Genomic DNA, 576,716 nt, shown 5'->3' on the forward strand with positions numbered 1-576,716 from the left:
TGAGAAATGGTATTTAGATATGACAGTCTTTGTACTTGTGGTGCTCATTGCTGATGAGTTACTGAGTATCTCCCTGGATGTAACTTTCTCCCAGGGAAATTGAACAGTTACAGATCTTTTCCAATAAGATTTCACATTCGAAGGACAATATGGTCTAATATCCATAGATGTTAATGTAATAAAATAATGTTTTCATTTTATTACATTTCCATTCAGAAACTTAAGGCTCCTGAATGTGTACAAGAAAAAGTTAAAACTCTAGCTTTGGATATTCTCCTTAATATGGACCCAACATATATTTTTAGCAATATTTTTTCCCAGAATTTCCTATATAAAACCTTTCTGATCCAGACAAATTGGCCTATACACTGCACTGACCTAGGGTATCTCTTGCCCTTTCCTACCTCACTGCTTGTGCTCATTCCACTTTTCCTACCTTAAATGCTTTCCTTTTTCCAAATCCTACCCACTTCTTAAAGCCCAGGTCAAGTACTGCTTAATTGGATCTTCATTACTGTCCATAGAATTATAGGTTTGCCACTAGTATCTCCCCGCTCTTACCACTTCATTGTGTGCTGGCCCTTTTTCCAAATGCCAGCATCTATATCTCTTTGCCTGAGGGTTTTTTTCTTTTCACAAAAGGACTTTGCCCTCCAGCTCAGCAGATCAGCAAAGCCAAATAATTAATACCTCTTGGGGCATGACAGGAATTGATATATAAATACCTCAGCCTTTCTCACCCTCTTACTCAGAGGCACATGTTCTACACCAGCTGCCAGCTTTCCCCAAGGGGATCAAGTTCTCCTTATCTAGCGTGGACACTTGATTAAGGACCACCTCTCTTTATTGGCTGCCTTTCCTTCCCTGTTTCCCTGCCATTCCTCATTTCTTCACTTCTCTACCATTTTTTTCTTCCTAGATAACCAATTTCATGTGAATCCCTTTCCCAGGATCTGCTTCTTGGAAAACCTAAACTAAAACAAGGAAATTTTCCCTCCTTTCAATTCATACTCTCGATTATGTGGTGATTTGCCTCCCCTGCATAGCTTGGGGAGAATCATTAACCCAGTGATTAAGTAAATATATCCCTATTATCAGTTATTCTAGAACACACATCCTTTTGTCTTTATCAGAACAGTGTTGTTACAAATCAGTGCATGAAATTTTGATTGTCCTTTAGATGAATAATTTGGAGTTCAAATTTTAAACCACTTTTTTTTTTCTTGCCTATAGTGTCAGTTTACAAAATGGCTTATCCTTCACTATTACTAGCCCTCTAAGACCACATGGACCTCTTATTATTTAGTTTTAGCTGCTTTGGAAAGTTACTTGGTTTCTTTTTTGGGTGCCCTGCAAAGGAACGCATAGACTATTAAGGCAGAAGTATGTTAAATGTATTCTTCAAATTTAGTAAAATCCAGTCATTTTTCTCTAAACCAGTAGAAACTTGACATTATGGGCAACATATAAATATGAGTTTACGTAATTTTACTTAGTAATTAACCTTATGCTATCTGGAGATGTCTTATTCTTGCCACACATTGCTTTTTATTTTTTATATTAATACTTCATGTATTTTTGCCTTTTTCTCTAATAGCTTGTAGTTTCTTTAAACATAAAGAGTCTTACTTTTTAAAAAAAATTCTCCAGTAATAGCTGCATTTGTCTCATTAGCTAAGGCACTTGATAAAAGTTGGTGGATGGTAGTGATGAGAACTGTGCTTTATATTTAGAGGTGAATTCAATAAAAGTGAAGATCTCTTCAGTTTTACATAAGGGCCTTGATATTAGATAGTTTCATATGTGACTAAAGATAGAAGAGTTTCTAATTTATATACATTATATACACATTCTGCATTCTTTTTTTTTTTTTCTTTTTTTTTTGAGGCAGAATCTCACTCTATCTCCCAGGCTGGAGTGCAGTGGCACTATCTCAGCTCACTGTAACCTCCGCCTCCCAGGTTCAAGTGATTCTCTTGTCTCAGCCTCCTGAGTAGCTGGGACTATAGGCGTGCGCCACCATGCCCAGCTAATTTTTATATTTTTTGTAGAGAAAGGGTTTCACCATGTTGACCAGGCTGGTGTCGAACTCCTGGCCTCAAGCGATCCGCCAACATTGGGCTCCCAAAATGCCAGGATTACAGGCATGAGCCACCAAACCCAGCCTCTATTCTACATTCTTAAAAACACTAAGTTTGCTCTGGACTTAGTGCCTTCATGCTAGCTGTTTCCTCTTTTTTGCAGTACGCTTTTCCTAGATTTGCTACTTACAGACTCCTTCTTGCATCCATGTGTCAGCTCAAACGTCATATTTTTAGAGGGCTCCCATGATCACTCAGTTTACAGTGTTTCTCCTACTGATACTTTCTTATTTCTGGCATTCTTATTTTTGAAATTTCTTGTTTCTAATGTTTATTTATTGTGTTTCCTTATTAGAATGTAAACGACTACATAAGAAAGTCCTCATTTATCTCACACGACTGTTTTCCCAGGATCTGGGATTTTGATTCAGCATGTAAGAAATATTCAGTGAATATTTGTTGATGTTAAACAAGTGTTTGTTTTCATATTTATTAAGTCAAATATATTTTTGATGTTGCTATAATACCTTGGTAATTAGAACTTTTCAAATAACATTAAGCAAGAACATATCTGACTTTCTGTGTGGTTGTGTTTACTTGTATGTTTATGGAATTTAGGCACATCTGGTTGCCTCTCTCAAGGAGTTTCTTGTCTAATGAAGTAAAGCAGATGGTAAACAATTACATGCACCATGATAGAGTGAAGACAAAGTGGAGAGCACATTCAGGGCACCCGCTGTAGACTTGCAGGGCAGGATCAGAAAGGGTATAGTGGAGACTTGAAGTGCTTACCCATGTCTTTTTTCTTCTCTCCATCTGGATCTTCTGGGAAAACGATATAGCCTAGGTTCCTTGCAGCTAGACATGAACTTGTTACTAGTTCTAGCCAATGCACTGTGGACAGAAGTGGTGGTCTTTTGGGTCAACGGAGAAAGAGACAGGATTTTATAGCCCTTCAGATTCTTATTACCGTGTTTTGGCGATGTTGGAAGTGCATGTTAAAATGACAAAGTCGGCCGGGCGCAATGGCTCACTCCTGTAATCCTGGCACTTTGGGGGGCCGAGGCGGGCGGATCAACTGAGATTGGGAGTTTGCAACCAGCCTGACCAACATAGAGAAACCCCGTCTCTACTAAAAATACAAAATTAGCCGGGTGTGCTGGTGCATGACTGTAATCCCAGCTACTCGCGAGGCTGAGGCAGGAGAATTGTTTGAACCCAGGAGGTGGAGGTTGTGGTGAGCTGAGATAGCGCCATTGTACTCCAGCCTGGGCAACAAGAGCAAAACTCCGTCTCAAAACAAACAAACAAACAAACAAAAAATGACAGTGTCACTAGGAGACAGGACTGGCATTTACTCTTGGGAGAGAGCTGCCATATCTGCCATGGACTTTGAGTGAGAAATCAACCTTTGTGGTATAAACCACTGAGATTTGAGGGTTAGGTTGCCACCTCACCATAGCATAGTCTATTCTAGTATAGAGTACAGTGAGGAGATGAACTCTGAACTAAGTTTTGGAGGGCCAGGAGCAAAGACTGGACAAAGTCTACATGTTAGAGGCTCTCCTTTCCATCTTGCCAAGATAGAACCTGGTCCCTTAAAAGAGTAGGGGCAAGTTTAGAGATAAAAGTAGGTTAATATTCCAGATGCTAAAGAGGTAGCAGAGTCTACTAAGTGTCAGATATGTCAGAAAAACACACCATAAAATCCTGATATCCAAGGGCCCTGGTAGGCCAAGCGCTGACGGCGCTGTCAGCAATCCACAGCTTGTCTGATTTAAGGCCCATTGTGCTCACTCTGTTTTTGCAAATACATTTCCCCGTACTGAAAATGACAGCATGTAATAGCAGTTGGCAGAGGTGACCAGAATAAAACACTTTACCCTTTGCAATGTGTACATCCCGAAATGCCTTTAATCTTTAAATGCACTCATTTATGATTTTTGTGGGTAACAAGCCACTTTTGCTGAGTTTAATGGTCATTTCATCTGTCTTATGATTTTCAAAAACAACTTTTAGAGTATTTTTACTCTTGGAAGCATACAGAAATGACTGTATTTTCCATGCAAACATCAATTTAGTTTATGCATTTTAGAAAGAATTCCCAAACAGTGGTTTATTCTTATTTACAATCATTTCTCCCCCTTTGCTGTATGAGTTGTGTTTTATGAAGCAGCAACCATGATGTGAGGAGGAGTCTGTCTGATCAGAGGGAGAATTAACATTGCTTGAAAGAGCAGCATTCTTTCTGTGTACTCAAGTTAATTGGTGCAGTAATTTAATCATTGAGCCTCTGTTCACATTTCATGTGTAAGTCACTTAAACTTTTTTTTTTTTGCTTTTTTAGAATGTCTAGGTTGATGAGCATTTAAATAAATTTGTAGCATTTAAAAATGTCCTCAAAACTGATTGCAGCATGACATCCCTCAGATTTTGTATTCAGTTTTAGTTTAGTTACTTTGAAGCTTTCAGATGAAAAAAACACCTAAATTTAATATTCTGCAACAGGTTTTTCCATCACTATGCTGAAGCCCAGAGGAACGCAGTGTATTTTTTGAGTTTTAGTCTTCAATTTTTTCCTTAGGGTATTTTTGACCCCAGATACTTTTTCCTTTAAATTTGACTGAGCTGTGATCATGACTCTGACCTCTAGCCTTGAAAGAAGAGGAGTTATACCTCTCAGGAGCGATGCCTCAGGCACTTTGCAAGTCGGCTGGCAGGGATTATTTCCTAGGCTGTGAAGTGATGACCTTCTATGGAGAGTGAAAGTCTGCAATGCAGGTAAATTCCTTCAGCCAGGATTGAGAGCCTTAGGTTTGCTACCTGCTCTATGAATCAGAGTTTTCCTTCTCTATGGAGGACATGTAATTTAGCAGTATATTTAAAGCCACATGTTATGTGCTCACATGTTGGTTAATTTACTGTTGGAGGTGAATATATTCTGATTTTGAGTTCCATAAAGGATTGGTTCAGAAGGAAATCTGGAAATTTGGACTAAAAAGCAAGGATGACTTTACTGTGATTAAAGGACACCTTACCTGTTATTTCTAAACAAAGTGCCCTGACAGTGCTCTCTCAGCTGTTCCCAACTTGTCTGATTTCAGTATCCCAGAGAGGATTTCTGTTGCTTCCTAAGCTATCATTACAGCAATAATATAATGCTGATTGCTACGATATTTTCAGAATACATTAAAAGGAGGAATGAAATTTAGAATGATTAATAAACACTTTTAGAATTTGTGGGATGGCATTTTGTTTTTATTCTCTGAATAGAACTGTCAGTCTGAATGCAGTAAATTTCTAGAGTTTTGAAAAATAAGAATATTCATCTATTTTTTTTGAGGAACATAGTCATTTCAAAAGGCATGTGTATATTTTTAAGACAAAAACTGATTTTAAACATTATGTGATGATTTTTAACACTGATGTTAAAAATGATTTATATATTTTAAGTCCTTCTGAAAAATCCTTGAGAATCCACTTATTGCCACTATCCTGTTTAGCAAATTCTAATATAAATCTAACTGACAGAATTGTGGGAAAGGCAGAGTAATATAAGAGAGTAGCTGTGTCACTGAAGGCCATGTGAAATACTTGGAAAGCCAGGATAAGGAACTATTACCAGACACAAAATGTCACTACAGATATCTTATAAAATATTCCATTTTGTTCTACTTAAAAAGTTATCTGCAATGGGTGAAAACATTTCCAATTTAAATCACACACAATTTTTCTGGTAATAGGACCATCAATGTGGTACTTCTTGTGTAGGACTAGGCCCTTTGGTCTAGAATAAAATTTCAACAGTGATTCATTCATTCATCTATTCTTTCAAAAATGGATAAGGGCTTCTTAAAGTGTTGGTAAATAATACTGGAAGGTACAACTTAGTCAAATTCTATTGTTAAATATTTCTGTTTTGCAGAGTTGAAACAAAATGGAGAAAGTTTCTCAAAATATAACTAATTGTCCTAAATTCAACTGTTTAAGATCCAGTAGATAAAGCATAATCTACCTATGTTATGTCTCACTATTCTCTTTCGCTTGGCTTCTTTGTTTTTTGTTTTGTTTTGTTTTTTAGCAAAGGAAATCTGTGATATATTTGGATGCAGATTTATTTAAAAGGCCCTGGCCCATTGAATCTGGTAAAACAGAGATAGAAAGCAGAGACATACTACCTTTGTTCTATCACCAATATGATGGCATGGGACAATTGGATACTGGCCGTAGCATTGTGCTAGCTGGTACCCTTCACCTTCACCTTTGCCTTCCTCTCTCTCCCTCCCAGTCTCCCATCCCGTTTTCTATGATCAAGATTTTAATTTCGCTTACATGAGAACAACTAGAGTGATGTAGCCAGGATAGTGATTACATTTCTTTTAAAAAATTGGTCCTAGTCATGAAATCAGAATATAATTAAATCATTGAGTTTTAATGACCTCAAATAGGATAATGGTATATTATAACTTGATTTGTAGTCCTACTTTTGGAAGGATATATAAATTATCTTTGTGGAATTGTATAGGCCCAGAATGTAATGAATGATGTAAATCAACATGATTTATAGTTTAAAATATTTTTCCCTTATAGGCAGCTTCTGCCACCTGCTTGGTATTTCCACTGTGCCACCAGCATCATTTAAGTTCTTACCAGGATTACTGAAGTGGCTTCATAGCTGCTTTATTTGTCTTGGATCTCATCTTTAAATTTACCTCCCAGAATATAACCAGAGTGGATCTTTTAAAAGCTAATTGTTCTTCATTTTTAAAAATTCTTTATTACTATACATCACCTTCAGGAGAATATAGAATATGAGGTCCTTTCTTTTTCTTTAATTGCAATACTATGAATTAAAATTTTTTGAGGACATATACTATATATGTGTGTGTGTGTATGTATAAAGTCTTGTAGATGTACATATATAAAATATTAGATACATTATATACTATGCACAGGAGCAGAATTTTAAAAAGGATGTGGTAAGAATAATTATAAAAATAAGCTGCAATCTTTTCTTCTCATGTATTTGCCTTGTGTACCTTTTGGTGTGTGCACCCAACTTTGGAGAGCTCCGTCACTCCCCTGTTTGCTTCCTGCCCTAAAGCCACAACTACATAATTACCAAGGCTGTGGCATGTTCACTCCTCCTATTTTTTCTGTTAGAAATACCTACCTCACTCCACCCACTCACCCATAGACCCTCTTGTTGAGTAATTTTTACATAATTTTCCAGACTAAGTTCATGTGCCACCATCTCAGGGAAAAAAATTATATCCCCTTGTCTGCTTCCAAAGCATTATAAATTAACGTTTTTCATAATATTTTAGAGTATAGATAGTTATTTTTTCTAACACTCCAAAGATTAGGAGCTTCTTTGAGGAGCAACTATCTTCTTAATCTTTACATCATTATAGGCAGACACAATGCCCAGCATGTGTTATACCTTCAATATAATTTAAACGAATTCATGCATGAATCAGGAATGAAGAAAGGAAGGGAGGAAGGAAGGAAGGAGGGAGGAAGAGAGGGAAGGAGGGAGGGAGGGAGGGAGGGGATAGAGGGAGAAGTTAATGGATGTGTTCAAGATAAAACAACCAGTCATGGTAAAAGGAGGATTTTTAATCCGTGTCTCCATGGTTCTCTGATGGTCGATGGTAAATATGTAAGGAAGGTAATTTTGCATTATTTTGGTGAGAAATTCTGTATATTACATATCAGTATCAAACATAAATATTGTTATGTAAATATTCTCTGTTTTTCTCTAGGTTTTAAATACTTACCTGGTAACCTAATCCTATTAAAAGTTTTGTCTTTTTAAAAAAATATTTTCTTCTGTTTTATGTAATGCCATAGGACTAGCACAAATACCTAAAATACTGACGAGCTTAAAGTTCCTTTTGAAATGAGCATAGGATAGAGTGAATCACAGGAAGCAGGTTATGGATAAGGATAATGTATTTTGATGATATTCAAATTTATTCAGCAAAGACCAAATAAGTCAGAGCAGATTTGCTGGTTCATCAGTTGTGCTGCTTCTGCATTCTTATTAGTAAACTGTAACACATTTTACAAAGACTCAATCTTTTCCCACAGGGCACAGCTCTAGGTTAAGCCTAAAAAGCAACTTTCATTATAGATCGTTTATTGAAAGTAGAGTGAAGCAATTACAGTATCTCTCTGAAGAGGTATATTGGCCAAACACTCTACTTTGGAATAGTGCTTTATGCCGGATTAGTTATTTAATACTTTGGCTATTATTGAAACTTAGAAATGTGTATAGATGCCCCTTAGGGCTTATTGATACTGTGAGAAAAGCAACAGATATATTCTAGAAAAAAAATATGATCCTCATCAAGCCTTTTTTAAAGTTCAAGTGTAGACATTTGCCAATCATTGTTTTAGTTTTTTAGTTTGAAGTACCAGTGAAAGTTGTTTTGAGGATTTATGGAAACTAATATTTATCCATTTGACTCACTGTGGTAATTATTTTGTGGTGTGTTGATATAGTCAAATTTCCATTCTTTTGATTACGTGTTTTGTGCAAATTTTGATATAAAGATATAAGGGCTCTTCTTTTATATTTAGTATCTGAATTTTCTCATTTGACAAATTAGAATTAAATATATGAGATCTATATTTTTATAATGGGCCAATCATAAAATCTAGGCTTATTTTAGACAAACTAGTGTTCCTAAGAAGTCAAATAGTTTCCTTAGAAATAGTTGACTCTTTTCTCTTGAAAATTATGGATTTTTGTCACCTTCATCTTATATTAGGGCTAGGATACTTTGTTTTTTATTTCTTTAAATTTAAAAGCTCCAAGTTTTTGAATATGTCAAATTTATTTAAATGAAACTGAATCTTGTGATTCTTTCTTGACATTTTCAAATATGATTCAAATTTGGGAAAATTTTTTTTGCCAGCTAGTAAATGATTGCTGAAATCATGAATTGAAATTTCTCTATTTAAATGGAATGCCATATTTATAAAAGTAATAGCTTGCAAGAGATTGTCAGTGGCATTCAAATCAGAATCTAAAATATATTTCTTTCATTAAATATTTGCACAAAGTTGTTATATATTTATATAGGTCATTCCCTGGGACGTTTTATACATTGTCATTTAAAAATATTCATTCTTAAAGAGATACAATAGAAACATGCTTTATGTATACATTCCAGGTGCATGCTTGTATAGTACTGTGCTGTATCCATTATCTGCTTTTGAGGCTGTAGCTGTTATTTATAGTGTTACAGTTACTGTACATTAATTTGTTCTTGATTTTAGCTTTTCCAACTGTCCATTTTCATTATCAAGGAGAGAATCTGGCTCACAGATAAAATTTCTCACCCCCATAAGTAAAATAAAAATGAACTCTCCAAAGTTAAAGTAACAATGAAAGAAACAAATTGTAGCAATGGAAGTAATGGATTTAGATGAACAATGTTTGTATTAGTTGATGGCCTTCACAAGATTTTTACCAATATGAAAGTTCAATAATTCAAGTGAATGGAATTACTTAAAAGATATACTTGATGTGCACTAATGAAATAATATTTTCTTTTCTTTTGTTTTCCTGGCATAACTGTGTTTTATTTCTTCCCCAAATTCTTTTTTGCTTCAACCATATAGGTGTAATAATATTTGGTTGAAGTGGAGTTTCAATACTGCTTGCCTAGGTTCAAAACCTGGCCTTGCTACTTATAAGTTGTTGTTTAGGGGCACTTAATCTGTCCCTCAGTTTCTGTTTTTAAAATCAGAATAATAGAATAATTAATAACTTTCTCATAGAATTGTTATGAAGATTAAATAAGTAAACACATGCAAAAAGCTTATTACCATATGTAATTTAAACAACACTGGAGTTATTTTCTAATCTCTTTATTGTTATGGACATTAATGTATTTTTGTTGTTGAAATGGGAGAGTGTTACAAAAAAAAGTTAGCTGGGTGTGGTGGCACGCGCTTGTAATCCCAGCTACTTGGAAGGCTGAGGCAGGAGAATCACTTGAACCTGGGAGGCAGAGGTTGAAGTGAGCGGAGATCGCCCCACTGCACTCCAGCCTGGGTGACAGAGTGAGAGTCCATCTCAAAAAAAAAAAAAAAAAAGAGAGAAAAAAGAGATGGGATAGTGTTTATTCAGTGAGCACCTAGAATTAAAAAGTGAATTGCGTGAATAAATTCTCTCATTAACATGGTTTATTGTGGTTGTAATGGTGGGGTTAGTAAAGAAGTAGAGATAGTCTCCTAGTCTCCAAAATGACTTGGCACTTGAACAGTTTAAAGTACATACTAAAGTTTGTAGAAATTGTATGCAACCATCACTGCTGCCTCTGTTGTGATCATGTGGCCCTTCTTTTAGATAAGGAGTTATAGCAATACATTATATAGCATTGGATTTTGACCTTTGATATATAAATTCTGGTCATCTCAAGGTATCTTGTAGGGTTAATACAGTTGTAAGTAATAATAATTATAATACATTTAAGAGATTACAACATACATTGTGTTATCTGGTTCCTTCATTATGCAGTAGGTACAGTTAATTATCTTCATTTTTCTGATGAAGGCTCACTGGCTTAGAGAAGTAAAATGCCTTACCTGAGGTCACACAGTTAATCATAGTGGCAGGATGTATAGAATTGGCCTCATGTCTAATTTATATTTATTTATTAACTATTTCTAGTTACCAAAACTCTATTAAAAATGACATTGTCTTAAGAAAAAGGTACTTACACAAAAGTAGAGTTAATATCTAGATTGTATAAGAACTTAAAGTCACTGGTGTTATAAAATAACAAAGAAAGTAGGATAAGTATTAACAATTGCTTTAGTTTATACTATTTGAAAGACTCAGAATCCTTGGCATCAGGTTGTTTTCATAATAAGTAAGGACCATATAAAATGTGTCAAGACCTTTTTCTCAATTGATATGTTTTAATAAGTTTTATAACATTCAGTTTTTAGTACAGTCTATATACTAAAATTGGAAAATTAGAACTTAGTATAGTCTATATACAAAAATTAGTATGTATAGTCTATCTACTAAAATTAGTATAGTCTATCTACTAAAATTAGTAGATATAGTCTATATACTAAAATTAGTAGATATAGTCTATCTACTAAAATTAGTAGATATAGTCTATCTACTAAAATTAGTAGATATAGTCTATCTACTAAAATTAGTAGATATAGTCTATCTACTAAAATTAGTAGATATAGTCTATCTACTAAAATTAGTAGATATAGTCTATATACTAAAATTAGTAGATATAGTCTATATACTAAAATTAGTAGATATAGTCTATATACTAAAATTAGTAGATATAGTCTATATACTAAAATTAGAATGTTTTTGAAATATGTTTTAAGAAGAAATATGTATTTTTGATAACTGTATTGGCAATTCTTAAAAACGTGGAGGAAGTGATAAATATATCATTTGGTAATTAATTTGTGTAAAGACCCCTAAAATCATTAACAGCAGGATACCTTGAAAATTAAAAGAGCTTATTTAAAATATAAGCTTATTAGCAATAACAAATGGACTTCAAAATGAAATATTTACTTTCTTACCCATTAGCATTTTAATAATGAGAATATTTTAGACATGTACCAGTTTTTACCAGGTTATACTGCAGTGACAATCGACCTCTAAATTTCAGTGACAACAAAATAGATTGATTTCATGTTATATGTCTATTGCAGATTGACATGTAACACAGTCTCACATTATTGTAACACAACCTTACATTGTTGTTCTTTCTTGTATGGTCTAGGGAAAGGAAAGCCAAGGTGGCATTAAGGTTCCTGCTTGGCAATGCCACAAGTCACTTGGGCTTATTTTGGACTGACCAAAGCAAGTCATGAGAAGCAGTTAATATTTTGAAATAATATCACAATCTACTACAAACACCATTATAATTCCTAGGCATGGACCCTGCTTAAGATAAATATTTCAGTTTTGTGTGTGTGTGTGTGTGTGTGTGTGTGTGCATGTGTGCACGTGCATGCACACTTATATCTAAAATTGTATCTCATGGGTAATAGCTACATTTTTCAGCTTTTTTTATTGTTGGCTGGGATTCTAATTTTTTTTGTATCAAAATTTTCCCTGTATTTTTGTAATGTTAACATCTTATTGGAGTCAAGATTTTTGGCTTCAAGAAATAACATCCCACAGCAATCTAGTGTATTACAATGGAGAAGGGTTTATATGGATACAGGGGAATGTTGTAGAACCTACGGGTAGAAGTACTGCTGTGTTCATGTGGAACTAGAAAGTTGTCAGGCATTACTATTACTCTCTGTCTCTTTCTGGATTTTCTTCTTTCCTTATTTCTATGTGTGTGTTTCCTTCTTTGCTCTTTTCAAATGGTCATTTTTCCCTGCTTTTTCATTCATTTGGTACTCAGTGACAGCACCATAGCCCCTGAGTTTACCTGTCTCAACTTTAGAAAACATCAAAGACTCGACCATCCTTTCTGAATCCCAATTCTGATTTCCCAAAAGACAGAAGCACCAGCTGGTAGGCTGTAAGTGACCCACTATGTAATTTAAATCACAGAATTTTAATCTCTATGGATTAGGGGAGGTAGGAGGAGAAATTTGTAGAAAGAAGATTGGACAGACAATCCAAAAGCTGTCTATTATTCAAAGGTTAAATTTCTTATTAAAATAAGAAACTTTAGAATTTTTTAAAAAATAATTATTTTCATGAATATGTTTCAAAGAAGTTTTCAGTTATTTTTTTTTTCTTACTGTTGATAGGGAAATCTGATAAGCACACTGATAAAGCTTTAAAGTTAATGAACAGGGAGTTCTGAAGCCGTTAAACTGTAAAAGAAACAGCTATTGGATATAGTCATGTTCTTTTATACACTTTGTTCTTTCCTTAACCCAGAGGCAGTGTTAGGTCAATGCTCCAACTACACAACTAGCCATCTCCCGTAAGACCCAAGGCAACTGTTTCTCTAGAATAAGGGAGAAAAAGAAAGAAATCCTCACAATTCTTTAAAAAAAGTATTTCAATTTTTCTCAAACATTAAATTGTGCATTAAGCTTGTCTAATATAATTTCAATGTTCTTTTAAATTCCATGAAGTTTAGCTGCACTGGTAAAGCGGATTTAATATATCAGAACATTATACTTTTTTCTCCATCTTTTTATTTAGAAAGTTTGTAAACCTAAGAAAGGTAGAAGGGCTAAAACAGTGATTTCCCATATATCCTTCAACTGGATTCACCAATTTTTGCCACATTTGCTTATATCTTCCTACATGTATACTTCTATCTCCCTACATACATTGAACATGGTTTACTCAACTAAAAGAAGACCAGTTAATTCCCTCTGGAAGAACTTTATTGCCTTCACTTTATTTTGTACTGCATCTCCTGCTTTTTTGTCACATGGAAAATGCTCTTGTAAAAAATATATCTCAATCTAATGTGAATAACCAAAATGGCTCAGGGGCCTTTTCAGTCACCTATTAAGCCCCTCTCTTATGAGAAGAGATGTATTACAGCATAGGTATAACTTTGCCTGTTGTCATTGGTTTGCACACAAAAATGTCTTTAAATTTTGTGTGGATGCTTATTTTCTTGACCACTTTGCCGGAGCTATTCCATTTATTTTATACATGCTGGAAAATGATTTAGAGTCAACAGCAGGTGGCAGTGCTAGCAAACTTTGTGCTTTTGGTACGTAATCAGCTCAGAAAGTGATGTCTTTCAGTAGTACCACAGGAGCAATACAATTAGTAAGGAGTCCTTAAATACCTATGCTTATCTCCAATTTATTTTGAGAATTATTTTTGAAATCAGTTGAAAATTATGGATAAATGTATTTAGAAATACTAGTTTAGAGACTGAATTTTGTTATCATTGTGAGATCAAATAACTGAGAAAAATAGGTTTGTTTTATCCTTGTTTCTGGTTTATTCCATAACCAGAAAAAAAAATGTGAATACTTAAAATTAGAAAGATAAGGTAGTTTGAATCCTGTTAAAATTTGCTGGAAAAATGTCACAGCAACATTTATTTCTATTGATGAAAAGGTAGTTATGTATTTTGAAATTTTGTGGCAAACTTTAAGAAAGCTCTTATAAAGCAAAACTACTCTGATTCACCAGGGTAACAAATTTTAGAAAGCTTAAATTGCTCTTGACATTTATGGAAATAATTTCAAAAATGCTCTTTAGTTATAATTTGTTTCAGAGACCGTAATTTGTTGCAATTCTCTTCTTTCATTTCATAGAAAAGGAAACTGGACAAGCAAGGAATTTTTGTTTTCATTGAGGTATTTGATTTTTCACAACTTTTGTGTCATTTTACCAGAAACAATAAAGACTTTTTAGGAAGTCATATCAACAACTGTTTTATGTTCTTGGATTTTAATAGTTCTTCTGTACATGTGTTTCAATAACTTACATATGGCTTATTTAAATATTTGTATATTTATAGGTTCATATATCATCTAGATATCAGATAATAGCAGAGTAGTTGATTTCTTTTACTAATATGATTATTTAACATTAAGAACTCAGAACACTTAAAGTTAGCATAGAATTGAAAGCTTATGTAGTTTAATGAGATCATTGCTCCAATGGAGAAACTGAGGCCCAGGAAGGATTTCAGTGAAGGAGACTTAATGGTATAGAAAGATCCTGTTACATTCTCTCTTGATTCTCAGGCTGTCTCAGGAACAACTCAGTTGCAAATTATTATTTTATTTACTTATACTCTCAGGACTCCTGCATTCACTAGGTTCTGTATTTTACTATGAAGAAAATTACTGATAAAAATTCTGTCCTCCCCAAGAAGCATGCATTTTAGCCATTTCTCTAATTAACTGGTTGGCCTCATACCCCCATTTCCTAGATGTGTAATTAAAATTCAATGAGTCTTCCTGAACTATAGTTTCAGTGCTTTTGAGAACTATGTAGCAGCAGCTATTATTATTCCTACCTTTTAAGACTGACCAGTGAAAAAAAAATGATAAAATGTTTAAGTTATATTAAGATAAAACAGCAAGTCATCAAAAGGTGTGAGGAGGACAATAGAACTCTGAGGCATAATTACCGATTCCCCAAGGAGCAGCCTTTCCCACGAAAAACAAACAAGACAGAATGGAATCTTAAAATTTTCTTCAAGGATTACATTAAAATTAGGAAATGAAATGGAAACATTCTATGCATTATATGTGGAATAAATCATTTTGAAATAGAAGCACACTGCCTGTTCTCAATAAGATATCAATGATTTATTGAAGTTATTAGTTAACTGAAACACACAATTTTTGGCATACTATTGAAATTTAACTTTGATTACATTTTAATTATTACTCCATTAAAACCTATTATTTACATACAATAGCTTTTTATAAGGTTAGGCAAATCACTGTTTCTTGAAAATTCTCAGGTCATGTGTGCAGCCAAGTGACAGTGCCTTAGAAAGAGAACTTTAGTTTGGCCTGTGGTAATCTATGTTTTAAATTACAGCACAACTCATTCCAAATCAATATAATGAATTGATTTGTAAACGTTTGAGGCAGGACTGCTTTCTTTGGATTTTGTCTATTGAATGTGCACTGCAGTTAAAGCATCCTTTTTCTGCATAATTAAGTCTATGTTCTTGGCTTTTCACTGAGTTTAAACTGGTTTTAAAAGGCAGAAATGTATGTTAAGGCAAAATTATGCACATCCATTATTCTTAGTCTTATAAATATTGAAGCATTTTTTTCCCTTTTAGTGAGAAATGGAAGAGAAAATAAAGCTGAATGCCCTGAACTTTAGTTCCCCTTTCTGAGGATATTTTAAACTATTTTAATTCTGGGAAGCATTGAACATACTTCCCTCAAATGCCTAAATTGCCTGAATACACAGTAACATTCTTTATTCTTACAGTGAGGGCAATGTTTAAATTATGGTATATGAGAATGAGTGAACAAGAACAAGATGGTGATTTGAATTCTGAGAATTCTGAAAAGATTTTGAGCTAATATATAAATAGAAAGAGCTATTGTAAAAAATCAATTCAACCAACATTTATTGAGCACATGTAATAGTGCCTTATATATAGCAGACATTGGGTTAGTCACTTCATAAATATCTTCCAATTTCACAACAATCCTGCAGATTGTTTTATTCCACGTCTACATATGAGAAACTAGAAAGTCAAGCTATTGAAACTAGGACTAAAACATGAATCTCCATCATGATCTTTTGGCTGCGAAAGCAACATGTTGCTTTGCCACCTACCAGTTGTCACGTGCTAGAGATATAAAAATGAATAAACTCAGTTCCTGCCTTCAAGAAATTCATAAGGGTGGTCTATTGGGAAAGAATGCCATTCAAACAGTTTACATTATCATGTGATAAATCGCAGTACCTAATGATGTACTATGGTAAGGAGGGAATTATTTCTGATAATGGGAGCTAAATGCATAATCATTGAGATATGAGAAGGTTATAGTGCGGAAGAAGTTAAAAGTAGTGTTGCATGGCGGATTTTGAAGGGCCTGGAAATTTATGCTCAATAGCTTGGGACTCCTGGGTTACTCGGCTTTCAAACAACCCTCATGACTAGTTTCCTAAATGGTTGTTGGTGCTAGTGGATTTAATATTTAATGTCTTTGAATATACATTTGAATGCTTTGAAACTCCAAATTATTGAAAATTAGTAATTATCTAAGTTTTATTCCCCCAAACTTTTGTAGCTCAGGATACATTTTAACAGGAGTTATTTGCTATTCTCATTAACAAAGCATATTGTTTTATATTTTAAATTTACTCACACTTACACAGTAGATTTCAGTTGTCAATAATCATTATTGTAAAAGAATCCATACAAGATGAAGTACTGGTAGTATTCACTTGGCAACTTTATATCACATTTTCCAGGGTTTATGAAATATAAACGGGATTTTAGACAGTGTACATGGCTGCATTATAAGAGAGATGAATTTTAGGAGTTTAGATTTTTTAAAAATATAATTGTAGACAAAGAATATTTTTGGAGCTGTTAATAACCTTAATGTTTTTAAGTATATATTTGCTGTCATTTCATCTGACACATTGATTGAATTACGCATAAGCAACCCCTACAAATGGCTACCTTGCAGGGATTGGAGATGTTGGTAGGTTCTATATTGTCTTCTGTTAGAGATAATTATATTTCAAAGTGGACACTCAAAATTTTATTTTTAAATTTCTTTTGTAATTTGGGAATTGATAGAAACTTTAAATACTTGGAGCGTCATCCTATATATTATCTTATTTCAGCTTGGAGATATTGTATTTTCCATGTCCTCAATGGATAACATCTCCTATAATGTTATCCAGTTATATGAGATTTATTGCACTGTTGGTTAATGCTTTTTTGTGGACTTAATATCAGTAGTTTTATTTTGAAACAAAAGTTGTTGCTTTATGGATATATGTATAAGTTCTGAAATACTTTTCTGACAAAAATATGGATATAACATATATTAGGAACTTCAAACTGTTAGAGGGCTCAAGTTATACTTTTCTTCAAGATAAAAATATTTTAAAATGTGTAGCGTCACCCTGGAAAGAAACAATTGTATAGAAATGCAACTATTCTCATAAGCACTGATACTAGCTCCTCCCACATCTGTATGGTTTGATCTGTTGTTTCTCTTCACCACAAAGCAGGATTCCTTATCACTCTCAACAGCATGAAATCAGACATCAAGCTTGCCATTAAAACTTTTCACATTTTTCCTAAATGTTTTCTAAACATGAAACTATAATAGAAAGAAGGAGATTTGACATCAAGAAAGGAATAAGCAATTTTTATTATGGATGTCAAATATAATAGAAAGGTAACAATTGATCATTAGATTTTTTTTTTTTAAAGATCTCTGGGTTAAAGGTGTTCAATATTCCTGAGACGATATATGAGTCAGTTGACTATAGTTTCTGTATATGTATACATGTGTGTGTTTAATCTTGTTATTGCTACTTCTTAATAAAAGAGAACCTCATTTCTGAGGTTCTTTGTAGGATATTGTACTGGGTTAGAATTCATTTTTATGCCTTGTATATACAAACAGGCCCAGACGGATTTTATGTTGACTTCATCATGGCAGTATTAGGAAATAACTGTGATGCCAAGTGATGGCCTTACTATAGAATTCATTTTTGCCTAGGAGGCAAAAATCTTAAATTCTTACTAGCTTGTTAATATGTCAGGATATATTTGGAAAGTATGAAGTGTTTCCTAATTTTTATCCTAGTAACTCCAACTCTATGTACTTTCTTTTTTTTAACAATATAAAGAGGTGTGAGCTTCAATTAATATTTGGGATTACAAAATAACAGATTTAAAGGTATAAAGTGTGTAAACATCATTATTCTAATAAAAATTCAGATTTATAAGATGAAACCTCTGCATAGCCTTGAATAAATTGCTCCCAGTAAAGAAAATCCTAAAATGACCATTAGAGGGTGCAAAGACATTGCAGAAATGAACAAACTTTCCTAGAATGAGAAATAACTGAGAGAAGTGTATCTTTGTGACCATGAAATGCTTAACATTTCAGAAAACATTCAAAGCTTCCAGAGCATTTCGTTGAACATGAGATAAGTGTATGTTCATCTGAGTATAATCCTACTTTTCTTATTTGATTTCTTCTGAATGAGCAAGTTGTCACTCTGTTGGTTCTTGAAAAGCTTAAATAAGATCAAATCAGTAAAGCAGTGTTAAAAGGGGGAATGTCATTATAGTTGCTACAATTGAAAAACTGAATCCGGTTTTTTTTTTAGGTCATAAATTATCATTTTAGAGAAATTTAGATTATAAGTTTTACTCTTTGTAAAGACAAACTTTTGATTGGGGAGAGATAATCAATTCTTGAAAAAAAGAAGCTTTGGGAAAGTTTGAGAAAGAAAGACAAATGCTATAAATATCTTCTAATTCAATACATAATGCAAAATTTCTATTTATTTATTAATGTTGAGTGTTAAGATTATTTTCTATGCCAGATGATACAATTTTGTGGCACATGTCTATTGATTGACCTTAATAGGTCCTTTGGTTTTTTGAAAATTTTGAGATAACAAACCCAAACTAAGCAAGACAACAAATCTAACATTAACTGTAAATATTAATAGATTATTTGACAGAAGGAACGTGCAAGTTGATTCTGATACAGCAGTTGTTTTAATAAGTTTTTATCGCATGGTCCTAGTTGGACAGAAAGGTGAGATTAAATTTTTTAAAAAATATTTTTTGTTTTGAGATAAGATTAGAAGAAATTGAAAACTGCATCTACTGTTATTTATAAGTGAGAGAAATAAAAAATGAATATTAAACATTTAGTTTTAAGGCAATATCTGAAAGAACTGCTTTAGACATAATCTCTGTGATGATTTTATATCAGGTTTTAAAAATAAAATCAACTTTTGAAGTGAAATCTCATAGGAGATGTTAAGTCAATAAAAACATTTTATTTTGTTGTTGTGGGTTGTCATCTACTAAGAGATGCCCCAAAGCTCCCAGCATTCCTCATTTTTACACCATCAGGACCTTAGAACCACAGGAAGCACCTAAAAATTATCGTCTTTATTTATTTTATTTATTTTGTGGTGACTATCCTCCTTACGGAGGAGCTGAATTAAGGGAAGATCTAGTGTAAAGAGCAGTAACTAGTCATCTCAAAAAGTCCAGAGGAATAAATAATTTAGCTCTAGTCAATGTATTCAATATTCAGTTACCATATGTCAGGCATTGGTCAACCTGTTGTATTTTTTTTTTTTTTTTTTTTTTGAGACGGAGTCTCGCTCTGTCGCCCAGGCTGGAGTGCAGTGGCGCGATCTCGGCTCACTGCAAGCTCCGCCTCCCGGGTTCACGCCACTCTCCTGCCTCAGCCTCCCGAGTAGCTGGGATTACAGGCGCCCGCCACTACGCCTGGCTAATTTTTTTGTATTTTTAGTAGAGACGGGGTTTCACCATGTTAGCCAGGATGGTCTCGATCTCCTGACCTCGTGATCCGCCCACCTCGGCCTCCCAAAGTGCTGGGATTGCAGGCATGAGCCACCGCACGCGGCCAACCTGTTGTATTTTAAGATCAATCAGTACTTACTACTTAGAGTTTTAGGAAGCTGAACTTATTGTTCCTTTAGATTCTACATCTACTCAGGAAATGTAAGGTATCTTAGTACCTTTAACAAATATTCCAATCACTCCAGTAATTTCTGGATGCTACAGAATTGGGTATAACTGAGTTATGCAAGGCAGTGGCATTTTCTAATTTAGCGTTGATATGGGCCTTCTGTGGCTCATTATGCTACATTGATACTCACCATAGTAGTCAATTAATTTTGTACCTCAATTGCACAGATTTGGTACTATTTTGACATCTAATGCCAGGGAGGGCAGAGAGTTCCACATTGGGGAAAAAAAAAGTTAGTGTTTAAAAGGAGTTATGTTATATTGTGAGTGTACCTATTTTTTTTCACTCATAAGTCAGTGGGAACAGCCAAAGGTTATTTAATTCATTCCTCAACCTGTCCTAAGGACTCCATGCCATCCTGCAAAGACAGATTGATATTTATCTTCTTTAAATGTCTCAAGGGAAGGAAAAATCTATAAGCTACCTTGGTGACCCATCTTAGTGTGGAATAACCCTCATACATTTATACAAGAAAGAATGAAGAAAATTCTAGTTTGACATAAAAGTCATCATTTATGATGAGTCACTCTGAGAATGAGGGGGCGACTGCACATTTCTTCTATTCCCTTACGGAGAAGATGAATGACCTCTTACAGCCTTAACTTTCCCCTTGAGTTCTGCTTGAAATAATCGTGATCCTGTGAATGTTAACTGAAAGAAAATCAAGAACAGCTCTCAGGCAACATATATAATTTTGGGAAAATAAGAGGTTGAGGAAACCCCTGAATATCTTCCTCTTCAACTTTTTTTTTTCGTAATTCATAGCTTGCTTTCTGACTTTCCTCTGCTCACATCTATTTCTCCCAGCTCATTTTCTCCCAAACTCCTGTCAGTGAACACAAGCTTGAGTCTTGACAAATCATGGCACTCAAGTGCAGAACTCTCTAAGGCACTGTCACAGAAAGGAGGCAATTAAAGAAGAGGAGGAGGAGGAGGAGGAAGGGAAGAAGGTGGAGGAGCCGACTTAAGTGAATGAGGTTAGACAGCTCTAAAATCTGGAATGCTCATCTCAGCCCTAACTCGGAAGTTGATGCCCCAGGAGTAGGGTGGATGGATGGTGGGTAAGGGGAATATATTTCCAAGAAGAAGTATGGGAAATAGACGGGCCCTCAATGTAACATTAATACACTGTTCTGTTAGGTCTCAGGGATAACCTATGTTTCCCTGGCCACACATATTGCTTTGGAAATTTGAAGAAAACAAGATATAAAAAGCAACCAAAGCAGGAGTTATATTTGAATAAGATGATAATTTCAGAATAATGTCTCTGGAGATGGTCTATTCAAGAGTTTTGTGGATATGATGCTATTTTAATGAAACCAATATGCGAAATGTGTCATATTGCCACCTAATCAAGCTGTGATAATGTTTCCATTGGATATTACATCAGTGTTCTGTTCTGATTCCAGATGAAATTTAAGGCGTTGACTACCAACTATAAAGTCCAAAATTATCTGGATTATGGTTACTTTCTTCCCTCCTGATGTTATATGTTGTGAATTTAGACTTCTGGGGCATTCTCGCCACTAGTTTTTAGATTACATTGATGAGAATTATAGAATAAAACTTGTTTTCATGCATTCTTGCTTAGGGAATACTGGCTAGCTTTCTTGGGGGGGGGCAGGAAGAAGAATATCTAAGCATGTAAATAGCGTCTATTGATATTGGACTTTCTTTGAAAAAGTTTTATTTCAAAATTTTAAGTATTTAAACTAAAGTAACTGGGTCTTTGAAGTTTCAAATATTGTTCTGTATGTATAACCTTATGCTTAAGTTTTATAGATTTAAATTTATGTTCTAAATAATGCAATTCTGGCTTAGGGATAGAGGATGGGAATGTAAAATGATTCCAAAATGTGAAAATGTTACTTTTTAACCTTCCTTTATAAAATATATTACTGAAACTTCTAGATATTTTAATAAATCCCTTGTTGTAATGGACCCATCCTGGTTATCTCCTAATTAGAACCCTACTTCAACTCTGTCTCTACTCTAATTCATTCAGTTTGTTTTATTCATAGTGGCCAGCATTATCTGTTTTTAATTAATAGACTTATTTTTAAAGCAGTTAGGTTTATAGAGCAATTGAGAAGAAAATACAGAGAGTTCCTATATACCTCTCCAACCTCCCACAGTTTCCCTTATTACTAATCTGTTGCCACATTTGTTATCGATGAGCCAATACAGGTACCTTATTATTAACTAAAATCCATAGTGGACATCATCATTTACTCTTTGTATTAAATAGCCTGTAGTTTTTGACAAATATAAAATGACATGTATCCACCATTACAATATCATACAGAATAGTTTTACTATCCTAAAAGTTACTTGTGTTTTACCTGGTCATCTCTCCCTATCTCCCACGGATCACTGGCAACCGTTTTATTTTTTTAACTTTTCCTGTGCTTTGCCTTTTATGAAATGTCATTTATTTGGAATCGTTTAGTATTTAGCCTTTTCAGATTAGTTTATTTGACTTAACAATATGTGTTTAAGTTTCCTCTACGTCTTTTGTGTAACTTTTATTGCTGAATAAGGTTCCACCGTGTGGATATGCCACAGTTTATTTATCCATTCACCTATTGAGTGCAACGTCTTGGTTGCTTTCACGTTTTGGAAATTATGAATAAAGCTGCTATAAACATTTATGTGCAGGTTTTTGTGTGGGCATGCATTTTAAGTTCCTTTGGGTAAATACCAAGGAGGCCTACTGCTGGATCCTCTCTTAAGAGTATAGGTAGTTTTGTAAGAAACTGCCAGACTATCTTCCAAAGTGGCTGTACCATTTTGCATTCCCATTAGCAATAAGTGAGAGTTCCCATTTGTATATATCCAGGCCAGTATTTCATATGGTCAGTGTTTTGAATTTTAGACATTCTAATACCAACAGATGTATAGTAGTATCTCACTGTTGTTTCAATATGCTATCCCTTAATGGTCATTGTTTTGAATTTTAGACATTCTAATACTAACAGATGTATAGTAGTATTTCACTGTTGTTTCAATATGCTATCCCTTAATGTATGTTTAGCATCTTTTTATATGTCCAGTTATCATGTGTGTGTCTTCTTTGGTGAGATGTCTTTTCAGATCTTTTGCGCATTTTAAAATTGGGTTGTTTTCTTTTCTTTTCTTTTTTTCTTTCTTTCTTTTTTTTTTTTATTCTAAGAGTTGTTTGTACATTTCAGATACCGGCAAAGATTCTCTCCTAACATGTGGCTTGTCTTTCATTTTCTTAACACTCTGTTTCATAAAGGTTTACAATGTTAATGAAGTCCAGCATCTCAATTTTTTCTTTCATGGATCATGATTTTGGTGTTGTACCTAAGAAATCATTGCCAAATCCAATTTCATATAGGTTTTCCTATATGTTATTTTCTAGAAGTTTTATAGTTTGTGTTTTACATTTAGGTCTTTGATCTATTTTGAGTTAATTTTTGTGAAGTGTGTAAAGCCTGTGCTAGATTCTTCTTGTTTTTTACATGTGCATGTCCAGTACTTCCAACACCATTTGTAGAAAACCCCATGTTTTCTCCTTTTATTTGCCTTTCCTCCTTTCTAAAAAATCAATTGATTATATTTGTGTGGGTTTATTTCTGGGATACCTACTCTGTTTCATTTATCTATTTGTGTGTTCTTTTGACAATACAGTCCTAATTACTGTAATTTTATAGTAAGTTTTAAAGTTGAGTAGTGTCAGTCCTCCAACTTTGTTCTTCTTTAATACTGTGCTGACTATTCCGGATCTTTTGCCTTTCCATGAGAACTTTAAACTCTGTCAATATTCACAAAATAACTTGCTGGGATTTTGATTAAGACTGCATTGAATTTATATATCAAGTTTATATTCCTGGATTTCATCAAGGCCTCCCAGCTCTGTGAGTTCCTGAACTTTAAACTCAGTTTGTCAATATTCACAAAATAACTTGCTGGGATTTTGATTAAGACTGCATTGAATTTGTACATCAAGTTGGGAAGAATTCTCTCAACAATTTGAAGTCTTTCTATCAATGAACATGGAATATATCTCCATTTATTTAGCTCTCTTTCATGAAAGTTTTCCTCAGATAGACCTTATACTTATTTTGTTAGGTTCATACACAAATATCTCATTTTTAGGGTGCTACACTGTAGTTTTAATTTCAAATTCTACTTGTTCATTGCTGGTATACAGGAAAGCACTTGACTTTTGTATATTAATTTTGTATCCTGCAATCCTGCTATAATTGCTTAGTAGTTCTAGGAAGGTTTTTTTTTATGATTCTTTGGAATTTTCTACATAGATAATTATACCATCTGTGAACAAGGAGAGTTTTATTTCCTTCTTCCCAATCTTTTGAGAAGAATATACATATATTACTCTATATATATTAAATAATATAGGCCGGGCGTGGTGGCTCACGCCTGTAATCCTAGCACTTTGGGAGGCCGAGGCGGGTGGATCACCTGAGGTCAGGAGTTCGAGACCAGCCTGGCCAACATGGCAAAACCTTGTCTCTACTAAAAATACAAAAATTAGCTGGGTGTGGTGGCACATGCCTGTAATCCCAGCTACTCAGGAGGCTGAGGCAGGAGAATTGCTTGAACCCAGAGGTGGAGGTTGCAGTGAGCTGAGATCGCACCACTTCACTTGAGCCTGGGCATAGGAGCAAAACTCCATCTAAAAACAAAAAAAAGAATATATATATATATATAAAACTATATACATAAAAAGATTATAACCTTTTGTTATATAGTAATATTTATTGTTAAGATACTTGAGTTTATGGGAATAGTAGGACTGCAGACATAAGAAAACCTTTATATGATAAGGTTAATTTCTGTTGCTTATCTCTCTTTTTACTATGACCCAACATGCTTCACAGGCGCTTGGTGAGAGGTTCACAGTTTCACCTCCCTTCCCACAGCCATGACCCCCTCTCTGAAATCATCATAGGAGGCCTGGGGGCCTCTTGGGATCCTGGATTTCATCAACGCCTCCCAGCTCTGTGAGTTTCTGATGTGTCCAACCCCCTAAGACAGGCTTAAAAGAAGCCCAGAATGCACTTGCTTTTTGCTGACAAAATAATCAGTGTTCATTGACCTCAAAACTACAACTATTCAAGGAACAATCCTCAAAAAATGCTGCATTCAGAACTGCTTACCCTTCTTAAAAAGTGTCATGACAAATTTCATCATGCTTTACACCCTTGTTTACCTAAGTCACTTTTGGAAGCCCAAGAATCTCAGTTCATACATTATCACCTGGGCTCATGTCCCATAAACCTTGAATATCCCCTAATATGACCACAGCATTCACTCCCACCCCATATTCCAAACTCTTTCACTGTGCTCTGTTTATCATCAAAATCTAACCTCTCTGGTATCTTCAACTGTCTTCTCATCATTCCCTTCACCTTTTTTCTTTAACTGAAATCTGGTCATCCTTGAAAACACTGATTACTTTCTAGTTCTTTCCATTAATGGCTATTTTTATTAACCCTCTTTCGGTTTCATTGTTCCTTCAGACAACCGTATCTCCCTGTCCCCCACAAAAGACAAGATCCTCTGAAGTCCATCGTCCTTTCTTGGGAATCTACCAGCCTCCCCCTCATTCACTGAAGAGTTGAGCATCTAGATCACTCTTCATTTTTGGAGACTTCAATATCCATGAGGATGACCACGCCTGAGACCACTGAGCTCCTAGACCTCACTTTTCCTGGCCCCACTTTAGTCCATGTCATACCACAGACTTTGAATTACTAACAGTTATACCACCTTCAAGATAAGGACTTCAGGCATTACACTCTTTTACCAACTGTTAGTTTCCTATTGCTGCTGTTATAAACTTAGTGGCTTAGACAACGCCAATTTTTTAATCTTATGATTTTGGGCTAAGATATCCAAAATGGGTCTCACAGGCTAAAATCAAGGTGTAAGCAGAGCTGCCTTCCTTCTAGAGGCTCTATAAAGAATGTATTTTATTGCCTTTTTCAGCTTCTAGAGGCCACCTGCTTTCCTTGCCTTGCAACTGTGTCCTCCTCCTTCAAAGCTAGCAGCATACAGTCTTCAACTCTCTCTGAATTTGACCCCATTTCTTTCATTACATCTCCTTTGTCTGATCCTCATGTCTCTGATCCCCATATCTCCCTCTTATAAGGACCATTTTGATTATATTGGGCTGACCCAGGTAATTCAGGAAACTCTCCCATTTTCAAGACCCTTAATCACATCTGCAAATTCCCTTTTGCCATGTAAGGTAACATATTCACAGATTTGGGGATTCAGATGTGGGCATCTTTTGTAGGCCATTATTTTCTCTACTAGATGAGCTATCTTATATTTCTAGGTCACTTAGTGATTCCCTGTCTCCAACAATTATTTGATTACCTTTGGATCTAATCCATTTACTGTACCACTTATTCGTCGTCTGTTATTGTCTTAATGGACTTACTTTTCTTCTTATCCAATTTACATTCTATGGTCCTTTACTACAATTACTCCCTAGCAGATACTTTCAACACCTCTCTCCCTCACCCTGAACCCTCTCCTGACTTCTGTAATACTCATCAGGCTGTATCCCTAGTTAAGTCCAACCAACTCTCTGCCTACCTACTTTGTCCCTGCCCCTGCACCTGAGTAGCAGAATGTGACTAGGAAAAAACCCACAGGTTCAGGAGTAATCTTTCTTATCCCCCTCCTCTTGTTTCCTTGGATGCCGAGGGACGTAAATAACGTACCTCTCCTGTCTCTAGCCTCTCATTCACTCTGCACTGAATGGGGAGCTGTGACTTTATTTACTTGGGCGATTAAAACGAGGAATTAGAGCCTCTCCCTCCTTGTCCTTGGGATCTGGCTGCTTGCAGAAGTATGAGGTCCCCTCTGTTCTGTGCTGTGCTGCTTTGAGAGGGCACTGATCCTATGGGGAGTTTTCAGTTTTCCAGCACTGACAATAACTGTGTTGGTGAACCTATCTAATTTTGGGGCTTTAATATTAGGAAGTTCACTTGCCCACAGATATCAGATACATTTTTCAAAATCAGGATGAAATAAAAGTAATATTTGGTTTCCTATTTGCATTTTTCTCACCTTTTTTTCTCAGTTGAGATAAAACTCAATTGAGTCCCTTGAAACTCTCACCACTCTATCTAAAGTAGCCCTCTTTCACTCTCAATTGCTTTGTCCGGATTGATTCTTCTTTGTAATGCTTGACCTATGTATTTATTTGTCTGCTGTCTGTTTCCTTTGCTAAATATAAGACACATGAGTGAGGGTAGGATGTTTGTTTTAGTCTATTCCTAGTGCCTGGAACAGTTCTTGGCTCATAGCAGGTTCTGAATGTATATTTCTTGATGATTATTGAAGGAAAGAATGTGAGGACATTTTCAGTATCTGAAGGTTCAATTTTGACTCTTGTAATTGTATTTTGTTTTATTACAAATATGTCAACTCTCAATTTTCTAGGGTAGAGTTAATGATTTGGAGATTAAGCTTGGTAAAATTTAATAATATTTCATGTGTTAAAAGTTAACTATATATTAGCTAAAAATTCTGCATAGTAATTTTCCATGAAAGTTTGTAATAACTGACATATGAAATTGTGTTTGCTTTAACCTGGGGACGTTCTTTTCTTTGTCAATCAGAAGTATAGAATAGTAATTTAAATGTTGGAATTCAAGCAAAAAAGCTGAGAGATTAATATTTTTAAAACCTCTTAAAATTAGAAAAAAAGGGGCAGGGCGTGGTGGCTCACGCCTGTAATCCCAGCACTTTGTGGGGGCTGAAGCGGGCAGATCACAAAGTCAGGAGATCAAGACCATCCTGGCTAACACGGTGAAAACCCGTCTCTACTAAAAATAGAAAAAAAAAAAAAATTAGCTGGGGGTGGTGGCTGGCACCTGTAGTCCTAGCTACTCGGGAGGCTGAGGCAGGAGAATGGCATGAACCTGGGAGGTGAACTGAGATCGGGCCATTGGACTCCAGCCTGGGCAACAGAGTGAGACTCTGTCGCAGAAAAAAAAAAAAAAAAAAGGAAAAGATAAGATTACGTCTTAAAAGCATGGTATGAAGAACAAGTTGGCCAGGCGCGGTGGCTCACACCTGTAATCCCAGCACTTTGGGAGGCCGAGGCGGGAGGATCACCTGAGGTCAGGAGTTAGAGACCAGCCTGGCCAACATGGTAAAACTCCATCTCTACTAAAAATACAAAAATTAGCTGGGCATGGTGGTAGGCACCTGTAATCCCAGCTACTTGGGAGGCTGAGGCAGGAGAATTGCTTAAACCCAGTAGGCGGAGGTTTCAGTGAGCCAAGATCTTGCCATTGCACCCCAGCCTGGGTGACAGAGGGAGACTGTGTCTCAAAAAATTTAAAAAAAAATTTAAAAAAAAAAGTTATTTTTGCCCTCTCTCTGAGTTCAACTGGATTGAAAAAATACAGGTCTAATAAGTTGTCCTCTTTTGAAAGCTGTAATGAAGTGTAGCTTCATTAGCAATGGTTAGAGAAATGCTGCTAGACAAGACAACAGTTTATTCCAAGTGTCAGACTGAAAGATGTAACAGACATCTACTGTTCTTTTCTGGTAATAGACCCAGGTTTTCCTTCTGGGAGTTTTCCTTCTCCCATTTGCAGTCCATGTGATTCACATGGCCTGATTGCTCTCCTAGGTCCAGAGGGGGTCATGAGGATCAAGCTTGAGTGCTCACCAGATTCCATGTCTCTGGCCACATTTACTGGTGAACATTCACTATGGACTCATGATCCAAGCTCTCCTGATGAATATGAATGCCAGGACTTCTGTTGGAGCTCTTGGGAACAAAGTATGCATTTTAGATGGAGTTGATCTGCTTAGCAGAACATAAGATTATAAAAAAATGTTTTTTAAAAAGAAAAATACTGTGGCTGCCAGTAGCTGTCTTGCTGGAGGCAGGCCAACTCACTGAAAATCCATTCTCCAAAAACGAATTATCTGAAATTAAATTTTCCTAATGAAAATTTGTTATATGGAAAATATAACAATTTACCAAAACCTTATTTAACAACTTGTAAAGATTACCACAATTTATACTGGGTGCTATGCTTTTAAAAGCTTATGAAGATTACTAGTTTTTATTTTTCTTCCTATAAGCAGTTTAAATAATGTTCTAGTTTATGAATTCTAAAGATTATAGGGTGACTTATTTTTCTTAAATATCTATATTTAACATTTACAAAGCAGTATTTCGTCACCAATAATCAATAGCAGTTCATGTGAATTTTTTCCAATATCTGTTTACTTCAAATATTTTTAATGTCTTTTTTAATATTATTAGCATTTAGCATTGTTCAGATCCCTCTGCCAATTTTCCATGTGACATTTAAACCTTAGTTTATTTCTAAAACATCGTAGCAAAATGTAATATTTGGGGTGACTTTTCCTCTCACCTTCTAGTTAATTTTATGCTTTAGACATATCTTCTTCTTTTAAGGATTTTTAGCCAATTAATTTTGATCCTTCAAATTCTTGTATTTTTGTGTCACATATGTCAAATCTGACATAGTAATCATACAGTACATTATAGTAATAATTGTAATTGCTTCTGGACATTCTAATTTCCTAAACACTGCTTTGAATAATTTTACCTTTTTACATCAAACCTCTTAGTTATTTCCAAGTTCATATACCCAATTATTTATTGTGAGAAATTAGAATAACTGTTCATTTCTTATGGATGGTTTTTATGCTATATTTTCTCCAGTTTTAGGCATGTTTAATTTTATTTCGTCAATTCCTCAAATGGCATATCAGCCTACTTTATATCTACCCATTGTTAACCAAAATTTCTGAAAAGAGTTGACATTAGACAAATTTATATTCATGAATTTGCCTTTGGAAAATAAATTTTGGTAAAATCTAATACCATTTCTATCACAAAGGAGAACTTTGCTAATTATGAATTTAATGCAGAACTGAGAGATAGAGACAGATTGCTGACAATCTAATTTGAACACCTGGATCCTGCTGTTCTTGAAGACAGAGATTGCAGATTGGATTCCCAGGAATGCAAACTGTAAGCTGGAAATTGGGCTCATAACATAGAGAGTATATTAAGAGGTGCTCTTGGGACTAACACCTGCAGAAGGGAAGTGAAAGAGGCCGAGTTGGGCTGAGAAAGAAGTTGGCCTGTGATGCAGTATCACCAAGGCCCACAGACAATCCCACCCTTTCTGGTGACTGCATCATGTTGACTTTGATCTAGCTCAACTCTTTTCCTAGCATCATGGGACCAGGGACACTGAATTATAATCAGAAGCTTACGTGAGAAACATGGAATGAGATGGGGAAATTGGAGACTTTTTTTGGCTCATGGTAAAACCTCAAGAATCTTGCACAGTGGAGGATTTCTCTCTGGTGACTGTTTATGTCTTCTAGATGTGAGGTCTCTTTTCCATGGAATGTGTTGGAAGGAATCACAATGCCAATTCTACCTCCAAAATCCTCATTTTCCGGTTTCATTATTCACCATCAACATTTTTATGACAAAATTTAATTTTCCTTGTTTTCTAGTTCTGGAAAATCCTCATCAGAACTTCTATCAGTTATAGCTCCTGTGTAAATCCTCTTGCCTTTGACTATTACTACTAAATATATTGTTTCATAAAGATAAATGGGCACATAAATACTTTCATTACATAGGAATTATACTATTCATGGAGGGGGCATCTCTAACTAGGACTTGCACTTACAGTCTATATAAAGGGGGGCCTGTTTTCTTTGAAACCCAACACTGCATGGTCAGAAACCATGGCACTTCGATCTGTCTCTGAATGCTTTGAAGAATATAGGCCTTCATATTAGGTTTCTTAGAAGAATACACAGAAATTGTATATAGTGCATCACAGAGCAAATTTCTAAAAATTCTCTGAGCACCTTTATCCCTCTACCAAACCTGGGGAAACAGAAGTAACCAAAATGGAAAAATTTCTTAAATATTTGGAGTTTACTAGCATAGTGGGAGAAAAGAGGCAGTAAATAAATAAACAAGATAAATAAACAAGATCATTTAAAATAGTGATAAGTACTATATAGAAAATATAACAGGGTAATGGATAGAGAGTGGAACAGGGGAGCCACTTCAGAGAGTATAATTAGAAAAGATTTTGATGGGGTGACACTTTGGCTGAAAACCGTATGGAGAGACAGTTGACTATATAAAGGTCATGGGCAGGAGAATTCCAGCCAAAGTAAATAAATAGATGAGGGTGGAGGCATAGGCAGGAGCCAAATCATACATGGCCTTATAGACAAAAATAAGACACTGATTTTTGTTCTGATTGCAATAGGACTCCAATGGAGACTTTTAAGTAAGAGAGCAATATAATCTGATTCACAATTTAAAATGATCACTCTAGATTGTGGGGACATAAGATTGTCAGGGAGACACCTATTATAGTAATCCGGGAGAGAGGTGATGGTGGCTTGGATTTGTGGGGTGTCAGAGAAGATAGTGAAAAGTGGTAAAATTATGATATGTGTTGGAGAGAAAAATCATAAGACTGGCTAATGATTGAAATAATGGTAGGGAAGTTGGTAGTGAGGCAAACAGAGGAATCAAGGGAAACTTTCCTGTTTCTTTCTTTCTGCAAGCAGTTTCCTCATAAGGTGGTATTCTTCCTTTACCACCTCCATGTCCGCCACATACCATGTTAGTGATGGACTCCCTTCCAGGTGCTCTCTTCAGAGACAGCCTCTGGGAAGTCGGGTTCATTGTTTGCTCTGGCTGCCTTGTTTTGGAGAAGCAGGACTACTGGAATTCTGATGACTGCATGTTTCTCTCTTGATAACATCATGTTATAGTCACCTAGCTTTGTTCTTCCCATTACCTCTGTCTTAAATTGTTTGACCTCTGTGACCTCCTCCAACCCTCTCTTGCCTCTAGAAAGACATTTTTATCCTTTAAATATTAACTCCTCTCTTTAGTTCTCCCCTCTTTGCCAGTGGAATAGATGACTCTGTGCTTCCATATCTTTTTGTACCTATCTCTAATATTTTATGCCACATCATATCTTCATTGTTTAACTTTTTGTCTATCCCATGAAAATGTGAACTGTTCATAGGTAAGGAAAATGTCTTTTTTAAAAAAAAAAAATCTATGTACTCCCAGCACAGAGCCTGGCACATTATAGGCTCTGAGGAAATGTTGGTTCAGTTAAAGGCACTGAATTACTTCATGTTCTATTTCAATGAGTTTTGTTTGGTAACCACTTACTTAAATAATCAAAAATATTTATGAAAAACACCTACATGCTGTTTCTTACCAAAACAGTTATTTTAGGTGCTTATTGTTAATTTAAAGGAGTATTTAAAAATTTTGCATTATATATTTGCAGTCTCTAATTTCTTTCCTTCACTGGAACCAGCAGATGGCACAGAAAGTTAAACTTTATGTGTTTACCATGGAAAAAAAGGTGAATGTTCATTGACCTCTAGCCTTTTCTCCTGGACATAGTAATATCCATTCTTAACAGCTTCAGCTCTATGCTGCTTGATAGACTTGTCACCAGTTCCTCGCAAAGTTGCCACATAAACTCTACTTAAGGGTGGAAGGCGTGGAACCACTAGCCTTTTTCTGAGGAGCATCTTGCTTCTAAAAAGCCACCGTAGAGATGCTGATGGTGAGAGTGATGTCGTGTGTGTAGATACAGATTCATCTTCTGAAGACATACATTTCTTTTAATTTAGGAAGATATAGTTTTTTAGGCAAAAGGACTGGAGGAGAGGAACAATTTGATGATTCAAATTAAAAAGGGAAAGACACTACTGTGTGTCATATTTTGGCAGGCCGGGACAGAGGGATCAATGCACCTTTCACATTTTTCCAAGGTGAGAATTGTACTAACTTTAAGGTAAACTGGGAGAAAGTATTAGTTGATACAATATGTTTTTAGAGTAACAAGTTTTTTAGCAGGGTTGAATAAGCATCTTTCTATGTTAATCATTGAAGGGAAACCAAAATAATTATATTTTTGACTAAGAATAGAACTGCAAATTGTGCCACTATCACCAGCATCTAAAGAAATATATAAATTAAAGTAAGTCCGTGATTATATTTGAGTCTCAAACATCTTACTGTTAAAACCTATGGGAAACAACCTGGTATTACCTCATCAAAGAAAAAAAAAACCCTATTTCTTAACAAAACTTCCATTCCAGCCTGGTTTCTCTGCTTCTTTTTACAGCAAAAGTCCATGAAAGAGTTATCTACACTTCCAGTCCCCAAATCCTCTCTTTGTATCTCTCTTATATGCACTCTTCTCAGGATTTTGCCACCCCACATCCCACCAAAGTTGCTCTTATCAAGGTCAACAAAGACCCTCTGGCGCTAAATTAAATTCTCAGTACTCATCTTACTTGACCTATTAGCAGCATTTTACACAGTTGATAATTCCTATTTCCTGAAAATGCTTTCTTCACTTAACTCCCAGGACACCACACTTTCCTGGATTTCTTTCTGTATTACTTCATGTCTTGTCTGTCTCCACTTTTTTAGTTTGTCTTACTTATCCTGTCCTCTTAATGTTGCTTTGGCAACTCAGACTTTGGACAGCCCTCTCTCTATCCTTCCTACTTTGCTGATCTCCTGTGCCTCATGGCTTAAATATTATCCAGTGGTGACAATTGCCAAATTTGTATCTTTGGCTCAGACCTCTCCCATGATTTCAGGACCATATATCCAGCTGACTATTTGAAAAATCTATTCAGATGTCCAATAGATATTTCAAAATTAACATATCCACAAATGGATTCTTACTTTTGTCCTCCCCACAAATTTGCTTCACTCATAGTCTTCCCCATATCGGTGAAGGGCAACTTCAACTTTCTACTTGCTCAGGCCAAAAATCTTGGGGTCATGTTTGCCTGCTTTCATTCTCTTAGTTTATATCCAATCTATCAGAATATACCTTGCCTCGACCTTCAAAATATATGCAGAGTTTTGCCACTTCTCAAAATCTCTGCTACTCCTTGGATCTAACCTACTGATATCCCTCGTTGGGATTGTTGTAATAGTTTCCTAACTGGTCTCTAATTTTTATACCTGTTCCTCTCCAGTGTATTCTCAAATAGCATTCTGAGTTGTCTTGTTAAAATGTAACCCAGAGCAGTTCATTCTTCAAGTAAAAATGCAAGGGCTTTCTATTTTTTTCAGAATCAAGTCCTTACAATGACTTTTACAACTCTACTGGGCCCCTTTACTTCTCCGATATCCTCTGCAACACTTTACTGTAATCACATTGGCCTTCTCATTTTTCCTTGAACCTACCAGGTACTATCCCACATCAGGACCTTTGAACTGGCTTTTTGCTTTTCCTGAAATGAATTCCTCCAGATAACATGTATGGTTCTACCTATATTGCTCTTCAAGCCTTTCCTCACTTGTCACCTCTTCAATCAGGCCTATTCCAAGCAAGTCATTTAAATTTGCAACCTCTTTCCCTGTGTACTCCAAAGGTACCTTAGTCTTGGTCAATTTTCTTTTCTGCAGCATTTTTTACCTTTTAATATTTTTTATATGTGGCAGAAATAATGGTTTGTACCACTCAGTAGATTGCTAGGCTATCGTCGTAGGCCTCTTGCATTTGGGTGGGGCATGTAACTCATTCTTGCCAATGGAATGTATGGGGAAGTGAAGTATATCATCTCCAGGCCAAGATATGTAAGTGCAGGTATTCCTTCTCCATATTCATTTTTTCTTTCTTCATCTCTTGGCTAGATGCAGATGATTAGTGGGAGCCTCGCCTAACTTTCTGAATCACAGTGCAGAAGGATGTCCATAGAACACCTAGTTGGAGTGTGATATGAGGAAGAAAGCAATCTATATTGTGGCCCAGAGTATTCTGATTAGTTAGTGCCTGTGCTGATGTAGAACACTTCAATATCACTCATAGGCATACAAATGGATAGTGTATTCACTTCAAACAGTGGGCTAGGTGATAGCTATTAATGGAGGGGAGTAGAAATAAATAAAACAATACGGATATTGTAGGCATGGTAAACAATTTTGACAGTTTCCTTAAATGAATTCAATAAAGATCATATGCCTTCAAGATCATTAAGAATTGACTACAATTTTGGCTAGTTTGTCTGAAAATTTATATCTTACAACTTTGAAGAAATTCAAAGACGTTTTCTTTTTTAATATTGTAGATGTTTATAAGCAGGCATTTAACTTAAACAGTTATTCTTGACAACATAAGTTTAAACAAAACCCTAATGAATACATGCCTTGTTTTCTTAGCCATGGCAATTTTCATAGTCATGACATGCATGCTAACATGTGATCTATACCCTGCAGATTAACAGAAATGAATCTTAGTTGGGAACAGATTATGTCAGATAGGATATGGCAGAGACAGAAAAAGAGAAGGTTCTACATTCCTGAACAGATGGAGTAGTATATCTTAGGGGCAGGCATGAAGCTGAATTCCAGGTGAGGCAGAAATCTTAGATAATGAGATAAATAGAACAAGAGAAAAAGATCTCTGACCCTACTATAGATGTCTGAGCCAAAAATTGGGAGCCAATTATTATATTTAGGGTTCCAGAAACTAAGTAGATTTTCAGGTAAAAAGAGAAGAGTGCAGATGCTACTGAAGTTTTGAGTGATGGTGGCAGGAATATAGCAGACATTTTCACCATTACTACCCAATAAGTGCCACCAAAATGCTGTATTAAAAAAAGAAAGGGTTGAATAAGCAGTCAAGTTTAATTTATGGATATAAAAATGGCTAACAATCTTCAGTTGTTTAATGTGTTAAAATATGTTTGATTATACCTTGGTGGTAATCTGAACATAAATTTTATTTTCATAATTTCAACTTGCTCTTGTTTATGTGAGCCAATTTTGGAAAATGAACGGTACATATAATGACATCTTGGGATAAAAAGTAAATATATTATTTGTGCTAAAGCCACTTAATTAACAGTAATTTAAAATAATCAGTTTTTAAAAAGGGACAACATTATTTTAAGAGACATGTGCATTATCCCTTTGTGCCCAGAACTACCAACACTTAGTGTGCATAAAAGTGACCATGAGTGTCAATATTTTCAAAGTCCACGGGATGAGCGTGTTTCTTCAAAATGCAGAGAATTGAAATTTTCATATGCAATCCCATATGCTTGACTTCCTAGGACAGGAAAGTAGGGTTTGCTTCGAAATTGAACAGTTAGGAAAAATCTGGATTATATACCTGCTCATTTTGTGTGGAAACAGACATTTGTTTCAAGAAAAACCCATTGTCCACAGCCTCTGTGATTAGGATTCAATGCCCAAGTGTATGGCACTTTATTAGTAGGAATGAGGGATGAGCAAAGTTGTACTTACTCACTTTTGCTCTGTTGGATCCGGTTGTGTTCTGGTGGTAGCATGGGGGCAGTGTTGACCCTTACCTTGCTTGCTGAAGATAACGGTGGCTGGTGTTACTGGCCTTTTATCAGGTTTCTCCATATTGTCACCATATTACCCTCTCACAGTCCATAGGCAGGATGTGAGTGTTTTGATGAATAGTTCAGAGGTTGTTCACTTTTGATCTTATGTTATAAAGTGAGTCAAAGAAAGTATCTTAAGGAGATCACACTCTAGTTACTACACCAGTTAGTGCACGTTTGGTCACACTACGTGAAAGGATAATGTTTTGAGAATTTTGTTTTTTAAAAATATTTCTCTCCCCATGTATTCTCTCTCTTTTTTTTTTTTAAATGCTGGTAAAACATTAGCTGTTTCCTTTCCTCAGAAAAGTTTATGGGAGAGCATAAATATAATAATAATAGCTAAACTTTATTGAACACCTTCTACATGCCAGGGACTTTACTAAGCATTTACAAATGGAACACTTAATTCTCACAGCATCCCCTGAGGTAGGTACCATTGTAATTCCCATTGTTCAGATGAGAGTATAAAGCTGCAGCAGCTACATTATGATTCTGCAAAGCAGAAATTGATGTCCAGCACTTTCCTTTCTAGTGAGGTGTATTAGTCCATCCTTGCATTGCTATAAAGAAATACCTAAGACTGGGTAATTTATAAAGAAAAGAGGTTTAATTGGCTCATGGTTCTGCAGGCTATACCAGAAGCATGGCACCATCTCCTTCTGGGGAGGCCTCAGGGAATTACAATCATGGCGGAAGGGAAACCCATTCATGAGAACTCCACCCCCATGATCCAATCACCTCCTACAGGTCCCACCTCCAAATTAGGGATTACAATTCATTGAGATTTAGGTGGAGACACACATCCAAACCATATCATGAGGTTTCCAAAAGCCAAAGTCCCTTGAGAAGATTAAAATTGATGTCCTGGAAATAGAGAAGAATGAAAGCTCTAAGAGAAAAACAAGATAGAGGAGGATTTTTTTTTTCTTTTTTTTTTGTGGCTAAAGGGAGACTGGGAAAAGGAGAGAGGTTTGTGGATCTCAGAAGCAGCAATAACGTGCCCTTTGCTTCCTGAGCAGGAATTAATATACTATGGCAGAGTTGGAAAATATATACAGCCTGTAGGCCAAGCCCAGTTGGTTGACTGTTTTTATAAATAAATTTTGTTGGAACACAGCTATGCCCTTTTGTTTACATATTGTATATAGCTGCTTTCACCCTACAATGGCAGAGTTGAGAAACTGCCATAGAGGCCATATGGCTTGCCCAAAGCCTGAAATATTTACTATCTTGACCTTTAGAAAAAATGGTTGCCGACCTCCGTTCTATGGTGTGGCTGTCATCATATCTATTTTAGGTGAGGCTACTTTACATCAATCTGATACTCACAAATTATTTTCCTGTTTTGGATGACCCTATTAAAACTCATGCAGTATTCTAAGAGCTGTGGGTTAAGCTAATTCTTGAACAGACTTCTGTGGTTTAATATCATTTTTAAAAAATTAAACTTTATTTTGATTTCTAGACATATGTATTTCATTTACTAGAAGTAAACAAAATTAAAATAATTTTTCTAAGTACATGTACTTAATAATGGTTTATTTTTAATGCCTATTTTGGACGTGTAACTGTTTTTTTAGTATTGTCTCTTGCATACCTCTTCTTTTCTAACAAGCAATTATTACTTTTTTCCCCTGACCCCAGTTTCACTGATTCGCCCTCCCTTGCAGCAATTTAAAATAGTGCCAAGGGAAGTTGCTTGTTCCTGTCTTGAATCTGTCAAGCTGTTAACTAGTTTCTTCTCAGGTGACTGCTGAAGATAAAGCAGGTTTTCAACAACTGTTTCAGGGACTATTTGGTGAGTTTTTCATCATCATTTTCAGCTGCAAGAGGGTCCTGACCAAGAAGAGGTAATACTTTTGTTCCTTGTGCTCTAAATATTTTGCCAAATTGCCATCTTCATATAGATGAGTAACTCTACATTTATTTGGTACAAGCAACAGGGCCCACAGAATAATTTATGATCTAAGTGCAGCTTGAAATAGCAGAATTGCTGTTGGTGCTTAGAAATTAATTGAGAAATCACTGTCTGTAATGTAATGATTTACCATTGTTTTTGAACCATGTTGTGGAACCTAAGAATGTTAATTAAGAATTATGGCATAGTCCAAATAGAATCTGGCAAAGTTTCATGTTGAAGCAAAACAATAAGCTATTAAATTATTTTGCATATAATAGACATTTTCATATTTACAGATTAAGTTGTGATTGATACTATTTAATGTCTGAGGACTTGAATCACACTAATACCACATATTATTCTGTAATTTATGTTGTCTAAGAGATGAGTATGTACCCCTTTTATGAATTTTTTAAAAATTAAAAAGAAAAATGTACCAAGTTAGAAGCACTTGAATGGATTGGAATTGAAGTAAGCTTTAAAGAGGATAATTTTATAAATCAGAAAAAGAGTGGTGCTTTTTAAGGGTTGGACTGATTTGAAAAAGTATCAAGTAAACAAAAATTAATCACGGTGAAAAAGTGAAGATTCATGGGCTGTTTAAAAAATGTGGTCTGTCTCAGAAGCAGTGTATCCCTGAAGCAAAGCTCAAAAACTTTTCTTCTAGGCAGCTACCTGAAAATCCCTACTAGAAGCAGTGATGGTTATGATAATGGCCATTAGTATTTTACAGCATTTTTCAGTCTATGATGCCTTTTCTCAAAATGAAGCTCATTTGATTTTCATGGTATCTCTGTAAGGTATCTTGATTTTCCTAATTTCTTTAATTATACTTGCCTCTGCTTCTATCGGTGGTACTTACCATGGATGTATGTCTGTGTCAGCTGGGATTCCAGTTCAGTACTCAGGAAGTACATCTGAGATTTAGTCGCCTCCCCTTTTTAAATATTCCTAGGTGATTCTAATGCATACTATCAGGATCAACTTGTATAACAATTGAAAATGTTGCCTTGCTTATATTTGTTTTCAAGTTTGATTTTTCTAACTAGGCAGCAATTATTCAATGAATTATAAGGTTATCCAAAACAAAACATATTTATAAAATAAGAGTTCTTTATTTTACACATATGGAAGCATATCACTTAGAAATTAAAACTTGACAGTAAAATTTTTAAAAAATCTCATTTGTCAAGAATTTAATTCAATCCAGTTAATTTAACAACTCTTTAAAAGTAGTAGGTAGACAGCATTGTGTTAGCTGATGCAAAGCCTTCCAAGCTGAGTAAAACACGATCCTTGCCCTCAAAGAGCTCGCAATGCAAAAAGTGAGATAAAACAAAGCAGAATATTATTACAACAAGACATTCTCCAGTTAAACGAGAATTATTACAGTTACCGTAATGAGGCTGTCAATGGTCAAAGAAATTAGAATGCAGCATAACCCACCTGATACCCAAAATCCATTGCATGATTGGCAACATTCTTTTGAAGGCTGTTGAAGAGGTATGAACTCTCCCTCTCTAATGTGTTGGAAACCAGGAGAGTCTGTCTTTAGTGGGAGAGAAGCAGATACACAAAAAATTGAAAAATACAATGGTGTGTAAGGAAAATGCAGATTACAGATGAAGGGAGGGTCTGAGGCAAGTTTAAGTAGACAAATGAGAGTTAAAAGACTAGAAGAACAAGTTAATTGAAAATGGGACAACATTTGGTACTAAATGTGGATATTAGGGTCGTGTGGCTTTGTCCAGGTTTCTGTGTGCTCCCAGAAAATGTTTGCAGCCAGTAGCCTGGGTGCATTTAAAAGGGTTGTGACAGGAGGCAACTTAGAAAGACATACCAAAATATTAATAATATATGGTTAGTTGGATAATGATAAATAAAAGTTATTTTGTATATAGGTAAGGAAATCCTTGAAGTGCAAATTGTACAACAGTCTCAAAAATTGCACTCTCTCTAGTAATTAATTCAGGAGGGGTACTTTACAGCTATGCCTCATGCTGGATCACTATCACGATGATGTTGTCTATTTTTACCATCTAACAAAAGCTTGTCCTGCATTTTTTTTTTTCCTAGCGAAGAAATCTCTGCCAGCTTTGCTAAAACATAGATTTACTGTCTGACATTGTTTTTTCAGGCTTTCACTTTATGAGACTGCATGTGGTTTTGATCCTAATGGAACCTGTTTTTGTTACTATCTTTCTGGATAAGTGGCACCCTATTTTCACTATGGCCTGAGGTGGACTGAGCCAAAGGCAGTACCACATTGTTAGATTTGTGGGTTTTTTTTTTGAGGAAAATACAACTTGTAAAGGAAGGTAGAATCATACCTTGATGAAAGCCTAGGAAGGCAGTATGCTTTTGTAAGTGCTTAGCCTTTCCACTATGTATATTGGGTATCTGGATTTACTTTTTCAATTAGTAATTATTAAGTCTTATTATAGGCCAGGCAATTTTTTTTTCTTTTTTTTTTTTTTTTTTGAGACAGAGTCTTGCTCTGTCGCCCAGGCTGGAGTGCAGTGGCAAGATCTTGGCTCACTGCAAGCTCCGCCTCCCAGGTTCTCGCCATTCTCCTGTCTCAGCCTCCCGAGTAGCGGAGACTACAGGTGCCTGCCACCACACCAGGCGAATTTTTTGTATTTTTAGTAGAGACGGGGTTTCACCGTTTTAGCCAGGATGGGCTCGATCTCCTGACCTCATGATCTGCCCACCTCGGCCTCCCAAAGTGCTGAGATTACAGGCGTGAGCCACCGCGCCCAATATTCTTGACATTAACAGAACATTGGTGAATAAACCAGGCAATAATCCCAAGCTGATATGGTTCAAATCTTTGTCCCCACCCAACTCTCATGTTGAATTATAAGCCCTAATGTTGGAGGTGGGCCCTGGTGTGAGGTGACTGGATCATGGGTGTGAGTTTCTCATGAATGGTTTAGCATCATCCACTTGAAGCTGTCCTTGCCATAGTGCATGAGTCCTCATGAAATCTGATTGTTTAAAAGTGTGTAGTGGCCAGGCGCCGTGGCTCATGCCTGTAATCCCACCACCTTGGGAGGCCGAAGCGGGTGGATCACGAGGTCAGGAGATCGAGACCATCCTGGCTAACACTTTGAAACCCCATCTCTACTAAAAAAATAGAAAAAATTATCCGGGTGTGGTGGCACTCGCCTGTAGTCCCAGCTACTCAGGAGGCTGAGGCAGGAGAATTGCTTGAACCTGGGAGGTGGAGATTGCAGTGAGCTGAGATCACACCACTGTACTCCAGCCTGGGAGACAGAGTGAGACTCCATCTCAAAAAAAAAACAACAAAAAACGGTGTAGTATCTCCTCCTTATCTCTTTCTTACTCCTGCTCTTGCCATGTAAGTTGCCTGCTCCTGCTTTGCCTTTTACCGTGAGTAAAACCTCCGTGAGCTCTCCCCAGAAGCAAAGGCTGACATGCTTGCTCTACAGCCTGTGGAACCATGAGCCAATTAAACCTCTTTTCTGATAAATTATCCAATCTCAGGTATTTCTTTATGGTAATGCAAAAACGGACTAGTACACAAGCTAATCATATTTATTAATCAAGGAAACAAGTACATGAACAACATAATAATTGCTAAAAGAAAACAAAACAAAGGGATGGGACAAAAAGTAATGTGGCATATAAAGAAGCTCTCGGGGTCTGAGTTTTTTAAGCAGTGTGAACCACATCACAGAAAATCAACAGCTGGATAGAAGAACAAGGCTATGTGTGGGAAGACCTGTCAGACAATTCCCAATGTTGACTCTGCAGAAATGTTCATGTGAGCCATCTTTAAGAAACGTCCATGAACCATTAAACAAATATTATCACTTGACAGTTCTACAACGACCTTTCTAAAAACAAGGGCAATTTCTCAACTGTAAAAGCCAAATAATTGATATTGTTCTTACATTTAGTTCCTTTCTATTTTCTGGGGGGAAAAAGGAATTCAGCGGCAAGTGAGGACATTGCATAGAAAATCTTTTAAATCTCTAATTTCCATAATACCCCAAGGAAGGAATACAGACCACTGCTAATTGGGTACTTTCTAGGAGTTGGAGTCAACCTGAAAATTAAGAATCCTAGTAGCAGTTGTTTTATTTACAATTTTTTTTGCACTATTTGGAATTTAGCTTTGGACAAAAATATCTTATCCCATGTAGATTCTTAGCATGCCATTATAGAAGAGAGTCTTAAGTTAAAAATATCTAGACCTAGGTATCATAGCTTATATAGATAAAATTGAAGGTACTGAGCACTAACCACGAACTTAACTGCTGCATAGAAATATTTTATTAATCCATTCTTAATTGTAAATTCTTGATCTAAAAACATATAGATTTATGGGGTTATTATTGGAAACACCTTGCCAGATTTATATACATATATGTGTATAATTTTAAATATATATAATTTCACATACACGCACACACACACACACACTGCACATATTGTTTTTGCTTAGTTCATTCACTCTTTTGAGACAGAGTGTCCCTCTGTCGCCCAGGCTGGAGTGCAGTGGCGCGATCTCAGCTCGCTCAAGCTCTGCCTCCCGGGTTCACGCCATTCTCCTGCCTCAGCCTCCTGAGTAGCTGGGACTACAGGCGCCTGCCACCACGCCTGGCTAATTTTTTGTATTTTTAGTAGAGACGGGGTTTCACCGCGTTAGCCAGGATGGTCTCGATCTCCTGACCTCATAATCCGCCCGTCTCGGCCTCCCAAAGTGCTGGGATTACAGGTGTGAGCCACTGTGCGCGGCCAGCTCATTCACTTTTCAAAGCAGTATTACCCCAGTTTGGCAGATGAGGAAACTGAAGCTCAAACCTCTCAAGTGTCTTGAACATGTTTACAGCCAAACTAGGCTTTTAACACAACGATTTCTGATCCCATAGTCCATCCTTTTTCACTCTGCCATACTGAATTTGGAAATGTTGATGAAAAATAAAGTCTTTTATTGTTTTGTTTCCTGCTTTTGGTAATCAGATGAAAAGTATAAATAAGTTTGCAAGGGAGAAAATTTATTTAATCTACATACACAACAAACAACCTTTTAGACTCTGGAAATGTCTAGTCACAAAAAATTGGCACCCAGAAAGCAAAATGGTTTTATATAATTTATTGAAGCAGAATTTCCAAATAGTTATTGGAAATGTTTTGTTAATCTTGTATAATTATTGTGTGATATGAAGTTAATGAACATGAGCACCCAGGATATTTCAGGATGCACTGCAGGAACCACTGTCTAGCAGTTATTGCCTTTATTCCTGTCCCATTTCACAGACAAAGAACCTGAGGTGCAAAGAATTTAAGTAATTTATGCAAATAAAAAGCTGGGCTTGACTGGCTCCTAAGTCTCAGCCAGCTGTGCTGCTCTAACCTCTAGCTCTTTTGCAGTTAGAAAATATTCACGTTCTTTATAGATGAACAGAATAGTTATTCACTCTTTCAGATGAGACTACTTCTCACCTGGTTCTAATAGTGAGGTTTATCCTGAATGTGGTGAAATCTAGATTCTTCTTTTATAGATGTAAACTTAAATAAATGTTATATATCATTTTTTAAATCCTTTCCCAGGAAATTTTGGAATATTTCAGGCCATTGGAATCATTTAGTTAACTGAAACTTATTATGTGGAAACCTTAAAGATTAAATGCCTTTCTCATTATTTATCACCCAACCTACTATTATACTGGAACAAGATATTAGCAGTTGGGGAAAATAAAACCACTGGCTGTTTGACAAAGACAAATTCCTATACAAGGACTTGTAGGTCAGAATGAACTTCATCCCTAATCTCACTTCTAATTGATTCATAAGTGGGATGGGCTTTTTATTCATATTGCAGTGTAACAACTCTGATAGGGATGATGGCAGCCAGAGCTTTGAAACATTGTGCTATAGTTCATCACTCTGATTTCAACTTTCCAAAATTATTTCCCTTTCTACTACTGGAAATGTTTTACTTTAAACAAAAACTTTGAGTTCCCGGCAGGTTTCATACACATTGATTTGGTAATCCATACAATGAGTGCATGATTTTAAATTGTGTTCATTACTGCAGCCTGTATTCTCAGCAACTAGATAGGTGGTCGCCAAGAAAGCTAGCCACTAAAAGTGGCTGACTCAGAACAACTCAAATTGCATATCACTTTGAGATACTGGTAGCACGTTAAAAAGCATTGTTCTTATCAGTTCCTACGAGCTAAAAAATCTATGTGTTTTTTGTTTGTTTGTTTGTTTGGGGTATATTTTTTAAATGAGAAAGTATTTGGAAAAAGAAATGAAACCACAGAGATCAACCCTGGTTTTCTTTAAGTAAAATGAATGTCCTGTTATAGAGAAGGAATATTTCAATCTTGTTGAAGAGGTAAATGAGAAACGATGTTTCACTGTCAAGGTGTATCTTGCACATTTGATGGAAAATTACTGAAGAGAAGCAGTTACATTTCAGCATCTCAAACCCGTTAGGAAGTGAGAGCAGTTTCTCTCTGTGGAATTGTTACTGTGAGAAACAGGCTAGCTTGTAACACTGGGGTGCTTGATTTCAAGCCCAAGTTTATATTGGGCCTTCAACAAGGTGTGGAACTGTAATAGGATGTGGTGGTTTGATATAAGGTAGTTTATAAGTCTGATCCTTAAAAGCTCATGACATTCTGCTGAGAATTTTCTGCTCTGATTTTTCTCAGGTAAAAAATGTAAGGGGGTCATTGTCAGACACTCCAAGTTGTTAAACAAATATGAAGCAATTACTACTTTATGGGCACATTTTCTGAGTGTCTCTGCTATGGTATATCTTTGGCAAGCTTCAATTGCTGGAAAAAAAATCATAGATATACTGATACCCATGATAACTTCAGAATAGTATAAACCATCTTTAATTATCTTAGAGTACAGCTGTCCTACTCATGTTGTTTTCAGAAATGAGATAGGAATAAGACCAATTATAATAAGACCCAAGGCTCCTGGGATTTTCTTTTCACTGGGTAAGATTTCTGGAAAATCCTAATTTATCTGATTTAATGTCTGTGAGAAAGTAATTTCCAGCCTACAACTAGTTCTCATACAGATATTTTTGTTGCCTTACAAAATTCTGTGTTTCACAGTCTCTAATTACTGTTTTACTGACATGCAAATAAAGATCTATAGTGATCACATTTGTCCCAGGCATGCTTGCTTTGGCAGACCCCACTTATCATATTAAACAGATTCTAATTCTAATGCAAATATTTGAATCATCACATTAAATATATTTTTGATAAAAAATTTTAAGATAATTTTACTTTAATGGAATTAGTTATTTCTTTTGCCCTGGAGATTTAAATTTTATTATGTTTGTATGTGAATTGAGTCACAGGTGACATAACATTTTTGCAGCTATTACTCAAATATCTCATTAATTTTTAAATTTTGTAGCCACTGATATATAATTATTTTCAGGCCCTTGGAAAGCTCAAAGAGTCTCTTGTCTGTGTCTGTAATACCTAATGTAAAAAATGATCCTAGTTGTGCAAAGCTAGTCTAAACTATTGATATTCTATGCAAAGATGTAAGACAGCCACTGCAATGGTAGTTTCATGGTTCTTATAGAAAAATTGATAAGTGTTTGCTTCCACTTTTGTCAGAAGTAATGTTGAAATCCTTAGGCCACTTGAGACAAAATGTTGTCACCTTGAGGATAGTGTAACTGACAGGATCAGTGTTGAAAATCCTATGTGAAATTGCTACTTAATATGGAACAAGTATCATTTTGATACCAGCTTTCAATCTAATAGATAAAATGATCATTGGTTAATCATGCACACACACACATTGTTTAATCACACACACACACACACACACACACACTTATGTATATATAACCTATTCAAGCTAATTATATTATATACCCCTTTATAAACAGGAGACAGAAGGCTTTGTTATCCCCACCTTACCACACCGTAGACACAGCAGATTAAAAAAAGAAAATAAAAGGTTAAACCTTGTGGATCAAAGATGAGGCAGGCGATATAAAATGGATTAAAGTTAAAATGAAGATAAATTGCTGAAAGCAAACAAAGACATGAGAAAATGCAAAAAGCTTTCAAGGTTAAATAGAGTGATAATCTCAAAAGCCAAATGAATTTAAAAGTTCTTTTCGGTTTTATCACAAACTTTCACAAATAAGACCTTAAAGAGATACCTGGGTAAATATGATGAGCTGCTGCAATAGTTCACCACAGGAATACCATATCTATCATCTAATTACTTTTTTCTTGCAATTTTTCCTCTATTTAAAACAAAAAAAAAGATCCCTCAGTTCGAGACCATTTTAATGAATTATTGATATTTGGGTCATGTCAATACAATGCATATTTAATTTTAATTTTAATCATTGGCTGTATCAAATGTAGATGCCATTTATTAATTTGAGAAAGAATAAGTTGTCTAAAAGTGGCTAACACCCTAGTATAGAGTTCTGTGCAAATATGGCTGGGTTTTGTGTTTAATGTCTACATAGAACTACTAGTTTTCTTGTGGCATTAGCTAGAAATTTTCTCCTTTACCTGTTATTTTGTACAGTTTCTGATGGCTTTTGGGTGACTCGTGGCTTGGTCCCTCAGTGGCTTACCAGCCAGCAGTCCTTTGTTTTGTATCTTAGATTATTTGATGGATTATCAAGGTAGTGCCCAACTGTATTAGAAAGAAGAGCTATAAGCAAAATTATGGTGAGCCTCTTAAAACCCATAAAATGAGTGAAAAGACTTTTGATCACATGTAATATTTAGGAAATATCCTGGTAAAATTTTAGTTGTGTAAGAAATGACAAGTGCATATACTACATCAAGCCTTGGCTACTGACTCATATTTTATGTTGGTGTTGAGTATTTCTGGTTTTCAACAATGCTGAATTTGATTTTTTTAAAAATAGGATAATTGGGAAGGGGATTATAATAAAACTTAATTTAACTACTAAAACTTTGAAAGGTCACAAAGCTCTTCCTGTGGTTTCAAAGAGAAAGTATGAATTGTGCTGGCATTATTTGATTTTTTAATAGAAAAATTACTATGGGAATTTTATAGTTTAATGATATTGTGGATTAGAAAAATATTGTAACCCAAATTAGAGTTTGTGGAAACCAGAATGAATAATTTAGTTATTCTGGAGCTGAGAACATGAATCTTGTTTCCAAATGGAATGTGGAGTTACTAACATGGAGAATAAAGGAAAATAATTCATGTTAAAATGATTGTTAAAGTTCAGGACAGTAGATGTTCAAGAAAGACAGGCCTTTTTAGTCATCTCTTTATTTGTGAGAAATGACTAAACTCTTTTACCTAATTAAGGTAAAAACTCAAATCTAAAAGAGATATGAATATATATGGGGCCACCCATTTTTTAAAATATGGGAATTAGGCCAGAAAGTTGTTAGGTAATAGTGACTGCTAGCCTGTGGTGGAGCTGGGAAACAATTTCTAGACAATCAGACTAGTCCTGCTCTGAGAAAAAACACAATATAGATTTAGCATGGGTGATGTGGGGAAAGGGAATGATCAGAGAAGGTTGTAGATGATAAGAGTGATACTGAACTCTTATTCTGGATCAGTTAGAAGTGGCAGGGTTTGCATTTAGGAAATTTCAGATAATTTAGAACAGTCTTTCAAAGTGTGCTACTTGGCTCCTTGGAGTATTTAATATGAAATTAGAAGGTAAATGGGCACAGCATTAAATAACACTGAGCCACACAGAAAGAGAAGCACCCTGTTTGCAATTTTTTCTTCTAATTAGTGTGCAGAAAAAAACAAGTCAATGTGGTGCTAATATGTACTTAAGAGCTCTCTAGCACGTGTTGATCTCTCTATTTAATAATTAGAGAGCTGGCCTTGGCAAGCAACTGCATCTAGCTAGTTGTTTTGACACATTTTATGACACATGATATTGATTTTTCCCTTACAATAGTGATAGGGAGTTTTTATCTTAAAATAAATTTATTTAAGTAAAAATAGTGATTCCATTTAAACTAAAATATTAAGTACATAAGCATCTAGACTTTAAAGACACAAGTCATGACAGCAGTATGCAAATGAAGGGAGTTTGACCAACATTGATCTACGAAAGATACTTCAAGCCTTCTTTTATTTCTGAGAGATTCTGGAGGAGTTTGGTCAAGCACTACATGCCAAGAACTCTTTGGTTGTACCTCACCTTTTTAATGATAGGAACTCTATTTACTGGGAAGGGATGTAAAACTCCCCTTGTCCAGTACTAGAAAAAACAATTTAAAAAAAATGGCAGCTTGGATAGACCATGGATTTGTGAAGACAAATGGACCACTCCTAAAATGAAAAAGAAACTTAATACTATCTTCACCACCAGACACTTAACACTTAGTGATTGTACAAATTAGTTTGCAATAGTAACATTTATAGTATGAAAATGAAAAAAGCAATGGTTTCTCCATTGACTTTTTTACATACACAGTTCTTATACAGCTTGGGCATTTGAAAACAAACTATATTTGATTAAGTGTAGTTGCAGAAAAAAATAGCTAAAATGCGAGACCTTAAACAACAACCATAGACATATTCCCTGATCTTTAGTAAATGGTAACATAAGCATATATAAAGCATGTTGCCCTGAGAAGGCAGTGATTCTTGAATAGTCTGGAATGTATTTGGCAGGAGTTAACTTCCCTCCTCTGACTCTTGTTTGCACTTTTCTTACCAGACCAGGGTCATCTAAGAAATTAATACTCAGCAAGTTTTATGACTTTTCAGCAACTCATAAATTTAGAGGTTGCTGCTTAAGTGGACAGTGAATGTGAATGGATTATTTTATGAAGACTTTGAGGCCTCTAATAACTTTCTGTAAAGATGATTTGATATATTAAGAGAGCTTTCGCACAGCTGATTTATTTATTGAATATTTTTTACCATCTGCACCATAGGCATTAAAAAAATTATTTGAGTCCTAAACATAGAAGTAGCGCCCAGGCGTGGTGGCTCACACCTGTAATCCCAGCACTTTGGGAGGCTGAGGTGGGCGGATCACTTGAGGTCAGGAGTTCAATACCAGCCTGGCCAATATGGTGAAACCCCGTCTCTACTAAAAATACAAAAATTAGCCGGGCATAGTGGCTGCTGCCTGTAATTCAAGCTACTCGGGAGGCTGAGGCAGGAGAATCGCTTAAATCCAGGAAGTGGAAGTTGCAGTGAGCTGAGTTCACGCCACTGCACTCTGGCCTGGGGGCAACAGAGCAAGACTCCGTCTCAAAAGGAAAAAAAAAAAAGAAATAGCTGTGTTGTGTATGGTATTAAAAAAAAGCTGAATTGGATACACATATATAAGACTACCAAAAGGAAATATTTCTATATCTATTGGGCTTTTATGGTAAAAGACTGGTCCAAAGAAGATTTTCAATAGGTTATAAGGTAGAATTGGCCATTTTTATGTTCTTGCTCACTCCTGGCTCCTGAAATTCCTTTCTCTTCTGTGCACTTTACTTTTTTTCTGTTTTAACTTTACCCTTTACCCATTTTTTTGGTATTACAATTAGTAATGTACACATCTGTCTTTTTGTAGGTCTTGAAGCTCTGTATCATACATATCTTATTCAACTCCCAAGACAGTATCTTATCCATAACAGCCTTTCAATGAATACTTTTTGAATTGAATTTTGAGAAATGCTTAGCCTACATCAAGAAATAAGCAGGCTGCCTTGAGCCTGGGAAGTTATTCCAGTTTTGTCATTTGCTACCTGAGTGTCCTTGGAAAGGTTATGCAATGTCTCTGTTTCAGTTTCTCCAGCTATAAAATGGGGTATTAATAGTACTTACATCTTAGAATGGTTATGAAGATTGAGTGAAATCATTTATGTAAAGACTTGGCACAATGTCTACAGCCACATATAGGAAGGGATCAAAACCTTTAGATATTTAATTTTGGTAGTAATATCCCAGTACTTTTTTCAAGGAATACACAGAAGAATTATAGATTGCCATAATGAAAAGAAAACCAGAAATCCAGGACTCTAGATTTGCCTCTTGTTTCTGTCAATGTTTGTGTAAAGTTAGCTGATCAAGAAGATTTCCTGCGCTACGATTTCCTCATTTATAAATGAACTTGTTTGAACTTGATGTCTCTAGAACTTCCAGTTTAAAAGTTCTGTGACTATGATGTTTTCTGTCAATGGAAGGACATTTTAAAAATACAAGTTAATGTGTTAATATTTAGGAGATTGCATAATCTGCATATGATATACTGGGTTTACAGTTCAATATTAAGGTCTTATTGAGATCACTATAATTAAATGATCTTTCAATCTGTACAAATCTCATTTAAATGAGCAAAAGTAAGATGCATACTCATTATATAGAGTTAATTTTGTATCTACTTAAGCAAAAGTTGAAGCTGAACAGATGATTTATCAAATTAGGTTATCTGATGAGACCAGATACTAGTACAACTGAATAAGATGCCACACAGATGTAATGCATTAGCCGTGTTTTCAGAAAAAAGTTTAGATAATGCTTTGGTAACTTCTTTCTGTAAACTAATGTGTTATAATGCTTTTATGTGGATGTTTGCTGAATACTTATACATTATTATTCTGAAATTCTCTCCCTGACCCAGGTTTCAAGGAAAATTGACATTTAAATCTTAGTGACTGGAAAGTGGAACTGACCCATTCCACTGGGTTGTTCCTAAAGCTTGGGATTAAAAGAGATTACCATGGATCCTTCCTGGTTGTGAATCACATCACAACACATGAATGATTCAATCTTCTCTTTACTCCAAATACCTAGCTGGTACAACCCTTTTCTTTCCCCTCTGTTGAGTTTGACAGGTAACATTAGTGCTATCTCTCATTCCTTCTTTCACTGTCCATCCTTCAAACCATTGCAATCTGATTTCTCCCTTCCCACTTCATTGAAAGTGCTTTGGCAAAGGATGATGACTTCAAAATTGTTAAGTCCAACGAGATACTTTTATCCTTTTTTTTCACTCTGCTGCTTTAGACAACATTGCTGCATTCTCCTTCTTTAAACTTTTAAACCAGTAAACATACTTCTTCCCTGTCAATATTCTTACCTTGTTCTTTTTCTTTCTTATGGTTTGGTTCTTCTTTTTTGAGACTTCTCATTATCTTTTGCACCTTAATTTCATCTGTTCTTACACACTCAAGCAGAAAATCTTTTAGCTCTATTTTCAAAATGTACCCAGGGTCCTACCATTTTTTTACCACTCTAAACTACCATCATTCCTTCCTTAATTAATAGGGTAGCTTCCTAATTCATTTCTGTGTTTTTTTTCCCTTGCCCAATAAGTAGGTTCTGCAGATAGCCAGAGTAGGTCTTTTACAACTTAAATCATATTACTTTTCCAATCTAAACTTCTAATGGTTTCTAATCTTATTCAGAGTGAAAGCTGAAGTTCATACAATGGCCATTAAGGCTCTACTTGATTTGGTCCCTTGTTGTGTCCCTGATATCACTTCCTTCCACTCTCCTTCTTAATATTCTTCATTCATATTGGTTCCTTATTGTTCTTCAAATATATCAAGTAGACTCTTTACCTCGGGGCTTTGGAATTTGCTGTTTCTTCTGAACAAAAAACTATTTCCTAAGACATTCATATGATTCACCTTCTCACTTACTAAAATCTCTACTCAAAAAAAAATCTTAAAATTGCAGAACTTCCAGGCCACTCTCTATAAAATAACAACGTTCCCCACTTCCTCCTTATCTTATTTGATTTTTCTTCATCTTATACTATTGATGACTGCCAAATACTTAATTTTGACTTTCCTTTTAAGCTTCTTGATAAACATTTACACTTAATTGTCCCACAGGCACCATGAATGCACATGTCCAAAACTGAAGCTCATTGTAAGTGCTGGAAATACCCAGCTGCTTGTAACCTGAACAAAACCTGTGGCTTCATGTTTCTATGCAATTACTCATATTAATTTTTCACCTGTAACACTCTTATTCACCTCCTAATTTGTACTCATGCTACAAGATCAGATTTCATTTCTTCTTGTAGCCTTTTATTAACATAATTCCCACCCACAGAGTGGTGAGTTGTTCCTCCTCTCTGCTTCCATAACACTTTAAGCTTATCTTTAACCACTGTATGTATTGAATTATAGTGATATGTTTCCTTTAATTATCTCTCTTCTCTAATAAACTGTAATCTTAAGGATAAAGACTGTGCTGTAGATATCTTTCTATTCTTAGCGCCTCAGTATTGGCAGCATGGAAGGAACTCTAGGAATGTTTGTTAGACTGATCAGAGTTAATGTTCCTTAAAGAATGACAGAATGTAGAGGAGCCTATTAGCCAAAGAGAAAAGAAGAGAGGAGAAATAGTAAGAAAGGAACTTTGTGAATGACTCTGACTCATTATCAGGGCTAATCTTTATACAACTCCAAAAAATTGAGGGTTTAGATACTGGAGGTGGGATTAGGGGTGGAATAGGGTTGGCAGGGCAGTTCTGCCATTGGCTATGGATATTTTGGAAGAGAGGAAAGATAATAGAGGTAGCGAAACAGAGCTTTATTCTTTTAGCAGCTTCACAACACAGTACCAGTTGTCTGGCCCAGCTTTAGCTGTCCTGTTGGGTAGTGGTGGAAGGATAAATCACACAACAGTAAATTTTCAGGAGACCCAGAGGCATCTTGTTAACAGAAGGAAAGTAGAGAGAAACATTGTGTTTTAGAGAAACACCATGAATAAACACTTTAAAGAACAACCCTTGGTATATTTTCAATATACAGATAATTGAACAATAGGTTTCATTCAGTGCATGGCTGTTTTCTTATCCTTTTCTGACTAATGGCATTTAAGATGTTGAATTGAAGTATAGAGTAGATAATTCAGTGGTTGTTTCCATGGCTAGTAATTACAGACTCAGAATAGAAATCTACTTCTGATTCCAAATATTTGCTTTTAAATTTCTTGTTTCTTTAGAAAGAAATGAGTTGAAAGACATGTATTAAAGTGCTGGCTTCTTTCCCTACTATCAGTCAGACAAATTTTTTTTTGGATTCAGTTTCTTGATCTTTAAAATGAGAGTAGTAATATTTGTTCTACCTAGCTCCAAGGTTGTCATGAAGCTCCAGTGAAAGCTACAAATGGAAGAGTTACTGTTTTTAAGATAATCATAAAAACAGGAGGCCATCTTATGGGTATATATTAAATCAGTTTCACTTAAATTCTATTATTTGATGTGTGGTGTCTTAAAATGACAAACAATATTTAATTTATGCAAGTCAATGTCATTTTGCTATTGTTACTTCCAAAATGACTAATATACTGGATAAATTGATTATGACTGAATCAGAGCTGTCTCTGAAACAGTGTCTGCATGGCCACACTCAAAAGCCAGTTAGTTATAGAAGAGCACATGATCTCTTGTTTCTGCTCGTGGCTTATGCTTCCTGAATGAATTCCAAGAAGAAATCATGCTATATTGATTTCCTCTCTATAGTAGGTTGTGGTATAGCCAGCTTGGAAGGTATACATGATAGTACCAATTAGTAATATTTGTTAGAGGAAGCAGAATATCTTTATAATAAGTACTTTGCAACATTTTTTTTTCAGGAAATAAATGCTGTGAAAATCCTAATTGGCAATATTAACAGAATATTTAATGTGGCCCTCCAGTAGATCATTGGTAGTGAGGCAAAGTAGAGTCACTCCTGCTTCCACCATTGATTCCCAATCTCTTGTATTCTTCATATGGGAAGACCATGTGGGGTCTCTGATTTAATACATACGCTGTATTCTGAAGAATGGCATCCTTTTCTTGTAGGATATTGCCTTTAAGGTGGTGCTTCAGCTTTATCTTCAGTAGGATGTCCCAGTATTCTATGAGGCCTGATGTTTCTGGATGGCATACCTCTTTCTCTTGAAAGCTCATACGTTAGTCAGATGCTACATGTATGGAATTCCATGCTTGCAGAATGAAAAATCTATAACTCTTCAAATAGTGGTACTGGCTAAAGCACTGTGAGAAGAACTGGCTGGCCTCTGCTCTGTAAAGTAATGAAAACTTTATCTGGTATATATATTTATCCCTATGAGGATTAACTATTGGTGCTTCCAGTATGAAGAGACCCATTATGGCCAGCTGGCCAAGAGTGTCCGGTTGGTTTCCTCAAAGACTAGTGTCATATCATGAAATCAACATTTGCTTTTGTTGCTGGCGGATTGGATATTCAAAATCAGTGACCACTCCCTTCATGTGTACATAATGCTATTTCTGGGATGATCAATGATGAATGCTAGTTAACATAAACTGACTGAGTTATTTTCTCTATTTACTTGTTTAGTCCCTCTTCTATGGTGGGTGCTTTCAGTGAGTGTTATTAATTTTAGTAGTTCCCCCTTATCCACAAAGGATAAGTTCTAGGGCCCCAGTTGATACCTCAAACTGTGGATAGTACTAAACCCTATATATACCATGTATTTTTCATATATATATACACCTCTGATAAAGTTTAACTTCCAAGTTAGGTATGGGAAGAGTTTAGCAACACTAATAATAAAATAGAAGAATTATAACAATATGCCAGCATGTCTTCCCTTGTGCTTTGGGGCCATTATTAAATAAAACAAGGGTTACTTAAATACAAGCACTGTGGTACCGTGCAATCCGATAACCTAGAAAGCTGCAAAGTGACTATTGGGGAGGTGGCATAGAAAATACAGACCTGCTGCACAAAGGGATGATTCACCTCCTGGGTGAGACTAAGCAGGACAGTGAGGGATTTAATCATGCAATTTAAACTTGTGAATTGTTGAGTTCTAGATTTTTCTATTTAAGATTCTCAAACTGCTGTTGACCATGAGTAACTGAAACCATGGAAAGTGAAACTATGGATAAGGGGGGAGTACTGTTGCCAAGAAAGATTGCCAAATCCTCTCCTTAAAAAAACAAACAACTGTAAAGCTGGATGAACTTACAAAAACAACCCTTTCCACTCTGAACATTGAGCAACAGAATGCAACAATCTGAGAAACATTTGTGCTTGAAAAATTGATGAAATATGGGTAAGAGGTCTCAAGGTCTATTCACATTATGACAAAGGGTGACAGAGTTAATATAGCTCTGGGGCAAAACTATAAATGAATATCATTGTTTGTCCCGCATGAATGCCATACTGCCTCTGATTTTCTTACATGTTTAGTATAGGAAAACAATGCATTTATGAACTCAATAACTGTATACTAGATATTTGAGGACCCCTAACTTTTGTTGCCACCCTCATATCTTATCCTTTTGCATGGCACCATTACAGCTTGGTAACTACCAGCCAGCTTTGCTATTCTTGTGGGCGTTGGCACCTCTCATCACTTCCTCCCCACCCATCTTTCAAATGTCTGAAGTGTTGCGTTGGAAAGGGCTTTGTTCTCTGCTGGGACATTTTCTCAGATAATCAGCAGCAAAATCTTCAACAATTTAGCCTCCATCTTGTGCAAGGGGCTATCCATGTGCCGTATTCTACTCAGGATAGGGCCTTCCTTGCCAGCAGGGAGGTGAGTGAGTCATTCTGCAAACTATTTTTTTTTTTTTTTTACAGGGAGTCTCACTCTATCACCAGGCTGGAGTGTGAAGTGGCCTCATCTTGGCTCACAGCAACCTCTGCCTCCCAGGTTCAAGTGATTCTCCCGCCTCAGCCTCCCGAATACCTGGGACTACAGGCACGCCACCACGGCCGGCTAATTTTTGTATTTTTATTAGAGACAGGTTTCATTATGTTGGCCAGGATGGTCTCAATCTCTTGACCTCCTGATCTGCCCGCCTTGGCCTCCCAAAGTGCTGGGATTACAGGCGTGAGCCACCGTGCCCAGCAACTCTTTCTCTCAGATCACTATTGGTACCACCTATGTCAGTTCAGATCCTCCGAGAAGCAGACATCAAGACAGTATTATATGTGCAAGAGATTTATTGGGTAAGACGCCCATTAAAGATATAGGGGAGGTGGAGGAGGGAGAAAAAGTATGAGAGGTAGGGAGAAACCTTAGACCATAATGCAGCCATGACACCTGTAAAAAATAGAAAGAAGTAAGGAGGATGAGAGAGGAAAAGAGGTAGACTAAAGTTCGGAGAGTGTTCTGTCTTGGCTGATAGGGAGTCTTAGAGCAAAGATTGCCTATTAGAAGAGTCCTCTGTGAGAGAGAAATGGCCAGAACCTAGTACCTTCTCATTGGTTAGGGGCAGTTGTTGACTGAGATCAGCCTGAGGGAAGCATGGCCTTGGCCTGCTGTGGAAGCCGTCAGCCAATTATGCTCCTTAAGCAGGTTCTCTAGAAGTAAAATCTGTGGCCACTTCCATGGCCATCAGACTTATCTCAGGGGGCTAGGAAGAGAAAGGGGTAAAGAAGAAATCTATACATTGTTGAATTGTTTTACTTGATATTAAAATAGTGTATTCCTTTTGTGACACAAAAATTAATCATGACAATTTAAAAGGATTAAAAACAGAAGTAAGTGTCAATAGATGGGTATGCTTTGTCTCCTTCTAGGTTTAGAGAAAATATAGTTTAAAAAGGAATAAATCCACAATAGCTCTGGAATACAAGAGGTGAGACAAGAAGAAGAACAGAAAATTTGAGGAATTTCTGATATTCTCATATTCATAGGAAACTATACATCAAAAGTCACTTGAGATAGCCAAAAATGGTTTTGGGGAGGGCTCCACATTCCTAGTATGTAGATGTGAAGCAGCAGGGTCTCTGGGGTCCCCATAGGTCAATGGTATTTGATGCTGAGTGCAGAGTCAAGAGCTCATTTTTTGGCTGCAGCACTTTCTCTCTATACAGGGTGGCACCAGCCATCCAGGCACTACTGCGCACTTTCAGCCCATGTTCCCATTCATCCCATGTCCTTGATCCTGCTCCAGAAGCAAATTCCTTCATCCACTGCTGAACACAGATTTTGTAGCGGGTGTGGCATGGGCAGAAATTACATTGCCTGGATGAGAGAATATGGCCACATCCAAAAGATGGGTCTTGGACACTACACTCAGCAGCAAGCAGTCCTTGCTTCCACCTCACGCCCCCAATCACTGGAGATAGTTATGTTTTTTTTTAAAAAAAGCACCACAGACATCTGAATAATGAGATGTTTAAAAGCAAAACTAGATCAGCAGGCAAAAAAATACTTCCAAACATTTAGTGATAACCAAATCCATGAAAATTAGTGGATAACACCAGAACAAACAAATTAAAGAAAAATAGGATTTTAAGGAAGTATAAATAATATTCTTAAAGGGATAAAATATCCTTAAAGGGATAAAATTGATGTGACAAACAATAAAAGACTATTAAAAATAACAAGAATTCATAAAAATAAACTCCACAGGGGCCGGGCATGGTGGCTCACACCTGTAATCCCAACATTTTGGGAGGCCGAGGCGGGAGGATTGCTTGAGCCCAGGTGTTCAAGACCAGCCTGGGCAATATGGTGAAACTTTGTCTCTACTAAAAATACAAAAGTTAACCAGGCATGGTGGACCATGCATGTTATCCCAGCTACTTGGGAAGCTGAAGCAGGAGAATCACATGAGCCCTGGAATTCAAGGCTGCAGTGAGCCGTGATCACACCACTGTACCCCAGTAGTGGAAGGAAGAGTGACAGCAGCAGAGGAAGAGTGAGACCATATCTCAAAAAAAAGAAAAGAAATCATAGATGAATATTTTTAATCAGTAATTAAGAAGACTGAACAAAAAATTTAACCTAGAATTCAGCATAAAAAGATAAAAAGAATAATTTATGTAGCTTCAAAAATAGCTGTATCTGTCAACAAAGATTTCCACAAGGAGAGAACATTGTATGACGGTACAATGTTCTTATACTCTCAATAAGAAAATGTTCAATTTTCTTATACTCTCACATATTGGTTATTCATTAAAATATATTTTGCAAATCCAATAGGTTAAAAATTGTAAATGGTGTTTAATTTGCATTTATATGACAACTAGTGAGGTTCAGCATCATTTTTATATATGGATATATGTGTGTATAATATGTGTATATATACACATACATATTTTTGTGTGTGTGCATTACCTATTCATGACCTTGACTATTTTTTTATTAAATTATTGTTTTTTTTTGTTCTGATGTATTGTATTGACATATACCTTCTTTGTATGTAAAGGCTAATAGTCTCCTGCCAGTCATATAAACTATAAATATATTATCTTAGTTTGTAATTTTAAAAACTAGCTATGAATGTTTGTCTTTCATAAGACTTTAAAAAAATTTATTCAAATACGTTGATGTTTTCCTTTGTGTTTTCTGGGCCTTTTGACTTTCTTAAGTATTCACTTTCATCTAACTCCCCAGTCTAAGCTACTTTTTATTTAACTCCTTTATAGCTATCTTTTTCTATTTTAGATCTTAAATTTAATTTAATTTTAAATTAAATTTAAATGTATGTTTAATTACATATGAATTAAATATTGAATTTTTTTCTCATACAAGGAGGGGTGTGTGTGTGTGTGCGTGTGCGTGAATATAAAAATGCACATTCTCTTTTTGGTTTTATTGATCACTTTACTAATTTCTCTCCTAGTATCATGTTTTAGTTACCAAAGTTTTATATTTATAACTTATTGAGAACATGATCCCATATTGTCCTCTTCCAAATTGATTTCTGCTATTACATGTTTATGTTCTCTAGAAAACCTTTTGAACGTATATGTCAGGTTTCTATATGACTTACGCCTTTTAGTTTTAAAATAAAACACATATACATAAAACCACAAACACAACACATATATGTAACTTAATAAATTAATATAATATGAACACTCTTGTAACCATGACCTGAGTTAAGAAATGGAATTTTGGGCTGGGCGCGGTGGCTCACGCCTGTAATCCCAGCACTTTGGGAGGCTGAGGTGGGTGGATCACGAGGTCAGGAGATCGAGGCCATCCTGGCTAACACGGTGAAACCCCGTCTCTACCAAAAATACAAAAAATTAGCCGAGAGTGGTGGCGGGTGTCTGTAGTCCCAGCTACTTGGGAGGCTGAGGCAGGAGAATGGTGTGAACCCAGGAGGCGGAGCTTGCAGTGACCCAAGATCACACCACTGCACTCCAGCCTGGGCGACAGAGCAAGACTCCGTCTCAAAAAAAAAAAAGAAATGGAATTTTGCTTGCCATCCTAGAATCCATCCATGTGCCCTATCCCAATCCAAATTTCCCCAATGGTTACCACTATCTTGATTTTGTACTAATTACTTCCTTGAGTTTCTTTACAGGTTTATCAGTTAAGTGTGAATCCTAAGCTACAGTCTTACAGATTAGTTGCATATTGGCTATGACTTTTATATCTTTTAATATACAGGCTCTTTTTTATTTTTTCTTTGGAATTCATTTGTTGAGGAACCTAGATCATTTGGCCTACTGATTATCTAGTCCGGATTTTGGCAGTTTCATACTTACAGTGCTGTACTGTTCAACACATTCCTCTGCCCTCTGATTTCCTGCAGAGTGACAGGTGGATCCAGAGGCTTGATGGGCTAAGGTTTGATTCCTTTAGCAAACCTATTGGTGGTCATTTTTTTTCTTTTTCATCAGAAGGCACAGAATGGCTGGTTTCTCTCAATTTCTGTCTCTCTCTTTTATTATAATGCTAGCAATTATGAATGTTAATGTCTTGAATAATCAATTTATTAAAGGTTGCAGAATGATGATAGTATAATTCTAGTATTTTATTTTCATTTATTAGCTAGGATAATTTTATGAAGAGTTGCTTTTCCTCATCTACTATGTAGTTACCCAGTGGTACAATTCATATAAGGAAGACAATATAGATGCAAAATTATTACCCTTAATTTATCACTTTTCAAGATATTGCCAGTCATCTTCTGGAAACCTATTGGTCTTTTTTCCCTACCATTATGAACTCATAGATGTGTTTTAATCTATTGGCATTATTATCTTGTTGAAGCTCAAATTGTCACATCTTTGGCCAGTGGAACCCTCTTCCAATTGGTTCATGAGTGTTTTTGACATGACCTAAGTCATTTTTGGTCGCTTCCTTTCTATTTGGTTTGACAAGGTACTTCAGGATTATTTTATGCATTTCCTATCTCAGTTCTAGGATCAGGCTTTCTCCAAGAAATCAAAATCAGGTTTACTTTAGCAGAAAATTGGGCTTCAAGATTAAAATCTGAATGTTGGAACAATTATTTATTTTGGGATAGTCATTGTTTATAGGCATTTTAATGGAATTAAATATATAGAAAGAGCTGGGAAACACACTTCCCCACAAAAATATACATTTAAATATACATATTTACAGAGAATATGCTTCACAAGTTTATGTTGATATTTTTAATTCAGGATCAGTACTATAAGGTTTTAACTTAACCTTCCTTAAACACATAGATGATTGAAATATTTTATAATTTCTTATTTTCTTTATTCTGCATTACAAATGTAACAGTTTCAGAATAACAATACCAATATGACCACTCTCAGTATGATTATGGAGCACAATTATGTGATTTTTGCATATGCTATCCTCTTTTCTTGCTCATATTTTAGTAGTTGAGCTATAGCTACAAGGTCTGAGCATACAACAATTATATACTATATTCTTTTCCTTTTTAAAACTTCTCATTTATTTTTAGTTCTAAATGTAATTATAATTAAAATGCTCACCATCAATGCTTTTGGAGATATTTCTCTAGACATATTGATTGTTAGACTCCTTTAATAGATTCATCAGAAAGTGTTTATAAGGACACTCTGAATTCTTGAGTGTTGATAATGGTTTGTCTTATGCTCTTTATATTTGAAAGCCAGTTTTGCTAGACATAAAGTCCTTGATATACATATTCTGTCACTCAGATTGCCAAATATATTGTTCCATTTTCTTCTGGCAGAAAGCATTGCTGCCAAAGTTTAATGACAATCTAACTTTCTTTACCTTATAAGACAAATGCTGTTTTAAAAAATGCCCAAAGAATTTTTTTCCTTTAGAATCCGGGAGTTTTACCATAGTGTACCTTAGTGACAGTAGTTCAGAGACCAAATTGTCAGGTATATATGTGTTTTTTTACTATGCAATTTCAAATCTTTACTTCAAGAAAGTTTTTTTTTTGAATAATAGTTTTTAGTATTTATTCTATGCCCTTGCTTTGATTTTTATTTCAGGGACTCCTGCGATCTATATCTTGGATTGTTTTTCCAAGACAATGTCTTCAACATTTTCTCTCTTTGATATTTGTCACTCCCTTCTAATCCATTTTTGTCCTTTTGTTTTCAAAAATTTTTGAAGTACAATTTACATTAAGTAAAGTTCATCTTACTGTTACTTCAAGAAATGCATAAAGGCTTGTAATCACCACCAAAATTAAGATATGGAGCAAATACAACAACTCTCAAAATTTCTGTGTGTCTTTGTAGTTGAGAATTTCCTCCACCCAATCCCTGGCAATCTTTTGTCTCTACAGTTTTGCATTTACAAGAATGTCAAATAAATAGCATCATACAGTGTGCAGATTTTTGAGTCCCTTTTCTTTTACTTGGTGGCATGCATTTAAGAGACAGCCATATTGTTGCATTTATTATGGTTTATTATTTTATCGCCAAATAATATTCTACTATGTAGATATACCGCAGTTTGCTTCTTCATTCCACAGAAGAGGGATATTGGGTTGTTTCCAGTTTGCAGAAATTATGAGTAAGCCTGCTATTATAATTCATGTAAATGGTTTTGTGTAAATTAAATTTTTATTTCACTTAAGGAAATATGTAGGAGTTGAATTGCTGGTTGATAAAGTATATGTTGAGAAAGGTATTCTTCAACTAGATAGAATGATGCTAATGTGAGGAAAGAGGAGAAATTCAGCATCCAGGGTAGTGACCGAATGGTGTTAAGTTCCCAGTCTCAATTTTTTGCAAGGTCCAGTTGCTTCTTTGTTTGTCCCTTAACTTGGTTGTCCAATTATTCCTTGGATTTCATGAAATAAACTAATGTCCCCTGGATAATTTCTTTTTGTTCCTCCAGGCAGTTCTAAATAGATTTCTGTCACATGCAAACAAGTGAGACTTGTATCATAGGAACATTTGATTGGGCCCTTAGAGGTAACTAGCCATTGTGCTAAACTCTTAACATGTATTTTACAATTTGTGCACTAGGATTAATAAGCCTTGTCCATTGGTTGCAATAAAAATTTAATTCATTTTATAAAAAGAAAAAATCAAAAGTAAATAACTGCATATGGAACTGATGTGTTTACTAAAGATTATAAACATACTGTCAAGCATCGTCAATGCATTTCTTGTTTCTAAGAAATACACTTTTCATTACAAATGACTTCATGGTTTAGTACAGGCATTTCAATGTTGACAAATTAAGTACAACTCTACTTTGCACAAAAGAACAAGCCACATTGCTTTGAATTCACAAATACATATGTAGATTAATTCTTTGGTGTATATATTAATAAATAACATATTTATAAACTGAGTTCTTAAAATGAAAGATTTAACATCATGATGGCTAAAGCACTTTGCTATTTCCATTGGTTCTAACAATATTCTGCTTTCTGGTTCCCTTGGGAACAGATTTTCAAAATACAAATGATATAAAAGGTCCCTAAATATGGCCATAATCTTTATTGAATAATTTAAGATATTTTGATATCCCTTCTGTTTTGGAATGAATATTCTTTTCCTTGAATCATTTTATAAGGATTCATATCATAGTTGCTATATGAGTGGTCCAGATGCTATGTGCTGTTACAGTTGAAAAGAAGCAGAGTATACTTTCTGGGTCGGAAGGCTCAGGGAAGGCTTCATGAAGAAGACGGCACTGGGACAGGTCCTTGGAAATTATTAGTGTCCAGAGACCATTGACAGCAATAGGAATGCCTCTTTTAAAATATTATGTATGTAATATACTAAACTGGGGTTCAGATAAAAAGAAATAATTAAATTTCTTTTTCACAGTAATTTGAACATTCCATTGAAATCAACAAATCCATACAGCTGGATTCTTGGCTAATTAAAAAAACATCATGCCCTTCTGATCCTACCATCTGCTGTTGAAATTAGAGAAGGCAACTTCTAGAATAAAATTATATTATTATCTAATTTGCAATGGAGTATTTTTGTTGTGTTTAGCATGGTTCTATATTGTACCTTTATTTGTAGATGACTGTCATAAGTTGCAGCAAGAGATGTTTTACAATTTCCATGATCTCTTGGAAAAATAATAGGTCATTAAAAACAAACATTATTTATTCATCAGAGATCAAAGCATCAGTGTGGTCATTCAGTAAAATATGCTTTTAGACTTAAAAATGACTCAAATGGTTTTCTCAAGTAATAAAACAATCTCAAATGCAATAAGAGCACACTTTAAAAAAGAAAAAATTATGGCATTTAGAAGCAGTAGAAAAAATAATATATAGCCTATTTGTAATTGATTAAAACAGGACCTCTGACATATCTGTGTACTAAGGGGCTTGTTCATGGAGCCATTGCTAAGCAGGAAAGTGTCACTAATTATTTATGAAACATTTAAAAAATCATGGCTCATACTTGGCATAAATTCTAAATTAATTCCTTGAGGACTTGTATTGTATGTAGCATTAGCAGCCTGATTTGCTGACCCACACAGATCAGAGACCATTGTAGAAACTTGTGAGCAGAACTTTTCTAAATGTTTGCAAGACGTTGAAAGACTTGAAATATATTCTTCTATCCCCAAGATTGCTTTAATAAGCAAGAAACCACAGACATTGTCTAACAATATTTGTGTATGCTTTAGTAAATGTGATGTTACGTATGTGGTACCACATTAAGTAGCAGATGAATGAGTTTCATCCACTATGTGAATTGTATTTAGTAATGCAATAGATCACATGCTTTGAAATGATTGTCTCTGTGCCACCATTGATTGATTCCCTCAGTTTTCAAGTACATTAGTGAGATGTGGGGTGGTCTGAGACTCTGGGTGCATCAGCCTCATCCATTTTAGCCAGCACACGATATAAGTTCCAATCTCTAAATATGCTCTGCCAATAAAAGGTTGGGAAACACTGAAAACAGCATTTATTGAGCAATGGTTATGTAGAAGATATTGCCCTATGGATTAAAAATGTTTTAAAAACAAACAACAGTATATTGTATGCTTTTAAAAGTGTTTAAAACTGAATGTAAGAGAGATAGGTAATGAATAAAAACAGTCACAAACTCAAGTTTCTAATTGCGGCTTAAATGAATTTATCATGTATCCAAAGCCCCCATTTCCACTATAATGGAAAACAATTTTGCCAAGGAAACTTCCAGTTTATATCTGTATCTTCTGTATAAACTCAGGTGACTTCAAGGCTCTTCTCCTGTTCCTCTTCCCCGGGATAATCTTGGATCCTGGTACTTCCATATCTTTTTGACATTGGATGGAGTGGGAAGGGTCTGAGGCTCCTATCTGTGGCGTTCACTGCAGGTGCAACGTGCCATCTGTCCTCTGTGTCAGCAAAGTGCAGTGATTGCTCTGGGAAGCTCGTTCTGCTCTGTAGGTCCCTCACTGCTCATCCTCTTACCCTTCAGGGATGCCATATCTTTATTTTTGCCTAACCTCTGTGCCTCATTGGGTAGGAGAATCTTTTTGGATTTTCTCCATATCTCTAGGATTCCAGGAAGGATGGTGGAATGAGCATTAATCTCAAGGCACTTCTCTGCCTAGATCTGCTCTGCTGTGATTCATACCCCAGAGCAGTGGCTCTATATTGGCAAGTATCATGCTGCTAGGCTGCCTCTTTCCAGAAATCCAGAAAAGAAGTGAAGCTTTTCTTCCTTCATATTCTCAACATATTTCGCTATTTCTATGCACCCCACTTCTCTTGGTTTCAGGCCTTCAGTGGAAGAACGAAGGACGGAGGCACAACAGATGCATGTAGCTTCCCTCTCCCAATCCTCTCCAAGCTCTTTTTCCCACTCCACATATGCACGTCCAAAGTTCTGGACAACTGGTCTTACACAAGCGTATTTCTTCCTCCCATTCACTGTAGTTTATAATCTAAATAAGTGTTGTTTTAAAATGTTTTAATAAAAACCTTCTGTAAGAAATACATTTTTGTATCAACCCCAGAAATCACATACTGAATTTACTTTTACTGATTGCAATGCATTCTATTGTATTTCATTTGAAAAAAATAATACTGATCTGGTCTTAGTAAATTGATTTCACGACCTACTTGTGGGCCTTGACCAACAGTTTGAAAAGCAATGCTATAAACCTTTACTCTGAGTTCCTACTTGCTCCTGAGAAGCAGAACCAGGATTTTAGAAACTCAGTAGGTATCTTCTACACTTGGGTGGCTGGATCATGCAAATGGAAAGAGCTTTGACCTTCAGAACAAAATCTATGCTGTGTGCTTAAAAAAGTCCATTCAAAAATCCATTTGAATTATTTCTTTGTTCTATATTCCACTCTACATCTTCAACAATGAATATCTCTGGGTATTTGAGCAGAGAACAGTAAGAAAAATGAGAGAAAGCATCTACAGATTTTATCCTGCTACATAGAAATCAGGACTGAGTACCACAGAATTTTTAAATGTCACAGGAATCTAGAGAGATTAATTTTCCTAACTGAGCAGTTCACAAAGGACACTGAGATTCAGAGTGGTTGTCTAACTTGCCCAATGCCACAGAGCTTGTTAGAGCCCAAATTCAGACTTTTCACTTTGGCTGTCATGTCACCATTCTTTCCACTTGATACTATTTCAGTCTCTTCTTAAAATTAGAAAATTCTGCAAATGACATATAATGTACTAACATGGGGTGGGGATGATTTGCATGATGTTTTTAATAATTGTTAGCTCCTTTTTTCTTCCTGATCTTAAAGGATTTGTGGTTGAAGTATTTATTACATCAGATGCAGTTCCTAATTTTCTACGTTTCCATTCTCTCCTTTTTTCTTCCTTCCTTCAAATTTAGGGTGCTGAGAGAAGAGCACCCTGTTTTCTGCTCACATACCCAGGGTATACTACCTATGTACTTTTGTAGAGTCATTATTAAGCTTTGGTCTTAAGGAGTCTGACACTCATCTTCCATAAAACAAACTTTTGAGGATTAAACTGGTCATCACCTGGCTCTTTGGCTGATTTACTCAGTAATATGAAACCATCCTCTATTTCAACTCTGTTTAGAGAAAACGTATGTTATACACTGATGTAAAAATATCTGGACAGTTCTGATGATTTACATCAGGGATGAGCAAAAAGAACTTTATTTGAAAAAAATATGTATTTAAGAAAAAGCACTTAGCCCTTTTAGAAAGTGATTTATCAACACACGTCAAGGATTTCTGAAATACATATTAGTATTTATCTCAGTTATGATTAAAGCAAAATATTATACTGTATACAACTTAAATATAAGCAGTAGTAAGATGATTAAGTAGATTATGACACTTGTCCAGAATAAATTATTATGTAACCCTGAAATGTGATATTGATAATCAGTGCCTATGAGTATGGGGAATGCTCGTGTTTTAAAGTTTTTATAATGGACGTATTAAACTACATCCTCAGAATGAGATTAACTGTGCAAAAACAATTGCATAGAAAACTATTAGAAGAAATAGATCAAGATATAATAATGATTATCTTTGAGAGATGGACTTATAGTGGTCATATTTCTTTTTTCCTTCTGAATCTTAGCTTTTTCTTCAATTATCATGCATTATACTTACTCAGAAAAATAAAATAATTTGAAAAAGGCATTTAAAATATGTAATATCAGTTTTAAAGTTGAAATTGAGGAAAAATTTCAGGCTTTAAGCTTTTAAAATATTTACGTTGTGTTTGATTACAATGTTCCCAAAAGCTTTGTGAGTTGGGGCATTAGTGCAGTTTTTCAGATGAAATACCCTGTGATGTAACACCGGTGAATGACAGCCACTGTTAATAATGTGAATTATGCAACACTATGTTGAACACAAAGAACATCAACTTTAAACAACAGGTGGAGTTATTATTTAGCATTTTGGATGGGGCATGCTATTTGTCTTCTGTTGCTATTTATAATTTAGGACTGTCATTTGATTCAGAACAGAGGAACTAGTTGAAAAAAGAAGTGAATAGGCACCCCCCAACTTTCTCCTCTGTGAGGATGGTACCTGCAATCAATCCTGCTAGAATGCGCAGCAGCTACAAATGGGTCTGCTTTGTTGAATTCACTGGCTGTACCCACAGTCCACACTGTAGTAGCTGAAGCAATCTTCCTTTCAAAATATTGATTTCCTATGGAATTGTCACTTAAAATGATGGATCTGTAGTTGGGTTGGGACCTGGAGGAAAGATGGTTGTGTTTGTGTTGCAGGCATGAATCTTGATAGGCTTTGTCCTCCACACAAAGGACAAAAGGAAAGGAAAGAAATTATTAGAGTTGAGAGAAAGATTAAGGAAAATACTTTAATCATCTTCCAATTTTACAGGCCAATTTCTAACACTTAGAGCAAGGTTATTTATGAGCCCATCATTTCACAGTAGAATTTTTTTTATTGTTCCTAAAGCCAAAGTAGTCAGAGTTATGGTTATGTACTTTTCAACAGAAATGCAGGAAGTTTTACTTTGTTGGCTATTTATTGGTAGTAATTTTCTGTTTCTCAGAGGAGGTCTGAAGGCTGATCTTTGGGTCATAGTGATAACAGTCCTTTCATCATAAGTCAGATTTCCCAGAACCCTGCAAGTTTCCATTTAAGAAGGGCCTGATTCCTAGTTCCTTCCTTCCATCCTGAAATACTAGACCTTACTCCCTTCTTCCCACTCTCTCTTCTCTTGACTTCTTTTACATAATATAAATTTCATCCAAGAATGGATCTTCTTTTTCTGTAATTTGTCATTGCTTTTTTTCTGCCATATGAGGCCAATTATTTCATCCTTTCTTTTCTTATCTTTTTTTTTCTTTTATTCTCTGGTTTTTACTTCAGAAACAGCCCAACTTCATTGGTTTGGGGTTCATTAATCAGACTAGTTATTCACCTGACACAGACCCTTATTCTATTATTCCAGATAGGCACAAAGCTATTAATATATCTTTTTGTTTTCTTAGTTTTAACAAATAGCCTGTGATGCAAAGCATATGCCTGAGATTGCATATGCTCATGTATTTAAGTATGTGATATACAAACACATTAGGTTCATACAGCAATTAATGTATGACTATCATCAGTTAATGCAATATTATTCGTAAATTTTGTAATAGCAAAATTTTGGCTTTATTATCAGACAATAATCTTTAACCATTTTCTACAGTTTTTTTTTAAAAGTCACTAATTTCTCTGCCTACACCAAATATAATAAACCAAATTAAACCATTTGTAGATGATGAAACATTATCAGTGGATACCATATAACAAGTCTCTTAGGGATTTTTGAGTCACTGGGTTATTGTTTCCTCAGGCTAAATGACCACTGTGATTCTTTGTTATTGTTTTATGTGTGTATATGTGTGTGTATATATCCTTTTTGTCTACAGTCAGCTGACTTTTCTATCTTCAACGTGTGCTTTCCACCTTCTCTAATTTTCTTTTAATCTACTATGGCCTAAAAGAATCATATCTAAACTTAGCAGAATTCTGTCCACAGTAGAAATATTCACTGAGTGATATCTAAAAACTAAAAAATTTTAAATGTAAAGAGAGATTTAGTACACATTTTTGACCTCTATTTTTGATTAATTGTGGTCTGTAATACCTTATTCCCTAATTCTTTTTTCTCTCTCTCTCTTTTATTTATTTTTTCTTTTTTAGATTGTGTCTCACTCTGTCACCCAGGCTGGAGTGCAATGGTACGATTTGGGCTCACTGCAACCTTCATTTTCCGGGTTCAAGTGATTCTGGTGCCTCAGCCTCTTGAGTAGCTGGGACTACATATGGCTGCCACAAGGCCCTGCTTATTTTGTATTTTTAGTAGAGATGGGGTTTTGCCATGTTGGCCAGGCTGGTCTCAAACTCCTGGCCTTAAGTGATCCACCCACCTCAACCTCCCAAAGTGCTGAGATTACAGGTGTGAACCAGTGAGCCCGGCATAGTTCTTGATTCTTACTAGGATAGCAGAAACATAAAATTGTTGGGCAAGTATGATATAGAAATATATGACTATTTATAAGCAGTATTCATAATAAATAGATCAACTATCAAAATGTTGTGAGGATTAAATATATCCTATATGCAAGTATTTAGTACATTAAAGTCACCCAGTAGGAAAAGAAGAGAAAGAGCTAGACAGAGGGAGAGCCACAGACTGTTCTCTCAGGGAAGAATTGGCTAAAAAGGCCTGGCTTAGGACTTGTTTGGTAGCCATCTCTAGCATTTTTTACTGAATCACAATTTTTGACACCATTGTCAGACATACAGCAATCTGACCTTCATCTTTGTTTTGTTTAGGACACATTCCATACATTTCTTTATTTAGAGAATATATTTAGTTTGGATGATGGACTAGGATGTGTGTTATGTGGATGAATGTAAGGTGAAATGGAGCATAAAAACATCAATTTAGAGCAGTGATTCTGGTTTTAGCAGTCAATTGCATTTCAAGAACACTGAAAAAAGTAGAATTAATTTGGCATATGGTTGCTGATGATAACCTAACATCATGGCAGTATCTTATTATTGAATAATTAAAACAACACTATCAAACAGCAGTAACCCTCACAATATAAGCATAAACACATAGTAGGATTCAGGTGCCCTATTTTAGATTCTAGTTGGTAAAATGCTGATTAATCAGAAATCTTTACATTAGGAGAATAAATCAAGTTTCAACAGTGAAATAATTTCTACTCTAAAATAATAAAATAAACCAGCCTAATATTTCTGAAAAATTCTTCAGTAAGTTAAAATTTAAAAAAATGTTTTCTAGGAAACTCAGATAGCCAGGGTTCATCCTTTTATTGCTGGTGTAACATTGTTATTTAAAGTTTTATTGTAGTGGTATTTTTAAAGGAGACATCTCTCCTCTTTCAACATAGTAGGCCTGTATGAATCCTTTAAGTTATCTTACAAATCCTGATTAGATATGCTTATAGAATTGTGTCTGATATGCATTTTCTATATAAACATTTTATATTAGTCTTTTTTGTACAAGTACATGCATTATTAATGAGAAATCAACGTCATTTAGAAAACCATTTTACATAGATCATCACATTAATTTTAACCAAGATTTCTATTTTGCGTTGAGTAAATAGGCTGTTTTTTGCTTGATATTTTTGGTAAATATATGCCATTTATTACTCATCTTTGTTTAGATGAACATGCATTTCTGACATTTATCTATCTTATTTACCAGTCACTGCTATTTATATTAGTAGGCAGTGCTATTTCCTATTTAACTTTGGTATGATCATTATGCAAGCATAATTTTGAGCTTAGCCACCTGTTTGCACATCTGTTAAGTCACAAACAAAACCATTTCTAGTGAAACTATTTCAAAGGAGAGAGGTGATAGTATGAGTAAGACATTTGTCAAGCTTAACCCTAAAGCAGTTTTGAATTAGATTTTTTCATACTATTAGTATGCATAAATTCCTGAGGATGCTTCTTGGTAGGCAGTATAATTGAGATGCTAGTGAGTATGAATGAAGTAGCAGGGCTATTATTGATAACTCTTGGATCTAAGCCCTTAGCTTATAAATATTGAAGATGTGTTAACATGTATTGATGTTTGGTCATGAACTCTGGGGCAGTGAGATACATAAAGAAGGCACTGAATACATAATAAATGAAGAAGCCAAGACTCTGCTGTTACAGTGATGATGTACTTTCATAGGAATTTTTTTTTTCCACATGGAGAATATTCTTAAGTGTCAAATTTTTGGAAAGGAGTAGTATGGACTCTTCTAGTGCACAGGTTTGCCAAACTTCAAGAATTTACACACAAAACAAATCTCATAGGAAGCTTCTCAGAGAATGTGGTGTATTAGGTATTCTAAAGATAAAAGTTTGGTCTTATTACCTGTGTTCTTTTCCATCTTAACACTAGTAATCCATTTTGGAAACCAATTTCTACACACTATTAGGTGAATATCATCTCATTGAGTTATCAAAAACTGAATGAGCACACTCCACCCCAGTCAAACATTTTGTCTTGTATACGGCAATGAAAGATATATGAAATGAATGGTTGCCTTTGAGAAAATGAAATACTTAAAGTTGTAGATTTTGCTATTAAATATGGAGTCATCTTTTCCTGATTTAGGAGAAATCTGAAGCTATAAAGAGAATCTTCACGAGCAAAAGTAATTAAAATATATATGTCAATGAAAAACTTACATTTATTTCATAGACTTTTTTTTTTTGGAGGATTGAGGGAAAAGCTATTAGATCAAGCTTTTGATGGTGGAAAGAAAGTTTTGACCGAGGATTTTGTCTTCCTTTCCTTGAGAAGTTTTCTGAATATGAGTTTTAACAATACGGGTAATCAGAAATTTGGAAAAGAAAAGAAAAGGCTAGTCTTGCAGGATGTCACGAAAGGGCATGAGCAAGCATTAGACAAAAAGAACACACACAGAAAAGACCCCTAAAGGGATGAATACCCAGCTTGTCACAAAAATGCTTAATGATGGAGTAAAGATAAATTTGTCAGTTCCTCATATGTTGAATATTCATTATATAGTCTATGCAGCTGTATCTTAGAATGCTGTTTCCTTTTTTTAAAAAAATTTAAAGCAGATTACTGATTTATTCTTAGGAATGTTATTGTGTAACTTACATGCCAAAGTGAGCTATTATGAGACAGCTCTTTAAATGATTATTTTGCTATCCTCAGTAATTTTTTTTCTTATTATATGATCAGATTTATGGTATACATTTTGTTTTGGAAATATGCAAAGATTATATGAAAATGAACATTTCTCTACCTTATACTCAAGGCATTCTGATTGGTATTTCCAGTGTTAAACTAGTGCCATGTTTAAAGAATATATGCACATATATGTTCAGGTATGAACATTGTTCCTGATTGCTTATAAATAAGAGATATTAATTATTTCTCTAGGAAATTTCACAGATTAATGCAAAGTCCAATCATATGGTCTTAGATTCAACAACGTGATTCAAATTTTACAGAGCTTGGGAGTAACATTAATAATATCTTATTGGAGTTTGTAACTTGGAAGTAACATTAATAATATCTCATCGGAGTTTGTAATTCTATATTCCAAACTGATTTAAATTACCATTTTAAACTTTTAAAGTAATTCTTAAAGATAAATATTTGTCCTCATATCTGTCTAATCTATCTGTCTATCCCTCCATCCATTCATCTGTGGGAAGTATAATACCTGATTGCAGAAGTGGATTTGAGATGAAGCTTTCTCATGCTTAAGCTTCAGGGCCCCCAACTTGCTCAGGCCCCTTCCAAAGCTCAGTTTATTTTCCTCCAGGGATGCAGAGAGGAAGCCTGGGGATCATGCTGCACATGGTGGCCCTGGCCTGTGGGTGGTTCTGGGTTACCAGCATCTCCACATCTATTGCAGCCCCAGGTGAAAACCTGACCCTGCTAGATCTCATTGTTCCTCCAGCTCCTATCAGATTCTCTTTAACTCCCAGGGAGAAGGTTTTGAAAAATGCTATTCTCTCCTTGCTTGGAATGGGGGGCTCTAAAGGCCCTGGTTTGTGGCCACTTGTCCTCTCTCTCCACCGGGGCCAGCTCACAAGAGGCAAGAAGGATCTAGTCAAGTCAATTGGGTGAGCCATGTCTTGTGAGATCAAAGTGCTGAGATCCTCCAAGAACTTGCCCACAGGGAGTATAAAATACCATAAAACCATGGTTTTAGAGTAAACATAAAACAACATTTAAAAAAAAGTAAGGCCGGGCGCGGTGGCTCACGCCTGTAATCCCAGCAGTTTGGGAGGCCGAGGAGGTGGGGATCACGAGGTCAGGAGATCAAGACCATCCTGGCTAACGCGGTGAAACTCCGTCTCTACTAAAAAATACAAAAAAATTAGCCAGGCGTGGTGGCGGGCGCCTGTAGTCCCAGCTACTTTGGAGGCTGAGGCAGGGGAATGGCGGGAACCTGGGAGGCGGAGCTTGCAGTGAGCCGAGATCCCGCCACTGCACTCCAGCCTGGGCGGCAGAGCGAGACTCCGTCTCAAAAAAAAAAAAAAAAAAAAAAAAAAGAAGTAAAACTCTGTGCTAAAGCTGGAAAAAACTTTCTAAGCTATCAGTAGCACCAAATGAATTTCCACCAACCATCCTAGGGGAAAGACTGAATTATCTTTTTATTAAAATGATATTCAAACTGTTGCGTAAAGAGGCAACCAAAGAGAATAAATCCAAACATGTAGGGGAAAAAGTATTATTGAGGAATTATGGAAATGGCTAATTATTAATAATAATGAAATGTTATTTTCGTGGATTTCATTATGTTCATGGATTTGTCTGCTTTTAAAAACTTCATGATTTGTTATGAGTCCTTTCCTTGTTCTAACTATAGACTCACATTCAGACCTACTTTTGTATTCATAATTTTATATTATTTTTTGAAAAATAGGGGCCAGGCTACACAAAACCTGGATTCCTCTTCTGCCCAGCACATAGTAGCTGTTTTATTCCCCCTCTCGATCCATTAAATTTGCATTGACTACATAAGTGATAATGATTCTATGTACTAAAATTTATCATATATGAATATATATTTTCTATTATTTTACACTTACTTATCATGCTATTTGTAGTAGGTTAAATGGTGGCCCCAGAAGATATGTCTATGTCCTAATACCCTGAATTGTAAATGTTATCTTATTTAGGAAAAGTTAACAAAATCTTACTTGGAGAAGTCTTTGAATCTATAATTATTAATAATCTTGAGATAAGAAAGTCATCCTTGATTTCCCAGGTAGGCCCTAAATCCAATGATGAGCGACATAGCAGACAGACAAAAGAGGAAGAGGCAACGTGAGCGTGGAGGCACCATTGGGGTGGTGTGTACACAAGTCAAGGGATGTCAAAAACCACCAGTGGCTGTTAAGAAGCAAATAATGCAATCTCCCTTGGAGCCCCCCTAGAGACAGTGCAGCCCTTATGCACCTCAATCATTTTCTGATTTCTGGCCTCCAGAAATGTAAGAGAATACATTTCTGTTGTTTTAAGTCATCATTCAGTTTATGGTAATTTGTTACAACAGCCACAGGAAACTAGTACACATCTAATTTTATCAGAAATATTTTCTTATGTTATCATTGATGCACATTTTAGTGTAGCAAAAGCAAACGACTAGAAATTAAGTAAAGGAGGTGGCAATATGGACAAAGAGGGAGAAACGCATGGAAGATTTGTGAAGACAGAGCAAAATCAGAAATTTATATTCATAGAACAGAAAATTCAAACAAGTTTTTTTCCTCTTCTTTTTCAATTTTTTTTTTGTGATATTGCAGTTTATTATTTTCTATTTGTATGGGACAAGGGCTTGGTTAAAGAACAGAACCTTTCTGGCCAGGCATGGTGGCTCAGGCCTGTAATCACAGCACTTTGGGAGGCAGAGGTGGGTGGATTACCTGAGGTCAGGAATTCGAGACCAGCCTGGCCAACATGGTGAAAACCCCATCTCTACTAAAAACACAGAAATTAGCTGGGTGTGGTGGCAGGTGCCTGTAATCCCAGCTACTCGGGCGGCTGAGGCAGGAAGAATCGCTTGAACCCCCAGGAGGTGGAGGTTGCAGTGAGCCGAGATTGTGCCATTGCACTGCAGCCTTGGCAGAGTGAGACTCTGTCTCAAAAAAAAAAAAAAAAAAAAAAAAAAATTAGACCCTTTCTTTACACTTTGGTTGTGATTTGGGAAACAGCCAAGGATCATTAAGGCAGTTCTGGGACCAGAGTCACATGAGGAGTTAAGAGATAGACACAAACATTCTGAAACAATAACTTTACAAAGAGGCAAACTATTTTAGCTATATGAACAATCACCTAAAATGCATCTTTTAAAAAAATATACGGGTTAAAAATATATCATCACAACAGGAGATTTTGAATTTTCTTATTTGTCCTAGGTTCAATCTATTAATGCTTCTGTTTACTTGAGTATATAAAAATCTTAGGTTTTTTTACAATTATTTTTGTTTACTATTCACTTAAGTAAACCTACTTAAGCATTTTTTTCCTTAGGTGTACAAATGTTTTCATGTAAATATATATAAGATATAATCACATAATAATAGATGAACAACTTTTCTTCATTACACAAAGACAATGCTCACTTAGGAATTAAAGCGACGTGACTATTAGAAAATAAGATTTCTGCCAGCTGCGGTGGCTCATGCCTATAATCCCAGCACTTTGGGAGGCAGAAGCAGGCAGATCACGAGGTCAGGAGTTCAAGACCACCTTGGCTAATATGGTGAAATCCTGTTTCCACTAAAAATACAAAAATTAGGCGGGCGTGGTGGCATGAACCTGTAGTCCCAGCTACTTGGGAGGCTGAGGCAGGAGAATTGCTTGAACCTGGGAGGCGGAGTTTGCAGTGAGCCGAGATCACACCACTGCACTCCAGGCTGGTAGAGGAAGATTCTGTCTCAAAAAAAAAAAAAAAGATTTCAATCATATAAATATATCTTAGAGAGAATGCTGAACTAACATATATAGAAATATTATTTTAATTTTATCCAAGAAAGTAATTAAACTATTTATATTTAACAATGGCTTCCTATTTTGGTGTTTCTGTATATTAAATTGTCATATATCATCTTTGGAAGATGTAGTCATTTTTCTTAAAAATTGATGAAATTACGAGTTATAGCCATTGAGAACCAGACTTACTGTGCTTTGTAAGAATAAAGATTATGGCCAATGTTATATTTTAAAAATCAGATTAAGAAGGACTGGTTTCTCTATCTTGTTTTGTACAAGAGGAAATTGTTTTTTCCTAAGGGGAATACAATGGATTTTTATCAATATTGGCCTAGATTCTGAGGGTTGCTAGCCTCTGTCCATTAGCAAGACAAGTGGAAGATAATAGGTTCTATTATTTTAATCTCCCCTTTTCCCCATCCCGAACTATCCTCTGAATCCAATTTTATTTATAAATAGTATAAATTGCTTCTCATTGTCCTCAAGTTAAGTGTAAGGTGTTTAACATTCATGAATAAGCCCTTTTGAGTTAAGTGATTCTATCTCCTGTTACTGCCTCCCCTCCCCATCATGCTCAGCCGTCAATCATTTTATATTCTAATTATACTGAATTATTGAACCATGCTATTCTACATCTCTGCACAACGTTACAAGTATGGAAAGGGTTCTAGAGGAGATGCAAACATGATGTAATTTGCAAAACTGGTGGGGTTGGCCTTTTTTCTGTGTATTGAGACATCTTTTAGAAGAAGTTGTCCTGAGGAAAAATGAAGAATGAGTGTGTTATAGCATAACCAATCTCAACATGTTGTCAATCATTTGTCCACCTCCTTCTTGAGCTCATGTCTGAATCCTATGGAGGCTAAGTCAGAAAAGACTGTAAAAACAAGTCATCAAGCAGTTTCCTTAAAAATCTTTGTAAAACATTAGGACTCCAGAGGCATTGTTTTGTAAATCTTCTCCCTGAATGGAACAAAATACAGCTCCCGGGACATTTGATTATATGAAGGCTACACTGGCAGCCCCCAGGGAATTGTGGTTCCATGTTGTATGATGACACTCTGAATCTATTGATATCAAAGAGGTGCCCTTGGGAACATACTTTTTCTCCTAAGGCCATATAAGGCACTACATGGGATCTCATAAATATCTGATGGTAATGATGGTGGAATTGGTAAGGACTGGGCATTCCGAATTAGTGGACAGAGAAAAGATATCAGGAAATTGGGACCACTGGTTTTAATTTATTACCTCTTTTAAAGGCTTCAGACATCTCAGATCACTTTAAAGTTCCAGTATCTTTCCTGTCCATACACACTCCCTTTTACCTGTGTCAACAATGAGCTTCTGAAGCACTTGTGGTCAGTAGAAGATCGGTTCCAAAGCAGCCTTCTTTTAGAGCGAGTCTTGAAAGGCTCTTAATTGGTCATGGGTTTTTGTTTATTTTTTAAATTACCCATATAAAATGTCACTTTTTTCAGAAAACCCTTTTTCCAACAACCTCACTGAAGCTCCACAGCAATTTGGCTATAACCTCCTTTGGGCCACCTCTGCATTTTGCATATGCTTCTGTTCCTGCAGTTGCACATTTTATGTATACTGTCTCCCCATTAAGAGTTTCTCATTCTTGCTGGTTTCTAAGTGTCTAACACAGTGTCTTGGCACATATTAGGAACTTAATAAATTGTCAAATAAATGAATGGACTGAATGCTACTTTTAGGCCAAGACTATTTCTTTAGACATTACCAACATCAGAAAGTAGATATTTCCTCATGCCCCTTCAGTATCCATTATGCTTTAGCTCTTATTTCCCTTCTTAGGTATACAAACCTTCATCTCCCCTTCACAGTAGGCAACCCTATTCTGGTAGTTTGTTTGTTTGTTTTGCCTCCCTCCTTCTCTGTCTTTCCAAACTTAATTATTCAGTGTTCTAGTCAATGGAACCTTGCTAAGTGACTGCATCTTTTCTGATTTACTCATTTATGTTGCTATATTAATTATTAGAAGTGGCTAAAATGTGTTCCTTTAATTACTATTTAAATATTGTCAAACGGAAAGTGTCCTCACAGGGTTAACAAGGATCATATGCCAGGTTCTGGGCAGAAATATAGTTATAATTAAGAATTGACCAGGCTGCACTTTGGCCCCCTTCCTTGTAATTTGATGTCACCTAGCACTAGATGGTAGCTATTTGCATTCCCATTGTTCTTATAGATAGGATTTCTGACCTTAGACTCATAAGGCTTTTGTTTAAGAGTTGATTTGCATCCCCATTGTTCCTATAGATAGGACCACTGACATTAGAATCATAAGGCTTTTGGTTTAAGAATTACTTAAGATCTTCTTCAGGTCCTGAATTCCAGCAGAACAGCTGACAGTAATCAGTTTAAAGACTCGCCTCGTGCCCCCCCCCAATACCTAGCCGCTTCACGCCACAGAGGAACTGAAGCAGCCTGAGAATGTGGTTTTTTCTTCTCCTCATCCCATGACTTCATCCTGCACTATTCAGCCAATCAGCAATCCCCCACACCTCAGCCCACTCCAAATCATCCCTTAAAATCCCTCGTCCTAAACTCCTCAAGGAGGTATATTTGAGGTTTCCTCCCATCTTCTTGTTCGGCTGTCCTATGGGTAGTAAACATTTTCTCTGCACCAATTCCTGATGTGTCAGTATATTGACTTGCTGTGCATTGGGCAAATGAACCTATTACAAAACTATAAAATTTCACTGGAAAGGAAGCCCTTTAACTTAACTCTATTATGGTGAGATTTTGGTCTCTGTGGCAGGTGTGCAGATGAGATTTTTGATGAGAGGGTATTTTTCAGGCATCCTTGCCATACTTTTTGACTTCCTATAATGTTAGTCCACTTCCTCCAAAATGAGTAAATTGCTCTGGGCTGTAAGGGTACTCCAAGATAACTGAAGGCTCACTGAGGAGCGGGTGAGATGTTCCATTTTTGTTTCCTAACTGACTTTACTACTCCCTTCTACATATGAGGAGCCTCACATTTATCATGGAATATCACTGAGCCGGATAAGACCAATAGTAACAGTTACTAGAAATGTCAGTTCAATGTGATCATCAAGATAGATCTGGTCTTTACGTTCTTTCTTGTTTGGCTTTATGATAACCCACAAATAAGGTTGAGCTGAAGTGAGGAAAGAATCTTTGCATAATAACATTGTAAGCTAAGAGCTACTGGTCTCATGCAGAACTCAGCTTTGAGCACCAAAAAAAGTAATAGATCCAGGAGAACCCTAGAGGCCGGAAGCAGTTGTTGCATCCCATTATACACCAATACAGTTAAAAAGCTTATTAGTTGGTGGCTCAATAAAACTGCAAATACAAATATGTGTCTATAAAACTACAAAGCTTTCACATCATTACTCTATTATTTTTACTAACTCTGAATTCTACCAATGCTTGTAACTGTAAATGCAATCTTTTTATTCTTCCATTTACCAGTAATGATCCTGGTTAGAGAAATGGGGGCATCCCAGGCAAGTAGCAGTGCCATATTGGGACAAAAGTTCTTATGATTCTTTCACCCCCATTTGCTGAAGAAAACGAAATGGTCTTAGAAATTGCCTCATATAATCTTATAACAATGCACATGAAGAAATTGGAGAAGTTAATTGGCTTTCTGTTTACGCAGGTTGCAAAAACCAGAAGCCAGGTTTTGACTGAGCGGATCAGAGCCAGAACATTTGTCTGCTTCTCAGTCCGTTTATCCTTTCATCATATCATGCATTTTAGGACTTAAATCCAGAGTGTGGCTCCTGTGGTATCTGAGAATGCAAAAATGGCTGAGGTGCTCTTGGAAGTTTTTAGAGTTTACTTCCCTGACAAAGGGAAAAAATTGAAGCTTACTTTTATGGCTTATTTTAAGTATTTACTAAATGAATTCTTGATTTTAGGCATTGAAAAATCTAAAACCACAATGAAGACCATACTAAAAAACATGGACTATATAATAACTATTATATAATTATTTTTAAAGAAGAAATTACTTATAAAACATATAATAACTATGTTTACTTAACTGTAATTTGGAAGGGGTACTAAAATTTGAGAGCATTCTTTTTTCCCCTAATAAGTATTAAACAGGAATATTTTCCTATAAAGTTCTTATAAAGTGCCAGGCCCCATGGGAAGTGCTTAGTGTGCAATGAAAATAGTATAGGCATGACTCCTGTCTTCACTGGGCTTATTATCTAATGGGGGATATAGGTAAGTAAACGAGTAAGACATACTGTGAAAAATTACCATTGTAGGGAAAGTACAAAGTATTGTGTGAGTATTTAGTAAGGGTACCTTATCCAGATGTAGGAAGTGTGAGAAGTTTTGCCAGGAGAAGTGCTATTTAAGCCATGAAGTCAATGGTGAAGAGAAGTTAACCTGGTGAAAATAGAAGTTGTCTACAGATGAGCAAGTGTTACAGATAGAGGGAGCAGCAAGTGGAAGGGCTGCAAATTAAAAGAGGAAATAATTTTCTAGGAACTGAGAGAAACTCAGGATTGCTGAAATATGCCTCCCATAATTTTTCTGTGGCTATTGCAGTTGTAAGCACACAAGGTTATTTTTTCTCAGGGCACACATTGTTTATCAAATGAGTACCTTTTCTAGACCTGGACATTTAGGGAACAATTTTTATTCCTTTTTATTTTCTAAAGAAGGAGCTGAATACTAATCTCCAAACACACTGGTTGTTTATTATCTCCACCGGAGGTGGAGGTATGTGACTGGCTGTGGTAATGTTGCTCCGAGGAGGAAATACCATGTTTTTACATGACTTAAAGCCTGTGAATCATGAAAAATAGATACCTTCTGTTGCCTGAATTGTGGCTGTTATCACTTGCAACTTAGAATGCAGGCATTGTGCTCAAAAGCCTTGTGCAACTTGTCATATACCATTGTAAATGTGTTTCCAACTTCTAGCTGTCCTAAACTTTATTTTATATATTTTATACGTTTCTTGGTTATGTACAGCACCTCAAAATCCTATGTTAAGGCTTGGAAGTTTCTGAGAATTCTGCCAAACTAGAAAATTATACTGGACAACTAAAAGGAAAAAGACATGAAGAAAATTATTGTAACCAATAATGCCTATTCATAGCAAACTGGTGATAAAGAATTGTCCTGTTTATATTTCCCCACATTGAGCCATCTTGTTCTCTTCTGCAACAGCTGGTACTTATATATTAAGTTGTGCCTTATTAAAGTGATTATGAAGATTTCTAAAGTACAAATATTTTCTATTATTATGTTATAATTATCAATCATCATCATCAATATTACTAACATTTGTGTCATGTAACTATATGTCAAACACTGTGCTAAGTGTTTCTATGCATTATTTCATTTAATCTATGTATCATCCTTATGAAATAAGCTCTATTATTTTCTCTACCACATAGTTAAAGAAACTGAGGCATAGAAAGGTTATATACTTTGTCCAAAGTCACAGATCTCATACATAGGTAGGAGAAATTTGAATCTAGGCTGAGTTCAAAGCTCATTTGTGTATCAGATAGACTCTATTCCTGAAGACAGTGGCATCCTAAAAGATTGCAAGAAGAGTAAACTAGCAGCATGCTCAAGAAACCAAGTAGAGTATGTCAAGTAGAGTGTAATATTAATTTAAAAAAATGTTTCTTTGGTATGATGAACTATCTTCTTATGGGTATTTTCAGTATATTTTTTAGGTTAAAATTAACTTTCAGTTCTTGTGGATGCTAATAAGCTGCCCTGTTTACCTTTAAGCTGAACTTTACAAATTGTATTGTGCCTTTATAACCTTGACATTTATTAGGGTTTGAAAAGTGCTGTTCACCATTCACTCCTTTAGAAAAGAGAGTAAACGTACTCCTACTTAGAGTGCAATGAAAAAAAAATTTGTGCTATATGTGCTAAGTGTTTGAGTGTTTCTTTATGGCATATGAAGCACTTTTGCATTATGTCATTTTATTCTTACAGCTCTCCAAGAGAGATGGGATGGGTATTATTGCCCCCATTGTGCTGAAAAAGAAACTGATGCTTGGTGAGTGAAGGATGAACCAGAATTAGAAAATGGAACTCTAATGATCTTCCCTATATGCTGCTTCTCCTTATACAACTCAGAAGAAATACAGATTTTAGAAATTTTATAGGGAATAATATATGAGGAGATAAAGTCAGCTCTCCATTGAGTAAGCTAGAACATGACACTGTTCTTTGACTTGCTTAACATTACTAAATATGACTTGGCTGATGATATCACCCCAAACTGAAATTCCCCATTATCACAGCTCATAATGGTGCATGGTGTTTTGTTGGTCCTTAATTTGTGTCAGTGGAAGACGGCACTTCGCAGACTTCAGTTTTCCTCTTTACCTTATACTAAAGCCACCACGAAGGGAGGAGAGATACCTATAAGGAGATGCATGATAAACCCCCAGGAAAACTTGGGAAGTTCCTGTATTTTTTATAGAGAAAACTAATTCCCTTGTATGGCTAGGGTTTAAAAAGAATTTGTCTTTTTAACAAATAAAGCCACAGTAACTTTATTTTTAGAGCCCATTGTAATTAGAAGAAAACTCTCTTTCACAAACTTGCCACAGTATTTTTTGCTAAAATTTGTATTCAAAGAATCTGTGCTGTGTTTTAGAAAATTCAACTCTTGGCCAAAATTTTCCATGATTTTGTTATAGAAATAAGAATGAGGCAAGTGGCAAAATGATTGAGTTGAAAGTATAGATTTTGGTAAATAATGGGCAAGCACTGGAAGCAGACATGTTGAATAAGATTTTAGTAATAGCACCAATAAACCAACAGTATTAGCCGAAAGCAAATACCTGAAATGTTTAGTGTGCATAGAAGACATATGAGGGCAAGTAGGGTCAAATTTAAAAAGGCAAAAAATCCATGTGTATTAGTCAATTAGATGCCAACTTGATAATATATTTTAGGTTAAAGTAGTGTTAGTAATTTTACAATAATCACATACGATGGGATCTTTGTAGTCTCCAATATTGTGATTTTAAAAATTTCCTTTGATTGAAGAAATACTTTATTGTCAGATAACTACATGGAGTCGGGATCTTGGGTAGAAAAGTTGCCCATTGTCTTGGCCAAAACATCTGATGCTAACATAGAAGGCAGCAACTTGAAGAAAGTAAAATGACACAAGGGCTGATGGGCTGATTTAAGGCTCTTTTAGAAAGAGAGACTGAGGGCTACCCCGGGGCAAACACTGCATGACTCTGGCAGTAGATCCAGTCTCTCTGCTTCAGACATGGGCCTTAATCAAATTTGTTGTAACTGGGGTTAGCACAACTCTAGTTTATGTAATTACCCTTAGCAATATCTATCATGGGTATGCCACAGACTAGCCCTGTGACCTTGAACTAATACTTAATCTCACTTGGTCTTTCTCTATGGCACAATCAATACACTTTCTGTTCTTTTTTGGTCTTAACAGGGAATGCCTGTGAACAAATAACATAGTAAATGTGAAGTTGTTTTGAGTTTCTGAGGAAAAACACATTATCTACTAAAAATCATTGCTATTATTAAAGTTAATAATTATTATTAGCAGTACATTGGAAGAAACAATCCTGCCAGTCAGGATTTGAGTAGCTTTTAGTTAAAAATCAACAGAGTTTAACTTAAACCTTATGATGGTTCTACTGAAGTAGATACAAGGTTTAGGTATAATAAAACAATTTTTTTTTCTAGGAAGGGCATTGGACCATAGGTTGATTTAGGACCCCAAAAACATTTTCTTAGATTTTTTTAAAAATCGGAATTGGAAGGTGCTCCAGTATCAGACAAAACCTGCTCTGTTAGATGAGATTTCTTCAATTCAGTGACGGCTGACTGTCTAGTTTTTGATTCTGTTCCTTCCATACATGCACCTTCCTTCTGCACTCCTCCATACACAACTGTGAAATAATTGTAAAAGCTGCATACTGAACAGTGTCAGCTCAGCAACATACAAACACCTAGTGTTCAATTCTTTCCAATATCCTATCAGCATTATTTTTTGTTTCTGTACCCATGATATTGGCATCACAGTAAATACTTATTACAGTCAATGTCTGTTTTTAGTAGAGGTGCATTTTCTTTCGCCTGTGCTTGCTGAAGTCTGGGGTATATAGGTAAGGTCTGGCTGCTCAAATGAGAGATTGCATGTTCTTTGTGTGGAATTTAGGGCACTTCTATGGTTGGTCATTGCGTCTTCTCCATCTAACACTGGTTGCTTGGTAAAACTTGGTGCAGCTGATCTCTAGTCTCCAAATGATGGCTCCCTGGTGTGAAACTTGAGATGTGCTTTGGTGCCTAGAGGGTATTCTCTCTGCAGCCTCCTAGCTTCAAAAATTCTATCTTCCTCTTACTTCTCACAACCCCTAATGGGTGGTCTCTGTGTGGGTTGCTGGAGTGACCACCTTCCTCTGCCTGAAATGACTTCTGCAGCCTGATCTAGACCCTTAGAAAACCCCAGAGCCCTACCCTGGAGACTCAGCTTAGAGAGAAGTTGAGGAGAACAATCTTTTCCCTATTCTCAGTTATTTGCAGGTCCTGGTGCTCAGCAAACAGCCAGCTGTATAATGAGATGACCGAAAGATGTTTACCTGCTTTCACAAAGGAAAGCAGGAGGGAAAGGAGAAAATGCCAGTGCTTTACAAATTCTCTCCTTTGATTTATACTTCATGGATGACCCTCTCTTCTCTAATAGGCTCTTTATATATTTTTTGGTGGTAATATTTTGGTGTCATTGGAAATTCCTAATGACATATAAGGGGCAGAGAGATTCCTTTTCCACTTTATCTCTCTACATTATCCTTCAGTGGATGTGGATCATTTAGAAATGTGCTTTAAAGAGTGATTTTTTCCATCCTCTTTAGGCAAAACAACACATATATATGTTATGATAAATGAAATCTATCCTATTATAAGATGCCAAGGAAAGATGACAGGAGAGAAAAAAATCTAGGCTAATCAAATAGAAACAATGGCTACAAATTTTTGAATGCCTATTAGATTTAATATATGTAATATATTATATAAATATTCCATCCCACAACCCAGAAATGAAGTCATTGTTTTGCCTATTTAACTGATGTGGAAACCAAATCTTTTTGAATCTTTTTAAGCCTATTTGAATTTGAATTTTAATCTTTTTAAGCCTATTTTTTTCCATCTTTTATTTATGTTTTCTGGGTTTAGGACCCATAGAGTTTACCAGAGAGCTAGGTTGTTAGTATTATTATTGAATATGTTTTGTGAATGATTGTCTATTATTTCCTTAAAAACTAGTGTGACTTTTAGAACATAAAGAATATCATCACTGCAACTTACCCGGAAATATGCAAGAGCATAAACGATTTTCCCTGTAATGTAGCAGGCACAGCCTTTGGAATTTGTGAAAAGAGAAGCAAAATAAGCATCTCAAGTAATTACTTTTATGAAGTGGTGCTCTTCAGTTGCCATCTGCCTAGCAACACCTGCTCAGTTCAAGGGTTAACGCACATGAAGCATTTCTTACTCTTTTCAGTCCTTCATTGCTTTGTAACTGACCAATCTCTCCTTTGACTTTACCTTTCCATTCTCATCACTTTATTTCAGCCTTGTTTTTGTTTTGTTAAGCTTACTCCTAACACACACATACACAGGTGCTAGATTCAATGGCTCCTCCAGGGCAGATACAGGGTCTCATTTGCATTTTTCTCTCCAAAGTCAAGCCCAGTTCCTGGCACGAAGTAGACAATCACTGAATATTTATTTGAAGAGAATAATGAGTACTTTAGATTGTGATGTGGTTAATTTCTCCCAAACTTCACCTTCGTTCAAGTCAAATATTCAGGACAGGTTTCTCTTTGTGATTTATATAATTCCTCATTAAGCTTTGGTGATTGACTTGGCATCTTCCAAAACCCCAAGTTTCTAAATTCCTTCCTTTACACATTTTCTCCCACCCCCAAACCCTTTCATATAAATCCACATATAATTCATGTGCCCTACACAACCAGCTGGCAAAGGATCTATGACTATTGTTTTAAACTTTAAAATCCCCTCTGAAAAACCTTGATGTTAATATCAGCATGTTTTAAACGGTTCCATACTTTTACTTTTCCTGTTCCCATTCCGCTGCAGCTACTTTGAACCCATTAAGACTTGGAAGAAAGTTTTTGGTTGCTTCATGACAGATGGTTTGTGTTGGTTATGTTCAACATTTTAAATATAATTTGAGGAAGAGAGAAGTTTAGATTGGACGTAGACATGCCTTTAACTTTATATGCTTACAGGCTACCTTCCAAAGTTCTGAGGTACAGTCATTATCCTAGTCTATAGTGTAAAACTATTTGTGTTATCGGTCTCAGAATTCTGAATTTCATGCTGTGAAATATGGGGGTTCCATTTTGTAACACTCCCTTTCTAGAACCTACTCTTTATTTTCAAAGAGAACAAGGGTTGTAGCGGAAGAAAAGAATGAGGATAATAATGGCTCCATTTTTACAAGCACCCTGTCAGGTTTTTGTGATGTAACCTCTGTAAATTTAAGTAAAGGCAGGTGAGAAAGACCCAGGGGCTCCAGCCACACAAGGCTGCCCTACATGTACCTACTGTTCTATCTAACCCTAACTCTCTCCTAGTCTTTTAAAGGAGAAAAGAAAAGGACATGAATAGTTCCTGTCTGTTGTACTGCAGACTGGATAGAATATATCAAAGAGGAAATTATACGTCTGGGATTTGGAAAACATTCATTATAGCTGATCATAGAACAAATTGACATGGATTGGTGCAATGTGCTGGCCTTACGGTAGATGTAAATATATAGAACAAAGACAAGGACAAGCAGTAGCGTGACCTTGATTTCCAGTCAATTTCTTTAAATATCCTTTTAAGATTTTTACATTTCAGGCTTAAAAAAAAAAAAGATACTCACTGAGCTCCTTCTTGAAAAAGAAACTATGTTAAAGGTTACATTGTATAAAAAGGTACCTTAAAGGCATTTACAGTTTATTGGGGGAGGAGGTGTCAAAGAAATGTACCAAATTATAATACAATGTAACATTTAATAACAACCATCCTATATTGAGTAATTGCCCTGTGCTTCAAATGATTATGATTACTTTATTAATAGGACCACCTTTGACCTTCATAACCACCCTATTATTATCTGCATTTTACAAATAAGGAAACTGAGGTATGGGGAGGTTAGGCAACTTGCCCAAGACCACACAGCTAGTGAATAGTGGAGTAAAATTCATACCCAGACAGTTTGGCTGCTGAGCATATATGCTACACAATCCTGCTTTTTACACAATAATAAGAGAAGATGTAAGGTGGTATGTGTTAAATGAATGCACATTCCAGAAATAGAAAAATGATGGATTGGGATAAATCTGTTGCTTAGGGGTTTAGACCACTCCCTGCTTGCCTTCATATTGTTTATAAAAGCTGCTTTTTTGTTGTTGTTTTAATTTTTATTAGTTGCCAGTACTTAAAAACTGAGAGATTTTTACATTAACATCCAGATTTGTGCTTCAATTGACAATTCAGATTTGGATATCCTTTGCCCACATTCTTAGGAGAAAACACTGTCTACAGCTGAGTAGATTCTGTTCACTTTAGAATTGGCATAGCTTTTCTGTTTGCCACAGTCCCCACCACTCCCTCTTGTTTCCCACACAAGCATTGAGTGTCAGCTGCCATTTATCATACTGCTTCCCTAGTTTTTTTCTCTTGTGGTAGCGGTAGGGAGAAAAATGATCTCTTATACTCATGTCTATATCAAGTGTGAGAAAAATGAGAAATATATGTAGATACTAGGCATTTACACTTACTCATATTTTCTGCCAGGTTTGTAAACATGAGGTTGTATACAATGCAGGCTGTAGCACAAGCACACTTGGACAGGAAACCTCTGCTGAAAAATTAATTTTCTTGGGTTTCAGAGAGCAGATGGATTTTGTAGGCAGGAAGAGGCAGGGTGAGGTATTTTAGGGAAGGTAGGAAGGTTAAATGGGAAAAAATCCAACTGCAGTTTTTACAGATAATAGGTTCAGTAGCAAAAGAAGCATTACCAGTTTTCAACAAGAGTAATTTGTGATGGTTTTGGTAACTTCTGAGGTTGAAATGCAAAGAATGCTCAAACAAGTCTAAGAATATTTTAATGGAAGGACCAATCATGTCTTCTTTTTCTTCTCTGTCCCTTGTCTTCAAGACAGACACAAAAATGCATACAGATGCACACAGACATACTGAGAAATACACACCAACACACATGAACAGCCACATACACAGTTTTCTTTTTTCTTTGAATTGTTTAATGGATTTAGGGGACAGGGTGAGATGTAAGATTGATACAATTACAACCGTAACTGAATTGCCAGACCATAATTATATCAGAAGATTTGGGTAATAGCATTAGAGAGCTTATTTTCCTTCAAGTAGACACTTATGGATCCACTGGGTCACAGATGCAATAAGGATTAACGGATGGGCCAGTGATGGCTTAAAGATAGAATGGACAGATGACCACATCCATGTGATTGCCAGCCATTTAATGGTTTGGCTTTCCAAATCCCAGGCAAGGCCTTCTGTTGTCCTTTTATCTCTACTAGCCTTGAGTGCAGCCTCCTCTAACCCTTTCTCCGGATGGAAAAAGTAATGCATTAAAAATGTAGTTTTAAATAGGTTATTAAGTTGGTATCTTTCAGAATAATAGAGAACTGTTTCAGAACTGTGCTTGAATGCATTTGACCACATCATCTTCATATCCAATGAGCCTCACTGAGTACCAGTTTGCTACACTTCACTGTGCTAAAGGTAGTTCTCAATGCAGTAGTCCATTCCAATTTATCTTATTCCAGGAAAATGAGTATTTTCTAAACCCCAGAGGCACAACTTCCTTTCTTATATATTCAGTCTTGAAAACATCACATTTAAACAAAAAACAAACCTTTAAGTACCCTCCTGATTCTTCCATATGCCTATATTTAAAAGATTACATATCCGAGTAAAATAATTCATGGTAACTGTGCAAATTCTTAAGTTGTAGCCTGGCTAAGTGACTTCTGTTCAACATAAAATATTTCTTAATAAACTGCTTGAGGCAAAATAGAAATTTCACAGGTGTTAAGTCTGTTTTCCTCTCTTCTGATATAACTGTTGATTTCAAACATGTAGATTTGGGATCCATGCACAATGAAATTACTGTCCTGCAGGTGCATAGTAACAAATAAACATAAAAGATGGAAAGTATATGCAAGGGATATGTGAAACCAAGTGTTAACCAGCCTTTAGAACTGAGAAAAGACTCCCTAGTATTTGGTGCAGTAGAAAGGATCTAGATATTTTGGGGTTTTATCCCGCAGCTGCTAATTTTAGTCCGTGAGGTACTCTCTCCTCTCCTTTCCTCTCTCTCTCCCTCCATCCCACCTTCCTTTCTTCCTTTAGTCTACCCTGTCCTTCCTTTGTAAATTGAGTGCCTACTGTGTGCCAGTTACTATACAAGCTGCTGCGAATATGAACACCCTTACATTGGTTTGTTAGGGCTGCTATCATAAAATACCACAGAATGGGGCTTCAACAGAAATTTATTTCTCACAATACTGGAGGCTAGAAGTTAAGATCTAGATGTCAGCAGATTTAGTTGCTCCTGAGGCCTCTCTCCTTCACCTGCAGGTGACTGCGTTCTCCATGTGTGCTCACATGGCCTTTCCTTTGTACACAGACATCCCTGGTATCTCTTATGAGGACACCAGTCATATTGGATTAGGGCCTACCCTTATGACCTTATATAAGCTTAATTACCACTTTAAAGGTTCTATCTCTCAGTAGTCACATTATAAGCTATTGGGAGTTAGAACTTCAACATATTTTTTTCAGGGATGGGGGACACAATTCAGTCCATAATACACACTAAGATAAGGCACCTGTCTGAGAGGCTTATGATGTAATCAGGAGGAGGACAGAGAAGTAAACAAAAGTATGAATCACTTTATCAAAAAATGTCACTTTACCTCTCAATTTCTCAGCATTTTTTGTTTGTTTGCTTTTGCTTTTGTTTCCCTTACAAATGGGAGATTGGGTGAATAATATATAGGCTTCCTTACAGCTTTGATAGTCTATGATTCCATGTCTGTGTCTGAAGTTAGGCCTAAAACACAAAGTGAAATAAATACAGAGAATGGGAGGGGAGCCTGCCTGGGCAGCAGGGAGAGCAGCAACAGGAAGGTAACTGTTGTCTCCCCAAGGGGCGCACCGCTTGACCTCGATTAATGTTCTTCAATTTTCTAAGAATGCTTTTCAGTCCATCATGTGTTTTAGGGGGTTGGTGATTTTTATCAACCAATCACCTACGAACTGTACATTCTGTAAGAATGAACCAAAATTTAACAGATTCTCCAAAAATACCCACCCCTAAACAAAACACCTCTTCTTGGAATTGGGCAGACATCATGTTGTCTGAATTTAGGAACTGTTTCCTTGAAAGAATTCCAAAAATATGTACCACCACATCGACGACATAACCCCTGGCCCACATAATATTAAAGGAATACAAAGAAAACCCTTAGTGTTGCATATTCAGTAACAGATATATAGGGCTTATTTTCATAAATTGGGATTCTTCTTTCTGAAAGTGAAATTCCCTTTTTTCTTTTACCTTTTATCCAGTGTGAAGTAATTTAAAAATCCATTAACACATATTGCCATGTTAATTGGATGATATTCTTCAAGGTCAAGAAACTATCAATAGATATTGAATAGTGTCTATAAATAAACTCATCACAGTAATTAGATTTGTCAATTAAAATTGGGAACAGCTAACTCTTTATGACTGGATTAAAGGTGGATCACTTTGGAAAAATAATTTTGCTCAAACATAATAGATGAAGATTAGATGATGATCTCAAATACAAGTTTGATCCCATGAATGAAATAAGCTTCTGTTTTTTATATCAACAGATTAAGAAAATCCTGGAAATATGGATACTAATGAATTTTCTCTAAAAATGCAAAAAAAATTAAAACAAGTAAAACTCTAATGTAATATGTATCGAAGAGTAATAAGATCTAATACTTGTTAAAAACTTGGTCTATACTGGGCTGTATACTAAAACTTGAAGTGCATTATCTATTTTATTTCTTGTAAAAATTGCGTGAGGTATATAATTATCTTCTCTTTGCAGGTGAAACTTTTCCAAGGTCGCTCTTACTAATAAGTGCTGGAGCTAGATTAAAATTTAGGTCCATCTGACTCCAAGCCTGATGCTCTCTGCACCTTTCCACATGTGCATGACTAGATAAATATTTTAATTAGTATTACTTTGTTCATTATTCTCTCCGTGTGATAAGGATTCTGGTGAAGAAAAATGGAACCCTTGTTTCAGTTTTTGTAAATTTGGAAAAGCTATTCTGAAAACCTGACAACATATTTATTGTATATTTCTCCATTTTTAACTTGGAAATTGTACAATATGTAGATGTGTGTGGACACTGTTTGTACTCGTTTTTGTTGGTGACACAGAGCTATATATTCTTCCACATGTTTGTGTTCTCTCTTTTTAAGGGGTCCAAATTGCGAAGCAATTTTAACATCACTGGTCAGGAAATGCCAGGTGTTTGTTGCATGGAAGCGAGGTGTGATGATCAACTCTTGAAGGTGCCAATCTGATAGATTCACTCAGCAAATAATTATTAAGTGCCTATCATATGCCAAGGCCTGGTCTAGGTGCTAGCCACATAGCAGCAGAATCAAAAGACAAAAATCTCTGAACTTAAAGGGGTTATATTCTGGGAGTAGAAAGACAAAATCAGAACATGGTCTCAGATCTGTCTGACTTCAAAGTGCACACTTTACCATTAAACTGTTCTGCCTTCTCATATCAGCTGAGTCACTTTTTTTTTTTTTTAACACAACAAAAAACTGCTCTTGGTGGTGGTTGTAGGGGTTGAGGGGGGCATAGAAGGTATGGTTGATAGCTGGAGTGTAACACTAAGGTTTGCCTTAGTTTATGGAAGTGTCATACCACCTGCTGACACGACATCTGAGAACATGATACACTAGGGAGGGCTCCACACTTTTTGATTGTTGCAGGAAAATGCTTGGAGTATGTGGTATGCCAAATCTCCAAAGGAACTAGCCCCAGAAACTTCTGTCATGAGTGAACCGTTACTGTAAAGAGTAGCTATCAATACTGAAAACCAACTTGAATGCCACCTTTTAATTTAGTCAAATGAATATTTTTATTGAACAATCACTATGTCTTAGGCTCCAAACAATAGATATAAAAGATGAAAAAGAATCTTATCCTCAAATAGTCAAAGTTTAGTGGGAGAAATCACTATAAAATAATTGTAACTCTACTGATAAATACTAGTAGATGTATATATATATATGTATTATATATACACACATACATATATATATGTTAATGTACATTACCATGTTAGTATGCACATATATAAACCACTATATAATAAACATAGAGTGAGGATTCCTTATATCTGGGGAGGTCAAGGGAATATTCATAGAGAGAGGTGATATTTGGGCTAAATGATAAAGGATTACTTGTAGTTTTTCAGGAAAAGAATGAGGGTGGGTGGGTGAGGGCTTTCCAGTAAATTAAATGCAAAGCAAAGATTTGGCGACATGACACAATGGGACATCTATAACAAATATTAAATATTTTGACATTGATCGAATATTGACTATAAGGGTAACTGAAAATAAGACTGAAGAGAATACAATGTGTGCTGTGCTGGATCTGAGGGTAAGGAGTGTGAACTTGGCTTTTAATCTGATGGTGAGGAATGTGAACTTCTTTCCATGCTCCTCTAATTGAGAAACAGATACTTCAGGGAATATGTGGTTGTCGCTAAGTGGTACAGAGGTCAATATATAAACCCAGCACCTCTCTGTAATACCAACTTTTTCTTGATTACCTTGAAGAAAAAAAGAACACCTGATTTAAAAATAATAACCATGGAGCCGGAAGTGGTGGCTCACACCTGTAATCCCAGCACTTTGGGAGGCCGAGGTGGGAGGATCACAAAGTCAGGAGTTCAAGACCAGCCTGACCAAGATGGTGAAACCCCGACTCTACTAAAAATACAAAAATTAGCCTGGCGTGGTGGCAGGTGCCTGTAATCCCAGCTACTCAGGAAGCTGAGGCAGAGAATTGCTTGAACCCGGGAGATGGAGGTTGCAGTGAGCCGATATCGTGCCACCGCACTCCAGCCCGGGTGACACAGCGAGACTCCGTTTCAACAAAACAAACAACAACAACAAAAAAAACACTAACCATGGATAAATTATGAACAAGAATGCAAAATCCATATGCACTTTTAACTTTCACATCTATTTATTGAAGTGCAATGTACAGAGAGAAAAAAATCAGTGTAGAGATGGTGAATTTATGCTGATGGCAACCAATACTCCATCAAGAAATAGAATATTAACAACACCCCTGAAAACCCCCAGTGTACCTTTCCAGTCTTTCTCTACCTCCTTTCACCAAGAGGAAGCCCTGTCTTGACTTCTAACAGGAGAGGTTAGTTTTGCCTGTTTCTGAACTTTACAGATATGAGTATTCTTTTGTGGCTGGCTTCTGTCACACAACATGTGTGGGAGATTTAACAATACTTTTGTGTATGATTGTAAACTGTTCATTGTCATGGCTACGTAATGTTCATTGTGTGAATATACCACATTTTGTTTATTCCTTCTGCTCTTGCTTAGCATTTCGGTAGTTTGCAGTTTTTGACTATTGCAAATAGATGTGATATGACATAAAACTCTGTCTTTTCATGAACATATGTCTAAGATCAAAGTTGCTGTAGGTTTGCATATGTTTACCTTTAAAAGATATAATTTTCCAAAGTGGTTGTGTGATTTCCACATACACTAGCAGTGTACAGTATTAGAAGTTTGGTTGCTCTACATTGTTGACAAAATTTTCCATCTTTTTGATTTTAGTCATTCTGATTACGATTTTAATTCGCATTTGCCTGGGGAATAATTTTCATAATGTTTGTGTATTAGTCTGTTTTCACACGCTATAAATAACTTCCCTGAGACTGGGTAATTTATAAAGGAAAAGAAGTTTCGTTGACTCACAGTTCTGCATGGCTGGGGAGGCCTCAGAAAACTTACAATCATGGCAGAAGGAGAAGCAGGCAACTTCTTCACAAGGCGGCAGGAGAGAGAGCAGAGCAGGGGAAATCACCACTTATAAAACCATCGGACCTTGTGAGAACCCACTCACTATCATGAGAGCAGCATGGGGGAACTGCCTCCATGATCCAATCAACTCCCACCTGGTCCCTCCCTTGACATGTAGGGATTACAATTTGAGCTGAGATTTGGGTGGGGACACAGCCAAACCATATCATTTTTGTTATTTAGATATCCTCTTTGGTTATGTTTATTCATCTTGGGTCCATCTTTTTATTGGGTTTTTTTACTTTTGTTTTTTCTTATTGATTTGTAGTAATTTGTTATATATTCTAGATACTAGTTCTTTGCCAAATACCTATATTGCCTATCGGGGGAACCTGCCCCCGATAATTCAGTGTACGTTCTTTTCTATTTCCCTAAGTGTCGACCGGTCTGAGAAATAAAGGGAAAGAGTACAAAAGAGAGAAATTTTAAAGCTGGGTGTGTGGGGGAGACATCACATGTCGGCAGTTTCCGTGATGCCCCTCAAGCCCCAAAACCAGCAAGTTTTTATTAGTGATTTTCAAAGGGGAGGGAGTGTACAAATAAGGTATGGGTCACAGAGATCACATGCTTCACAAGGCAATAAAATATCACAAGGCAAATTGGGGCAGAGCACCGGGGCAAAATTAAAATTGCCAATGAAGTTTCAGGCACACAATGTCATTGATAACATCTTATCAGGAGACAGGGTTTGAGAGCAGACAACCAGTCTGACTAAAATTTACTAGGCAGGAATTTCCTCGTCCTAATAGGCCTGGGAGTGCTACGGGAGACCAGGGCTTATTTCATCCCTTATCTGCAACCGTATAAGACAGACATTCCCAGAGCGGCCATTTCAGAGGCCTCCCCCGGGAACTCATTCTCTTTTTCAGGGCTGTTCCTTGCTGAGAAAAAGAATTCAGCGCTATTTCTCCAATTCACTTTTGTAAGAAGAGAAATATAGCTCTGTTCTGCCTGGCTCTCAGGCAATTAGACCTAATGGTTACCTCCCTTGTTCCCTGAACATCGCTGTTATCCTGTTCTTTTTTCAGGGTGTCCAGATTTCATATTGTTCAAACACACATGCTTTACAAACAATTTGTGCAGTTAACGCAATCACCATAGGGTCCTGAGGTGGCATACATCCTCAGCTTACGAAGATGATGGGATTAAGAGATTAAAGTAAAGACAGGCGTAGGAAGTCACAAGAGTATTGATTGGGGAAGTGATAAATGTCCATGAAATCTTCACAACTTATATTCAGGGATTGCAGTAAAGACAGGCATAAGAAATTATAAAAGTATTAACTTGGGGAACTAATAAATGTCCATGAAATCTTCACAATTTATGTTCTTCTGCCATGGCTTCAGCCGGTCCCTCTGTTCGGGGTCCCTGACTTCCTGCAACAATTGCCAATTTCTTCTTGCAGACCATGTTGATGTATACATGTTTTTAGCTAATATTTATACTTGAATAAAATTTTGTTCACTTTGATCACTTTGGGTTATGCCCAAGTCAAAAGATGAAATCTCACACATATGTTTGTCCACTATCACTTAAATATCCAGGTTCCACATTCCCCAACCCTGTCCTGGCCTGGAATTCCCTATCCTGATGTTATAAGCAGGAAGATTTGAGAAGCAAGGAACAAGCCTACATCCATAGTATTTGCTAACATATTCCATGGGCTCAGGAATATTATAGAATTTAGGACATAGTGTTATATTTAATAGATATAAGGAGACTAAATTTGTATCTGTAAGAGTCGAGTTGTATGTATAAGTGAAATAAATGCCATATTGTAGGAGAGTTAGGTAGTTCTTATTAACAGGAAAAAGTGGTTTTTAGAAAAATGTGCCCTTTTTATCACTAGGTTCAAGTTATGTTTTTAATTCTGTAGTGACAACATAAATACTGTTATGCTGAGCCTCCCCTTGATGGTCATGTAATGCTTTGGTACACACCTTCTGATTGTATACACTTTCTTTCTGTTATACTTTCTCACTCTTCTTTATCTTACAGAATGCTGCTATTAATAACAGTTCAAACTCTGGGGGGCTGATTGGTATCATGAAACAAGAAGTTCAGGGGCAAGGATTCCAGAGCTGCTTGGGCAGCTCAAGGAGGTCATCAGGGACCGAGTTTCTTTCCATCTTCCCGCTCTGGTATCTTTAATGTGTAGGTTTTTGTCCTCATGCTTATTGGATCAGAGTCACAGGATGGCTGCTGAACCTGTACAAAAGAATCCTGTATGTTTTCCAGGCAGGGAAATGCAAGAGAGAAAAGCCTTTTTCTTAGTAGGCTTTGCGTTTATATTGAAAATCTCTAGGGACTTCTGCCTACTCCTTATGACCCGAACTCTGACATCTGGCCACAACCAGCTTCAAAGGAAGCTGGAAATTGGGATGTTTTTGTTTCTAACTGCTACAGTAGGGAGGGCAAAGACCAAAAGGGCTGTGAAAGGGTTTTGGGGATATAGGCCACAGTGCCTTTACCTTTCTTCCTTTTAAAAAATTTTTTTATAACTTTTAAAAATGTTTCTTATATTTGTAAAAATGTAAAAGGTTTGTTAAAGAATATTTTAAAATAGCAAAGAATAGCAAATTGTCCACACTTTTAACAACCTAAACAGTCACTATAAATATTTTAGTATGAATTCTTCTAGTCACTTCATAAAACACTATCTAGGTATAGGTGCATGCATTGGTTTGGGGGGTATAACTGCCCTCAGGGTTCTCAGTAGACAGAGGTAGGTAACATACATACACACACAAACACAAAATACAACTGTATTTCTACATCTATCTGTACATTATTAAATCAATGAGTTCATACTATACATATATATACACACACATACATACATATACACACACAGATGGATGGATAGATAGATTTTTTTTCTGGAGGGGGACAGAGTCTCACTCTGTCACCCAGGCTGGAGTGCAGTGGTGCGATCCCCGCTCACTGCAAGCTCCGCCTCCTGGGTTCACGCCATTCTCTTGCCTCAGCCTCCCGAGTAGCTGGGACTACAGATAGATAAGATATATTTAATTTGTATCCAACACCATAGGTTCCTTTTAGTTTTTTCTTTTCTATAATTGCTAGTCTTTTCTCTAGAGTGAGAAACCTGGTTCCCTTCATTCTCAACATAATTATTTGATCACTGTTACTGTCTGTAACTAATCTGCCATCTCATCATCTTTCCCTTCCTACCCTCTGGACCTTGTCTTCCTAACTCCTCAGGCTTTAGTATCTTTTATCAGACTGCGCCCTCACATGACATGAACTTCTCTCCCACTGGAGCTCAGACACTTCCTCTAGCTAGGCTGTTCCAGCTGCCCCCACTCCCTTTCTGCTTCTGAGAAGAAGCCCTTTTTACCCATCAATGAATGCCCCAACTTCTCACTGGCCCAACAGACCACCTGTACCCTTATGCTGGCATCTACCTTGCCTGGCCCTATTTGTTAGTTTTTGTACTGAATTATTCAGGAAAGGAAGGGAAAGGTAGAAGAGAAGGATAACAAAAAGGAACTATTTCCTTTCCTATTTTGTGCTTGTTTCTGAATGTTATACATTTTACATTTACTTTAAGTAAATAGGTCAATCTTTTGGGTGACTTATTATATTATTTGAGTTTAAAATGTGGTGTCATATGGAGATATTGAAAAATATGTTATTTTTTCTAATTTTTTACATTTAGTTATCTAATCAAATAAATATTAATTTTGTCATTTAATATGAAGGGAAGGTCTAGTCTATTTTGTTCTTATTATACAATCACATCTTCCTTGTTTTGCTCTTAATTTTATTTCCTGTGGCTCCTCGTATCCCTTTTTGTTCTGTTTTAATCTGCATTTATTTTTCCTCTCTGCACTCCTGTCTCTTATGTTCCCTCGAATCCTGCCACCAAAGGTCACAAACTCTGCCAGCTCCTCCCTATGGTGCCCTTTGCTTTCCCCTCTGCCCTCATCTGGATGCTTTCAGACTATCAAAACTCCCATTCCTTGAGTAATTGTCAGCTAGGTTTTAGACAAGCAGGCTGATGAGTCATTCACAGTCGTGAATGCCAAATAATCACAGATATGGAAGACTCATCCTAAGAAAGGTTCAGCAAAAAGGACCCTCTGATTCTCTAAGATCTTCCAGCCCTAGCGTCCAGTGTGCAGCTGATATCAGCAGAATTATTTTTTTATTCTTCCTATGAGAGGACTGTCTTGCCATAAGCAGAGAATGACTCCCTACTCCAATAGGCTTTTACCCCTGGAGTACACTGGTCAGAAAAGGCTTCCTATAATATCTAGCTAGGTCAAATATTTCACCTGTAGGAGAGGTAAGTTAAAAGTTTCAGAAGCATCTCAAGACAGCTCCTTCAAGCCTACTTGTTCTTCCACTCCTTGTCCCCAGATGAACAGAGAAATGATTCATTTGAGTGCTGGAAACAGCCATGGATGTGAACTGGTTTACATTAACTTTTCAATATAATACCATGAAAATCACAGTTACTCATTTGATTGCTGCAGGTTTTATATTATGATATCACTTATATTTTCTCAATATAAGATTTTAAAGTTCTGTGGCATAGTTATCAGTCCACAACTTTAAATAAGTAGCCATTGAGGGACCAGAGAGATAAAGATGGTGTTTAAAGAATATACATTGAAAGGACTAAAGGTCAGTGAGTAATTTTCCTTTCCTCTTGATTCCCACGTGAATGCATTGGTGAGGAACTTTGTATTTCTTTTAAGGAGTTGCTTGTGTCCTGAGTAAAGTCAAAAAAGGCACTAAAGTAATGCAGTTATAATTAGGAAACAGTTGGGAATGAGGAGGGAGAGAGAACTTATATTTGTGTGCTGAGTGATTTTTGAAAACTATCTTCAAGGTGAAACTAATAAGCTAATTCTTTGCCAATCTTTCTGAAATATACAGTCAGCCTTCGATTATGTAAGGGAGCAATGGTGTGTATAATTAGCTAAGAGAGGAGAGTTCCCTACCCTTTTCTATTAATTTGAGCAAGGAGGGAGTTGATTCCGGTTGCTTAGTAGACAGGAGAGGAGAGGATCTCTTTTCTCTTCAAATCTTCAACACTTCTTCCTTCCTTCTATTCATTTTAAGCTATAATTTTGTTTCACGGAAGAGAAATAATCAGAAAAGAATTTCCTGTCTTTCTGTCTTCGCATCCCTTCAACCCTCTGCATCTGCGTACATACACTCTGCCTTCCTCCTTCACTGTGGAGGAAATGTGTGTCTAGCTATGGCAACACCCTCCACTCACCCACCCTCCAACCCCTACTATTTGCTCTTAAGTCTGTATCCCTCTGGCCTAACCAAGGCCATTACTGCAGCATATCTCTTTTCTCTTGCTTCATCATTTCCTCCTTTTTTTTTTTACCAGATCTTTTCAATGAACAAATATATAAGCTTTCTGAACAAATATACAAGCTTTGTCTCATCTTAAAATCAAATTACAATGACAACCCCCCCACCCCTGCAAATTTCCCTTTACCACATTTATCTGCTCTTTTTTAGAATAAAAGTTCCAGGAAGGGCTGTTCTATACATGCTATAGACCATTTGTCCCCTTTTGTCTTTGAACCCACTTGCTGACCTTGAAACAACTCTCATAAAGAATGCTTGACTTTCGCCGGGTGCAGTGGTTCACGCCTGTAATCCCAGCACTTTTGGGAGGCCGAGGTGGGTGGACCACCTGAGGTCTGCCCTGAGGAGTTCCAGACCAGCCTGACCAACATGGAGAAACCCCGTCTCTACTAAAAATACAAAAAGTTAGCCAGGCGTGGTGGTGCCTGCTTGTAATCCCAGCTACTCGGGAGGCTGAGGCAGGAGAATCGCTTGAACCTGGGAGGCGGAGGTTGCAGTGAGCTGAGATCATTCCATTGCACTCCAGCCAGGGCAACAAGAGCAAAACTCCATCTCAAAAAAAAAAAAAAAAAGAAAAGAAAAGAAAAGAAAAGAATGCGTGACTTTCATGTGAGTAAATAAATGGAATGGTCAATTCTCTGTCCTTGTCTTACTCTACCTCTCAGTATCATTTCACAGAGTTAAGCATGTCCTCATTCTTCAAAGACTTTGTTTAACTGATTTCTAGGATGCCACTTCATCTTGGTCGCCTCCATCACTAGAGATTCCCCCTTAGTCCCTCTCCACTCTCCTGACCTTTAAAGTTTAGAGTGCAGTTTCCAATTATTCTTTCATTCTCATGGCGTTAAATACAGTGTGAACTTCTTTGCCTGGAGACTGTTTACCCATATATAAACAAGCTGGTTTTGGGGTTTTGTTTTGTTTTACTTTTTCTTTCCTTTTTTTTTTTTAACTTTGATCAGAGAAGTTTCTGATCAAATATTAGGCTTTCTGTAAGATCTTCCCTGATCAACCTACATAGAAGAGCCTCACCAATCAGTCCCTGTACCCCCGACATTTTTATTTTTCCCCAAGCCCTAATCAACATTTGACTTGCTGTATATTTACTTGCTAAAATTTAGATGAGAATGTAAACTTGCTGAGCTGATGTCAGGGTTTTCACCTTGTTGACTGTTGAATCCTAGGAACCAGAACAGCACCTGGCACATAATAGGTACAGGGTAAATATTTACAGAATGGATGGATGACTGACGGTAAGGGAAATAAATGATTTCTTACCTTGTTTATAAGCTGTAGAGGCTGGAGTAGTGTCATGTTTGGGGAGCAGAATAGGAAGGTGGAAACGGACATATGGGAAGAAAACGGTAGCCAGAGCCCAAGCGCCACCAAGTTGGCACCAAACCAAAGTCTTTGGAAGAGAATTACAGCTCTGTCTGAGTGAGGATAAAGTGATTGATGTAGCATAAAGGTGGGTTATAGACTTTTCAGGCATAACAAATCAGAATATCCTCATGTGGAGGTGGATAGCCCCAGAAATTTTTGGTCAGTAGCAAGAAAAACCTGAGATGTGTAAGATAAGAAAATCTATTTCCAGGACAGACTGACCTTATGAATTCTTGAAGTTTATTTGTCAGAAACTGTAACTTCTTCAATAATATATATGTATTTAAAAGATGGAGTATGAATGTTCTTTTCTTAGGAAGTATTTTTGGCTTACAAAAAATGGCAGGAGAAAAAATAACAACATATTATGTATATGAGAATCAGCAGCTGCAGTGCAATGAAAATAAGGCAATGAGTTTTTTAAATTAAAAATATTCTAATTTAAAGTCGCCTGTCTCTTACTATTAAAAAAAAGTTCTTTAAGGCTACAAGATACAGCTACACAGAAGCTGAAAATCTGTTTTAATTCTGGCTCTACTGCAAAATTAATGGAATAGCAAGATGGGAATTACTTAGGTTCTTATTACTTCAGTTTCTTTATTTGTATATTGAGGATGCTACACTGGAGTAAAGTAAGCAAATATATTTCATCTTGTGTGCCAATGGTGGCTAATTGGTAGGGGCAGCCTAGAGTGCTGTATGGATAAGCATTTGAGGCCACAACTAGGCTCAGCAGAAAAGAGAGTTGAAATTGATTGGTGCTGTCTGCCTTGGGTTTAGGAAAGATGAATGGCAGGGAGTGTGTGCTGTGTCTTTGCTGTTCTGGACTATATGATCTCTAAGGTATTTTTCAGTTCTAAAATTCTGTGATTTAGAATGCCTGGTATGTTAAGTACAGTCTTTCCAATAATGATAATGATAGGATTTTACATGTAAAATGCTAAAAGTTCTTTTTAGTGGATGTTTTTGGAGAATCTAAATATGTTTCATAACGATTTCTTCTAAAGGTACTGGGATTTATATATTATTCAAAATATTTTTATATTGTGTGCTCAGTAAAACATAACTGTGTATAAGCAGCATATAGAAACAATAGTGATATTTTGCCATGAAAAACTCAAATTAGCATCGATGAATATAATTCACAGAAATCAGGTTTTAGTTTAGTTCAAAATAATCTGCAGTTTTCCTCACTGGCTTTGCCTCATAATAAACCCATAAGAAATACTGTTTTAGTATCCAGCATTGAAGCATTTCAACTACAATTTTTTCAAATTACAATAGAAACTTCTAGAATTGGATGGCAGAGAAAGGTTGATCTTCGTTTCACTTCTTTGTTAGACAGCTGAACAATGCTAAGTTAACAGAAATGTGGAGGTTTGACATAAGGGGCTATATCTAGAGATATTTAAAGGCAATTCACCTTTCAATATGTAACCTTAATTATAAGGTACAAACAACGTCTGCTTCCATTTGTATTTCTTAGAGCAATTCTTCCCCAGCACCTACCCACGGTGTATCCTGTGAAAAAAAGGAAATTTTGGGTTCAATATATGGATTAAGATAATTTTTCAAAGACAGTACCAAACATGATAAAATAATGTAACTAGCTGAAAGATAGCATTATGTTTGGAATATTTTTAGTAACAGTAACCTAAGCAATCCCAGGAAAGAAATGTCAGTTTGTGGAAGTAAGTATGTGTTGTTCATGTAAAGATTCAAGTGGATACTAATACGAATTACTCATCTTCAAACCTGACTGAATTTAGTATATAAGTACTTACAATTTTTCAGTGGAAATAATTTAAATAGAACTTTGAATAAAAGTGTTCTCAAATACATTATTCCATATGTAATCCTGGATTTATCTGTGGTGTTTAGATAGTCTGAACTGTTTTTCACTAATTTTTGATTTTTAAATATATAATCAAGGGATTTTTTTAAATGGAAAAGGACATTTAGGAGTCATCTAATTCAATCTTCTTGTGTTCCTTTCTTCTCCTTTATAGTTTATGTAATGTCTGTATTCAGCTTGGTTATTTGTTTTTGTTCTTGTTTTCCTATCTGTTTGATCTAAGTCATTATTTTAAAACAAATAAACCAAGTCCCGCTTTCTAGATGATGCTTGGTAGGAGCAAAACACATGAAATGAGGTGTCTGTCAAATTAGCTCAACAGTGGTTTTTGGTATTACACCCTAAACAAATTGTCTGAGTTTAGTCTGAAATGGGTTGATGGTTTTCCTACTCAGACTATTTGAGTTATTGCTTATAGAAAGCTGATTTGATTCACTGTGTTTGTTTTACACACATCTCTCTAATCTCTAACTACTTGCCTCAAGATGACTGACTATGGTATGCAAGTCGCTCTTGCACTGGAGGTTTTGTTTTATAAAACAGTCATCTCCTACTGGCAGGCTCCACATTTTGTTCGTCTTTCTTTTCACACAGCATCTTGGACAGGGCTTTCTACCCTGTAGGCTCATACTTGAGATACAGGTTAAGGGGCTTTGCTATAAATTAGGCCCTCAACTATGTGGTTCTAATATGAATTGCTCTAGAGTCTTAGTTGAATCACGTTGGATATTCTCTTCAGCTCTTTCAAAGCCTTCTCAAGCTTTGACCATTTTTGAAGACCTCGTGTTATGGGGACTTCATCTAATATCTGGGATGTTTTTGACAGTTGCAAAATACTCTAATGTTCCAAGGCCATTATTTTCTTTTGCATTTCTTAGATTTACTGCAACTCCAAAATTACTTTTTATTGAGTCTCACTCATGCTTATAGATGAAAATTTCTGAATAAATGGTACATTCAGGAGATTTAGGGAGTTTGACTGCAAATTTCCTTTTGTCAGTGACTACCCAATACAGAGGAAAAATAATTATGGTATTTATGAACACTTAAAAATGCAGAAATGAGAATTTTATAGTAACCCTAAGGAATTCAAAACTAGATGTAGATAAGCCTGTTCAGTTTACATAGGAAGAAAGTAAATAAAGATTAAGTGAGTTGTACAAGATGTACACTAGTTAGTAACTGAAGGATTACCAGACTCCTATTCCAGTGCTCTTTCAACTCCACTGTCCTGGGAGGGAAATGATAAGCTCCTCAGTTGTTCAGTTCTTTCTCGTCTCTATTCTCACCCTTTCAGCTATCTAGAATAAATCATAAATAATCAGTGTTCTTCCAAACCTTTTCCTAAAACAAAAGAGAAACAGTGAAAGGCTGCTGATCTGGGTGTAGTTAAATGTGAGACACTGGGTACGGTGTGTAATGAGTGGTTAAACATGGAAGACTTCATATATCATGTTTATCTAATGTTTTCAAAGTCTTTTAAAAAAATACTTCACTCAGTTGCCTGGGCATTTACAGCAAAGTCTAACCTTCCTCATAACCATCAAACACTACCCTGCAATTGTTTTCTTCCTGATTCTGTTATACAGGAGTGCATTCCAATTTAGGGTACTTTAACTGTCAGAAATATCAGAAAGAGCTTCTGCACTTTAAGCAATCTTCACAAATTCCTGTCCAGTCGACACGGGGCGAGCGATTTTGAAGCAATCCTTGTTTTGACTTCCCATTGCCCTTTCACCTGAGATGTAGCTTTTAGCTAATTAGCTCTTTCTGACATTACCATGAGAGTTATACTGTGCTCTACCTAGAGAGGTAGATTGGAGGAGGTCACACAACTCTAGCCTTGTCGGGATCTATTTGTAAAACCCATATTTTGTTTAGATACTTGACATCTAACATGTCAGTTGCTCAAGTGCTCATGTTATCATTGTCAATGAACTGAAACTTACCATTTTAGCTGTGGGTCAGCCTTTTACTTGGTTTTTGCTCTTATTGTTAGGTATTGCCCATCCTAATTTGTAATGAAATCATTTTTATTTTGTTTTATAAATCTGAAGAAATATTGATTATCAGCATAGACTCTACCAGATTTACTTCTCTAGGCATTTTACTTAAAGACAAGAAAGAAACATATATTTTTAGCATGGTATGCTTTGGTAGGCAGCAAATCATAGGGCTGTGATCCGCTAGACCTTCAGAGAGAAATGAAGCCAATTAATGTACAATTACCGGCAGCAGTGCTTTACTTGAAGGGTCTTTTACAATGAAACTTTTTAACAGGCTAATTGTAGACATCTGCTTCATGTACCTTAGCGTCATAGCCAGTATTTGCTAAGATCTTCTGAGCTTTTACAGCTTTACACAAAAGGACATATTGACAATTCCATTTTCCTATATAATAAGGAGACTATGCAAAATACTAAGCTGGGATTCAGCATTGTTGTAGAAATGCTCAATGTCACCAGAGTGATTGACTTGTTCCACCTGGCTTTCAGACATTTGGAGAAGTAAAACATATGTACCTTAATTGCAAAATGTAGGCTTAATGAACATGCAGGCGTTATGTTATACCAAATGCAACAATTGACATGATGGCAAGCTACTTAAGAACATGTCACAATGTTTGGCTTTTAAGAGGTTTGCTTTTGGCAATGTTTCAGAGAAGAATATGTTCCTTACATTTGCAGTCCTGTGAGCCAATAATAAAGTGTTCAGCATATGAAGCTGGTATTTATTTTAAATTGCTATGTCAATATTTTTGTTTAAAAGCAGGCTTGATTCCCTGTGTGGACTTTGTTGAAGCCTTCTATCACTGCTTTTTATTTGAGTTTGATTTAGCTTCTTTTCCCCCTGATTTTGTGTTTTGCAGAATGGCTTGTTGAAAGCCTTCTGATTGGGTTGGGGGGATAGAGTTGCTGTGTGAATTTTAAAGCCAAGAAAATGCAAAAAGGAGCAAACACTTGCTGAAGACATCAGAGAAGTGACTGCAATCAAGCAGCATTGGTTGTGTGACCTTGATGTTTACCAGAATAGCCACCAAGTTTGGGATAGTGGAAGCCCTGAATTCAAATGCCTCAGGATGACCTCACCACTGGCAGCCCTCTTTCTCCTACTGAGATGTTTCCAGGACTAATGCCAATGTTTAGTCCACTTGTAGGAATCTAAAATATTAGGCTTTTGATTTCAAGAACACAAAATAGGCTGAGGTGGGCGGATCACAAGGTCAGGAGATCAAGACCATCCTGGCTAACACAATGAAGCCTTGTCTCTACTAAAAATACAAAAAATTAGCCGGGCATCGTGGCACATGCCTGTAGTCCCAGATACTTGGGTGGCTGAGGCAGGAGAATCACTTGAATCTGGGAGGCGGAGATTGCCCCGAGCCAAGGTTGCACCTCTGCACTCCAGCCTGGGTGACAGAGTGGGACTCTGTCTCAAAAAACAAACAAACAAAAACAAAGGGATCCATTCTGGAATAGTACATAACTGATTTAATCCTAATGTAATGTCAAAACAACTTTCCCCAGCAGTTAAGAGAATGCCTCATCTATCACAGATACAATTGCTTTGTAGATGCCATGAGCTCTTCCAACAAATTGTTGGGCAGTTCTGTTCGTGAATTCACAGAATTCTCCATCCCAGACACATTTCTTTGGGGTAATTAAAATTAAAATGGTCTTTTCATGAAGGCAGTATGAAACAATATGCATCATCTATATACGCTGAGCTGAAAAAATATTGTATTCATAAATTAAATTGGACATTTTGAAAGGTTAACACAAAATGCTACTTTGCTCTTGGTAATCAATAAGGAAAAAAAGACTTCAGGTAATTAAAATCTGTGAAGTGAACATTTCTCATTTGGAACCTATTAAGAATATAAGCAGACAGAGGCAAGAGATAAATAAGGAAAACAAATGAATCAAAATTTTTTGTTATGTTTTGGCAAGGGAATGTAATGATATATAGCCTGAGGTCTGAAGTGATATAACCTGTTATTGCAGATAATACAACATTTACATTACACGGTATGTATAAAACATATGTATATTACTTAATTTAAATATTAGGCCGTGATTTTAAAATATGACTGTTCTATATGTCAGGCTCCAGTTTAGGTTGTTTAGGGCCTCCTTACTGAAATTTTGGCCTACAAACCAGCATGCAGCAAGGGTGCTTGCCAGAAGTGCAGAATTTCAGGTTCCTTTTTAGCTCTGTGTGCCATCTTTTTGTAATCTCAGGTTTTATAGTCTCCTTTATCAATTGTAAGAGGTGTGGGAGGCTAGTTTATATCTTTCAGAAGGGACACCTGGGTCAACAGGTTTAAAGAACTTTGAAAGTTATTTGTATCTTTGCCAGTAACTGCATTGTGTGAGAATCGCTGTAGCTGGTGTGTAAACTACCTTTGAATAAGAGGCAGCAAATGGAATTTATCAGGGGACAATGCCCTTTGTTTAGAAGGAGCAACAAAAGATGAATAAAAGGACACAGCCAGTCTTCTGAATCAGAATCAGCAATGTAATCATGTCTCCAGGGGATTCACAAGCACACTAAAGTTTGAGACGCATGGGCTTGGATGACTCCTTTATAGTAAGGTGAGTCGCCTCTTAAAAAGTCCTGTGCATTTTTTACGGCCCAAGTCAGTAGTTTCTTGGCTAAATATGACGGTAATAACTGATTCTACAGAGGGCCTAAGAGTTAATGTGTCTTCTATAGCACCTGCCTTTCTATCATGCACAACTAAGGAAAATACTGAGAATGAAGACAGACTCCATGCCCAACACAACTTGCTTCTGAGCCCTGGTTGTACAACTTTTCATTTTGTCTAACAGCAATATTCTTTTCTCTTTGTCATTTGCCTATTGAAATTTGTTCTGTTGCAAGGGTGCAGGGTTTTTATAACCTAGACTTTAGATATTGTTGCGGTGTGAGTTTTTGGATTCTTTTGCTGGCATAATCTCAGCTCCTTAGAATTTTTCTAGAATTTTGACCTTGCTTATAGATACTAGATTTTGAAGCAGCTGAATGCTTGTCCTTCCTTACTACTTGCCCTCCTGGCTTCTTTGGAACCATCTAGCTAGTGACTGGAGGGAGAGTGGGGGCTTGGTTCCCATTTTGGTCCACTCTCAGCTGAGGGTACCTCAGATCAGAAAGCACCTCTATGCCAGCTCTGTGGTGCAATGGATAGTGTGTTGGCCTTCTAGCTGAGTCTGATGTGTGTATTCGACAAAAGCAGTACCTCTAGATGACTGTCTACCATGCCATTGCTTCTTGGTGATATAAACCACAACTACATGTGCTCCTTGGCTAGATCAGTCCTTAGGTTGCCTGCCTATGATTCCTGCTTCCCTCATTTAGCCTTCTGGTTTTAGGCACACCACTTCTGCTAGGTAGAATGTATGCTGGAGTATAAAATTAATTGTGCTTTCCATTCGGTTTTCATACAGCTCTTAGGACATTGAAGTACTTTATGCTTCTTTTTAGTTAACATGGAGCTGCAAATATGTATTGTTTTATGATACAATAAATATTTTTGAGAAGGGTTAAAATATATGGCTTCTGGGTAATAAATATTAATTATCTATCTATCTCTATAATTATTTTTTCCAGTGAAGAGTTAGGCCCTGTTCTGTGTGGTGTGCAGTATAAAGATGAATTATAAAATACATGGTCTAGAGCACCTGGTGTACATAACTGCAATACAGGGAGGCCACTATATAAATGCTATGGAAACGTAAGTGACAAGAAGACCATTAAGTGTTTAGAGTAGGAAGAAAGCTCACATGGCTTGGTATTTAGGAAAAGGTTCAAAGAAGACACAATATCTGAATAAAACAGAAATAGTCTAGGGAAATGATATTTCCAGCCCAGGGCATAGGAAGGGTACAGATGCTAAAACAGATTTATATAAGATGCACCTAGAACCATACTAAACATTTAGGTGAAGTTGAATATCTGTGAAAGCCAGTGGTGGAAGACAGGGAAATCTGAACACAATGTACTAAACATATGAACTGGATCCCTGGAAGGAGCAGAATTGTTAGAGATGAAAGTGGGAGAAAAATAGTGCAAGGATACAAAGTTTAGCAACCAAAATGCCTGACTACTAATGATTAGCCATGGAAAGGTCCAAGTTAGCAATGAAGAAACGTACATAAAGTCATTCTTTTTTTCATTCTGAGTAAGGTTTCTTATTCATAGGGAAAAAGGATATACTAAAAACCAATGGCACCATCAAGTTTATCCCAAACCACGTTAACACATAGACAAAACAATACATGGGCCATATGTTTTGCCAAATGCATCTAATAGATTGAGAATCCAGAAAACCCATTGATTAAGCTTTGCAGCTCAGGACAGAGGAAGCAAGGAACAATGATTTGTTCTCATGAACCAGAAGAGAACAAGTAAGATGAGCTGAATGGGGAATAGTATGATGGAGGAAGCACTTTTCCAGGGCTTAAGACAGGGAGTACAGTAAAAACTATGACCCAGTTCATGATGTGACTTTTGGCAAGTCACTTCAAATTCCTGGGCTTCAGTGTCTTCATCTGTAGAAGGACAATAATCTCTGTAATTTTTTCCTAGGTCGAACGTTTTTTAAATCTATGATTCATGTGGAAATTCCTGGTCAATACGAATACATAATACCTAATTTTCTACTTCCTTTGAAGGTCACAATGAATAAACAAAATCTGATTCAGAGACTATGCCAAGCCAGGTGATAAGGTAGGTAGTTTAAATTTCTTTCTCAATATCAAAATAATGGAATTTATGTTGAATCTTTCTGTTATTTTGATTCACAAGGAACCATTGTTGGATACTCAGGTGCTCAGGTATTAGTGGTAGAAGTGCAAAGGCAGAGTTTGAGAAGAAGCCCCAGTGGCCCTAAGACTCCTATTCACTGCCTTTATGGCCTGTTGGGCTGATCAGAGGAGGATGAGAGGAGAGTACAAGTTAGAAGCTACGAGTTGGGGACTCCTAAGGTGGGTTTGTGAGCAGGACATGATGTTGGGCATCCAGAAAAGTAGTCTAGTCCTAGCCCCTGCCTTAGTCCATGATGCTTACACTTCAAGTTACGTTTTTTTTTTGTTTGTTTTTTTTTTGTTGTTTTTTTTTTTTTTGGTTCATACTATGAAAGATTTTAACACAATTTGTGATTAAGACTTTTGCTGTCAAGTGTCAAATAGTTTATGCACCTCAGGGAATGTCTGCCAACCAAATAGTTTCAATGGAATACTTTTTTAAAAATATTCAGTGTCTATAATCACCTCTAATTACAATTTTCTGCACAGTCTACTCCGAAAAAAAAAATGGAAACATATTAAGAGTTGTATTTTCATAACGCTATTCACAATTAATGACAAGTAATTAAAATTCCTAAGTGTTTAAATGTCACGGTAAAGACAATGCTAATTTGACCTTCTTCAATTTTTATATGGAGGCTTGTGAAGTTTGGGCAGGATGAAGGGAAAAGAACCTTTTATTCCCAAAGGCTTTAAAAACCTGCGTTTAGTAGGCACTGTGTGCCATCTTTTTGTAATCTCAGGTTTTATAGTCTCCTTTATCAATTGTAAGAGGTGTGGGAGGCTAGTTTATATCTTTCAGAAGGGACACCTGGGTCAACAGGTTTAAAGAACTTTGAAAGTTATTTGTATCTTTGCCAGTAACTGCATTGTGTGAGAATCGCTGTAGCTGGTGTGTAAACTACCTTTGAATAAGAGGCAGCAAATGGAATTTATCAGGGGACAATGCCCTTTGTTTAGAAGGAGCAACAAAAGATGAATAAAAGGACACAGCCAGTCTTCTGTGTTTAGTGTCCCATTTTTCCAGATAAAAAAGGGGATAATATTCTATCTTGATCCTGTGCAGAGGCCTTGAGTACATTAAGGAGATGAAGAAAGAAGAGAAATGAAAAGGAAATAAAGCAACCAATGTGTTCTTGAACTGTGACTTCAAGTAGCTGCATTTAAAAAACAAACATTACATTTTGTGGGTATATCTGTGAGGCTTATCCATTATGTGTGCAAACACAATCTGATTAGTATTTGTTATAAGTTCGTCTTGTCTGCTTTTATTACAGACATCACCTTCAGATGTGGGACCACTGCAGCTATTAAATCAGGAATATTTAGCTATTATTTGTAATAAATGTCAGCAGGGCTGAACTGAAGCCAGCAGGAAATGTTCAGGGCAGAAAACACACTGACATTCATTCATGCAAATTTGTACCACGGGTAGAATTAATCATAAAGAGGGAGGGTAGAGCATACAATGCATTTATATTACTGGTTTGGCCAATTCCCTTCTTCCTGAATATGAGAGTTATAATGTACAGAAAGCAATCTGCTGACAGTCCCATGTGAAGTGCAGGCAGCGAGATTAACTTTCCCAAGCAGGCATGTCTGGGTCTATTGCAGACCATCCCTCCTTCCCCACACTGTCCGTGGTCCTCTGAGGCAGCATTGCAATGTCCTTTTTCCTCTTTAAAAGAGATCTAGATTTATCATCCACATAACTCTTCCCTCTTAAAATTACAGGGACACTCTAAAAAACATTCCCTGCATACTACTGAGGGTGGGACCAGCTTACCCTATTATAAATTAGAGTGCTTATGTCACATGGGGAAGATGTGGCCTCAGGAACTAGGTTGTTGACTATTAAGAAACTCATTTACCAAAAACGAACAAATTTTAATCTTCCTCAGTCTCCCTTGGTGTAAAACGAGGCTAAACAACCCGTACAACTGAATAATTTAATCTCCACAGAGAAGATTGTAATCACCATGATCAAACACAGCTCTCACTTACACTGAACGTCAAGGAGTATAATTTAATTCTATGAGTAAGTAAAGTTAACAGCAGAAAAGAATTAGTGCATTAATTTTTTTTAGAAAGGTGAGAAAAATACAGGATGAAGGTATATCTTTAAATTTTTCTCATTTTCTTGTTACATGAAATTATGATTCACCAGGAAACAAAAACTACTGAAAGGAGTTGACAGAAAAATTATAGGTGACTTGAAAGATACTAATTATTCTTGTGCTTTAGTCTTATGATTTTTTTTTTTTTGAGACGGAGTCTCACTCTGTCACCCAGGCGGGAGTTGCAGTGGCGCGATCTCGGCTCACTGCAAGCTCTGCCTCCCGGGTTCACGCCATTCTCCTGCCTCAGCCTCCCAAGTAGCTGGGACTACAGGCACCCGCCACCGCACCTGGCTAATTTTTTGTGTTTTTAGTAGAGACGGGGTTTCATTGTGTTAGCCAGGATGGTCTTGATCTCCTGACCTCGTGATCTGCCCACCTCAGTCTCCCAAAGTGCTGGGATTACAGGCGTGAGCCACCGTGCCCGGCTGGGTGCTAAAACCTTTCTTTATTTTTAATTCATCTTTGGAACCAAAAGATTGTTTTATCTCCCACATCAATTGCCTGCAGCTTCTTCTCCTCTTAAAAACTTGCTCCCTTTGCTCTCTGAAGGCAGTTACTTCACTTTCCTGTGTATACTCCCCTTTTCGTCTTGAGACAGCTCTCTTCTCTCTACACCCAAAGAAAAATGAGTGTTCAGTCTCTAGAGAGACTAGTTAATGTTTTCCCTTCCCCTTTTAAAAGACTGTGATTCTGCTTTAAATAATAAGCATAGCCCAATTTACAAAGTAAAAATTTTATAAGGGAGATGATATGAAACACATTTTATACAGAAGTGTCAGGCTCTGTTCTAAACGCCTCCGTGTTCACTTATTTACATTAATACACAACATTTTTACGAGAAAATGGGAGCACAGAGAGGGCAAATAACTTTCTCAAGCTTACACATTTGTTAAGTGCATACTGGAATCAAATTCCCAGCGATTTGGTTTCAGAATCTGTACTCTTAACTACTATGCTATGCTGCCTCTCAAATGCTCTTTGCAGGGTAATACAGCAACTAGAGTGAATGCGATTACTGAATAAAACTGAATCTAAATTTCCTGGTGGTGCTAGCAAATGATGAAATGCACTGTCACTTAATTTTCGTTGTGCTTGAAGAATGATTTTATGAAATGGGCAATGAATCAACCTCCATATTATAACAGAAGATTCAAAGAGTTGTTTTTGAAGACACTTTAGCTTCCCAAGTTGGGCAGATGGCCTAAATCACCTCTTCATCAGGAGCCTTATGTCAGTGTCAACTTTGATTTATCTGAGCTTTATTTAAGAAGGTAGCATTTTCTTTCCACTTGAGTATTCTCATTGAGCCTTCAAATTTAAACAGTAAAACCAATGGATGTGTCTTTTAGGATAAATCACGTTGGCCTTCTGTAGCCACTCCTCTATCCCCATAATTTCTTCTATGTTTGTTGCAGTCTTGTGTAGTGTAGTGGTTAATTTTAGATGTCAACATGGCTGGGCCATGGTGTCCAGAAATGTGGCCAAGCATTATTCTGGATGTTTCTGTGAGAATGTTTTTGGATGAGATTAATATTTCAATCATTAGAATTTGAGTAAAGCAGATTGCCCCCATAATATGGGTGAGTCTCATCCAATCTGTTGAATGCATGAATAGAACAAAAGACTGACCTCCTGTCAGTGAGAGGAAATTCTGCCAGCAGATGGCTTTAGACCTTGAACTGCAGCATCAGCTCTTGTTGGGTCTCCAGCCTGCCAGCCCACCCTGCAGATTTTGGACTTGCCAGCCTCCAAAACCTCATAAGCCAATTCCTTAAAATAAATATCTTTCTATGTATGTCTATACACGCATCCTATCAGTTCTGTTTCTCTGGAGAACCCTGACTAATACAATAGCCATGTGCTTCAGGGGAGGTTGGTCTTCCATTTCAGCCATAGGAGGTGAAAGTGAGAAGTGAGGGAAATTCTTCTGGGGACATTTTGGGAAATATTTACTCAATGATGAAAGATGATACAAAAGAGGAGACCCTTCCTTTTATCACACTGGACTTTGTTGGCAGTTGTGATGCCAGGAACCATGCTGTTCAATTCAGATGACGGAAGAAGGTAGCCAGGGGAACCAAGGCAATACTCGCAGGATGGCAGAGCAGAAAGCTGAGATTCTGGGTGCCTGAGATATCATTTAGCTGCTGAATGGGTCAACCTAAGAATTGAGTTTAGAACTTTTTGACATACAAAATAATAAATATCTATATTGTTTAAATTAATCCTAGTTGAGTTATTTTATTTGCTGCTGAAATATTGTTTACTATAATATATGTCTCTAGGGAGTTGAACTAATTGGCCTGCTATGTGTAGTAATTAGGTATTGATTGCCAAATAAACTTAAAACCCCATAGGAATATAGGTCTAGGCAGTTAATGTGTTTGAACAATAAGGTGTGGTGGGGCTTACGGAGTACCTGAGGAGGGTATAATCTACCTAAAGGGACAAATACTCAGCTCCTAAAAATTGCTACCATTGGAAAATTCTATGCTGGTATTGTATTTTTTAGCAGATCTGAAAATCTGGATTTTTCTGTGGAGTCTCTGAATTTTTGAATGTTTATAATTCAATTTATAAAAAGAAAATTCAGGTGGGCCAACAATCAAGGTTGAAGACTGGGTTCCATTTACATGCATCTAGTTTGTATTTTCTGTGGAGAATTTACAAATAGAATGCTTTCTTGTCTAATTTTATGTTATGTAACTAGTGTTTACCTCTTCTCCATTATACTACATAGGTAGTAGGACTAATGATTTCTTAAGGCTGTTGTTGGATAACAACAGAAAGACTACTTTGCCTGAATATGGAAGAATATTTATCTTCCCATTTGTTTTAATTTAAAGCATTGTAAAGCAACTGAGATATAAAGTTTAAAACAGAAATAATATGGAGCATATTTTTTAAACCACCATTTAAGTTTGTTATTTGCCTTTCAGAAGACCATTTCCTCTGCTGAGATCTATGAATTTTATTTCCATTTTGTTTTGAAACATGCTTGCTGATTTAGCGACATAGTCCATCTAGATTTTAAATTCAATTTACGTGAATATAAAAAAATTCCTATGCTGCTCTGGTGATTTTTTTGACACTGGTAAAATTATATAACCTTCTGAAAATTATATATTTTTCCTATCAGTAGCATATAAAAGTTGAGAATGAAAATCGTTACCATTCTTTTCAACTAAGATACAATGATTCCTTTTGGTTAATGACAATAGATGACAAATGTACAGTTTGGGGAGATAGCTGATGATATTATCTTTGTAATGATTCAAGATTAGGAATATTATCTTTTAAATAACTTGTAATGGGGTCAATTTGTGAAGTCATCTAAGCCCTTAAACTTTTCATAATTCCAACTCGAATAACATTTTTGGGATAAGAAGTTCCGTATGTTCTGTAATAAGCAAATAATGTAGTGCTTCCTTTTATTTATCCCCAAATATAGATTTTTAAAATGGACCACAAACATAAAAATAGGTGTATAACTTGTCCTCATAGATGGGACTGTGTCATCACACTATATTTCTTTGCACAGTTAAAAATACTTTAAGCCTATAAAAGTGTAATGAAATGGATATAGTGATATTCCTGTTATTCAGTGCAGTGGTAAAAAAAATAGTAGTAACAACTCATGCCAGCATGGTATCATTTATCGAAGACAACTTACACTTTCTCTAGGATATGGGTCCTGCACGCACATGACAAAGGCATTCTGAATTTTCCTTTTGATTTGCTTGTATCTCTTTTCAGGCTCTTGGCTAATTATGCCAAATTCTATAGATCAGTCTTCTATGTGAATGGAACAAATATATGTTAAGTAGGATAGAAGTTTCTTATTGAATGTGTACACAGAATTCAATGACTAACAAATATGACTTAACTGCTTAGGGAAGGAGAATGAAATCAAAATGCTTCAAACACTGAGCCTTGGTGTTCACAATGAATTGAAATAATCTGGTCTTCATTAAATGTGGAGTTCCCACCTGCTTGAAAAGACTTTTTATCATGTAGGGATTTTGATGCTCTCCACTTTATATTCTAGGTGTTTAATGACCATTCATGCAAAATAGAATCTTTAAGGAAACACTGACCCAAGTTGATTTATTTTGAGGTTGAATTATTTTAAAATTTTAATCATCATCTGAAGTTACTTTTTGCCATGTGCAGGACGAGGAAATTTTTAGAAGTCCTGGAAGCAGTAGGGTAGGAATGGGAATTTTTGTGTTTATTAAATTTAATTTGAAAGCTCCCACATTCGATTCCTCAGCTAGCAATTTTAAATCAGAGCATTTATATTGGTTAAAAATTAAATTTTTCCTGGGTGCGGTGGCTCTCCTGTAATCCCAGCAATTTGGGAGGACAAGGCAGGCAAATTGCTTGAGGTCAGGAGTTCGCGACCAGCCTGGCCAACATGGTAAAACCCTGTCTCTACTAAAAATACAAAAATTAGCCAGGTGTGGTGGTGGGCACCTGTAATCCCAGCTACTCGGCATGCTGAGGCAGGGGCATCGCTTGAACCCGGGAGGCAGAGGTTGCAGTGAGCTGAGATCGCACCACTGCACTCCAGCCTGAGTGACAGAGTGAGACTCCATCTCAAAAACAAACAAATAAATAAAAAAAATAAATTAAATTTTTACCATAGCTAAAAGGTTGATTTATTCTTCTTTGTCCTCAACCGCTCTTATGAAAAGAATGAATATGAAATGTTTTTGTGAAATTCCTACAGTGTATCAATTTTATTATTTTGGCAGCTGTGATTTCTCTGGTTATTTGAATATGACCTAGTGATCCCATATGGCTGTAATATGAAGTACTTAAATCTCCTCCAGTTGAAGTAGAAAATATGTCAGAACTCATTAAGAAGTTATCCATATACTGTATTGATTTTTATAAATTGCTTCTTAAATTATAGTTCAGCATGACACACATGAACATCACTGAGATCAGGTATTATTTGGACTAAATTAACACATTTTGCAAGTAGTTACTGTCATAGCTATTCTCTGATGCTATGCCATGATAATCCTTGTCCTTTGGTAAATTATTTAAAACCCAGACTTTTATTTTTATTCTCATCAAAGGTATATGTTGAATAAATTGTATTTATTGTTATGTTATAGACGTCAACCCTGGTGCCTAACAAATTATGACCCTTCTCAGGTCAATCTTCCCTATCCACAGCCATTGTTGAAGAATCCAACCTGTGCAGATGATGAAGTTCTAGCCCCCTTGATTTAGCTGATTGACCCTAGGAAGGTACTGGTAGCATAAGCAAAGCCTGGTGTGGAAAGGTATTCTAGGTCTATCATATTCTCTGTTGGGAATTTGAATTTGAAAACGGGGATGTAATTAGTGATTAATAAGGGTAAGAGGGTAAAGCTGAATGATCTCATGGGATAGAGGTAGAACCCTGAGTTATGACTAGAAGCCAAAGTTCCGAGGAAGCAGAACTCTGCCTAAGCAGAAGTTACAAAGAGGAGAAAGGATTGCAGATCTGTCTCTAGCTGTATGAACAGGAATAACAAAACATGTAATTGGCGAGTAACCAAATTAGGTAATGCCAGAACAGTGGTGTAAAGATTCTGCCACGTTACAAGGATTTTGCCTTTCTGGACACCAGAGTGTCTTGGGTTTCTGTAGCCATATATCCTTAGGGTACATGACCCATTACATAAGATAATTGAAGTATGTTTCTATTTCTTGAACTAGACAACTATATATATATATATATATTTTTTTTTTTTTTTTGACATGGAGTCTTGCTCTGTCACCCAGGCTGGAGTGCAGTGGAGCGATCTTCGCTCACTGCAAGCTCTACCTCACAGGTTCACGCCATTCTCCTGCCTCAGCCTCCCAAGTAGCTGGGACTACAGGAGCCCACCACCACGCCTGGCTAATTTTTTGTATGTTTAGTAGAGATGGGGTTTCACCATGTTAGCCAGGATGGTCTCGATCTCCTGACCTCATGATTGGCCCACCTCGGCCTCCCAAAGTGCTGGGATTACAGGCGTGAGCCACTGTGCCCGGCCTACATTTTTTTTTTTTTTTTTTTTTTTGTTGAGACATGGTCTCACTCTATTGCCCAGGCTAGAATGGAGTGACGCTGTCATGTCTCACTGCAACCTCAACCTCCAGGGCTCAAGTGATCCTCCTGCCTCAGCCTCCCGAGTAACTTGGACTACAGGTGGATGCCACTGCACTAGGCTATTTATTTTTATGAAGGCAGAGTCTTGCTATGTTGCCTAGGGTGGTCTTGAACTCCTGGCTTCAAACAATCCTCTTGCCTTGGCCTTCCAAAGCACTGGAATTACAGGTGTGAGCCACCATGGTGAGCCCAGAATCTACTATTGACATGAAGTATTTTTTAGCTTTCTAATATTATAAAGCAAATAGAATCCTGTATACTTTAAGAAATGGTGGGAGCTAAAGTGTCTTTCACAATTTCCTCTCATCCTCTTCATTCCCCATTGTTACCCACTGAGACAACTCTGTAGACTCTCTTCCCTCTTCATAGAGTTTAAAACCCACTGATCTGAACTAAAGACACAGATAAGCTCATAAATAAGTGATGAATAAAAACGTGGGATCCAGTCATACCGAGGTATTTTTTTCTTTTGGTGGATTTGGAGAATTATTTTATCACAATTTCTGTCATTACACTCATTTCTACCATGATCACATGCAATATCACAAAATTTCATGCAACTATAATCTTGATAACTCTAGCTTAAACCGCTTCCCTGAACCCAGACTCCTCTGTCCAATTGCCTACTGTCTTAGTCCATTTGTGTTGCAATAAAGGAATGCTTGAGACCAGAAATTTTATAAAGAAAAGAGGTTTATGTGGCTTACAGTTCTGAAGGCCGTACAAGAAGGATGGTACCAACATCTGCATCTGGTGTGGGCCTCAGGAAGCATACACTCATGGCAGAATATATACCCTCATGGCAATGGGGAGCAGGCACCATGTGGGGAGAGAGGGATGGAAGGAGAAGACAGGGAGGTGCCAGACTCTTTCCAACAACCAACGCTCTAGAAAACAAACAGAGCAGAACTCACTCATTACCATGGCACCAAGTCTTTCATGAGGGATCTGCCCCCATGACCCAAATACCTCCCAGTAGGCCCTGCCTCTAACACTGGCAATCACATTTCAACATGAGATTTGGAGAGACAAATATGCAGACTATATTTACCTACCAATTATCCCTTTATATGTCTAATAAGCATTTTGTAAAGTAGTGGAAAAAATTAAATCATTATAGAAAGCAGTTGTATAGCTATACTGAACTTAAGAGAAAATGTTCTACCAGCTGGTAACATATATATGTTGAATCTGGTAATTTGGCTAAAGCAAAGCATCATAGATGTTACAAATTAATGTTAATTTTCATATGTTGATTTATAGCTCTGATCATATTTAATTCACAGTTTTGGTTTATATTTATATTTATTAATATAACAAGTTTATATATCAATTTATGTTTTAAATATTTAAATAACTCTAAAATAAAATGTATCCTTGAGAACCCTTGACAGACACCATTATCACATGTTAACATTATATGTTATTCACAGAATAGCCTTTTCTCTGCAAGCATCTTAATAACAAAATTTTTTTAATTAGACATTTTTAGAATGGGAGCTGCATGATTTTGTTGAATAAAGCAGGATAAATTCATGACACTTCTTTGATGTATCAAGGTAGAAAAGCAATTTTTAAAACCAAACAAAGTGTATACAAATATTCCTTCCACCCCCTTTATTTCTAACTCTTACCAAGTCTTGGAAGGCAAAGGTTATGATTAGAATGTTTATTGGGGAGTTATTTGGCAATATAAATAAAAAAGCTAAAAGGTTAATTTTGGAGAATGTAACAACTTCAAAAATGTTGATTTGCTGAAAATAGTTGGTTTATTGGCAGCTGGATTTTCTTGTAGGAGTACACGCTTTTGTTTTCTTTTCATCTCCTGTTCTTCAATAATTGTGTTATGGCAAAAAGGTAGAAATGATGGTTAAGTGGAGGAAGCTAAAAGTGAGATAGAGGATAAACAAGGGAATTGTAAAATAAAATGGAATTCCACTGATAGTGGTAACAAAAAACGAAAGCTCTCCTTGCTGCTAGTATTGCCTTTATCACTGGTAATATTAGTAAAATAATCTCCAGAATGTAACTCAGTAGAAGTACTTCTGCTGTTACATTTTATGTAATTGTAGAAGGATTGTTTATAGAAAAATGAGGCTTCTTAAATGGCAACTGTGTGTAAGAGTCTTTAAGAGGTGCTTCACACATAATTTTACATTTACAAAAGTCTTCAAGGTCTGTGTTGTTACCCTGTTTTGCAGGCTATGAAACAGAGGTACCAAGCTGTTAAGTAATAATGCGCCCTGGGTTAGACAATGTGTACTAAACTTAGGTTTCAAACCCAGGATTGACTGCCTTCCAAGTTCATACTGTGACCATTACATCCCTTTAATAAAAACAAAAAATATGACCATGGGATGCAAGGCATTTGTTAAAACTTAAGGCCTATGTTCTTGTAAACTTGTTCTAATGCCAATTCCTATTATTTATGTTCTAATAGTATTTGGACAATTGTCTACATTTTAAACCTTCAAAGGTAACTAATTTAAAGATAAAGGAATATTTTTATGTTTATAATTTCTAAGACATCAAAATAAAATAAATAGAGTTATTTTTTTAGTTGCACTTTTTAGACTATATACTAAAAAAAAAGTAATAGTGACTGAAATACCTGTCTCTTATCTTGAGCTGGTTGTCTTTCAAGTGTCCATAATGATGTATTTAACATTCTTACAGTATGAGGACCAATATACTAGTCATTTGTTATGTTTAACATTATCAGTATTACTCTTACTACTAGTTCCCCAAAGTAGAGACTTTATTGGTGCAGTAAATCATTTTCAGGACTACTGAATTTCTTCCTTCATTTCTCCATGATAAAGCAGTACTTCCTATTTAGCCATGGTTTTCAACACCAAAAAGCAATTCCAGTATTTATTTTTAGGAACTCTGTAAATTCTGCAGATATCAAGGAAAAGATGGTGGTGTGTGCCTCTTAAAAGACTAAACGAGAATTGGCAAGCACAATAGTTTCCCCAACCCAACAGCCACCTCCTTCTAGCACTGGCTACCTAGAAGCCTAGGGTCAAATTTGTTTATTTATTTGTTTTTATTTTTTTGAGATGGAGTTTCACCCTGTCGCCCAGGCTAGAGTACAGTGGTGTGATCTCAGCTCACTGCAACCTCCATCTCCCGGGTTCAAGTGAACCTCCTGCCTCAGCCTCCTGAGTAGCTGGGACTACAGGCACGTGCCACCACGCCTGGCTAATTTTTGTATTTTTAGTAAAGACAAGGCTTCACCATGTTGGCCAGGCTGATCTTGAACTCCTGACCTCAGGTGATCTACCTACCTTGGCCTCCCAAAGTGCTGGGATTACAAGTGTGAGCCACCACGCCTGGCCTAGGGTCAAATTTAAAACACAGTTGTTGTAACTAATTCCTATTCCTGGTTTAAAAATCCTTTCTCATTTTTACAAGTTTTTAATTTTATTCCTGAAATTTGTTTTGTTGTCCTGTACTTATATGTGCATTTCTTGGGTAATATGTTTATATTTTAGATAGTCTCCAATTCTTTTTAGAAAGAACATATATTCTCTTTCCACTGAATAACCACAACTCTCTTGTATAAAATAAAAATAAAAGGTAATTTAGCTGTTAAATCTATGAAGCCAAGGAAAATTGTGGCTAGAGAAATAATTTATTGATGGTATTAGTGAAATTTGTCATTGTCTTACCATACTTCCTATATAATAATACTGCCTTTCAAAAAGTTACTCAAAAACGGTTGCCTTTGTAAACTTTTTTGGAGCATTGTCTTATTAGCTGCTTGAAAAATGTGAAAAGGCAAACCATAAAATGTGTATATGTTTGAAAGTTGATCTTCACCACTAAGAGGAAATAGAGGCTTTTGACTTTTGTATTCATTGCACACAGCAGTGAATGGGTGGTTATTGTATGACACCAAACATTCTGTGGTGAGATTTGCTGTAATAACAAAAACCAACAGGTTTAAACCTCAGAAATGACCTTTTAAAGGGCAGGCATTCAATTTTGACAAAAGTGTTCAACAGCAGGCTTGAGGGTAAAATATAAAAATTTTAAACCCTATAATTAGGCAGCTTATTTAAAAACACAGGATGAGAGGCACAGATGGTTCATATTAACAAAAGCAAACAAACAAAAGACTGAAAACAGGCGTATAAAACTAGCAATGGCAAGAGGTGAACTATTATACTTTAACAGACTGGCCCTAAAATATGTATGTCTTGATCAATCAGCATTTATTGTGAATTGGAGGTATAAGACAATACAAGTCATTGCTCGAAAGAAATTTACTGTCTTGTGAAGGTGATAGAACTTACATCAGTTACATAAATCTATATACCAGTGAAATAGCTATTTAAAATTATTTGTACAGGAGTATATAATAAGTTTTGGAGAAGAGAGAAAAGTCTCATGCATGAATAAATACAAATACAAATTCAAGTTGCTATGTCTCAGTACATTCCAAGAGTTATACTTCTCTCCATCTGTTCTTCTGCCAAATTATATAACACTAAAATATTGAAAAATTGTATTTATTTCCAAGAGTAATCACTGTGTTCAAACCATTAGTCTTACACTCAGAATATTTATGAAGCATCTACTGTGTCTGCATGATATTTCATTAAAAGCTATGTGAGGGTAAAATGATAGCTTTTTTTTCTTTTTTAATTTTTTTTGAGATAGAGTCTTGCTCTGTCACCCAGGTTGGAGTGCAGTGGTGCGATCTTGGCTCACTACAGCCACAACCTCCCAGGTTCAAGTGCTTCTCCTGCCTCAGCCTCTCAAGTAGGTGGGACTACAGGCACCTGCCACCATGCCCGGCTAATTTTTGTATTTTTAGTAGAGGCAGGGTTTCACCATGTTGGCCAGGCTGGTCTCAAGAACCTGACCTTAAATGATCCACCCACCTCGGCCTCCCAAAGTGCTGGGATTACAGGCGTGAGCCACCGCGCCCAGCTAGAAGATGATAGTTTGGATGGGGAGAGGTTCATAAGAAATACTATGAATGGTTTTGTTCTTACGAGGGAAGTCGTTTGTGATTATGGATGGGGAAAAAAAGGGAAATGAGAGTGAAAGTTTGTGTTCCATAAACTGTGTGTTGGGCTTGCTTTTCCTTCTTCCTTTTAGAAAATTTTCTCCTTTCTTATATTTCTCAGATACTTAAGTGCTGAGCCCAAGGTGGTTAGAGTAGAGGAAGAAAGAGATTGGATTGCTTATGGGGCAGTATTTTAGTTTTTTCTTTTCTATTGGCCTCAAATCTTGACTTGAATCTTGGTCACAGTAAATTCACCTTTGTGACTGTTCTTGACTATATTAAAAGAATTAGATTAATTTGCTTGTCTGGAGGGTTGGCATCCTTGATCCTTCCTAATTTGAGGGCCAGAACAAGGGAAGAGAAGAAGCAGCCTTCTCAAATGCCAACTGACTCTAAACTTTGGTTTTATGAATGTCCTAGGTATGTGATTGTTGTCCTTCACAGATACTTTCTGTGATAGCATGTGATGTGGTCAATAGGAAGCTCATCTATTTGATCTCTTAAATAAAGTGAATGGTTTCAAGGATGCCTGCTTATATGGAACACTATTCTATATCAAATTGCTTTTATTAACTTACTTTATAAATGGAAAAACTGAGTACCATAGAAAGTTTGGTGACTTCCTAGCACTGCTCAGCAAGTCATTGTCAAAATAATGCATACTTCTGAAATTGAATGAAAAGCCTAAAAATCAGGTACTTGTATATGTGCATTTTTTTCTCAGTCCTCATAGAGGCTCCATTATGTTTTCTGTGGCCACTTGTTTCTTTCAGCCAGCCATGCTTCAAAAGCACCAGCTCTCAGAAGCAGTAGCTCTGGGAGTAGCACCATTGGTGGCATTTGGTTCATCACTGACCTGGGAACTCTGCTCTGGACAGCAGCCCATCCACACAGACATGCCTGTGATTGACCCATAAAATGCCCTCATTCCATGAGGGCCAATACTAATCAGATTGAATGAGTTGAACAGGCCACCAGGGGTAGTAATGTGTGTGCAGAAATCACCATATTTTTCGTTTTCTAAACTATAAACTCCACTTGTCAGAATAAAGGATTTTCTTTCCATTTGCAAGATTTCTCACTCAGTCTCTGATTTCTCCATGGTTCCTCTCTGCTACATTAGCCCTGAATGAGCTGTAAATGAGATAATGTTGAGCACAGGAAGATAGGATGTTCAAGCGGACAAAGCAGGGAGGGCGATCCTTTTCACAGCAGATGTTCTAATGGCTGATTCAGTCTTCCGGGTGGTCAGCTCAGACATCAGTACTAGCACTATAGACAGTGTACCCTTCCAGCTGCTGGTACTTTTGTCATACTTACTGTTGCATTCAATGCCAGTCTGACAGCACAGTGTTGGCAGAATTTTTCTAACCTCAGGTACAGAAGAAAAGCAAAACAGTTACATGATGAATGGATTAGAGCCATTTCTTATCTCTTCTTGGAAGAAAATTTTTTCTTCTTATTCTTCAGACAAATGAGGATGAAATAAGGCAGCATGTGGTAGGGAAAGAGATGAATCAAATAATTTCCGTATGTTTCAATCAATACTAAATGCTGCATTGACATGTATTCCACTGGGAGGGTGGAACTGGGGATGCCATAGAATAATTCGAGGCTGGTATACTGAGCATTATGTGTGTCCTTCAACCAAATACCACAGGTAGTTAAGCCTTTTTTCTGTTTGCCTCTGTGGCAGGATCCTCCTTCCTGGTGGTGATAGAGAAGTATCTACAGATGTTTTCTGCAGATGTCTCCCAGTGGGGCCTCCCTCTTACTGTCTGCTTTCTCTCGTTGCCTGTTTCCTTTCTTAGTTCCCATATCTATTTGTTTCCTCCCAATGAATGTTTTGCTGCTGTTTTGTCTCTCACATCTGTTTCCTTGATCCCTTGACTCTGACTTAACTTTGTCCCCTCTTCTTCCTTGCACCTGTGAGGTAGCAAGAAGACCAGCTGTTCTTTTCCAGAACTCTTGTCAAAACTCACTTTTGGAAAATAGTTTCAGTACGTTACCACAATAATTGCATTTCTAAACACTAATAGTTGGGTATTCAAAAGAAAAAATACACATGCACATACATATAAAATAGAAATAGGCTTCCTGTCTCTAACTTAAATCACCTACTATATGTTAAATATATGCTACATTTAATGCATTCATTTATTTAATACACATTTACTAGCTAAGAGGACCCATAATTTAGATTTAGGAAGAAATTTGCCTGATCTGCAATGAAACAGTACATGGAAAAGTAAACTAACACATAAGTAAAAATCAAAACTTGGTCTATTAATATTGAAGCTGTATTTTTTTTCATCTTCCATTATGACACATAACTAGTATACTAGAGAGAATAAAAGAATCTAGTAAAAACTGCTGGACCAGATAACATATCCCGTCAACACACGGGTTTTTAAAAGCTCTGTGCAATGATAGCATATATAGTCTCTTAAATTTGTTACATATTTCCTAGAAAATCATTTTTCTCTTACTTCTTTGTACTTCTACCCTTTCTACTTTAGATTCTTCTACAAAACTTTTTGTTTTCTAATTTATTATCCCCACACTATTGCTTTTATTCTCTATTCTTCTAAACTGTCATTCAAATTATACAACTAAATAAATGTTAAAAAATTATAATTTATATCTGGTCTTGCGGTCAAAGATAGTTTGATAACATAACAAAGATTTCTTACACATTTTTCTTTAGTATATAACATATAGTTAAGACTGATACAGAAACCTTAGGATGCATTTGCAGGTAACTAGTTACATATCCAATCTTTCTGTCTCTCTATCTAGTCTTGGAACCTAAAAATACAGAAATATGCACCTTGCTAAAGACAAAAGAAGCACAGCCATGCTGGAATGCAAGAATTTGTACAGATGTTAAGGATGTGCTTCAGCCTGGTTCTCGCATTTAAGAATCAATTGTGGCCGGGCGCGGTGGCTCACGCCTGTAATCCCAGCACTTTGGGAGGCCGAGGCGGGCGGATCACGAGGTCAGGAGATCGAGACCATCCTGGCTAACAAGGTGAAACCCCGTCTCTACTAAAAATACAAAAAATTAGCCGGGCGTGGTAGCGGGCGCCTGTAGTCCCAGCTACTCGGGAGGCTGAGGCAGGAGAATGGCGTGAACCCGGGAGGCGGAGCTTGCAGTGAGCCGAGATCGCGCCACCGCACTCCAGCCTGGGCGACAGAGCGAGACTCCGTCTCAAAAAAAAAAAAAAAAAAAAAAAAAAAAAAAAAGAATCAATTGTAAAAAATAAAGAAAATTCTAAAGTGTATCGTCAGGTTCCTAGAAATAAATAGTATAAAGTAGAGGCAGAAAGGAGATGAAATGGGGGAAATAGAACAGAAGATGAAAATAAATGCCAAACTTGGAGGCATTAAAATAATTCTGTAAGCATATTTTTTACTTGAGGTTAATTCTCATTTTTGTTAGGACATTCTGTCTTCTTAATAGCAAAGAGTTGATTGACCATTTTGACCCTAATTTCCATCCTAAGCAAGTCAAAACCACAAAGGCAAATCACAGTTATTTTTTGTGTGAAAATAGTCCAGATATGGACCATTACTCTTGATGCTTGTATTTTTGTGTTAGAATATGTTTGGGGAATGCCTGTATTTGTGAACCCTATGGTTATCTAACCACTTTCTTTGCCATGATATTTGACTATATGTTGCTAAAGATGTCTGTGAACCAGTGAGAATTATCTCATTTTTGTTTTCAGTGTCTGAGGACAGAAAAGAAGCAAAGATGATATATAACAATGTTCTGTACCCAGGATTTTTAAAAAACACATACTTAACTACATAATTGGGTGACTTCATTTAGGGAGGAGAAATTAGCACACTTTATTTTAAAAAGAATGTTCCAAGGGCAAACAAGACTTTAATGAAAATTCATTAAAACATTTTTTAAAGTACTTTAAAAAGTATTTTTTAAAAGGTACTTTAAAAAGTCCTTGGGTGGAAACACACTAATTTCCAATACAAGCACCGGGTGGAAATATACTCATTTCCAATACAGACACCTCTCTGGCATCATTACATCAAGACTAAAGGACCATTTGAACCTCTCAACCACCAAGGGGAACAGAGACTTGAGCTGAGTAAAGTGAACAAATCTCTCCACTTTAGCAGATTTTTTAAAAATCAGACTTCTTTCTAAGGTTTTAAAACAAAGTTTCAGAGTTTGTCTCTCTCATGTGTTCCTCTGTAGTGTTTTTCCCCTTTCATTCTTTCATCCTGAGTGAGTAGTAAGTGTATACTTTCATAAATCAGTAGTTTTCCACTTTTATGCTCAAAAATCAGCTTTATATATGACACAACAGAAGAGTGAATATTGACTAACACATTAGCATATATCAGCAGCTCTGATTAAAAGCAATCATTGTGTGTGTGTGTGTGTGTGTGTGTATGTGAGAGAGAGAGAGAGAGACATTGTTATAAATATTTTTCTAAGCATTTTAAAAGGGAAAAAATGTGGAACTATTTGTAAAGCATAAAGAAAAGGTCTCAAGATATAAAGAAGAATTAATTTGGAGCAAATGGCCAGAATCTTATATTTGAAGATCACTTAAAATTTAATAATGGTTGAACAAGATAGTACAAAATAGAAAGGATTAAAACAAGTGGCTTGCAATCCACTTTTCTCCCAATAATTGTTACCAGAACATGAGAATAATGTATCCCCTCCCTGTAAGAAGGCAGGTGACCCACTTCAACACCATGCTGGTAACTCTCCTCTTGATATTGCTAGCAGGAGAGTCTTTATCTATAGAATGCTTAAAGTAGGATGTCCTTGTTTTAGATTGCCTATGGTAAGCAAACATAGCATCTATGGATTGATGAAACATCACTCTCTGTGACCTAATCTATTACTCTGGGTCAAAAAGTTTGTCAAATACTGAATGGAAGATCTTGTGGAGCCATATGGGAAATTCCAGAGCTTCCCCCACTTCATCTTTGCCTCTTGATTCTGGGGAAGACTTCTAATTCACGCGCGTCTCATTTGATAATCCAACCCTCTTTGTTGGTTCAAAAATAGCTTCCATTTATAATATAAGTAAATTTGACAGCATATAATTTATATATACATATATGTACATATGTAATCTCATTGAATTTTCACAAGAACTAAGTCATTGCCCTCACTTTAGAAGAGAAATGACTGAAGCTCTGAGAGGTGACTAACTTGGCTTCCATTATACAGTAAGTGGTAGAAACTGGTACCATGCTAGGACTCTTGGGGACAAATGAAATATAAAATCTGGTTTCTGGCTTCCTGCAGTAATCCTCCATCTTTCATAAAAATGGTATTCCTAGTCCCTGCAAATAACCTCAGACTTTACTACAAAGAAAGACAAGTACAAGGTTGCAGCAATAGTAACAGAAAAAGCTACTTAATGCTGTGCGTACAAACGACTTCTTTTTGGAGGACTTCTAGTTCTGGTTCAGCAAGTTAGAAGCCACCACCTCATCCCAAGAAGTTAAAAGCTGAAAAACTTAAAAATCAATAGCTCTTTTTAGATCCATCAGGGAAGTGACGTGCCAAGGAAAAACTGCTGTGCCCCAAATCTGAGAGGCAAACAGGCAGATACAGACAATCAAAACTTACCTGAGGAGAACCTACTAATAGAAATATCAGAGGGAACAATGCCTGGATAGAAAAATCAGAACTGTAATTGACAAATTGCTGAAGGCTCAGTATGGGCAGATCTGAGAGTTTGAAACCCAGGGGTGCCCAGTCATAGGGGAGGACCCACATATTTGTGTGTTTTACCTCCAGAGGCTCTACTAGGTTCTCACGGTGGATATTCAAGAACAATACCCTCATACTTTTGAAAGAAGTAGGGAAAAGTAGTAAGTAACCATTTTAAAATACAACAGAGCATTCTGTTTTTCTTAACACATCTGCTTTCAGGAGAAACTATTTTATCAGTAATACCTACTGGGGTTTTAGCAGAGCCTAATCTCCCTACAGAAAGAAAAATATCCAACTCTAGCACCCTCTAGTCATCTTCTCTACCTAAGAGGGAAAAAATATCTGAGAATCATGACATCACAGTCTTAATAAAAGACTGAGACTTAATCTTTGAATTGTAGAATGCTCCCTTCCCTCCTCCGCACCTTACTACCATGTTACTAAAAACCCATTTATAGAAGTTTCATTTCCCTGTTACACATTGTCCACTTTTCAACAAAAGATTCCAAGGCATACTAAAGGGCAAAAATGCAGTTTGAAGAGGCTGAACAAGCAACAGAACCCATGTCAGATATGACAAAGAAAGTTCAAATTATTAGATCAGGAATTTAAATAAAAAACAAATTTTTTTTTTTGCAATTTTATATGACTTCATCTTCTTCCCTTTCTTGGCATATCAATTATACTTCTTTTTTTCTTTTTTAGGGGTTGTCCTAGAGTTTGCAATATACATTTACTACGGATTCAAGGAATTTAAATAAAAAACAAAACTGTGATTAATATGTTAAGGATTTTAATGGAAAATGTAGGCAACATGCAAGACCAGGTTAATGGTAGAAAAATACAAATAATTGATATGCCAAGAAAGGGAGGAAGACGAAGTCATATAAAATTGCAATTAAATCACAAGAGACAGAAAATATGTGGAATACAAATTTAGGAATAAAGAAAAAAGGCAACAAATAGACAATAATAGTGTTATTATGATACATATGATACATATGATAAAATTAATCTAATTTTAGCCATAATCACTTCAAGCATTAATGATGTAAATACACCAATTAAAAGACAGAGATTGTCAGAGTGAATAAAAAATAAGACTCAATTATATGTTTTTTACAAGAAATTTACTTTAAATATAAAAGCATATACCGATTAAAGGGATAGAGAAAGATATGCCATACCAACATTAATCTAAACAAAATGGGAGTTGCTATATTAATTTTAAGCAGAGCAGACTTCAGAGCAAAGAAAGATATCAGGGATATAGAGGGAAATTACAGACATTACTTAATGATAAAGGGGCCAATACTCCATAAAGACATAATGATCCTTAATATATGTGTACCTAACATCAGAGTTAAAATATAGGCAAAAACTTATAGAACTACAAGGAGACAGGGACGGATGAATCCACTATTATAATAGAAGACATCAACACCCTTTTCAAAACTCAAGGTGGAAAATCAGTAAGCACATATTTAAACTCAACGCGATCAATGGACTACTTCATCCTACACCAGCAGAATACTCACTAAGACCAGATTCTGGGTATAAAAGTCAATTGCTTTTCTACAAATCAGTAATCAACAAGTGTAACTTAAATTTAAAAGACAGTACTATTTACATACTACATTATTATTTAGCACTTCCCTCCCCCAACAAATTAAATGCTTAGGTATAAATCTCAGGAAATATGTACAAAGTCTATATGTGGAAAACTACAAAGCTAACAAAAGATATCAAAGAAGAACTAAATAGAGAAATATTCAATGTTCATGGATAGGAAGATTCAATCTTGTCAGAATGTCATTTCTTCTCAAGTTGATCGTAGATTCCATGCAATCCCAGTCAAATTTCCAGGGAGTCATTTTGTGGATATTGACAAACTGAGATGTATAAGGGAATAGGATAATTAAAATTGACATTGGAAATTTTTTCATGCCATATACTCTGTAGTGGCATAAATCTCAGTCACGAAATCAGAGGTGATTTAACTTCACTTTACCTTTATAACTTCGCTTTTTACAACCTACTCCAAGCCTCTTTTTACTGAGTAATAGAAATAATTGTCAATGCAAATTGTCAACCCTTCTTTGAAGTTGATTATAAGTTCAAGGGGACTTTTAATAACTTGAGTAATATATTGAGATTGGAGCACCCTTTGGTGCTTAATATTTGTTGAGCTGTACATCTCATTGGGTCCTTGGTCTTTGCGGGTTTTTTTTTTCAGGCCATTGCTGTTTTATGCCTTAAATTTGGCTAACAGTCCTTATAGGGTCTGATGAATCCCCATTCTAGGTTTCTTCTCTTTCTGAATCATTCTGGCAGGCAGTGGAAATTGTGAGATTGTCTGAGGTCCATTCTCCTCAACCCGTCATGCAGCCATTGCTCCTGTGTCATGTCTAGTGTGCGGGGATATTCTGAGGTCTTCCTACCTCTCCAGGATCTACTGGGAAGTGACGTAGTTTCTCTGTAATCTGGACTTCTCCACAACTATTTGAAATTATTGTTTTGCTCCATTCTGGGGTCTTGGTCTAAGATGAGGAGTGTGGCTAATGTGCAGGTATCTTTCTTAGGGACATATCAGTATCTGAGCTCTCATTGCTTTTTCTCTTAATGGAAGTAGAAAACTTTACTTTTACTTCTTATATTTGTTATATGCTTGATGCTTCCTAGAGCTTAGGCTATTGACACTCGATAAAGCTTGTTCTATATTCTTCTGCTGTGCTAAACTTTTCATGGATGCCAATGCTATGCAGACCAAATGCAAAATGTCTTAAGAAGTAACAAGGATAAAAGAAATGATATTATTATTTAATATTCTTTCACCATCTTTTACATAAAGATGAGGGAAATGAGAATTGTGGAGATTTGAAAAGGAGGTGAAATGAAGAAGCACAGCTAACACTAGCAGGTGGGTAGTTCAACTTTTTCTCCTTCTAGGATGCCACAGTACCACTAAAACTCCAAGGACAAAAGAGAAATGTTATAGTAACAATAATAATAATAACAGGTAACATTTATTTATGGCTTACTCTGCTGGAAACTTCTCTAATGAATATTTGTGAATTATTTCATTGAACTCTCACAGCTCAGGAGGTAAATATATTTCATCATTTTACAGGTGGGAGAACTGAGGCACAAAAAGGAACATTGACATGCACAAAGAGAGGCAACAGCTGTCTCCAGCTGTAATATCATGCTACCCTGGTTATGTGGTTGTACTAGTTATTGGCGGTTTATGTTGCTTCGTAACAAATTACCCTGAAACTTGGAGGTAAAATCAATAAACATCTTATACATTTTCAGTTAGTTAGGGATTTGGGAGCAACTTAACTAGATGTTACTGGCTGAGGGTTTTTCATCAAATTGCAGTATGGTGTAAACTGAGTCTGCAGTCACCTGCAGGCTTGACTGGGGCTGATGAATTCGATTCCAGAGTGGGTTAGTTGCTCACATGCCTGAGTAATTTGTGCTGGCTGCTGGCAGGAGGCCTCAGTTCTTCGCCATATGTCCCCCTCCATAGAGGTGCTTGAGCTTTTTTGTGACATGGTGGTTGGCTTCCAAAAAGAATGATGATCAAGAAAGAAAGAGCAAGAGTGAGAGGCAGAGAGAAAGAGAGAGAGAGAGGCTTCAATACCTTGTATGATTGCTAGAAACTTCAGGTTTTATCCCTCTCAAATTCTTATATTGGTACCCTAATCTTCGATAGGATAGTGTTAGGAGGTAGGGGCTTTGTAAGGTAACTAGGTCATGAGGGATCAGTGTCCTTGTAAGAAGATAAAAAGTGCTAGTAGCCCTTACTCTTTGCCATGTGAAGATACAAGATGTCAGCTGTCTGCAACCTGGTAAAGGATCCTCACCAGAACCTGACCATGCTAGCACCCTGATCTAGGACTTCCAGCCTCCAGAACTGTGAGAAATAAGTGTTTGCTGTTTAAGCCACCAAGTCTATGGTAATTGTTATAATAGCCTGAACTGACCAAGACAATAACCTTGACTAGGAGTTATACACTGTCACTTCTGCCATTTTTATTTGTTAATTTGTTAATTTCAGTTAGTATTTTAGAAGTCAGTCGTTAAGTCAAGCATATATTCAAGGACAGAGCAATTAGTCTTCATCTTCTGAAGGGGGAAATGTCAAAGAATATGTGGGCATATTTTAAAACCACCGCAATAGGTATTCTACATTTATCATGAATATAGTAATTTAGTCCAATTTAACTTCTTGCTCTTTACATGTATTTGTAAAAAATATTGTCACAATAAACACATCCAAGGTGGCTATATTATGAAAAATAAATTGTATACAATTGAATCCACCAACACCTTGGGCTAGTGTTATGGCATAAAAACAATAATAGCTTGGATGTTTGCTTTATTGTGCTTGGGAATTGATTTCTTAATTTATAAAGATAACAATTTCCTCTGCTTTTATTTGTGGCTAGTTTTTTTGTTTGTGTGTTTTGTTGTTATTGTTGTTTTTGAGACGGAGTCTCGCTCTGTCGCCAGGCTGGAGTGCAGTGGTGCAATCTCGGCTCACGGCCTCTCGGGTTCAAGCGATTCTCCGGCCTCAGCCTCCTGAGTAGCTGGGACTAGAGGCACATGCCACCAAGCCCAGCTAATTGTCTGTATTTTTAGTAGAGACGGGGTTTCATCGTGTTAGCCAGGATGGTCTTGATCTTCTGACCTGGTGCTCCGCCCGCCTCGGCCTCCCAAAGTGCTGGGGTTACAGGCGTGAGCCACTGCGCCCAGGCTTGTGTCTGTTTTTTTTTGTTTTTGTTTTTGTTTTTGAGTCGGAGTCTCCTTCTGTCGCCCAGGCTGGAGTGCAGTGGCGCGATCTTGCCTCACTGCGAGCCCCGCCTCCCGGGTTCGCGACATTCTCCTGCCTCAGCTTCCCAAGTAGCTGGGACTACAGGTGCTCGCCACCACGCCCGGCTAATTTTTTATATTTTTAGTAGAGATGGGGTTTCACCGTGTTAGCCAGGATGGTCTTGATCTCCTGACCTGGTGATCCACCCGCCTTGGCCTCCCAAAGTGCTGGGATTACAGGCGTGAGCCACCGCGCCTGGCCAGCCTGTGGCTGTTTTTAATGTGTTTTTCATTTTCCTCCTTGATATATTGAAGTCAGTCTCTGTGGTACATTTGTCTTTCTTGAGTTACATTCATAGATAAAGTGCAGTTTACAGCCTCCAGCTCTACATGCGTGGGTTCAAATTCCAGTCTTACCACTTAAGAATTTTGTGATTTTGGGACATTTAAATAGTTTAAGTCTCAATTTCCTTGTCTGTAAAATGTAGATGATAATAGTGCATATGCCATGTGATTGTGATGAGTAAATGATGTACCTGCATGTAAACTGTTTATCACAGTGCCTGACACATATGCTCAATACAGGTTATTTGTATTGTTGTCATTTTTAAAACTCAGAACAAAACTGATATACATTGACTTTTTTTTTTTTTTTTTTTTTTTTAAGTAACTGACAAATGACATGAGACCACCAACTTCTTTCTCATGGGTATCACGATATTTAAATATGTCCCCTTTTAGCAAATGAAGCTTTAAACTAATCAGCTATTAAACACATGATTGCCAAGCACCTTATTTTCAAAGAATTTATCCATATTCCCTTAGGATCAGGCCAAATGGCTTAACTGATTTCACTATTCCCCCTTAAGGTCACTTGGTTAATGACAATAAAACACTTAATTATAGTAGAGTCGCAGATCAAGCTTCCCAGCTCACTCCAGTTTTACTGAGAATTTGCCTCTTGGTTTCTCTTTTCAGTCTTGTTCTCTATTAAGTCAGATCTCAGATGATTGTGTTATCAATCACACTAGCAACATTTACTCAATATATCCAATAATATGATCAGAAAATCATATATGTTCTTTTGAGATAAGCTTCTGCAGCTGTTTTTATTGCACATGGTAAGTAAAGCAATATGCAAATACCTGGGTTGATAAGTGGAATGGACCAAGATGTAAAGTTGACTGTCCTTTATAAATTCAGGAAGTATTCAAATCACTTAGTTACTGGGCTTTTTATGACTATGATTCCTAGATTGAATCTCTGGAAAGGTAAATAATTTAATTATTTGAATTCAAATCAGGGAGTGCTTGTCTTCTCTTGTTATGAATATCATCATTATGTAATGCCAACACTGGAATATCCTGTTTTATGGGAAGTAATGAATCATCCAGTTATCTATGAAGGTAGAGTATGACAGATGTGACAGTCCACAGAAGATTCTGTCGGGTAATTTGGCTTCAATTTACCTCGACCAGCCCAGTTCAATGATTAAAACTAGTTATCTCTTCAGCGTATAAATGGGCATTATTGTCCAACACAGGCTACATAACTTTTTCTATCTAGGCTGTTTTTCCAGGGAATATACTGGGAAAGAAAAAGAAGACATTTTCCTTTGGTTGTTTTGTGAAGATTTTCAGTCCTGGATGTGCATCAGAATTATCCACAGGGCTTTAAAAGATTCAAACGCCAAGGCTTCATCTTAGACTTACTGATTTGGAAAATCTAGGGACAGATGCACACGTTTAAAGATCTCTTTTGCTAATTTTAATGCACTCTTAGGTTTAAGAATCATCACATATGCTGAAGTTTTAATTGAGAAAAAAATCAGCGGTCACTTTGCAATTTTCTTTTTCCTAAAAGTATAAATTAGGAATTAATATAATACCCAGTACACACTAAACAAGCTCTGTCATGGTAGAGATTTTGCACAGAGCTTCAAAGCTCGTGTTAAAGGAAATAAGGAAGCTGTAACAGGGAACGTGTCTGTTCTTATTACTTGGGTTAGAGGAATTTCTGGAAAAAGTTCTGTTCCTAGAGGAAATCTAATAAACCACTTCTGAGCTGCATTTTATTTTTACTTTTACTTTTTACTTTTCGACAAACTGATTAACATTTCAAGGTTTTTCTCCCCCTCATGTATGATTTTGTAGACTTCATTGACTCATGATTCAGACATAAGGTTGTATGTGATTGCATTTTTGTGATAAACTTTGTTTACAATTTACTGGATTCTCTAATCTTGCACAGGTCATTTGCTAATTTCAAACTTTAAAATCTCAGAATATAGGCCAGGCACAGTGGCTCAGGCCTGTAATCCCAGCAGTTTGGGAGGCTGAGGCAGGCAGATCATGAGGTCAGGAGATTGAGACCATCCTGGCTAACACGGTGAAACCCCATCTCTACTAAAAATACAAAAAAAAAAAATTAGCCGGGCATGGTGGTGGGTGCCTCTAGTCCCAGCTACTCGGGAGGCTGAGGCAGGAGAATGGTGTGAACCTAGGAGGTGGAGCTTGCAGTGAGCGGAGATCGCGCCACTGCACTCCAGCCTGGGTGACAGAGCGAGACTCCGTCTCAAAACAAAACAAAAAACAAAATCTCAGAATATAATCTGTCACATTAATCTTACACTATATTGAAACTTCCCTGGGGGCAGTTACTTACAACCATGTTTTGCTTCCAACCCTACATCTAGTTATGATGCTTATTTTGCTTTGTATAGAACAGTGTCTGGCACATAGTAGGAGTTTAATTAATATCTGCTGAATGAATAATCTCCCCAAATCTGCCCAATTTTTCACCTGTTACTCTACTTCTTTTGCCCTGATAGAAATGATGTAGAACATGTTTTATTATAGCAGATATGTGTGTGTGTGTGTGTGTGTGTGTGTCTGTGTGTATTTGTTGTGACCACCTAGTACTTTTTAAAAAAGAATTAAAAAACATATGCACTGAGAATTGAATTCTCCACTATTTCCTTTGTTATATCACATTACAACACCTCGCTGAGATGTGGTTTTAAGCATTGAACTTGAAATGTTAGTTTGTTTTTATGAACTGGACAAACTCTTTAAAGCCATCACCATTCTGCTCCTCACAATAAAATTAGCCATTTTGCACTTATATTTTCTGGTGCCAAGCTACATGTATTTTACTCTGGAGAAACATCTTAGTTTTTGTGAAAGATGGTTTGGAAGAATTAAATATGTGCAAAGTGAATGATGGTGGCAATAAAAATTATTTTTGGAAAGCCTGCCTTTATTAAAAACTAGTTTTTCAGTGGAAAAATAAGACACATGTTTTCTAGCAGTATGTATGAAGCTTTTAATAATTTTTAAGTGATTTTGCATATTTTATCATGTTTACAGCACATTTAATCCTCAAATATCTAGGGATAAACTTGAAACTTTATATTTGAATGATTAAAGAAATGGAGAAAGGGTCGTGACTTCCTTACTATAGCTAATAGTTTTAATAGTATCTATCATTTAATGAGTAATTGTAATATATCAGGAATTCTGCTACTTGATTTATATATATCATCTCATTTAATCCACTCAGCAACCCAATAAAGTAGGTATTATGAATGAGGAAACTAAGGCTCAGGGCAATTGCCTTGCTGAAGACCAGACAATAAGTGGCACAGTAAGTGACTAGGTTTGGCACCCAATCCACTGGAATTGAAAGTCCCTGTTCTTAACAATACTACTATGCTCCTGATGCTTAACTGCAATTTTCCTAATAACAAATACCTTTTTTTCCCCATTATATTATGCTTTCTTTTTATTACAGCAACCATAGACCCAAATCAATGAAGACAATGTAAATGTGCCAACCACATTTATGAATTGTAGATCTTAAATAAAGCATTATAAAATTTATACAATAAGTATTAATGAATTTTATTATTGATAAATACTCAAAAATAATTATTATTTGATTGGATTTACTGTTTTACTGCCTCCTAGCTTGCAGAACAATATTCTGACTGCTGCCATTTAAATTGAGATTTGTTATTTTATAAACTATCATTCACAGAGGACATACATTCACTCTGGCTAAATAATATCTTGCCTCTCTCAGAAGCATACGCTTACTCACAGGTGTACTTAAAAACATATATTGGCTGAGTGCAGTGGCACACACCTGTAATCCCAGCACTTTGCGGGGCCGAGAGCGGGGATCATGAGGTCAAGAGATCGAGACCATCCTGGCCAACATGATGAAACCCTGTCTCTACTAAAAATACAAAAATTAGCTGGGCATGGTGGCGGGCGCCTGTAGTCCCAGCTACTCGGGAGGCTGAGGCAGGAGAATTGCTTGAACCCGGGAGGCCGAGGTTGCAGTGAGCCAAGATCGCACCACTACACTCCAGCGTGGCGACAGAGCAAGACTGTCTCAAAAAAAGAAAAAAAAAAAGAAAATTCTTCTGGTTGATGGTGACATAAGTAGCTAGGGCATGAGAACATCCACAGAAGAACATAGCCTTGCAATGGCCAAATATTCTAGTGTTCAGGAAAATCTACCTTTTAAAAACAGTCCTCACATTTATCTTTTACACCATGCATGGCTGGAATTGTAGTACTTCTGTAAATGTGTTGTTTCTCTTAGTCCAATTTACTGGCCAGATGTCTGTGTCATAAAACCACCATCACCACCACCACTCTTGGTACTAATTAGCACCCCATTTGTCAGCTTCAGTCCAGTGGTGGGGATGTGAGTGATTATAAATACTATAATACCTTCTCACCTGTGAAAGTAGCCCTTCCAAAGACAAAGAAGAAAGCGCAGCAGGCGGGAAACCTGCATTATTGTCACCTGAGCTGTTCCTTTCTCTGGACAATTTCAAGCCTAAACATCTGTTCTAAACACTACGTTTATTAAACTAAATAACAAAATACATTCATCTGTATATAATAGCCCTCCCAGGGGATACAGAATGGGATTTCCCTCTTTCTAAAGAAAGTGAAACAGTTGACAGAGTCTTGTGTCTGTTTAATGTCAAGAAAAGCAGCCTGGGAAATGGGAAAGGAACTTATTAGGAAAGATTTTTTCCCCCCTTGACCGTGGTATGACTGTTGCTGAAGATATGCTTATGTGAATTCTCCTGCAGTTTTTAATTACAGGGTTAATTGTTGGCAGGTGGGTAAGAGTTCTGTTACATGTAATGTTTAATTGTTTATCCTTTGCTCTTTGTTAGAAATTGCATGCATTTTGGAATGCATTAGTTTGAAAATGAGACTCGAGAGGTCTGTTGTGATAATGTGTTCTTTTCCATGCTAGAGGACAAAATAAACTCAGATGGTATAGTCCTAATTCTCGCAAGGTCAAAAACTTTCCTTGTAAGTAGAAATCGTATGACTACCAATAAATATAGAGGCCATCCACTTAACATTCTTAATAAAAGTAAAGAAAAAGTCAGGTAAATGTAGCCATCTTGGGTGGATATAAAAGCCCATTCTAAAGCCAACACAAATGGTATCAAATATTTTAACTTTTCTCTTCCCCTTTCTTATGACAGTTACAACTTGACCCTGACTCTTTCTCTCACTTTTCTTCTTGTTCCTCCTTGTCTCCTAAAGACTTCACCTAAATTTTGAATGTATTTCCCCCATCACAAGGCTCTCAGCACTCCCATACCCTGTAACCTCAATCCTCTGCAGTCCTAAAACTCCAGCAAGCTATAGAGCTCAAAGGAAGTGAACTGACTTTTAGAATAGGGACTGGAAGAATGAAAAAGTCTAAAAGGATTCAGAGAGGTAAAAATAAACTGGTTATAGGTGTAGAGAGAAAGTCCAGTCAAAGATGCGATTCTAGGTTAGGCATGGGATTGGATTGTTGGTGTGGAGGATAGCACTTCAATGAGAGCAGAAAGCTAAGAAGTGTGGAGGATAGCGCTTACGGAAGATGACAGATATGTTTGATGAATATTGGAAGAAAACATGCTTTGAGAATGTTGATGGAGCATTCAAAATGAGGGAAAAAAAGAAAGGAAGGTTTAGTACTTATCGATCTCGTACTTACATTAGTGATGTCTGCACTGCACCAAGGGTGATTATTACATGCCTCAGCAGTCACACTATTTCTTATTATGACCCATATATGATTATATATCTTATTGTGACCCACATGTGATTATACATTTATGGTACACACATGACCACTGGCTCACCTGTTGAGTATCTAAATGACAAATGAGAGCCTGAACTTTTGTAAAAACACACCCTTGGTGTGAAATACAATAATAATACTGTGTCATATGAATTGCTACCTTGAGTTTGACAAAAAAGACTTTTATTTGGGCATGTTAAACAAGGAGTGCTATATTTCATTTACAAAGTAATTTACAGAGTATTTACAGAGTAAATAACTCATAGTATGAGTTTTATGAACTCAATAAGGAGGCCAAGTTTGTCTGCAATAAAAGTTATTTAGATTGATTACTTGGATTGCTAACCTATTGTAAAGTGACTTCTTCTCCTTTTTTTCTTTTTGACTAGTTATAGATGTAGAGGAAACTTAGATAATATATCCAGACCTTTCTCCATCAGACCAACATTGACTATTAATTCACATTCTCACATATTTCCTCCTGTTCAGCTTGAAATGTCTCAAGCTGATTCCTTTGGTATCTTTCTCTGTAAGTTTAAAGAGCATCTGCATATTGTACTTCAGTTTAAGATATTATTTATTGAATCTTCACTTTAGTTTTATTTCACTTATCACACATGTATATTTTCCTTCTTCCTAAAATATCATGGTATGCATTTGGGTAGATCCATATTAAGTATGATGAATAAATGCTATATAAAACTGGACAGGCTGGGCGCAGTGGCTCATGCCTGTAATCCCAGCACTTTGCGGGGCTGAGGCGGGTGGATCATGAGGTCAGGAGATCGAGACCATCCTGGCCAACACGGTGAAACCCCGTCTCTACTAAAAACACAAAAAAATTAGCTGGTTGTGGTGGTGGGCGCCTGTAGTCCCAGCTACTCGGGAGGCTGAGGCAGGAGAATGGCGTGAACCCAGGAGGCGGAGCTTGCAGTGAGCTGAGATCACGCCACTGCACTCCAGCCTGGGTGACAGAGCAAGACTCCATCTAAAAAAAAAAACAAAAAAACCAAAAACAGAAAACAAAAAAACTGAACAATGTAGTATACTTTAAAAATATATATCTCATTGACAAATACCATATATAAAGGCGTGCAGGTGTGCAACATGATGATTTAATATGCATACGTATTGTGTAGTGGTTGCCACAATTAAGTTAATTAACACATCCATCACCACCCATGCTGTATCTTAGAACTCCAACCTTATTTTACACCTGAAACTTTATATTTTTTGACCAACATCTCCTGATAGCTCCCAGCCTCCAGGCTCTAGTAACCACTATTCCACTCTGTTTCTATGAGTTTGAATTTTTAGATTCCATATATAAGTGAGATAATCCAGTGTTTATCTTCCTATGTCTGGCTTATTTCACTTGGCATAATGTCCTCCAGTCTCATCCATATTGTCACAAATAGGAGGATTTCCTTCTTTTTATGACAGAATAATATTCCATTGTGTATGTATTCACACACACACATACACACACATTTTCTTTATCCATTTTTCTGTTGATGAACACTTGGGTTGTTTTCATATCTTGGCTATTGTGAATAATGCTCCAATAAACATGAGGATTCAGATAGCTCTTCAAGACGTTAATTTTATTTCCTTTGGCTATATATAACACTCTTACTACTTTTTCATTTTTACACAGAAGTGGGAAGGAGAGAGCTGAAAATATTTAGTGAACAGAACTCTTGACTACATCAAATGGGTTTAGAATTCAGCATTAAAAATAATTATTTCTCAAAACTTTGAAGTTATGATCCCCCTAAATTTGCTTTCCATTATTCCTTTGATGATGTCCAAAGCTCCTTTAATACTAGATCTTTAGTTTATGACTTCTTCCTCCTCTCTGGAAGCCTATAGAATCTTCTTTTATCTCCTGTTTTCTGAATTTCAATGACATGTTTTGTTGAGCTGGGCCCAGAGGCCTATTTGATTGGAAACTCATATTCTTCATTTCTGGGAATTTTTAAAATATATTTCTTTAATGATTTTCTCCCTTCTTTTCTATCTTTCCAGAACTTATATTATCTGGATATTAATAACAGTTTTTTTGATATTTTCTTACATGGTATGATTTATTTATTTCACATTTTTTTTTTAAATATTATTTTGGTTTCCCTCCTGTTAGAAACTTTTCTAAGATGTCCTTTCACATTTTGAAGGCATTAAAATGCTGATTGGAAACTCTGAACATTTGGATGGGGTTTACATCTGGGTACCTTACTCTAGATTGACTTGGCTGAGCTGTTTTCTTTGGAAACCCCTGATACCAATATCTTTAGGACTTCCTCATGAAATGTCCAGACTCCCATGACAAGTATCATCTAATTGTCCTCCTGGGGAGTGTAGGCCTGGCTGTTGGTATTCTGAGATCCAGGTGAGAGAAGAGTGCTGTGGTTGAGGAGTAAGATGTTCATTTACTACTTCTGCTCTCCCAGTTGCTGTCAACCGAGCTGTTAAACTCTGGGTCCAAAGAGTCTTTTTTTTTTTTTTTAACTCTGTGAAAACAAACTTTCAATCTTCTGCAGGGATTGTGGAGTAGTTCCTTGGTTGCACAGAGTGCAGGAGAGGGAACTTATCTGTGGATTCTAACTGCTTCTAATATAGATTTTCAACCTCCTTCCTTTCTTTAGTTCTATTTTCACCTCTTTTCCAGATGTAACTAACAAGCAACTCTAATTCCTGAGTTTCATGGGTTCTGCATGTGATTGTTTGCTTCCTTCTTCTGTTTATGGCCAGCTCATTATTGTCTTAATAGGACTATTCTCCTTTGAAATGGTTATTTTCTTTCAGTTGGACCAACTTTTGCTATATTGTTCTTAGAAAATTAATGTCAATATTCCCTCCTACATTTCACAGTAAGTAAAAAAATTTGAAAAAATCTACAAATGCAGTTAAACCTGTATATAACTTTGGTTAAGTAATACCCACCTAACCTCAAAGGTTTTCTCTAGTTATATATTGTTATATGTTTCAATCCACTGCATTGTTTGGTCCAGCCTTAAAAGGCAAGATTACCCGGCACTTTGGGAGGCTGAGGCAGGCGGATCACCTGAGGGGCCAGGAGTTCAAGAGCATCCTGGCTAACATGGTGAAACTCCGTTTCTTTTTTTTGTTTTTTTTTTGTTTTTTTTTGAGACAGAGTTTTGCTCTTGTTGTCCAGGCTGGAGTGCAATGGTGCGATCTTGGCTCACTGCAACCTCCACCTCCCAGGTACAAGCGATTCTCCTGTCTCAGCCTCCCAAGTAGCTTGGATTACAGGCATGCGCCACCACACTCAGCTATTTTTTTTTGTATTTAGTAGAGACAGGGTTTCACCATGTTAATGAGGTTGGTTGCGAACTCCTGACGTCAGGTGATCCACCCGCCTCAGCCTCCCAAAGTGAAGGGAGTACAGGCGTGAGCCGCTGCGCCTCGCCCTGAAACCCCGTCTCTACTAAAAATACAAAAATTAGCCCTGGGTGGTGGCACACCCTATAATCTCAGCTACTCGGGAGACTGAGGCTGGAGAATCGGTTGAACCGAGGAGGCGGAGGTTGCATTGAGCAGAGATTGGGCCACTGTACTCCAGTCTGGGCAACAAGAGCAAAACTCCATCTGAAAAAAAAAAAAAAAAAAAACAGAAAAGAAAAAAGGCAAAACAAGGGGCTTTCAAGACAGTTCTGACAAAGCTAAGAATTCTAACATATAGACACAAGTGTGCAGGAGTAATAACTGCCAACAACTTAAGAAGAGGAAAATCACTTAGAACATCAACATTCTGGCATAAAATGTGCCCCTAGTATACATAAATTAGTAATAACACGTTATATTTGAAAGGAGATTTTATTTAATGAATGCTAACCAGAATCAACTCTCTATTTCGTTAAAAAAAAGTTTCATACATTTGAATTCATAAGATGCTTTTTTCCTTCTTAATTAGTAGCTCTAAAAAGATTTTCCAGATATTGAAACTGCCGCCAATGTTATAAATTATGACATACATAAATTAGTATTGCACTGAGTATTTATAAATGAAAAAAAGAAATGTACAAAAACACCTTTAAAATATTAAATTGTTCAAAAAAAATTTTTCATTTGATTCCAAATGCCTGTAAAACTTCATAAAATGTTACCTAAAATTATTGTCTACTTAGTTACCTTGAAGGGAAATGTGTGAGTAATTAAAATTGCCTATTTTGTTTGTAAGGTATTTTTCTATCATAGATGATGTTATTAAATAGCTATTGTGTGTGTGTGTGTGTGTGTGTGTGTGTGTGTGTGTGTGAATTATTGATACTTGAGAGATTGGAGTTTATTCAAAGACATGAAATAAACAAACTTTCAGAAACTGATGTTAAAATAGCCTGGAAATTCCTGAGGCTGATGTATCTCAAGAATTACTTTTAGTATTTTGGAATTCTGAGCCAATGTATCTACACAGAAAAGCAATCAGTCTCTGAATTTGGTTCTCTCTGGCCTTATCCTCATTCTACTTGGTTCAAGAGAACAAATACTTCTTTTGTTGATCCAGATGGATTAATATGAGTGAACCAGAGCACCTTTTTTTTTTTTTCCTTAGGACAATCCCAGTGTGAGAAGAGCTTGGCTTCGTTTTTTGTTTTTAGAAGTTTTCTATTCAGTAATGTCTTTTTATGCATGGGTGGGATGTTTTTTCCTACTGCAGTTAAGACTCCGGAAAAGGTTCAATGTACAATATTTTCAGCTCAGTGGGGGCTAAAACAGAAAAAAAGAAGGCAATTATTCCCTTGCTTATCAAAGAGTCATTTATCTAGTATCTCTTCTATTAGGATCACAATAGAGAAAGAGGAAATAAATATATAAGGCTCGTGGTCTGCCAGCACATATTCCTATATACTAAACTATGAATCGTGCTCATAAGAAACCTTCTTAGGTTTTTATAGCAATTGTTTGAGCTTACGTTATAAAAATTTAATAAGGTTATTTTCTGATTACCCCGCATCTATTTCAAAAATAAAGAAAGGGAGAGGGAGGTACAGGAACAGACCCAGGTAAAGTGAAGGGCTTTTGCACTCTGCAGGTGAGGCAGGATACAGACTGATAATCTCCATGATCTCTGAGGTCAGCCTGCACAACTCAGAATAATGATGATGTAAGGAGAAAGTGGTGATGATGGCAACAATAATAATGGCAATGATGATAATAGTAGTTATTGTAGTGGTTTTAATTTCCTGACTGTTTCTGTGTGCTAAGATTTACTTCACGTGGATTTTCATACTTGATCCTTTTGATAAATGTGTGAAATACATATTATTGATTCCCTTATTTTATAGTTGATGTAACAGATGTACAGAGATGTTAAGTAATCTGCACAAGGTCACACAGTTAAAAGAGGCTAAGGCAGGATATGCACTCCTATAGCTATGTTATGCTCTGCTGAATAGATTTCATGTGATGGCTCTGAGTCGTTCAGAAAATGTTAAATTGTATGCAGCCCTTTTTGGTTAGGAAGACAGAGAAAACTGTAGTATGCTTAGAGGAATAAACGTCAGCTTATTCAGAATCACTCATTCTATTTTATCTAAATGCAAGTGTGTGTGAGGGACAACTAAACAAGGCCATGTGACAAACTTCTCAAGGATAGGGAGGAAATGGCAGATGTGTATTTATTATGGGCTTTAGTCAAATCAGCACGGTCTGATGAAGGCCATTTGCGATGTCTGAGATGAGGGCGGATGATGCAAAAACACTAGGGACTGTTATTGAAAATTTATTGGATGATAGCAAAGCCTTTCAAAATTGTCTAAGGGAAATTTTTTTTTAAAAACAACCCTGTAACCATAGATAAGTTAGAATAAAATTCAAAAGCAAGAAAGATACTGAAACAGCCAGGACAATCCTTAGCATTGGGTACAGACAGGATGAAACTATTTTTTTCTCCTATGAAAGCGTAATGTCTTGGTAATTAAGAAAAAATTAGCCAATGTACTCTATCAGGTGTCAGTCTCTATAGACTGGGTGTGCAGATGTCTAGAAAACCACATCATAAAGAAGTCTTGCTCTCTCAGGCTCAAAAGTGGAGTAAGTTTTCTTTGACATAACTAATTTGTATCAAGTTAAAAAATAATCAGTGACCTATTAGATAAAATTTCGTGCATGTATATCAGGATATACACAATTGCTAACAATTTGATTCACAGACATGTTAAATTGAACAGATCATGAAATATTAGAACAGACAATAAAAGCTAGAACCAAGTCAGCTAGTAATAAATGCTTGCAAATATAGAAATGACCAAAAATTAGAAATATTTCTATAATTGAAAAACGCCTGACTTGAAAAAAGTATGTCTGGAAACTACCTGCCAAAGAAGACTGTAAAGAGAAATACGAATCCCAAAGCTAGGGTGAAATCCATGTGTGAGTTTATAACATGGAAGATTATTAAAAATTGTTAGCTTAGTTGTATTTCTGATGATTTCATCATTGATGAAGTGGTATAGGGAACCTAAGATTAGAAAAAGACCCTAGTCAGATGTCCATATAAATTCCAAAAATAATGGCTGAACTAGAACACACAAAGAACAATGTTAAAATCCTAAATATTCACATTTCCTGAATTTTTAAAAAACTTTACTAGACATCTCTTTAATAGCCATAACGTGAATGGTGATTTAAAAATGATTTATTGTTCTAGAATGAAATATAGAAAACTAAAGTCAGCTCTTGAAAATAATTGCACATTCATTTTTTTCATTTTGAACATGTAGGATGACTTTTTTTTTTTTTTTTGCTGGGGGTCGGGGGCTGAGGGGGTGGGGGGGTGGGGGATTGAGGGGGTGGGGGGGTGGGGAGACAGAGTCTTGCTCTGTTGCCCAGACTGGAGTGCAGTGACGTGATCTCGGCTCCTGCAACTTCTGACCCCTGGGTTCAAGCGATTCTCTTGCCTCAGCCTCCTGAGTAACTGGGATTACAGGCACATGCCACCATGGCTGGCTAATTTTTGTATTTTTAGTAGAGATGGGGTTTTGCTATGTTGGTCAGGCTGTTCTCAGACTGCTGACCTCATGATCCACCCGCCTCAACCTCCCAAAGTGCTAAGATTACAGGCGTGAGCCACCATGCCCGGCCAGGATGACATTTATACAACCTTTCTTTTATATTTCATACCTTTTATTCACTGAATTACAATATGTTTCCATATCATATGCTGTGCTGTAGTAGATACTATTGGTTTTTAATATTCTCAAATTGAATTGTGGTGATTTATCTTCATAAATAGACCAAAGCCTTAAAATATGTAAATCAATACATTTTCTAAACAATGTATGACATTATATAATTATGTCTTCAGTAATTTAATGCATAAACAATGTGATTCTTATGTGCACTAGAGTCTTTTGTATAAAACAATGCAATAGAGGTTCAATAAAACCTATAGTGTAGTGTGGCTTTAAATGTCTTAAGCCCAGAGTTCACTTTATGATAAATGGACTTGGGATATTATTTTTGAGAGAAACTTAGACATACATTATGATATCCTAAACAGTATGCAAAGTTTGAAAGTAGACAATTAAAGTTTGGGGAAATGTCAGAGTAAGTAGTAACATATAATATTTACACCCACACTTCTACATAGATTCCACTATCTCATACTACTTATTGTGTGATGAATGATTTATTTCTACTAGGCATGTTTATCATGGACAGCTCTAATAAAAGCTAGACTGGGTGGGGAATGAACTCAGACAGCTTCTCTTTCTTCAGGAACAAGTAGGTTGATAGTAAATAGAAAGGTTCCTATTATTTTTTATAAAGTTGGATCAGAAAATGACATATATATGTTGTGTGGACATTTGGATATAGAAATAGCATAGATTATATCCTTATCAGAGACAGTAATATATTTCAAATAGTAGTTCTCAGTTTTATTTAATACATGTTCCCCCTTCTTTCCATATCCCCTACTTATTATCATAAAATTCTTCTTCCCATTTCTAAGATCCTTACACACTTTCTTCCCTACCAACCTAGCTGAGAAATATTAATTTAAAACATGATTCTGAATAACAGTGACTCAATTTTTGATCTGGGAACAGCCCTCCTCTCTCTAGGTCCATATGGTTTGGTTGAGCTTATTCCAACACTAGCCTAGGAAGTGGGCAATGTCTCATATGGATTATTTATCCCTGGCTGCAGTTCAGAGATTGATACTTGAAGAAAGTAGGTGCACAAGATTAAATTCCAAGAAAAAAAATTGTCATGGAATATTATGAAGGTTTATTCATTTATTTATTTTTCTGGGAGCAGGGGATTGCTTCCTGTAAGAAAAAGGCAAGGCTGGAAATGTCAGTAGCCATACTATAGAGAGGTCATACTTAAAATACAGTCATCACAAAACTAAGTTGGACCAAGAAATGGAAAGTGATGGAATACTGATCATATTGTTTGAGTCTCTGGATCCAACCATGCCTGAAGCTAACATTTCCCCTGAGAATTTTTGTCATATAAAATAGCACATTAGTGCCTTTTTTTTCTTGGCCTTAATGAATTGAGTTGCCTTTCTGTCTATTGTATATAAAAGTATCCTATCACAAAAATGACTCATGGAGATATGTACATTCCAGCAATTAATTATTTATTTATCTGTTTGTCACACATATGTAAAATACAATATAATTCCCCTCTAGCTTGTTATTTCTCTTATCTACAATCTCTCCAGCATCATGAATATTGATTATATGTTTAATTACCAGAGTATAAATTATTTTTGGAGTGCAAACAATCACATTATGATTGGATATTAACAATCATGTCCTCTTAACCCAGGTGTGGTTAGCTTATCGTATTGTTTAACTGCAACATTTTTATCCTTGAAACTGATACTATTCTTTTGTGCTTGGCCCATGGTTTTCCTAATTCATGACTTTGCTTGGTTTATGTATTTTGTTACCTATTTTCCCTCTCCCTTTTTTTTTTCCAACTGGGTCTCAGGATTGAATTGTTATTTGACTTATAGCTTCCTTTGCTTTCTCATGTATATGGTATTCCACACTACTACTAACTTATTCCTTTGTCATAGTTGCTCAATTGCTGACTGCCTCCCTATTTTTTCTTTTTCCCTTGACCAGTCTTAAAGCACTTTCCAGTAGATACTTTTATCAAAGGAGTTTTGTGAGCTAGGTATGCTTGGGTTCCTTGGTAACAGTGTCTCAGCACATAGTAGGCCTTCAATAGATGCTTACTAAATTAATATAAACTTACCTTAAGAAAATGCCATTCTAGAGTTCTGAGAAAATTAACTCTGTACCAAAGCTGCCTGATGTATACTCAGAGAGATGATTAGACAAAGAGATAAGTGAATTTATTAATCTTACCTTCTACGTAGAGTGAATTTTGATGATGGCTGTTAACCACTCATTGCTATTTGGGCGGTGATAGTAGACATGTCTCTCTATTCAGTGAGGTTGGATCTTCCTGAAAATGCTCTATGAGCCAAACAATAAGACTTCAAATGATAGTAAACAATTGTTTATCTTTCAGTACAAGTTTCTATATTATTTCATCCATTTTTTAAAGTTTATGGGACTCCAGGGGGACTGTTAGGAAGGAAAGGCCACCGTGTCTTTGGCATTGTAATATTGCTGCACTCTGTGTTTCAGATGCTCTCCCATGCTCATTGACCAGAATCTGCCCTCATGGAGACCTCTAATGGCCTAGCTCCTCATTTTCTTCAGTCATTATTCCCTCTGACTGCACTTGCTTCCCTGCTTGGTCAGAATTTTCATCAGTCACTTTTACACAGACCTAGCACTCTAGATTGCCTTGTACCTTTAACCTGTAGCCAGATCTGCTGTGTCTGGATAAACCCCTGACCAATTTATCATTTTTTAATGCTCATAGGCTATAGAATATCTATGAAGAGTCACTGGAATGTGTCAGTTTGACTCATTGTGGCCTCCAATATATTTAGTACACTGCAAAAAGCAAATTTTTTATTCATATATCAATATCCTAGTAACACTTTTTCTAAATTTCAGATTACTTCAAACCTTTAATCTCATTCCATTAGTCTCAATCTTGTTAGATAATCTCATGTCCTGTTTTAACAATAGAGTTTATCTCTTTTGTCACTATTTTACCTATCTTCCTTCTTCTATACTCACAAATATCCTTTGTTTATACTCATCTTTCTTCCTTGCTTCCTTTCTGTATCTGAGGCAGATCTGCCCCTTTCTCTTTCTGGGGCTAATTTCAATCCATTTCCTCCTCACAGTCTTTGCTCCCTCATTATTTTCTTAATTTAAAACATCTTTAATCTTGTTACCTCCAAACCTTTCATCCCTGCAACCTGTAAAGTAAACAGGTTGCCAAAATTTTCACTATTACCAACATTATGGATTCAAAATTAACAACCATTGTGTCTGCATAATTATGTACTCTAATTTTAAGCCACTATTTATTTAGCATTGCCACCTTTGTGCCTACTGAAATCCTCTCTTTAAATTCGCTGACAAAATCCTATTTGCCAAATTCAACAATTTTTTTCTCTGTTTATACTCTCTGGACATTTGGCTCTGTCTGCTGCCTTGTCATTAAAACTATTTCTCCTTTTGTCCATCCTGAGGACTATGTTTTTCTTAACAGTGGACTCTTCCTGAAACTCCCCCCGCCCACTCCTATTTCTACTTAATTTGCACTTTATATCTGCTTGGAGATTTCATATACTACTATGAGAGTCATTTTTTGTAATACTGCTTTATCATGCCACTATGATGCTTGAAACCAGGACAAGTTCTAAACATCACAGTATGCCATCCAAGGACAGCAGCCTTGGCCTAACCTACCTTCCCTGTCAGCTTCTACGCCATCCCAGGGATCCTATGCTCTATCTCAGCTCATTTTCTCACTTCACTAAAATTGTTCCCATGGTTAGAATACTTTCCTTCCATTTCACCACCTAAAATTTCCATGATTGGGAAGAGTTACTTTTAGCAGCTACCACAAAGCTTTTGCTAGAATTTCCAAGCATCTGTGATGAACAGAAAAATTAAGTCACTCCTGCTTGCTTTGAAATATCTCCTTCCTATGTGGGGGAAGTTATATTCATTAACTTCCAGATGAGATATTAGCAGCATGTTGGTGTGTGCTAATGAATATCTAAAGAGTGCCAGAACTTGGCTAGTCTTAGGGATTGTCTAAGTGAAAAAACATATCCTGTGCTCAGAAGGATCTCACAGCTAGCTTGTACATTAGGACATTAAGCCTAGGTTTAGCTCATATCTGAAAGCTTTAACTAGTATGAGTATGGCAATATTTATTTTTTAAATTAAAGTACTCCTGATTGTGGGAGCTAATGAGATGTTTTATCAGTATTCTTAAAATCATGGCAAGTTCACTTTCATTTTTTTACCACAATCAGTGACACTTTGGGGTTAGAATGTGAAATTCCACTATTTTTCTTGATGTAGTATTTCTTATCCAATTCTAGAATATGGAAAAGTCCACATTAGGTGAGTTTATAATTCATTTTTGACTTAATAAATTTCTAAACAAAAATCCTATCCACTCCTATTTAAAGATTTTCAGAAGAGAATCATTATATTAGCCCATTCTCACATTGCTATGAAGAAATACCCAAGACTGGGTAATTTATAAAGAAAAGGGGTTTAATTGACTCACAGTTCTGCATGGCTGGGAAGGCCTCAGGAAACTTACAATCATGTTGGAACACACCTCTTCACAGGGCAGGAAGAGAGAGAATGAGTGCCAGCAGAAGCAATGCCAGATGCTTATAAAACCATCAGATCTCATGAGAGCTTACTCACTATCAGGGGGAAATTGCCCCCATGATTGAGTTACCGCTACTTGGTCCCACCCTTGGCACATGGTGATCATTACAATTCAAGGTGAGATGTGGAGGGGTACACAGAGCCAAACCATATCATTCGGCCCCTCGGCCCCTCCCAAATCTTATGTCCTTACATTTCAAAACAAAATCATGCCTTCCCAAAAGTCCCCCAAAGTCTTAACTCATTCCAGCATTAATCCAAGAGTCCAAGTCCAAAGTCTCATCTGAGACAAGGCAAGTCCCTTCTGCCTATGAGCCTGTAAAATAGAAAGCAAGTTAGTTACTTCCTAGTCATAATGGGAGTGCAGGCATTGGGCAAATACACCCATTACAAATGGAGAAATTGTCCGAAACAAAGGGGCTACAGGCCCCAGGTAAGTCCAAAATCCAATAGGGCAGTCATTAAAACTTAAAGATCCAAAATGATCTCCTTTGACTCCATGTCTCACATCCAGGTCACACTGATTCAAGAGATGGGTTCTCACAGCCTTGGGCAGCTTCACCCCAGTGGCTTTGCAGGGTACAGCCGTGCTCCTGGCTGTTTTCACGGTCTGACGTTGAGTGCCTGTGGCTTGTCCAGGCACATGGTGCAAGCTATTGGTGGATCTACCATTCTAGGGGCTGGAGGATGGTGGCCCTTTTCTCACAGCTCCACTATGCAGTGCCCCAGTGGAGACTCTGTGTGGGGGCTCCAACCCTATATCTCCCTTTAGCACTGCCCTAGCATAGGTTCTCCATGAGGGCTCCTCCCCTGCAGCAAACTTCTGCCTGGACCTCCAGGCGTTTCCATAAATCCTTTGAAATCTAGGCAGAGATTCCCAAACCTAAATTCTTGACTTCTGTGCATCCACAGTCTCAACACCACATGGAATTCACCAAGGCTTGGGGCTTGCACCCTCTGAAGCAATGGCCCAAGCTGTACCTTGGCGCCTTTTATCCATGGCTGTAGCTGAAGCAGCTGAGACACGGGGCACCATGTCCTGAGGCTGCACAGAGCAGGGGTGCCCTGGGCCCACCCCATGAAACCATTTTTCCCTCCTAGGCCTCCAGGCCTGTGATGAAAATGGGTGCCAGGAAGGTCTCTGACATGCCCTGGAGACATTTTCCCCATTGTCTTGGTGATGAACATTCAGCTCCTCGTTACTTATGCAAATTTTGGCAGCTGGCTTGAATTTCTCCCCAGAAATTACTGTACTAGTCCATTCTCATGCTACTATGAAGAAATAACTGAGACTGGGTAATTTACGAAGAAAAGAGGTTTAATTGACTCACAGTTCTGTGTGGCTAGGAAGGTCTCAGGAAACGTACAATCATGGTGGAAGGCACCTCTTCACAGGGTGGCAGGAGAGAGAATGAGTGACAGTAGGAAAGTGCCAGACACTTATAAAATTGGGTTTTCTTTTCTATTGCATCGTCAGGCTGCAAATTTTCCAAACTTTTATGCTCTGCTTCCTCTTGAATGCTTTGCTGCTTAGAAATTTCTTCTGCCTAGGTTAGGCACAGTGGCTTACACCTGTAATCCCAGGACTTTGGGAGGCTGAAGCAGGTGGATCACCTGAGGTCAGGAGTTTGAGACCAGCCTGGCCAACATGGTGAAACCCTATCTCTACTAAAAATAAAAAATTAGCTGGGCATTGTGGCATGGGCCTATAGTCCCAGCTACTTGGGAGGCTGAGGCAGGAGAATTGCTTGAACCCAGGAGGTGGAGGTTGCAATGAGCTGAGATCATGCCACTGCACTCCAGCCTGGGTGACAGAGTGAGACTCCACCTAAAAAAAAAAAAGAAAGAAAAAAGAAAAGAAAAAAGAAATTTCTTCTGCCAGATACCCTAAATCATCTCTCTCAAGTTCAAAGTTTCATAGATCTCTAGGGTGGGGCAAAATGCCACCAGTCTCTTTGCTGAAGCATAGCAAGAGTCACCTTTATTCCAGTTCCCAACACATTTCTCATCTCCATCTGAGACTACTTCGGCCTAGACTTCCTTGTCCATATCACTGTCAGGATTTTGGTCAAAGCCATTTAACAAGTTGCTAGGAAGTTCCAAACTTTCCCACATTTTCTTGTCTTCTTCTGAGCCCTACAAACTGTTTCAACCTCTGTTTGTTACCCAATTCCAAAGTTGCTTCCACATTTTTGGATATCTTTACAGCAATACCCCACTACTCCCAGTACCGATTTACTGTATTAGTCCATTCTCATGCTGCTATGAAGAAATACCCCAGACTAGGTAATTTATAAAGGAAAGAGGTTTAATTGTCTCACAGTTCCACATGGCTGGGAATGCCTCAGGAAACTTACAATCATGGTGGAAGGCAACTCTTCACAGGGTGGCAGGAGAGAGAAGGAGTGACAGCAGGAACATGCCAGACACTTACAAAATCATCAGATCTCATGAGAACTCACTTACCGTCACGAGAACAGCATGGGGAAAACCACCCCCATGATTCAATTACCTCCACTTGGTCTTACCCCGTTGCCATGTGGGGATTATTACAATTCGAGGTGAGATTTGGGTGGGGACATGGAGCCAAACTGTATCAATCATGCATGCTAAAAGAAAATATGATAGGTATACATTTACTCTATTGCCTGATTAAAACACAAACACAGAATTCCTCAAATAAAAGTTGTTTATCCAGATACACAGCCACCATATTTTCTCATCTTTAAGAGATTATTATTAATATGTAATGTTATATTATGACCTCATATTCATGGGGGAAACAGAAGTACTCACTTTGTTTTTGTGTATCAGACACCAGACATTTGTTATAAATGCCAATGTCTTGCATACCTCAGTTTAAAATGTGTACATGCTATCATTTATGGGTTCCTCCAAATGTTGTATAGTTTCCAACCATAACTGAAATGGATGCAGTAAATAGAAAGACAAATTGAATTTTTTTCTTACAAGTCAGTTACACCTCTTTGTGAAGAATCATCATCTGGTGACTTCAAATGATTTAAATTATATTTTTACTATGATCACATTTTATACAGCTATTTTAAGTTTTCTTGTGTTCTTTAGGCCATTTGAGGACAGTGAAGAATATACATTTTATATATAGTTTTTATTGTATTATATAACATATATAAATATAATTTGCCTTCTCTTATATTTATCTTAAGGAAATTGTCCAGATTGGTTTTAAATGAACTATGTTTTCACATGAAATAGATTAGGAATTCTAGGCGACTTCATGGCACTATATTGAGACACTTTCTGTACTAACTCAGAAAGTAATAAAGCTTGAAAAGTTATATGGTGGATCCTAAAGAACCCGTAACAAGGAGTCTTCTAATTTCATATTATTCTGAGGCTGATGTGTGTCAACGTACAAGTCACAACACTTCTTCATGGTTTGGCTTCTTTACCCCCCTACCTAATGAGAATATTTGTGGAGATAACGCAACCACATTGGCTACAAAAATCTTCTACTGATTTCACTTCTAAGATTGTGAAGAATTGTTAATCTGTGGTTGGGGCTAGACTTAGAAAATATGCAATTTTTTCTAAGCTTAAAGTTCCAAAACTTATCCCTTCCTTGTCAGCCTACTGTCCTCTGGGGTATAAATTTAACTTCAAATATATTTTGGTGCAGGAGTGAGGCAAAGCCTTTATGTACTGCAATAGTGACTATTACCTTGGTCTCTGTCTCACTAGAGGTCTAACTGACTTCCTTGCATCCTACATAAGTGCTTTTTAAAAATAAAATTTGAGGGTCAGTTTTCCTTGATATAGAACTCCTTTGGACAGCAAGTCCTCTGACCTAAACCCAAGGGTCATTTCTTGGATATTAGGAATCTAATGAAGCATTTCTAGTACGTCCGAAAAAAATCCCTAGGGCAGATATCTTTGAAATTACTATTTCTCCTGATAGAAACATAATGCAAATATCTGATGTAAAAAGCTGGTCCAGTCTGTAAAATGTCTATTATATACACAGAGGAGAGATTTAAAAAGTGATTTTAAAGTCACATTCTCCTTTCTCCCTTGTGCACTTAACTGACTCAGAATAGCTAACACTATCCATTCTGTTCACAGAACATGCTATTCTCTGTCCAGGACTTGCTGAACAAGCAGAGCTAGCAGGCTACTAGCCTACTCTAGTGTCTGGTATGTTTGTGCAGTTCTACTACCAGTTGGCTTGTATGCTTAGCACAGTGTATTCCCAAACCATTTGTGTCAATTATTATTATAATTATGTAATTTAATTGATAATCTGTGAGTTAATGTAGTATGAGTGTGAAAAGAGAGTTGTTTTCATGATAACTAATTAGAATGCTCTGGAAAGGCTTGATAAAGGTGAATTGCTAAAAATACTGTTTACTGTCAAATTAAGTGTGAGCTGTCAAATTAAGTGTTGTTTATATTTGACAATTGAAGGGAACATTATTAGAATGTAGATATTTGCTTTTCAGTAATATTGAAAAATTCTTGACCTACTTAAAAGACACTATGTAAAAATTGTTTGTAATGGCTTATATATATGGTTAAAGAAAGAAAATGAGGAATTACAACCAGCAAATTCACATATTTTTTAAGGAAATACCTTGTTCTACATCAAAAATATTAGATAATGGGTGTGCCTTATTTTTCACATAAAATAAAATATTTAAAATTATATATTTCCTGCTTTTTCAACTATCTGACCAATCGCTGTTCTGGATAACATAAGACCCTGTATACTGTAAATGCTCCAGTCCATCATGTAATTGCCTTTTGCTTCTTTTTTTTTTTTTTTTTTTTTTTTTTTTTTTGAGATGGAGTCTCGCTCTGTCACGCAGGCTGGAGTGCAGTGGTGCTATCTCAGCTCACTGCAAGCTCCGCCTCCCGGGTTCACGCCATTCTCCTGTCTCAGCCTCCGGAGTAGCTGGGAGTACAGGAGCCCACCACCACGCCCAGCTAATTTTTTGTATTTTTTAGTGGAGATGGGGTTTCACCATGTTAGCCAGGATGGTGTCAATCTCCTGACCTCGTGATCTGCCCGCCTGGGCCTCCCGAAGTGCTGGGATTACAGGCGTGAGCCACCGTGCCCAGCCTGTCTTTTGCTTCTTATTTTAACTTGGAACCACCAAATCCCCACAGTAGAAAGTAGATTCTTTGCTCGGTCAAGTTTAGTTTCCCTAACATGCTATATTCTTCTGAATGAAGTTTCTACTATCTTCCCAGAATCCTTTCCCACCTTTTTCACATACATCTGACAGTAGAGCCATATCTCACTTCCAACTACACTAATCATGTCATAGATTTTATGTCTCTGATTGCACTGTTTGGGATTCCATCAGCCTCCCACTTACCTGCTCCATCTGCTTTGTCCCCTAACAAAGTCCTCCTCAAATATTCCCACTCAAATATTCACCTCCTTTGTGTAATCATCTCAGCAGGGAACTTCTTTCATGTTACAACAGTACTTTGCCCTAGCACTATTCCTCACAGAGTAGCATTTGTCACTCTTAGCCAGAGTCTAAGCTTCTTTATGGGGAAAGAGTAGGTATTGATTTTTTATGTATTTTCAAATCCTAGCAAAAGCTAGGTATTCAGTAATGTGTGTAGAATGAAGTAACAAAAGATCAAATTTGTTTTACATTGAAGGTTGAACTAACAACTAGAATCTTTAGAGAGTAAGAACTCCCTCAGATGCGGGTGAATTCCCTCATCATTCTTCCTTAAATTACCTTTCTTCTCTTTTTTTTTTCCACAGTTATTCTTGAATTTATTGTCTTAACTTTCATACCTCCTAAGACCACTTTATTTCAATTTCAGCCCCTGAAAATTTATGGAAGATTTTTAAGAAAATGGTAAACAACCACTGACAGGGAATTCTGGTAGAAATTGAACTATCAGATGCTGGGTTGGACCAGATTAAATTTAAGGCCCTCTCTTGCCTTGATATTCTGTGAATTACCTTTCAGTAACTCACAAATTTATGGTGCCCTTCATGTCCCACCATATGGACTGTCATCTATTCCACTCTGTAGCCATGACTCTCTTGTGGAGCCTCTCTTTCATCCCCTAATTAGTGATACACAAGAGAGAATGGGTGAAGTACTCATTTACCATCTTACCTGCTTCCTAACAAATCCACAGCCAAGGGGATGTGCTCTGCACAATCAGAGGTTTGTCCTGGCAGATGGGTAGGCTTGATTACGTATGTCCACATACTATTCTTTGTTGTCAGAGGCTAACAAAATGATGACATGGATAAAATGTGTGTGTGGGCCGGGCGCGGTGGCTCACGCCTGTAATCCCAGCACTTTGGGAGGCCGAGGCGGGCGGATCACGAGGTCAGGAGATCGAGACCATCCCGGCTAAAACGGTGAAACCCCGTCTCTACTAAAAATACAAAAAATTAGCCGGGCGTAGTGGCGGGCGCCTGTAGTCCCAGCTACTTGGGAGGCTGAGGCAGGAGAATGGCGTGAACCCGGGAGGCGGAGCTTGCAGTGAGCCGAGATCCCGCCACTGCACTCCAGCCTGGGCGACAGAGCGAGACTCCGTCTCAAAAAAAAAAAAAAAAAAAAAAAAAAAAATGTGTGTGTGTGTGTGTGTGTATGTGTTTCCTACTCTGTAGCCTTATAGTCTACATAAAAGAGAGAACAGTGTACTTTTCCATGTATAAAGAAAGTAGCAAAAAAAAAAAAAATAAGGTAGAGATAGATGTGAACACTGTGTCACATCCCATTGTTAAATGTATTCAGAAGGTCTGGGGTGAAGATGGTTCAGTGCACCTCTTCTGGTTATACCTGGGCACGAAAGCTGGCAGAAGCAGATTTGACTCAGGACTAGCAGTTCTCTAGGACTAAATGGATATGGGAACAACAGGGTCTTGAGAACTCAAGTTGAATGTCAATTTCTGTCACAAATCTGACACATACTCAAAGATTTCATTACAGTCAAAGAGCAGTACTGGTGGGGCATTTAATAGGACTACTAAAATTTTAGATATTACCTTAGATCCCAGTATTTGTAACAAAAAATATTTAATTTAATGTCCTGATGCCCTATAGATAATTCTGCTCCTTCTGGTCGAGGGGTGATCATTTCATTTCTTTGTTGATTATTTCCTGAAGACATGTTATATAAATACATTCTACCACAAGTGGTTAAAAACTTTCAAGTCTTGTTTCTTTGTGATTATATGTGGCTGAAGTTTATTTCTCTAGAGTTATGTCGTTGAAAGCAATTTGGTTTAAGAGTCAGGACAAACAGTAGAAATTTATCCATATGACTTTCTATTGTACTTACAGAAGCAAAGGCACTAAATAAGTTTATACAGGGCTCTGAAAATTTACTTTGAGCGGCGCAAGAAAATAAACATTTTGAAACAGCGTTCCTAGAAATCTGGTTAATGCTAGCATCAGAAATTGTGTGTGTGTGTGTGTGTGAGAGACAGAGGTGAGAGTGGATAGTAGGAGGTGAGAAAGACCTACAAACAATAAGAAACAAAAATGTACTTCATCAAACATCTATAAAGTCAAAGAGGACAGAGACCATAAACAAATGAACACTTTCAGGCCAGGCGCGGTGGCTCACGCCTGTAATCCCAGCACTTTGGGAGGCCAAGGCGGGTGGATCACGAGGTCAGGAGTTCAAGACCAGACTGGCCAAGATGGTGAAAACCCATCTCTACTAAAAATACGAAAATTAGCTGGGCGTGGTGGTGCGCACCTGTAGTCCCAGCTACTCGGGAGGCTGAGACAGAGAATTGCTTGAACCCGGAAGGCGGAGGTTGCAGTGAGCCGAGATTGCGCCACTGCACTCCAGCCTGGGCGACAGAGCGAGACTCCTTCTCAAAAAAACAAAAACAAAACAAATAAGCACTTTTGAAAACTTACTAGAAAGTCCAATTGAGGGTATGTGGGCTTGAAGCACATTAGGCATATCATTTAACCACCCAAAATTACACATTTCAAGTTCTTGTCAAACAAAGTTATATATATCAGACACTTAAAATGAAAACTGACATGAGTACCAGCTATTGGCTGAAGACAACCCCTTAAGTTCACCTGTTAGCAGTATCTGTAACCTGCCTTTAGCTATAACTGATTCAAGTGTATGTCCTTGGATTAGAGAGCAAAGCATTCTTGTAGACAAAATTAATTGGTAAAATATAGCTATATGATTTAATGCACCAAAAATGATTCACATGGAAGACAGAAATTAATTTATATTCATAACAAAATTACCCCTTGGCTTATTGACATCAGAGAGCAAAATAATTCTGGGATGGAGAGGAATTCAGGTTAGAGCTGAGGGATTTTGCCAGTTATACAATTACCTTGTGGCCTGAAGGGGCCAGTGTCTTGCCCTAGGCAATGCTATCACTCTCAAGTATTCCAAAGCCCTAAACAAGTCACTCAATTCTCTACCAAAATTGTATGCATAGATGATAATCCAGGGGAACTGGGGAGCTCCAGATGCCCTATTATTAATATCTGGCCTCCAATATTTCATTCAGAAAGTAATGACTTTGGTTCCTTGGACCCTCAGCAAGAAACTAAAACAAATGTGACTACACTTTATAATAAGTGACAAATCTCTCCTTGCTCCCTTTTGGTATTCATTGTGATATCATTAATCAGTGCTGAACTCCTGATAATAAATCTTGATGCTCCCAATAATGTGAAAATGCATTATTCCCCTGTTGTCCAGTATTCTGTATGCCACACTCTTTGTTATAAACAACTAGAAAGTTCTAGGAAAAGCTTTTAGTTTAAATTCAGCTATTCAACTATTTCACTTTTGAGACTATCATGACTACCTTGGGATCTCATTAACTGTGAAGATTGCTTTGTCATTTGTTTATTTTCCCTGGAAGGAAAATAAAATTCTTTCTTTTTGATTTTGAACCTGTAGTCTAGTAATGTTTGTTTTTTCAATCTATATACTATGAATATGCATATTTGCCTGTTTTAGTATCCAAGGCAGATGATGGACATAAAAAGAGAGAGAAAAATTAGGTCCATTTGATCCACTTCCTGATGGAAACATTATCCATCTGTTCTTAATAGACCGTAATCAGCCCTATTTATTTTCCATTTTTTTTCCTAAAAGAAATTGATAAAGACAAAATAAAAGATGCATTTAGGACTTGAGAAAAATAGTTTCCTCATTATGAATCTTTACTAGATCAAATTCATATTGTGTCACAGATTACATCATGAAAGCAATATTAACAAATTAAAATAATACTCTTACAATGTGCAATCAAAACAGGAACAGTTGGCATTTGGTGTATGACTCACATTTTTAAATGTATTTTTTATCAAAATAATAGTAATATCTATTTTAAAAATTAATGGGTTTATAAAATAAGACTCCGAATAAAAGCATATTCTCCTGTACCACACCCAGGTCCTGCTTCCTTGAAGAACTACATTCAATTCTTTTGGCTGTTTTGTTCCATATTAACCTCATATTTCTAAATTAAATGGTTTCTATGTGTGCATTTATTTAAACTTTATGTTATTTTTCTTCTAGTATTGTCCCACCATAGTTATATCATACTATTTAATTAAATTAATGTTTACTCACCTTTCCATTATCGCACATTTATTTTGTTTTTCTTAGAGTTGAAAATTGCGTCACTTTTCATAATAACGAAGCTATTTTTCTCTCTAATTATCACTAATTTATTTCACACTCTTCCATAGAACTGAAACACCTTTGAGTACTTTTTTCCACGTGGTAAACTGTATTAGATATTATATCAACTTCATTTTTTTAAAATCAGGAGACACCTGATGTGGAGTCCTCCCAGACTAACTGTATGTAAAAGGGATCTTGTGCATGATTCCTGAGTGTGCGTTCATACAGGCTATGATGCGAGTGGCAGACCCTAGCCCCACTGTGACCAAGCTGTGCAGTGCAGAAGACCTTCGCTTCCTCGTGCATCCTACCTAGTTGTTCCAAACTACACTAGTTGTTCTCTAAGCCTGATGCAGGACTGTTGTCAGGGGTCTTCCCTTATTCCCTTCATTTCTCTCTCTGTTCTATTTCCCATTTTCTGGATTTCATGCTTTCCTCTTTCTTGGTTCTCTGCTTCATTTCAGTGGAGCTCTTTTTTAGTAGGTACCCGGAAAACAAGCAAGGCATGAAAAGCTTTCAGGTTTGATGGTGTCTTTACTCTCATACCTGCTTGATTGGTTGGTTATAAAATTATAGTTCAAAATATTTTTCCTTAGACTTTTTAGGGCATTTCTCACTGTTACTGTTGAGAATTGCTATGTCATATTGTATCATGGTCCTTTATGTATAATCATTTATTTTTATCTATAGAAGCTCTTTATACAAGGTATGTTGAAGTTTTATGTTAATGTGCCTTAGGGTAGGTCTTTTTCAGTTCACTGTGCTTGGTGCTTAAATAGCTTTTTCATGATGGTAACTAACTTCAGTTGTGGGAAATATTATTTCTTCCATAATTTTTGCTTCCATTATTTTTCCATTTTACCAGGAACACTTATTAGGTAGATGTTGGGTGTCTTGTATTAGCCTTTATTTTTCTTATCCTTTTTCCCTGGAGAGTTTTCCAACTCTTGTCTCTTGATCTTTTTTTTTCTTTTTTTAACCTTCTTTAATAGAAGATTGACTCATATCTTTCAAACTTTCTATAGAAATTTGTATTTCAGCTATACTGTTTTAACATTTTTATGTGCTCTTTCTGTTCTTAGGACCCCATTTTAAAAAAATTTCAACCTTTTCTTGTTTTTTTGAATGAAGTAGCTTCTTTTATCTTTCAAATAATGTTTTTTACTGCATTACATTGTCTCTGTTTCTGCCAAGTTTCTTTTATCTGTTGTCTCTTTTCATGTTAGAGGGTTTTCTCAAATCTCTTTTGGTTCTCAGAAATCATTCAAATTTAAAAGTGAGGATTAAAAAACCGATTGGAAACTTTATGGTGTATGCATCAAGTGAGGTGTTATTTATAAAATGTGGGTATAAGAGAGAACCAGATTCATTGTGGGTCCCCCTGAATGTCTTATTGACCTTTTCTCTGATCATTTCCTCCAGAGATTAATTCACTATACTGTTAGAGTGTCTGGCTGCTAGCATAATAAGAACTTAGGTGGGAGAGAAAATTGGAAACTCATTGTTTAGTACATAGGATTTAACTTTATTCTCCTGTAGTTCCTCCCTGCCATCCCCATGTTCTCAGCCTCTCTGGTCAATTTATTTAATGACTAAGGCTCTCCCTCTCTTTCCAGAGGGAGTAGTTTGGTTGTCTGGAGTAGGCATCTCGGCCTGAGAAGAGGGATTGTCTAACTAGTGCTAATATATACTTCTGCTGTCAGCCCACTACTCACCAAATTCTCCACTTACAAAGGCTTTCTTGAGGCTGTTCAGAATTCTGTAGCATAAACTGGCTTCATCTCACTGGTGTGCCCCACTGAATGGGCCAACATTTTAGTTGTCTCCACACAATTAAGTATGTTACAACTTATGCATTTCTTTTCCATCTCCTAACATTTGTGGATATCTCTTGCTCTCTGTTGTTTCATTTTATTTTCCTTGTGGTTTAAAACTCTATTATCTTGTTACTGTCATTTTCATAGGGGTTCAGAAGGGAATAGACACAAATACATGTGTAAAATCTGCCATGTTTAACAGGAAATTCTGTAATATAATTTTACATTTCAAAGAAATTGCCCTATTGAAAATATCTATGTTTATATATATTTGTGAATCCTATTTCTGTAGACTATTTCTGAGTCTTTATACAGAGGATGAAAACCTTTTTCCCAAAAATATAGGTTAAGAAAAAATATCTTAAAGATATGAAAGTGTTTGCCTCTAAGGAGTGGGTTTCAGTATCATAGCAAATAGGTGTGGAGAGGTGAACAGGCAAATTACCATTCTTTTTCCACAAGCCTTTTCATTCTAACTAGACTTTTAAATTAAGTGTTTATATGACCTAATAAAATGAAAAATTAAAATACGCAAACAAAACCATAACTAAATGTAGGCTAGTGCTACCCACCCACCATTTAGTATTCCTTTCAATAATGTTCAACAATGAAGTTTAGGAAATCTCTTTGTTGTTGAGTAGACTCACTTGACTAATGAGCTAGCCAAGACCAGCCTGAATTATTAGTATTTGAATAAATTAATTAAGAAATTATGAGAAATTCCCCTCTGGCATAAAGAACCATGGTAGATCAAATAGGAAAAAAGCATTTTGAAGTAGATTTTTTAAATTAAATTATTATTTTCCCTTCTTAATAAATATTACCACATTATCCATGTTGCTCATGTCAAATATATAGGAGTCATTCTCAATTCCATTTTACTGCTTCATTCCTCATATCCAATCCATCAGCAGGAACCGTTGGTTATACCAAAAATATATCCAGATCTCTCTATTTCTCTTGACCATCATCTGACTCAAGCCACCATCTTCTCACTCCTGGACCACTGTAATGGCCACCTTACCATTTCCTGGCTTTTATATTTTCTCCCACTCATCCATTCTTTGAACATCAGTCAGAATGATCTTTTAAAAATGTGAGTCAGATTACATTACTCCCCTCTTCAAAACTCTCCAAAAACTCTCTGTTATGTTTAGATGTCACAGGTGGGTTCCTTGAGCTATAAGATGTTTACCAAGCTGAGTAGAGAAAGAGAAGCAGATTTGGCAGAGGAAAATGTCTAAATGTGATGCAGGGCTGACAGAATATTGGTCAAACCCTCCATAGAGTGCTCTAGAGTGAATATTGCCCATCAGATTTCTCCTCCAGGAGGCTGACACTGTTGGAAGGTACATGCCATGCCTCCCCAGCCCTTCAATGCATACAGTCTATCCTGGAAAGGGTATGGCCTAGGGGAAGGCTATTGGTTGACTACATGTTTTACAGGTGGGCAGTAAGTCCTTTCTTGAAGGGGGACTTGAGTATGATAAAAATATCATATTCTTCTTTTTTTCTTTTTTTGAAACGGAGTCTCACTCTGTCGCCCAGGCTGGAGTGCAGTGGTCTGATCTCGGCTCACTGCAAGCTCCATCTCCCGGGTTCACGCCATTCTCCTGCCTCAGCCTCCCAAGTAGCTGAGATTACAGGCGCCTGCCACCATGCCCAGCTGATTTCTTTTTGTATTTTTAGTAGAGATGGGGTTTTACCATATTAGCCAGGATGGTCTCGATCTCCTGACCTCATGATCCGCCCGCCTCGGCCTCCCAAAGTGTTGGGATTATAGGTGTGAGCCACCACGCCCAGCCAAAAATATCATATTCTTATAATCTCCTATAAGGCTTTGGCATGAGGCCCTGGACACTATTACCAACTTTATTTCCTAATACTTGTATTCTTCATCTTGTTCCAACCACACTGTCTTTCTTCTTCCTGCTCCTCCATCATACTGAGCTAATATAAAAGTTAGCTGTCCCCTCTGCCTACAATGTTGGTCTGTATATATTTGCACAACTATTCCTTGTTGATATTCCTACAGATCAAATGCTGCTTCCTCAGAAAGACTTTAACTCCCTGTATGAGGCCATACCTCCAACTCTGGACTCTTTTACATCGTTCTATTTTATTTTCTTCAAAACGTTCACTTATCACCATGTGTTTTAGTCCCTTCAGGCTGCTATAACAAAACATCATAAACTGGGTGGCTTGTAAACAACTTATCTATGTGTCACAGTTCTGGAGGCTGGGAAGTCCACGATCAAGGTGCTGGTAGGTCTGATGTCTGGTGAGGGCCTGCTCCTGGGTGCATCCATGGTGCCTTCTCACTGTGTTCTTATGTGGTGGAAGGGCTAGCTAGCTCTCTGGGGTCTCTTATAAGAGTACTAATCTCGGGCCAGGCGCAGTGGCTCACACCTGTAATCCCAGCACTTTGGGAGGCAGAGGCAGGTGGATCACCAGGTCAGGAGATCGAGACCATCCTGCCCAACATGGTGAAACCCTGTCTCTATTAAAAATACAAAAATTAGCTGGGCATGGTGGTGCATGCCTGTAGTCCCAGCTACTTGGGAGGCTGAGGCAGGAGAATCACTTGAACCCAGGAGGTAAAGGTTGCAGTGAGCCAAGATTGTGCCACTTAACTCCAGCCTGACAACAGAGCGAGACTCTTTCTCAAAAAAAAAAAAAAAAAAAAAAAAGAGTACTAATCTCAACCCTGTCCTATCCTACACTGGAATGCAAGCTTTGTGAGAATAAAAACCTTTAATCTTTTTTGCTCTGGCATCCTCAGCATCTAGAACTGTGTCAAGAATATATATCGAGCACTTAATAAATATTATTTTATCACATATGGAACATATGTGTTCTAGGATATATACACTGAACATGGGATACTGAGAATGAAGGGGAGCAGAAAAGTATTTTGGGAAAGAAATGGTTTATCCAATGAAGGCAAGATTCTCCAGATGTAAAGCATAGACACCCAGTGTTCCAGCTGATTGCCCAGGACCCTTTCTGACCTCCTCCCATGGTTCCACCCAAACTTCATCATGCTCTACAGACATCAAAAGATTAAACATAACTTGCAGATAATTTAGAGTGGCAATTTGGGTTTCAATACTGTTTGTATATACTTTAAAGTTTGATAATGAAGCTAAATTTTTCTTCCTGACAATACTTGATATCAATTATTAAAGAATAACATTACTTTGTGCAGTATTTTTACTTATTTTATTAATAAATCCACCCATTAACTCTGTGAGTTAGGACAAATGCTATCACCTACATTTTATGGGTGAATAAATGGAGATCAGAGAGGTTAAATGACTTGTTGAAGATAAGCAGTTTTTAGGTATTTTTACCCTAAAACTTCTGTTTTATTCTACATTCACAAAAAAAGCATAAGAAAGTGACTGAGGACAACTGTAACACTGAGTAACTCTTTTACAGGTATGGGTTGATAGACAAAAGACGTAATTTATATTTCCCTGATTATTTTCTGTGTTCTTTCCTTCATTGGAGAAAGTAGCAAGTTCTGCATTTTCTGCCTCAGGGAAGGCAGAAATTCAACATTGCCTGCCAGATGCCTCCTTTTCTAAAAACTGAAGCCCATTAATCAGATTATGCTAGGCTTTCTGAAGGGAGAGGAAAGAGGCTGCCTTTGAAAGAAATATGAATTGGGAGAGTGCATGCTTTCTCTCAGATTAAAAAGAGATTCTTGGAATATGGAAAGGAGTAGAAATGTGTGAGCTCTTTAACCATGGGGCACTAATGCCCTTCTTCCTGTCTCATCCTGGGTTAGGTGGCAATACCTGAAAAGAAAATGGCTGTTTCTCAGTTTGCCAAAAAGCCTTGTGCTCCAAGCATAGTGTCAAAGCATGAGAACCACTGTAGCTGAATGGACCAAATGAATGCTACTTTGACCAAAATAAGTGTGAACTAAGAACTATTGACTTGACACGCTGTAGGACTCTGGCACCTGTGAAACATCCCGTGGTGGAAGGGATACCAGTGGGAGAATAATGATGCATGTTGAATTTCATGCCCTTCTCTCTGAGAGACAAATTTATAGTCACAACTAATTTGATGGAAAGAACATGAAAAAATTTGGTAATACTTATACATCTGATATTGTGGACTGTATTAATATCCATTTATTGCTATAACCAATGGTGGCAAACTTAGTAGCTTTAAACAACGCAAATGCATTACTTACAGTGCTGGAGTTCAGTCCTAAAATCAAGGTGTTGGCAGGGCTGCATTCCTGCCGAAGGCTCTGGGGTAGACTCTGCTTTCCTGCCTTTTCTAGCTTCTAGAAGCTCCCTGAATTTCTTGGCTATTAGACCCTTCCTTCATCTTCAAAACCAACAGGGCAATATCATCAAATTTCTCTCTCTTTTTCCTTCTGTGACCTATTTTCACATCTTCCTCTCTCTGACTCTGCTGTCTCCCTCTTTCCCTTTAAAGAACTTTTTTGATTACATTGGATCCACCTGGATAATACAGTATGCCCTCCTTCCTCTTAAGATCCTTAACTTACATCTTCAAAGTACCTGTCATAATATAAGGCAACATATTCAGAGGTTTTGGTTACTACATGGATAATGTTGGCAAGGCGGGGCACTAATCTACTTACCACATTAACTGAGAATAAATGTCATTTGGAGCAGAACATAATTTTAACTCTAGGAGGAGAGTACCAAAAACAGTCAAACAGATAAACAAGATAACGCATGCTGAAATGTTTTATTACTTTTGATCATAAAAGAATCCCATGTTCGGCCGGGCACAGTGACTCACGCCTGACTCCCAGCACTTTGGGAGGCCGAGGCGGGCAGATCATGAGGTCAGGAGATGGAGACCATCCTGGCTAACAAGGTGAAACCCTGTCTCTACTAAAAAATACAAAAAATTAGCCAGGCATGGTGGCGGGCAGCTGTAGTCCCAGCTACTCGGGAGGCTGAGGCAGGAGAATGGTGTGAACCAGGGAGGTGGAGCTCTCAGTGAGCTGAGATCACGCCACCGCACTCCAGCCTGGGTGACAGAGCCAGACTCCGTCTCAAAAAAAAAAAAAGAGAGAGCTCCACAAAGTTGTTGGATATACTACAGGCATTTGAAAAAAAATGGAAATAATTATTAAAAGGCATAAAAGAAAATTTGAACAAAGGGAAAAATATACTATGTTGATGAGAATATGAATTTTAAAATGATGAAAACTTTTCTTCAAATCACTCTGTACTTCAATGCAGTTCCAATTATAGTTCCAAAAGTAATTTTTCCTGTGGAAATTTACAAAGTGATTTAAAAATTCATATGAAGGGCCGGGAGTGGTGGCTCACGCCTGTAATCCCAGCACTTTGGGAGGCCAAGGCAGGTGGATCACGAGGTCAGGAGATCGAGACCATCCTGGCTAACACGGTGAAACCCCGTCTCTACTAAAAATACAAAAAAAAAAAAAAAAATAGTCGGGCGTGGTGGCGGGCACCTGTAGTCCCAGCTACTCTGGAGGCTGAGGCAGGAGAATGGCGTGAACCCAGGAGGCGGAGCTTGCAGTGAGCGGAGATCGTGCCACTGCACTCCAGCCTGGGCAACAGAGTGAGACTCTTTCTCAAAAAAAAAAAAAAAAAATTCTTTTGAAGAAATAATGGTCCATTAATAGTTCAGTAAGAAAATATAATAATATGAAGAATGCTTGATAAAAGAAAAACTCAGAAGCTGACTGATGCTTAAATGGAAACTTGATGTGCAATAAGGGAGGAAAGATTACTAAATAAATGATGTTTATGCAATTGGCTTTAATGTGGAAAGAAAATTTAGTATACCATATACAAATTAAACTATGTAAGTTATAGTACCAATATGAGACAAAAATTAAAAGCAATTAGAACAGATTATGGGCAGCATTGTTAGACTTTGTTGTAATCAATATTCCTTAAGTGAGACATTAAAACATAAAGGGAAAGTTTTATCAGTATGTGCTTTTCAAAATTTAATATTCTGAGAATGTATTTTCACATATATGGCAAAGAATTACAACCAAAATTTCATGAGCTTTAGCAGGCCCCTGCATTCTTTGAAAATTATGCAGAATAGCAAAATTGTGTCCACATGCATTTTTATAGAGTTTTACCAGTCTTTGAAGTGAATACGTGTCCTCAAAATTAATGACAAAAACCACTATTCTAGGCAAATTGTTGCTAAACTACATATGCATACAAACACATACATATGCACACCCTCAACACAGCAGGAGAGAGGTGCTTAATTGATCTGTTCTGCAAATTCCAACATATCTGACACTTGGCTCTTCCATTGCTTCTTGACTTTCAGGCAGAATACATTTATAGCACTCTTCTCATGCAGAATGTGATTGGCTTTCTAAAGGTGTATCTGTTATGACAGTCCAGACGGAAGATGGAATTTCTTGGCTTTTGCACAAAATCTATGCTAAACTTGTTTTCTCTAAGAATTAAAAATTAGGGCCGGGCGCGGTGGCTCACGCCTGTAATCCCCGCACTTTGGGAGGCCGAGGCAGACGGATCACGAGGTCAGGAGATCGATACCATCCTGGCTAACATGGTGAAACCCCATCTCTACTAAAAATACAAAAAATTGGTGGCAGGCGCTGGTAGTCCCAGCTACTCGGGAAGCTGAGGCAGGAGAATGGCGGGAACCCGGGAGACGGAGCTTGCAGTGAGCCTAGGTGGCGCCACTGCACTCCAGCCTGGGCGACAGAGCGAGACTCCAACTCAAAAAAAAAAAAAAAAAAAAAAAAAAAGAATTAAAAATTAGGATTAGCTGAACTCGATAGCTTGAGTACTGTAGCTACCTCTGTGGAAGGGTCCTTGGGAAGAAATGGTTCTCAGGATTGTCTGGAATGAGCTTTATTCTCCAGGATTGTCAGATTTAGCAAATAAAAATACAGGAAGTCCAATTAAATTTGAATTTTTTTATGAAACTCCAAAAATGACTACTTTTTAGTATATTTTATAAAATATTTTTGACATGCTTATATTAAAAATTCATTTATCTAAAATTCAAATTCAACTAAAGTGCCATAGTGTTTCTAGCAATGCTAGTGCTGTTTAGTGTGAGGGTTCTATGTCCCACGTCTAAGTAGCTTGAGTAAGACAGAGGCATCCATTCTATAAAGCATAAACGGGATTTTATTCAAATTGTTCATTGACACAGAAAATGTCTCAACTCTGGACTCCTAGATTAAATTTATTGCAGAAGACTAAAACCTCTCATCCTTCATTAAGATTCGGAAAAAAAAGTCATACTTTAGTTCACCAAGATTACGAAAAGCATTCAAATCATTTAAAACTCTAATTTAAGTCAAGCTTCTAAAATACCAAGAATCATAGAATCACATACGGTCTTTGAGAATGCTTCTTCTCCCATGTTCATCTCTTGTAGGAAAACAGCCTATTGCATGGTAAAGGTGACACCATCTTGCAGCAAAACCACCATGATGACCAGCGTTTGACTCTTGCATACCAAGGTGTTCCTGTAGCATTGACATAAAGAAACAATGCTTATAGTATAGATAACTCCTCATAAAGATGTTTCTCTAACATCCCCAGTGGTTACGAATCTTGCAAATAAGTCTGAGGCATGACCAGTTGCACATATCTTTACTATAAAAGTTTGCTCTATAAAGGATACTTTCCGGAGAGTGGGTATGGGAATCCACTGTCTCTAGATAGGTCTGTCACTTCTGTTTGTAAATCCTTATTAAGCGTTTCTTTCTGAGAAACTGGGCTTGTCAGCCTCTTTGGCCTCTCAGCTTCCATTGCCTTTGGGAGTAGGTTTACATATACCTGCTCACTGAGGAATATACCCCCAACCCCATATACCCACATAACCCACACACACATGCACACTATTATTACTAGCAAGTCCGCTGTTTGATTTTAAGTTTTATATTCCAAATACATCTTAGGTGTGCATTATGCAGAAAATCAGAGAATTAATAAGTAAAAATGAAGCTTACAAAAATCTGGTTAAAATTAAAATTTTCACCATACAATACATTTTGAGTACAATAAATTTAAGGTGTTTTCCAAATCTATGTTTCTGTGATCCATGGCATTTTAGAACATTGGCTCAAATTATGCTTGATAAGTGAATGGATTATTTTTGGCAATCTAGAGGGTCTATGCATAATTTTGTGTTTTAGAATCATCCATGAAATTAAACATAATAAATAATAAATAATCTTGCTCTTTTGAACTTAATTATTATAGCAGTCCAGGGTGGGTGTGTTTTCTGGGCCAATGAGAAATATGTGTAATATGAAGTCTTAAATCTAGTAATTTCCATTTTGCAATTCAAAGAAAAAAATTTAAGGATGGGTGTTGTGGTAGGCAAAATAATAACTCCCCAAAGAGTTACTGTTGGGTCCTCACACATGGAACCTATAAATATATCATATTATATGGCATATTATATATCATATTATATTAAGATGGCAGACACATCTTAGGCACACCTAAGATGTATTTGGAATATAAAACTTAAAATCAAACAACAGACTTGTTAGTAATAATAGTGTGCATGTGTATGTGGGTTGTGTGGGTATCATATGGAAATTAAAGGTACAGATGGAATTAAGGTTGATAATCAGTTAACCTGCCACTAAAGATATTATCCTGGAATATCCAGTGAGCTCCATGTAATCACAAGAGCCCTATTGTAAGAGGAAAAGAGAAGAGGTGTTTAAAGATCCTATGTTGCTGGTTTTCAAGATGGATACCATAAGTCAAGAAATGCAGATGGTCTACAGGACTTGAAAAAGAAATGTTTTCCCTACTGCCTCCAAAAGGAATGCAACTCTGTTGAGATATTCATTTTAGCCCAGTGAAACCCTTCTTGGACTTCTGATCTGCAGAACTATAAGATAAGACATTTGTGTTGTTTTAAACCACTAAAAAATTTTCTAGTAATTTTTACAGCAGCAAATATGATATATAGTCCATATAACACAAAGGATTTTCAGTGTTTAGGCTAAAGTGTCTCTCTTCAAAGATAATGTTCTGGATTGCTATATTTAATTTTTAGCCACCATTTATTTGGGCTGCTATATGTAAGTACCTTTCTAAGTGCTTTACATATTTCATTTCACTTCATTTTTTCCTCAGCCAATCAGGTCAGTTATTATTATGTCCCCTTTATAGATAAAGAGACTGATCCTAAAAGAGGTGAATTAATTTGTCTATCTTTGGAAAGTGAAATAGAGCTATCCGAGTCTAAAAAGATCTTGAGTGTTAAATTATCCATCATCTTCATTAGTGCAAATAGCTGATATGTGATGTGGACATATTTAAAACAAGTAAGTTTTTTTGGAGGGAGAAGGTAAAATGTTCTTAAGAGTATGAAGATTAAAGAAGATAATAAGAGAATTTTGCATTAAGAAAAGTTTGCCTGTATCATTTATAATTTTGTAATCTGGGTAGATTTCTAAAGAGACACTTTACCTGTTTCCTAGTGTGCTGGTACTGAGACATATATTTTAAATGAATTGAAAGTTGTACCCTTTCTAGCTTCATGCTAATGTTGGCATTTTGTTTTACATTTAAAAGAAGATTTTGATATTAATTCAAGTTATGACCTTAATTTGTGTTGGTTGTAATTTTGGTCCTGATAAAAACATGAGTCATGAACATGACCCTGGATGTAATATTGCTAAAAGAGAAATCGATGGATGATCTAAGTAATTCACAGCAACAGCTGTCATAGTGGCCTGAATAAGGCAAAACTTAATTTTGCTCAGACCTCACTATATGATCAGGGCTTGTTGATGAAACAAAAGATGAGGAATTTGCTTTATTACTTAATTTTGGAATTGTCCAATACCATATTTTTACTTTGTTTTATTTTATTAAAATTTATTTTGAAACAAAGAGGTACCATGAATCAAATACCTTCTATTCAATTCTTTGCTGTATCTCCTACTTAAATGTAATCTCCTTGAGAAGTGGGGTATGTTTCATTCTTTCTTTATTCCCAGACAAATAACATGGTGGACCCACAATAAATGATAAATAAGTGTATTGTCATTATCAGGTAAATCGTGTGTTACTTGTAATTGATATTTCCAAAAGTGTTAAGATTTGGAGGAAAAATAGGAATTGACTGAAAACTAAGAAAAGCAGTAATTTTCTCTGATAGACATCTTTTTTCTCTTTTTAAATAGTGAATATAGCAGTATTTTAATTCTGTTTCTTGTACCATGTTGTACTGTTTTGCATCTGATTTTTAATGGTCCTATCTTTACCAGAATGAATTTCAAGAACTGTTTGTCTTATAATTGTGAAGCCAAATGTTTTGTCCATTGCACATGAACGAAAATGTGGGCCAATTTGGCTCACCTTATTGAAAGGTCCTAGAGTGCAACTGGATTAATGGGCTATAAAACTGTCATCAGAATTCAACTTTCTCTCATCTCTTAGCTCTGCATTCTACTGTGTTGGCCTCATTTCTCCAGGAGTAACAAATTATTAGCATCACAAAACCAATTTTAGGGGGAAGGGGAACCTGAATTTTAGCTTTTAGACCTTTTGCCATAATTGGTCTAATGTGGATCTTGTGACCTCCCTCAACCAATCCTGTGATTGAGCAGTTGCAAAATTCTGATTGGCTAAGCATAAATTATGCATTTCATACCTGGAGATGGATTCAGTTTTACTAGATTAAAATAGAAAAATAGAATGAGAGTGGAATCATCATTATCACAGGAAGAGGGGTAGATGCTAGGCTGCCAAATCAACAAATAATCACTAGGTCTGATTTTTCTTGACCTTGCTTTATATCCAAAGTGTGAGGAAAACAGTCAACACTTGATTATTTTGACAAATGGCACTGGGCACTCTCTTTGCCTAGTTAGGTTGAGATGAATTTAGTGTCTCCTTTGAGGATTACGAAAGTGACTTGACCTTTGTAAGCGTTAAAGTAACACCACTGACATCAGCTCAGAGAAAACTAGTTCTCCACAATCAGGTAAAAATTTGCTGAACAATGCCTATTCTACAAGCAGATTGCAGTAAAAGATGACACACAGAAGAATTAAAGTAGCTGTTAATTTTAGATTCTTGCTAGTTTTAGTTACAAGAAAGAATTTAATTAACTTCAGTTTGGGTAGATAGCAGAATAGAACATCTGCTTTCTTAATCTAGAGGGAGTTAAAATCAAAGTTTTGAGCCGTTAAAATAGAAGGGTTGGGAATTCTGATTGAACTTTATGGCAGATGAACAAGTGCCAAAATATTACTTTCCTAAAGCTGCCTAGATGACTAGCTTGAGTTGTTTTGGACTGTTTTAACAGCAGAGTGGGTTTGTTATTAATCAGGTGAAACCCTAAACTCATCTTTATTTATAAATTCTATGCTATTTAAATTTATGTAGTAACCTTCTAAGAGAGAAGATTTGAGAAAGTTAAGTTTAGTAACTTAGATGAGCAAGTATATTTACTCACTGAGGTGAACTTTTCATCAATTTCTGTTAAATGGCAATGTGATTGGGATCCAAGAAAATGAATCTCGTTTACCACTCACATTCTCTTACTAATTGAAGTCAAATGAGTAAGAGTCATGCATTTACATTTGGTGCTCTGATGTGTATAGTTCTCTGGTTTGATTTCTAATCCACAAAACTCATTGATGTGGCAATATGATGCACTGGGAGCTTAGCTAGGTAACAAAAACGGTGCACAATGCATAAGACACTCCTCTGAAATCCAGTTCAATGAAAGATAGTGTTTAAGGCTCCCTGAATGAATTACAGCATGGTAAGATACTGCTATAAAAGCAGCAAAACCATTAACATAGACAGTAGAGATGCTAGGCTGGAATGCTTTTATATGCCAATTTAATGTTTGCGATTATGCTGCACAGATTCAGTCCTTCATAAAACCATTTCTATGGTAACAGGGAAATGTAGAAAGCCCATAACATATAACTAGGACTTTCTAAAATTCTGACTAGTCTAAAGAATATGTTATCTTCTTTTAATGCACAAATTTCAGAAATTGAAAATTACTGAATAACACATGAAGTAGAAGATCTGACATCTTACAGTTAAGCCTCCTGAAAGCCTTATTTGATAGCTTATTAAATGCATCTGGTATATTTAAAAGTAAGACTAGAGAGTGAAAAAAGAGTTGAATCTGTAAAATGCTTTAGTCCAAATAAGCTTTCAGCACTTTGGTGATAGTAAGGAAATGTAGCCAATCTTCCTGCTGGAATTTACTGTTAGGATCTTTTACAGTTTCTGAATGGGATATTGTGAAGATGCAGCACAGAGATTTCAGGAACAAATAATCAGACAGAAGATAACCCACGGAAACTTTTAATAATCTGGTTGCCTTGTAAATGCTTTCTTCAGAAATTAACTTTGGGGACTTTGGCATTTATTTTCTCATAACAAGGGTGAATCGATTATTGAACGGTTGAAAGCACACAATACATATTGAGCTGTTCATGCGTAGCTGCTTTCTCCCAGCAGGCACCTTGCTGCCTGCAACATATTTTTAAATAGGATTACTACTCATTAAATTACAATGACCTGGAGCACTGGCCAAATAAAATAAAAAATTGCCTTGACTCATTGTGGTTTGAAGCATTGCCATGGCCTCTCGGTGGCTTGCTTTCCCTAGTGGAAGTTGATCTGAAGGATATACATGAATGACTGCTTCAATGGCTAAAATTTAGTCAAGCAAACCCCCAAATTTTGTAACTATAACTGAAACTTAAACATGGCCAGAGTTTTATATCATAATTACATTTTGAAGGAGTCCTTATTAAACAATATATATTTTTAGTCAAAATGGCTTATATTTTGTGTAGCAATCTGTGGGCTACTCATCCAAAAGATTACACTTTAAATTAATTAAATGTTGCAATGCTGATGTGTACACAAACCTGTATTCTTTCTATGAAAATAGACCATGTTTTTTAATTATACTATATAAAGCAATCTTTTATAAATCCATGAGAATACCTGTGTGCCTGAGGTGGGAGGATCACTTAAGGCCAGGAGTTCGAGATGAGCCTGAGCCATAGAGCAAGACCCCGTCTTTACAAAAAATAATTTAAAAATTAGTCAGGTGTTTTGGTGCATGCCTGTAGACCTAGCTATTCAGAAGGCTGAAGGTCACTTGAGCTCAGGAGATAGAGGCTTCAGAGAGCTATTGTCTTGCCATTGGACTCCAGCCTGGGTGACAAAGCAAGATCCTGTCTCAAAAAACAAATCAAATTGTCTAAAAAAAATTAGTCAAATCAATCAGCAGGAACAAAGGAACCGTCTCCCTTGATTTCAGTAGCTAAGGGGAATTTTTTTCTTTTTTCTTTTTGTTTGTTTGTTTAAGGCAGATAAAGAATATAGGCAATTACCTTAAGAATTCTCAGAGTATATAAAACGTATATGAATTAAATGACTGTAGGAAAGTAGGAAGAAGTATAATGTGAACATACTAACATTTTCCCAAAAGTTATATATTATTCATGTTGTCATTCTTGACAGCTGGAAAGAAAGATTATATGAAGACTTGTTATTCTCTTCCTGTCTGTACATTATTATGCCATGATTTAACCTACATTTCCATTTCACAGTCTATCTCATAATTTCTCCCTTCCTAATCTATTTACTGATACATGGACACTTGGTATGTGTATCAAATATTTATCTGAGAAATTCAGGGCCCAAGTTATGATACAAATTTGGGGGAGCCCTATGTCCCTATTCAGATGTCTTGTAACTTGACATCTGTCAGCCTCCCCATTATACACTTTCACTCATTGTGGATTTGTTATTAGTAGAAAGATCATGTAATCTCATTAATTCTGACAACCTGGAGCCAAGTCACAAAAGCTCCTGTGATACAGTGTCAGGACCGTAAGGTTAATCACAAGGTCTAAATTTGCTTTCCTTTGGGAATCATGTAATCTAACTTTTGTTTTCACTTCCAGTACCATGTTTAGTTCCAGGTCTTCTGTCTCTCAGACATTCCAATTATTGCTAAATATCTTCATTCTGGTATGATTCTGACTTCCATATGTCTAATTGAACTATTGCAACAGTTTAGAAACTGAGACTTCCTAACACTTCAGTTAAGCCCTTGGGGCTCAGGGATTGAATAGCTACCAGTTTAGAGTTCCTTAATACCGCATTAGTGACCTTTCTACTGAGGCATGATCTCAGTATTTCCATGTTGTCTCTGTATCCATACTATTTCTCTACACTCAGAATGAACCTCACTTTCCTCTGGAGTGTTAAATAGAACCTTTTGCAACCATCTGATCATCCTATGAAAAGTGGCAACTTCTCCCTCTAGTTGTTTCGGGTATTCCCTGCCAAGTTTCTTTGCTTAGATTTCCTCCATGGCACTTATTTGACATATTATACATTTAATTGTATATTTATTGTTGGTTTCCTTCCAGTTGAATGTAAGCTTCTTTAGGGCAGGGACTTTGTGTACTGCTGTTTCTCCCGTGCCCAGAATATCATCTGATTTAAGTGCTAAGTAAATATTAGTTGAGTGACTGACTAAATAAGTAAAAGGCAGAGTTTTGAGGACTAAGAATCTCAATTTCATCGCAATCTCATGTGTGCTGAGACTAGGAACATTTATTGACAGTGAGATTGCCTCAACTGTAATTCATGGGTCTTCAAGGAAGAATATAAAAACGAGAGACCAAGCTGGGTCCCTGGGATTTACAAAAATGCTGACAATTATTTTAGCTTACACAGTTTCACACTTGTACTCATTGGCCCATTCTGATAATTTATACCTTAATAAATGGATGTTGTCTGTCTCCCAGAGAAAGACAAAAAAGTGGAAGATGAAACTGATTTTCCAAATCAGTTTCCTTTGGATGTAGTCCTTTGGAGAGCAATGATAACTAATATTAATGGATAAGAGTCTATGTAACAGCTTTGCCTTATTACTGGTTCTGAACTAAGCTATTCATTTCTAATCCTCAACAATGTACCTATTGTTTGGGCATAAAATATGAATGGATTGTGACCTTGCTAAGTAATGTTTAGAAAAGTTAACAGTTCTTTTACCATAAATCCCAGGAGAAACTAGCTCCTGGTGATAGGTCCCATGCAGAATTTTGGTTGAGGTAGTAAATAATACGGCCATTTAATACAAAGAAGTATCATCATGAAAGAGAGATCATCACTCATTCAGGATGAATTTAAGAATGGGAATTTATAATTTGACAAATAATGTCAGCTGTTTAGGAATAATTGGCCAAATGGAATATTCAGCCTAACTTGAATGATTTTAGATTATGAGCCATGATTTTATTTCAAAAGTTAAATACTGCATACCCCTGTGAATTTTAAAGTCTAGTCAATAAGCAGAAAAAAATGAGGAAAATTAAGCTGGTTAAAGTATAAAACGTGAACATCATTTAGAGATATGAGAGGATGTGAGTTTCTGGAAAACATCTGGAGCTGATGGTCTTTCCTCCGTGCTGCCCATCATTTCCTTCTAAAACTTGTGCTGCTTTCTCTCTTGGATTTCTTCCCTCTCTGATTTTCCTTCCCAAGTCTTACCCACACTGAAGATTTCCTTCTCCAGAAAACTTCCCTGTCAGAATTTCTACTGAAATTTATTCTATGAAATCTTGGAGACTTTATATTTACAAATCATACATTTAAACGTTAGTTTTCTCATTCCTCAACAGGATTTTAAATAACAGTGGGCAAGGTCCATGATGGCTTCTGTTTTTCCTCCTCCTTCTCTTTTTTCTCCTCCTCTTGTTCGTCCCTTTTATTCTTCTTCCTGTATGTCATTTCACTGCTGGCTCAGTGATAGAGCCGAATACATTTTCTATTTTACGGTGCTTAATACAGTTTGTGGAACAGGTAGAAAAGTTGAAAAGTTTGGAGTCAGACAGATTTGGCTTTTAATTAATTTTCTGTGACCTGCAAGTTCTCTGACCTTGGCCTAATTTCTTCTCTTTCTTTTTCAGCAACCTTCTTAAAATGATATACTTTTAGTATTGTCGTGACAATTAACTTTGATAACATATGTAACCTGTCTGCAATATAGGATATACTCAACCATGTCCTATTTCTTCTTCTCATCTTGATTTTACTCATTTGACATTGTGAAGAATGTAATTATTTGTATGGTCATGAAAACTTGTGTGGAAGATTCTAAATGAGACTTTCCTGGCTGATCTGTGCGATGTTACTTTAAGGTGTTTGGGAAAGTAGAAGATAAAAGGAAACATTCAGGTAATTGGTCATTTTGAGGTCATTTCATCATCAAAATGGTCCTTTTGAAAAAGATATTTTTTGGGCCGAGGCAGGCGGATCACAAGGTCAGGAGATCAAGACCATCCTGGCTACAGTGAAACCCTGTCTCTACTAAAAATACAAAAAATTGCCGGGGCATGGTGGTGGGCGCCTGTAGTCCCAGCTACTGGAGAGGCTGAGACAGGAGAATGTCCTGAACCTGGGAGGCGGAGCTTGCAGTGAGCCGAGATAGTGCCACTGCACTCCAGCCTGGGCGACAAAGTGACTCTGTCTCAAAAAAAAAAAAGAAAAATATTTTTTTCCCACCTTTTTCTTTTTTCCTCCCTTCCTCCCCAATTTTCCTTTATTCCTACAGCTCTTCCTTTTGATAGTATAACACTTATGTTCAGAGATAAAATGCAATTAAATAAATATAGTGGCTTATAAAGTAGGCATGTGTATAGAGGGGCAATTCAATTTTGTGACATCTCAGACATAAAAAAATTGTATGTCATGATTTTACGTTTTCCTTTAGTTTGACAAACAAGAGTCAGTATGCACAAATACTTTCGATTGCAAAGGTATATTCTCCAAACACTCAGGACTTTGATTTTGAAATGATAGCTAGGTCTGATTAGGCACATCTTGCTATTATTTCAAAATGTTATCTAATTCCAGCCGTTCAACTTGACATTTCTTTCCTATATTTCCCCCTGATGATTTACATTTCCAATAATGTACAATATTAACTTCAATGTTCCTAAACTGAAACTAATTTTGTTCCTTGCCCATATTTCCTTTCACTCAGATCCATTTGTCTAGCTTCTACATGCTTGTTCAAATTTGCAACACCACCCAATTTTATGTAAACTGAAAATTTCATGATCTTTCTTCCAAACCATTACTGATGGTGGGAAATGAGAGATTTATTTTCAGTCCTTATAATCACTTCCCCCATTGAACCCTATTATTATTATTATTATTATTATTATTATTATTATTATTTTGTTTGCAGCCTTGAAAATGGTTTTTATTCTATAGAACTGTATTTTTATAGAAGCCAATTTGAATTAATTTTTGTTTTTGAGATGGAGTCTTGCTCTATGCCCAGGCTGGAGTGCAACAGCACGATCTTGGCTCACTGCAACCTCCGCCTCCCGGGTTCAAGTGATTCTCCTGCCTCAGCCTCCTGAGTAGCTGGGACTACAGGCCCATACCATCACGCTCAGCTAATTTTTTGTATTTTCAGCAGAGACAGGGTTTCACCGTGTTAGCCAGGATGGTCTTGATCTCCTGATCTCATGATTCACCCGCCTTGGCCTCCCAAAGTGCTGGGATTACAGGCGTGAGCCACCATGCCAGGCCAATTTAAATTAATTTTTGAGTATGAGACACAAATAAAGTGTTTTCAGAATCAGAATGTATTATGTCTATGATATTTCCTTTGCTATTTTTTTGGTTTTATCAAAATTAAAATTTGAAGAAATTGCAGTTTTCTCTTACAACGGATCAAAATTGCTTTGCTTTTTATATCATTTTCTGTATATTTTAAATATTTCTCTTGCTTTTCGTTTGATTTTTCCAGAACTTAAAAATTTTGTGCACTAGGAGGAGGCTATAGATAGGATTAGTGCGGCTATTTGCTTTTATTCAATGTTTGGCAATATGTTTAACAACATCTTTCTTGAGAAAAATTTGTTTTATTTTTATAATAACTACTCTAGTGTAAGGGAGAAGTATTTTTGGGTCTCTAAAATAACCTTGGGTAATTTAGAAACAGTGTTTCTAATTACTGAACTTTTTTAAACTTTGGCAATAATACTTGTTTCTAAATTTTTATCATATCTACTCATACCCATATAAACTTATGTTTACTACTGATTCCATCATCTAATTTTTCTCTCTGGGCCATTTTTTTTCTGAGAAAGAAGATGCATTTTCAAAATATCTAAGGACCACATTAAATTAAAAGATGTATTTCCACCATTAAAATTTTAGTTGTCCTGCAGTCACTCTCACCTCTCTGTCTTCTTTTTGGCCGTTTAGAATAATTTTGCCAAAAGCAAGCTCCTTTTTATTGCTTACTTGCCAGTACTTAAAAAAATATTGCCATGTGAAACTGGCATTCTTTCCCTTAGACTTAATGTATATGCTTATGAATCATTGTAAAATCCCAACTTAAAGTAGTTCCTACCCCAACAAGCTCTAATGGAAAAGGAAATACCTGGGAGAGGGGCATACTCAAGAATGAATTAAATATAAAGAGGGCAGCTAACCTTAGTCTCACTCTATGGGCATATTTATTATTTTAATTACTGTATGCTAGACTTCTATATCTCTTTGTCATTATTGATTTTTTTTTCATTTGGCTTTTATTTGGTACCAACTAAATGGAATATTTTCTGAGAAGCGAAATACTTCTAGATCATTGCAGTCTTTAACAATACAAGCAATATTCAACCAGGGATTTATAATCAGAGATTCCTTTGAATTTCTTAATTCTGTGGTATAAATGGGTCCTTGCCTATATTTTAAAAAATCTCTTTCTACTTCTTTTGCTCAGACTTAGTCTTACTCAAATGTTTTTATTATTTTTTATTTATTTATTTTTTGAGATGGAGTCTCACTCTGTTGCCCAGGCTGGAGTGCAGTGGCGGGTTCACGCCATTCTCCTGCCTCAGCCTCCCAAACAGCTGGGACTACAGGCGCCTGCCACCACATGCGGCTAATTTTTTGTATTTTCAGTAGAGATGGGGTTTCACGTGTTAGCCAGGATGGTGTCATCTTACATTGTAGGCCTGAAAACTCATCTTTTGCTTTATTCCTGAGGACAGCCTTTTGATTGTATCCCATGTTAAATAGGTGATTCCTAGGTGTCTGTCTTGAGAACGTTTTTTTGTAAGTTTGTTTAATTTTGTTTTTGAAATATGGAAAGTATCTTGTTCTGGATTTCTTCATTCAATGAATATTTATGAGATATAAGTATTTAGTGTATTTATATAGCCCTAGAAATTCAGGATCAACAGGGTAGAAAGTTTCATACTCTCATACTACTTTAATTCTTATGGGAGAAACAGGCAATATACAAATAAACAGAGAAATCAGATAATTTCAGAAGATAAAAAATTTCTGTGAAGAAAACAAATCAGTGTGAGATGATGATAGAGAGGAATCGGAGAAGTGGTTGAACTTAGACTAGGCAGGCAAAGATGTTCAGTCAGAGAAGGGAACTGTTTCACTGTGCTCCCTATGGAAATGTGGAGTCAACAAGAGAAACTCGGGGAAGAGCATTCAAAGCCTTGCTGATAGCAATTATCAAAGGCCCAAGATGCCAATTACCTTTAAAACTTACCTTGTTTGAGCAAGGTAAGAAATGTGGCTAGTTTGCAGTAGGTGGTGTATGAGATGAATTTGAAGAGGTGGAAGCAAACAGATCAGCTGGGGCCCTATAAGCCATGGCAGTGAATTCAGATTTTGTCATAAATGCAGGAAAGCCATTGAAGATTTTAAGCAGAGGAGTAACATGAACTAATTTATGTTTTTAAAGGATCATGTTGACTGCTTTAAGGGTAATAGAAAAGTTCAAGCAGACCGGGCGTGGTGACTCACGCCTGTAATCCCAGCACTTTGGGAGGCTGAGATGGGCAGATCACGAGGTCAGGAGATCTCGACCATCCTGGCTAACATGGTGAAACCCTGTCTCTACTAAAAATATAAAAAATTAGCCGAGTGTGGTGGCAGGCGCCTGCAGTCCCAGCTACTCGGGAGGCTGAGGCAGGAGAATGGTGTGAACCCGGGAGGCGGAGTTTGCAGTGAGCCGAGATCATGCCACTGCACTCCAGCCTGGGCGACAGGGCGAGACTCTGTCTCAAAAAAAGAAAGAAAGAAAAGTTGGAGCAATGAAGGTTACTTCTTTATAAACTTCTTTGTAAGGTCACTGTTGTAGTATTAATAATTTGGACAAGGCTGGGCGTGGTGGCTCACGCCTGTAATCCCAGCACTTTGGGAGGCTGAGGTGGGTGGATTGCGAGGTCAGGAGTTCAAGACCAGCCTGGCCAAGATGGTGAAACCCTGTCTCTACTAAAAATACAAAAAATTAGCCGGGTGTGATGGCAGGTGCCTGTAATCCCAGCTACTCGGGAGGCCAAGGCAGGAGAATTGCAGAATCGCTTGAACTTGGAGGGCCGAGGTTGCAGTGAGCCGAGATCGCACCACTGCACTCCAGCCTGGGTGACAGAGTGAGACTCCATCACAAAAAAAAAAAAAAAGAAAAAGAAAAAGTTTGGACAATAGACAATAAGGTCTGTTTATATTTTTTTCAAATTTTTTTCAAATTTTAATTAAGAGTGCATGTTAAATTAATAAAGGGAAGAGTGGAAGAATGAGAGTAAGCATTAGAAGTAGGTACTTATTTCAAAAGCTTTCCATGGAACCACGAACATGAAAACAATCTAAGTACTTTGGTCATTTGGTAACCTGAGGTCTGAGAATCCTAGGAAATCAAAAGAAGAGGGAGATTCATGATATCATCAGATATTAAAGATTACTTCCAGAGTAGTATGGTCCACCTAGTATATAGTAATCAGGGTTCTCCAGAGAAACACAACTAATAGGGTGTCTGTGTATGTGTGTGTGTGAGTGTGTGAATGCGTGCGTGCACATGTGTGTGTTTCTATATCTAATCTGTATCTATATACATGGAGAGAGAGAGAAAGAGAGAGTTTAAGGAGTTGGCTCACTCTTTTAAGGAGTCTGCCATGTCCAAATTTTGTAGGGTAAGCAGGCTGGCAGCTTAGATACCCAGGGAAAATTTAATATTGCAGTGTAAGTCCAAAGATATACTGCTAGAATAATTTCTTTACGCTCAGGAGAGACCAGTCACTTTCTTAAGGCCTTCAACTGACTGGATAAGTCCTACCAGTATTATGAAGGGTAATTGAGTCAATCTGCTTTACTCGAAGTCTACTGATTTAAATGTTAATCTCATCTAAAAAAAACCTTCACAGCAACATCTAAGTATGTTTGACCAAATATCTGATACTGTGGCCTAACCAAGTTGCCACATAAAATTAACCATTCCACCTAAGAAAGTTGAATTCTAGGTACAACAACTCTGAAGAAACAAACTATGTGGGCCATATCATAGGAATCTTAGCAATAATAGTTCGAGAAAGATGACCAATGACCAGAAAGACACACTCTGGCTTTGGGGTTACACAAGTCTTGTCACACCCCTTGTTGAGAAAGTAGATAGCGTACCATAGGGAAAGCAATTAGGTAATGGAAAGGCCTTTCTCTCAGAGATATGACAAAGCAGCAAATGTGTTTCATTAAGGTGACTATAAGCAAACTTGAATGGCATTTGTAATCAAAGAGGTATTGCTGGCCTTGAATTATATCTTTGAAAGCTCCTCACAAAAATCTATGCCAGAAAGATGTGCTTCCCATTATATTTGCAGGGAGATGTTTAATTTTTTACATTATCTTTATTCTCTTGGAAAATATTTAGAGCAAAATCACTTCCATTATCAAATAAGACTCCACATCAAACCTATGCTTCACTTCAGTCCTTCCAATTTGTAGGGACTGACAGGACAAAGCACACATATCACCAAGACTTGCTGTTTCTTTTGAACATTGTCCCTAGCCTTATGATACAAAAACATTCTCTTAATACCAGAGCCAGTGTAGTATAAGAAAAAACATATGGGTTCTGATTTAAATGGAACTAGTATCAAATTCTGGCTCTGACATTTCTATTGTTTGTCTTTGGATAAGTTCTACTTAAGCACTTTAAGGCTCAGTTTTCTTATCTGCAAAATGGAAATAACAATTCCTCTTTTGTAGGGCTACTAGGAGGAATAAATGAGACAATATATGTGTTCCAAAAACATTGAACTTCTTTTCCTCTAACTCTCACTCCACAAGAGGAGGTTATTATTAGGGTATTTTGGAAAATATCTTGGTTGTTTAAAAGATTACTCAGGATTATTCAGAAAAAAAGGAAAGCAGAATCATTTTGAGACTGTTTATATGTTTTGATATGGCTCAATATCAAGTTTTTGTTTCTTCTTTTGGACTCTTTGTAGTATGTTTCTTTAAGATTCCATGTTACATTGATTTGTTGACAGGTTAAACAATAATTTTTATTTCTAGAAAATGAATGTTTTGGCATGCTCATTGACTATGTGTTTTTGGTATCAACAAGGCAGTCTTTATCAAATGCTGTCAAAATGGAAAGCCAAATAAAACTGAGGGCACTAATTGTGTTCTAGTTATACTGATTAGTCCTTCGCAAATCAAGGAAGATTTTCCACATAGATTCTCAAGAAAATTTTTACTGAATTTGAACTCATGTCCACAGATTGATTGTATCACATATTTACTCTTTTTTTTTTTTTTTTTTTTTTTGACATAAGGCAACCATTAGATTAAACAGTACAAACCTGCAAAGGGATGATAAAGAAATCAGACAATTGATCAAATGAAAGTCAGTTGCTGAATCAAATATAAATCTGATTTACCTTGATATTCCCTTTTGATTTGATTTTCGTGGGTATCTATTTGTCTAGAAATTCCACCTGTATCTATTGAAAGCAGATGCTTCAATAGTTCTAAACTGAAAGATACTCTAAACACAGAAGTTCAGTAAATGGGGAGATCGTTATGTTAAAGGCATGGAATCAATAAATATAAATGTAGCCAGGAGAAACTTTTTGAATCATATAATATTTTCAAAGGACTGACAACTTGTAAAAAGAACAACAAAACTAAAAACTAAAATAATCCTTAGAAATCTAAAGCAGTGGCCGGGCGCAGTGGCTCATGCCTGTAATCCCAGCACTTTGGGAGGCTGAGGTGGGCAGATCACCTGAGGTCAGGAGTTCGAGACCAGCCTGGCCAACATGGTGAAACCCCATCTCTACTAAAAAAATGCAAAATTAGCCAGGCGTGGTGGCGGGCACCTGTAATCCCAGCTACTCAGAAGGCTGAGGCAGGAGAATCGCTTGAACCCAGGAGGTGGGGATTGCATTGAGCCAAGAATGCACCATTACACTCCAGCCTGGGCTACAAGAGCAAAACTCTGACTCAAAAAAACAAAAAAAAGAAGAAAGAAAGAAAGAAAGGAAGGAAAGAAGGAAGGAAGGAAGGAAGGAAAGAAAAGGAAAGGAAAGGAAGGAAGCTAAAGCAGTGTGATAATTCTATGCTAAATAAATGTTAATTTTGACTTTGGGTATCTAAAATTGGTTTCACCAAGTGTCATTCAGAGCTGAATTTATCTTAGGGAGGTTTAAGTAAATTGCAGGTAAATGTTGTGTTAGTACAGGAGTGATGATGTAAAGACAGTGATAACAATCTATACATTTTAAACTTTAACAAGTTTTATAGCAGAGTTACCATTGTATCTTCTGGATAGAGAGTTTGTATCTTTTCTCTTCAACATCCCAAGGTATTGTACATGCACTATCAAGACATAAAGAAAAAGTCTGAAAAGTATTTTCGATTCATTCAGTAACAGGACTGGAAAGGCATTGTCTGATCCGACCTACTCTTCTCACAGAAGCAGAAACTTAGACTCAGAAGTAACCTGTGTTGAATAACAACTATGCCAATTGTTACAAAGATCATACAATCAAATTAGACAAGCAATCACTGTTATCAAACTATTTACATGTGAACATCAATTACAGGGAGAAATGTGAAGGTGTAGTCTTTTCAGATGCACTTGACACAGAAAAGAGAAGATATGAGAAGAGAAAAAGAGAAGAGAAAAGTATTTAGAGAGGTAGACAGCTTACCTTGGAGAGATTTGCAATTAGCAAATCTCTGATGGAGCTTACCTAGGAGAGATTTGCAATTAGCTCAGCCCAAGCCATTAGTGTTGTGGTTTTTATTTCTGTAATTGGGCAAAAAAATCACGAGGAAAGTTAAGCAGACAAGAAAGACTTTATTTAAGATTATTGCAACAATGATAGAGATTATTATAATGGAGGAGACAGGTTGAACTCTGCTTCAAAAAAAGGCAGTATTTTTAAGCATAATTGAGCTAGTGCAAAAGTACTGGAGGACATTGTTCAATGTAATTAGGCCATCTGTGTCTAATTCTCACTTAACAATGTTAGGCTCCTACTATTCCCCCAGATCCTGGAGATAGAGGCATTATAATTCTTTAAAAAAAAAAAAAAATACAAGGTCTCACTATTTTGTCCAGGCTGGCCTTGAACTCCTGGGCTCAAGTGATCCTTACACCTCAGCCTCCTGAGCAGCTAGTACTAAAGCTGCCACACCCAGCCTTATTATTCTTAATAATTACTTTTCAAATAAATGTCTCCTAGGTCCAAGGAGTTGTGTTATAAGATTGGCAAGAGGCTAGAATAATATTAATATCACAAAAGGACAGAACAAGAATTTACAATTGCAAGTTTTCTAAAGCAAATGCTCTAAGAACTGGCAGGTCAGGGGCCTATAGTCAGGAAGAAGCCTGCCAATCTGAGGGAAATATTAAAGCTGTCTTGGATTGATTTCATTGCTTTATAAGTAACATTTCATTTATTTTCACACATGACTTTTGTTCCTGTCTAATGAGTCATATAATCTTTATAAAATGATATTGCCACCATTTTGCAATGAAGAATCAGAAGCTCAGAAAAGTCATTTCTCAAAATAAGGACTTGAAGGGAGCTGCATTTAGGTTTCTGACTCTAAGTCTGGTGCTGATTCTACTATATTAACTGGTTTCTTTAAGATAACAATGAATGTTGTAATATTTACAGTTTCTATAGGACTTTTATGTAGATTATCCAGTTTGTGCTTCACACTGAGGCACAGATAGCCTATAATTATCTTCAATGATAAATAATGTAATTAAAATGCTGAGAAATTAAATGACTTTTCAAATAATGATACTGGAATCCAGATCTCCAAATGCCATTAACTAATGAATTCAACACATATTTAGACAAATACTCAATATGCATCAAGTTCTATGTCGAGAGCTAGGGATTTGAAAGAAAGCAAGGTCTCTGCCCTCATGGAGCTTGCATCCTAATGAGAATTGGTAGAATGAAAGGAAAGAAATGTGAGAACAAGATAATGAGGGAAAACTACGAGGGTAATGAGAAAAAACATAACCTGTCAGGGTGGGTGGTGTTTACATGTTTGGATGAGGAAGGCTGCTGAAAGGAGCGAACGTCTGAGCTGAGAACTGGTGTAATAACATTCCTGACAGAGGGGACAGAAATTATATAAGTTTGGAAAGGAAAAATAATAATCAGCAAAACACCTAGTATAAGTAAGATACATTTTCAAGTCCTTTGTGAATTTGAATCACTTAATCCTCATAGCATCCTTTTGAGGTAGCTACTATTATTATTCCCAAGTTACAAGTAGAGAAATTGTCCCCTCTTGCATAGAGAAGTTAAGTAAATTGGCCAACATCACATAGCTGGAAAGTGACAGAGCCAGGGCTGCGATTTGCACTTATGCAGTCTATGTTTTTAATGCAATACATGGTGCTGGTCCTGGAAGAATAGCAGGAAGGCTGGTGTGGCAGAAGCATGATGAGAAGGTAGGCATGTAGACAAAGCTGGAGTTAAAGAGGGGGCACAAAAATCAGATCATGCACTGTTTGTGAGCCACTGGAAGGAGTTGGGATATTTTCCCATAAACTATGGAAATCCACCAGAGTGTTTTCAGCTGGGAGAGAATCAGGGCAATCTCATGAAATCATGAGAAAAAAAGTGTTGCAGGGAAATCTCATGCAATCGGACTCACCTGTAACACTTTGTTTCTGTCTCCCTAATGCTTGATATCCATATTTACGAGCTAAATTCTCCTAAGCCAGCTATCATCAGCCATCCACACGTGATAACAGGTGAGGGGAGGGAGGAAAAGGGTGTGTTTGGGAAAAGCTGGGGCTGAAGCTGTACCATAGAGTACTGTAAGCAAACACTCCAGTAAAACATTCAAGGATAGGATACAATATTGATACTGATAAATATCTGTATGATGTCAACACGGAAGAGCTACAGGAGATACAAACACTGTAGGTGGCCATTTTATTTTAACACTCGGTGTAACTCTTTATCACTGGTGGTGCAGTTATAGAGATATTTTTCCAGCAGCCACGTTTATGGCTTGTTACTCAGTTGTTGGCATGTTACACTGAAGATTTATGTCTCTTTGAAGACATTATGTTTATTATCAGTGTGTCAAGACAGTATATCCAGGTGAAAATATAAATGTAAATAACCAATATCCTCCGAAGGAGAGTCAGGAGGAAAGTTGCAATCCTTTCTCGACTTTGAGCGTGTGGAGTTTAGGGATATTTGATATGTACTTAGGAAAGACTGTGATTGATGTGTTGAAAGTTAATGGGAACTCAAAAATTAAACAAAATGTACATGACCCACTGTCTTAAAAATCAATGTCTAAATTTTTGTAGCAGTTTGCATTATAGATTTTACAATCTTTTTAACATCTTAAAAATAGAAACACTTGCACAAAGATTTAGTGACTTTCAAGTCAAGCAAATTACTTGATGAACAGAGATCATAAAAAAAACTTTCCTAATTGAAAAGATTCAGAAAAACTAAAGGCCCTTAAGATTAAAACAGTAAAAAGATTATGCCGATTTAGTTCCAACCAGCATACTTTTCTGTAGGCAAGAGGGTATTTTCAGCGATGTTCAATGAGTTGTTTTTTTTTTTTTTTAATGATATTTGGGTGGTGAAGTGACTGCGACACTGTTAACAATATGGGAAGAAAAGTTGATGGCACTTCTCTCCCTCATTATTTGCAGCACTTCCTTCAGTACAGTTGGTGGTCTTGTTACAGGCAGAAGGGCCCACTCAACATATCCAGTATTAGGTATTTCCTACTTATAAAGTTGCATCTGAGAAAGACTGAAGATGAATGCATTGAGAGCTCTGAGTGTCACAGGATGGAGCTCATGTGAGTGCCAATGTGAACATATTTATACCTGGAAGTAAATGTTTCTTTCCCTTTCTTCCTGGACTTTGGTAGAATATTTTTCCATGGATATCTAGGTGGATATTGTCTTTACTTAACAAATCTGGCTTCCAGATTGTCTGTTTGGTAAATGCTCTCAGAATCTCCAATGTGCCAGACACAGACAGCTGTTCTTGTTTGATTATCGACTTAACTATGAAATGTGTCTCCTGACATTTGCGTATGAGGGTAGCTTTGGCAGAGTTGGTAAGAAGGAGAAAAGGTAATTCTCTGTCAGTTAAAAATCCATCAACATTTTAATTGTTTTTGTTCAATTTCTGATAAGATAGCTCCTGAAACTTTGCCCACATGTCTTCTATGTGGAGATCCTGGGCAATTCTTCTGGCATAGCGGTTCTCGCTGCTATTTTATATTCATTTGGCCCTGCTTCTCTTTGGTGTGATTTCATGTTCATAAATTATTTTTTTCCTCTCTGTAATAAGAAACAGGACAAGATAGTGGGGAGGAGGAGAGAATAATTACCATTACCATTCATAAGGAAACATAATTCTGAAAAAACTATCTTGTTTCCTTGGAGCACTGGGGATAAACTGTCATGACTTGGAAGCATTTTGTGAATTTGCAAAGATCTTCAAGACCAACTATAGTTTACCATGTTAATTTCTTATTGATTTTTAGCAATTTTAAATTCTTAAAGCTTAGCTTAGCGTGCGCCTCTAGGCTTTTTAATTAGATCTGTATATAAAAGTCCAAAGTGTTGATGGAACTTTTATGAATTGTTTTAAGATCTGGGAAAAAGGGGAAAAAAAAGAAGCAGTTTATCTTTTGTTTGGTAATCACTTTCATTATGGAGATTGTGGTGAAAACAAAGGAGAATTTTACTTTTGTTAGAAAATATTGAATATTCTAAACCTTCTTATAATAATTGGCTTTAATGTCATTCCCATTGTAAGTGTTAAATCATGATATTTTCATTACCCAGTGTTACAATAAATTTTATAAAATAAGAAAAATGTTAAGATTTTATTTTGTTTTAGAAAGAACATATACATTTTCCATTTAATTTTCTATAATGGTAATTCAGTTACTAAGAGAACCATGAGTTCTTCTTTTATAAAGTGAAAAATTACAGAATGATTTGCTGAGGGCAATACATATGGAACAAAATGTAAAAGTTTTATATTTTTTTTCAGTGAGAAATGTGGTTTAACATCTTCCAACTAGATAATGTTGCCTCCTGTATAAATAGGGCATAACTCATCTTGCACCCACTGTCATTATCTTTCAATGGGATTAATTCTGAGTCCTCCCTGATCCCCACCCAACTGGTGTCTTCACCTTCATTCTGAAACACCACCAATGAGCTTACGTGCGTTTTAGTAGAGAGCCCACAGAAATTTGATAGAAGGCTTGGCTCTGAGTCTGCATTATGCCACCAAATAACAGCTAGATTGTAGGTGAATTATTTTGATTATAATTTCTTCTCTACATGTTTCGAAGAGTTTTGTGATGAGAACATAAATACTTAGAGGTGCTTTTTAATGTAGTGCCATATAAATAAAAGACACCATTATTCCTGAGGCACAGCCCATATTCCCTTCTCAAAAATCTTAAATGATTGCCTCTTGCCTAAATTCCAACCTTTTTAAAAAATCATTGAAGGTCTCTGATCTCCCACCTATATACGTATGTATACGTATGTGGATGTTCCAGTTATTACAGTTGTAAAATAAAATGTCCCAAAACCTAGTAGCCCAAGACAGCCTATAAACATACGTAGATGGAAGATTAGAGACCCTGAAATTGGAAATAAATATATATATATATACACACACACACACGGCCTCTACTCATCTACCATTCCAATCCTGTTTCCCTCCTCCCTTTCATGCACTCTTGATTCAACAGTCTTCCAAGTTCTTCCCTTTTAACATGTTAATTCTTTGCATAAAATTTTCTTTTCCAAATATTCAATTTATTCTCCTCCACTTATATAGTCTTTCATGACCCTGTCCTGCTACATATAGAAGAAATCCCTCATATCTCTGAAAAACCATACCTATTTTTCTTTGTTTCATCATTTTCTATTTTATTTATGGAATGGCTTTATCTCCTCTCCTATACATTCCTGAATGATTCGTTATACCCCAAATGCCTAGAGCTTCCATTGCACATTCTAGCTGCTCTATAAATATTTGCTGAGTGAATATAAAAAAGCATAATACCACTTTTCTTATTTCCTGAAGTTCTTTTAAAAAGTTATTGTGCTTCTAAAGATCCTTCAAAAAAAGGCCTGTTATTATGATGATGGTGGCAAGTATGTACAAATAGCAAAAACCTACACATTTAATTAGATGTCAGCCTTCATTTTGTATTGAAAATTAAGTAATGAGAAAATCTTTCATTAAAAATTACTCTTTCTCTTTGTGCAGAGATTTACTGCTGAGTATTATTGATTTTTTTCTGACAATCTCCACAAGTTAGTAATTTCTTTTGCTTGGACTTTGAATCTCAAGGACAAGATTCTGGAATATTGGAAGTGAGATGTAAAGAATAAGAGAGAGGTATATCTAGCTTGTTTGCTTTATCACTTGGCCATATTAGAGATTGTGTGTGTGTGTGTGTGTGTGTGTGTGTGTGTGTGTGTTTACTGAGGACAGCCCTATAAGACTCATTTGGGAAGATTTTTCACCTTACTTAATCTTAATGACAGGTCAAAGTATTTAGTGGCCTTTATACCATTTGTATTCATGTATTCCATGGGTCATGCAGTTCTCTTATTTGATTAAAAAATCTAACACTGATATGGAAATGTTGATACCATATCTAAAAGACAGTGAAGATAAATGGAAGAGTCAGAGTCACTAGTGGAAATTTATCTGCAAGTTCACTCTGTCTTGTATGTGGGTGTTCCACTTATTACCAGGTGTATGATAAAATGTCCCCAAACCTAGTAGCACAAGACAGCCCTTTATAAACAGCCCTTTATTGTATTCACAGATTCTGTGGGGCGAGGGCATTGTTAAGGCAAAGAGTGTCAGCTTGTCTCTGCTCTACAATGCCTATGTCCTCAGCTGGAAGACTTGAAGACCAGAGACTAGAATTATCTGATGGCTTCTCTGAGCATGTTTCGCTATGTCTCTGTAGTCTCTCTCTGTGATCTTGACAATTTGGCAACTTCATGGTAGCCAGATTTTTCACTCATTGGCTCCCAATTCTCTTGTCCTTAGAAGAGGTGGTATGTATGGAAAGCCAGCAAAAGCTGAATTGTCTGTTTGGATCTAGTCTCAGAAGTTACACAACATCACTTCTTGTATTCTGTTTGTCAAGACAGTCACAAAGTTACATCCAATTTCAAGGTAGGGTGTTAGGTGAAGGTTAGTGGCAAGGGTCTGGAAGAAAATATGAGACTAGAAATCTCATCATGGCCATTTGAGGAAAATACAATCAACTGTAGTGGGTATCTTGAAATTTCAATTAAATTATGGTTTAGGATTATAAAATTTAAACATAAATAATGATATTAAGCCTTGTTTTGTGAGTCTATTCCAGACACTTCTCCTCTAGGTTTATTGTCATATTTTGGGAGGAATTTGGAATTTTTTAGTTTTTCTGGTAAATTGCCCCAGCTTAATCATATGCTTAAGAGCAACAAACAAAATTAAACAGGCATACTTAAACAAGTATATGATCCTGCAATAATTTCTCTAAAAGTAATGACCATGTAGAAATAATTAGAATTTCAAATCATGTTAAAGTCAATTTCTTTCTGCTAACCTGAGTCAGCAGACACTAACCAAGCTTAGAAGAACTATTCTAATTTCAGCGTACAATATCCAGAAATAAAGCAAATGTGAAGGACTCCATGGCCTTCAGAGATGGAACTTTGCCCCTTATCTCAAAGCCTTTTATTTCTAAGATGTGTGCTACTTCCAGCAGACCTGACTCATTAATGCCTGTCTCCTTTCCATGTTGCTCTGGATGGTCAAAGCATCATTATTGAGAACGTACCTTGTGCAAGGCACACTTTTTTTCCTAATTGCTTTGCATAGAGATGAGTACTTTTTCAAGGTTGAAGGCTTCGGATGAGAAAAAGACTGCTATTGAGCTAATCAGAGCATTTGTAGGGAAGGGAAGGGGGTCAGTGATTTTCTAAGAAGAACAAAGTCTTTTCTCTTTTCCTTTTTCTGTTTTTAAATATGGGTACAGTCTATAAAACTTAATATTTGCTTATTCTTGTTTTGTTTTATTCCCCATTGTATATCCATTTTATCTTTTACAGGGATACCCTTTTGAAACGCACACATTAATTTTAAGAAAGAATAAAATCAGTATTTTTATGATATTGTCACAAGATCCTTAGGGTGTCACTTTGCCATCCAGAAACCTCTGTGGCTGGTGGTGCCTTTGCCCAAGTTTGCTTGGGCCTGCTGGGCTTGTTCTGATCACTTGGCCTGGCAGGCTGTGCTTGGCTTTTGCTTCTGGCCCAGATCCTATGCCTGCCAAGGGCGAGTCAGGTGTGGAGTGGTGAGGGGTGTGTGAATGAGTGAGTGTGGGGTCTGACCACTGTGAACAGCCAGGCATGCTGGCTATGTCAGGGTGGGCAGCTCCAGATGCTGACATGGGCACTGGCTCCTTGCTGTGGCTAGACCAGACATACTACAGAGGCTTCCACTCGGGCACTGGGAAACATGCTGGTGCCAGGAATCTTGGAGATGCCAGGAACCACAGAGCCCCATAGAGGGTGTCACAGCGCTGGCTCTGAGAGCTCCTAAGTTTGGGCTTCCCGAAGGGCCGCAGCTCTTCTTTCCTTCTCATCACAGGCAATGTGGAGAGCAGAGGGGCATGTTTCCGCCCTATTTCTGTTATAGCTCCTTCAGTCCGACTAATTCGGTGGGTCCAGAGTTCTTGTCCTGTGTCCAGGAAGAATGAGGTGTGCGGACAACTGGAGGGTGAGTGAAGTGAAGAGGTACTTTTTTATTGAGCAAAAGTACAGATCTCAGAAGACCAAAAGTGGATAGCTCCTTTCCACAGGCAGGTCATCCTGATGTCTTTGCAGCCCTCAGCAGAAAGGAGACCTGGAGTAGGTAGCTGTTATCTGCAGATAGGTTGTCCTGACAAGTATACAACTCTCAGCGGAGAGGAAACCCACAATGAGTAGCTCCTGTCCACAGGCAGGTCCTCCAAGCATCTGCCCAAGTCTGGCTGCGTCGAGTTTTTATGGGCTTCAGAAGGGAGTTAAGTGTGTGCCGATTGGTCCATGGGCGGCCATGGGCAGGCCCAGAAAAAGCACCATAAGTTCTCACTCCAGTCTGTGGAACTGGCAGCTGAGCCCCCTGGCTTCTGGCAGTACCTGGCTTGAAGGTGGGGTTTCACCAGGGACCCACCCCTTTCCACCCAGGAACCTGTCTGCCTCCTGTTGCCATCAATATGTTGTCCACAGCACCCCGGCTTGTCCATGCTGAGGGGCACCTGCAGGCCTGCACCGAGCCACCCTTAGCCCTCTCTCAGCCTCCCTCTCATGCTCATGGGTCCCCAAAGTCCGGAAGGGGCCAAGGCAGAAGGCCGCTGGTGTGTCAGCTTTGCCCTGAGTGCACGCACACCCGGCCTGGTTGTGATAATGCCTGGGCTCAGCCACAACTTTGCTCTGAAATCAAAGCGGACGCTAGGAGTAGGAAAGGCCAGGCAGTGGGAGTAGGCACTTTGGAGACCGTTGGGGCAGGGATTGGTGGCTTCCCAGGCCCCTGAGAGGGCAGGGATGCTTGGGTCCACAGCTATGGCTGGGCGGCTGTAGCTGCAGCTGCGCCCAGGAGCATGGGGCGCCTGCTCCACCAACTCGGAATTAGTCGGGGCTCCATGGAGCATGCAGCCTGGCCATGCCTCCCCCACTACAGCTGTCGTCTTTGCAACAGCCGCTTCGGATGGGCTGCTGCTGTCATCAATATGGGCCCTAACTCTTTTAGAAAATGATCTTTTACATCCTTATGAATATTGCTATCAGTTGGTATATTTTTGCTAATCCCCTCTAAATTTATACTTTATGAAACTGAAGACTTTAGTGTGCAACTTCATGCTTCTAGAATAGTCGTGCTTCCAGAATATGTCATGATCTAACTGTTAGGGCAAAATGATAGAACATGTTTTTGTTGTTGTTTTGTATACAACTGATAGTTGACAGATTAAGTTTATACATCAAGTGTCATTTTATTATCTGCTGTGGTTGTTTTGTGCATTTTAATTTGATGTAGCTTATTGTATTTTTGCCCTGAGATAAATGATGCAAAAGTGCTATTCAGTAAAACAGAGCACATACCTCTTGGTTGTTTACGTATTTCCTTTTGATATACATTAAGAGAGCTAAAGTACAAAACGGAAATGAACTTCTTGCTTCAACAATGGGTATTCTGGTCTTTGCCCTGAAGGAGATGAGAGTGCTGATTGTGTAGCTTCATGAATTGCAGGTCTTAGTGTTAGTGGAGTTGCAGTGGAGAAACTCAAATGAGGTCACTTATGATGGACTGTTCTTACCCTCACCCATCTTTCTGTGGCCCAGTGACACCTGTAATGAGATATCTGTCAGGGGCAGGGTACAATGTTAGTTGCCAGCATTCTGTGGTTTTCCCAATGATTCAGCTAACTACTGGTTTTTCTAATAATAAAAAGGGGAAAATAAAAAAGGAAGAAGGAGCATGCAAGAATAAAAGGAAAACATGGCTACATATAAGGCAGGCATTAGAGATAGAGAGACAATTGCTTTCTAATTTGTGAAATAATATAATTTAAATATGTGAGAAAGGAAATTTCAGCCAAAGGAAATAGCATGGACATATGGACCAAATTGAATCAAGATGGTAGAGTTAGAATTTATTTTTTAAAGGAGTTTTCTATTTCTCTTAATAGAGAAATTAACAGAGTCCTCAGTGATGAAGAAATTTGCATATGCATCTTTTATATAAATGCTTTAAAAAGTTTTTCTGAAACCCAGACTACACCAAACCCTTAGTTGTTTATTGTGACCTTTAGATTACTTAGTAACCTTCCCCCATAATGTTTCTCACACTTCTATATTCAATAATGCTTACAACATACTGGATGTCTACTCTCAGCCAGAAATGCTGTAATGCTGGTGTCTCTCTCTTTCTATATACACACACACATATGTATGTATGTACATATATAAAACACATATATATAATATATATACATGTAAAATAGATTGTGTTTCTTTTATTATACATATGGTAAAATTTAAGTTTATAAAATTTGCCCAAAGTTACATGTTTTTAAATTGGCAAACCCAAAACTACCTCTTCTTCAAAAAATATCGGTACTTTCCCTACTATTCTGTCATTTCTGTTGGTCAGAATTAAGTTATATAACTTAGAAAGATAGTTCTTCTTGTGGCTTCTGCCTAGTAACAGATAAAATTATCTATGAGGCTGATCAAGTTTGAAGAAGGTCCTCTGTAAGGAGAAAAAGGCATGAACTTGTGTCAGGACATTTGACGTTGCTTAAGGTTGTTATTGCTTTCTTTTGGTTCAGGTTTGTCATCTCCATTAAGAAGATATCATCCATGGCCAGGCGCGGTAGCTCACGCCTGTAATCCCAGCACTTTGGGAAGCCAAGGCGGGTGGATCATGAGGTCAGGAGATGGAGACCATCCTGGCTAGCACAGTGAAACCCCGTCTCTACTAAAAATACAAAAAATTAGCTGGGCGTGGTGGCAGGCGCCTGTAGTCCCAGCTACTTGGGAGGCTGAGGCGGGAGAATGGCGTGAACCCAGGAGGCAGAGCTTGCTGTGAGCCAAGATCGCGCCACTGCACTGCAGCCAGGGCGACAGAGCGAGATTCCGTCTCTTAAAAAAAAAAAAAAGAAGATATCATCCATATCCTTTGCCCCACTGGCTAGTTTGTAGTAGAAAGGTGATTTCATAAGGATACATTAAAGATTAGAAGTTTATGTTATAAGCAAAAAAATAATAAGAATGAAATGAATTTGTTTCCTTAATAACATGGACAGCAAACAGGGATAGCCTATGTGCTTCATGCTTTCTTGATTTTGTGCCTTTACTAATCTTTATTTATTTATTTATTTATTTATTTATTTATTTATTTATTGTATTTGAGACAGAGTCTCACTCTGCCAGGCTGGAGTCCAGTGGCACCATCTTGGCTCATTGCAACCTCAGCCTCCCAGGTTCAAGCGATTCTCCTGCCTCAGCCTCCCGAGTAGCTGGGATTGCTGTGCAACTTCATGCTTCTAGAATAGTCACGCTTCCAGAATATGTCATGATCTAACTGTTAGGACAAAATGATAGAACATGTTTTTGTTGTTGTTTTGTATACAACTGATAGTTGACAGATTAAGTTTATACGTCAAGTGCCATTTTATTATCTGCTGTAGTTGTTTTGTGCATTTTAATTTGATGTAGCTTATTGTATTTTTGCCCTGAGATAGTTGATGCAAAAGTGCTATTCAGTAAAACAGAGCACATACCTCTTGGTTGTTTACCAATGCCTAGCTATTTTTTGTATTTTTAGTGGAGATGGGGTTTCACCATGTTGGTCAGGCTGGTCTCAAACTCCTGACCTCAAGTGATCCGCCCACCTCGGCCTCCCAAAGTGCTGGGATTACAGGTGTGAGCCACCACACCTGGCCTACTAATCTATTGCATTTAACAATGGCCCTTGCCTTCCAACTCTCACCACTCATTTGTTAAAATCCAACTCAACATTGAAGATCTATGTAGTTCAAATGCAACCTAATTTCCAAAGCTCTCCCTGATATGTTCCCTCTTCCCTCCTTCACAAATGAAACACAAATCTCTTCAGTTTTCCTGTAATGTTGCTCATCTCTAATAGCACAGTCCATAGATTATTATCAAAGTTATTTACAAAAGTCTTTTATCTTTTCTTTAAGAATAGTCCTAGTGTCCTCCAAAAAATAAAATTAGCTTACTGCTTCGTCGTCCTTAAGAACATATGAAAAAGAAAAATTCTGGGTCAATCAAAATGAACATTATCACCTCCGTGTGACTTCTTTATTATCACTGCATATAATAAATTATGTTTCTATTGGTGTTGAAACAGCAAATAGCCTGTAGGCATTTTTAGCATGTGCTTTTGACAGCAGCAGAAAGATATTTTGAGGAAAAATTATTAATTGAAATATCAAAAAATTATACAAGGGAAAATCTATCTCTGGATAATTCTTTATAGCAAATATATAATTTAGTATTATTTGCAAATTACATATGGATGGGGTGAGGGTGGGAGTGAGGGCTTGGAAAGCGACCTTTAGGTTTCTAAGGATCTCAATTTTGTCTGATTTCTACTTTGGCTTCTCAGATTTCCACTCAGTTTATCCCCTAGTCAAATGATTCACCTTCTCTCCTATTAGAATTTCAGGATGAGTTTTCTCCTCTTTTTAACCCATGAGCAAAATAAATCCTTCCATTACCTTATTCAATGAATCTATATCCTATGATATTTTATTTATTTCAATGTTAGTATTTATAGCTGGTTTTGATCAGTTTCAGCATGCAGGGGTATTTGATATTGTTTGGTTCTATAGTGCAGAGCTGAAGTGGGCCCTGTGGCTGTGGCAGATGTATAGAGTGACCTGGGACATAACTTGTATCAGTTCGTCTCCTCCTTAGGATATTAAAACCGAAAGGCAAGACCTTTTGGGGGCCCTTCTGTTCATCTTTTCATTAGAGCTATGTTTGCTATTTGAATTTTGGGGCACAGTAGTCCACAATACCTTTATTCTTTTAAAAGTATTGATATTCAATTCTTATATTTCTGAGAAAGACTAACAAGTATTTTAATTGTTTATAACAATAGTTTAGTTGTAATTTTAGCAGAGAAAGTGCCTTAAATAATTTAATTTGGGATACACAAAAATTAAGTGAGCAGGAATTGAGCTTGATAGGAAAGTGGGGAGAGCTGCTGGGTTATGTCTTTGTTTTTTAGATATTAATAGTTGACAGACTGCTTATGTGCATGAAAGAGTAAGTTTGTTAGGGTCCCATGGTGCCTATTAAGGCTTTCCAAGTAACAACCGAACTTCACTGGGTGCTAAGTGCTTCAGGTAGATAGATGGCTGATGTTCAGATTCAAATGTTACTCCTGCCTGAAGGTCCTATTTTTTGAAATACTGAGATAGCTTGTAAATTCACTGAATGCAAGGGAACAAAAATGACTGCTATTCACCAATTAAATTCTTTCCTCCCAATGCAGAAATCAATCTTGTACTTTAGTCAGTGGGGGAGATAAAACTCTAGGACAACAACCAGCTGTGATGGCAGAAGGAAAGGCAATGAAAGTTTAGAGGCAGGAGCCACTCTTGGCTAAAACAGGGGAAGAAAATGGACTCGAATTGGTATTGGACTCAAGGGCATGTATCCTATACTCTCAGCATAAGCTGAGAGAATGACAGTGGACGATGTAGAGCAAAGGGCTGACTTGAAAAATCAGTTCAAGCAGCTTGGTTGTCTCCCAGAGATGAGGAGAAGCAGTCTTCAGGTCATATCCGAAGGGCGGACAGAAAGCAATAGTCTCACTTTGCTTTCAGTGTTTATTAAAGTAAAGCCCAGGAGATGATGGTTGGAGTAATGAAACAGGTATATTATGGGTGAGCAGGGGCCAGGTGACCAAGGACAGGTGGGCTGAATGCAAAGTGCATTAGAATGAATAACCCAAGGCAGTGATTGCAACTAAGATTAAATTGGAAAACTTTCAGGGGCAGCGACTAAGACATCACATGTCCCACAGTACTAAACAGAACACATATGTAAGTTAATTGAGCTAATGTAGGTCAGGTCTTTGATCAGAGCATCTATATTTCAAAAGAGGCATTCACAGACAATTATGTCTTTTATGTATGCTTATCAGTAAATGGTTGTAGAAAGGAATTCTTTCCCTGCTCATTAGTGAAAAAGTAGCCCAGGAGTACTGGCACAGTGAATTGGCTCTAGAATTTTCCCCATGTACAACTCCCCTTCCCTCACTGATTCCTGCCTTATGAACACCAGAATTGTGTTTTATCCCTGCTGTGGAAAATGGTGGTGGCTCCATGTCCTTCACTGTAACTAAGCAATCTCTGATGGTCTTGTCACACTCTTTTTCAATCTGCTTGCCCATGGATTGGCGAGTCTTTCTGGGTCAGCTATAGAAAAAAGCAATCCCAGAAATTCCTCCTTTTAAAATGGTATTCTTAGGATAATCCAATGTTTTCACTATTTTACATCAAAGGCCACTGCAAGAATAGCTCACAGGATTGCAGCCTTGAAGAAGCATGGGGCTGGAGCTTCAGAGGCCACCAGCTTACCTGTGTTCTTTTTTGTCGAGCTCTGAATAAGCCATACACAGGGAACATCACAGTGGCAACTCTGGCTTAGTGATCACAATTTCCTACTTTGTATTTTTGAAAAGTTTCACTTCTCAAAGGGCCTAGATCAGTAGTCCTTTTAGATCAGACTTGGACAGAGTTTTTGAAACTTCATTCAACCACAGAAATTTAAAGTTGCCTAGGATTGTGGCATGCATTATCCCAAAGTGAATTATTTTGCATGCTGTCTCTATGCACAACTAAAATGCATATACAAACACACACATGCATTATGTCTAAGAGATATTTATTTATTGAAGATACTTTTGGTGACCACATTTTTAGAGCATACAAGTGTCAAAACCAGTCATGTTCTATCCTCTGAAGTGACATAGATAATCCTATTGTGTATAATTGTACTTTGGTGGCAATTAGTTTATTACATAAGATAGCCAGTTATGACCAAGGACTTGAGTGAATAAGAGGTGGGGGATAATGCACTGATGAGAGAAAGAAGAGAAGAGGGATGGTAATAAATGTGGATTAATGTGGGGTAATGCTTATATGACCAAACAGATGACTTCATGGGAGGTGGGAACAGACTTCAGGAAACTCAACTGGTAAAAAATTTATTAAGCCTTAAATGATCTCCTTTGCTGTTAGTCATCTATCCTTAATAGAGATTTTTTCTTATTCCCTATGTTGGAAGTTTGAAGTCTATCACTTCTCTATATTTTTTTAACCTTTCTTTTGTTACTTAGTAATAATAACCAAAACAATATCATCAACAAAAATAATTTTATTTTTTTGCTTCTCTTCATTCTGCTTATTTGCTGCTTTTTAAAATTTTATTATTATTATTGTTTTTTTTTGAGATGGAGTCTCACTCTGTTGCCCAGGCTGGAATGCAGTGGCATGATCTCAGTTCACTGCAACCTCTCCTCCTGGCTTCAAGCGATTCTTCTGCCTCAGCCTCCTGAGTAGTTGGGACTACAGGCACACACCACCATCCCTGGCTAATTTTCATATTTTTAGTAGAGACGGGGTTTCACCAGATTGGCCAGGATGCTTTTGAACTCCTGACCTCAAGTGATCCACTTGCTTCAGCCTCCCAAGGTGCTTCTTTAAGCATTCTTCTGAAAAAGGTTTACACAGAAAGCATATAAATGCATAAATAGCCACATCATGAGTGACACAGCTGAGCCTAACCATCACAAGTTTCTGATTTCTAGTTCATTTTTTGTTTCTGTTGACTTAAAGGAAGAAACTGAGGCAACATTAAAATAACTAGAAAGTTTACTTTGGCCAAGTTTGAAGATTGCAACCTGGGAGACATAGATCCAAGTTGCACCAAATATATACTCCAACTAGCTGCAGTTACAAGTGGGTTTTCAAAGGGAAAAAGAAAGAGAAGTTCTTAAACTAACAAAAGGTATCTATATAGGTTGTTCTTTGTATCACAAATTCTGGAAAAGGTGAAGATAGTAAGTGAGGGTCACATTATGCAACTTGTGGTAACATTTAAGGTAATTTATCAGCTAGTCTGGAAACTACTGGAAAGAAAAATACAAAATGCATTGAGGAAATTGACCCCACTAACCCAGGGATAGGTGCAGGAGGCATGACTGGACTGCCTGGGCCTGATAAATTTTGCACACCTCACATTTCTCAGACACTCTGAGCTACTTTGCTTTCCAATTTCTAAGCATAATGGCAAAAAAGAAAACAAACAAACTTGTGTTTTTGCTCTGTTTCTTGTGCATGAAGCAATCAAACCAATGACCTTGATTTGATGTGTCTAAATCATATATAAAGGTTTCTTAGTGCAATTGATCTTTCCAAATTTTATTTTGCTTTTTCACTTCCTATTCATTTTTTGACAAACGTTAGTTAAAATTGTGACATTTATTTTCACTGTTTTTCTTTTTCAGAAATATAATAGGCATGTTAATTCCTATATATAAATTTGAGAATCATTGTGACACCTTTGAAAATGTTACCAAAACTCCAGGGGTTCTGTGTAGGACCTGCTGCTTCCTGTGCAGAAGGCCAATCACAGAGACAACAATTACTGCCAAGGAAGAAGGCCTTAATCGGGTGCTGCTGCAAGGAGATGCGAAATCAGTTTCAAATCCATTTCCCTGTTGGACTAAAACTAGGAGTTTATCTAGCAGGGAAGAAATGTAATAATGTATAAGAAAACAGGAACTAGGGAGGGATGAGGAAGCAATCATGATGAAGGAGAGCTCATGCATCTCATTTTCTCTATGTGGTGATCTAGTGAGTCTCAGTTCTTTGATTTTTTTTTTGAGAGGCCGCTTAGCAGGTCCTTTCCTGAGGAAGGAACTCAGATAAAATCGCGCACTTGACTTTCTCAAGTTGCCACTTGGCCTTCTTTTAAGTGTACTTTACTTCCTTTTGTTCCTGCTCTAAACTTTTTAATAAACTTTCACTCCTAGTCCAAAACCTGCCTTGGTCTCTCCTTCTGCCTTATGCCCCTCAGTCGAATTTTTTCTTCCGAGGAGGCAAGAACTGAGGTTGCTGCAGACCTGTATTGATTCCCACCTATAACACTTTGGTGCCATGTCTGGATACATTCCACTGCTAACACTTTCTGATTGCTATAGTTTTATGCCTGTTTTTCATCTTTGTGTATTTGTTAGAACAATTTAAAAAATGTTAAATACTACTGGGAAAGCTAGCCTGCTAATCTCATTCCTGAAACCTCTAAAAATAAATCACCAAAAATAATTTTGGTCTTATTTAAAAATATATAATGGTGAATTGTTCAGTTCCTAAAACATATATCAGGATTAAGTATTGAGTATTATAATAGGTCTTTCTGGAATATGTTGAGATTATCAGGAGTATTGTCTTATTTGACCATACTACCATTAAAGATATTTCTTACGGTTATATCTTTGTCTTCCTGAATTAAAAGCAACCTGATCATGGCAGACGCCCTGTTGAATTCAATTTGCTTGTATTTTATTTTGAAACATTCCTACCTGGCTGGGCGCAGTGGTTCATGCCTGTAATCCCAGCACTCTGAGAGGGCGAGGTGCGTGGATCACCTGAGGTCAGGAGTTCAAGACCCGCTTGACATGGCAAAACTGTGTCTCTACTGAAAATACAAAAATTAGCTGGGCGTAGTGGTGGGTGCCTGTAATCCCAACTACTCAGGAAGCTAAGGCAGGAGAATCGCTTGAACCCAGGAGGCAGAGGTTGCAGTGAGCCCAGATGGCGCCACTGCACTCCAGCCTGGGCAACAGAGTGAGACCCTGTCTGTCAAAAAAAAAAAAAAGGAAAAAAAAAAAGAAAAAGAAACATTCCTACCTATATTCATAAATGAATTTCCTCTAAGGTTATTTTTTATGTTGTTAAATGTGTAGTATTAATCAAATTGAGGCTTACTGTCAAAATAGAATTCTAAACAAATATAGAACAACAGAACATTTTCAAACTCTCCCCATTATACCATTCTCTGCTAGGTCTCTGACCACTTTTCTCAGGGCAGCGTGCTTTTGAAAAGCCACACAATTCCATGTCTTTCCTGTTGTTCCTTTATGTTTTTTGGTTGTACCAACTAATTGCTTTAGAAAGTTATTCCCCAAATTCCTCCCACAATTAACATTTAGATAAATAAGGATCTTTAAAGTTAGCACGATAGACTTATTACATCCTGGTATATATCCTGGAACATCAAAAAGCAAGGCCAGAGACTCCTGAGAAACATAGCATCAAACATTTCTCCCACACTCCTTTGGTTAAAAAGAAACTGAGAAGGAACCAGGAGAAAAGGCAATATTGTTGTTTAAAAAAGTCTTAGGGAAAGGTTTTCTTTCAGGAAAGGTCTGGATTAGGACATTGTCTAATTCTCATGGCAGAGTTAAAATCAGGCCATCAAACTCTAAAGATCCTTCCATCCAAAGTTGTTCTTTCCTGTGTTCTTTAGTGGTGTATATATCATGTTAATTATCTGTTCCTTGGGAGTGTGAAAGAATTAGCTGGCAAAGCTTTCTTTCGAGACATTTTGTAATTTGTTTCATAACAACTTTCTTCTATGGCTTTTGATTTGTTTCAGCTTTTTTACTTATACTTGAACTAAATTTTGTAACTATTTTCCTAGAAAGAAATCCACCTCACTGATGTTTTCAAATTTATTACCACAGTGATGTGCATACATAATTAAAAAATCTTCTTTGTTGTTGCTTGTGTAGGTCTTTTGACAATTAATCATTAATTTGGTAAATTATTTCAGGTGGATCCCCCGGGCGGTGTTTTCACTCTGAAGGTTTTACTGAGATATTTTCACTAATTTCTAATTACAACAGGAGAATTAAGTTTCTTTTTATGAGCTTCCCTGTATTATATGTGGCAGTTTTAGTTTTGACACCCCTATCATCTCACTTGGATTTCTGTGTCTGGGTGCTGTGTGGGTACAGTAACTTTTCTTCATTCAGAGTTCTAAATTTGCCCTTGGCAGGGAGCTGTCTCCATTTTATGACACACTGATCTATGAGCTATGTCTCTACTTTGTCTGTTGTTGTAAACAAACCTGGGATGACTGGGAGTATTTCTCTAGTGAATCAGTAGACTGCTTAACATTCTACAGTTTCAAGCATGACAGTATAAGAGACTCATAAATACCCAGCTTGTCTCGCCTTATCACTGACTTTCAGGAAATCATACTCAACTTTCATATCTTAACTTTGGAATGGAAACTTGGAGGTGTGAAAAGCCTGAAAACACTTTTATTGAAAGATTAGGGAATTCTTTGTGTTAGCCAGTTATGGAAGTGAAGTATATCTGTTGTTTTCTATCCTTCTAGCTTTCTATTGACCTCCATTGGATATAAAGTGTAATTCCTTCTATTTCACCACAGAATATAGGAGATGATTAGGAATCAGGGATTCAATTTTCACTATTTGTGGAAAACGACAAGATACATATATGAAGAAGTGAGGATTTTTTTAAGTGTAATGATTGAATTTCCATAAGCCACCTATAATCCTCTGCTTGTTTCCCCTTATCACCAAAGGCATGGGCTTGCCAAGTAGCTCATTTATATATGGACATGGAATAGAGTTTTTTTCTCTTCCAATTGGTGATTGAAAACCTACTGATTGCTTTTACTTGAAATAATTATTTGGTGTAGAATTATAGTATATACTCACATGTTCTCTCTGTTTAACATTGATCTATGTTAAAGTCTTCTACCATTATGAGTTTTTTAAATGGTTTTTCTCATTAGGTGAAGTGAATTTATTTATAGTCTAATATATTCTAATTTAATTGTTTTTCTTTTACTAAAATATAAGCAACATGATAGGAAGGACTTGTCTGTCTTGGGCTCAACTATATCTCTGTTGTCTTCTATAGTGCCAGACATTGAGGAAATATTCGTTGACTATTCAGAAAAATCTCAAGATGCCAGTCAAGGAACCAAGTCTAATTCTGTTTTAGTTTCTGCTGTATGGAAGGGAGTCCATTTTCCTCAATTTTCTGATATGTTTGCCCTTTCTTTTGTTGGTGTGAATTAATATTTATTTTAAAAGTTGAGTAGTCCCATTTATGTGTATTTAACGTTATACGCTACCTCAAATCTTTTAAAAAATATAGTATACCACAAATAAATGATAAATAAGAAACAAATCAGTGTAATGTACTTGCAGATACAATTTGAATTTTCTTTCCTTAACTTATGATGTCATTTTAAAAAATGTCAAAAAGGAGAGGGGAAATAGTTACTCTCATGCCCTGTTGGTGAGCATGTAAATTGGCATAGCCTCTATGAAGGGCAATTTGGCACCATCAAGCATAATATAAAAAGTATACACCTTTTGACATATCAATGATATCAACATTATCAATGTTGGAAATTCCTACAAAGTCATGCAAGTACACAAAAAACAACACCCCCCAACCCTGCAATCTGGGGGAAAAATCTAATGACCAAGAACCGTTAAAAATTATTGCAGGGCCGGGCACAGTGGCTTATGTCTGTAATCCCAGCACTTTGGGAGGCCGAGGCGGGTGGATCATGAGGTCAGGAGACTGAGACCATCCTGGCTAACACAGTGAAACCCCACCTCTACTAACAATACAAAAAATTAGCCGGGCGTGGTGGCGGGCGCCTATAGTCCCAGCTACTCAGGAGGCTGAGGCAGGAGAATGGCGTGAACCCAGGAGGCAGAGCTTGCAGTGAGCCAAGATCACGCCACTGCACTCCAGACTGGGCGACAGAGTGAGACTCCGTCTCAAAAAAAAAAAAAAAATTATAGAATACCATATGATGTAACATTATGAAGCTGTTAAAGAGTAGTCCTCTAAGTTCTGACATGAGAAGGTGCCCAAGACACATTAATATAAAACAATTTTCAGAACAATAGAGTAGTATAGTCTCATTTTTAAAAGTTATCTATTGTGTACATAACAATAGTTTAAAGATACTAATACAATTGGCTGGCTGTGGTGTCTCACGCCTGTAATCCCAGCACTTTGGGAGGCTGAGGCAGGTGGCTCATGAGGTCAAGAGATCGAGACCATCCTGGCCAACACGGTGAAACCCCGTTTCTACTAAAAATACAAAACTTAGCTTGGCATGGTGGTGTGTGCCTGTAGTCCCAGCTACTCGGGAGGCTGAGGCAGGTGAATCACTTGAACCTGGGAGGTGGGAGTTGCAGCAAGCTGAGATAGCGCCACTGCACTCCAGCCTGGTGACAGAGCAAGACTCTGTCTCAAAAAAAAAACAAAACAAAACAAAAAACCTAATGGAATTACCAAAATAGCTATTTTTTAATATTTTAATATTATTAAGAATCCGTTTGTCAGAAACATAAGCTAATTGAAGAGATCAGAAGAGTATGATGATTTGAGTTTGGGTAAACATAGCATAGAATTGTGGACATTCTTCAGGTGAAGATCTAAGGAATAATCTCGTGTAGTGGGTGGAGATTTGGTTAGGGACAGCAGAGAGGGTTGGTTTTTTGGTTATGGCCTTTGCTGTGTGATTTAGGTGGTTACTTAAGTTTACTGACCTCTACTTTCCTAATCTTTAAATTGACAATAATAAGAATGGCTAATATGCATTAGTAGCTTATAATGTACTTAGATGTTTTATCTTACTTAAACCCCATACTACCAAGTCCATTAGAAAAGTAGTATTATTTCCGTCTTACAGATGAGCAAACTGAGTCACAGCCAAATTAAATAATTTGCTCAAATGATAAAGCTAAGCAAGTATTAACCTTGACATTACAGCTGCACAGCAGACTGACTCTACATCCCAGTCACTAAACAAACACTCTGTACTCCCTTTCCACCTGTATTACTCCATTCTAACGCTGCTATAAAGAACTACCTGAGACTGCGTAATTAATGAAAAGAGGTTTAATTGACTCACAGTTCCACAGGCTGTACAGGAAGCATAGCTGGGAAGCCTCAGGATACTTATAGTCATGGCAAAAGGCAAAGGGGAAGCAAGCACATCTTCACATGGCAGCAGGAGAGCAAGCAAGCCAAGGGAGAAAGGCCACACACTTTTAAACCATCAGATCTCATGAAAACTCACTCACTATCATGAGAACAGCAAGGGGGAAATCTGCCCCCATGATCCAATTCTGTCCGGAATTGGTGGGTTCTTGGTCTCGCTTACTTCAAAAATGAAGCCGCAGACCCTCATGGTGAATGTTACAGTTCTTAAAGATGGTGTGTCCGGGCTGGGCGTGGTGGCTCACGCCTGTAATCCCAGCACTTCGGGAGGCCGAGCTGGGCAGATCATGAAGTCAGGAGATCAAGACCATCCTGGCTAACATGGTGAAACCCCTTCTCTACTGAAAATGCAAAAAATTAGCTGGGCATGGTGGCACATGCCTGTAGTCCCAGCTACTCAGGGGGCTGAGGCAGGAGAATGGCATGAATCTGGGGGGCAGAGCTTGCAGTGAGCCGAGATCTCGCCACTGCACTCCAGCCTGGGTTAAAATAGGGAGACTCTGTCTCAAAAAAAAAAAAAAAAAAAAAATGGTGTGTCCAGAATTTGTTCCTTCAGATGTTCAGACGTGTCCGGAGTTTTTTCCTTCTGGTGGGTTCGTGGTCTCGCTGACTTCAGGAGTAAAGCTGCAGACCTTCGCAGTGAGTGTTACAGCTCATAAAGGCAGCCTGGACCCAAAGAGTGAACAGCAGCAAGATTTATTGCAAATGCTTCCACAGCAGGAAAGAGCACCCGACTTGGTTGCCACTGCTGGTTCAGGTGGCCTGCTTTTATTCCCTTATCTGGCCCCACCCACATCCTGCTGATTGGTCCATTTTACAGAGAGCTGATTGGTCCATTTTACAGAGAGCCGATTGGTCCGTTTTGACAGAGCGCTGATTGGTGCGTTTACAAATCTTTAGCTAGACACAAAAGTTCTCCAAGTCCCCTACCCGATTAGCTAGACACAGAGCTCTGATTGGTGCATTTACAAACCTTTAGCTACACACAGAGTGCTGATTGGTGCATTTACCAACCTTTAGCTACACACAGAGTGCTGATTGGTGCATTTACAAACCTTTAGCTAGACAGAAAAGTTCTCCAAGTCCCCACCCTACCTGGAAGCCCAGCCGTCTTCACCTCTCAATGGCACTGGCCAAGGGACTTTGAGGCACCTAGCCCGGGGCACTCCAGCAGCCCAGAGCGAGCTCCTCCCAGGATCAAGCCCAGCAGGTGCCAGCCGGCGGCAGGGAGTGCGGGGCCTGCTGAGTCCATGCCCACCAAGAGCCTGCACCAGCCCACAAGCCCCGCACGCAGCCCCGGCTCCCACTGGCACCTCTCTCTCCACACTTCCCTGTGAGCAGAGGGAGCCAGCTCTGGCCTTAGCCAGCCCCAGAGAGTGGCCGCCACAGCGCAGTGGCATGCTGAAGGGCTCCTCGAGCGCGGCCAGAGCAGACGCTGAGACCGAGGAGGTGCCAAGAGCAAGCAAGGGCTGCTAGCACGTTGTCACCTCTCACAATCACCTCCCACCAGGTCCCTCCCCAAACATTGGGAATTATAATTCATTGTGAGATTTGGGTGGGGTTACAGAACCAAACCATGTCATCAGTCACTACCCTAACAGCCTGTTTTGCCAAAAAAAAAAAAAAAAAAAGGACAGTATATGTGACTCTCATAGCAGAATAAATGCTATGTGGTGAGATCTCATTAAATATAATATTATTATTTATTTATTTATTTAGACAGAGTCTCGCTCTGTCGCCAGGCTAGAGTGCAGTGGCACAATCTCAGCTTACTGCAACTTCTGCCTCCCGGGTTCAAGCAATTCTCCTGCCTCAGCCTCCTGAGTAGCTGGGACTACAGGCGCACATCACTACGTGAAGCTAATTTTTGTATTTTCAGTAGAGACAAGGTTTCACCATGTTGGCCAGGATGGTCTTGATCTCTTGATCTCATGATCTGCCCACCTTGGCCTCCCAAAGTGTTGGGATTACAGGCCTAAGCCACCATGCCCAGTCTAAATATAGTATTATTTCTTATTCTGGGGACTAATAAGGAGGCCAGAGAAGAAAGTACTGAGCTGGGTGCGGTGGCTCTGTACTAAACCCCATCTCTACTAAAAATACAAAATAATTAGCTGGGTGTGGTGGCGGGCACCTGTAATCCCAGCTACCCTGGAGGCTGAGGCAGGAGAATCGCTTGAACCCGGGAGGCAAAGATTGCCCCCAGCCGAGGTCATGCCACTGCACTCCAACCTGGGCAACAGAGCGAGACTCTGTCTCGAAAGTACTGAACAGGAAGCTTTTGTTTCATATTTTGGAGTTTGACCTCAGATTTAATTAAATGTTTGGTTTAAAAAAATTGTACAATACAATAATTTATATATTAAAATTGCAAAAAAAGACATGCCATTAGGTTATTTCTCATAATCAACCAGCTAATTAAAAGCAGAATTTTCCTTTTTCCTTCCATACCTCCCTTCCTCCCCCCACTTTTTTCTCCTTTTCTCCCTTTCTTTTTTCTTTCCTCCCTAAGTCCCTGTCTCCCCCCACTCCTGTCTTTTTTTTTTTTTTTACTTCTTTTCACATGTAGGGTATGTTGGAATGGCATATACTTGTGACAGGGGTATATGCTACATGTAACATTATTAAAGTCTGAACATCTAAGTTTATGAACTCCTGTTGAAGCTGCTGCAAATTTGGTGAACCAGTAACAATTGGAACATGATTTGGAGTTGGGTCGCAGACAGCTGGAGGTGGGGATCTGAGGTGGAAAAAGAAAATCACTGTATGGCAGCAAACTAGATGACTGTACACCTGCCATAAGGATGGGGGCCAAATGAACCAAGATGGCATCCTGGTACTCAGGAGTGAAAGAGAAAACAAATATCTATTAGAAGTGTGCAGTGTAGAAAATGTTATATACTGATGGTAAACTTAAGAGTAGGTGGTGGCATGTAAGATGGCAGTGCAACGTGGTTATCACATCTCACAGCTGAGGGGGGTTAGCAGAGTTGTCTGCACAAATTAAAAAATGGAAGGTCATGGCTATTGTGGATGCGGTCCTACAACAATCTTATACTAACATAGGCTATAATTTAAAAAGCAGCTCTGAGAACCTATGTTGACTCTTAAAAGATGACCAATAGCAGAGATGAATTACTTCATAGCTCTCTGTAGTCCATTCCTGGAATGTTTCAAAAATGCTGAAAGAATTATCCAGCATGAGAGATAGTGTTAAGCCAAGAAGTTTCTGGTGAGCATTTAAATGACTTCTGTACGGTAGTGCTGGGCAGGAGCAACTAAACATTATTTCCTGATTTTTATGAACTAGGTGGGTAATTGGACAGAGTCCATGTCATAGTGTCATAAGCTTGAATGATGCTTTTATTTCAGTTGTGGTCCTGTGAATCTTAAAAAACTTGACATATTATCAATTTGCCTGCAGTTTTTCCCAGGTAAACCTTGGTATAGGATCATCTGATTTTTTTATAATCTGTTAATATTGAGGTATATTTTTGGTTGACATTAAGTCATTGTGAAAAACATTATAAAACTGCCATTTCAACTGTGACTAAAAATACAAGGTAGTAACAATTTAGCTTGTTTTTTAACACAAAAAAAAGTAAAAATTTAATTTATAAGTGAATGATCTCCAAATTGGTGAGATAAGGAAGAAGAACATATTAATGCATATTTAATTCAATTTAAAACACTAATTAGCTTCGTCTGCGGCTTTTGCTTGGGCATTAGATGTAAACCTTTTCAAAAACCAGGATAAAATAAAATGTTGCATGTTTGCATTAAAATTTTCTTTTATTATAAACTGAATTTCTATGCAACTTTTAATTCTAAAAAGCACAGTGATTAACTCAGTTGACGAAGTATAGGCTTGTAACACTTATTTTTCTTGTGTGAATTAATTTTTGAGTTGTGCAAGAATACACTAAGTACACTAATGCGTATATATTTCAGCTTTGGAAATTGAAATAACACAAAAATAATACTTTTTACGTGTTACAAAATCAAATCCCTTCTAACCACAAGTGAATTAGAGAAATTTTATAGTTTTGTGCTTTTGTGGATGGGGATTTCTAATGAAGAGTCTGACAGTCTTTGTTACCCAGATGGGACAGAGTGATGTTTCTAAACAAAACATCTCTTCTCCAGGGTCTAAGGGTCTAAAGGTATTATTTTACCTAATGAAAAGTGAAAAATAAAAGAATTAGAACTAAAAGTTATGTAACTGAGGTACTATGGCTTTTGTTAAAAACAAAATTAATATATGAAACAATTAGCAAGCATAAAAATAAACCCATGAACAGAATCTATTCTTAGATTAAATTCGTTTACCTAAATTTTAGTATCAACCATATTGACATCATGGAGAACTGTCAAGAGAGCTGACATTCTTAGAAGACATAACATCACCTGTAACCTTTAAAGAAAGCTGCTTTGTGAAAATCCCTAAAGGCAGAGTGGTCAGACTGGCATTTGTATAGCGTGGTGGGAGATGTTAAAATAGCAACACCCGGAATCCTTTCAAGCAATTTTTATGCCATGGACACTGAGGCTTCTGGAAAGAAATCTATAAGCAGTGATTTGTCACCACTTATGTAAAGTGAAATAATTTCAGACTTTTTTTTTCCAGATCAGAAAATGCTATACTCAAAGTGAATAATAAATCAAATTTCAATTTTTCATCTTGATATATACATCTCTGAGGATTTTATTTTTAAAGCTAACATTTATTTCTTCATTCTCTATAGAACTAAAGTTCAATTTTATAACTTTGCAAAATTTTCAATCACTTTATTCAGTGTAACAATTACAAATGCAACATATTTGTAATAAAACTGTCAACCATGGTTCAATTCAAAATGTATCATGGGGAAGTCACACTTCTGAATTGGGAAAAATCTGGTACTTTTTGTAAGAAGCAATGAAGGTAGACTCACAGGACACAAAGTATCTAATAATAACTTTCCCACACTCACTGCAACTTGAAATCCAATTTTCATAATTATACACCAAATTTTAAGAATTCTTCTATTGTCTCCACCTTTTAGAACTAACATTGGTGTACAACTTCTTTTCCTTAACTGTCGTCTACTCTTAGAAAAAGATTAAATTACTGCATATTGCATAAATAGAGAACTACCTACTAGTATTTGACCCTAAATCAGCTGTACTTTTTACCATCAATGGGCCTTTTGAGAGCATTGTGACTCCCATGGTTATTGTGTGTATGTGTGTGTTTGTATGTTTGTGAGATATAAAAATGAGATTATCCTTCTCCAAACCATCCAACACATCTCTTGGAAGACTTGTACATACTCTATTTGTTACATGCTTTATAATTCTGAATATAGTCTGTAATTATTTACCAAGGCTATAACCTTAAGTTTATGTATCAGAGATTTAATTTCATTGCTTTGTTCAAAGAAGTCAAGATTATAATAGTTTTTAATGTAGATGGAGAGTAATTATCTGTGAGGTACTGGCGTTCTCACAGTTGACATTTTGTGTTATAAAAGGAAAAACAGTCTGAAATTACTGATGATCTTTTTCTACTTAAACCAGCAAAATGATTTACTTGGATATTGATAAGATTAAATAAATATGAAAAAAATTGAATGTGGCAATTAAGCAAATATATTTCTGGCTAGAGTTGAAACCATAGTTTACTTAATATACATATGTACAGGTTTACTGTTTGAATGCTATCCCTTAAAATAAGCTACTATTTGTAATTTGCATATTTGTGTCTCCTTCTAATCACATTTTAAGTTCTTAGAGGGTAGAGATCTGATTTTGTGTATGCTTGAATCCCTGTTAAAACAGGGTTTTCTGTGTAGAAGGCATGCGATTGTCAAAGAAGTAAAATTCACCTTGTGATTCTGTACATTTGCTAAGTCATGCTGTGGGTGATTTGGTTGAGTATTGGGAGTTGCTGAGTTTAAATATTAGGACATGGTAAGATTAATTGTAATAACCTCATGTTTTTTCAAGTAGCTGGGCAATAGGCACACCAGGCCATAGTAATCCTGTGTAGAAATTTCCCTGGTGAGCAATCCATCCATGGAGGATAAGTTTAATTACTGAGTCTTCCTTGCCTCTTTGTTCAGTCTAAACTTGAGTTATATATAATTTATTGTGAAGATATATTATCTGGGAAGTTTTCCAGATTCATCTTTAAAGAATGGGACTTCCTAATATTATGATTCTTTAGGGCAGCTTCTTACACTGGAAATAAGACTAGCAGCAGTAGACTACATTAATACTACAAGATAGATTGGAAATTTTTTTAGATTGAAATCCTTTAGGAATCATACTGAAAATTTCTTGTGAGTGGAAATTATTCAAAACGTTGTGTTTTCTGTTTTCTGGCTAAAGTTTTAGTATAGTAAATCTATTACTGTTGTTAAGACAATAATTTAATTTTGATAAAGGATTCCATTTACTGATAACACACAATGTTTTGAAACATTTATTAAATCAGGTTACACAGTTTCAGAAGTGACTTGTTTAACATCAAAAACAAATTGTTGCATACTAGGAAATTCTTTATCCTCTTGAGTTGGATAATGTAGAATGTCATCTTGTTCTTAGATAATAGTGACACAAACTGATCGTTTTTAGTTCTCCTGGCAGAAGGAAAAATCTATGCTAGAATTTACACATTAGTAGAGTCACTTTCTGAGATAAGATTGCATAATAAAGAACAGCCTTTGCTTAATATATTTTAGTTTTTGTCTTCTTACAAGTTATATACACACATTGCTTTAGAGAGTACATATTGATCCTATGGCAAACTTTTAATTCACTAAGTTACTTGCTTTGTGAAGGTCATTATGACCGATCTATGAAAGAGAGAGTGATTTTTCATAACTGACTTTGAGACAGCTATATCAACTCTTTCTTTTTTGGCATTGAAATAAGACATAAAATTCAAAGAGAGGCAACTGGCCTGATCTACTTTGATGTTTTCTACCCTAAATCTCAGTCTTTTGAATCTTAAACTTTTGACCTGACCGTGATTTCTGATACGCTTGGACATACTTCATGCATTCTCGGTTCCACTTCAATAATTCTAATCATTAAAAACAATGCTGTTTTCCTCCAATAGAAGGGGACTTAGAAGCAATTAGTTTGACCAACAAATTGTATTGTTAGAAAATGAATATTTTTATTTTCAGGATTGTTTCAGATGGTTTTTATTCTTTATTTCATATTATACTTCTAGTCATTTAATTTTACCTCCTACTCTTTGCAATATTGAAATGTAGTACTGAAATGTAAGATATAATACTAGTGGAATAGTTGGGAAGATCTACTGGAAAACAGTAAATATATTGTGCATATTTAGAAAAATATCCTGAAGAGCAGGAGTTGTGTATCTGAATGCGAATGACAAAATACATGTGTGCCTATAGAAGGTGGTAGAAGAAACTGACTCCAGCTATATTAGAGAAGTTATGAGTATTGGTTATGTACTTTTGCTTGTCTGTATGACTTGATTTTTGTTGAGTGAGCCTGCATTGCTTCTGTAAAGTAACTTAACTCTGCTTCCATTCGTCATATCTCAAGGGAGTAAGTATGCAGAGAAAGAAGGCCTAGTCCTAGACTTTGCAAGATACCTCAAATGAAAGATGAAAGACAGAATTGGGCCTGAGAAGGAGATTGAAAGTATCACAGGGAGTATATCAGTGGGCAAGTTACGTAAATGTGAGCACACACTCACATAGTTTTTCTCAAATGATATAACACAACCAAATATTATTCTGCTCACATACTAAACAAAACAGTACTTTGAGAAAAAGACTCAGCTAATAATACTCAAATGTTCTATAAATATTCACAATGGTCTGCAAGCTGGATGCTGATTCATTCTGCCTAGTAGTTTATTCCACTGTGACTCCTTTCAGTGCAAAGAAAAAGATACTTGACCGGGCAGACAGGATCAGCGTGATGTAAGTATTGGTAGGTGCATAAAAGAATGTCACTGCTTTGAGAATAAAGTCTTACCTCATTTCAGTTTCACAATATTTTTAAACATTCTGTAATCTTGGTCAGTGTATGGTTCCATATTTGCAGTTATAAAGTGTTATATTTACACATAAATTGCAGACTCAAGACATGGTGATCTTTCTGGCTGGCAGAAAACATTCACAAAATTTTAGAAAGATTGTCTGTATGGATGGATGTAGGAGCATCACATGGCAGGGCTGTGTGCCTAGAAGCCAGGCATAATTCAAAATTAGCATAAATCAAGAAAATTTTCTTAGAAGAATAAATGTAAACAGTAGATGCCTTCTTCAAATGCATAGATAGTCAACTTTCTAGCATATCTTAAAAATTCTTTTTATTGGCCGGGCACAGTGGCTCATGCCTGTAATCCCAGCACTTTGAAAGGCCGAGGCGAGCAGATCACTTGACCAGCCTGGCCAACACAGTAAACCCCGTCTCTACTAAAAATACAAAAATTAGCTGAGCGTGCTGGCACGTGCCTGTAATCCCAGCTACTTGGGAGGCTGAGGCAGGAGAATTGCTTGAATCCAGGACGCAGAGGTTGCAGTGAGCTGAGATCGTGTCAGTGCACTCCATCCTGGGTGAAGAAGCAAGACTCTGTCAAAAAAAAAAAAAAAAAAAAACTTTTTATTTTCTCAGCATTTTTCTCGAAAAGACTCAGTGATCTCTCTAATATTAACATTATGGAGAATCCCAGTGGGTGAGTCACAGTTTGTATCAGTAAGAGTCCTTTCAGGAGACAGAATCCATAGAGTAATTAGAACAGGAAGGTTATAATAAAGAATTATTAACTGTAACAGAGGATTGAAGTTATTAGGCATTGACTAGTAAGAAGAGAATTCTGAAGAATATAGTATTAATAGATACAAAGAACAGTGCCTTGCCCTAGGGATGAGATAGTGGACCCGAGGCAGAGTTGCCACTCCATGGCTGAGATGCAGACCTTGTTGGAGAGGCACAGCTGTGGTTTACTGAATGTCATTGCACTGCTATGCTGGCAGACCTTACTAGAATCTGTCCTCTAGAACTTGTTAGAAATCTATTTATGACGGTGCTAGAGAAAGATGTTCGCTATGAAGTGCTTCTTCAAAAGGCCATTAACAACAAAACCCTCGTGGGACAGGTGACTAGGGAAGCTGCTGACTGGCCCCTGGGTGTAGCTGAATCCCATACACAGCAGGAGTCAGGTGTGTTGGAATCTTCTGTGCTGTAGGTGCTTGGTACTAGAGAAGCTGCAAGTGCTGCAGGAGGCTGCCAGTGAACACACCAGAACCTGGAAAGAAAACCTTTCTCATGCAGTGCCCTTAGAGCCCTCTTGACAAAGCTTAACATCATCTAGCTAGCAAAGGAAAAAATATTTAAAGAACCCTTATTTTTTATACAGCAGGAAATGAAGGATGTATTTGGAGTTGAGGGAACAATAAGTTGATAACTGGCACAGCCTTTATCTTTATATATAGTTTTACCTCTAAATTGTTACTACCAAATTCCTGATTTGCAGGTTTTTTTTCTTCTCAGTAGCACCAAGCAGCAATATGGCCATTTTGGGATTCAGAATACTATACTTCAAACTAAAGGCTTAAGAAGCAGTCTCAGAAGCAAACTTTCTCTATGACCTTCTCCTGCTTTACTGTCTGTCACCCCTCATTTCCTTTTTCCCACTCTCGCTTACCCTGCTCCATGACCCACAGAAACTAGAATTCCTTTTCTCCTAGGCAGGTCATAGAAACCTGAACCCATTTTTCTTTTCAAAGTCAGCCATAAAGTCTAAAAATGTTATTCTAACTATCTCTTTCTCCACCTTTCTGTGTAACAGCTGGCCATAAAGAAATTAAGGCCCTCCTTCTAGAGGAGTCCTACCCTATACCTAGAGGGTAGGAATGCTACACAGAGAGGCCAAGAAAAATCTGAGAGACAGGCCTTGGTGAGCCCCCCTACTCAGTCTATTGGCATTAGATCATACCCTTTACTTCCAGTCATATTTCTAAAGGGCTGCCCATTCTTCATTGAACCTAAGCATAAAAATAGTTTTCCTTGTATCTTTATGTCTTCATTCTGAAGACTCCTGTATCTCATAAAACTATGATCAAATAAATTTGTTATACTTTTCTCTTATTAATCTGTCTTTGTCATAGGGGTGTTGGCTGTGTCCCTTAGGATAGAGAGGAAAGGGATTATTCCATTTCAACCCTTGCAATTCTGGCAACAAAGGTGAGATGGTGGTGACACCTGACTCATTCCAAACTATGCAGATAAAATTTTAAGACAACTTATAAAAAGCTGGCAAAAAAGATAGGAATTTGTATCAAGATCAGTTCTCCAGGATCTCTGTAGTGCCCAATCAAGAATGGAAGGTAAAAGTTGCTCTTTATTCCCCACCACCCCCAACCTTTTTTTTTTGTTTGTTTTCCCCAAATTCAGGGTGACAGAAGAAAACCATTGGTCTGGATTGTGGCTCTGGGTAAATTTGGTTTTAGTATTCCCATTTGTTATTGATCCTTTTGCTCTCATGGACACTTACCATTTTCCTCTTTGTCTCATTTGGTGTTCTGAGAACTTGGCTTAGCTTGCTGCCTGTAGGGGGCATGCAGGTTACTGGATTTGTTTGGACAAGCAGTCAACTGAAAAGTTGGGGCGCCCATAAAAAGAATATGGTTGACAGGAATGTGTGTTGAACTCTATTTGCAGCTAGCATACTAATTATTGTTAGCCCTCAAAGAGTTTCTTTTAATTGTCTTTCGTGGTGGCTATGGATCTTGTGAGGACCTCTTATTTTGCACTTCTTTGAGTGTGTCTCATAGATGTTTGGGTAAGTCATAAAAGGCTTATTGGCTTTGGTTCTGTAGATACTTTTGATTTAAAAGAAAAAAATAAAACAAATGTCAGAAATATTTTCTGTTTTCTCCAGCTGAAATATGGTAAGAGATTTAAAGGGATTTTTTTTAAGTGCTGTATCGTCTGAAATCAACCATCTTAGTCCATTTTATGGTGGTATAAAGGAATACCTGAGTCTGGGTAATTTTGTTTTTTTTAGATGGAGTTTCACTCTTGTTACTCAGGCTGGAGTGCAGTGGCAAAATCTGAGCTCACTGCAGCCTCTGACTCCGGGGTTCAAGCAATTTTTCTGCCGTAGCCTCCCCAGTAGCTGGGATTACAGGTGCCCACCACCACACCTGGCTAATTTTTTGTATTTTTAGTAGAGACAGGGTTTTTCCATGTTGGCCAGGCTAGTCTTGAACTCCTGGCCTCAGGTGATCCACCTGCCTTGGCCTCCCAAAGTGCTGGGATTACAGGCATGAACCACCATGCCCAGCTGAATCTGGGTAATTTATAAAGAAAATAAATCTATTCACCTCATGGTTAGGCAGGCTGTACAAGAAGCACAGCACCAGAAACTTCTTGGCTTCTGATGAGAACCTCAGGCTGCTTTTGTTCATGGTCGAAGGCAAAGGAAACCTAGTGGTTACAGAGATCACATAGCAAGAGAGGAAGCAAGAGAGACGGGAGGAGGTGCCAAGCTCTTTTAATAACCAGCTCTCAGGGTGTATTAGTCAATTTTCATGCTGCTGATAAAGACATATGTGAAACTGAGCAATTTACAAAAGAAAGAGGCTTAATTGAACTTATAGTTCCATGTGGCTGGGGAAGTCTTACAATCATGGCAGAAGGCAAAGAGAAGCAAGTCGCGTCTTACATGAATGGTGGCAGGCAAAAAATGAGAGATAGCTTGTGTGGGGGACAGCCTTTTTTTAAAAACTATGAGATCTCATGAGACTTACTCACTTTCATGAGAATAGCATGGGGAAGACTTGCCCTCATGATTCAATTACCTCCCACCAGGTTCCTCCAACAACACATGGGAATTCAAGATGAAATTTGGGTGAGGACAGAGCCAAACTGTATCATTCCACCCCTGGTACCTCCCAAATCTCATGTCCTCACATTTCAAAACTAGTCATGTGTTCCCAACAGTCCCCCAAAATCTTAAGTCATTTCATCATTAACTCAGAAGTCCACAGTCCAAAGTCTCATCTGAGACAAGGCAAGTCCCTTCCACCTATGAGCCTGTAAAATCAAAAGTAAGTTAGTTACTTCCTAGACACAGTGGGGGTACAGGCATTGGGTAAATACAGCCATTCCAAATGGGAGAAGTTGGCAAAAACAAAGGGGCTAAAGACCTCATGCAAGTCCTAGCAGGGCAGTCAAATCTTAAAGATCCAAAATCATCTCCTTTGACTCCATGTCTCACATCCAGGTCACGCTGATGCAAGAGGTGGGTTCCCAGGGTCTTGTGAAGCTCCATCTCTGTGGCTTTGCAGGGTACAGTCTCTCTCCCTGCTGCCTTCACAGGCAGGTATTGAGTGTCTGTGGCTTTTCCAGGTGCATGATGCAAGCTGTTAGTGGATCTACCATCCTGGGGTCTGGAAGATAGTGGCCCTCTCCTCACAGCTTGACTAGGCAGTGCCACAGTAGGGATGCTGTGTGGGGGCTATGACCCCACATTTCTCTTCTGCACTGCCCTAGCAGAGGTTCTCCATGAGGGCCCCACCCCTGCAGCAAACTTCTGCCTGGGCATCCAGGCATTTCCATACATCTTCTGAAATCTAGGCAGAGGTTCCCAAACCCCAATTCTTGACTTCTGTGGACTCACGGGCTCAACACCATGTGGAAGCTGCCAAGGCTTGGGTCTTGCACCCTCTAAAGCCAGAGACCAAGCTCTATGTTGGCCCTTTTTAGCCACAGCTGGAGTAGCTGGGACACAGGGCACCAAGTCCCTAAACTGCACAAAGGATGGGAACCCTGGGCCCAGCCCACAAAACCACTTTTTCCTCCTGGGCTTCTGGGCCTGTGATGGAAGCGGCTGCCATGAGGACCACTGACATGCCCTGGTGACATTTTTTCCTTTGTCTTGGTGATAAACATCCAGCTCCTCATTACACAGATTTTTGCAGCCAGCTTGACTTTCTTCTCAGAAAATTGGTTTTTCTTTTCTATCTCATTGTCAGGCTGCAAATTTTCTGAACTTTTATGCTCTGCTTCCCTTATAAAACTGAATGCTTTTAACAGCATCCAGGTCACCTCTTGAATGCTCTGCTGCTTAGAAATTTCTTTCACTATATTCCCTAAATCATCTCTCACAAGTTCAAAGCTCCACAAATCTCTAGGGCAGGGACAAAATGCCACCAATCTCTTTGCTAAAACATAACAAGAGTCACCTTTGCTCCACTTCTCAACAAGTTCCTCATCTCCATCTGAGACTATCTCAGTCTGGATTTTATTGTCCATATCATTATCAGCATTTTGGTCAAAGCCATTCAACAAGTCTCTAGGAAATTCCGAACTTTCCCATATTTTCTGTTTTCTTCTGAGCCCTCCAAACTGTTCCAACCTCTGCCTGTTACCCAGTTCCAAAGTTGCTTCCACATTTTCAGGTACCTTTTCAGCAGTGTCCCATTCTACTGGTACCAATTTACTGTATTAGTCTGGTTTCATGCTGCTAATAAAGACATACCCAAGACTGAGCAATTTACAAAAGAAAGAGGTTTAATCGGACTTACAGTTCCATGTGGCTGGGGAAGCCTCACAATTATGGTGGAAGGCAAGGAGGAGCAAGTCACATCTTACATAGATGGCAGCAGGCAAAAAATGAGAGAGAGCTTGTGCAGGGGAAGCCTCTTTTTAAAACCGTTAGATCTTGTGAGACTTATTCATTATCACAAGAACAGCACCAGAAAGACTTGTTTCGATGATTCAATTACCTCCCACTAGGTTCCTCCCACATCACATGGGAATTCAAGATGAGATTTGGGTGGGGGCACAGCGAAACCATATCACATGGGAATGAATTGAGTGAGAACTAACACATTACTGCTAGGCCGGCACCAAGCAATCTGGGGGGAATCCATCCCCATGACCCAAACACCTCCTATTAGGTCCCACTTCCAACTTTGGGGATAAAATTTATACATGAGGTTTGGGGGACAAAAAGAAATTTTTTTTTTTTTTTTGAGACAGAGTTTTGCTGTTTTGGGCCAGGCTGGAGTGCAATGGCGTGTTCTCGGCTCACTGCAACATCCACCTCCCAGGTTCAAGCAATTCTGCCTCAGCCTCCCAAGTAGCTGGGATTAAAGTCATGTGCCACCACACCCAGCTAAGTTTGTATTTTTGCTAGAGACAGGGTTTCTCCATGTTGGTCAGACTGGTCTCAAACTCCCGACCTCAGGTGATCTGCCCGCCTCAGCCTCCCAAAGTGCTGGGATTACAGGTGTGAACCACGTGCCCGGCCTACGGGGACAAAAATTTAAGCTGTAGCATTGGCTTAATTAAAAGCTGATATTCAGGCTATACATTTTTCAAGGCCTCTGTGCTCTCTGTTGGATTGAGAACATCAGAGTTCTGGCTACCATATGGTGGAACTTAAATGAGACTCTTGCAACTCTGATACTCCTTGAGGAACACAGAACACATGCCACTAACTCCCTTTCTGAGTCCCCTGTCTTCCTAAATGAGCCCCAAGAGTGGTAGGTGGGTGCCTTTCAAGTCTAAAGCTCTGCTTCCTTTTACATTGAGTTCCCTGATCATTTTGGATTTTGGAGGTACCAAGGGTTAGTTTAAACTGTGAGACGACACTTGACCTTTGGGTGTGTGATAACTAATGATTCACTAGCAAAAGCTACAATTTTAAAGGTAACTGATGGCAGATACAATGAATGGTTATCACTACAGTGGTTGAACTCTGGCTTTTTGTCCCATTTCTTTCAAATTTAGATAAGAATAGCCTCATATTTCTGACTGAGTCAAAGAGAAACTGACAGTAAATGGCACTTTGGTGTAAGAAAACTATTGGCTATGTTGATCAAAAGGATCATAGAGCCAAAGCCACAACTTGACAATGGATATTGGGCAGTTGGAGGCTGTTGCAAAACTTACCATCAAAGGTTGGGGCTCCTGTGGTTGGCAAGCTAGTCACAAAGTAAATTGATTGATGTTGGATGGCCCATTCAGTCTCAGGGGGAGTATCCTTGTGGTGAGGTGTACTGTGAGAGCACAGCACAGCCCATCCCTGTGGTCTTTCCATTTTGGACATTTTTCTGGACTCTGGTAGATCTGAAATTCAACATAAAAATGTGATTCTTAATTTCTAGAGATCTGGATGCTCTGCCTTCCAGCTATGCCTGTTTTTTATATGTGTAAGTATTAGGCAGTGGGAGCTACAAATGCTTTGTCAGTCCTATTCATTAATGGGTTCTACCTGATTTATTTTTTGTTAAGAAACAAAAATAAATTAAAATGCGACTTATCTAATTAGAATGGCTTCCAAAATATGCCTTTCGGATATTCAGCTGGTTAATTTGAAAAGACCTGTAAATCTTCTAGGCTCATCCTTATGTTTTTTGTAAAATCCTGCAATAAATTTCTATAATTTCAGGCTGCCTGAGCATCCATTTTTGAATCCTCTGTGTCTCATCTAACTGACGCACCTGAACCCAATACTTCTACTCATCAAGGTTCTCCTAGAGAGTGGCTATCTTGATAAGCCTGTCAGACCAAAGCTAGAGTTTATAGCCTCTTTCCAGACTAAATCTTCAAGACCAAATTAGGAAAAAGTGCAACAAATCTAGTTTTAGAAGAAATGAATATTTTCTCCACCCCGATAAGCTTTGGAAACATTCAGACCTAAAATCTAGTCCACAGCTTCCATAAAATTTCTCTGACAGTACACACTATGCTCTAAGCACTTTCCTAGAGATAAAATAAAACAGAAACTAACTGAAATTACCTTCAGCTTATATGACATGAGATAATCTTTGTTAAATAAAGGTAGTTTTAAAACTGTTGGTGAAATAAAAATATAAGTGTCTTCAGAATTGTCAGCATACAGTTTTTGCCTGGGATTCTTAGTCAGACAGGTTTGTGCTGTCTCTACTAGATGCTTTAAAATCACAAAACTATAAATGCAACCTAACAGCAGAACACACAGTAAAGATGAGTTACTTAATTACTTAACACATGTCAGTCAAAAAAGTTTCAAATGTTTAACTTCTGTCTTTTTTTTCCTTCTGTGATATTTTTGATACTTCCCTAATTTATTGGTGAGCTGTTGGGCTCTCCTGAAGGCATGCATACATCTTGCTATTGGCATATATCTTTAGTTTTAAGTTTCTGGATTCTGGCATATGAACAGATGGTTATGGTAAAGCCTGGGGACATGTGTGTGACCACAGCATCTCAGCTGCCAGCTGCAGGACAGGGCCATGCCCAGTAGGACCCATTCTGTGTCTAGTGTCTTAGAGGCCTTGGTTAGAACAAGGCTGACTGATTCAGGGTTAGCTTGATTTTGCTTTTTAAAAAATAACTGAAATAGGCAGCTTTGTTTTCCATGAGCAATTCAAATATAATTGTTCAAAACAAATAGGAAAATGTAAATGAGATAAACAGTTATAAATAAACTTGTCATAATTTTTTTTTTAGATGGAGTCTCACTCTGTCACTGAGGCTGGAGTACAGTGGTGTGATCTCAGCTCACTGTAAGCTTCAACTCCCAGGTTCATGCCCTTTTCCTGCCTTATCCTCCTGAGTTGCTGGGACTACAGGTGCCCGCCAGAATGCCTGGCTAATTTTTTGTATTTTTAGTAGAGACGGGGTTTCACCGTGTTAGCCAGGATGGTCTTGATCTCCTGACCTTGTGATCTACCCATCTTGGCCTCCCAAAGTGCTGGGATTACAGGCGTGAGCCACTGCACCTGGCCATAAACTTGTTATAATTTAAAAAATCTTTGCAGTAATTTAAAATCTTAAAGTCATATTATATTAAATTAATAGATAATCATGAAGTGTCTGAGTCATTTCTAAATAAGTTAAAATACTAAAACATTAATTATTAAACATAAATTTAAGTTTATATATTTTGGTATATTGCTTTTATATGATACGAAAGCTAAATATATCTAGATATGTTAATAAACACAAAAATGAGAAAAGTATCTCTCTAAAATATATAAAATAGTTTTAGTTTACAGAATACAGATTTACAATTGCTAAGGATTAAAATTCTAATTAATATATGTAATTAAAACTACTATATACAAGAGAAATATTTCTGTAACAAGGAAAGTAAAATGTTATAAGAATGTGTTTTTGTTGAGAAAAAATAATTTTGTCTAGCTTAAAGTTTATTTAAAGGTGATTTAAAAGTGAAGAAAGAAAAAATAATATAGGCAAAACTAAATGTCTAACACATTTAAAAAGAAGATAAAATGTAAGAGGATATGAAGCGTTTATAAAAATCTTATCTGTGTGGTCAAAGCTAAGATTGGATGGATTTCTTTATAAGGTTTTATAAAATTAGCTTTAGTATTCATAATACACTGATACAAGAATAAAATTTCGTTTTCTCTTTTGAGCAAGATTTTAAAGTAGTATTAATAAGGGATAGTAAAAGATTTCTTTCACATTAGAGTAAACTGCAAAAAAAAAAGGAAAGGTGAGGTACAGAAACAGATTCTATGTGCTTCAGCAGACTGTCTTTATTAGATCTTTTCACTATTTGGGAAACTGAGGCTTTTCTCTGTTGAAGAGTAAAAGTTTTTGATTTTAAAAATCTTTTAGTTAACATTGTAGTTAAATGAATGATAATTATTTCATAATGATCTATGATCCTATTTTGATCAAGTGTTTTAATCCTTTCACATATTTGACAGGTTTACCAAAATTAAATTTCAAATTCTAAGTTATCTTTTTGACCTCAAACTAACTGTAGGATGTTCCAGAGGGTCCCTGAAGCTTCTGAAAAAAAATAATGAAACAAATCAGGCTTATTTAATATGGGAAGTGTTGTTAAATAGAAAATAATGATTACTGGGGCTGGGTGTAGTGGCTCATGCCTGTAATCCCAGCACTTTGAGAGGCCGAGGCAGGTGGTTCATGAGGTCAGGAGATCGAGACCATCCTGGCTAACAAGGTGAAACCCCATCTCTACTAAAAGCACAAAAAAATTAGCCAGGTATGGTAGCAGGAGCCTGTAGTCCCAGCTACTCGGGAGGCTGAGGCAGGAGAATGGTGTGAACCCAGGAAGCCAGAGGTTGCAGTGAGCCAAGATCGTGCCACTGCACTCCAGCCTGGGCAACACAGTGAGACTCAGTCTCCAAAAAAAAAAAAAGAAAAAAGAAAAAAGAAAATAATGATTACCATTCTATGCATTATATTTGTATGGATGTGTTATTAATATGAGTTCTAAAATGGTATGAAAGTCTTAAAATTCTGACATGTCTTGGTATATGTTAGTGATAATTATGACTATTAAGTTGTTGTAGGCCACAGAAAATAATAAAATTTCATTGTCGATTGCATTTTTAACTGTACCCATTTTAATCTTTTGATCATAGTTAATTGCTTTACTCTGATACTCTTTTAAAAGCATTTTACAATCTGCTATAATTGGAATTTACCTCTTCAAGAAAATTCATGAAAAGGACTCTGACAAGTGCTCTTAAACACAAATTTCTGATAACTTTTAAGATAATACAATTGTACTGAGTAAAAATTTCAGAACTCTAATAAAAGTGACTCAAAATTATTAACAACATCAAGCAGAACAAGAATTAGTTACCTGCGACTGAACTGATAAAGGATTATTATTTTTAATGGCTTTTTGTTTGAGGCATTGCTGATTCTTTTGGACTTCCATAGCTTTACAGCAATTTTGTAAAGTATACTCTTGTGATAAGAATGAAAACCTCTGCCTTTCTTTTTACTTGATGTATTTAAAATTTGGAAACTATTGGTCAGTATTCTTATCGTTTATCAATATAGATATTTGCATAAGTTAATAAGAATCTGTTCTTCATGCTGGGTTCTGTGGCTCATGCCTATAATCCTAGCACTTTGGGAGGTTGAGGTGGGTGGATCACTTGAGACCAGGTGTTTGAGACCAGCCGGGCCAACATGGTGAAACCTTGTCTCTACTAAAAATACAAAAATCAGCTGGGTGTGGTGGTGCACACCTGTAGTCTCAGCTACTTGGGAGGCTAAGGCAGGGGCATTGCTTGAACCTGGGCGGTGGAGGTTGCAGTGAGCCAAGATGGCACCACTGCACTCCAGCCTGGATGACAGAGTGAGACTGTCTTGAACAAAACAAAACAAAAATCTGTTCTTCTGACATTAGGGTGACTGAAAACCCTGAGTATTTTACCAAAGTTTTGAGTGGAAGGGGACCCGAGCAGGTTGCCGCTGCTAGCTGGGGGTGGCCAGCTTTTATCCCCTTGTTTGTCCCCTCCCATGTCCTGTTTCTGTCCTATCAGAATGCCCTTTTCTCAATCCTCCCCACGATTGGTTACTTTTAGAATCTTGCTGATAGGTCAGTTTTACAGAGTGCTGATTGTTCCATTTACAGAGTGCTGATTGGTGCATTTTACAAACCTCTTGCTAGCTACACAACACTGATTGGTGCGGTTTTACAGAGCGCTGATTGGTTCATTTTATAAACCTCTTGTTAGCTACAGAGCACTGATTGGTGCATTTTACAATCCCCTTGTAAGAAAAGTTCTCCAAGTCCCCACTTGACCCAGGAAGTCCAGCTGGCTTCACCTCTCAATTTTACCAAAGCTTTGATTGGAATGTCATATTTTCAGATACCACCAGACTGTTTTCAGGGTTTGAAGTTCACTTTTATGGATCCAATTAAAAAAAATAAAATTTGAAAAACTGGCCTGATACCTTGTCCACAGCCTTTCCTTTCAGGATTTTTAGAATTGTGGTAAGTAGGCTAAGCATGGTGGCTCACGCCTGTAATCCAGCACTTTGGGAGACTGAGGCGGGCGGATCACAAGTTCAGGAGATTGAGACCATCCTGGCTAATACGGTGAAACCCCGTCTCTACTGAAAATACAAAAAAATAGCTGGATGTGGAGGCAGATTCCTGTAATCCCAGCTACTCAGGAGGCTAAGGCAGGGAAATCACTTGAACCTGGGAGGCGGAGTTTGCAGTGAGCTGAGATTGCATCACTGCCCTCCAGCCGATGTGACAGAGTGAGACGCCATCTCAAAAAAAAAAAAAAAAAAAAAAAAAAGAATTGTGGTAAGTAAAGAATGTCACTTTCTGACAGGCCAAGGAAACTCAAGATATTTTGGGGACCTCATAAATAGAGTAGATTAAGCAATTTGTACAGGTATTACCGACACAATTTGAGGGTGAGTCAAATCTTTGCCTGGCTTCATAAGACTCCAGAGGCTTTTAAAAGTCTAATCTAATATTCTTTCTGAAAAGTTCTAGCAAAGTTAACTTTAAAAGAGCCTATATGATAAATCACTATTCCTCTTGTACTTTATGCAAATAATCAGTCCAAGTTAATGAGACTAAACTTAATTTGCAGATAAATTAGTCTTATCATGATTATTTTTGGTAAAAATTGGGGAAACTGGAGAGAGAAAATTATGTTTCAGAAGAGAAGCTATAGCCAGATTGCCACTCTCTGCTCTTACTCCATCTAAACATGTTTCAAGTCTAACATCTAAAAATGTTCTCGACTGCTGCCTTCTGGACTCAAAAAATAAAAACGACTGAATTTTATGGTTTGATGTAACCATTAACCTTTTTCTTTTATTTCCATAACAATGCCTCTTATTAGATATGTGATTGCTTACACTATATAGAGCCCTGATATAGATATATATGATATATAGACGGCAGAAGCCCAACTGCAGCAGCACTGCCTAAAATGAAAAACAACTATTAACCGTTGAACTGGACTGTCCTATTCTCAGGACTGAGAGACTGATTCAGTTGCTTATGAGACATCCACCAACCCAATTTTTTAGCCCCAAAACTTCTTGGGGGAAGTTTCAGACTGGGGAATATTGAGGCTCAGACAATGATACCCCAAAATAAAGGCCTAAGAAGCGGCCTCAGAAGCAAAGTCTCTCCCTGACGTTCTCTTGCTCTCCTGTTTTTTGTCCTTCATTTTTCCCTGAGACAAACTATAGAAACTAGAATTCCTCTTTCCCAACCAAGGCAAGTCATAGAAACCAGAACCCATTTTTCTCAAAGTCATCCATAATGCTTAAACATATTACTTTAACTGTCCCTTCTCCCAACCTTTCTGTGTAACATCTGGGCATAAAGAAATTAAGACTCTCCTTCTAGAGGGGTCCTATACTGTACCTGGAAGGAGGAATGCTGTACAGAGAGGCTGAGAAAATTCTGAATAGACAGGTCTTGCTGAGTTTCTCCACTTAGTCACACCATTAGATCATACCCTTTTTTTTCTTTCATATTTCTATGGGGCTGCCCATTCTTCACTGGACCTAAGCATAAAAATAGTTTACCTTGCATCTTTATGTCTTCATTTTGAAGGCTCCAATGTCACATAAAACTATAATCAAGTACATTTATTATGCTTTTCTCTTGTTAACCTGTCATTGTTATACGGGTGTCGGCTGTGACCTTTATGATGGGGATGAAAGGGATCCTCCCTTTCCACCCTGATAGCTGTTTAATGATCACTTGAAAAATAAAGACTATAAAAAGATTCTAAAGGACATATATGAAAACAATGGTATATGTACCACAAATCACTTATATTTTAACATATAAAAATATGTTGCCCAGATGATAGGAATATTGACCAGTTCAAATTACATTTTTTTTTTTTTTGAGGCGGAGTCTCACTGTTGTCACCAGGGCTGGAGTGCTGTGGTGCAATGTCGGCTCACTGCAATATCTGCCTGCAGGGTTCCAGCAATTCTCCTTCCTTAGCCTCCCGAGTAGCTGAGATTACAGGCGCCCACCATCACACCTGGCTAATTTTTGTATTTTTAGTAGAGATGGGGTTTCACCATGTTGGCCAGGCTGGTCTCGAACTCATGACCTCAGGTGGTCCACCTACCTCAGCCTCCCAAAGTGCTGGGATTACAGGCACCAGTTTAAACAAGTTTATAATTCAGTCAGCTCACCATCATCTTAGAAGTTAAGCAATTCTCGATGTATGTAATTTTTTTTCTTTTTTTGAGATGGAGTCTCACTCTGTCGCCCAGGTTGGAGTGCAGTGGTGTGATCTCGGCTCACTGCAAGCTCCCCCTGCCAGGTTCACACCATTCTCCTGCCTCAGCCTCCCAAGTAGCTGGGACTACCGGTTCCCACCACCACACCCAGCTAATTTTTTGTATTTTTAATAGAGATGGGGTTTCACCATGTTAGCCAGGATGGTCTCAATCTCCTGACCTCGTGATCTGCCCACCTTGGCCTCCCAAAGTGCTGGGATTACAGGCGTGAGCCACCACGCCCGGCCAATGTATGTAATTTTTTGACTTTCTATTATGCATTAAATGAGATTCATAAACATGTTTAATTTCTTGTTAATTTCATACAAAATATGGTCTTATTAAGTACAACCTCCATCCCATGGCTAAGCTACTATTATACTCTTTACTGTTGGTAGAACAGATGAGAGAGTGTAGAATGACCATGCAAAAGCTATTATTGCTAAAAGGGGTAAATTTTGTTTAATCTTCTAGGTGATTACTCATTCACTTGTATAGTTAAAATTACATTTGTGTATGTGTAGGGGAGAATTTTCTTAGCTCTTCAAGTCATTTTACCTTTTAAAGTTCCACATTAATTTTAGAGAATAATAGTTGTGGGTTCTGGGCCTAGAGCCCAGTACTCTATATCCTAATCTCTCATTTGAATTTGTCACTCTGTGAACTTATTCGTGTCATTTAACCTTTCTTTTTAGCTTCTCAACCTATGAAGAAGAGTCGCTTTTTATTGTTATACTGAAATCAATACTATTATATTTTAAAATGCCTTCAAATCTATACAACCTATAAAAAGGGCTTAGGTTATATTTTATGAGCACTTTTATTAAAATTGAGTTTTCTTTCCTTAAAGTCAGTGCTAATACTACAAGGAGAAAAGCATTTTCCAAGATAGGTACTCCGTTCACATTCCTGGCATACAAAAGACAATGATTTCATGTAAGAGACTGCCAGGTATGCCTTTGGGCTTTATATTAATTTGTGAAACATTACTTTCATTATGTTTCCTGTTCAAAAATTATGCACATTTGAATCAAAGCCCAATGACAGTGTCTAGTAACTGAAAAATATTTATTTCTCCTTGGAAATCATATCTGCTTAATTACCCAATCTTTTGGGAACACAGCCAAAGCCTGGAGTGAGTCTTTTGTTGCAGAAAAAAAAAAGAGAGAGAAAAATAATTTGGTGCTGAGGGGAAACAACTATCTTACAGCTCTTGTGGCCATCCTGTCATGTTTTGAATTGCCCTGCTAACCTGCCATTGTCATCTGGTTTCATGTCACTGGAGTTTGTGTCATATGATAACCCCAAGGTAAAGAACTCTGTTCCTTTACTATATTTCTTTTTGCTTCTGCTCTCTCATATTCTTGTCCATCTTGCTTTGGCTTGTTCATATTCTGGGAGTAATGGGGTGAAGTTGATATAAGACATTTTACTCTCAGTTACTCAAGGGCTAATTATCCAGTCTATTGATTGCTTGGTCCAGCCTCTGCTTTTCCTGTCTTTAAGAGGGTGGTTGACCGCCCACTAGCACTTAAACCAGACAAGAGTAGGGGGTGGAGAGAGAAAGTGATAAAATTCAAATCTATCTATTTGCAGCTTATTAGTAGTGCTAGTTAAGAGCTTAGGTGAATGGCAAAAATGTGGTTTAGGAACACCTGTAGATTTAATTTAGTCTTATTTTTCCTTGTCATCTCTTACCATGGATAATTGGGTTGGCTTCATTTCCCTATGTTCATATAGTTAATTCTCAGAAGTTGGGCTTTTTATTACTTTGGAGCAGTCACTTAATTGGCACTTAAGGCATTTCAGGAAGCTATGGGGATAAGCTTACATTTTTCAAGTAAGGAAACTGAGACACACAGTCTTGAAACTGAGGAAGGGTACTTGGAGGAATCATGGGTAACAGTGACTTTTTTCACTCTTTGGTATGCGTTCACAGATACATAGATATGATAGTAACATCTAATGGTAATTCATCTTATCCAGTGGTTTCTCACAGTGGTGTCTGAATCACCACTACAGCCATGCAGAGTTGTGATTTCAGACTTGGCTTGGGGTTTGTTTCTCAGTTGTGCTATTTCTTCCAGATGATTAAACTTCAGCTAGAAGAATGTATGGAATATAGTAAACACTCAAAAAAGAGTCAGTTTAATTCAAATTGTAGTAATAATAGTTGTAGTGGTGGTAGTACTAATAGTCATAAAGTTTCTGAGTTATTTCAAAAGAAATTTCTATTTCAAAAAAAAGTTATTTCTATTTCAAAAAGAATAAATGAAATCATACTGGTGGCAAGGCCATGTAGGCTGTGACTTAATTAATGTAGGCTTATATAGTATTAGAATCTCAAAGTTTGGTTTTATGAGTTTGTCTTTCATAGTAGAAAGGTTGGGAATCAATGATCCAATATAATTCCCTTATTTTGTAAAGACAAAAACACAGGTCCAAAGAATACAAGTATTTTCCCAAGGTCACCCAACAGGATAAGGGCAGATGCCAACAGAACAAGAAATGATGGACTAGTGAATCCTAAGTGAATTTTTTCCCACAATTACACTGGTGTTAGGTCATCAATGATGTAACTCCTACAACTAAATGACATATTTATCTTCTCTATTCTGAATAGTCCTCACTGCCTGTATTCTTAATTTCTTGATTGGAAATGGGACAAAGAAATAATTTTTATGAACCAAGAGAAAATAAAGATGATGACAGCAAATCCTTATGGTGAAGCAAAATGCAAAGGCTAAAATTATAGGCTAGATTAAGTGCTCTGCTATGGCAGAGATAGTCAACTGTCTGTTTTATGTTCCCTCTTAATAACATGGAGACATCCCTGGGGAGTGAGCAGAGATACCTTTGACACATGGTTGTCTAGCAGAAATTACATTTTACAACCCTGTTTGCATTTAGGTGTGGCTATGTGAGCTACTTCATACAAATAGAATATCAGTGGAAGTAATTATGTGTCATTTCTAAGGCAAGTCTTTTAGAAAATAGATATGCCCTTTCCATATCCTTTCTTCATTCACCAGCTGCTGCAAAGAACTGCAACACCCTAGGGTATAGAGGAGCTACAAGATCCTTGGATCCTGGGTCCTTGAATCACCACATGGAAGAAAGCAGCACTTTTGATAGGAATATTTGCATTGAACTTCTAAGTGAAATAAACTTCTGTCATCACAAACTAATGACATTTGAGGGAGGTATGCTAATGCTAATCCAAATAATATCTGTACTTTTTTCACAATGAATGTGATAAACTGCAGTATCTAAATCAAAGTATATATGCATTATTTTTTACAGAAAGAAAATTCAGTTTGGCATAAGTTTTGCTGTTTGTTTTGAAAAGGCTTCTTGCAGTTATTTGACAAGGTGTTCATATTAATTCGCTCAGTAATGCTAAATACATACATTTACAGAATTCTTCTCAAATAATGTTTTGTAATGGCAAACAAAATTAATTACGTGTCAAGTTATTCAGATTAAAAACAATCATGAGCAGAACATCCTGAAGAGCACATACCTACACACATAAGAAAGCATGAAGTCAAAGAAAGCAACAGTAATCTAATACATACTTTTAATAAGTGTAATATGACTTGGCCATTGATGCTATAAAATTTATAGTAATTCATGTGAATGAATTTCTATATATATAGTGAATGAATTTCTATAGTGAATTTCTATAACCAAGATTTATTTTCATAGTGAAATCAATTTTTGTAGATTTTTTTCTCTGTTTATTACTTCACTAGTGTCTCAAAACTATGCCAAAGTTGACAGTTCCTTTTCATACCATTCACCATTTAATAATCGTATATTCACATCAAGACATGTGCACACATTTTAAAAGATAAAGTCTTGCATCTAGCCACCACCAGCACCCCAGTTCCTTATAGATGTTTTCCTTCAATGTTTTATCTAAGCTCTCATGCCAGACCTTTATTCATGTCCCTCACTCTCTGCCAGTCTTTATTGATTCCCTGACATGCGGCCTTTCATCTCAGGCAACCTTTTTTTGTTTTTGTTGTTCAGCATTGAATATTTCCTTTATTAACTTATTTTTATCTGATTATAAAAATTATAAACATAGAACCACTAGAACACAAGTGAGAATAAACAAGAGTTTTTAAATGATCTGCGATCACAATTCTCAGTACCATATTCACTTTAACACAGATACATTTTTTAAACAAAAGTTGGACCTGCCATTTAATGTCATATTTCTACCTGGCAGCTTTTAGAACAAATATTGGAAAGCTGGCTACATTAAATCCTTACTTTGAAAATTAGGTTTTAGTGCATGTGAAGGAAAGTGAAGTTTAATAAAAAGTTCAGAATAAAATTTTGGGCAATTTTACAGCATATGCAATTCCTAAGAATCCTCAGGTTTTAAAAGATTGAATATTTATTTATAAATAACAACATCTAATAATATATTATTTATAATTTCTTCAAACCCATACTAATACTATTTTTGGAACTGTTATGAATTATTAAGTTGCCTAATACTTTGAGCCTACTCATCTTGAGGACTGAATTCAGTTTTCAGTCGTTTCTAAGCTTATATTAAAGTCTTGGAGCCCAGCACAGTGGCTCATGTCTGTAATCCAAGTACTTTGGGAGGCCAAGGTGGGTGGGTTACCTAAGGTCAGGAGTTCAAGACCAGCCTGGCCAAACTTGGCAAAACCCCATCTCTACTAAAAATACAAAAAAAAAAAAAAATTAGCTGGGCATGGTGGCAGGCACCTGTAATCCCAGCTACTCAGGAGGCTGAAGCATGAGAATTGCTTTAACCCTGGAGGCGGAGGTTGCAGTGAGTCAAGATTGCACCACTGCACTCCAGCATGGGCAACAAGAGCAAAACTCAGTCTCCAAAAAATAAAATAAACAAATAAATAGATAAAGTCTTGGTCGTTAAAAGCCTTGGATGACTAAGGTTTAGAACTGCCTTAAAGAGAGTTCTGAGTCAAGAACCTGTGGGTGGCTTCTGTTGGAGGAATAGTTAAATCACCATGCTAGATCAGGGCTGATAAGCCAGTTTTCTAGGAGGGCAGCTTCCAGATTCCATGGCTATAAATGTAAGCAATTTTGCCAGCTACTTCACTCAGTAATATTGTGCACAGCACAATGTGAGCTATGAGTCTACTTTCTCTCTAGTTCAGTTGCCTCATTCCTCTTACAGTGTGGGCACATCGCAACACTGAGAAGGATCAAAGCAAATATTTTCCATACAACATAACTCTTAAACTTCATCAGTACTCAACTAAGAGACAGTAACTTGACTTGAAAACTGTAGGGGAAAAAACGACCACGAAGGGTTAGTGTTGAATTTACTGAAAACATATGTAATTGAGCAAAATTATTGACATAATAATTTTATGACATATCCAATGTAATGTGGATTCTACATGATTTTCTGCATGTTAACAGACTTCAGAACTAATTTCTGAGTAAGACTCAGGAATTAGGGTCTATTAGAGTTGGAAGAAACATATTATGCTTCATGTTTCTTTCATAGCCTCATAGCTCCTGGTGAGGAGTAATTTCCCCCTGCCTTTCTTTCTTTGCTTTCTTCCTTCCTCCTTCTTTTATTCTTTTTTTTTCTTTTCTAATGGGACGAGCCCCATTGAATTTGCGACAACATGAGATTAAGTGTGTGGGTTTCCCACATGTACTGCACACTTTTTTTGTTTTTGTTTTTGTTTTTTTTTTCCCCATTTCTCTGATACAACTGAATTAAGCTTGCCTTCAGAATCAGTCTGAGAGGTGGCTGGTAAAATTTTTTTTGGCAAAACAAAAAGACCTGCCTGAACTTCATCCCAGAAATCTAACCTATTCCCACTTTGAGCTTTACCTTTTTGTCTTTGAACAATAACTTCACCTTTCCCTGTCTCTAACCGGACATGATTTTTATATTCCACAAACAGAAATTTGAATTAAAATGCACGTCTCAGGAAAAATCAGTTTTTGACTTAGAATCATTTGTGTTGGGAGTCAAAAATTGCTCTAAGCCTTTAACTTTAAAACAAAGAGGAGAGTTTGAAGTATATGTGTTGAGGGTGGGGGCAGTGAGGGATTGGAGGTTTGGAAGTGGGATAAATTCACAACTCAGGAAGATTAGAGACCACAGAAAAAAGCTGGGTGTAAATTTCCTACTTCATCTTTCTGCCCAAAGCCAGCTCTGTTCCTCTTCAGCTATGTGAGTGCAAATAAAAAAGAGAGGCATTGAAAATACGCTACTGACACAATCCGTTTTTCCGTGTTCCTTTTTACAGAATTTGCTTTTGCAACTAGGGAATACGTACCAACATTTTGGAATGATCTTGCTGACAGTTCAAGAAGAATGTAATCAATAGACACAGGGTTGCTAATCAACTCATCTGGTTTTGTTGTTGTTGTTGTTGTTATGGGGTGATGGTGGGGCAATCATATTCCATTTCTATTGACAGAAATCTGATTCAGAAGTAATTATTGGCAGCATCCCTTTTCTGTGCCAAAGAAATGATTTTCTTTCAGTATAAATGCCATAATAAACTTATTTTGTGAGGGAAGAAGAGAGATGAATGAACCTTGGCATTCCCTTGTTTATACTCAGAACATAGCTATTCGTTAATTTTATTATGCTGCAAAGTAAAATGTGCAAGTTTATCTTTTAAAATAACTCAAGAAATGACAACGAATTGCAAAGGATAGCATAAGAATATGGAGGGGCAAAAAGAGAGAATAAAATGTTTTGTTTTCTCCACAGGAAATTAAGCGAAATATATTAAACTTTTCTTTAAAATAAATATTAATGATCAGTAATTCAATTTCCTGTCTGTTTGTGTTTTAAATCCTGCAGCGTTCGTTCTGGTTGCTTTGATGTCCAGTCTGTTTTTGTTATCACTGGGCTAACACAGTGAAAGACAGTGTTGTACTCTGCCCAGGGCTCTAACAAGTCTCTTTGAAACTTTGGAAATAGTTTGCCACTAAAGGACTCAGAAAAATCACTGCCTTTCCTGTTGTTATTTATTATAATCTGTAAGTGGAAAAATTGCTATTCTGAAAGAAAAAGTTAATATATTTAATGCTTTATTCAATTAGACCTATTGTTTTCTGATGGCCCCCAGAATGTTTGGAAACACTCTATAAAATTAACATCTAGGTACAAAAGACTCCCAGTAAATAGTTACAACAACAACAAAAACAAGAAAAAATTAACAAAGCAGCAAAATGAAAACTGATAAATCCTTAAATTTCAGGGGAATGTGTCAGGAAATGTTTCCCATTTCAAATCATAACAGATAGGAAAAATTGCATAGGTGATGTATCATACAAACTGAACTTGAGCACTTTTTCTTTTCTCTAAACGCAGTTCAAAATGGTCTCATCTTTATTATAGTCTTTAAATAATTATTAGGCTTAATTGCCACAGTTCATAGAAATTTTAAAATTAGCAAGTGGTGCTTATCTCTCCGCAGTGCTCAGTGTTAATAAAACATGCTGCTCCATAAACACATTTCACATCATATTTGTCCATGATTATTTCATTGCTTTTCCAAGTACAGATGCCAGCAAACAAAGTGTTGCTGAATTCCTGTAATTACCAGCATTTGCCTCGATTTGGGTCCATGAAGTATGTAGTCAATCTCTATTGTCTTCTGCCTCTGTTTTGAATCTGTCCCCAGTGCAGGAATGTCAAAAACACCATTTAGCAACACAGCCTGCTCAATTTTAAAAAGGGAAAATCACATTCAAGCTACTAATTAAGAAAAGAAGAGAAGTGAGCTGTGAATTAAAAAAAAAAAACTACCTTCTAAAAGGCTTTAACAAGAAACTTGCAACTCTGCTGCATTCAGAAAAAGAATGATCCTTATTTATCAAAGCTAAATTCTAATATAGCAGTTAGAGGTGAGATTTAACTGACTTGTTAATATTTTAAAAACAGCCAAGTAAATGAAAATTCAAGTAATTTCTATTTCTTTTCTATCTTTAAAGGGGAGCTTAATTAACTGATTTTTTTCAGCTATCTAACACTCCTTTGTTAGAAGATTCTTCCATCCACTTAAGATCCTTTTGATATTTTGTTAAATGTGCATTCCTTTGAAAAACTACACTGATGCCCTATCATGCCCAGATATTTGGCAAAATTGTCATAGAGTTGTTTCTTCAATAGAATACTTCTACCAAATAATTTGTCTTAATGATTCTCAGAACATTTAGGATAAATCATGTTGATCACCATTTGATTTTGATCAAAATCATATATTGATCACTAAGCGTAAATAATTTAAAACGGTAAATACCAAACAGTAAGAAAATCCTTCTTCCATGTAATATTACAATATGGAGACTACTTCAGCAATAAGTAAGTGAAAAATACCAGTTGTAGATCTGGAAGTAGAATCCAAGCAGGCTCTATAACCATATGTAGTTTGAGCACAGGAATTATGTCATAGGTTATTCTTTCTAAATTAATTATTTATTACTTTAATGCTATATGTAGATTGATAAAAAATATGAAAAGGTAAGTATGCTCAGCCATACTTTGCTGATTTGGTCTAACAGAGTAAATTATAGCAGGAACAGAGTTCTGTTAAACTATTTGAATACCTTATGCTTCTTTATGTTTCCCATGATACTTTGAAAGTGGTAGTGTAGACAATTGCCCTTACTTCTACTGTCATTCTCCTAGAAATAAGAAATACATTAAAGTCTATCAATAGCTCACCATGTTTACGATCTCACTTTTTCTACCTTAGGACCTAGGCCCAGGGGCACTTACAGAGGCCAGCCACTAGATGCTGCTAGTATTCTTTCCATTGAGTAGTATTCTGCCAAGCAAGCTTTCCATTCCAGGATGTCAAAAGACATTGAAGTTTTTCTCAAATTGGCGCCATTTGACCTTCACCCATAGCTGTAGCTTCGTTGCTATCTACAGTCTATTCCTTACCTTGGGTAGCAGGTATTTAAAGAGGTCTAATTTTTGAGACTTACCATTAAATCATCTTGGAAGATATTTTTCCAGTCCTTATCTGAATTTTATTTTCCTACATGCCTGCATTTCTGTCTTGGACCTCATGCAGTGCCCATGAAGGGCTGGATTCTTGGCAGTCTCCCTTCTCCCTTCTCCTTTTACCTTCAAATTACTAGAATTTTACTTATCAACTTGATTTTGACAACTAGGTCCCTGCTACCTTTTGAGTGTTTGCCCAGCCTTCTAACTGCTGACCCATCTGGATTTTCTATTAGTTAAAATACATGTTCTATGTATATATTCAAAGTTAGGTCAGATAGCAGGGCAATATGGCTTCACTTTGGTGCTCAAATAAATACACGATTTTAACTTACTAGCTGGCTGAAAGAGTATCTCTTTTTTATGGCCACTCTTCACTCTCATCTCTTTCCACCAAGCTGTTTAGTAGAGTAAAATAGATGAAGATAATGTTCTCTGATAGAGGGAATTGTTCTTTGTCCAAGATTTTGGAAATAGTCTCTCTTTTCTATGATAATATTAAAATTTTGAGTCTTATTTGAATGAATTTTGTTGCCTAAAAAATTACAACTTTAACAGGTACTTATAATGAGATATTTTCTAAAATAGTAACATATTTGAGATTATTTTGGTAAATAATATATTTTTATTTCAAATCTCAGAAAGATATTGAACTAAAACTTCAGGCCGGGCGCGGTGGCTCACATCTGTAATCTCAGCACTTCAGGAGGCCAAGGCGTGCAGATCACGAGGTCGGGAGATCGAGACCATCCTGGCTAACACGCTGAAACCCCTTTTCTACTAAAAATACAAAAAAAATTAGCTGGGCGTGGTGGCATGTGCCTGTAGTCCCAGCTACTCAGGAGGCTGAGGCAGGAGGATGGCGTGAACCCCGGAGGCGGAGCTTGCAGTGAGCCGAGATCGTGCCACTGCACTCCAGCCTGGGCGACAGAGAGAGACTCAGAATTAAAAAAAAAAAAAAAAAAAAAAGGCATGTTTTATATAATTGGATAAGTAGTAAATGGGTTAGTAAATTTCTGACTTTTAAAATCAACTAAATACTGAACATTTCAATTCCAATATATATGTTAACATAAAAATCACATTTGAATTGAAAGCTAAATGCCAAGATAGTTGCCAAGCCCTGAAACAAGTTTTGTATTTTTTAACTTGTTCAGGAAAAGGTATTGGTCTTACAACTCCATGCTTGCAGATGTAGGGATTGGTTGCAAGTAATAATAATAATATAAAATTCCCAGTATAAGCATACTAGGAAGACCTGACCAGAGATGTCCTAATAAACCAGTAAATATATGTATACCACTATGACTAGTATATAAAGCAAAACTCTGAAAGATACTCTGCTGCAGGAAAAATTGGAAATGTTTATGCTTTTTATGGGTTTGGGTTTTTAGCTTTAAAAATTGATACTTGTTTAGTAACATAATATCTAAGGGTAAATCACATCCTGATACCCATGTTTCTACTTGAATAACAGAATTTACATTTATATTTATCCTCCAAATCATATAGCTCAGGTTTACACTCCCAACAAGGCTCCTTCTCCATAAGACTTTGTATACATTTAATAATACTTCTTCAAAAATAAAGCAGATGTATTTACTCTAGCTCCTGTAGTTCTAATTTTGTTGAACTAAGCATGTAGTTCTAAGCATGAGATGGCTTAATGACATTGGTCTTTTTTGTGTGTGTGTGACAGAGTCTCGCTCTGTTGACAGGCTGTAGTGCAGTGGTGCTATCTCGGCTCACCTCCACCTCCTGGGTTCAAGAGATTCTCCTGCCTCAGCCTCCCAAGTAGCTGGGACTACAGGTGTGCACCACCATGCCCAGCTAATTTTTTTATTTTTTTAGTAGAGATGGAGTTTCACCATGTTGGCCAGGATGGTCTTGATCTCTTGACCTCGTGATCCAGCCGCCTCAGCCTCCCAAAGTGCTGGGATTACAGGTGTGAGCCACTGTGCCCAGCCACATTGGTCTTATTTTATCAACCCTACTCAGACATAGAAATCATTTAGATAACGATGATTAAGCTTCCTAGCAATTCATTTTATTTTCTTTTTTAGGGGGGAGGGTAGTTTGTTGGAAGCAAAACAGTAAAGAACACATGAAGTGATAGAATTTGATAAATTTTAGAACATTTATAGAAGATATAAGTATAGCAGAAGTAATACATTAAAGTTGTAATAGTAATTTCGTTGGATGAAGACAAGCATACAATCTTACTGCTTTTATTTTTTATTTATATTTTTTATCTAGATTGTCTGATAGCTTAAGTTTATATTCTAGTGGGGTAACTAAGTTGCTCCATGTGCATTAGTACAATGACAATCATAGCTAAAATTTGCATGTAGTGTTGACTATAAGCTGGGCACTGTTTTAAGTGCTTTCACATATATTAACATTTTTCACCTTCAAAACAACTTATATGGGACATGGAAATTTTTTCATATAAGGAAATGAGGTTGCAGAAAAGTTAGGTAACTTGTGTAAGGTCACCATAAAGTAATGCTTAGAAATCTGATTTGAACTTAAGCAGTGTGATTTCAGAGTTCAATTTTTAAACATGCTGCAGCATCTGGTTTTATGTATAGCCCTAGGTATAGATTCACCTCTTTGTCACATTTTATGTGTATGTATGTGTGTGTGCATATGATATATTTTTTCTTAAAAGCATTTACTCACTCTAAAAATTTAAAAGCATTATCCAGGTGTGGTGCCACACTTGTAGTCCCAGCTATTCAGGAGGCAGAGGCAGGAGGATTGCTTGAGCCCAGGAGTTCAAGACTGCAGTGAGCTATGATTGCCCCACTGCACTACAGCCTGGGAGACACAGCAAGACCCCGTCTCAAAAATAAATAAATAAATAAACAAATAATAAATAAAAGCATTAAAGTCACCTCTAAACTGGAGAGCTATTATGATTTTTTACCTGAGAAAGGAAAACTCTAAAGGAAGATACATTTCTTAATCCAGGCCTTGTCAACATCCAAGTTGGATTCGGGAACATATTTAAGGTTCCCAGTCCTATTCATCACATGGCACATCCCTCTCTAGAAATTAAACACCACATACTCTAAATCTGTCAAATCTAAATATAAATCTATAGCTGTGTGGCTCAAATCCTCTAGAAAAGTAATGTTTATGGGATAGAGAAAACAAAGTTGTGTCATTTTGTTTTAAAAATAGGAATTACACTATTTTAAATACAGCATAAGCTATAATATCAAAATTTTGAAGGAATATAACAAAAATAACTCAAGCCAATTTCCTAAATTCTCTGTAGTACTTCAGTATCAGTCTTTCAGGTACAATTTTTCATGGGAAGAAAATGTCTTTCATTGTTCCAATGTGCAGTTATGAGCCTAAAATCAAATACCACACCCCAATATGAATTTCCTTTCAAACTAACCCAGAGCACTTAGTTTTGTTGATGTAAACACCATAAGTGAATATTTAATACCATAGTGTTTTAGTTTTCTTCACTTGAAATTCACATTCCATTTTTTTTTCTTTTACACTATGTCAGAATGTGGTGCCTTCAGCAATGACGAGAAAAACGTGGCAAAGAGCTAAATTACATTGTCTACTACTTTTTTTTGTCTGTCTGATCATTCAGGTTAATGAAGATCCCTTTGGGTTATCAGAGGACTCCTAACAATAATGTTCAGCAATTTTTTTTTTTTTTTTTTGAGACGGAGTCTCATTCTGTCGCCCAGGCTGGAGAGTGGCGTGATCTCAGCTCACTACAACCTCTGCCTCCTGGGGTCAAGCGATTCTCCTTCCTCAGCCTCCCGTGTAGCTGGGAATACAGGCACACACCACCATGCCCAGCTAATTTTTGTATTCTTAGTAGAGACGGGGTTTCACCATGCTGGCCAGGCTGGTCTCAAACTCCTGACCTCAGGTGATCCACCCGCCTTGGCCTCCCAAAATGCTGGGATTACAGGCATCAGCCACCGTGCCCAGACAAAGTTCAGCAATTTTATAAATTCAACAGAATCAGTGTCAAACCATGATTATAAAACGGTGCTCTTTCTTTCTTGCTTGCTTGTTTTCTCTTATTCTTTCTTTCTTTTTACCCTTCAAGTCATTTTATTCTCTGTTTATGGAAAATGACTTCTGGCATGATGGGATAGACTACTGGGTATTGACATCTTTGAACAAAACACCTACTTTGAGGTTGCAGTGAGCCGAGGTCACTGCATTGCACTCCAGCCTGGGCAACAGAGCAAAACTCTGTCTCAAAAAAAAAAAATCTACTTTAAGATAGAAGGACATCCAGCTAAGACAAAAGCAACAATGAAGAAAAAAATGAGAAAAGAGGTTAAGTCACCTGCCTGTGTGTGTATTTAGGGATATTTCAAGATGCCTTTAAAAAATTCAGTAATTAGGAATAGATCAAAATAAATCACACACACATAATATGTGATGAATGAATATTTGCACTAAGCAGCAGCAAACGCAGTGCTCCTAGAGAACTGCAGATGGGTTCCTCAATTATGATGCGGGATTTATTGATAGTGCAGTAGGAAATATTTCTCCGTGGGACTAGGGCTTACCAATCTGAGGTTTCTCAAGAAATCTTGGGAAAGACATGTTTAATTATGCTGTCAGAGACTTCACTAGTTGTTGAGTGTGTGCCACCACTTGCTGTACCTTAAAACATTACAATGAAGACAAATAATAAACTTTCTCAGCAATATCCATACCATGTAAGCAATGTACATTGGAACAAATTTTTTTTAAGAAGGAAAAAGATCAAAACATGACATACTTATTAAAAATGACTAAAATGTAAGGTCTTAGGACAAAGGAATTATGACTTAAAGTACTGTTTGAATAGCTCTAGTAAAATGTGACTACCCAAATGCAATTAAGTTGCTACTGTGGTAATTATTTTACATCTTTTAAAATTCTCTCTCTCTCTTTTTTTTAATTTTTTTTTTTTTGGTATGCTTTGAATACTCTGCTCTTTCACACAGCAGGCAGCTGAGATATAAGAAATTTGTCAAAAGCACTTCAAAGTTGTTTCTGACAGTCTTGGTGGTCAGACCATTTTGCCTTTTTAGGAGGCAGGAGCCAGAAGTTGCTAGTCACAAATACAAATGAACATTGCTTGCCGAAACTAACAAACAAAAAATAAAAATATTTGAATTTGATTTGAATTTCATGTATACCAGACTACCTGCTCTTTAAGAATGGGAAGATCTAGAGCTTTGAAGTTCATTTGAATAACAAATACCAATTAGGAATATTTAATGAGTAATACATAGGAATATTTAAAATATACAATGTTAGAAAGTAAGGCATTTGTAGAGGTAGCTAGCAGGTGTTTCTGATGTGTGAAGCTACCCCACATTGAGCTGTTGAAAAATATTATTTTTAATAACTACACTTTTATTAGAAATTAAGGAAGTACTTACAATATTATTTGAACAACTTTCCAACATGTAAGTTATGTGGCAAGGCTTAGATGAGGTAAAAACATGATGGATTAGAAGGAGACTTTACATCTTAGGAAAAGAAAGATGTTCAACTGCATTGTCAAGGGAACTATACTTATTTGAATTAATGGCTGCTGACTTTTGCCTGGGGTTTTTTCCAGATGTCAACAGAAAGGATAAACATAATCCTCAATTATTCTTCCTGCATTTGCCAAGCACTAAGGCAAAGTCCAGGTGAACAGCATAGACAGTCTAGGGAAAAATAAACCCTACAGTCCTCTTCCCATTCCTTCAAAGCAGAATTAATGCCACATTAATTGGAATGGTTTCTTTTTGTTCAGAGAATTTCTTTAAAATTCTGGTACTAGGAAATGCCTGTTGTTATGCTTTAGTTGAAAATGGATTGAAGAAATATTTTAAATGGTATCGTTACTGATCTTCTGAAAAGAACAGCTGAGTACACTACCCTGATAAAGAAGCCCAACAAAGTCCATGGTCTTATTCATTGAGATTTCAGAACACAACAATAACAAATTTTCCCTCACATGGACTAACTGGATTCTTAGAAGCCTTAGAATGCCTTGATCACTCTTTTCAAAGTGACTTGAGGAAGTGAGTTTCAACAGTAGGGCTATTAGGGTTCTGACAATGTGGTACCTGGTAGCAGTAAAATAATGCAACATTGATCAAGCAACCAACTTTCATTTCACTGGTGTCAATTTTAATGTGTAAAATGGAGAAGTGTGAGATCTTTTTTGGTAGGTATCTTAACCACTGGAGGGGATCAAATTTCTAAAGATTCCTTCCTACCTGGTGACATTAGTAGGTTATGCAAGAAATACCTGGAACAGCCCCTTTAGGGAGTGAACAAATAAATTCCTCTGGTTTATTTTTATTTTGTACTCCTCAGACTGAAGAACTCCCTTCTTTCCTCCCTCCCTTCCTGTCTCTCTCCTTTCCTTTTTACCTTTCTATTTCTGGTCTCAGATGCTTTTAAAACTTTACAAAAACAACTAAAACATCTGCTTGAGTTAAGACGCTTATTGGTTCTCTCATATTAAAAGTTCAGAGATACGCTGGCTTCAGCTGATAGTTGATCACTGACTATCCTGAGTAGCTAGTTTCTTTTACTTTCTTAATACAGGCTTTCTTCTAAAGAGTACTTCTTTTCTGGTAGCTTTTACAGAAAATCAAGAAAATTTTTTCTCTGAATTTTATCTTTTCTCATAGCCAAAGTCAGATCATGATCCATCTCTGAATTCATTGGTTAGCTAAACAGATGGGATTTCTGATTTGCACAAGCCAAGGAATTTCAGTTTGGGTTCAATATCTTTCCAACTGCATGGCATAGAAGGGAAGAGATGCGATTAGCTGAAAGGAATTTGAATACTAGACTCACTTGCTGGGCAATCTCCTCTGGTCCTGAGACTTTGAATCTAATAAAACATAATGACTCCTATATACATAATCTCCAGTTTGGGACATTCATGTTAAGCTTCATTTTTTTATGCATCACATTTTCTACTTAATACCACTCCTTTGATATCTAATAGGCCTTTACTAGTTAGGATGTCTGTAGCCAAACTCTTGATTTCCATCGTCTGTTTACTATTTTCCCCCTTTACTTTTTCCCATCTCAGTAAAAATTCATCCAGTTCCTAAGCTCAAATGTTTTGGAGTCATCCTTGAATCCTGTCGTTTTCTTTTCTTTTCTTTTCTTTTGTTTTTTGAGATGAAGTCTTACTCTGTCTCCCAGACTGGAGTGCAGTGGCGCGATCTTGGCTCACTGCAAGCTCCACCTCCCGGTTCACGCCATTCTTCTGCCTCAGCCTCCCGAGTAGCTGGGACTACAGGCGCCCGCCACCACGCCTGGCTAATTTTTTTGTATTTTAGTAGACACGGGGTTTCACCGTGTTAATCAGGATGGTCTCGATCTCCTGACCTCATGATCCGCCTGCCTCGGCCTCCCAAAATGCTGGGATTACAGGCGTGAGCCACCTCGCCTGGCTGGGCTAATGTATTTTTATATCAGCTGTTTTCCTTTTCCTATTTGTCATAACTATTTATATTATGTTTAATATATATATTAGTTATATTACACATAACTAAGAGTCTGTGGGACACATCACCTGCCTTTGAAACAGTAATACATGTGTGGGGAAGAATTTTAAGAAGGTCATATTATAAATTACTTATCTGCTATGTTATAATTTACCAGTACCTTATTGGGCTCCATTTGTTTGAACTTAATAAAGAATATTCAACTCCAGGCAAAATACAGATGTGGAGTCCTTTAATTTACCATTCGAATAAGAACTTGCATGGACACTATTAATTACATAGATTATAAAGCATTTTTTCAACATAAAACATTATCTCCTTTAAGTCTGATGATATTAAATTATCATATCATTAAACAAATATATGATTTAGGAAAAAAGTTTTACAGCATATTTCCCTTTCTTCTTACCTTAGAAACATTTAATATTTTAAAATAATTACACATTTATTAAAAGAAAAAAGAAACTGATGTTTTATTTTTGATGAAATTTTACCCCCGCCTTTTTTTTTTTTTTTTTTTTTTTTTTTTGAGATGGAGTCTTGCTTTGTTGCCCAGGCTGGAATACAGTGGTGGGATCTCAGCTCACTGCAACCTCTGCCTCCCAGGTTCAAGCAATTCCCCTGCCTCAGCCTCCCAAGTAGCTGGAACTACAGGCACACGCCACCAAGCCCAGCTAATTTTTTGTATTTTAGTAAAGATGGTGTTTCACCATGTTGGCCGGGATGGTCTCAATCTCCTGACCTCGTGGTCCACCCACCTCAGCCTTCCAAAGTGCTGGGATTACAGGCGTGAACCACCGCCTCAGGCCTTTCCCCCACTTTCAAGAGGTAAGAATAGTGCGAATTTGGATGAGGAAAAGAAAGTAAGGTTCTTCCAAATTCTTCCAGTTAAATATTGCAACACTTGTGGAAGCTGCCTTTATATTTACATCCCAACTCATAGCACCTAGTAGATTCTCAATAAATATTTGTTTTACGAATGAACATCTGGTAGTGTTAAAGTTAATGAAGAGGTATCAGTGTTTCATTGAACATGGAATATCAAGACACCATAACTATAATCTCAGAAATTCTATCCATCACAATACTGAAAGTAGCTTTAATTATGTTTTCTTGAGTAATTCCTACATTATGTTAAGTGATACACTATTCTAAAACATAGAATTCTGGCTGGGCGCAGTGGCTTATGCCTGTAATCCCAGCACTTTGGGAGGGCAAGGTGGGTGGATCATGAGGTCAGGAGTTCAAGACCATCCTGACCAACATGGTGAAACCCCATCTCTACTAATAATACAAAAATTAACCAGGCATGGTGGCAGGCACCTGTAATCCCAGCTACTCAGGAGGTTGAGGCAGGAGAATTGCTTGAACCTTGGAGGCAGAGGTTGCATTGAGCCAAGATCGTGCCACTGCCCTGCAGTCTGGGTGAGAGAGTGAGACTCCATCTCAAAAAAAACAAAAAACAAAACAAAACACACACACAAAAACATACAATTCTATTGGCCGGGCATCATGGCTCACTCCTGTAATCCCAACACTTTGGAAGGCTGAGGCGGGTTGTCCGTCTGGTGTCAGAAGTTCAAGACCAGCCTGGCTAACATGGTGAAACCCTGTCTCTACTAAAAATACAAACATTAGCCAGGTCTGGTAATGCACACCTGTAATCCCAAATATTCAGGAGGCTGAGGTGGGAGAATCCCTTGGACCTGGGAGGCAGAGGTTGCAGTGATAGATGATTACACCACTGCACTCCAGCCTGGGTGACAGAACGAGACTCTGTTTAAAAAAAATAAAATAGGCGGGGTGCAGTGGCTCACGCCTATAATCCTAGCACTTTGGGAGGCCGAGGAGGGCGGATCACGAGGTCAGGAGATGGAGGCCAACCTGGCCAACATCATGAAACCCCATCTCCACTAAAATTACAAATATTAGCCCAGTGTGGTGGTGCATGCCTGTAGTCCCAGCTACCCAGGAGGCTGAATCAGGGGAATCGCTGGAACCCAGGAGGTGGAGGTTGCAGTGAGCCGAGATTGCGCCACTGTACTCCAGTGCACTCCACTGGGCGACAGAGTGAGACTCCATCTCAAAAAAAAAAAAAAAAAAGTAAAATTCTATTAATTTTTCCATATGTATACACATATTTTCACCATTCAAATCATGATATGGAGTACTTCCTGCACCGTGAAATGTTCCCTAATGCCTCTTTCCTCCCGTCCGCACTCTCAGCAATGAGATAACTACTATTCTGACTTCTGTTCCTGTTATGGGCTGAATCCTCACCTCCACCAAATTTATATATTGAACTTGTGATCCCTAGAACCTCAGAATGTGACTGTATTTGGAGATAGAATCCCTCAAAAAGGAATTAAGATAACATGAGGTCACATGGTGGGCTCAAATATAATACTAGAAGAGGAGGAGATTAGGACACAGCTAACATAGATGGAATAATGACCATGTGAGGGCATAGCAAAAAGCCAGCAGCCATCTGCAAGCCAAGGAAAGAGACCTCAGAAAGAAAGCCTGCTGACACCTTGATCTTGAATTTCTAACCTCCAGAAATGTGAGAAAATAAATTTCTGTTATTTAATCCATCCAACCTGTAGTGTTTGCAGACCTAGCCAATGACTACAGTTACCATGGATTAATTTTGTCTATTCTCTAATATTATATAAGTGAAATTATACTCATTTTGTGTCTGGCTTTTTTCACTCAACATGTGTTAAGAATCATTCATGTTGTTGTGCATATCAGTAAATTGGCTGTTTTCCCTGTAGATCTTGAAGAACCAAGATCCAGAGAGAAGTGAAAGGAATCAGTGTTCCATGGAACGGAAGTGCATCAGGAAAGGTAGGGAGATACAAGGATATATGACATGTTTTGGGAATTGTGTGCATCTTGAAGGGCAGGAGCCAGGACACCTGTGGGAAATGTGTGTGTGTAGGAAACTGAGGCAGGAGAGGGAGACAGGGGCCAGTATCTCAGAGTCAGAGGAAACTCAAAAGATTTGGACAGATTGGAACAAGGTAAGAGTCCTGAACCTCCTTGTTGGATTTTCTGGGGACGTCTGTACTGTCTCTTGAAGTCCCCATTACCCAGTGTAAACTGGCTATTTTTATAGTTGAGTAGTATTCCACAGCATGAATAAATCACAATTTATCTGTCCATTGTCTTGTGATAGATGTTTGATTTTTTTTTTCTAGTTTTGGGCAATTGTTTTTGTTTTTTTGGCTTTTTTTTTCTTTTTCTTTTTCTTTTTCTTTTTGTTTTTTTTTTTTTTTTTTTTGAGACAGAGTCTCACTCTGTCACCAGGCTGCAGTGCAGTGGTGCAATCTTGGTTCACTGCATCCTCCACCTCCCGGGTTCAAGTGATTCTCCTGCCTCAGCCTCCCGAGTAGCTGGGATTACAGGTGCCCACGACCACGCCTGGCTAATTTTTGTATTTTTAGTAGAGACGGGGTTTCACCATGTTGGCCAGGATGGTCTTGATCTCTTGACCTCGTGATCCACCCACCTCGGCCTCCCAAAGTGCTGGGATTACAGGTGTGAGCCACTGTGCCCAGCCCAGGAAGTTGTAAATGAAGCTGCAATTAAAAAGTGGACATACGTTTTTATTTCTCTACTGTAAATATCTATAAGTAGAATACCTAGGGTAAGTGTATATTTAAATATCAAATAAGTTGATAAATAGTTTTACAAAATTATACCACCTTACACTCACCAGCAATGTGTAAGAGTTTCATTTGTTTAATATTCTTGTAAAAACTTGGTTTTATCAGTCTTTTGAATTTTAGCCTAGCTGGTGGGTGTATATAATATGGTAAGTGTGTCATTGTAATTTTAATTTGCATTTCCTTCCTGTTAACTATTGATGTTGATCATTTATTCATATTGTCTCTGGCTATTTGATATTCCCTTTTAAAAAATGTCTCTTCCTGCCGGGCGTGGTGGCTCATGCCTGTAATCCCAGCACTTTAGAATGCTGAGGTGGATGGATCATGAGGTCAGGAGTTCAAGACCAGCCTGGCCAAGATGGTGAAAGCCCGTCTCTACCAAAAATACAAAAATTAATCGGGTGTGGTGGAAGGCACCTTTAATCCCAGCTACTTGGGATGCAAAGGCAGGGAATTGCTTGAACCGGGAGGTGGAGGTTGCAGTGAGCCGAGATCACATCACTGCACTCTAGCCTGGGTGACAGACTGAGGCTCCATCTCAAAAAAAAAAAAAAAAAAAGTATCTCCCAATATTTTGCCCATTTAAAAAAATTGAGGTTTGTTTTTTCATTTACATTCCTATATTTATTTGTAGGAATTCTTTATATTCTCTGGTATAAGTTCTCTGTCAGATATAGGTATTGCTTATATCTTCTTAGAATCTGCATATATCTTAATGGGATCAATTTTAAGTTGGAAAAAGTGATGAAATATGTATTCCTGATGATATAAATTACTAAGATAGAGAGCAATAGGATTTCTCAAATACTACTAATGGCAGTGTAAATTTTTCCAACCATTTTAAAAAGATATTTGTTACTAACAACTAAATTTCAGCATCTGCAAATCCTGAGATCCATTATTCTAATCTTAGTTATATATACAATAAAAATATGCTTTCATACACAGCAAAAAATGTACCAGATTGTTCATGGAAATATTACTTATAATAGTGAAAAGCTTAAAATTAACAAAATGTTATCAGTAGAAATAATAAATAAATATTGGTATACTTATCATCACTGGAACATTATACAACATTGAAAATAAATGAACCACAGCTTCACATGATATGTGAATAAATCTAAAAAACAGAATATTGAGTGAAATAAGTTAAATTCAAAGGAAAAAATAATAATGATTTCATTAATAGAAGATTCAAAAACATGATAAACTAAACCACAGTGTTAGCAGTCAGGAAAGTGGCCATCTTTTGTATTCATTATAATGCTGAAAAACAAATTGCTTCAAAACTTAATGCCTTAAAACAACACTAAACATTTATCGTCTTACAGTGTGCGTGAGTCAAGAACTTTGGGGCAGCTTAGTTGTGTGGTTATGGCTCAGAGTCTCTCATGAAGTTCAGTCTAAATGCCCGCTAGAGCTTTAGTTGTCTGAAGATTTCACTGGGGTGGGGGAATACATCTCAGGATGGCTCACTCACAGGGCTTTTGGCAGGAGGCCATAGTGCCTTTCTGGCTGTGGCAGAGAGCCTCAAGTCTGCTCCATGTGGGCACCTTCATAGGGCCACGGCCTGAGTTCTCTTGCCATGAGAGCTGGCTTCCTCCAGAGTTAGTGATCTAAGAGCCCATGTTAGAAGGACGCATAATGCTTCTTGCAATCTAGTCCCTAAAGTCAAACACAGCTGGTTCTGCCATATTCCCTTTGTTAGAAGCAAGTCATTAAGTCCAGTACACATGTGGGGAGGGGATTAGGCTTCACCTTTTGAAGAAAGGATTATCAAATAATTTGGGCACATATTTAAAAACTGCAAAACCATTGGAAAGAAGGGAGGGGATAGTTATTGAAAAGAAACATGGAGTGAGAGACTTGGATATTTTATTTCTTACATTGGTGGTTTTCCCTTGTGATAGATAATTTGCTGTGCTATATACTTTTGTGAGTTTTTTCTGTGTGTATATTACAATAAAGAGTTAAAATGTTTAATGCTAATTTTGATCAACTTTTTAAATGCTACTTTTACAAAAGTAGCCATTTGAAGAGATACTTTCAAAAAGATACACAGAAGAAAAACACTATTAAGTACAAACAGGCTAATTAATTATGTACATGTGCATTTCTCTATTGTAGCAAATGTTGTGTACTAAGTTATTTCCTAGGTCTACCAGAACACCAAATACCTGGCATACATTTTTATGGCACATAATGGTCAAGGTACCAATAGTTCTTTAAGTTCATAAAAGCACTTAATTATTCCCGCGCTCAATTCTAGTTAGTTATATAATCAAGTCAATTTTTTTTCCTTAAAATAATGGCTATGTTAGCTTCCTAATATAACCCTCTGCCCAAGATTCCTCAGAAAAAGGAAATATCCTTCAGAGAATGTGAGTTCTATGGTCCTTCAGGTACTGTTTGGCACTGAGAAGTTGTGGCATTGTCTCAATATTGGAGATGCAGAGTTGATTAGTCTGCACCTTGGAGTTACAAAAGAATTGCATTCTCTATTGGATTCGATTATGTTAAATGCTGCTGTGAAAACAGGAGCAGGTAAGTAAAGGACTCTTGGATATAGAATATACACGAAAGGGAAAGATCAACCAATTCACTGACCACTCTTAAAGTCAGCTCCCCTAGTCCCACTGAAACAGGACTAACACATATTTGAAAGAACTGAGGTTTAATTACTGTGTCTTTTAGTTTCATCCAGTACTTCTCGAAAGCTCTGAAATTTCTTCCATGATGATGAATTCTGTTTCTATTGATATGTGACATTATAAAAGTGACAGGAACACTTGGAAATTATGGCAGAGTGTACTTTGGAGGGGTCCCATTTTCTATATGTAAAAGCCACTAGGTTCATTCTTTATATAATTCTGAACTAAAATGAAAATTAATATATGGTAATATAAGTTCATCTCTGAGAATACTTACCTTGAGAATACCACTTTTATCTAAGTGTTCATTAGCAAAGGTAATAAATCTAATATTCTCTACCAAATAATCATACATTAAAAAACTATTCCTGAACCAGGATACAAATGTGCATCACCTGAATTAACTAAAGAATATTTTTTAAAGAATCTTAGAGATCAGTTTTAAGTAGGTGCTAGGATATTATTAACTATTTTTTGCTTGCTACGAAAGAGAGCCATCTTGCTTTATCAAGCAAGGCTCATAGACTTCATTTAGAATTTTTGACATTTGCAGATATAAATAGAGTATGTGAACAAGAGCAGGACATTTAGGTGACTCTTTTAGCAGAGTTCTGAAGGTAGGGGTTACGCACACTAATAATATGATTATCAAAATTGTTTCTGATGATATATAGTATTGAAAAATGGGTCTGATGATTTCTTAGCCTGCACTCTACCTAAGGGAAATGGAAATAGATGAAAAGATGTACAGCAGTTAAAAAGATCAGGATACCGAAAGAGCAGTTATCATTATTATAGTAAATTTAGTCCAGAATATTTGAAGATGAGTCTCCGCACTTGGTTGATAACCATTGCCCTGAAGAAAACCACAAATGATTTCCCTTGGAAGTAGGCTAAGAAAGATAATTCCAAAAGGACCTTCTTGATTATAGTTAATAAGCTTTTCAGTCCATAATGATGTCCATGCGCATGGAATGAACAAATTCCTGAAGTGGACTTCTGAATTCAGTGGGTCTCAAAGACTTTCTTAGGCAAGAATAATTCTTTGTGTGTCTAAACAGTAGACATCCGCATATGTAGGTTAAAACTGGAATGTACAATACATGTATGTCCGATTTAGAGAATACAAATTCTTACTTTCATGTGTATTTGGCCATTTGCATTGATGTCTGTGAGATTAGGTATTATCCAGTGGCAATGGTATAGTCATTCTTATTTCATTTACATTTTATATTTCATACCAGGTGTGTGTCACTTTATGCATAGCAATTATGACCCAGAAACAGCTCAATTTTTAAGTCTCTTTGAGGATATATATGTTTGTAGGTTTCTACTTCAGACATATAAAGGTTGATTATATTCATCTGAACGGTATTATTTAAGTTTGGATGGGATATTTTCAGTCAGGGAACAATATTAGTTTTTCATGGTAATGAAAGACTTAGAGGTGGGCTTTGGAGCAGGACAGCTTGGCTTTGAATCCTGGTTGTGAGTTTCCTCATCTGTAAAATATGAATAATGATGATAGTAACACCTACCTCATAAGGTGTTTTTAAGAGTAACTGAGGTAGCAAATGAAAAGGACCTAGCATGGTATATGATAAACCATATCGTAGGCACTAAACCATAAATAGGCAGCAGGTATTGTCATTCTTTCTAGATCAGGAAGTTTCATGAAAGGGATGGTGATGGTGGTGGAATTGCCTTCTATTATATTTCCAACCCAACCAGCTGCCTCACCATTATGTGCCATCAACTACAAGAGCTAAGAAATTATAGATGGCTTGGAACAAGCCACTTCCTCTGCCTGAGAAATACTTTAGAATGAATTTTGAAGTTTGGTCTTTGCAATTCATCAGTATTATATTATTTTCATAGATAGAATTAGATGACTGAAAGTGGAATAGCACATAAAGCCTTCAAAATTTGATATTCCACAGCAGTTTGGAAGTACGAATTCAAGATAGACAGACATGCCATGGTTGAAGAATCAAAATGAAGTTTAGAGTTATTCAGAAAACATGCACAATTCCAAAAGGCAATCTGGGTAACTCATAGCAAATAGTGGCAGCTTTATAAGACATCATTATCAATAAACATTTATAAGCATCCACTAGGGCCAAGACCATACCTGGCACTGGAAATTACAGAATGATTGCTGAACTCTCAATTTCACTTTGGCTCTGGAGACATAGCCATGCATTGTTGCATAAGGGAGTGGAATGGGAAATGATCACAGTAAGATTTTATTGTGAATTCTGAAAAGACATGCCGCAGATGGTTTCAGGTGCTTGATGGTACAATCATCAATATGATTACGTTCAAATAAGTAATATTCATCAACACAACTTCAATCAGTGTATGAATTATTCCAATGAACATTTTTAAAGTCTTGAAAATAACCCTTTCTTTAATGCCTTTTCTTTTATTTATACTATTCAGTTTTGTGATAGCTTTAAACCCATGCATGTGTGCACACACACAGACAAGATACAAGAGAAATCATGAGGAAATTTCTCAGGAAAATATTTAAAGACACCAAAATTTTCAGGCCTCAGCAGTCAATTTAGTTAGCAGATACAGTGAGTGCTAATGAGTAATTCAGTTCCACCAAGTCAGACCCTGTCTTGCCACTGCATTTGATATAATTTATGTTAGCATGGAAATAATAGATTAAGAACAGATAGTTTAGTCTCACTCATATTCTATATTTTTGGGTTATCAGTGACTAAGTGCTGTACCTTGTTAGGTAACTACATATATCAGCATTGCAAGGTGTGACAATGGCATTAACATTACCTTTTATTTTCAGACAAAAGCTTTTAATTACTGCATTGGTTACATTTATCTTTAATAAAATGTCCCATTTGTTTATTGTAGAAGAGAAACCAAAGAGAGTAATATGTTAGGCTAGTGCTTCTCAAAGTTTGTGCAGACACTTCACTTGGGGATCCATTCTGTTAAAATGTAGATGCGAATTTATTAGATCTGAGGAGAAACTTGAAAACTTACATTTCCAACAAGCTCTCAGTTGATGACTGCTTGTAGTTCCTGCACTGTATTTTGAGTGGCAAAGTCTTAGACAACACATTGACATAAGTTGATTTTATATGAAAATACCTTGTATTTAAGGAAAGACATGCCTTGATTGTTATTGGAATCTGGTTTCTGTGAGTGCCAGAACTATAAGGAAAGTCATTCTAATTACTTCCTATGAACCTGTGAGAGCGAATTCTGCATTCAAGGATACTCATTGTTCTAGGTAAAAATTCTATATTTCCTGACCTACAATAAAAAGTGGCATCTTTGTTGTAAATTTATAAGAGTAAGCATATTAAAAGAGAAGCCTCATTCTGGAAACAAAAGCTGAAATGGTTTATTTCTATTCCTTTGCAAATTAGCACAAGAGGCTATATTTCTAATCTCAAATCTTCCCATCTGTTATCTTATCTTAGTGCCTATTTTTTATGTATTTTGTTATAGTTTTGAAAGAATATCAGATGTAGTTTATCCTTTTCACATTTCTTTTTTCTTTGTATCCTGGAACCTTCCTACCCATAGAACTAGTTTGAGAGGCTGAGGCATATTGCTCCAGTGAAGGGAACACAGAAAATAATTTAAAGGGAATAAAGAGTGCAATTCTTAGGTTTTGAGCTCCCAGGTAGACTTTTATAAATCTATTGCAAAGTCAATAGTCTGAAAGTCAAAGCTCTTCTGAGATGGAAGGGATGGAATATATTCAGAGAGAATAGTTTTGTTTTGTTTTGTTTGAATTCCAAACTATGGGCTCTGAATATCAAGAGCAAAACCTAGAGGATTCATAGCACAGAGTTTATACAATACGCCACAGACTACGGAAGACTGTGAATGACATGAAAGCAGTGTGCCACTCAAATGAAGCCGGATTTGATCAGTGGTTGGAAGATCAGAGGGAATGAAACTAGAACTCAAAGGCTACCTGGAATCATTGTCTGGGTAGTGTGGGGTAGGGAGTGGGGCTTGAGAGTAAATAAAAACACACATATGTTTAGGGGAATCTGCGAGTGGAAGGGGCTGGTCTTGACTCACAGAATGTGTAGGTTGGTGACACTATAAATCTCTTTGGGAGGACTCGTATCTAGAAGCAGAACAGCAAAAGCTGAGAGAAACAGCTCTAACAGTAGGCCTGGTGGTACTCAGAGCCCTGTTCTCATAAGTGTGGGGAAGGGGATTGTACGAAAAAGAAGCCTGGATCAGGATAAGGGGTCGATCCATACTTGATCTGGGTTGTGGCAAGATGAAGGACATCAGCAGAAAATGTCAGCATTTTATAAAGGAGACTAGATGAATTCCACACAATGTGGAAAGTCAAAATCCTTGGGTCAGATACCTGGCAATAGAAAGAGCCCTTGAAACCATAGATGATGTCCAATAAAACAGGGAAAGGGAAACCAGATGGGAATGGGAGTTGTGGAAGAATCCTAACGAACAACCTGAATTGACTGAGTTGATCTAAACAGAGATCAAGGTTAAAGAAGTGACTCTGTTTACCTTGAGTTGTAAAGATTGAATTATCTTGTCATCATTAGAAATTGAGGGATGGAGGCTAATAAGCTAAATTAAGTTGAACAATGTAATAATAAAGTTGCAATTTATTTATTTATTTATCTATTTTGAGACGGAGTCTCGCTCTGTCACTAGGCTGGAGGGCAGTGGCACGGATCTCGGCTCACAGCAACCTCCGCCTCTTTGGTTCAAGCGATTCTCCTGCCTCAGCCTCCCAAGTGGCTGGGACTGCAGGCGCTCACCACCACGCCTGGCTAATTTTTTTTTTTTTTTTTTGAGACGGGGTCTCACACTGTCGCCCAGGCTGGAGTGCAGTGGTGTGGCCTCGGCTCACTGCAAGCTCCGCCCTCCAGGTTCACGCCATTCTCCTGCCTCAGCCTCCCCAGTAGCTGGGACTACAGGTGCCCGCCACTACACCCAGCTAATTTTTTTGTATTTTTAGTAGAGACGGGGTTTAACCATGTTAGCCAGGATGGTCTCGATCTCTTGACCTTGTGATCCACCCACCTCGGCCTCCCAAAGTGCTGGGATTACAGGCGTGAGCCACCGCGCCTGGCCTAAAGTTGCAATTTATTAACCTGAGTTCTATGTCAATTTATCATCTCTATAGCAAAATCATGCTAGTTCTGCTTACTTCAATTTTTTAAATAATAAGAGAAAAATAGATTTATATAGAATTTTAGAGTAGGAATCAACCTCAGGGATAATTGATTCATACCACTCTCCTTCTTACAATCTTTAGATACTTTTCCTTTTTCTCAGAATAAGTCCCCAAATCCTTAATGTGGTCTCAGAGACCCCCTGGATCTGACTCTTTGCCAGCTCTGCCGCCTGATCTTGCCCTGTGGCTCTCTGTTTCACCCACATGTTCTTGATGTCTCAGACTTGACCGGCTCTGTCTCACCTCAGGGCCTTTTCAGATATTGTTCTCTCTGCCTGGAAGACTTTCTCTTCCAACCACAAACTAGGTCACGTTTCCTTGTTAAATGCGTGTGTGTTACCCTGCACTGCTTCTTTATACTACCTATCACAATTGAAATTGAAATATGTGTGTGGATAATGTCAGCCTTCCTTCATAGGCTGTAGGTCTTCAGTGGTCCAGATACCAGGTCTGCTGTATTCAGTGATGTAATACATAGCTCCAGTGCATAGCACAAGCCTGACATGCTCATTAATACTTGGGGAGGGAGAGAGCAAGGGAATGGAAGATTGATACGATCTAACACTCTCATTTTACACACGAAGGTGTGGGGTTTGATAAGATGAATATTTCCAGTGATCCTTACCTGTAATCAAAAAGGTATTTTATTATAATTGGTGTGAGGCTGGGAAGAAATTTTCTCCAATGCTCAGAGATACTCAAAATAAATTCAGGAATATTGTCGAGTTTAAGAAATCATTACTCTCTACTTCTCTAGCCCTTTTTTGTATACATTATGTTTATTTTTCTTTGTGAAAACTGCTTTTAAAAGAATCATCTCATGCCAGTCAGAAGGGCGATTATTAAAAAGTCAGTAAACAATAGGTGCAGGTGAAGCTGTGGAGAAATAGGAATGCTTTTGCACTGTTGGTGGGAATGTAAATGAGTTCAACCATTGTGGAAGACAGCATGGCGGTTCCTCAAGGATCTAGAACCAGAAATACCATTAGACCCAGAAATCCCATTATTGGGTATATACCCAAAGGAATATAACTCATTCTACTAGAAAGACACATGCACGCATATGTTTATTGCAGCACTATTCACAATAGCAAAGACTTGGAACCAACCCAAATACCCATCAATGATAGACTGGATAAAGAAAATGTGGTACATATACACCATGGAATACTATGTAGCCATAAAAAGGAATGAGATCATGTCTTTTGCAGGGACATGGAAGAAGCTGAAAGCCATCATCTTCCCCAAACTAACACAGGAACAGAAAACCAAACATTGCATGTTCTCACTCATAAGTGGGAGTTGAACAGTGAAAACATATGGACACAGAGAGGGCAACATCACACACCAGGGCCTGTTGTGGGGTGGGGAGACAGGCGAGGGAACTTAGAGGACAGGTCAATAGGTACAGAAAACCATCATGTCACATGTATAACTATGTAACAAATCTGCACGTTCTGCACATGTATCCCATTTATTTTAGAAGAAATAAAGAAAAAAAAATCATCAGTCGCACTTTTATCACATCTCAGATAAAATGTTAAGGCTAGACCTTTTGCAATTTTTAAGCTCATTAAGTTTTGTGGTTTTTGAAAGATGGATAGGCACCAGATGACCAATTAGCCTCCAAATGTTTTGTTAGTCAGAAACCCACATATTTTGAAAAGATGTTTGCCATACCTGCAAAATGAAGCGAGAAAGACCAAAAAGACAGCTACAAATATTACTAAAGAAGAGAGTCTCAGCTTGTATTCTCTTATACAAGATTATGTAACTATACTAAATTGGTACTAATTTGGTAATCTTACCTTTGATATGCTTCCAGTCTCAAAATTCTATGCGCTGCAGCCTCGAGGGGGCGCTCACACTAGATTTGAATGAAATGTATTTTGCTGCACAGCGGAAGAAAATGTTTATTTTATTCCTGGTTTTCTGTTGCTTCTTGGCGTGGAAGCTGTGGAAACGGCTAAACCTTATCAATATTTAGCATCTTTTCTCTAAAATGACAAACTTTAGAAAAATAATTCAATATCAAGGTAAATAACCATACCTCTAGCTGCCTGAATATGCTTTAAACACTGTTGGAAAAACAGAATATTTCCCCTAAGAAAACTATATGAATGTCAGACAACTATTTTTTTTCCATAAGGCCTTATAAATAATAACTAATATTGTGCTAGGACAATAGAGGATTTTCTCAGTCTCCTCTGGGTGCCAGGTAGAACACTGGCTGTTAGCTCAGCTTTATGACAAAGTATTATTTTTCTGCTAAAACAGATGGATTTTGAATTGACATTTTGACATCACAGAATAATACATACTGTCCTTTCAAACACTCTTCTAGGATACATCAGGAAAGCAACTATTAAGTAAAATATATGACAGCAGGACTTCATTCTACTTTTCTTACTTGAGTGTTTATTTGTTTGAATTGGCTGTAGATAGGCTCCTAAGGATTTGAAGTGTGTCAGAAATGATTTGATTTAAGTCAAAAAATGAGCACAATCACACTTTGTCAACAGTCCCCAAATGACTTCTTCTTGGGAGGTTCCACCTTTATGGACAAAATGCAATAAGTTGAGAAAAGCTTTCATGGGATTGTCTCATTTGTAAAATAGATTTAAGACCTGAAAATGACATAGGAATATTTACCAGCTATAGATATTAACAAAATAATTTATACTTCCAGATAAGTGGATATGGAAATATGGAGACATGTATGGGATGGCTTGAAAATGGCATACAAATACGTAGAGATGTTATCAGAATAATTTCTATATCTATAAATGTAGGCTTAGAGACATGTCGGAGTAATGATTAAAGAAATATTTCCGGCTGGGTGCGGTGGCTCACGCCTGTAATCCCAGCACTTTGGGAGGCCGAGGTGGGCAGATCACAAGGTCAGGAGATCGAGACCATCCTGGCTAACACGGTGAAACCCCATCTCTACTAAAAAATACAAAAAAATTGGCCAGGCTTGGTGGCGGGCACCTGTAGTCCCAGCTACTCGGGAGGTTGAGGCAGGAGAATGGTGTGAACCCGGGAGGCGGGGCTTGCAGTGAGCCGAGATGGCACCACTGCACTCCAGCCGGGGTGACAGAACAAGACTCAGTTTCAAAAAAAAAAAAAAAGAAGAAAAAGAAATATTTCCTATGGGAAATGATCACAGTGAGGATTTTATTGTAACTGTGTGTGCATGTGTAGAGTAAAAAGACTACTGATTATTGCATTTATTATGTAGAGTTATTATGTATGAAGGAACATTGAAATCTGTTGTATTTTTCTAAAGGAAAACTTCTTGTTGTGCTTCATGTGCAGCCTTCTTCACAGATTTGAAGAAGTTTGGTTTGTTTCTTGAATCATTTATTTGATAGGTTCATTTCTTTGGATTTATTTTCCACTTTTAAGTTCAAATATGAGATTGTTTCTCTTGTAAAGACCACCTTTAACATTTTAACAACCTACTTAAAGATATTCCTCCTGACCACACCATTCTTATACACACCTACTCTTGCCCATCTGAGCTGTTTTAGTAAACTGTCAATTGTATCTTTTTCTTCAATTCCTCTGAAATCATTTTTAATCATTTAGATGAAAGCTGTCAGTGCTTATTCATTTTACCTCTCAAAAGAACTCAAAAGGCACTGCATTCTCATTTGCATGCTAATCGTTTCTTTCAGTCTTGCATTATTTTTAGTAGTGCACTTTGCTTCTCCAACATGAAATTAAGGCTGATAAAACAGAGCTATTTCATTGAGACTGCAGTAAGTGACATTATAGGCATAAGTATTATTATTATTAATATTAATTTTAATATTACAGACACTTAATTGAGAGTTTTCTCAAGAACTTACTTTATAAAGCTGGTTAAATATTATATTTAGTTTGTATTAGCTTAATCCTTTAAAAATCATGTTTCTAAATCTTGTGTAAAACATTTTGGTAAAAGGATGTTTCAAGACCCTTCAGTCAGCAAAGTGAAAATGAGACCTTTGATTCTCTTCTTAGACTACTCTTTATTTGAATGATGCAGGTTTCTCTATAGTGATCAAAGTGAATCACATGAAAGTGAATAGGACAAAGGGAATACTCCAGAAAGTTTGGATATTTTAAAAATTGCCTATTCATATAAATTAGAACTCAAATCCATATCAATCTTATAACTTAATCAAAAGAAAGATGTTAGCCAATTAGTTTGAATTCCTAAAATATGCCAGGTACATTACAAGCACTATGTCATTTTAATCATTCAGATGAGGACCCCATACAGATAAGGACACTGATGTCCACAGAGGTTGAATAAGTTGCCTAGCATTTTACCTCCAAAAATGATAGAAGTGGGAGATAGATTTAGGTTTCTCTGACTCCAAAGATGGTGATCCACTGAATTACTGGATTAATTTCTTGCATGTTTCCTTGTCTTACCTGTAATGATTAAAATGATTCTTTCACACTCTTGGGTAGTGAACTCTGCAAAGTAGGTTTGCTGTGCCCTGGTTAAACTTGTCTAAGTCCAGTAAGACAGAGCACCCCCAGACACAACAAGGTAAACGAAGCAGATTTATTACTTACAGATGGGCAGCCAGAAACAACAGAAGCCTAGGATTCATCTTCAGCCAGTCCACCAGGGCTGAGGAAGCGGCTTAGGGCAGATGGATCTCATCTGTGAGTGCCCCACTTGTATCACAAATGAGGGACTACTGAGTTGAAGGGTATCCCGTTTTTAGGTGAGATTGAAATAGTGTCTGGGCTCTTCTGAACAGTATCTTCCTATTTCAGGATGCTGCCTTTCCAGCACATTCTATGTTTTTTTTGTTTGTTTGTTTTGAGACAGAGTCTCACTCTGTCACCAGGCTGGAGTGCAGTGGCGTGATCTTGGCTCACTGCAAGCTCCGGCTCCCTGGTTCAAGCAATTTTCCTGCCTCAGCCTCCCGAGTAGCTGGGATTACAGGCATGTGCCACCACGCTCAGCTAATTTTTATATTTTTAGTAGAGACAGGGTTTTGCCATGTTGGCTAGGATGCTCTTGATCTCCTGACCTCATGATCTGCCCACCTCTGCCTCGCAAAGTGCTGGGATTACAGGTGTGAGCCACTGCGCCTGGCCTTTCTATGGTTATTGTTGAGAACTACAAGTGAGAGAGAGGAGAGAGCTGGGTCAATCAAGGTCACCTGGAGAACTATCTTGCAAACTGAACTGTTGAAGACAGTGTCAACAATAAAAAACCTTAAATTCTATATCTAAGATTCAGGGATGCATACTGAATCCTGGATGTAGAATTTAAGGTTTTCAGTTGTTGGACATTGTCTTCTTTCTCTGCTTTGTTTTTTTTTTTTTTTTGAGACAGAGTCTCGCTCTGTCGCCCAGGCTGGAGGGCAGTGGCACCATCTCAGCTCACTGAAAGCTCTGCCTCCTGGGTTCACGCCATTCTCCTGCCTCAGCCTACCGAGTAGCTGGGACTACAGGTGCCCGTCACCATGCCCAGCTAATTTTTTGTATTTTTAGTAGAGACAGGGTTTCACCTTTCCCTGAATTTTTAAATGATTCAATAAGAGAAATAGTTTGGGTGAAAACTAAAATTTGAGAGAACAGGCTCAACATTCATGCATTTCAAAATTCAAGATTTCCCTTATCATATGCAACTGTCTCTCAATAAGCAATGGTGTTTGGGGATAGCAGTTAGAGAACCTTATGTTCTCAAGTTTCAAGCATATTTTATATGATTATTAATATTTTAAATATTTTAGTAACTCTTGAACTATTTAATTTACTTATACCACTTGGTAAGGCATAAAAGTGAACAGCTATTTGGTGAGATTCCATATAGCTGTTCACTTTCACTGTTTATCTTAGACAGTTATGTGATGAGATGGGTCTAGAGTTTGTTCTGAATTTCAGATGATGATTAACAACAATGTAATCATTAATATTTGTATTGTTTCCACAGCTATGTGGAAAAGATGGTGAAAAAGGAACACATGTCAAGAGATAAGATAATAGGTGGATGTGTTAATCAGACCCTGACTCCAATCATAGAATGAGAAAGGTCAATGTATGTGAAAGATAAATTATTCTTCTTTTGGTTGGGGGAAATGAGGTCTAAAAAATAATTAATTGATAGCAGAGCCAAGGCAAAAAACTGGATCTGTGCAGAAATAATCAACGAAGGGGTAGGAATTTGACCTCAGGTTATTGCAGTCCATATCCCATCCTTCACAGCAGCCCAAGGGTTCTGGATATCTCCCAGTAGGGTGTGGAAGGGTTTTTAGAGTAGGGCAAGGTCATATAGGTCTTAAAAAGGGTTTTGGGTTTCTTAGATGGGTGGAGGTTGCTCCCTGGAGTTGACCTCAAATGGTGCCCTTCACATTTGGGGAGGAAGTCATACCCCTCCCCTTCCCCACTCTGATTCAGGAGTTTGTGATGCTTCTGGGAAAGTATCCCCTGAGGCTGTTGGTCTAAGACGATTATGTAGGCCTGCTGAAGCTCTATGGAGACAGAGGCAAGTTCCTCCTCTGCAGTGAGCCTATCTCTGCCCCCAGGCATAGGCTCAGGCCCTCACTAGTCAGTACCATTTCTAGTCAGGCATCAGGCTGAAAGTGTTTTCTCCTTATTCTTCATCATTCCCACAGCTGCTGATAAGACCAAGATCCTGGGATCCATGGGGCTGTTGAAGAGTCCTAGGTCCAAAGAGGGGAGGGAACTTGCCTGAAGTCACATAGTCAAGAGGCAAAGCTGAGAACAGAGCACTGGTGCAGCCATTTTATTTTCACAGCAAAGCTGGGAGAGGGGTGATTCTTCCCCCATGAGGAAGCTGAGTCTCAGAGAGGTTAAACAACTTGTCCATGGTCACACAGCTAGTAAGAAGTGCTAATAACAACAGGAACAATAATTATATTAATAAGCAAATGTGTCTGGCATTACTGTGCACTAAGCATTATCTCGTTGAGAACTCACAGTTCTAGGAAACTGAAGATCAGAGAAGTGAAGTAACAAGTGAAAGTCAAATAAATAGCTAGTAAGTAGGGATCGAGGTAAAATGAGCTAACATTTATGGAGCACTCTGTGTGTGCCAAATACCTTGCTATGTATTAATAATTCTCACATCCCTCTAAAGAGAAAGGGTACAATTGTTTCAATTTTATAAATGATGCAAGTAGGCTTAGAGCAGTTTATTTAGTAGTTATTTAGTGAAGGTTGCCACTATAGACTAAATTGTATTCCCCAAAAATTCATATGTGAAAGCCTCAACTTCCAATGTGATTGTATCTGGAGACAGGGTCTTTAGGAGGTAATTACAATTAAATGAGTTCATAAGGGTGGGGCCTTAATCCAATAGGATTGTGACATTATCAAAAAAGTGCAGCTGGGCGTGGTGGCTCATGCCTATAATCCCAGCACTTTGGGAGGCTGAGGTGGGTGGATCACCTGAGGTAAGGAGTTCGAGACCATCCTGGCCAACATGGTGAAACCCCGTCTCTACTAAAAATACAAAAATTAGCCAGGCGTGATGGTGGGTGCCTGTAATCTCAGCTACTCTGGAGGCTGAGGCAGGAGAATTGCTTGAACACGGGAGACAGAGGTTGCAGTGGGGTGAGATCACACCATTACACTCCAGCCGGGGCGACAACAGCGAGACTGCATTTCAAAAAAAAAAAACAAAAAACAGAAAAAAAAAGAAAGAAAAGAAAAGTGCTATGATCTGAATGTCCCCCCAAATTCATTTGTTGAAACTTAATAGCCAATTTGATAGTATTAAGAAGTGTGGCCTTTTAAGAGGCAATGAAGTTATGAGGGTGGAGCCTTCATGAATGAGATTAATAACCTTTTAAAAGGACTTAAGGGACTGAGTTTACATCTTTCGCCCCTTCTGCCATGTGAGTGCCCAGCGTTCCTGCCCTCTGGAGGATGCAGCAACAAGGCACTATCTTGGAAGCAGTCAGTAGCCTCTCACCAGACACTGAACCTGCCAGACACTTGATCTTGGACTTCTCAGCCTCCAGAATTATGAGAAATAAATTTCTATTGTTTATAAATTACCTGGTCTTTGATATTTTGTTGTAGCAGTACAAATAGACTAAGAGAGAAAGAGAAACGTCTCTGTCTCTCCACGATGGGAGGATACAAATGAGACAGCAGCTATCTGCAAACCAGGGTGAGAGGCCCTTCCCAGAACTGGACCATGCTGGCGCCATGGTCTCAGACTCCCAGTTTCCAGAACAGTGAGAAAATTAATTTCTGTTTTTAAGCCACACAGTCTGTGGTATTTTTTTTGACAGCCCTAGCTGACTAATAAAGTTGCACAGCTAGTAAATATGAAATCATAATAATAATAATAAATGAACATGTATTAAGCAATACTGTGTCCCAAATGTTATGTTATTATGAATACTTTATCATATTCATAATTACATCAATATTATGGCATGTCATAGAGTCAAGGAACTGCACAAGACCACATAGCCAGTGAGTGGCAGAGCCAGCACTGGAACTCAGACCCCTTGATAGAGTGATGCTTCTGTGGAAGGGGAAGTTGCTGAATGCTGAGGCCCTTCATCCTGGACCAAGACAAGGATACTTTGAGGTCTTCCTGCTGGAGTAGGCATCTGCAGGGCATGGGCATCCACAGGGCGACATTCTCACCTACAGCTTCAGTGGCATCATGCCAGCATGCCTTCCCCCTGCTACAGGCTGACATGACCAAGACATGTGGACTGTGGCCCTCAACTACCATGGAGGAGAAGAAAATGGGGCCCAGGGATCCCAAGGTGGGTATGAAGCTGCCAAAACCAATGACCATATAGAGGGGATGAAAGGAGCTGTTGCCCAGCAACCCAGAGCTTTGAGTCTCATTTACTCTTGCCAGTGGGACTTCATCTCCAGGGCCCCGTTTACGTCCCCACCTGGTGTCTCCACTCTGGAGGGTTCTCTGTTTCTTCCCTCTGGGAGAGAAGCTGTACTCTGACATCTGGTCAGGGGCATGGGGCTCAGCAGGCCCCTCTGCTAGCCATTGGATGGAGAGGAACCCTACTTTGTCCCACTAGTCCTGAGGGCTTAGCCCCAGGGCACCTGTGAGGTTCTTTCATGAGAAGGAGGGAAGGAATGAAGAGCTGATCCACTCCCTGGCCAACTGAGGAAATAATTCCCAGACACCAGAGAACTCTGTTCTATTTCATAGATTGGGAAGCTGAGGTTAAAAAGAGACAAAGGAACTTGAGGAAATCTGCTGACAGCCTTTACATAGCCCTCAAACTGATCATACTAAATAATATAGGGGACTTTTGTTTGTTTGTCTTTTAAGGTTCTAAGCAGCAAAGTCTCCCCTCCCCTGATAGCAGAATGCTCCAAGTTGAGGCTTTCATTGGGACATTAGTGTGGAGTAGGAGTTTTCCCCAACTGAGGGTTGACTCACAGATGGGTCCCAGTTTTGCACCTAAGACTCCTGACAAGTGTTTCGCCTTGGAGGCTGTATTAGTCTGTTCTCACACTGCTGTAAAGATGCTACCTGAGATCGGGTAATTTATAAACAAAAGAGGTTTAGTTGATTCACATTTAAAAGTTACCAAAACAAACAATATATTGGAATAGAAAATAAGATATAAAATGTCAGAGGACAAAAATAAAAATGTTTTAATTTGAGATTCTCTTTCACACTGCGTGGCTGGAGAAGCCTCAGGAAACTTACAATCAGGAGAAGGGGAAACAAGGCATGTCTTACATGGAGGCAGGAGAGAGACCAAGAGCTGCCACACCCTTTTAAACCATCAGATCTCGTGAGAACTCACTATCATGAGAACAACAGGGGGGAAACCGCCCCAATCATACAATCACCTCCCACCAGGTCCCCGCCTTGACATGTGGGGATTACAATTCAGGATGAGATTTGGGTGGGGTCACAGAACCAAACCACATCAGGGGCTATCACATTTGGATCCAGACAGAATTAGGTAGGGCTCCTGTCAGGTTGGTGTCCTTACCTATTTGTGTCTCCCATTTCCTAGTCTGTCTCATGAGGTCAGCACTTCACAGGGTGATTATGAAGATGAATGAAGGTCAAAACCTTAACATGAGGTCTAGCACATGATAGGCACTCAGTAAATGCTGCCCATTTCCATATCTTAAACAAACAAACAGACAACTCTCGCTCCTCACTGGTTCTATGCACTTAAATGTTTTAAAATTATCCATGGCAAGGAGTTTATATACAGTGTGAGGAAGGCAAATAGTTCAATTGAATCCCCATTGAGGGTATTACTTGCCCCGTATTGGGACTTTTATCATCCCTGTTAGGCACTTGCACTTGTACTATTCTTGTAAATAAATAAAATGTTCTAATTCTGAACTTACTGATAAATAGACTATGAAAATGACCTTTTTAAAGAAATTAGTTTTGGAAGTAAGAAAATGCATAGCCCAATTCTTATATTCTTAGAGAGAGTAGGTTCTGAGAGACTGATACCACTAAAATCCATGGTGTTCATCTCTGTCCTTGCAATGATACATAATATATTCATATTTTTGGATTGATAGAAAACTATGTTAGCTTTGTTTTCATGTAAAGTGTGAAAGAAATCTCAAAACATTTTTATTTTCATCCTCTGACTTTTTATATCTTATTTTCTATTCCAATATATTATTTGTTTTGGTAACTTTTAAATCACTGCTGAGAGCCCATAATTTAAACTGAATTTATTTAAATAACTGCAGAATGTTTTGTACGTACTAGGATTTTTTTTTTTTTTGTATTTGGTAGTCATTCAGTAACTATTTGCTGATTTGAATATTTTAATTAGAAAGAAGATGAGAAGCAGTGTCTTTATGCCATTTTGGTGAATCCATGAGTCTTATTGATAAAAGGATTTAAGCCAGAGGGCTATCCAAAAAAGGGTAAGATATTAAACTCCACAGGTAGGAGGAAAGAGTGTGCTAGGGATAACAACCCTTATGAGATTTAGGGTCTTGACAGATAGAGAAAGTGGATTAAAGAGGACATGAAAGCAAATGCGCCTATTCAGCTGCTGATCAGAAAATGACAGATGGATTCACTAAGAAAGTTGAAATGGCACACCAGAAGGAGAAAACAATACTATTATTTAAGATAATAGAGACATTCTTCACAGATCGTTTCTGGAAAAACCAGCAGGCAAGTTTATCCCTTGATTGAGGAACTGAATACTTTCAATCAAAGCACAATGAGTTCACCTAATAAAAGTTTTCAGAACAAAAGTAAAGAAAAATAGAAGAAATTACAGGTGGCAAGCCTTTTACTTTTGTTCATTTGGCAGTGCCATTGAGCAATTACATTAACTACCTTCAGGCATTGTCTCTCAAAGCCTGGTGCGGGATCACTGGAGTCCCCAGAGACCCTTTCAGAGTTCAATGAGGTCAACATAATCTTCATAATAATACAAAGATGTTATTTGCATTTATCATGTCATTTTTTCAAAACTACACAGAGACGTTTTTTTCTAGAGGCTACATAAAGTGTGGTATCATAACAGATTGAATTCAGAAGTAGATATGTGACTGTAGCTATCTTCTGTTTACTAAACATACTAAAGATACTTCCAAAAGTATAAACAATACCACTTCTCTATTTGTTGTTGTTCATTTTCAAAAGATAATTATTTTATATTTAAAAAGACATGTTATTTTTTACATTAACACATGATAGGCTTATTATTCTTGTATGACAAGTTAATAAGTATATGTTTTTAATTCTCAGTTTTAAATTTTAAATATGGTATATATTAATAGACAACATCAACAAAAGTTCTTAAGACCATTAATACATTTTAATGGTATAAAGAGACCCTGAAACCAAAAAGTTTGAGAACCTTTTTCTTAAGGAATATGAGCACATTCTTCTAAAAATTGCTTATGCAGTTTAGACTGGAGATGATCATCATGTCCATTTCTCTTCTTCTGGGAGCATGGAAGGAATATATTTCCTCACATTCCTATAATTAAGCAGCCGTAGTTGTAGCAATGTATTGTAGGTGGCAGTGACATGCATCACTGTCATCTCAGAACATCTGATGTCTAATGTGAGATCGTTAAGCACTCTGTTTTCTCCGAGTTGTGGCACTCTTTTTTTCTCCGAGTTGTGGTCCTGGAGGCATGTTGTTGACATAAAGATGCCAAGGATGAAAGCAACCTAGAATGCTAAGCCAACCCTGGGAGGAGAGCTGCTCTGGAGAATCACATACACTGGCAGTAGACCCAGCGTGAGCAAGAAAAAAAAGGATGTTCATAGGGGCAAATCCCTGAGATTTGAAGCCTGTGTATTATCTTTGCATAAACTATCCTGCCCTGGCTTATACATTTTTATTCATAGAAAAGTCAGCATGATCAGAAAATTTTAGGGGCTGTTTACACTGACAGTAAAGGGAAAGTCTTTATACTGATAGAATAATGAGTGATTCAAAGTAGTTTTTCAAAATTGTCACTTATTTTTGATGTTTTAGAGTTAATTACAAAAAATGACATCACGCTTTATAAAAATGTTGCTAATATAGGTAATAGTTATGTCCTTATGCTTAAGGAACATGTGACACAAATGCTGTTCTTTTAGGTGCTTTGGGAAACTTGATGCTCAAAAATAATAATAACTTACATATATGGAGAGAAATGGTCTCATGCATTTATTGAATAATAGTTTTTAAATGATCCCTTTGCAGCATGTACTTTGCTGGGGATAACACAGTGGCAAAGACAGTCTTCAATGTCACCAATTAACGCACAGGCAGGAAATTGAGGAAAAGCAAAGGGCAAAATCTGCATGTCAGCTGAGTTGGCTGCATTTTCAAAAGCTTTCCAGAAAGTTTCTCCAAGGACATGTGCTTACATCTCATTGTCCAGCTATGAGGAAGGCTGTAAATCATAGGCTATTTGCAGGCAGATTGCCACCCTGAAGAAAATCCATTCTTGTTAATAAGGTGGAGGAGTGGATAGATATTGAGTAAGCAGCTAGGCATGTCTTCCACAATTACCTTTGGTAATTGTAGATGTTTCCATCTCAGTTGTACCAAAAAATCTAGAATCTCATGCAGTGCCAAGGCATAAAGTCCTTAGTCCCCACTGCTCCAGAATACCATAGGGTCACCCACCACCCTGATCCACATGGCTGCTTCAGGTCCAGGGGCATTCTCCTTTTCACATGGCCACATTGGGGATTAGAAAATCTTTGGAAACTGCCTATGGACCCATGTGCGGAGATCCATGACAGTCATTCCCCACAGACTGCTGTGGGAGTCAAGCCCATTTTCTCTTTCATCTTGATCCCACAGACCTCTGTTCTCAACTACTTCCTTGTCCCCATAACTGATGGTTTATTTCTAATTGTAGGGAAATCCATTTGCCTTCATGTTTCAACCTAGTCATTTGCCTACATGTAAAAATCCTCTCCACCCTCTGGAAGCTGGGGAATTCATGGACAATTTTTCCTTTCTACCCTCGTGCATCTCTCCCTAAAGCAACATTTACAGGACCAATGACCTGCTTGAATAAAAGGATGGATAAAACATATATTTAATATTATAAAGTGTTATCCTATCACATAAGAGATTGTGTTTTCAATACAATGTTGTAAGATTTCTGATATGGGTATGCAGGGCATGCTGTAATAAGCCCCAGGATTCTGTTCCAGTGGGTCTCAGGGATGATTTTCTGCAAAAGGTGATGTCTAAACTGAAATATTGGTAGAATCTATCCAGTTGAAAATAAAAGAGGGAGGAAAGGTAAAAGAGAAGAAGAGAGGGAGAGAGAGAATAAAAGGCATTCCATAGAAAGGAAATAGCATATGTAGGGACAAGGAAAAGATGATGAGGTAGGGGACTGTCAGTAGCTCAATACGTGGCTTGAGAGTACAGGGTGAAGTAGAGAGTGATGGTGATGCAGAAGAGGCTCGAGAGGAATATAGCTCATTTGGATTTCATTCATGCAAAACTGAGCAGTCCTAAAGATTACGCTTTAGTAAGATCTCTGGCTGCGGTATGAAACACAGATTCAAGCTGTGCAAGATTGGAATTAGGGTAACCTGTTGGAGGTCTGTTGTAATTATTTTAGCAAGAGATTATGTGAGGTTGACTTAATGTCATAGCAGTGGGAAGGAAATAACTGAATGAATTGAAGAGTTATTATGAATATAGAACAATTTCAACATCAAAAATTAACCTTTGTCTTTGGATTGGCAGTTAAGTGTGTGTTGGTATAATCTCTGAGACAAAAAAATCAAAACAAAACAAAACAAAAACAAAAAACAAGAGGGGGTCCAAATTCTGTGCAGAAGCTCTCCCATCTAAAGTTTCAACCACTTCCCATTTTCTGCTCTATTTTTATTTTATTTTTGAGACATAGTCTCTATTTTTCTATTTATTTATTTATCTATTTTTTTGAAATGGGGTTTCACTCTGTCTCCCTGGCTGGAGTGCAGTGATGTGATCTTGGTTCACTGCAGCCTCAACTTCCTAAGCTCAAGTGGTCCTCTCACCTCAGCCTCCCAAATAACTGGGACTACAGGTGTGTACCACCATACCTGCATAATTTTTGTATTTTTTGTAGGGACGGGGTTTCACCATGTTGCCCAGGCTGGTCTTGAATTCCTGGGCTCAAACTATCTGCCCAACTTGGCCTCCCAAAATGCTGATATTACAGGCATGAGCCACTGCATCCAGCTATTTGTTTTAAGAACTTAACCATATCTTCTGTATCTTTTTCTAGTTTGTGTAACCTCACTAGAATATGAACTCCAGTGGGAAGATACTTGTGCAAATTTTGTTTTCTGTTGCCTCCCCAACTCCTAGAAGAATGCCAAGCACATAGTGAGCTACTGAATAAATATTTCATAAATGATAGGGTAACTGATAAATTCACTAAATAAGCTCTAATGGGTCAATAGTAAAATGCATCAGTTCAGTGCTTAGATTTGCTGAGTATGAGTTGCCTTCAGACATTTCATAATAGGTGTCCAATATATACTAGAGATGTGGATATGGAGTTCAGATGATATCTCTGGTATAGAAATAGAGCTTCACAGGGGGTCCTCAAAATACAGGCAAACTTTGAAACAATGAGAGTGAATGAGATATTCATTTTGTAATTCAGCTCTTGGTTATATAAAATATCCTACCAGTATTCTTTGTAGCTACTTTTGTTTCTAATAGAAATCTCCCTTTTTCATCAGTGAGTCAATGGAAAAATTATCTTTGTAGTCACTTTCCCTACATTTCACTCTCTGAATATCTTTCTCATCAGGAATGTTGCTTCTTCTTTAAGGAATGTAGTTCCTTCTTTATTTCATCTGATATATATCATCTTATATATCATGTTTTGGTTCTTTAGGTACTTCAAGGACTTTGCTGATTACTAATTAAGAACTTGCTAAAAGGAAAACATCCTTATCTTATACTCATTTCTGTATTACATCAATGCCCCTGAAAAAATTTGTACTCACCAAGAGCTTTTCCAAACACCTCCCATTTTCTTTCTTTCTCACTATTCTTCTTTATATTTTGGAAATGACCCAAACCTAAATGATATTTTCTCAGGAGAAAGAGTTTGGAACTTCAGAAAAAAAAATTTCTTTCCTTTTTTATTTTGAGGTAGAGCTGGCCACTAATTTGCCACTGATTTTGATAACAGATAATCCAATAAATCTACTCATCAGTCAGAGGCAGAAACAAATTTTGTAAATGAGTCCTGTAAGGTAGAGTTTGGTGGCAGCTTCCTGGAGTAGTTGTTTTGGGCATGGCTTTTTTTTTTTTTTCTTTAGAGTAAGTTTGAGAAGAGTCCTACATGTGGAAGAACTGAGCATGATGCTTAGAAATGTGACTGGAAACAAGGCATGTGTCTGAAGAAGTGGTGGGGGCTGGGAATCACGTGTGCATAATTTTTATTCCAGGCAGCAGGGTGGGCCGCAGTGGTTTTAGGAGATTCTGAACAGAGTCATGAAGTGGGAGATACTAAATTGACTAACTTCAGTGATGGGAAGAAATAATTCCAGATTTTATAAGACAACTAAAGCAATAGTTTTCTTATAGCCCTTAGTTAATCTTATTTCTATGTAAGAGCTTAAAAGAGCTGGGGAGTTGGGGATGTGAAAAAGGGAACTATCTGTTGTATTAGTCCATTTTCATACTACTGTGAAGAAGTACCTGAGACTGAGTAATTTATAAAGAAAAAGAGGTTTAAAGGAATCACAGTTCCACATGGCTAGGGAGGCCTCACAATCATGGCGGAAGGCAAAGAAGCAGCAAAGGATCATCTTACAGTCTTACATGGTGGCAGAGAAGAGGGTGTGTGCTGGGAAACTGCCTTTTATAAAACCGTGAGATCTCATGAGACTTATTAACTATCATGAGAACAGCACAGGAAAACCCCGCCTTTATGATTCAATTACCTCCCACTGGATCTCTCTCATGACACATGGGGATTGTAGGAGCTACAAATCAAGGTGAGATTTGGGTGGGGACACAGTCAAACCATATTATCTGTCTTGTATTGTATTTCTCAAGAAACTACGTGAAGTTATACCAGATGCCTTAAAAGTGACCCAGCCCCTTCTGGTAGGCTTCTGTTCATCCAGTGTGAGGGGTGGCTATAAGGTTATTATAAAATTGTTCATGGTCAATCTATAAATGACTCTGAAAATATGAAGGAAACTATTGAAAACTTGGCATTTCCATATAAATTGTAACATTTGTGAAGTGAGGAACTACATGTTATTTTAAAATATAGTATTTGTCATATATCCCAACGTGTTGTCCGCATAAATAAAATTTAAGAAATATTGATCATTCATTTATTATTTACAAAAATCATTTGAAATAATGTTTTAATATATCTTTTAAAAGAAACTCAGAGTTTGCTGTATGCAGGTTGTTCACTTTTAGCTTTTTATTACCTAAATTGGAAGTCTTTTAAGCAAAAAAATTGAGCTGCAGAGTAATTCACCCAGAAAATTACTGGTAGAGTTTGAAATACAGCCAAGGACTTCATATTCTCAGTCTTTGTGGTAGATGGTAGAAATGATTCTCAAAATGTTTCTTCCTTGTGGATAGAGTACGTTCTTTAAAGAATCAATTACTGAGCTGTATTCCTCAATTGTAAAATGTTTTTTTTCTCATTATCACTATACAAACGGTTAGAGATGAGCAGATATTCATTAAGAGAAATGCTTGAAGGTAGAATATAGACCCACCCATTCGTAATACAGTTCCCAGATAGTTGTTTGAAGCTCTGAGCAGGGGTCTCTGTGTCCCACAACTTACCCTCTTCCTTCATGCACAATTATAAGACAGTCTGACTTACTTTAACAGTTTTTAAAGTAACAATTTAATCTTTGCCTTTTAGGATAATGATGAAATAATTATCATCTATAGAAACAACACTAACTCTTCACTGAAAATTCAGTAACAATTGCACATAGAGTTGAATGAGCTTCACCTATTTCCTCTAGTTTAAAAGTCCCACTAAATTGCAAAAGCAGATTTTCCTCTGACCCTCCTTCTAAAAGAATTGTTTTGATCCCTAGCACCATAAGCTTTGTGGATAACACAATTTCAGATTCAAGCCCATTTCCTACCTCAGGCTTAACACTGCAAGTCACAATTTTAATAGAATAATTCATTTTTGAGAGGTAAGCAGCCAAGCAATCATGTCAGCTACTGCTATTTATTAATAATAAATGTAAAACACCAAGATAAAGTATACATTCTTAAGTTAATCAGACAATGTGACTTCAGGAATTACAACACAAAATCTTTCAGCTGTTCCTTGGAAACATTGGAGCATCAAGTTCAATATTGATTAAAAAATCTGTAAGCACAGACACGAAATACACAATGAATCTCTTTGTATAGTCTATACAGTGCATGCTTTTAAGGTCAATATGTGTACATGTATAGCACAAGGAACCTGTATTTAGGAAAGTGTGCCTTGAGGTTAAGGCTTTGCTCATGTGAGCTAAATTACCTTCAAGTACCTGGCTCACAGTACTGCCGTGTGATTTAAACTTGCTCCTCCTGATCCATTCACTTCTATGCGGCAGAAACTTCCAAGGAAGGTCAGTGGTATATCTAAGAGATTATGACAGCTGAATTATGGTTTCAAACAGGTTTGGCTTTTACACTACCTTAGAAAATGAAATCGCTTTTGATTTATAGTCATTTTACATTAATATGCATTTCTCTCTTGTATTTCACTTGAAATTAGGCAGGCCAGGTTTATACATTCCAGATTATTTCTTGAGGTGCCTACTGAATTACATATTTTAAACAAATCATTCTGAGTAAGTTGACATCAGGTGCAAACAATGAGAGAGAATAAGTAGGAGGCTCTGAATTTTCCTAGCTATTAATAGCAACATTAAAGGCATCAAGACCTCTGTATGACATGCTAGTCAAGGTGTATTTCTCTGTAAATGATCTTGTACCCAGCAAAAATAGAAAAAGACACTGGATCAGAGGTCCTGTGATATCTGTCATGAGATTTTTTTCCCCTAAGTTATGGATAATTTGGGAAATACATTTTCAGGTTTCTGGATATTTGATAATAGGAAACTTTGTCTCACATTTTATAAACATATCAACGGTAGAAGATAATGCTTTTTTACCTTATAAAATACACAATTTTCATTTCTGGATGGTCTTATAATTTTCTTTGGTGCCATAACTATTGTTGGCTTACTGAATAGAAACTTCATATCCCTCTGAATCCTCTTTCACTCTACTATGGATTATTTTCAAGGGCATTGTAACTCAGGCTTTAGAGGGCAAGCAGGAGAATTGACTGATAGTCCCAAGTTTTACTTCTGTGGTCGATTGCAGCTTTTTGAACTTGAAGATACACTACTCTGGATTCTCTTAAGTGCTTTTGAGAAGTAATATATTTTATAACACAGGAAGACCAACTTACATCTGCATTACTTTACTCTATGGAAGAGTGGATCTAATAATATTAATTCATTGATTTTGTTTTCAACAAATATTTGCCATGTTCCTATCATCTACCAGGTGTTGTTCTAGGAAATGGGGATACAGAGATAATTACAACAATGTCCATGTTTTTACAGTGCTCTCCCTTTTTACTACTGAATTAATATGTTATTAGTGTTACATATTGAGATTGTCTCTGAACACTTCAGTTTCTATTACCGTCTGAAATCTGATGATTTCTTTTTCACAAAATTAAGAGACTATTAGGAGAGAAGGAATGGCTTATGTATGAATACGGAGAGGTAAAAGGAAGGGAGAAGGATCATAGAAAGCAATGATGCTGAGGCACTTACTCATACCTCACTCATCCCCAATGGCTGTCTCTGGGGCAAGGATACTTTTCTTATATTTTAGTTCAAATAGTGACTCATTACTCAATAAACCGAATACTTCCTGCATGTCTGTTGTAATTATCTGAATTATGTGGAATAAAGAGTTTCTTTATATCATTCAGAACACTCAATTTGAAGAAACTATGTTAAAGAAGAATTAATGTAGTTTTACAGAGGAAAGAGACATAAGACTCCATAAAAAAAGAGATGACAAAATACAAAGGTCCATTTTTTAAAATCTCATAGAAATATTTTCACAACCACCTGAAAATATTTAAATGCAACTTAGTTCTTTATTAATAGAAAGTTTACAGTTACTTTGGAGCATCATAATCTTTTGCTGTTAGAGGAATGACTTAACTGTGAGCTCTAATCCCTATAGCAGGAAGTATTTACTCTTTATTATTATAGATTTATGCCTGACTGCATGAAGCAACTTGTGCTTCTAGAACCGATGATTTTCCACAATACTCTTGTCTCTTCAGCCAAGCCTTACTTAAAGATTAGGTCAATGCAAGCCTTCATGCATTGTTAATGGAAGCCTGTCCACTGCTTCCAACTCATTCTGTACTTCTTCATATATTCCTGTCTTCATCATCATATTGATTGATATTTACTACATATTATATGCTTTCTTAAGCATTGTTCTGTACCTACCTTGTACTATATTTGGACTAACAACAAGTTTTAAGTAAACAAGTAAGTGAAATCCCTTGATATTGAGAAATTCATGGTTCAGTGCAGTTATTCTTTACTGTAGACAAGCATTGGACTCAACCTGGGGACTGTAAAAAATACAGATTTTTATCCCTCACCAAGTCTGAGTGAGGAATTCCGTATCTCAAAATTTTTCTCTATGTGCTTCTGTTGCACATATGCAGCTGAGTACCCCTGGTAGTGTAACGGGCCTTGATAACAAATAATTACAAAGGAATGAAACAAATATTATTGCAGGGTGCAATACGTAGTATGATTATGAATAGGAGGGTGCCTGGTTCTGTGTGGGTGAATTGTCAGGCTGAGGAAATGATAGTTAGCTTAAACGGTAACTGGAATTAGATGGGCAAAGCAGGTGGGGAGGTTCGATGTGTGCAAAAATACACAGGCATGGAATGAGTAAGATTTTAACAGTTTTCAAGTATATAGAAAAGTTTCAAAAGTCATATAATGAATACATATATGAATTCACCTGTATTTAACAATTGTTAACATCCTAAAATAACATTTTGAAAAACCAAAACCAAACCAAACAACAATGACAACATCAACAATCTTTTAGCTTCTTCTTAATGAAAATATCTGGAAACTCGGGATTTTGATATTCAAGTTGTATACTTTTTTCTGAAACATAAATACTATACACCTATTAAAAAGGTAACATTCCTCTACCTAAAATAATTCCACTGCATTTAGGAAAAAGAATAGACTCTTTGATGTGTACAATTCTGTCTATTGCTAAAAGTTTATCATTCTGTGTGTGTGTGTGCGTGAGTGTGCATCTATCTTGTTCAACAAGATAGAACAATCATATGGTTTGCTCTATAAAAAATGCATGTTTTTAAGATAATACTTTATGAAAACCTCTCTTCCCCCCTGACATCTCAATTTGTAAAAAAAAAATTCGTTAGGAATTTTTTTTTTTTGAGACGGAGTCTCGCTCTGTTGCCCAGGCTGGAGTGCAGTGGCACGATCTTGGCTCACTGCAAGCTCTGCCTCCCGAGTTCACGCCATTCTCCTGCCTCAGCCTCCCAAGTAGCTGGGACTACAGGTGCCCGCCACCATGCCTGGCTAATTTTCTGTATTTTTTACTAGAGACAGGGTTTTACTGTGTTAGCCAGGATGGTCTCGATCTCCTGACCTTGTGATCCACCCACCTCGGCCTCCCAAAGTGCTGGGATTACAGGCGTGAGCCACCACAGCTGGCCAGGAATTTTTTAAGGAAACTATTAGATATATTGTAGTCCTGAGCTGCACCTTTGCTCTCAGTAAAGATCTATGGTAATACTGAGGAAGGAAGAAAGAAAGAGTGAATAAAGGTATTTGAGACCCAATACAGCAGTACATTTTCCATGAGCAGCTTGAAAATTGGCAGCTCTAGCTAAAAAAAGGGCAAGAGTTAATGTTCAAGATGACATTTTTTTGACCCTGAAGATGAATGCAGAAGTAGATAGCATATCAGCTTCCATATATTTTTTTTGGAAGCAGATATCACACATATTAAGAAGCATGCTGGAAATTGGCCAAACCCAATCCTCTGTTCTGTATTGACTTGTCTTTGATTTTAATTATACAATATGCACTTTTAGAGCATTGATAATCTCATGAAAAAGTTTGGACTAAAGGGTTTTTCAGTTACTTTTTGAAGATATATGTCTCAAAATTTTATATAACATCCTTTAAAAATTGTACTAAAATATCACCTCTGTCCATAAATATGGTTATTTAATTTTTTTGAAATTATTCAAACTTGTTTATTGATTTCATTGTATAATCCAAGAATATATTTGTTGAACAACATACAATGCACATAAAAAATACATATTATATAAGATTTATTTATATTAAGATAATTATTATTTCGGGAAATAGAAAATTTTCAGAACCACTGAGGTGGAATTTAGAGTTTTGATCAGTGTAAGCATTATTTTATTAGTCATCACATTAAATTGAAGCTATTTGAATCTGCTGCTTATGGTTTATATTTGTTCAAGACAGATAATGCTTTATGAATGCAGATATGAGAGAAGCTTTGCAACGTTACATGTTATTCGGGTTTAATGTTTATGGTTGTCAGACTGAAACTACTGAATGCAAATGTCTTTCATGTGTTCATACCATCAGGAATGATTTTCAGGACACAAATGCTAGTTGAAAGTATGTGCTCAGTCATTTCTGTAGAGGGTTCTTTTTCATTCTTGAGGCATGACTGACGACCTCAACATCAGACTGATGGTGAGTCACCAGACCTTTATAAAATATAGAGCTTGATCTAGAAAGCAAAAACAAATAGTTGGTCACCATAGGTACTTAGACTACTGCTGGTAAGCAAACCCTATTCATAAACACTATCACTTTAGGGGGAAACTTGTCCCAGATTTTCAATATACATTCTCTTGTCTAGATTTTTGAACATTTTAATAATGATTATAGCTTCTTATATGTTAACAGGAATATTTGTATGAAAACATGACACTTAGAATTACTTGTCTTGGTTTCCTCACAATTAACGCTAAGCGTTTTGGCGTGAAGTAGACAATTTCTATATTTTAACTGGCCAGCATCAATTTCCATTTCTTACCAGTACCTTGATTTTCTTTTAAAAAATGATCTCTCCCATTCTGTGTGGTCTGGATGGTGGAGTAAATCACATCATACTTCTTTTTGACTTAGGGAAGCTGAAGGGATCCCCACATCTCTATACACAGGTACTATTGTGGGGTGCATGTAAAACCTAGGCTCAGCCAAACAGTTTCCTCTTTTAGAACCATAAATCTTGACAGGAATGAAACAGAATGGAAGCAATAGTGGAAGCTCATTTACTCCAGCAGTTTTCTCTTTCAGAAAAGCAGTTCTAGTCTTGGTTCTTGCTCTGATTCTAATCCTGGCTCTCCTTAACCCTATCCATTTGATAACTCTCGGATAGCCTTCAAATAAATTTATTTTATAGTTAGCTAGAATGGGTTTCCTTTGTTTGCAAACAAAAAACTCTAACACAAGATACCCTGAAGTTCAGTAACACAAGCAACTTGAGCAAGGAAATTAATATGGCTTTTAAGCTTCTAGTCCAGACCATTGTTGGTGTCTGGAGACTATCAATTAGCTGCCACCTTTTTTGAATCGTTTTTAAACTTTGAAAAGTCCTTTTGCTCTTGACCTTCAGAAATGAACAATTCTCATAAAATATTAAAAGATATGGACCTGATTTATTTTAGTGGAATGAAAATGAAAGGAAAGGGTTTTTTTCAGCTTGACAATATCGATGTCTACTTTCCTCTAATTTTAATGCAGAAGCTGTCAGTATACATTAGAGACAACTCAGTAAATCTTTACAGAGAAGAGACATTGAAAAATATTCTCCTGATTATCCATTTCCCTCTTGAGACCAGGACTACACTACACATGATATACAATATGTCTCAACCAAAATGGAAAATGTAGCTAATTATCATTTTAGTCAAACACATCAGAGATTTAAAAAAAAAAAAGATAGGCAAATATAGTCTGTTTCTAACTGTCCAGGGAGAAAAAGTTCCGTTTGTGAATAATACATTTCATATACCTTCTTCCTGTCTTTGTCTGTCTTCTCTCTCTCTCTCTCTCTCTCTGTGTATACAATCACCTATTTCAATCTTTGTGTTGCTTATTTGCAACAAAAAAAGAGAATGCATGAGAAAGATTTACAGGCCACAGTACTCTTATAAAGCATAGATGGAAAGCAATTGCTTCTATTGAAATCATGGCCAATTCACTCAATTTCTCTGATATGCATATGTACATAAATAAGCTAAAGTGCTTCTTTAATGCAGGCATACCTTGGAGATACTGTGAATCTGGATCCAAAACACAGCAATAAAGTGAGTATCACAATAAAGCAAGTCACATGATTTTTTTTTTGGTTTCCAGTACATATAAGAGTTATGGTTACACTATACTGTAGTTTGTTGCGTGCAATAAAATTTTGTCTAAACAACGTATAAACCTTAATTAAAAATATTTTATTAATAAAAATACTAACAATCACATGAGCCTTCAGTGACTCCTAATCTTTCTGTAAGTGTGGGGTCCCACTTCAATGTTCATGGCTGGTGACTGTTCAGAGTGTTGGTTGCTGAAGTTTGGAGTGCCTGTGTCAACCTCTTAAAATAACACAACAATAAAATTTGCTGCACTGATGAACTCTTCCTTTCACAAAGGATTTCTCTAGAATATGAGTTTCTTCTTTCAAAATTGGAGTCAGTTCTCTGAAAACCTGCCATTGCTTTATCAACTAAGTTTATGTAATATTCTAAATCCCTAGTTGTCACTTGGACAATGTTCATAGCATCTCTCCATTAAGAGATTCCATCTCAAGAAACCACTTTGTTTCCTCATCCCTAAGAAGCAAGTTCTTATACATTCAATTTTTATCATGAGATTTCAGCAATTCAGCCACATCTTCAGGCTCCACTTCTAATTCTACTTCTCTTGCTATTTCTACCCCAGCTGCAGTTACTTTCTCTAACGAAGTCTTGAACCCATCAAAGTCATCCACAAAGTTTGGAATCTACTTCTTGCAAGCTCCTGTTAATGTTGATATTTTCACCTCCTAACATGAATCACAAATATTCGTAATGGCGTTTATAATGGTAAATCCTTTCCAGAAGGTTTTCAATTTACTTTGTTCAGATCCAACAGAGGAATCACTATCTGTGGTACTTATAGCCTTATAATATGTATTTCTGAAATAATAAGAATTGAAAGTCAAAATTACTTATTGATCCATGGGTTGCAGAATGGATGTTTTTCTAGCAGGAACAAAAACATTAATCTCCTTGTACATCTCATCAGAGCTCTTGGGTGACCCGATGCATTGTCAATGAAGAGTAATATTTTGAAAGGAATGTATTTTTCTGCATACTAGATCTCCACAGTGGGCTTAAAATGTCAGTAAGCCATGCTTTAAACAGATGTGCTGGCATCCAGACTTTGTTCTTCCATTTATAGAGCATAGGCCAAGTAGATTTGACATCATTCCTAAGAGCCGTAGGATTTTTCACAATAGTATACGAGCAATATCTTAAACTTAAAGTCACTAGCTGCATTAGCCCATGACAGGAGACTCAGCTTGTCCTTTGAAGCTTTGAAGCCAGGCATTGACTTCTGTCTAGCTATGAAAGTACAAGATGGCAACTTTTTTCAATATAAAGAAAATAAAGCTGTTTCATCTCCATTGAAAATCTGTTTAGTGTAGCCACCTTCATCAATGATCTTAGCTAGATCTTCCAGATAACTTCCTGCAGCTTCTACATCAGCACCTGCTGCTTCAACTTGCACTTTTATGTTATGTTGATATCTTCTTTCCTTAACCCTCGTAAACTAACCTCTGCTACTTTCAAACTTTTCCCTGCAGCTTCCTCACCTCTCTCAGCCTTCATGGAATTAAAGAGAGTTAGGGCCTTGCTTTGGATTAGGCTTTAGCCTAAGGAAATGTTGTAGCTAGTTTGATTTTCTGTATGGACGACTCACACTTTCTTCATATCAGTGATAAGCCTGTTTCACTGGAATAGCATTTTTTATATCCTTAAAGAACTCTTCTTTTGCATTCATAACTTGGCTAGCTGGTGCAAAAAGTCTAGCTTTTGGCTTATTTCAGCTTTTGATATGCCTTCCTCAGAAAGATTAATCATTTCTAGCTTTTGATTTAAAGTGAGAGATATGTGACTGTTCCTTTCACTTGAACACTTACAGGCCATTGTAGGGTTATTAATGTGCCTAATTTCAATATTTTTGCATCCCTAAGATTATAGAGGCCCAACGAGAGGGAGAAAGACTGGGGATGGCCAATCAGTGAAGCAGTCAGAACACACAAAACATTCATCAATTAAGTTTGAGGTCTTATGTGAGCAAAGTTCATGACACCGCAAACCAATTGCAACAGAAACATCAAAAATTACTGAAAACATATCACCATAACAGATAAAATAATAATGAGGCAATTGGAAAATTACAATAATTGCCAAAAGGAGATGCAAAGAAATTAAGTGATTACATGATGTTGAAAAAATGTTGCTAACAAACTTTTTTGATACAGAGTTGCTGCAAACCTTAAATTTGTTAACAACAACAACAACAACAAAAGCAAAAGCAATAGCTGTGAGGTACAATAAAGCAAAATGCAATAAAATGAGGTATGTCTGTGTTACCCTTTTTTTCTTTCTTTCTCTTTTTTTTTTTTTTTTGAGATGGAGTCTCACTCTGTCACCAGGCTAGAGTGCAGTGGCATGATCTCAGCTCACTGCAACCTCAGCCTTTCTACCTTCAAGCAATTCTCCTGCCTCAGCCTCCTGAGTAGCTGGGACTACAGGCCCCCGCCACCATGCCCAGCTAATTTTTGTATTTTTAGTACAGACGGGGTTTCACCATGTTGGCCAGGACGGTCTCGATCTCTTGACCCTGTGACCCACCCGACTCAGCCTCCCAAAGTGTTGGGATTACAGGTGTGAGCCACCGTGCCTGGCCCTGTGTTACTCTTTCAGTGATTTTCACTGTAGTGGAAGAGAGATCCTGGTTAACAGCATATTGGTCCTGGTTATTATGGTGTAGCTGCTTACTTCCTATGTACGTAATCTTAGGAACAAGTCAGTTAACCTTTTCTCAGGACTTGCTCTTTATGTAGTGTAATAAAGTGCTTGGATTAAGTGATCTCTACAGACCTTTATTTTGTCTAAAATGAAAACAGTAGATATCGTTACAAGTGATGGGCATTTTTTTTATTTATTCCACAGAGAAGTAGATTACTTTCCGGAATGTCACTTTACTCTGCTAAAGAAACTAAACCTATGGATGTGTATGTTGGCAATCACTTGTAGCAATATCTATAAATAAAGATAAAATAAAGATCATTTATACTTTGCTGTGTTTCCCTGCATTCGTTTTAGGCTCTGATAGGGAGTCTCTTCATGGAGTGAAATCTTTACTTAAAATATCTCATGAATAGGATGACACATCTAAAATTAAAATTAGATCTTGCTGCCCAAAAACACGGTATTTGAATCACATCCTGAGTTTTATCTTGAAATTGAAGGCTTAGTGCTGGCTATTTCTTTTGAGTGGCTTACTACTTTGGATATAAAACCTTTATGCTTTGCCTATAGGAGGAAAGTATTTTAAAACTTAAGTCACTATATGATTTATCTCTTGATTCTATAAATATATTTTTAAAATCTCTATGTCAGAATGAGTTTAATTTGACAAAGATTTATTGAGTGCTAGGCATAGTAGAGAAAGATGAATGTACAAAATAAAATAATTGCTGTATTATGCAATCGTTAACTGTAACACTCTACTGCCTGAATATAACTTTTTCAACATTCAACTTTTTCCCCTCACTAAATCTATGCTTTGAATTCATGATAACTTTTAGTACCTTAATTCTTCAATTTTCTATTTTCCTATCCAGGCTTCCTTTTCTCCTGCATCTCATCTTAAAGTCATGAAAGCTCATTTTAGAGCCTCTTTCTTCAATATCCTCAACAGCTTTGTCTCTATGTCTTCTATCCCTGCACTTTAAGGCCCAATTGTCAACATAGGTTATTTGTTGTCTCTGTTGACTACATCCAGGCTGCTGAGCACTGCTAAAGGATATCACATACCTATGGGAGAACCGGAGAGAGCAGATGTATAGTTTCTAGTTTCAGTTGGGTACTTAAGTCTTCCTGTAGATCTTTTAAGCTTTTACTTGCAGTGTCTCTTCCATATACTATTATGTTAGGTATTTAAATCTTCCTGTAGATCTTTTAAGCTTTTACTCACAGTGTCTCTTCCATATACTATTATGTTAGGTTCCCAGAACTCTTCTCAAATTCCCTTGCTTATCCTTATCTCTTGAGTCCTAGAACTTGACTATGCCTTTGAATTCATAGAGAAAACAGGCTAGACTAGGAGAACTCTCCTAGTTTTAATCTTTCACCTGCAAAATACCTGTGTCCACTCTAGCTTTTCTCCCTACTTTTTTGAAGAAAGCAATGATTCTGTTAATAACAACTTTAAAAATCCTGCCTACTTTGGGCCGGGTGCAGTGGCTGGGTAATCCCAGCACTTCGGGAGTCCGAGGCGGGCAGATCACAAGGTCAGGAGATCGAGACCATCCTGGCTAACACGGTGAAACCCCATCTCTACTAAAAATACAAAAAATTAGCCAGGCGTAGTAGTGGGTGCCTGTAGTCGCAGCTACTCGGGAGGCTGAGGCAGGAGAACGGCGTGAACCTGGGAGGTGGAGGTTGCTGTGAGCTGAGATCAGGCCACTGCACTCCAGCCTGGGCTACAGAGCGAGACTCCATCTCAAAAAAAAAAAAAAAAAAAATTCCTACCTGCTTTGAAATGGACCTCATCATCCCTAGTTCCTCAGGGACTTCAACCCATCCAGTATCATGGCTCACTCTCTTAACGTCAACATTCCTTTTTACACAGACTCCTTTCAACAAATTTCTATTTTTCCAACCTAAAACAATGAATAAACCCAGAACTCACTTTAATTTGATATATTCTTCCAGGCATCACTTGTATAATTTAATTCATTGATAACAAACTTTATTGAAAGAATATCCTTCACTTCTTACTTAATGCCACCGACATACAGGTCACTGTAATTAGGATCCTGCCCCTTGAAATCCATGGAACTACTTTTGCAACAATTACCAGAAATGTCTCATTGCATAATTTAATGTGTACTTTGTGGTTTTTATATAATTAATTTCTGAAGAACATTCGCTAGTAGAGTTGACCATTTCATTTTTTACATTAAAATGCTTTCATCTCTTGGGTGTGTTTTTCTTCTACTTTTTTGAGGTATCTTTTTGGTTTGTTTGTTTGTTTGTTTTGTGACAAAGTTTCGCTCTGTTGCCCAGGCTGGAGTGCAACAGCACTATCTCGGTTCCCTGAAACCTCTGCCTCTCAGGTTCAGGCGATTCTCCTGCCTCAGCCTCCCGAGTAGCTGGGATTACAGGCATGTGCCACGAACCTGGCTGCTTTTTTGTATTTTTAGTAGAGAGGAGTTTCACCATGTTGGTCAGGCTGGTCTTAAACTCCCGACCTCAGGGGATCCACCCACCTCGGCCTCCCGAAGTGCTGGGATTACAGGGATGAGCAGTCACTGTGCCTGGCCTGAGCTATCTTTTTTAGCTTCCTTTTTAGACCTATATCCTCTACCACACCCTTTGTTTCTCTGTTTTCCATCGTTTCATCGTAAGCCCTATTATCTTCTCAAAATATATTGGATAAGAAAGTTGTGAACTCTGCCAGATTTTCTGTCACCTGAATATTACTATCAACTACTTCTATGGTTTCCTCTGCATTAGAAGTAAAAATGTTTCTAACAAGGCCTGTGGCTATAGAATCAAATATAAATTGATGACGCCACAATTCATATCTCAAACACAAATTTTCTCTCACATATCATAATATATCTGTAAGACATCTAAGAAAACTCCTATTGGTTCGCAGTGGTACCTGAAATTCAACTGGTATAAAACTGTGCATATAATTTCTATGTCCTAAATCAATCGTTTCAATTTATCCTTTTACCAAAAGGCACTTCTGCTTGCCTTGGTTTTATAAGCCAGATACTGGAAATCATCCTAGATTATTCCAACCTTCTTCATTCCTAGTGTTTACTGAATACTGTCAATTTCTAAACACCTCATCAATGAATTCTGTTATCTACATTTTCACAGACTTTGTCTTATCTCTGTTTCTCGTAATTGTCCACTGTATTATGTTAATTGTGTTTTAACTGATGTTTCTGTCTACCATTTAACTTCATTTAATTCTTCTCTATATTTAATATTTTAACGATTTGACTTGTGTAATTAAGATGTTCTTTATTACCTTCAAACAGAACATAAACTATCTTGAATATGAAAAGGCCATACATGGGTCTTATTCAATCTTTCTTATGTCATTCCCAGCTTGCAGCTTCTGTTTGGACCACACCTTGTCCAACCCATGGCCTGCAGGCCGCAAGTGGCCCAGAATGGCTTTGAATGTGAACCAAGACAAATTCATAAACTTTCTTAAAACATTATAATTTTTTGTGATTTTTTTTCTTTCTCTCTCTTTTTTTTTTTCTTTTTGCTCATTAGCTAGTGTTAGTGTATTGTATGTGTGGCCCAAGACAATTCTTCTTCCAATGTAGCCCAGGGAAGCCAAAAGATTGGACACCACTGCTAATACATATTATTTGAATTATCTTTGGCTTTAAACATAATGTCCTCTTTCTTTTTTTCTTTTTCTGTTTTTATTATACTTTAAGTTCTGGGATACATGTGCAGAACGTACAGGTTTGTTACATAGGTATACATGTGCCATGGTGGTTTCCTGCACCCATCAACCCGTCATCTACATAAGGTATTTCTCCTAATGCTGTCTCTCCCCTAGGCCCCCATCCCCCAACAGGCCCCAGTGTGTGATGTTCCCCTCCCTGTGTCCATGTGTTCTCATTGTTCAGTTCGACTTATGAGTGAGAACATGCAGTGTTTGGTTTTCCGTTCCTGTGTTAGTTTGCTGAGGATGATGGTTTCCAGCTTCATCCATGTCCCTGCAAAGGATGTAAACTCATCCTTTTTTATGGCTGCATAGTATTCCATGGTGTATATGTGCCACATTTTCTTTATCCAATCTATCATTGACAGGCATTTGGGTTGGTTCCAAGTCTTTGCTATTTTGAACAGTGCTGCAATAAACATATGTGTGCATGTGTCTTTATAGTAGGGCGAGTCATAATCCTTTGGGTATATACCTAGTAATGGGATTACTTCAAAAATTACTAGAAATATAATCTCTCTTATTTAATTTAATGCCTCTTAGCAGTCTGTCCCCAACCACAAGAAGCAGTTGTTGAATTATCTTGTGTCCTTTTAACATCTTGTTCTTATCTTTTAACATACAACTAATTATGTCATACATATACATATGTTAATTATTGGGTAAGTTTCTATCTAGTTTATGAGAATGTAAGATCTATGAGGAAAAGAGCTGTATCTTTTTCTGAGTGCCTAGTGCTTTGCATAGTGCCTACTGGACATAGCTAATACAGAAGAAAAGATTAATAAATGAATTAATTCTAGTGGCTAGCAAAGTCCAAGGAGAGTGTAGATTTATAAAAATACTTTATAAATGTGTAAGGTGACTAAGATTTTAAAGGCAAATGGCATTCCTCTGTCCATGGATATGGAGCTCTGTCTGATTTTTAACTACTCTCTACCAAAAAGTTTTACATGACACAAACCTTCTTTACTCTCATGTTAGGTAGTATGAACCTACATCAAAAATGATTTGAATATATTTGTTAATGATTTACAAGTTCAATAAAACATGTAACAATGATGTTAGGATAGTATAATTTTTTTGTCTTAACAGGTAATCAAGTTTCCCACAGAACTTCTCTTTGAAGGAGCTAGGAAGATATTTACACTTAGTTTTTTCAGCCTGGAATTGCTCATTCAATTTACCTGCAGAATCTACTTTTTGCTAATTATCACAAGTCATAAAATCTGTTCCATAAAACTCCTCCAGTCTTCAATATTGACTTTTCTGTCTACTAATTTTATTCTGTCTCTTGATTGATCTGATTTACTCTTTAGATTCGGTATAGTTTTCTTGCTAAAGACCTGGACAATAAATATTACGGTCCTAAATCTCAGGTATGTGGCATCAGGCTTTCTTTTGGAGTAATCCTTCGTTGGTTAATCTAGGTCAGTGCTTCCCAACTATAGCGGTATACACGATAAATATCTGTAGAGCTTAAAAAGTACAGATTAGCAGTTTCCAGCCCAGACCAATTAAAGAAATTTCTGGGGACTAGATTCAAGCATGGACATTTTAAAAGCCAGAGATTAGTATTGACAGAGTCTCTGTGGCCCAATATGGTGATGCTTTCCTATTCTAAAAGCAGATAAAGGCCAACATTCTCTGTTCTTTGTAAGAGGGAGCTGGGAGGAATCTGTAATTTAGTGTAAAGGTAGAGATTTCCACTGAGGCAATGTTCCAGTGAAGGAATTCACAGGAAAATAGGTTTAGAATGGTACAATAAATAATTCACAAAAATTAGAAAATCATTGATTCAATTTAACTGTGTGTTGAGACAAACCGGATTCCTAAAATTTTACCTTTGTTTGGAAATAAAACCTTTGTTTTGGAAACAAAGCTTTCTAATAATACATAAGCCTTTTATTTTTCTCCAGATTACCTCTAGTAGAGGACACTACCAAGACTTCTAGTTTTTGGATGTTTGGTTAAATTTTACTTTTCAATTCAAATTTTAAGTTTCATCAGTTAAGCTTCAATCTGTTATTATTTTATTTTTTTAGTACCAAACAATTAAAAGGCTATTAGAAACATATACTGGATGGTTTCTATTAGTGGCATCAGTACAATAAATAATGTGTTCGCAACATTTTTGTTTCTGAGGAGCTCTGAAAGCTGAAAAGCTAAATCTCTGAACACATTGTTTTTATTTAGAGGACAAAAATGAAATAGGTTTGCTTTGAAATTAGAAATTGCTAATCCTATTTCCTAAAGTTGTTAACGGTGAGTCCCTGTTTACAATTGGATTATCCACTGAACCAAGGTCTGCGTACCATGTGTGATGGAAATTGAAAAAGCCTGTATGACTAGCTGCCATTGATTTTATGTTACTGCACAATGGTAAATGTGCCATCTCTTTAACACCACTCTCTATGGCTCTATTAAAGTGCACTTTCAAGATTAGAAGCTCAAGAAAGTAAATCATTAAGTGAAGAGAAAATTAAAAATACAATTATTAATGAGACTGACAACCTTTGGCTGGCTCAATAATTATTTGCTTTTTAAATTGAGCATTTTATACAAATGTGCAGGTGTTATCAAAGTTATCATGTTGTGCTGAGAGATAATTGCTCTTTTCATGTTGTTTTTCTCACTGGTTAACATATGAAGCCTAAACTGATCTAGTCCTCATGTTAGAATAAAAGTGTTGTCTACAGTCCTCCTTTATAAGGGTATATCAGTCAGGGTTCTCCCATTGTGATGGTTAATATTGTCAACTTGATTGCATTGAAGGATGCAAAGTATTATTCCTGGGTGTGTCTGTCAGGGTGTTGCCAAAGGAGTTTAACATTTGAGTAAGTGGACTGGGAGAGGCAGACCCACCTGCAATGTGGGTGGGCACCATCTAATCAGCTGCCAGCATGGCTAGGATAAAGCTGACTTGCTGAGTCTTCTGGCCATCATCTTTCTCCTATGCTGAATTCTTCCTGCCCTCCAACATCAGACTCCAAATTCTTCAGCTTTTGGACTCTTGGACTTACACCAGTGATTTTTTTCCAGGGGGTCTCAGGCCTTCAGCCACAGACTGAAGGCTGCACTGTTGGCTTCCCTGCTTTTGAGGTTTGAGGACTCAGATTGGCTTCCTTGCTCCTGAGCTTGCAGACAGCCTATTGTGAGACTTCACCTTGTAGTCGTGTGGGTCAATACTCCTTAATAAACTCCCGTTCATATATACATCTATCCTATTGGTTCTGTCCCTCTAGAGGACCCTGACTAATATACCAGAGAACTAGAATCAATAGGATATACACATACAGAAAAAGATTGATTGTAAGGAATTGGCACTCACACAATTATGGAGGTTGGCTAGTCCCATGATCTGCAGGGTGAATCAGCAGGCTTAAGACCCAGGAAGATCTGATGATTAAGTTAAAGTATGAAGGCAGGAAAAGGCTGAGGCCCCAGTTCAAAGGCCAATGGGAGGAAATAATTCTCTCTTACTTGGGGGGAAAGTCAGTCTTTTGTTCTATTCGGGCCTTCAATTGATCAGATGAGGCCTACTCATATTATGGGAGCAATCTGCTTTACTCAGTCTATCAATTAAAATGTTAGTCTCATCTGAAAAGACCCTTACAGACACACCTAAAATAATGTTTGATCAAATATCAAAGCACCCTGTAGGCCAGTCAAACTGACACATAAAATTAACCATTACAAGCAGTAAGGATACATACTCATGATATGTTCAATTAAATGTCATTATTAATTGGGATTCAGAAAAGATGGTTTGAAATATCTTAACTAATTTCTACATTTAAATAATAGCTATAAATATCCCAGCAAGACCCTCTGGCTAGAAGAGTGTTTCCAAACCTCAACCCTAAGCATAGAACACAGAGATACATAACTCAAGCAGAAAGCGATTTCTTCTTTGGTAGAAGTACAAAACCTCAAGTGCTGATGTGGTCCTTCTGCCAGCAACCCTCATAAAAGTTGGCCAGGCGTGGCGGCTCACACCTGTAATCCCAGTACTTTGGGAGGCCAAGGCGGGTGGATCACCTGAGATCAGGAGTTCAAAACCAGCCTGACCAACATGGAGAAACCCCGTATATACTAAAAATACAAAATTAGCCAGGCGTGGTGGCCCATGCCTGCAGTCCCAGCTACTCGGGAGGCTGAGACAGGAGAATCACTTGAACCAGGGAGGTAGAGGTTGCAGTGAGCCGAGATTGGGCCACTGCATTCCAGCCTGGCAACAGAGCAAGATTCTGTCTTAAAAAAAAAAAAAAAAGTCAAAGGGTCCACAGTCATGAATTTTTCTAATCTGGCAAATTCCCAACTCAGCAAGGGGTATGAAGACTGTTGGCAGGTTTGTTCATTCTTAGCCTAGATAAGCATAACCACCTTGTAAATTTTGCATTATCAAAGTGCCATTTGTGCTTTTGTACTTGGATTGCTTTTTTCCATCTGTCTACACACACGGACACACATTTCAAATATATTTTTTTTTTGCTGTTTTATTTTACATTTATTTAAATATTGTCAAGAAAATAATGTTAATATTACATTTATGAAATCATGCAGTTTGTGCACTAGCTCTATTTCCCCAACTGACAGTAACATAAATGCATAATTAATACAATTTTAAAAAATCTGTGTGCCACATAAAATAAGCTTATTACTACCAATGGTTTGAGAAAAATTAAGTTTGCAAAAATTATTTTTAAAGGATGAAAATACCAGCCACAACTTGAAAATTTAAAGTAACTTTATTTTTTATTTTTTATTTTTTTATTTTGAGACGGAGTCTTGCTCTGTCGCCTATGCTGGAGTGCAGTGGTGCCATCTCGGCTCACTGCAAGCTCCGCCTCCCAGGTTCACGCCATTCTGCTGCCTCAGCTTCCAGAGTTGCTGGAACCACAGGCACCCGCCATCACGCCCGGCTAATTTTTTGTATTTTTTTCGGTAGAGACAGGGTTTCACCGTGTTAGCCAGGATGGTCTCGATCTCCTGAACTCGGGATCCGCCTACCTCGGCCTCCCAAAGTGCTGGGATTACAGGCGTGAGCCGCCACGCCCGGCCTAAAGCAACTATTTTTTTTTTAAATAAATGTTTAATCTTATAAATATGTCTAAAAGAGTAAAGTGGGCTTTTGTAAACCAGGGGCTATACAGTAGTAAAAATAGATGGTAAATTTGATTAGATAATATTCACATTGCTATACTGGTGGTTTAGGCGTAAACATATGAACTTTTGTGTATTTATAAATAAATTTGATATAATATGTGATATTAATATATTATGAGATGCAAAACATAGACCAAAATTAAAAATTTTAATGGATGGTATAGAAACATGTATAGAAATACACATGAAACATTTTTTCTCCACTATTCAGTTGATAGTCTTGAGCAATCTCTAGTGGTTATACTCCATTAGATGAAATCTGTAAATCAACATCAGGATTTGGCTGCTCATATGAATCAGTCATTTCACATTTCTTAAAGACTCTCTATTTATTTGCCATAATCTCTTGCTTTATTAACAGTTTCCAATTATTTTGTATACTTTAATTTTAGTTGTGGGGTAGAGTTAGAGCAAAACAATGGATAACGAAATAAAAGAACAACTGCTGAAGGACCAATAAGAGTAGATTTAGGTATCCTAATTAGTGGTATTCAAGAATGTTAAACATAGATTTATTTTTCTAGGAAAGTTACAGTTTTGTTTTGTTTTGTTTTTTTAAAGTAAATAGCTGAATTGGCAAAGATACTTTGCAGACTGCGACTCAGTATTAAGTTACTTCATGGTTGTTTACTACGAACTTAAGGACAAACAAGGGTCTTTCAATTTTTGCTTATGAAGACAAAGAGAAAACCTTTTGTTTTAAGTAGCATGTGGCTTATAGAAGCATCTTATTAAAATAACATTTTCCCTGTGGGCATATGTATTAAGAACCAGTTTACCCGGCCTAAAATCAATTACTTCTGCCTATGGCAATGAAGGTCTGAGTTAAACATAATTCTCAGAGGTAGTTAGCATTCCATTGAAGGTTATTGCTTCTATCCAAGAGAGGAGTTACCCAATTTAATCAATTCTCTGAGTGTTAAACCTTAGATAGTAAACAATTTAGATTATAAATAGTGCAATTATTAAGTATAACAAGACACTGTGTTTTAACTAGATAATTCACATAGTAATCAATGGCTAGCAAGAGTTCCAGTTGTTTAATATTTACTTGCACTTTTGATCGGAAGTCAACATAAAACAATTTTATTTATTAACTTATTTCCATGACTCTAGACTTGCTCTCTCTCTCTCATATGCTCTGCTCATTTAGTCAAAGGGTTTTTTTTTTTCTCTAAAGAAGGAACTGAGGTAACTTTCCTGATTCAAATTTTTACCTTATCTTCCATGCACTCTGGTAGAATCCAAATGCCTTACAGGGCTTAGTAGGGTTTTTATTATCTGACTCCTGTTTACTTTCCTAGCCTCAGGTTTTATCTCAGTAACTCTCTCGGTTTTCCCTCCTTTCTTCAACTTGAATTCTACACTCCGGTCATTCTAAAAATTTTTTTCTTTTATTTCTTCAAAGACAGTTCAATCTCTCACTTCAGAGTGTTTATATAGACTGTTGCCTCTGTTAGGAAATTTCTTCTGTTTTTGCCTCACTCATTTATTTCAATGTTTAGGTTTCAACATGGATACCAATACCACTGGACATCCTTCCCTCACTTGCCAAAACCAGATTAGTATTCTTTCTCAATAGTCCCATAATGATCTATTTTTTTCCTAGCATATATCTTTCCATCCTGAACTTGCAGCTTTATTTAATACCATGTCTAAATCTTACACTGTTGTGTTCCTAGAGGCTAGGTGCTGAGCAGGTGGTAGTTACTCAAGACATGTTTATTGAGTAATTCAGTGATTAAACTCTTAGTTAAAATAGAAGTGTTTTTCAATTTCTTAGTTAATACAGAAGTGATTCTTAACACACCCCCAACATTTGATCCACTTCCATCAGAAGCAATGGTTTATTCATAGTGGTTTTTTTTTTTTTTTTTTTTTTTTCTGAGATGGAGTCTTGCCCTGTCACCAGGCTGGGGTGCAATGGTGCTATCTCGGCTCACTGCAACCTCTGCTTCTCAGGTTCAAGCGATTCTTCTGCCTCGGCCTCCCAAGTAGCAGGGACTACAGGTGCATGCCACTGTGCCCAGCTAATTTTTGTATTTTTAGTAGAGATGGGGTTTCACTGTGTTGGCCGAGATGGTTTCGATCTCTTGACCTTGTGATCCACTTGCCTTGGCCTCCCAAAGTGCTGGGATTACAGGCGTGAGCCACCGCACCCAGCCATTCTGTAGCATTTTAATGGAAAGTGGGAGGCATAGTAAGGTCTCTATGAGTATGAAGTGGATGAGGTGTGTGTGTGCGTGTGTGTGTGTGTGTGTGTGTGTGTGTGTGTCCAGTTTGAAAGGTTCCCAGATGACTCTGATACGTTTCTCTGTGCAACATGGCTTCTGGACTAGATTTAGTAATTTAAGAATAGTCATTTGAATTCTTCCAAAATCAGCTACCTGTTTTAATAAAAATTTGAAAATCTTCATACTAAAACCTTGGGGAGAAAAAAAAAGACCTCATTATTTGGATACTATGGAAAAAGAAGACAATGGCTAACCATTTACCTACCTCTGCCTTCATTTTCCCATTCTGTTCCTAATAGTATTATTTATCACTTGGCAATTCTTTACTTTCCATCAGTGTAGAATATAGGGTGCTACTGTTAATCGTTCATCCAAGAATATGACTTAGCCATAATAGACACCTGCTAAGATTCTGTTTAATGGGGATATGGAGGTGTTTGTTAGCTCCCAGGGTTTATCCAAATAGCATGAATTTTAAATTATAGGTAGAAGTCTGTCAACAGCTACTATACCTTTTTCTAGCTATATCCAGGAAAAGATTTTGCCAATGTAATCAGATCAGAAAATGAAATAAATTATGAATATTAGAGAGTAAGATATTTAAACACAAAAAACATATAGTGGATTTTGAAATCATCAGCTTTTATGAAAAAATAGAAGAAAGTTTCAGAATTCTTTTAGATTAGTAAGAAATGAGTCATAGCAGTCATAATACTAGCAGGATTTACTGAAATATTCGGGGAGGCATATGGTATTAAAGCCAGCAAAAATGGTTTTAATGAACTATTTAAAAATATTATACCTTATATCTTAGAGAAAGAATGCTGTTATACAGAAGAACTTACTATTTGAGAATGAATAATTGAGGAAAAGTGATGGATTAATCAATTAATGGTGTGAAAGTAGGGGGCTCACCTCTTAGAAAAACAAATTTGACTCCTACATCACACGGAATAAATTGCCGATGATTTAAATGTGAAAATATTTTTATAGTACTAGAGGAAATATAGGTAAATTATGTAAGTATTGACATTAGTAAGCCATATTAAAACATGATACCAAAAGCCAAAATTATTGTAAACCTCTCTGGCGTGGCGTGATCTTGGCTCACTGCAAGCTCTGCCTCCCGGGTTCACGCCATTCTCCTGCCTCAGCCTCCCGAGTAGCTGGGACTACAGGCACCCGCCAACACGCCTGGCTAATTTTTTTGTATTTTTAGTAGAGACGTGCTAGCCAGGAGGATCTCAATCTCCTGACCTCGTGATCCGCCCACCTCAGCCTCCCAAAGTGCTGGGATTACAGGCATGCATTTAATTGTTTTGATTTTGAAAATTTTCATCCAAAATTCATTCTATGCTAAAGACACATGTACAAAGATGTTTTCATAACTCCAAAATGTTAATTGCTGTGGAAGCAGGGAATTAGTGCATTTTATTCAGTTTTATGCAAAGTATCTAGAACAGTATCAAGTACATGAAGGTAACTAACTACTTTCTCTTCATGAATCCTTTGTTCTAGTCAAACTGAGCCCCTAACCAACCCATAAAAATAACTTCATTTTATGGTATCTATTTTAATATTACTTATTCTTTTTTCTGAGAAGGGCTTTCCTTTTGTCCCTGTTCAAATTTTTTCATCTGTCCCGGATTTGTCTTAAATTTTGAAAAATAATTTTTAATTTATATTTTTTCCATTCCATTATTTATTTTGTTTCTCATATGATATTTAATTCCATATATATATATAAAATCTTTGTTTTTCTGAACATGTACTTTCCACTCATAGAATAAGTTTTCTGATGATATAGACCAATGCCTTATTTATCTTATTTATGCCAATTATCTTATCAATTTATCAATGCCAAATTATCTTATTTATCATTTTATATCGTATAATGGATAGCAAACACTTTGAATAGAGCAGAAGATTTTTTGAATTACTGAGCTGAGAAAATTTTTTCAGAAATGGTGCAATTACAATCTTTCTTATATAGGATCTAAAAAAACAAAGAAAATATAATGTTTACAAAGTAGCTTAAAAATCTGAGGGGAAATGTCAAAATCGCTCTCAAGTTAAGCTTTTATTTCACCTGCCAAATAGAGCTTATGTATTTATTTTTAAAATGTAACTAAGTCAAGTATAGAGCATTGGAATTAGGAGTTTTTTTTTTTTTTAACCAATGTTTTATTCATTCTAAGTCATTGTTTTGTTCCATTTCACAGTAATTAATTTATGTCAGTGATCTTATCAGATCACACATGCAGGAGTCATAGCAAAAGTAATTTTGAAGCTAGCATGAGTAAGAGATTCAGAACAGATAAATGCTTACAGAAGTTTTTGTGATTTTTCTCTAACCTACAAATATCGGAAATCTTTCTGAGCTGATCCATTTGAGAATTTAAGACCAGCAAGTTTAGATAAGCATCTTAGGAATTATGACTCTGTTTTCTCAAATGTGGCAGGTGTGCAGAACTTTATTTTGGCTTGCTTACAGAATCTTAATCCATGCAGGAAGTATGCCACTTTATCTGTCTCAGTCATTAGTTCTACTGACACTACTAAGTTGGGAGATCCAAATGCAATCACGGATAGCACACACCTGCTTAATGCTTAACAGCTCTTGTCATAGTGGTCATTTAAACACAAGGTGGTACTAAATATGTCCCTATTTTCTGGGCAAGTCATTGTCTGGCTGGCCGATTTCCCCATTGAGATGCTTATCTGACATGGCTTCTGCCACCATCGTCCTGCACTTCTCCATTAAAGAGCAGCCATTCAGCTGTGAGTTCCCCATTGCTTCAGCTGGACTCCCAAAGCTCTCTGAACTTACAATACCCAGATGCTCGCTCCATGACTGGCTGATTTTATTTTCATTTTTCCAAGAATGGCCAAGCAGTTATGTGTTAGACTAGGGTTGATGAAGGAGTCAAAGCAAAACAGCCTGCTCCACAGTTAAAAACAGGGAAGTCTCGCAATGAGTTGCCACAACTTTCTGAGCTGGGGAGAAACAAAGTTGATTTATTTTGAAGTCTTTCTTGCTCAGATCTCATTACAGTGCTTATGGGGCTGCCACGACTGCCCTCAGGTATGTATAAGAGAGTAAAGTACAGCCCACGGAAAGGGTTGAGCAAAGCTGTCCTCTAGGATCAGGCCTTATCTATATTATCACCAGAAACAATGATAATCACAACGACCACCACGAAAACAGATATTTTCTACTTTTACTTATACCAGCAATGCATGTCTACTCAGGTTATGCATTTGCCTATAGACTATTGCTAAAATGCTCTCAGCTCATTTTTTGATGTTAGTCATGTTATTCTCCTGTAATGTTACAGATGTGATCACTCATTTAAAAAAAAGAGCTGAATTTTATTTTAATTTGCCTTTTCTCTTTATTTTCGAAGTTCCAGCATTTTAGCAGTCTAGGAAAAGGTTTCAGGCTTTTATTTATTTTTTTTCAGATTAAAACAATGTGTGCCTGTAGCATTCATCATTTAAGAAAATAGTGTTTTTCTCTTTCAGATCCCAATTTCCACTCATTATTAGAGAGCTGAATTCTAAACCAAAGATTGTGGAGAAGAGATGTACAACCTGAATAAAACATTTCCAGACGTGCCTGAATAATGGTCCTGAATAAAGGGACCTGCAATGTTCTTGAATTGTAATTGGAAAAAATTCAAGTGTGTGTACTCAGGAGCACATGTACTAAGAAGAGGTTAGTTATTATTATTTTTAGTGCTATTTAACATTTATGGCGCCCCAATAGTATATTTAGTTCTGAATTGAATACAAGTGGTCTGATAAGTGATCTCCCATCTAAATCACCCATGTGGAGATTCATCTGTAATCATTCTTTGTGCAGAGAGAGGCAGCACTGACAAACAACCCGAGTAGGGGGATTGTGAATGCAGCAGTATAATCTAACTCACACCCAAGTAAAAGAATTTGTTCAGACAAATAGGATGTTTGAAAATATCACTGGCACTTTTTTTTTCTTTTACCTGATTTTTCTGTGCCTGGACATTCAGCAGTCAGTGAACACAGTTGTTGTGCTCATACCAGGTCAATGAAAAATTGGAGAAAGAAGTAAAGGTTTAGGAGGACTACGATTAGGTTTAATCTCTGACCTCAAGGACTTTATACTCCACAGATAAGTAATAAAGTCTGTTTTTTGACAACAACGTAAAGCAGGGATGGCTGCTTTTGAGAGACTGTCTCTGATACTTAATTCTGAAAAACATAATAGAAAAAAATACTGAAGTAATAAATACCATAGTACAAAGGAAATTATAAATATACAAGCACACTCCTATGATAATTCAATGTAAGATGGAATTGAGAAAGGGAGACGTGTGTGAATCATGGTAGAATCTACAGAAATAAATACATACTTCTGTGTATAAATCTCTGTCAGTTACTCTCTACACACAAAGGAAAAAAACGATCCTACCTCCTAAGAAGAAAATAAACATCCACCGATAATAATAAAACAGGGAACATTGAATTCTAAGCTAAGAAGCATAGACTTTGTTCTCTAGCACTGGGGAGCTGTTGAAAATTTTTGAGCAGGTGAGTGACATGTCCAGAATTGCATTTTATGAAGATTAACCTGATGGCATTTTCAGGATTGATTAGTGTGAAGCCTGTATTGTGAGAGAGCAGATTGTTAGTAATGCAAGTCTGAAATATGGTGGTGGCAATGAGAATAGAAAGGAAGAAATTGATCTGAGAGATCCATGACAGTGGAACTACGGGACTTGATTATTAAATATGGGACCTGAAGTAGAAAGATGTCAGAGATGACTCCAGATGCTTTGAGCCTGGATGAGAAATCCAGTATGGAAGAGAAAGAATGTCCTGACTGTCAGTGTCTGATTATTATCTTCCAGATGTTGTGAATCATGTAATCGATTGCATTTTCAAAATCTTGGGTCCAAATCCATGTTACACATCTACTAAGCATACCGTGTAGTCCTGGCATCTGTTTTTTGCACAGTAATCCATTGCCAGCCACAGGTAACACACTACAGAAAAGTATTGTGTGTGGTGAAACTACAGTTGACAAAAATGAGAGACTGCAAAAACATCACATTTAAAATACTAAAAATTAAACCTCAGTAAATAAAAATTCTAGTAAAAATCCACTTCCAAAATAAAATAGATCAATCTGAGTTAAATACCTGCTTTAAATTTATCCATCTCATCAAAACAAAAGCACTAGTTAGACACACCTATACACACACATACACACACACACACACACACACACACAGAACTTTTCTCTGGAATCACTTTTGTTTGTTCAGGTGATATTATAGAAGTGGTATATTCTGCTGAGGCAGATTCTCCTAGAAGTTTTGTATTATGTGGAGTGTATGGCTTTGTAAAGTCTTCAAGCTACCTTTTACTGTCTTGAAAGTTAATGTATCTTTTTCTCGATTGCGTTTTTAGTAAGTCTCAGATAAATGCTTGTGTACCTGCTTGGCATGTTCACAAATTACTAAGGTCCTGAAGGACATGTATTTCTACTCTTTCATCTGCACATTGAGATCATGGGATTTAACTTGATGCCTTATACCTGCAGAATCCCCTAGACTCTTTCAAGTGATCCACAGAAGTAGAGAAGTGAAATTTCAGTAGAGTCTTTTGCTTAAGGAGATTGAAACTATTCTGTGTAAACATATATGCATGCGGTTAGAACATTTTATGCAGCTATACAATGTTTTATAGAAAAATGAAAACATGATTGTCAAAGTCACAGTTGATAAGGCATTACAGTACTAACTTCATTTATGGCCTCAAATGTTTTCCACCTTCATTTTCCTCTGTTTTGTTTTTTTCTCTTCTTGGTAAAAATTTTATTTTCTTTTATTGTGTGTGTAGTTTTTTTTTTTTTTTTTTTTTTGTAATTCTGGTATATCATTTAGCTGAGATTCTCTAACTTTAGAGGTCTCATAGGGGCATAATAAAGCCACAGGATAAATGTCACTATCTTCAAGTAAAGTATAAAAGTATTGCTCCAATAATTTTTGAAGAGGTTCCAAAGTTTAAGTATTAATATAAACATGTATTGTTGGTGCTATTGTTGTTGAGTAAAGGCAGTGTTCACAGGAATTGAAGTGATCAAAATTTCAAAGGGATGCCATGCTTGAAGCAGACAGCTTTAGACTCTACCTATCATTTCAAAGGACTTGTTCACAAACTGATGCGCAGCTTAGTAGTCAAGATTTCAGTTGTTGGCATCAGACAAATTTTGTTTGAGATCTGATTGCATTCTTAACTAGCTGCAAAGCTGTGGCAATATACTTAATTTCTTTAAACCTTAGCTTCATTGTCTGTAAAATGGGAGAATAATAATATTTACTTCACAGCATTGCTACAAAGATGAAATAAAATATTATTATGTGTAAAATACTTAGCAAGGGCTTGTCACGTAATTAGTGGTGCATGTATGGTCTCCTGTGTTAATTCATAGCTGCTTTTGCATTTTATTTTAGTAGTCATACCAGAAGGTACTTATTTGATCTTGTCAATTTTAAAACACCTTCCTAGGAAACCTCAGGAATTGAATAGCTATTTTCCTCTTCACTGCTGTGGAAACATTATGCACCTTCCTTTATTACCTGATACATTTCTGCATTATCATTGTGGTTTAATTATTTGGTTACTTTTATTCCTCCAGGGAAACTGTGGGCTTCCTGAATACTTGCTCTGAGAAAGGATATGGATCTCTCAGTATACACTAAGTGATTTTTGTAAAATCATAGCTGACTCTGAAGTTAAATATTTTAAATAGCAGTAGGACATGGAAATACTCTAATAACATGATAAAGTTATTGTGTTGAGTTTTAGTCATATTTAGGTAATAAATACTTTTAAATGAAAATGTAAAGGTAAATTACAGAAATGACTATAATTCGTGCTATACTACGGACAGAGCTAAACGGTTGGTAAATTTGAAAAGACCGATGGAAAGGCTGGATCACTTATGAGATTAAATTCCCATTTTAAGTGAGTTAAAAAAGTGCAAGCATTTCAAATAGATCATGGTTTAATTAAGCATTCATTTTTCAATTCACTATATTATTTCATGGGCAACATGCTGATATTATTCACATATTTTCACATTCCTGGATGGAACTGATTTATTATTTTGAGATTAGATACAAATGTATAGGAACAAATATACTGCCTCATTAGAAATTTCCTCCTCAAATGCCTATAGATGCAGACCTTATTTACAATGCAATAAATACCTGAAATAGTTTCAAAGTTTGCGGGAAATCTATTCATGTTTATCCCTGAGTTTTTTATTCTGTGATATATTAATAGAAACATACATAGCCTTCTTATATACTTTTAAAACTTTACCCAATAAACTGTTTTCTTTTAAGTCCTCAAACCAGGCAGGAAGAAGAAATAACTTAGGTAAAATTAAACACAGTAAAACCGATACAGCACAAGGTAGACTTAGTCAAATTAGAAAAAATGTGAGCCATCACACTGAGGCCAATTATTCTTAGAAAAATATATAGATAGAGATGATTATTTCAGTAATCTGGGGATAATGTTCGCCTCATTTTAGCCTGAGTTATCTTGGCAAATTGAATCATGTAGATTTTACTTTTTTCTGTAAATAACATAGACAGTGACCCAAGTCCTCTGCTGTTATCTGACTGGTGACTTCCCTTTAACAGAGAATACATTGTGAAATATGTAGATGAAGACATTTAGTGTCACCGCTTCTCTATTCTCTTTTCAAAAGGTCATTGGAGAAGAGATAGTGAATGCTTGGCTCTTTAAGTATAAGGTGTTTAGAACACTTCAAGAATTTCCTATACATGGAAAGATTTGGAAGAGTCCTTCATTCATAGGTGAGTGTGAGATTATCTGAAGGACTGTTTATTTCTAGGACTTGGAGTCTGGAAGCACAGTTTCTCAAAACGTAGTGAATGAATTGCTGCTGGGACATAAGATTACTTTAGGTGGTAGATGAACAAACACCTTTAAACTTTAATAGCTGAGATTTTTAAAATTTTAAATGTGAGGTAGAAAAATATAGCTAGTTAAACACACTGGAGATTTAGTGAGATAAGTGAAATTAGTAAATCTATAGATATATCTATTATTATATATATGTATTAATACACCCCCCATAGTAGCATCACCACCTCCCTATACTCTTTCCCAAAGGTCATTGGAGAAGATAATGAGTCCTTGGCTCTTTAAGGGTAAGGTGTTTTGAACATTTTAAGAATTTCCTATACATGGAAAGATTTGGAAGAGTCCTTCTTTCATAGGTACCATGTGCTAATATTATAATATTATATATAATATATACACACACTATAATAGGTAGTGACTACAGCAAATACCTGTGTTCTTTTTCATGATATATTAACATGTCTTACAAGGATATGGCAGCCAAAATTATGAAGAGATTGTACTCATGGCTAAACTTTGAGAAATACTGCTCTTAAAGTGAAAGATTGGTTAGGTAGATGACACATTCTTCATTCAGTTCGTATGTCTTCCCTCAGTCAGGGATACTGAGCAATTTGTTACTATCACCACCAATGAACAAGAGAGAGTACATTAGGATAACATTTTCCAATGAAAAAAACATAAGCACTATGTACTGCCTACTAATGTATTATTTTGCTTATGTTGGTTTAAGGTAACACAAGAGTTGTTTTTAAATTGTAAATTGTGCAGAAAGTTAATCAATTTGAAGGAGGGATTTTTTATTTCTGGCTGCAAAATTTGAGTATCCAGGGGATTATATGTTGGGTAAAGCTGTTTGTGTATTTATTCTTTCAATTGTCTATTCCATAAATATTTATTAGGTTACTATTTTTTCTTTCAGTTGACTATAAAACACTTATTATGATATACATGTTTTACAAAAATTATAGGCCTCTTTTTTGTTGATATCAAAGAAAGGAGAGATGTCCACAATTGTTTGTTAGGTAAAATTATCTTAACAGATTTTTGTGCTTTTTTGTCATAAGAATAGAAAACAGTGTTTTGCAGGTTGTGGGTCATGCACCGTCTGAAGGAAAGTCTCCTGAGATACTTCCCTTTCAAGTTCTCTTGGCGGGGTCTGGAAGTCTACAATTTTAACTAATTTTTAGGTGATTTTTATGCATATTTCAAAGTTTAGGAGCCACTAAGAAAGAGAGTAGGTAATGAGTCTACTCTTTGTGCAGATTTCCACATGTAAATGGATGTTAAACATTCTCCTTAAATAATTATTAAGCATGGTTCTACAGTTTGAGGATTAGCTGATTGTTTTTATTCTTCTTTCATTCTCAACTCCTTCAGCCCCTGCCCAAGGCATACACACATAGGTCTCTAACATTTTAAGCTAAAACTGCTTTGGAAAAAAATGGATTCTTCTACTATTATGTCCTTATATAAACTTGAATATCACCCTAATGCAATGTTTTAATTTCACTTCATTTTCAAAATGCTTAAATAAACAACACACACACACACACACACACACACTCTAAATATGGAAGCTGAAAAACAAAGTATCTTCACAGAATACTACAGATTGAACATCTGACTATGCTTCAAGATATTTTCATTGATTCATTTGATACATCTTCTGTTGAGCTGATCAAAAATTATCAGAACACTTGTTGGTTTTAGGATAATTTTACTGCTACTTCTAGCTGTACCCTGGCAAGTAAAAAAAATAAAGAAAAATGTAAACACATCTTGTTCTAATGCAGAGATGAATAGCACTGAAAGAGTCCCAGTGTGGCACTTCTGGCTTTGGTCAACAAGGCTGAAAAGCAACCTGGGACAAACAAGGGAAAATGGAGGGGAAGTGTTCCCATAAATTCAAAATTAAGTTCCTTCTTCAATTTCCGTGAAACAAACTCCCTGTGGTGAACATCTGGCAGGCCATTAACTTTTGTTACTTTATTTTATTAAAAAATCTTAAGGTGAGAAAAATTTCTCTGTTTGGAGACTTGATTTAGCATTCAGGCTAAAAGTCCAGGCCATTGTGTTGTCATTTGCATGGTACCCATGATCCAATAGGGCATATCACACTTACAGCTTTTACTGTTTTCCATCAAAGGTTGCGGTTATTTGTCATTTTTAAAAGTCATTAATTCTGATTAATTTTTTAAATATATAAATCAGCTGATCGGTGGCCCATATCTGCTGGAAGAAAAGTGTCTGCAAGATTCTTCATACTTTACAGCTTCTTACTTGCATTTTTTCACTGCATTATTTTCTACAGGAGCTTGAACATCAAAACTATTTACATAGAAGTTTTTCAATGATCCATCAGAAGGATGTGAACTGTTGATTGCACCATTTTCTTTATTTGCACAGCTGCTATAACCTTTAAACTATTTTCTTATTCTCTTTCTCTTTTCTTTCTCTTTTTTTTTGTTTTGTGAGCTAATTGTCACTTTCTTAAGTAAACATTCGTATTTCACCACCAGAACTATTCTTGCACGTTACCTTTAAGCCATTGCAATTGCTTATTAGTCAGGTTATTTTCTGTGAAAAGTGCTGAGTAAATGTTAAACAAATGAAAATTATTTATTTTTTCCTGAGTATAATGTAATTTATGAACTTGCATCTTTATATTTCCTTGATTATATGTGTGCATCTATCTATCTAATCTCATCTATCTTTCTTATTTAACATATGAGGTGTGTTAGTCTGTTCTCATGCTACTAATAAATACATACCCAAGACTGGATAATTTATAAAGGATTGAGGTTTAATGGTCTCACAGTTCCACATGGTTGGGGAGGCCTCACAATCATGGCAGAAGACAGAGGAAGAGCAAAGGGACACCTTACATGGCGGCAGGCAAGAGAGTGTGTGCAGGGGACCTCCCATTTATAAAACCATCAGATCTCATGAGACTTATTCACTATCATGAGAGCAGCACGGGAAAGACCCACTCCCATGACTCAATGACCTCCCACCGGGTCCCTCCCATGACACGTGGGAATTATGGGAGCTACAATTCAAGATGAGATTTGGGTGGGGACACAGCCAAACCATATCATGAGGTTTAAATACAGCAGCTGTAAGTTAAAAATGTACTTAATTTTATGAATAAATCTAATAAGTATTTTCCCCCTACAGCAATACGCAAGTATAGTTTCTACTTATTATAATTGCCTTGCCCCTGGACAGTGATACAGTACTTATGGCAAGCTGCTAACTGATCCTCAATCTTTTATGAGTAAAAACATACACATTTCTTCTTCTTTTAGCTTTTTGTTAAATTAAATGCAGAAAAACTTCAATACTGTTTTCTGAAACAATTATAATAGCTACTTTTTAGTTTATAAAACAGATTACATTATTAATTTCTAAATATAGGAGATTAAGTATAAGCTGAATTTTGTGTTTTGCTTGTGGATTCTAATATGATACGTAGTGAGTTACATTGAAAAATACAAAAACAGGCTTATTTATATTTTTCCCCAATAGTCTCAGCTTAACTAAATATCTACATCTATACCTATCAATGTATAAAATGCTCTGCTGTTTGCAGAATGAATTTTACAGAACCCCTTTGAATTTGGCAGTGGCTCCAGAAATTGAGTCTGGAACGGTATGATTATGTAAATGAGAAATCATCAGGACAGATAGCATTTTGAAAACGGAAGAGTGAGGTTCACATTTCAAAGATTTTTATGAGGTTGTATAAAGAGTAAGAGCAAAGTTCTATGATTCTAAATATGCTGCTCTTTCCAAAATGGTGAGTTCTATTTTTTTAAATATTTTTAAATTTCTTTGAGGTATTTTAAAACACACATATGAAGTACAGTATAAAAATTAAAACAATTTTATATGTATAATTGAGCCTCATAACTTCTCAAGAAAAATAGGAGGTCCATAAAGAATTTCACTTTTGTATTGCTTTTTAATTATATCTGTAATATAAGAATACTTTATAAGCTATTCCAAAACCCAGATGTATATAGAATTAAAACATGAAAGCCCACTTTTGGGCTCTCAACAGCAAATTCTATTTCCTTCTGCCAATATAACTGCAATTTTCTTATCTATTTACTGCTACTTAATTTTCTTTTTTCACTTAAAATATATCTTGGAGTTCTTTTCGCACAATTTATTTTGTTCTTTTTAATTAATTCATAGTTTTCCGTAGTAGAGATATGATATAATTTTGATACTGGAGAGTTCCCTGGCCTTCGTTCCAGGACATGCAACAGGGGTGTGGCTCTCTGTTCAGCCTTGGTGAGCTCAAACCCCTTATGGGAGGGGAAGCATGCAGACAGGGAAGTGCAGGAGCCAGGATGAATGGTCTGGGCTCCAGCCCCACGGCAGTGTCTAGGGGTGGGTGTGTGTGATTCCTGAAGCCCAAGTGGGCATGTGTTACAACGCATTCTCTCAGCTTTGCCATTCACAGACAGCTTGTGTTAACCAGCTCAGTGTCCTCTCCAAGTCCTTGTCCAGCGTCCAGGAAGAATCAGGTCACATACAGACTTGAAGGATGAATGCAGAGGTTTTATTGAGTGGTGGAGGTGGCTCTCAGCAGGATGGATGGGAAGCTGGAAAGGGGATGGGTGGGAAGATCATCTTCCCTTGGAGTTTGGCTGCCCAGAGGCCCATCTCCTCTCCATTTGTTCCCAGCCAATCTCCTCTTGGTGTATAGATGCTCCTTCTTTTTTTCTCCTTCTCTGCCACACTATTCTGCCATTCGTCTGCTTGCCTTCTCCTGGAGCTTGGGGTTTGGGGTTTATATGGGTACAGGATAGGGGGCATGGTGGACCAAAAGGCAACTTTTTGAGTGCGAAAACAGGAATGCCAGTTCTCACTTAGGGCTGTGGTTTCCAGGCTTGAGGGTGGGGCTTATGTGGGGGAACCACCCTCTCCTACCCAGTATTTTCCCTGTCTCCTGTCCATGCCAATTTTATTTATAATTTCTTCATTGTTGAGAATTTTGTCTATATTTTTGCTATTCATAAATTATGCTTTAATGAACTTCTTTTTCATATCTCTGAATGCACAAGTGAGTTTTTTTTTGTTTGTTTGTTTGTTTTTCAAAGATGGAGTCTCGCTTTGTCACCCAGGCTGGAGTAGAGTGACGTGATCTTGGCTCACTGCAACCTCTGCCTCCCAGGTTCAAGCGATTCTCCTGCCTCAGCCTCCTGAGTAGCTGGGACTACAGGCACGTGCACCATCACACCAGGCTAATTTTTGCATTTTTTAGCAGAGATGGGGTTTCACTATATGTTGGCCAGGCTGGTCTCAAACTCCTGACCTCAGGTATCTGCCCCCCTCCTTCTCCCAAAGTGCTGGGATTACAGGCATGAGCCACCGTGCCTGGCCCACAAGTGAGTATTTCTAACAGGTATATTTCTAGAGACACGACTATTTGTTTGCCATCATGCTCACATTTGAGTTTGATACATCCTGCCCTAGTACTCTCCTATCAACAGTGTATAGGTGACCATTTCTCTCCACCAGTGCCAAACCAGATATAACCAATACTAATAATTACATCTTATTTTATTTTTTATTTTCTTGATTACTGGTTGTGCTGATTAGCTTTTCAATTATTTATTTTCTCTTAGAAGTACCTATCCCTATTTTGACGATTTTTCTATAAGATTTTTTTTTCATATTGGTATGTAGAAAGACTTTTTTTTTGAGACAGAGTCTTGCTCTGTCCCCCAGGCTGGAGTGCAGTGGCGTGATCTTGACTCACTGCAACCTCCACCTCCTGGGTTCAAGCAATTCTCCTGCCTCAGCCTCCTGAGTAGCTGGGACTACAGGCAGGTGCCACCACATCCAGCTAATTTTTGTATTTTTAGTAGAGAAGGGGGGTTCACCATGTTGGCCAGGGTGGTCTTGAACTCCTGACCTCGTGATCCACCTGCCTCGGCCTCCCAAAGTTTTGAGATTACAGGTGTGAGCCACCATGCCTGGCCGGTATGTAGAAATACTTTATATAATCTACCTGAAATCTACACATAAAGGAGGCAGAAGAGTGAGGTAACTTCCCAGTCCTATGTTTTTTCAACTGCAGTAAAGGCATCTGCTTCATAGTAAGGGCCGAATAATTTTTAGCTATTTTTATTAACCTTCTATGATGATGTATTGAAATCCACAGTGCTCTTTCTAAAGAAGGCTATTATTAAGATTCTTTACGGAATACAAAAGTACAAAATAGGATAGACATGTCCAAAAATGTTACCTATATGTATTTCTGTTACTTGGTATGCAGATACCTAAAGGGAATCATTAAGAGGGTGTGTGGGCACTTGCCACATTTTAAGTAGAAACTCATTATTTGATGAATTTAATCAACATTGACAAAGGGAAGTTTTCTCAGGTCTCCTCTCCAAATATATATCTGACTTATCTAAATGTACCTATTGTATAGAATAATTTAATCAGAAAATTGCTGATCTTTAATGAATTTATTATTTGTAGATATAATTAATGTATGTAGAAGATTTATGGGAATTAATTTTAAATTTGTTACACTATTTCAGGTTACTGGTAAGTTTTGTGGAGTTCCACTATTGTCTATTTTCTTTGACTTTCTTTGAAATTTTAGTTCCAGAGTGTTTATTTTATGTATAAGTATGTACACACACACACATATACACATAATATACACACAAAATATATATGTGTATTGTGTATTTGCATATTTTATCAGAAAAACATTATTTAGAGAAATAGAGGATAGATGATACCTCAGCCTGACCAGCAGACATGCCTTTTTCTTGAAGAACAAGAATCTAATACTAGTGTCTATGCAGACAGATTTTGACAGGTAATTTTCTTTTATTAAAGAATATGTAAAGTCTTTTTCCCTTATAACTTTTCATCATTGTAATTCCCTAAAATTACTAATAATCTCCAAAGACTCTTGCATACTTTTATCACCTTGCTCTTTTCATCTTCCTTCAAGTTGCTTATGCTATTGCTATTTTATTTCAAAACTTGCTTCTTACCCACTTTATCTGCCAACTGAGGTTTTACCTTCTGAGGCTCTTCGAGTTGCCTTTTCTTGCCAGCTGACTGCATGCTCTCAACGCGCTTCTGTACACTCAGTCTCTGCCTTTTCGTCTTTCAATTTATACCACCTCTCTCTTTCCTCTCTTCTTCAGCTACACTGAGCTGGTTTTATTTTGTGTGCATAGACAGAAAATGTCCTTATGACAAGAAATGCCACTGCTAATCTTATTTTCCATTTCTAGCGTATATTTTATTAAATTTTTTTGTTTCATTTTTTAACCTATGTACTGACACAGTGCCAGGCTTATTTCAAGATTTTTAACTCAGTCGACACCAACTGGCATGTGTTAAACTAGGAGGAAAAAAAAAAGAAATCAAACAGAATAAGAATTACTGGAAATCAACAGCACTTTCTGGATGAAGGACTTTGGTAATTGAATTGTTACATAGCCACTAGGTTTAGGCAAAGGAATACAAAATGCCCAAGATAAAACTGAGGAGAATTGCTGAGTCCGTTAAACTAGATTTGAATAATTTGTTCCTGTGATAGAACCTATTCCTATAGAAAGGCATCATATGACTGAACCTGAAAATAAAATTACTGTCAGATATAAAGCTCATTGTGAATACAGTAGCAGTGCTAGAAATGTAGAACATTAAAAAATATAACCAAGTGCCCGGTTATGATTTATCATCAGCATCAGGAAACAAACATATCGCATAGGCATTAGGTTTAGAGCAAGTTTTTTTTCTATATATGTTAATAGGAATAAGCAAATGGAGAGATTAAATTTTTTTTTCTGTTTCTGGCATGCTACTGAATACATTGAGGCCAGCCTAGAATTTTAAAACTTCTTGAAAATATATTTTCAGCATTTCTATTCCAGGATAACTCTTTGCACATTTTGATGTAAATGTTTCCTTGTTTAAATAACCCTACACATACATGTGTGTGTGCACTATAAGGTTAAAAAAAAAAAAAGTCAAATAGGATTGCTTTGCTCCAGAAAGAACTGTTGATATATAATGATAAAAAACAAAATTAAATATTAAATGCAATGAGAAATACAGGTTTAAATTGGTTCGCAGTAACACATTGCAATTATCTTTTCCAAAGACAGAGGTCATTACTGAATTAATATTTGAAAAATTCTTTCTATTTATAGGCCTTCAAAATGGTGTACTCTTGTTTTGAAACTTGGAGAATGCCTTAACACTCTGCAGGCCAGATCCATTGTTTCAGCTGTGAGAATAGGTTGGCTGGTCTTCCACAGAAATAACAACTTTGGTTCTTTAGGGTCTGATGTCTTACATTCTGGAAGAAAGAGGAAATTTAAGTTTTTTTTTCTATAAAAATACGATAACCTTAAAAATGAACAAAACAAAGTGTTGGTATGATATTTAAGTATGTAATTACACAATAAATTTGGAGTTTCATGTAATCTAGATCACATTAATATTGATCGTTTTCAATCCATTCTATAAAGATGTATACCTCATCAAACATAAATTGCCATTTCTTTATATATCAGTGTAATTTGACTACTTTTATTTCAAAAACCACAATTGTCCTATGGGTTTTTTCTAGTTATGTCTTGTGAAAGAGGAGAATTTATGCTAAGGCCATCCCAATTTCTCTGCATTTCTTGAGGATTGGAAATTAACTAGTAGATAAGTGATTCTTATGGAAAGCTAAGTGCACACTGAACTTATAAAGCTATTAAAAAAAAAAAAAAAGCAGGGCAGTCTTGGAATTAAAGTCCTGCTATGTGTGCTTCAGGTGCTTTTTAACTTTATCTTTATCATTATAATTAGGAAGACTCAAGACTGGAATAGCAAATGATTAGTCAAGCCTGCAATTTCAATTCAGTGTTGGAGATGTAGGTGAACATCCTTGTTTGCTCAGGGATTTTTGACTCCAGCTTTCCTGTCATTGTCCTGTACTTTTTCAAATGTTAAAAACATACCATTGGAATAACATTCAATATGAGAATATTTTGCATACAAGATAACAATGTCAAGACAGAGAAATCACAATATACTAATGGCTAGATCTATATATTTTATGACCAAGTTGAAAGAACAACGGTAGCTAAAGATAAATAACATATAGCTTTTGTTATACGCTGAATTACTGGGAACATTACATTTTCTTATATATTCTATTGCACAGGTAGGGAATCAGAACACTTTTGATGTGTTTGTGGATGGTTTGTGTTTGGAACAAAAAGATGCAGTTTTCTATATATATATATATTTTTTTTTCCATTTTATCCAAACTGGTAAATGTTTCCTCTCCCTTTTCTACTGACAATGATAATACCATTTAGATCACTGAGGATATATATTTCCTAGGAGCTCAGATTATAATAATATAATATTTATATAAAACCTTATAATTTATACAAATCTTCATATTTATCATCTACTTAGTGTGGTCTTTATTGTGTGTGCCATGCATTTTTATTCCTTAATATTAAAGAACTAAAAGGAAGACAGTTTACTTAATGTAGCCTAGCTTTCCTCAACCTATTTAATACTGTTTTCTGTAAACCAGGTTACTGATCCCATGAAAAATTCCAAAGGTAAAAATCATAAAGAAAATAAAAGGACTAATCAATTTGAATACAAAATAAATTTTATGTTTCTGAGTGGAGTAACTAAAACCCACATAGAGTAAAGAGGAGAATAATGATGCAATAGCATGATATTTTGAATTGTTATCTGTAACTTATTTTTAACAGTTTCCTTCTCCTACGGAAACTTTCTTCATTCAGAAGCTCAGCATTCACCTTCCTTGTTTCAGAAAAGGGATAAGACCACAGAAAGCAGAGAAAACAAAGCACATTAATTCTGAATTTTCACATTCAAGTAGCCAATTCAAATTGATAGCCAAGTGTTATGGCTCCTTTTTACGTCCTATACTCCAAGAAGAAGAATAATTGTGCCACAAAATAATACATAAGTAGATAGGATGGATTCCTAAGGAAAAGATGTTGGGAGCCATTGCTTGCCAGGAATGGGCCTGGGTGAAGCAATAATGTTTTGGGGCAATTTGGGGACACAGATGACTCGTCCTTCCCTTTCCGCATAAAGCACAGACAATGTCAGGACCCAGAGAAGGCTGTAAGACATGTTTGGTCAGGGATAAACAGATGGAGTGCAGAAGTTTCATGCTTCAGTATGGGCCCTAAATAACAGAATGAGCCCCTGTGTCTCTGGCCAAGTCATATAAGTAAATGAATGGACAGGAGTGTCTGAAGAAGCCCTGCAGTTGGAAAATGGCTGGTTTAATTGTACCTACATGGACTGATGTTTGTGGACCTACTGGAGTTAAATGTAGCTGAAGTCTCTGTTGAGATGGTTGTCCTCCCTGCCCTGGCACAGCCTCTTGAAATCTAATGCAATCCTGGGTAAAGAAGCCTAAAATGATTGCAATTATGCCTGAATTGCTGAGTTGAATGAGGTTAATAAGTAGAGGATTTTTTGATAATATAGATTTGGCAGATTAAAGTTCTTACCTATTATAAGAACAAGGTTTTCTTTCCCTGAGGCTAAAGGAGATTCCATAACAACATGGTAAGAGGGTATCAAGACAAATATAGTAGAGTTTAGACAGTGGTGGGTATCTGAGAAGAAGGGCCTCACACTACATCTCCCAGCCTGAGCCGGAGGAATGGAGACAGAAATTCTAAGTAGGGTGCATGTACAAGTGGTCCCAGGACTTTATTTTTTCCTCATTTCAGGGTAATGCTCAGGGAGGTAGCAACATGGCATCAGGAAACAAGCCCCGAGTAGAGAAGGTCTTAGAAAAACTTGGCAGAGTTTCTGGGCACCTGTGATAGCCTGGGAGGGGTGGAAGATGCACACAAGTGGCAGAGGAATAGACAGAAACTTGGCTCCACAGACTTTAGTGGTGCTTGTCAAAGAATAGTCCTATGGACCACAGAAGGATACTAATATATTAGGAAAAGCTGGGCTTGACTTGATGGTTTGGAAAGACAGATGATTTAGAATAATGTGCATGAACTAAGATTGAAGGCACTATGTGACCAGAGGCATCTCGGTAGATGCTCAGGGCATACCTAACGATCCTGGCAAAGTACACCTTTACACTGCGCGCTCATTCTTTTGATCTGTGAACACATCCCAGAAGTAGGAAATAGAAGAATGGGGAGATGGTGGTGAATTGCCTAGATTAAGTTCTACCACAGGGAGGAATCTGGACTCCAAATAAAATTATTTTATAGAAAACTATAATTACATTTCTTGATCAACTGAGTTTATGAAATGTGATTTATAATACTTTTTATTTACATGGCATTTTACACTTTTCAAAGTATATTCTTTTACTTCAGTTGCACATCTGCATCAGTAGGTGCTAGCAAAACGTATTTTAGTTTACCCATGCTGTTAAAATGGAATCTTTACAATTGAGACCTACTGAAATTAGGCATTTTAAAAGCCTCTGAAATTAGAATCTTTGTTCTTTCTTTTTCGGAATTTTAGAATATTCTAGTAGTCTGAAAAACTAGACCTTAACGTTCTTCAGACTTTTCTGATTAATGGCTGTTCTTGTTCAGAATAATTGAGGAAATCAATACAAGGAGCTAGGCATCAAAAGTCAATTCTGATCCTTATATTGTTGTTAAGTGACTTTTAAAATAGATTATTGTGATAGTTTTGCTTGAATTTCTATTGCTATGAAAAATTTTAAGTAATAAACATGAATCACTTTATTATAGGGAATTGCTAATTCATCATTTTATGCTTAAAAAAATATATCTTCCAAAGCAGGGACATTTTATTTAGGCCTGGTAAATGTTAAAATACAATCTACATAAAATGTTATTAAGGGCTGGGTGTGGTGGCTCACACCTGTAATCCCAGCACTTTGGGAGGCGGAGACGAGTCTGGCCAATATGGTGAAACCCCATCTCTACTAAAAATACAAAAATTAGCCAGGCATGGTGACACACGCCTATAGTCCCAGCTACTTGGGAGGCTGAGACAAGAGAATCACTTGAACCCAGAGGTGGAGGTTGCAGTGAGCCAAGATTGTGCCACTGCACTCCAGCCTGGGTGACAGAGCAAGACTCCATCTCAAAAAAAAAAAAAAGTTATTAATGCCTTGACATATTTGCTATTAATTCAAAAGGTTAAAAGGTTAAGTGAAACTAAATACAAATTTAAATAAAAAGCTGGGCATATGCACTGGGCTGAAAGAGTTACGAGTTACTTGTAATTAAATGTTTAATGTTACTTATATTTGATGACTATGATGCAACTATAAAGGCATGCTACAAAAGAATGGATGACTTTGATAAGTTGTTTAAAGTAGTATTTTATTAGTCTTAGATATTATTTTAATGGGTTGGAATATCAGTTGTATGTTATGCTATAGTTCATACTTCTGAATTTTATTTCATGGCTTGTATGTGGATTTTAATCGCATATTCTGAGGATAGTCTTTTAACTGATTCAGAATTTTTTGTACTTCTGCTAGTTATGCTTTTGTTGAAATGCCTTAAAAATGCACATTTAAATAAATTTGCTTCTTCCAATTGTTCCATATAATGATGTTTCTATAAAAGATACAATTTTAAAAAGGGCTGCCTATGACTTTCATGTGTAATTTCTTTTCATTCAGCTTAGCTGATGATAGCACAATTTTGAATTTCACAAGAGTACCAGTTGGTTTATTTCAGTTGGAGGCTAAATTTACAGGAACTTATGGAAACTCCAGGAAATTCACGTCATTCAATTACTTGACTCTCCCAACAGCCACATCTTCCTCACACAAAAAGGATTTGTCCACCTGCAAATGGAAATGAAAAGAACATGAAAAACAGATAATACATGCAGAAACCTGAGTGATTTTTTAAAAATTTTAAATATAATCGTATTATTTCCCTCTTAAAATGTATTAGGGCTTTCTGTGGCATAAGAATAAAGTGAAAAAAAAAATACTCATCATTACCTATAGGACTGTCATGTCCTGTTCCCTGCTTACCCCTCAAAGTTCACTTGTCATCTTTTTGTCTCTTCCTGTAGCTTTATTGGCCTTTTATGATAACTTCAGGGTCCTATGCCCCTTTTAGCCTTTGTTCCTTTGCATGTACTGATCCCCAAAGCCTGAAAACTCTTCTCCCTATCCTCTTCAATCTGGCTAACTCTTATGTGTCCTTCAAGTCTCAGCTTCAAATATCGTTTCTTCTGTGAAGACTCTTCTGACACTTCAAACAGAATTATGTTATTGCTCTTGAATAGAACTTTTTTTGTGGCTGTTCCCTACCACCTACCTCAGATCTTGACACATTAAGGGCATTCAAGAATGCCTCTTGACTGAGGAATCTTAGGAATTATGAGTCCTCTCCGATTAGATTTAAGTATAGAAACATCTTTATGTGGGAGTTATTGAGGTTTCTGCTGTTTCACCACTTCGTCATATTTCTTACCTTACAATTGTAAGTTTCCATTCAGAATTAGTATCCAGGTGCAGTTTGAGAGCTCTTGATCATCAAATATGTAGCTCTAACCTTCAAAACTCAAATGCCAAGTCTTTCTTATTTTCCCTTTTCTTGATACCCATCATGAAGACTGGGAAATACAGAGCTGGCAGGAGGTTGAGCAGAAGAGCTCAGACATACCCCTGAAAAAATTCCATATTTATGAGACCCAAAAATGAGGCAATAGAACATGCCTCATTTTGGCCATCAGATATAGGACCTACTTCCTAACTTATTTTATGCCCTGATAAAAATGGGTAAAAGAGTATGAAGACAGACAAGGGTAGATTAATCAGTCTGCAAGTCTACCCAGAGGCTGCATGATAAGCATTGCATCATGGTTTATTTATATCTGTGGAAAAAGAAATTATGATTTTAATAATAATACATTTTCTGTTTTCATAATTTCATTTTCTAGTTCAAGTTTTTTTTTCTCTCTTTCTGCATTCATTGTGTCATGAGCATCCTGTGAGAGTGGCCCAGTTGGCTAAACAGCAGTCTGAAAACTCAGGTGCTGTGTAACCTATTCCCTGCTGGGCTTTTAACTTGCTGTGTAACCTTGAACATACTTCTTAATATCTCTGTGCTCCAACGTCAGGATTTGTAAAATAGTGGAAAAAGGTATTAAACTGCAGGCATATTTGTGAAGAAACACTAGTAAATGTGGTTGAAAAGCTCTTTGAAAATATAAAGTCCTAACCATAAGAAAAAGAGGAAATCAGCCAAAAGCACAACTGAGAATGCCCTTAAATGTACTTAGCTGTTGATGGAGAGATTTAGGTCTGATGTGCGGAAAATTTTCCTGACAGCGGGTTGTTAAAATAGGCTACCTCTTTGGCTTATAATATTTTCCTGCTGTTTCACATTTTATTATGTCAATGACAATCTCCCATCAAGGTATATGTGGAAGCTATAAAATAGAAACTGTGCCATACCTTGTTATACGAGATATGGCCAGGTTTTGAGTTAACGGTCTTCATTAGTGATCAATTTTCATCTGTATCTTAGACAATTACTAGGCAGAATCTGTCAAGTAAATAACATTGTTTGGTGGCTCCAGAATTTCACAGCTTAACAAAATAGTCAACCTAGAAATCCGAAGTTGTAGAAATTGAGGCATTTGAGACCAGGGAAAGGGTATTTTTATTTATTTATTTTTAGTCAGAGGTCTTTCTTGGGGCTGCAGAAATCACATCCTAAGTGATCGCTTGTTTTCAGCTTAATTCCAGATTTATTATCCGATCTATTTAACCTCTTTCTTGAGTACATGGTAAAGAGTTGGCATCTGAGAAGAGATACATTTCTGAAGGGAAAGTTTAAAATAGTGATTTAGGAATTAAAATGTGTACATAAAATATTGTCTAAAGGGATTTCTAAAATTTACTTTTAGATGTCATATAATGAATTCATAGAAACAGATTAGTTTCCAGAATGTTAATATTGCTCTCCTAAACTTTAATATTAAAGTTTATTACAGCTTCTTTTTTCTATTTGGAACATTAGTCTTCTTTATGTGTGCAAAAACAAATACCCTACCTTAAAAATCAAATAATGTTTTTGCAGTGATACCCAAACATGATAAGGTAATAATATTGATGATATTAACAAGATAAAAAATCCAATGTAAAAATCCTACTGCATTAGTATATGTTTTTTGTTTGTTTGTTTGTTTGTTTTTTGCATTTTTTTAAGATTGTCCTAAATATGTCCGCCGTGCGCGGTGGCTCACGCCTGTAATCCCAGCACTCTGGGAGGCCGCGGCGAGTGGATCACGAGGTCAGGAGATCCAGACCATCCTAGCTAACACGGTGAAACCCCGTCTCTACTAAAAATACAAAAACAAAATTAGCCGAGCGCGGGGGCGGGCGCCTGTAGTCCCAGCTACTCGGGAGGCTGAGGCGGGAGAATGGCGACAACCCGGGAGGCGGTGCCAGAGCGCAGTGAGCAGAGCTTGCAGCGCTCCGAGCACTCCAGCCTGGGAGACAGAGCGAGACTCTGTCAAAAAAAAAAAAAAAAAAATTGTCCTAAATATGTCACAAACTCTGATGGATGTGCATAATATTACCTTTAATTTATCATAAGTAAATCTTGTGATGCTTACACAGAAGAAAGGAGTCTGAAGATTGTGAGATCACTTTGGTTTATCCATAGCTTTTATTTTGCAATTTCAGTAACTTATCTCAAGTTTCAGTCTCTAACTTGTCCTCCCTTGATAAAGATTTCTTAAGGAATGTAAAAACATTATTTTCAATACATCAGTAAACTTGCAGTGTTTCCTAATTAAAATCTAAACCTTTAGGCATATAGCTTTTAATTGTGACTAATGTGAAATAAAATTAAATTTGGCCTAAAGCTGTCTCTGTGGATAGCAAACTATGACCTAACTTAGTATATAAGCAAACTGCAACCTAACTTAAGGATGTAAACAAACTGCAACCTAAATTAAGAGTATATTCTTATAACAAATAGCTGAGTCACAGCCAATCACAGCAGCCACACTTGAGCTAATCAGAGGCCGCCAACTATTCAGACCAGGCTCATATAAGGGAAACACCTAGCCATAACCAATCTATTTCTGTATGTCAGTTTCTTTTTCTGTCTATAAATATTGCCTGCCCACATTGCTGGGTCGAGCTCTGTGAACCTCTTCTGGTTCTGAGTGCTTCTTGATCTGTGAATCATTATTTGCTCAAACTCTGCTAAATTTAATTTGTCTAAATTTTTTAAGAGTATATTTTATGGCATTCTAGTTGTTTAATTGTTGAAAATATAGTGCAGGCTTTCCTTAATATATATCACAGACAGCTTTCTGAGTTATGGTCACAGCACAATCAGCTATCAAATTGAAACTGTTTCCCTCCATAACCTCAGCCTTGAAGTTTTTTCTTGATATGAACCTTTGTCTTTCTGTTTTCAATTTCCAAATTTTTAAATGGCAAAATTACAATTTTTTTCCTTTTCATTATGACATGATTGAAAAATCCCCAATCAATACTCAATACAACATTTACTATTAATAATATTTTAGGCTTATCATGGAGTTTCTTTTATGATCAGAGTAAGCATGTTATTTTCCAAGAGGAATATACAAACTTTTCCTTTTGAAAGCATTGGTTAAAATGAGGGAATTTTTATAAAAGTGAATGGAGGAAGAGCAGAACCAATGAAGCCAGAAGATATATTTTACTTAGAAAAGCAGACACAAAATTTATAGTGCTCTCTTTAAATAATACATTAGTTTGACCCTGCTGTGCTATATATTTTTATATATTTAATGTGAACTTGGGGACTCATTTAGGTTTGGACCAAGCTAGTCTTACCTGTATCTATACCAGTGAAGCTGTTGCTACTTACAGGACAGAAAGAAGCAGTGACCCATACATGTCAATCCTCTGAGACAAGTTGAGTTTTATTAACTGTCACAAAACATTTTCTTTGTGTAGGGTCCAAAGCTGCATTCAATATATTTAGGAGCTTTGTCATATGGCATACGTTCTACTGGTCATTAATAATATTAATACTTCTATATTTTGTATGATTAATAAAATTGAAATTATGTGCTTTGTTATAATGGAAAGTGAAGAACTGATCATCATTTCCTGAAATATACTCTATTGGTTTAAAAATAAACAGCCGAATAAATACCTTGCCTTCAAATTTAAGCTATAGAAAAACTCTTTTCTCTAGACCTGATTTACACCTACCATCAGGATTTGTTTTCTTCTTACTTTTTTTTTTTTTTGTAAGAATTGACTAGTTAATGTTTACAAAGTATTTTGAAGGTGTAAAGTGCTGGCAAGTGCTAAGCCCAATAAAAAGTATTTTATACAAAATCTGAGAGCTGACTTGTACAGCATCCAGCTTTGTGAGTGAATAGAGCAAAGACGATTAAAATCAACATCATTTGTAATTTAAAGTACCGTGAACAACAAAGAGGATCCAACTATTGTTTTCGTTTGACAGGCTGCAAATATAGATTGCTGAACAGCGGTAGTCTGTCAATATAAAGCATTTAGCACTTCACTAAACAACTTGAGAATTTTCTACTTTAGGAAAAGAAATATGAAATCAGATTTGGTGTAACATTATTATTTTAATGGATTAACCATATCATTATTAAAAAGAAAACTACAACTCAACAAAATCCAAGAAAGTCTTTGCTATAGAACTTACCAGTGTGGTGAATGTTCAGAAAGATGAAACCCTTTCCATGAAGGCTTTCCCTAGCTCCACCCATCTGGAATGTGCAGAGGGATGATGACAGAATTCAATTGCACGGAAGAAAGAAAGCATTGTATTCAAAAAAAGCATTGTATTCAAAGAAAATACTGAGAATAGATAAAAGGTTGATATTTGTTGATCACAGACCACTCGTGAGGTGGAGCTTTGGAATGCAGGTTTCCACAATCCTAGTTTCATAAAATGAAAAATATTTTATAGTACTCTAATAAATGTTGATTGAGTCCACAAAATATTCTTAGAATTTTGAGGGAATGCTTTTACTTACTGTATTTTTATAAAACCAGTTCTAAAAAATAATTTAACTCTGCTCTTAGGGAATATACAGATGAATAAGGCACAGATCACAAACTCACAGAACTAGCAGTAGGGAAATTATAATAAAATGCGTAAGTAAACACCTATACTACAAAAGAGAATGCGGAAGTTAGACAATTAAGATATTAATTTGATATTTTGGGAATTTAGAGGAAGACATTCTGCCTCATCAAGGGAAATCAAATAATACTTTTAATTAAAATTATGTAGTTCTGCCAATTTATATACCTGTCACCTTTAAATTATTTCAGATAAAAGGATTTAAGGGCTGGGCGCGGTGGCTCACACCTGTAATCCCAGCACTTTGGGAGGCCGAGGCGGGCGGATCACGAGGTCAGGAGATCGAGACCATCCTGGCTAACGCAGTGAAACCCCGTCTCCACTAAAAATACAAAAAATTAGCTGGGCGTTGTAGCAGGCGCCTGTAGTCCCAGCTACTCTGGAGGTTGAGGCAGGAGAATGGCGTGGACCTGGGAGGCAGAGCTTGTAGTGAGCCGAGATCTTGCCACTGCACCCCAGCCGGGGGGACAGAGCCGAGACTCCGTCTCAAAAAAAAAAAAAAAAGAAAAAAAAAAAGGATTTAAGGTAACAGCAACAATAAAAAGATTAATTTGTTCATTAATTCTATAAGTATTTATCCTGACTCTGATTGTATTTATATTTTTTATGTTTCTGTTGTTGTTCTTGTTTTGAGACAGGATCTTGCTCTGTCACTCAGGCTGGAGTGCAGTGAAATGATCATAGATCACTGTAGCTTCCAACTCCTGGCTCAAGTGAGCTTCCCATCTCAGCCACTGGAGTAGCTGGGACTACAGGTGCACACTACCATGCCTAGCTAATTTTAATTTTTTTTTTTTTTTTTCTGTATAGACAAGGTCTCACTAGGTTGCCTAGGCTAGTCTTAAATTCCTGGCCTCAAGAGAGATCCTCCCACCTCACCCTCCCAAAGTGCTGAGATTGTAGGTGTTAGCCACCAAGCCTGGTCCCATCCTGACTCTCACAGTATTTAAAAACAAACATCTTGAGTTTAGAAAATGCATTGCTTTGTTGGTAAATCAAAGCTGTGTGTGCATGGTTCAGAGATTAATTAATTTTTTTGTGATACATTACTTAGATTACTATGCTTGAGGACAGTCCACTCATTTTTTTAAAGTTGCAACAAGATTCATTCCCATATTTTTACCTAAATTCTGGGCAGATAGGTTACAGTCAATATGCTTTAATTATCCCATTGGCCAATGGACCTTCTCAATAACAAAATGAGATATGACCTGCCCCCAAATGTGAAGAGATCTAGATACTATCGAAGTAGAAAAACTATGCTTTATTACCATTGTAATACCTTCTACTGATAATCTTATTCTGTAGCTTGTGGCCCCCTCACACCCAGGTTCCTCATGTTGCTTCTTAATCTTCCATCGTCCATATTCCTGGGACCTTACCAGTTTCTTTTCTGCTGCTAGAGTTTATCATAACTCTCTTTTAATGTACACATTCAATGAAAAGTATTTAAAAATTTTTAAAGTATAAGGACATTAACAAAATCTCTCATGATCTCACTATCCAGGATAATTATTTTTTAAACTATTTTGGTACATATCCTTCAAACCATTTTTTCCAACCCGACTTCCTTTAAAAGTTGTTATAATACTATATAAATACATATTTACTTAACCTTATTTTATCAACTTTCTAAACATTTATTCTGGAAGGTGTTGATGGTGCCTTTTCTCCATTATTTAAATTTCAAGAAATAAGAAATACCAAATGCATGTAAATCTGCAATATAAAAAGAAGTTAATTCACAAAGCTCAAAACTAAAAATATCATATGTGAACAATGCCAACATTACTCTTTGCCTAAAATATTTGAGTATGAAACCTGTATCCATTCATGAATCAATATTTGTTGAATGCTCATTAAATGCTGTGAGAAACACTGCGAGGAGCACAGTATTTTGCAATGCAATGGGATGTGATGGTCAGGAGTACTGCCCCGTCAAGCATTATTTGTGTGATCGTGGAGTAACCGTTTCTATACATGTCAGGTTCTTCACTAGACTTTGGGCTCCTTGACTTTAGGATACATAATTCATTTTTGAATCACTAGCACCTAACACAAAACATAACACATATTGGGTGGTTAATGAATTGAATTAAACAGCAGGACTATATTGGATAATTTTTATCCAACTTAAATTCTAATTTTGATGAATAATTCCTAAGCTATATATCAATCATTCATCACTAAAAAGACACCTAACTTTGGTTTTTCACATATATCAAATTCTTATACTGTGACAGCCAATGTGTTTTAAATATATTGGCTGTAACCTTCACAAACTCTAAGGGGTAAAGGCCCTTGTTTTTATGATTTTATAACTGAGGTTTCGAATATTAATTTTCTCAAGTTCTCATAGCAAGTGAAGAACAGTATGTGAATCCAATTTCAACACCCACTATAGCAGACTGTTTCACAGATGATACCTTAAAGGAAGGCACCGAAGTTCAGGCGACTAGAACTTTCAGAAATTAAAATCATCACTAGCTTAAAAGCAAACTGTAAAGGTCCTATATTTGCATTTTTTTTTTTTTCGGAGGAGGGACCAACAATTGTGACATGCTACTCTAGATGAAATAACTCAGCTTTGTTAAGTAGAGGTAAAACATACTAGAAAGTTTTCTTGTACTGTATTAATTTCTCAATCCTGCATGTGAAGAAGGATATTTTCAAAGTGAGACTTATCCCAAAAGACAGTGAATAAACTAAAAACAACTTCTTTTAAGGTTAAAGTAACAGGGTTTTACAAGCTTGAATATCTTATTCAAAATATTCCAGATTGGAGGACTCATCTGTGAAAGTCTAAATGAAATTTATTCCATGTGACTAGAATTCAGACTTAAGAACAATGAAGAACAGTGAATGGAAATTCTTAGGGAAGTGAATCTAAGTCTTTAAATCATTTTAACAATTACGGCTACCTGTCCCACAAGAGGGCAGGTGATTGTGTCTTTGATCTTTGTTACCAGGGCCTGGCATCATGTCTGACCTTGTAGTCACCTTTCAATGTTGATTTACTAAGTAAATGAATGGATGTTCAAACAAACAGCATAAAAGGCTACTTGGTAAGGTAGTGGGTTCCTATTAATGGAAGATTAATTCTCAGTCTTGATGGGGACTCAGCAGTATTCTGTGGAAGGATTCCTGAAGAGCCTAGTATGAGAAAACCCTGGGACTAGGTAAAGTACAGATGCTCAGCTAGGAAAACCTGGCTGCCAGGTCAGGGTGGAGGTTAAAGTTGGACAATGAGCTAAGAATTCCTGCTTAGAAAGTAGATCAGTGCCAGTGCTGGGGGTGGGGCTGAGGCTGCAGAGCTGTACTAAGAGGTTCCAGCTGTCAGAGAACAGGCAGGCCATTTACATGAGTAAGTCTTAGATGCCTTTGATATACAAGATTTTAGCATTTTGATGAGTTAAGATTACTTGAACACTTGGAAAAATAAAATTGCAGATCTTTTCATAAACTGTTAGTAATTACTAAAAAGAAATCATTTCCAGAAATAGTATGTTCAAATCAGTGGCTCTCAAATATGACAGTATAACTCCCAACTGTGAGTATTAATTCTGATTTAGGAGTGGGATGAAATTATTTCTAAGTTAACTTTTCACTTAAAAAAGAAAAAAAAAAACAGCCCTCTCCTCTCTTCCTACTACTAATAGAATATAATTATACAGTTTTTAAAAGTTTTGGATGTTCTTTGATATATACAAATATTTCTTCACTTATATTTATGAATGTCAACAAAATAGTTTAAAAGTGAAAATTTAATTAACACTTTTAACTTTTTTTGCATTATAGTAAATAATAGTCTGATTGTTTATATGTTAATTATGTTATTATCTATAATTTTAGTTTATAGGAGCCTAAGGTATCTGTTTTAATATTTTCTAAAGTTAAAAAAAAAGATTCTCTCCACTTTAAATGTCAATTTTTCTTCTCTTCCAAATAATAAGAACTCTCAAATTTAGCTGACTACCTTGCTGCCCTCCTCAAAGACTGGATTCCTCCTACCAATGACTATGGACAAATGAAAATATTTTGATCAATGAAAACTAAGTATTACATGTAACTTTCAGGAAATATGCTCAAAGGGATTTTGAGATATCCCTTCTCTTATTCCCTTTTCTTTTTTCCTGGGATGTGGATAGGATGACTAGGGCACAAGCAGCCATCTTGTGCAATGAGGCAGGACTGAGAATGGTGGAGTATCACAAAGCTGCAAAACAGCTCTGAGCTGTTAAATTTGAATAATACTGAAAGTGAATAAATATTTATCGTATTTGGCATCTTATACTGATGTTGTTATTGTGATTGCTATTGTTAACGTTTTATGTAACTGAATGCTGATACATCAGAAGATTGAACTGTCATGAATAAACACACCCACATATTCTCACATTTGTGTAACACTGTTGTAACTGATTTGTATTGGAGCTGCTGAGCAACCTTTACATCTCTGACAGTGACACAAGTTTACCAAATACCTTTGGCAATTTGAACCATCATAAATTGACATCCATGACTGATGTATTTCTAAATCTTACCTTCTGGGAAACAGGAAAGCTATCTCAAAATCTTTCTCCAAACCTAGTACTCTCTAAGTTGTTAAAATATATATTTGGAAAATGAATCATATCTAATAGAGGGAATTTTTTAAAATAACATTTTTAAAATTTAGATAAATTGCCATATTGTCATTTGAAGTCTGTAATAATATAAAAAATTTGTGATAAATATTATTTTATTTTAATAACACTACAGTTTTGGCTATTCATTCACATGATGTGTAGTAGAGTGCTTGTATTGAGACCTAGCTCCTTGTTTTTGCTCTGTGGTCTGATATCTTTTTATACCATGAGTTTGCTTTTCAACATAGACTTGACTGCAATAAGTCAACTGAAATTTTGCTGAGTACCGTTTATGAAACCTGGAGTCAAAGGCTCCTTCCTCGCCTTTGGGTGCTCAGGGCATTGTGCCAATATTTTGATTTGAGGTCATGTTATTCCTTTATTCATGCTGTTCACAATGTGGCTATTAAATGTATACCTATATTAAGAATTCCTGCTGTTATAATAGGTGTACCAGATAAAACTCAAATCATGCGTAAATGCTCCATAGGGAAATTGGGCAAAGTCTGTGAAACTGGTTTTTTAAAAAGCATTAGGGATGTTTTAAGAACATCTTTAGTAGAAGCACCTAAATTACTTTTCTTTTTAAGTCTTGTTTTAAACAATAGTTCATCTGAGGCAAGAAAAATGTGTTAAGATTTTTGTGATTCTAAGAATATCTATGAAAGAAGATAATTGAGAAAATGCTTTACAACAAAAGTGATTCTAGGTAATTGTTCTTAAAAGTCATGTGTTAAAAATAATATCCAAAAGAGTTATGTTGTAGAAAAGATTTGCAATGCACTATTGTGCAAAAGTTACTAATACAGGTATGATTATCTTGTATACATAATAGAAGTCTGTACTTATGAACATTCATCTATACAAATGGATCCTATAGCAGAGAAAGAAAGTAGGTTTTTCAATTTTATTTTAGCTGATTCTAATGTGGGACTAGGTGCACAGTTTGAAGAAATAAATTTATTTTTCTAATCATAAATAAGAGGTCAATGCCACAGATGTAGATATAGATAATATCTATATATCTATATCTATATGTTATTCACTCACTTCACTCTTTTAAGTTTTCAAATGTAATACACCTATATAAATGTGCATATATCATAAGTATACAACTCAATGGATTTTTGCGAACTGAAAATACTCAGGTAACTAGGACTTAAGTAAAAAAAAAAAAAAATTGCCAACTTTCCAGATACCCACTTTTGCTCCCTTCAAGTCACAAGCTAACCACAATGGTAACCACTATCCTGACTTCTAGTAGCATAGAGATTTTTGCTTTTTGGCACTTTTTTTCATTTTGAAAGTTGAGAACTCAAATATTTTCAGCTAAATTAAGAATGTGAAACAATTTTAAAAGTTCAGCTCGATGAAGTTTTACACATTTATACTTTTGTGTAACCACAATTCAGATCAAGATATAGATTTCTACCAATGCCAAGATTATTCTCATGTTCCTCTCTAGCCAATAGTCATTCCCTTTCCAGAAAGAGGCTTTGTTAGCTGCTGTGCTGGCTGCAGAGGCTAGAAGTGGATGAAACGTAGTCCTTGTCCCCAAGGAATATATAGTAGACAATCCAGATCTATAAGCAGGAAATTTCAATCTTGTGTGCTAAGGGTTATGATGGAGATAAGAAAGGAGTGCCCTGGGGCCCCCTCGGAAGGGCAGCTAGGTCCCTCTTAAAACATCAGGCAACTCAGTGAAAGCAATGATTAAACCAAGAGGTAAAAGATGGGAAGGGACTAGCCAGGTAGAGAAAATACCAAAGAACTACATCTGTAGAAACCTAGAGGCCAGAAATCAAATGGCCTGGAGTTCAAGACGACTGTATCTTAAAATGTTAGGCAGAGAATGATAGCAAATGATCAGGAAAGATCATCAGAGACCAGGTCACATAAGAAATACGGACTTTGTCTTGAGGTTGTGGCAAATGCGACATGGTCAAATCTGAGCTTTAGAAAATTCACTGGCTATAGTTTGAGAGACCGAATTGGGAAGAGCAAGGCTGAACCTAGGGAGAAGAAAGGTGATAGTCTCAGGATTTTAAGTGACAATAGAACCAGAGACAAAATAACAAGAAATGTAGTCAACATTAAAGCCAACATTAATCAAGCCAGGTACTACTAAGTACTTGCATAACTTATGTCCTGTGGATCCTCACCACAGCAACATGAGTAGATTTTATTAGCTCAATTTTACTGATGATGAAAGAGACATATAAAACTGAGCCACATGCTTAAAAATCACACAGTAATTGATGGAGCCAAGAATCAAACTCAAAAAGTCTAACTCTAAGATTTGCCATCTTAAGTACTCTGAGAAAATTCTTCTTATTAACTCATTTAATTCATTATTAGCAAATGTCTTAAGTTTACATGAATTATAAATTTATAGAACTTTTCTCCATGGGAAGAAGCTGCTTAATTTTTCTCTTATTGAATCTGCATTCCCATCTTCACCTGTTCTTCCAAATATATAATAATTTCTCAGTTTTTATCTAAGGTATTAACATGGTTTGACTGTGTCCCCACCCAACTCTCATCTTGAATTATGGTTCCCATAATCCCCATGTGTCCTAGGAGGGACCTGGTGGGTTGTAATTGAATCATGGGGATAGATATCCCCATGCTGCTGTTCTCATGACAGCAAGTAAGTTCTCATGAGATCTAGTGGTTTTATAAAGGGCTTTTCCCTCTTTTGCTCAGCACTTGTCTCTTGACTGCTGCCATGTAAGACGTGTCTTTGCTCTTCCTTTGCCTTCCACCATGATTGTGAGGGCTCCCCAGCCATGTGGAACTGTGAGCCCATTAAACATCTACTTCTTTATAGAGTACTCAGTCTCAGGTATTAGCAGCGTGAGAACAGAGTAATACAGTAAGTTGGTACTGGTAGAGTTGGGTGCTGCTGTAAAGATACCCAGAAATGTGAAAACGACTTTGGAACTGGGTAAGAGGCAGAAGTTGGAGCACTTTGGAGGGCTCAGAAGAAGAAAGGAAAATGTGGGAAGTCTGGATCTTTCTAGAGACTTGGGTGACTCAGAAAACAGGAAGATGTGGGGAAGTTTGGAACTTTCTAGAGACTTGTTGAATGGCTTTGACCATAATGCTGATAGTGATATAGACAATAAAGTCCAGGCTGAGGTGGTCTCAGATGGAGATGAGTAACTTTTTGGGAACTGGAGCAATGTTCACTCTTGCTATGCAAAGGGACTGGCGGTATTTTGTCCTTGCCCTAGAGATCTGTGGAACTTTGATCTTGAGAGAGATGATTTAGGGTATCTGGGGGAAGAAATTTCTAAGTGGCAAAGCATTCAAGAGGAAGCAGGGCACAAAATTTGGAAAATTTGCAGCCTGATGATGTGAAAGAAAAGAAAAACCCATTTTCTGGGGATAAATTCAAGCCTGCTGCAGAAATTTGCAGAAGTAACAAGGAATTGAATGTTAATCACCAAGACAATGGGGAAATGTCTACAGGCCATGTCAGAATGCTTCATGGCAGCCCCTCCCATCAAAACCTGGAAGCCTAAGAGGAAAAAATGGTTTCCTATGCCAGGTTCAGGGCCCCCCTACTGTGTTTAGCCTAGGGACTTGGCTCCCTGCATCCCAGCAGCTCCAGCCATGACTGAAAGGGGCCAATGTATAGCTCGGGCCATGGCTTCAGAAGGTGCAAGACCCAACCCTTGGCAGCTTCCACATGGTGTTGAGCCTATAGGTGCACAGAAACCAAGAATTGAGGCTTGGGAACCTATGCCTAGATTTCAGGGGATGTATGGAAACGTCTGGATGTTCAGGCAGAAGTTTGCTGCAGGGGTGGAATCCTTATGGAGAACCTCTGCTAGGGCAGTGTGGAAGGGAAATGTGGAGTTGGAGCCCCGACACAGAGTCCCCACTAGGGCATTATCTAATGGAGCTGTGAGAAGAGGACTACTGTCCTCCAGACCCCATTATAGTAGGTCAGCCAACAGCTTGCACCATGCACCTAGAAAAGCCTCAGACACTCAATGCCAGCCCATGAAAGCAGCCAGGAGGGGAGCTTTAGCCCACAAAGCCATTGGGGCGGAGCTGACCAAGGCTGTGGGACGCCCACTTCTTGCATCAGCATGACCAGGATTTGAGACATGGAGTCAAAGGAGATCGTTTTGGAACTTTAAGGTTTAATGACTGTCCTATTGGATTTTGGACTTGCATGGGGCCTGTAGCCCCTTTGTTTTGGCCAGTTTCTCCCATTTAGAATGGGTGTATTTACCTAATTCCTATACCTCCATTGTATTTGGGAAGTAACTACCTTGCTTTTGATTTTACAGGCTCATACGTGGAAGGGACTTGCCTTGTCTCAGGTGAGACCTTGCACTTGAACTTTTGAGTTAATGCTGAAATGAGTTAAGACTTTGGGGGACTTTTGGGAAAGCATTATTGTGTTTTGAAATGTGAGGACATGAGATTTGGGAGGGGCCAGCGGTGGATTAATATGGCTTGGCTGTGTCCCCACCCAACTCTCATCTTAAATTGCAGTTCCTATAATCCCCATGTGTCCTGGAAGGGATCCAGTGGGACATAATTGAATCATGGGGACGGTTACTCCCATGCTGCAGTTGTCATGATAGTGAGTGAGATCCTGTGAGATCTGATGGTTTTATAAGGAGCTTTTCTACCTTTTCCTCAGCACTTCTCTCTTGCCTGCCACCACGTAAGACATGCCTTTGCTCCTCCTTCATCTTCTGCCATGATTGTAAGGCCTCCCTAGCCATGTGGAACTGTGAGTCCATTAAACCTCTATTTCTTTATAAATTACCCAGTCTTGCATATGTCTTTATTAGCAGAGTGAAAATAGATTTATACAGGTATCATCATAATAAAACTCACTAGCAAATTTTTAACTTTTCTGCTACTAATTTGCTAGATGAATTTAGTATATCATTTAAACTTGCTGGGCTTTATTTTCTTTGCAACAAACCAATAAACAAAACAAACCTCATTTTTATTCTATGTTGTTCTATTTGTCATCTAAATTCAGTGCACACTCCTTAACATAATACTCCAGACCCTCTGAATTCCTGATGCAGTCTGTGACTACACTCATTTTCCTCACTCCAAATGTCCACAGATCAGAAGATAAATCACCTGAAATTCTTGTTTTTCCTTGGACATACCCAATTCTCTCATACTTGATTTTGTTCCTGTTTTGAAAGCTGTCTGCTTCTTTGTTAAAATGCAAGGCAGTATTCAAGGCCTAGATTTGGGAATCATCACCCACCCCTCACAACTATCCTTCAGACTCAGTTTAGTTTCCCTCCTCTGCTAAACCATTGTATTTCTGAAGCAATGTTCTTTGTTTATACCTTTATAGCGCTCAATGAGCATTCTATTTGGTGCATGCTATGGTTTGATTGCTTCCTCCAAAAACAGTATGTTGCCAACTGAGTCCTCAATGCAACAGTCTTGGGAGGTGTGGCCTAATGAGATGATTGAGCCATGAGGCCTCTGCCCTCATTAATGGATTAATGCCATTATCACGAGAGTGTATTTCTTATACAAGCCAAAGCTTGAAAGTAATAGTCCCATCTCTCTGCAAAGGTCAGCAATGTTGCAGATCATTTTCTGATCTCATAGTCAAGTTTCAGGAATTTGGTACTTTCCCCTATTTCTGATAATCATCTGGTCTATTCTAATAACTGAGGCCCTGTTTTGTTTCCCCTTGTTTAGGTCCATGACTCAATTTATCATGCAGAGAATATGGTCTTGGAGGTGTAAAAAGAGACATATGGTTTAGGGAAACTTCTGACTCACACCTCTAGGAAGACTAGATATTGGATTGTTTAAATACATATATATGCATGCACACACAGAAGGCAAGAGCAAAACAACACCACCAACAAAAGGCAGTATTGTAAGAATGAGGAACACCATAAGCCCAAATGGCAAAGTGAAAAAGAAGAATAATAATGGGGCTGAGTTGCTAAGAGATGAATGAAAGGCAAAAAGAATAAAATACCTAGGAATACAGCTAACCAGCGAGGTGAAATGTCTCTTCAGAGAAATACAAATCACTACTGAAAGAAATCAGAGATGAGACAAACCAATGTAAAAACATTCCATGCTCATGGATAGGAATAATCAATATTGTTAAAATGGCCCTACTACTGAAAGCAATTTACATATTCAATGTTATTCCTATCAAAGTAACAATGACATTTTTTACAGACTTATAAACAACTATTCTAAAATTCATATGGAACAAAAAAAGGGCCCAAATAGCCAAAGCAACTCTAAACAAAAAGAACAAAGCTGGAATCTAGAGGCATCAAACAGCTGGACTTCAAACTGTACTACAAGGCTACAGGAACTGAAATAACATGGTACTGGTACAAAAATAGACACATAGACCAATGAAAGAGGTTAGATAATACATTAACAGAGCCACACACCTAAAACCATCTGATTTTATGGACCCCTTCATTTCACCATATACAAAAATAAACTTTAGATGGATGTATGAGTCCATTTTCATGCTGCTGCTAAAGACACACCCGAGACTGGGGAAAAAAAAAAAAAACCAGAGGTTTAATTGGACTTACAGTTCCACATGGCTGGGATGCAAGGTACCAAGTCCCTAGACTGCACACAGCATGGGGACCATGGGCCCAGCCCACAAAACCATTTTTCCTCCTAGGCTTCTGGGTCTGTGATGGGTTGGGCTGCCACGGAGATCTCTGACATGCCCTGGAGACATTTTTCACATTGTCTTGGGGATTAACATTTGGCTCCTTGTTACTTATACAAATTTCTGCAGCCAGCTTTAATTTCTCCTCAGAAATGGGTTTTTCTTTCTACTGCAGCATCGGGCTGCAAATTTTCTGAACATTTATGCTCTGTTTCCCTTTTAAAATGGAATGCTTTTAACAGAACCCAAGTCACCTCTTCAATGCTTTGCTGCTTAGAAATTTCTTGGGCCAGGCGTGGTGGCTCACGCCTGTAATCCCAGCACTTTGGGAGGCCAAGGTGAGTGGATCACGAGATCAGGATATTGAGACCATCCTGGCCAATATGGTGAAACCCCATCTCTACAAATACAAAAAATCAGCCGGGTGTGGTGGCGTGTGCCTGTAGTCCCAGCTACTTGGGAAGCTGAGGCAGGGGAATCACTTGAACCCAGGAGGTGGAGGTTGCAGTGAGTTGAGATTGTGCCATTGCACTCCAGTCTGGTGAGAGAGCAAGACTCTGTCTCAGAAAAAAAAAAAAAAAAGAAAGAAATTTCTTTTTCTGCTAGGTACCCTAAATCATGTCTCTCAAGTTCAAAGTTACACAAATCTTGAGGGCAGGGGCAAAATGCTGCCAGTCTCTTTGCTAAAACATAGCAAGAGTCACCTTTGCTCCAGTTCCCAACAAGCTCTTCATCTCCATCTGAGACCTTCTCAGGGTGGACCTTATTGTTCATATCACTATCAGCATTTTGGTAAAAGCCATTCAACATATCTCCAGGAGGTTCCAAACTTTCCCACGTTTTTTTGTCTTCTTCTGAGCCCTCCAAACTGTTCTAACCTCTGACTGTTACTCAGTTCCAAAGTCACTTCCACATTTTGGGGTATCTTTTCAGCAATGTCCTACTCTACTGGTACCAATTTACTGTATTAGTCTGTTTTCACGCTGCTGATAAGAAATACCTGAGACTGGGAGGAAAAACAGGTTTAATTGAACTCACAGTTCTACATGGCTGGGGAGGCCTCAGAATCATGACTGGAGGTGAAAGGCACTTCTTACGTGGCAGTGACAAGAGAAAATGAAGAAGATGCAAAAGCTGAAACTCCTAATAAAACCATCAGATCTCGTGAGACTTATTCACTACCACAAGGAGAGTAGTGGGGAAACTGCTCCCATGATTCAAATTATTTCCCACTGGGTCCCTCCTGCAACACATGGGAATTATGGGAGTACAATTCAAGATGATATTTGGGTGGGGACACAGAACCAAACCATATCAATGGATTAAACACTTAAAAGTAAAACCTAAAAGTATAAAAACCCTAGAAGAAAATCTAGGAAATACTATTCAGGACATTGGCCCTGGCAAACATTTCATGATGAAGACTCCAAAAGCAATTGCAACAAGAGCAAAGATTGACAAGTCAGACCTAATTAAACTAAAAAGCTTCTGCACAGCAAAACAAACTATCAACAGAGTAAACAGACAATCTAGAGAATGGAAGCAAATATTCACAAACTATGTATCCAACAAAGGTCTAATATCCAGATTCTATATGGAACTTAAACAAATCAACAAGCAAAAAACAAACAACTCCATTAAAAAATGGGCAAAGGACATGAACAGACACTTCTCAAAAGAAAACATACATGAAGCCAACAGACATATGAAAAAATTCTCAACATCCCCGTATTTAGTTTCTCCAATTTGCATTAGAGAAATGCAAATCAAAACCACAATGAGATGCAATCTCATACCAGTCAGAATGGCTATTAGTAAAAAGTTAAAAAAATACAAAAACCAAAAAACAGATGCTGGCAAGGGTACAAGTAAAAGGGAACACTTATACATGGCTGGTGGGAATGTAAATTAGTTCAGTCACTGTAGAGAGCAGTTTGGAGATAACTCAAAGAACTTAAAACAGAACTACCATTTGACCCAGCAATCCCATTATTGGGTATATACCCAAAGGAATATAAGTCATTCTACTACAAAGACACATGCACAAGTATGTTCACTGAAGCACTATTCATGATAGCAAAGACATGGAATCAATGGAATATATTCCATGTTTTATATATATACACACACACACACACACACACACACACCATGGAATACGATCCATGGACTATATTCCATGGTGTATATATATATCCATGGAATATATTCCATGGTGTGTGTGTATATATATATATATATATATATACACCATGCAATACTATGCAGCCTTAAAAAGAAGAAAATCATGTCCTTTGAAGCAACATGGATGCAGCTGGAGGCCATTATCCTCAGCAAATCACACAGGAATGGAAAACCAAATACTTCATGTTCTCATTGATAAGTAGGAGAAAAACACTGAATACATATGGACATAATGAAGGGAGCAATAGATAGACATCAGGGCCTACTTGAGGGTGGAGGGTAGAAAGAGGGTGATGATCAAACAACTACCTATTGGGTACTATACTAGTTACTTGGGTGACAAAATAATTTGTGTACACCAAACTTCCATGACTTGAAATTTATCCATGTAACAAACCTGCACATGTACCCCTTGAACCTAAATTAAAAGTTAGAAAGAAGAAAAAATGAGATACGTGAAAGGATAGGGTAGGAAATAGTTTGTTAGAAAGGTATAGGGGGATGCTGAGGGCCCAAAAGCTAAAAATAAAACTCACAATATATCACAGCTTACCCAGACAGCATTGCCGAATAGTTCTAATTGTTCTTCCTTAAGCGGACCCTTACATATTGCTTTGAAATATTCTTAATCATATTAAAAAGGTTTGTAGCTATTTATGGGTAATGACAACATGTAGGATTTGAAGTTATACTGCTAATACATGGATAACATGATCAGTACATTTCTGTTGGTGAGGCTACGGATGATTTTATTACATCTTTGGTTCTCTCACTCAACCGAATTTTTCTGCATTAAGAATTTTGTTGTCTTTTACAGAAAAGCAAACCTATTAATGTTAAAAAATATTTGGAGAAAAAATATAAACATAAACATTAAAAAATAGACTCAAAGTCATATGCCACTTTATTTACAAAGTCTATCTTTGGATGGTTGAAATATATACATTTTAAAATTTTATTTACTTATTTATTGTTTTACTTTGTATCTATTATCCAACTTTTCATCTCCTGGCATATATTATTTTTAATCAGAGAAATATGAGTAATAGTATAGATTAAAAATATGGGAAGAAATATTCTGAAATATTAAGAATGGTTATCTTGAGGTGGTGGTACTTTAGGAGATTTCCTTCTGTAGATACTTTCTTTTGAACGGTTGCTATAATGGAAACTATTAGAAGTTAAACTTTATCTAAAGTAACTCAACAAATCGATATCTAAATATTGCATAATTAGTATGCAATATTTAGGTAAAGAGTTATATACCATAATTAGTATGGGTATAGAACTAAAAAGTTATATACCATATATATCATAATTAGTTATATACCATAATTAGTATGGTATATAACTCTTTCTAGAACAGCTTTTTTTTAGAAAGCTATATTACATTAATACCATATGTTCTAAATAACTATCATATTTCCTTTTATGCATGTCTTTTTGACAATGCCTATTTTTAAAATCCCTCAGAACATTTTTTAAAAGGTTGGAATAATTAATTGCCTGATGCAGTAAGCATTAAGTTAATAATGTAATGTTTATTCATTTATTTTGCAATAGTACTTCAAACTTCTTTTATTTGAATACTGGCAATGTGATAATAAATGAAAATATTTTCAAGACTGATTTTATCGATAGTCACTCTAACTCAAGTGATTAAAGAGAATATCATAGTCTGTAGTTACTAAATGATAGTTTTATTCCCTGCAAAATAGTTATTCATCTTGGTTGGCTGCTCTAGTGGAATTTTGTTTATGACTCTACGACTTGCATTAGAAGGCAGCTGTGTCTTAGTCTTGCTTTAAATTCTTATTAATATAGTTCACAAAGAAAGGACAACTAGTCAAAGAACCAAAATGTATATATCTTAATCCTAAAAATGCTATCACTTCAAAGTGAATTACAGCACTATATGGAAAAAGGCTTGCATTGTTATTTAAGTTCATCCATTCAACAGGATTAAAATAAATGGTGCACTTACCTCACACAGCACTGAAATGCATGGTGATGAAAAGAAAGGGTGAACTTCAAAGAGGCAATGTGCAAGATTTCAGATTTGATGGAGGGATTTACTTCTCAAATTGTCATTGCCATTGACTGGATTTACTAATCAATGAGCAAAAATTGAATGAAATGAGAAGCTGTGCCTAAAACTAGTAAATCTATAATTCATATTTTACTTTTGCTTGTTGAAAGACAGGGCAATTTTGATCAGTGGCTGAGACAGCATTATATATGAACCCTAAACTTTTATTCTGGGCCTTTACCTAAGGCTATTTCAAAATCACACCTAAATTTGTTTAATAATGTAATTATTAATTTAGAAAATTTAAAAAAAAATAATATTTAGAATTCTACAGTTTAATCATGCCTTGATTTATCTGGCCTTGTGAATTTATGTTCAGGTTTTACATTTTTAGCCTTTGTTTATTTTACATTGCTTCAGCTATTTTTTCAAGCGTTAGGTTGATTATCTAGGTCATAAATCTTACTTTGTCACTGAAATTTTATATTATACAAAATGCCTGATTAATTAAATAAAATTAATCAAAACTACTGTATAGACCGAGCAGGTTTAGTGATTAGTTGTCACATATTTTTCCAATAATTATTTTAAGCCAATTCCTTTCCTTTCTAAAAATACATACATGAGTACTAATCATGATTCATTTGAGGTGTGTGCACCATGACTTATGGCAGCTATGAGCAGAATGTCATCCTTTAAAAAATATTTTTTGCAGAGTTTCGCTTTGGGATGATTAAAAAAAAAACTTTTAGAAACAGTAGTAATGGCTGTGTAACATTGTAATGTAACTAATGCCACTGAATGGGATACTTAAAACTGTTAAAATTTCATATTTTATACTCTATATATTGTATTACAATAAAAACTTTTAAAAAGAAACAAGAAAAAAGAAATTAAATTGTATGTTTGCTTTATAATCACAACTAACATTTTTGAAACTTTGGATCAAAGGATTTATGTCACTATATCACTACAGGTTAGTGAAGATGATAGGTTTTTACTGGAAATTTTGGGAAAGAAATAGTTGTAAGGTGTTCTCATCAGGAACTTTGTACCAATTCTCCCTGGTTAAATATGAACCGGACTTTCAAAGTCTACTGAGTGAAAGCTGCAGCATTTTCAGTTGGTAATGTCTTGAAATTTTCCATCTGATTTAGTCAGCTAGGGGTTTTAGGAGTTCCCTTTCCAATATTGAGGTTGAGGTGGTTGGCAACTTGATCCTTTTATTGCTTCTGGGTCCCTCCCTCAACTCTCTACAGCAGCCAAATGCTGTTCAGAGGCATGTGGGGAACCAAAAAGTGTGAATCTCACATCCTCTTAAAATTCTGTCTTTCTGTTTGGACTAGTCATCCCAATATACAAAACCATCTCTGAGAAATGGAAAGGGAAAAGCTCAGAGTGAGAGAAGTGGGATATTTCAAAATTTTGCCAAAAACAGCAAGGCCGGAAAATCCTTGGCAAAACAGAAGAGCTGGCTACTTTAACACCTTTCTCATTCCTAGGATCCCGGGTGATTGAATCTGGCCTCCCGTTAACTACAGTGCTACTGTCCCCAAAGGTTCTGTTTTTGCAGGTGGAAAAGCAGTCGGAGCAGCGGCACCTTTTCTCCAACTCAAACATTCTTTTCCAGGCCCTCTGTGGAGCAGTCTGCTCCAGTGAGCGCAGCATTCAGTTATCAAATCCCTGAAGGCCCATTAGACCTTAACCAAATGACAGCCTGTAAAGTTCCTTGGCGCGAAGAATTAAGTTGAGTTGTTAACCTTCCCCATGCAAAGGACAACAAAGAAATTCTAGTAAGAGGTAAAAGGACAGACACTCAATTTACTGTTTTACTATTAAATTCTCATCTTTTGCTCATGGAAATAAATGTGCTCGCTTTTCACAGCCATTTTCCTTTGGCAACTGGCATAGGTGGCTACCTGTAGCAGCAGCCTCTTTGCCTCTCTGCCATTTATTATCCCATTCCAGCTTGCTGCCTACTCCACTCAAGCACCTTATATAAAGTGATACTGCTTAAGCTGAAGTGCTAAAGTCTACCCACCCTAAATGGGATATGGAAATGTGGGAATATTAGCCCTTAAACAGTAGGCTAAAATTTCTTTCATCCATAGATCCCTCAGGCAAACGGGATTTTAAAGCCAAACTCGCAGGTTGCCTTTTGCTTTTGCTTTGTAAATCAGCAGTTGGATGTGTAACTGGGACTTTTTTTTTTTTTTTTTTTAATGTCAAAATGACCCTTGGGTGTTGATCTGGCAAGTGGAAATAACATAGAAGGGCTGTATAAGTAGTTCTGGAATGGCAGTTAAAATCTCATAATCTGACTTTAACAATTGATTTTGCTCCAAATTTCCATATTGGTATTATTCAGCTTTTGGCCCAGGATCGGGAAATGGAACTTTTCCCAATGAAACTCAGACTAAGCTTAATATTGGACTTATGCTGCTCATAGTTTGGGTAGGTAAATTTTAAACATCTGATTTGCAGGCCAACTTCTAGAAAAAGAAGATGAAAAGATCATTTCATTTATTCCCCTGGTGGGATGGAACATTTTCTTCCAATATGTTTTCCAATTTACTTTTGAAATTTATGGAGCTTAAGAAAAGTACCATTCCATTATCTAACGGTTCTTGCTAATAGGCAGTTTCCTTAAATATCCAGCCTAAATTTTCCATTGCTCATCTGACTTCAAATCTTCACCATTTTCCAATCATATGGATTTTATAACTTAATGTTTGCTAAATCCTTAGTTAATAGACATTCTCAAGATTGTAATTTTAAAACAATGCATATTAAGTGATTTTGTTCCCTTAGAAATTCTGTAAACTACTGATTGAATGTGTGAATCATTTATGCCCTGTCTCTAAAAGAGTGAACACTTTCTATGTAAACAAATGCTCTGGAAAGCGAGAGATGAACTCATTTATTTTGCCTAGCTAAGAGAATTGTTCTGCTTCGCTTGATGCTGTCAGAGTTTTTAAGAAAGAATAAAATGTAAAGTAAGAATGCTTGTGGTTATTCTCTGAGGTTAAGCCAAGAAAAGTATATATGGAAAGAAACAATGCATTTTACAGAACTGGTCAGCAGCAATTTCTTTCAATCACTAGTAACCTGTGGGGTGTTCAATCATTGAACACCCAGCAAAAGGTTGCATCTTTCCTTAGCAGTTCTTTGATATATTGGGAACTTTAGGTCCACTCACAGTTCAATTTTTATATTAGGTATTGAAAAGCCATCCTTACTAGACTTGCCAATTTAGCTGCTATATGGATTAAAATTGTTGCAAATCTTTTCTGCATATTCCTCCTGATAATTAATTTCAGCTATTTGGTAATAACAGCTAATACCAATTGAGTACTCACTATGTACCAAGCACTATTTAAAGTGCTTTATCTGAAATAATTTAATTTTACAGAAATCTTTGTTAGATGTACTTATTGGCCCATCTTACAGGTGAAAAAAGTAAAGCACTGATTGATTCATTTGCCTAAGGTTTCACCTCTAGAGTGAGGCAAAACCAGGATGAGACTCCTTATTCTCGGTCTCCAGAGACCATGCTTTTAACCACAATTTTATTATAGTCAAAATGTGAATATTTTTATTATTAAAGAACACTTTACAGCAGCATGTATGGAGTATTCTTGCCAAAAATATTAAACATGAATTTGATCAAACCTCTAGATCCAATTTCAAATTTACAGGAAATACAGAGGATAGAGGAATGTGTTAAGGAACCACAGGGATGCTGTCAGCAAAATCCATACTATGGGAAAGTGGATACATAAGGAATCTGGTTTCTTCAACAAATAAATTGCGAGAGAGAGAGAGAGAGAGAGAGAGAGGAGTGGAAGCCTATAAATTAAAAGAGACTTAAGAAGCACATATCAACCAATAACAACAACAACACATGCACTTTATCTGGACCTCTATCCAAGAAAAAAAAACATTAAAATTAAGACATTATGAGAATAAATTTAAGTTCTATACATTTTGTAAATAATATCATAAAGAGAGTACATGTCTAATGTTGTCATTGCAAAAAATGTTAAATACTTGAGGTTATGTATATGTTAATTAGCTTAATTCAATTTTTCCACATTGTATTAAACAATCATAACACTACTTGTATCCCATAAGTATACATAACTATAATTTGTCAATATGTAGTAAAAAATTTAAAAACGAACGCTAGAGACTTGTTGGTATTAAGAAATCACTGTAAAATTTTTAAAAAGTAATCATGTTGTGGTAATGTTTTAAAAAAAGAGACCCATATATATGAGTCTTTTAGTCCATGTATATATTCAATCCATACATTTATATACAAAGTCTATATATATATATTTACCCATACATATATATCTCTCTCTAGATAGATATGAATAAAATTATATGTTGTTCAGGATTTCCTTAGAAATATAATGTAATCAGAAATATAATCAGGGCCGGGCGCAGTGGCTCACACCTGTAATCCCACCACTTTGGGAGTCCAAGGCGGGTGGATCACGAAGTCAGGAGATTGAGACCATCCTGGCTAACACGGTGAAACCCTGTCTCTATTAAAAATATAAAATTAGTCCGGCGTGGTGGCAGGCGCCTGTAGTCCCAGCTACTCTGGAGGCTGAGGCAGGAGAATGGCGTGAACCTGGGAGGCGGAGCTTGCAGTGAGCCGAGATCATGCCACTGCACTTCAGCCTGGGCGACAGAGTGAGACTCCGTCTAAAAAAAAAAAAATTATATGTATATATATAAAATCAGGGATGTGACAAGTGGGTAAGGGTATCAAAAATACATATTGGTCATGTGTTGAAAATAATGATATTATGTAATAGGGATATGTGGGTTTGTCTTGTTTTTGATCTCTTTTTGTATGTTTGAAATTTTCCAAAATTAAAAGCAAAGTAAACTAAAACAAAAATAATAATTAATGGCAGTTCCTGCAATCATTTGAAAAAAGTGTGATTTATAACAACTTATAAAATTTGTTACTACATAGAAGTAAGCCAAAGGTTTCAAATGCTAATGGTTTTATGTCATAAACTGCCAATTCTCCTATTTGAATTAGTGTATATTTCTTTCACAGAGAACCTTGTACAGCGTCATGGTGACTTTAAGGGTTAGTCTTTAGTGGGAAAATTTATTTTCAAAAGGGATCTGACAGCAAATGAAAAGATTGGAAAAATCCTTCAGAGCAGAGTATGATCAGATTTACTATAAGTGGTACTCATTTACCAAAAGTGATTAAATTATAGTCAGGATGTACCCTGAAGCACCCACTTCAGTAGACAGACTAGAATATATTTAGGAAACGTGGAACACTGCACTCCATCTGTGCTTTACCTTTCACAAACTAATCTTATGTTTCCATTATAGTGGCTTGCGCTAACTCTGCTTTCATCACATATTTCATTGGTGCTTAGAACATGACACATGTTGCAAAGACCATATTTTTCTTAACTTTTTTCTATAGATATTGGAAGACAAACTGCCTATGTAAAACAATCCTTGACTCAAAAAAAAGGTTGGTGTAGTAATGAAGGTTAGAAATGCCACAAATGGGAATAGGATCAGCCACAACAAGGGTGTTAACTTTCGCTGGTAATGCATGTCTGGCTTCTTTTAAGCAAGCATAAGTATATGCTTTGGAAAAACCTTACCCTACTAGTTATTAGATGTACTTCCTCCATAAATGACAGAAATATCTGGTCTTAAAATTAGCTATTCAGTGTAAGAGTTTCTAAACATATAATCTGTCAAAAATCATATTCTGGCCTTTGGATACTCAAAAATAAATCATTATGAATTTATGGGGCAAGAGCCATATATATACACATACATATATATGTATACACGTATATATATATATATATATATATATATATATATATATATCATCTACAATGTACTATGCTTATGAGAACTACTCATTTATCACATTTGAGTGTAGTTAAGTGGAGTACTTCAAAGCCGCATTTGACTTCAGTTTCACTTCTCCACTATAAGTTATCAGTACTCAACAGAGTGAACAATTTGAGAGGTGTGCAACTCTTGATCTCCTTATTGATCTCTGTTTTCTCTGATATAAATTATGAGTTTTCATTTTCACTCAACACCCTGCAGGAAAGAGAAAACAGATTCAGACTAAAGCACGTGCCTGACAATGTGTCTGCTGCATTGCATGAGGCAGCCTTGCTGCAGCCAACCATAGTGGGGTAAGTTGCAAATCTATAGCACCGAATTACTTTACGTCAGTTATTTCATTAGAGTTTGTGCATTACCACAAAATCCCGTTTATTTTTTTGACAAAAAATTTTAGTGAAATTCTGTTTCACGAAATTACTGAAGACCCCTCATTGCCTGTAATAGTTTCAATTAAATATTCTACTTGTTTTTTAGATGTTCGTGATGAGATAGAGACCAAAGTCTTTTTGCAAAAGATATACGAATTTCTAGGAAATTTCATTGTATCAGATGTGTAAAGGATTTTTTTAAAGTATGCTCTTTAAAACAATACATTTTGTTTACAATGTTTTGGGAACTGTTGTATGTGGTCTATCTTGAGACAATGTGAATTATTATGAATTACTGTTGTTTACTTTGAACACAATATTACTTTTCTGTTAATTGTGACCCATCATTTTCTCAAGAGAAGGATGGGTTAAATAAATAATTAATTTATGCTATGACAATTGTGATTCCCATGAACATGATTTTCTATTATCTACACATAATAGTGATTACCTTGATTAAAATGTTGATGATCAATTCATTTATCTGTCAGTGTCACCCATAAAATTATAAAAATGGAAGGATAAAACAATTGGATAAAGATTTCCTCCCTACTTTAAAATAGTTTCAAAATGAGAATATATTATGAATTGACTGAGTGGGAAGAGACGGTATCATCACCGATATAATTTACACAAAGTCCTGATTTTGTGTTTCTGTCATAAACCTTGAAAGCTGGAAAAAGCAATAGTCTGTCACTTTTTCATTTTTCTCAATTCATATGTTTTCTTGAAAAGCTGATTCTACTCTAAATGTTTGTGCACATACCAAACAAATATTTTGCCTCACAACCATTTGTTCATCCCAATGTGACCATATTTCTCCCCTGGTTTACAACTTTTATGACTGTGTACATATTATTAGCACCTGTTTTCACTCTAAAATATCCTGGGTTAGACTACAAATTATATGATCAACGTAGCCCATATCTGTGTGCATAATTAATTCCAAAAATTCTAGTTGACTTTAGAATGCTGCTTTTTATGAAATAGATCTTATTCAATTATCATCTAAGTAGTGATTTGCAATGCCTTTTCTATGAATGTCAAAAATAAAATAAGAAATGCTGAAAATGTAAAAGGTTTTAAATAAATTTAGATAATATAATTTAGAAAGTATTAAACATTTGTATTTATTAATTCTGGAGAAAAGGTAGATTATAGTGAAATAAAAATATACTTTAGCAGTTATTCATTGATACATAAGCATACAGACAGGAGTTTCTCAAGAATTAAAGTATATTAGTCCGATAAATATTTTTACAAAATATTTGCTCTGAAGCCGTCTGTTCAACAATGCCATTGAGGTAAAATATTAAAGGTAGAGAGAATTTAAAGTTTTACAATATATTTGTTATGTAAATTATATTGGAAAGTTAGCGTTATGCATATATATATATATATTTGAAAGTGGGTCAAGTACAGCACCTTAATTGATCAACGGGGAAATCAGCTTATGACATTTAGATTCACCCATGACCTGGTATAAAAAAAGAAATTGTTTCCTCTGTGACATTGGATTGGCATCAATTATCTCCGGGGAAATGGAAAACCCTGAACTGATGCTTTAAAGGATAAAGAGCCTTTCAGGCACCTCTAAAGTGTGTTTTAGTAAACCATGCAGATTGATGTAATAGTATCCCAAATGTAACTTTCACAATGAAATATGAATAATAATTAGGTAAGATGTTATTTTAAGATTTTATTCCCAAATGGTCCATTCCTTTCATATTCTAAATTCCAGTGCCCTTGTAGGTCCAATTAAGAGGCTTAATTGAAGAATTCCAAGTTAGCAGACTGTCCTGGCACTCAGAGGATATTGTGCCTGGTAATGATAGTGTTGAATTGGACAGAAAGAATATTCACAAAGGTTAGTAGAGATACATGTATTTTATAATGTGACATTTATTTTTTAATCATATGGAAAATTAAGCCTGAGTGCACTTATTTTCTCTTTTTCAAATCTAATATTAAACTGTCCATTGCTTCATTCCCACTCCCTGCCCACCCTGGAATCCCTTCATTCTTAAGTAATGGATAAAAATGCACAAGCAGTAGTAAATTTTAATTTATTATCATTATTTTTCTGTTAATATCTGTGGCTTAGTTTGTTTGAAATGCAGATTGAGGCAAGACATTCTATGACTTTCAGTCACTCCTTCCAAAGTAGAACTATTAGAACAATCAAAGCTAAAATTTGACTAAGGGCACAAGAGAGAGAATTGCCTATATGAATTTGATTTCATACACACATTAGCACCCAATTATACACAGCCTTATGTTGTCCTAGCATATTGTCATGATGCACTTCAACTCTTTTATATGGGGCCTTTGTTGGCATGTCTTTTATCATATTAACATAGAGGCAGGTATTTTCTCTACTGAGGATGAATACCACATAAAACACATGGCAGAGAGTGCATTACTTGTGTGGTATTTACAGTTCTCTGATAAATTGTATGGCAATTATTGTGTTGTGCCATTAATATTTTTCTCTTAAGAATTATACTTACATCTTACTTGTGAGTCATTTCATAAACAAAAAAGTGTAATTACTAATAAAGAATCATTAATCTTAATTTCAAAAATTTAGAACTAGATAGGTAATATATACAATAATAAGATATAGGGTCAAAGGCATTTTAATAATTTTTTAAAGCTATAATTAATTGTGGGTTTTGTCAAACTGTATAATGAGAAACATAATATTTGTTTTTTTCTTGCAACAAATGAAAAGCTAAAATTGGATATAAAAGTTTTCTATTTCTATCTAAAGATGATTTCTTAGAATGATTATCTATTGTGTTTTCTTGTTGTGATAGTAAATACTTGTAAATAATTATTTCACTGCTCCCACTGCCCTGCTCTCATTTTTTAAAGGTATCTCCTGAGTTTGAAGGTCATTTTTTTTTCTATCCATTGGCATTCTAACCCAGTACTCAAATGACTCAGACAGACCAACTTCTTTAATTTCCATACATTAATATTCTCTGAAGTGGCACCAATAGTGCTAACACTTTTCTCACTGACCCAGCAAGTGTTACTTGTCTTTAGTCATAATTCAGAAAGACAGTCTTTCCCACAAATCCTGCATATAAAATGAGTGCCTCATTCATGGGACAAACAGTGAACTTTTGTATTGTTACAAGACTACCTAATGGTCAAATCTCCGTGTGCTGCAAATTTCCACATTCGTCTGCCTTCTAATGTAGCACATTTCAGTGTCATACATCTGGGCTAAACAAATACAGCTCATGTTCAAATATTCTATACCTGTCAAGAAGTTCAAAGACGTTGGAATTGAGTTTTTCTTTATTCCTATGTACCTGTAAAGGGACAAAAGCTAGAGAAACAATTACCATGTTTTTGAAGCTAGTGCTTACTGATGTTTTCCTCAATTATATGAGGAATTGAGATGTGGTCTTTTCTTCCTACAGTTGACATTATGTGTCAAAAATATGTAAATAAGAGAAAATTGCTAAGAATATAGTTTTGTTATAGCTTAAACACTTTCTGCTGGCCAAGCCGCTTTTATTTCACATAGGTCTCTATCTTCTGTACACTCTGGTTGAGAAAACTGGAACTACATATAGTTTTGCTTCCAACAGTTGTTTTGACAGAAATTTTCAAAAGCTGTGTGTTCTTTGCGAAACACAGCTTCCACAATTTGTTTCTGTCTGCCATCTTGTTCAAAACTATATCCCCTCCCCCAAAGAAAAACTATTCTACCTTTAATCTTCTGACTTTTAAATGATTAGTGCTTAATGATAGCTGTCAGTCATTACCAAGACTGCAGGGAACAAACTTCGTGAAATAGAAAGTAGAAAAGTCTGAAATATAAAGTAAAGGAAGCTCTAGAAAATGGTGTGTAGTAAATAAGAACTGTTCACCACAAAGTTATTGCTCTAATTTGCAGTTTTAGGTAATTTTCATCCTAAAAAACTAAATCAGATATAAATAGGATACCTCCATTTTTATCGTGCTAAGAATACTTATTAAATATGATCTCTCTTTTGCACAAATATGTCTTTAACTTCCTTATTTCAGAGACAGAAAATTGTAATATTTCATCTCATTTCAGCATAAGTTTTAGTCTGCTAAACTAATTTTTGTCCTATGACAGAAATTAGGAAAACTTTAAGGTCTATCTTATCAAAAATAGGGCCTCACTACACAGTTTTTTTTTCTTTTTGTCTCAGCACTATACATTTTCAAAATTAAGACAAAGTATAGGCATCTGGGTTAAACAACTACTGCTCAAGTTGAGATATTCTATAGCTGTTAGGCATTTAAAATAAAGAATTTAATTGCACCTTATTCAATGCCAGAATGTCACAGGTTTATTGTTTTAATGATCACAAACATACATAGTATATATTTGTATGTGAATGTGTGTGTATGAGTGTGTGTGTTTGATGAGGAAGAAATGGCTGTTTAGCTCTTTGAATTAAATCAGATACTTCAATGATATTTTGGGGAGATATTTTTGTGTAGTTTTTCAGTATTTAATGGCTATATTTGAATTTTACATTGCAAAATAATTTTATGATAAATATAAATTAGGTGAAGAACAAGTAAATTTCCATGTAGAGCAAATTGTATGTGAAACGTTCTTTTAGACAAAGCTTTGTTTTAATTTGTTTTAAGCATCACTTTTTAAAATTATGGATTAATATTAGCGAATAAAAATCCAGAATTTGAATTGAATTACTATACTGAATTCAACACTTTGGGTTCAAGAATAAAAGACAGTGAACTACTAAATTGTACCTTACATAATGTACAAATCTGTTATGTGAGTATTTACTTTTTTCCCCTTACAAAGTACTAAAATCTCTTATTCTTTGAAATTTCTCACAAAAATGAATATTATCTTTTATTCAAATGGTTGTAAGTAAAATAAACAGTTAGCTTGACCTTAACAACTTTAACTCCTGTATTAACTTCATACATACTTGAGAATTATAGGCACAGCTGAGTAAATTACAGTGAGAATAATTAGAAAAACAGAACAACAGGTGACAATTTGGTCCAGCTGCCAAAATCCTAGATTATTAATTTCTTATTTATCCATCCTTTTTCATTTTACAGTTTTTCTCTTGATATTAGATACTGTGCTCATTCCCTATTGCTCATTTTAATGAATACTTAACCACAGGAAATATTTGTTCATTTCAAGGGAATTCCCCCTGGTTTCAAAAAAGAATGCAGAAGCCATTTCAGAGCTTAATTAGGGAGATTTGGAACCTCTATGCTTGTTCAATCAATTTTAACACAAGTAAAAGCATTTTAACTATTCCCTTTGTCTATGCAATCCTTTGCAACCCAGCAGAAAAATTCCATTCCCTCCACAGTAAGCTTAACCAAGCAGGACAGTCAGTTGGAGTGAGGTCACACTGGAAAATGTTTTTAAAAGGGTTTTCTAAACCCTTTAAAATTTTAAGTTAAGTTTTAATGAGCATTGCAGAAGAGTTAGATCCCCAGGGGGCAAATCAATTTTGAGTGTTGCACTGCCTGTTCCTTTTAGCCTCTGAAGTACCACCTTAGCTGACTTTTCAGTGGTTATGTTGAGCCAGATATTCAGGATGAAAGAATGCAAATATACAGCCTGTGAATTTCTCTCTCACCCAGGGGTCACCAAATCTTTCAGCCATTTTATTTTTTCAAGTGGTGAGAGGGATGGAATGGGTAGAACAAAGTGGTTGGCTATTTCAATACTAAGAGAGGTGTGAGGTTTAAAGTGGGCTATGGAAGGCTTGGGAAGCCTGGGATATGCTTAGTGATTTTTTTTTTTTTTTTCCTCCCTTGGGCCTAGGTCAGTTCCTGGTTTACAGTAAGTTTAGGATTCAGCCTGGGACCCACTGTGGTTTAATGTGACAACCGAAAGATGAAAGAAAGCTCCCTAGTGACATATAGTGAAGTCCGGAGCCCATGTTTACTTTTAATTTTCTCTCATATATGTGCTGTTTAAGGGATTTTTAGACTCTTACAAGCTTGGAGATGTAGGATTCCTCCCTATACAGGTTGCACAATTGCTTCTTCTTCACATATTTCCTCAAATAAACTGACACCAGGCCTCCTACTAAAAGGGCATTATGCTCCAGAGTGTACTTCTCTGGGACTATTTACTACATTCTGCTATGTCCCAGCAGTAAGGAAATTATATATTAAAGATTAACTGAGCATATCATTTCCTTTCTCTAAGCTGCCATGAAGTAAGCCTGCAGACTGCTGCTCAGTGTTTCTGCAGTGTGTCCCTGTGAAAGAGAAGTTTTGAGGCCAGATGAGTATATGTCCTTCATTCTGCCTATGAATAAATATTTAGCTTTTGATTCATGATAATGTACAGTATTGAGCTTTTATTCTAGAAGATATTTTATTACTATTTTTTACCTGTTATCTTTTCAAATCATTACTTAAAGCTCATCTTCTCAGAAAGATCCACATGATAACCCTATTTAAAAATACCACACCCTGGCTGGGCGCGGTGGCTCACGCCTATAATCCCAGCACTTTGGGAGGCCAAGACAGGCAGATCACAAGGTCAGGAGTTCAAGACCAGCCTGGCCAATATGGTGAAGCCCCCGTCTCTACTAAAAATACAAAGATTAGCCATGTGTGGTGGTGGGCACCTGTAGTCCCAGCTACTTGGGAGGCTGAGGCAGGAGAATGAGGTGAAGCCAGGAGGCAGAGCTTGCAGTGAGCCAAGATCGCACCACTGCACTGCAGCCTGGGCGACAGAGGGAGACTCCGTCTCAAAAAAAAAAAAAAAAAAAGTACCACACCTTACTCTTTTACATCTGTGCTCAGTTGTTTTCTCATGGCATTTCACCACCTAACACAATATATACTTTTCTTAGTAGTTCTCTCTTTCCCTATTGTAATGCATGCTGCACGTGGGTAGGGAGTTGTTTATTTTGATTACTTATACATCCCAAGTACCTAGAACGGAGTCTGGCACAGAGAGGGTGTCAAACAAATGTTACATTCCATAAGTTTATTTAATAATTATTATTAATAAAAATATAGTTTGGGATACATACATTAATATAAAGTGAACTCATGTAATATTGCATTCATTTTTATAGCTGAATTTTATGCTTTATTTAATATTTACACCAACCCTATGAAGAGCTGATATGGTTTGGATGTTTGTTCCCTTCAAATCCCATGTTGACAGGTCATCCCCAATGTTGGAAGTGAGGTCTGGAAAGAGATGATTGGATCATGGGAGGTGAACCCCTCATGACTGATTTAACACCATCCCCTTGGTGATAAATGAGTTCTCACTCAGTTAGTTCACATGAGATTTGGTTGTTTAAAAGTCTGGGACCCACGCCTCCCCCACTTCAATCCCCCTTCTCGCATGATTGGCAGCTTCCTGAAGCCTCACTAGAAACAGATGCTGGTACTATGCTTTGTGTACAGCCTGCAAAACCATGAGCCAATTAACCCTCTTTTCTTTATAAATTACCCAGCGTCAGGTGTTTCTTTATAGCAATGCAAAAACAGAGAGGTACGGTGGCTATTATTCCCATTTTAGTGATGAGGAAACAGAATTTATTCAAGGTCATGGAGCTTGTAAGAAGTCAAGAGGGAATTATTTATTTATTTATTTATTTATTTATTTATTTATTGAGACGGAATTTTCCTTTTGTCGCCCAGGCTGGAGTGCAACAGCGTGATCTCGGCTCACTGCAACCTCCGCGTCCCAGGTTCAAGAGATTCTCCTGCCCCAGCCTTCTGGGTAGCTGGAATTACAGGCACCTCCACCACATCCAGCTAATTTTTGTATTTTTAGTAGAGATGGGGTTTCATCATATTGGTCAGGCTGGTCTCGAACTCCTGACCTCAGTTGATCCACCTGCCTCAGCCTCCCAAAGTGCAGGGATTACAGACATGAGCCATTGTGTCTGTCCTCAAGAGGGAATTTATGTCCATTCCTATCTGACTCCTGTGGGCATATTCTTTATACTGTCCACAGTGCTTTATTTATCTTTGAAAGGTCTAAGATAATGCCTTGAAAAACACATGTAATCATATTAATGTGGTGAAATATTGAATTCCAAATGCATTCTTGTTGATTAGAAACTTGCTTTTTTAAATCTGAATTTTCTCTGGGTATTTGAATTCATCTATAGTAAATAATCTCCAACTTTGGATAGCTCAGTTATCCTAAAATATGGAGTCTAGTCACTAGCCAAAATTCAGCCTGAATTTACATCTCCTGGCTTTTTTGCATTTATTTGACAGACTTATATATAATCCTTAGACTTCTGGTAATAAGTGACACTAAAGATGACTGGCATCTTATTTTCTTTCTTTTTTCTTTTATTTCTTTTCTTTTTTTCCGACAGAGTTTCGCTCTTGTCACCCAGGCTGGAGTGCAATGATGCAATCTCGGCTCACTGCAATCTTCAACTCCCGGGTTCAAGCGATTCTCCCACCTCAGCCTCCTGGGTAGCTGCAATTACAGGTGCTTGCCACCACGCCTGGCTAATTTTTGTATTTTTAGTAGAGACGGGGTTTCACCATGTTGGCCAGGCTGGTCTGAAACTCCTGACCTCAGATGATCCACCCGCCTTGGCCTCACAATGTGCTGGGATTACAGGAGTGAGCCACTGCGCCCGGCCTGGCATCTTATTTTCATACTTAACTATTTGGTAAATATTTTGTAGCTGCTTTATAAGAAGTTGCTGGAAAGTGTAAGGAGCATACACAACAATAATCATAAGCAATTTAATGTAATTTTACCTGGGTGAACTGTCTTAAGTGCCTTTAGAGTGACTGTATGATTTCTTTTAGACTTTTTGATTGGATGCATCCCCTCATTTAGAAGCAAAATAAAGAATACAGGCTATTTAAAATTTCATCAATAGTGGGGGAAAAAAGATTAAAAAGTCATTTTTCTTAACATGAATTTTCCAAGACATCATTACATTTGACAGAATAGGTTAGATTATGCTGAGGTTACAAACAACCTGAACAATCTAAGTGGTTTACAATAACAAAATGTAGTTTTTCTTTGTGGTATGCATCCATCGCTGATAAGCTACTGTTCAGCATATTCACTCCAGAACTTTGGCTGAGATCTGCCTCTATCTAGAATATTAGCACTTGTTCCAAAGAGAAGAAAGAGATGTAGCAACTCACATGCTAGCTCTTACAACTTCTGCTCAGCAGTGACATTTCACTGGCCTAAACAAATCACTTGTCTATGCCTGAGTTTAACAAGGCAAGGAAGGGCACCAAGAGTCACATGCCACAACCAGATGACAATGGGGAGGGGGGTGCATATTTTTCCAGGGAGATGAAGTGAATAATTTTACATATTAATAAGATTGACTTAAATTTTCTTTTCAAATTTGACTCACAGAGTTTTTAATTTTTTTTATCTCACAGTAATATGAGAGTATTTTCCCTCCATTTTTGCTGCATCTTAAATACAGCTAGGTAGATTATGTTGGGCTTATATAACTCTCTAAGATCACCAATGATTTCCATTGACTTTCAACTTATGTAAAAAACAACATTATCTTCTACATTTTCTTGAAGGTAACTCTATTTACAATTAGAAGTAGTCTTTGTTCTGAAAATTCACTTGTTTGAATACCCCATCCAACACCTACTCTCCCAGTGATTAAGTTCACCTCGCATGTTTACACATACACGTCTGTTGGCATGCTCTGCTAACCTGGAATAATCTGTATCAAGCGTGCTTTCCAAACTATAGTGCATTTCACATAATAAGAACACAGCTGGCATAGTGGATTGATTCCATGTACTCTGAACATATGGCTTAGAAAAGGTCACAGGAGTCCTGATCAGGAAACTTGATTCCAATTAGAAGAGATGTATTGGGGTCCATAGTCCTGTGAAGAAAAATGCTGATTTATAAATATCAGCTTCATTAGGCACCTGTCTGCCCAATTTGCTGAAGTTATTCAAGTTTTAAGTAAGAATAGCAGTGAGGGATTATACTTCAGTTTGAATATCAAAATCTATTTTGACTAAGGTCAGAACTACAAAGTAAAATGACATCTAAACCTCTTTCATGTGCCTCTCACTACTGGTAATCTGAAGGTTGACTTCAGTATTCATTTGGGATTCCAAATTTCCAACAGGCTAGTACTGTTCCTCTTTGTCCCATGAGACATTTGGACAGCTTTTGTCCTCTTGCCAGAGATACTAAAACAGTAAGGATTACAGCCCTATTTCTCTTTATTGTGGTCTTCAAGAATGGGCAAGGGGTGGGAAGATAGGTATGTGAGCAATGCCCTATGGGCTTAAGGCCTTTCTTAGTCCCAGCAGAGTCAGATGGCCCCTTGCATTGGATCTTTCATCCCAGGCATTATCAGCTGCCTTAGGCTTTTGGATAACTTTCAGAAAAAAACCTTTTTGCTAATGTGAGAGCTGGGTATTATAGTTCTGTCAGCTGCTTCCACCAACTTTCCCTTATTAGTCTTGAACTCCCAATAGCCTTAGGAGAATGCAATTCTAGGAGACTACTAATCAGTATCCATGTGATTCTTTTTGAGAAGTAGCAAGCAATAATCTTGGGGGTGGACTCTTCCCCTCCCTCCTCAATCACTTACTTTATTCATAAGTTCTGCAATCTAGAGTTTCTCTTAGGACACTACAAGGCTGAACATTATTCTTTCATGCAGCAGCTCCTTTAGGAAGCACTATTTGATCTCCTACAATTGCCTGGTAATGTTAGATTTTGAAACACAGCATGGGATCCTTGTATTCCTTCCACAGCCCATTAGCTTAAGGTGATTTCTAACAGTGCATTAGTGTACATTGAATACGGAGTCAAGTTGTTCACTCTATTCAGTGCCTTTCCTTAAAGGAAGTATAAGGTTTTATGCACAGAACTTGGTCGGTTCCAAGGAATAGCTCTGAGTTTCCTACAGCTTGAGAGGATCCAACACTGTGCTTCAGGGATTTTCCAGGTATTTATCCCTACAGATCCACCATTCTCCACTTTGTTTAGTCGTAGAGGTGCTGTTATTGTGAAATGCATCAATAGGTACACTTGCCTTCTGGATTCTGGTTTGATCAAGTTAGGCATGGGCAGGAGATTAGAGGGTGAAAGGAGAGTGAGGTAGGCGGCATTCACTCCCACAGCTCCTACCTACTGCATTCCTTTACAGCAGCTGCTCCTTCAGTCCTAAAAGTGTAATGGATCCCCACGTCGCAAGCCCTGATATTCTGCACCATCTCTTCTTGGTTTACCTTGACACTACCCATGTTTATAAATAGTCCCTTTGATACCTCTCATCAGTTACCCCTTTTGATGTAATATCTTTTTTTTCTGCTATGAATTTGACTGATACAAAAGCAGTTTAAATTTAACAAATGGTTACAATTTTGAGTGACTGATCCAAGCAATTATGCATCTCCAGTGTATTTGGCTCATTCTTGTGATGTTGTTTTCTATAACTTGTGGATGCAATTGCTGCTATTTAATTGTAACTCACTAACTTTTATTTTACCACTGTGCTCTTCATTTCCTGATTTGAAACATCTTCCTTCCCTACCTAAATAGTCTTCCAGCTTTGATAATGTATGTTCCTAGATTAGAATACAGTAGTGTGTAGATAGTAATCTTTTTTATGCATTGAATATATGTAACTATTTTTAGGAGACTTGAGAACAAACAAGAGTGTGAGAAAAGTCAGTTAGTTCTATGATAGATTTTGTAACTCTGAGAAAGACTTTTAACATCTCTAGATTTTAATTTCTCCTTATGTGAATTGAGGGAACTGGTCCAAAAAAGTGTTTTGTCCCATGACCACAATTTATCCTTTTATTAATCCTTATCTGTATGAGGATTAATACAGAGACTCAGAATATGAGGATTAACTCAGAGACTGCTTATAGTGTGTTAATCTAGAGTAACTTAGTGGAGAATGGGGCTAGAAGTGTCAATTTTGCTCCTAAATTATCTTTCTTGATTCTAGTCATCCTTTGGAAGACTTATGGATAATGGTCTTTAGGTAGGGTGTGAACTTCCTTGAAACTAGGTTAAAAAAACTATGCCCCTGCATCTTCTTCTGGGGCAACTGTCCACAGATTTCTAGATTCTCAAAGGACTAATGACTCTCCTTCTCACAAAAGAATAAGGACCACTCTCTTTTGTCCTTTCCTCACCCCTGAGGTGTTAGAAGACATGGGGTGTTAGAGTTCCAGACTGCCAGATACATAATTTGAATATATTTAAATGCTTCCATAAAGGCATTTATCATGTACCATGAGCCATTTTCTTTTCATAGATTTTCAAATTTCTTTAGTATCTACTGATGGATTTTCAGATGAAAAGATCAACCCTTGACTCAGAGAAATGAGAAAGAGGTTTTTTGTCTATGTGACTTACTTTATAACTATAAACAGCAGGTACATTCAAGGACTCTGCTAGGATAAAGAGAAGAAACTGATTTCTCTCACAGAGAAAATCAGATTAGGAGACTTTATTTTAAAATGAAGTGTCTGCGTTCTGTTTCTCAGAGTGCTTTTCGTTCTCAGAAACACTGACTTATCTTACGGAATTCTCATTGAAGCTTCTGTCTTTATCACACTGCCCTATCAAGTCTTTGGTTTTTCTAGCATTGATTTTTTTTTTCTCCTGTTTTCTTTCTCTTTACAAGAGGCATCAGGACACATCTACATGATAGCAAGTGAAATAACACATCCGTATTTTCATACAGGCTCAAATTCTAGAGGAGGTAGAAAATTGCTTTGCCTATGGGTGATGTTTGTGTTTCCAAGATATTCCTCTCTCTCTTCTATATGTGTGAGCATCCTCAATATTCCTGCAAAAACAGATTAGCTATTTTAATCAATGATTGTGTTTCTGTCTACCTGCCTATCTACCTACCTTTCATTTTTCTGTCTACTTGTTCATTGTCTATTTATCAACATACATACATAGAATTTTGAAACAGTTTTAAGTACTTCACAAGAATTAACTCATACTTTGCGAAATCCTCCAAACCAGTGATTCTCAAAGTTTTCAGTCTCGGAATTCTTTTATACTCATGAAACTACTGAAGAAACAAACACCTTCTGTTTATGTAGGCTTTTTTATTATTTGTGTTTCACATTAGAAAATTAAGACAATTTAAACTATTTATTTACTAATTTTTTAACAACCATAATGATGAATCCATTACATGCTAACCTAAATAACATTTTTAATAAAAAATAAAATATTTCCAACATAAAAACAATGTCATGAAAAGAGTTACACTGTTTAAAATTTTTCAGATCTTTGTAATGCTTGGTTTACAAGGGAAAACCAAGGAAATGGTTTACATAGGGAAAACAACTAGACTTCCCTATCTTTCTTTGCATTCAATCTGTTGTAATTTTGAAGTTTTCAGAAAGCATATGAAGAGTTCCAGCTTCGTTTAGATATCTAGTTAGAAAATGAAGGATAATTTCAATAAACTAAAGGTTATTTGCAATGTTGAGTCTGAAATCATGTCAATAAATTTTTCATAGTCGGTTACATTTGAATCCATTGGAACATTTTGCACACTGAATGAATATTTTTACCCATGTGCAATTTTGGAACATCATGCATTATTTGGAAAATGTCGGTTTACTGAGATATGCATGTCTTGGCAGGGTTTGGACATGTCATTATACAACATAAAAGATCAAGATATAATAAAATTAATATTTTTACTATTTAGTGATTCACCAATAACATCCTTAAAGGAAAATGGCTTTTTTTTTAACTGCAAATGGATTATGAGAGGAATACAATGATAATAATACATTTTAGGGTTACTACCTTGGTTTGTGAGAGTCAAGGGCAAATAATGTCTAAACATTATTATGGAAGTAGTTTTGACTTCACAAAGCTCCCGAAAATACCTCTGGGATCCCCACATGTCCACAGGGCACACTTTGATAAGCACTGCTCAAAATAGTCCTTGAGTAGGTTGGCATCATTATCCTCATTTTATAAATGGGGAAACTGATGAAGAGAGTTTATGTGGCTTTCTCTAGGGTACCCAGCCAGTAAATGAAGTAAGAGGGATTCATTTACCAAATCCATGCCCTTAAGCCCCATTTTGATAAATAAATAAATAACATTATTTCAGTCTTCACTTTACTTGACCTATGTCAGTTCTCATCATTGCTGTTTCCCCTCTCAGCTACTCTGTTACCTTTGCTTCCAAAACATCATCCTGTGCTAGTTTTCCTATACCTCATAAGCAACTGTTTTTTAGTCTTTTGCAGTGGCATTCTCCTATACTCATCCATTCTAAAAGCTGGAGTACCTTAAGGCTTCATTATTTTTTCTCCTCTCTTCTTCTATTTGAACTCTCTCTAGGCAGTATCCATGAGCATGGCTTCAATTACCATTGATATGCAAATGACTCACTGATTTCTATCTCTTGCTCTGACTTCTCATCTGCAAAATACTTTATTTTTAACTCATTTTACATGATTTCTTCTCGCAAAGACATCCTAAACTCTAAAATTGGAAGGGGCATCCTCCTCCTATGCCTAAACCTAGCCTAAAGCTGGTTCTTTTAGGTTTCTTATTTAATAAATGTGATTACTATCTACCCAGTTATAAGACAGAATCTCAGGAGTTACTCATGTTACGTTTTTCTCCCTCAACACCATTCCTCACTGCCTTAAATGCCCTCATCCTAGAATAAACGGCCGTCGTGTTTTTTACCTCCTATCCATTCTCCACAGTGCAGCCAGAGTATCATGCAAGTTCAAACCTGTTTTATTTCTGCTAAAACTTTTTAGGGGCACTCCTTTGCCTTTAGGATAAACACGAAACTTCAAGGTGGTCTATAATGAGGGCAACTATATGTCCCCAAGTTACTTGGTACCTTCCCCAGCTGTGCCTGTTGTTATTAGGAAGAACCTGTTTCATTTTCAAATGTGCCTTGGTTTGGATGATGAACCTACATGGCCACACTATGCGAATAATCTGATCTCTGATATCATAATGTACAAAGGTCTCCCCTACTCTACGCTTCACCAGAAATGCTTTTTTAAAGTCTGTGAGTTACACACATTTTTATTTATTTACCTCTTAATTTTTCAGATTTCAGCTCAGTCTTCCCATTTTAGGATAGTCTTCCACATTCTCCCTGTTTCAGTCTGATAGCTTCATAGAAACTCTCATAGCTCTTGTCTCCTTTGTAGTGGGGGGATTGTGATAAATTTCCATATCCCATCTTAGAGTAGAAGCTTTCTGAGGGCAATGAATGTGTCTTTTTAGCTCACTGTTGTATCCTCCAGTATCTTTCAATATTTAGACAAAGTGAGTATTCCGTGATTTTTTGAAGGAATAAATTCACAATGCTTGAGATATTGTTAGTAATTCATATTTTTTCCAACCTTTGTGGAAAAAGTTAAGTTTTAGTTATTTGGAACGTTCTTTTAAAGTGCAAATGTAAATAGCTTTAAGCAACGTTAAGATCTCCTTTTTCTGAGGTGATTCATCAGTTAATTCCTTCTCTCTATAGGAAGAGACCAGGGGATAAAACTGGATTGAGAATAAAGGAAAGAATAGGGTAGTGGTAGAAGTTAAAGTGTGTGTGTGTGTGTGTGTGTGTGTGTGTGTGTGTGTGTGTATGTGTATGTGGCAGAAAGGAGGAGATTTTCTTTCTCTATTTGACTCCTGCCATGTAGTTCTGTTGGGTAAACTGTCAAGTAAAATGCAGACACTTGCACTGGAGAAAAATACTTTGATATAGGCAAGCCAATGGGACTTGTTTTTCTATTTTTCCCTGGTGAGGTGTTTTATTGTTGGCTCACCAGTCTCTCCAGCACCTGCAACAATTGCTGTCCCTCTCTGAAGAAGAGGCAAGGGAGAATAGTGCAGGATATGGAAGGTATAGAGGTAGTCTGAGAGGTCACTGTAGCTTTGTTTAGTGAGCACATGGAGGACAGAGCCTTTGCCCCTAAGTCTTCAGGATTTTCCAGAAGTTCCATATTGATATAATACTCTGAGTCACAGGTAATCTAACAATGACCTCTGCTATAAATGCCTTGAAGAAAGCTTCCTTAAAAGGGGTCATTCTAGGATGATGCTCAATTTGATAAATGTTCTCACGTATTTTAGCCCATTGTTTGTCAGGGGATCTGAAAGTATAAACTCTGGTTCTAGTGGCAGGGACGTTTTTAGCTAAAATTATGAAAACACCAAGTGACCTTTGATCTACTTAGAGAGCTGGAGACACTTCACATTACTTTGCTGACCCAGGAAGTGGCAAATGACTACTATAATTACATGATTCAAAGCTCCTCCTCAGCCTCTGCTTTCACCTTGAAGGCAGATGATGTAATAACCACATGCCAAAGCATCTGAGAATATATTGAAGGCCTATGGTATTTAATTTATTTAGTCTCAAGACAAGATTTGTAATCTATTCCCTTGAAAGATACCTGACACATTTGAAACACAGTTTTGTGTTGTGCATTTTCTGTGACTTAATGGTAGTTTTGTTTAGCAGTTTGAAAAATCTTTCCAATGACTAATATTCAGTCATTAATACAATAACTGACAATATTAGACCATTTTATAAAATAAATAAAAAATAAAACTTGTTCATATCAGTCACCAAAATTTTCTTTCCTCATGGTTTTCTTCAACTTTACTTTTGTGATTGTTTTACTATAATTTTGCATATTTAATTTAGTCATTAGTGTCAATATCTAGAGAAGGAAAACTTTCATTTCTGTAGTCTCGTTGTTAAGTGTAGCAATGAGGATTATTCCTTCAAATCTACAAAACTAGTCAAAGAAATCAATTTCAATTAACAGATTTCATTATAAATTCATTAACTTCCTCTGTACTTTTGAGAAAAATTTTAAACTTTGCTTTACTTTATAGCTTTTGTTTCATAACCCAAGTTGTTAAAGGAAATCTACTATTAGGATAAAGGACCATAAATACACAAAATAATGTTGTAAACATAATAACTCAAACTTGATTGTTTTGAAACTTGCAACTCAAATTTTATAAATGTAATATTTCTTTACTCACAATGTAAATTAAATGCCATGTAAGAACATTTTCCACAGTGAGTAATTCTCATCTTGAAGTTTAAATTGTATTTATACATGTTAGCTCATATACTTTAAAATAGATGCCCTATTAACAATTTTTTTTTTTTTTTTGAGACAGAGTCTCGCTCTTTGCCCAGGCTGGAGTGCAGTGGCGCAATCTCGGCTCACTGCAACCTCTGCCTCCCGGGTTCAAGCAACTCTCTTGCTTCAGCCTCCTGAGTGGCTGGGACTACAGGCGCCCACCACCATGCCTGGCTAATTTTTGTATTTTTAGTAGAGACGGGTCTTCACCATGTCGGCCAGGCTGGTCTTGAACTCCTGACCTCAGGTGATCCACCTGCCTCGGCCTCCCAAAATGCTGGGATTACAGGCATGAGCCACCGCGCCCGGCCACAGACTCCATTTTATAGGTAAGATTTGATTAAGTGGTTTTAGAGGTTTCAGTTTAAATGATTTTCTTGTATGCTGCCATTAGAAAAGGAACAGAACAAAGAAAGTGCACAATAAATATGTGTTGAATGAAGTAATGAACCTTTAGGATAATTGTTCTCCATTAAGTCTATGTTGAATAAAAATAAAATAAAATAAAATAAAATGGAGTTTGTATCCTCACCACAGTACATTCTCATTGGTGTTGGGATAGTAAAATCTTAATTTTCAGAGTTATGGAGTTGAAAGGCTACCACCACAAAATGTGCATGATGACATTTACCCAGCCTCAGTGACACGACACTTTCGAATGAGAGCTCCAAGTTTCTCGAGTGAGGCCCACCTGCAAGTCATTATAGACCATAATGTGGTTCTCAGAGCCTGACCATATTATTTATAGAGCTTGACCTGACTGTCAGGAAATAATGACAGCATTTTATACTTCTGCTGTGCCCTACTTCTCAGTGTTCCTTACCAACATCAATAAATTCTTATATCACTTCTGTGGGGTATTAGATGATAAATATTATGACATCGAGTTTTACAGATGGGGAAGTAGAAAATGAAGCACAGATGTTCAATAATTTTCTCCAATTTCCAGTCACTATGTAGGACTTTTCCATAAGCCATTTAAATAATATCAAGGATAAAGACTGATGTATAGGGAAGTAGAAATGGGTGGAGGGGAGCGGGGCACATTTGAGTCCATTGAATATGGACAAGCTACTGTGGGAGTAGTTAAGCTAGAAGGTGATTGAAAAAAAGGTGGTGGGATTAAGTTACTGTGATTTATTTGTAGCTTCTTCCCTACTAACTGCCAAAAATGATTTGAAATTGGAGAATTTAGTATATCTATTTTCCCCTTCAGTATCCCTTCTGGAAAAAAGAATGATAACAGATTCCAGTAATAAAATTGTGTATATTCCTAATGAGGTATTATTGCTTAGTTGGACTGATTATACTCTCTGGTAATGAGTTTGAGGATAGACTAAAAATGAGTTGGTTGGGAATTCATATTTTTTGATATATTTAGCACTAGTATTATCTTATTTTTTTTCTCTCCCTTAATCTTTATCAACATCTGCTCATACTGGTCACTTCATCATTCACCAAACAATATATATTTAAAGAGAATGTACTTCATATACATGTATTATATATGTTCTAATATGTCTCTCTCTATATATTTTGTACTATACACATTGTACAATGTATTATATACAGGTGGCTGTCCATATCCATGGGTTCTGTATCCATAGATGCAGAATTCTTGAATACAGAGGGTTGACTGGGAGATCTGACATCTGCAGGTTTTGGTATCCGTGGAAGGTTCTGCAACCAATCTCTGGTGGATGTGAGAGGTGATTGTACTTAAGGTAAAAGTCAATGGAGAAGGCCACTATTGGAATATGGCCAACTCAAGGTGACCCTGCAAAGAGGAAGTTTGGAAAATAAAAACCCTTTCCATGACTAAACCCTACTGGAAGCCAGAAAGTCAACTGCTGTGATCACACAGATGAGACTTCTGGCTTGGAAACAGAGGAAAAGTGTGAACAGCAAACTGGGAGGGACAAATAAAAAATATCTAACTTTTCCTTCCTACCACAAATTTGAATTATGCCCCAATCTATTCTCATCCTGACCTGAGGTCTCTTTATTCCAATTGTCTTCAATCAAATTCTGACTTTGTTGCAGATGCCAGCAGAAGTTATCCAAATGAAATGGAAATAAATTGATTACAAATAATATTCAAATAAAAAATAAATAACTTGTGATACCTGCTGAAAAATTTAGTGACTGACATATATCTTAAATATGTGTCTCCTTTAATTTGGTCTTTCTGTTAATAATGTGGTAAACTAAAGGCTAAAGGTAGTCCAGCCTATGAATCAGGAGTAACATAGGCATGAGTTTTTCTTGTGTTTGCATATACACTTAAAAGTTGGTTACTTACAAGATATAACTTTAAATCTCATAAAAATTATTGTTACACAACTTTGAACTGTGTTTTTTCTTGTGTAAAAGTGAAAAAGTAGTGAACTAGGCAAAACAGAATGTAGTAAAAGATACTCTCACCTGGCCATCAATATGGAAACATTTAATTTAAAATAGTTTCCAGAAACATCAAGAGAAGATGCATATTAGTGTGTTAATTATTCTCATTCTCCATAGCAGGAACTATGCTTTATTCATCCTTGTACTCCTGAAAGCCAAGCTGGCCAGTAGAAGGTTTATAGAAAATGTCTTATAAATATGTTTGTTTTATTGTACAACTTTTGTCTTGTTTATATAAAATGTATATATAGATAAGTGATTTTTTCTATTAGTCATAAATATTGATTTCACATGTAGATGGTGTGAAATGCAGATGTGGATCCACATTTGACCAAACTTGTTCATCACAGAGTTATCACAATCTCTGGGTCTAATCTAAGAAATATACTGTTTTCTTATACCAAGTCAAGACTCTATGACCTGCTCCTCTACCTATTTTCACCATTCTCATCTCTTCCTATTTACAGCTTCAAGAAAGGCCTCCTCTGCTAAAAATGCTCTCTGATTAGCCATTCACTGCTTCCTGAACTATGAAGACATCTTCTAGGAATACTCAGGATCTTCTGCTATGTGGCTTTAATTTATTTTAAGATTAATTCCTCATTACCTTCTTACACAAAGCCACCATTAGCATATCAAGCACAGCTGTACAAATTTTTAAAAGGCCAAAAGATGTATCTGCCAATTCTAGGAGGATATAAACCTGAAGGCACAAATCTGGGCTGGAGCACATGGTTTCCCTTGTGAGAAGAAAAAGTCTCCTTCCTCTGAATGGACACACCTTGCACACCAGGGCACAAGGTTTGTCTAGAAGAGCACAGCTGAACATCATAAAGTGCAGAACCACACACCTGGCATCCTTGTCCCTACACAAGGTATGTTGCTGTTAAAGTATAATTTGTTACTCTCCAAAGCACACTCACAATTCCCTACTTGGGTCCCTTGTTGCATGTTACTGCTCCTCATTTATGCATTTGGATGCTTTCTTATATTTTTCCTCAACCTCTACCACATTCAGTTAGGCACTCAGCCTATATTTCATGTATACCTATGTAGCAGGTCTTATGACCAGAGTTGGGGATGCACAGAAATTGCAGATTTCTTATTCATGACATTACTTCTCATCCCCACAACTCAATATGATAATTCCTTTCCCTAACCACCCCACTTCCCAATGCACATAGTATTTTGTCTGTACTTTCCTTTGGGAATTTACATTTTCTACTCTTTCTAGTACTGTGCAAACATATGTTTTCTTTGCCATTAAACTTAATGGCATGGACTTAAAAATCTTGATATCTAGAACAGTGCCTAGCCCTGTAACTTGAGGATATAAATTAAACTTAATTGAATTATTCATTACCTTCCTTGTAACTTTAACTGTCGCATTATGACTGTAACTCAATCCGTGTATTATATGTCAGCAAAGTTGAGCGCCTTTTCCGTGCAGTTACACTTTGAGTTACTTAAGGATTACATCCTTTTGCTAGAGTCCTCAAACAGCATTTAGTGGCATCTTTCAGACATGTGGCGCTTGCAGAGCTCGAGAAAAGATGGCAGAATTATATGTCTTTTCCTTTTTCTTCTTTTTGGCAGCTCTTTACCTAATGATGTAGACTATATTTGATACACTGTAGTTTTCTTATTCTGCTAAATTCCTCATCAACACATGACCTCGATAGATATTGCTGTCAACATCTTCAATTTCTTCTTTCTATTTATCTTGACAAATCCCTGGGTGCAGTATTAATTTTATCTACCTTAGCATGGAGGTGATTATTTTAGCTCATTTTAATGCTCCTTCTATGTAGTTGCCCATTAGTGATCGCAAGAAGTTGATTCTACAACCACTACTCCCCTCCTGCCTCACTGCAGATACCAAAACTTTCAGTTCCTTGTATAAAATGGTATTTGCGTATAATCTACACACATCTTCCCATATACTTTAAGCCTTCTCTAGATTATTTAAAATACCCATTATGATGTAAATGCTATGTAAGTAGTTATACTCTACTTTTTATATACATATTTTTATTGTGGCATTGTTATTTTTATTGGGTTATTAAAAATATTTTCTGGCCTGGTGTGGTGGCTCACACCTGTAATCCCAGCACTGTGGGAGGCCGAGGTGGGCGGACCACGAGGGCAGGAGGGCTAGACCATCCTGGCTAACAAGATGAAACCCTGTTTCTACTAAAAATACGAAAAACTAGCCAGTCATGGTGACATGCACCTGTAGTCCCACCTACTCAGGAGGCTGAGGCAGGAGAATCGCTTGAACCTGGGAGGCAGAGGTTGCAGTGAGCTGAGATTGCACCACTGCACTCCAGCCTGGACAACAAAAGCGAGACTCCATCTCAAAGAAAAAAAATGCATATATATATATATGTATTCTATCCACAGTTGGTTGAAACTGCAGATGAGGAACATGCAGATACAGAGAGCTGACTGTATTCTGGTCATCATTTCTTCTTTTTTGTTCCTTTGGGCCTACCAAGGGTGATTACAATTCTGCTTTTACTAGGCCTGGGTTATCTCAGTCTCTTTGTAGTGTGATGCAACTTTTATAAATAATCTCTTTTTTAAACCCTCTTCAAATTATGGTAATGTAAGAATGACATTTATTTTCTGGAGGGGAGACTGCATGATTAAAAAGACAAAAATAGAATTGAAGGTTTTAACTATATGTGCAGTCTTAAGTGGAAATGACATACGGACACTGCCTAGAGGGCAGTTATTCAGACATTAAGTTTAAGATCACTCAGCCAGACTGAGGAACAAAACTGTGGAGAACAGACATTAAAGATTAGAAAAAATAGCGGGTCTAAAGTTCTATGAAAGCACCAGAATATAAGAATGAAAAGATTATGTCAAAGCATGCAGCAAAACAGACATGAGACTTGAGTGAGAAGTAGGGTCTTGTCATTAAAGGTGATTACATTCTCTTCCATTTATACTAGGAACTGCAGAGATAGGGACAAGACGTGTATCTGTAACTGGTTGAGCTGCTGGTTGGAAGCACATAATTAAAATAATGGGGTACAGCAATAATTTTCTTTTATTAACATATTAGAGCAATTAATTTATTCATCCTTTGAAAAGTATGCATTTTAGGGCCATATATGTATATACTGATCCTCCTCAAAAATCTTCCAGTTCTTTTACCAAGACTGAACCCCGACTATTTTGTAGTGATCTGAGGATTAGACAACCAAGTTATTGGGAATTAGATTTAGAATTATACAAAGTTGTCCACGCCCTTATGTCCAGAGCCTATGAATATGTTACTTACCTGGCAAAAGACTTTTGCAGATGTAATTTAAAGTTAGGACCTTGAGACTAGAAGATTATCTTATATTATTCGTTGGGCCCATCTATTCACATGAGTCTTTAAGAGCAGACAACCTTTTCCGGCTATGGTCAGAGAAAGAGATATGATAAAGGATGAAAGAAAGGGTCAGAGAGATATGACATTCTTGGCTTTGACAATGGAGGAATGTGGGTGGCATCTAAATGCTGGAAAAGGCTAGAAAACAAAATTTTCCCTAGAGCCAAGAACAAAAGAAGTTGCAATCCTGCCAAAGCCTTCATTTTAGCATGGTAAGACCCCATGCTGGACTTGTGATTTATGTAAACATAAAATAATAAATTTGTGTTGCTTTCAGCTAATAAATTTATGGAAATTTGTTACAGCATTAATAGAAAACTAATACCAAAATCAGTTTATAGAATACAGAACTTGGGATACTTTGGATAAGGAAATAAAATATAACAGAAAATTCCACCTGTCTTGGAAAAGACTTGATAAGGTCAAATGCCTATCAGGAAGGATCCTATAAGGGTGAAAAAAAACAATAAGGAAAACCAAGTCAGTAGGTCAACTGAGTTTGGCCAGAGAACTATGTAAAAAGTCAATAATTTATGAGTAGAAAAGTTGGTATTATTTAGAAACTCAAGACTACTCACTTTTTTTTTTTTTTTTGAGATGGAGTCTCGCTTTGTTGCCAGGCTGGAGTGCAGTAGTGTGATCTCGGCTCACTGTAACCTCTGCCTCCTGGGTTCAAGTGATTCTCCTGTCTCAGCCTCCTAAGTAGCTGGGACTACAGGTGCACGCCACCACACCCAGCTAATTTTTGTATTTTTAGTGGAGACGGGGTTTCACCATGTTGGCCAGATGGTCTTGATCTCTGGACCTCGTGATCCTCCTGCCTCGACCTCCCAAAGTGCTGGGATTACTGGGGTAAGCCACTCTGCCTGGCCTATCCACTTTTTTTTTTTTGACAGGTGAGAGATGACAGTGATGGAGATAGCTCACATCTGCGTGCTCTTAACTGTTGCATAGTACACTTGTTTACATATTTTTGCCATGGGCAGAAACGGAAGAAGCCCATTCAGTATACATACCAGTATGTAATGATTATAGGAATATTGGATTTTGATCACAACATTTTAATAATGGCATCCCCAAAATTAAAATAATTTAAATGTTCTGAAAAGATGTTGTTTTCCATTTCAAAAGGATAAATAAAACTGGATATGCTATGGGAATGATAAATCTGTACATGGTTTGGGAATGATTTTCAGATAATGACCCATAAGTCCTCTCTAGCCAATACATTTAAGGAGATACTTTAGAGTTGGAGAGTATGATTCTTCCCTTATTTAGGGCTAGAGAAGAAAAAGTTCTTCACATTTGAAAGGAAAGATATGTTAAGATATACAATGAATTGTATCTTTCCTTTGAAGTGTGAAAGTCAAGGTACACAATTAGTCAAGGTATACAATTCATTTCAAAAGCAGTTATACCATAATAAACAAGTTTGAAACATTTTCTAAAAGCCTTCAATATTTAAAAAAATTGATGTTTTAGATTTTATGAGTATCCATTTAAAAAAACCAGAAGTCAGCTGGTTAATTCAATGAATGTAGATTTTTCTCACATTGTCGTGTTTCAGTACAATTCACAGCTGTATAAATAATGCCATTCATAAATAGAACTCAAGCAAATTCAATTCTGTTTCTATTAATGTGAAACGTGCTAAAATTTTCCACTTTTGTTTGCCTAAAGAACGTGTATGTCTTGGCACACAAAAGCTCTCTTGTGTTCCTATAATTGTAAAAAAAAAAAAAAAAAAAAAAAAAGTTAAGCTAACCACCACCTCAAAATCCTAAGGGCACCAAGCAATCATCTTTCCAAAGAGGTCTATATTTTCAGACATGACGTGTGTTACTGATTGTGGAACAAAATCCACTGTATAATTTCTGCGGTTGTCTAAAACTGACAAAGCAGCTGGGAGGAAAAACGTACTGGTTGCAGTTTCCCCAGATTTTCTTTCATCTAGCTCTGAGGAATTCTTTTTCAGAGTATACACAACACAATCCAAAAAGAGGGGCTTTTTTGAATGAAACATGTTCTGTCTTAAGCAAGTTCTAAAGTGATCCAAATGTGAAGCTTTAGAATCTGATGATACCTACTCCATGGAGGCCTGACAGTAAGTCATGTAATACATCGATGATTTTATGGGTTTCTCTGTTAGTAATTCCAGATGGTGTGTCTGTGCTCTGGCTGTACACTCTACCTAAATCATCTCACTCATAATCAACAGATATCCAGAAGCACTTTAATTGGAAACACTTAATTTTACCAGTTATTTGTAACTTTTAATACAATCTCATTTAAGAACATGGAGTCCCTTGCTTTTCATAATACTGAGCTCTTTTTCTGGAGAGCAGGTTTTGGATGGATATGTGCTGCTTGAATCAATGTTGTTTTCTGAGAATTTGTGTGTTCCATATATTTGTGGTTCAGTCTTCAGAAATGCTGCTACAGCATCTTCTGCACTTCTCAACACCACCTTCTTGCCAGCTCTTATTATAGACTAAAAAGGACTTCAAAAGAAAAGCATGTTTGCCACAGTTGAAAAATGATTGCTGTTAATGCCAGGGTCTTAGTATCAGCTCTTCAAACCACCATCATTAATCTTAATTAGAAAACTAAAGCAAATGTTTTTTACCATTTGCAATTAATATGGGACCTAATTTGAATTCGGAGTCCAAACAGAACTCACTGTCTGCCTATGTTGGAAAGTGTGTTTTATACCTGCCGGTACCAATATTGTTTTAGTAACCGAGGAAAGAACAGAGCATTGACTGACATCAGAATAATCTGTGTCGACCATAAGCATTAATCTTATTTAGAAAGTCAAGCTGAACTTTGTCAAACAAGAAAGGTTTAGGAAAAAAAAGTTTACTTTAAGCCTATACAGAAGTATCAAAACACAGAGGTTCATCTTAGAATTTCTCCCACTGAGGCAGCAGATATGGCCATTCATAACAAAGACCTTGTCTTTTGTTCTTTCTGATATTATTCCACATTGAGATAAACATGTGATAGGTGAGCTTTTCACAGGAAAACTGGGAGATCTACTCATGCTACCCTGCGTGGAAATGATTTTTTTAATTATATGAAACAGTAAGTTGAAGGTAATATTTATAAATAAAAATCTCTAAATATTTAGAGATGATTTAGAGATATTATCTCCAACTTCGTAAGCATTTCAAGTAACTTTAAATTTTAATTGAATTTCACTGAATTACTAAATCTAGAAATAATTCTAAGGAGATATTGACCAAAACTAGACGTAGTCTGGCTCTGTCACCCAGGCTGGAGTGCCGTGGCATGATCTTGGCTCACTGCAACCTCCGCCTCCCGGGTTCAAGCAATTCTCTGCCTCAGCCTGCCGAGTAGCTGGGATTACAGGCACCCGCCGCCACGCCCAGCTAATTTTTTTTGTATTTTCAGTAGAGACGGGGTTTCACCATCTTGGCCAGGCTGGTCTTGAACTCCTGACCTCGTGATCCACTCGCCTCGACCTCCCAAAGTGCTGGGATTACAGGCGTGAGCCACCATGCCTAGCCTCCTCTTTTCTTTTCTAAAGGTCTGTAAGTGAAGGCTGTGAGTTTGAGGACTTCTCTGTAGTATAATGGTTGGCAGAAAATCAAGCTTTGGTGCTTGGAACCTAAATACAAATTTTCTGGTATTAAGAATACTTTATTTTTAAAACTTTTACCAACTGCTATAGTAAACTGATATTTGTATCCATGTAAATAAACATATATAAACATACAAATATACATAAATAATTCTATTGTTTTATAAATATAACAATTTCGCTGTTATATAAATATATGAACATAAACATGTTTATTTACACAGATAAAAATAGTTTACTCTATATAGTTTATATATATAAAAACTATAAACTGATGTGTATCAGTTTGCTATATATTAGTATTTACATGTGTATAAATATTGGTTTATCATAGCACTTGTGTGTGTGTATCTATCTACTTGTTGTTTCCTTGTCTTTATACATTTTTCAAATGTGGAAAGAGAAGGATAAGAGAAAGCATATAGTAGCAGGCAAATAAAGGCTAAAATTCTTAGTATTCTTAGTATTTAAGTTTTAATAAATTAATAACTAACCTGCCTTTCAGCTTTAACACCCTGCTGTGAACAAAGCTAAAATCTATATTTGAATGTTTGCCCTAGTTGTATTTCGCTTGGGTAGAGGGGTGTGATTGCTAAGCATTGCCCTAAAAGGCTTAGAAATTTCTGATGCTAGTCTCATATTGTGTCTATTTAACCAAACTTTTTGTGTCTTGACCTTAACAAATAAAGAATACAAGGTATTAATATGGTTCAAGATGGATGTTGTATATGTGAGAATTCATAATACTAATTTCTATATTTGTATCCACATTTGAAAACATCAATAATGCAATATTAAAAGAAGCAACATGGCCAAGAAATATTGATGGATAAAAGAATAAGATGAAACTGAAACTCAAACATGACATCTCGCTCTATTGACATAAAAATATACCCCAATATATAAACCCTTTCCTCAGAGTATATCCTTCTTATCATTCCCTTTCAACCCAGAAACTTTTTCCAAACAAATAGAGTTCAATTTTTCCCACCACTAAATACTTTGGTAATATTAGAATTGAGAGATTTTGGCAACTGTCAAGAATTTTGCTCTTTCAAAGAGTATTCACTCTCGCCTTGTCAATTTCAGCATGGGAATGCTGTTTTTCTCAGGCTTTTATATAATATGGTTTTATGTGTGTATACAAGTGACTTTTTAATGTTAGAGTATCAGAATTCTATTAAAATAGTTCTATTCTGGCTCTAAAAGATCTTGGATGAATTAACATGGGGATCATTTATGTAGGCAATATTCATTATTCTTATTTAGAAAGTCGTATTTGCTGATGGCCATGAAAGGGTTTTATTTTGATTCTGAATTTTCAGTTGGCAACTAAATCAAAAACCCATTTTCAATAACTGCTAGTAAATAGCTCACATATTTCTATGCTTCATTTTCTTCAGTTTACCTATAAAGTTTAAGTGTGATAAAGCTGCAGAATAATCTCTTGCAAAGGGCATCAGGAGACACCTAGTTTATATTTTCTTATCATCACCTCACGTTTCTCACTAAATACAGCATTGTCTTTATCTTCTAATCTCTAGTCGTAAACTCCTTCATTAAAACCTGAGGGGAATTGTACTAGTAAACATGATGAATTGAGAAGTGTCTTTGAAAGCTGTAGTCTAGTGAATAACTCCAGCAGCAGGCGAATACTTTGTAATAAATTTGAAAATACTTTAACTGTGGAACATACTACCATCTGCTTTCAGTGTTTTTTTAAGGTTTGGAATCTATAAGGTTTTAAAATAGAAAAGAAGAATGTCACAGAAAAAAAATTTTGGCAGTCCCAGTGGTAATCCCTGTACTACGTTTAGTGCCACATGTCGAAAGACACTAATGCCAAACTGCCTATTGTGGCAAGATGTACATTTTTCCTATTTGTTGGAGTCCCCCTTAGAATTAATACTATTTTTTCTTTATCAGAATAGGGAACAGATCCAATTTACTAAAATATAGAATGAAGTTGAAACAGTAATATGTTTTGAAGATATGAACTAGCTAGTTCAATATTTCTTGATGAACACATTGGTAAATTGATTCACAAGCCTAATTACCCTGCCGTTTAAGATCTTTCAACATATAGCGATTCTGGACCAAGAAGCGAGTGGCCATTTTTCATATCAAACACAATATAGTGACATTAATTTTGCTCTCTCTCCATCAGCGCATTAATTCTGTCAGATCTGGTATTAAGGCTTGTAAATAGAAGCCTCAGAATTTTCGGTAAAAAATAGGTAATCTAAAAAACACACTATAAATTACATCTCAATTTTGGGTTAAAGGCAAAATGCCTAGAAAACTCTTAAGCAAAATTTAAAAAATTGATTATGCTCTTGAAAATAATTTTTATTATTCAAGGAAAATATCTTCTTATAAATTCTAAATTTTGGCACTGATCTCTGGGAAAAATGTAAGAAACAATTTGAAGAAAACCAGAATAATCATTTTCACATAATTTTCTAACAAATATACAGAGAGGGATAACAGCAACTTTAGACCAAACAGGATACCAAAATCTAAAACTATCAAATAAGAACATCCTACGACGTCAAAGTAATGTATACCTAATTGTTTTAAGTTAAAATAATACTTAGCATCTTTTAGAATTCTCAATCTTGGGAGACAGACATGTTCAGGTTTGTAATATTCATTGTATGATATTTCTACACACCACTAGAGGCCACACAACTCCAAAAATGAATGAATAATTACATGGCCTGCTAATCAAAGCCCGAAAGAAAATAGAAAGCTAAGTGGAAAGATTTACCATTGTCTGTATAGCAAGACTTTATATCACGGGCCTTTCCCTGGAAGAGTTTAGATTGCCCTTGTGAAGCCACTAGAACTTGTAGACTTTTTACTGCCCTCTCTATTTGCAGCATATTCTTATTCTACCACCAGAATATATGAGATGTGTTTGCGTGCACAGCACATGAACAATGGAAAGAAATATACCTCTGAACCTTCTCAATATTCTAATAGAAAGTCATTAGAAAAAAATGTACATACAGTCATATAATTTAGAATGCTAAACATTTGCTTTCTTTCCTGTTAGAAATTTTAAATAACAACGTTTACTTTTGTAACAAAAATATGACATTCTCTGTGTCAAACTTTACATTATATCACACACAATTTTATAATAATTTGATAAACATCCATGGAAATGAGCTGCCTTCTTCCTCTACAAGCCCTTCGCCTCCCAGATGATCTAAGAATTAAGCGTGGGAATATGTGTTTCATTGCCAGTAAACAGACCAGTCTTCTGGATCTCTTCTTATGTCCTAAGTAAAATTAGATGTAGCATTTTCAGCCTGGTTTCTAAACGCTTTGTCTGCCAGCCGGCAGCTTGTCACTTTGAGCAGACTTAACCAATTCGTTTATTTCTCTGGTTCTTAGCTAGATTTGAATCAGGTGACGCTTTAATACCATCTCAGCAAAAATGTAAACTGTGACCTCTATGATGAGTAAGTATTGTCTGGGCTCTGGAAATTTATTTTGTGAAAAACTGGTAGCACCTGTGCTACGTTTTATGGAAGACATAATAATGTTAACTCGCATTTCACTAAGTGCCTTTACTCTGGGAACCTCTGACTGTTTTCCTGATGAAGAAGCGCAATTTTCCTTCTTTTTTACCTAGAGACAGTGTAAGACAGACAAGTTAAATGGCATTGTGATAGCAAACTAATATCTAAGGTAAAAGGTCCCAAGATTTTTAAACTATAACCTTTTACATTGACAATTCATAAAAGATGCTATTTCAGAATTAATAGATCAAAGTTCTAACGGCTTTCTCTAATATTCAGAACAATGTAGAGATTGCTCAGGGGATACAAAAATATCTAAAGGACAGTTCTTCCTTCCAAAAAGCTAACAATCTAGATATAAACCTAAAAATACATCTTCAATAACAATCCGACTACATCTGTTTGCAGTAATATATCAGAAAGAGTTAAAATACAAGGCTGGTCAAGGATATGAGGTTATCACCAGAAAAATAAGAAAACAGAGTGAATTCTTCTTAAAGAATAATTCAAAGCATATAATATTAAACCAAAAAAGAAATGTTTATCTTATATCATAGAAGTGAATACAATCTTCAATGAAGCTGAAAAATTATTACTATTTTTTCTTGAAACAAGATAGCTTCATGACAAATAAAAATGTTGCAAACAATAAAACATAGATAGAGTTTGGTGGGATTCTTTAAAGCATCATCAATATTTTAAAAATCAAAGGAGTTTAAAAAGAGGTATATTGATTATTTTTGTCATATAAATAATTTTAATGTAAGTATGTTTATATGTGTCTATACAAAGCCATCAAATATATCTATATTATATTTATAGAAAAAATCTATCACCAAAAAATGGTAGAGAAAATAATCAATAAATCCCAAAATGTAGATCTTTGTTTCAATAATATTAAAAAATAACTGTAAATTAATAAAAGCTTTAAATAATGCTAACCGTTAGTATTCACAAAAATTACCATGCAGAATAACCCTTACATGAAGATTTATATAACTTGAGAGATATTTAATGTTCATGCATAGACATACTTAATATTTTAAATGTGTCAAACTTCCTAAATCTAGATACAAACTACCTCAAACAAGCTTCTTGAAACAATAAACTGTTCCTAAAATGTACATGGAAGTGCAAAGGATCAAAAACATGAACCCTCTCCAGAAAAAGAAAAGAGGGAAGAAAAGTACATAAGAAGCCTTTTATAAAACCAAAATATTAAGACTGTGTTGGGGTCATTCAGAGATAGGCAATTACCAATAGAAGAGAATAGATAATCACAAAAAAGACCCCATACTTATGAGGAACTTTGCTTTATGACAGATATGGCATGGCAGGTTTTGGGGCAAAGAAGTGACTATCCATAAGAAGAGTTGGAAAATGTGGATTTCATTAACTAGAAACAAGGCAGCAACCATACATAAAAGATTGACAAATTTGACTGTATAAAAATTAAGAACTTTAGGTCATGAAAATGCATTTCAGAGAAAATGAAAAGACAAAACACAAACTGACATAAAATAGTTGCAACATACGTAGACAACAAAGCATTCATTTCAAAATATATGAGGACTCTTATGGAACCATCAGAAAACAAGTAAAAAGAATAGAAATAATATTCGGACATAATCAGGTATTTTGTAAGAAAAGTAATACAAATGGCCAATAAAGAGATGAAGATGTGCTGAACTCATTAGTAAGAATAAAAGTATAATTCAAGATAACTATGAGATACTATTTCAGTCCCATTTAAAAGGCAGAAATTAAATCTGACTATACTGAATTTTACAGATGATGTGGATCACAGAGGTCAATTATTCTGGCAGGAGCATAAATTGGAACAATCAGTATGGAAAACAATTTCGCATTGTCTTGTAAAAATGAGCTTTTGCTTCCCCTATAACCCTAATAGTTTCCTAAGTATCCAAGAGTAACTCTTTCAGAAGTCTACAAGGAGCATGTACAATTAAAGTTCAGAAAAGTATTTTTTTGAAGAGACAAAACTTAAAACATCATGAATCCCAAGAATATGATAAATACATTGCATTACAATTATACAATAGAATATGCATCAAGAAACATAATAAATGAATTATAGTTATGTGTAATATCATAGGCAATCTTATTATGATAGTATTGGATGGAAGGTCACATGCAGTATGATCACCTTTATATAAAATTTGAAAATAGATAAAATGTAAAATATGTTGTTCAGTTGTATGTAAATAAATACACAAGTGCACACACACATATTGGGAGGAAGGGGAGTTGAATAGTAAAGGAGCACATAGAAGAAAATCTCACATAAGTTAAAGGTGATCATTTAATTCTCGTGTCACATGCTGAGTTGTCATATGTTCATTATATTATTTAAAAGTAAGTAAAATAAAAGAAAAGAAGGGCATTCATGGACTGATGACACTAATGTATTGTGACTTACGGATTTGATTAATTCAATCATATATGCCTTGGATCCTTGTATTTATTTATTTATTTGAGACGGATTCTCACTCTGTCGCCAGGCTGGAATGCAGTGGCCCAATCTCGGCTCGCTGCAAGCTCCGCCTCCTGGGTTCACGCCATTCTCCTGCCTCAGCCTCCCTAGTAGCTGGGACTACAGGGGCCCACCACTATGCCCAGCTAATTTTTTCTATTTTCAGTTTAGACGGGGTTTCACCGGTTAGCCAGGATGGTCTCGATCTCCTGATCTCGTGATCCGCCTGCCTCGGCCTCCCAAAGTGCTGAGATTACAGACATGAGCCACCACGCCCGGCCACCTTGGATCCTTTAAAAGTAATGTATGGTTTAAGGAGGAAATTTGGTTGAATACGTTTAAGGAAATATTAATCCAACCTGTTTAATAAACATTACCTGTGAACATTGCATTTTGAAACTGTTCAAATATACCAAATGATTCATATTAATTAGAACAAAAAGTCCAAAAAGAGAAAACTACAAATTCTATTACACTATTTAAAATAGCATACAAAAACAATTTTGAGCAAAATAATGTAAAAGTAGAAACTGATAAATTAAAAAATAGAAACGTAGAATTAATTCAATTTAATCCCTGTATCATTGGATACACACACAGACATCAAAGAGAGAGAGAACATGAAATATATTAGAACATTAGGTATGAGAAGAAGGTATATATCCAAAATTAAATATAAATTTAACTGCTATCTGGGTTATTATTTTAAAATCTCACTTAAATGAATCTATATCTGAGCAGATACAAATTATTTACATTTTTCTAAAGGGTTAACTGATAAATTCTCAAAACATTTCAACTATCAGAAAAATCATCATACTGTGTAAACAACTGCAGAAAACACAAAATAATAAATTCTCATGTTTTCAAACTAACAAAATTCTTCTCTTAATGATTTCCAAAACACATAAAAAGAAAATGACAGATCATTCCTAATATTTATTCAAATTTTTTAAAAAAATTAACGATATAATCCAGCAGTATGTTATAGAAATAATAAGTAAAATTAGTTCTAATATGACAAAGGTGATTTAATATTTGAGAATATGTAATATGAAGCAAGTCATTCCAAATGAAAATTTCGTAAACATAATTTTATTTTTGTAATGGCATTTTAGAAGATTTCAATTATTCTGTAATTAAAAATTTAGCTATTTTAGGGTAAGAGAGATTCCATGAATATAGTGAATAGTAAATAACCTACATCATTGTTCATTTTCATTCAAATTAATAATAAAATGACCTTACTTTCTTTGACCAGAAACATTCATAATTGTTCTGGCAATTCTGATCAGTGAATGATGAAACAGAATTAGAGTTCTGTTTCTAATTATTTCAAGGAAAAGGGTGAGGTTGAAGATATCCTATCTAAAACTTTATGTAATATATATAATATATATAGATGATATATAGATATCTATTATATCTAATGGATATACAGACATTACATAAGCCTTAAAGAGTCAGTCAATACTTGTTATTTATATAAGTTCAGTATTTTTTTGACTATAAATACTCAAAATAAATTATGTCATCAACCAAAGATGAAAAATAATTTCATTTACAATTGCTCCTCCAAAAAGTCACAAAAACGACATGGGAATAATTATAGAAAAAAACTAATAGTATAATAATAATAAATTACAAAAATTTTTAGATTTATCAATTAAATTTAAATGTATGGATAATCACAGTTTGACCCTAGATTTTAAAAAATCAATTCTTTCTAAACATTTTATTAGTTTATACAAAATAAATTAAAACTCCATGGTACTGATTTTGTCTCTTACCAAAATTTTTGCCAAGTTATCTGGAAAAATTAATTTCCAGGAATAATTATGAAAAAATAAAGTCCATTGCCCAAAATACTGTACTGAGGAAAAGATTATTTCTTATAAACAGTCATATTAAGTTTTTCTTCTCATCTTGTATCTCAAAATAAATTTCAGGTTGATTAAAGTATCAAAGTTATAAAATGAAAATATTAATGGAAAACTGAATAAAATACAGGTCAATATTGAACTGATTTGTGGATAGGAAATAAAATGAAATGATTGAAAATATAACACAAATTTAATATATTGCTAAATAAAAATAAATGGTACTGAAGAACATTACTAAAATTAAATGTAAATGAAGAACTAGGAACACTATAAGCAATGCAACTAAAAATTGGTATATTTAATCTAATCTATTAAAAGCATTCTAGTAACAGACCGTGGATGTGAGAAGACAACACAAGGAATATGACCAGAAAATAAAAATTAAACATATTTAATTTTAATTATAAATGCTATTAAAATCAAATTGATTTATTAACAGTAATTCACAAACATTCAGGAACGATAAAAATAATAATACTTAATAAGCTAAACAGGGAATTTCACTTTTAATAGAAGAGTAAATGAAGACAATCTCTCTGTAAAGCAATTCATTATCTTAAAATATTATTCTTTGAAATAGTAATTTTTAGAATCAGTTCCTAGAAATAATCAGTGACACACAGTTTTGTATATAGGATAAATATATTCATCACAATATGATTGACGGCAAAATAACTGAGAAACAAATGAAATGTGAACTATGATAATTGAATTATAGCCCTAAAATGAATACTAATCATTAAAATGACATTTTAAACTTTTCGGAAGAATCGTTTAATTATTTTATACAAACTAATATGTCAACATTATTTTAAGAAGCAAGGAAAAGAGTCAAATAAAATAACCAAAATATATCTCTGTCCGGAAATAGCACATTTGGAGAACATCATTATTGGTCTCTTAGTATATAGATTTATACAGATTCTTTGAGTTCATTATGTTTGAGAATATTTTTGTCTTGCTGTTATAAGTAAGCCAACAAAAGCTGTTTATAGTATTCTTGTGTTATAATATATTCTCCTTGGATCTACAGATAATTCGTTCACTTGTGTCTGCAATTTGTTACTAAAAAAATCTATGGCCAATATGACTAAGCCTACCTCTCATCTCCATGAGTGACTTGATATTTTCTGCATGGACCCTGAAGAATTTTTCATTTTTCAACTTCAATAGTATAATCGCAATATATTTTGATGTCTCTTATTCTACATCATTTTTTTAAAATGTATTGTACCATTTTAATATTGATACATACTTTTATTTAAAGGTTTGTTTCATTTGTTGGATTACCCACTTTTTCCCAGTGGAAGCCTTTTTTACATAAATACTATGATTTTTTCAGGCACGGCTAGTTGAACACAATGTTTCTAATTTAGTTTTTATTTTTATAAGTTTTGTATTGGTCCTTTTAACTATAAGCTCACTGTTTTTTCTTGATTGTGAGGCAAAGAGATATCCTTTTTTTTTTTTTTTTTTTCCTTTGTCCCTTGCACTGAGTTCTCTTTCAGATTAGGGTCTATGACATTTTTAAAAAAGTGACATGCATTTCCTTTATCTCTTTCTGTGGTATGCTTGCTAATTTCCCATGCATTTTCTTTTCATCTTGTTCATGAATATGGTTAGCTGTGCCAAAACCCTTGTTTTTTGTTGCATCCTGTGGATCAATTCTCCTTGACTCCCTAAGTGGTCTCTCTGAAAGCTATTTTCCTCCTCATCCAACTACCTTTGTGATTTGAGATACAGATTTTTTATTTCACTTTGAACAAAGAGTTTTGTGGCAACTATTGCCTGTATTGGGTATCCTGAGCACTGCTTAACTTTCGTTTATTTAATGTTATGAACCAGGGTTCTCTCTACTTAGGCAGTAGTATATCAGGATCCCTAGGCAGAAGACTCGGGGTCTTGAATCATTCCCTACAGTTCCTCTTGCAGCACTTGAAAATGGCTAGGAGCTTTTATTCTATAAGGTTTGAACCTCTGCTTTTCCTAGACTTCCTAGTAACTATGTTTATCCATTTGTTTTCAAATTTGATACTACTGAGAAGTTTGGAGATTTTCTTGACTCACATTCTTGCCCAAAATGACATCAAGGTGTTATGACATAAACATTGATGGAGTAGGTTTTTTGTTTTTTGTTTGTTTGTTTTTTTGTTTTTTGAGACAGAGTCTCGATCTGTCACCAGGCTGGAGTGCAGTGGTGTGATCTCGGCTCACTGCAACCTCCACCTCCCGGGTTCAAGCGATTCTTGTGCCTCAGCTTCCTGAGTAGCTGGGACTACAGGTGCCCGCCACCAAGCCCGGCTAATTTTTGTATTTTTATTAGAGACAGGGTTTCACCGTGTTAGCCAGGATGGTCTCGATCTTCTGACCTCGTGATCCGCCCGCCTCGGCCTTCCAAAGTGCTGGGATTACAGGCATGAGCCACTGCGCCTGGCTGCAGTAGGTTTTATTTCTTACCTTGGTCAAACTTTTTTTAAAGATTATGACATGAAATTTTACTTCTAACAACTTCTAGCTGTTGGAGATTTTTGCTTGGATGTTACTATTTTTTTCATTTTATCTAATGTTGAGGAAAGTAGATTTTATAATTCTGCTTTATTACCGAGAATTCTCCTTTTAAACTATACATTTTTGGGAAAAAAAGAGACAACCATATAAACATAAAATACCTATTTTCTAAAACAAATAAGTGTTTAAAAACAGAAATTTAAAAGAATGCATAATTTCTTTTGTTTAATTATTGTTTTTTGATTTCCCCTGTTTTTTGAAGTAATTCTTATGAATATTTGGAGTGTCTCAGAAAAAAAATGCTTATTTTGGAAATATGCAAAACATTCTCAATCATGAAAGAACTAAATTTAAAAAACAACATTGGTATTTTGCAGGATTTAATTACATTTTTTAAGTTAGCATGTAAAATGTCCAATTGGCAGAACCTTGTTTATGAAGTCTTTTAAATATATAATGTAAAGGAAGTTTAAACACAATAGTATGCAAACACGGGAACTTTTGAGGAACAAACAGAGGTTTAACTTCAAATGAGTATTTTAAAATAAAAATGTATTCAACGCTATATCTAGCACTCATTCCAATAGAAACCAATTCTAGGAAATCTCCCTTATTTCCTGAACCTGGGCACCTGAGGCTATTGGTGTGAGTCCTTTTCCTGCAGCAGGTGATGCCTTCAGCAACTGTGATGATCAGATTTCTGGTTTCCACAGACCAAACCTACTTTGAAATCAGCTTCAGGACTGATATAGTATTACCAACATTTGTCAAAGTTCCAACAATAAAACAAATGTAAATGTAGCCTCTTCTCATTAGATCCTAAAAAATAAGATTGTATACCAAACAACCCCCCTAAATATCTATAGGCTGTGAGACACAAAAGCTGATTTCCATAGTTTGTTCCCTTCTCTTAAAATTGTTTGAAACAGAACACTTTAGAGATCTTCCAAGAAATTTAGAGGGTTAAAGTTTCAGTTTTCAAAAGTGAAGTATTGGTTTAAGATTAAAATGATGCTAATCGTAAGTTTTGGAGTTGTGACTGCTGAAAAGCCAATAGTCTTCTCACAAACTATTGGATTATAGAAAAACCATAGTAGAAAACATGGGGCTGTGGAGCACATTGTTCTAATGTGAGGTATATTATATATAGCACAACCCTTTTCACATTAGGAGGTGAGATGTGTATATTTCACTTAATTGGAAACATCCTTTCCCCCTAGAAAAGGTGATTCATAAAGTCCTATTGGAGAGGGCACACTCACAATTCAAGATACAAAATGGACTCATGCAGTCACAAAACAATGAGGAACTGAACCTACTGCAGGCAAATCACTTCAATTCATTACAAAATGAAATTTAGGACTGGACTATTTCATTCTGGATTGCTTTTTGCAACCTCGTAATCTGTTTAATGGAAGTAATTTGTTAATAAAACAGTGGTAATGAAACAGAAGTATCTGTTTACAGCAGTTCCCTTATAGTTCTTGTGCTTATGCCTGCTTTCATTATTCATAGAGAAAGGTACACAATGTAGTCTGGTGTACATCAGTAATAGAAAACCACTTACAGGAGGATGGGAAAGGACATCATCAATAGAGTATAATGTCTGTATTTGGAATCATTATTGCCCTCTTTGGAGTGTTTTTTCACCCTTGAAGGCAATAGATCTTGAAGCAAGCTAAAAGCTACAATAAAAATATATTTTATCTTTAGACCTTTAAACAGTATCTCTTTGATCTAAATGGTCTCTCTGCTTCAGCAATTACCATTTAAGTTTTTCTCCTTTCTTCAGTTGGGAGCACATATATTCTAGTCTGAACCAATAATAAAATTCTAGAAACAAAGCGCTTTTTCAAAAATAGATGAACATTTTTTCCCTTTATCTGTGGAAGCTTATTTTTTTTCTGTTTAACCACATTTATTGATAACTGATTTGGGTTATTTCTGTAATCTGCACGAAATCTTTAGATCCCTTAATAAAAACAGGTAGAAGACAAACGATCATAATCCCCTCTAACTAAAATGACAATTTTTTAAAAGTTCATTGAAAAAATTAGTAAGATTTTTTGATAATGTATGAAAAAAATTTATATTACTTCAGTTCTGAATGAACGGATTCCTTTTTTTAGTTAGATTTAATAAATGAATTCCAAATAGATTCTTTAAAAAAGATATTTACTATGCAAAATATAATTTGTTGGGTAAACTTGCTGAATATGTGTTATAACAGAATAATATGAAAGAATATCTAAAGTGAAAACTTTCAACTACATTCTGAACAAAAATCCCTTTAAAATACAATTTGTTTTAATACCTTATAATATCATGTATAAAAATCTCATTATTTGTAAATTAGTTGATAAATGTTATAAAGGGGTGATAAAAGCTTTATTCAGAATATCAAAACAAGTTATATTGAATAATACTGGGGGAAAATACAAAATTTCAATTACAAGATGGGTAAGTTATAGACAATCTAATGTAAGCACAGTGTGTCCAGAATTGGTGGGTTCTTGGTCTCACTGACTTCAAGACTGAAGCCGCGGACCCTGGCCGTGAGTGTTACAGTTCTTAAAGATGGTGTGTCCCGAGTTTGTTCCTTCTGCTGTTTGGACGTGTTTGGAGTCTCTTCCTTCCTTCTGGTGGGTTCAGGAGTGAAGCTGCAGACCTTCTCGGTGAGTGTTATAGCTCATAAAGGTAGTGTGGACACAAAGAGTGAGCAGCAGCAAGATTTACTGCAAAGAGCGAAAAAACAAAGCTTCCACAGTGTGGAAGGGTACCCGAGTGGGTTGCTGCTGCTGCTGGCTCCGGAAGGCAGTCCGCTTTTATTCCCTTATCTGAACCCACCCGCATCCTGCTGATTGGTCCATTTTACAGAGAGCTGATTGGTCCGTTTTAAAGAGTGGTTCTGAGCTAGACACAGAGTGCTGATTGGTGCATTTACAATCCTTTAGCTAGACATAAAAATTCTCCAAGTCCCCACCAGATTAGCTAGATACAGAGTGCTGATAGGTGAATTTGCAGTCCTCTAGCTACACATATAAGTTCTCCAAGTCCCCTCCAGATTAGCTAGATACAGAGTGCTGATTGGTGCATCCACAAACCCCCGAGCTAGACACAGAGTGCTGATTGGCGCATATACAGTCTCTGAGCTAGACATAAAAGTTATCCAAGTCCCCACCGGACTCAGGAGCCCAGCTGGCTTCACCTAGTGGATCCAGCGCCTGGGCCTTGGTGGAGCTGCCCAACAGTCCCGCGCTGTGTGCCGCCTGCACTCCTCAGCCCTTGGGCAGTCGATGGGACTGGGTGCTGTGGAGCAGCGGGCAGAGCCCTGCCGGGGAGGCTAGGGCTGCCCGGGAGCCCACGGGGAAGGGGGGAAGGGGACGAGGGGGGGAGGGGTGCGAGGGGTGGGCGGGTTCGGGCATGGCGGGCTGCAGGTCCTGAGCCCTGCCCTGCCGGGAGGCGGCTAACACCTGGCGAGAATTCAAGCATAGCACAGACGGGCCATCAGTGCTGGGGTACCCAGCGCCCCCTCCACAGCTGCTGGCCTGGGTGCTAAGCGCCTCACTGCCCAGGCCGGCGGCGCCCGCCCGCTAAGAGTGTGGGTCCCACCGAGCCCACGCCCACCCGGAACTCCGCGCTGGCCTGCCAGTGCGGTGCGCAGCCCCGGTTTCCGCCTGTGCCTCTCTCTCCACACCTCCCCCAAACCGAGGGAGCCGGCTTCGGCCTCCACCAGCCCAGAGAGGGGCTCCCACAGTGCAGCGGCGGGCTGAAGGGCTCTTCAAACGTGACCAGAGCGGATGCCAAAGCCCAGTAGGCGGTGAGAGCGAGCGAGGGCTGCTAGCACCTTCTCATCTCTCAATAATAATTACAGTTAATAATTTTGTATTGTTTACTTGAAATTTGATGAGAGCAGATTTTCTTTACCTCCATCCCCCACAGGCAAAATGGTAACTATGGGTGATTATGGATGATGATAGATGTGTTAATTAATTTTATTGTGGTTATTGCACAATGTATACATATATGAAATCTTCACATTTTATACTTTGAATATATACAATCTTTATTTGTCAATTGTAAAGCTGGAAAAAAGACTGGGGTGGGATCTTACGATTTAAATCAGTTAAAACATTATTTGAAAAGATAGGTTTTTAATTTTTGAAATCATATATATGAACTAAAAATTAGATGGGAGTTTTAAATCCCAGGATTATTTTCAAATTAAGGATTTTCTGAGTATTAGGACATGACCAACCTGCCAATTATTGTATTGCCAAATACGGGCAATATGTAAATCTTAACTTCATCACACTTCATTGCTGGTGATGTTACATAAACCATTTGAGGTATTTCTTCGTATGTGAAATAGAAATAAGGATAATTTCTACCATATATGGGTTTCCATGATTAAATGAGATTACACATCAAAGCACAGAATCTGGACTAGACGCAACATTCAATGACATTAGCCCATCATTAGTAGATGTTTGAAGAGGTAGAGCTCAATGGTGCTTGTTTCCAGTCCTGTGCCTTTTCTCCCTGACCCAGCTAAGAGAGAACAAAAATGGTGCTTGTTGGGCTGTGCTGGTGGAATGAAACTCAGATTAAGGGAAGGCAGATTTTATGTGTCCATTCAAATTAGCTTCCCTGGGACTAGTTCTAACAGATTTTAAAACAAACCATAAAGTTGCAATACTTAACATACGTCATTCAATTTCTAAGTGTTGCACCTGATGTGATTTCTGGTCTCTAGACCTCACAATGTTATAGACAGGAATAGACACAGAACTATATCCATGTAAAGGGAGAGGGCATTTACCTATAAAAGATGATAGAAATGTTCTTATGAGCCTTCCACAGAATCTGCTAAATGTATGTGAATGGCTTTGACTATTAAACTCTTCTGTGCTGACAGCTCTGTGCAAGAGAGGCTACATACTTTGTGGGGCTCAGTGCATAATGACAATGCCAGGCTCCACTTTAAGTAGTAAAAAACAAGTACTAGTAAATGTACTAAAATATAAAGATTTTTTCTTTCTTCTGCAGTCTCTCTTAACCTGAAAAAATATATATGTTCAATTTACTATTTAATCTCATTCTTCCTCAGGCTTGGGGATACCTGTGGGGCCATTGCAGATACTCACAGGCAACTGAGGGCCCTGTCCCATAAGTAAGCAGGCTTGCACGGGCCCCCAGTTGGTGTTTCCCCTCTCCCTCAAGCTGCCAGACCAACAAACTCTATTTTATAGAGGGCAGGGACATCAAGCTGGGCCACAACCTAAGTGGACTAACAACTCGGGTGGACCAACAACTCCAAAGAATATTCAACTTCTGCTCTGGAAGGTGAGCACTAGTTAAACATATCAGTGGTGGGTAAAGAATGACCTCCACGAAGTCCCATTGTGCCCCTCCCCAGGACTCCACAGGGTGAGCACACCTTACCCACCCTCCAGACGCTTCTGCTCAGGCTCCAGCTGGTGACCCAGGATAGCAGCAGTCTCTGGGAAGGAGAGGGGAGGGAGAGACCAAGAATATGTCCAGAGGAAGTGGAGGGAGATGGAACTGCTAGTGAGCAGAGGTTCCAAATACCTGTGAGTATGCTCTGTTTTCTAAAGAGTTTCACCAGCAACACACAAATTCAAAGATAAAAGTATTAAGATTTTTAAGATAGAGACGCCATTAAACCCCAAGTGCTAGTCTTTCTATCCCCAGAGCCTTGCCCTCTGTCACTGCTCTTATTGCAAGCTCATTGAGAGAGAGAGACCAAGACAGAGAGAGAGAGAGAGAGAGAGAGAGAGAGAGAGAGAGAGAGAGAGAGAGAGAGAGAGAGAGGAGGGAGGAAAAGAAGAGACAGGAAAGGGGAAAGAAAGATATTCTTAGCATTTAGGATGTGCCTCACTGGAACATCAAGTAGTGTTGAGATGTTGGCATTCATTTCACCTTAAGTAATATCTCTTTATTTTAAATATCATATTTATGAATACAAGTAAAACATAATAACCTCTGAATAAAGATTCCTTGATAGACTGTCTTTGGGGTTGGATGCATCCCTGACAGCAACCTGCCTTTCCCAGCACTGCTTTTCAGATAGACCCCCAGGGAGATTTGTGTGCTTATCATCCAACTGATTTTCCTAACTACCATCCCTACTGCCGTCATTGACTAATGTGACTAAATGCTTTTCCTCCTGTTTCAGTAGATAGCCTATTAGGGTTCTCTGTGTGATTTAATTAAATAAGTTACTCCCCAGAGTTCAAAGTCAGAAAATACTTTTTGAAATTGGAACAATTAGGTATACACAGAAAATACATGAAATTAAGTGGAAAGATCTCTAAGAAGCTGTTTCTGTTACTGTCCTTTTTAAAGAAGTCCACTCATTCTCTCATTCTCCGCATGCTTAATTCTGGGAGTGAGAATAGGAATGTGTCTTCTGCTCTTGACCAACAGCCCGCTTCTTTGAATAGTCGATGTTGTTTTCTCATATTCCTCACTACTCTTAGCCAGAACTTCCTTATATGCTTTTGAAAATTTGGCAACTAATTTAGGATGTGCTTCCCTCTTTCGGGTCTTTCAAGTTACAGTGGGAGCCTGAAGGGCTGTTGGCAAGATGAAGCCAGCACCTTAGCAATTTGATTTTCATGAGGAAAGGATGATCTCCATCCTACTTCAGCATCAACCCACACCTAAAGTTCCTCAGTAGAGCTAGTTATCACTGACAACTCTTTCAGTTGTGAAATCTTAGAGTCAGTCCATTACTTGACTCTTAAAAACTTCCTATTCTCTGAGTTCCTATTTCTCACCAGCTTACTCATATTGAATTTGTTCATCTCACATGCATCCAGATTTCCAGTCCTGTGCCTTTTCTCCCTGAGCCAGCTAAGCCTTCTTTTTTCTCTTTCTTCCCTTTTCCATCCTCAACTCCTTGGGCTGTCACCATAATCTTGCTTGTTTTCTCTTCCATCACATACACTTGCAAGATTTCAACTTTGATTCCATTCACAACACCCTTTTCTGTTTCTATGCCTTACAAGTGTCATAGTGACAGGAAAACAAAAACAAAAACAAAAAAACTATCGCTGTCATGGAATTTTACTTCAGATTTACAGTTCATAGCTTCAACCAAGCAATACTTTCATTTTTCCCAGAATTTATTGTTTGGCCATCACCAGGTTTTTTGCCCCTTCCCTGGGTGTCTCCCATTTTTTGTCACTTTCCATGTGGCCTTCATTCTACTTTAGCATTTCTTTAGCAAATAACCTCCCCACTTCACAGAAAGTAGAAAGGTAGTTAGAAATAAAAGCAATAACGTGTGAAAAAAAAATAACCAGAGGGATAAATGGGATATTAGATACTGCAGATATTAGATACTAGAAAGCTAGAAATGATTTGCCCACATCTCATATATTCATTCTCCCTTCCTCTTGACACTATGAAGGTATATGTGTCTGTACCAGTTCTGGTCTTTCTCCTTTCAGACTCCTTGTGTATGAACAGAAGTGATGCCTACTCTCTTTTTGAAATGTGCTTTTCTGTTTTTATCTTTAACACTTTACTTATAGTTTGGCTCTTTTCTTCCAGCAGATGAGCAATTGCTAGTTTCCCCACCTTATCCGTATGGAAAACAAAAATTTAATTCCCTACATCATTATGCTCTCTACCAACCTCTCTGTTTCTAGTTTACAGTTAAAGTTTTTGAAAGACCATTCTATATTGGCTATTATAGGTGGTCACATACAAATTATAAGCAAACATTCACTTCCACTTGATTACCAAACATATTGTAACTCAGGAACCCAAAGATGTTCTAAGGGCACTGTCTCACTTCCTTTTCTTGTCCAGCTCTGACTTTTCTGAGGAATTTGGCATAACTGATTACTACTGTATTCTTGATTCTACCTTAAGCCTTTCGTATTTGCCTTTCCATTTTTCTTTTTCTTCCTTCCATGACCACTCCTGCTTTGTTCCTTTTTACAGGCCTTTCATTATTTTTTTATTTTGGTTTTACTAGGAAACTATTCAGGCCTTCATCTGTGTCTCATTTTCTTCAGTTTCTGTGTGAAATTATCTAAACACATGAATTGGTTCTCTTGCAAATGACCACGATGGAATAACAAGGACAGGATTTACTCTCATGCCTAAACAACTAAAAATATAGATGGAATCTATGAGACAATGATTTTCAAAACATTGGGCATTAAGCATTGAATGGCACTGAGTCTTAAGAGGCAGGAAGCAAATTAGGTAGACACTGACTGCCCCAACTTACTGGCTTCAAGCCATTTCCAGGTCACAGTTTAGGAAGAGGATACCCAGGTAGACTCCAGCACACTCACTGAGTTGAGGAAATGGGGCTGAGATTCTGAGGACCCCAAGACAGGTTGAGTTCACACATCAGAATACTAGATTGCAGAGGTTCACAGAGAGAGCAGAAGAGATTTGCGGGTTCTCCTCTAGTCTTCAGCGGAGTGGTGATCAGCAGATGTTTTCAAGGAAACTACTTGAGACAGTAAAAAGAACCACCCAAAAGGATTAGAAGAAACAATAGCTAGAGCTCTCACAAGGATAAGAAGAGTGAGCAACTGCCCCTCAGCCAGACCAGACAGTTTTATAATAGTTGTGCCACTAAATAGATACTCAGAAAGGTCTGAGTAGTGGGAAATAATCTGCCAAAAGTAAATGCTGCTTTAGTCCTGGCTGACAAGTCTTCAGAGTAAGACCTGAAAATATCCCTTAACAAATAAGTTAACTGTATTCTAGAACAAAGCTCAGGAAAATTTACAGGAATACAAAAATATTCATTACTTAACAAGGTGAAATTTATAATATCTGTCATATAATTTTAAAAAACTGTAAGGTATGCAAAAAAGCAGAAAAATATGACCTATAAAAAGGAAAAACACCATTCAATCAAAACCAACTCAGAACTGACATAGATCTAAGTATTAGGAGACAGGGACATTACAATTCTTATTTTAAATGTATTCAAGATATTTTAAAAGATAGGAGAAATATTGACCATGTTGAGGAGAGAAATGGAAAATCTAAAGAAGACCAAAGTGGAACTTTTAGAAATAAAAACTATGATGGGTTAAAGAAAAATAACCTAAAGGGATTAATTTAGATATTGCCGAAGGAGAGATTAGTAAACTTGAAGCTATAGCAATAAAAATTCTTCAAAATTAAAAACATAGAGGGCAAAAAAAGAAATAATGAAACGTCAGATCTGTGAGACAATGTGAAATGGCCTGATATATGTATAATTGGAGTTTCTAAAGGAAAGCAGTAACAAAACATTTATTTGAATAAATGATCCCCCAAAATATTCTTAATCTGATGAAAATTATAAGGCCACAGATTCTAAGAAGTAAATGAACCCCAAACTTATACACATGAGTTTCAACTTCTCCATATTTGTAGATGATTTTTCACTAGGGAAGACACATCTGCTGGATTAACTCCTTTTCTAAATAACCTATTAGACATTGCTACCTGGATTCCAAGTATACACTTTAAAGGCAATATGGCTAGTCATTCACTTACTTGTTTGTTCAACCAATATGTTACGTGAGAAATAAATGTTTATGTGTGAAGCCACTGAGATAAACAACTTGTTTCTCATAGAATGGGTCTGACATAACTAACCAGCATTAGCTCCACATCAAAGTCTCATGGACCGCTCTTGTTTGGGTTGTATGTTCCCTTCTTTCTATTTCCAAATACACAAAACATATGTCTAATATGATACTTATGCCAATATATCATTTTTTTTAACTTATTTTTCTAAGAAAATGCATTCTGATTTCCCACTAAGTTACGGGTCTCAAGTATCATGACAGCGTCATGTCTAGCATGATGCCTCATTCCTAGAAAATGATCAATAAATATGGATACAAGAATGATTTCAGTTATGGGTACTGAAAATACTGAAAACGTGAACCAGACTGGATCATATAACTGAAAAGTTCGCAGAGGAATGGTTACATACTCGCAGGGCCTTGTGGAAACAGAAAAGGCAGAGTCCCTAGTTCAAAAAGCAGGAAAATGTGTGCATGTAAAGCTATCAAAAACACCTTTACATTTAAAATATTTTACACTTACGTACATAATGAGGTAATAGTGATTGATAAAAGTATAAATTTACAAATTACAAAATTAACAATTTTTAAGTTTCATAATTTTATGTAATACAATAAATAATAATGCCTTTAGTGTATATATTTTTTGAGTATAATATTTTCTTGGCTTGTTTTTCTGCAAATTCATTTGTTAGGTTATCCACATTTGTATTTTTAGTGGCTTGATTTTCAATTGATATAATTGAAGCTGATGTCAATAGTCCTTGGCAAATCAAGATTGCAAATAATTTTTGATAATTGTAATTTAGAGAAAGCTCCAACTGATTCAACTGCTTCTGGAACCGTTAAGAGTGTTTATAGGCTGTGACCTCTTAGGAAAAAAATTCTGATAAATTATTTTAAAATATAGATTTTGATATATCTAGAGCTGATGATTCTTGAGGAATACTTTTTTTCTAAAAGAATTTAATTCTTTATACAAATCAATTGCCCGTAACTCTGAATTCAACTTCAAGTGTAAATTTATACAATGACATTTTATTTTCTCTTCTGACATTTTCTTAACTTGTAAAGATTGTTCATGAAACCAAAAGTGATTTTATAATTTGTAAATAATTCAAATGCCTGTTTATGCGTTCTATGGTTGTATCTGCAATTGCAAGTAAACATTAATTTTAAAATTATCTTGTTAATAATTGTTTAATCTGAGACTATATGAATATAATGTTATTTACTATCAAATGAGACTCTTTAAATTTAATTTCTATTTATCTAAGCCTGCGAATATTTTCTTTGCAATGTTGCAGCAGTTTTCAAAACCAGAAATTCCAAACTCTTTGAAGGCTTCTAATAACTTTTTAATATATTTTATTGCAGTGTCCAAGTTTATTCTTTGAGTTAATTGTAATTTTCTGACAAAATGTATTGCCTGAGTGTCAGCAGTTTTAAATCTCAGTCCCTGGAGTTAACATTTTTACAGATGCCAGTGGGCTAGGCTAGAGAAAAGGGCAAGCCAGCTTCCACGCACTGCAGGCATGAGGAGTCTGCCTTCTCTTGCTGGACCATTCATACTGTGGTCTTCGCTGCTATTTCTGCTGATGCTGTTGCAGACAGATTTGTATCCAAGTCCTGGCTGGGATTTCCCCTCAGAGTTTCTTGAGTCTTGGACTGCCCTAGGCATGTACATGTGTGCTAGGCCAAATCACATGTGTGCTAGATGGTGCTGAGTGTTATCTTCCATGCTCAGGGATATGCTCCATTGCCCCATAGGACTTGATTTACAAACACAGTTTCAAAGATAATAATTATGAATTTCAAAATAGCAACAATGGAGTATTAAATCAAGGGTGGGGGGTCCCTTTTGAGAATGAACCCCGTGGAACTGCCCAGATTACGTGCCCCTAATGTGGTCAAATCTACTTACAGAGGTTGCTCATGTTCAGGTGCTATTTGATGCAGAAGTTTTATACCAGGCTGTCATTTATTTTTCTAAATCTAACTTCTTTCATGTATTGGTTCCATCCATTGAATAGCTTCCTGCATGGTTGCAAAAATGGCTGTAGGTCTTCTAGGTCTCTTGGCCATATATTACACAGTACAGACAAAAGAGTGTCTGTTCCATAATTCCCATTAAGTGTCCTGAGATTCTCACCAGTTACTCATGTTTGAGTTGCATAATTGTTTACCTAGGGGATAGGCTATATGATTGGCTTAGTCAAGCTTGTATGCTTCACCGGTACAGTTAGTTTTCCTGGCTCCCAACATGGAAACTGAGGATTACTGGGAAGTAGGACTTGATCCTGTGGGAGAAATCACAAATGTGCACTACAATATATTTCTTGAAATAATGACTGACTGGCTGGAACGCTTCATTCTGAGTGAAGGTCTGTAAATATGTCTCTTGTTTCCAAAATCTTAACTGGAATTGTAACTAATATTATATAAACTGCTGTCTAGATAATTACAATATGGCAATTGTTAAAAAACTTTGTGATGAGAAAAACCTTATTGCCTTCTTAGGGATATTGGAAAATAAGTATTTGGGACTACATGTGCTGTTTTTGTTTTGTTTTGTTTTTGTTTTCTCTAGCACTGCTAGAGGAATAGATCTCAAAGGTTTGAATGACCAGTACTAATTCTTTTCTCAATATATGTATCTCTAAGGATATACAGGATTAAATACTGGCTTGATGTAACATGAGATTACATAATTTAAAAATTATACCAAATAGGTCTGGTCCAATGGCTCACACCTATAATCCCCACACTTTGGGAGGCCGAGGCGGGTGGATCACTTGAGGTCAGGAGTTCAAGATCACCCTGGCCAATATGGCGAAACCCTGTCTCTACTAAAACTACAAAAATTAGCTGGGAGTGGTGGTGCGTGCCTGTAATCCCAGCTAATGGGGAGGCTGAGACAGGAGAATCTCTTGAACCCAGGAGGTGGAGGTTGCAGTGAGCTGAGATGGCACCACTGCACTCCAGCCTGGATGACAGAGTGAGACACTGTCTCAAACAAACAAACAAACAAAAACAAACAAGTGAAAAAAATTATACCAAATGTAAAAAAAGTTTATATATTTATCTAGAACACATACATTGAATAGTAAAACCAGGCATTGAATGAAGAAAAATTTATTTATTTGATTATTAAATAATGTGACATATAATTTAATTCATTCCCAAGGCATTTTTTTTTTTTTTTTTTACCATGAAAGCCACTAAAGTTTACCTTTGTGGGTTAAGTTATTCCTATAAAACAAAGATTAAGGAAGGTAAAATTTCACCCTTTCAATTTATTCTTGGTTTGTGTATTCAATTAACAAGACAGTAAATTACTACTGTTTGAGTCTGGCAACTAGCCATTAATTTTAATTGAAATGGTATTTTGCAAAATAAGCATGTAATTACACAAGGAGTGATGTTGATGTGATAAGAGAAGTAAGCTATAAAGAATGGTCATTATATATTTTAACATGCTAAAAGTTTTTCAAGTTAGCAGTTGGTAAAATTGCTAAGAATGTTATACCAAGTTCATCTGTTTCTTGGACAAATTTGAAGAATGTAAGTGCAGTTTAAAGATGCTTTAAATTTTTAAAAAAATTTTGATTGTGACAAGAATACTTAATATAAGACTTACCCTTTTAAACATTTAAGTGTACAATATAGTATTTTTGAATATAGGTACAGATACGTTGAAATTATTTATCTTGCTGAAATGAATTTTTTTGTCGATTGATTGTAATTCATCCTGTCCCCCCCACCACCCCCTGTAAATAACCATTTCACTCTTTGATTACATAAAATTAACAATTTTAGATATCCCATTTAAGTGGAATCATGCAGTATTTGCTTTGTGAGACTGGTTTATTTCATTTGGCATAATGTCTTTGTTTTACATGTGTTGTTGCATGTTTAAGAATTTTCTTCTTTTTTAAGGCTAAATAATGTTCAATTGCAGTGTACCCCACATTTTCTTTATTCATTCATCTGTTGATGAACGTATGTTATTTTCATATCTTGGCTACTGTGAACATAGTTGCAATAAATATGGGAGCACTAATATCTCAACACCCTGGTTTCAAACTCTTGGAGTAAATACCAGAACTGGTATTATTGGATCATATGGTAGTTCAATTTTTAAATGTTTGAAGCACTTTCATTGTATTTTACATGGAAGCTGCACCATTTTTCATTCCCACCATTAGTGTATGAGGGTTCCCTTTTCTCTGCACTCTCACCAACATTTGTCATCTTTCTCTTGTCTTTTAGATAATGGTTATTCTTACAGATGTGAGGTGATATCTCTTTGTGATTTTGATTTGCATTTCCTGATGATTAGTGATGTTGAGAATTTTCCCATGTACTATTGGCTATTTGTATTTCTTCTTTGTAAAACTGTCTATCCAAGTCTTTGGCCCCTCCCCTATATTTGTTTTTCGTTTTCGTTTTTTTTTGAGATGGAGTCTTGCTCTGTTGCCCAGGCTGGAGTGCAGTTCAGTGGCGCGATCTCGGCTCACTGCAACCTCTGTTCCCAGGTTTAAGCAATTCTCCTGCCTTAGCCTCCTGAATAGCTGGGATTACAGGCGCGTGCCACCACACTTGGCTAAGTTTTTGTATTTTTAGTAGAGACGGGGTTTCACTGTGTTAGCCAGGTTGGTCTCAATCTCCTGACCTCATGATCTGCCCGCCTCAGCCTCCCAAAGTGCTAGGATTACAGGCGTGAGCCATAGAGACAGAGTTTCACTGTGCTTCCCAGGCTGGAGTACAATGGCTATTCATAGGTGTGATTACAGCACACTGCAGCCTTAAACTCCTGGCCTCAAGGGATATTTTTGCCTCAGCCTTCTGAGTAGCTGGAATTAAAGGTATGCTTCATCATGTCTGGCTAGCCAAATTTTATTGGGTAATTACGTGATCTTTTACTATTGAGTTGAAGGAATTCCACATATATTTTGGAGATTAACCACATCTTAGATATATGGTGTGCAAATATATTTTCTTTCTATAGGTTTCCTTTTCACTCTGATAATCTCCTGCTATTATTTTGGTGGTGTATGTTATCCTCTTCAGTTCTGTCAATACTTACTTTATATATTTAGGTGCTATGATATTGGGAATATATATATTTATAATTTTTATATTTTCTTAATTTACCCTTCTGTTATTAAATAATGATCTTTGTTTCTTTTCACAGTTTTTGACTTAAATTCTTTTTTATCTGATGTAAGTATTGCTACTTCTGCTTTCTTTTAGCTTCTATTTGTATGGAATAGCTTTTTGCACTTTTTCTGTGTATGTTGTGTCTTCAAACTGAAATGAGTCTATTGTAGGCAGTGTATAGATGGGTCTTCTTTTATATCTATTATATGTCTTTTTGTGTCCGGAATTGGTGGGTTCTTGGTCTCACTGACTTCAAGAATGAAGCCGCGGACCCTCGTGGTGAGTATTACAGTTCTTAAAGGCAGCATGTCCGGAGTTTGTTCCTTCTGATGTTCAGATGTGTTCGGAGTTTCTTCCTTCTGGTGGGGTTCGTGGTCTCGCTGGCTCAGGAGTGAAGCTGCAGACCTTCCCGGTGAGTGTTACAGTGCTTAAGGCTGTGCCTCTGGAGTTGTTCGTTCCTTCCGGTCGGTTCGTGGTCCCGCTGGCTTCAGGAGTAAAGCTGCAGACCTTCGCAGTGAGTGTTACAGCTCATAAAGGCAGTGTGGACCCAAAGAGTGAGCAGCAACAGGATTTATTGCAAAGAGCAAAAGAACAAAGCTTCCACAGTGTGGAAGGGGACCCGAGCAGCTTGCCACTGCTGGATTGGGCAGCCTGCTTTTACTCTCTTATCTGGCCCCACCCACATCCTGCTGATTGGTAGAGCCGAGTGGTCTGTTTTGACAGGGCACTGATTGGTGTGTTTACAATCCCTGAGCTAGACACAAAGGTTCTCCACGACCCCACCAGATTAGCTAGATACAGAGTGTTGAAACAAAGGTTCTCCAAGCCCCACCAGAGTAGCTAGATACAGAGTGTTGACTGGTGCATTCACAACCCTGAGCTAGACACAGGGTGCTGATTGGTGTGTTTACAAACCTTGAGCTAGATACAGAGTGCCGATTGGTGTATTTACAATCCCTTACCTAGACATAAAGGTTCTCCAAGTTCCCACTAGACTCAGGAGCCCAGCTGGCTTCACCCAGTGGATCTCGCACTGGGGCTGCAGGTGGAGCTGCCTGCCAGTCCCGCGCTGTGCGCCCACACTCTTCAGCCCTTGGGTGGTGATGGGACTGGGCGCCGTGGAGCGGGTGGGGGCGCTCATCGGGGAGGCTCCTGGTAGCACAGGAGCCCACGGAGGGGGTGGGAGGCTCAGGCATGGCGGGCTGCAGGTCCCGAGCCCTGCCCTGTGGGAAGGCAGCTAAGGCCCCGCGAGAAATCGAGCGCAGCGCTGCTGGGCTGGCACTGCTGGGGGACCCAGTACACCCTCCGCAGCTGCTGGCCTGGGTGCTAAGCCCCTCATGGCCCAGGCTGGCAGGGCTGGCCAGCTGCTCCGAGTGGGGGCCTGCCAAGCCCACGCCCACCCGGAACTCCAGCTGGCCCGCAAGCGCCGTGCGCAGCCTTGGTTCTCGCTGGCGCCTCTCCCTCCACACCTCCCTGCAAGCTGAGGGAGCCGGCTCTGGCCTTGGACAGCCCAGAAAGGGGCTCCCACAGTGCAGTGGTGGGCTGAAGGGCTCCTCAAGTGCCACCAAAGTGGGAGCCCTCGAGCAAGGGCTGTGAGGACTGCCAGCATGCTGTCACCTCTCCTTTTGACTGGACAGTCTAATCCATTTACTTTCAAGTGAATTAATAATTTTCTGCAGTGGTGTGCTTTCTTTCTCTTGATTTTTTTGTGCATCTACTATAGATTTTTGCTTTGTGGTTACCATGACACTTACATAAAATATCTTATGGTTAGCCTATTTTAAGCTGATAAAAACCTAACTTCAATCACGTACAAAAACTGTACACTTTTACTCTACCTGTCTCATATTTTATGGTTTGGCGTCACAATTTACAACTCTTTATATTTCATACCCATTTAAAAATAGTGTAGCTATAGTTATTATTAATATTTTTGTCTTTTTACCCTTATACTAAGGATATGATTTATTTACGCACCATCATGACAGTATTAGAGTGTTCTGAATTTGACTATATACTTACTTTTGCCAGTGAGTTTTATACTTTATATGTTTTCATGTTATTAATTAGTGTCATTTTATTTCAACTGGAAGAACCTTACTTAGCATTTCATATAATGAAGGTCTAGTGGTAATGAACTTCTCAGATTTTATCTGTAAAAGTCATTATTTCTCATTTATAGGACTGTTTTGCAGGGTAAAGTATTCTTGGTTGACAAGTTTATCTGTCTGCAATGTAAATATTTCATCTTACTTTTTCCTGGCTTGTAAATTTTCTGCTGAGAAGTCTATTGATAGCCTTATGGAGTTGCCCTCATTGCAAGGGATCCCTTTTCTCCTGATGCTTTCAAGATTCCCACTTTGTCTTCGATTTTTGACAGTTTGAGTGTATGTTTTGGTGAAGCTTTTTTGGAACTGAACTTGAGTTTCAATCTTTGAGCTTTATGTATCTCAATGTCCGCATTTGTCCCTGATTTGGAAAGTTCTTAGCCAGTCTTTATTTAAATAAACTTTCTGCCCCTTTCTCTCTTGCTTCTTCTTCTGTATCTTCTATTATGTGAAATAGAGCTTTCTTGGTGGTGTGCATCAATCCCACAGGCTTTCTCCATTCTTTTTTGTTCTTTTATTTTTCCTCTGAATGAGTATTTTCAAATAACGTGTCTTTGAGCTCATAGGTTCTTCTTTCTCCTTGATTAAGTCTGCTGTTTACAGAATCTATTGCGTTTTCATTTCATTCATTGTATTATTCAACTCCAAAATATATTTTTGGTCCCTTTTAATGACTTCTATTTCATCATTAAACTTCTTTTGTTCTTGTATTAGTTTTTGTATTTTGTCGCATTGTCTATCTCTGTTCTCTCACAGCTTATTGAGCATCCTTAAAGCATTACTTTGAATGTTTTATAGGTAATTCATAGATTTCCATTTCTTTGGGGTTGTTTGTTTACAAGATTTTACTTTGTTCCCTTGGTGATGTCAGGTTTCCATAGGATTTTGTGCACCTTGAAGTCTTGCCCTGCTGTTTTTGCATTTGAAGTAGGAGTCATCACCTCCAATCTTTAACAATTGTCTTCAGGAGAAAAACAACCTTACAAAACAACCCAGCTAGAGATTCTGAGGCTTCTTAAACTCTATTCTGTTGTTTCACTTACTTTACGCTTTTTGTTCCCTCTTTGGGGTGTGGATTTCTTAAGGTTATATGTGTTCTACTGCATAGCCAGGACAAGAGTTGACAGCCTCCTATATGTTTTTTTTAGGGAAGTACCCCAAAATGCTCAAGTTTGTGTGCCTTTTCCCAGTCCTACAGATTCAAACCTTTTGTCTGTGGAGAAACCTGACAAACACTACCTTGCCAAAGTAACCAAGATTAACAATTAACAAATGATATTGACAGTGTGTACTCTTGAAATTATATGATAGAATGTTACTTTACTCCTGTGTTCATCCTCCCTAAAAACCTACAATTTCAGTTTAATCATGAGAATAAACATCAGAAAAACCCAAATTGAGGGACATTCTACAAAACTTCTGGTCAGTATTCCTCAAGACTGCCTGGTCGTCAAAAAAAAGAAAAAAGCCTTAGAAAATGTTATAACCAAGAAGAGCCTAATGAAACACAAGGATGAAATGTAATACGGTATCCTAAAACAGACACTAGGAAAACAAATCAAATTAAAAAGATACTAGGTAAGAACTTAGGAAATAAAATATAGACTTTATTTGATAATATTTAATAATAATGGTTTATTGTGAAAAACTGTATTATATGAATGTAAAGTATTCATAATAACAAACTATGCATGGAATATGTGGGAATTCTCTACGTCACCCTTGCAACTTTTCAGTAAATCTAAATGTTTCAAAATAAAAAAAGAAAAAGTTTATAAACAAAGTAAAACAGAAAACATAAATAATATTCTCAATATATCAGAGAAAAATAAATGTCATACACAAGGGAGTAAACAAGAACAAATATTTAATGAATGCTAGAAAACTTGAAATTCCCTAAATTTATTTATTTTAAAATTTTATGCTTTTATTATACTTAGTTTACTAAAATTTTATTTGAAAACACATTGATTCATTTTCTATAGTATAATGCCTCCCAATAATTAAGGACTTTAGGACTATAGAACAGGTGAGGTGAGATATACATTTTGTACTGGCTTTCACCTTTTCATGCATTTACAATTACTATTAACATATTTCAAATACTAGTGGCTACTCTGGGCATTCAAAAATGAATAATATGAATGTATTCTCTTATTGTAATGAATTGAATAATCTCACAGTCTAGTAAGAGAGATTAATACATAAACAGTGAGTTAGAGTGCAATGTGATATGTGCCAAGAAAGGACAAGGAAGGGAGTGTATAAATATTTTAGGCTTCAGAAAACTCAGGTTTATAAAATCTCTGATAGCCCTATTACTTGCTTGATTGAGGTATGAAGTTACTATTACTCAAAACCCTGCTCTTTTGAAAGCCACTGATGTTTCAGCATTATTTCTTTATTATGCCATAATTTAATTTTTTTCTTAGTAAAGACATGGAATATTAATATTGAGACAATAGAAAAAAATTCAAGATTATGTATTACATCTTCCTAACTTACCCATAAGTCCCATGTAAAATGATATGAATCAAGTCATCTGTCCTATTTTTGAGCAAATTTAAGGATGGAAAGCCCAATATACTTTAGGATAGCCAACTCCATTGTTGTAGCAACCCAGTTATTCCAAATTTTCTTCAAAAGTAACTCTTAATTTTGCTTTCAGTCATTTTTCATTTATTATAGACCTGCCTTTGTTTCTTCCAACCTTTAAATAGAGGGCATTAATAAAAGCATGAATGTAATTTAAAATTTTAATTACTTTGCAGGTACACATGGCAGAATCAATTTATAAACATCAATGAAAACATACTTTATACAGTTTTTAATGCATCACAAATTTAATAGCTATCATTTTAGTGGCATATCATTAAATATTATTTTCCCAACTTTTGGAAAGCATGTTTCGGTTTCTGTTACTAAAAAATGTAAAGACCTTCTCCATTTCAAGCATGAATTTTGATCTAATAGAAGTAAGTTAAAGCAAATGGAGTAGTTAAAAACATGCCTTTATCTTACCTGAAAACTTCATTGAATAATATGCATAGATTTTAAACATATCATTAGAAAACATTGTCATTAGGGATATGGTATAGAAAGATACATTTAGATGTATATCTAGCTATCAAAGAATGTAGAATAATATTCCTCTTGTTAAATTTGTTATGAAAAGAAAAGAATAAAACCAATACTGTGTGACATTGAGATTTTATAAGTGTTAAACAGTAATGAAAATATTAGCAAAAAGAAATAGTGTAAGCAATTTTATACATGCTTTCGCATAATGTTTGTAGTGTTCATACCACATTGAATGTTAAATTATCCGGATAAAAAATTTATTCAATTTCTGTAAGATTAAAAGTAAATTATTTTTGTTCCTAATTTGATGTAATGTTGATTCCTAACATTGGCCAGCCTCTTCTGTATTCCTGAGGGTTGAACTGAAGAATTTCAAATGTGAATGATAAAATACAAATAATTCTATTCATGTACTTCTACTAATACAAGTTAAAATTATTTTATTCTCTTCTTTTCTCATTGCTGTCTTGACAAACTTCTATGTATTTTGAACTCCGTCTTTTTTTCACATAAATGATTGATTACTTTAATGTACCTAAAATTATGCTTAATTTAGTTGCAACTATATTTAATATAAATGTAGACTTTTATCCCCAACCAAATTTACTTTTGTTGGCCTTACATTATTCACTGCAAGGGATACAGATATCTGTCTTACAAAATATCTTACAGTGAACCTTGGAAATGATCTATACAGTACAACAAAGACTAAATAAAATAAAAAGGGTAAAAGGTGTATAGTTTAAATCATTTTATCTATCTATCTATCTAGCTGATATTTATGAATATAATAGCATTTTAAAATGATTGCTATTGGATTTCCTGTTTCTAGTATGTCATGTAAGGAGCTTAGAAGTTGCCAATCCATTTTACAAACATGTAAAAAAATTAAAAAATATTGAAAAATCAACATTTCTTCTTAGACCCCTAAGAGAAATGAGGTCACAAGGCAAAAGGCTGCCCCCAAAATTAGAGAGATAAACAGGCAAAAACAAAGAGAGAATCACAATTTACTAGAGCAGAAACCTCTGTGGGAGTCACTGCTAGTAGAAAAACCTAAACTGTAACTAACAAATGCTGGAGGCTTGGTGTGAAAAAAACTAAAAGATAAACACTCTAGGGTGACCCAGTCATCAGGGACCCCTGACAGTTTTGTGAGTTTTAACTCCTGGAGTGCTACCAGGTTCTCATAGTGAACAGCACAGAAAAACAGCAGAGAAAATTCCCTCATGTTTCTGGCAGGTGACAGAAGAGGACCCATCTTGAAATATACCATAGCATTCTGTTCTTCTTAACAAGATTGACCCTGAGGAGAAACTATTTAACCAAGGCCTGACCTACTTAAGTTTTATTAGAGCCTAACTGACCTGAAGGAAGGGAATTACCCAAGTCTACACAACTCTAGTCTTTCATGTGTAGGAAGGGAAATATCAAATTTTAGGTCCACTACCCTTCCACAGGGGAGAATGGAAAACCTAATTCCAATCCACTCTAGCTATCCTTTTCTACCTAAAGGAGGGTGGTAACTGAGAGGCAATGATGACATTCACAGCCCAGAGGCACAGGCACAATAAAAAAATGAGAAATAATCATAGGGCTATAAAATGCTCCCCTTCCCCCACAACTTACCGTGACATTACTAAATTCCAATTTAGAGCCATTCCTTTTGCCAGTGGATTATGTGTGGCAATCAAAATAAAATTATAAGGCATAGTAAAAGGCAAAACAAAATGAAACAGTTTGAAGAGAGAGAGCCAGCATCAGAACCAGACTCAGATATGGCTGGTATTTTGGAATTAACAAATAATTTAAAGCAACTATGATTAATATGCTAAAGACACTAATGGATAAAGTAGACAATGTTCAAGAACAGATGGGCAATGTAAGCAGACAGATGGAAATTCTGAGAAGGAACCAAAAAGAAATGGAAGAGAGCAAAAACAATGTAATAGAAATGAAGAATGCTTTTAATGGGCTTGCAAGTAGATGGACACAACTAAGGAAAAATCTCTAGCTTGAAGCTATCTCTATAGAAACCTTTAAAACTAAAAAGTAATGAGAAAAAAAAAAGAATGAAAACAAACAACAAATCAGAACAGAATATCCAAGAACTATGGGGCAATTACAAAAGGTGTAATGTATGTGTGATGAGAATACCAAAAGGGGAGTAAAGAAAGAAAGCAACAGAAGAAATACATGGAACAATAATGATTGAGAATTTCCCCAAATTAATGTTACACACCAGACCATGCTGGAAGTTGAAAGAACATCAAGTAAAAAAATGACACCCAGATACGTTGTATGTAAACTACACAGCTTGTGTTTCTTTTATATTTTGCATATTAATTCCATATCAGATGTATAGCTTGAAAATATTTTTTACCCTTCTGTAGGTTGTCTCTTCATTCTGTTCATTCTTTTCTTGCCTTTCAGGAGCTCATTAGTTAAATGTAATCCCATTTACTTTTGCTTTTGTTATTTGTGTTTTCTGGGGTCATATAAAAAATTATTGCCTACACCAATGGTAAAAAGGATTTTTTTTATTGTAGAAGGTTCTCAGGTCTCCCATTTATTTTGTCTCTCAAATTTTAGGAATCTCCTCCTTTAATTAACCCATCAACCTCTAATGGCAAGAATTTGAAAAAGTAAATTTATACTCAGACTTTATTTTAACAGAGAAGCCAGAAGTTGCAGCTCAATGCACCATGAAGCTGAGACAGAAATGGAGATCCCCCAGCCCCACCTCTCTGGAACAGGAAAGATGAATGAGGAAGAAACACAGGGCAGTATGGGGAAGAGGGTCATGGCGGACATGGGGGTAGTGGGCTGGTCTCCCCACCTTCTCATATTATGCTAACAGGGACAAAGACACATTCAGACTCCTTTAAATAGCCTTTTCCCATTCTGTTTCAAGATGGGTGACAAGAGACATCAGACACCCACCCTCCCCGGTAAAAGAAGCAAAATTATAAATGCATAATCATATCTCTAATAGAACATCTAGGATGGAACACTAGAGACCAATGACAAAGTCATGGAAAACACCCAAGACACAGAAGGAGAAAAAAAGCAAGGGGCCAGCTTGGCTGAGATTGGCTGGGAGCCTGAAGGGGCTTGGTATTGTGTGAAAAGCCTCAGTGAAGGAGTTTCAGTGGTTCACATACCCAGTATGGACTTCTGCAATCTGAACCATGGGAAAACTCCTTTAACCTAATGAACTGTGACACTAGCATGGGTGGTGACTTGGAGACCACACAAGGCCATAGCATCAGAGAACTTATACAGGGTTACTCAACCCCTTGCCAAGACCTGAGTGCTGTGGCAAGGCACCACTTGGGGAGCACAGCCATCACAGGACTACATCCAGCCCCCTTATCTCCACATCCTAGAAGATCCTGCTGACATTTCCCAGTGTCCACCTGGAGGACTATAGTGGCATTGCACTGGCTAGACCCAAAGATGTTGCATGTCCCCAGGACTCTAGCTCACAGGGATTACTACCCACTGTTGAAAGGACAGTGCAACACACAAAAAAATGGTAGCCCATGGGACAAGGGAAACCAAAGTATGTGCTTCCCAGAGTCTGAGAGGTCTCTGTCTGGGACTATGAGAAGTTACTCTGCCCTCAACAGTTGCACAAACTCTGTGCCCAGTTTTATAAGCAGAGAGTAAATTCTCCTACCACTGGCAGAGCAGCCTCTGCACTAAGGCTCAGAAGTAGAGAAGTAGAGACTAGGACTTCTCCGCCTCAAAACACCCAACTAGTGTCTCTGCCAGATGCTTTAGCAAGTGAGCTGGAGGGCTGCCTATTTGGGGTGCCACAGAGAGCAGGAGCTCTGTGTCCTGCAGCATGTCTGGAGTTGTGGGCAGTAACCCCACACTGCAGCCACCACTTAAATCAGCCTGCATCACTTGGGTCCAAGAGGGTCATACCACCACTAGCACTGCTGTAACCCACACCATGCTGGCTGCCCAGGGACCTGAGCACCAGCCCACCCACTTGGCCCACCACCGCCATGACTAGAATTCATGCAAGCCACCTGGAATCAGCCCACTGGTAACCACCAACACAAGTTCTCCTGTGCACTGCCTTTGGGCACAAAGATAGGCATGCTCAGGCCACCTCTGCAACCACCAGGACCTGAAGACTGGACCACGTGGCTTCCTAGTCCTTAGCACAACCTTATCATAGCCTTCAATAATAACCACACTCTAACCCTCTGAGGAAATCACAGAAAGCACTAATGCTGTTTACAGCTAAGTACATCTTACAGAGACTGTACCAGTACAGACACCCAGAATTAAAGCCAAAGTGCTTAATCCAACCAACACCACCAATACATCTTCAGAAAAATGTCCTCTATGAAAGTAAATTCAGAAACAAGAATCAACTGTTACACTAGATATGCAGATATCAATGTAAAGACACAGAAAACATTTTAAAAAGCAAGGAAATATGACACTTCCAAAAGAACACAATGATTCTTTAGCAGTAAATTCTTAACAAAAAAGGAATTTTTGAAAAACAATTCAAAATATGAATTTTTAAGAAGCCCAGTGAGATATAAGAGAATTCTGAAAAAAAATACAAATAAATCATCAAAACGATTCAGTATATGAATGAGAAATTTAACAAAGTGATAGATATTTTTAAAAGAACCAAATGGAAACTCTTGAACTAAAGAATTATTTGAAGGAAATACAAAATACACTTGAAAGATTAAATAATAGACTAGATCAGGCAGAAGAAAGAATCCCAGAACTTGAAGACAGGTCTTTTGAAATAATTTTGACAGACAAAAATAAAGAAAATAGCTTACAAAGAATGAGCAAAGCCTTTCTGACATTTAGAACAACATAAAGTAATTTAATATTACAATTATTGGGATCACTGAGAATGAAGAGACAAAGGAAGGATTAGAAAACCTATTTAAGGCTGGACATGGTGGCTCATGCCTGTAATTCCAGCATTTTGGGAGGTCAAGGCAAGCCGATCACGAGGTCAAGAGATCAAGATCATTCTGTTCAGCATGGTGAAACCCCATCTCTAAAAATACAAAAATTACCTGGGTGTGAGATGCTGCATGCCTGTAGTCCCTGCTACTCAGGAGGCTGAGGCAGGAGAATAACTTGAACCCCAGGAGGTGGAGGTTACAGTGAGCTGAGAGTGTACCACTGCACTCCAGCCTGGCAACAAAGCAAGGCTCTGTCTCAGAAAAAAAAAAAGAAAAAAAAGAAAACCTATTTAATAAAATGATAGATGAAAGCTTCCCAAGTTTGCAAAAGATTTAGAAATTCAGATAGAGGAGTCTCAGCAATCTTCAGGAATATGCAGTGCAAAGGCCTTCTCCATGACACATGATAGTCACACTGCCTAAAGCCAAAGATAAATAGTGTATCCTAACAAGGGCAAGAGAAAAATGTCTAATCACCCATAATGAAAACCTATCAAACTAACAGTGAATTTTTCTGCAGAAACTTTATAGGCCAGAAAAGTATGAGAGGATATATTCAAAGTGCTGACATTAAAATCAAAACAAAAATCCCAGCTAGCAAAGAATACTAGATCCAGCAAAATTATCCTTCATAAACAAAGGAGAAATAAAGTCTTTCTGGACAAGCAAATGCAGAAGGAATTTGTTAACGCTAGACTGGCCCTACAAGAAATGCTCAAGGGAGTCCTAAACCTGGAAGTGAAAGGATGATATGTGCCATAATGAAAAAAATACAAAAGTATAAAACACACTGATAAAGTAATCACACAAAGGAGAAAAAGAAAGGACACTAATGGTACTACTACAGAAGTCTACCAAACCACAATAACAATCAATAAGATAAAAATGAAAGGACCAAAAAATACATACTACAACTCCAAAACAATGAACAATATGATAGGAAAAAAGCCTAACATATCAATAATAAGCCTGAACATAAATGAATTAAATTATCCACTTAAAAGATATAGAATGGCATATGGATTAAAAAACGTGATCCAAACATGTGCTGCCTACAGGAAACTCATCCTACCAGTAGAGGCATGTGTAGACCGAAAGTAAAGCAATGGAAAAAGTTACCCCATGTAAATACAAACAAAAAGTGAGCAAGAGTAGCTAAACTTAGATCAGACAAAACAGACTGTAAGTTAAGGACATTAGAAAAAGACAAAGGAAGTCACTATATAATAATAAAAGAATCAATCTAGTAAGAGGATCTAATTCTAAATATATATGCACCCAAAACTGCAGCATCCAGATTCATAAAGCAAATATTTTATCTAAAAAGAGAACTAAACTATGATACAGTAATAGCGGGGGATTCTAACACCCCACTGTCAACATTAGAAAGATCATCTAGACAGAAAATAAACATAGAAATATGGGATTTAAACTGGACTTTAGACCAAATGTTCCTAACAAACATTTACAGAACATACTATATACATTCTTTTCATCAGGACATAAAATATTCTCCAGGATAGGCCATATATTTGGCCACAAAACAATTCTCAAAAAATTTTTAAAAAATCAAAATGATATCAAAAATTGTCTGAGACCACAATGGAATGGAACTAGAAATCAATACCAAGAGGAACTTTGGAAACTATAAAAATACATAGAATTTAAATAACATGATCCTGAATGACCTGGGTCAACAAAAAATATGTAAATTTAAAAAACTTAAAACAAATGAAAATTAAACACATACAAAAACCCATTGCATACAGCAAGAGCAGTACTAAGAGGGAAGTTTATAGCAATAAATGCCTACATCAAAAAACAAAAAGACTACAAATTTACATCTAACAATGTGCCTTAAGGAGCTAGAAAACAAGAAAAAACCAAACCCAACATTAGCTAGGAAAAAGAAATAATACAAATCAGAGCAGCTGTAAATGAAATAGAAACTATAAAAATATAAAGGATCAACAAAATAAAAAGGTGATTTTTCAGAAAGATACAACTGATAAGTTAGTAGCTACTAACTAGTCTAATCAGGAAAAAGATAAGAGAAGACCCAAATAAAGAATATGAGAAATGAAAAGGAGACATTAAAACAGATATCACAGAAATATAAAATATCACCAGACTATTATGATGAACTAGGATACTGACAAACTGAAAAACCTATAGGAAATGGATTCTTTCTTGGAGACATACCACTTACCAAGATTGAATCAGGAAGAAATGAGAAACTTGAACAGAGTAGTGAGAGTCAATAATGAGTAGTGAGATTCAATCACTAATAAAAAGTCTCCAAACAAAAAAAAAGTCCAGATGGGTTCATAGCCAAATACTACCAAACATGCAAAAAAGATGTAATGCTAAGCATCCAGAAACTATTCCAAAAATGAAAGAGGAGGAAATTCTCCCCAACTCATTCTATGAGACCAGCATCACCCTGAAACCAAAACCAGACAGTCACAATAAAAAAAGAAAATTTCAGGCAATATCCCTGATGAATATAGATGTATAAATCCTTGAAAAATATTAGCAAACACAATCCAACAGCACATCAAAAAGATAATTGCCTGAATAGCCAAAGTAATCCTGAGCAAAAAGAACAAGCTAGATACATTACATTACCCAGCTTAAAAATTTATTGAAAGTCTATAGTAACCAAAATGGCATGGTACTGGTACAAAATAGATATATATACCAATGAAACAGAATAAAGGACCCAGAAATAAAGCCACATGCTTTACAGTAAATTGATCTTCAACAAAGCTGGCAAAAACTTTTAATAGGGAGGGGACAACCTCTTTAATAAATTGTGCTTGGAAAATTGGATAGCAACATCTAGAACAATAAAACTGGACCTGTCTCTTCCATCATATACAAAAATCAACTAAAAGTGGATTAAAGACTTAAACATAAGACATGAAACTACAAAAATTCTAGAAGAAAATTTAGGGAAAAGTCTTCTGATTGTTGGTCTTGGTAAATACTTTTTTCACAGACCTCACAAGCACAGGTTACAAAAACAAAAATAGACCAATAGGACAATTCAACTAAGCATCTGCAGAGCAAAGGAAATAATCAACAGAATTAAGAGATAACCTGTTGAATGGGAGAAAATATTTGCAAAGTGCTCATCTAATAGTGGACTGTTATCCAGAATACACAAGGAGCTCAATCCAAAAGAAAAAAATACCACATAATACCATTAAAATGTGGACAGAGAATACAAATAGATATTTCTCAAAAGAAGACATAGAGGTGGTCAAAAGTTATATAAGAAATGCTAAACATCACTAATCATAGAAGAAAGGCAAATCAAAACCACAATGAAATATTCTACCCCAGTCAGGATGGCTATTATTAAAAAGACAAAAAATAACTCATGGTTTGGATACAAAGGAAAGGTAACTCTTACTCACTGTTTGGTGGGAATGTAAACTAGTACAGCTACAATGGAAAATAGTATGAAGATTTCTCAAAAATCTAAAAATAGAATTACCATTTGATCCAGCAACCCCACTACTTTGAGTCTACTCAAAGGAAAAGAAATTAATATATCAAAGGCATACTTGCACTACTTGCATGTTTATTGTAGCACTGTTCGCAAGAGCAAAGATATGAAATCAACCTAAGTGTCCATGAATGAATGAAGAAAATGTAGTATATATATACACAATGGAATACTATTTAACCATAAAAATAATGAAATCATGTCATTTGCAGCAACATGGATGGAAATAGTGTCTGTATTAGTTTTTACACTGCTATAAAGAACCGCCCAAGACTGGGTAATTTACAAAAAAAAAAAAAAGATTTAATCGACCCACAGTTTTGCAAGGCCATATCATTATCTTAAGTTAAATAAGCCAGTTAAATAAGCCAGGCACAGAAATATATTTCACATTCTCACTCATATGTGGGAACTAAAAACTTTGATCACATGGAGGTAGTTACTGGAAAGACTATAATAGAGACTGGGAAGGGTGAGTGGGGGGGAGGGAGAGAATGTAAAGAAGTGAGTTAAAGTTTATAGACACACAGTAAGCTAGAAGTAATAAATTCAATGTTTGATAGCAGAGTAGGGTGACAATTCTTAACAAAAATGTATTGTACTCAGGTGCTAGATACCCTAAATGCCCTGACTTGATTATATACATGCAACAATTTTTAGATTGTATAAATGGGAGAAAGTTCAAAAGCACTTCATGTATTTGAAAAAGCTTTTGCCCTATATATTCTCGTAGTAGTTTTACAATTTCTGGTTTTACATTTAGGTTTTTAATCCATTTTAAGTTGATTTTTGTATATGGTGTGAGATGAGGGTCTAATTTCATTATTTTGCATGTAATTATTCAGTTTTTCCAACATACTTTTTTGAAGAGACTTTTTCCCATTGTATATTCTTGGTGACTTGTTGAAGATCAATTGAACATATATGTTTAGATTTATTTCTGGACTCTCCATTTTGTTCCACAGGTGTATGTGTGTGTGTATATATATATATATCTGTTTTGATGCTAGAACTGTACTGTTCAGATTACTACAGCTTTGTAGTATATTTTGAAATCAGGTAGTGTGATACCTCTAGTTGTGTTCTTCTTGCTCAAGATTGCTTTGGTTGTTTGGGGTCTTTTGTCATTCCATATTAATTTTAGATTTTCTTCTGTTTTTTTAAGAAATGTGATTGGAATTTTGATAGGAATTTCATGGTAAGTATCTTGTATCTTTGGGTAATATGGACATTTTAACAGTATTAATTCTGATCCATGAACACAGGATACCTTTCCATTTATTTGTGTCTTCTTCAACTTCTTTTTATCAATGTTTACTAGTTTTCAGTATATAGATATTTCATCTCCTTGATTAAATTTATTACTATGTGTTCCATTTATTTTGATTTTATTGTGAAAATGACTGCTTGCTTAATTTTTTGGTCACTTGGAATTCCAGTAATATACTAAATAGAATTGGTAAGAACAGGTATTTTTTTTTTTTTTTTAATCTTAGAGAAAAAGCTTTCAGCTTGTCAACATTGAGTAGGATAATCTTTTTAAGATACAGTGCTGGAACAACTGGACATCCACATGTGGAAAGATGAGTCTAGACACAGACCTTATGTCCTTTCCAAAAATTAACTCAAATTGAATCACAGACTTAAATGTAAAATGCGAAGTTGGCTGGGCGCAGTGGCTCACGCCTGTAATCCTGGCACTTTGGGAGGCCGAGGCGGGTGGATCACGAGGTCAGGAGTTTGAGACCAGCTTGGCCAACATGATGAAACCCCGTCTCTGCTAAAAAATACAAAAAATTAGCTGGGCGTGGTGGCGCGCGGTTGTAGTCCCAGCTACCCAGGTGGCTGAGGCGGGGGAACAGCTTGAACCCAGGAGGCAGAGGTTGCAGTGAGCCAAGATCAAGCCACTGCACTCCAGCCTGCGGACGGGGCAAGACTCCGTCTCAAAAAAAAAAAAAAAAAAAAGCAAAGTTGTAAAATGGCTGGAAGAAAACACAGGACAATATTTAGATGATCTTGGGTTTGGAGATGTCTTTTAGACTTTTAGAAGCTAATCTAAAAGAAGCTACACACGGCCGGGTGCTGTGGCTCACACCTGTAATCGCAGCACTTTGGGATGCTGAGGCAGGTGGATCACCTGAGGTCAGGAGTTCGAAACCAGCCTAACCAACATGGTGAAACCCCATCTCCACTAAAAACACAAAAAATTAGCCGGGCGTGGTGACACGCGCCTGTAGTTCCAGCTACTCCGGAGGCTGAGGCAATAGAATGGTGTGAACCTGGGAGGCGGAGCTTGCAGTGAGCTGAGATCACACGACTGCACTCCAGCCTGGTGACAGAGCAAGACTCGGTCTCAAAAAAACCCAAACAAACAAAAAGAAGCTACATATTATATGATTCCAACTATATGGCATCCCGGAAAGGCAAAATTATGGAGATGGTAAAGAGATCAGTGATTGCTGGGGGCTGGGGAGAGGAAGAAATGAATACATGGAACACAGAGGGTTTCAGGGTCAGAAAAACTACTCCTTGTGTGATACTATAACGGTGGATACATGTCATTATGTATTTATCCAAACCAATAGAATGTACAACACCAAGAGTGAACTCTATTGTAAACTATAGACATTGGGTTATATCGTTGTGTGCTATGGTCTAAATGTTTATCCCCACCACCACTAAATTTATATGTTGAAATCCTAACCTTCAAGGTGATAGTGTTAGAAGATGGGACCTTTTCGAAGTGGAGCCCTCGTGATTGGGATTAACACCCTTATGACAGAGACCACAGAGGGCTGGCTAGTCCTTCTATACTGCCATGTGTGTACAGTAAAGAGATGATTGTCAATGAACCAAGAAGCGGGCCCTCAGCAGACACTAAATCTGCTGACACCTTGATTTTGACTTCCCAGTTTCCAAAACTATAAGAAATAAATTTCTTTTTTAATAAGCTACACAGTTTATGGTATTTTGTTATAGCAGCCTGAAGAGAGTAAAAGGATGTAGAAATATAGGTTCAGTAACCATAACAAAAGTACCACTCTGTGGAAGATGTTAGTAATGTGAGAGGCTATGAATGAGGTGGCGAGGAGGTGGTATATGGGAAATGTCACTTTGTTCTGTTCAGTTTTGCTGTGAATCTAAAACTGTTCTAATAGATAAAGTTGAATACAATATTAAAACAACAACATGTTACTGTCTTTGTAACTATTCAATGACATTTAGGCAGGGCAGAGGCTATTGGACATTATATATATCCTTAAAGTCTCCCTTTATATATATACACACAGATATAAATATATAAGTATAGATAAAGATGAAGCCTAAAAACCTAGTTTAATTATGTTAAATTTCATTAGGGAATATGTAATTTTACCTCTCGCTTTTATTATAATGGTCTTGACTTGAGCTGGCCATGCACATTTTCACCATGCTGAATTTAAAATTGGGCTACTTTATAGAGTTTTGAACAAAATGCTGATTCCCCTCAGACTCTTTACAACATTGCTCTGAATCATATGAATTGCCCTTAATCAATAAAGCAGCACTCATTTGACTGGCCCTGTAATGTGTAACCTTCTATTTCCAAATATGGTAAACATAGAGAAGCCATCTATGTGAGAAGGTTTGAGTAGGCTTTACTCCCATTTACCCTAGTATTGATTTCTATATATGGCAGGAAGGAGGAAAAGGGATGTTTTCATCCCTTCTCAGTTCCTATCCCTAAATTTTTATCTTACCAAGAACTCAAATGCTGTTTCCTTCTTTTTTTTTTTTTTTTTTTTGATGGAGTTTCGCTCTTGTCATTCAGGCTGGAGCGTAATGGTGCAATCTTGGCTCACTGCAACCTCCAAATCCTGGGTTCAAGCAATTCTCCAGCCTCAGCCTCCTGAGTAGCTGGGATTACAGGCACCCACCACCACACCCAGCTAATTTTTGTTTTTTCAGTACAGACGGGGTTTTGCCATGTTGGTCAGGTTGGCCTCGAACTCCTGACCTCAGGTGATTCACCCACCTCAGCTTCCCAAAGTGCTAGGATTATAGGTTTGAGCCACTGCAGCCAGCCAACTGTTTCTTTATGATTGAATGACAGCCATAACTAGGACAATTTACTTGGATGCTAACAGCTTGTGCAAAGATCTAGGAATGCAGATCTAGAAATATGAGGATTAGAGCCCTAATGACATGGGATAGGATGGACAGAGTCCAGAGCCAAACTTCTCCCAACTTAATGTATGTTAGTACAATCACTATGGAGAACAGTTTGGAGGTTCCTCAAAAAACTGAAAATTGAGCTAGCATATGATCAGGCAATCCCACTGCTGGGTATATATCCAAAGGAAAGGAAATTAGTATATTGAAAAGATACTTGCACTTCAATGTTTTCTGCAGCACTATTTATAATAGCTAAGCTTTGGAAGCAACCTAAGTGTCCATCAATAGATGGATGGATAAAAAAATGTGGTACATATGCACTGGAGATCATTATGTTAAGTGAAATAAGCCAGACACAGAAAGGCAAACATCATATGTTCTCACTTATTTGTGGGATCTAAAAATCATGAACTCACGGACATAGAGAGTAGAACGATGGTTACCAGGGGCTGGGAAAGGGGAGAGCTGGATGGGGCGGGGAGGTGGGAATAGCTAATGGGTACAAAAAAATAGAATGAATGAGACCTACTATTTGATAGCACAATAGAGTGACTATAGTGAATAATAACTTAATTGCACATTTTAAAAAAGAGTGTAATTGGACTGTTTGTAACTCAAAGGATAAATGCTTGAAGGAATGAACACCTCATTCTACACTATGTGCTTATTTCACATTGCGTGCCCATTTCCAAATATCTAATGTACCCCATAAATAATACCTAATATGTACCAACAGAAATTAAAATTATAGTAATAATAAAAAGAAAAAAAAGACTCATAACTCCCAAAACACCCAGATATGTTTGAAATATCCAATAAAGAGATGGAAGGGGCAGATAAGCTCTTCAATAAACATCACAAAATGACTCCATTCATTCATAAAGCAACCACAATGACAATCCAACTTCTGTAATTTGTTATATTTTCAAATCACAACTCAGGACCATTTTTCTTTCTTTCATGCTGTGATACAATACAGTGATTTTGTCCTCAAACAATAAAATGTAAAGCTAGCTTTACCTACATTTAGATAAATGTACTGACATAATGACTTCTTAACTTGCTATTTATTTCACACTAACAATTTAATAACAATGAAAGAGATATTTTTAATTAATATTAAATAAATACATAACCTTATAGACTATGTAAGGTTTTTATAGTTATTCTCATTTTTCCAGGAGCTGTTAACATTAAAAAGAAAATATAACAAAAGAAAACCCAGCCATTGAAGTCACAGGAACCTGGTTTTGAATTATGATGAATTTATCACTTTCCAACTCTTTCATATATGAAAATTTGTCCTTCTTATGAACGTACATTTAAATAATCTGTATGATAAAGATAACATAATAATATTACAATATTGTGTTAAGAATTCAATACATTTCTAGAATGTTAACTTTTTTTTTCCTTTCTAGTCATCTCATAGAGGGCTCAACAATCTGATTTTTCCCTGAATAATTTACCAATTATTATTTTAAATTTGGAGAAAAATGTAAGTGTTTATATGTAGTCTTTATATTAAGGGGTAGTATTTTATCATTTACCATAAATTAATGAACTTATTTCCTTAAAAGGATATTGTAAATCCTGATAAACTTAAGCACACTTTCTTAAAATTGAGAAGTCATGAGGTAGAGAATATGCCCATGAAATTACCTAAGACTGTACGTCTGAAACCAGGATTGTCAATGAAATTACATGTCTGGCTGAGAGTAATAGATGACTGGTGAGTGGTATTTCAGTTCTTTTCTGTATTCTACTGTTATCATAATGAACATTTGTTAGGTCTTTACACTTTATTTGGAATAAAATCAGCATGCTCATTCATGTCTCAGAAATTCTCTGTGGTGTCCCTTGGGGTGAAAGAGATAGAATTATGTGATATGTGTAAACAGGGATTAATCTAATCTTAGGCAAATCCACACTTTTCAATGTGAGTGAGGTTTGCAGAGGATTATAAATATGATGAAGTTAGATACAGTTTGACATCTTGTTTTTTTCGAGCGTTAATTTTTTAAAAGCTTTTCAAAAATTACTTATTAATTTTTGGTATGCAAAATCACACAGAAAAAAATCACTTGAACAACATGTCAAGTTTACTTTGAGTTGAGTGTTAAAAATGTCTCTTACCTATTGGAATGGGAATTAGGTTTGATGTGATTCTAAAAGGCATCTCTATCTTCTTTGCAAAATGGCAATTGTCTTGCCTAGAGACATATGTTGAAACAATCCACATAACTTGGGACATCTTGTTCATTTTGATTCTCAGCACTGTTCATCACTCGACTGCACACCATTTATTTGGTGGCAGCCTATGAACTCTAAAGTAAATGAGTCTGGTTGCAGGGGTGGAGGGGGTAGAATAGAGGAGAGAAGGCTAACATACATCATGTGGCTGGAAATTATATAATAGGAAATTACAAGCCATCACACTGAGGTTTAAGCTTTAGCTATTTCTGTATAAAAAAATAGTTTGGGGAGATTGGACTTTATCCAAAATCAATTTACAGCTATCAATTTAAAAAAAATCTTCACAGAGGGATATGGATTTGACACCTCTGTTAGAGCTAAACTTCTGAGACTATCAGGGATCAACACGTCAGTTTAATGAAGAATAAAAAAATCCAATCAATGCAACATCCAAGGTCAAGGTATGGGATGAAATAGAGTAAGTTGGGGTTTCCTTTCAGAAGGCTAATAGCAAAGTAGCGTTAACTCCTGGGATGTTGATAGGTATTAGAACCTGGATTATGTAAAAGAATAGGCCGGGCGCGGTGGCTCACGCCTGTAATCCCAGCACTTTGGGAGGCCGAGGCGGGTGGATCACGAGGTCAGGAGGTCGAGACCATCCTGGCTAATACGGTGAAACCCCGTCTCTACTAAAAATACAAAAAAAAAAATTAGCCGGGCGTGGTAGCGGGCGCCTGTAGTCCCAGCTACTCGGGAGGTTGAGGCAGGAGAATGGCATGAACCCGGGAGGTGGAGCTTGCAGTGAGCCAAGATAGCGCCACTGCAGTCCAGCCTGGGCGAAAGAGCGAGACTCCGTCTCAAAAAAAAAAAAAAAAAAAAAAAAAGAATAGATGATATAATTAAAACAATAGAAATCATATCTGTTTTCAATATCTAGGGTAGAAGAGTAAAAACATTTGAAGTTATTAAAGTATTGACTGGTCAAAGAGTAGAGGGAAAGGCCATAAAAGGTTATAGTTTCCCTAGAGCCATAAAATCAGAATAGAGAAATAGAGAAGCAACACTACATGTGCAGTATAAATGGATTCAGCTGTCCATGACTATGACTGTGAGCTGTTGGTGATTAGAATCAAGACTATTCTATCACAGCTGGAGCCGTTAGAATGGTCTTGGGTGGGATTTAAAATGGGGGAAAAATTCTGCATTTGAATCTCAAGTCTGTCTTTCAAATTACAGAAAGTCCTTAGAGGCTTACTACCCAAATAAAATTGTACAAACTAGAAAAGAAAACATGAGTTTAACTACAGGTGTCCTAAAATGATTACACTCACTAAATCAATATTTAGGTGTAATTGTAAAAGAACAAATTGAACGGCTCTTGAATGGTACTGTAAGAGTCTAAAGCTCTAAACTGAAGAATGTGGTTTTGGAAAAAATTTCAGAAAATAGCATTTTTATGTGTTTGTAATTTTACAAAAGAAATGTAATAAAGCTATTTAGAGTATGAATTCAGTAAGGAGTTAAACCTTTCATAATGAACCTAAAATCACTCTGGTTTCAGTAATTTAAAGATATTCTCTATATGGTTTATTAAAACACTTTCCTTAATTAGTCATTACTTAACCTTCACTATATCCTAAGTATCTCATTCTTTAGCTCTATAAAAACTGACATCATACCTATGTGGCTATTTTGGCTGTATTCTAAATGGATTTTTCCTTTCATTTTATAGGTATCCTAAATTTGGGACCATTATTCTCTTGATTTCATTACTTTAGCAGGTGCTATGCCCAGGTTTTGGCTATCTAGCTTTGTTCAGGGCAGGTTTTCAGAAGCAGGAGGGAAAAAAGTAGTTTAATGCAGACCAGGCACCTGCTGTCAAATAAAATCAACATGGAATAAATCATCCCTGCCTGGGAGGAAAAATTTTAACTTTCCCTTGGCTGTCTGCAGAGCATAGCACAGCACCTGAGACATCATTATTGGACTGCTTTTTTCAAAGGGCGCTATTGCCCTTTGATATCTAATGCCAAAACATTTATGCCATATCTGGGATTTGTAAGACTTACTTTGGATACTGGTTGGTGTGACAATGTTTGTGCTTATTTTATTATTATTTTCCTCTTACCCATCATTTCACATTTTTCACTAAGTTTAATGACACATTTTTAGCTACACAAATTACATGTATATCAAGATTTTAAAAAATAAGTAGTAATGTGTTTTGCTAAGATTTCATGAAAGTCACATGGTTCATAAAATGAGAAAACTGTATGAGCCAGTTGGCAAAAATATACTCATTTCAAAATGTATGGAAAATAACTTGTTCACAGAATAGATTCTTATCCCTTTTATTGAACCACTTAACATGTAGTGATAATTATTCAATTTTTGAATGGGCACCTACTATGTAAAACCCTTTTCCAGGCACAATGAGATTTAAGATGAAGAGTAAGAGTCTAACCCACCCCCTAGATATTTATAATACAATGTGATCAGGAAAAATAATATACGCATATTCATATGTGAATTTTAAGACAAATAATGTAAAGGCTATGATCCAATGTTTCTCAAAGTTTGTTTCTCAAATTGCAGCATCAGCATCACCTGGGAGCTTATTAAAAATGCATATTCTCAAGTTGCATCTCAAACCTACTGATTCAGAAAGTAGAGGATGGGGCCCAGAAATCTGTGTTCTAACAAGTCCTCAGGTGACTCCGACGCATGAATTAGTTTGAGAATTACTGTGCAATGCAGTTATAAACAAGGTGTTCAGGAAGTAACACAGAGTTGTTTTCTTTTTATTGAAAGGGAGGTATTAGTCCATTTTCGCACTGCTATAAAGAACTACCTGAGATTGGGTAATTTATAAAGAAAAGAAGTTTAATTGACTCACTATCCTGTATGGTTGTGGAGGCCTCTGGAAAGTTATAATCATGGTGGAAGGCAAAGGAGAAGCCAGGCACGTCTTATGTGTTGGCAGGAGAGAGAGAGAAAGAGAGAGAGGAACCACTACGCACTTTTTTTTTTTTGAGATGAGGTTTCACTCTGTCACCCAGGCTGGAGTGCAGTGGTGTGATCTCAGCTCACTGCGACCTCTGCCTGCTGGGTTGAAGTGATTCTTATGTCTCAACCTTCCAAATAGCTGGGATTATAGGTGTGTGGCGCCATGCCTAGCTCATTTTTGTATTTTTTTACTAGTGACAGTTTCGTCATGTTGGCCAGGCTGGTCTTGAACTCCTTACCTCAAGCGATCCACCTGCCTTGGTCTCCCAAAGTTCTGGGCTTACAGATGTGAGCCACTTCGCCTGGCCCTGCCACACACTTTTAAGCCATCAGATCTCATGAGAACCCACTCATGAGACAGCACTAGGGGAATGGTGCTAAATCATTAGAAACCACCCTCATGATCCAATGACTTCCACCAGGCCCCACCTTCAATACATGGGGATTACAATTTGAGATAAGATTTGGGTAGGGACAAAGAGCCAGACAGTATCACAGACTTTCAAGGGAAATTAAGAAAGGAATGAATATCTATTGAATGCTCCTATGTGCCAGAGCAATTGTTTTATTATTATAGCAATCTATAAAGTTACTTTCAATTTACAGAAGAGAAAAGTATCACAGACTTTAATAAAATTGCCCAAGGTCACACACCTAACTCTTGATCAAGAAAGGAGCTGAAACTGTGTCTATTCAAAACTCAGTGAGAAGAGATACAAGAAGGATGGTTTTACTGAAATGTAGTTTCACCAGCCTCATAGGGACTGCGGTATTCATAATTCTAAGATGGACCCCAAGATTCTTAGCTTCTGCTAATATACATACCTTCTCCCAATGGTTCAAACAATATCTAGGCACTGCTATAAAGGGATTTTAGAGATTTAACTAGGCCTAAATCAGTTTACATTAACATAGGGATATTATCTGGGCAAGCTGACTAATCCCAACAGATCTTTACATCTGGGTTAAGAAGTCAGAAAAAGATGAAATCAGAAATTGGAAGCATGAAGACTCAATGCAGTGTTGCTGGTTTGAAGACAAAGAAGATTATTTGGCAAGAAATGGAAGTGGTCTCTAGTAGCTGAGAGTGGTCCACTGTTGGTAGCCAGCAAGAAATGGGAAATTCATTCATACAGTCACACAAAAATAAATAAATTATGTCTACAACTGGTTAACTTGGAAGAAAACCCTGATCCTCAGATGGGAATAATAGCTCCAGCTGAAATCATGATTTAAGCCTGACAAGACCCTGAGCAGAGGGCCCACCTACTTTACCTGGGCTCCTGACCCTCAAAAAGAATGAGGTAGTAAGTTTTTGATGTTTTAGGCCACATGGCTTATAGTCATTTGTTAGGTAGTAATATAAAACAAATACAGATTTTGGTATGAAAAGTGGTGTGCTGCTATAATAAATAATTAAAATATGTGGAGTACATACTTGGAACTGGATAGTGGGGAGAGAATGGAAGAATTCTGAGGCATATGGTAGAGGAAGCCTATATTCCCTTGAACAGTTAGAAGAAATGTGAACATGAAAGACACTAACGGTGAAGGCTTAGAAGGAAATGAAGAGCATGATAGAGAAATCCCAACTGGCTTTGGACAGATTGCAGGTGGAAATCTTGAACTTAAGGATTCTGATGGTGATGCTCACAAGGAAGTTATGAGTATGTTACTGGAAAGTGAAGGAAGGGAGATCCTTGTTAGGTAGTGGCAGAATGTAGAGCAAAACTATATTCTGCAGCTATCTGGAAAGCAGAACTTTTAAGTAATAAATGCAGCTGTATAGATAAGGAAATTTCAAGCAAGGTGCAAAAGGTTTTTCTCATTTCTTCTTGTCACTTATGGTAAAATTTGAGAGGAGAGACAAAAATTACGGAAAAAACACATTAAACAAAATCAATTGTTAAGCAAGTGTCCCCTGCAGGAAAAGATACAGTAGAGGGGTTAGCCGGATGCTGTGTGATACACATACATAGGCAGAACACTGGAGCACATGCTGAATCTGAAAGAGGGAAAGATATTCCCACACAAGGTCATAAGTCCAGTACAGGATGTGAGGACTCTATCTCTTGGTTGAGTTGCAAGCTCAACTCCTATTCTTATACGGCCGAAAGAGGGTCCAAAGACTGAAACACATCAGACTGCCTTCCCAAATTAAACAAGGATCTGATGATTGGGGAAGTGTGTAGCCTATCCATATGGTGGAAGATTCTAAAATTAAGATATTGCTTCCAAAATATGGCATAGAGTAAAAGACAAGGCTGTGGCCATATAATTGTTTGCTAAAACCTTAGAAAGAAAAAAAAGTCAGTCACAGGAAAGGATATTTTAAAAGATTAAGAGTATGCCTTACAGATCCTCTCAAACAGACTAGATCACCTGTAGGAAGCTTAAGAGAGTTGGCTCCTGACCATTGCAGCAGGAGCACAAAAAAAAAAAAAAAAGGGTGGGGGGTAATCTCCAAAAGATGATTTGTAGCTGTGGCTTTTGTTTAATAGCGGGAAATCAGGAAATCCAGCACAATTCCCAGAAGATTGATATATTTCTTGAGAAAATTATATCAACAAAAATACATCCAGGTTGGATTGAAAAGGACAGAGAAAGTAGGAAATGAAAAGAAGCTACCATATATCTGAAATTCCACTGTGTAGAAGCAGGCTGATGAAACTGCTTAATTGCAAATGCTTGCTGTCTTTAATGACTACAGAAGGATGACTCAGAATGTGAAATCAAGAGCCCCGATTATGACGCTGAGAGCCATAAAGGATTGGTCCCAGGCCTTGAAGCCGGATCAAGGAACTCTGGCCTAACTGGATTTCAAAATTGCTTTGGCCCAGCGACTCCTTTTACTTTGCACTTTTATCTTTTTTGAAATAGAATGTCTATAACTTTAACGTATGCCAATTCCACTGTTGTTGCAAGGAAACATAATTTAGGCGCATGATTTTATCTTCAGTTTCATAGGTCCACAGATACAAAGAAAATCTGACCCAGGATGGATTATAACCTGGGGTCTGATCAGTCCTAATTTCGAGCATTTAAATGTTAAATGGTGAAATTTAGATTTAATAAATGATGAAATGTTAGATTTGAGCTGCCACTATAATGGAATGAGATTCTTGGAAAGCTTAGGAAAGGATGAGTCTATTTTGCATTTGGGAGATACATGAATCTTTTTTGGGAACAGAGGACAGACTGTGTTAGGCAGAATTTTAAGTGACCTCAGAGATTTCTGGACTCTGGTGTACACATGCCTTCTCCCATTATTCAATCAAATATTCATCTAGCTACTGCTGTGAAGGGATTTTTCATACATAATCAAGAACCTAAATAGTTTAGTTTTCTTCTAAACTACATGGCAAAGACAAAAGAGTATTTTTAAGTAGATTATTTGTTGAATTAAAGTTGTTTTGAATAACAAAGTTAAATAATTGATATAAAGTGACCACTGTTCTCCTAAATTAAATATTATTTGCTTTCTTTTATGTAGTCCTAGAATTATCATGTAAATTACTACACTTCAAAAGAATCCCTCAATTTGTCAAATGATAAGATAATCATTACCTCTGATTATTCTTTTGTCTGAAGAGTCTGATGTGCCTCCCATTCACTTCTAGGTCACCAGTATTAATCTCAGATGCCTTGTTTTTTCTATTTTTTTCTTTTCTCTGTTCCTTTTTGTTTTACGTAGTTGTCCCTGGAATTTACTTTGAGCCCAGTTATTTTAACTTAATCTATAGTTTTTGAAAATAATGTTACATTTCCATAGATTCTATTTTAAACACTTTTACGGTATATCTTTATTTATATAAACAATGTAGACATTTTATTTTAGACTATCTTTGGTGTGTCAGAACTTTTGGGCATTCATTAGAATAGATATGTACTCAGTTTCTCTGGGTATTTGTGGTAGTCAGTGCTAATAAAAGGGCTCTTACGTAATAAAAATTTCACTTTTCTGGGTATCACAGCGATACAGTCCAGGCCCATATCATATATAAACCTAGTGCCAGCAAAAGAATAAGAGCTAATTGTTCTGAATGGAACCATAAAGTCTGTCACCACATGAATTGGTGACCGGATTTGTTCTGCTGAAAGATCCATCAGTGAATTGGACTATCAATTTAAATTTGACTGAATTCAAACCAGATGACCTTTATAAAAGCCTCATGGGCACTATTGGGGAGGAAAATGAAAGAGTAGTATAGAACTTCAACTGCCACATTATATATAATAATGATTTTAACTACTTTATTCTAAATACCAAATTCCAGATTGTTGTAGACTCCTTTGAATATATGGCTGAGAACTTCACTTTAGAAAAGATATAAAGTCCTCAATATTACAAGGTGAAACTAATTTTCCAAACAGAACTCACCTAAAAAGGGTTACTATTTCAAGCTGAACACTGCTTCTTCCTTTGCTTTGACTTTTCTCTGTGAAGTTGAAGTTATTTAAACTTCACTATATGTTGGTAATGCTAAGATTGATTCCATTTCATTTAGTGATCCTTATTTTGGAATAACGTTGATTTTTTTCTGCAACATGAATGGGGTATTTGCAATTTCTGAGATAAGGAATAGTTCAAATGAGAGCAGGAGTGAGAAAGGTCTAAGATAATTTAATTAACAAATATTTATTCCTAACCAAGTTCACCAGCTGAAATAGAACTAATAGCTATTGATATTCTAAACTTATTCATAATCTTACCAAATGGACATTATCGAAATTGTATGGGTTTTACCTCCACAATATTCTTTGCTTTGGACACATCATTACTTTATTAATTGTCCTTTTGCTGTATATAATGTATGCATGGGTACACATATATGCACATGCATTCTATTTGTCATGCAGACTCTCTAAAGCAACCCAAGAAATGTCAGCAGACCTCCTGGAGGCAGGAAGTGAGACTCATTTCAATTTCAAACTACATTAATTCTGAATGAAATCAAAGCTATTCTCACATTTATTATGGCAACCTGGTACAAGTGAAAAATTGCAGAATTTTAATAAAGCCATTTCCATTGGTTTCCTTACATTCCTGCAAACTCATAAATCAATTTCTGTCAGCCTTTACAAATTTATCAGTTCTTATGAGTAAACGTGACAGCCAAATACTATTTAAATCTATAAAGCTATATCTCTGTTAGTGAGCTAAATAAAGTGTTGGCCTCAAAGATGCCCTCTTTGTTATTTAGAGTTTATTTATTTCTAGCTCATTTAAACTATCTGAAGCAACAGGAAATATTTTACCCAGAGCAACAAAAACAACAAAGATTAAGTCAAAAGTCTATGTTTCTTTAACGGTCGAGTACAAAATAAAATTAAATTGAAAATCAAGTTAAAGTAAGAAAAGCAAAATGCTTTATTCAATTTTTTAAAAGAAGGGAAAAAAAACCTATGCATGTGAATTATACTGTAAAAAAATACCTCTTAGTATCTTTGAAATTTACTCTTTAGATCCTTAACACCTTTGCATACACATGGTAAACATTAATTTCTGGGTAATAAAAATGTGATTTAATGCCACATTCACAGCTTTATGCATATTCCAAATGTCTCAGCAGACTAATTAGAAGTATCACATTTTATGGAATGAGCATTCCTCCTTATTTTCTTGGTCTCTAACTACTGTGTAAAATTTAAATAAATGAGGTATGTCTACAGCAGAGAGAAAGGTGGAGAAAATGCTAAGTAGAACTGTAGTTAGGCTAATAAGGTGAATGTTTTGGGTCTATAATTTTTGCACCAACAAAATTTCTTTAGAAGGGTCACAGTCAGAAAGTGAAGATAATCAGACAAGTAAGATTTCTGAACATTACAGAATTTATGACATTATCCAAAGCAGTAACTCCTCAGGCCAGTTGAGTAGATGTTAAGAAACAGTCAATAGTCCTAATTTGTGTCTATTATTTCTTACTGCCAGTCAGGTGGCTTTGTAATTGAAATGCTCAGTAATAGTTTTCTACCTAAATTCTAATGATGCCCTTTATAATTCTCTTTTTAATGCAGTTCCTGAACTTTAGAAAGGTTGTTCACTGCCAAATGTCAGTTCATTGTGAAGTGCTGTATTGGAAAACCTCTTGGTTTTTAAAAAAGATGAAGTATTGTTCATTATGCCTGTTGAAAATTGCATTGTCCAATCATATGCTAAATTGTTGATCAGTTGTCTCCTATCAAATAACAGGTAGAAAAAGATTAATAACTTATTTTCTAATTTAACAAATATGCCATATGTAGAATATTTGAAAATAATATTTTAAAAGAAAATGCACAATTTATTAAATTACAAAAGCTTATCATAAAAACTTTATGGTCACTTAATTTGTGAACTCTAGTAAAGAATTATTATCATAGAATCACCATTAAAATGATCAGGTAAAATTTATCATCATCACTTTCCATCCAATTCATACCTTCTGGAAATAATTTTCTCCTTTTCTATTTTGGAATCAAAGATCTTTTTGCTCATCCTGCTTTTTTGATTGATTGTTAAAACATGTGAACCCAGAGTTTCTGAGATATACAAGTTAATAATTAAATTTAGTTTTTAATAAAAAGAACAAAAAAAACCACAGAATTTTTCAGAGTAAAAAAATTATTTTTATTCAATTTGTTATTTAAAAATTGGATGGCAATTGGACAACTTCAAAACTATGTCCCACAATGAGCAAATATAGTTTAAATATAGTTTAAATTTAGTGGGAGAGACTGAAAAATGCGTGTATTTTTGACATCTGGATATTGATTAAGATTAAGATCCCTAAAACTAGAAGATCAAAACGAAAAGCCAACTAAAATTTTATTTATCCTATTATGGAGGAAGTTTAATATAATTTATTCTGTTTATACCTATTTAACTGATATGTTAATTTACAAACATATTGAACAAAGGTACATGTGTCTCTTGGGATTTGCAGCTTCGGGAGATTAAGAATTTTAGATTTGCTTTTCTTACGGAGCTCTGTCAGAAGTCGTTTATGGGTAAATTATTCTGATTAGGACTAGACGGTTTCTCAGGAATGCCATAAAATAAATCTAAATGTCTCAGCTGTGTTTCTGGTCCAGCAACACCCTCATTAAAGAAACACCACACAATTGCTATGTTGGCAGCCTTGATTTTAAACACCACTCTAGGTTGCACGTAAAAGAGAATAAATTACCTTCTTATTCTTCTAAAAGTCCATAGTGCTTGTAATTTAGTATTGAGAGGCACTCTGAGAACAATGTCCAGAAGCATAAACTACTTCTCCCATAAGGGTATGATACCTGTGAAACAGATGTCATTAACCACAACTCTCAATTTTTCATGTTTTACAGGCAAAGCCAAATATTTTAGGAATTATGTAACCACTCTTAATAAGTGATAAGTAAAAATACTCCCAAGTTAAATTTCATTTCCAGTTTCAGAGGACTTCATTATCCTTAGAAAAATCAATAATCAGAATATGAGAGAAAAAGAAAACTGAATTTGAAAGCTCAAGACACTAAAAAATTAAGATTTCAGTGGGGCTTCAGTCATGTCATATATCAATTACAATATTTTTCTGTGGTGCTGATTCCAAAATACAGACTCTCTAGCCTATGTATTTAACTGAGACGATCCCTTAGGGTTTGAAAATATGAGAAACTGGCTCTGTCAGAATGCAGACTGCTTAGAGGTAAATGTTCAGTATCAAATCTGCTCTTATTTTTAAAATGTGGCTTTTGGAATAGTTGTTTACCGCTTATTATGATGTTGCCAAGTGTCATTTGTGCTGAACTGCTTTAAAAATATGAAGAATTATATGTCTCAGAGCTAAGAAAAAATACTGGATGTGAATAAAATACTTTGCCCTAAAATCCCATTACGAAAAATGGACAAATTTTGATTACCTATGCACATGCCATGGATTCACATGATAAAGGACAGAAAACAAACATAGTTTCTTTGCATCATCATAAGATAATCCACAAGTTACGTGGATTTGTATAAAATTTTATTTTAGTAAATTGACCTCATTGACTTTGTTCTCGTTATCATGATGACAGAATCATTGAACTGATTGAAATATTTGACAATACATGCTTTTAGCATTTTGATTCTTTGTTCAGATGAGGAAGAAAATGTTCAATTCAGTTTAATGTACATTTAATGAGCACTTACTCTGTTGCAGTCACTATATCAGACACTGAGATGCATAATGAATAAACTAGAGACTTTATGTATTCATCTAGTTATTGCATGTTCAACTCTTATGGACTTTCCAACTAAGAACAATAACAACAAAAATCAAAACAAATTAATCAAAACAAAAATCTTCAAAAGTCATCCCAAACATAAAATAATTGAGTTTCAACACAAATATTTCCTTTTCTTTCTCCCACCCACTTTTCACTGTAATTCTCACTGTATAAATAAAATTACTTAAAAGTTTCCCAGTCGAGAAACAGAAGCAATGAAAATTAGGTAATTTATTCAGTGTTTCCAGAAGCCACTTAAAATTAGCAGGTGTGGGAGAAGAAATACAGATCTCTGGCTTTGTATTGAATAGAAGAATTGGATTAAAAGACTATGCCCTAAATCTGGCTCCAAAGCCTCCCATTTTTGTAATTTGGTACAGTTGTGTGACTTTGGAAAAGTCACTTAAATTTGTAGCACCTTAACCAATTCACCTGTAAAATGACGTATAATACCTTTCCTTTCTAACTTACAAGGTCAAAATGCTGATTAAATGAAATAGTATACATACGGAAACACAATTCAATATTCTCAGTTTTGTAATTAATAGATATTTAATGCAAAATCGCTTGCAGAAATTAAAGGTTTCTCATATTAAGAAATGCCAAACATTCTGAATTGTCAAAAAATGGGCACTGCCAGGTGCAGTGGCTCATGCCTGTAATATAAGTGGCTTTGAGACTCTGAGGCAGGAGGATCATTTGAGGCCAGGGGTTTGAGAGAAGCCTGGGAAACATAGTGAGAACCCCAGCTCTACAAAGTTTTTTTAAAAAATTAGCTGGGCATGATGGTGCACATCTGTAGTTTCAGCTACTCAGGAGGCTGAGGCAGGAGGATCACTTGAGCCCAGGAGTTTGAGGCTGCAGTGAGCTATAATTATGGCACTGCACTCCAGCCTCAGTGACAGAACAAGACCCTGTCTCAACAAAAGACGTGGGACACCAGATGAAGTTATTAAATTTAATAGATACGGTAGTTAAAGTGATATTTTCACTTATCCATGTTCAAAAACCAATTTTCTGAGTTTGTTTTTGTTTGTTTCTTTTTATAACAAAGGCTTATACTCTTAGTTAAAGCCCCTTTTGGGATATGCTATATTAATGCTCTGAATAACACTCTGAAGATTTTTTATAAGTTTCAAGAGCTGATATTTTGAAAATGTCTATATTCTAGAACCTGGTGGACAAAGTAATACATCCAGCAATAGAAGTAAACCCTGCAAATGAAATGGTCTTTCAAAGATGCCAAAGCATTATTGGTGCCCTTATGGAGTTGACAGGAAGCCAAAGCTGAAGAGCATATTTTAATCACTTGATTTAATTCGATTACCACTGTAGCTATTATAAGAAAACGATTTCCAATTCTGTGAAGAAAGGCATTGGTAGCTTGATGGGGATGGCATTGAATCTGTAAATTACCTTGGGCAGTATGGCCATTTTCACGATATTGATTCTTCCTACCCATGAGCATGGAATGTTCTTCCATTTGTTTGTATCCTCTTTTATTTCATTGAGCAGTATGGAACCAAAAAAGAGCTCGCATTGCCAAGTCAATCCTAAGCCAAAAGAACAAAGCTGGAGGCATCACACTACCTGACTTCAAACTATACTACAAGGCTACAGTAACCAGAACAGCATGGTACTGGTACCAAAACAGAGATATAGATCAATGGAACAGAACAGAGCCCTCAGAAATAACGCCACATATCTACAACTATCTGATCTTTGACAAACCTGAGAAAAACAAGCAATGGGGAAAGGATTCCCTATTTAATAAATGGTGCTGGGAAAACTGGCTAGCCATATGGAGAAAGCTGAAACTGGATCCCTTCCTTACACCTTATACAAAAATCAATTCAAGATGGATTAAAGACTTAAACTTTAGACCTAAAACCATAAAAACCCTAGAAGAAAACCTAGGCATTACCATTCAGGACATAGGCATGGGCAAGGACTTCATGTCTAAAACACCAAAAGCAATGGCAACAAAAGACAAAATTGACAAATGGGATCTAATTAAACTAAAGAGCTTCTGCACAGCAAAAGAAACTACCATCAGAGTGAACAGGCAACCTACAAAATGGGAGAAAATTTTCGCAACCTACTCATCTGACAAAGGGCTAATATCCAGAATCTACAATGAACTCAAACAAATTTACAAGAAAAAAACAAACAACCCCATCAAAAAGTGGGCAAAGGACATGAACAGACACTTCTCAAAAGAAGACATTAATGCAGCCAAAAAACACGTGAAAAAATGCTCATCATCACTGGCCATCAGAGAAATGCAAATCAAAACCACAATGAGATACCATCTCATACCAGTTAGAATGGCAATCATTAAGAAGTCAGGAAACAACAGGTGCTGGAGAGGATGTGGAGAAATAGGAACACTTTTACACTGTTGGTGGGACTGTAAACTAGTTCAACCATTGTGGAAGTCAGTGTGGCGATTCCTCAGGGATCTAGAACTAGAAATACCATTTGACCCAGCCATCCCATTACTGGGTATATACCCAAAGGACTATAAATCATGCTGCTATAAAGACACATGCACACGTATGTTTATTGCGGCATTATTCACAATAGCAAAGACTTGGAACCAACCCAAATGTCCAACAATGATAGACTGGATTAAGAAAATGTGGCACATATACACCATGGAATACTATGCAGCCATAAAAAATGACGAGTTCATGTCCTTTGTAGGGACATGGATGAAATTGGAAATCATCATTCTCAGTAAACTATCGCAAGAACAAAAAACCAAACACCGCATATTCTCATTCATAGGTGGGAATTGAACAATAAGATCACATGGACACAGGAAGGGGAATATCACACTCTGGGGACTGTGGTGGGGTGGGGGGAGGGGGGAGGGATAGCATTGGGAGATATACCTAATGCTAGATGACGAGTTAGTGGGTGCAGCGCACCAGCATGGCACATGTATACATATGTAACTAATCTGCACAATGTGCACACGTACCCTAAAACTTAAAGTATAATAATAAAAATAAATTAATTAATTAATTAAAAAAAACCAATAGAAATCTAAAAAAAAAAAAAAAAAAGAAAACGATTTATACTACCTAAGTAATAAATATATATATGAGAGTTGCTTGGCAGATCAATGGAAGAACAACATTTACTAAAAACTGAATTCTTATGGTTTTAGAGGTAACAAACTTTGTAAGGTCTGAGCCAATACATACTTTCCATATTATATGAAATGATTATCCCTATAGACACTTTGATTTATTCTTAAAATTGATGTAGCTAATTTGGAATTTGATTATCTTTATCTTTAGACAGGGAACAGTGTCCATTTATTCTGAAGTCGGGATGCAGCTTTTGGACACTTTTTGATAGTTTAGAACGAAGCAAAGGGAGTTGCTGCGTCTGCCTATCTGTGTCCCCCAAAAGAATTTGCAAAGCAGCTGAAGACAAACTGTCATCAGTAAGGGAAAGAAATTTCACAGATTAAAAAAAAAAAAAAACTTATCAGGATTTGAGTCTAAGGGTCAACTGATGTTTGATTTATGAATCTTGTTTGGGAAATACTAAAGGAGTGAGTTCATGTGAAAACATCTACCCTGAACTTTTCTTTCAAGATATATCAATGGGATTTTTAGACAATGAATAAAAAGAAAAAGAAAGATCAGAAAAGGTCACATTTATTTTGGGTCTGGGAGATTGTGCTTTTATCAGAAAAGAGGAATTTTGACAAAAATTAACAGCAATAACAAAAAAAAATTCTGATTTGACAGCGAGGTTCCTGCACATGAGGTTGCAATGTCTGAGTGGGGGCGATTTGCTAACATGAAGAAATACTTTTCCAGACAATTGGTTAGAGGGTGCAGGTGGCAGGTGTGGTAAAGGTGTCAGCTGAATATTAATTGGCCACAGAATTGGATACCACTTGTTCTCTTTCAAACATAAGCTTGAAGATGTTTCTCTTTCAAACATGAGACCAGAAGGTGACACTTAAAACCCCTACATTCAAAACAGCTCAGTAGTTTTTAAAATTCTTCAAAATGGCCAATGTTGTTTCCTCTACTTAAATGCCCAGAACTTCTAGCTAGATTTATTTACCTATTTACTACTTAAAACAATTAAACTATTAGTGCTAAAGAACAACTACAGCAATAATATTGAATAAAATGCCTTCTTTTTATTTTTGGATTTTTATATATTTGGTTTATTTTATAGCCTGCAACACAATCTAGTAAGATGGAAAGAGCAATAATTTTGGAGTCATAAAACCAGACTTGGAAACTTTGCTCTAGCACTAAAAAGATACTGGATTTTTTGAAGATTACAGAATCAAAGTGCTAGCTTCTTCATCTATAAGATGGCAACAATAAAGTTAAGTGCTTTTTTAGAAGAACATGAATTAAATAAAACAATTTCTGAATTTTCTGGACCATTGCCCACCAAACAAAAATTGTCCAATGAGTGTTCAATTCTCTTCTTCCATAGGAAATGAGACACATCTGATATTAGCTACCTATTACACTTATTGGACATTTCTTTTTACTGTTACATGGGTATAAGATAAATCTATTCCATCTCTTTTTCTTTCAGTTCTATTCGGCCAATTGAAAGTGTTCTCTCAAAATTTAATATAATTCCAAGGATAACAGTTTTGTATTCTACTTCTCCTTCTTTGACTATATGCTTACTTTTAGATAGAAACAGAAGAAATTTTTTATCGTGATATGTATTGTAAATCCATACAGTATTGTTTTGACACAATTTTCTAATGCTGCTTAAAAAGTTAACAGCTGCAGACAAGAGAATTCCATCTCACAGTTGAATTTTACAGCATCACAAGACAGCATATGTGCTCATCTACAGTATGGCAAACTTGTCCACAGTTCCTCAAAGAGCAGATAAGTTTTTCATGGTAGAAGAAAAACATGTCGTCTTGGGAATAAAACAATTATAATCTCTCTGTTTGATTTTTGTTCTGTTTTCTAGAGAGCTTTAAGTGTTATTTTATTTTCTGATTAACCCAAGGAGAGCAATTGAAGATTTTGTCTCCATTTTTCAAGACCGGTGATTTGATATTGTAAAAGGACCCAACTTTGTTAAAATCCAAATATAATAGTGAGCTTTAGTAAGCAATAAATAAGAATCAAATATTGATGATGAGGATGCAGTGCCGCTAATAACAAAGCTATAGGCTACAGAGAAAAACAAAACCTTAAATTCTAGCTATAGTTTCATTCAGCAAATCATCTTGGGAAAGTGATTGAACCACTTTATGTCTTAGGTTCCTCAACCATAAAACAGAAACAGTAGAGACGTAGGCAGGCTAGCTAGCCCTAAAATTGGGGCTTAGTCTGGGAGGATTCTTGGGTAAATTAGTGGTGTTAAAATAGCAATCTTTTATTGAACTGAAGCTTCTCCTTTGTGGAGCGAGACTAACATGTAGGCAGCGTGTCAGAGCCTTATTTTTGGGCTGTTGGCAACTGTATTTAAATCCACTTATGCTCCCTTTTGATTAATGCAAAATCAGGCACATGTTACTGCAAATTGAGGGGTGAGTTGTTTAGAACTTTGTAGGAAAGGGGCAGTAACTTCCAGGTCATTGCCATGGAAAGGGCCAGTAGCTTCCCGGTCATTGCCATGTTATTTGTAAATTGTCATGGCATTGGTGGAAGCGTCTTATGGTAATATGCAAGGAGGGCAGCTGGGGATCATTTTTCCTTGCCATCTGCTGGGTTCAGCAGATTTCTTCACATTATCCTATCTGGAACAGATCCTACTTTGGTCAGCAGGGTTGTGACAAGAAAACAAGTCATGCAGGGCTGGGCGTGGTGGCTCACGCCTGTAATCCCAGCACTTTGGGAGCCTGAGGCGGGTGGATCACGAGGTCAGAAGATCGAGACCATCCTGGCTAACATGGTGAAACCCCGTCTCTACTTAAAATACAAAAAATTAGCCAGGCGTGGTGGCGGGCACCTGTAGTCCCAGCTACTAGGGAGGCTGAGGCAGGAGAATGGCGTGAACCCAGGAGGCAGAGGTTGCAGTGAGCCGAGATTGTGCCACTGCACTCCAGCCTGGGTGACAGAGTGAGACTCCGTCTCAAAAAAAAAAAAAAAAAAAAAAGAAGACAAGTCATGTAGGTATCCTAATTCAATAGTAAACATTTTATAAAGTCAGCTTGAGAATTAAATGAGATAAACTTGAAAGCATAGTATAGTCACTGGCACATTATAAGCTCCCAATATGTTTTGCTTTTATTATGACAATATAATGATAACTATACATACTCCCATATAAACATATTCGAAATGGGATGAACATTAATCTACTCAATTATTTAGTTGGTATTAAACACTAATTGTGCCATCTGCATTTTTGATAGACACTTACTTCCTCTTCAGTCTATAAGATACTGGCACACTGGAGTTTGGTTGGAGTAGAGAACTGTGAATTTTCTGTTAATCAGCTTATTTCAAAATGTAAGATAATACAAAGTAACACTGTCTCATGCCTGTAATCTCAGCAATTTGGGAGGCTGCGGTGGGTGAATCACTTGAGGTCAGGAGTTCAAGGCCAGCCTGACCAACATGGTGAAACACCATCTCTACTAAAAATACCAAAAAAAAAAAAAAAAAAAAAAAATAGCCGGGTGTGGTGGCACACGCCTGTAGTCTCAGCTACTAGGGAGGCTGAGGCAGGAGAATTGCTTGAACCTGGGAGGAGGAGGTTGCACTGAGCCAAGACTGTGTCACTGGACTCCAGCCTGGGCAACAGAGCGAGATTCCCTCTTAAAAAAAGAAAACATACAAACAAACAAAAAAACAAACTAATACCTATAAAGCATTCTTGTCAAACAAATCAATTAAAAAAAACCAAACTTGAATCTGATGAAGCCTCTAGAATTCCATAATATTGTAGAGTTTTCATGGGGATATCTAATTTAAAAATACACAGCATCATACCAAGCTTATTTATCTGTGAGTAATAAAATTTGGGCTATTTGGACTTTCTAAAGTCTATGGGACATGTAATAACAGCTTAAATGTAGCAATAGAAGGGGTACAAGGGATAGAAAGATGAGCAGACTTCAAAGAGATTTTAAGGAGGAGCATTGCTTAGAGACAGGGATTAGTTGGGATGCTGTTAGAGAAAGGCTGAGGTTTTCCCAGGTCCAAAGAGAGGGTTATTGCCAAGTTTGATAGTTCTATAGAAGGAAAAGTAGACAGAAGGCAAGGAGAGATGGTTTATTAAAAGGACAGTTTGTGACATGTTAAAGTTAAAGCATAGGCTATCTAGGGGGAATGTGAAAGGGCTGAAATTTAGGGAAGGGTGTAGGCTAAACATACAGCTGGTACAAATCAAACAACAAATTAACTGACCAATAAAACATTTTCTTAAAAAAAAAAAAAAACATGTTGGCTCCTTTTTGGATCCCACATAGAGAAAGTTTCCTCTGCAAAAAGCTGAACTGTTTGTAGGCAGTATTTTTTATTATAAATACTCTTTCCTTTTTGAAAAACTTTATTTTCTTATCCTGTTGTTTTCTTGCCTTCTGTTGGGATTGTCTGTAGACTTTACAGTAAAGGAAAATTAATGCTTATAAAATAGTTAAATTTGTGAGCATACTTTGAAAAATTATTTTAATTGTTTACCAAAAAGGAACAAAAATGTATTGTTTTACTAGACTGAAAATATTTTCTTTTTATTTATCCTTTCAAAACTTGCCTTTATTTGTCTTGCCCTCCTCATGTAGAGAAACAGCAGGAAGTAGATTTTTTTTTAATACAAGAATTCATTATCACCCTTGTATTACCTCCCTGTGGATTCTAGAAGAATGCAATCCTGACTATAATCCTTGGCTGCGGTGTTTGCCTATGCATGTTTTGAAAATGATTGCAGCTATTTCATATTATCAGACCTCTAAATTATCCTTTTCAAAAAGTTGCTCAATTTATTTTTCTCATCCTTTCTCCTTGTCTTGGCTACAGGAATTATAAGCTCATGGTTTTTCTGACCATCTTATATAATTTGAATATTCACTTTCTTCTTTTAAAAAAAATCTAATAAAAAACCAAAGCCCTATTATGGTCCTGAATATTAATGAATACGTAAATGCAATCAATTTAGAAATTGAATTTGCTGAGGTAGAGCAAACTAAAATCCACATGGAAAAGGAAAATCAGCTTTACACTGGAGAATTTTGTGGTAAAGAAAAAAACTAATAAAAGACGATTTTGAAAAGTCATTTGCTAATAAGAAAGACACTTGAAACAGCATTGTAGTAAGCATCGATAAACTCTGGGATTAATGCCTCATGCATGTAAAGTAAACATTTTTTTCTGGGTACCATTTAGTTTATTGGAAAATAATTTGCTTCACATATCTAGGATAGCTGATATACCTAAGTGGTAATACGAATTAAGCAAAGTAAAAGTCAATGTCAATGAGAGTAAGAATGAGTTACAGTGGATTTACTTGACAGTTTCTCTCATTATGAATCAAACAAACAAAAATTTTAAGTAAAAACAATGTTTTTATAGGTGTAAGATCTCCATTTGGTTAGTTTAAATGGCTGTTTTAATACCTGGACATTTTTCGATGCATGTTGAATTTCTCTTTCCAATAAAATCCTGGTGTCTGAAATATTCCCGATATAAGATCTTGACATAGGGAGATTTCATCTAAATGTGAATTAACACGTGTTGGTACTTAAACAATGCAATGTAAAGCTTAAGCGTTTAATTGTATTTGTTATACAGTACTTTATGTTCTATTTTGTCTCAGGATCTAAATGAGACTGGGACATTAAGGATACAAAATAAATAAAACAGAATAGAGCAATAGAAGTGGCACCTTTAAAGAACCTTGGGCTGTAGAACCTGAGTAAGCATTACCTCTTCTCCAAACTAATAAATAAATGAAAGTAGTGTATTATTGAAGAGTATACACAATTTTTTTCTAGCCATTCTGAAAATGAAGAAATATTTTTCATATTGGGATATGTAGAGATTGGTGTGTAAGCTGTTTGATCACCAGCTATGTGTATATATATATATATATTTATTTATTTTTTAGACAGAGTTTTGCTCTTATTGCCGAGGCTGGAGTGCAATGGCGCGACCTCGGCTCACCGCAACCTCTGATCCTGGGTTCAAGCAATTCTCCTGCCTCAGCCTCCCGAGTAGCTGGGATTACAGGCATGCACCACCATGCCTGGCTAATTTTGTATTTTTAGTAGAGACGGGGTTTCTCCCTGTTGGTCAGGCTGGTCTCGAACTCCCAATCTCAGGTGATCTGCCCTCCTCGGCCTCCCAAAGTGCTGGGATTACAGGTGTGAGCCACTGCGCCCGACCCACTTTTCTTTGAAGGTGAAAAGAAGGTAATTAAAAAGTCTGGATTTAACTTTTACCTCTATGAAAGACCAACTTATGAATAGGCCAGGAAACTTAGAAGAAAATATGAATGGACAGAATTGTGGACATAGTCAGATGTGTAGTTTGCGTTTCAGAAAACAAACTCTGATAAGTCAAAAAATATAGCTATAGCCCATAACATGCGTAATGTGGGAATGGAAAGCCAGAGTAAACGTAAAATTTTTCCATCTATTAGGAATTTCAAAATTATGGCAATTAAAGATACCAATATGGCTACACAGGACACAGGACAGAACATTTGTAAGAGTGTAACATAAAAAAATGAATATGTAATCTTAAATTCCTATCATATTCTTAACTATCAAAGTTCAGGCAGGAACAAACACATTAAGAGAAAAGATGTATTTCTCTAGCATTTCTTATCTGCATATGTTCTGATATTGTGGAGTCATATACAAATATTTATGATGACAGTCACTATTATTGAAAATACATTTTAGACCTTACAGTAGCTAACAAACATCACATTTTCAAGCTTTATCTCCCTCATAGCAAATATCATCTTATTTCTCACCACATAAGAGCTGTTTTTATGAGGATTTGATATCTTACTTGCTCAGACTAAAAATGCCACATTCAGACATCTGTCTCATTTTCAATCCAATCTGATTTCCAGAATAAATGAGAAAGTATACATAATAGGCAAAACTATCATGACAGACGCAATAACTTAGCTTAAAATTCAGATGTTATTAAGTGATAATTATTAAAAAGTGGGCTTTGGCATTATAGACACAGAGAATAATAAGTCTTTAACCAAACAACCACAAACAGAAATTCCAAACTGTCTTTGGTACCTAGTCTCCAACAATGATCTCTAGTGAACTACATCTCCCAGTATATCCTCCCGTAGTACCCTGTCTCACTGAATGTGGAAGAGGTGGTTGTTTGCCAGTTCTGGGCTGTGCCTTTGAGACAACTGTCAGCATCCTTTTCTTTGCTCTTGGGAGACCCCTTTTCATAAGCCATGATAGAGGAAGTCTGGCTCCCCTTCTGGAAATACCACGTGGAGCGCCCACATCAATGGAAGCCCTGAGACTGCGTGAATGAAAAGAAACCCACCTATACCAACATTTCAGTCTCACACACGGATGAATCCCCTCTTCACTACCATATAACTGCAAGTACATGGGGGTCCCCAAGTGAGAGCAGCACAAACACCTAAATTTGTCTAGTCAACCTCCCAAACTCTAAGATATAAAAACAGCTGTTATTTTAAAATATTAAGTTTTAGGGTAGCTTGGCACTAGAAATGGTTCCAGAGAAACAGAGCCTTAATATGGGAATCTGTAAGGAAGTGTCTGATCTAAGTAGATTTAGAGACATCCATGGGCCTGTTAGCATGAGTAGCTCATGGCATGCAGTGGCAAAACAGTTATTTGAATGATCACATGTAGTCACCTGTAACTAATGCCAACAGAAGGAAAGTTTTAGGTAAGCAAGGAGTAACTGCCATAAAAACATAAGGGTACATAAGAAATATAATGGGAGATGACTGGTTGTTTCTAAATGCATTGGAAAATAAGAAGAAAAAAAATAAAGAGCTTAGGGCTCTAAATTCTCTACCCAAGGTCCAAGTTAGCAATGAAAAAAAAATGCCCATGACTGCCCTAAACACTACCTTTATTTCCTGTAGTTTCATGGGCAAGGTTTCTGAGAACCCAATTTCTTCTTACTTAGTTGTATTTAGGTTTGTTCACACATTTGATTTTTACTTTCTCAAGAGTTAGGACCAAAATTCCAGTTATTATTACTTCAGGACCAAGCTCAATATCATGCACAATGGTTACCAAACACATGCTGAGTGAATAAATGAATACTTGAGAAGACATGGTTCAAAACAATCAATATGGTACAAAGTAGAGAGAAACAATGTTTACAATTAAATGCACTCTGATTTCATCTTAAGGAAGATGAGAAAGAGAAAATATCTGTCACCTACCATATGAGAATTAAAAATTCAACTTTTGACTCTCTTGATTCTATCTACTTGAAGAGACCTATGGGAAACATGTCTTGTATATGTTTTATATATAATATATATAATACTTATATATAATCGTTTTAGTGTTGCTTTTTGGTTTTCTACATATTTTAGTTAAAGATTAACCTTAAGAGATATATTTTTGGGGTAATTTTTTTTCTAAATTTAAATATTTAGGGCTCTAAATTCCACTTCCAGTCATGATAATTCAGTTACATTTTAAAAGAGGAAGCAAACTGTTTTCAGAATTCCCTTCTGATTTCTCACTTGAAAATGATTCCTTAAGTCAAATATTGTGATAATCATTTTTGAATATCAAGCAGCTTATATTTGTTACCTGATATGAAAAGCACATCAGCTGGAGCTTTTAGCCACAGTTATACAGAAGCACAGCTCACCATGATCCTGGTGGAAGGATTGGATTTCTGTTTCTATTAACTTTCCCCAAAGAGAAAAACACTTGGCTATTTACTTCTACTTCCTGTTCTGGGGTGTCATTGTTGCTGCTTCTGCATGACATAAACAGCCTGCTCAGCTTAAATTCACCAGACTTTTAGAATGTAATTTAGTATCTGCTAAAGCCTTAAGGTAAACAAACACACAGGCCAGACGATATTTCATATTGGAATATTCCCCATCCACCTATGTTATGAAGAGTGATCTTCACAGAGGTAGTTGCACTCTATTCTCTAAATTGTTTTTAAATTTTCTTGTGGCTGGCTTAAGTCAATAGAGCAGTGTAGTGTACCTTTTGAAAAATCTCCTGCCTCACTTCTCAATACTTTCCTTTTTTTTTTTTCATCTTAAGCAAGAGCAACTCACTGTCATACACTGTATAGTTATCCGTGATCTATTGGTCCAGCTCTGCTGGATTGAAGCCAGATTTCAACACTTAGCTCCCCCCTGGCGAACTACTTTCCCACCACTGGTTAAAAAATGATCACTTTTATGCTTAAGCATACACATTGACATCTCCTGTCTTGAATTCTTCTGAAAAAGAAGAAAAATAGCTAGAGAAGTCTACCATAGCAGCCCTTTCTGGCAGGGATTTGAAAGTAAGAGAACATTTCCAATTTCAGTAAAAACCAACTGGTTCAGAAAAGTTCAGGTACTTCAGAAGTTAACACAGGGCTCCCTTTGGTCGCATCAGGATTGACATTCCTATTGGCCCAGTTTGCTTTTACTCAGTTCAGCTCTTTTGTTATTACTTATAGACAATGTTGCCTCAGCTGGAAAGCAGAATCATATCAGACACCATTTTTAGAGGAGTTTAATGATATTTCAGTGGGACAAAAGGAAAAGAGTGCCCCCTCAGGATGTCTTTAAAATCCATAAAGCCAGATTTTGAAAAGAATATGATTGGAATGCAGCAAGAAATCTATCCTTAACAATTTCCCTTCACTGAATTGCTTCCTGGTTGTTCTTTATGGCAACTCTTAATGGTATAGGACACCTTTACAAGCTGGAAAACATGGCAGCCTTCTCATGAAAGTAATGCTGTCAGTTTCACACAAAGAATTAAAATCAATTATTTTCTCTCTTTTCTCTCTTTGGATGAAATTTTAAGCTTTGGTCAAGAGATTTTGGTTTTTCTTCTCAAGGGCAAATAAGAAATCCTGAAATTAAAAAAAAATAGACATATATGCCCATTGAACTTGAAAAATAGGCTAGTGGTTTATTTTCTTAAACTTTTTGGATTTTCTTTACTTTTTAAGGGCAGTTACTAAAACAAATGGAATTGTTGGACTACTGTAGGCTATTCATGACTTATAGTCATAAAACGGAATAAAAATACCACATCATTTTGATGAGGCATTAAGTGAAATCAACTCAAGAAGCTTTCTTAGGTATTTATGAAGAATATCTAAATAGATAAATTGTTATTCACAAAAAAAATCACAGTAAAATTAGAAAAGATGCACCAACACAACAAGCAGGCAAGAGTAAAAAATGGTGTTGAGTCATATGATGTCCTATATGAGAAAGATTTTCAATGCAGAACTATTTACAGAAGGAATGTAAAAGGTAGAGAAGGTGTGAGAATCAAGTGCTCCTGCAGTAGGATTTGGAAAAAAATAGAGAGGTACAGTTTATGGTAGAGTCCATATCTTAACTATGGTAGTCGACATATCTTAACTTTCTAACTCTTTAGGATAAAGGAATGCACATTTCTAGAAAGTCAGTGTAAACAAAAAAACCCTAGAAGTCCTTAATCTTAGTTAAGGAGTATGAACATATTTTAAAAATATATGGTAAAAGAGGAAATTGAAAGAGACTAGGAGAATGAGAAAAGCAAGAAAAACAAGAATACTGCGTTTTTGCAAAGGAGAAGACAACATTCAGAAGGAGGATGTCATAAACAGTTACAACCTTTAGAACAAAGTTCAAGGAGAGTGATAAGTGGCTGAAAGAAAAACAAGGATAGAAAAAAAGAATCAATAGACTTTGTAACAAGATTTTTGTTGACCTGACAGCAATTTCATTATAGTGGTTAATGGAAATTTAAAGAGATAAATGAAAAATCAGGGGTGGGATATTACTATGCAAGAATTTTTACTGAGAAAGAAGGGAAGAATGAATAATAGGATAACAATCCGAAGAAATAACCATAGCAGAAGATTGTGTTTGTGTATGTGTGTGTTTTGATATATCTGGTGTTTTATAATTTTTTTAAAGTTTTTTCCTATGTGAATTAGAAGAAAATGAGAATGAATTGCCACTGCAAAACTAGTGAGAAGACATTTAAAAATAATATTCCCCAATAATTAGAAGAGGATCTAATAAGACTAGTAGAGAAATTAATTTTAGAGAGTCATCTGCCTGTCACTTTGATATCACAGGAAAAGATGAGCCAAAAAAATTAGAAAAGGACTCAAGTAAAGATGAGGATAAATATGTAAACACACATGGAATTAGTTTAGTCAGTTTAATGAAGATGATTACAAGTTAAAATTGAGAAAAAGTTTGAGATTGACAAAAGATCAGAAAGGTGGCCTAGCATTTACCGGCTATGAACTAGAAAGTAGGAGTAATTACAAGCAAAGATTAGAACAAAAATTGGAGTTTCATAGGCTGAACATTCAGAAAGCTAAGTTTCCCCCATAAATGAAGAAAACAGACACATCTCTATATGGTATGAGGTTTTGTTTTGTTTTGTTTTGTTTTTTTGAGATGGAGTCTCGCTCTGTGGCCCAGGCTGGAGTGCAGTGGTGCAATCTCCGCTCACTGCAACCTCCGCCTCCCAGGTTCATGCCATTCTCCTGCCTCAACCTCCTGAGTAGCTGGGACTGCAGGTGCCCGCCAACATGCCTGGCTAATTTTTTGTATTTTTAGTAGAGATGGGGTTTTACTGTGTTAGCCAGGATGGTCTCCATCTCCTGACCTGGTGATCCACCCGCCTCGGCCTCCCAAAGTGCTGGGATTATAGGCGTGAGCCACCGCTCCCTGCCCTGTGGTATGAGTTTTGAGTGCTGAAAATCCTTCACCTCCTAGCCCTGGCATAATTCTTCAACTTTTCATATTATTTTTTACTTTAGGTTATATCAATGAAGGTTTCTGTTAGAGTGAAGATAGTAATAAAATGATTACTATATCATTAGTATTGTTAATATTAATTGGGATACCCTGCTTATTGTAAAGAAATGGCTGTTTAATAATGGATCACTGGAACCTGTGGTAATCCACTCATGGCTAATTTTGTAAAAGAGATATGCAGTGGTGTCTATAATAACTACTGTTAAAGTTAAATAAAATATGAGAGGAATCTTTGAAATGAAGACACTGTATTTGAGAAGAAAAAATTGCAATTTGGGACATACATGCAGATTGGCTGCTTTTTGGTATGTTCGATGAACAAAGGGAAGGCTAGCAGTTTTATAAAAAGGAGAAATGTTACATATTGATTTTTGAGAAATTTCATTGGTACCAGCAAGATTTTGAGGACCTGTCAAGTTCTGGTTGGTAAGTGACAGCAGCAGGTAAAACTAGTCTTAGAGTTGTACAGCAGGTTGTTTCAGTAGCCATTAAATAAAATTAGTTTCAGGTTACAGTGGGCAGTTTCAGCTGACATGCTTGCAGAGATTACACATTTGGAGTAATGTTTTGTACACTGAATGCTTTTCCGCAGCGTCTTGATTCTGATTTGGTTGGGCATGACAAGAATGAGCCAATTTATATCAACAACTTTCACACTACTTTCATTATTTATGTGATGGTTGGCTCTTCATTTTATTAACTCTTCATTTATAGGTAATTAAAAATATTGAGGTCAGGAGTTCAAGACCAGACTGACCAACATGGTGAAACTCCATCTCTACTAAAAATACAAAATTAGTGGAGCGTGTGGTGGTGCACATCCATAAGCCCAGGTACTTGGGAGGCTGAGGCAGGAGAATCTCTCGAACCCAGGAGGCAGAAGTTGCAGTGAGCAGAGATGGCTCCATTGAACTTTTCCAATCTGTGATGATGTGCTACAATGAATCTTATTATCAATGTGAATTAAATTTTTATAAACCACCCAAAGGCCAGGTGCAGTGGCTTACTCCTGTAATCCTAGCACTTTGGGAGGCTGAGGTGGGTGGATCACGAGGTCAGGAGATCGAGACCATCTTGGCTAACGTGCTGAAACCCTGTCTGTACTAAAAATACAAAAAAAAAAAAAAAAACCCAAAAAATAAAAAGCAAACAAACAAAGAAACCTCAGCTATCTTGATACTTAAATTTAAAAGAAGTTTGTCAATTGGCTGGTTCATTTGCAACATTCTAAAATCACTGACAAATATATACATATTAATTATATGTATATATGTTACATATTAATATAATACATATATTATAATATACATATAATACGATTAATATAATACATATTAATTGCTAGACACGTCCTTAAGCTTAAAATTATAAACTATTACTTAAATGCCTTAACTTTATGATAATATTTGTTGTCTAATTAATCAGTCAACTGTCTTCCTTGCTGTTATTTATAAAATAACACAAGTGCAGTTATAATTATAGAACTATGCAACATAGACCAAACTTAGTCACTGCGTCTGGAATTTATTCCTTCCGGTGGGTTCTTGGTCTCACTGACTTCAAGAATGAAGTCGCGGACCCTCATGGTGACTGTTACATCTCTTAAAGATGGTGTGTCTGGAGTTTGTTCCTTCAGATGTTCAGATGTGTCCAGAGTTTCTTCCTTCCAGTGGGTTTGTGGTCTCACTGACTTCAGGAGTGAAGCCACAGACCTTCGCAGTGAGTGTTACAGCTCATAAAGGTGGCACACCCAGAGTTGTTTGTTCCTCCCAGTGGGTTCGTGGTCTCGCTGACTTCAGGAATGAAGCTGCAGACCCTCACGGTGAGTGTTACAGCTCATAAAGGTAGTGCAGACCCAAAGAGTGAGCTGCAGCAAGATTTATTGTGAAGAGCAAAAGAACAAAGTTTCCACAGTTTCGAAGGGGACCCCAGCAGGTTGCCACTGCTGGCTCAGGTGGCCAGCTTTTAGTCCCTTATTTGGCCCCACCCATGTCCTGCCGATTGGTCCATTTTACAGAGTGCTGATTGGTGTGTTTACAAACCTTTAGCTAGACACAGAGCACTGATTGGTGCATTTACAAACCCTTAGCTAGACACAGAGTGCTGATTGGTGTGATTTTACAGAGTGCTGATTGCTGTGTTTACAATCCTTCAGCTAGACACAAAAGTTCTCCAAGTCCCCACCTGACCCAGAAGCCCAGCTGGCTTCACCTCTCAACTCAGATATGAGAAAAATAAGATCTAGATAAATGGAGAAATCTCTAAATTTCATGTTACTTTCAGGGATGGGAGTTGCATTCTAGTTTTATAGAGAAAAAGTTGAGAGCTGTACGTTACATTTATATTCTAAAATATGCCTAAACCAATGCTAAGATAATACCTTATATCTTAGCATTTGGTTTAAATGCTAAGCTATTGAAAGATGTCTCATCTTGTAAATGATGAAGGATAGATGAAGTGATACTTATTTTGATTATCATACGTGTTCATTGGGGGCCAAAGGGAATTTAGATTAAAACAGAACAAAGAAAAATGACTGCAATTGGCTAACATGAATATAATGTTAGAAAATTTTCACTTTGTAACATTATATTTTAATAGTCTTCAGAATGAGACTTGGTACTTGTTTCACTTTCTCATATCTTTGCAATTTATTTAATTCCAAATTCTAAAAAATGGTGTTTATCGAATAGTTAGAAGTATACATGCATGATTTTCACAGAAGAGGCTTTATGCCTATTCTTTTGTATCACTAGTTTCTGAATCACAGTTTTGCCTAAGTATGTCTGATTGGCAGAGCTAGGTCCCTTGCCTGAAATCTAACTTTAAGAGAGTCCAAAAAATTGTGTTTCTCATTTCTGTCTTGAAGATTTTTAAATCATTGTAAGGGCTAAGTCATTGAAGCAAAGGTATACTTAAGGGCAATCGCTTGCAGAAAACAGTAGGACATTTTTTTTCTCATATATCTGTCCCAAGCTGAATGTCCAGGCTGCGGGGTGCCTATGCTCTGCATGGGCATTCTGGGCCTAGATCTTTCCATTCTCTTGCTCTGTAACCTGCAGGGTTACTGTTTACATCTGTATAGTCAGCTAGATTGCAGACACATCACTCTTTCAATTGAGAGGGAGAGGAAAAGAGAACATTAGTATAGAAGTGGTCTACCTTTGAAATAAGAGATGATTCAAAAGTTGTAGTAATCATTCTCCTCACAACTCAAATACTTTCGCAAAGGAGGCTTGTGTCTCTTGTCCATTTGCCCTGCTATAACAAAATATCTGAGGTGTGATAATTTATAAACAACAATTTGTTTCTCACAGTTCTGGAAGCTGGGACATCCAAGGTCAAGGGACCCGCAGATGTGATGTCTAGTGAGAGCTGCTTTGTGCTTGCATCCTCCAGAGGGGGCAAACTCATTACTTCAAGGCCTTTTATAAGTGGCCTAATCTTGTCCATGAGACTTCTGTGCTCATGACATAATTACTTCCTAAAAATCTCACCTGTTAATATGATTACATTGATGATTAAGTTTCAATATGAATGAATCTGGGGGAACATACTCAGGCCGTAGTAGCTGGGAAATGTCATCTTTAGCTGGCCAGCCACGTGCTCTGCTACAACTCTATTATGGAAGAGGAAAAGATTGCTCATCTCTGACACAGGAGTCATGAATTCATATGTTAGATAATTCCCCAAACTTAGTAAAGGTGTCTGAAGCTGCGGAGTAACTGCATGTACCTTTAAACAACATTTTTAGTTCTTTAAGCAATTTACATAAAATAAAATTCTACAGTAGAAATTACTGATCTACATAACTTAAAATGTATATTGCAGAAAATGTAACATTTTAATGACATATTTTTACAAGACAACTAACTTATGCCAATCATAAGTTCTACATGACAGACTTGAAAAATATCTGAGCAAAAATATATTCATCAGAAATAAATGGAGGCTCTTTTGGGTCCTCAAGGGCTTAGGTTGTCTTTCACTGTGACTGACGAATGGGATTCCATTTGCTCATTTATTCTTTTAATAAATAATTATTCAATAATTATCTTCAGTTCTATGCACAGGGAATGTTAAAAATGACATGTTACCGACATTCAAGGAAATTAAAATTTAATAAGAAATACATAAATATAGCACTAATAAGGATAACTTCTACACAAGGTAAAATATGACACAAATGCTCCTTTTTAGTTTATTTGCATTTTGAGGATTTAATTTCCAGAGGTACATAGAAAATATCAGTCCAAGGAAAGAAGGATCAATTCTAGTTGGGTCCTAACTGTGGAAATGTCTAAAAATCTTTGATGTATTTTGGAAAATCTCTTTTCTAAAGGAATAATTGACCAGAAAAAGTTATTTCTATATTGTTCATAATTACTTAAATTTTTAACATCTGCTGCTCAGTAATTTCCCAGCTTCTACGATATGAGTTCAGAAAACCCCAGCCAGTCGTGTCTTCTCAAGAAGAGATAAGGAAACTGTCAGGGTGTCAATCTTCTCTTCCCACCAGGTTTAAGAATGACAGGCCACAAATCACTTTGGGCAGAAAGAAATGAATGTCAACTGTGTTTTTTCCTTTCTGGGTTTATGGATGAAGAAAGCCTCTTAAACTATACATTAATATGTAGTAATTGATATATCTGGATCAGCTCAGATGCTGTCAGTCCCATTGTGTGTTTATATAAACTCAGCACTTTAAAAATAACCATCTGCCTCCAAGCCTAGGAGCAGAAACAGAAATTTGCATAATTTCCTACCAGTTTATATACATGGGTAAAAACCCACTGTTATAAAGCATTTTAAAGGCCACGTTTGTTTTTTTAGTATTGAGTAGACATATCATGCACATGTGACACAATAAAATGATTTATATTCTTTTTAGGTCTAGTTTCTCAGAAACTATTTTGGTAGCTTTTATAGGAAAAACTGATCTCAATGAGACATTGAGATATACTACAACGGTTAAAAGACCATGCTTATGGCATTCATTCTTCTCATTTAAATCCACAGATGTTTTAGGGACTTTCCTGAATTAACTGGAACCAAACGCAAAGTGCTGCTTGCTATGCATCCCACAGGTTCTGTTTCTTTTTAATTTTGAACCAATTGTTGTCATTAATACCTATTTATTTTTTTGTTTTTCTCTTCTTTTTGAGATATAGTACACATACAATTCAATTAAAAAATTTATAGTATGCAATTCAGTAGTTTTTACTATATTCAGAAAGTTGTTTACCATCACCACTATTTAATTCCAGATTATTTTCCACTCCAAAAAGAAATCCTACAGCCATTATCAGTCATTCCCCATTTCCAACTCCCCCACAGACCGTGGATACCAAAAATCTACTTCTGGTATTTATGGAGTTTTCTGTTCTGGACATTTTATATGTTGAATCATAAGGCCTTTGAGTCACGTTGAATCGTAAGGCTTTGAGTCACATTGAATCATATTAAATATGTGCCCTTGTGTGTTTGGCTTTATTCACTTTGCATCATGTTTTCAAAATTTATCCATGTTATAGCATATGTCACTACTTCATCTTTTTTTGGGTGAATAACATTCTATTGTATGGATATACCACATTTTATTTATCTATTTGTTAGGTGATGGATATCTGGATTGTTTTCACTTTTGGGCTATTATAAGTAAAGCTGCTTGCCAACATTTGTGTACATATTTTTGTGTGAACACATGTTTTCAATTTTGTTGGGTATATACCTAGGAGTGGAATTTCTGGGTCATATGGTAACTCTGTGTTTAACTTTTTGATGATCTGCTGTTTTCCAAAACAGAACTACCATTTTGAATTCCCATGAGCAATGTATCAGGGTTCCAATTTCTCCACGTCATTGCCAATACTAGTTATTGTTTGCCTATTTGATTACAACCATTTTAGCAACTATTGTTTTTATTTATGTTTACCTAATTGTCTTAGTCTATTCCTGCTGCTATAATAAAACACCTAAGACTGGGTTATTTATATATAGTAGAAACTTATTTCTCACAGTTCTGGAGGTTGAGAAGTTCAAGATCTAAGTGCTAGCAGGTTTTGTCTGGTCATGCCCTGGTCTCTGCTTCCAAGATGGCACCTTGAACGTTTTCCTCACACGACAGGAGGAATGGAAGGGCAAAACAGACCTAGGTAGTCCCTTTTAGCCCTTTTGTAAAAGCACTGATCCAGTCAGGCGGGCAAAGCCCAGCTCTTAATACTTCCCCAAAGCCACAACTTAATGTTGTTACATTGGGGATTAAGCTTGAACACAAATTTTAGAGGAGACACAAACATTCAAACTACAGCTCTAATGAATAATGATGTTGAGTGTCTTTCTAGATGTATTGGGTATTTTTATATCTTCCCTGAAGAAATTTTTATTCAAATCCTTTGCCCATTTTTTTAATTGATTATTTGTACTCTTGATTTATAAGTGATTTTTAAATATTCTGGATACTAGATATATGATATGTTAGTTACAAACGATACTGATATATATTTAGATGTATCTACTGGTTATACATGAATTACAGATGTTTTCTTAATTTCTGTTGGTATTCTTTTCACTTTTGTAACAATATCCTTTGACTCAAAAATGTTTTAAATTTTGATAAGGTTCAATGTATTTCCTTTTCTTTTTTTCATTGCATGTGATTTAGGTATCATATCTAGGGAACCATTGACTAATCTAAGGTCATGAAAATTTACACCTATTTTCTTCTGAAAGTTTGATCATTTAGTTCTCATACATTTAGGTATTTGATTCATTTTGAGTAATCTTTTTATATTGTGTGACACAGGGGTAATTTCATTTGAGTTTCTTTCTAGAGTCCTTTCATTTTAGTAAAATATTACTTGCATTGTAAATCTGATAGCAAAAAATTTTCTCCATTTTTTAATGTATGTGGTAATTTTTCATTTTTTTCTCCAGATTTGTTTTCTTGGATACAGAATTTTAATTTGATACTTTTTGTTTGTTTTTACTTTCAGCACTTTTCAATATGTTTCCCATAGCCTCCTGTCCTCCATGGTTTTCAGTGAAAAATCAGCTGTTAATCTTATTGAGAATCTGTTATACATGATAAGGCACTTCACTCTTACTGCTCTAAAGATTCTCTTTTTGTCTTTGCCTTTCAATAGTTTGACTATGATGAGTCTAGGTGTGGAACTGTTTGAGTTTTTACTACTGAGAGACTGTTACATTTCTTGGATTTGTGGAGTCATATTTTTCCTCAATGTTTGGAAACTTTGGGGCTTTTATTTCTTCAAATATTTTTTATTCCATTCTTTCTCTTTTTCTCCTACTGGATTTCCATTATGCATGTATCAGCAGGCTTGATGATGTCTTATAGGTCTTTGAGACTCAGTTCATTTTTCTTTTTCTTTCTTGTCCTCAATCTGGATGATTAAATTGACATATCTTCAAGTTTGTTATTTTGTCTATGTTCTTAAATTTGCTGTTTAGCTCCCATTGTGAGGATTTCATTTTAGTTTTTTATTTTTAAATTACAGAATTTCTATTTGTTTTCTTTATATAATGTCCATCTCCCTATTGCTATTCTCTAATGTGACAATATTGTCATAAATTCTTTTTAGTCATGGCTCTTTTTACTTTTTAAACATATTAAAGTAGCTGATGTAAATTATTTGCCATGAATAGGTTTAAACTTTTCAAAGACCCTATGGATATATACTTCTCCATGTTTTTCTTGTAAGCTTTTTGATTAGTCTTTTGTTTGCTTTAATTCTTGTCTACTGCCCCAGGGAGCTGCAAAGTTAAACAATTATCTGTAATTTTTTTCAATATACACCCCAAGGAAAAGGTTTTTCCTACTGGTTGAGCTCAAAATAATGTTAAAAAAAAGACAGTTTTGCAAATGAGATCTTCCAGAGAATCACCTGGCAGGTCAAATAATGAAAAGTATGTTGGGCTTTGAAAGAGTTACAACTCTTTTTCTGCTCCTCTGTTGGCTGTCAGGTTGTTGGTTTTCACTGTGATTACAGACTGGTGGTTTTCACGGTTATCACCAAGATAGAGAACTGGGATAGTGATGAAGACAAGTTAAAATGCCACAGAGGTAACTGTTCTTACTGAGATTCAGCTGCTTTTATTGGCTATATAGCCCCAGAATTGCTGCAAGCCTTTGGTTAATTTCCAGAGTTCTGAAAAAGTTGATTCTGACAATTGTTGCAAGATTCCTAATTGCTTACATGTAGAAGAAAAATTTTGGAAGTTTCTAATGTGCTGTTTTCACTAAAGTCATGTCTCCTGAAAACCTATTTACTTGGAAGATAACTTTATTTTCCCCTTTGTGTTACAGCAACAGATTTTAAATATATTTTGAATCAAACTGTTTTTTTCAGCAGAAGGGGCCATGCACAAACAAGATCCAGATCATTGTTAACTATCATCATTCATGGCAGTATAATTGGTTTAACAATCCTTACAACAGGGTTCCATCAGCATTACGAGATAAAAAGAATCAAAGTAAATGTCTAAGCAAGATAAGAACAGTTCTATAATAACTTATATAATTATCACATACAAATAGTCTCAAAAATCAACATTAATTAGGAAAGTATGGACTCTAAGGCATTGGTAGAAACCAAATTGTACACTGATGTACATATTCTGAAATATGATAGGGAAGCACAAATCCTGTTATTTTAAATAGTGACAGACGTCTTTGCAACTTATGTGTTCTTGGAAGTCGTTCAAATGTAAAAGCACCCTTTTGAAGATAAACATTGAATACTGAGAGATGGTTGCTTTAAATTTACCAATTAAAATTTCTCACTTGGAAAATAGAAGACTGCTGTCTCAAGTATACAGTTTCAAGAAAATCAAAACCAGTGGAATACAAAAGATATTTTTGAGAAACATGGAGTACCAGGCTGGAAAATTTAGAGGTAGGGCCTATTTAATTTAAAAGTCAAAGTGGCTTTTATTAAATGTTTATTGGAGCAGATCTAATAAACATGTTTGTTGTGCTACAAAGAAAACTTAAGTTTAAACAGTTCGATTAAAGATTTCCCCCGGGTAATTCATGATAGAATAGTTAGAGAAAAGCCATATTGTATAAAATTTTCCATTGTTGTGCGTTTAAATGTGATATCCTAAGTGTTTGGATTGCAAGTAGACAGAATTATTGTTTCATTTAAAAATTGTGGCTTGAATGACAACAGTTTTTTAAATAACTCAAGGCTCACCAACTCACAACCATTTTTATCTGATTAATTTTATGTTCTATATCATTTGCCAAACTGTCCTACATGAAATCTCTAAAGTCCCCAAGCTTGTTGTCATTCAAAAACTCATCTGTCAATTGGCTTTTTCTCAATTTGTCATTTGTCAATTACACTTTTTTCCATAAAAATAATCTTATAAATCATAGTTTGATTTTAGATCAGACCACAGATTTCTAAGAATAAAATGTGTGCTGTATATAGAGTAATGGTGATAAAGACTTAGGATTATAGACTTGGGAATGGGTGAATTGATTTAATGAGGATAAGTTTTTCTTTTTCCTATTTATGGAAGACTGGCCAATCTTAAGAAACTTTAAAAGGAAAATACAAGTTTGCTTTTAATGTACACCCTATCTTCGTTTTAGGCCTCCCTTTTAACTGCTTCTTGATGTATTTTTTTCATACATACTTAACATCCTCAGTCATATAAGTTTTAAATAAGCAAAAGATAATCTGTTCTTTATACATCAAATGTTTTCACTTTCCCTGTACTGAAATTCCATGCTACCAGCTATTATCTAGAAAGCAGTCAGACAGACTTAATTCCCACAAGGTTATGATTGATATTTGTAGTTTTGCACTGGTTAAATGTGAGGAGAAGGATGGCTATCTGGTTTGATTATCTATTAACTTGAATCTGTGCTGTGTCACTTACTAGTTGCATGATGCTAGGCAAGTTTCTTTCCATACCTCAATTTCTCCATTTATAAACATCAAAGAATAATAGTCCTATGTCATACTGACTCATATCATTGGGAGTAAACAATGATATACTATATCACTGCATTTAGGACTATGCCTGAAATAGAGTAATTAGCAATAAAGATCAATTTTTACTCTCAGTAAGAGAATCTTTAATTTGTGAAATCCCATCGTAACCAAGTAAATTGAATGAAAGTAAGAGCATGCCTAGAGGACATTTTTGAAAAAGAGATGACAAACTCAAATTATCTTTGCCTAGGAGTGGCTTCTCTCAGCTTGTCCTTGCCTCTTTTCTTTCTTCAACAATTAACCAGAATTTGGCTCTCTTTAAAGTCTCATTTGATTTGCTTGCTTGGTTTTTGTCTTTTTGTTTTGTTTTGTTTTGAGACGGAGTTTCATTCTTGTCACCCAGGCTGGAGTGCAATGGCACGATCTCACTGCAACCTCCACCTCCCAAGCTCAAGGGATTCTCCTGCCTCAGCCTCCTGAGTAGCTGGGATTACAGGCATCTGCCACCACACCCGGCTAATTTTTGTATTTTTAGTAGAGACGGGGTTTCACCAGGTTGGCCAGGCTGGTCTTGAACTCCTGATCTCAGGTCATCCACCCGCTTCGGCCTCCCAAAGTGCTAGGATTATAGGCGTGAGCCACCATGCCTGGCCTGCTTGCCTGTTTTAATAGTAGTTTATTACAGCTGCTCAAATAAATTATCACAAATTTTGTGGCTTAAAACAACTCAAATTTATTATCTTAAAATGCTAGTGGTCAGAAGCCTAACAACAGGTCTGTAAGACTAAAATCAAACTGCCAAAAGAGCTATGTTCTTTCTGGAGGCCCTGGGGGTGAAACTTCTTTGCTTCTAGAGGGTATCCAAATTCCTTGGCTCATGGCCATCTTCCAACAATGGCATCACCCTGACGTAATCCTCCACCATCACATTTCCTTATTCTGACTTTTACCTTCTTATAAGGACTCTTGTGATTAAATTGGACAGACATACCAGGTAATCCAGTATAATCCGCCCATCTCAAGATCCTGAAATTAATCACACAAAGTCCCTTTTGCCATCCAAGGTAACATATTCACAGGTTCTGGGGACTGGAATGTGCTCATATTTGTGGCCCATTTCTCTTTCTCTCACAGTTTTATTACAGCAGATGAGGAGAAAACAAAGTGAATAGAAGCCTTCCATATATACATACACATATATACGTAAATTATATATAATGGAACATTATATATATTCATATATACTTATATATATATTAAAATGGAACAGAATATTTACTAGTATCCCTTAATCACTGACTATGCTAAGTTCTTTAAGTATATTATAAAGCTGATCACACTAACTTATGAAGAACATATTACTACTTCCGTTTTATATAGATGAGCAAACAGATTTGAGAGGAGTTAAATAACTTGATCAATACCTCAAAGCCCATAAGTACGAAAACACATTCAAGTGAAAGGCCCTGCTTTTCCAAGTTGGTAATAAACCTTAGCCTATTTTGTAAACATCCCCTAAGAATAACAGTTCTGAATTTCAAACTGTTCTGGTTATCTATCTATCTGTATGGATGAAGAGCTTTCACTAAAATAGGGTAACAAGAATTTTTTGAAAACAAACTGAGGTAAGTGAAACAAAATTTTAACACTAGCGATAGACTAACTTTGAATAAATTAACTCACATATCCTCTCTGATCCTCCATTTCAGTACATGTCAATGATTAAGTGTATATATATGTATATATATATATATATATATATATATATATATATTTAATTCTCTAGCCTTTAAGAGAGCAGTGACCACTCCTGTCTTACTCAGTAATATAATTCCACTGCTTAGCATAGTAAGCATGCACTGCACAGCATAGATGCTCAGTAAGTATTTGTTGAATTAATATTCTATCTACCTCACAGGACATAGCATAACATATTTCTAAATAACCTGAAATGTTTAAAGGACAAGTCTTCTGGTCTATACGTACTAGTAACTTCATTTCACTTTGAAATACCCTTTCTTAGGGCACTTATAAGAATATACTTCTTGCATATTCTTACATAAATCTGGTAGTTAGATATAATTGCCCAACTATATTTCCATAAATAATTGAGAGTTTGAATGATGGACTAAGTTTGTAAGTATTTGGAGAATCATGAGAAAATAAAAAGCAAACATTTTCTAGTGAACTTGAAAAGTGGTTAGGTAAAAAGAATTAGGGAGTAGCGAAGGATGTGAATGCAAGATGAGAGTTCTCAGGAGAAAGGCGTTTAGATATACTGCAATGTTGACCAAAGTGAACAGCAACTGATGGGGGGCTATAATGGACATACACTGGGTAATATTTGTGAGAGGGTGAAAAAGGCTTAGAAATGTAGTTTGAAACACATGATTTAAAATTTTGCTTTAATGTGTAATACTGATTGATTTTCTGAAAAAGATACCTTATGTTTTTAAAAATGAATTTCACATTTACACTGTTCCCGATGTAGTCATAGTAACATTTTTATATAAAAAGTATATGCTGCTGAATCACATTAACCACACATTATTCATACATGAGAACATGTTCTTGTTCAAGTTGACTGCCTAGCTGAGCCTTTTATACTTGTGAATTCCGTTATTAGGATGCAACATTCTATGTTTTGGGAAAATGAACAGAGAAAATATATGATAATTTTTCACAGGCTTAAAGTGAAATTGGTTTTTTATTAAGAAGATGTGCTTAGACATACTATTGCTGGATGCACTGGACTTAGCTTCAGCAGCAGAGAGCTGAGGGCAGGATGAGAAAAGTTAAAAGTCTTGCTTCTCCAGGGAACAAAGCTCTTGGCTAGGAGCTGGGGAGAATGGAAGCCCAGTGTTCTTGGCTGTAGCTATCTGGGGTGGAGTCTCTGCCTTGCTGAGTTGGGGTGATGGAGGAGTCCTGGGGCAACTGAAGGCATCTGGCCAAGGCCACTCCTTGGTGTTGCTAGAAAGCCCCCAGACTGAACCCAGTTCCCAACTGCCCACCAGTCAAGGCATCAGTTAAGACCTCCAGACTTTTCTCTGGTTATCTTTCCTTTCTTCTTTCATGGTTTGAAATAGCTCCTATCTCTACTTTTATAATTTTAATGATTTTTATATAGGCTGCACAAATGTTATTAAGTAGAATCAGCATTTGGCTCAGCAATCAGATATACAATTCAGAACTACATGATTTCCATCTGTTCTTAGAGATGTCATCCCCACCCCAACACCCACAGCCATGGGTGCAGGCTGCCCACAGTAGCTCCTCTCCTCATTCCCTCCCCTCCAGACTGGGGCACCTGGGCATATTCACCGAGTGCATGTGCAGTGCCCAACAGGGTGGGAATGAGCTGCACACATCGCCCCGGGCCAGGGCAGCCTCACGTGCCAGGGACCCCAGGCAGCTGGCTGGCCAGGGCATTCCACTTGCTATCCCCTCTGGCTAGGCACCCATAGAGTCTTTCTTCCCCTGGCCAAGGAGTTCAACTCGGTCCAAACTGGTGGAGAGATAGAGTGATTAAAGGAAAACATTTGCAAACCTCACCCTTTATCCCTTAAACTGTTTTATTTCCTTTTTCCTTTCTGTGTAAGAGAGTTCTTTTCCTACCTTGGCACTGTGCTTATGATAGGGAGGCAACGGAGGAGTGACCCCCGACTGGCTAATAACTGCAAGTTTGGTAGGGCCCAGGGAGGCAACGGAGGAGTGACCCCCGACTGGCTAATAACTGCAAGTTTGGTAGGGCCCATCGGGGGCTTAATCTGAATGGACCCAGGCACACCCTGAGACACCTTTTTTTTTTTTCTCAAACTTGATTCCAAGCTTCGGGTTGAAGCCCTAGAAAGGAAAACCAGATCTGAGGGATCCAAAATGAGACAACAGGCACAGTGTAAATGGGCAGGACTGATTCCTGCTGATTAAGCTCCAGCTTCATAGAAGGAGGCCACGCTCCATGACATAGATAAGGCCCAGGGAACCCAAGGGTTGCTGACAGTAGTGGGGATGGGGGCATAGGTGAGTGAAGACAATTCCTATCTCTAGGCCCCTGCCGTTTCACAAGTGCGGGCCTCAATGGCACCTGTGGGTGGCATCCATCTAAGGTCACCAGGTCTCAGGGATTAAAAAGATGGAAGACAAAGCAGAGATGCCTGCTTTCTGTCTCCTTCACACACCAAGTTTCTGCTGAAAGAAGGAAGGGAAATGAGGGATGCCTATTTTCCTATCTTTAAGAATGGGCAACCAGCTATCTTCACCACCCCCAGTCTATACTCCTCTGGAGTATATCCTGAATCACTGGGACTGCTTTGACCCTCAGACTCTGGAGGAAAAATGCCTTATAGTCCTCTGCACAATGGTTTGGCCAAATTATTTATCTGCGGGAAGGACTGGGTTGGCCTCAGGAAGGAACTATTCATTTCGATACCATCCTGTAGTTGGACCTTTTCTGTAAACGTGAGGGCAAATGGTCTGAGGCCTCATATGTGCAGGCTTTTTTTATCTTGCAGGGTAATCCATACTTTCCCAATGGTATAAGATTGATCCAGCCCTCCTGTTTGCCATTTCAGGAGAGGCTGCAAGGGGCAATCCCAGGGAACTAAAGAAATGAACCCCAGAGGCTCCTCCAACCGGTAAGCCAGCCCCCTCTAGCCCTCCTCTGGGTCCACCCCGTCCTCCCTATCCAGATTCTCTCTCTCTCACTTGCCTCCTCCTAGAAATCCTCACCCTAGACTAGCCCAAGTCTCACTCTTGCCCCTCCAAGATATGCCAGGTCCGGGTCTCCTTCTCTCTACAGGACTTAAGGCAAATTTGGGAGATCTTGGCAAGTTTTCAGATGACCCTGACAGATATATAGAGGCTTTCCATTATTTAACCCAAGTATTTGAACTCTCCTAGAAAGACTTTCTGTTACTTTTGAATCAAACCCTGACTAACACTGAAAAGGAGGCTGCTTTGCAAGTGGCAGAGGAATTTGGGGATGAGCTTTGTATCACATATACTGTCAGGAAAGGGGTCTAACTTTATCCAACTGGAAGAGAGGAAGTACCATTGCATGACCCTAAATGGGATCCCAATGATGAGATGGGAGAATGGAAGAGGAGACACTTTCAGGTGCGCATAAGGGAGGGCTTACACAGAGCTAGAACCAAGCCTCTCAATTATACCAATGTATCCATGATAGACCAGGGAATGGATGAGAATCCTACTGATTTTCTGGAACGGCTAAGAGGGGCCTTGGTAAAGCACATGTCTCTATCTCCTGATTTAGTCGAGGGACAATTAATCCTAAAGGATAAATTTATTACTCAGGCAGCCCCTGATATTGAGAGGAAGCTGCAGAAACAGGTCCTGGGACCCAACAGTACTTTAGACAACCTCCTGAAAGTGGCCACCTCGGTCGTTTATAATAGAGACAGGGAGGCCCAGGAGAGAGAGAGGAGACAGAGGGAAGAGACACAGGCTTTAATGGCCAACATGCAAGCCCAAAAACTCCAGAATCCCTGAGGTGCCGCTGTAAATGCTACAGATGTGGCAAGCCAGGGTATTTTAAGAAGGATTGTCCCCAAATTGTTCAGCAGCAGGACTGATGGATCATAGGGTTCCTATCTGTGGCTCTGGTGATCCAGATTACCATTACCATCCAGGAGCCCCAGATAATTCTGGAAATCAAAGGGAGGAAAGTGGACCTCCTTTGGGACACTGTGGCTGGTCTCTCAGTTTTCCTCTCCAATCTGGGCCCCCTCTCATCTCTTAGCATGACCATAAGGAGCATCTCAGGAAGACCTTTAACCAGATATTTTTCCCAACCCTTTAGTTGTAGTTGGGAAGACCCCTTGTTCACCTATGCTTTTCTAATTACACCTGAAAGTCCAACTCCTCTGTTGGGCAGGGATATTCTGGCCCGTATAGGGACCACCAGACTGATGGCCCCAGGACAAACTCTTTGTCTCTCCCTAGTGGAGACCAATATTAACCCAGAAGTTTGGGCAATTCAGGAGAAAATTGGCCAAGCCACAACCACCATATTGGTCTGATTTACCTTAAGAATCCCAGATCCTTTTCTAACCAGAAACAATATCACCTGAAACCAGGGGTTAGGAAAGGACTGGAAGCCATCATTGATAACTTAATGCTGTAGGGCCTCATTAAGCCCTGCAACAGCTCTTGTAATACCCTGATATTGTAGGTAAAAACCCAACAGGTAATGGAGACTAGTTCAGGACCTCCATCTCATTAATGAGGCTATGGTTCCAGTTCACCCACTGGCTCCCAATCCGTATACCCTGCTAGCTCAAATACCTGAGGGAACTAAATGGTTCACAGTCCTGGACCTAAAGGATGCCTCCTTCTGCCTACTGCTACATCCTGACTCTCAATATTTATTTGCATTTGAGGATCCCTCCAACCAAACCACCCTGTTAACTTGGACAGTTTTACCTCAGGGATTCTGCCCCACTTGTTTGGGAAGGCATTGTCAAGAGACATCTCCACGTTCCATTATCCTCAGGTTAAAGTTTTATAATACATAGATGACATTCTCCTCTGTGCTCCAACTGAGGAAATCTCTAAGGTGGAAAGTAAAGCTTTTCTTAATTTTCTGGCTAACAGAAGATATAAGGTTTCAAAATTTAAAGCTCAGCTTTGTCAGACATCAGTGAAGTACCTAGGCCTGTTCTTGTCAGAGGAGACCAGGGCATTGGGCGAAGAAAAGATTAGGCCCATTTCCTCCTTTCCCCTTCCCAAAACCCTCAAGCAACTGAGGACATTCTTAGGCATTACAAGATGCTGCAGACTATGGATACCTGGGTATGGTGAAATAGCTTGTCCCGTATATCACCTAATAAAGGAGACTCAGACAGCTAAAACCCAGTGTCTAATTTGGGAACCAGAGGCTAGAAAGGCCTTTGACCAACTAAAACAAGCCTTGCTTAAGGCACAAGCCCTTAGTCTTCCTATAGGGAAGATGTTTAATATTCATGTGTCAGAAAGAAAGGGAATGGCCTTGGGAGTTCTAACACATGCCTGAGGTCCAGTTCAGCAGCCTGTAGGCTACTTAAGTAAGCAGCTTGATTTGGTAGCCAAAGGATGGCCAGTCTGCCTCTGAGGAGTTGCAGCGGTAGCCTTGCTGGTACCAGAGGCTACTAAGTTAATCACGGGGAAGAACTTAACCATTTATATTCTGCATAATGTGGCAGGAGTGCTGTCAGTGGAGACTCTGGATAACAGACAATTGCCTCCTCAAGTATCAAACTCTACTCTTACAGGAATCTGAAGTCCAATTAAGAACCTGTCCCTCCCTAAATCCAGCCACCTTCCTCCCAGAGTAAGGTGGGGAGCTTGAACATGGCTGTGAACAGATAGTAGTAGAAACCTATGCAGCCAAAGAGGACCTCAAAGAAATCCCCTTTGAGAATCTAGACTGGATTCTCTTTATGGACAGAAGTTCTTTTGTAGAACAAGGGATGCTTAAAGCCTGGTATACAATAATTACTCTTAATGATATTCTTGAGAATGCACCTCTCTTCTAGGGTACAGGTACTCAATTAGCCAAACTAATTACCCTCACAAAGGGACTCAAATTAAGCAAAGGAAAAACAGTTAACATTTATACTGATTCTAAGTATGTGTTACTAGTCCTCCATGCCCATGCCACTATCTGGAAAGAGAGGAACTTCCTTACAGCTAATGGGTCTGCCATTAAGTACCATCGGGAAATTAACAGACTATTATCCTAAGTTTTTCTCCCAGAGAAAGTGGCAGTATACATTGTAAAGGCCACCAACACGTGATGGATGAAGTAACTGAGGGAAATTGGTTGGCAGACCAAGCAGCTAAATCAGTAGCAAGATGATCCCCACTTGAAGGCCCCATCAGAGAAATAAAACCTCAATACTCTTCCACGGAAATAGAATGGGCCATCTCTCAGGGACATATTTTTCAGTCCCCAGAATGGCTACAATTGGAGGATGGCAAGCTTTTATCTACCAGTTGCGAACAAATGGAAAATTCTTAAAAGCCTTTACCAGATCTTACACCTAGGTAAGGATAAAACCTATCAATTGGCCCAGAGATTGTTCTCAGGTAAAAACTTGTACAAATGATTAAACAGGTGGTTAATGCTTACAAGACCTGCCTAATAAATAATCCCCTTAACAGACAGCTTCTTGCCCCAGGAACCCAAAGGACAGGAGGCTACCTGGGGAAAGACTGCAAAGGGATTTCATCCATATGCCAAAGACAAGGGGCATCCAGTACCTCCTAGTATGGATAGATACTTGCACTAACTGGGTAGAAGCATTCCCATGTCAGACAGAGAAAGCCTCTGAGATGATGAAAGTACCAATTAATGAGATAATTCTTCTCTTTGGACTCCCTAAGTACCTCCAGAGTGATAATGACCCCTTGGCAGCTTCCCTTCAAGGCAGCTGTCACCCAGGGGTCTCAAAGGTATACTGTATACTAGGTATACAGTACCATCTTCATTGTGCTTGGAGATCACAATCCTTGGCAAAGGTAGAAAGGACAAATGATATTATCAAATGGTACCTCAGGAGATTCATCTCCCCTGGACAACCCTCCCTGCCATAGGCCTACTACATGTTAGAAACACTCCTTCAAAGCAAGGCTTGAGACCCTTTGAAAGGATGCATGGATGGCCTTTTCTCACTGATGATTTCTTGCTAGACCAAGAAATATCTGATTTGATTAAACACATAACTTCTTTGGCCCATTTCCAACAGAAACTGAAATAACTGTCATGGAAATAGAATGGGCCTTCTCTTGGGGATATATTTTTCAGTCCCCAGAATGGCTACAATCAGAGGATGGCAAGCTTTTATCTACCAGTTGCCATCAAATGGAAAATTCTTAAAAGCAGCCTAGTTCAATCCTGTGAACTAGGGCCACCTCTGTTCAACCCAAATGACCTGGTGCTGGTAAAGTTACTTCCTTCCCTTTTTCCCTCTATAGGCCCAGATTGGGAGGGACCTTACACTGTATTTCTTTCTACTCCTATGGCAGTGGAGGTCACTGGAATAGACTCTTGGATTCATTACACCCAAGTGAAGGCCTGGAAAGCTGATGGAGCCACCTCTGTCAACCCAGAAGAGCACCCAAAGTACCAAGGTAAAGAGATCAGGGACTTCAAGCTAAAAATTACAAAAGATATGTGTTAATAATTAACCTCCTAAGGATATTCTCTTTATATTCTTGCCTACGCTTGCTGTTCTTACCTTTGTTCTGTTCTATACCATGGAGTACAATATTGTTTTCAGAATGATTATTTCTGTAATCTTTGGCATTAGGTTCTCTCCTTTTTAACTCCTTTTTTTATAATATACATATTTGATCCATGCATACTAAACCCTATAAAACTTGTTTATTCTCACCTAGAGACCATGAAACTCCAAATAGTCAGGCACCAGAGCCTCAGATGATGGCTCCCTTTTGCCAGGGATGCTTAGGTAGACCTCTGGGAGGAATCCAACCATCATTTTCCCAAAAACAATGCCCCCTGTTAGCAGGAAGTAACTAAGAATGGCCATTGTCCATAATCTAATAGTAGTTAGATGTGCCTCTTCAGAGGGAGAATATGATAGGGATGGGAGGCAGAGAAATTCTAGGCAGAAAAGGAAAGGGTACCTGGCAAGGACCCCACCCTCAAGCTTGGAACCATGGACCAAAGTGTGAACTTTACACGGCCGTTTTCCTGCTCAAATATTGCCTTTTCCAAAACCACCCCTGGCACACCCTGTCCCCAATCCTGTACCCACTAAAACCCCAGGCTCTTCTGGCAGAGGGCAGAGAAGGGGAGAAGAGAAGCAGCAGCTGAACATTGGAGAGAAACAGTTTGACTTCAGAGGGATAGCTTAATGGTGAGACTTCAGGGGAATAATACCTTCCTGCTCCATCCCCTTTCCAGCTTCCCTTCCCACCGAGAGCCACTTCCATCGGCAATAAAATCTTCTGCATTCACCACCCTTCAATTTGTTTGTGTGACCTGCTTTTTCCTGGATGCCAAACAAGAGCTCGAGTGTCATGGGGATGGACACTAAAGGCAGTGAGACTGACCTTCTATCCTTGCTGGTGGAGAGCAACCACCTCATGTGAAAAGGCAGAGTGCTCACTGAGCTGCTTAACACTTAAGCCGTCCATGAGTGACAAAGCTAAAGAGTACACTGTAACACATGCCCTCTGGGGCTTTGTGGGGGGTCATGGGTACTCTCCCCTAGATTCTGCCATAGGGCCCACAGAGTTTTGCTCCTGCCAGTGCCCAGAAACACTCGCCCTGGCTCATGCACCCACTCACTGTCAGGCTTCTGAGCTCAAGCTAAGCCATCATATCCCCTGTGACCTGCACGTACACATCCAGATGGTCGGTTCCTGCCTTAACTGAGGACATTCCACCACAAAATAAGTGAAAATGGCCTGTTCCTGCCTTAACTGATGACTGTCTTGTGAAATTCCTTCTCCTGGCTCATCCTGGCTCAAAAGCTCCCCTACTGAGCACCTGGTGACATCCACTCTGCCCACCAGAGAACAACCCCCCTTTGACTGTAATTTTCCTTTACCTACCCAAATGGTATAAAACGGCCCCACCCCTATCTCCCTTTGCTGACTGTCTTTTCTGACTCAGCCCGCCTGCACCCAGGTGAAATAAACAGCCATGTTGCTCACAGAAAGCCTGTTTGGTGGTCTCTTCACACGGACGTGAATGAAATTTGGTGCCGTGACTCGGATCGGGGGACCTCCCTTGGGAAATCAATCCCCGGTCCTCCTGCTCTTTGCTCCATGAGAAAGATCCACCTATGACCTCATGTCCTCAGAGCAACCAGCCCAAGAAGCATTTCACCAATTTCAAATCCGGTAAGCGGCCTCTTCTTACTCTCTTCTCCAACCTGTCTCACTGTCCCTCAACCACTTTCTCCTTTCCACTCTTCAATCTCTCCCTTCTCTTAATTTCAATTCCTTTCATTTTCTGGGAGAGACAAAGGAGACATGTTTTATCTGTGGACCCAAAACTCCGGCGCAGGTCACGGACTGGGAAGGCAGCCTTCCCTTGGTGTTTAATCATTTCAGGGATGCCTCTCTGATTATACACCCACGTTTCAAGGGTGTCAGACTACGCAGGGATGCCTGCCTTGGTCCTTCACCCTTAGCGGCAAGTCCTGCTTTTCTGGGGAAGGGGCAAGTACCCCAACCCCTTCTCTCCATGTCTCTACCCCCTCTCTGCCTTTCTTGGGGGCAAGAAACCCCCAACCCCTTCTCCTTCACCTTTAGCGGCAAGTCCTACTTTTCTGGGGGAGGGGCAAGTACCCTAACCTCATATCTCTGAGCCCCAATCCCTTATTTCCACACCCCGACCTCGTATCTCTGTGCCCTGAGCCCTTTCCTGCTTTTCTGGAGGGTAAGAACCCCCAAAGCCCTTCCCTCCATGTCTCTACTCTCTCTTTTCTCTGGGCTTGCTTCCTTCACTATGGGCAACCTTCCACCCTCCATTCCTCCTCCTCCTCCCTTAGCCTGTATTAAGAACTTAAAACCTCTTCAACTCTCACCTGACCTAAAATCTAAGCATCTTATTTTCTTCTGCAATGCCGCTTGACCCCAATACAAACTCAACAGTAGTTCCAAATAGCCAGAAAAAGGCACTTTCAATTTTTCCATCCTGCAAAATCTAAATAATTCTTGCTGTAAAATAGGCAAACGGTCTGAGGTGCCTGACGTCCAGGCATTCTTTTACACATCGGTGCCTTCCTAGTCTCTGTGCCCAATGCAACTCGTCCCAAATCTTCCTCCTTTCCCTCCCACCTGTCCCCTCAGTCCCAACCCCAAGCATCACTGAGTCTTTCTAATCTTCCTTTTCTACAGACCCATCTGATCTCTCCCCTCCTCGCCAGGCTGAGCTAGATCCCAATTCTTCCTCAGCCTCCGCTCCTCCACCCTATAATCCTTTTATCACCCTCCTCCTCACACCGGTTCCAGCTTACAGTTTCCTTCCACTGCTAGCCCTCCCCCACCTGCCCAGCAATTTCCTCTTAAAAAGGTGGCTGAAGCTAAAGGCATAGTCAAGGTTAATTCTCCTTTTTCTTTATCCATCCTCTCCCAAATCAGTTAGCATTTAGATTCTTTTTCATCAAATTTTAAAAACCCAGCCCAGTTCATGGCTCGTTCAGCAGCAACCCTGAGATGCTTTACAGCCCTAGACCCTAAAAAGTCAAAAGGCCGTCTTATTCTCAATATACATTTTATTACCCAATCTGCTCCCGACATTAAATAAAACTCCAAAAATTAAATTCTGGCCCTCAAACTCCACAACAGGACTTAATTAACCTCGCCTTCAAGGTGTACAATAATAGAAAAAAGTTGCAATTCCTTGCCTCCACTGTGAGACAAACCCCAGCCACATCTCCAGCACACAAGAACTTCCAAACGCCTGAACCGCAGTGGCCAGGCGTTCCTCCAGAATCTCCTCCCCCAGGAGCTTGCTACAAGTGCCAGAAATCTGACCACCAGGCCAAGGAATGCCTGCAGCCCAGGATTCCTCCTAAGCCATGTCCCATCTGTGTGGGACCCCACTGGAAATCAGACTGTTCAACTCACCTGGCAGCTACTCCCAGAGCCCCTGGAACTCCGACCCAAGGCTCTCTGACTGACTCCTTCTCGGCTTAGCAGCTGAAGACCGACGCTGCCCGATCACCTCGGAAGCCCCGTAGACCATTATGGATGCCGAGCTTTAGGTAACTCTCACAGTGGAGGGTAAGTCCATCCCCTTCTTAATCAATACGGAGGCTACCCACTCCACATTACCTTCTTTTCAAGGGCCTGTTTCCCTTGCCTCCATAACTGTTATAGGTATTGACAGCCAGGCTTCTAAACCTCTTAAAACTCCCCAACTCTGGTGCCAACTTAGACAATACTCTTTTAAGCACTCCTTTTTAGCTATCCCCACCTGCCCAGTTCACTTATTAGGCCGAGACACTTTAACTAAATTACCTGCTTCCCTGACTATTCCTGGATTAACAGCTGCATCTCATTGCTGCCCCTCTTCCCAATCCAAAGCCTCCTTTGTGTCCTCCTCTTGTATTCCTCTACCTTAACCCACAAGTATAAGATACCTCTACTCCCTCCTTGGCGACCGATCCTGCACCCCTTACCATCTCATTAAAACCTAATCACCCTTACCCCGCTCAATGCCAATATCCCGTCCCACAGCATGCTTTGAAAGGATTAAAGCCTGTTATCACTCGCCTGCTACAGCATGGCCTTTTAAAGCCTACAAACTCTCCTTACAATTCCCCCATTTTACCTGTCCTAAAACCAGACAAGTCTTACAAGTTAGTTCAGGATCTATGCCTTATCAACAAAATTGTTTTGCCTATCCACCCCATGGTGCCAAACCCATATACTCTCCTATCCTCAATACTTCCCTCCACAATCCATTATTCTGTTCTGGATCTCAAACACGCTTTCTTTACTATTCCTTTGCACCTGTCATCCCAGTCTCTCTTCGCTTTCACTTGGACTGACCCTGACACCCATCAGGCTTGGCAAATTACCTGGGCTGTACTGCCGCAAAGCTTCACAGACAGTCCCCATTACTTCAGTCAAGCCCAAATTTCTTCCTTATCTGTTACCTATCTCAGCATAAGTCTCATAAAAACACAGGTGCTCTCCCTGCTGATCGTGTCTGATTAATCTTCCAAACCTCAATCCCTTACAAAACAACAACTCCTTTCCTTCCTAGGCATGGTTAGTGCGGTCAGAATTCTTACACAAGAGCCAGGACCACATCCTGTAGCCTTTCTGTCCAAACAACTTGACCTTACTGTTTTAGCCTAGCCCTCATGTCTCCGTGCAGCAGCTGCCGCTGCCCTAATACTTTTAAAGGCCCTCAAAATCACAAACTATGCTCAACTTACTCTCTACATTTCTCATAACTTCCAAAATCTATTTTCTTCCTCACACCTGACGCATATACTTTCTGCTCCCCGGCTCCTTCAGCTGTACTCACTCTTTGTTAAGTCCCACAATTACCATTGTTCCTGGCCCGGACTTCAGTCTGGCCTCCCACATTATTCCTGATACCACACCTGACCCCCATGACCGTATCTCTCTGATCCACCTGACATTCACCTCATTTCCCCATATTTCCTTCTTTCCTATTCCTCACCCTGATCACGCTTGATTTATTGATGGCAGTTCCACCAGGCCTAATCGCCACACACCAGCAAAGGCAGGCTATCCTATAGTACAAGCCACTAGCCTGCCTCTTAGAACCTCTCATTTTCTTTCCATCGTGTAAATCTATCCTCAAGGAAATAACTTCTCAGTGTTCCATCTGCTATTCTACTACTCCTCAGGGATTATTCAGGCCCCATCCCTTCCCTACACATCAAGCTCGAGGATTTGCCCCCACCCAGGACTGGCAAATTAGCTTTACTCAACATGCCCCGAGTCAGATAACTAAAATACCTCTTAGTCTAGGTAGACACTTTCACTGGATAGGTACAGGCCTTTCCTACAGGGTCTGAGAAGGCCACCACAGTCATTTCTTCCCTTCTGTCAGACATAATTCTTCAGTTTAGCCTTCCCACCTCCATACAGTCTGATAACAGACCAGCCTTTATGAGTCAAATCAGCCAAGAAGTTTTTCAGGCTCTTAGTATTCAGTGAAACCTTTATATCCCTTATGGTCCTCCATCTTCAGGAAAAGTAGAACGGACTAAAGGTCTTTTAAAAACACACCTCACCAAGCTCAGCCACCAACTTAAAAAACACTGGACAATACTTTTACCACTTGCCCTTCTCAGAAGTCAGACCTGTCCTCAGAATGCTACAGGGTACAGCCCATTTAAGCTCCTGTATAGATGCTCCTTTTTATTAGGCCCCAGTCTCATTCCAGACACCAGACTAACTTAGACTGTGACCCCAAAAAACTTGTCATCCCTACTATCTTCTGTCTAGTCATACTCCTATTCACCATTCTCAACTATTCATACATGCCCTGCTCTTGTTTACACTGCCAGTTTATACTGTTTCTCCAAGCCATCACAGCTGATATCTCCTGGTGCTATCCCCAAACTGCCACTCTTAACTCTTGAAGTAAATAAATAATCTTTGCTGACAGGACTATGCTGAATTTCCTTAGGCACTCTAATTAGATGTCCTAGGTCCTCCCAATTCTTAGACCTTTAATACCTGTTTTTCTCCTTCTCTTATTCCGTTTAGTTCTTCAATTCATACAAAACCATATCCAGGCCATCACCAATAATTCTAAATGACAAATGTTTCTTCTAACAGTCCCACAATATCACCCCTTACCACAAAATCATCCTTCAGCTTAGCCTCTCCCACTCTAGGTTCCCACCCGCCCCTAATTCCGCTTGAAGCAGCCCTGAGAAACAGCGCCCATTATCTCTCCATACCACCCCCCAAAATTTTCACTGTCCCAACACTTTACCAGTATTTCATTTTATTTTTCTTATTAATATAAGAAGACAGGAATGTCAGGCCTCTGAGCCCAAGCTAAGCCGTCATATCCCCTGTGACCTGCACGTACACATCCAGATGGCCGGTTCCTGCCTTAACTGATGACATTCCACCACAAAATAAGTGAAAATGGCCTGTTCCTGCCTTAACTGATGACATTGTCTTGTGAAATTCCTTCTCCTGGCTCATCTGGCTCAAAAGCTCCCCTACTGAGCACCTTGTGACCCCCACTCTGCCCTCCAGAGAACAACCCCCCTTTGACTGTAATTTTCCTTTACCTACCCAAATCCTATAAAACAGCCCCACCCCATCTCCCTTCGCTGACTCTCTTTTCTGACTCAGCCCGCCTGCATCCAGGTGAAATAAACAGCCATGTTGCTCACACAAAGCCTGTTTGGTGGTCTCTTCACAGGGAAGTGCATGAAACTCACCTGTGTGCTTCCCCTTCTGCAAGGAGCTGAGAGCTGCGGGCTGAGTAGCAAGATATTCCTGTTGGGAGACCTATGATGGGGTCAGGGAAAATTTCCTGTTTCGGAAGGAGAGAGAGGTCTTGGTCAACTACCAGATGCTTGCCATCCTTACCACATTTCCACAGATTTTATTAGGTAGATATAAATGATATCTATAATTAGATATTATCTAATTATCTATAACTATCTAATTATCTATAATTAGATATTAGATAATATCTAATTATAGATATTTATAATATCTGTATATTATATATAATATCTATAATAATTATATAATATTTAATTATATAATTATAGATATATATTATATATAATTAGATATATCTATAATTAGATAATTAGATAATATCTAATTATAGATATTATTTCTAGCTACATATACATATGTACATAGCTATCAATATATCTGTGTACATATGTGTATATATAGATAGATATAGATATTTTTATCTATATATCTGTGTTTCTATCAATCTATCTAATCTATCTATCCTATTGGTTCTTTTTCTCTGAAGAACCTAATATAATACACTCATCTTCAAAATTATATCCAGAAATGACCACATCTCATCACTACTATTGCCAGCATTCTGGATCATGCTACCATTGTTTCTCATTTTCTATTTGCCTTAAGAATTATTCCCATAGGATTTAATCAGAAGTAAGATTAGATAGTTGTTTTAAAAATAATTTTCCCCAGTTTCACCAGGGAGTGGGTTGGCAGACTTCCTTATACTGTCAGGCTGGAAGTTGATTCCCTCTTCCCCCATGTAAACTTCTGAATGTGCTATTTTTACTTTTAATTACAAAAATATTTTTATTTTTAATTACACAATTTTCTTATAACACTTCTCAACGATATAGACCTTTGTAAAAATAGTATAGTTAAACTCCTTTTACCCTCCAGCCAATTCCACTCCCTAGGATAAACTACTGCTAAGTAAAGTAAATAAATAACTTTTAAATAACATAAATTGAACTTGACAGTAACAGGTATCTCTTGTAAACTGCACGTGACACAGTTATTTCAACCCTTCTCACATCACTTCCGTAGTTTTCAAGTAGCATAACTTATAGGCCAAGCTGTGCACAAGACTTAATCTGTGTTACCTGTTTCTAGCTCTGGCTTATTTCTGTGAAAGGAAAATAAATCTTGGGGCCCCAGATCACTAAGCTAAAGAGAAAAGTCAAGATGGGAACTGCTTAGGGCAAACCTGCCTCCCATTCTATTCAAAGTCATCCCTCTGCTCACTGAGATAAATGCATATCTGATTGCCTCCTTTGAAAAGGGTAATCAGAAACTCAAAATAATGCAACAGTTTGTCTCTCACTTACCTGTGACCTGGAAGCCCCCTTCCTGCTTCAAGTTGTCCTGCCTTTGATTTGAGTTGTCCCAACTCTTTGCACAGAACCAACATACATTTTACATATATTGATTGATGTCGTCTCATGTCTCCCTCAAATGTGTAAAACCAAACTGTTCGCCTACAACCTTGGGCACATGTCATCAGGATCTCCTGAGTCTGTGTCACAGGCACATGTTCTCAACCTTGGCAAAATAAATTTTCTAAATTAACTGAGACCTGTCTCCAATAGTCAGGGTTCACATTTCCATAAACTTTAATTAAATCCAGTGTTCAATTCCCAGAACTCATTGTATCTGAACCACTGCAGACATTTGATAGAGTTGAACACCGTCTTTCCTGAAACACCTTTCCACTTCCTTTCTGACTCCTAAACCTCCTAGTTCTCCGTATACTTCTATGGCTGCTCCTTCTCAGTCAGTTGTATTGGTTGCTACTCTTTTCCCTGACCTAAGAACTTTGCAGTCTTAGATCTCTGAATCTCTTTTCTGTCTATGCTTAAATCTTTTCCAATTTTCAACCAGACTGATAACTTTAAATGTTATCTATACACTGATCATTCCCAAATGTTCAACAACAGTTAGAACTCTCCTTAAACTTCAAACACATGTATCCAAGACGTATGCTCTTAGTTATTAACGAGAATCTCTAAATTCACATTGTCAAAGATGAGAGCTGATATTATACTTCTCCCCAGTCGGCTTCTCTCACAGCCTTCTCCAGCTCAGTAATCAACAGCATCATTCTTCCAGGTACTCAGTTCAACAATCATGGACTTAGCTTCTGCTGTCAAACCCTATATTCAATTATTGAGAAAATTTTGTTACCTCACTGTGATGGTCCAATTTATGTGTCAACTTGACTGGACTAAGGCATGCACAGTTATCTGGCAAAAAATTATTTCTGGGTGTGTTTGTGTGGGTGTTTTCAGAAGAGATTGGCATTTGAATGGGTAGACTGAGTAAGGAAGTTCCACCACCTCGCCAGTGTGGGTGGACATCACCCAATCTGTGAATGGCCAGTTTCACTCACGTCCGTGTGAAGAGACCACCAAACAGGCTTTGTGTGAGCAGTAAAGCTGTTTATTTCACCTGGGTGCAGTCAGGCTGAGTCCGAAAAGAGAGTCAGTGAAGGGAGATAGGGGTGGGGCCGTTTTATAAGATTTGGGTGGGTAGTGGAAAATTACAGTCAAAGAGCGTTGTTTTCTGGTGGGCAGGGGCAGGGGCCACAAGGTGCTCAGTGGGGGAGCTTTTGAGGCAGGATGAGCCAGGAGAAGGAATTTCACAAGGTAATATCATCAGTTAAGTCAGGAACCGGCCATTTTTCACTTCTTTTGTGGTGGAATGTCATCAGTTAAGGCAGAAACAGACCATTTTCACTTCTTTTGTGATTCTTCAGTTACTTCAGGCCATCTGGATGTATACGTGCAGGTCATGTGGGATATGATGGCTTAGCTTGGGCTCAGAGGCCTGACAGCCAGAATAGGACAAAAAGGCAGATGAAGGATGAATTCTTTCTCTTTACTTGAGCTAGAGCTTCCATCATCTCCTGAGTTTGGACATCAAAGCTCTAGATTCTCTGGCCTTTAGTCTTCAAGACTTATCCCAGGAACTCTGCAACTCTGTGTTCATACTTTCAGACTCAGATTGGGAGTTACACCCTCTGGTCTCAAGGTTCACAGGCCCTCAGACTTAACTGAATTTCCATCGTCTTTATTGGTTTGCCAGCTTGCAGAAGGAAGATTGTGGAACTCCCTGGCCTCCATAATCATGTGAGCCAATTCTCATAATAAATCTCTCTCTCTGTTTCTTTTTGTTTCTTTCTCTATCTATATATATACAAATATTTGTGTCCATATATTAGCTATACATATAGATACCTATATCTATATTTGTATCTATACACCTGACCTAAGAACTTTGCAGTCCTGAGTTAGATTTCTGAATCTCTTTTCTCTCTATGCTTAAATCTTTTCTGATTTTCAACCAGACTGATAACTTTAAATGTTATCTATACACTGATGATTCCCAAATGTTCAACAGCAGTTAGAACTCTCCTTAAACTTCAAACACATGTATCCAAGACGTATGCTCTTAGTTACTAACGAGAATCTCTAAATTCACATAGTCAAAGATGAGAGCTGATATCATACTTCTCCCCAGTCTGCTTCTCTCACAGCCTTCTCCAGCTCAGTAATCAACAGCATCATTCTTCCAGGTACTCAGTTCAACAATCATGGACTTAGCTTCTGCTGTCAAACCCTATATTCTTCTTTAAATATATCTGGATTTGTATATATAGATGTCCTCTTTATATATGTATGTATACATATTCTATATATCAGGCTATCAATATATCTGTGAACATATGTATATATAGATAAAAATGTCTATATCTATGTTATAGATAAAATATCTATATTTATGTTTCTATCAATCTATTTATATCTACCTATTCTATTGGTTCTATATCTCTGGAAAACCCTAATACAATACACTCATCTTTAAAATTATATCCAGAATGGTGACCACATCTCATCACTGTTATTGCCAGCATTCTGGAGCATGCTGCCATTGTTTGTCTTTTAGATTATTGTAATAGACTTTTAATTAATTAGTCTCCCAAAAGTAAACAGATAACATACTAAAATATGTTAATTAGAAAGTTTATTTATGAAGACATTTTATAAAGGTATGTGTAGTAGTCTATTCTCATGCTGCTAATATAGACATACTCAAGACTGGGTAATTTATAAAGGGAAGAGGTTTAATTGATTCACAGCTCAGCATGGCTGGGGTTGCCTCAGGAAACTTACAATCATGGTAGAAGGCAAAAGGGAAGCAAGGCATCTTCTTCACAAGGCAGCAGGAAGGAGAAATGCCTAGGAAAGGGGGAAAAGCCACTTATAAAACCATCGGATCTTGGGACAACTCACTCACTATCATGAGAATGCCATGGGGGCAACTGCCTCCATGATTCAATTACCTCCCACCAGGTCCCTTCCACAACATTTGGGGATTGTGGGATCTACAACTAAAGATGAGATTTGGGTGGGGACACAGCCAAACCATATCAGTATGAGTATAAAGAGACTGGAACTGGAAGTAGTGACAGCGAGACTCTTTTCATTTCTGGGCCTGGATACTTGTGAATGTGACCTTATTTGAAAGTAGGGTCTTGGAAGATGATTAAGTTAAGGTTTCTTTTAGGGTGGGCTCCACTTTAATATGACTGGTGCCTTTATGAAAAGCAGAAATTTGAACAAGATAGATATGTACAGAAGGAAGAAAATTCAACACACAAAGAACCAAGGAAGCTACAAGCCAAGAAACAGCTGAGGCTATAAGGAACCTAGGAAAGAAGCATGGAACACATTTCCTCCAGAGCCTTCAGAAGGAACTATCCCTGTTGATACTTTGATTTCAGACTTCTGGCCTCCAGAATTGTGGGACAATAACTTTCTGTTATTTAAGTCACTCAGTTTGTGGCATTGTGTTATGACAGCCCAGGAAATTAATACCAATGAGAAGAATGTGACAAACCCAGGTTACAGAGTTGAATAAATTTAGCAGATTTGAAAGTGTCACTGACCTTTTATTAAGTAGTATAACCTGCCATAGGCAAACTCATGGGGTAAAGCAAAGGAAATAAACTCTGACCTCACTCTGCTGCCTCCCTCTGTTCTCCCAGGTTCTCCTGAAAGCTGCTAATGTAGTGCATACAGGTTTGCTTCCTAGGGCAGAGAAAGGGTGAAAAGGGTGGAAGGTGCTTCTGGAAAGCTAAAAGGCAGTTTTCTGAGACACTTTCTAACTAGTTCCCTTCACCTTCTCTTTTCCTCCTATTGCTTACTCTCAACACAGGATCCAGAGTGATGTAGCTGAAATAGAAAAAACAAAAACAAAAAACAAAAGACATGTCATTCCTCTGCTTAAAATCCTCCCAACACAAACCTATCCAAAAGCCCTTAGAAGGATCTGTAAAGTCATACATGTGTGGCTGGTCATTGCCTGTTACCTTACCTCCTAGTATCCTCTCCCTTACTCACTCTGTCACAGTTGACCTGGCCTCCTCGCTTTACACTTGCTCAGTTTGAAGTCCTTCCTCAGATGTCTACATGACTTCCGTTCTCCTTTTATGCAGGTCTTTACTCAGTAAGGTGTCCTCAGACCACTCTGTCTAACATATTAAGCTTGTATTCTCCAAACACGTTGCCTATTCTCCTCCTTCTTAACATTTATCATTATCTAAAAAGTTGTATATTAACTGAAGTACTGCCAATTTTGGTATGGCATATAAAAAGTTTAGAGGTTGCCGTTCCATCCTAACAACAAAATGCTGGACAACTTACAAAATCAACAACTCTTCTTAGGTCTGTAAGAGAAGTGAGGTTATAGGGCAAACCATTGTCCCCAAAATTGGAAAGACAGAAAAGCAAATACAGAGAATCACAATTTTTGTGACTATTGACAAACTAATTTTATATTTTACATGGAGAGGTTAAAAAAATCCAGAAGATTGGCTAGGCGTGGTGGCTCATGCCTGTAATCCCAGCACTTTGGGAGGCTGAGGCTGGTGGATCATGAGGTCAGGAGATTGAGACCATCCTGGCTAACATGGTGAAACCCCGTCTCTACTAAAAATACAAAAAATTAGCCGAGTGTGGTGGCACATGCCTGTAGTCCTACCTACTCGGGAGGCTGAGGCAGGAGAATCACTTGAACCCAGGAGGCAGATGTTGCGGTGAGCAGAGATTGTGCTGCTGCACTCCAGCCTGGGTGACAGAGCAAGACTCTGTCTCAAAAACAAAAACAAAACCAGAAGATCTAGCACAACATTCAAAAAGAACAAAGTTGGAAGACGGACACTACTCAACTTCAAGGCTTACTATAAAGCTATGGCAATCAAGACAGTGTGGTATTGGCAAAAGAATAGACAAATAAATAAATAGAATGGAATAGAGTCCAGAAATAAACCCACATAAATACAGTCAACAAGCCTTTGACAAAGAGTGCTAAAATGATGTCTATTTTTTTAAAAACTATATATTTTACGTATTTATCCTGTTTCTTGTCTCCCTCCTCCACTGTACGCCCCTTCAAGGTAGGGCTATTTGTCTATTTTGTTTACTGTTGAATTTCCAGTGCTTAGAATAGTGCTGCATTCTGGGCTCTGATGCATATATGTTGAATGCATGAATAAATGCCTTCCCTTTTTGTTTTTCAATCTTATGAGCTTAATCTTCTTTAGTTACTGCAGTTGTTTTGAAGTCTATTATTGCTACCATCAAATTTTCTGGTATAAAGAGATACAACGAGACAGATGGCTTTGTTGTAGTTGATACTTAATGACTTGCTGTAATGAACAGTGAATCCCTAAAACCCAAATGCTGGCACAGATTCTGTACATTCTATCTTTCTGATAAGCCTGCAACATTTCTTGGTAACAAGCAATGCAATTTCAAGGAAATTTTGTATATACTTTTCAATTGGAGAGCCATTTTGTTTTTAGTTTCCCTTTCTTTTCCAAGACACCCTATTCAAGGTAATACAATATGTTCCTTAAATGTAAGCAATGATGGCAGACGGTATTTATTGTTTTGTCTAGAACTATTTTGAAATATTTAGTCAAGGACACACATTGCATTTTAGCAAACATTTCTTTTGGAAGAAAACTATGAACATCAAGTACTACCAAATTGCACTGTCAACTCTATGTATAACTATAAGGAAAAAATAATGCTATTTTTATTGCTATTCTTTTTATAGATTTGATATTATGGATCCTGGGTAAATATGTTATTACTAAAAGCCTACAGGAGTTGACTGAAATATCCCTATTCTTTGCCACGTTTTGGACTTCAGTATAGACTATTACACTGATTTTTGTGGCCAGTAATCCTTGCTATACTTTTCTTCTTCTCAGTGCTCTCATTAGCCTTTTGTCTTTTTTATTCTAATACAAATCACTGTCAAGTTTTAGACTCACTGTCACTAAAATGTAGATCCTTATAAGTCTCTCATGGTGTATCTGTACAAACATTCAGCCTTTTCAAAGGTTACATTATGTGTTCTTCATAACAGCAAGAGAATATGAATTAGAAAACACAAAGAAAACAGCTCTCAAGAAAATTTTATAACTTTTAAATACATTTTTGATGGCTTACATTTTACCAAGATTTGAAATTTTCAATGAAATCCAGAAAATCTTATAGTCATACGGAAAATAAAAATTAGCACTTTTTATGGGATAAAAGTTGTTTATTTTAACAACAAATTAAGGTGAGTAGGTCATGAAAGGTCCATGTTCTTATACTAAGCCAACTTTTTTTGATAGCATAACAGCGTTCCTAACAGTGTTTTAAACAAGACAGCTTTCTCTGAGGATGGGAAAGAAATTTTGATTTTTTTTTCTAAGCTTCCCTTCTTTCCCTGATTCTAGCCTTCCACCAGTTTCCTTCAATTCCAAGTTGTTTGTCTCTATATACTCTATAAAATCTTTTTTCTTTCTGTAGTTCTGGGTAACCATAAATGCCAAGGATGTGTTTCGCATACTCCTTCCTTGCATTGCTCATTTGTGTGTGTGGTGTGTGTGTGTGTGTGTGTGTTTATGTGTGTAAAATTTGAAATAAAATTTTCATCAGTTCATCTTTAAACTTAAAAGCAATCTACGTAAAATGAAAACAGATATGCTTATCTCTTAACATCTTTGACTGGGTTCATTTGGTTTAGAGAAGTTAGGGTGAGGTGCTCAGAATGCTGTTTGAATTGAAATCTGAGATCAGATCCTTTTCTGTGGTCTCCAAGGCACAGATGGAAGCACAATCACATACGGAAAAGCTTTCTTAGGGCTATGACCTTGAATGTCTCTTCAAAAGATGAAGCAACTAATTTAAAAATAAAATGCAAATATTACCTGTTAATTTTGTGCCATATATTCATGTATCTTTCTGAAAAATATGTCATTTAACTGAACTCAAATTTTGATAGTAAAAATTACTTAAACCAATGTAAATATTGGCATACTTTGGAATACATCAAATTCTTTTAAAGTGAATTGCTGCATTGTGTAGGTCTTAAGAATAAAATAGGAAAGAAAAGAGAAGTCTTTACTTTTTAAAATACAATGTTTTTTAAAAAATTAATAAAAAACTAGACAAACAAAAAGGAGCTCTACTTAGCCAGCAATAGATCCAACCAAACTATTTTAAAGCAGTTTTCAGAGCAAATATTATGGAAGACATTTATTCCTCTACATATTTGCCAGTTATCCTTTAACTTCAAGGATACTGCTTGCTGCTTCAGAATAGCTCTGCTGAAGTTGTGTGTATAGAGAAATGGGCATGATTGCTCATTGCAGGGCTAAGTGGCAGCTTAAGACTTAAAGGCACACATTTATAAAGTTCAGAGCTTTCTCAAGTGTCAGTTAGCATGTACTTGATGAAGTAGCTCAGTGAGGAAGCCAGCTGGCCTGCAGTCATACTAACTGCAAGATCAATGATTAATACCAAAGTGTTCACATATTCAAAAGAGAAGTTTAATCCTGTGAAATCCCTTACTGTGCTGCTCTCAAGTTTGATTGGGGATGACAGGTGCCATAAGAGAGCCTCTTGACTAACAGCAAAGAATTGTAACAAGATAATGAACAGAACAAGCTTGAAAAGAACAAGAGAAGAAAAGAAGTGTAGGTGGTGGCAAGAAGAAATCTGAGGAGAAGTCTCCCTTGAAATGTGAAGGTTTCAAGCTGTTTTCAAAATAGAGAAAACATAGAGAATATTTGTATATATGCTTTGAAAATCTTCTGCCAGAAAATTAAAAGTGAGATAAAACATTTAGTTTTGCAATAGATATTTCTCAATATGGATATATCATGTCCTCCATTTCAGAGCAGTACAAGAAAAAATAGAAGTAAAATATGCTGATAGATCTTCACCCCTATAGTGAAACCATGTTTAAACTTTTGTAAAATAGGGTTAAGCATAAGCACTTTGGATAATTTTAAGTTTACTATTTTCTTTTAAAATCATATCCAAAGTATATAGAAACCCATACAGAAATGTGGCAAATTGTTTCCCTATATTTCTTTCCATCAACTAATATACATGCCACTTAATAGTAGTTAATGTAGTATATAGCTCAACAACAACAATGACAACAAAATCACTTAGCAATTGAATACAAAACTTCTTCAAGCCTCAGGGCTATCATCTAAAATTTGAAATAATAATCCAGCTTCTTAAAGATCCTATGAGGCTTAAAAGAGATAACAGATATAAAGTAAAATGTTTGGTGTAGTGTTTAGCACATTCTAAGTGATCAATAAAGGATAGATACTACTATTATTATTTGAGGAAATAGTAAATTAAAATTTCAACTTAGATGTCAATTATAATAGATACATAGATAGATAGATAGATAGATAGATAGAATAGATAAAGAATTCCCAAAGAAAGGTATGAATGGTTTCAAAGTATGCCAAAAAATACTCCTTGGGCAGCTCTAAAATTCAAAGGAGACAATAAAAGGGCTAAAGGAAGAGATTCTTTTGAAGAGATTTATTGTGATATAGTTGCTGAAGTGATTTGACTCTCACTCATTCCTCTTTAAGGGACAGGTTGAGGTGTTCACTTCTAATGTCAATTCTTGTGTGCACTCCCTTCAAGAAGACAATTCTGAAAGCTTGGCTGGTGCCCCAGGAATTGTGGAAAAATGTTGGTAGGGTTATCTGTGCATGTATGAAGTATCCAAAGGATGGAACAGCCCGAGGCCACAGTGTAGAGGGAGCTACTGATGCATTAGGGAGCAAGAGATTAACCTGGCAATGGTGGAGGAAAGTGCAATACCTCCAGAGATGAGTTGTGCAAAACCCAGTGAGAATGCAGGTATTTATTAAATGGGATCTTTCCAAAATGCCTTCTGTTAGAATGTTGGGTGCCCAACAAGGAAAGTCTGTGTAGGTAGGCCCTAGAGGAAACCTGAAGCTGACGTGGATGCAAAAGCAGCCACCCAAGGCAAAAGTACGAGGGTAACAGGAGTACATCAGGGCATTTCTAAAGAATCTCCCAAAATGCCCCCAAAGGAAAAAATCAGAATTAAACAGTAGCCATGCTCAGAGGCTGTAAAATTCTGTAATTACAATGGTCAAATAATAAGTTTACATACTTCTTTCCCTCTTCCTTTTCTCTGTTTCAATTCCAAGGAGCCAAAAACCCCATGTATCAGTCAGATTAGGTGAGTTGCAACAACAAACAAATCTTAAATCTTCTTGGATTAAAACAAAAAGTTTAATTTTTCATTTATGTCATATGCCCTTTGCAAGTCAACAGGAAGTCTCTGCTTATTACAGTACTTGGAAACATAGATCAGTGAAGCTGTACCTACATAAACATTTCAGATTACACAGAAAAGAGACTCAGGAGGATCTCACATTAACAATTAAATGCCAACACTTTATCACTCACAACCTGTCCAGAACTAGCCCTGTGGTCCAGCCAATCACTGTATTCCAGGAAGAGCAATGCCACCTTATATACAGAAGATTGAGAGTGAGAAACAGTTGATAAACATCACTAACAACTGCCATAACCTGCCCTTTGGCCAAAATTAAAAATTTATATACTCTCTCTTTCACAGTCAAAACATGCTACCCTCTTCCTCACAGATACAACCTCAAAGCCTTATCTAATTCTAAAACTGCTGGGGGATGACTAATAGTCTCAGTATCAGGTCTGATATGTTTCCTCTTGACTTTGAGGCCAATGAAAAAAAGGACAAGTTCTCTGCTACCCACACAGACAAAATACAACAATGAAACAGGGACAAAATAACCACAGGAAACAATCCTGTTTGTAAAATGTCTGGCCGATAGCAGACTTACAAACATACTTTAAACGCTCCCTTTTCCTGATGATGGGGAATAGTTTAGGCCCTAATTTTGTACCCCCATTCCCACTAAGAAACCCTTAGTGTTCTCTGTGATAGATACCTGTGTGGTATCTGACCTGTGTCTTTTACAGTATTCTTTGATAACAAAGAATACTTCTCGGAGTTAAGCAGATTTTGAAGCATGTAACTTGCCAACATGTGGTGGGAGACCCAAAGGTCATTTTCAGTCTTAAGCGTTCACAATTTGTTTTAAACAAGGCTGATGGTTTTTTTTGTAGTAGTAATTTCCAAATGACTTAGGAAATTTCTGGACATGAGAACGTAATCAATTTGGTATCAGTCATTTCCATGTTGCAATGGCCATATCCTCAGTTCTCCTCTAGATATATCTCTAAGATTTGCTATATTTCTTTTCTTTCTTTCTTTTTTTTTTTTTTTTACATGGAGTTTCACTCTGTTGCCCAGGCTGGAGGGCAGTGGTGCGATCTCAGCTCACTGTAACCTCCACCTCCTGGGTTCAAGCAATTCCCCTGCCTCAGCCTCCTGAGTAGCTGGGATTACAGGCACGCTCACCAAGCCTGGCTAAGTTTTCTATTTTTAGTAGAGACGGGATTTCACCATGTTGGTCAGGCTGGTCTCCAACTGTTGACCTCGTGATCCACCCGCCTTGGCCTCCCAAAGTGCTGGGATTACAGGCGTGAGCCACCATGCCCAGCAGATTTGCTGTATTTCTATGCTTTTTTCTACTCTTGATTATTTCTTTCTCTAGAATTAACTGTCGGCATTTTGAGCTTTTCATACATCTATGTGATAGCAGCAGGAGGCAGACAAACGCCTAAGCAGATAGGGGCGGGTCCCTGGTGAAACTCCTTCAAGCTCAAAAAACAGCCTGAAGGCTGAAAGACTGGACTGCTGGTCCCAGATGAAGCCCGCGACCCAGAGTGAGAACTTCTGTTCCTGTTTACTTCCCCTTTCCCTATTGATTCTTTCTGAATAAGGCCTCTTAACCAATTGAATGTTGCCTTTTCCAGTACCACCTATGGCCTGCCCTTCCTCTATTCTGAGCCCATAGGTGTCCAGGACTGCCCGGGACTCAGCCACACTGGGGGATCTTTTCAGTCTTTGGGTAGGGAGACCACCCCCGCATCCCTTCTCCGCAGAAAGCTGTTTCATCACTCAATAAAACTCTGCCTTGCTCACTCTTCAATTGTCAGCATATCTTCATTCTTCTTGGGCGCCAGACGAGAGCTCAGGACCCACTGAGTGTGGGTACCCCAAAAGGCTGTCCCATTGCCCTTTTGCCCTTGCCAGCAGAGGGCAGCTGCCCCACGCAATGGGGCCAGGGGCCGATTGAGCTGTGAACACACCATGTCCATTGGGCGGTGGACAGCACAATTAAAAGAGCTAATGAACACACTAACACCCTGCTGGGGCTTCAGGGTTGTGGGTACCCTTGCCTGGGTGCTGCCACATTCCCCTTGAGGTGACATGCCTGGTCTGGCTGTGAGCCCCGCAGGTAGCTTGAACCTTTGTCGGTGCTTGGAGTGGCTGGCCGGATCCTGCACTCACTCACTCGGGCGCTCCCTCCCACAAGGGGCTGAGCATGGCAGGCAGAGTAGACGGGGTACCCCTGCTGCAAGTCTTTTATAGAGGCTGGGAGAAAATTCCTGTGTCATTTGGGAAAGTCACACATTGATCTTATATCTCTGAGCCATGTTGTCCAATTCAAAGCCATTTGGCACCACATTTTCAACTGGGTCTTTGTCCTAAATCTAGTTAAATTTATTTTGTGGTTTTAGCAATGCATGTGAGGACTATACTATTGATTTGATTCTTGCTACAAAATTAAATTTTAATTGTCATTGTTTCCTCAAAGACTTTCTCAGTTTAATTTTTTTCTAGTAGCTGATGAAAAGTGGTTGCATTTTCATTTTTCAGCTCTGAAAGTTCCCAAATTTCAGGACTCTCCTGATTTCTTGTTCCTGTTCTAAAAGCAGCAAATTATTTCCTGACAGACCCTCCTCCTTGCAGTAAGTTGCCAAACTCAGCCAACAACTCAGCCAACAACAACAAAAACACACTGGTAATATTTTGTTTTTTAACCTTTTCCCTTCAAGCTACAAATTCATTAAGTAAATATCTTTTAAGTTATTAACTCAACTGACATTTTACAGGGTCTAATAGCAGTTTCTCTATTGCTTGCTATGTGGTCCCTAAACCAGTGCCACATATTTCTAGTCAGGAGAGGTTACATTGTCCTTGTGTAATGACACAGCCCAAAATATCAGTAATTTAGTAGAACAGTTTATTTTTTGTTGCTATTACATTTCCTTGTGGTTAATGGAATGCGAAGTGAGGATAGGAAGGGAGTGCCTTCTCAGAAGAGACCCAGGTGAATAACTCTCTTGAATGTAGCTGTTCCCCCAGTCCAAAGGAGAGATTTTTGGAGGGTTCTTTATCAACCATTATATATTCTGTTACAAAAGTGACTTATGCCACTTCCTACTTGCAGGTCATTGGCTACAATTATTGACACAGTTGCACCCAGTGACAAAGGGGCCAAGAAATGCAGTTCTCCCATGTGCACTCAGGTGGAAAACATCATGAATGGCTGAGGCAACATGGTTGCTACCAGAGTTAGGAAAGGAAAAGATCATGAAACTAACCTCCCAAGCAATGGGTAGCCTGCTCGATGTTGACCCCTGCCAGGGGAGGAAATAATATTTAATTGTAAATAATGTTCAGAGTTTTGATTATTGCATTATATTGATCACCCTAAGTTGATTATGTTTTATGACTCTAGGTGTCATTGGACTGTTTATTATCAAATAGCAAGAAAAAAATTATGGATCTATCTACAGTTTTCATTCTATGGCCCTACTGGATAAATTTCAAGGTGACAGATGTGAGACACAAACAAATTTTCCTTTTGATGACAAGAGTTGTACCTGTTTGGCCATTAAATGACCATTTAAATCACCATTAAACGCCCACCTCCATCATCATCATCAGTTGCACTTATGTTTATGAAAGCCATGGATTGGTGAGCACATCAGCTCAAGCTCGCCTAGCTGTCATCGGTCAATAATCCATAAAGGAGAAGGAAAAATTTCCTCCAGAATCAAAACCCATGCCTGGCTCTTTGATTGAAAGTACCATACAACAATTCATTTTTAAGTTTTTTTTTTTAATTCTCCGAAGCACTCTGTCTCAGATTGCAAGTACTTTGGTTGCAAGCACTACCAGGTGACTTTGGCAAAATTAAGCTAAAATATATTTAATGGGTGCACATGAGGTAGCTCAGAGGGTTTAAATGAGGGCTAAAGAACTAAACTTGAAACAGATATGAAAAGGAAGCTGTAGAGACTCAGTGGCACTGATTGTTAGGTTGTTTCTACATTGCTAAGATGAATAAACAAATTCCAAATTTTCTCTTGTCTTAGTCACTCCTCTAATGATTCAATTTCTGAAGAGAGAGGGTTGATTGGTTAAACTTAGTTTGATTACTTGCCCACTCATTCTTTACTGTATCTTTGCAGTGAGAAGAATTATGTAGTTTTGATGGAAGAAGTCTCCAGGGTTACAAATTTTCTCTTCTTCTGTTGGTGGCAGAGCACAGTACCTTATGTTACCATTCTTAGGAACAGTGATAGTGGTTGTGTGGTAGCCATAAAACAAAACAAAAATGCCTGTAATCAGTTCACCTTGTTGTATGAATGTAAAATGTTTGAAGAATATAACTTTAATATTTTTCTCCTTAATGTAAAGAGCAACATTTTCAGAAAAATATTCTGGGAAGAAGTTTTGGGTCAATAACATGCTTCCTAGGTAAATTATCAACAACAAGGTACAAAAAGACATGCTTGAAAAAAATGATAAAATCATCTTATCTAAGCCACTTGATTCTTGATCCCCTCTTTCCTGGTATTGCATTCTGCTTTGAAAACCAAGCAGAGTAGCAACTAAAAGTTTCAGGCTTTATAAAGACATGTCTTTGGGAAAATTTCCTGCTCTGTCCCCAGATTTAGCCATTCCCTAGATGCTGGTAACCTAATGTAATTTCCTCAATGCAAATCAACTGATTTATTTGAGCCTTTCCCTGACCCTGACTATTAATTCTTGATGGAGGCGAGGCCCCGAGGTTGGTAATGCGATGGTAGCGGACGGAGTGAATTATGATTGTGTTGATTTCTTGGAGCCTTCTATAACACGTTGAAGGATTATTCAATGCCTTGTCATTACAAATAAGCTAGTACAAAACAAAGATGCAGTATTCATTCGATCTATAATACAAGTATTAGAGCTAACATGGTAGAATGGGGGAAGCTCTAGAAAAAAAGGAAAACTATGTTTTCTTTCTGCATGAAAGACAGCAAGAAAAAGCTACTTTAACATGCATTGTGTGTTGATGTTTTCTGTGCATTTCTCTGTCTATGCATAAAAAATTAAACCTTTTGACTGGTTAGCAGTTGGCCATGATTCATTTTTATTCACCACTGTCCATAACTGGATTAAATAATTATAATTCATCTTAACCATCTGAGACTCTCCCTGACATTTGGATGCCTCTGCCCTGCTGCTCACTTATGCTTAAGTTTGTACCTGCTCATTAACTGATTTGTCCTAAAAATAACTTTGAAAGTCTCAGTTCCTGAGCTGTTAGCAGTTAGCCTACAAAGCTAAGGTTATAAAATCAGCATCTGGCTAGAGCTCAAAAAGCTGACTCTGTTCTCATTTTTAAGGCTAAGATAAAGAAATGTATATTTAAACCTGCTTCTAATTAGCTCTTAAACTGTAAATCACTGAAGGCTATCATGAAGGAGGTGTCTCATCGTACTGAAGGGTTTGTTACTTCATTCCTGGCTTCAGAATTCATTATGAATTAGACATGTGAAAGCTACCATCTCTTGCCTATCCCACAAAATCTCAAGGTAAAACACGTAGTAATGGCACTCTGTTTTGTGGTTAAATATTTCCATGCAGAAGTTTTGCATTTTTAAGAAATAAACTTATCAACCTACTTTAAATTGATTTAATTCTAGATATTTCAGAATCACTGCATTTGGGAGTGCCAGAATTTATTTGATAATATTTGCATTTCATCTTTAAGTATTTACAAGTTTGGCTAAAACAATTCTTAACTTTTATAGCAAAAGACAATTCAGAGATAATTCCATGTATATAAATATTCTAGAGAAAAGAAACATTTTCTCTTTCTCCTATGTTCACATGGGGGCATAATGGGTAATTTCCTTTCTGAAAAAGAAGCAAAACTACTTTATATTTTAATACTAATTAATTAGACATTTAATTCAATTAAATAGACTGGTTAGCAAAATCAAGCTGTGGTGAAGAGTAGAGGACAAAGTTGAACAATTTGAAATATTAGAGTTTACAGTTAAATTGTATAATATTTTGTATAAGTCTTCATCCACTGATTTGTCACTTGTAGTTTGTACAATTGTTGGTTCACAAAACATTATTTTGTATTCTAAACTACGTGACGACAGACATCTTTAAGTGCTTCTCTTTTTATATCTAGTGAATAACTTAGCATATATAATGAGCTAGATAAAAATGCTTATTAAGGGTATTAATATTCTATAATTTTTAATAAATTATCATCCTAAATATTTATACAATTCTCATAGTGTGTTGTCTCTTTTTGTCTCTAAGAAGAGACTATTTATCTGAATAAAGTTTAATACACAGGTACAATATGAATTTTCTTCCTAAGTCTCAGTTACCTCAGGTTAAATGACATTTCAAACAGAGACTATAACTGTTTTTATTATTTTGTTGTTCCTTATTATTGTTATAAAATAAAGCATAAATAATATAAATTAAAACATTTCAGAGAGATGCAGAGAAAAGTGAAATTTATGCTTAATAAACATGATATCCCACTATACTGATTAGTACAACAGCCATAAGCAATATTTTATGTTTATTCAGAAACTTCGCAAGTATGCACATGTAGCTGTAATTATTGTAGAGATATAAAGGAAAAATACATACACATATAATATGCATAAAGTACTGTTATGGACTGAATTGTATTCCCCCACAAATTCATATGTTGAAGCCTTATCCCCCAATGTGCTTATAGTAGGAGACTGGACCTTTGAGGCCATCAGGGTGGGGCCCTGGGATTAATGACTTTATAATAAAGAGACACGAGAGAGCTTGCTTGCTTTCCTTCTGCCATTTGAGAACATAGCAAGAGGGAAGTCTTCTGTCTGCAAGTCAGGAAGGGGGCCCTCACTAGGAACTGATTATGCTGGCAATTTGATCTCAGACTTTCAGCTTCCAGAACTGTAAAAAATAAATTTATGTTGTTTAAGCCTCACAATCTATGTCGTTATGGCAACCCAAGTTGACTCAAACAGGTGTGATATAAAGGGGATGTATATGTCCCTTGAAAACTACTTTTGCATTTGAAGTTTTCTATCCAATGACAAAACTGAGAGATCCGTTCATATCAACATATATGAAGATAGTTAATCACTGATCAGGATTCTGTCATACAAAATTATAATTTAACTTACCAAGTCCCTATAGATAAACATGTACGTTGATTCTGGATCTCAGCTATTACGGACAACATTTTAGTGTACATTCTTGTAGGCACATCTTTGAGTAAAGCAGAATATATTTCTATGGTAGAATCCTAGAAATGCTTCTATAATTCTATCTAAATGATTCTATGATATAATCATAGAAATGATCCTCTGGGTAGATACCCAGTAGTGAGATTGCTGGATCAAATGGTGAATCTACTCTTAGTTCTTTAAGGAATCTCCATACTGTTTTCCACAGTTGTTGTACTAAGATTTTGGTGCACCTATCACTCGAGCAGTGTCCACTGCACCCAATATATATAGTCTTTTATCCCTCACCTCCCTCCCACCCTTCTCCCTGAGTCCCTAAAGTCCATTGTTTCCTTCTTATGCCTTTGCGTCCTCATAGCTTAGCTCTGACTTATAAGTGAGAATATATGACATTTGGTTTTCTATTCCTGAGTTACTTCACTTAGAATAATGGTCTCCAGTTCCAACCAGGTTGCCGTAAATGTCATTATTTCATTCCTTTTATGGATGAGTAGTATTCCATGGTGTATATGTATGTGTGTGTGTGTGTATCATTTTCTTTATCCACTTGTTCTTTGATGGGCATTTGGACTGGTTCCATATTTTCACAATTGTGAATTGTGCTGGTATAAACATGCATGTGCAAATGTCTTTTTCATATAAAGACTTCCTCTGGGTCAATACCTAGTAGGGGGATTGCTGGATCAAATGGTGGATCTACTTTTAGTTCTTTAAAGTATCTTCATACTGTTTTCCATAGTTATTGTACTAATTTACATTCCTACCAGAAGTGTAAAAGTGTTCCCTTTTCATCACCTCACAACATCTATTTTTTTTTTATTTTAAAATTATGGCCATTCTTGCATGAGTAAGGTGATATTGCATTGTGGTTTTGATTTGAATTTCCCTGATAATTAGTGGTGTTGAGCATTTTTTTCATATGTTTGTTGGCCATTTGTCTATTTCTTTTTGAGAATTGTCTATTCATGTCCTTAGCCCACTTTTTGATGTGATTATTATTTTTTTTTCTTGCTGATTTGTTTAAGTTACTTGTGGCTTCTGGATACTAGTCCTTTGTCAAACGCATAGTTTGCAATGATTTTCTCCCATTCTGTGGGATGTCTGTTTACTCTGCTGATTATTTCTTTTGCTGTTCAGAAGCTTTTTAGCTTTATTAAGTATAATCTATTTATCTTTGTTTTTGTTTTTGTTGAATTTGCTTTTGGTTTATTGGTCGTGAAATCTTTGCCTAAGCAAATGTCTAGAATTTTTATGGTTTCAGGCCTTAGATTTAAGTCTTTAATTCATCTTGAGTTGACTTTTGTGTAAGGTAAGAGATGAGGATCCAGTCTCATTCTTCTACATGTGACTTGCCAATTATCCCAACACCATTTGTTGAATAGAGTATCCTTTCCCCACTTCATGTTTTTGTTTGCTTTGTTGAAGATCAAAGTATTTGGCTTTATTTCTGAGATCTCTATTCTATTCCATTGGTCTACGTGCCTAGTTTTATACCAGTACTATGCTGTTTTGGTGAATATAGCCTTGTGGTATATTTTGACACTGGGTAAAGTGCTGCCTCCCAATTTGCTTTTTTTGCTTAGTCTTGCTTTGGCTCTGCAGGCTCATTTTTGGCTCCATATGAATTTTATGATTGTTTTATCTAGTTCTGTGAAGAATGAAGGTGGTATTTTGATGGTAATTGTATTGAATTTGTAGATTGATTTTGGCAGCATGGTCATTTTCACAATATTGATTTTACCCATCCATGAGCATGGGATGTGTTTCCATTTGTTTGTGACATCTATGATTTCTTTCAGTAGTGTTTCATAGTTTTCTTTGTAGAGGTTTTTTTACCTCCCAGTTTAGGTATATTCCTAAGTATTTTATTTGTTTTTCAGCTATTGTAAAAAGGGTTGAGTTCTTGATTTGATTCTCAGCTTGGTGTATAGCAGTGCTACTGATATGTATACATCGATTTTTGTATCCTGAAACTTTACTGAATTCATTTATTAGATCTAGGAGCTGTTTGGATGAGTCTTTAGGGTTTTCTAGGTATGCAGTCATATCATCAGCAGTGACCATTTGACTTCCACTTTACCAAACTGAATGCCTTTTTTATTTCTTTCTGGTATCTGATTGCTCTGGATAACACTTTCAGTACTATGTTGAATAGAAGTGGTGAAAGTGGGCATCTTTGTCTTGTTTCAGTTCTCAGGAGGAATGCTTTCCACTTTTCCCCATTTAGTATAATGTTGGCTGTGGGTTTATCGTAGATGACTTTTATTACCTTTAGGTATGTCCCTTCTATGCCAATTTTGCTAAGGGTTTTACTCATAAAGGGATGCAGATTTTGTCACATGCTTTTTCTTCATCTATTGAGATGATAAAGTAATTTTTGTTTTCAATTATGTTTATGTGGTGTATTACATTTATTGACTTGTGTATGTTAAACCATTCCTGCATCCCTGATATGAAACCCACTTAATCATGGTGTGTTATCTATTTGATTCTGCTGGAGTCAGTTAGCTATTACTTTGTTGAGGATTTTTGCATCTATGTTTATTAGGAATGTTGGTCTGTAGTTTTCTTTTTTTGTTATGTCCGTTCCTGATTTTGGTATTAAGGTGATACTGGTTTCATAGAATGATTTAGGGAGGATTCCCTCTTTCTCTATTTTGGAATAGTTTCAATAGGATTATCACCAATTCTTCTTTGAATGTCTGATAGAATTCAGCTGTGAATTAATCTCATCCTGAACTCTTTTTTGTTGGCCAATTTTTTATTACCATTTCAATCTCACTGCTTGTTATTAATCTGTTCAGAGTTTCTATTTCTTCCTGGTTTAATCTAGAAGGATTGTATATTTCCAGGAATTTATCTATCTCCTCTAGGTTTTCTAGTTAGTGTGCATAAAGATATTCATAGTAGCCTTGAATGATCTTTTGTATTTCTGTGGTATTGGTTGTAATATCTCCTCTTTCATTTCTAATTGAGATTATTTGGATTTTCTCTCTTTTTCTTCGTTAATCTTGCTAATGGTGTATCTATTTTGTCTATCTTTTGAAAGAACAGACTTTTTATTTATCTTTCGTATTGCTTTTTTTTAAATTTCATTTAGTTCTGCTCTGATCTTTGTTATTTCTTTTCTTCTGCTGTGTTTGGGTTTGGTTTGTTCTTGTTTCTCTAGTTCCTTGACGTGTGACCTTAGATTGCCTATTTGTGCTCTTTCAGGCTTTTTGATGTAGGTATTTAATGCTATAAACCTTCCTCTTAGCACTGCTTTTGCTGTATCCCAGAGGTTCTGATAGGTTTTGTCACTAGTATAATTCAGTTCAAATAATTTTTTAATTTCAATCATGATTTCATTGTTGACCTAACAATCATTTGGAGCAGATTACTTAATTTTCATGTATTTGCATGGTTTTGAGTGTTCCTTTCTGAGTTGATTTTTAATTTTCTTCCACTGTAGTTTGAGAGAGTACTTGATATGATTTCAGTTTTCTTAAGTTTATTGAGACTTCTTTTGTAACTTGTCATATGGTCTATCTTAGAGAATGCTCTGTGTGCTGATGAATAGAATGTATATTTGGCAGTTGTTAGGTAGAATGCTCTGTAAATATTCATTACATTTATATGTTCTAGGGTATAGTTTTGTTATAGGAAAGCAAGTTTATTAAGAAAGTAAAGGAATAAAAGGATGACTACTCCATAGAGCAGCACCAAGGGCTGCTGGTTGCCCATTTTTATGCTTATTTTTTGATGATATGGTAAACAAGGGGTGGATTATTCATGCCTCCCCTTTCTCGACCACATAGGGTAACTTCTTGCCATTGCCATGGCATTTGTAAACTGTCATGGCACTGGTGGGAGTGTAGCAGTGAGGACGTCTAGAGGTCACTCTCGTCGCCATTTTGGTTTTGGTCAGTTTTGGCCGGCTCCTTTACTGTAAACTGTTTTATCAGCAAGGTCTTTATGATCTGTATTTTGGGCTGACCTCCTATCTGATCCTTTGACTTAGAATGCCTTAACCATCTGAGAATGCAGCCCAGTAGGTTTCAGCCCCATTTTACCCAGCTCCTATTTAAGATGGCATTGCTCTGGTTCACACGCCTCTGACAGTTTAAGTCCATTGTTTCTTTGCTGACTTTCTGTCTTGATGGCCTGTCTAATGCTGTCAGTGGAGTATTTAAGTCCTCCATTATTATCGTGTTGCTGTCTATCTCATTTCTTAGGTATAGTAGTAATTGTTTTATAAATTTGGGAGCTCCAGTGTAAGGTGTATATATATTTATGATTATGATATTTTTCCTGTCAGACTAGTCCTTTTATCATATAATGTCCTTCTTTGTTTTTTTTAACTATTGTTTCTTTAAAGTCTGTTTTCTCTGATATAAGAATAACTATTCCTGCTCACTTTGGGTGACATGGAATGTCTTTTTCCACCCCTTTACCTTAAGTGTATGTGAGTCCTTATGTTTTAGGTGAGTCTCTTGAAGACTGCAGATACTTGGTTGGTGATACTTATCCATTCTGCCATTCTGTAGCTTTTAAGTGGAGTATTCAGGCTATTTACATTCAATGTTCAAATTGAGATGTTAGGTACCGTTGTACTCATTATACTAGTTGTTGCCTGAATACCTTGTTGTTGTTGTTCTATTGTGTTATTGTTTTATAGGCCCTATGAAGTGTATGCTTTAAGGAGGTTCTTTTTTGGTGTGTTTTGATGCTTTGTTTCAATAATTAGAGCCGTTTTTAGCAGTTCTTGTGGTACTGGCTTGATTGTGGTAAATTCATTCAGCATATGTTTGTCCAAAAAAGACTTTATTCTTCCTTCATTTATGAAGCTTAGTTTGGCCAGATTCAACATTCTTGACTGATAATTGTTTTGTTCAAAAAGGCTTTAAAGATCAGTCTCCAATCCCTTTTAGCTTGTGGGGTTTCTACTGAGAAATCTGCGTTAATCTGATAGGTTTTCCTTTACAGGTTACCTGATGTTTTTGCCTCACAGCTCTTAAGATTATTTCCTTTGTCTTGAATTTAGATAACCTGATGACTGTGTACCTAGGTGATGATCATTTTGTGGATAAATTTTCTGGGTGTTATTTGAGCTTCTTGTGTTTGGTTGTCTAGAACTCTAGCAATGCCAGGGAAGTTTTTCTCAATTATTCCCTCAAGGAAGTTTTCCAAACTTTGATATTTCTCTTCTTCCTTGGGAACACAAATTATTCTCAGGTTTGGTCATTTAGTATAATCCCAATCTTCTTGGAGGCTTTGTTTTTGTTTGTTGGTTTTTGTTTGTTTGTTTATTCTTTGATGCTTTTTTCCTTATCTTATTGGGTTAATTCAAAAGCCTTGTCTTCAAGCTCTGAAGTTCTTTTTTCTACTTGTTCTATTCTGTCATTGAAACTTCCCAGTGCATTTTTTATTTCTCTAAGTGTGTCTTTCATTTCCCAGAAGTTGTGATTGTTTTTTTGTTCATGCTATCTATTTTTATGGAGGCTTTTTGGTCCACATCCTGTATTATTCTTCAACTTTCTTTTAGTTCATTTTCACCATTCTCTGGTGCCTCCTTGAGTAGCTTAATAATTGACCCTCTGAATTCTTTTTCTGGTAATTCAGAGATTGCTTCTTGGTTTAGATCCATTGCTGGTGACCTAGTGTGATCTTTTGGTGGTACTAAAGAATTTTGCTTTTTTATATTACCAGAATTGTTTTTCTGGTTCTTTCTCATTTGGGTAGACTGTGTCAGAGGAAAGACCTGGGTCTCAACACACTGCTGTTCAGATATTTTTTTCCACAGGGTGATCCCTTGATGTGGTATTCTCTCTCTTCCCTTAGGGATGGGGCTTCCTGAGAGCTGGAATACAGTTATTGTTATTGCTCTTCTGGGTCTAGCCTCTCCACAGAGCTACTGGGCTCTGGGCTGGTACTGGGAAGTGTCTGCACAGAGTCTTGTGACGCAATTCATCTTCAGGTCTCTCAGCAATGGATACCAGCACCTGCTTCAGTGAAGGTAACAAGGGAGTAAAGTGGACTCTGTGAGGGTCCTTGGTTACAGTTTTTTTTAGCGTGCTGATTCTTGAATGCTTGTTGTGCTAGCAGTGAAGCTGTCTTGTGGACAGACGCAAGACCTCTGGTTAGCCAGGATGTTACAGGCGGTGGAATTAACTGTTGTTTTCTCTCTTCTTGGAGCAGGTTTATTCTTGTATTAATTGCTGTAATGACTTGAGTTGGTTGGCCTCCAGTCAGGAGGTGGCACTTTCAAGAGCGCATTAGTGGTAGTATAGGGGTATGGGAGCTAGCTCTAAGATCACCCGAATAAATATTTGAATTTCTCAGATGATGGGCAGGGCCATAGAACTCCCAAGAGATTATGTCTTGTGTCTTCAGCTACCAGAGCGGGTAGAGAAAGACCATTAGGTGGGGGCAGGGTTAGGTGTGTTTGAGCTCAGACTCTCCTTGGGTGAGGCTTGCTGCAGCCACTGTGGGGGATGAGGGTGTGGTTCTCAGCCTAATGGAGTTATGTTCCTGGGGGGATTATGGCTGCCTCTCCTGCATCATAGAGATCACCAGGGAAGTAGGTGAAAGCTGGCAGTGACAGGACTCACTCAGTTCCCATGTAGCCAGCAAGGCCAGTCTCACTCCCACCATACCCACCAACAGCACTGAGTTTATATCCAGGCAGCTGGTAAGGAGGACTGTGATCTTTCCCCAGGCTACGAGCATCCCTGCTGGGATTTCAGACCCTCCCTCTCCCCACCTGTCTTGACTTCTGTGCTCCTATCTGCACTTGTAATTCGTGCCTAGCCCGCCTCCCCCCACCCCTCACCCTGCCTGGATTCTGCCCAGGAAAATCTGTGCTCAATTGAAATTATTACAAAGTTCAGCTGGAAGTTTCCTTCTCCCTGTGGTCCTTCCCCAGTTTCACTGGCAGCCCTCCCCAAGGACCCGTGTGAGATAAAGTCAGAAATGGTTTCCCTGCCAACCAGGAGTGTCTATAGGGCTCTTCCCACTGCTTCTTCTACTTGTATATTTCCCTCAGCTCTCTAAATTTGTTTTGGCTCTAGGTAATGAAACTGCCTTTGCAAAATCATGACTGAGACAGTGAAAAAGGTCTAACTTAACTGACTCCATCTTGTTTCTAACCTCCAAGCTGTCCTTGTTCATTCCAAAGTTAGGCTGAACTAACTTTGGGAGAAATTTAATTTATAGTTTATAGTTTAAACAAAGACAGTAACAGCCCTTTCCCAAAGCAGACCTCCTTCTTGCCTGGGGACTAGATTGCCTTTGTAGGACTAACATTAGCCACAAGATTTGAAATTATGGTTTAGGAGTCATGCAGCTGGAGGCTACAAGATTCTGACCCTTTCTAAACTGCTCCTAAATTCAGTGCTTGAGATATTTTGCAGACTTGCACTTGATGGATTAGCTGGCATCACCCAGATCAATAAACTGGCTCACCTGATCTTGTGGCCCCACCCAACAACTGACTCAGTGCAAGAAGACAGCTTTAACTCCCCATGATTTCATATCTGACACCTGGCTCAGGAGTCAATCAATCAGCACTCCTGGCTCACTGGCTCCCCACAACCCACCAAGTTATCCTTAGAAACTCTGCTCCCTGAATGCTGGGGAGACTGATTTGAGTAATAATAAAACTCTGGTCTCCCACACAGCCGCCTCTGCGTGAATTACTCTTTCTCTATTACAATTCCCCTGTCTTGATGAATCAGCTCTGTCTAGGCAGCAGGCAAGGTGAACCCCGTGGGCGGTTACAGTAAGGTTAAATCTTTCTCCTGTGATCTGGATTTTCAGGTTCCCCAGTGAGGATGTGTGCTCGAGGTGGACTTTCCCCCCTCACACTTTGGCTACTCAGTTTTTTGGCCGTCTTATGGAGTTTGCAGTGACAAGCTGCCTCTTTCAAAGGGTCTGTGAATTCTTTCAGTTTTCCTGGTATGTTCCTGTGGTAGTTCTTCAGCAAATGTTTACAAAGGGAGTCTCTACACGCTGTTCTGTCTATCCGAGTGGGAACTGCAAGTTAGTACTGCCTCCTATCTGCCTTTTTTTCCTGTAAGTTATTTTTTGAGTAAATTTAGGTAATTTATATTTTTCTAAAAAATCTGTTTTATCCAGATTTTAAGGCTAATATGAATATGTTTTAGCGAAGGATTTTATTTCCCAATGTAACAGTTTTTCCATTTTTACTTTTAAACTAGCATTTTTTTTTTTTTATCTTTCCAGTCTCCTTTGTTTAACTAGTGGATTATCTAGTTTCTTTTCCAAAAAAAATCTTTTTTTTTCAAATATTCCTTAAGGTTTCAAATTTATTAATCTCTACTTTTTAAAATTAAATGATCTCTGCTTTCCTTACACTTCTTTGCATTTTCTAACTTCTTTAGATGAATGTTTAATTAATTTTTCAAGACTATATGTTTCATGCGTGTCCGTGTGAAGAGACCACCAAACAGGCTTTGTGTGAGCAACATGGCTGTTTATTTCACCTGGGTGCAGGCGGGCTGAGTCTGAAAAGAGAGTCAGCGAAGGCAGATAAGGGTGGGGCCGTTTTATAGGATTTGGGTAGGTAAAGGAAAATTACAGTCAAAGGGGGTTTGTTCTCTGGCGGGCAGGAGTGGGGGTCGCAAGGTGCTCAGTGGGGGTGCTTTTTGAGCCAGATGAGCCAGGAAAAGGACTTTCACAAGGTAATGTCATCACTTAAGGCAAGGACCGGCCATTTACACTTCTTTTGTGGTGGAACGTCATCAGTTAAGGTGGGGCAGGGCATTTTCACTTCTTTTGTGATTCTTCAGTTGCTTCAGGCCATCTGGGCATATACATGCAAGTCACAGGGGATGCGATGGCTTGGCTTGGGCTCAGAGGCCTGACATTCCTGCCTTCTTATATTAATAAGAAAAATAAAACAAAATAGTGTTGAAGTGTGGGGGCGGTGAAAATTTTTGGGGGGTGGTATGTATGGAGAGAGAGAATGGGTGATGTTTCTCAGGGCTGCTTCGAGCTGGATTGGGGCGGCGTGGGAACGTAGAGTGGGAGAGATTAAGCTGAAGGAAGATTTTGTGGTAAGGGGTGATACTATGGGGTTTTTAGGAGAAACATTTGTCGTGTAGAGTTATTGGTGATGGCCTGGATACGGTTTTGTATAAATTGAAAAACTAAATGGAATAAGAGAAGGAGAAAAACAGCTATAAAAGGCCTAAGAATTGGGAGGAGCCAGGACATCTGATTAGAGAGTGCCTAAGGAGATTCAGCATAGTCCTGCCAGCAAAGATTATTTATTTACTTCAAGAATTTAGAGTGGCGGTTTGGGGATAGCACCAGGAGATATTAGCTGTGATGGCTTGGAGAAACAGTGTAAACAAGAGCAGAGCAAGTATGAGTAGTTGAGAACGGTGAATAGGAGTATGACTAGACAGAAGATAGTAGGGATGACAAGTTTTTTGGGGCACAGTCTAAGTTGGTCTGGTGTCTGGAATGAGACTGGGGCCTAATAAAAGGGAACGTCTATACAGGAGCTTAAATGGGCTGTACCTTGTAGCATTCCAAGGATAGGCCTGAATTCTGAGAAGCGAAAGTGGTAAAAGTATCGTCCAGTCCTTTTTAAGTTGGTGGCTGAGCTTGGTGAGGTGTGTTTTTAAAAGACCATTAGTCTGTTCTACTTTTCCTGAAGACTGAGGACTATAAGGAATATAAAGGTTTCACTGAATACTAAGAACCTGAAAAACTGCTTGGCTGATTTGACTCATAAAGGCTGGTCTGTTATCAGACTGTATAGAGGTGGGAAGGCTAAACTGAAGAATTATGTCTGACAGAAGGGTAGAAATGACTGTGGTGGCCTTCTCAGACCTTGTAGGAAAGGCCTCTACCCATCTAGTGAAAGTGTCTACTTAGACTAAGAGATATTTTAGTTTTCTGACTCAAGGCATGTGAGTAAAGTCAATTTGCCAGTCCTGGGCAGGGACAAATCCCTGAGCTTGATGTGTAGAAAAGGGAGGGGGCCTGAACAATCCATGAGGGGTAGTAGAATAGCAGATGAAACACTGAGAAGTGATCTCCTTCAGGATAGATTTCCGTGATGGAAAGGAAATGAGAGGTTCTAAGAGATGGGCTAGTGGCTTGTAACCTACATGGAAGAGGTTATGAAATGACGACAGAATAGAATGGGCCTTGAGGCTGGAAGGAGATATTTTCCTTGGTCTAAGAACTATTTGCCTTGTGTGGGAAGAGATTGATAGGTGGAAGTTTCAGCAGGGGAGTAGGTGGGAGTGACCAATGTGAAGGAGAAAAACTGGCCGTGAGGGACAGAAGTTGGAGGGCTAGCTGCTTGTCTAGCCACCTTATCAGTATAAGGGTTGCCTAGAGCAATGGGATCTTACGCCTTTTGATGCCCCTTGCAGTGAATGACCCCAGCTTCCTTTGGAAGTAAAGCGGCCTTGAGTAGAGTTTTTATTAAAGAGACATTAATGATGGAGGACCCTTGTGTAGTGAGAAAACCTCTTTCAGCCCATATGACCGCATGGTGGTGCAGAATATGAAAGACATATTTAGAATCAGTATAGATATCAATGCATAGTCCTTTTGCAAGAGTGAGGGCTTGAGTTAAGGCAACTAGTTCGGCTTGCTGAGAGGTAGTGGAGGGGGGCAGAGCGGTAGCCTCAATGAATGATGTGGAAGATACTATAGCATAGCCTGCCTTTGCTGGTGAGTGGCGATTAGGCCTGGTGGAACTGCCATCAATAAACCAAGTGTGATCAGGGTGAGAAACAGGGAAGAAGGAAATGTGGGGAAATGGGATGAACATCAGGTGGATCAGAGAGATGCAGTCATGAGGGTCAGGTGTGGTATCCAGAATAATGTGGGAGGCCGGATTGAAGTCTGGGCCAGGAACAACGGTGATTGTGGGAGACTCAACAAAGAGTGAGTACAGCTGAAGGAGCCGGGAAGCAGAAAGCATATGCGTCAGGTGTGAGGAAGAAAATAGATTTTGGAAGTTATGAGAACTGTAGAGAGTGAGTTGAGTATAGTTTGTGATTTTGAGGGCCTCTAAAAGTATTAAAGCAGCGGCAGCCGCTGCACGCAGACATGAGGGCTAGGCTAAAACAGTAAGGTCAAGTTGTTTGGACAGAAAGGCTACAGTGTGTGGTCCTGGCTCTTGTGTAAGAATTCTGACCATGCTAACCATGCCTAGGAAGGAAAGGAGTTGTTGTTTTGTAGAAGGTGCTGGGGTTTGAGAGATCAGTCGGACATGATTGGCAGGGAGAGCGCATGTGTTTTTATGAGAATTATGCCGAGATAGGTAACAGATGAGGAAGAAATTTGGGCTTGACTAAAGTAATGGGGGCTGTCTGTGAAGCTTTGTGGCAGTATAGCCTAGGTAATTTGCTGAGCTTGATGGGTGTCAGGGTCAGTCCAAGTGAAAGCGAAGAGAGGCTGGGATTAAGGGTGCAAAGGAATAGTAAAGAAAGCATGTTTGAGATCTAGAACAGAATAATGGGTTGTAGAGGGAGGTATTAAGGATAGGAGAGTATATGGGTTTGGCACCACAGGGTGGATAGGCAAAACAATTTGGTTGATAAGGTGCAGATCCTGAGCTAACCTGTAGGGCTTGTCTGGTTTTAGGACAGGTAAAATGGGGGAATTGTAAGGAGAGTTTATAGGTTTTAGAAGCCTATGCTGTAGCAGGCGAGTGATAACAGGCTTTAATCCTTTTAAAGCATGCTATGGGATGGGATATTGGCATTGAGTGGGGTAAGAGTGAATCAGTTTTAATGGGATGGTAAGGGGTGCATGGTCGGTCGCTAAGGAGGGAGTAGAGGTGTCTTATACTTGTGAGTTAAGGTGGGGAGATATAAGGGGAGGATGTGAAGGAGGCTTTGAACTGGGGGAAAAGGTGGCAGTGAGGTGCAGCTGTAGCCTAGGAATAGTCAGGGAAGCAGATAATTTAGTTAAAGTGTCTCAGCCTAAGAAGGGAACTGGGCAGGTGGGGATAATTAAAAAGGAGTGCTTAAAAGAGTATTGTCTAAGTTGACACCAGAGTTGGGGAGTTTTAAGAGGTTTAGAAGCCTGGCCGTCAATACCTACAACAGTTATGGAGTCAAGGGAAACAGGCCCTTGAAAAGAAGGTAATGTGGAGTGGGTAGCCTCCGTATTGATTAAGAAGGGGATGGACTTACCCTCCACTGTGAGAGTTACCCAGAGCATCTGTGATGGTCCTGTAGGCTTCCGAGGCGATTGGGTGGTGTCAGACTTTAGCCGCTAAGCCAAGAAGGAGTCAGTCAGAGAGCCTTAGGCCAGAGTTCCAGGGGCTCTGGGAGTGGCTGCCAGGTGAGTTGAACAGTTTGAATTTCAGTGGGGTCCCACACAGATGGGACGCAGCCTAGGAGGAATCCCAGGCTGTGGGCATTCCTTGGCCCAGTGGCCAGATTTCCGGCATGTGTAGCAAGCTCCTGGGAGAGGAGGTTCTGGAGGAACGCCTGGCCACTGCGGTTCAGGTGTTTGGAAGTTCTTGTGTGCTGGAGATGTGGCTGGGGTTTGTCTCACAGTGGAGGCAAGGAATTGCAACTTTTTTCTATTATTGTACACCTTGAAGGTGAGGTTAATTAAGTTCTGTTGTGGGGTTTGAGGGCCAGATTCTAATTTTTGAAGTTTTTTCCTAATGTCAGGAGTGGATTGGGTGGTAAAATGCATATTAAGAATAAGGCGGCCTTCTGGCCCCTCTGTGTCTAGGGTGGTAAAGCGTCTAAGGGTTGCTGCTAAGCGGGCCATGACCTGGGCTGGGTTTTCGTCTTCACCTTGGGTAGTTTCTTTAAGCTTGTCATAATTAACAGCCTTGTAAGCTGCTTTTTTAAGCCCTTCAACTAGGCAGGAAATCATTTAATCTCGCCTGGCTATACCTGGGGAATTTGCCTGGTAGTTCCATTGGGGATCCTCTCAGGGAAATGCTCTAATGCGTTCCTGGAGGTCTGGCTTGTGAAGCCAGTGGTTATCAGCTTCAGATTGGGCTAGAGAAAAAACTCTTTCCCATTCATCTGGGGAGAGGGTAGAAGTCAGGATGACATTTAAGTCACTCCAGGTTAAGTTGTAGGACAGAGTTAGATATTGGAATTCCTGTATATATTTAGTGGGGTCTGATGAGAAAGCCTAAATGTTGAGTGATCTGAGAGAGGTCTGATAGAGAAAAAGGTACATGTACTCTGATTATGCCTTCAGCTCCAGCCACCTCTCTAAGAGGAAATTGTTGGGCAGGTGGGGAAGAGCTAGTTGCGGAACTAAACTGTAAGCCCGACCGGATGTGAGGAGGGGAGGTGATAGAAAGATTATAGGGTGGAGGAGCGGAGGCTGAGGAAGAATTGGGACTTAGCTCAGCCTGGTGATGAGCAGCCTGGGGAGGAGGGGAAAGGTCAGATGGGTCTGTAGAAAAGGAAGACTGGAAAGACTCAGCAACGCTTGGGGTTGGGACTGAGGGGACAGGCGGGAGGGAAAGGAGGAGGATCTGGGAGGAATCGCATTGGGAACAGAGGCTAGGGAGGGAACGAAATGTGAAAAATGCCTGGATGTAAGGTACCTCAGACCATTTGCCCATTTTTCGACAAAAATTATTTAGGTCTTATAGGATGGAGAAATCGAAAGTGCCGTTTTCTGGCCATTTAGAGCCATTGTCAAGTTTGTATTGGGGCCAAGCGGTGTTGCAGAAGAAAATAAGGCATTTAGGTTTTAGGTCAGGTGTGAGTTGAAGAGGTTTTAAGTTTTTGAGAACACAGGCCAAGGGAGTAGAAGGAGGAATGGAGGGTGGAAGGTTGCCCATAGTGAAGGAAGCAAGCCTAGAGAAAGGAGAGAGTAGAGAAATGGAGGGAAGGGGTTGGGGGGGTTCTTACCTTCCAGAAAAGTGGAAAAAGGGGTTGGGGTGCAGAGATAAGAGGTTGGGGCATGGAAATAAGGGATTGGGGCACAGAGATATAAGAGGTTGGGGCACAGAAATAAGGGATTAGGGTGCAGAGATATGAGGTTGGGGCACGGAAATAAGGGATTGGGGCACACAGATAAGAGGTCGGGGTACGGAAATAAGGGATTGGGGCACAGAGATAAGAGGTTGGGGCATGGAAATAAGGGATTGGGGCACAGAGATAAGAGGTTGGGGCACAGAAATAAGGGATTGGGAGTTCTTGCCCTCGAAAAGAGGGACTTGCCACTAAGGGTGAAGGAGAAGGGGTTGAGGGGTACTTGCCCCTCTCCCAGAAAAGTGGGACTTGCCACTAACGGTGAAGGAGAAGGGGTTGAGGGGTACTTGCCCCTCTCCCAGAAAAGCAGAGAAGGGGTAGAGATAAGGAGAGAAGGGGTTGAGGTACTTGCCCCTTCCCCAGAAAAGCGGGACTTGCCGCTAAGGGTGAAGGACCAAGGCAGGCATCCCTGCATGGTCTGACACCCTTAAAACGTGGGTGTATAATCAGAGAGGCATCCCTGAAATGATTAAACACCAAGGGAAGGCTGCCTTCCCAGTCCGTGACCTGCGCCGGAGTTTTGGGTCCACAGATAAAACGTGTCTCCTTTGTCTCTCCCAGAAAATGAAAGGAATTGAAATTAAGAGAAGGGAGAGATTGAAGAGTGGAAAGGAGAAAGTGGTTGAGGGACAGTGAGACAGGTTGGAGAAGAGAGTGAGAAGAGGCCGCTTACCTGATTTAAAATTGGTGAGATGTTCCTTGGGCTGGTTGGTCTGAGGACCTGAGGTCATAGGTGGATCTTTCTCACGGAGCAAAGAACAGGAGTACAGGGGATTGATCTCCCAAGGGAGGTCCCCCGATCTGAGTCACGGCACCAAATTTCATGCGCGTCCCTGTGAAGAGACCACCAAACAGGCTTTGTGTGAGCAACATGGCTGTTTATTTCACCTGGGTGCAGGCGGGCTGAGTCTGAAAAGAGAGTCAGCGAAGGCAGATAAGGGTGGGGCCGTTTTATAGGATTTGGGTAGGTAAAGGAAAATTACAGTCAAAGGGGGTTTGTTCTCTGGCGGGCAGGAGTGGGGGTCGCAAGGTGCTCAGTGGGGGTGCTTTTTGAGCCAGGATGAGCCAGGAAAAGGACTTTCACAAGGTAATGTCATCACTTAAGGCAATGACTGGCCATTTACACTTCTTTTGTGGTGGAACGTCATCAGTTAAGGTGGGGCAGGGCATTTTCACTTCTTTTGTGATTCTTCAGTTACTTTAGGCCATCTGGGCATATACATGCAAGTCACAGGGGATGCGATGGCTTGGCTTGGGCTCAGAGGCCTGACAATATGTTTCCTCTAAAATGAATCTTATTTCCCATTTTTAAGCTATAACCACCCTGCTGTCAAAAATGCTAAAATCAATTTGTTTATATTTCTTCATTTTTTCTAATTTTCCCCTTCACCCTTCTCCCCTAAATTTTATTTTCCAATTTTGCTATAGTCTCATTTCTATATCACCAGAATCTATAACATAAATATTCTCTCAATAATTATATTTCCCATAATTTCTTAACATAATTGAATATAGTTTTCTGTTTTTAGGTTTTTGACACTCATTACCAGGTATTTCGACATAGCTTTTTCATTACTTTCCTGATTAAATCAACTTCATCATCTTAAGTTTTTCTAAGAAGGACTCTTGAGGTACATTGTTATTTTTTGCTTGCCTAGTGTATCATATTTTAAAATTTTAGTAATATACTTGCCTACATGAAATCAACCTCTCCTAGTCTTAGTACTTATGGCTTCGATGAGGCTGGCTTTAACATCTAGCAGCAAGAACGACCCAAATATAACCAAATAGGTGATCCCATCTAATTGGCCACAGCAATTGACTCAATCTTTATCAAGATAGAATAGTGAGATTTAGTGTTTGAATATTTACTGAAATCAAGGGAACAAAGTGCTGTCTTTGAAGACATTTTCAGTAATAAATCTGTACTCATCATTGCCAATAGAAGAGGTATTCTAAGAATAAAGACAATATAGAGGAAAGCAAAGTTTGCACATAAAAACAAGGCTGGGCACGGTGGCTCACACCTGTAATCCCAGCACTTTGGGAGGCCGAGGCGGGTGGATCACGAGGTCAGGAGATCAAGACCATCCTGGCTAACATGGTGAAACCCCATCTCTACTTAAAAAAATACAAAAAATTAGCCTAGCCGGGCGTGGTGTCGGGCGCCTGTAGTCCCAGCTACTAGGGAGGCTGAGGAAGGAGAATGGCATGAACCCGGGGGGCGGAGCTTGCAGTGAGCCAAGATCGTGCCACTGCACTCCAGCCTGGGCCACAGAGCGAGACTCCGTCTCAAAAGAAAAAAGAAAAAAAGAAAAACAAAGAGTATCTTGATGTGATTTTTTGAGCCTCTGCACTCAGTTTTGGTTCAATCCACCTGCAGTCGACACTGATATTAATACAGAGCCAACTCTCACCAGCATCACCAGTCAAGTGTCCTTTCCATCCTGGTCATTTATCATCGATCACAGTATTGAGTGATCCACTTTTCCCTTTTTATCAAGAATAAGACTTATTTATGGCTCACAGTTAATCCAGTATTTTAAAGATTTTTTGCTTTTTGTATGTAATGATTTAAAACCAAGATAACTCATTATAACAGTATTTTTACCAAGACACAAATATAATCACCACCTGCAAAAACTCCTTCAATCTTTCATGCTAACAATGTGCATCAAGTGAATTGAGGGTGTCTTCAAGTGTTTTTATTCAGCCCAATTTACTTGCTATAATATAATGTGACACAGTGTCATGTCCTCCAGCCTTCATGCTACCAGAATTTCCTATTCCAAAAATCTACAGACCACTGGTTAGGAGCTCTGAGAACTCATTGTGAAGTCTTTGTGTCTTCTGCTCAATTTTATCTAACACTCATTGTGGTTGACAGCTATTATATATAGTTTGTGGTTTTCAGTTTTCTCTACTTTCTGGTTTTACCAAATATAAAATTTCTTCCTCAATTCGTATGTTAGTTTGGCCAGAATCGAAGAAGAGGGTGGAATAAAAATGTCCAGGGGAATTTTTGGGTGACTCCAGCATTAATATATGTGATATGATGCAAATGTTTTCTGAAATAATGCAGATGTTACATAGTTTTTTTTTGCCATTCTCATCATTATTGTTATGGAAGGTTATGATAAATTGTTATATATTTATTATAATTGTCTATTCAATAGATACTAACAAGACACTCATCAATTTGCTTCATACTCTGCATATTGTAACATAAGCTTTTGCTTATCATTTTGCATCCCCAAATACAATGTGATTTCTAGGAAGAGAGAAACTGTTTCATTTATATTTTATTCTCCAGTGTTTAACATAATTCTTGGTAAATATCAGGCATACAAATAATTATTGTTGAATAAATGAGTAAAGAGACAAAAGCTTAGAAAAGAGGAGAGAATCTTGTAATAATTTTCCATCCAAGAAACTATATTAATCAATTTCATCAAGGATACATTAAATAAATTTATAAGTTGGCAGTGAGATTCAGTATGTATTTCTGTGCATTTAAGCATTCTTTTAAAAATGATAAACACTATCCTTAGGATATTTAAGATAGTTAATGATAATTGCTTAATAATATATCTAGTGTTCAAGTTTATTTATTTAATTATTTGTTACTGTTGGTTGTTTAAAACAAGAGGGTCATTCAATTTTATTTTTAAAGCTTTTTTTTCAGAGACATAGAGTTGTACTTTGGTAGATACATTCTTTCTTTACTACAAAAATGTATGCAGAAATATAACTTAATTAATTTCTTGGCTTATAAAGTTTCAGCTCTTAGTCTCATTATTTTACCCCCATTTTCTCTCTTTTTACCATCTGGTTGTTTTTAAGATTTTTTTTGTCTTTAGTTTTCAACAGTTTTACTAAAACTTGTATAAGTGTGCATTCTGGTTTGTGATTTGTAGTGCTTTTTGAATCTGTGCTTCAATGCCACTCATGATTTAGAAAAAGAAAAGACTATTTTGTCTTCCAATATGGGTTCTGTATCTTTTCTGTTTCTGAAATTGAAATTACATGCATGTTAGAATTTTTCATTTTATCATCTATAGAGCTATACTCTTTTGTGAATTTTCATTTTTTTTCTTTCTGTACTTCATTCTGGATTTTTTAAAACATATTTTCCAAGTCACTAATTCTTTCTTCAGACGATAAATCTGCTATTAAAACCAACTGTTGAATTTTTTATTTGAGTTTTTATAGTTTCCATTTCAGAATTTTTATTTGGATATTTACTATGATTTGTGGTACTCCGTTGACATTTTCAGTCTCTCCTTTTATTTTCTGAAACCCATTGCCATATTAATAGTTAAATCTGTATCTGATATCTTCATTATCTAAATGCCAAATGGGCTGTTTCTATTCTTTATTTTTAAAAACGGTTGTGAGTCGTGTTGTTACCACCTGTGCCTGATTATTTTTATTGAATTACATATATGAATTCATGAATTGCATACATTTTACAGCATGAAACATTACAGAAGTAACTTGAGACATCAGATCATGTTATCTTTTCCACAGAGAATTACAGATATTTCCTAGAGGACTAAGAGCACTCAGGTATCCCAGATCACCTTATTCAGCCAGGAATTGAAAAGATTCAAAGCTGAGCCACAGTCCCTTCAAGGGCTGTTTGCACTTTTCCCTTAATCCTTGGATGTAAGCCTGCACAAATCATGGCAGGTTTGCCAAGGTCTAAATGCCTGGAGCTCAAACTACATTTGTTTTTTTCCTAGTCCTGTGAGTCTTTTGAAAGCTCTGTTCAGCTTATCAGCCCCCTAGTCATCTTACCATAATATAAATGCCATATACATTTTTCAGTTAAAAATTATCTACAATATCAGAGCCTATATCATTATCTTTTCTTGTTCCAGAAACGGACTCTCTAATTCCCCATTGCTTGGCTATTCAATATATTTAAACATTAAAGTTTTCCATCTTTTTCAGTGGCTCTCAGTTGACAGGTTAACCTGAATTAATTAGTCTTTACCAGAGGAGAAATGCTGATTTTTCTTTGTGCTTTCTTAATTTTGAGTTGGTATGTGTTCTGACACTTCGCAGAAAGTTTTGATAAAACTGAATTTATAGTTAAAAAGGTACTGAAGATATTTTTATTTATTTATTTATTTTTTATTTTTATTGTATTTTTTTTTTATACTTTAAGTTTTAGGGTACATGTGCACATTGTGCAGGTTAGTTACATATGTATACATGTGCCATGCTGGTGCGCTGCACCCACTAACTCGTCATCTAGCATTAGGTATATCTCCTGATGCTATCCCTCCCCCCTCCCCCCACCCCACAACAGTCCCCAGAGTGTGATATTCCCCTTCCTGTGTCCATGTGATCTCATTGTTCAGTTCCCACCTATGAGTGAGAATATGCGGTGTTTGGTTTTTTGTTCTTGCGATAGTTTACTGAGAATGATGATTTCCAATTTCATCCATGTCCCTACAAAGAACATGAACTCATCATTTTTTATGGCTGCATAGTATTCCATGGTGTATATGTGCCACATTTTCTTAATCCAGTCTATCATTGATGGACATTTGGGTTGGTTCCAAGTCTTTGCTATTGTGAATAATGCCGCAATAAACATACGTGTGCATGTGTCTTTATAGCAGCATGATTTATAGTCCTTTGGGTATATACCCAGTAATGGGATGGCTGGGTCAAATGGTATTTCCAGTTCTAGATCCCTGAGGAATCGCCACACCGACTTCCACAATGGTTGAACTAGTTTACAGTCCCACCAACAGTGTAAAAGTGTTCCTATTTCTCCACATCCTCTCCAGCACATGTTGTTTCCTGACTTTTTAATGATTGCCATTCTAACTGGTGTGAGATGGTATCTCAGTGTGGTTTTGATTTGCATTTCTCTGATGGCCAGTGATGATGAGCATTTTTTCATGTGTTTTTTGGCTGCATAAATGTCTTCTTTTGAGAAGTGTCTGTTCATGTCCTTTGCCCACTTTTTGATGGGGTTGTTTGTTTTTTTCTTGTAAATTTGTTTGAGTTCATTGTAGATTCTGGATATTAGCCCTTTGTCAGATGAGTAGGTTGCGAAAATTTTCTCCCATTTTGTAGGTTGCCTGTTCACTCTGATGGTAGTTTCTTTTGCTGTGCAGAAGCTCTTTAGTTTAATTAGATCCCATTTGTCAATTTTGGCTTGTGTTGCCATTGCTTTTGGTGTTTTAGACATGAAGTCCTTGCCCATGCCTATGTCCTGAATGGTAATGCCTAGGTTTTCTTCTAGGGTTTTTATGGTTTTAGGTCTAACGTTTAAGTCTTTAATCCATCTTGAATTGATTTTTGTATAAGGTGTAAGGAAGGGATCCGGTTTCAGCTTTCTCCATATGGCTAGCCAGTTTTCCCAGCACCATTTGTTAAATAGGGAATCCTTTCCCCATTGCTTGTTTTTCTCAGGTTTGTCAAAGATCAGATAGTTGTAGATATGTGGCGTTATTTCTGAGGGCTCTGTTCTGTTCCATTGATCTATATCTCTGTTTTGGTACCAGTACCATGCTGTTTTGGTTACTGTAGCCTTGTAGTATAGTTTGAAGTCAGGTAGTGTGATGCATCCAGCTTTGTTCTTTTGGCTTAGGATTGACTTGGTGATGCGGGCTCTTTTTTGGTTCCATATAAACTTTAAAGTAGTTTTTTTCCAATTCTGTGAAGAAAGGCATTGATAGCTTGATGGGGATGGCATTGAATCTTTAAATTACCTTGGGCAGTATGGTCATTTTCACGATATTGATTCTTCCTACCCATGAGCATGGAATGTTCTTCCATTTGTTTGTATCCTCTTTTATTTCCTTGAGCAGTGGTTTGTAGTTCTCCTTGAAGAGGTCCTTCACATCCCTTGTAAGTTGGATTCCTAGGTATTTTATTCTCTTTGAAGCAATTGTGAATGGGAGTTCGCTCGTGATTTGGCTCTCTGTTTGTTTGTTGTTGATGTATAAGAATGCTTGTGATTTTTGTACATTGATTTTGTATCCTGAGACTTTGCTGAAGTTGCTTATCAGCTTAAGGAGATTTTGGGCTGAGACAGTGGGGTTTTCTAGATATACAATCATGTCATCTGCAAACAGGGACAATTTGACTTCCTCTTTTCCTAATTGAATACCCTTTATTTCCTTCTCCTGCCTGATTGCCCTGGCCAGAACTTCCAACACTATGTTGAATAGGAGTGGTGAGAGAGGGCATCCCTGTCTTGTGCCAGTGTTCAAAGGGAATGCTTTCAGTTTTTGCCCATTCAGTATGATATTGGCTGTGGGTTTGTCATAGATAGCTCTTATTATTTTGAAATACGTCCCATCAATACCTAATTTATTGAGAGTTTTTAGCATGAAGGGTTGTTGAATTTTGTCAAAGGCTTTTTCTGCATCTATTGAGATAATCATGTGGTTTTTGTCTTTGGCTCTGTTTATATGCTGGATTACATTTATTGATTTGCATATACTGAACCAGCCTTGCATCCCAGGGATGAAGCCCACTTGATCATGGTGGATAAGCTTTTTGATGTGCTGCTGGATTCGGTTTGCCAGTATTTTATTGAGGATTTTTGCATCAATGTTCATCAAAGATATTGATCTAAAATTCTCTTTTTTTGTTGTGTCTCTGCCTGGCTTTGGTATCAGAATGATGCTGGCCTCATAAAATGAGTTAAGGAGGATTCCCTCTTTTTCTATTGATTGGAATAGTTTCAGAAGGAATGGTACCAATTCCTCCTTGTACCTCTGGTAGAATTCGGCTGTGAATCCATCTGGTCGTGGACTCTTTTTGGTTGGTAAGCTATTGATTATTGCCACAATTTCAGCTCCTGTTATTGGTCTATTCAGAGATTCAACTTCTTCCTGGTTTAGTCTTGGGAGAGTGTATGTGTCCAGCAATTTATCCATTTTTTCTAGATTTTCTAGTTTATTTGCGTAGAGGTGTTTGTAGTATTCCCTGATGGTAGTTTGTATTTCTGTGGGATCGGTGGTGATATCCCCTTTATCATTTTTTATTGCGTCTATTTGATTCTTCTCTCTTTTTTTCTTTATTAGTCTTGCTAGCAGTCTATCAATTTTGTTGATCCTTTCAAAAAACCAGCTCCTGGATTCATTAATTTTTTGAAGGGTTTTTTGTATCTCTATTTCCTTCAGTTCTGCTCTGATTTTAGTTATTTCTTGCCTTCTGCTAGCTTTTGAATGTGTTTGCTCTTGCTTTTCTAGTTCTTTTAATTGTGATGTTAGGGTGTCAATTTTGGATCTTTCCTGCTTTCTCTTGTGGGCATTTAGTGCTATAAATTTCCCTCTACACACTTCTTTGAATGTGTCCCAGAGATTTGGTATGTTGTGTCTTTGTTCTCGGTTTCAAAGAACATCTTTATTTCTGCCTTCATTTCGTTATGTACCCAGTAGTCATTCAGGAGCAGGTTGTTCAGTTTCCATGTAGTTGAGCGGTTTTGAGTGAGATTCTTAATCCTGAGTTCTAGTTTGATTGCACTGTGGTCTGAGAGATAGTTTGTTATAATTTCTGTTCTTTTACATTTGCTGAGGAGAGCTTTACTTCCAAGTATGTAGTCAATTTTGGAATAGGTGTGGTGTGGTGCTGAAAAAAATGTATATTCTGTTGATTTGGGGTGGAGAGTTCTGTAGATGTCTATTAGGTCTGCTTGGTGCAGAGCTGAGTTCAATTCCTGGGTATCCTTGTTGACTTTCTGTCTCGTTGATCTGTCTAATGTTGACAGTGGGGTGTTAAAGTCTCCCATTATTAATGCGTGGGAGTCTAAGTCTCTTTGTAGGTCACTCAGGACTTGCTTTATGAATCTTGGTGCTCCTGTATTGGGTGCATATATATTTAGGATAGTTAGCTCTTCTTGTTGAATTGATCCCTCTACCATTATGTAATGACCTTCTTTGTCTCTTTTGATCTTTGTTGGTTTAAAGTCTGTTTTATCAGAGACTAGGATTGCAACCCCTGCCTTTTTTTGTTTTCCATTGGCTTGGTAGATCTTCCTCCATCCTTTTATTTTGAGCCTATGTGTGTCTCTGCACGTGAGATGGGTTTCCTGAATACAGCACACTGATGGGTCTTGACTCTTTATCCAATTTGCCAGTCTGTGTCTTTTAATTGGAGCATTTAGTCCATTTACATTAAAAGTTAATATTGTTATGTGTGAATTTGATCCTGTCATTATGATGTTAGCTGGTTATTTTGCTCGTTCGTTGATGCAGTTTCTTCCTAGTCTCGATGGTCTTTACATTTTGGCATGATTTTGCAGTGGCTGGTACTGGTTGTTCCTTTCCATGTTTAGTGCTTCCTTCAGGAGCTCTTGTAAGGCAGGCCTGGTGGTGACAAAATCTCTCAGCATTTGCTTGTCTGTAAAGTATTTTAATTCTCCTTCAGTTATGAAGATTAGTTTGGCTGGATATGAAATTCTGGGTTGAAAATTCTTTTCTTTAAGAATGTTGAATATTGGCCCCCACTCTCTTCTGGCTTGTAGGGTTTCTGCCGAGAGATCCACTGTTAATCTGATGGGCTTCCCTTTGAGGGTAACCCGACCTTTCTCTCTGGCTGCCCTTAACATTTTTTCCTTCATTTCAACTTTGGTGAATCTGACAATTATGTGTCTTGGAGTTGCTCTTCTCGAGGAGTATCTTTGTGGCGTTCTCTGTATTTCCTGAATCTGAACGTTGGCCTGCCTTGCTAGATTGGGGAAGTTCTCCTGGATAATATCCTGCAGAATGTTTTCCAACTTGGTTCCATTCTCCCCATCACTTTCAGATACACTAATCAGAGGTAGATTTGGTCTTTTCACATAGTCCCATATTTCTTGGAGGCTTTGCTCATTTCTTTTTATTCTTTTTTCTCTAGACTTCCCTTCTCACTTCATTTCATTCATTTCATCTTCCATTGCTGATACCCTTTCTTCCAGTTGATCGCATCGGCTCCTGAGGCTTCTGCATTCTTCACGTAGTTCTCGAGCCTTGGTTTTCAGCTCCATCATCTCCTTTAAGCACTTCTCTGTATTGGTTATTCTAGTTATACATTCTTCTACATTTTTTTCAAAGTTTTCAACTTCTTTGCCTTTGGTTTGAATGTCCTCCCATAGCTCAGAGTAATTTGATTGTCTGAAGCCTTCTTCTCTCAGCTCGTCAAAGTCATTCTCCATCCAGCTTTGTTCCGTTGCTGGTGAGGAACTGCGTTCCTTTGGAGGAGGAGAGGCGCTCTGCTTTTTAGAGTTTCCAGTTTTTCTGTTCTGTTTTTTCCCCATCTTTGTGGTTTTATCTACTTTTGGTCTTTGATGATGGTGATGTACAGATGGGTTTTTGGTGTGGATGTCCTTTCTGTTTGTTAGTTTTCCTTCTAACAGAGAGGACCCTCAGCTGCAGGTCTGTTGGAGTACCCTGCCGTGTGAGGTGTCAGTGTGCCCCTGCTGGGGGGTGCCTCCCAGTTAGGCTGCTCGGGGGTCGGGGTCAGGGACCCACTTGAGGAGGCAGTCTGCCCGTTCTCAGATCTCCAGCTGCGTGCTGGGAGAACCACTGCTCTCTTCAAAGCTGTCAGACAGGGACATTTAAGTCTGCAGAGGTTACTGCTGTCTTTTTGTTTGTCTGTGCCCTGCCCCCAGAGGTGGAGCCTACAGAAGCAGGCAGGCCTCCTTGAGCTGTGGTGGGCTCCACCCACTTCGAGCTTCCTGGCTGCTTTGTTTACCTAATCAAGCCTGGGCAATGGCGGGTGCCCCTCCTCCAGCCTCGCTGCCGCCTTGCAGTTTGATCTCAGACTGCTGTGCTAGCAATCAGCGAGACTCCGTGGGCGTAGGACCCTCTGAGCCAGGTGTGGGATATAATCTCGTGGTGCGCCGTTTTTTAAGCCCGTCGGAAAAGCACAGTATTCGGGTGGGAGTGACCCGATTTTCCAGGTGCGTACATCACCCCTTTCTTTGACTCAGAAAGGGAACTCTCTGACCCCTTGCGCTTCCCAAGTGAGGCAATGCCTCGCCCTGCTTCGGCTCGCGCACGGTGTGCGCACCCACTGACCTGCACCCACTGTCTGGCACTCCCTAGTGAGATGAACCCGGTACCTCAGATGGAAATGCAGAAATCACCCGTCTTCTGCGTAGCTCACGCTGGGAGCTGTAGACCGGAGCTGTTCTTATTCGGCCATCTTGGCTCCTCCTGAAGATATTTTTAAAAAATAGATTCTTTCAATTTTGGGGGAGCAATAACTTTAAAAATCATATTATATTGACAAAAGCATACATATGGATGATAGCTATTCAATTCTGGAGTGGCTTTTTTACCATCCCGTATTTCATAATCAGAATAACTTTCTAAAAAACAATTTTTATCTTGCCACTCTCAATTTAAAACCATTTAATCTTAGCTCCATTTATTATATGTATTCTCCCTTACAATTAAAACCAACTTATGATTTAATTCCTGAAAAGGGCTTTGTACATTTCTATTTTCTGCCTTTGCTCAGATATTTCCTTCTTCCCATACCTTCTATTTCTATCTGCCAGAACCTTATACATTTTTAATGACTAACTTAAATGCTACCTCTTCGTGACTATTTTCCCAAGTATACTCATTAGAAAGTTTGATCTTATCTCCCCTTTAAAGGGCATAGTATTCATTGTACAATATACTTATGGTATGTAGATTTCTATCATTTATATTTGTGTCTTACATCTTTTCCTCAGTTTCAAACATCTTCAAGGCAGAAACGTGTTGTATTTGCATGCTGTTTAGAAGGCAGTGTACTGAATAGTACCAGTTTTTTCAGAGACAAATATGGTGTACTTATTTGAAAAGAAAGGATGATACACATACATAGGTAGGTAAGATGGGGTTGAAATTGTTTCCTTGAAACTTAGTTGAAGAAACTTTTCCTGTAAAGGATATGAGCATGTGTTATTTTTTTATCAGGCTTAAGTGTGGCATATTTTATTGAATTTCATATTTTTCATAAAGATAAATCATTTAGAGCAGTGTTTTACATTAAAATTAATATATTATGGTATATGTATAAATTCTGCATGAAGTCTAAAGATAAAACATGAGAACTCAAAAACTATATAAACTGCTATTAGCTTTATTTGTCAGTATCTAAGTCTTCCTGCTATCCTCTCAGTAGGATACTTTAGAAAGAAAATGTATGAAAATAATTGGATTAAGGGAAGTGCCACAGAAAGGGAAAAATTTGACATTAAGCAATCTAATTAACAGTAGAAAGCATTTTTAAAAAATACTTGGTATATGAGACAATGGAAAACCTCTTCATTTACAAATTCCACTGTAAATATAAAAGTACATGCAAAAGTTCAAGCATATTAAACTAATGGCAAATTATATCTTGAAAAATTGGAAAGTTTTATAAAATTTTGTAGCTATAAAACTAAACTCTTATATTTTGATAGCAGCTTAAGAAATCTATATACTACCACAATATTTATTTTGAGGTAATAATATTTGTAACATAATCTTCATTGTCTTAAATAATAATATAATTATATGTGAACTAATTCTGTGTATTATTACAATAACAGATTTATTAACAATTTTATAATAAATGATTTTTTCTTCTATAATGATAGGAATAGCCTTTTCTAAGCATATAAACATTGCCAATCATCCTCATCCAAAGTTTTTACTGTTGTTTTACTCTTAAACAGCCATCCAAAAAATCCTGCAACCAGTAGCAAATTATATTACACATTGGACACATCCTAAATGATGCAAGGTAATAACAAAAATTTACCTGTTTTCAATCATGTTCTTCCCCTGGTTAAATGCTATTTGAAATATTTTTAATTCTTTGTATCTTTTTTGCAACATGTAACTAATGAAAAAATGTTGTTTATTAGACAATTTCAGCCTCAGAACATGCAAAACCACGACACACTGGTATGGTCAAACCAGGCTCTTCACTCTCCATTCAACTTGACATTTGCATTTCTTCTCCTTCAGCCTCTATAATTATATTGTTGTTTATTTAACATACCTTTTTTCTAATCTCTACTCACAGTGACATCCTAAAATGTCACTTGAAAGTCTATGTTGACAGAAGAATTCCTCTCTTTAAATTCTGGGAAGCTATTTTTTGGGAACCTATTATGTCTCAAATGCTATGTACAATTAGAGTTGCTTCAGTTCCAGAATATTCAGTTTTGCCATGCAATTCATTGATTAATTGCAGAATTAGCTATATCCTTTTGTGTGTTATTTGGTTTACAGATTCAAACTCTGTATATAGTAAACTTCTTATGGGAAGAAATCATTTCTCAAACTAATATGAGTGTAATAGTTAAAAAAGAAACAATTTATACATTTTTAATTTAATAAACATTTATTTATCATTAATCTTGAACAGGATTTTCTGATAGATTATTTTAAGGTCTAGAGCGAGAAATGTGGGCGAAAGATAAAGCAAGCTTCATATACAATTATAACATAATTTGTTCTGCACGTGACATATAAAAAATACAAAATACAGGAGTCCAAAGAGGAGACTCTTATTTGGTTTGATGTATTAGGAAATTTAAAGGTAGTTTTTAAGATGAATAGACTTTTCAAGCTATAAAGATGTGGTTAACTATAAGGGGCTAAAGACAGAGCAGAAAAATAGTCATACACAAGAAAGTAAAATATATTGAATGATTTTGCTAATTATTTGAGTTAGAAATTATTGGAAACAAACATTGTAGACTATTACAGACAGGGGGCAATAAAGATCTTAAATATGACGACTATTACAAAAAATGGAAGATGAGAGCCAGCGTATATTTCAAATATTGACTAACACATGACAACTGATATGCAAATAATTCAGAGGGAGAAATCAACATTTTTAAGACTTGTGAAATGGAAGATTTTTGGTGTGATTAAGTCAAGGAGAAAAGTCAGAGGAAAATGGGCAGGTAATAGTGGATGAGGAGAACATCTAAATCAGTGGGGTTCTTAACATTGTCTGCACATCATCTGTGACATTTTTAAAACCACTAGTGACTCGATTGCACCCACTGAAATTCTCATGTAATGTGTCTAGAGTGTGTCATGGGCATAGGTATTAAAAAAAAAACTCTCTAGGAAACTCTTTTATTAAGCTAGGAAAGTTCTGATCTAGATTCTGTCCACTTACCAAAGAAATTCACAAGCCAGTAACATCCACTTTATCTGGAAACTTGATAGAAATCCAGATTTTTAGTCTCTATCGCAGAATACCTGAATTAGAATCTGCAGTTTAAATGCTTCCTCAAGTGATTTAACTTTTTAGTACTGCTTACCTTGAACATGCTAGGATTATCTGTGGTGCTTTTAGAAAACAACTACCTAGTTCCTGTAACACAAGAACAGAAAACCAAACACCGCATGTTCTCACGCATAAGTGGGATTGAACAATGAGAACATATGGACACAGGGAGGGGAACAAGACACACCAGGGACTGTCGGGGGTGGGGGCCAAGGGGAGGGAGAACATTTAAGCAAATACCTAAGGCATGTGGGGCTTAAAACCTAGATGATGAGTTGATAGGTGCAGCAAACCACCATGGCACAGGTATACTTATGTAACAAACCTACACATTCTGCACATGTATCCCAGAACTTAAAGTAAAATAAATTTTAAAAAAAATGTAAAAAAAGGGGGACAAAGGGCACTAGGCAGTTAATTAGCACAAATAAAATACACATTGCCAATAAACAGAAGAAATATTTAACAACAACATAAAGAGCAAATCCAAGACATATTTTTACTCTGAAAAGAATTAAGTATGGTAATAAAATATAAAGAAGACTTCATTGTTGCTAATAAAACTATATAATATGTCCAGAGTAATTATCTGATGATGATAAACAAAGCTATTTATTTTAACAGAAATTTTCTAACTTGATTTTTTTTTTTTTATTTTAAGAGAATGACCCTATATAGGGTTAGGGTTAGGGTTATGAAGAAAGAGTTCACTTATGCTTGGACATGATATACATGATATGGTAAAATAAGTATTTTGGAAAAAAATACTCATATTGACACATAACTAAGTTTGGCAGGAATGTTTCATCAGCCTTCATTTTCTTTTTAAGCTGTCATAGTTTTCTTTCTGTTAAACCTAAAAAACGACATCAAATAAAGATAATGAATTATTCATTGAAAAAATTAAAAAAAGAAAACAACCACTTGTAGGCCCCACCCACAGAAATGCTGATTTAATTAGCATAGGGTAGGGCCAAAGCACTGGGTATTCTTTTAAACCACCACCAGAAAATACAAATATGAGCCAAGTTTGAGAGCTACAGGTAGAGAAAGAATGGTGTTAACTATACATCCAAAAGTCCGACTCCCTAGGCAGTTTTCTTTTTCTTTCATTGTTTATAACAGCATTCATATGTAACTAGAAGAAGAAAGAGAAATGTTTTCTTTCTCTAAATGTATTGCAAGATAGAAGAGTATTTAATGAGAAGCCACAGAAATATTTTATGTGACTGTAATTTTAGCTGTATTTGAATCAGTTTGAAATAAAATGGAAGCGTAAAGTTGTACAAAAAAGATCTCCCAGAAAGCACAATAAATATCCATACCATCAATATACAATAATCTACTGAGAGTTCAGGTAAACTTTTTAGGCATCTCTGGTTTTTTTCTTTTGAACTGATATGGATAGCAACCCTGTTTCAAGGGACTTTATAATGACAGCCAATGTGAATTGTTGCCACACTCAATTTGCAAGGGCAGAGTTTCAAGCTAGAATAATTGCCTATTCCACTCCAGAGATGGGATGCTGACTGCTTCATTACCAGCTGGATGAACCAGGGCATGAGCAATTTCAGACAGTGTGAACCATGCTCCTTTACACTACCCATGGGCACTAGTTCCCAAATCTACTTACTCTCTGTCCCCAGGAGACAACAGACACATTTTGCTTGCTGAAAGGTGCTCTTGATGGGGCTAAAAGAGATGTGCAAATGCACCTGTGTTTGCTCTGACATCATTCTACAAAGTGAATCATTAACCATGTTGGAATAGCAGATAGACTCGCATTGGGGAATCAGTCATTGGGGTTCTTCCATTTTTAATTGTTTTCCACCCGAGTTTATCTTACTTCTGAGGCAAAAGGATGGGCAATTATATAATCTATTATTAAACAGATTGCATAGTAATATTGGGATATAGCAGGCCAATAAATATGACTAAGAAGGTTTAACTCACTATTTAGTATCTTGTGATTCCAGGTAGTTCTATAAGAACTACTAAGAAGAGCTGATAAGCCTGGGGAAATAATTGCTTTAAAAAAGTATCTGCATTTACAATTTTGCATAGTTGATATAAACTGTTATGAGAATGATTTTAGGGGACAACTTTTTTTTGCTCAATTTAAATTACTTATAATAGGCCAAGTGTGGTACTTAAATAACCAAACCTCTTTAAAAATCAATATTTTTTTCGTTTTGAGTTAGAGCAAACATTGCTTGCACCACAAGCCAATGTCAGATTTTTTTTAAGTGCATTATTAAGTACAGCTTTAAACCAGAATTGGGCATGTACATCAGTTTTCAGTACGGCAGAAACTATGATGGAAATATTGGTAAGAATGAAATTGAAGTAATCATACTCAATCTATTTGTTGTCTTATTAATTTGGAATTACTTGATATTTTATCTATCTATAAACATATGTGCATATAAAATATGGATGTAAAGTATAAACAAATAAAAATTTAAAAATATTTATGTCTATCACCAAAATTAGAAATACAACATTCTCAACTTTCCTAAGTCTCTGAATGTCTTCTTCATCCCTCATCCTTATACTGCCTAGACATAAATGGGTTTTTGAATTTTCCATACTATTTTAACAGCTATATTAAGATATTTACACAGCAGGCAATTCACCCATTTAAAGTCTACAGCTCAATGGTTTGTAGCATATTCACTGATATGTTCTACTATCACTACAGTCAAATTTAGAACATTTTTTATCACCCTGAAAAGGAACCTCATAGCAACTAGCAATATTCCTTATTCTAGCTCCCTAGTTGCCACTCCAGATAACCACCAATCTACATTTTTTTTGAGATGGAGTCTCTTTCTGTCGCCTGGGCTAGAGTATAGTGGTGCGATCTCGGCTCACTGCAATCTCTGCCTCCCAGGCTCAAGCGATTTTCCGTGTCTCAGTCTCCCAAGTAGCTGGGATTACAGGCATGTGTCACCACGCCTGGCTAATTTTTACAGTATTTTTTTTAGAAACAGGATTTCACTACGTTGGCCAGGCTGGTCTCAAACTCCTGACCTCAGGTGATCTGCCCACTAGGGCTTCCCAAAATGCTGGGATTACAGGTGTGAGCCACCACACCTGGCCCACCAATCTAATTTGGTGTCTATATATTTGCCTATTCTGTATATATCAGATAAATGAAACTATAGACTATGTGATACTTTTGTGACTGACTTTTCACTTAGCATAAATGTTTTCAAGGTTCATGTATTTTGAAGAATTTGTCAGTACTTCATTTATTTTTGTGGCCAAATAATATTAGATTGTATGAATTTACCACAGTTTATCAATTTATCTGCTGATAAATATTTAGGTTCTTTCTACTTTTCTCTATCACTACTATGCTAAAAATGTTTGTATAGAAGTTTCTTCATGGGCATATGTTTTTATTTTGGGGGGGGTACATACCTAGGAGTTAAATTGCTAGGACAAATGGTAGCTCTATATTTAATCATTTGAGCTTATTTTTCATAGTGGCTGCACCATTTTATATTCTTAAAAGTATCGTAAGAGGATTTTAATTTCCCCACATCCTCACCAATACTTGCCATACTCTGATTTTTTGATTCTAGCCATTCTAGTGTGTGTGAAGTGGTACCTCATTGAGGTTTTGGTTTGCATTTCCCTGTTGACCAATGACATTGAACAACTTTCTTGTCTTCATCAGCCATTTATGTATCTTCTTGGGAAAATTTTCTCTTTACCTTTTCTGCACATTTTTAAATTGAGTTAGTTGACTTTTAATATATTCAGTTGCAAAAATTTTTATACATTCTGAATATAAATTATTTATTAGAATCATGATTTTCTAATATATTCTCCCATTCTGTAGGTTATCTTTACATTTTCTTCATGGTGTCCATTGAGGGACAAAAGTGCTTATTGCTATGTACTTGTTCATTTGTCTAGTGACGGGCTGGATTATTTTAGTAAGGTCTCTATTCAGGCTACTGTGTTAAGCATCTGATGTTGCTCCTTAGGGAAGCAAAGTCTTGGATATGCCCACAGTCACTATAGCAGAATAGTGGTTTTGGTAGAACTCTCTTCTTTAACCATAGGCAGATGGCTAGCCCCACCAACTGCTGCCTATTGTTCAGTTGATTTCAACAATGCTCTGGGACATAAACTGCTCTTCAACCCTACTCTAATCATATTGTGGGTCCTTTGAATGAATAACGACTGAGGTCATTGTTTTATATATATAATATTATGTAACATATTTTATATCTATCTATACATCTATATCTATATCTATATATATTTCAGGAGGGTTACTCTCAGTTGACTTATTTCCATTTTCCCCTCCAAACCAACCAGCCTACCACTGAGCTTGTAATCTGAATCTTCTCTTTAATTGCTTTTCATTGAAGCCTCCAGTGTTTCTTAGGGTACCTGTAGGCTTGACTTTCTCCATGCTGTATTGCAAATGACAACACAAATTCACTCTCTGATAGTTTTTGAGGCCAGAAATTCAAAATCACTTTCACTGGGCCAAAGCCAGGACTGTACTGTTTCTGGAGGCCCTAGAGGATAATATGCTTTCCTGTCCCTTTCAGCTTCTAGAGCAGCTCTTTTTAGCTCATAGTCCCTTCTTCCATCTTTAAATTCAGTGCTGTAGGATCCTCTCTTTTTCACTCTGCTTCTTTCACATAATATTTTCTCTGTGTCAAATTGGCTTTACTCTTATCAGAAACTTGTGAGTGTATATTTAAGGCCCATCTAGACAATTCAGATAATCTTCTCATCTAAAGACCTCAACCTATTCACATCTTCAAAGTCAACCTATATAACATTCCTAGGTTTCAGAGATTAGGTGGTTGATAGCTTTCAGAGGGGCCTACTACAGTAAGTATACTTCTATCCCACCTCCAAGAAGACTTTCAAAATGGGAGTAGTAAAATGGTCTCTTTTCCATACAGAAATAGAAGAAACATATATTTCTCCATTCTTCATCTGCAGATTCAACCCATAACACATGTAGGACACTTTTTCTTCCTAGCTCTCATCCCATTGCACTGTGGGGCTGCTGGGCACCTTAACACTGCAAAGTTAAGGTGGATGTTGATTTTATTGTGAGCATAATAGTACATTTGTCTCTGATACAAAAGCCTTATATGGGTAAGTTTAAAAATCACATTATTTATCTTGATATAAAGGCTCAACTAATCTATTTGCAAGAAATAAAAAGATAAACATATGTGGTTAGAGATTTATTTTTTTGAGACAGAGTCTTACTCTGTTGCCCAGCAATGGCACAATCACAGTTCTCACAGTTCCCTACAGCCTCAGACTCCCTGGGCTCAGGTGATCCTCCCACCTCAGCCTTCCTAGCAGCTAGGACTACAGGTGTGTGCCACCAGGCCCTGCTAATTTTTCTATCTTTTGTAGAGATGAGGTTTTGCCATGTTGCTCAGGCTGGTCTCGAACTCCTGGGCTCAAGCAATCTACTCACCTGGGCCTCCCAAAGTGCTGAGATTACAGGCATCAGCCACTGCACCCAGCCAGAGATGTTTTAAGATAGAGCATTTTAAATGCACTGGACGTCGTGGCTCACATCTATAATTCCAGCTCTTAGGGAGGCAGAGGTGGGAGTATAGCTTGAGCCCAGGAGTTTGAGACGTGCCTGGGCAATATAGCGAGACCCCATTCTCCACAAAAAGGAAAAAAAAAAGACACACAAAAAATAGAGCATTTTGAAAGATTTCTATGAAACACTCATATACAATAATGTTTTGTGATCCTAAATGTCTCAAAATAGAGCGATTTATGACCAAGACTCAGCCTAGAGTGAAATTGCTGACCCCTTAGAGTGATAAGCATATGTATGGTGGACTGACGTTATAAGATAATACCTGCTGTGGCCAGGCACCCCCAAGGGCTGACAAGAAAGTAAAACCAAAAGACAGATAATGGCTATGGACACTCCAACAACTGACAACTCTTCATTCACCTTGGTTGGAGTTCCGAGGGAAAATCATAGCTACTTCCTATGATTCTTTTCCTCCACTCTCTTATTACTGTCTGTGTGTGTTGAATATATTTGCATGACGGTTGGTGTGTGAAAGCCTCTCAACAAACCATGAATTCAGAAGAATTTAATTAGCCACTGAGTCATTGTGAAACCTTCCGGCCTCCCTGTTGGAGTTAGTACAATTAGGCTGAGTCAACCCTGACACTAGAAACACTTATGCCCCTTTGGGTTGGACTTTGTATCATAGGCCCTGATGCTGTGTCAGTCCCAAATATCTTGCAAGAATGTTTTGTTGTGCACTGGAAGAAAACACAATTTTTAGATTGAATATGCCCAGGTTTAAATCTTGACCCTCATACGCACTATTTAGGATAATTGGTTCCACCGGGGTCCCGTTGCTAGAAGAGTAGGAAGTCAGTCACTGAGATAACATGTATTAGCTGGGAAGAAAGACTTTTTTGTGGGTACTTCAGCCTAACCATTAAGTTCCTCTCCCCAGCCCTCTAAAGTTAGGGGTTTATACAACAGGGAGGGGTAAGGAAGAGTAGCTGGTCAAGAGGCATCATGAATGGCTACTTTTGCTCATCTTTTAGTAACAAATACTTAGTACACCTTTCCATAGGCAAAATATACTCATCCTTACTCAAATGAGGCAAAGCCAAAATATCTCATCTGTTCACAGCTTCAATCTCAAAATTCAAGATTTCAGTTCTATGGGAAAATTGGGCCAGTTTCATATATACATATAATTTCATTTTTTCAATCATAGAGTGGTCAAGACCCTACTTTGTGAGGGTTATAGAATCAAAGAAAATGCCTGCATTTGGTACATAGTAGACAGCTAATAAAGATGGATGGTGTCATAATGTTATGTTATGGGCCGGTAAATAAAAGATGGAAAAATAGGAGATTTCATAAAGAGATCTTTGTATTAAGTATTTTTGATAATTTTAGAACCTATTAATAGTTTATACATGTATATACATGCCTATATATGTATATGTAATTGCATATTTATCTTGTATATGACATATTTCATATATAACATCTCATTATATATCACATTTAAGATATGTAACAATCATATATGTAACATATGTTTTTAAGAAAAAAGTAGAGACACAACCCTAATTTTTATGTGAGTTTTTACATCTTACATGTAAAATTTAAAATTTAGCAGGTTAAAATTTACATTATCTTAGTTTATTTTTCTATCAATGTTTAGAATCATCTTTATTCCTAGAGGAAATCTTTAAATGTGTTTCTGAAGACTCTCATAATAAGACTCAAGCCATATATCTTTTCACTAGGGAGTTATAGAATATTCATTCATACAATCCCTTAACTGTTCAGGAATATATATTAAGAGATAATGAATCAGTAATACACCTATTTTCATTCCTTTAAATAAATGGGTTTATATATGAAGTAAGAAAGTTATCTGTGTGAAGTACTGAGTAATTCAAAAATTTTGACAAGTAAACTACTGTAGCATTAAAAACACAAATACAGCTAGGTCTATTCTCTTCCTGTTGTAGGTACATATATTTTTGTTTCCAAATTTAGCTAAAATTATTTTTATTTTAAGTACCTGCTTTGGCAAGTGGCTTTTTTTTTTTTTATAAGTAACACATTATAATGCCTCATCTTGGCAGGAAGCTTGAGGGGGAAATATTATAAAATTGGGAAAACAAAATGAAACTAATAAAATAATTTCAAAATTAAAGTACTGTTTTAGCCCTCAGAATTGACTGTATCTTGTGCAGAGCACAGGATGTAATTAGTGTGAGGTCCGGAACAAGTTATACACACATAATCACAATGGAGACTTTAGAATTGTTTTGAATTGGCTGTATTCCTTTTTCCTTGTGATTTTTATAAAACCAGTTATGTGCTAAATCAAGTAAATCAGTTACTGTCTATACTATAAAGTAATCATTTGGAATATATCTAACAATGAATATTTTTCATTGCCTAGTTGGCAGGAATTGTGCAATATTACCAAAGAATGGTTGTTAAATGAAAAAGTTTGATAATGAACTTTTATGTAACTACTAGAAATGTACTGTAAAGTTTTGGGTTAATCTACTTTATAATATTTTATATATTACATATTACTAAGTGGTCTCACCCTCTCTCCATATATACACATTATATATATATACACATTATATACATATACATCTGTATATACACATGTATATGTATACATAGATACTTTACATATACATGTATACATATATGTGTATAGGTAATACATACATGTGTATGTGTGTGTGTGTGTGTGTGTGTATGTGTATATATATATATTATAACGTTGAACTTACCAGTTTATTCTTTGGGCATTGTATCTGATAGATATATTAGACCTGGATTTAAAAAAATGTATACATATTAGTAAAATCCTATGACCTCTCCAAAAGCAAACAAACAAACAAAAACCCAACAGATAGCATAATAGACAAAAAATATACAAAACAAAATTAAAATTTATATTTTATGAGTTCAAGTTAGTATCTACATCTTATTGTTCTAAGGATCCAAATTAAAGGTGCAGATATTTTTAGAAATTTAAAAATTTCAGCAGAAATAAAAATTTTATGAACTGGATGTATATATAAGTTGGTATTTATAATCTCAAAGTTATTTATAAATGAATCAGTAGAAGCCTGTTGGGTTTTTGTTTGTTTGTTTGCTTTTGGAGAGGTCATAGGATTTTACTAATATGTATACATTTTTTAAAATCCAGGTCTAATATATCTATCAGATACAATGCCCAAAGAACAAACTGGTAAGTTCAATGTCATTGTTATATATATATATATATATATACACACACACACACACACACACACACATACACACACACAAACTCTCACACACACATACATACACATGTATGTATATATTACCTATACACATATATGTATACAGGTATATGTAAAGTGTATATGTATTATCAATCAAGTTCTGCCGCAGTCAGTCAAAATTGGTTCAATCATGGTTAATAAAATTCATTGAATTAAACTAATTTTAGTTCCTACTTCTTTTGTATAGCTCATGCATTAAATTTTGAAGTTAACTTCCCAACATATTATACACCCATGAAATGTTATTTCTTAATTTAGTCTTAAACTTAATAGCATATAATGTCTTTAATAGGAATAAGAGATAAATAGAAGTTACAGGGCATATACTATGTTCACATATTATTCATGGCCATAACTTCACCAGCTCTCTTATTTATTCCTTAAAATATCATTGTGAGGTGTTTAATTATTATACCATTTTGGAGAAGAACAAAAAGGTTCAGAGAGCTTTAGCAGTTTTCTGAAAATTAGACAGTATGACTGAACTGGAATTAAGACTTAGATATGTTCAATTATAAAGTTCACACCCTTTCTTCTAAACTATTTCCATTACACTTTAGAAATTGGAATCACATTCTTCAAATTATTATGCAGAAATATAAGATGGCTGATTTCTGGATAGGCTAGGTTACCCTGTAGTAACAAATATTCTGATACTCTTACTGATTTAATTCAGTAGCTCATGATACGCCAACAGAGGTTGCCTTAAGGCTTGGTTCTCTAGTTACAAAGAGACCCAGGCTAATAGAAGTTTTAATTTTCCCAGTCTTCCTTGATCACCTCAGAGGTGGGAAGAGACACGGCAAACAGTGCATCAAATTCTTAGAACTTCAGCTAGGAAATAACACATATCATGTATTCTTACATTTTCTCAGCTAAAGAAAGCCACACAGAGTCATGTATAATTTCACAGGTGGGAGAGAAGTCCAGTTCTACCAGGTGCCTGGAAAGGGGAGAGGGAGAAAAAAGCAACTATTTTATATAAGCATGAATGGCTACTTTTGCTCATCTTTTAGTAACAAATATTTACCACACCTTTCCATAGGCAAAATATACTCATCCTTACTCAAGTGAGGCAAAGCCAAAATATCTCATCTATTCACAGCTTCAATCTCAAAATTCAAGATTTCTATGTGATATTCAGTAGCATCAACATCTGTTTCAACATAGAGGCTCTTGACACCAAGTTTTGTGAACTCAAAAGTGAAGTTCTGTGCCCCTTGCCTATCTAATTCTCAGTGGCCAAATGGGGATAAACCATAGTAAACGGTTTCATTCTGATAGAAGAGGATGGGAACTATCTAATTTTCAGTGGCCAGATGGGGATAAACCATAGTAAACTGTTTCATTCTGATGGAAGAGGATGGGAAACACCAGCAGTTACTGCTCCTGAAATTCTGAAATCCTGCCTAGCAGAGGTCAGGAGGACTCCTACATTGAATAAGGCAAAGTTTCTTAATTAGGTCTGAATTCTGCTCCCTTGTAGCAACCTTCAGTCTCTTGGCTGTGACCTCTGGAAGCTTTTTGTTTTTTGTTTTTCCTTCTTTGTTACCTTTCTGGGCCACATCACATCCAAAGTTGGCATCAGAAAATATATCCTCCTTGGGGGCTGAGCATCTTTCTCAGCTTGATTCCTGCCTGCACAAGATTTGAGATCTATAGGTCATTTTAAGGCTTAAATAATCCCAGACTTTTTGAGTGTAAGCTCATGCTTTAGGAATATAACTTTTAAAGCCTTTTTTTTTCCATTTAATTCTACTTGGTTCAATAAAGAATACTAATATAAGAGTTCCTAGGTTTACATTTTGTTTTCCTCTTTTCTTGGCCTTCATGTTTCACTTTTATCACTTAGTTTCAGTTACTTTGAGTTAATCCACCTGTATTAGTCTGTTCTCACACTGCTATGAAGAAATACCTGAGACTGGGTAATGTACAAAAAAAAGAGGTTTAATTGACTCACAGTTCTGCATGGCTGGGGAGGCCTCAGGAAACTTACAATTATGGTGGAAGGCACCTCTTCACACGGTGGCAGGAGACAGAATAGCAGGGGAAATGCTAGACACTTATAAAACCACCAGATCTCGTGAGAACTCACTATCACGAGAATAGCATAGGAGAAACCGTCCCCATGATTCAATTAGCTCCACCTGGTCCTGTCCTTGACACGTGGGGATTATTACAATTCAAGGCGAGATTTGGGTGGGGACACAGAGCCAAATCATATCATTCCACCCCGGACTCCTCCCAAATCTCACGTCCTCATATTTTATTTTTTTATTTTTTGAGATGGAGTCTCACTCTGTCACCCAGTCTGGAGGGCAGTGGTGCAATCTCAGGTCACTGCAACCTCCACCTCCTGGGTTCAAATGATTCTCCTGCCTCAGCCTCCTGAGTAGCTGGGACTACAGGTGCCTGCCACAATGCCTGGCTACTTTTTTTGTATTTTTAGTAGAGATGGGGTTTCACCATGTTAGCCAGGATGGTCTTGTTCTCCTGACCTCGTGATCCACCCACCTCAGCCTCCCAAAGTGCTGGGATTACAGGCGTGAGCCACCATGCCCAGCCATGTCCTCACATTTCAAAACACAATCATGCCCTTCAAATGGTCCCCCAAAGTCTTAACTCGTTTCAGCATTAATCCAAAAGTCTGAGTCCAAAGTCTCATCTGAGACAAGGTAAGTCCCTTTTGCCTGTGAGCCTGTAAAATTGAAAGCAAGTTAGCTATATCCTAGACAAAATGGGGGTACATGCATTGGGTAAATACACCCATTCCAAATGGGAGAAACTGGCAAAAATAAAGGGGCCACACGACCCATCCAAGTCTGAAATCCCATAGGGCAGTAATTAAACATTTAAATTCCAAAATATTCTCCTTTAGCTCCATGTCTCACATCCAGGTCACACTGATGCAAGAGGTGGGTTTCCAAGGTCTTAGGCAGCTCTGCCTCTGTGGCTTTGCAGGGTACAGACCCTCTCCCAGCCTCTTTCTCGGGCTGGCATTGAGTGCCTGTGGCTTTTTCAGGTGCAGGGTGCAAGCTGTTGGTGGATCTAAAATTCTGGGGTCTGGAGGACAGTGGCCCTCTTCTCACAGCTCCACGAGGCAGTGCCCCAGTGGGGACTCTGTGTGGGGGCTCCAACTCCACATTTCCCTTCTGCACTGCCCTAGCAGAGGTTCTCCATGAGGGCTCTGTCCCTGCAACAAACTTCTGCCTGAGTATCCAGGATTTTTTCATACATCCTTTGAAATCTAACTGGAGGTTCCCAAACCTGAATTATTGATTTCTCTGCACCATAGGCCCAACACCACGTGTAAGCTGCCAAGGTTTGGGGCTTGTACCCTCTGAAGCCTGAGTTGTACCTTGCCCCCTTTTAGCCTCGGCTGGACCTGAAGCAGCTGGCACAGGGTACCATGTCCCAAGGCTGCATTAGAGCAGGGAGACCCTGGGCTCTGCCCATTAAACCACTTTCCCCCTCTAGTCCTCTGGGCCAGTGGTGGGAGGGGCTGCTGTGAAGTGTCTGACATGCCCTGGAGACATTTTCCCCACTGTCTTGGTGATTAACATTCAACTCCATGTTACTTCTGCAAATTTCTGCAGGCAGCTTGAATTTCTCTCCAGCAAATGGGTTTCTCTTTTGTATTACATAATCAGCCTGCAAATTTTTCAAACTTTTATGGTTTGCTTCCTCTTGCACATTTTGCATCTTAGAAATTTCTTCCAGCAGATACCCTAAATCATCTCTCTCAAGTTCAGAGTTCCACCGATCTCTAGGGAAGGGGAAAAATGCTACCAGTCTCTTTGAGAAAGCATAGCAAGAGTCACCTTTATTCCAGTTTCCAAAAAGTTCCTCATCGCCATCTGAGACCACCTCAGCCTGGATTTCATTGTCCATATCAGTATCAGCATATTGGTCAAAGGCATTCCACAAGTCTCCGGGAAATTCCATACTTTCCCACATCTATCTTCTTCTGAGCCCTGCAAACTTTTCTAACTTCTGCCTATTACCTAGTTCCAAAGTTGCTTCCACATTTTTGGGTATCTTTACAGCAACACCCCACTCCCAATATCAATTTCCTGAATTAGTTTGTTCTCACGCTGCTGTGAAGAAATACCCAAGACTAGGTAATTTATGAAGAGGTTTAAATGACTCAGTTTCTCACGGCTAGGGAGGCCTCAGGAAACTTAAAATCATGGTGAAAGTCACCGCTTCACAGGGCGCAAGAGTGAGAATGAGTGCCAGCAGAGGAAATGCCAGACACTTATAAAACCATTAGACCTCATGAGAACTCACTATCACAAGAACAGCATGGGAGATAACACCCCCATGATTCAATTACCTCCATGCGGTCCCGCCTTTGATATGTGGGGATTATTACAATTCAAGGTGAGATTTGAGTGGGGACACAGAGCCAAACCATATCACTAACCTTTCTTGGAAAGTCTTTAGCCTCTTTTTCCTACACTATTTTGTCCAACTGAAATGATTTGCTAGGTAGCACAAACATGGCAGTGTTCCAAGACACCTTAATTCATTCAGAGGTTTTAACAGTGGGTGATGGATTTGTTATCTTTTACTGCATAACACATTACTTCAAAACTTAGTGGCTTAAAATAACACATATTTATCATCTCACAGTTTCTGTGGGTCAGGAATTTGGACATAATTTACATGGGTCCTCTGTGTGAAGATTTCTTATGAGGCTTCACTGACGTTATCAGCTAGTGCTGAGATCTCATTTGACCTGGAAAGGATCCACTTCTAAGCTTACTTACATGGTTGATGGAAAGATTCAATTTCTCCAGGATCGTTAGAGGGAGGGTCTCATTAACTCCATGACTCACTCCTTAGAGGGGGCCACCCTAAGCTTCTTGCCAAATACAGCAATTTACTCCATAAAGGCCAGTGAGAAAGAAAGAGTTTGCAAACACAGTGGAAGCCATCATCTTATGTAATGTAATCAGGGTAGTAACAGTCTATTATTTTCGCCATCACTAAGATGTAACACACAGGTCCTCTCCAAAGTCAAGGGAAGAGAATTCCTACAGGGTGTGGATACAAAGAGGCAGCAACAATTGTGTCCGTCTTCCAAGCTGCCTGTCATAAATGCGATAGATACCCGTCGGCTTGATTTGATCTTTGTAAGCACGTGAGATTTAATTTGTACTTTGTCTTCTGTCTCTCTTAGGACTTCTCAGTTTAATCTTTTACCAGTTAGTATTGAAAAGAAATTACCTCTTTAAAATGGTAAATTCTTGGTTTTTAGATCTCAATCATTCTCTTTCACTACCACTTTCTAACTGGCTAATTACTGTGCAGTATCTTGCCACTTCAGCCAACTGCATCCAGCACACACTCCTAACGATCTGTTTCCAGTCTCTTCCCTAAGGCTGCTGTCCCATAAAAGTTCAGAGCCAAGAGAGAGTAGGTGGAACAGCATCAGCTCTCTTTGCTCCTGGATCCAAATGTAGCCATCTCCTCTACTATCCCCACACAAGGTGATACACGACATTTCTCCAGTACTCCAGACGCGCAGCAAGAGGTAAATTCCGTAAAATTCCAGATTGTGACACTTCTCTGCGGAGTATATTCTACCATCATCTTTTGAAGCCAACCATGAAGTGTCAGAGGAACCCCCTCTCAGCCCCACACAAGGAGGATATTCCTTTTTGATGCTATAATTCATTCAGAGGCAGGGAACCTTGCCCTAGAAAGCTGGTTATTACATCTCTTTTTATTATTCCAAATATGTAGCTTTTGGCATTAACCTTTGCACTTGAGAATTAAAAATCCCTTCTCTTCTCCTACCGTTTCATTCATAAAAATGTTTTGATTTTGAAAAACTGAGGACTCCAGTTTTATTGTGTGCTGGGATGTTTTCCTGGGTAAGTTCAACCTGCCTAAGCTGCTAGGATAGTTTGAAGAATGAAACAAGAAGATGAAAGAATTACTAGTACTGAAAAATAAAACATAAATTTGAAACATTGTCTCATTATGTGTGCTTTCTTTTATTTATGTTTCCCTTATCTCTTTGCTTTCTGTATTTTGCCTCATAGATTTTTTATGTGTCTTTAAATTATCTAGTGTTTTTGGAACTATATATTCCATTTTCAATTCTACTGCTTTGTTATCTTTTAGTTTTTCAAAAACATTTTAAGCTTTCTTTTCCTATAATTTTCACCCTCTCTACTAAAAGCCATTTTTAGGATTCTGTCTTGTTTTATCTTATATTCTTTTTATTTCACGTAGTTGCTCTTGATCTCCGTCCTCATCCTTTTTTTGCTCTACTAACTTGTAACTCTTGATACATAAAGGCCATAACTTACTGCAATTATTAGAGAATACCATCTCCCAGATACTTTCTTCTGCATGTCACAATAGATCATCTCTTGAAGTATGCTGTTCCTCTAATTAATCTTCATATTGTTTTTTGTTTTTTTGTTCTTCAATACTTGCTTGGCTCCGTGGTTTTATTTTTTCTTAATACTCATATTTGAATAATGTGAGATAATGACACTGGGGTAAATATTTTTCATAGGTAAGAGTCAAAAGATTGCCTTTCTGCTTATCTGGCCGGGGAGATACCAGGATCACAAAAGTGGTTTTCACAGGGTGAGGCTTATCCATTATATTCCAGATATGCTGACCCCTGTGATTTCCCCAATTGTGGGAAACTTGACTGCATAATTTGTGGTAGTGGTGGACTGCATTCATAATCTCCCACAGAGACTGTGATATCAATCTCTGATATTATGATATCACAGTTATCATAATTTATATGTCTGATATAAATTTTTAAAAGATTAAAAAAACCATTGCTTTCGGCCCTACTGTTTATGCTTCAATAAATACTTGAAAAGAAACTTGATATGTTCAACTCCAAGGGCAATTTTAGGTTTTAAACAGACTTTATATGATTGCTTACCTCTTCTATATGCTAAACCTTGCTCAGCATTATAGAATTTTATAGAATTACATGAAAAATTAGGATTTCTACCCTTTTCCTATACTATTGTAAACTTTTATGAAAAAGTTGTCTTCAGTGAGTAAAGTGTGATGACTAAACACCCTATCATTCTTAGTTTTTACCAAATTGTTATTTAGAATTTATATCTTATCAAGGAAAATCGTGTGTGTGTGTGTGTGTGTGTGTGTGTGGTGTGTGCATGTTGGAGGGAGGTATACACATGTGTGTGTTGGGGTTGTAGCCTGAATTTAAATACAGAACATACCCCAAGGGAGAAGAGGAATTTATGCCACAGTTCAGATTTGTATATTCTCTGAATCAGGCAACAAATGAGGGTTGAATGCATGTCTATCAATATTGTTTTCTGGATTACCTAGTGTAGTTGTATGAAGCTGAATATATTATTGCCTAATGGACTTAGGTCTCAATAGTATTTTTTTTTCCTTCAATTAAATTTCATCAGTCCTATATTTTTTTAAGTTCCTACAAGATTTTTGGCTTGTCTTTCAGCACTAATTTCAAGTTATTGATGTTTTAAATCTTTTTTGTGTCTTCCCAGTTATTTTGTGAGGAAGTGGAAGAGGATAACAAAGGCTCTTAATGAAGCCATTAAGCCTGCTTTCCCATGTATAATTATATGATTATATTTAAAATTATATTTATCTTCCTACTTACAACCCTACATTTTAAAAATAAAAAGTTTAGAATAATAAAAGTACATATTAGATACCTGAAAAATACCTTTGTAGAATGAATTGAAAATTCACAAAAGTCACATAGCAATGGGGCTACTGCCCACTTAAAATACTTAAATCAATCAAGAACAGTAGAATTAACTTGTCTCCGATCAGGCTTTGGCTCAAATATCAATGATAGTGTGCTTCAGGAAAACAGAAAGATGTAGTGTTAATACTAAAACAAATAATGTCAATACAATTGAAATGTGAATGACTGTGCAACATTAATTGGATTTATCTTCTATAAAATACATGAAAAATATTGGTAAAATTACATGATATTTCATAAACATAAAAGGTAACTCAAAAAGAGATGCATGTCTAACATATTCTTGGTTTCAATGATATTTTTGAATCATTTCCAATGCATGATTAATTATGGCAAAAATAAGTAAGCTTGGAGAGTAATTGAATCAGAACCTGTCTTCTAGATGTTTTGCTATCATACTTTGAATACTGAATATATATTTATATGGTTTTTGCTGCAATAATGAGATAATGGGTCACCTATTTTATTTTTTGTCTAAAATCAGCAAATAATAGACAGCCAAAATAAAGAATCCCCAAACAACGTATTAAGGGTGTCAAGGGATCTATACTTCAGAAGTTAAACTGTAGTAAAGATTTTCCTTTACTTATTTCATATCCACCACTTAAAGATATATATGACAATACACATCTTTCCAAGTAAGGTAATTTGGAATCATATGAGTAGAATATACCTCTTCCTAAATATCTTCTTGCAAAAATTTCCAAAAAAAATCATTGAAAATTTCTTTTGGAAAAGTATTGCTTGAGAAATACAGCTCCCCTGAATCCTATTTCTTCAAACAGCCTTGCCATTGTACCAGATGGAGAGAGATAACACATGTAATTTAGCAGTGTCAGGCTAACACCTCAATGTGTTTTTACAAAAATGGAAATCTTGCCCTCCCAGAAGACAGTAATAAATAACAGAAAAATTCAAAATAAGAATGATTAGGAAGCTCTTTTTATTGTAATTCTTTCTAAATTTGTATTTAAATTAAATTGCACATGTTATAATATATATGAAATAATTTTATATTTAAATTATATCTACAATTTAGAGATACAGTATTTAAGGATGCACTACAGTATTCCTATGTGCAGCAGCCAATTATGCTTGTTGCAATATAAAAGAATATTAACTTCTCATATATTATTGTAGCTAACAGAGTGCATTATTTTTTGACAAATGTGATATATTGTAATGGTTTCTGAGTGCCTCAAAATGAATATTCCATCAAAAAATTTTAAATTTTTATTCATTCAAGTATGAATTAATATGTACTATATTTTATTGGCCTTTTTGGGAACAGGTATGTATTTCTGCACTTACCTGAAATTTAATGTTGGCAATAAGACATGATATTGTGGTAGAAGTTGACAATAAATATCCTCTGTAGCCAACTGGATTTTGACACACAATTAAGGAGAACCTCACAGTGTAATTTCCACATAGATCAATAACATTAGATTTTCCACACAGTTCAGCCTCTGCTGATATAAATGAAGGCCTCATTTTAAATTAGTTCAGGTAAAATGGGATTGCTCAAGCAACATTTAGAAAAAATATCTTTCCTTAGCCAAATTGAAGTCTTCACATAAGAAAGATAAATATTTATGTATTAATTTGATCATAGATTAAAAAGAATTATTTTCACACAGATGGCTTATTTTACAAGAAAGGATAACTTTATAACATAAACTGATAGATTGGTGGAAGTTGTTCACTGACAGCAATGTACTTGGCTAATAGATAAAGTCTAGCTTTTTTGTCACCATGAATTCATTTATACATTGAAAAATCATCTAGGGACAAGGCATGAAGAAAGGATACAATGGGCCTATTCTAACAATAGATTCGATTTCTTTATTTTTGTGTCTCCATATTGTCACCAAATTCTCCTCTGAATCATATTTTATCTGTCTAAATTATACTTTTTTACTCAGATCCCACTTTATCTCCTCTATTCATTTCAGAGGCTCAGAGGGGAAAGGGGACAATTTGGTCATAAAATGGAGCCTTTTCAATTGGGCTATGTGACAATAACCTGGTATTATTGGAGAAAAAAAATGTTCTTGTAACCATTAGTTTGCAGTCCTAGAAGACTGAGTAAAAATCAACCATCACTTTTTTTTTAATGGATATTTTGACTGGATGAAAATGTCCTTTGTTATATGGTGCAAATTCCTGAGAACAATTTGATGAACCACTTCTCATTGCACAAGTCTTGTTCTTACCAAGAAGTTAATAATATTTATTCTTATGTAAAGCAAGAATTAAGTTCCAAAAATGTCTCCAGATTTTACTAGGACTGTAAACTTCTGGAGAGCAGGAATTCTGTATGACTGGTTTTTACACTCAACAGTATCAAGCACAATACTTTGCAGGTAAATATTAGATCACTTGATATATTTCTACCTTAAAATATTAAGTAACTTTTCTACCTTAAAATATTAAGTCTATTAATTTGGACATTCATACTTTCCTTCTTGGTGGAGATAATTATTCTACTGAAAAAAATTTTAAGGCAGAGAATATTATCAGTCACTTTCAAAAACAGGAAGGTTTAGGTTAAAAACAAATCTTAACAGACTGCATCACATCATACATACATGAGACAAATGCCTTAGACTACGTGTAATGAAAGATCCTTCTAAAAAAATTTCCAATTCAATTACGTAAAATTAAATTAAAAAGTTATAGTATAAATGCAAATTAAAATATCAAATACATACAGAATACAATATCCAATTTTTTATTATTAGATTCTACAGACTTTTTTTAAGTTTCTGTAAAATTTTCTAAATGCATACTCTGTACATATTTATTTCATCATGGACAAGTAACAAGGAGATCACAGGTGACACCAATCCCCTGACCACGCTTTGAGAAGCACTGTACTAGATTGACTTTCTAATGTCAGTCTTCATTTTCTAGCTCTGTTACAGCCATGGTCTCCATATTATCTAGTACAACACACATACAAATATGTGTGATACAGTATGAATATAATATAAAAATATGTGTTATAATATAAATATAATATTAAAATATGTCTTTATACTAGATAATAATACTTAATAACGTTGAGTGTTTAACTGCTCTAAGCACTTTACCTGCAGGAAACAGTTTTTTTTTTATTTTGGTGAAATACAACTAACATAAATTTATTTACAATTTTAAGCATTTTTAAGTGTATAGTTTAGTGGAGTTAATATATTCAAAATGTTGTGCAGCCGTCACCATCATCAGTCTTCATAACTCTTTTCATATTGTAAAATTAAAAGTTTATGCTCATTTAAAAATGACTCCCAATTTCCCCCCTCCTCAACCTCTGGAAACTACCATTCTATTTTCTGCCTCCGTAGTTTTGCCCACTCTAAGTACCTCACATAAGTGGAATTTGTCTTATTTGCCTGTTTGTGACCGGCTGATTTCATTTAGTATAATGTCCTCAAGTTTTATTCACGTTATATAGCATATGTCATAATTTTCTTCACTTTTAAGCTTGAGTAATATTTCATCGTATGTATCTCACATTTTGCTTATCCATTCATCTCTCAGTGGACACTTGAGTTGCTTCTACATTTTAGCTGTTGTGAATACTGCTGCTATGAACATGGGTGTATAAATATCTCAAGACCTTTTTATCAGTTTTTTAAAATATATACTCAGTAGTAGTTTAGCTGGATTATATGGTAATTTTATTTTTAATTTTTGAGGAACTGTCCTACCCTTTTATTCAATAGTAGCTATACCAATTGACAATTGGCATTCCTACCAACAGGGCATAAGGGTTCTCAATTCTCCACATATTCCCTGATACTTGTTATTTTCAGGTGTTTTTTTTTTTTTTTTTTTTTTATGGGAGCCATGTTAATGGGTGTAAGGTGATATTTCATTATAGTTTTGATTTGCATTTCCCTAATGATTAGTGATGTTAAGCATCTCTTCATGTGCCTATTGGCCATTTGTATATCTTCTTTAAAAATATATATATACTCATTCCTTTGCCCATTTTTGAATTATGTTTATTTTTTGTTATTGAGTTTCAATACTTTTCTATATAACCTAGGTATTAATCCTTTATCAGACTTAAGATTTGCAAATATTCTCTTTCATTCCACAGGTTGCTAATTCTCTCTGTTGGTAATATCTTTTGATGCTGTTGTGTCCAGAATTGATTCATTCCTGTGGGTTCTTGGTCTCACTGACTTCAAGAATAAAGCTGCGGACCCTAGTGGTGAGTGTTACACTTCTTATAGATGGTGTTTCCGGAGTTTGTTCCTTCAGATGTGTCCAGAGTTTCTTCCTTCCAATGGGTTCATGGTCTTGCTGACTTCAGGAATGAAGCCGCAGACCTTCGCAGTGAGGTTTACAGCTCTTAAAGGTGGCGTGTCCAGAGTTGTTTGTTCCCCCTGGTGGGTTCGTGGTCTTGCTGACTTCAGGAATGAAGCCGCAGACCCTCGCAGTGAGTGTTACAGCTCATAAAGGTAGTGCGGACACAGAGTGAGCTGCAGCAAGATTTACTGTGAAGAGCAAAAGAACAAAGCTTCCACAGCATAGAAGGACACCCCAGCGGGTTCCTGCTGCTGGCTCAGGTGGCCAGTTATTATTCCCTTATTTGGCCCTGCCCACATCCTGCTGATTGGTCCATTTTACAGAGTACTGATTGGTCCATTTTACAGAGTGCTGATTGGTGCATTTACAATCCTTTAGCTAGACACAGAGTGCTGATTGCTGCATTCTTACAGAGTGCTGATTGGTGCATTTACAGTCCTTTAGCTAGATACAGAACGCTGATTGCTGCGTTTTTTACAGAGTGCTGATTGGTGCATTTACAATCCTTTAGCTAGACACAGTGCTGATTGGTGGGTTTTTACAGAGTGCTGATTGGTGCGTCTTTACAGAGTGCTGATTGGTGCATTTACAATCCTTTAGCTAGACACAGAGTGCTGATTGGTGCGTTTATAATCCTCTAGCTAGACAGAAAAGTTTTCCAAGTCCCCACCTGACCGAGAAGCCCCACTGGCTTCACCTCTCACTGTTATACTTTGGACATTTGTCCCCCCAAAATCTCATGTTGAAATGTAACCCCTAATGTTGGAACTGAGGCCAGACTGGATGTGGCTGGGCCATGGGGATCTATCCGTCATGAAAGACTTAGTGCCCTCTCCACAGTAATGAGTGAGTTTCCACTCTATAAGTTCATGTAAGAGCTGGTTGTTTAAAAGAACCTGGCATCTCCCTTTTGCTCCCTCTCTCTTGCCATGTGATGTGCCTGCTCCCCATTTGCCTTCTGCCATGATTGAAAGTTTCCTGAGGCCTCACTAGAAGCAAATGCTGGTGCCGTACTTCTTGTACAGCCTGCAAAACTGTGAGTGAAATAAACCTCTCATCTTTATAAATTTCCCAGCCTCAGCTATTTCTTTATAACAACATAAAACAGATTAACACAGATGCACAATTTTTAAAAATTTTATAAGAAAAAATTTGTCTCTTTTTTCTTGTGTTATCTGTGCCTTTGGTATCATATCTAAGAAAACACTGACAAATCTAATGTAGTAAATCTTTTGCCCTATATTTTCTAGTAAGTTTTTTTTTAGTTTTAGGTCTTACGTATATACTTTTGATCTATTTTGAGTTAATTCTTGTACATGGCTTTAGATAAAGATCTATCTCCATTCTTTTGTATGAGCATATCTGATTTTCCCAGCACTATTTTTTGAAAAGACCGCCTTTTCCCTATTGCGTGGTTGGCAACCTTGCAAAAGATTATTTGACCATATATATGAGGCTTTATTTCTGAGCTTTCTATTCTATTCCGTCTGTCTATATGTCTGTCTCTATGCAGTACCACACTGTATTGATTACTGTGGATTTGTAGTGAGTTATAAAATCTGGAAGTATGAGTTTTCCACACTTCTTTTTCAAAATTGATTTGGATATTTGGCATCACTTGAGATTCCACTTGAATTTTAGGATTTTTTTTCTATTTCTACAAAAAACATCATTGAGATTTGTATAGAGATTACATTGAATCTATAGATTGCTTTGAGTAGCACTGCTATCTTACTAATATTACGTCTTCTAATTCATGAACATAAAATGTGTTTTCATTTATGTTTTCATTTATTTCTTTCAGCAATGTTTTGTAGTTTTCATTGTGCAAGTCTTTTACCTCTTTAAGTTGTCAAATATTTTACAGTTTTTGATGTTATTGTAAATAAAATTGCTTAATAATTTCTCTTTCAGATTGTTCATTGTCAGCATATAGAAATGCAATTGATTTTCACTTGTTTGTTTTGCATCCTACTATTTTGCCGAATTTATTTATTAGTTTTCAAGTTTTTTTGTGTGTGTGGACATGTAAGTTTATATACTCTGTGAATGGTGATAATTTTACTTCTTCCTTTGTAATTTGTTTGCCTTTTATATGTTTTTCTCGTCTGATTGCTCTGGCTAGAATGTCCAGTGATAACTATGTTGACTAAAAATGGTAAAAGTGGTTATCCTTGCCTGGTTCTTCATCTTGGGGGAAAAACTTTTAGTCTTTTACTGTTGTGATGTTTACTGCAGGTTTTTAACATATGCCTTTAATTATGTTGAGATATTTCAGTCTATTCTTATTTTGTTGAGAATTTTTATCATGAAAGGATGTTGAATTTTCTTGAAAGCTTTTTCTGTGTCAATTGAAATAATTATGTGTTTTTTTCTTTATTCCATTAATATTGTATATTACATTGATCAATTTTTGTATGTTGAATTATCCTTGCATTCCAGGAATAAATTCTACTTGCTCATTGTGTATAAAACTTTCAATATACTGCTGAATTTGATTTTCTGTTTTTTTGGTTGAGAAATTTTAGGTAAATGCTCATAAGGAAAATTGATCTGTAGTTTTCTTGTAGTAATTTCATCTGACTGGTATTAAGATAATGTTGGCCTTATAGAATGAGTTTGGAAGTATTACCTCCTATTCAATTTTTAGAAAAGTTTGAGATGGACTGGTTTAATTCTTTAAATGTTTGGTAGAATCATCAGTGAAACTATCACATCTAGGACTTTGCCTGAAAATCTTTGATTGTTGATTCAATCTCCTTACCAATTGCAGGTATATTCAGATTTCCCATTTCCTTGTAATTTAGTCTTGGTAGATATTGCACTTCTAGAAATTTTTTGTTTCATCTAGGCTATCTAATTTGTTGGTGCACAATTGTTCATAGTACTTTTTAAATAATACTTTTTATTCCTGTAGAATCGGTAGAAATATCTCCACTTTCTTTTCTGATGTTATTAATAGGATTTTGTTTTTTTCTTTGTACGTCTAGCTAAAATTTTATCAATTTTCTTGGTCTTTTTAAAAAATTACCTTTTTGTTTCATTAATCTTTAAATTGATTTTCTATTCTCCATTTTTAAAATATTTGCTCTAATCTCTGATTTTTTCTTTCTCCAGCTTGCTTTGGATTTAGTTTGCTCTCCTTTTTCTAATTCCTTAAATTGTTAAGTTAGGTTATTGACTTGGGATCTGTCTTGTTTTTTAATGTTACCATTTATAGCCACAGAATTCCCCCTTAGCACTGGTTTTAGTGCATCCATAAATTTTGATATATTCTGTTTTTGTTTTCGTTTGTCTCCAAGAATTTTCTAATTACCCTTGTAATTTCTTCTTTATTTCATTAATTGTTTTAAAATATGTTGTTTCATTTTTAATAATTTGTGAATTTTCCATTTTTTCTGTTATTGACTTCTAACTTCATCTCACTGTGGTCATAAAATATCATATCTACATTTTCATCTATTAAGACATAATTTCAGGCCTCACATATGGCCTATTCTGGAAAATGTTCCATGTTTACTTGAGAAAAATGTGTATGCCATTGTTCATGGGTAGAATGTTCTGTATATGTCTGTTAGATTTAGTTGGTCTGTTGCATTATTTAAGTCTTCTATTTCCTTATTTTTGTCTGATTGTTTTATACTTCAGTGAGAGGAGGGTATTGAAGTCTCCAAATACTATTGTTTACCTGTCTATTTCTCTCTTCAGTTTTGTCAGTTTTTGCTTCATGTATTTTGATAATCTGTGATTAGGCATGTAAATATTTGTGATTAGTATAATTGTATTTATTATGATTATACATAATTATAATTATAATTATAATTATTTATTGTTGCTGTATTGGATCTTTTATTAATATGCAATATTTATCACTTGTACATTTTTTGATTTAAAGTTTATTTTGTTTATTAGTATAGCTGATATACTTTGATATAGTAAATATCAAAGTTTATTTTCGATATTAGTATAGCTGCTCCTGATCTATTTTGTTTGCTATTTGACTGAAATATCTTTTTCCATCCTTTTTACTGTCAATCTATTTGTGTTTTTGGCTCTCAAATTAGTCTCTGGTAAACAGCATGTAGTTGGATTATGTGTTTTCTTTAATCCATTATGCATATCCCTGTCTTTTGATTAGATAATTTAATACATTTACATTTAAAGTAATTACTGATAAAAAGAGACTTCTGTCATAGCTTTCTGTTTCTAAATATCTTGTAGGTTTTTGGCTTTCATTTCTTACATTACAAATTTTGTATTTATCTGAAATTTTTGTAGTGAACTGTTTGCATTTCTTTCTTATTTTCCTTTTTGTATATTCTGTAGCTATTTTCCTTGTTGTTACCATAAAGATTATATTTACCTGCATAAATTTATGTCAGATTAATTCAAATAACATATAAATACTGTTTCTCTGTCCCAACCCTTTCAGTTGTTGATATCATAAAATTATGCTTTTAGAGATTGTGTGCCCAAAAACAAAGTAATAAGTATTTTAAAAGTCTTTTGAATTATGTAGAAAAACATGTGGAGTTCTAATTAAAGTTGTATTAATACCACCTGTTAGACAAGAAAATATTTTTTAAAATGTATATGTTTCTTAAGTCATGTGCATTAAAAAAGTAGAGTTATAAGCCTTTGTTAGAATAACGCTAGCTTTTATAATTGCCATATATTTCCCTTTATTGAAACATTTATTTCTTTAAATGGCTTTGAGTTATTGCATAGTCTTCTTTCATTTCATCCTCCAAGATTCCCTTGAGAATTCCGGGCATTTTAAGTCTCAGAGAAATAGACTCCCTCAGATTTTCTTTATCTGAGGATGTCTAAGTGCTCCCTCAGTTTTGAAGGACAGTTTTGCCAGATACCAAATTCTTGTTTGACAGTTTTTGTTTTGTTTTGTTTTATTTTGGCCCTTTTAATATATAAGTCCACTGACTTCTTGGACCTGAAGTGTCTGATGAGGAATCTTCTGATAAACTTCTGATAAACTTATTGCTGCATTTGATCACAGAGGTGCCAACAAAGATGTAGGTGCTTATTGCTTTTGCACATCCCTCCATTGTTAAAGCCCCTCCCTTCTGCTAACATTACTTTCAGGAGATTTAGAGAGCCAGTACTTTTCCCTACTTCCATTATTCTCTTTTATTCTTTTTTGTGTATGAGACATTAAAGATTGGGCCATTCAGAAAGCAACTGCATATATAGGAAAAAAAAAATTAAAAGGGAAAAGTTCAGGCTCAGAAAAAAACCTGATAATACCTTAAGTTTAGATGTTAGTCTGATCCTGAGCACAGGGAAAACTTCAACAGTTAAGAAAAATAGAAAGCAATAAACAAATAAACAAAAATAACAAAAAACGGCAAACCTTAGGAAGGGGGAAAATATGATTTCTAGAAATACCAGATTATTTGATTGAAATGTCCAGTTTTCAACAAAAAATTACAAAGCATACCAAGAAAGAGGAAAATACGGCCCTTTTATGTTACAAGTCATTTCTCTCATGAAGCTTTCAAATTCTCTTTTTGTGTTTGGCTTTAAAGAGTTTGTAATGTGCCTTGTGGATCTCTGAGTTCATCTTACTTGAAGTTCATTGAGCTTCTTGGGTGTTTATATTCATATATTTTATCAAATTTGAGAAGTTTTCAGCCATTATTTTTCCAAATATTCTCTTTTCTTTTATCTCTCTTTCCTTCTGGAACTACCATAATGCACATGTTGATTTGCTTAATGGTACCCTACGAGTTTCTTAGGCTCTGTTCACTTTTCTTTAATCTTTTTTCTTTCTGTTTCTCAGACTTGATCATTTCAATTATCCTATCTTCAGGTTCACTGATTCTTTATTCTGCCTGCTGAAATCTGTCTTTGAATCTCCTTAGTCAATTTTTTATTTCAATTATTGTGTTTTCAGCTCTTTTTGGTCCTTTTTTTATTTCTTTATTGACATTTCTATTTTGTTAATACATTTTTCTCTGATCTTTGTGGACATATTCCTTTGATTCTTGAAGCAACTTTAAGACATTTTAAAGTCATTGTCTAGAAGATCTACAATCAGGTCTTTTTCATGGCTGGTATCGGTTGACTTATTTTTTTCCTTTGAATGGGCCATATTTCCCTCTTTCTTGATATGCTTTTTAATTTTTTGTTGAAAATGGGGCATTTGAATCAAATCATCTGATAATTCTGGAAATCATATTTTCCCCTTCTCAAGATTGCTATATTTTGTTATTCTTTTTTGTTTATTGTTTTCTTTTGTTCTTAATTGTTGCAGTCTTCTCTGTGCTCAGAATTAGACTGACTTCTAAACTTAAGGTATTCTCAAGGTCTTTTCTGAGCCTGAATCTTTCCCTGGACATGCATGAGCACTTTTAATTTTTTCCCCTTATATTCAATTGCTTTCTGATGGCCCAATCTTTAATGTATGGTGCTCTAAAAGGAAAAAAAGAGAATAATGAAAGTAGAGAAGAGTGCTGGCCCTTTAAATCTCCTGGAAGTAATGTTAGCAGAAGGGAGGGGCTTTAACAATGGAGGGATGTGCAAAAGCAATGGCCACTCACACCTTTGTTGCCACCTCTGTGATCAAATGCAACAATAAGCAACCACAGCACAGATCCTTGATATTTGGAGAACACATTATTTTTTTTGCTTACCCTGGCTCCTACAACCTTTTAGTGAACTGCTCTCAGCACTCATGCACAGCTGCCTGTCATAAAATTAACCACAATTTGCTGTCCAAGTCTTTCCCTGGAAGTTACAAGCCTTCAATAGAACCCAGAGTTACAAAAAATTATATGAGACTGATTTTTCCAGTGTAATTATTGTTCAGATATGGAGACAGATTTTTGGTGCTTCCTACTGTGCCATCTTCCCAGCTCCACAATATACATTTACTTCTCAAAACAATTAGATGAGAGACAGATATGGAAATTGAGGAAAAGAAGTGCTCAATAGATTGACCAAGATTTCATATTTGGCTGTAGAGCTGGGATTTAAATCTAGCAGGTCTGATTCCTGAACCCACACTCTTAACCACCATGCTATACAACCTCTCTCTGTGACTCTTCATGTCCTCTGTGGCCCTCTATGATGATATACTTTACACTGTATTAATAAGTACTAGAAAACTGAAGTTACATTCATACTTTTAATTGTATACATTTTAATTGCACACTTGTATTTTAAAAGACTGTACAAAAATGCTTAGTGACTATTTCAAAGTCTGGCTGTCAAGGCTATAGGAAATTTTCATTCAATTGAGCAATGAGTCTTTCTCGTTAAGAATATGGAAGTTGTGAAATCTGTTTATTTTCTCTTTTCTTTGAATCTTTTCATGTGTCAGCTGTAATGCTGTTTGAATCAAAGACATTTGATTACCATCTATGTTCTTCCCCTAAACTGAATGGAGAGCTTTGAGGAAGATTGGCAGGCTTGCATAATGGACTATTTTGACATTTGCAAAGTATTGCAACAGGAAAGAACTTACAACTCCTCTGCTCTATGGTTGTCAAAGCACAATTCAGTGCCAGACTTGGCAGGGGTTTCAGAGCTTTTTGCTTCACCAAGTATTGGTTCCCTAAAAAGTCCAAGCCATCATCTCGTTCTATTCTACAAAGGCAGCACCATTGGATAGATAGTATAAAAGTCTATAATAGTTGTTCCTCCATGTGAAAAAGATCCCCCTTTTTCTAAGTGCTTTTAGCAGAAAATAATATATATATATATATATTCATTGGATAGGAGAAAAAAAGGCAATTCAGCCTTTTTGTAATTTACCCATCCCTCCTTAGTGGAACTATCACTTGATTTAGTATGAAAGTGTTAGGGGTGAGAAGACAGGAAAATCATATGATGTAACATTCATTCTTCCCCATTTTCTCAGCAGTTACACTAGTGGTGCTTCTTAATTTTAAGACTTTTCTGCTGCTTCATACCTGATAACAAATTGTATTATCAAAGCCTGTCACAAAAAAATTCTGTGAAATTTTAAATGCCAACTCCATAAGCTATATAAAGTTTTTCCAGTTTAGATATCAATGTGATAAATTATACTGTCAAACACTTTTTAATACTTGATGACATAAATAGCTTTGAAAAACTGATGATTTAGGATTAATTACCTCCAAGTTCTCTTGACTAGCACAATATTCCTAACTAGTTCATTTTCAGAAAAAGTATTTCTCCAATGCATTAGAAAAAATTGCTCCCCACATTCTACTCCAGGCCATAATAGGAAGTAGAAAAATCCTGTAGATCCAAAATAAGAAAGGTTATAAGGCAAAATTTCTACAAACATATTGCCAACATGTATATCTGAATGTTGAACAAAGCCTCTTTCCTTATAGATGGAAGCACACTGTTCTCGCTATTTTTGTAGATCCACCTCAATGAATAACAGCAAAATATCTTATCCAGATAAAAGATATGTTTTCTAAATATTGAATGATGAATGGCCTATAGTCCATCATGTGTTCCCTCCTAGAGAAGGTAACCAGCCAAGGGAAATATTTCATTCCTCAGAGTCTAAACAAAACGTGGAAAAAAATCACCATGAATGGTGGGAATCCAGCAGAAGACAGAGAACTGGGAGAACAACAGTGCTAGGAAACAGAAGATTTTAAGAAATGAAAAAATAAGTTGGTCATCCGACAATGTAGTCTGAGTTAGTTGCTAGGGATTGAATCCAATACAATAGTTTAGATCTTAAATATATTTGAAATATTTCTCCAGATCAAAATATGCTGGGTTTTTTTTTTTGTCGTTGTTTTTTTTTTTTTTTTTTTTTTTTTCAGAGTCCTGCTCTGTTGTCCAGGCTGGAGTGCAGTGGTGTGACGTTGGCTCACTACAAACTCTATCTCCCCAATTCAAGTGATTCTCCTGCTTCCTCAGCCTTTCTAGTAGCTGGGACTACAGGCACCTGCCACCATGCCCAGCTAATTTTGGTATTTTTAGTCAAGACGAGGTTTTGCTGTGTTGGCCAGGCTGCTCTCGAGCTCCTGACCTCAGGTGATCCACCTGCCTCAGCCTCCCAAAGTGCTGGGATTACAGGCATGAGCCATCACGCCTGGCAAAAATATGTTTTAAATGTTCACACCATAAATAGGCAAATGCATTAAATGCACACATTATTTTGATGGATTCTTAAAGTATTATTATATATTATAAGAATCACATGACTGGAGTAAGAAGAATTGAGATCCTAGAACTTTGTCCTGAGCTGGTTATTAATATATGAGGATTTCAATAATAAATGAGTATACTGCTGTCTATCTCAAAGGGGAGTTGTGAATATTAAGTGGGAGAGACTAGGCAAAAGGTGCCCAACAGAGAAATAGCTAATAGGAAACTCTTGATACACTTTTGTGCCCCTTCCCTGCCCTATTATTAATAATGCCACATTATAAACGTTAAGTATTTTAATGGCACATATTTTAAGTACATTGCTTCTGATACTATTCTATGCAGAGGGAAAGAGCTTAGTAAAAATGGAAAGAAAAAATATTCATACATTTGTGGCTGTTTCTCTGAGCCAAATGGCTTAAGCAGGTGACTCATAACTGTGAGACTACTTAATATTAATGGTGTCAGTGTCCTGATAATAATAAACCTACAGTTGATTAAGAAAGTTATATGTGCACAAAAGGTCTACGTGGTATTTGTTGTACAAGTTTAGAAATTCAATTTCTATCTTTCCCTCATGACAAATCTTTTTTTATATATAGAGATGTGACTTAAACTCACTCAAAAGTAGGTTCTATATTTTCTTCTAATAGTGGCTTCATAACAGCTTGTGAAGGTAGCAAGTTGAGATGCCAAATTGCATTGTTTAATATAAAAGAGATGATTTGATCTAAAAAGGTACACATTGTCAATCAGTGTAGTTTTTAGAGAAATTCAGGCCCCACTAAAATGAATGAATTTTAAAATGTTCACTTGACTACTGTGAAGAAATTTACCTGTAGAACATAATTTTTAGCTTTTTAAATTTTAAATGTTGGAGAGCATCACCAAACTCTTCTTATAGCCAGCAAGTTGATCTGATGCATAAGTCTGCCTCTAGGTCAAGATATTAAAACCACATCAGTATAAAGAATGTTTATGTTATTATTTTCTATACAATGCCAATTAAGCTAATTGTCTATGAGGTTGTTGATGTACAACTTGAAAAGGAAGATACTAGAACATAGTCCAGTTTTACACAGTTTAGAATTTGTAGTAATGTTAGACATCTCTTGAAGATGTTTAAGCAGCTGGGATTATCTAACAATTATACATTAATGAACTCCTATTTAAAGGATTCAGGATAGATAAGGGTGATCAATAATATGGTAGTATTTTTTCATTTATTTTATAGGTTAAATACTATGGAATAAAAATATTAATGATAGCTATAACTTATAAATTTACCATAGGTCAGGCATTGTGTTGAGTTCTTTATGGGTATTATTCATTTAATATTTAACATATCCCTTTAAGAGATGGAGGACATTATTAATATTTTTAAACAGTGAAACTTAAGCTTGGATTACAAAAGGAATTTGCCAAAATTTTACATTTCTAATTTAACTGGAATGCGGTATGTATACATTAAAATGGAAGGACTGTATACAAACCTAATTCCAGTACTAATGGATTCTTAGGATAAGGAGCTTGTGTGTTTTAATGAATATCACCTTTTCCTCATCCCTCCCACTTTTACTGGCATGAAAACTGAGAACTAAATAACTCCTAAAATCCCATCATGAATCAGACAACTTACATCTAAATGCCTTTATGATTGGAGCCAAATCCTTCTCATTTTTGAAAGCGTATATCATTCTTTTGAGGCTGAGATATGTCAATTGCCATGAAAACATTTTTGACAGTAAAATCAATTATGCTCTGAAAATGTTTAAAATGGTAGTAACAGAAGTTCTATCAAGACAACATTTACAACATCAGAAAAAGAATACTCCTTATATATAATATTCTGGGAAGTTACCTCTGCTGTGAAATATTACAATACTCTCGTAAAAATTAAGAATTAAGTGAGCCTAAGAAAAGATTTAGGGAAACATAAATTAGATTTCTTTTTTGGTTTGTACCTGTTAAGATGCCATATACAATGCAAGTAACATCTTAAGTATTAACAACGGAACTTTGTAGGCTAAAGGTATTTTCTGTAAATAATGTGTTCAGATCAATTAGCATCCCTAATGAAATATATACAGCAACCCTAAATGACATAAACTGAAGTGTGCAAAAGCAGAGGAATGTAGATTTTCTGGGAGAAATTTAATAAATTTACTTTGGAACCATATCAAAACTTTTACCTTCTATGAGCAACATCTAAAATCATGTCAAATAGAATGACATTAGATATATTGTCTTTAATTGGGTTATTCTGTATTGAAAGGCTCTGGAAGAATAAACTTCTATAAATATACTTTTAAAGTATCTAATAGAGTGGCTTGTGCCAACATTTACATTAGGGACAATTAAAAAATAAGAAAGTTTGTTGGAACAGAAAAAAGGCAAGAAGATTTGTGTGAAAATGACCAAGGCTTTAATGGGAGTAATGAATTAAGAGAAAAATTGTCAAGGGTCTAGATATACCTGCGTAAGAAAACAGGATTTTAAAATTCTCTTCTTCATGTAATCCAGAAGTTAGAGAAAGAGATCAGATATGTGATACTTCTATAACAGACCACAAACCAACATATCCATTAAATCCTAATATAGAGCATCTGTTTTTAGAGTTGTGGCAACAGAGGATACAAAGGTCTTTAGGGCGAAGATGAAGGAAGGATGAATAAAGGGGAAACAAAAGGAAAATGGGGAGGAATTAGAAGGGGATTAGCCAGGAGGAGGAGAAGAGGTAGAAGAAGAGAAGGAGGAAGAAAGTAGGGGAGAGGTATTTTGAGAGCACCAAGCTAAATAAGGGTTCCAGGACCAGAGTGGCTAGCAACCCTGTCCTAATGGAAAATGAAGGGGAGCTGGACATGGGTATTTTTATAGGGTACTTCTTTGACCTGGTGACTAGTTGTCCAACCAGTAACCAGGGGATCCCTCACATGAGATAACCGCTTATACTGGGAGATGCCCTTGTGGCTCCTTTGGCCCATGTCTAGTTTATGCCAGGCTGACCATTGCTCGGGCACTGTGAGTCCAACCTTTTATTCTCCCTTGGGGCAGATGGAAGGTACAAATTCAATACACTGTCACAATAGAAAATAACTCCAAAGACTTTTTTACTTACAGATCCTGGGCAAGGCGGGCATGAGTCAGGAGGGCAGACTTCCTTCCTGAGTCGCACAAGGCAGAAATGAAGGGTCAAGCAGAAACAGAGAGAAGTGGCAACTAGAGGTATATATGAGGGAACAGAGCTTGGGTCACTTTAAGTTTGTGGGCAAATGCCTCAGAGTTTCCTCTAAAGAAAGGGGCCAGAAAGGGAGAGCCCAGTCTACTAGGGTAGGCAGAAGAGATGGATCTGAGTTATCTCTGGCCACTGGCTTGAGCTACTTGGGTAAGATATAGAATTGGAAACTGTGTCAAGCATGACTGAGCCTTGCTTCTAGTATAAGAAAGTTAAACTGGTATTCAAAATGGATACTGAGGCAACATCAAATTATAAGGTTTCACTATGACACGGAAAAGTGACACAAAAGGAAAATACTTCCTCTTGCAAAAGTAATCCAATTATATTCTTTACGTACTGCTGCAAATTAAAAAAAAAAGTTGTATTTACTTCAGAATAGTCATGACTCTCATGTACTGCCTCAGTTTCTTTCCGCTTTAATCATCTTGTCATCTCTCCATTCCCTGATACCCCAAGATATCTTGATGTTACTTCAGGTCATTTTCCTCTTTCTCTTCTTTAAACATCATAGAATTTACTTTTCTTTGTCTTTTTATTTTTTGGTTGGTCTTTTTGCTCATGCACTGTAACATAACAAGTTAAAATAAAATTATATATAAAAATAATTGTAAATAAAATTAAATGCCAAAGGAAACCTTGCAGGAAATATTTACTTTACATATAATAGACCAAAAGTCAATATCTTTAATACATTAAGGGATTATTCACACAAAGAGAAAAAATCTAGACAAAAAGGAAAAATGCCATCTAGAAGAAAAAACATGGTCCGACGATGAAAGAAAGAAATATCCAGTAAATATACCAAAATATTTAACTTGTATAGTAATTTTGTTGTTGTTGTTGTTGAGATAGAGTCTTGCTCTGTCGTTCAGGCTGGAGTGCAGTGGTGTGATCTGGACTCACTGCAACCTCTGCCTACCGGGTTCAAGTGATTCTCCCGCCTCAGCCTCCCGAGTAGCTGGGACTACAGTCACTCGCCACCACGCCTGGCTAACTTTTGTATTTTTAGTAGAGACAGGGTTTCACCATGTTGGCCAGGCTGGTCTTGAGCTCCTGACCTCAAAGTGATCTCCGCCCGCCTCAGCCTCCCAAAGTGCTGGCATTACAGACATGAGCAATGTAGGTACTTAATCAATATGCAGAGACCTATACAAAATATGAAGAAATGAGAAAATTTCTTCAATTAACACTATAATAATGCTCTATCATTGTCATCTATTAAACTGTAAATTGAAGGAATATTTACACTTGATTAGCAATTTCTCTTTTAGGAATCAACTTTAAGGAAATTAAGAGAAAAGAATATAAAGTACGTTGATTACAATTATACTTTTAATGGTGTAAAACCGAAGGCTTTTTAAAATCTCTCCAAAGAGAAATGTGGTTAATTATATGAATGGGTATGTATATAGAGATATACATTAATGTATGTCAACAATGTTTTTAGATAATAACATTATTGATGGGTCTTACATTATTTTTATGTTTTCATATCTTAAAAATTTGTATAATAATATGCTGTACTTACACTCAATATATTTGCCAACTTCTACATAATTTTCTCTAAATTGCATTATTTATTCTTCAAGATTTCCCACTGTGCATTTTAACCCATTAATGTGTATAAGCAATTATACCAACTTTAGCTACTTTTGCCATTCCTCTTCAAACATGCACAGATACATGTGTTTTGGCTGTATAATGGGAAACTCCCTCAAAGCAAGTTAATCAGTAAAGAAATATATGGGCTCATATGACTGGTAAGTTCAAGGGTGCGCCTAGTACTGTTTACCTAAGGTTAGACTCATGTCATTGAAAATTAAGCTTCCTGGCCGGGCGCAGTGGCTCACGCCTGTCATCCCAGCACTTTGGGAGGCCGAGGTGGGCAGATCACGAGGTCAGGAGATCGAGACCATCCTGGCTAACACAGTGAAACCCCGTCTCTACTAAAAATACAAAAAAGAAATTAGCCGGGCGTGGTGGCGGGAGCCTGTAGTCCCAGCTACTCGGGAGGCTGAGGCAGGAGAAGGGTGTGAACCCAGGAGGCGGGGCTTGCAGTGAGCTGAGATTGCGCCACTGCACTCCAGCCTGGGCGACAGAGCGAGACTCCGTCTCAAAAAAAAAAAAAAAGAAAAGAAAATTAAGCTTCCCTGATTTCTGGGCAGGCTTCTTCTATTTGCTAGCAAAGAAGGCAGTAAAGAGTTCAGGGTTCCATGGATCTTAATGCCTAAAAATAAAATAAAATGTTTTCTTAAAAGATGAGCAGTTTAAATTCTAGATTAAGAATTTTGATTGGTTCCATTAAGTCATATACATTTAGAACTCTGATTCACTAGTGTGGCTCTATTGACCTCTCTTTGGCAGAAGAAGAAGAGCTCCTTAATTGACAACCCTGCTAGAGGGAGGAGGAGGTCCCAGTAATAACATGAATTTATTGTTAGCAGTTCAGCAAAAATACAGTTTTCAAGTACAGTATACAAATATTCTTCTAATTCTTTCCCCAAATGTATTTTTTACCTTAATCTCTTTTTTTGCCTTCTTCTATCTAATTTATGCCATAATTTTTACAGACGTTTTAAATCATATTTAATTGCATATTTGGATGGGCTCTTTCTTGCTGCATTTTTATGTATTTTGAGAAATGGCTCAATTCTTCATATTTTGTATAGGTCTCTGCATATTGATTAAGTACCTACATTGCAGTAAAATCATAAACCATGTCTGATATTAACACTGGTCAGAAATGTTGCCTTTTTGTGGGGAACTACTTTTATTTTAAAAAGTGGGATCACATTGATCCCAGAAATAGAGGGAACAAATGTCCATCATTCCATTCTTCCTTTAATGCCACTGACCTATCCTTGGTCCCAAGGACAGGACTTCTTTGAGGTTGTTTCCTTGTATACTAGGCCTCATATCCTTTAGCTTACTTATTTGTCTTAATTGAAATAAATTGTTTTATTAATTTTAAAAATTAATTTTTAATTGATAAATAAAACATTTTAAATATATAAATTTAAATTAATATGTTTATTTGCTTTATGAGTGGTATTATAGAAAACAGTGTAAGTTGAACACTAAAAGACTTACTGAGGCAACCCTTTGGATTGTCCCTTTCTCTTCCCCTCTCATGCTCATTTTGAATTGTCAACATTCTAATTCTTTCTAGTGTTCACTACATACTCTTTGGAATAGAGAGTGTATAACTCATACCACATTCTTAATGAAACTTGTATTCACAATGAGATTTTGTCATAGTAATATTTATTTTACTATGAGATGTGCCTAGGAAGACAGCCGCTTTAGCTGTTAAGGTAAAACTCTGTAACTGAGGAGGGATACTGTGGTTGGCTACAGCTTTCATATTTCTGGTTTTTACTTAGTTAAGAACATCACAATAATTTATACAGCTTTTGACACATGAATGTTGATTAATCTTACTATCCAAATAAACAATATTCCTGATGGAGAGGCAATAAAGAAGGTTGATTTATTCTTAAATATCAAATGTAGAGTCACCTGTCAATTAACTGTATTAATTACAGAGATTGAACATTAAAAATTCCCAGGTAATTTATAAGCATTGTTTTTGACAGATAATTGAAATCTATCCTCTGTTATTTATTCCATAACAGAAAGCAAAATTGAATGAGTTGAATTACATGTTTTTAAATTTCTCTGTGCTAATGAAGGGAAAAAATGGGCAAAAGTCATTTAGCAGAAGGAAGGAGAAGTCAATGGCCTGGATAATTTACAAACTTATAATCAACTATCAAATAATCATGGGTTCACTGACTCTCTTCTGGAAAGTGATATAAGAGAAAAGAGTATCAATATTAAGTCATAGAACTGGGAAGTACATTTTAGAGGATATTTATTTCATAACTCATGTTAACTTTATTAGTTGTCTTTGAAGTCAATTACTTTAAACTTATATAAAAATTCAATAACAACTTTTTTCAAGGGAGGGCCATATAAGAAAAGAAATTTGATATTGGATGTCTTGCCTTTAAGTGCCAATGAACACTAATGTGATATTTTACTTTAGGCACTTCAAGTAAACTTAACCTACTGAAACTTCATTTGGTGTAAGTTCCTCTGATAATTACCAAGCAAAGGCACAAATAAATTATATTTTGAGAGAAATGTGTAATTTGTTGTAGGGGGAAAAAGACTTGTTTATAAATAATTCTAATACAAGTTACTATAAAGCAATGTACTAAGGAACAATAAGAATTACTAATTACTTCTCAGAAGGAAAACAGTCACTCCTTCCTGGAGGAAGTAGTATTTAAAATGCTCCTAATGGGAAGGATTCCGAAATTTAGGGATCATGAAGAGGGACAGCAAAAGGTAAATCAAGTAATGATAATAGAGTAATGGAGGAAGAAATTCTGAAGCCTTGATTAAGGGTTGTCATAAGTTTCAATAAACTACAGAAAATATGAAGTCAATGAATGAAATTAAAGTTGGAAGAAAAAACAAGAGTTGAAGCCAATTCATGCAGGACTTGCAACATTGTGGACTTTAATGCGGATAACTGGATAACCTGGGAAAAAGAGCTGCCTTTGAAGTGAGAACATGATTTCACCTTAGGTTTGCACCTGATGAGCTGTGTAAGCAACCCAACTACTCTGTGTTTACGTTTGCTCATCTACAGGATTATAATAATACTTCTTGTATTAGCAGCAAGCCTGGAAACTCTACAAGTAAGGGATCTACAGCACTGTCTGCACTGGATAGGTATTGCCTGCTCTGCAAAATACAGGGAGTCATGATCTAGGATTACTATAGAAAAGTACAAGGGTATCATTGTGGAAAAGTAGTTTGGATAAACTGACATTAGAAGTGGAGAGACCAGATGGAATATTAAAGCAATACTCCTGAATTAGGTAAATGTGATCATGTGAATAGTGCAACTGATAGGGATGAAAAGAGCTTTGTAAATCGGAGGAAAATCTTGAATCTGGAAGCATCAGTTGGGCAGCTTTTCACTAATCATTCAGAAGAAGGTTTGTAGAAGGGTACAAAAGTACCCTTTACCCCACTAAAAATTACATAGGTGAGTCTAGGAGTGATGTTTTCCTGGTACTGAAGAGCATTTCTGGAAAGAGCATCAAAGTTCTTGAAGTTAAAATGTGGCATCCAGACAATCTAAGTGGAAGAACAACAAAGTACATAAAGGATGTACATTGTTTTTACATTTATGAAAGAACACATTGATATTTGTTTAAATAACCAGTGTGCCACAAAAAATAAAAATTTTAAAGATGCAAAACTTTATGTTAACTGGCTTCTCTTTCAAAAACTATGACTTGCTTAGGCACCAGTATAACCAGCCATAGTAGTTCATAGCACAATCTGGGATCGGTAACTATCTATTAATCAAGTCTTCATATATAGTTACATAACAGTAGATGTAAATTTTACAATAGTTATGCTGATGCTGATAACAATAACACTGTCAATAATAACATAAAAGTAATAATAAAAAGCCAATATGTATTTATTACTCATGACAAGATAGAAATTAAGAGGATAATGTTAATTTCCTCTGATTATAGGAGAGGAAATTCACTCCCAGAAAAGTTAAGTAACACTGAATGGTCATGCTACTAGAAAATGGCATTATATTTTACCCTAAGTCCATTCTTAAAATCCCCCATTTCCTACCACTCAGATTGGAACACAAGTTTCACACACAATTTGCATTTCTTGAGTGATGAAAAACCAGCCATGATAGGAAGAATAGTTAAAAGATAACTTATTTGATTACTGTATGCCTGTCTCTATGTCAGAGTCCTGGACAATTCCTACTATTTGAAATAGCTTAGGATATTTTATCACACTTTTTTAAGTTGTTCTCAGTCTAAACTTAGTAACTCTTATATCTTTGAATAACTGTATTAACCATTAATGAAACTGTATTGGAGATAAAATAATAGGAAGAAAATGCTATAGGAAAGAGAAAAACCTGGGCAGCATTAGTTTTGTCATTTTCCATGCACAAATCAACTATAAGAAAAAAATATGATTCAAATCCCCACACAATACAGATAAAGAAGAAAATAAAATGAAACAAAATATAACACTTTTTAAATAAAAGTTCTTCTAAATTTAGAAACACAAATATGAATGACATCAGATGTTTTTCTCTCAATTATTATACATTAGAGATAACTGAGCAACTTTTACAGATGTTTTAGAGTTAAAACCTGTCACTAAAGATGTCTGTATTGTCAGGATATCATTTGGGAAGCATGAGAGGTATATCCCCATGCGTATAAGAAATCAGAAAGTAGAATGCTCATGTATTTATCCAAAAACAAAATACTGAAAATGTATTAATGATCCCTCAGAGATTGATGAAAATAATTAATTAAAAATAGAAATGCCACAATATGTTTTAAAAGAACACATTGAGAGAATCATGGCCAACAGCAAAAAACAAAGTCCAAATAATTGATAAAAACATGAATTAAAACTTAAAACAAATGTAAAAATATTATTTAAATATTCAGTATCCAATGTTAAAGAATTTATTGCAGTTTGGAACAGAAATTTATTTTCAAAACTACAAAAATAGGTTGAATATTAAAGGAAGTGTCAATTTTATCTTGTTATGGGGATAGCATGTTCAATATTAAGATTTATTTGAAATAGATAAGTTTCTTTAAAAATATAATTTAGCAAAAATGAAACAAGAAGAGAAACATAATGTGAACAATTTATAACTATCAAAGAATTATTTACAGAGAGTAAAGGTGAGATGAACATGCCTTCAGAAATATATCTACAAAGCCATTTAGAAACAAATGAAGGCAAGACTACATAAAAAGGTGGGAAAATTTATAAGACAAGTATAACTTTGGAATCAACTTTACGATGACATTACAGTTCAGGAAAATTACAAGCCAATTTCATTAATAACCACAGGTGCAAATCTGTACACAAAATATTAACATATCAAATGCAAAAATTTATAAAATAAAAACTGATGTCACAAATTTGTATTTTCTCAGGAATAAAATATTAATTTAACATTTGAAAATTAATCAAGGTGTTTTATCACATTAGCAGGACAAGGGTAAACTGATTAAATCAACCCAATAGTGTCATAAAAATCATTTGATGAAATCAATATCTATTTTTATAGACAATTACTAAACTGGAAATAGAAGTCAATGTGATAGAAAGTAACTACAAAAAACATAACATTCATAAACAACATGCTTCTAAACATTACATTTGTTAATAGAATTTTGGACACTTCCTGTCATATGCTACATGAGATGAGAGAATTCCCATTTTTACTGTTCTCATGAAATATTTTAGGCAGTATAATAAGGCAGGAAAAAGTGGTATAACAATTAAAAATGAATAAATAGAACTGTAAGTATGTACCATAAATATGATTATATACATTGCAAATATAAAAGAATATGTATACATTATTAGAATATGTAAATTAAGCTATGTTATTTGTCATATCATTATATAAAACCATTTGTATATCTATAATCAGACACAATGGTGAGATAATACAATTATCAAAATTTTATGATTTACAAAAGCATTGGAAACGTAAAGCACTTAGAAATATGTCTAATAAAAGGCAATATTAATAAATGCAAAGATGTGATATATCCACAGGTCGGATTGTCAGTTTTCCTTGAATTGATCTATAGATTAAATTTATTTCATTTAAAATCCCCAAATTGTACATCTGTGTGTGAATTGGCAAGCTGACTCTAAATTAGAGGAAAAGCAAGGGCCAAGAATACAAGTACTCTTTAAGCAGAATAATAAAATTGAAGGACATATATTATCATATATCATAATTTATTATAAAGCTACAATAATTAAAACAGTATAGTGGAGACTGAATATAGACAAATATAAAAATATAAAAATGTAACATAACTGAGAGTCCAGACTCTATCTTCTTGATTTTTAAAAAGGTGGCATTGCAGAGCATTGATGCATTCTATTCAATCAAATACATTATCACAATTGGTTGGCCATATGAACAAAACATAAAAAGAAACCATGCCTTCCTTACGCCATTTCCCAGATAAATGCCAGGCAGATTGCAGTGTTAGAGTGTAGTTCTAAAATGTAAAACTAGACTGTTTCCAGAAAATAATATAGGAGAATGTCTTTATGATCTTTTGGTGGGCAGTTTTCTTAAACATAACAGAAAAATACTGACTGTAAAGGAAAACCTTGGTAAATTGTTTCACATTAGATATAAGAACTCTGTTTATCTAAAGAGTTTGAATAGCTACTAAGATTGTGAATAGCTAACCAGTGAGGTTATTTGCAATACACGTCACCAAGAAAGAGTTTATATCAAGAATATATAAGGAATTTCTACAAGAAGATATAAATAACCCAAAAGAAATATTGTCTTTCAACTTAAACTGGACCTTCACAAACAGAGATGGCTAATAAATAAAGGAGAAATTTTTCAAATTCTTTCATGAGAATAAAAATTAAAAACATAAAAAGATAACAAGTGTCATGATGTTTTTAGCTTATAGCTGGATATTTAAATGTTGCTGGAAGCGATCTACCATCTTAAACTTTTTAAGATTTTATATCCAATTGCAGTCTTTTAACTTAACTTTCTAGTTGTGCTAAGTTTGGGAAGAAGAAGAAGAAACAGATTAAAAATAAACTGTTCAAAGCAATGGAGATACTCTTGAGATGCGTAACTAGCCATTCCATGATTAAGACTGCTACCAGGCTTGATTCTATAAAGAAATTTAAGTGATACTCACCTGCTTCAAACTGAAATATTCTTCTTACTTAGAAACACTTCTACGTTGTTGAGTAACATAGCCAAACTCCTAATAACAATAAATATATCTCATTAAGTTAATTTTTTTCTCTAGGGATTATTTTGATACATTTCTTTCATGGGTAAGATATTAAGTTATTTTGGTCACTAGCAGTTTAGCAGGGATTTCTTAGAATATTGTATTAGTTTCCAGTGGCTGCTGTAACAAATGGCCACACCTAATCGATTAAAACAACAGAAATTTATTATCTTACAGTGCTGGAAGCCAGAAGTATGAAATTAGATGTCAGCAGAGCCCATGCTTTCTTGGAAGGCTTTACAAGAGAATCCATTTTGTGTCTCTTCCAGCTTCTGATGGGTGCTGTCATTCTTTGGTTTGTGGCTAAATTACTTTTGATCTCTGCCTCCATTTGTGGATAGTGTTGAATCTCATTCTTCCTCTCTCTTATAAGACACTTGCCATGGCAAATGTCCACCCAAGTAATCCAGGATAATTTATCCAGGTCAAGATCTTTAATTTAATCTCATCTACAAAGATCATTTTCCTTATCAAATAAGATTTACAGGTTCCAGGGATTAGGACCTGATACCGTTGAAAAATCATTCAGTCTTGGACAACTATTAAAAAGAGTTTCAGCCTGATGTAAGGAAGTAGAATATAAGCAGCTGCATTTGATAGGAGAAATGAGGAAATGGTTCAAAGAGCAGAGTATCTCTTGGTAGGGATCATAGTTGGAGCAGAATTAAGGCAATGAACATGAGGATTATGGCAAAGGAAAAAAAGATCTCAAAATGATGTATGTGACAATAATGTTGTAATAATTTAACTGTTAATGGAAGCTAGACACTATCTTTGAAACCAGAAGATCAGAGTTGTTCTAAGTTTTTTTGTGTGTGGAAGAAATTGGAAAAAAAAAAGAAAAACCACGCTGTTCTGATCACAATTCTTCCGCACTTTCCCTGCTTCCAGTGAACAGGTAAAAATATAGAGTAGGTGTAGGTAGTTGACATACCTCTTAGAACTAACTACTATATAATATGGAATAATTAAAAAATTGATAATTGAGGGATTCTAAATCTGGCTCTGGGCCTATAATACCTTGCATGCATGGTAGGAGTTATTTCCATGCAAAGATATGATTCTAGTTTACTGCTTTATTTGTGAATTCACTCAGCTTTTATTTGCATCAGTATTTTTTATAACATTATAAATCGGATATCTCTAGTCCAATAGAGCTAGCTTCCTTCAGTAATAGGAGTGTTTAATGCACAGAGAGTCCTTATGAAAAAGGTGAATATATAATGTATACAACCTAGAATCACTACTCTCATGAAACACACAAAATAATTTCCTGACAATCCAGGGGCCATCTGCTTGGGTTTTCTACTTACTGTACAATAAAATTTCAAGAGAAGACTACTAAAAAATAGTAGTCTTCGAGGAGACTACTGTGTGACTTGGGCTATCAGCAATGGGCATTTTGAAACCTAACAATTTTCTTTTCATTGTTGCTATTCTTTGGATGAATAGTTTGTCTTATTTCATCTTAATGGTTGTGATACAACTGTCATCAACCCAGTCTTCCAGTTTTCTGACCTGCTGTGCAATGAAAAAAAGATGAGTCAGACTTCACAGAGTTATAGAGTTTGAGACAGGGGTGCTGATTACTACAGTTCTCATTTGGTTGCTAAGATATATAACAGGAGAAAATATGGTATTTCCTTAGAACTTAGATGTACTTTAGAATGACAACCAGGACCTATGTAATTTATTAGAGTCAACTTTCCAAGCATAATGATATCAGTCCTTTAAATTTATGAGACAATTTATGATAATAGTATTTCTTTTAAAGCAGCTGAACAGTAAAATATGGATGATAAAATGAGATTCATATTTTTTAAATATATTTATTCAGTATCTTTTGCCAGAGTGTCTCAGAAACCTCCCAACTAGTCTTTGTGTCCATAATTTTCTACTTATCATGTATATCAATCATTTTGCTCTCAGAGAAATGTTTCTAAGCCTACATACTTATATCCCAAATGCAAAATTAAACACTGATTTATTCATTCAACAAATTATTAAGTACATAAAAAGAATAAAGGTACAGTCCTTAAAGGTGCTCAATATTATGACTAATGTACATAGAAAATATGTTTAAATAATTACAAAACAAATTGTAAGTAAAGGCATAATGAGAAAGGTAAAAATAAATTCTAAGAAGTTTAGAAGAGTGAGAGATTATTTTCTAATATGAGGGAGAAGGTGTGAATGTGGAGGAGGTACTTCTTGAGCTTGGACATGATTTCTGGGCTTATTTGCAGACAAAGGAGGTACATCGAATAGCTAAGAAATTTGAACTGAATTCTTTAGATAAGTTTTAATAATTGGTATGTTTTCAGTGGAAGACTTCCATGATGTTTATTTTTTTAATAGAATAGCATTTTTGAAAGTATGACAAGTAGCCATGTCAGCATGGTATGAAGAAAGAGTAATGAAATAAATAAGCTATTACAATGATGGGTATATATGTTAAGGAATTATTCATTAAATGGGTAGGAATTGGGATTTTTAAAAAGTGGAATGAACAAAACTTGTGAGCAGTCATAATTTTATTTGGAATGGTGAAAATAAGAGCTGAAGACTAAGCAATTTTCTCTCTTAGATTTGATGGATGGTGATGACATTATCTAACAAAGATAATTAAAAAAGAGAAGGTTGTGGCAGGACAAGAGCTGAGAGTTCTAAAACTTTTAACTAATTTGGTATCCTTTGAAATATACATTATTTAAATGCTTTTCTTCACCTTTTAATTAGAGAAGACTTCGAATGCTGGTTTGGGAAGAAGTGAAAAAGGAGGCTTTCTTGCGGTACTGCCTTAACTTGTGCATCCTAGTCAGTAAAATGAGCTTTGTAGATAAATGGGTCCATTCATTATGGGAAACAGCTTAACAAATATCAGTAGCTATTGAAACATGTATCTTTGAGGACAATCTTGTCCCAACCCTCTTACGCAATACCACTTTCAATCATATAGAGTTCTGGAAATTCAATATTATCTATCTTATTATATTTACAGTGGTATTTTGACTTCCCCTATAGACTGGAAATTGGCTTCCTGGCAGCTCGCGAGCACCCTTGACATTTAAAAGAGATTTAGTTAAGAAATAATATATTTTGCTTGGCTTATTTGCATTTAAGGGCTTGGTGGTGGGGACAATGCAAGTCTGGAATTTAAAAGAGCCTACAGCAGGAAATATCACTTTAAAAGCTATCGTAATATTGATAGTTAAAACCATGTTAATTGATGTCTTCTTGGTAAGGAAAGAAAAATATAGAGAATCATGAGCTTAAAAGCACTTGAGCACTTGGGAACACCAAGATTTAAAGATGGAATAAGGAAGAGCAATTGGGGAATAAAACAGAAAAAAAAAAAACAAAAAACAAAAAAGTAGTCAGAATTGTAGAAGAGATTAGAAACATTGTGAATGGAATGACAGGAAAAGATGAAAGTTTCAATAAGGTGATGGTGAATAGTGTGGGAAAGCGAAAAGAAATATTTGGATGAAGACAAGGAAGATGCCAAAAATCTAATACTTGGAAAGTCTTTGGTGAGAAATTGTAACAGAAATGTTTAAGACATGTTGGAAGAATTGAAGAGACACCATGAACAGAGATCAGTTGGTGAAGGCTTCTCTTTCAAATTTTGGGAATGAATTTAAAAATTTAGATTTTTTTCTGAGAGAGAGAATTTACAGTGTCTAATTAAATAATGTAATTTGATGGTGGGCGTAGTTATAAAATCAGGAGAAGGAATGATAAGAGGAGTGATCGATTAAAGGTATAAGAAAGTGATAGGAACATTAATGGTCTACAGTTCCCAAAGAGGCAATCTAATTGTTTATGGGAGTAGGGAGTAGGGACCCAGAATACAGGAAAAAAAGAAAAGTCTGCATCAAGAAAATAGGAAGACTAACATAGCAGGTGAGGTGGACATTAATAATTTGAGCCGATTGTGGTGAAATTTGTAGTTATAACTGTGTGTTAAAAAAAAGAAAAAAAAAAGATTACCTAAGTAGGAATGAGTTAATTAAATTCTCCTTAGTATTGATGATGATAAGATAATATCACATATGGTAGCTTAGATGAGAGATTAAGTGATATCCTAAGTGCTCGGATCTGAATGTGTTCCCCAAAATTCGTATATTGAAACTTAATAAGCAATGTAATAGTAACAAGAGATGGGGCCTGTAGGCGGTGATTAGGTCATGAAGGTGCAGCCCTCATGGAAGGGACTAGGGTGTTTACAAAGGGGCTTTAGGAAAAGTGTTAGCCTTTCTGTATTCCTTACCCTATGTGAGGACACAGCATTTGTCCCCTCTGGAAGATGTGGCAGCAAGGCACCCTCTTGGAAGCAGAAGACTGTGTCTTCACTGGACACTAAACTTGCTGGCAGCTTGATCTTGGGCTTTCCACCCTCCAGAACTGTAAGAATTACATTTATATTTTTCATGAATTACACCATCTCAGGTATTTTGTTATAGCAGCACAAACGGACTAGACACTAGGTTTTAACAGTATTGGTTTCAGGAATTTTTATTGTTGTTGTATCAAAAATTATCACAGCTTAATATGTTTCTCTGATGAAATTGACTTAGGTGGCCAGGGTGGTTTTAAAGAATAGAAAATTATATTATGCTAGGTTAAGTACATTGGTATAGATTGTGTTTGTTTGCTCTGCTTTGTGTAGAAATCAGTTGAATAAAAATCAAGAAGTATTTTTTTTATCTCAGTATTAAGACAAAAGTTCTAAGTTACTCTGATTGGGACGTAATGTTTATTGGTTAACACAGAAGTCATATAAAGCCTGGGATTTTGATAAGTTATTACTTAAAGACATTTTTAGCAATGGATTCTTTCCCTAAGACTCTCGAAGTGCTCAACTTACACTTTCATGTTAGCATGACTCATTGCATACTCGTATTTGATTAGATGATCCAATATTTATGTAAAAGTGGGTTTTACAGTAACAAATGAAAATTTCATAAGCAGCCTTTGGACTAAAACAACTGACTCCAAGTTGTAAATGCAGATATGCCTAAGTTACTGGATCCTCTAGTTATGAACTATCCATATGCATACTTACAAAACACACAAATGGCCACAATCAATATAAAATCAGCAACTCATTGAGCCAAAGGTCTTTTGGGTGTATCACAAAGCATAAACAAGTGAAAATGGGATGTTGAATATCATTTGTGGGTTATTCCAATTTATTAGTTAATTGTTCTTTGCTTCTCTACTTCTACATTTAATCTATCTTGTTATCCATATTCTCAAGATCTCTTGAGAACTCTTTCCAAAGAGCTTATTAAGATATTTTCCATTAAATATAAAATTCTTATGGGCACAGGAAGCCTATTACCTCCTTTTAAAATAATTTTCTTTCTTACTACATTGCTTACATTTCCAGGGCTGTGTATTGTCTTTTTTCTTAAGACATGAAATATCCTGGAGTCTGGGATAACTTTTATATTTTTGATATTGGAACAAGTGAACAATCACAAGATGGGGCATTGTACACATTGTAAATAATATTGATGCTATTTTATTTTACTTTAATTCCAAAACAGTTCATTTGGGAAGTGTGGAAATGGACTGCAAAGTTTCCTAAAATAACATTTTCATGACTTCAATTAATTAGAAGTTTTTAACTTGAAGCCATTGATTTTTGCCATTGACTATTTTTTCATTTATCCATTTGCTATAGACATATTATCATTTCATGATATTTTATGTAATGCTTTGCAATCAGACCTAGACCAATTTGACATGAGTATCTACTAGGTTTTCCCAGTCAGATAACAGTTATTGGCAATAATTAGATGAGCGTTGGCTATTTTGCTACAACCTTACTTTCAGATTGTAATTAAGACTGAGACCAAATTCTTCCACATATATAAATCTTCATTACTGAGCAGGCAGAAAATAGTCATACAGACTATTTTGTTGAGTAACTTTAGTGAAGTTTTCAGCTCTCTGTTGTTTGAGATGGTCATGAGACCATCCCCATTGAAAACTACTATTAGTAGATAGTGTCTACTGATGCTATCAGACACTCTCAGTACCAAATCTACAAAAAGAAAATACCTAGGAAGACATTTAGGTTTATCTGTAATTTCTTATATTCATGTGAGGCTATACTGTCTATGAAAATCTTACTTAAAAGCCAAAGATTATTAAGATATCTATAATTCACTTTGAATATTTCAGCATAAGTAGTATGATGTTATGTATCTATTATGTATATATTTACATTGAATTCTAGGTGAGTGAGTCAGTGAGTAAGTGGTGGGTAAATGTGAAGGCCTAGGACATTATAGTACACTACTACAGACTTCATAAACATTGTAAACTTAGGATACACTAAATGTATTAAAAAACATTTTTTCTTCAATAACAATTTAACCTTGGCATACTGTAACATTTTCACTTTATTAACCACAAATTTTTAAACTTTTGATTCTTGTAATAATACTTAGCTTAAAACACAAACACATTGCACAATTGTACAAAAATATTTTACTTTTAATATCTTATTCTGTGAGCTTATTTCTATTTAAATTTATGCTGTTTTACCTTTCCAGCTTTCGGTCAAATACTAAGACACAAATGCACATATTAGCCAAAGCCTACACTACACAGGGTCAAGGTCAGCAATATTGTTGTTTTCCACCTTCATATTTTGTCCCACTTAAAGGTTGTGAGGGGCAATAAACCATGGAGTTGTCATCTCCTATGATATCAATGCCTTCTTCTGGAATACCTTCTGAAGTACCTGTCTGAGGTTGTTTTACAGGTAACTTAAAAAAAAAAGTATAAGCTGAAGGTGTACACTTTAAAATAAAAATAAAAATTATAGTATAGTATATTTATACATAAACCAGTAGCACAGTCATTTATTATCATGACGAAGTATTTTGTAATGTACATAACTGAAAGTCCTATACTTTTATATGACTGGCGGCACAGCAGATTTGTTTACATCAATATCACAACAAACACATGTTGCGCTACAATGTCATGATGGCTATGACATCACTAGGAAATAGAAATTTTTCAGCTCCATTATAATCTTACGGGACCATCATTATATATGTAGTCTGTTCACTGAAATGTCATTATGCAGTATGTGGCTATATTTTCTTGAGGATTTTTGCATCTATATTTATCAGGGATTTGACCAGTAGTTTTCTTCTGTTATGATATTTTTGGCTTTCAGGGTTCCCAGCTTCCTCCTCTTCAGCATGTATGTTGTCCCTCCATCTGCTCTCAATGCCTTCCCTCTGAAGATTGGCTAGGAATGCACCAGTCTTGCAATCCTCTTGGTCCCTCAGTGGGAGATATTCCTCCTGGCTCCATCTAGTCATCCATCTTGGAATAAAACTCAGCCATCTCTCCATGTATTTATAGACTAGCTTCATACATGGAAATAGCTTTACCAATCAACCTGGCTAGAGATTCTATGGGCCTCTCAAACCTTTTCTGTGAATGTGTCTTCTCTGGAATTGTGTGTGTAGATTTATAATTAGAGCTACTTACTGGTTTTATTTCTTTTCTTTAACATAATCTTTTGCATTTGCTCTTTTTCATCTTCTTTGCATTAATTACTCCATCAGCATGTCTGAACATTATGGCAAACAACTTAATTCTACATATGTATTTGTGGTGAGAAAAAAGAATCATTTTAAGTGAACAATTCAACATTTTGAAGACTGACACCATTTTACATGATTTCTTTTCTCAGTTAATGATATTTATATCTACCTATTTCCCAAATTGAAAACCTCCCCAAAACATCTTTAGTTCATATCACTTATTCCTTTAGTTAATCAATCACTGAAACATGTTGATTAGAGCTCCCGATTCCTTTGGAAATTTCACCACGTCATTCCCACTATGATTCCCTTTTTGCATAATCCAATATCTATTATTAATACAAACTCCTGTTCCTAAAACTCAAATGTTATTGGTGTAATCATCTGCCAATCTTTTTCTCTGTCTCTCTCCCCTGCCTCTCTCACACACACATACACACACACACAAACACACACAATCCTTAACCTTTTCCACCCCTTTACTTATGCTAATACCACACTAGTATGTCCAAAATCTTTAGAATGATACATAAGACCGCTTTTCAGTATTTTAACTTAATCTTACAGCTTCGTATTTTCTGTTAATTAGGACACATGATTTGCTCTTAAAACATGCTATAGTCTCTATTACCCCATGGCTCCTGATTTCTTTCATACCTCTTTGCCATTGAACCTACTATTGAAACAACCTTTGCAAAAAATATAGCAGTGAGAAAATTATGACAGTGAAAGAGATCTGACCTAACCAACTCCATCTTGCCTATAACCTTCAAATTGCCCTTGGTCATTCCTGGGGTCATTCCAAGCTAATTTTGAGAGAAATTTAGTTTATAGTTTAAATGACAATAGCCATTCCCAAGCTAAACTGTCTTTTTAAAGTTAGTAAAAAGCCCCAAGTTTAGGATTATGAAAGGGGCCTGAATTCTGGTAAGTTGTAGGCATAGTTAAATGATTACCAGATGACTATCAGACATCGTTCCAGATGTCACAATATTTGTAACTTCCCCAGTTACTCCTGTAAATAACATCACTATTGTAGAAGCTAAGATTGGCCTTCTGAGATGTCTTTTCAGACTTTTGAATTTCTGTTGACTGGCTGACTCCACCTGGACCTGCGACTCATGACTCATCTGGCCCCATGGCCCCCACCCAGAAGCAGACTCAGTGCATGAGAATTATTTTCCACACCCCTGTGATTGCATCCCCAACCAATCAGCAGTACCCATTCCCTAGCCCCCTGCCCGCCAAACTATCCTTGAAAAAATCCTAGCCTCCGAATTCCGGGGGAGGCTGATTTGAATAGAAGGAAACACTGGTCTCCCATTGAGGTGGCTCTCTGTGTATTAAACTCTGCAATTCCCTTGTCTTGATAAGTTGGCTTCATCTGGGCAGTGGGCAAGAAAAAGAACCCATTTGGCAGTTACACTATTCTGTCTTATTAAAATTTCCTACTTGAGTTAAGTCTGCCACACCTCAGTCTGATTTCTATTTTTAAATAAAAACCTAGACTCATTTGTCTCTCTCTCTCTCTCTTTCTTATCTCTATCTCTGTCTAACTCTAAAAACATATTGTTTTAAAATTTTGTATATTTCTTATATTTTCTATATATGGGAAAATATATTTTCTACTTTTTGGTTATGTATTCAAATTACAGGGCAAAGTGTTAGGGATTCTTTTGTAATGTCAAGATGTATTTCTATATAGCCAATAAGAGTATTAAAATATGTAACAAAATACAGAAAATAGAAAATGCCTTTAATTCCATCATAAAAGCTCAAAAGATAGTTGAAATGTTCACATATCCTTTTGAGTAGTGAACTTCACACATACACACACACAAATTAAGAATATATAATATAATTTTAAAAAGCTATTGAATATTGCTGTGTTTGGAGCACTCTTTGTTTAAGAGTGGCATTTGAGAGTTTTATCCTTGAATAATTATTTTATCAATAGCCTGATATTATATAACAATTATTCATGGCATAATGCAGTTGAAATTAATTCACTAGATAACTAATAGCCTGCACTTTTGCTTCTCCATTAAAATCCATGACTTTTATATTTTCCTTTCAGTTAAAAAATTTATTTAGAGATGTAGGAAAGGCACAAAAAGTTTTCTCAGGTAGCATATAGTACAGTGCAGCATCTGAGAAAAGGAGCAGCTACACTCTCACGAAAATTGCACTCTATTATTTACAAATATATAGTTATAGAGATTGTCATATCAACCAAGTAGATATTGTAGACAGGGGAATGCTCTTTTTTCATGTCCTTCTATTTGCCTTTCTTTATTTCCATAAGCATTTGTTAGACATCCTCTATGTATCATCTTTATGGAAATTATCACCTCTTTTGTATTTCTCAACTCCCAAATTAGCATATTTTTCATTATAATTGGTTGAGTTATTTTTGCTATGTCAAGCATTTATCTATTAAGTCTAATGTTTACCAGAGCACAAATTGTCCATATGTATATGTCCCAAGTCAATTTTATATATTCAGATATTAGAGAAATAAAAATCTGACAAAATAAAACAAATAAATACAAATAAGCAGAATTAGAAAAGGGTATTAATGTATTAATGATAACAGATTCATTAATTGTTAGGGACTTAAAATGCACTAGAAAAATGTAATATTCTGTATCTAGATTATAACAATTTTTTTTTGTCATTGACTTTCCAAATCTTACTAGAAGTTTTCTATCTCTTATCTTAATTTTTGGTAGATGGAAAATCACTCTAGATTGAAATTTATATGATACAGATCACATGTAATTTATATAGGTTCAACATGCCATAGACTATCTTGTTCTCATTTTCATTTTCAGTTTAAAAATATTATAAATTAGAACATTTTTATTGTGCATTGAATGGAAAAATAAAATTGAAACTATATTTATGCCTTTGAAGTTAGTCTCTTCAAAGTAAAGTGGTAAATTTTCATCTGGTTTTGGTTTACTGTTTTTGCAAAAAGTTCCATTTTTCAATTCTAATCATCTATTACCCAACACCAGTCCTATTAGCTTGCAAATAAGTATGCTATCTTCAGTCATAAATGTGAAGGATTGCTGGATGGAGGTTGTAAAAAACAGAAAAGAATGAAGTTGCAAAGTAAATGTGATGGCAATGGTTGGTAAGCATGGAAAAATATAATGTTTGATTTATTGCAAGGTTTTATTCTGACCGAGATTTTACTTTGTTTGATATTGTTACAATAAGCACGATAAGATTTCCATAATAATACGAACTTGTGTGAGTATATTGTATCTCTTTTGTCCCTAAGATTGACTTTTCCTTCAGCACATTAACTATATGAACTACATCAACGGGCTGCTTTAACAGTCTGTTTTTGGTTTGGGTTGACTGATAAGAGGAACCAGCAGAAGGTGGGGGACAGGGAAGGGAAGGTGAAAACTGGATTCGGGGTAATTATTTTTCTGGCTATATTCCTCGTAGGTCATATTTTTTCTTGCTGTTTTCTCTATTAGCCATAGTTTGTGTCAGGTACATTTTTCCATACAACTACTCTATTTGCCTGGATATTGTGAAGGCTTCCTGTTCTTACCATCCTCTGTTATACTACTATCTTTTTTAGGTCTCCTTAATCCCTCTGCACAAATAGTTTTACACTGAACTCCTCAAAGCATGCAGTTTCCATGCACCATCTGTTTCTTGCCAGGAACCTAATTTATACAGTGAAAGAGAACAATGTTTATGTTGCTTCTGAAAACAATGTGTTTATAAATGTGAAGAATTGGTAGATTACTTACAATAATTCTATGAGTTATTTTAATACTTAAAATAAGAAACAATTTACAAAATGGATTTCTTTTGTCCTTTTGAATCTATTAAAACAAATAAACTCTAAGGGGAAATACTAGAGAGCTGAGTTAAAATATATTTCACACATGTGTGGACACACACCTACCCATACACATATATATCTCTGAATCTTTAATTCTGTAACTTAATAGCAATTAAGGTATTTCTATTTTACCCTTGCATTTTTAAAAACTAGAGAACCCATATGTGAAACCCAAAGTATAGTTATTCCTCTGTCAACTTGAGAATAATCCATTGTTTTACTCCAAAAACTTGAGTTAAAAAGCAACATATTATTTGAGAAAAAATGAAACATAGCAGAGAAATTAAATTTATCTCTGCCTTTCATGCCTTTCAAGTCTAGCTCCCTAGTTTACTTCCCACACAGCTGCATCTAGTAAACTGGCAAGACATTTTGGTAGCTGAGGCAATAGCAGCCTTTAAATCCAATAATTTAATATCTCATTCAAACACAATAAATAAATAAGAAGGGAACAAATGCAATTACATAAAAATCACACTGTCATTATAACTAAAAAAAATCTAAATTTTAAATTATCTATGGGTAAAAAAAAAATCAAGCAAACAGAAATATTCAAGAACACCAACAAACTCCAGCAAGCTACCTCCATGGAACAGGGGAGAGGGCAACTAGCAATGCCTAAAATTAATGCTGAACCATCAGCCAAGAATGGAAGATTATTCAACTTGTGAAAATAAAGATTGCAGGGGTCAAATTGATAAAGTATAAGGGCGTGTTGGATGAAAAGGTAGTCTCCTAGGAGTGGAGGAACACAGTGAAAGGAGTTGATGGAAATGGAAAAGCATTCTTTCGAAGCAAAAGGATGAATTGCAAAAGAGCAAGTGGAAAAAAACAAGATTTTCAAGGCAAAAGAAAATTTAAAAAATTAAAAGCGTACAACCTGGTCCCCACTTCCTCACTCCTCCTAAGAAAAATCTAATACAGAATTATATGCTTTGTTACAGAGACAGAAGTGAGTGATTTTTAAACCAAGATCCTTATAAAACAACAGATTGTCAGTCTTGTCAATAAAAATTCAGAATATCAAACACTCTTTTCTGAAAATGTTGACAAAGTTAAATGAAAAATATAAAGTTATACAATTTAGCTGGCAAAAAAGCCCTTCCCTCACCCCCCCAAAAACCATAACACTTGGTCAAGCAGAAGAAAACTGAAATATAGCAGTATAAATTGAATTGCAAATCTTAAACCAGTGTTTATGGATCTGAAAAATCATCTTGAATCAGAAATAAAAAATCTAAAATATAATGTTAATAACAGGAAGAAATAAAATTTATTGAGTCAAGAAAATAAATAGAAGGGATGTTAAAATCATATTAGAAATAATTATGAAGTTACAAAGTGACCTAGAGAGAATAAATTTGAATGAGAAACCTTAAACTAAGGCTAGATATAGATAGACAGGCAAAGAAACAGAGAGAGAGAGAGAGAGAGAGAGAGAGGAAGAAAGGAAAGAAGGAAAAAACAGAAGGAAAGAGGAAAAGAGGAAAATCTAATAAAACAAATGGGGTAAAATGTAAACAACAGGTGAATCTAGGTAAAGAGTGCATAGATGGGATATTCTTGATACTATTTTTGTCTTATCAACTTAAACAAAATTTTAAATTATTACAAAATTCAAAGTTTAGTATACACATGCAGACATCTACAGTGTACACATCATACTGCAGAGTTAAATAAAGACATTTTTTCTTTAGCATTTATGATCAAGGGAAGGTAAGAACTACAAATGATTTTAATCATAACACTTTTAATTCTTGCATATCATTCTTTAGCCATCTTTACTCACTCACAAGTTCTCTTCTGTTAGCAATGAATATTCTTTCATGTAGTTGTAAGATGGTAGTCTTTCAAAGGGCATACCTTTTCAAGAATACATAGCCATTGATATTCTCATTTAAAATATTCATCATTATTTTTTGTAAATTATATATTTATATATTTTGCCATTGGTTGTTTGGTTAAATTTCATTTTTCTCGCTGATTTTTAAATATTTTTTGTATATTAAAATTTGGTTTAAAAATAAAAAAACATAATAAGGGTCACAAAATAAAAGCAGTATAAAAAAACAAAAAGAATCATAAATAAAAGTCAGAGACGAATTTATTAGAATGGAAGAAAGGAAAATAATAAATAATATATGCTTAATAGAAGATAATAAACGAAAAATCAAAAAAAGAACCAAATTACTTTATGACTATAATCCAATTATACTTTCCAGAAACAAAAAGAGACCCAAATCTATACCGAAAGAAATTATACGCCAGGGAAAACTAATCCACACAATCCAAGACATATTCTAGTAAAACTTTTAGACTTTGCAGGTATAAACAATAACAAAATACTCATCTCCAGGTGAAAAAAGATCAAATAATCAGGGCAAGAGACTTATAATGGCTTCAGAGTTTTAAAAACAACAAATAAGACAATGCAAAAATAATGAAGAATTTTCAAGAAACTCAAGGAAAGAATACAGACGTAATGGTTTATATATATCCAGCTATGATTTCCTTCAAGTATCAAGGACATAGGAAAATAGTTTTGAGAGGTCAAGGATTTCAATACCCATGGATCTTTCTTATATAGTCTATGAGAACATGAAATTCATTCAATAAGAGGGAGCTGGGGAAATTTTAGCAGCAGGAATAATGGTGAACATTTAATATACTTACTTTTAGATCTAAGACTAAAAGCAGAATCAGGGCATAAATGAAAGAATAATTTATTATAGGCCATATGCCATGTGTTGGATATTTTGACAAAGCAGAAATAACACACATAAAATGAGAGGCAAAGGGCGAGGAGAAAAAATTAAGGTAAATATAACAGTGGGTAATTAAAGATTGTCACCAGAAATTAAAAATACAGTAAAGGATTAAACTAAAAATTATAAATAAGGATATTAAAAGAGTATCAGTATACAGGTAACCACCACTAGGGGAAAAAATCCAAGCTTTCCTAAAAACTTAGCACATAAAAAAAGAAAGATCGTGAAGATCTGTAAGCGGCATAATCTATAAGGTAGACCATACACATGCAAACATACACACAAAAAACCCTCATTCCCAAATGATATAAAACAACTTTTTCTCAAGTGCACATGGGACATATGTTAAAAAATGATCATATAGTAAGGTATAATAAAAATATTGTTAAGCAACAATATTTTCTTAAAAATAAAGTAGAAATATTACAAACAAAACTCTTGGATTAAAACACAATAAAACATCATGGCAATTAAAGACATGGGAAATATGATATAATGCATATACTAAGTATAAGACATAATATCAAGCTGAGCCCAAACATATCAGTCACATAAAAAGTGTGAATGGGCGTCCCTCACCTTCTAAAAGAAATAAAGCTTAATTTTCAATTTATCTTACAAAGCAGGACCCCTTTATATGATGAATAAAAGAGAGACATCTAAAACAAATGATTTTAAAAGGCTAAAATGAAAGCAATAGGCAGGTATCAATCCTGATGTAAGGTAGAATTCAAAGTGAAAAAACATTGTGAGAAAGTCCTACACATTCATAATGTTAAAAGCCACAAAACACAATGAAGATGTCATAATTATAAATATCTATGCACAAAATAATTCAGTTGCTTTCATAAAGCAAAATCTGCAAGAGATGAAAGGATGCATTGATAGGTGAAAAATAAGTGACTTTAACATACTACACTCAGTACATGATAGATCAAGTATACAGAAAATAAGAAAATATATAAAAGTTGTAAGCAGCATAATCTATAAGGTAGACCATACACCTCTAAACACACACACAAAAACACCTCATACCCAAATGATAGAAAACAGAACTTTTTTTCAGGTGCACCTGAGACATACATTAAAATTGATCATACAGTAATGTATAGTAAAAATATTGTTAAGCAACAATATTTTCTTAAAATAGAGTGGAAATATTACAAACAAGACTCTTGGATCAAAACACAATACAAATAATAATTCTTAACAATATAAAATATGATAAAAAAAACTTTGTACCTAGATGTTAAATACCTCCTTTTAAACAGCTGTTGGGTAAAAGAAGTACAAGGCCAAACTAATGAATTTCTAAAAAAAAAAAAAAAAAAAAACAGTAATGAAAACACCAAATATGAAAATCTGTGGAATACATTAAAATCAGTGATCACAAGAAAATTCATAATAATAAAAGCTTTAATCAAAAAAGTTACAAATAAGTAAATGTTTCCAATTGAAAAGCTAAAAAGGAATTAAATGAAAAAAGAATATTAAGAAATAATAAATATATAAACAAAATTGAGATAGAAAATAGAAATAAAATAGTTTAATGAATTCATATATCAAAATATTATTTATTTGAAAAAAATTTAGAAAGACAAACTGAGAGATAACAATAAAATATAGGAGAAAGGAGGAAACTCAAATACAGAAAATAATGACAAGGAGAAAATACCTTTAAAACAGAAATAATAATTTTCTTTTTTTGAGCCAGAGTCTTGCTATGTTGCCTAGGCCGGAGTGTAGTGGCACGATCCTGGCTCATTGCAACCTCTGCCTCCCAGGTTCAAGGGGTTCTCTTGACTCAGCCTCCTGAGTAGCTGGGATTACAGGCACCCACCACCAGACCCAGCTAATCTTTGTATTTTTAGTAGAGATGGGATTTCACCATGTTGGCCAGGCTGGTCATGAATTGCTGACCTCAAGTGATTCCGCCTCATCCTTCCAAAGTGTTGGGATTACAGGCGTGAGCCACCGTGCCAGGCCCAGAAATAACAATATTAAAAGAGTCTGACAGTGTCTGTAACCACACTGAAAATATTAATTGTATATATACTTTCAGAACACTTAAAATTATTCTCTTAATGAACATATAACTAAAATTGCTATTTATTATCTGGAAATGATGTCTTACAATGGTTTATCTCATCCAAGTAGATTTTATTATTTAATATGAAATATAATTAAATATGTTGTCACTTTCATAAATGATTAACAAATTATTCTGTAATGAGAATATTTGATATTTATTGTTTAAGGTTAAAGACCAACAGATGGTCATATTTGATTGGTTAATTTTGCAATGGATAGCATAACAAATGGACTATGAGAGTTTAAAGTCCTTTGCATTAATTTTTAAATCACCTTGAGTGAATTTCTCCACAGTTACTAAAAAACTGAAATTCCTAAATGAAATTTGAAATGTTACTGTAAATTATAAGACCAAGATTCCTGGGCTTTCTTTGGTTTTTGTTTCGTTTTGTTTGTTTGTTTGTTTGTTTGTTTTGAGATGGAATCCTGCTCTGTTGCCCAGGCTGGTCTCGCTGCAACTTCCACCTCTGGGTTCTAGCCATTCTCTTGCTTCAGCCTCCCAAGCAGCTGGGATTACAGGCACCTGCCATCATCCTTGGCTAATTTTTTTTTGTATATTTTTTAGTAGAGATGGGATTTTACCGTGTTGGCCAGGCTAGTCTCAAACTCCTGATCTCAGGTGATCTGCCTCCCTCGGCCTCCCAAAGTGCTGGGATTACAGGTGTGAGCCACCACGCCTGGGCAATTCTTGGGTTTTTAAATTGTTCTTTTTAATTTTTGTTCTTTTTAATAGAATTCATAAAAGCTGCTAATAACAAATTCCATAGATTGAATAAAACACAGTTCATGTATCTGGACACTGGCTATGTAGCCACCAGGTGATAAGGTGGCTATGCCAGGTTTAGCAAGTGATTTCCATTTCTGGTCTCACAGTGACTGCTCTCATTACCACCATTTTTAGACAGCAGGAAAGGGCTTGTGGACATAAAGGAAAAGGCAGTAATTTTTTAGGCAAGTTGAACCCAGTACTTCAACATACATCTCCAAGTCTAGTCTTATGTTCATAACTAGTTGCAAGGGCAGTTGATTACTGACAGGAAACGTGGAGAATATATTTTAGGGGTTCCATTAGATGGCTTTTTCACAAGATAGAATATCTACTTTTGTGTGATTAGAATATTTGGTGATTGATTGCTTGTTGTGAAATGACACTGAACCAGTACAGCAATTACAGATATGGATGGCTCTCATTTATGATTAGAGGATCTCAACATATTTTTCTATGTTGATAATATTGTTTATGTCAAAGTAATGGTGATTGCCCTTTTTATCTTGATTTTAATCAACTAATTGTACACACAGAAAAATTCTTTACAGTGTTATATTGGGTCATTATTTAAGTATTATATTCTAAATGTGAATAAAATGATTTTTTAGCCTGTAACTGAAGTAACTTGCTTGTTTTTCATTAGTCTCATGACCACACCTAGCTCCAAAAAGTAATAGAAAATATCATTTTCATTACAAGCATTTGTTTACCAAGCTGAGCTTTGAGGGTTCAATGACCAAGAAAAAATGGCAAATAGATAAAAATAAGTGAAAAAGAAGTAGCATCTACTAGCCTGTAGCTAAAATATACTAAAAGTCTATCCCCATAATCCCAGCAAAACATGTTAATTTACCTAATTTGCTATTTGATTTCCAATCCTGTGAAAGTGCTTACCTCTTTCAGCTCCATTGTAAAACTATTTGAAATGTTTTTAATTGCATTCTACAGTTCACTATTGGAATACCTTGTAGAGCTAGCATCAAATTCAGCTTGATTGGACATATAACCTTTGAAAACCCCCTTCCATTTGTCTACATAACTTTATGATTTCTGGTTCAACCCTTTAAACTTAAAGGTTTAAGGCGACAAAATTACTTTCGCTTGAACCTGTGAGTGACAACTTCTAGCAGATAGGGTACCCATCAGTGTCATTGATGTCTTTTAAAATAGTGAAAATGTCGACCTGTGTTCCCATGAATGTTCCTCCAGCCATCCAGCGTCATGTGAAGAAAATATATTTCCAAACTGTCTGTTACTTCTGATAAAAAAGCAAACCTCAAGGGCACTTGGAGGTTTAGTTTATCAAAACAATTCTTTAAAAACGTTTCTGAGGAGGAACTGTTCAGGTCATCTGTCTTGATATCATGTCTTAACCATTTCTAATTTGACTGTTTATATTCCTTCACATTTTGCTAGGTCTCCAGAGAAAAATTCACATTTCAAGGAAATTTATAATTTTTTCTGTGTCCTAAGAATAGAGACAAACCCTTTTAAAACTACATTTACATGAATTATGAAAATAAAACAACTTTTAGCTATTTTTGCCAGATACATAATTTAATATTTTACTACGTATCTTTAACACACGGTAGAAACTTTACCATTATGAAAACATCTAAAAATTAAAAATGGAAATGCAAGCAATAAGAAATGTTCTAAATCTCTGTTATAAAATCTGTATACCAGTGAGTAATAGTAACATTATATGAAACAGACTTAGGAATTCTGAAGTAATTTTTCAATTCTTGAGAAACACTTTTTCTGTTATTGTAACTGTTTTATTTTGCTCTGTTGAATTTGAGAGCAGAATCACATTTGCTACTTAGTAATTAACAGATAAAATCTGTTATAATATGTCATTATAGATCATTGCCAAATAAAAAGCAAGCACCAGGTGGTTGTGCTTTATGTTAAGCTACAGTGCACATGCATTAGGACTTTTTTTTTTCTCTCAGGAAAATTGCAATTTATTTTAGAGATTCTTTACACTATGGAAGCTGTAGAGGAAGAAGCTGTTTTATACTAAACTGGAATCCATAAAGAAGTATGGTATCATCTCATGCTTTAATGCTCTTTGCTGGGTTACTGTAATAAATAAGGCTTCCTTTATTTTCTTCCTTCTCCTCCTCCCCTTTCTCCTCCTCCTCTTCCTTCTCTTCATTTTTCTTCTTATTATTATAATTGGACAATTGCATAGGCAACTGAAGCTAAATTATAAATCTTATTGTCTATCAATTGTTAATAAAATCTTAGATGATTGTTAACTTATAGATACTCATTTTAGCCTCTACTTCATTGCCATTCTATTATATTCTGAGAGAAAAGATTTTCCATCCCCCAACAATGATGTGCCTCTTAATATTTGTCTGAAATGTCTGAAATGTCTGTGTTCAAACACATGGGAGCTTGGATTGTTCACCTCTCATTGCACTCCTGTTAACATTCAAGCTCTTTTTGTGGACTTTGAAGTCCTACATGCTGAGACCTTTCTTAATCATTCTAGCTTTATCTTAAGCAGTCTTCCTCCTGTCCAGTATTGCTGGCTCTACTGGTCACCTCTCAACTCTTAAAACAGAGCCAGCTGTTCCTCACTTTAGGGCTTTTAAATATGCCATTTCCCTCAGCTTTCTAGATTTCTCTTTTCCTCAGTATGGTTATTTATTTTAATTAATTAATTAATTAATAATTTTTTTGAGGGAGGGTCTCACTTTGTCACCCACACTGGAGTGCAGTGGCATGATCTGGGCTCACTGAAGCCTTGCCCTCCAGGGCCCAAGCCCTTCTTGCTTTTTGAAAGTATCAGGGAGGCCACATCCT

At 36.6% G+C, this 576,716-nt stretch overlaps 3 long non-coding RNA genes and 1 pseudogene across 6 annotated transcripts, besides 6 other annotated features; 3 read left to right on the forward strand and 1 right to left on the reverse strand.

The window, feature by feature from the left end:
• Positions 4,120 to 5,056: an enhancer, noted in NCBI's record as "NANOG hESC enhancer chr5:102908623-102909559 (GRCh37/hg19 assembly coordinates)". NCBI's record gives its function as "activates a minimal SCP1, AML or CMV promoter by ChIP-STARR-seq in primed H9 embryonic stem cells {active_cell/tissue: H9 hESC(primed)}" and the evidence as "EXISTENCE:reporter gene assay evidence [ECO:0000049][PMID:30033119]".
• LOC105379107 (uncharacterized) lies at positions 38,430 to 377,519 on the forward strand. 4 transcript variants are annotated; one of them, XR_001742831.2, is made up of 6 exons: positions 38,430 to 38,578; positions 109,710 to 109,764; positions 250,360 to 250,432; positions 344,593 to 344,684; positions 346,504 to 346,629; positions 364,763 to 369,407. It is a non-coding gene; the product is annotated as an uncharacterized LOC105379107 (long non-coding RNA). The 4 variants fall into 4 exon arrangements; XR_001742833.2 differs by lacking the exons at positions 38,430 to 38,578; positions 109,710 to 109,764; positions 250,360 to 250,432 and adding an exon at positions 377,478 to 377,519 and having other exon boundaries at positions 344,460 to 344,684; positions 364,763 to 365,170; XR_001742830.2 differs by lacking the exons at positions 38,430 to 38,578; positions 109,710 to 109,764; positions 250,360 to 250,432 and having other exon boundaries at positions 344,460 to 344,684.
• LOC101930276 (uncharacterized) lies at positions 312,076 to 322,595 on the reverse strand. Its single transcript, XR_427752.4, has 3 exons — positions 322,530 to 322,595; positions 317,539 to 317,665; positions 312,076 to 313,162 (listed from the first exon to the last, which is right to left on the reverse strand). It is a non-coding gene; the product is annotated as an uncharacterized LOC101930276 (long non-coding RNA).
• Positions 344,453 to 344,653: a silencer, noted in NCBI's record as "peak5381 fragment used in MPRA reporter construct". NCBI's record gives its function as "represses an SCP1 promoter by STARR-seq MPRAs in K562 erythroleukemia cells {active_cell/tissue: K562}" and the evidence as "EXISTENCE:reporter gene assay evidence [ECO:0000049][PMID:32103011]".
• Positions 467,995 to 468,539: an enhancer, noted in NCBI's record as "OCT4-NANOG hESC enhancer chr5:103372498-103373042 (GRCh37/hg19 assembly coordinates)". NCBI's record gives its function as "activates a minimal SCP1, AML or CMV promoter by ChIP-STARR-seq in primed H9 embryonic stem cells {active_cell/tissue: H9 hESC(primed)}" and the evidence as "EXISTENCE:reporter gene assay evidence [ECO:0000049][PMID:30033119]".
• Positions 494,799 to 495,763: an enhancer, noted in NCBI's record as "OCT4-NANOG-H3K27ac hESC enhancer chr5:103399302-103400266 (GRCh37/hg19 assembly coordinates)". NCBI's record gives its function as "activates a minimal SCP1, AML or CMV promoter by ChIP-STARR-seq in naive H9 embryonic stem cells {active_cell/tissue: H9 hESC(naive)}" and the evidence as "EXISTENCE:reporter gene assay evidence [ECO:0000049][PMID:30033119]".
• Positions 500,895 to 501,809: an enhancer, noted in NCBI's record as "OCT4-NANOG-H3K27ac hESC enhancer chr5:103405398-103406312 (GRCh37/hg19 assembly coordinates)". NCBI's record gives its function as "activates a minimal SCP1, AML or CMV promoter by ChIP-STARR-seq in naive and primed H9 embryonic stem cells {active_cell/tissue: H9 hESC(naive and primed)}" and the evidence as "EXISTENCE:reporter gene assay evidence [ECO:0000049][PMID:30033119]".
• Positions 510,830 to 511,355: an enhancer, noted in NCBI's record as "H3K27ac-H3K4me1 hESC enhancer chr5:103415333-103415858 (GRCh37/hg19 assembly coordinates)". NCBI's record gives its function as "activates a minimal SCP1, AML or CMV promoter by ChIP-STARR-seq in naive H9 embryonic stem cells {active_cell/tissue: H9 hESC(naive)}" and the evidence as "EXISTENCE:reporter gene assay evidence [ECO:0000049][PMID:30033119]".
• On the forward strand, positions 512,096 to 536,650 carry NIHCOLE (ncRNA involved in NHEJ oncogenic ligation efficiency). Its single transcript, XR_001742526.3, has 3 exons — positions 512,096 to 512,239; positions 513,078 to 513,145; positions 535,372 to 536,650. It is a non-coding gene; the product is annotated as an ncRNA involved in NHEJ oncogenic ligation efficiency (long non-coding RNA).
• On the forward strand, positions 530,072 to 530,236 carry RNU1-140P (RNA, U1 small nuclear 140, pseudogene; annotated as a pseudogene).
• Positions 536,651 to 576,716: the final 40,066 nt, after the last annotated feature.

Source organism: Homo sapiens, chromosome 5, assembly GCF_000001405.40.
Source record: "Homo sapiens chromosome 5, GRCh38.p14 Primary Assembly".
In the NCBI taxonomy this organism is placed as follows: domain Eukaryota; kingdom Metazoa; phylum Chordata; class Mammalia; order Primates; family Hominidae; genus Homo; species Homo sapiens.